The sequence below is a fragment of the Leptopilina boulardi genome, unplaced genomic scaffold, assembly GCF_019393585.1.
Source record: "Leptopilina boulardi isolate dan_hultmark-lab unplaced genomic scaffold, ZJU_Lbou_2.1 LbouV2_51, whole genome shotgun sequence".
NCBI lineage: Eukaryota > Metazoa > Arthropoda > Insecta > Hymenoptera > Figitidae > Leptopilina > Leptopilina boulardi.
The window spans coordinates 2187828-2764543 of NW_026137996.1; the positions used below are offsets into that span (position 1 = coordinate 2187828).

A 576716-nucleotide genomic window follows, 5' to 3' on the forward strand; every position below is an offset into this window, starting at 1 on the left:
GTATCAATTTGATACTTTTAAATTAGTGTGTAGACAAATTTAAATTCGAAAATATAAAGAATATCTAATTTTGCGTTTAAATTTCTATTTTAAAAATATTTTATACATCAAATAATATTCTCATTAAACTATGATAATTAACGCGTTCATTTTCTGAAAGCCAAATAATAGACTTGTTCACTTTAAATAGAATTGAAATTAACTGTCCCAATCACGTCATATAAAATTATATATAGGTGCCCCAGTTATTATAAAACTAAGAAAATAATGAGAGACTGCCTAATATGTAAAATCAAAAGACACACGAAATAAATGTCACATATGCCTTTGGGGCATGGATGCTGCGACTCCTGTCAACTAAATTATATACAAGATTAATGAGAGGTTCAAGGAATAACAAAATGATTGTGAATAACGAGGTAATAATCTGTCATCCTTGTAGTCACCTGATGCAAATTATTCTCTTCATATATCCAAACTCCAATGTTGGGAGTAAATAAATAAATAACAAATATTTGAAATGTCTATAGAAATATATATTGGATGTAACTTTCATAAAGATGAAAAAAAAAAAAAGATTTCGCTACGGTGGCTTGTCTTGAAATGGTATAAGTCTTACGTGTGATTACCGATTTCATACATTCACCTACCCACGCTTGCATTATTGCCCCGCATAAAACGCGGCGGCAAGTGCAGAAGAACTATACTACGATCGAACTAAATGTCAACCCTTTTCTTGACACGTCACGAAAGCAGATGCAATGGAAGATAGTGAAGAAAAATTCTAGATATAACTTTGATTGCGAAGGTGCATTGTACTCTTACGGCATCTTATGAGTCAGAATAGAAAAATCCGCATGTGAAAATTAATCTTAAAAACACCAAGAAGAAAATACGAATACATTTCACCTCTGCGCCTATACATATATATATACATATTGAATATCATCCTCGCGAGCATATTAATTTTAAATCTCCATTAAGAACCATTTTTGCGAATAAAAAAAAAATTAAAATTTTTAAATAAAAAAATATTAGTAATTGAAATTAAAAAATTTTAAACACTCCGAAAGTAAAACAAGTTATTAAAAAAAAAAAAGTAATTGTTATTATATATAATTTTTTACTTTTAACACATTATAACAGAAATTACCTGTTATCGCAACAGTTCAAGGTTGAATGTTTAAAAAAAAAAGTATAACTTGTTCAAGAAATATTTTCAAATATATTTCGATTAAAAATTTATTTTCAATTACCATAACTTCAAAAGAGCAATTCGATTTTAATTATTATCGCAAATCACTAAAATATATATAGTAAATTATATTTCGCGTTATCTATTAGAAAACAAAAAAACACCAATATTTTGATTTACTTATTAAAAAAAAAAAAAAAAAAAAAAAAAACCCACTCAAGTAGGCCAATATACAATAAGGGGGATCTTCTTAACAAATTTTACATATTCTTATTCATATTTGTCTTTCTTATCTTTCCAAGGTTGGGAAAAGTCATGAACAACGTTCGTTAACAAAAAATATATGACTTCGATTCATGATAAAAAAAAAAAATAAGCTTCAATTCTGCAAACACTTTTTAATATATATATATATATATATTATTGGTAAACATAAAAATTTGAAATTGACAAAAAAAAATTGTTTAGATTAATTTCAATATTAAATATTAATATTCTAAAAATATTAAATTTTTGACATTGTTGGAACAACAATAATTTTTTTAAAGTGAAAAAAAACAATTGAATTTTTTTTTTTTAAATCGTGTAAGAATAACAAAAAAAAAATACAGTAAAATTAACTGAAAAGGAATAATATAAATTTTCGTTTAGAAAAAATAAAACTTTATTATTTTAGCACGATAGTGGAGGTATTTTGAAAGACACGAAGTTGTTTAACAACGTTTTTCTTTACAATAGACTTTTTGCATATTTTTTTTTCTTATTTTATTATTTAAAAATTTAATTATTATTAATTTTTAAATACCGTCAATTATTAAACGATTATAATTTTTTTTTTCAAAATTTCTCTATAGTTAATTTTTATTGTTTTTTTTTTTTTTTTGAAACAGAAATATCCTCTAAATAAAAAAAATTGTTTAAAATAAAGTGGGATACTTTTTCACAATTTAAGACAATTTATAATTTGGTATTTTTTAATTTTCATTATGTCATTTGTTTTCAATTTTTTTAATTTTAATGGAATTTAATTTTTAATGGAAAATTCAATTAAAAATTGCTCTCTGAAAATCACTTATTTAAATATAAAAGAAAAAATTATACTTCAAAATCAAGTAAATTAGATTTTTTCTACATTAATTTTGAACATGATGCAAAAAAAAAGTATAATAAATTAAAAAAAAAATACAAAGCCTGTACCGAAATTGATTCTTTTTAGCCCTCGTATGAAAAAAATCATTTGATTCAAACATTATGGAAAAAGGACCCTTTTCCGCACTTGGTGAAAAATTTACAATTTAGTACTTGAACAAAAAAGAAAAAAAAAATTATTTCCTTTGTACAATTTTTTTTTTTTCTAACACGACTCTGTGTTTGAAGTTAATTATCTCAATTAAAAAAAAAATCCGACTAGACTTCTCTTTGAAACCGAGTCTCTGAAACCTCATAAAACATTAAAAATCCTTTTCCATGTATATATCTAGGACATGACCTCCCCACATTCCCTAGATTCCTCTGTTGTTTCCAGCCAGCGAGGGGAAAAAAAAAAAAAAATGCACTCAACCTGTTACACTGCGAGGAGTTTGGAAGGTTTTTTTTTTTTAAAAAAGAAAAAAAAAACGATACTCTCTCACACAAAAGTTAAAGCTCTTTTTGGGGGACGAAACTCGCCAAGTGGTACAGGTGGAACCAAATCAGGAATGCATTAGGGAAAACACAGGTGGACCCGGAGGTGGCAATGGAACTGGTTTGAAGGGAGTTATACACGAAACGAGTGTATACTGTATATATATATATATATATATGTATATTGGTGGGGAGTCAAACCTAGTGGGTGATGGTGGAGTGGTTCGAGGGGATAGCAGGGGAATACCCGCAACAAGTAGTCGTTTACAGTTATAGTCAGTCCGTATCGGGCGCTCGGTCAGCTGAGACCCGTTCGTCTTTGCTCGGAGCACATTGATCCATTAAACCAGTGACAATCACGTCGCGTTTAATTTTTGTGTTAAAAGTGTCTTAGTTACGGGATTTTTTTTTTAAATTTATTTTTTCAATATTTCACTGAAAAAAAAAAAACTAAAGGAATGTGTTTTAATCATCTCATCAATAAATTACGTGATAAATAATAATAATAATAATAATTTTTTTTGCGTGTGGAAGCTGACAAATTAACGGTACGTTTGAAATTACACACGATCAATAAAATTCGTAAAAAAACAACAAAATAAATGAAAAAAAAAATGCTTGGGATCTATAAAGTAGTTGTAAAACATCAAGTTTCTTATTTATAAGGAAGAGAAACGTAAATAGAGTCTATAGAAATAATGTGAAAGCAAAATTCATTTTCTGAACTTGAAACGGTACTATAAAAATGTTAGTCTATAATTAAGAAACATGTAGTAGTTTGTGGAAGAAAACAAGATGTGCTCCGTTGGCAACAAGTTGTATATATATATGTAGGAAACCTGCCACTTTTCTCAAAGAAGGGAAATAATTACTCTTTGCTTTTTGTCCTTCAAGTGAAAAGCAAATTGCAATGATTATTATTAATCATTTTATTCCTCTCTTGATTATCCTCGAAATTAAATTCATTCAATTTGAATAAACTTACTTAAGAATTCTTATAAGCCGATCTTTCTATTAGCATTAATTTTCAATTCACGGAAGCGAATCTTTATTATTGAAAAACCCATGACGTTAGTTCCAAAAAAAAATAACACAAATTTTCAATTTCATTTCACTTTCACAGCTAACTGAGATATTACAAAAAAAAAAAAAAAATCCCCAAGACGTCATTTTAAAAAATACCATTTTTAATTTCACTCCATTCTCAGAATAAGTTTGAAATATTATTGTTCGTGACATTATGAATATACATTAAGAAAAAATACTTAAAATTTTTTTTTATTATAAATTTGAAAAAAAAATTATCTGAATTTTAGAAAAAGTATTTCTTAATTTAAGTGACAGTAATAGTTTAAAAACTGACAATTGCGAACTTTAATTGAAATCAGTGATTTTCATTCAGAATCAGTCAAATATTACTGATTTTCAATCAATGATTGAAATATAGTGATAAGTTAATCACAAAAATGAAATGATATCAGTAAAATTTCACTGATTTAGTTTAAAAGAGCAAAATAGTGGCAATTTTGTCGTAATTCAATTAATTTATTCAAATCCAAAGTGCTTAAAATTTAATGAATTTCAACAAAAGTATTTCGTAATTTAAATGACAGTATACCTTAAATTTAAAAAGGTGAGCTTTTTTTATATAAATTCTATTAGATTATTAAAATACAGATTGAACATATAAATATTCGAATTGCAGGAAAATATTTTTGTAGTTTAATTGAAAGTATATCTTAAATTCAAAAACTAAATCTTAATTTAAGAAATATTTGTTTCTGAAATTCAGTTAATTTATTATTCAATATAGTTAAGAATTAAATATTTCAATGACAGTAAAAGTTTTTCATATTTTTTTTTCAATTAAAACCAAACTTTGTGTCTTATATTAAGCTATTTTTTCTTTTTCTAATTTAGTTATTACAGAAGTATCAGAATTTCAACAAAAAAAAAAAATTCACTGAATTTAAGAAACCAGTTTAAATTATGATAGACTTATTTAAATTCAAAGAAAATTCAATTGAATTTTATGTTAAAGAATTATTATTGTTATTAGTAACATATGTGTCATATTTTAAGGTAAATAACAAAAGTATTTTTTCTATATTTGAAAGGAGAGATAAATTTTCTTGTTTTGTCTAAATTATTTCTATACATATAAATTTTATTTTGTGTAGATAAAAAAATGAAGATAATTATTTTTTTTCCACAACCGTAAAACTGGTTGCACGATATATTTATGCCAAGATTGCTAGTGGGATTCCCCGGTGATCCTGAGAATCCCCATCGCAATCTTGTGGCGTTAAACAGTTTAGTGACCCCCGTGTATCAATTCTTTTTGAGTAAAAATTTTAAATCAAACAAATGTGTTTTTTTTTTTTTTTTTTTTTTTAATTTTTCGTTTTAAATTATTGATTTTGTCTTTTCCTCTTCAATATAAAATGATTCGACATTCCACTCACGGTATTTTAATCCCATATGTTGTACTCGCTTCGATCAGCCATTGTCAGAGAACCCGGATTACAAATTTCTCGCACACAGTCACTTTCTCCGAGCAAATAACTAACCTCACGGCTAGAATTAATGTATTCACTCGGCCGTGCTAAAAACGACGCGCCGCGATCAAAATGCTACCTCGAATCTTCCTCAACATTTTCCCCTTATAACAGAAAAACGAATTGCTTCTATATTATTATATATAGTAAAGTAAACCTGACACGAAAGGGCAATTATTATTATCAATATTATATTTTAATATAAATTTAGAATTATTTCTTCTCTAAACGGAGTATCGAATTAAAAAAAAGGAATAATTATTTTTAAAAAAAAATTATTTTTTTTAAAATTATTTTCTATATTTCATTATATTCGGAACAGTATGAATTTTAATTTTTTTTTTTTTTTTTAACGTGACGGATATTTTCCAAGTAAAACATCTGATTTCCTGCGAGTCTTATAAGACGGATTAGAGAAAATAACAGTGTTTTAGAGCAGCTTGAGATTGAAGCAGAGCAATCATGTAACAATCTTCCTATATAAACAATTCATCAATTTTCAACTAAACTCAATAATTTGGATCTATAATTTTTAACAAGGCCATTCATTATGTAAATCCTAATCTTTTCAAGGGGAGATATTTTGAAATGAAATCCTCTGATTTATAGTGGTCCGAAATTGAAATAAGTTTCCTGGACTATTGATTTTTTTTTTCCTTGAGTGAAATAAATTGCATGATTTGGAGAAAATGTACCCTTGCGAATAATACAACGAAAAAAAAAAGAAGAGATAAAAAGGACAATTTTTATCGTTCTTTCCCCCGGTAAAGTTTTTTAATCGAAAATACACGAAATAAATTGCGTTTCTATATAGTTATTATTCCGAGAAGATTGTCACACACATTTTTTTAATTTAACTAAAAACTGATAAAAAAAAAGTATAAATTTTTTTTTTCAATTACAAGACCTTGCGTGACACACAATAATTATTAAAACAATTAGAAAGATGAAAACAAATAATATGAATAATTTTTTTTCTAATTAATCTCAATAAATATTTGAATAAATTTAGAATCCTATATATATATACAAAAGAATACTTATCATTCTTAAAAAAAATCCGAAATGTCATTATTGATATTTAGAGACAACAAACTCTTTATTTTGAAGATACGATTCGAACGAAGTACAATTTTTATCAAAAAAAGTTATTTATCATTACAAATTATTTTCGTAACTTTTGTATAATTAAAAAATAAAAAACAACAACTTTTATAGATTATTTAAATAATTTAGAAAAGCAACCAACAATATAAAAAAAAAATCTACTGAAATATTGTTTCAAGGAAGAAAAAAAAATTCCCAATGTGACAGACAAGCAAAAGAATTAAATAAACAGCTACGATCAAACAAAACTTCCTATTATCAGTTATGCAATTTTTGCAAAAGCTTATCCTACACTCGCTGACCATGAAGTTCACTTGTTTCTTTCATCAAAAAAAAAAAAAAAATAATAATAAATTTGTAATTTTATTATCAGTTTTCATATAATTAATGTGCGATAAAAACCATAATTAAAAAAAAACAATAAAAGCAAAGTACGAAAGTTTGTTTTTAAGTGTAATTTATAAAAATTCCAATAAAATAATATCATTTTTTTGTATATTTTTTTCATTATTTAAAACTGCTTTCACTTTTCAACGAATTAATAATTATTTTATTATAAAGTGAATTAAGAAAAAAGTCAACAACGCACTTGTCGTTCTAGGATCATTAAATGATTTATTTATACGACAGTGAGTGTCACTTTAAGGCAAATCCTATATCTATACAATCACTCAACCTGATCTTCATTATATGCTATACTTGTTAACAAATCATAAAATTGTAAAACAAATCTAGTCCTTTCTCTTATTTACTGATATAATATCTACTATTAATTGGTCACTTATTTCTCTCTCTCTCTCTCTCTCTCTCTCTCTCTCTCTCTCTCTCTCTCTCTCTCTCTCTTATCAAAATCGCCATCAATAAATTTCTCATCACATATTGATAAACATTTGTTAAAGAAAATTTATCCGTGGTTCTATATAGATTATTTTGAGAATTAAATTTTCTATTCATGACGAATTACTCATTAAATAATAATTAAAATTCACTTTTCTTAGCAGACAACAATAAAGAAGCATAATTATTTAATGAATGGAAAAAAAGGTTAAACAGTGAAAAAAATGTAACTATATATAACACTTGAAAAACGAAAACATTTTTTTTTAAGTAAAAGAAATTTTTTTTTTTCATAAGAAAAAATTTGATTATATATTAAATATATTATTTTTGATCGATCTAATAAAATTCTTTAAGTTATCTTCAATTAAATTTCTTGGTTATAATTCAATCAACATTTTTTTCACCTCAAGTAATATTTAAAACAAATTTTTTTTTTTTAATTTTTGTCTTTTCTAAACCTACGAAAATTAATTTTTATGTATAACTTACAATTGACGTTGATTTGCCTTTGCGTCTATTTGATTATTCATCAGCGTCTGAAACAAAAATGTCAATATTTATTTTATTTGAATACTATAATTGTAATGAATTACGTAAAAAATATATACAATATCACACATTATGGAAATATTCAAATATATATATATATATATATATATATATATATATATATATATATATATAGCAATAGCCACTATATATATAAATCATTTGAAAAGATTTTCGCAATTCAAACCTACTAATTTCCTGATTCCTATAAACTTTTTTTTTTCTGGGAACTTTAATTTTCTCTCGAGGCGGATTCACAGCCGAGTTGTCTGCAATCAGAGACTGTTGATTCCCGCGATTCATACATGAGAATCTCTTTTCATTCATGAATTCATATCGAGACTGCCATATACTCATTAATTAAGAATACAAAGTTTTGTTTCTTAAACCAACTTTTCACTTTAATTTCAATTCATTTTTCTAAATGAATTTTTCTTCTTTTTTGTACAAACAATTCAGCAACATTAAAAAAAACATAATAATCGTTAAATTCGATTCGAATAAATTATATATAATATTAATCAAAAAAATTTTCAAAATCCTTGAAAATGTTTTGTTGCCTTTTTTGATTTTGATTTATCAAACCAACAAGCAAGAGTGGATCAAATTCAAATGTTAATGCAGATTTATATTTAAATAATACAAAGTACCTATATAATCGAAATTTCGCACTCGTTCACTGATAAAACTATATATAATCGTACATGAACCTTGCACTCGCGAATGGGTGTTAAAATCATGAGATAATTATTTTATGCTTCTTTAGGATATTTCTTTTTTTTTTTTTTTATATTGACAATAAAAAATTTTTTTGACTTTCACAAAATTTAAATTGAATGTTTATTTTTTGTTTGTTTTAGAATTGGGAAATCATAGTGGAAATGCAGCCAATCTCATCATTAAGACGTCGACAGACAGTACATCGGATTAAAAGGATAATGCGTGTTTTAAAATAATTTTCGAACTATTATATATATATGTATATATATATAATATTTTGGATATTAATAATAAGTTTTTGGTGAATGTAAAAATAATTAAATATAAGAACTGTGTGTTTCAAAAAGACTGTGTTATAAAAAGAACTGTTAAAGAAATCAAGTGCGTATACAGTATAGTGATATTTGCATCGGAACTTCCTGTTATATGTCACACAAGATATAATCGCGATCTTAGAGAAGCATCTGACCTTATCGAGGACGAGGACAGATCATTGAACGAGGAAATTAGAACATATTTTTTTTTTTTTTTTAATCTTTTGAGATAGAAAATCTTTCGATGGATGACTTGCCAAGCTAATTAAACGTGCAACGGTTCATACACAATTCACAGACAACTTCAGACACATTTTAAGGTAATGGAAATAATTTTTAAATCTATATTTCTAATTTGTTTACAGTATTTTTTTTTTACATTTCTTTATAATCAGGAAAACATTTTTATTTATACAAATAATTTTTGTCAATAAAAATTTTAATTTAATTTCTTATAGAAAATAATGAATTGTAAAGAAAACATAAAAAAAATGAGTTTACCTTCAAGGCTTTTTTAAATAAAAAAAAAAATACTGTCACAATTGAAATTTAATACAAAAATTTGTATATTAACACTATATAGAAACAACTGAGGATAAATTTTTATCACCAGCTTGTATATATACTTTGTTAAAAAATTGTTATCCAAACAACTTTACGTCATTTAAAATACATATTTATGATACCACGCTAAGACAAAAGCAAATTATGCTAATGTTTAAGTGAATATTAAATTTCCTAAAAACTTATTTTTTCCTACAAAGTTATATGAAGATTTCACAATTTTCTTCTTTTATTGCAAAATTCGTTTTTTTTATTTTATTAAACCATTATTGTATCATTGCAGTGGTTCCTGCATATATAAAAATAAAATGCAAAAAATAAAATAATGCTCGAAAAAAGAACCCAAAATTATGGATAAATAAAATATATCAAAATCTATATATAAATGTTATAAAAGTTGTCAAGCAGACTTTCTTTTTAATATACGAGACAACATTAACGAAATTATATTGAATGCAGCAATATAATTAACAGCAAAACATTATAAAAAATATGTACGAGAAAAAAAAATTGTATTTTACGAGGAGGAAAGTACCCTTTTTTTTTAATTGTATTTGACGGAGAGTTCGCATGATTCTTGAGGTTGTTTTCAACGTTAAGAGGTTAATGGCAGTAAATCGCGGTCGTGAGATAACGCAGATTTTTTTTTAAATCTCGTATGTTAAGTTTGATATACATATATATATATATATATTTATATATTTCAAAGATCGCGAGTCGATTTTCACGGTGGTAAATGGAGAATGAAGAGATTGCGAAAAAGTAAGCTCCGTAATGGTTAGACGGTGTATTAACCGTGCCTGTATAGACACTCCCGTGACCTCGAGTTATTTTATGTTTAATGCAACATCTACATATAGAGAACGTAATTTCTTCCCGTCCAGTGTCTTCTGATTGGATGCAAAATTATACTCTCATTTCCCATAAAAAAAAAACTCTTTATGTACATAGGCCATTTCCGTTTTATATATATTTGAAAAAGAAAATTACATTTTAATTTATATATATAAATAAAATGCAAAAAAGTGTATATCTAAAAGTAAATTTTAACTGCAATTCAACGCCTCTGGTAATTTATTTAGGATACGACATCTAGTTTCGCTGCACCATAAATGCTCTAATGGGAATTTCTGAAATACATTTTCCTATTAACCATGAGCTTTCACTTCACTTGCTATTAAATTCTAATTACACTTAAGGCCTCCATAGGAATTCTTCCTTTTTATGCTTCCATTTAAACAGTAAATGATCGTTTTCCATTTCTTTGTATATATAAAGAATTTCATTATAGATAAGTTTTTTTTATATATATACCTTCTTGAAAACAAAGCTGACAAAAAATGTTAATTATTGCGCGTGATTTATTCAAGTGTGAATGGAACAACACAAGTTTAATTACTCACGACGAGAATAATTAATCAATGAGGAATTAATTTTCATTGATTTGCTTCAATATATGTGATTGATTATATGTATACACATAAAAATTCCTAATATATTCTTTGATTTATTTGGTAAATTACCACTTCTTTGATGGAAAAAAAATGACCTCCCCCCTGCATCAAAAAGATATGTAATTTACACTCAGAAAAAAGATATGTACCATTTTTTTATATTTATCCAATTTTTTGGTTAGTTCAAACAAAATTTGTTTAATTCAACTAAATATTTATTTGATCTAAATGTTTATTTTAATAAATTTTTTGAACAAAGAAAAAATTTGATTGAACTAAATAAACGTTTGGTTTATGCAACCAAATGTTTGGTTAACTGTATATATCAATGTATTTATTTTGTTGATTTAACCAAAATTTGGTTGCTTCAAACGAATTTTTTTCTGAGAGTATAATTAATACGCGAGTTATACTTTCTCCTGGCTGATTTTATAATTGACAAGTGGTAACAGTGATGTATTTTACCTTTTATCATTTTATTTAAATATTTTAAATCGATTCGATGAACTCATAAATAATTTTTGCGGTCTACTTTTTTTTTTTTTTTTTTTTTTTTGCTGAAACAGCAAACGGTATGAGTCAAAATAATGTACTCAATTCATAAGTGAAGAAAAATATATAAAAAAACATAAAATGTATTACAAGTCTGATTGTGAAACAGTCAACACATTATTATGCAATTTATATATTAAAAAAATATTTAAAAGGTGAATAAGAATATTCTTTGTTTTTTTTATTCGAGAACAATATCGTTTATAAAAATATTATTATAAACGAATAAAATAAATTAATGAAAATTTGAAAATTTCATTTTTTAAATTATTATTAAATTTAGAGCAATTTATAATATGCATTTTATATATATATAGAATTTATACTTCATTATTGTAATAAAAACGTAAAAGAGGCAAAAAGTCGTAATTTCCTGAGAAGAAAATTACTTTCTCCGCGTTTTAAGCAGAAAGACCACAAATGTTGATAATAAAGAGGGACAAATATGCACAATATGCAGAGAGTTATTAGCGAATTATTATATTCGTTTCTTCGAAGAAGATAAAAACATGCGATGATAATATGTGGGTTTGAAATAGAAGATGAAATGCATCCCTATATCGAGGACTTTATTTTTAAGTTGAAAAAAAAAATACTTTATTAATTTCCGTTGCATAAATTGTTCGAATTCGGTTAAATTTTTTAAAATTCCCATGTGAAAAAAGTAAATATAATTTATATTTTAAATTGAGTATATATTTTTTATATTTAAATTATGTAAAAATTATATTTAATTTTTGTTCATGGAAAAAAATTAAATATAATTTAAATATAATTTATATATAAAAAATATATACTCAATTTGCAATATAAATTTTATTTACTTTTTCCACATGGGTTAGATTAATTAATTGTATAAAAGTTTAAATTACAAATTAAGAAATAATCAAAATTCAGATTAATAAAAAAAATATATATTGAAACTAAAAAAATATAGTAGAAAAATTCTGTTGAATAAAAATTTTATAAAAATTCAACTTTGGATATACATTTACAAAAAAAGAATATTTCTTTTTATATTCAAAAGTATACAATAATATAAATGGGAAACTCCCCTCTGAATAATTACGTAATGTTCCTTATCATTTTATAATAATTAATTTTCCTCGTTCATTTTAAAAAAAAAAAAAGTGAGTATTTTCATATCTTCTAAGTAAGAAGAAATGTTCTTTATAGAAAGGTCACGAATCCCATTCAGTTGTAAATGTATGCTAAATTTAATCTTGCCTTACTTATCAGGTTTTCACGTTAAAAGATTTTCTCTTGGCAGAGTGTATTTTACACAGGAGAGGTGTATATATATATATAATATATAAACGCGATTGGTTGATAGATATATTTTCCCGCGTGTATAGAGTGATGAATATTTTCGTTTAATGAGCGGATTTGGCTTGCCATGGAAATTAGATACCTGTAGACTGTAGTCTAACGGTACAAACGCCTATACGTGGTATTACGATAGTTACACGTGACACGCGTGTCAGTGCGATATTATTAATAAACCCTTGAATGTGTATATGTGTCCGTTATATACTGTCGAGAATCACGTGCTCCTTTATGAATGCAAGTAATTAGAGTCTGTCACTGTCATTCGAAAACTAATGTCGAATATATATAATAAAATCAAATGGAATGCTGATTCCTATATAAAAATTATTATATTGGAAAATAATTATTAAAAAAATCAAGAATTATCTATAAATTTAGTATGTATATGTTTTTGATCCAAAGTTATCATATATGTAATATATAAAATTGCCGACCTCAACAAGCATAATGATAATAAAAGTAATTATACTGACATAAATTAGAATTGTAATTGTGAATAAAAAAGGAAGTATTTCCTTTGTTCGAAATGTTTACATGTATATATATATATATGTTGTATCTCTGGTAAATGGATCATCAATGTTTGCATTTTCTGATGTGCAATTTTTTATTGCAAATGTGTTTTTATCTCGATTCTTGTTCCCACGTTTTCCGCACGAGAAAATATTTTCCTCATACGTCTGTCAAGAGAGTATTTAATAAATTGATTATATATTGAATATGTATTGTATATAAAAACTTTCATTTCAATGTATAAATGTGTGCGAAATATTGTATATGTCCTATATATCAAAAATACATTATTTAAGCATTTTATACTTCAATTGTTACTTATCAGTAAAGATAAAAAAAAACATATATATATATATATACATTTTTTTTCCTCCTTTTTAGAGTCAAGGAATCTGTAAAGCAGATAATAAAAAATTACGAGATTATTAAAGAGGAAAAACGAAAGAGACTAAGCAAGCGCATATAAAAAAAAAAGTAAAAGTTCTATTTGATAAGAATCTGTATAATTTTTTTTTTTTTTATTATTATTTATAGAGAAATTTTCTTTATTATAAATTCCTCTTTTAATTATTACTCCGATTACTATTTTTTATTAAATTTTTATTTATAAAATTTTTATTTATTAAACTTTTATTTATTAAAATTATTTCATTTTTTTATATTAGTTTCTTTATTTGTTCATTTTATTTCAAGATTGTTTATATATGAATAAATGTTTTAAAGTTAAAAATAGACTATTATCACTGATTTATTATGGATAAAACATCTTTAATGATGTCCCATATTAGTTGACTATATATATACGTTAAACGACTAATTTTATTGTCAAAAAAAAAAAAGAGATTATACTAAGAAGGAAAAAAAAAGGTTTAAAACCGGAATTATGAATATATCTTCTAAACTGGAATGGGATATATTTTTTTTAAGTATAACAGTAATAAATACATGACTCGTTATAATTAATAAAATCTAAAAGATAACGGAACTCGAGAAAAGCATTGAAACTATTTTATATATATATGTATCGAATACACATGATATTTATATGTCAGTATAAAACGCCTCATGAGATAAAAATGAACTTTTAATTAAAACATATCAAAGAATGTAATTTTACAGCTGTGTAACTCTACATTGTTGAACCGAAATAAAACCTTGGAGACTTTTTTTTCATTCTCGAAACTTTGTAGATAATGTTAATATTCAAAATTACTATACAATAAAAATTCAAAACGTCAAAAAAAAAAGATAAATAAAAATTAAGATTCCGATTAAATTAATTTACCATTTTTTTTTTTATTTACCGAGACTGTTTTGTCAATGATAATTGATTAATTACCTATAATTATTTATTTCTCAAGAAAAATTTCTCATCCCATGTAAAAAAATTAACAAATTTTTATATAATTTGGAAAAATTCATTCAAAATAAATTATTTTTCCTAAAAATTACATAATTTTTGTTTTTCACATTAATTTTTTTTTTTTTTTTTTTTCATTTCATTAGTAACAACTTGTTTTGATTCAACATTAAATTAACAGTGTGACCGCACATAAAGCAAAGTGTTACCTCAATGATAATAATAATAATAAGAATAATTGCAACAATTATTCCAAGCAAGTTCTTGTCCCTTTTCCGGAGCACATATATATACATGTATTTATAACAAGCGTGTATTAATTTGTGTCTATATGTCAGTAAAAGTAGAAAGAAAAAAAAAATAACGAGCATCTAAAAAGTGTAAAATAAGCCGAGCGTTACTGTTTCCATTTACATATTATAAAAAGATTCCATATAGCGGATGCGTAACGCACCTGTGTATAGATTATCCACGTGGTCACGGATGTCACGTGACTGAGTGTCAACGAATTCTTGGCATTGACTCGGCCTCGAGGCGAGAACGGGATATCCCCCGTTAATGGTTATATACATTAGAAACTTTCTGTGTGGGTATATAACGCTCGTAATTCCTCTATGTACGCGAAAATATATATATATATGTGTGTGTGTATTATATATGTATATATATGTTACAAGCGCAAGTGACGCCAGTGTTGTTTACTCCTGCTGAGACGTCTGAAGAAATAAAACTTGACGCATTCACACTCATATATACGATTCGGGGGAGTTCCCCTCAATTTTTGATCTCCCGTTGTGAAAACAAGAAAAACCTATATTGCCTTATGATAAAAGCATTTTCCTATTATTATCCCTCTTTCTGAAAAAAACTAAATTCTAAATAACTTCAACAGAATTTTTCCCCACTATATATAATTACAAAAAAAAAAAAAAAAAAATAATTATTTCAATTTTCAGAAATATGTATTAAATTATTTTCCTCACAGAATAAAGAGAAACAATTTTTCATATTTATTATCTTTACTTGTACACTTTAATGAAATAATTTTTTATTCCTATAATTGTTAATATTACGCAATTAGAAATTTTCTCTATTTTTATTAACCATAATATTTTCTACTCCACGATATTAAATTATCAACATTTATATAAAAATATAATATATTTGTTTTCTTTTATTTTTTTTAATTATTTTGTAATGAATTTTTTTTTTCTCTCTCTATACGTGAATCGCGAAATTCCAAAAACTTGGAAATTTCTCATTCCGGCAGAACAATATGAATTAAAAAAAGAAAAAAAAAAAAAAAAAACGCGGAAAGAGAGAAGAAATGTTATCAACTTTTTATCAGTGTAATTATACATATATATAGAGAAGAAAAAAATAGAAATCGGAACATTTATTTATAGATTCACACGAGATTGCAATGAGAGGAAATCCCCTAAATTACATAACTTTTTTGCAGATATTTAATAAAAGAATAATTAATTTAGAGAAAAAATCTTATAAGGTCATACAAAGAAAGAGAAGGAATTCTTTTTTGAAACAAAAAGACTTGTTTAAATGGGTTAAAGTTGAGAGATACACACACACATATATATATATAACTATACATATAACCTCATGGGAAATTGTATTTCAGTCCCTTTTATTTACTTGTTTAAATGAAATTTTACAATCATTGAAAATTACGTTCACGCAAAAGAGATTCACGACTTAATTCAATAAAATATCTATTACTTTCTCTGCTTTAGAGAAATATATTCAGCAATGGTTTTTTTATGTTACAGATAAATATTTTCTATTTATGAATAAATTCACATTTATTAAATATAAGGAAAATTAAACAACAATGTTAGCAAAAAAAAAAAAAAAAAAATATTGTTCAAATTTTCATCATTTATAGTCGTAATATACTAATTTTGGAAAATAAAAAAAAATATGTGTAACGTAATAATAATTTTTTTTTTTTATTACAGAATAATGCGAAACTTGGAAAGGTTATCAGGCAGCGATCAGGACTGCGGTGATCAGGAGATGTATATCGACCTAGACGACGCCTCCGTGGATTCTCTAACCGGGAAACGCGGACGCCATCATGTCGTCGGAACAGAGGTTATTATTTTCAACCTTTTTTTTCTTTTTTTTTCTACTTTTCTTATTTTCTATTATAACGCCCACGTAACTCAACAGAACTCTACGAGGCGTCCTGTGGATATTTAATAGTAAAGAAACACACTAGACGCGTCCTTGGGACACCTTAGGGATATTGAACCTTTTTCGAGACTCTTTCTCCTATTGCACTTTATCTTATATTTCCAACTACATATTTTATATAATTATATAAATAAAAAATATTTAATATTATATAAACTTTTTTTTTTATTTACGTTAATAATTAAAATAAAATTTGAATGAAGCTTGGAATGTATATAAAAATTTAATTTTCTATCACTAAAAAACCAGTTCACTATATTCAAAAGAAATCAAAAAATTTTTCGCTCATTATTATACTTTTTTTTTCTTCTTCTTCTTCTTCTCAAGGAATAACTATTAAAAACCAGTTTCTTTCGTATGCTAATAAAACGAAGATGAGAATATACATTTATTCAAAAAATTTCCATTATTATTAATCATGGTATATATCGTTAAGTAAATATCCATGAAAACTCATTCAAAGTTAAAAACAACCTTCAGTTTTGCTAATGAGAGTGATTAATTATTTTGCAGTAGAAAAAAAAATAGGCAATTAAAAAAGATTTCTTTTAATAAATTAATTTTTTAAAAAAATTCAAATTTAAACTTTTCATTTACGAGAATTTTAATTTAATATTTTTATATTTAGTTGAATTTTATATGATAAAATTTAATTGCAATCGAATTAATTTTGGAAAATTGTAATGAACCTTTTTTTTTCTTTCAATAAAATTTTTAATTGGAAAAAAAAAATCTTATTGTTTTTCTATATAGGGAAAAAATAAAATGTAACTTAAAAACAAGATTATAAATGGCAAAATAAATATAATAATAGATGAAAATAAATTGTTTCAAGGTATTGGAGAAATTCTTGCGGTAATATATAAATAGATTTTATCTTCGTTGAACGTCGATTACTGACATCTAATTTTGTTTTTTATCAAAGGTGGGCGAGGAGAGTGACAGTAGTGGTAGCGAGAGAAGCCCAAAGCAAGCGAAGAGACGAAATCGGGGTGGTCCACCCACGACGAGAAGAAGAAAAAGTGGGATTTCCGCGAGGGAGAGAAATCTTCGAAGGCTGGAAAGCAACGAGAGAGAAAGAATGAGAATGCATTCCCTAAATGACGCTTTCGAGGTATATAATTTTTAATTTTCGATAAAAAAATTTCTTCCTATACAAAACAAAGAGATACATATGTTTTTTTAAATGGAAAAAATTTTATAGAAAAAAAATAAAAATTTGTAATTATTTTTTTTTTCCCCTTGACTAGAGAGAAAATAATTAACGACTTGGAACGTGTTTATTTTTGATAGCTCAATGTAGATTGTGATTAAAATAAGGAATTTCGCGTAAACGCGAGAGTGATGTTTTGAGCAATTTTTTTTCTCGTTAAAAATCATGTATATATATAATCATTAGCATCGATTTGTCGATAGTATTTTGCAAAAGTAACTCGTGTTTGTATATGTTGGCATCTGTCATGAACCGCAATAGAAGTGAATCGATTTGACATTTATGAAAATATCGATAACATGATTCTTGAAGTGAAGTGGTTTGTAATCACTTTCATAAAACGCCTGCGAGTTAAACGCGAGTCTAAACAAAAAGGGGGAGCTCTTCATAGCACGAGTCGACATTTAACGAGATATTAATCACTATACATTGCAGACAGGTTTTAAACTAAATGCAAACATCTTTTAGAAGAATACTCATTTCAACGCGGAAGAAAACAGACGTTTATTAAAAGCTTTGACAGCTTCTTATATATACTTGCAGTATACAATCGAAAATCAAAAAAAAAAATTCAAATTAAAATCATTTGATAGAAAATAAGATTAATTTTTTTTTTTTTGTTTCGAAATTTAATATAAAGGTTGAAAAATAGTAAAATATTAATTCAGATATATTCAAAGAATTTATATAGTAGATAAAACAGACGCGACGAATAAATTTTTTAATATACACTATTACTGTCGTTTCGAGCATAGATTTAAAAATAACTTGATAGAGATTTTATTTTGCAAAAAAAAAAAAAATAATACAATTTTATACACACGATTATTTTTATTTTTCTACGCACACCGCGCTCACTCTAATTTTATCACTTTTCTATGACCCATGTTATACATATTTTACTTGAATTTCAAAAATAGCACACTCTTCTAGATTATTTCTTACAAGAAGCTTTTTCAAAATTTTATTCCCTCACATTTTCCACTATATAATGGAAAAATGAAAAATATATATAGAAAAAGATGGAGTTGATTTTGAAAAAAATGAAACAAATATTTTCTGAAACTATATAATTGATTCTTGAAAATCTGATAAGAAATAAAATTTTAATAGATTATAAAAGAAACTTCGTTGGGTTGAAGTGGAAACCACTTAACTTTTATGAAATTGATATTATTTTTCCATTTATATCTTTTTACAAAAAAAAAAAAAAAATAAAGAAAATCGAAATTGTTTTATGGTTTACTTTAATATATATATATAACTAGTTAAAAATCATTATGTTTATGTTTTAAAAGTGTATATGTTTTATTCTTACTATATATGCCACATTCGAACAATAAGTAATGCTTACGTCAATTGAAACCAGTTGCTTGACAAACGTTTTCCTTATCTATACTGTATTGAACGTACCTGGTAAATATTGTGTAATATATTCTCTATTAAAACCAACAAATTAAATAGATAAACAAACTCAAAATTCATTTTTTTTTGAAAAAGAAAAACCTTATAATTTCGAAAGTAAATTTTAAAAAATATGCTCACGTAATGAACTAAATAATTATTATATATAACTTCTCTGCTTTTAGGTTCAGATATAGTAATTACAAATCGAGGAAATTTTTTCTTTTTAAACAAATACGGATAAACAAATGAATTTTGTAAAAGAAATTTCTGAAATTCTATCACTTTGTGAATGAGATTTAAATGCAAAGACTTTTGCTGTATATGTAGATTATATCCTATCAAAGTTGCGCTAAAGCTATACGATATTCAACTTTGAGGAAATTATCCCTGAATCCTTTGCCAATGTTGCTTTCGTTGGCGAGAGGTAAATACGTATTAGTTGATAACTTCACCTCACTCTAGGGGGGGGGGGGTGGGAAGGAAATATATGCTTCTGAATTTCCTGTTAGTTCGTCATCGAATTATTATTAGCAAATATATAATCAATAGTGAAATAACTTTATTGCTATAATTAACAAAATTTATATATTTATACTCATTTAGAAGTATACAAATAAAAATTGTTACGAATAAAATTTCTTTTCAAATAAATATTCCCTGCTAAAAAAAATTGTTAATTATGAAAAATAATAAATTGTACTAATGTGAAATTTATCATAATTCCAGCAACTGCGGGAAGTGATACCACATGTGAAAATGGAGAGGAAACTCAGTAAAATCGAAACACTAACGTTGGCCAAGAATTATATAATGGCATTGACGAACGTCATTTGTGAAATGCGTGGAGAGGAACAACCATACACGTAAGTAATTTTTAAAACAACTTTATCAAAATATATATCTTAAATAAATAATTCTCACTAACAAGGAAAAAAAAAAATTTCCTATAAACAAAAATAAAAATGAATTCCAAAACATGTACCAATAAATAAAAAGATAATTATATAAATAAATAACAATAATAATTAATAATTGATTATAATAAAATTAAACAAAAAAAAATATACACGACTTTTATGAATAGAATTCATTATAAAGAGATATATATGTAAAGTGTAAAACGTTACATAATTCAAAAGGAGACAAAAGATAAAAAAAAAAAAAAAGGCGACAATAATATAAGCATACACAAAAAAAGTAACAACAAAAGTTAATAATTTTTATCTCACAAATAGTTTGCTCCTTACTTTTTTTTTTGTGTATACACGAATATATACATTCACGCCTTTTTTTCTTTTCGGATTAAAAACAAGAATAATATTTTGAAAATTCAAGTCAAGGACAGTTGTTAATGCAAATAGGCAAATAATTTCCAAAGTAATAAATTTTGCTGGCTATTTTATTTGAGTACTTAAAGTTGTATGTTAAAATGGCTCTTGGTGAGCGTGTTTATGTTATCGACGAGTCGCGAACTTCGCAGATATATCCGTTTCGCGAACGGTCATTTCTATATGTTATCGCACGTTTTCAATAAAATGCATATATATGCGGATCATACTTATAAAAGAAGGCATATATATATACCTGTGCGGCAATGAATCAATCAATTATTTGCGTTGACATTGGTGCAATTAATGTTGACATTGGCATAATAATTATTAATGCAATATATATATATATATATATATATTGTTGAAATTGTGTTTTATCTTACACACACAACTATATACAATTAACAAATACGAATGATCATGGTATATATAAATGTATCAGTGTGTTGACAGGACTTTTTTTTGCACATAATTTTATCCTGATGAAAAAGACATTGTATGAAAGGTCAAGAATCGCTGATTTCATTTTCTTCAAGGCAGGATGCTTAGAAAATTCTTGGAAGATGTAAATTAAAAATTATTAGATAGACGCGTCGTAAACAAATATACGTATATATATATAGTCGGGGGAAATTTATCGTGGAATTTTCACGGCGATCGTCAAACATTATCAATAACTCATTTCTATATAAAGTTGCATTTAATATATCAAAGAAAGGAATTTGAAAATTCAAATTAATGAGTTTCAAGAAAATGTTAAATTTTTAAAAATGCAGAACGTGACATTCATTCTTTATCAATATAGATATTATTAAATATTAAAAAATAAAAATAATTTTATTTATTTTTTTTTTATAATATAAAAAATGGCAAATTTGTAAAATGTTTATTAATTAAAATAGAAATTTAGATATGGATATTATAATTATATTTAGATTACAGAGAGAAATTTGTATATGAACACAAGGTCTATATCGTGGTTATTTCTCAATTAATCAATAAGTCAGTTTATCACGGTCATATTATATTGAAAATTTAGATGCGCAAAATTCAACACACGCAACGATTTTAGTTGAGATTTGTTATCTTCTCAGTAAAAAAAAAACAGAGAGATTAATCGAAAATCGAATTCAAGTCAACTCGATATAAACAATATTACAATATAACAAAAGGAATGAAAAAAATAACTGTGAGATAAACTGCTTTCTAAATATATAATGTCTGAAACTAAAAATGCATCTTAAATGATAGTGAAAAAAAAAAAAAAAAAAAATTCAAAAACATATATATGAGAAGAGAACTTATATTGGAAAAAATATAAAAACTTTTATATATACGAGAATTTACTTGAACCAATGATGAGGTGAAAGAGTATATGTATGGTATATATCGATTCTTGACCTTTCTCAACATCTCGGAAGGATAATATTATGCAAAAGTCTCACATCCTGGGAGCCTGTCTTTGATGTTTATGCATTACACGCTTCTCGTACATGTGCATAAGCATGATAAAGATAAAAGCAAGTGCGACGATAAGTTGCCATCTTAAAAAGATAAAATGTCGCCTCAGTAACATTCGTTATGGTTCCTTGGTTCTAAATCACTTTATAAGACTCAACGTCGCGTCGTTTCATTATCTCAAATTAGAGAAATTAAAATTTTTAATAATTAATGGTAAAATACAATGTAATAACATACGACTCTAATTAAATATGAAATAATTAAATATAAATAAGTGCGATAAATTTTAATTTGAAATTTTTTTTTTCTATTTGCATTAACAATTAACTATTCAATTAACTACATTCTTACTTTTTTCTTTAATAGCGTAACTTTTTTTTAAAAAGAAATTATTTTATTTATTCCTTCTATTCAAGCTTGAAAAAAATTATGCAATTTTATTTAAACCATTACTAAAACGATAGTATAAAAATAGTGACATTATTTTTGTTTATGACTTTCAAAAAAAATAAATAAATTTTATATCATAAAAATCTTACTACACTCAGAGAAATGGTATATTTGTCTCCGAGCCTACTAACTCATTTATTTGTTGTAAATATATTTTATTTCATTGAAATAAAAACTTTATTTGAGCCAAAGAAAAATTTATTTCTGACAAATAAAATTTTTATTTACGCCAAATAAATAAGTTAGTAGGCTTTGAGACAAATATACGTTTATTTAACTCAAATATATTTTATTTGGTTCAAATAAATCATTTCTCTGGGTGTAATAAACTATCAGATTTGTAATAATTTGTTAATAACAAAAATTGTATTAATAAAATTACAAATTCTCTTTTTTTTTAATGAGCGCAATATTTTTTAAATTATGATGCATTGATTTTTTTTTTATATTTTATATATAATTTTAAACAAAAGCTTTTGTCTTTAAAAATAAATACTATACTTTAAAAATAATGCATTGTATTCTGTTTGAAAAAAAACACTACTTCATTAAAAATAACAAACATAAAAATAAATAAAAACAAATTTTTGTATGAATATATAAATTTGAAATCTAAAATTAAAATTTTTAATTATTTAAATATATTTTATAATATTAATTAACAAAATAATCCACCAGTTTTAATTTTTCTTTACAAAATATAATTTTAAAAACAATTATTTTATTACATCATTTTATTATACGATATTAAATAATAACCACAATTATTTCATTCTTGCAAAAAGAAGGAAAATAACTTTTAAAAAAATTAGAGCAAATTATTTTTTAAATAAAAATAAATTTAACGCGGTAAAATAATTAAAAATTAAATAAAAAAATTTTTTCTCACATTTTTTCTTATTAAGAAAAAAAGGTATAAAATTTTTTCCCTTTAATTTAGTTTACATAATCATTTTGCAATTATCTCTATATATGACATTCTCTAAAGTTATTGTTTTTTTTTCTATAACAGATTCGTCGACGGAGAATGTGGTTCCAATAGTGGCGATAGTACGGGCCAATTGGAATTAAGTGGTGGCGAACAGCCAGAAGAAGCATCACCAGCCTCGATACACGAAACGAATAACAACAACTTGTTGCACGAGGATCTAGAACGTAGGATACCATAAATTTCATCTTCCTCTTGGGGAGGGGGAGGGGGGAAGAAAAGTTTCGTAGCAAATTCGCAAGGGTTTCGCCCCAATCAGTATATCGATTCACTCTCAAGAGCCGGATGCTGAGAATTGATTAAAAAAAAAAAAAAAAGGATATTTGATTGGTCCTGCGAATCAAGAAAAAAAAACCACTATTTCGACTGATTCGACTGAGCTCCAAACACTCATCATCGATACATTTATGCCATCGTAGTTGCCGTTTCGATACTACATACAAAAAAAAAACATTTTAAAACGAGAAATCTCGTTAACTCCCGAAAAAAGCAGAGGTTACGAGAAAGAATAATCATTTATTTGATAAGACAGAAAATATTTCTCAAAACAGATTAATATTATTATTTGTGGCGAGAAACAAACGAAGGACAAAATAAATGCGACTTTTTTTTTTTTTTTTATTTTTTTTAAAAGAGAGAAGAAGAATCTGTGCTCGGATATGGAGATACGTGTGATAAGTGTTAAGCGATAATGAAGATAGAATTCGGTGCGGGTGTTTTAAAATGGCCTTGACTGGTCGCTTTTGTATCTCTCAAGGACGAGGACGATGGTCAGGCATACGATAATAAAAAAGAAAAAAAAAATAGCGATATAGACAGCGAACTTCAATGTCGGCCTCAAACGCGAAACTGTGATAGAACCTCGTTATAAAAAAAAGAGGTGTCGTTTGCATGCTATAGTGAGAACACACGGCCGCACCATTTCTTCTCCCTTGTCAGGAGATGAAGATTTCTGTATAGCAGCATAAAGATTCCTATATAAAAAAATATATATATATACATATTGTATACTATACGCGAGGTATCAACGAATCTATTTTTTTTTTTTTTTGGGGGGGGAAAGAAAGAGAAAAGGAGATTAAATTTTCTGCGGCTGAAAAAAAAAATGAGTGAACGAACGACAGCGCGTCTGTGTTTTCAATCTTCCTTTAATTTCTTAAGTTAATAGAGATCTTAAATTTAAATTTTCAAGCGATATAAAATAAAAAAAAAAATTAGAATTTATTGAACCAAAAAAAAAAAAAAAGAAAGAAAAAATTCGTCAATGTAATAACAACGATAAAGAAAATATAACATCACTGCTTGATATGAAAGAGATAATAACGACTTATAAGATAATGGAATTTTTCAATTTAGTAAAAAAGCCCCCTATCTTGGTAAGACAATTTTCAGTAATGAGAAACTGAAAAAAAACAAATCGGAGATAATGCTAGAGAGAGAGAGAGAGAGAGGAAGATTGGAAACCCAACAATACTCAGTGAGAAACTCGGAAAATTTCTATAAATATTATGGAACTGAGAAAAAAAATATATATATATAAACGCGCGTTAGAGGATAAAAATGTTGCTTGAGCAGCTAAAAACTGCTTTTTTTCCAACGACCAGGGATATTGTTGCCAATATTCGTTTATTGAAGCAGCGAATACATCGACTTTTTTTTAGAATAATTTTCATCAACTAGCATAATAGAATTCAAGCCATAAGTCGCTCGCTGAATTTTTGAGAAAAAAAACGTTTTTTCTCAACAGCGATTCTTTTTTTTTTTTTTTTTTTATTAATTGCGCGATCACACGAGAAATAGGGACCAAATTGTTATTGTTTGTTTGATTGTTCATATATATCTATATATATATAATATATATTCTTTTTTTTTTGGTTTAGTTACCAGGCGCGTGAAGTGTATGAAAAAAAAAAAAAAATCATTAGGCCTTAATTATTATTGTCTCGAGTTACCAGAAGCAACATCTTTAGATTATACGTCTTTATATATATAAAATAATTGACAACTTGCATTAATAGTGTAAAATAAATCAAAAGCAAGTATAAAAGAGAATGGTCAGAAGTGAAATTTATTGATGTTTATCTTATATAATAATATATATATATATATATATTTTATACGTGTGTACTGTGAATTTTTATTGTGTGTTTCAAAAATATTCTGTCGTTTTTTGTTTCTGGATAATTTTTGAAGTGTACAATTATAATGTCGATTTGTCACTTAAACGGAAAATCTTGTGAGTCAACATGAAATTTATTTGAATTTAGAAGACATTTCTTTTTTTTTATAATAATAAATATTAATTATTATAAGAATTTTTTTTATAAATTTTATTTTAATATTTTAGCTATCACACGAGTTACTAGAATTCAAATTTATGATAAAATACATTTACAAATATGCAAATATGTTTACTTGATAATTAAAGTATGGAATAAGTTTAAAAAAAAAAAAAAATTATTTCAAATGTATATTTTAAAAAAAAAATAATTGTATAGAAATTTTTCGTGTGATCCGAGTTTTCCGTGTAGGAAACAAAAGAAAAAAAAGAAAAAAGCGATTCGTACACGAGTCAATATATATGTCAGAGAGGAGGAACGATGCTGTGTTACCACTAATCGCGTGCGAAATAGTTATTATAAATGTTGCTTGTACCGCCCATAATGCTTTGCTGGCTTTGCACATATTTAACTGCTTTCAAAGGAATATACTATAGCAGAGTCAACTGAACATTCCAGAATAAGTATATTTAAATGGACAATTTTATTGTACATAATATATCTACTCTTACGTCTCTCGTATATATATATATATATATGTTATCAAACAAAAAAATTAAAGAATATCGTTAAAAAAAAAAAATGTCTTTTCGATCAAGAGAGAGAATAGCTGCAAATTTAATTTCCATGTATATGAAAAACGTTTAGAATTTTTTTTTTACATAAAAATAATGATAAATTTTCAATAATTTTATAAACAAATTAAAATAATGTTAACAATTTATAATGATAAAAAATTATACTTTTTTTTCTATTAAATTGAGAGATGTGTATTTTTTTACATTAAACAATAAGTGCTTAATTAAAATGCAAACTATACAGTACTTGAGCAGCACATTTTTTGACAGTGCACATCGTATATATATGTTATTTATCAGAAAGAAAAATCCTCAAAGGCCAATTTATCATAGAAAAAAATTAAATGAATATATAAAAGAAAATGATATTTTTAATGTAAACTTTAATAATTATAAAAAAAAAAATAAAACTGTTGATCGAACAAGAGAAATTTATCGAAAATACAAATTGCCTGTCTTCGTGTGATTTTAATTCTTAATGGAATTATAAAAGCAATGAATTTTACAAGTGACCATATATATTATATATATATATATATAAATATATAATACAGTTAAAAGAAATTTTTTAAAAAAATGCACTTATATTATTATGTATTCGTATACTTGGGCTTCCGCGTTTGTATACGTCTACCAAAATGAAGAGATATATGCATGTAAAGAGAGAGAAAGAGAGTCTGGGTATGCATGTGTGTGAAAGATAAATCGAATTATAATATATATATTATATATATAAAAAGAGTGTATATATATTTTAACATGGTTTAAGAGCTAGGCAAAATAGCATATATGTATATCGTTTAATAATTATTTGAGAGTCTCACGTGTACTAGTACTCTTATATTCCATTTTATGCAATCATATTTTTTTTTTTTTTCAAACGATCGTCCAAATAATTTATCATGCATAATTTGCATCATTTAATTAATATTAATAATTTAGTCATGTGAAGATTATACTAATCAGTGAGAAATTAAATTAAATTTTTGTGCTTGTAATATATGGAGAAACATATAATAATATTTTCTTGACCATATAAGGCCTCGAAATGAATTTGTTTTTGTATTTAATTTGTTAGTAAACGAGTGTAATTTAAAAAAAAATTGATATTTTAAAGAATGTACTTTTTACACAGTTGGATACTATTTTTATAAAGGGTTTAGAAATACCTAATCTCAGAATCCTCATTGTTTTTTTGTTATTTTATATGATTTTTATTTTTTTTTTTTTTTTGTTCATTGAGGAGAACACCGTAGCTTGAAATCATGTCATTGTCAGTTAATTTCTTATTTGTAAAGTCATACTTTTAAGAAAAGATTCCGATAATTTTCTTTAGCGCGTACTACACGAATGAAAAAAAGAATTTTTTTTAATTTACAGAATTTTATACGCAACAATTGCAAGATATTTTTCTTTTCAATTGTAACAGAGAGAAAATTTTTTTTACAAATTTCTAAGTTATTTATAAAAAAAAAAAAAAAAAATTCCTTATATTATTTCTGTAAATTGAGGAAAATATGATTCTTTCTTCGTGTAGATATGAAGTTTGAATGCATTCCTATGTGGCACATTATAATCATTCGCGTTAAAAATACTATATAAGTGCAATCAAAAACACTTATAAACCCTATATGACGACTTTGAGGTTATATCAGTCAAGATTATTAACAACTACAACAAAAATATTATAACTGTCTATAATATGATAAATACGTCTGTCGCAAAAAAAAAACAAAGCTTCAAATGTCTACATAAATCACGGAAAAGAATTATATAAAAAAAAAATGTGTAAAATGTGTAGTGTACCAGATAGGAAAAACGTAAAAACAGAGTGTGTACGTTCATCTAAAGAAAATAAAAAAAAACCTACTCAATCCACTTTGTTGTTTTGATTCCTTATTAATCATTTTTCTTTATAGTCAAAAAATCAATATTTATATATTATGCAAAACTACAATATAAGATATTCAGTTACCTTACTGCGTTGAAAACGCGTGCTGATTTTCGACATCTTTCATTTTCGTACTTGGATGACTTTTGATTAGGAGCACTCAACACTGTCACATATTTACTAAAAAAGTAACAATCAACTTCTTCCTCACTAATAAAGGTTTTTTCAAAATATGCACAACCGGCTTTGAACTTAACAACAGACGCCATCTTGATTATAAGGTTCCTACACATGGTAAGATTGCCAAGAAGCAAGTTTCAGCGCCACCTGTCGGCGAATACATCAACTTCGTAGACTAAAGTCGTTTTACCGCGCTTTTAGCCGTTAAAAAATTGTAAACTAGTCGAATTAATTTTTCAAGATATTAATAGATTGTAATAACATCGTTAAACTATCGAAAGATGAGAAAAAAGATGAACTTTAAGAAAGATGTTAAACAGAATAAAAGAAGGATTGATATTCTTTACTTTTCTGTAGTTAAACCGACAATGAAAAATGATACCTCCCGTATATGTACAAGTGGCAAAGAGTTTTAATCTTTTACAAAAACCTAACGATGATTACTTACAAATCTTTAATAACACGATTAATATTAACTACACTTGACGAAAATTTAATAATACTGGATTAAACGCGATTATTTTCTATCTTAAAAACGTTTTAAAACTGCACACACACACGACATAACTGAACATTATGGAAGCCATCTTGGCACTGAAATTCTTATACAGGGTTGCCAATCTGCAATGCTAAAATTCCATAGAACCAAGTTACTGCGACATCTGTTGACAAACTTGTCAACTTTTTGCTCAAACTTAACCAATTAAACAACTAGTTTGGATAAATCGTTAAAACAATTGTTTATATTGAAAATTCATTATTTTATTTAATTTAGATCAATAAGTAGAAAAATTTTACATTATTGTTCAATGTCAGGAGTTACTAATCAGAATTAGGTTAGTAAATTTACTCAACTTTTTATATATTTTATATAGTAAAATATCGAAAATGTAATTCTAACCTTTTTGTCCATTTGTCACCCTATATTTGAAATGAAACTTTGAATTAAATTTAATAAAAAATTAATAAATTTCAACTCTAATTTTCAAAATTATTATTCGTATTTACTTTGATTATTTTAATTAATTGGTTAACGAGACCATTACTGAACGAACTCATTACTTTTATTTGGTCATACAAAATTATTTCTCTCTTTTTTTTTTAGATATGGCAGAAAACAATAATAGAAAAATGTCCGATTATCTTAATAAGATAGAAGCAGACAAAATTGACGAAATGTCTGTGGACACGCAAATCAACATGAATTTTCAACTAATAGATAATTCAATAATTGAATTCTGTGATAAAATGGATTTAACAATTGTACATGAATTATCATTGTGCTTCAACAAATTGTCTTTTATTCCAAATAATTTTTCACAGCATCTAATTAATTTAGAGAAATTAGATTTATCAAATAACAATCTACAAGAATTGCCAACTTCTTTTAGTTTATTAACAAAATTGGAACATTTAAAAATGGATAATAATAAATTTCAAACAATGCCAATAGTTCTTGTTGGTAATCGACGTTTAAAATATTTAAGCATCTGCCACAATACACTGAATGAAATTGATGAGGAATTAGGATTTTTAATTAATTTAGAAATTCTTAATTTGAGTTTCAATAAATTAACAAAATTTCCTAAATCATTTGCAAAATTAAATCGTCTTCGTGAATTGAATATTGCTGGAAATAAATTTGATATAATTCCAGGATGTATAACAGATGGAATGAGAAATTTAGAAATTCTTGATTTATCTCTTAATTTGAATATAAAAATTAATGTACCGCCGTGTAGTAAACGATTGATGAAATTTTATGCAACAGACAATAATACTTGTCGCACATTTCCAAGATGGTTATTAACATCGGCATATTCTTCACTTGAGGAAGTAAATTTTAATCAAACACACTTTCTTAAATTTACATTTCCAAAGGAAAATGCTGTTTTAAATTTAAGAAATGTTTCATTGAATCAATCGGATTTAACAGACAATATTCTAGAATTGTTAACAAAAAATATGTATAGACTTGAAAAATTAGATATTGGAAATGATAGTTTCGCAAAAAAGGAAGGTAACACATTTTGCAATGTACCTGGTCCAAAATTAAAAAATCCACATTTGATTAAAGAAATTGATATGAAGGGAACTGGACTTCCAATGGTATCACGATTCATTGTGAATTTAACCAATATTACCAATATTGATTTCAGTCACAATACTATAGCATGGTTGCCTGATGAATTTTGCAATCTAATAAAATTGCAAATTTTAATAATTAACAATAATTCCCTATCAGTACTTCCGGATAATTTTGGAAATTTAATTGCTCTCAAGGAATTAACAATATATGGAAATCAAATTTCAAATTTACCTGAATCCATGTGTAATTTAAAGGAATTACGTGTACTTGATTTATATGATAATGAACTAATGGAAGTACCTTGGAATGCTGTTAATTTAGAACAATTGGAGGCGATTGACATTGATTGTAATTTTTTTTCTACTGATAATTTAACAGTAAGTTAACATTTCTTTAAAGTACAAATTTTTCATTAAAAAAAAACTCATCATTTATTTAATAATCCTTTTAAAAATATTTTAAAATAAATGTATAACAATTTTTTATACATTATATTTTTGTAGAGGTATTATAATTTTAATCATATAGAAACTTTAGATCAGGAATATGTCTTACGAAAATTTTCGAAAATCAATGCGTGAAAAATGCGTGAGTTTTACGAAGAGAAGCAATGAAATGAAAATTCCATCACAAGAAGAAGAATATGAAACTGAATCACGTGATGGATCATATTCAAGTAGAAAATACGATTATTATGAAAGTGATGAACATGCGGAAGATTCGTGAGTTTCCTAATTTTTTTTTTTTTTTTTTTATAAATATGAATTTAAAAAAATTTCCTTTTATAATAATTAACTTTATGTTTATAAAAATAGTAAAATTTAAATAACCATTTTTATTTCAGTGATCGAGTGTGCAATAATGATGAAGAAAATTGGGAATTGTCAGAGGATTCTACTGATGATTATGAACCAACTTGTAAGATTATATTTTAATTTTATTTAAAAAAAAAGAATTTTTTCTATCTACTGTTTATTAATTGAATTATTTTATTAGATACAAGTCGAAGAAGACATGCATCATCAATACCGCAAAAATTTCACAGTCAATTTTTCTGCCCTGATGATTTACATGCGGTACCCATTAAACAACAAGTTCGTCTAATATATAATGATAGAAGAATGTCACCACGTACCATTGAGGACGGTCAATTTGATGATGCATAAAATGCATAATCAATTTCTTTATATTTATACATATACTTATTTAATGAATTAAAAAACTAATAAAATTTGTACTCGAATTGTAATACAGTTTTAATATAAATTCTTATTTTAATAAAATATTGTTTATATCTTAACTTAAAAAATTGTAGTTTTAAATTGTATAAGTGGAGCAAATTATTTAATATTTTATAATATAAAAATGTGTCAACCTACCTGATGTATTATTCGTAGTCATCATTGTTATAATGCAAAATCGCATAATAAATTTCGCAAAAATTTTGAAAGTAAGAAATTGAATTCTAATTGAATAATTTTAATGATTCATTAAATAAATTTACGATCGTTTCATGGTCAATCGTTTTATTGACTAAAAAATTAGTTAATCAATTTTTCTTTCTTCTGATTGTAACTTAAACCAATTAGTGCTTTGTTTTCTAATTAAAATTTTTTACATTTTTAAAAAAAAGCGGTTTAAAAAAAAGATATTTTAATTTCTAATAAAATTATTTAAAAATATAAATAAGAATAATATAGGTAGTAAAAACTTGATTAAAAAAACTATAATTTGAATTAATTTATTTAAATTTAATTATTTTTAAACCCCCATTATACGTACGTTACTGAAAACTGACAACAATAGTTTTTATCGTTTTTATCATTAGAATCATTGTATGTATTGTACGTGGCAAAATAATATATATACTGAAACAAGTATAACTAATAATTTTAAATTGTGTGAAATTTAAACATTAAAATATTCAACAATTTAAATAAACTGTATTTTTATTTTTTCTGAAAATTCAGTGCGAATGAGTAAAATTTGGATCCTATAATTTTGTCGGCGAATTGTAGGATATTTAAACATATATTAATATAATCTATTATATTTTTATAATGTATGAAATAAGATATAAAGACAGATAAAATGTAGTTGATTTAATTTAATTGGAAAAATTGATCAAAATGCATTAAGTTTCATACGTGCGTAAAAATTAATAAGAGGTTATGTTTATAAGTAAAAAATTTTAAAAATACACAATGAATTCCGAATCCAAAAGTATTTTAATTGACAATACGAAAAGTAAGTATATTTAACAAATTTAATATCTAATTTATTAATAAGTTATATAAATTCTAAGTAAAATGATTTTTAAAATCATAAGTAAAATTATTTTTTCCTTGTAAAAAATTACACTTAAAAATATGTATTTTATAAAACAATAATTAATATTTTTAATTGTTCAGTATTTTGTATTTAATTAAATGATTTTATATACAGCTTTTAAATTTTTTTATTTCAGGTAATACAAAATATGAATCTCCCAGAGAGATAAAAATTCTCTGCTTTGATATAAGCCATTGCAGTGTACAAGTACAATTTTTCTTTTGTTGTTTTGGGATATTTTTCTTTTACATTTTGTACGGATATTTACAGGTAAATTATTATCAGTGCCCTTTTTTTATAATGATAAATTTATAAATATAAATAATTTAAAAAAAAGAATTATATATATTTTAAAATATAACTTCAAAGAAACATAATGTTAATATTTATTTATATTTTTAGGAAACGATATTTTCTTTAGATGGATTCAGACCATTTGGATGGTATCTAACTCTCATTCAATTTGCATATTATTCAGTATTTGGTTGGTTTGAGTGTAAAATCAAAGGAGTAACACGAAGAATACCCATTAGCACTTATTTATTGTTAGCACTTTTAACTCTAGGCACAATGGGTTTTTCGAATTCTTCTTTAGGATATCTTAATTATCCAACCCAGGTAATTATAACAATTACATATTTTTTATTTTTATCTAATAACAAATGAATATAGAAAAAAAAATCAGAATCTGCAATTAAAATTATATATATATCTTACATGAATACTATTTTTGCAGGTAATATTCAAGTGCTGTAAACTAATACCAGTAATGATAGGAAGTATTGTAATACAAAGAAAAAAATATGGACCATTAGATTTTACAGCAGCGACTGTGATGTGTCTAGGACTGATACTATTTACCCTTGCCGATAGTATGATATCGCCACGATTTAACATGATTGGAGTGGCAATGATTAGCAGTGCTTTAGTATGTGATGCTCTAATTGGAAATATTCAGGAAAAAGCAATGAATTTGTATAAAGCCACAAACACAGAAGTTGTTTTATACTCCTACAGCATTGGCTTCGTGTATTTATTGTTAATACTTATAACAACAGGCGATATTCCAACAGCGACATCTTTTTGCATGAAGGTAATTTAATAATCCTTTAATTTTTTATTTATAAATAACTGTTGTACCCATTTACAACGGGTTATTAATATTTCAAGCATTCAATATAATTAATCGAATTTCCATTTAGCTAAATTTTATAAAGTAGAAATTTGATCCGAATTTCTGTTTATCAGAACTTTTAATTAAACAAATTTTGTTTTTTTATAATCGAATTTTTATTAAACTCGAACGGCTGTGTAATAGAATTTTTATTTTAGTTTTATTGTCATTTAGGAAAATTTTTAGCTAAATTTTCATTTAACCGGAATTTCTATTTGGTCGAATAAAATCTGACATAAGCAAAATTTTAGCAGGAATTTCAAAATGGAATAAAAATTAATTTTTTTAGCATCCTTTGGAAACGTATGGATATGCTCTTCTGTTTTCACTCTCTGGTTATCTGGGGATTCAGATAGTTCTTATTTTGGTACAAACTTGCGGAGCATTTGTAGCTGCAACTGTGACAACATGTAGAAAAGCTGTGACAATAATATTAAGTTTTCTATTTTTCTATAAGCCATTCACCTTCCAGTATCTTTGGTCTGGGCTTCTTGTCGTTTTAGGAATTTATTTAAATATTTTAAGTAAACAAAAAGCCCCTCCAAAGGTGAGCCTTCATAAAATAGTGTCGACTTGTAAAAAATGCTGGAAGAAACACAATCGAATCCAAAGGCAATTAATGACAAATGTTTAGAATTTTTGTTTTAAAACAACGCTCAAGATTGAAAATAGAATATTTGTCATTAATTTTTCGAAGCTGGCTGTAAATATTGTGTATTACTCAGCAATCCAGTATTTTCCTAACTTTAAATAAATTATTGTTGAAAAGAAAAATTTTAATTTTGAAAATGAATGAAAAATTATCAAATTAAATGATAATAGAGCGAGATAATTAGAAAATTTTGAATTGCTCAATATTTATAAAGATACAAAATAAATGTGTTTTAAATAAGAGTAAGAAACATTTAAACACATGTGTATTTTATTTTTGTTTCTTCTGGTACATTACACAATTATTATTTTCTATAAATATGAAATTGAAATTTGAAAAAGAGAAACACAAAAATTAATTAAAATTACCTGATGCTTTTCGTCCATGTATAAACAGCAGTGCTTATTGTAAATTTCCCTCATCACTAAACAACTCAAAATAGTAGTATAAAGTCGGTGTATAATAATTTTCTTAAATTACTAATTCTAGAGATATATATCTATATATCTATTTTTCATATAAGATCAATCAATTTATCCATTCCATATATGAAAATCAATTACAACAAGTAGCCACTTCCAAAGCTATCTATTTTCAATAAGAAATAATCTATTTTGTCACATGAATGCGAAGAAATTAACAATTAACTGAGAGAAATTAACTGGTGATGTGTAAAATTGTAACTATCAGTAATATATTTGTTTTTTTTTCGGAGTGCGTTTTATACTGCACGTGGATTTGACCCTTTATTAAATTGTCTTACTTCTTTCTATCATTGGATCCACTTCGTCGTGAACGAGATCGTCGATTTCGACTTCCACTGCGTGAACGTCGCGATCTGAAAATAAAAAAATAATTAATTATTTTTCCCAGGACAAATGAAACATACTTTTGAAAAATAGTTTCATTGTTTCAGTATTAATCGCTTCGCCTGTATGATCAAGTCCTTCATCAAAAGGAGACGCTTGAGTTCAAGGCTCAACTTTTGAAAAGGAACTCAACTCGGCCTTATTGTTCATCATTAAAAAATGATAAATTTTTTAATAAAAAAAAAAAATTAAATAAAATACAAATTTATTAAAATACCTTTTTCCTCGACTGCGACTACGCGATCGTGATCTCCTTCTGTCTTTATCTCTACGATCACGATCACGATCGCGATCACGTTCTCTGTCCCTGTATCTTGAACGACTTCTGTCGCGTTCACGATCACGATCCCTGTCTCTATCTCGACCTCTGTCCCTATCACGATCTCTTGTTCTATCTCTGTCATTCATTGAATCTCGTTTCTCTTTACGTCTATCCTCAACTGTCTTCTCAAGATCGGACAATTTCTCACGAATTTTGATAAATCCTAAATGTAATTTCCCACCAAAATGATCGGCTAGCCGTCTATCGTTGTCATGTATACCAAGATAAGCACTGCACACTTCGCAAACACGTAGCTTTTGTTGTTGATAACTTGATGCTGGCATGCTATTTCGATATTCTTGCTCAGCTTCATTTTTCTTTTTACGCAATTCATCGATTTCACCCATCAATTTCATTGATTCTTCAACAAAACCTTCCTCACCCAATTGTTCTGCTTTTGCCAATTTTTTGCCAATTTCTTCAGCAAGAATATGAACGCTATTTGCTTTCGCTGCTACTTCAGCGCTTAATTCTTCTTGAGTTTCAGCCAGTCTTTGTTTTGCTTGCTCCGTACGTCTGTCGCAGTCCGCAATGAAATTTTGCAGATGTTCCATCGCCTGTTAATCATTTGAAATTAATTTGATATTAATAAAATCAGTTATTTTTTCTTTTTTTTGTTACATTGAATTAAATTACAATTACAAATTGAAAATTTAATACTATATATAAGAAAATAATTTAACTTACGTCAATGTCATAAAAGTGATCCTTCTTCTTTTGAGCAGCCTCGAAGTCAGCCCGAAGGGCCAAGTCGTGAATCTGGGGGCATTCTCCCAGGTCCATGCGCTGCGATTCACAAATTACAATAAAATTAGTAAATGTTCTTTTTTTTTTTTTTAATAGTAAAGGTCATGGCACATTGCCATTTCTAAATACAAGAATCCCTCCCGATATTGATTTATTTATATGTGACCGGTCTCATTAAACATCTGACCTTAGCAGTATAATGCGAAATGCATCCAAATTATTTATACATGTATAAATAAAAGCAAAGTCTGAACGACATTACTAACTGTTAACGGTGAAATAATTTTGAATGAGAAGCCGATTTTTTTTTTTTTTTGCCTTTAGTGCGAAAAATTTGCTAAAAACTTTAATAATCAGACTTACAAAAATAATATGCACCATTGCGTCGTTAACTCTCTTGTATTTGCCATTGAGAACGTATACGAAGAGCTAATGGCCAGTAGTTCTGGTATGGGGTAGAGTAATTGAATTTCGTTAATATATAGTAAAAAAAAAAAAAAACACCTGATAAACTTGGATCTTAAGATTTCTTTTTTAAATTTTCTTAACCAGAATTAACGAAATAATTTCTAGAGATAGATATTTTGTTGATTTCACTTACAGAGTGGCAACCCTCTCCGCCTGACGCGACAATGCGATGGCAACGATGCTACAATCAGCACACACCTTAAGTTTACATTATTCAAATTTTCTATCAGACATATCTTAAAACCTAATATTTGATTATATGCAATATTTATTATTCGGACAATTCGTCCTACGTCTCACTTAAATGATTTAATTTAGAAATCGAATTAAAATACGTACATCCATAAATGATGAGGGAATTTTTGTAAACAGCACTGGCATGTCGTGTAATTCCACCTAATATTGTCTCTTCTTCGAGCCCACTTGATCTTTATTGCTCCTCTATAATCTCGAACATTCACAAATTGCCAAAAGAAGAAGAAAAAAAAATATATATATGTCGAACAGATATACTTGAGAGAAAAAGAATATATTTTTTTTTTCTAAATGAAAAACAATTGACTTCTAAAAATTCCATTTCTAACAAATCACACGTGCTTGCGATAATAAAAAAAAGAAAGTATTTCCTCTTCTACTTTATGTGTTTGGAAAAAAATATATAGAATATATATTATTCAGTGCGAAAAATTTTTAGTAATCAATGTATGGACAATCACAAAACATGCAATCTACATCAATAAACTAAATAACTCAAATCAGAAAGTAGAGAGAAATAAACAGAAAGCGAACAATTGCAAGTAAAAAAAGAAAAAAAAAAGTACCGTAAGGCTTTAAAGAGGATATTTACACATTTAAGTTTATTTATTTTTATTTTGTTTCAACAAAGGGAGGAATATTCAAGAAAAAAAAGTCTTTGCACGTGTTTTTTTTTTTTTTTTTTTTTTTGTTTTGGCAATTCGCGAGTATTACTTACAGAAAATTTGCTTCGTTTTTTTTTTGTGAACCCGCATGAATATTTTTCCCCAAGGTAAATTATTTTTTATACACACATACTCACATCGAATTAACTCCTATTTCCCATAAATGGCGAGAATACGATAATTAAATCTTGCGAATCAATTGTATTTGGACGCTACTCACCGAAGCGCATTAGAACAGGCCTCTCGGGGTCTGGGAAATAAATAATTTTTTTTTTTTTTTTTTCTTTTTTCTCTATAGCTTCGGCGCTCAACCTCGCCACCATTTTTCGGGTGAAAAGGTCGCAGCGACTTCTTTTTTTTCAGCTAATTATCACTTATAGAATCTTAATTAATTTAAATAGATCAATGGTAGATATTAATACGTACGTCCTTTTTGTTTTCAGTACTTACAGTAACGCGCTTGTGATAGTGACAAGAACAACGACATACTAGTGGACAATATTCGTAACGATATTGTACAATGGATCGGATTGGAATTGCATTTTCCAGACGTTCTGGAAATAGAACTGCAGTCGCATCGATATTAGTTAACCGTAAGTTTACAATTTCTTTTAAAATCTCGTTCTTTTTTCAACAAATCTTGTTATTTTTTCATTAGAATTATTTTTAAAAAAAAAAAAAAACCTAAATTTAAAAACCTAAGCGGCTGCATCCTTCACGCAATTCAACAAGAAAAAAAAATATTACTCATTTTTTATCTATTTCAATTTATATCACACAGACAATTTTAGCATAAAAAAAACAAAATAAAGATAGTATCCAAAGTATGGATATTTTCTTCAAATCTAGTATTATAAATTGAAATTTTTACTGTTATTATTTTTTTTTTACACAGAAATTTGAATTTTTGCAAATGTTTATTTACATCTTACCTCCATACCGTTTGTTATCAATGCTATTTTTTTATGACGACATTATTTGAAATAGTAAATTTAAAAATTTGATAATCGTAACAAATAAAAAAATGATCCTTGAACAAATATCAAACAAATTGACATTTGTAAATAAAACAGTAAAGTTTATTAAAAAAAAGTTAATCTTATTAAAAAAAAAAAAATACATTTAAAAATTGAAAACAAACTTTACTTTAATAACATAAAAATATTGCTTAAATAATAAGCATTAATATTTACATTATGTTATAATAAATAATTTATTCCAAAATATTGATAAAACAGATTGTTTAATTTGTTAGTTATAACTGTTTATCTAAATTTGTAATTACTTAAATCAAGGAACATTAATCGCATTGGATTTTGTTTAAAGTACCCATAAAAATTCGATTAAAAAGTTTATCGAGGAATTAAAAAAAAATGAGCCCAAATAAATCTTACAAAAGAAATATACTCACTGTCGAAGACAAAATCTCATGTGGACAGCAAGCAAGCAGGAAACTCTTGCAGACTTTTGGATCCGAGTATTTCACTTGAAATTTATTATTCTCACCTAAAAATAAAAATAAAATATTAAAAAAAGATTCCAATTTATTCACTATATATGTAATTTAACGGTCGATAGAAAGTACAACTTGTAGGTCACCATCTTGTAGCTTGGTTATAGGAGCTTCATGTTTTGAAGCCAATGTGGCAAGTAGTTTTTTAATTTAATCAATATATATATAGCAAATTTATTACTTACCATTTCGTCCAGTGCCCATTAGTTGATCGAGCATTGCTCGCATTTGGTCGTGAGCCGTCATTGTTTGCAGAAAGGCTGAAATTCAGCCAAATCTGTAAACGTAATCAGCTTTAATTTAATTGCAGTTTTGCACACAAATGCAGCAAGAACGCAAATGATTTACTGCGGTTTTAAAACGCCATCTGGAAGTGACAATTTTAGTTATAAAATTGGATAATATCCAATGGGAAACTAGAATTCTCTTGAAATTAGAATTATAAGAAGATGATTGGTGGGAACTTTTTCCTGTATCATGGCGTCGTTGTTCAAAAATTCATTTTTAATTTTTCAATTAATTTAAAAGTAAGCTGTTCTTTTAAATTAATATTAAGAATTAAATAAATATAAAATTTAACTAAAATTACAAATTTTGCAAAGGAAATTGTATAATTGATAGATTTTTTGAAATATATTTTATGTTTGTTTGCCGCGCAATATGTTGGTAGCATTTTGTATTTTAGTGAGTTATAGACAGATGGCAACACTGTCTCCCGCCTTTATTATCTGTGTTGCGCTGGTAAGGGAATCAGTTACCTCTTGTGAAATTGTCAATATTTACATTATTTTATAATGATAAAAGTTTTTAAATAATAAGCAGTGATTTAAATTTCAATCTTCTTTTCGTTAGGCATAAAGTTTCAATAATATTTGTTCACTTAAAACTTTATTTTCGACATATATTTTTGGCAACTAAAAATTTTGCAAAGACGCCATCTTGAAAATTGTTTTAGTTTTTTTTATCAGCTTATAATTCATAAATTTAGCCATTTCTTTTTAATTTTTGTGTTAAATTTTAAATTAATTACGTTCATTGATAGTTGTTATAATAGTTGAGTGTTTATATTAGATGAGTGATTTTAATTTGGAAGATTATTTTACCTTCAACGAGTAATGTACAAATGGGTAAGAAAATTTTTTCTCAATTTCTTATTTTGCGTAAAATATAACAAAAAAACAATATAAAAGTTAATTATTAAATATTTGAACAATATTTTGTTGAAATATTAATCTCATTGAAATCTTTAATAGGTTAAGTGCCTTCAAGAATTTTTTTCATTTCATTAGTTTAAATATATTATTTAAATTTTTAATCTTGTAGGTTAGAAACCGTTTTGCTTCAAGCCTTTAAACAATAGATAGTTACAATAATTTTTGTTACTAAACGGATTTTTATTACATATTTTTTTTTAATAATGTTGGTAAAGATATATATTTCAACAATCAATTTTTCTAATTTAGGTTAATGTAAACAGCATTAATCATTTTTATAAAAATAGCTAATACAATTTGCTTAATTACAGTAAGTGTATATTCGTAAAGGTCTCGTATTTCATTTCAAAAATGTTTTTAGGAGATTAATTTACTATCAGAAGGATATAAAAAGCAACATATTCTAAAAATAACTCTACATTTTCCAAAGAATCAGAGAAAATGGAATAAAAAAAAAAAATTGATTTTGTTTTTAAAGATGCAAATAATTTTAACAATTTGCCAAAATTTATTTCCTTTTCGTTGAAAAAAGTTATCCACTTTTTTAAATAATATACAAAGCTTTAGAACAATTGATTTTTAATTAATCGATTTTAATTTTTATTAAATGCTTTGAAGATAATTATTACGTTATATTGATTTGATATTGATATGATTGGAGAAATTTTTTTGTTTAAATTCGCAGAACTGTTTAATATGTATATATATTTTATTTGGAGATTTGTCATCTATATCATTTTTTAAATATTCATGGTTTATCCTTGATTTAAAAGTTGGAAAGGTATAGATTACGCACGTGCAAATCTCATTCTTGCGTTTCAAAAGTTGAAAAATTCTCTTATACGTTTTTTTTTTATTAATTGATTTTTTTTCTTTTTAAAGAACATATAGAAGGTAAAATAATTTGAAACTTTATTTCGACGCATTTTTTTTAACATTTTGATTCTCAATTCAAATATACGATATCATCTCTGTTAGTATATATATATATATATAAATTTGCAGATCCGTTGAACCACTAACATACAAGTTCAAGTCCATATACATCAAAACAAGTAACAAATAAATAGGTCATTTAATGAACAGATAAGGTAATTCGTGGAGGAATTTTCTTTGTGAACTTTTGTCATCATTGAGAGAAAATTTACTTTAAAAGTTGAATCATTAAATTCCTTTCTACTTACTATAGGTGTTACAGAAATTTGTATTTTAACGCATTTTTTTTATTTCAATAATAATCGACATTTTTATCTTAAAATTAAAATTCTTCAATTATTTATGTGATTCTTTGAGTTACTCACGTATTTGACATTTTTTTAATGTTACTAATTGTATAAATAACGAAACACTTGTCAGTAAAAAAATATTATTTCATAATTTACATTTTTTTTTCCTACATTAAAAATGATCTAAATATGTAAAATTTTAATTCAATTTATCGTGAAGTTCTTAACATTTATTTACAAATCGTTTATGATCAATATTTTGAACTTCATTATCATCAAAGTTGATTATTCTTAATTAATTTTCACAGTATTGTTTTATTTATAATGTTAAAAGTTAATTTTGTCCTTTAAAACACTATAAATTTAAAAAAAAAAAAAAACTCGTCATAAAACTAATAGTTTTCTAAAAGTCCTCGATTAAATTTTAGAATTCATCAAATATTTTATTACATTATATTTATAGTAAGAGAATCAATAATTATGTTTACATCCGCGAATATATTATTTTTTCATCTAACACGATATAAATATATAGAGCAAACTCGAGTATTAAATTAATTTTATTTAATTTTAACTCAAATATATAAAATCTTGTTCTTTTTTTTTTGCAGATTCTATCCTCGATGGCTTGTGATGTCGCACAGAATTTTCCATATTCAGACTTTTTAGAATTCGGTCTATTTTTACGGTTATTTTTCCCATTTTCTAAATGGAAATTTAACTTGAAAGTAGGGATCTCCGAGGGCTATTTAGTTTGAAAGAATATTTCCTTGAAGCTGAAAATTCGTTATTAAGGTAAATATTTTAAATTAGTTGAAAAATTTTTATTATTAAAAAAATACAATTTTTAGAATAAATAATTCAAATAGTAAATAAATTTTTATTTGAACCAAATAATTTTTTATATTTAAATGGAAAATAATTTCTTGAACCAACTAATATTGGCTAACTCACATTTTTATAATTTAATAATTTGTTTTCTAGGCGATATATATATATATCGGAGAGACATTATCACATATATTGCTGATCGATAGACGTCTGCCTAGCAATAACCGTTGGAGGACAACAAGTTTCTCCAATATGAGAGCGGTAACCTCTCAAGTCTTCGATACTACAGGACGATTGGCAAAAGTCATCATCATCACTGATCCCATGTGAAGTTTTGCGTCCTGTCTAGTTGATGTGTAACTTTGTTTCTTCACAGCTGCGAATAAGGTAAGAGAGGACGTTTTGTTTTTTATCGCATTATTTTTTTTTTTTCTCTTTTTATTTCTCAACCAGTCGCACGATTATTCAAGGTCGATAACTGAGAGAGTTACACCCATGTAACACTCATAAATTCTTTTCGGTAGAAATTGTGTGTGACCCTCGAATATATATGATCCAGTTTAAAAGTCAGGTTCATGTCCGACTCGAAGGGTTTTACCGCGCGATATCTATTTCAAACTTGACTCATAAGGACATCGCGTATCTCAAAAAAAAAAAAAAAAAAAAAATCAAAGCTGTTTTATCTCAATGTAAAAAAAGTCCATGAATGAAATTAATGTTCCTGGTTACAATAATTTCTTGGAGATAAAAATTCTCTTTTTTTATTTAATAAATTATTTCCTTATAAAAATTAGGCTTTTAATTGTTCTGAAAAATATTTAGAATATTAGAAAAAAAAAAGTTTTTGACAAATCAACTTTATCAAACTAGACCTGTATATATATTTGTAAATCTTATAGATTAAGATGAAGTATGCCGGTGAAAGTTATTATAACATGAAAGTCAACTTGATAGTTAAAGTTATGTAAAATTTAATGAATTGAGGTTAATTAATTATATCTCAATCCAGGGCAATGATGAATAATTTTTAATTATTCCAACTTTTTATAAATAATATCTTTCTATTCACAAGACGATTTTTTTTTTTACATTAGCATTTTATTAAATTTTCATGGACTTCCTTGATTATTAATCAAGGAATAATCGAAAGTCCATGAGAGTTTATCTTTTCTAATATTGTTAACCGTGAGACAAATTTTTAAATTATATTTCTGAATTTTTAATTAAATTATTATTTTACCAACAAGTTGTCTGTAATAGCAAAATATTTTGCATTCAATTCGGTTAAATATTTTTGTTTAGAATAAAAAAAAAAAAAAAAAGAAAAATCTGATGAAAATGATAGTGATGATGATTTGAAAAATAAATATATATTATTTTTTGGAGAGAGTGAAACACTATTGGCAGTAATTATTATTAACGTTGCTTTCAAGATCAACTTCTCATCATCAATCACTGGCCGATTGCTTTCTCTCTCGTCAAGGGTGAAAAACGTCTTCAGCGGCAATTTATGTCTGACCAAACTCGTCTACTTCTTCTTTGCACTCTTTAATATAATTTAGCTACACAACTCACACGACCTTCATATGATACTATACACTTGACCGTTTACCTTCCGTAAAACGTTTCGGAATACGAAGGTCAATGTCGATCAGTCGGAAGAGAGCGTCAGCCTTGAAGTTCAAAGAGATACTTACACTATCGTGGTACCTGAATCTTGATTCGTTATAGTACCTGAGACTCTCATGTTCATGCAGCAGCTTTAGCAATAATTTCAAAAATGGCAGTCATATATTAACAATAAAGTTCTTGTTACTTTATATACATGTATATACGTATGGAAAAACTCCAGGCCCCCTCGGTTCAAATGAAGAAAAAAAATAAAAAAAAAAAAAAAGAAGGGAAACGTGTGATACGCGAGGAGAGAGACGAGAGCGGTGCTTTAATATGGCGACTGGAAAGTAAGTGCCTGCCGGTGACTGAGTGACCCATACACACGTTCTCGCAGTCACATACCGTTCTCAACTATCGCTAAGCGCAGAACGATCGACAATTATATTAGTGTGATCGCAAGCGGTGTTTCTCTGTCAGACACCCCTTTTATACATCATCATAATAATTATCAAGAACATATATATATCCGAACCGGTGAAATCATTCCATGGAGAAATTCAATTATTCATCTTTCAGTTCGGTTTTATTGAAATCACAACGAGTCATTATCACGTTATCGTTTCCAGTGACATTTCGAAATAAACAAACATCAGGTGTTACGACGTGAAAAGAAAAGGGAAATTCATTCCTCGGGTATATGAGGGGGACAAAAAAAAAAAATACATTTTTTTTTTTTTCAAGTGACAAGTGTTACCAGCTTCTTTTTTCCATTTGACAGGTGGTTTCCTTTTTTCTCTTTAATGATTTCTGGTATCGCAGTCAATGAAAGTTAGGAAGTTTGCTAAAAAAAAAGAAAATTCAAAATTTTTTCCTTACTATTATTTTCTTAATCATTTATAGAAAACAAAATGCTCTCTTGCGCCACGTGCTTTTACATGTGCACTCTCTTTAAGTAATTATTTGATTGATTCACAAGTGTCATCTCAGTAAATGAATATTAATTTTGCCATTAAATTCTCTCTTTTTTTTTTATAATCCAAGGTCTTTCTTCGCGAGTCGTTCACTTTATCTTTTTTTTTTTTTAAATTTCCCCTCTGAGACACAGCGACCCATGAAATCATCATTGAATCAAATAATGCGGACAAATTTTTACAGACAAAACTAATAAATAATAATTATAGTAAAATATTAAAAATATATCATTAATAATAAAAAAAAATTATAATAATAATACAAATAGTAATATTACTAATGAGAAATAACAATAAATCGTAATTGCAATAAATAATAGTAAAAAAAAAAGTAATCGAATAAAAATTAGAATTAACAGTAAGAATTAGCTTATAAATAATATAACAGTAAATTTTAAAAACTACTTGCCTTGAGTTGTATAATTTCCGCGAGAAGTTCAGAAATAAAAAAAAAAATATCAAGGACGCCTCGAAAAAAGAAGCTGGTTGTGATTTTTTTTCGTAATTAATTGAATTAATAGAGATAATTTTTTTTAACAGAATGTCATTCGGAAGACGGAAATTAATAATAACATTTTATATCTTTGACCGTGATTAAATGCGAATTAAAGTGCGTGATTTCGGTAAAACTTTCTCTAAACCGATATCAATAATATAATATTAATAATAATATTTAAAATATAAATTTGAATACAAGTATCATCGTGTGTGTTTATATATATCATTTTATCAAGGGAATTGGTGAACGATTGAAAAATGGGTTGATTAGTTTTGTGAACACTTGGACGTTAATAGGTGCATGGATGTAGCATGATCTGTAACAAAAACACCTTCGGATAAAACGAGCTTAATAATACTTGGAGCTGATAATTAAAAAAAAAAAAAAAAAAAAAAAGTATTCTCTCAAACGTCTGTTGATGTTTGTCACGCATAGTCGTCTTATTATACAAGAATTGAAATCAAATCATTTTCCAAAGAGTATTATTCTACATTCGAAGAAGAGTAAAATTAATTTTTATTATTTTTGTTATCAAGAAGGATCTTATACGTCGCATAATTTTTTTTTTTTTTTTTTCAAGAGAAAATTCAAAGAAGTGCATATTATTTTCAAATGTTTTTAATGAAGATCAAAAGCTTTAAACAGAAGGATACAGACGTGAAGATGAAGAGAATTGACAACAATAATAATTATTAAATAAAAAGCAATATGAAGATTGGAAACTGGAGAATTATAGAATATAGAGTCAAAATTAATTGATAAAAGCAAAAATAAATATTTTATGAAAAAATTTGCGGAGACGAAAAAAAAGAGAGATTTTGTTTGAAAAGTTTATAAGACTTGATATAGTCTACTGTGAGATTACAAAAAAAAAAAAAAAAAAAAAATTTAAGAAGATATTTTCGACGATATTGTTTGGTACAATGCTAAACTGCACTGACCTCGAGTGCATTCTGCACCATCATCACTATCATGCTCATCTTCATCAATTACAATCTTACCTTCCTGGAGATCTTGAGGAAGACGGTGAGCTCTAATTGATTTGACTTTTTTTTTCTTTTTTAATTGTTATTGTCTCTTACTAAATAATTAGCGTTTTTATACATAATAAAAGTAGAAATGTCAAGGACAGATATTAATAATTATTACATATAAAAAATAATTATTAGATCAGTTTCAAATTTTGTTTGTTATATTGTAATTTTCAAATTACTATAATATATATAAATATACTGCTGACTAAAAAGTAATACGGTTCTTTTAAAAATAACTTTTTTGCCGGAAAAAATTGCTGCGATATTTAAACGAAGATTAAAAAAAAAAAATAATTTTGATTCAAGTACCTATAAACATTTTGAAAGAATTACTTTATATCGCTTTCTCTATAGAAATTCTATGTGATTTCTAAATTTGGTAATAGAAGAAAGTTACTTGAAGAATATAATATACATTTGACTTGAAGGTTCACATGAAAAATTCATGAAAATGCAATGAAGAGTTTCCTTTGAATTAAATAAATATGACATTTTAAAATGTGAAACTAAACGAAATTAAAATCGATTAATTATATATTTGTTAATCCTTCAGAGATATACAAAAAAAAACAATGTTTTTTCTTCTACTTCCTCTCATTTCAAGGTTTAAATTTGCAAAAAAAAAGGTTAAAATTGTATTCTTAAAAATTATTACATTTTGACGTTATAGTTAACCTTCAAGTCTACAAGGATAGTTTAAAAGACAATTTTAACTCAAGATTGTGATGAGTGATAAATAAAAAAAAAATGACAAATGTTGTTTTTTTTTTACATTTTAACTCAACCTTCGAAATGATTTACAAAATTTTATTGTTCTTCTAAGTCCAGCTTCCATAAATTTTTATATAATGTTCTTTTTTTTTTACATTGTCATATCTCTTTAAACGTAAACAACTTTTAATAATCTTTCAAAAAAATTTATAACTAGAAACGTTAAATTCAGTGAAAAAAAAATAACTGTATAGAAGATGTAAACAATTTTCTTGAATAAGAAAAATATGTTTATCATTATAGTTTAACGATATAATTAGTAATTATACGCACGTGTTAAAAGTTAAAAATGTTTTACATCTTTCGTTAGTTTAAAAAAAAAAATGCTTCATTATGAAGTAGTAAATATATGATTTGAATTTTGATACTTTCTCGTATTAAATATTTACATCAGGAAGCAAATGATTAACGTTGTTGCAAGTAAAATGATGAATTTTTTTGCTGGTTACCATTTTATGAGAGAGTATGTTGTTTCTCAGAACCAATTTCTGTAATCGAGAGCACCTTTGCAAACTTACACTATAGCAGCGATCATATATATATATATATATATATACATATTTTAAGTTTTTTATGCTTGCGACTTTCTTGGCCCTGAAACACGGTAAAATTATATCTTTAATAAACGAGAGAAGTCTTTCTCGAAAAATATTTTTTCGTCTGTCACTATTTTTTAATTTGCTAATCTTTGAAAATTTTCATTATTACTTTTGTCGTACATTTTTTTTTAAATTTCTACAGTAAAACTGTTAATTCAAATATTTTTATAAAAATTTAAAAAATGCTTTAAAAAAGCATTGAAGGAGATATTTATTTGTTTTTTTTGAAAATAATTGGTTACTTGACTATTATTGAGTAAATACACTGTAACCTCGATTTAGTGGAGTTTTTTTTCGGAAAAGGAGGTCTTCCAATAAACCGGGGTGCGAGTGTATTAAAAAAAGAATACCGTTTAATTTATTCAAAAAATTATTATTTAATATTTATTTGATAATAGTTATGTAACTAATTTGAATGAATTTTTTTTTTTTCAATGTATTTTAGACTTGTGTAATATTAAAGTTATGGAAAAATATATTGAGTTTCTGCGCATGGAACTTTCCAATGCATTTTTTTTTTTAAATAGAAAATTTACATAATTAAGAGGATTGTAGGAAAATTGTATTTTTTAACGGAGCTTTAATCTTTAGCTTCAGGGACATTTACAACTCACGGCAAGCAGTTATCAATGTATTCATTTGCCTTGATTAGCTGCTTGTGGATTCTTCGCGTTGCAAAATGCGAGCGCGGAAAGTTAAAACATTTTATTTTCCTCTTGCGGATTGTTGACCTTTTCTGAATAAAGTGGATGGGAGTTTTTTTTTTTTTTTCTTTATTATTAAGAACAATATAGGTTTTACATTTTTGAGAGGCGGATAAAATATTTTTCAAAATTTTAAATTATTTAACTGAATTTCTATTTATTCGAATTTTTGTTAGTTGCAATTTATTTACAATAAGTGAAATTAAATTTGTTTTTTCATTTAATGATATTTAGAAAATTTTGAAATAGAATTTTTCTTCATGATTTCGATCTAGATAATATGAATCCTATTTTTACACGAGTGTGAAGAAAATTGGTTGCTAATTTAAAATGGAACAATATCAAAAATAATTCAGTTAATTTCAAATATGCAGTCGATTCTGAGAAATTGTTAAGCAATTTCGGAGCGCGAATGCTTAAAGGCAATATTCAATTCAATATTTGTGTTTTCTCTGTCGTTGTGCAATTTTCTAATTTATTTGTTCTTTTCTTCTAAATTGATTTTGTTTTTCTATTTAGTTTTCCTATAATTTTAAATGCGAAAAATATTGACCTTATAATTATTAATATATATATAAGACTAATTGATGGTTATTTGTGTTAATTAATTGTTTCACTAATTTTATTAAACTGATTGGAATTTAATACAAAATGATCATATCACGCCATCGTTTTGATATTCAGAGCGTGCGATGATCGCGGTCTCTTTATAAAATTATAGTTTACTCTGTTAGTTTTATTTGCATGATTGTGAGCATACTTTGTAAATTTCTAAATTGTTATATTAAAAAATTTAATATCCCTTTTTATTGCAAAAAAAAATGTGATCAGTCATCTTCTTCTGTTTGTTGAAATTAAAAGTAATTCGGTTTAATTTGAACATGATTTCGATTTTATTTTTTAAATCCATATATGCAATGTTTGTAAATAAATAGCCATTTGAGTTTTTGTTCTTTTTTTTTTTTTTGTTGCTTTTGTGTTTCGTAGAATTTATTACATATTATCAAATTCATTTAGATTCATGAGCTATCGTTTGAAAGCATAATCCAATGATTCATTCGTTTTAAGTACCTTATTACATACAATTTTACTGATGATGGAAAATCTTTCATTGGTTTAATCAAATCATGCATCAAATTATAATTGATCGTCTTTGGATTACAAAAAAAAAAAAAAAAATTTATGAAATTATTATATTCCTTGGGAAATAATTTATTTATATGTTATCGTTTACATTGCGGATTCATTTTTGATTGTGAGGGTTCAGTGTACTTTGAAGAATATTTTTTATTGAAAAGAAAGAAAATTTATTATTTTTTCTATTGTTCTTTTCTTCTTCTGCATATTTTTCAGTTATTGCAATTTATCAAGTTTCTTTAAAATCTGTTTTCAAAACAAAAGAATCACTCTTTTTTTTATTATTCATTTGTCAATATTGGTTTATATTGGAGTAAAAATTATAGGACAGGTGAAATATTCGTCTGAGACTTGGGGGGGTTATAATTTTCTTTTCTTCATTTTGTATATAAAGAATCTTTGATTTCTTGTAGATGGCTATATTATAACAAATCAGACCTGTGATCTTGTCCATATGCATTATTGCATCACGTGCACGTACAACCATTTCTCTTGGGTTTATTGAACTTAGAACGTTCCAGATAAGTTTCTTTCAATATATTGCAATAATTCACCTGTCATTATATACAACTTGTGTCAACTATCATCATAGCTTTTCATTTGTTTTTGAAAAATTATTCTAATATTCTTAAAGAAAGTGACAGGCAAGACTCGTTTTATAAAGAAGATGCGAAAATGTATCGCGATGTTAGTAAACGTGATTGATTCATATAAATATTAATTTTGTTTTATAAATTTATTTCAATTTATATTAACTTATAATTTTTACGTATAATTTTTCCTACATATTTAAAAATTTAAAATTTTTTTATTTATATAGAAATAAATAATTTATAAAAATTTGTGAAGTTTAAAGAAATGATAAGTTATTTTTTTTATGTTTTTTGATTTTTTGTATATAAGTACATATATGCTCTTTTCTATATAAGATGTTTTGAATTCTTTGGAAAAATAAACGGCGTATTTTCTTTGAATGATGGCTCAACGTGTATTCATCATTTTCCATTGACATTTCACGCAAAACATGACATTTATTAATCCTATACTCTTCTGGATAAGCTGATCGTTAATTTAACATAAATTTTACATATTCGATTGTAGATACTTTCATTTCAATATAGCAATAATAATGGGAATATTATATGTAGACGTAACTAAGCTTAAAAAAAAAAAGAATTTTTTTAGAAAAATTTAGTGCAAAATTTAGATGATGTATAGATCTTTTTTCATTGTTTGTGTTCAAAGATTTTTGTAGCCCTTCTCTTATAACCTATCGAGGACGATCATTATTTGAAGGTTATTTATATGAAATTGCGAATAACGATACATTCAACTGATCTGATCGCCTTTTTTATAAGTACCCCTATTCAACACTTACCTGACATTCTTTTAATTTAAATCCGGTTTGTCAGTCGAATACTAATAATTTCTTTGGATATTCAGTATGCATCAGAATTTTGTTACCGTTTATTTCAACGTTTACATTTATATGTAAACTAAATTTAAACAGTTGTTTAGTTATATACCTAATTCTTTGTTATATTTCGTGAAATTAATTTTTTCACCTTTAAGTTTCATTTAAAAAATTAGAGCTTAATTTTTTATTATTAATATTTTGTTTACAATTTTTTTTAAAATTATGTATAATAATTTCAATGTCCTTGTCTCTATTTAAAACTGAAAGTCAACAAACTAATAAAAACTCATGTGGGTCAGAAAAATATATAACGATTATAATTTTCTTTTTTTTGTCATTGTAGAATAGACCTTGGAAAAAAAATTCATTTTTGAGATTCTTAATTTTCTAATTATCGAAAAATTTTTATCTTGAATTAAAAATTATAAAGATTTTAAAATTAATATATATCTCTCGTTTATCTAAATAACTACCCAGAGGCTATTTTCTGAACTCATTTCATCAGTATTGTCAAATCATCTTAAATTATTGCAAATTTATTTCATGTCGTGTGGTCCTTGATCTTAATTTTTTTTCTTTCATTTTTAAAATGTATTATAATAAACAAAATGAAATATACATTTATTTTTGTCATTATTTTTACATCCAGAGAAATTAGAATTTACATTCTTTTTTGACAATACATATACTCTTTTTTTGGACTCTTATTTATATAGACTTGATCTTATTATGCAATATAATCGAATTGAAATTATTCATGACGCCATATAATTATTACAATACAATATTAAACATAAAGTGTTGGTTAATCAAAAAACAAAGTATTTCTTGTTATGAATGTTAAATATTTAACATTTACATACTTTGATATTTTGTCAAGGCATATGTGAATGCAAAGGAATATGATCATATGTATGACCTTGACATAGATAACTACATTTTATCTGATGAAGAAATTCCAGTTTTATCATCAAAACATTTAGAAGCGCGACTCCTTATTGATAGTTAATAAAAAAAAAAAGAAACTTTATATGTAAATTAATAAACTTTAATTAGTGGTAGAATAAAGTAAATGAAGGTTAAAATATCTCGAATTATATATGTAATTTAGAAAATTTTGTCCCATTCTATTTTATTCCAAAAAAAAAAAAATTCTAACAAAATATTTTAAAAATTCGTTTTTTTTTTTTAATTTAAATTTGTATTTTCAATATTATTTATCAAAATGTGTCACATTTTCGTCCGTTAACCTGTTTCATAATATATATATATAATCTCATCGGATTTGATGATGAGAATTGTCCTTGCACCTGTGAGTTCTTTGCACTTTTGCACCAGATCACGCATTTACACACATAGATACAATCATATAATTCCCCTGTCGTTTAAAATACAACGAGAAAGGCTAAAAATTTATGTTGTAAACTAATAAAACTTGTGCGAGATTATAGAAGCGACTGATTAGTAAAAAAAAAAGAACTCAATGTCATTTCGAATTGAAAATTCTGGAAAATCCGTTTTTGCTTAACTTTATGTGGAATATAGGAGGGAAAATTTATTTTATGTGAAAGGAAACTTGATGAAAAAAAAATTCGTATCTCTTTAATCTATATAGGTACATATAGTGCGAGTAGAGTGTAAATAGAAGATTCAAAAGCTTTATGATAACTTGAAGATTTTCAGAAGATGGGCAGTTTTTTTTTCAAAATTATACTTATTCTTCATTTTCTCTGTTGGAAAATAAAAAATAAGTAATAATTATTGATAGTATTGGGGTATTTTATGGGAAATTTTCATTGAAAATTTTTTTTTGCCCGAAACATTTTTTTTCGAAATCTATATGAAAAATAAGGAAATATGTATTTTTTTATTTTTTTATTTGATGAAAATGAAGGAAGTTATGATTTTTTGAAATTTAACGGGACGCATGATTATGTTCTAAAAATCATTAGTCATAATTTACATTTTATCGAATTTTATTTGTCCTAATTAGTTTTAAGCTGAATTTTTATTTGTTCGAAATAGCATTTGGCATAATTTACATCAAAGCGATTTTCTATATATTAAAGAATTTTTATATAACCGAAAATTCACTTCACAGAATTTTTATTTCTTCGAATTTTTATTTGTCAGAATTTTTATTTGCTCGAATTTTCATTTAACATAATAGGCATTTTAAAGAATTTTTATTGGGTAGAATTTTATTGAATAGAATTTTCATTCAGATGAATTTTCATTTGTTCGAATTATTAGTTGATATAATTTCCATATAATCGATTTTTCATAATACAGAATTTTTACTTAACCGACAAATCATTTAATAGAATTTCTAATTGATAGAATTTTCATTTGTCCGAATTTTCAAATGGCCGAACAAACAATCGACAGAAAGATTTCGGCGCGATTTTTAAAATCAACCAATCACAATTTTATGAATAATTTTTAATTGGTTGATTTTAAAAATCGCGCCGAAATCTTTAAGGAAAAAAAATGTTTCGGACAAAAAAAAATTTTTCAATGAAAATTTCCCATAGAATGACCCCATTATAAATAAATATCAAAAGTTAAAAATTTTTGATAGAGATAAGAATTTGCGATTAAAGATTATATAAAATTCCAAGCAGACTTAAATAATTGTTGTCAATATATATATGTATATGAGGATCAGCAGACTATCTTGGGTAAATTTCCACAGGGGATGTTAGCATTGAATTAAACATGATTCATATTTGTTTATATATTTTTTGGTTTAAGTAATTCGCAATTACATTATTTACAATATCGCAAAACACTTTCTCTGACTGCTTACGTAATATTTTATGTAATTGCTTGGAATGTGTGTTAATTATATGATACAACCTATTTCTTCTTTATCTTTACTCTTCTTCTTCTTCTTCTTCTTCTTCTTAAGGGGGATTTAGAAAAAAATTAATTGCAAAGATTTTAATGACAATATTGTTTGAATTGGAAATATATCATTAAAAATAGATTCTGTTTTTATAAAGTGATATAAAATATTCTTTAAACAATAATTACTTTTAAAAATTTTCATAGAATGTTTTATGACCTGGAATTTTACACCTAATAAGGGTTTAAACTAGAATTTCTGATCAAGTTAACCAGATTATTTTGTTGTGCGTGTATGTTTGTAAATAGTAGGTTGTTTGTAAGTAGGTGGTTTAATGTAGGAAAAGGTTAGAAAATAAGGTTTTCGAAGAATGATTTAACTCTCTTTGGGTAAAAAAAAGGAAGAAAGTCGAGTTAATACAAGAAGTTGAGGAATTTTCATGCAACTCGTTAAATTCCTGCGTTTCCGGTTTTCAAGTTCTTCACTTTGTTGTTGTTGTTGTTGTTGTTTTCATATATGTAGTGTCATGGTGAACGAGGCTATAGAGTTACCATAAAAGCAAGAAGTGAGTTCACTAGTAAAGTTTGCCTGCAGGGTAACAACATACACGATCTGGGTTAACGCATACTTCTTCTTTATTTGTATTCTCTGTTTTCAGAAAGACTCGCTCTCGCTGACATATTTATTAACACAAGTTTCACATATTTTTCTATATGATCATATAAAAAAAAAAATCTTCATTTGTTTATATCAATTAAAAAAAAAACACTAAAAGTAGAAAAATTTAGAGGACAGCATCAAAATGATAAGGTCAATTTTATTTCCTTAAATGAAATTTAATTAATTTAGCATAATAAAAGTAGGACAATTAGCATTTTTTCTGTATAGGTTTTTTTTTGTTTCAATCAGGTGTTACCGGAAAATGATAAACGAAAACCTTCGCTCTATTTCCTTGATATATGACTTGATTCAGCGCATATAATGTAAAGCACACATGTGTATGTTGAAGGGTTAAAAAACAACACCCAAATGACCTTGTAATTTATATGTGAATTGAGCATTGAAATTACTTTTAATCATTTTCACTTTTTACCGTCCATCGATATCTCACCGACGAATGTGTCCCAAGTTAAATGATTTCAACTGGATTGACCCTGGCCGAAGAGCGCGTGACCCTATACATAATGGACCTCGTCAATTTAAGCTTATAACGACAAAGCTGTCGGCTCTAACTTAATATAGTCTTCATTAAGGAGTGAGCGAGCACCTCGATTGGATGTTACATTCAATTCTCTTTTCGTATCAATCATTTTCATTTCATCAATTAAAATCGGTTTCACGCACATCATTTTTTTTTTTTTTTAATTTCTTAGTTTACAATTTACAAAAATTATTTTCTATTTTGATTTTTTACTTCTTGACTTTTTATAAAGTTAAAAAATTGTCAAAAGTTGATAAAAAGATTTTTCAAAATAGAACTTTTAAAACATATTTTTAAATTATATATGTTTGTTTTTATTTTAAAATGATATTTGTATTTTTTTTTTTTTTTGAACAACAGTTGCGAGTCAATAAATTTCAATCAGGGCAATAATAATTACAACATCAGATTACCAAATATCTTAAACGCATTTAACATATAACGAAGTAGATCCCCTTAAAAATTCTATTCCAGTCGCTTAAATGTAGAAAAATAACTGCTGTTTCCAAATCTTCTTCACAGTTAGGACACTATGACTGAATTTTAATTTTTCGAATCGTGTCATTGAAATTTCAACAGTTTTTTTTTTTGTAATTTGTCAAGTTGATTTAATTTTTTACAAATGACTTTTTTTTTAATGCAATCAGCACTTCCGTAATAAACTAATTTTCAAGAGATGATATTAAAATTTTTTTTTTTTTATAATTTATTGATGTTTATTTTATTCTTTTGCGCAACTAAAACGTGTTTTGTTTTTTATATGTAAATTTTAATCCTAGAATCTGTTGAGAAAAATTTAAAAAGCTTATAAATAAAATTATTTTACAATAATTTAATATAAAACAAAAATAGAAATTTTTTTTTAATAAATTAGTCTCACACTAATTTAAAAGTATCAAATTGAAACCAAAAATATCAAATTGATATTTTTGGTATCAATTTAATACTTTTAAATTTGTGTGAGCTATTAATTATATAAATTATTTGTATAAATTAATTATATAAAATAATTACATAAAATAATTATACATAAAATTCAAAAAGAAAATAGAAACGATAATTTGAATTTGTAAATTTATTATTATAATAAAAAAAGCAATATTGTCAATTGACTAAATAATAAGATATAAAGATTATTATTTTTTTCCATTGTGTCGGTGAAAGTATAAACTTCTTTTGTTTCTCGTCTAACTTTTATGGATCTTCAAATACCTCCACCTCTCCATCATCTTGCGGTTTTTCATCTCTATATAACGATGAGAAAATAAGATTAGCCTTGCACCCGATCTAAGCCACAAACGGTGACAGATATATTATAAGTGGAAGGTTATTTCATATATATTTATGTACTTTTTAGTCTATTGATTTTCCCCTTGAAAAATAAAGAAGTCATAATGACATAATAATTAACAGGTGATAAATTTTCTAAGTAAAATTCAGAATAAAAACTGTTATTCACTTTCAGTTGCCTAGCGCAAGTCCCATAAATGTATAACAAACGTTAATTATAGACAAAAGAAAAACATCTTTTTTTTTTGTCTCATTATAATCCCTCGGGCGATTATTTTGTAAGTTGATAATTATGACAATTGCAATGATTATTTGAAATGAGTATATTCTTTTTTTTCTATGGTTGAAATTCTTCATTTGATTTTTCAAATCTTTTTTACTGCTCGTAATAATTTATTATCCTCGTATTAATTTTTTCAAGTATTGAAATCTCAGTTTTTCAATTTTGTCATATTGAATATATGGGTTTTATAATGTGTGTTATTGAAATTTTAAATTATTATGCGAATGATTAGTTGTAAAATTTACTGTGCCATTAATGTCTTCATATATAATTCATGGGTAACAAAACCCATTTACTATAAACGATACATTAATGTCTATTATATGATTCTTGTTCATTAGTTTTTACTTTTATTTCTCTCTTATCTGACAATAGATTTAATTTATAATTTGTCTAAATTATTTCTCAATTTTTTCCTCAAATAATCTTTATATAGAATAGAAAAAAAAAAAAATTCATTTGATGCATATTCGTATGATAGTTATGTAAGTGTAATGAAACACAAATTGAGATGTCATTACACGATTCGACGACATTACTAATAGCGTAGGAAGTAATTCGGTGTTATGTGAGATCGTTGAACGTTGCCAGGCCTTCCGCTCTTTTTACCGGTATATATATATATATATATATATTGTTGGAAGTTCTCTTTGGAAAAAAAATTTAATGCTACTTTGAATCAGGAAAATATTTTACAATGAAAAACTTAATTTTAATTTATATAATATGGAGAGTGAATATTTTTTTTCTATAAATAAATAATGTTTGAATTTTATCTTTGGGTCAAATTTTAGTTTTTTTCGAAAAATTGTTAAGTAAAACGAAGGAGAAAGTTGAGGTTATTAGGTAATTTCGTACATCATATATATAATATATATGTCGCCAGCATCTAATCTTAAGTCATCGAACTCTTTTCTATACCTTAAGTCAACTTTATATATATATATAAATTCGAGATAGAATCGAGTCCTGCTTGCCTTTGCTGCACTTACCTCGAATTTTAATTAAAACACGAAAGTATCCGGATCGCCTTAAAGTCCATTCAAAGTACATGCAATTTATTTAACAACCGGTTACTTGGTAGAATTCTCAAGTAATTTATATATTGGTTCTACTTATTCTCTTCTTTACTTGCGAATAACATATATTATAATATGAACTTCAATTTTTTGTAAAAAAAATGTTTTTTATTTATTGGAAAATTCGAAATATTTGCCATATACTTAAAATATTGGGTCGTGGTATAATCAAATATGAAAGGAATTTGTTAAATTACTTTTTTCTGAATGCAAAATTTTATATTATAGTAGAAAGGGAAAAAAATTTGAAAAATCAATTCTCTATTTTTATTATTTATAATAAAATTAATTTTTTAAATTCACATTACTATGAAAATTCATTTTGTTAAAATAATACATTTTATTATAATAATAGTAATTTAAACTTATTGAAATATTGATAATCTCGGTTCAAAATAATTATTCTCGTGTTTGAAAATTGTTCAATTAAACGGCGATAAGAGAAATAAATAATTAATTGATTTAATGTAATTCTCGCACAATAGGTGTGAAGATGTTATATAGACTTTGTGAAATGTGCAAGGCGAAGGTCAGCAATGTTAAACGTGCACAAAATGTATTACATTGTCTTATCACTATAAAGATTACGTGTAAATGCATAAGTCATGAGCACCAGGCATTAAAAGAAAAATTTTTTTTTTTACAGTAATGATGCACGTGTGCTGTATTTATTGAATTCATATTTTTCGACAGTAAAAAATTACATTTTTTTTTCATTTCTACAAGAATAACCAAAATATTTCGATTTTAGTGTAGTAAAATCAAAATATATTTTTTTTTGTTTAACGTGAAATCAAATCATAGGAGATTGCGTGATTTTTTTTTCTGTTTGATTACATAATTACCAATCATTAGCATGTTATTATTTGTAAATGATGATTTAAGTAATTAGCACAAATTAGAGGAGAATAATTAGAACCTTATATACTGAAAGGCAACAATTTATTTATTTGAGATGAAGAAATAATAATAATTATTATTTTAGAGACAAATATTTTTATTTTATTACATTTTAAATATTTGTTGCATTTGTTTTTAATTTATATTTTGTAATAATTTGCCATTTAGGAAATAATTAGCAATACAGAAAATTAAAAGGCATTAAAATAATAAGCGTCGCAGCTTATTTTAATGCCTTTTAATTTTCTGTTTAATATAATGTGATTTTTATACTTTTAATATGCATTTTTTATTAACGAATTTTTGTTTATGTAAAAATGATCGAAATTTACAATTTCGTCGATTAAACCTTGATAACCTTCACGTGACTTCCCACCCCAACTCTATATGCACAGAGCAATTGTATCGTGTAATTCACTTCATATAAAATCTAAAGATTCACATATCTATAACGGGTGTGATAAAAAAAAAATTTTTTTTTTGTTTTTGATTAATGATAATTATAATTATCAAATAATTAATTTTATTTATTATCATATAAATATTTTAGTGAATAAAATTAATTTTTGAATTGAATAAAATTTAAATGAATTTTTATTCGTCATTGTAAGATTGGACTTATTTATGATAACTACCGGTACACCGCGACTTATTGAGACCAATAGAGGCAATAATATGCAAATAGGCACAGAGGCAGAGTCTTTATTCGTCAAACGAAAATTACAGATTAATCTCGCATGCACTTTCAATTTGTATACGTATATATATATACATATTGTACACGTCCTTGATTTATCATTTCCAATATACGTATTATAAATATCAATCATATATATAAGACTTCCTAATTTTCTTTTTCACCACAAATAACTTGAAAACTATGCATTGATGAATATTGTAATACAAGAGTCGCAATACATTATAAAAAGTAAATGAGTTTTCGGCAGATATATATTTTTTTTTAAAAAAGTGAATAAACTCTAAAGAATTGCGTGAATGGATTGGAAGAGAATGTATTGAACAATTTTAAGGTCAGTGACTTTAGAAAGAAGGAATATATATCTTAAACCAGGGAATTTACAAGGAGAAATGCTTGTTTATTTTTTTTATTAAATTAAAATTTGTTTATTGTCGAAAATTCAAATTTTCCCGTTTTTTTTGTCTCTATTAAAAAAATTTTGTTTGTCCAAATATTTGATATTCTAAAATATTTATTTTTTCTTCTTCAATTTTAATAAATTTCTGTATATAAATTAATTAAAGAATAAGTTGAAAAAAAGCAGTAAAAGATTGTCGTGCTTCTTATATTTATAATTTACAAATTTTTTATAATTATTTGATAATAGTAAAGTAACAGATTATTTTAATCAAATAAGTGTTTTTCAATCAATATACATATATATATTGTCAGATATCGCAGACAAAAAAGATTGTGGATATTTATTGTTAGATATGAGAGGATAAAAAAAAAATTGTTGATATTTATTGACAGATATGAAAATAAAAAAAATATCCTCACATTTATCGCTATATATTAAACTTTATTATTAAAAACTATTGTTATAGGTATGAATTTTTTTTTTCTATTAAAATCATAAGAATTTATTCGTCTTGATTTTTTTTTCTTTATCTCCCATTTCGGGAAAAAAAAATTGTTTAAAAATAGTTTCTTTGTAGTTTTTAATTGAATTTTTTTTTCTAAAGAAAAAAATATTGATAGTATATGTCTCAAAGAATATTTTAATATTAAATACGAGAAATAGTTCCTCTATTAAATATTTATTATCAATATCATAATTATTTGTTATAAATCCAATAATTTATACAGTTTTCCTCTTATTTCTTCGTCTTTTTTTTTCAATTTTATTTTTGCAATATTTTCTAACATGTGAAGATTTTGTGGTATTAAGAATAGAAATTACTATTATACATATAGGTATGTACTTATTGCATAAAACTTCCTAACATTATAGAAAAATTCACTCAAGCGATTCAAAATTTTATGTACTTAAATTATATTGCGATATATATAATTTTTTTTTAATATACAGAATTATTGCATGTGTTTTTTTTATTAACAAAAAAATATTTTATAAATTCCGAATAAGTCGAATTTCGCGGCTAAATTGAAATTCTATTAAAATAAAAGTTAAAAATTTTACGCTGGGGGAAAATTCGATGGAATATTAAATTAATTTTATAAAATTTAAAAAATTAAATATGTGATAAAAAAAAATGCTGTAATTTTTTACTTGTGATGCATATAACAGGTCAAAAATGCATTAATTGCACGCAAAAAATATTTGGGTGTAAAAGAACAAAATGTGGTCAACCGACCCTGACACGATCGTACAGATGTTCGAACATGTTCAAACTTTCAATCAACAACCTCGGCATATAATTTGACTCGAGAATATGTACAATAAACAATTTGATTGGAATCATAAATACATTTGTATGCATAAAATGTACAAATTGTTTTTATAATTCAACCCTTTCGAAAAGAATATAAATACGTCATATACCTTACCTTAAAAAGTAATGTACTTCCTGTTCTGCGGGTGTCCAAAACAATGAGTCGTATAAAACTTCAAGTCTCATTCGTTGACGTCACTGTAGTCGTTTAGATACTTTGATTAATAAATATAAATAACATATATATTCTGTATAAAAAATATCAAAAAATTAAAATTTGTAAAATGCACTCTAATTAAAATTATTATTTTTTTTGCTCGTAAAAATATATTTGCTGAGAATTTTTACTATCTGATAGTGTTTTTTTTTTTGTATTTAACATACATTTGTGTCTAATGAATTCTTGTGCTAATTGTGAAGCAATCTTGTAAATTGTTCTAATTAGAGAAATTATAACAATTTTTACAATGAAGTTTGTATTCTATATTATGTTTTCTCTCGCAAAAATGTAGCAACTTTTTTTTTCAATATTGAAAAAATTGTTGATATAATTTCTTTTTGCTAATTTATTCACCTTATAAATTATCGTCCCACAAAGATTTATTTGTGACAATTTTTTTTTTTATTGCGTGCACGTGTTTTTTTTTTTTTTTATTTCTATTGCAAATTTATCTTTTGTATTATCAATGCAACAATTTTTTTTTTCTATTTCTAATGGATGAACGGTAATCCTGGAAAGATGGAGGTGTGGTTACACCTACAGCAGGAACAAGTTGTTGAGAACAAGGAAATCAATAATTTTTTTTTTCTCTTCAGTATAAATCTTGCCGCGCATTTGTTTAGATTAATTGGACAATCGATTATAACCGTATTTTAATATAGTGGATTTGACTTGTTATCATTCTCAAGGTAAAGTTGTCAAGTGTAATAATGCATATATATATATATATGTACTTATTCTTCAAAGAGAATATATGCGAGACAACGTCCTTGTGCGAGGTTCCTATTACTGTACATCATAACAACATAATTTACTTGTATAGCATTTGTCAGCATGTGGTGTGATAAATTGGTTTCTTCCTTGATGTATCATTAATTTAGAGATTTGAGTATATGAATTTTGATAATTTTTTTATATTTATCAATAAAATTTTTAGGTTATTGTTTTATATTTTCAAGTAATTATATGTATTACAATTTATATTACATTGTTAGTGCGTTAATAATCCATTAGAAAAAAAATGTTCATTAAAAGTGTTTAGGTTTGCCTTGAAGTACTCGATAAGGTTGTTAAACTTCATTTCTTTTATAGAAAATATTTTTTTTTTTTTTAGATATACAATTATATATTGCTGGATCGAGCATTTAAAGCAATTGTGCAATCGAGTCATTTACAAATGATGATTCTTCACAGTATATTCATCTATAAACTTTTATACAGACAATTTATTTATAGGCTTTTTCATGATCTAAAGATTTCTTCTAAACGTTTTTTTCTTTTATGCTAACACAAAACCGTTAGTCACTATCAGTTGCAATAAATAGTATATTATTATCATAAAACAGTGAATATATATTTCTGTTTTTTATATCTGCAAAATATTTAAAAATTTAAAGTATGAAAAAAATTTTTTTTTTACATTTTTCTCGGTATTAAAATATTAAATTGATTATTTCGAATTTTATTTATTTTATTGAAAACAAATTTAAATTTAAATAAAAAATTATTTTTTGATTATAATAAATTTAAATTTTTTTTGGTTTTATGAAATAACCAGAATTTGTTATGGTGATAGAAAAAAAAAATTTTTTTTTGTTAACTCAACAAAAATATGGTTTTTTTTTTTTTTTGCATACAATTATTTTCATTATTTTTGTTGTCGAAATAATTTTAAAATATATGAATTAATTTGTATTGTTAATTGATTATTTAATGTAAGAGATATATCTTTTTTTGAAGTTGATTTTTTAATGCTGATTAATTGCAAAAATATTAAACAATTTACAAGGTACCGAAAGAATTTGACCGCGATTCATATAAAAGAAGGTCAAGATCATTAAAAAGTGAAAATTTGTTCTTATGTCATCAACTTCAAGTAGATGTAACTTCACGAAATTCCATTTAATTAAACTCTAATTTTTTAATTCATTTTCTTTTAATCAATCAATTAATAATAATAATAATAATTAATAATAATAATAATAATAATAATATAATATTTTTAATTTATCTCTTAATAACAGAAAAATACTGATATATATAGGATAAATTTCATGTAGTTTTATTTTTTAATTAGAACCGATTTTGTATTTAATTATTTCTATCGCGGAAATCATTTTGTTAATTTGCTTCGTGATTGTAGTTTTTGTATTTTTAGAATGTGAATTGCCTTTTTTTTTTTTTTTAATTGATATACGCGAGAGTAAAAAAAAACTGTTCTATATGTAGCAAATGCATCATTTGTGTAATCTTATTACATTCAATATTCGCAATTCAATTAGTTGATTTCTACATTTATGACGTCGAGTGTCACACCCCTTCATGTTGGAAGGTGTGTCGAGTGACGACTTTGTCTTAATTATAAGTAAACTTTATAATTTGTTGCAATACATTAATTAAATTCTCGTTATATTCACGAAAATCTCTGAGACCTTGTGTGTGTGTGTCATTTAAAAAATAAAAAATTATACGCACGACATATTGAGTCATGTTGTCAACAATGTCTGGGAAGTATCAGACCGTAAATGTTCTTTATTTTCATACAAATGATAAAAATAATTTTTTTTTTCACCAATATAGAAAAGAATGCTTTACATATATATATCTCTCTCTTTTTCAAGAAATTAAATTTTCGAATTTAATGAAATTTTTAAATTTTATTTGGTCGGAATTTTTTTTTTGGGAGGATTGAACGAGAGGAAATATTATTTGATAATTATTGCTCTCTTATAATAATATCGCTTACAGTATTACATATTTATATTGTTAACATGTGTTTATTTTTGCATACATTTATAACTGGTACATATCATTTTTTTTTTATGTTTATACATTATGCTGCCCACAAACGTAATTAGTTGATCGAAATATTTCACCTGAATTAATTATTATTTATAGCAATTAATTATAATTTTTATTTCTTTACAACTAGTTTTGTTATAAAATCAAAAAAAAAAATTGATAAATATATTTTTAAAAAATACTCTTTGAAAGTTTTTTTTTAAATAAATTATCTAATAATTTTTTTGTTAAATATATTTTCTGTATTTAAATATAATATTACCTTATGCAAAAGTGATGTAACAGATAAAATAGTTTTTCCTTTTTTTTTTTTTTTTCTATAAAAATAATTTCTGTTTACTTTAACTTTAAAATGATATCCTACTGTGCAATAAGAAGCATTCTAAAATGTCCTTGATGTTAATGTATATATGATGAATACAGATAGTATTTTATAAATTATTCCTATTTTATTTCTTATTATATATACTTGATGCTACAAATATATATATATTTTTTTAAATATTATACATAATATGTACATGTAACTAATCCTATTTCTTTGTTTTCTTTTTTCAGGTAAGTGCGAAGAAACTTGATAACTACATTAATGTTATGTATGGAGGATTATCCTGGAATTTGAATATTATTGCATTTCGTTTAATTATTTTTCACATCTTGTGAGTACCATTATCATATATATATATATATATATATATATTTTGAAGAATATTTAAGTGTTTTGATAATAGATTTATTATCATTTATATATAATAAGTATAATAAAATTTTCAACAATTTGTCAATTACAAAAAAATTATAAAAAATTTCATGTTTGAATTTTCCATATTTCTGAAAAATTATATTGTGAAAATAAATTATTTTCAATTAACACTTAATATATTGTTTTTAAATTAAATATGCACAGTAATTTTAAATTCAAATTGATGCAATTGCTTGAAGTTTCGTTATTTATATAATGAGAAGTACAATGAATCTTAAAGGATCATAAATAAAATACTGTAAAAAAACAATTCGATAAACGTTACATAAACGTTAATTAATAATCATTTTAATAATCGTTCAAGTATTTAAAATAGTTGGCACATTAAAAAAATATGAAACTTGTTTCTTTTTTTTTTTAGAAACTTTTTGAATTTTAATAAAAGATGATAGTAAAAAATACTTTCTTTACTAGCATCAAATTTATTACATAAATGTTAAATAATAAACTATTTTTTTATAAAAAAAAAATAATAATGTTGCGAGCCATTTTAGTGATATGAATAATAGTCCATTAAAGAAAAATCGATTTAAATATAAAAGGGGGGTTGAAATTAGAGAATCTGTTTTTCTTGTCAATTTTACGTGATCACTGATGACTCTCTTGTATAATTTGTGCTCATAACAGAAAGAAGGTATGACATTAAATGGGATCTAAGTGGTCAAAAGTGGTGTTTCAAGTGGTCATAAATTGAGTTCGTACCTAACCTTTTGTGTGTGCGTTGAGCGATACAAAATCACCTTGCTCTGCCTCACAAAACTTAGTGCAATTTTTGTATATATTTTACAAAGAAAAAAAGGTAATTTTCAAAATTTCCACTATTTTTTTTTTTTTTTTTTCATTATTCTTTTTGATTTAGTGTTTGATTATTCTAAAATTAATCAACATTCTTGATTTTTTCTTTTATACATTAAATTGTATTATATTTTTTTATTTTCATTGTCAGTTTTCTTGTCTGACTTAAACTTTCTATTTTCACTTGCTGATCTGTGTTGTGGTCCTTCCGAAGTAGAAACGGATAGTTATAGTAAGACATACTTCATCTTCGGTTCATTGAACTAAATTATTTCGTTTTTTTTTTTTTTTATAATTCTCAAGTAATTAAAATAATTTTCTTTATTCATAGTTCAAAAAATAGCATTTATATTTTTTTCAAGTAAAATGACTTGTTTTATTTTTAACATTGTGTGTATATAATCACGTGTGACATCGATAGCATCTGTGCGCAATAAACTAATTGGTTATTGAATTAACTTTACACGGCATAAGTCAATAATCCTTAATCACAACAAAAGAGTGTACGTGAACTTTCAATTCCAAACTAATATTTTGAAAAAAAGAATTCTAAAATATGACTTTAAATTTCAAAAAAAATTAAATTAAGGAATTTAAAAATATTCTCTTAATGGTTTAACAAAATTTCTTTTAAACTTTTTTCCCAAAACAATTTTTTTTCACAATTTTGTTCTTATTTTGTGAATGATTTATTATTCTCATCTGACACTCAATGTATTTGCATATAACACTGAAATATAAACTCCACGAGAATGTCGAAAAAAAAAAAAAAATGCTAATGAATTGAACATGAAAAAGGAAAGTGATTTTAACACCGTGCTCTGCATTCATATGATTATATTATAATAACTTCCTGGACAATTCGGGGGATATTTTTTGGTGTATAGGAAATAAAGATTGATACTTTGCGATAAAAAAAAAAAAAAGAAAAATGTACACTGACCTTCTTACTGATCGTGACATTTTTAATTGAAGACAGTAATCGAATGTCACTTGGATTTATCCTTGATGGTTCGCAACATAACAAATACTAAAGAACAGAAGGTCGGCATCAAGTTTCACTAAAGTATTGTTGACCGTTTATCGAACACTTTTATAATAATTAAGGTCATCGTTTTGCTTGAGGGAACAAATTTGTCTACGCTTTTCTTTTTTTTTAACTTTGCAATTCATTCTCAATATAAAGAAAAACGGATTTTTTTTTTTTTACAAAAAATAGAGACGAAATTAAAAAATAAATTAATATATTGTATCTTCTAATTTGTTTCTATTTCAATTTCAAAATAACGATGTCTTATTCAGAACGTTAAATTTGAAATTTTATTTTTGAAAAAAAAAATTCTTTCTTTTATAATACACGTACTTGACTTAGCCCAGTGTGGAAAATTCACTTGGGAATAAATATTATGCGTATAACTTTGGTATAAAACGGAAAACATAGTAGTTCAAGGTTTTAGGTGTTTTTTTCATAAATACATAGGTTTCGATTTTCAATTATAATATTCCCTCCCCCCCCCCCAAAAAAAAACTAATATTCTATTTCCGATCGAATTCTTAAAAGTTCAAATTTTTATCAAACCGAATTTTATATGGTAAAATTTACCTATTTCAAAAGATTTCTTGTAAAATTTTATTTATTTAAAAGTCAGAGAGTGTAAGGGATTTTAGGAAATATAAAATGAAAAAATTTACGACTTCATTTTTTTAAAGTTGTCTTAAAAAAAGATGTAATCTAAAGAAAAAGTGATGGATGAGATGATTGTAGCTGCTTACATATGACCATGGCATTTTATTGGCGTACGTTTATATTTGCGCCATGAAAGTGGGCGATGGTCAGACCTTCGTTAAAAGAAACGCCCTTAAGAAAGCATATTTGATCCATTATCCTCGCTATTAATTATCGTTTCCTTGGCACTCCTCAATTATTTATTCAATTTTTCTTTGTCATTTTAGCCGGATTTTAAGGAAGAATTGGTCGTTTAATTTGAGATTAAAAAAAAAAGTTAAATTCAAGAACGCATTTTTCTTTTTATTTATATATTCCTATAAATGCAAACTAAAGTTTTCACTAATTCGTTATTATTTTTTGGTATAGAAATAACCTTTAACGGCTCACTGGTGATAAAATAAAAATTATCGACACTTTAATTTAAGAAAAAGAAAAAACAAGTTGTTATTTTGAGTAATGCTTGTTGTCGTTTGGGTTTTTCTAAAAAAAAAATTTTTTTTTTCTTGTTACAAATTTTTGATATTTTAAAATTAAATATTATTTGATGTAATAAAACTGTATGAAACGTTTGGAATTTAGTTTTTGAAGTTTGAGGATTAGTAGAAAAAGTCAGTTTCAGTCAGACTTAAATTCTTTTTATTTTAATATTGGTAGAAAAATTCAGACTAATTTTTTTTGGAATTCTTTGTTTGATTTAGTAGTAAAAGTCACATTTTAGTAAGACGAAGCTTTTCTGCGATTTCTTGTATATTTTGATGCAAGTAGTAAAAGGCAGTTTCAGTCAGACGTAATTTTTGTTTATTTTAGTTTTAGTAGAAATATTCAGTTCTACACAGACGATTTTTTTCTACTCTCTAAATCTGAATTAGTAAAAATGTTTACTAATTTGAATTAGTGACTCACTTTTTGCTTCTGAATTAGTTAAATTTTACTAATTGTTAGTAAAAGTTACTAATAATTAGTAAGATTTTACTTATTCAGAAGCAAAAAGTGAGTCACTTATTCAAATTAGTAAAAAATTTTACTAATTCAGATTTAGAGAGTAAATTCTTGGTTTGAATTAGTAGTAAAAGTCAGATTTAATCAGACGAAGCTTTTATTCTATATTTTAATTTTAGTAGTAACATTCAGTTTTAGTTCAGAATTAAGTTCTTTTGTTTTTTAGTGACAGGTAGAAAATTTCAATTCGAGACAGACTAATTTTTTTTTGAATTCTTAGTTTAGTACAGTAAAAGTCACATTTAGTCAGACGAAGCTTTTCTTGTATATTTTTGATGTTAGTAATAATTTTTAATTAAGTATTATTGTGATTTTAGTGAAAGTCAATTTCAGTTTCACTTAATTTCTAGTGATTTTACACTGTAAAAAGAAAGTACTAAAATAGTACCAATTTTAGGTATCAAAATAGAACCAAATGACAATTTAGTATACCTAAAATTGGTATTTAATTAATACCTTTCGTTTTACAGTGTAATATAAGTAGTAGAAGTCAGTTTAGTCAGACAAAGGTTTTAGGATTTTTTTTTAAATTTTGTATCAGTAAAAATCACTTTTAGTAAAATTTCAATACTTTGAATTATATAATTTAATAATAATTTAATATAAAGTAGTGATTTCAGTAGTGCAAGTCACTTTCAGTCAGACTGAAATTATATTGTTCCAGTTAGACTAAGTTTGTACTAATTTTTTTTTTATGTATCATCAACGATTCGGGAAGAAATTAAAATTTTTATAATATTCGCACAAGTAGTAATAGACACTTTTAGTCAGACAGAAATTATTCTTAATTTTTAGTGTTTGAGTAGTAAAATCCCATAATAGTCAGACTCGAATTTTTCAAATTCTTGAAATTTTAATATAAATAGTAAAAAATAGTTGTATTGAAACGGAACTTTTCTAATGTCTTTTTTTTGTTATCAGTAGTAGAAGATAGTATTGTTCAGACACAGGTCGGGGAACTTTTGCGTCTTTGAGAGATTGAGATCAATTTTTACCTTCAATCAGTTTGAATATACATGTCTGACCTTACGCTTACCACGATAGACAACCTTCAGGGTTGGTAGTAGCAGAATCATCTTGTCGATAAAAGGGTGTGTCATTGTCCACTGAACCTCCAACCCCCAACTCTTATCAGTCACGCGATATACTATAAATAGATATAAAGTGTGTCTGAAGGTTCATAATTCAATTAATTATACATATTCTCTAATAATACAAAAAATTAGTCCCTCTTCTATTATCTGTATACACTTCGAATTTAATTCAAATCGCTATCTTAATTTTTTTTAACAGTCAGAAAAAACATTGAATAATAAATAGAACAGATAACATTTTTTTCGTTATATATATATATATATATATATATATATATATATATATATATATATATATATATATATATATATATATATAAGAAGTATATATATATATATATATATATATATATATATATATATATATATATATATATATAGAGAGAGAGAGATAAGCGATGAATTTTAAAATATTCATTTTGACATTAAATTTTTTACGTTTACTTTAATTTATTTGCATAAAAGAAATATTTTTTTTTTGTAATATTTTTTAAGATTAGAAAATATTACGTGCTTGTCTAATGCACATTCTTTGAGGTTTTTAACTATATCGCATTTTTTTTCGCAGTGTGAAAATACCATTTTGCAGAGAAATTTTCTTCAGAGAATTTCTTTTTTAGAATTAAAAATTGTTAATCAATTTTTATGAACCAAAAGTTTTGAACGTTCAAATGAACAAAATTTTTTTTATAACTTCTTTAAGTACGAATTTTATTAGAAAATATTGTTTTAAATATCTAAAAAGAAGTTATTAATGTAATATTTGTTTAATTTACTGTTTTATTTTACATTTCTAATAATTTATAAATTGAAAAAAATATTTTGTTCATTTGAACGTTCAAAAATTTTGGCTTATGAATTTTTGAATATCATGTGAATTTTAGAGATTCTTGATTTTCTCTTATTGTATATATATATATATATATGAAAAACAGTATTTCCGCGTGTAATGATATTTCCCACTTTTATTTCTTATTCGCGTGGGGATTACTCTCCCTCCCACTATTGTTACCTAGCAAACATACGACACCTGTCGTAAGTCTGTGCTGGCAGACCACGAGCAAACTTCTTTACAACTTTACCTACACATCACAAACTTCTATAATACCGGTGTATATGGATAACCTGCGCAGGTTCATCAAAAAAACTCGTGTAGTTTATACTTGATAAAATCCCTATTATATTGTTCTTCACACAACGTTCACGACGAACTACGGACCAAATTTCTCATAAAAAATTTAATTTTTTTTTTTACAAAAATTTAATTTATTAAAACATTTTTCTCAAATTTTTTTTTTTTTTCTTTTTTTAATTCGTGAGTGTACATATGTCTGTCATTTGTCAATGTGACAAAATTAGAACTCTCCCACTAGTCGTGATATTTCGAGAAACTCTCAATTTTCAACGACTTCTATTTTTAATCAAAAAAAGAAGTTTAGATAAATTTGACATTTTTTTTAAATATAGAATAATTTAGGATTCTATAACAGAAGAAAATTTTGATATGGTGTAAAAAAAAAAAGTGGTGTGTCCTTAAAAGTGGATGAGAATTATTTTTGTGTTAACATTGCTGTGAATCGTTTTGGACACACAATATAATTTGACGTGTGTATATATATATATATGATGATGATGTATATATATATATATGATGATGATCTATATAACATAGTGTGTTGCAGTTGTTGAATTTCGATTGGGAATCGTGAACAAGTTTTTTGCGCGGGCACGATGTGAATAAACCGGTTGAAAATAATTCTACGAGATTGCGCTCGTGTCTTCTCTTCTCATCAAAAATGAAATAACTTTGAAAAATGAAGCACGTATGTTCTAATATATAGAGAAAAAGGGAGATTAATTGAAAATTAATATAGAAATAAATGAGAGGAGGAAAAAATTTTATTAGACTTTTTTTTGGGGGAAAAAAAAAGTAAAGTTTGAGAATCGCAAAGAGAAGAATGTAAAAATAAAGGTAATCGTACAGCAGATGGGAAATGACTAAATGAGAAAAATGAACAAGTTTTAGATCGGAAATAGTGTTACCACCACTTCCAATTCTTCCATCCCTAAGTATATCCACTTCCAATGTGACTTCCCTTTCTCTCTCTCTCTCTCTCTCTCACTCTCTGCATCACTTGTTGTACCCCACTCATCAGGATTTTTCGTCTTTGACTATATAGTCAATCCGGTAGACGTGCATTATCATCTCGTTTGTGTGTACAAACATGACATTCGAAAGAAGTACACGCGTCTGTCGACCTCCATATACATTACGATCATTATCTCTTTGGCTGATGGACATTCGATGAACATCTGTAACCTTGAGATTTCTTTCGTTTTTAAAGTATATATATATATAATACATTCTGATTAGATTTAATAAATGGCCTTGCTATGGATTTTTGTCTGCACTAGATCTTCAAATAATTCCATTTTCTTCATTGTATAATAGTTTTATGTTGCAATATTTGCACCTTCATTAAAAAAGAAGAAAAGCTTATGGAAAATTTTCAGATTTCAATATTTGGAAATTTAATCTGTGTATGATTTTTATCTTATTGAAGGAGTATAATAATGAAGTTTTAGCAATGAAAAATATGTTAGGCAAAATGATCTAAGAATTCTTTATAAGTATATAAAATTAAAAGTATTATAGTGGTGAAGACATCTATGCGCGTTTTGTGTGTCAAGTGATTGGCTGTGATAAAAACAGTGCAACTAGAGCAAATAAATAAATTTAGTAAAAAGTGTCTTTTGTGGAATAAAAAAAAAAAAAAGTTCAATGCAATTCAGGAGCTTTAATACAGTGACGAATATTCGTCGGACTTTTTGTTTTACTTCTCGTTTTACTTGGAGTTTAAAAAGATTATTACCGTGCTATTAAAATCAGCAAAAAAAAGAAGGTGATAATAATGAGTGTCACGGAAATTGTGGAAATGGATCCTAAGAATCAATATGACGTAGAGGGGGTTGAGGGTGAGTGAGAGATATATATATATATACTTTTTTTAGACAATATTCGAGAGAGAAAACTATATGAGTCTACTATTATAAATTCTGATTAAATTTTCTTATTGCTTATATATATTTTTTTTTGTATTCAACTAATTTGATTTATATGATTGGAATTGAACTTATATTTAAATAATGATCTTGTTTACTAGTACTTTTATTCATATAATCTAGAAATGAATCATATATTCTTCTTTATATTGAAATTTTTAATTGAAATCTTAAATTTAAAATCTATGACAAGATACATATATTCGTTGTACTTATGTTCTTTACGTTATTTCATTAATATTTAAACTATTCAAAATATTAATATCCATTTAATTTACATAAAATTAGTCATACAATGCATTGATATTAGTTTTTAAAAAGAGTTGAAATTATTATTCACCAAAATGTGCACATATTTATTAATACTTTACTTTTTTTTTTTTTTTTTAAATAAGTAACGCTTATTTTAATGAATGTTTAAAGAAAGATCATTTTTTTTATCATTTCGAATTCAAACAATTGAAATAAAAGTTGATATTTTAAATAGAAAAAAAAGTATGCGTAAACAATTTAATTTTTAACATTTTTTTTTTTAATACAACTTTTAATGATTCAGAGTGTGGAAAATAAAATTCCCAACCTTTTAAAGTTTTATAATAATAAAAAAAAATATAAAAGCTATGCTTATCAGTCGCTTTAACATAATTTTAAAAACTTTTTATCCTTTTCTTGGAAAGTCATGTATATATATATATTTTTGTAGCTTCCGTTTAAAAATGCAGAATTAAATATTATCCACTTTATTTATTTACCTCTTTTTGAGCTACTTTTAAATATTTTATTGTTTCTTTTTTAAAATTTCAAATAACAGCCAAATAATATTTTTTAATTATAGTTTTTATTTTGAAAAAAAATGTGTTTTTGTATACAATTCTTTGAAATTTTTATGTTTATCGTACATTATTGATACAATATCTAAGCACTGTAAAATACGTCCAAAAAAAAAAAAAATCGACATTTAACGCATTACTGTTAACAAACTAAACATGCATCTAAATCGTCATTTACAACCTTGAATAATTCTTCTTTAATGGTAAAAAAAAAAGAAAAATTTGTTTATTATCATTATTTTCAAAGACTGATAATGTTGACTTTCATGTTATCACTTTATTGTTAATTATCATTGATAATAAGAATATCAGAAAGTTAATTACTGTAGTTTGATTATTAGAGGATCGATATTATTATAATAGCAAAGACTAATTTTTAAAAGCTCTATCTGTTCTAAATTTTAATCTCTGAAGAAAATTTCTCTAATTTATTCATCTTCTTTTATTTTGATTTCATTTTTACTGAAATATTTTTTATTCAATTTTTTATTGAAAGGAATAATTTGTATGAAAATTTATTTTAAAGTAAACGGGCAGTTTTATTTTGAACAAAGTATACATTTTTTAATATATTCTATAATGATTCATTTAATGACACGCACCATATGTTTTAAAACTTTTATCAATTTTTAGGTCAAGTTAATCGTTTGACAATTAAAAATTTTTTTGTTTTAAATATTTCTGTGTATTGAAATTAACTTTTTTTCTAGTTCAATTCTTTTTTAATGAAAAAAAATACTCCTGATAATAATAATAATAATAATAATAATAATAATAATAATAATAATAAGTTCGAATTTAAGTATTAGTAAACAATGTCATGCATGTAAGTTATCTATAAAATGACAAAGCTCTTCCAGTATATTTTTAACTTATCTTCTTAATTATATTTATTGTAGGAAAAAAAAACGGTTAGTTAAAGTTGTTGATAGGTGAAATTTACTTTTTATCATTTTTATTGTCACGTCACCGTAACTTTTACATTCATCCTTTTAATCAATACCGAGTTATATGTCTCTGCGACAAGCACACGTGTGCTTTTCTCTTTCCGCCCCTTTTTTTTCGTGTAACTAAACATCTTTCTTTTATATATAAAAGACCCCTGCGTTTAGTATCCTTCTACGACAATCTACTGTATTTCTATTTCTGTATACATACAAATAGAAGCGAGAAATCTTTTATGATACCAGAAGAGCTCACACCCCCACAAAACAAAATGATCCCTTTCTAATTTTCCCTGTGCTAAAATCAAACGATGTAATAAATGCGCTCTTTCCAATTATCCTATGTGACGAACCCCTGTGGTATCACCACATTAGAAGAGTACAGCTGCAAATAATCATAGTCATACTTTCGTATCCTGAAGAAGCTGGTTCACACCCCCCTTTTTACGTTCAACTGAGAGAGAAGGACTGAACTTTGACTTCCAAAATTAGGGTGAAAATATATAGTAGGACAATAAAATTTTATCTATTCTCTTACGAAAACTCAGTATAAAAGGGCTACATTTTCATGGAGAGATCAGTTCTGGGATCCTCTTTATACGTATAACATCAACCAGTTCTGGGATCCTCTTCATACGTATAACATCAACTAGTTCTGGGATCCTCTTCATACGTATAACATCAACTAGTTCTGGAATCCTCTTCATACGTATAACATCAACCAGTTCTCAAAACATCTTCATACGTATAACATCTACTAGTTCTGGGATCCTCTTCATACGTATAACATCAACTAGTTCTCAAATCATCTTCATACGTGTAACATCTACCAGTTCAGAACTTTTCATCATACACGTTACTTCTACTTCATATTTGGTACCAGTTCACATACGAAATCTAGTACAAGCGTTGTTACTCTGCTCGATTTCATACTCAAGTTCGACTTAGAAGAATCTCTGTGTCAAGTGTTAAAATTTTCTACGTCAAGAAGAGCTGATTCAATCAACTGAACTCCGGACCTGTGGTCATCACCAAGGCCCGTCAACCTTCCTGTGAGCTCTCAAACTATATCTGGTACCAGAAGTTCCTATCATAATTAGGACACAGCAGTGGTCCTTTTTCATACATCTTACATCTAAATTTTCAAGTGGAATGCTGATTTCCCCTTATTTCAAGAATGGTTGCTTCAGGATACTCTCTCTCAAAGATCAATTTTATAACTCTAAATGTTTGTCTAAATAAATTTGTAACCTTGTCATTAAAAATCACTATTCTCTTTCTTTCCTGTACCCTTAGCTCAGAGCCTTTTGCTCTGTAAATGAAACAGGAATTCACTGAATCACCGAGCGGCCACAAATAAAATAAAATATTATTTCTTTAGTTATTTCTCTATTTGAGACGTAACAGAGGAAATATAATTTTTGGTGCATCGGCCGTTGTGAACAGGAAAGAGAATATAAATTTAAAATCTATGCACTAAAAATATAATTTTTGGTGCATCTTCCGTTGTGAACAAGAAAGAGAATATAAATTTAAAAACTATGCACTAAAAATATAATTTTTGGTGTATTGTCCGTTGTGAACAAAAAAGAGAATTTAAACTAATAATATAAAAATCGATGCATTAACAGTATAATTTTTGGTGCATCATTTGTTGTGATAAAAAGAAAAGAGAAATTAAAAAAAAAAAAAAAAATCATTTTTCCTTAAATAATTTCAAATATATAAATGAGAGAGAAAAATATCCTTGAACCAACAAATCTAGAAATTCCTTTATTAATTTTTTTATTTACACTCATAAACACAAATCAAAATTCTAAGTGAAAGTGCTACAAAAGTGAAATAAAAAGCTTAGTTATGTCGTTACCTAATAATCAACAAGTATCTCTTCGCGACGCGTTAGAATTAGTGCCTGTGTTCGATGGAAAAAATATTCCAGTAGTTTCATTTATAGAAGGTTGCCATGAAGCAAAATTAATGTTGCCAGATTCACCCCAAGTGGAGGAAAATTTAGTAAAATTAATTCGTGGAAAGTTAAAAGGAGAAGTTAGAAAATCAATATCGGGAAATATTTTTAAAACAATTTTGGAGTTAGAAGCTTATTTAAAGAAGATATATTTACCAAATAAAAGTATCTATCAATTGCAAGGAGAGTTAGGAAATATTTTTATGAAGGAAAGTGAAAGTGTCATATCGTATGCGAATCGAGTAAAAGAATTATCGGATCAGATTTTTGACTCATACAGATTATCGAGTAAAGACGGTAAATTATCCGAAACGATGTTAAAAAATTTAGAAGTAGATATAATATCCTGTTTTCGTCGAGGGCTACGTCCAGAATTAGAGATTCGAATTCCAGATTGCATAACTTTAAAAGAAACAACAAACAAAGCATTAGAGGCAGAACGAAAATTAAATGCGGTTGTAGAGCTTAGAAAAGAAAATTCTTGTAGGCCAAATAATGCAAAAATTACATTTGCTAGTACAGATATAGTAGTATGTCAAAATTGTAATGTAGAAGGACATACTTCACGCACTTGTCGTAGGTCAGAAAAAAATCAATACTCAGCACAGCATAGGTACCAGCGCTCCGTATTCCGCATGAAGCAGAGACCACCTGTCTATTATCTAAGAAGAGGGATGTCCCCCTCGTTTAGTGAACAAAAGCATTCCCCTTTACAATTACGATTCTCGGGTTTTCCCCAAAATTTACATAATAGAACAAACTCACAATTTCCAAATAAAAATGATTTTCGTACTAATCAACAAAATAGATTTTTTAATGTTACTTGTAAATATTGCAAAAATCGTGGGCATGTTATTAAAAATTGCAGAAAAAGAGAATATAATAATTATAATCAAGGTCAACAGTATCGATCATCCACTTTAATGAACCAGGGAAACGAATAATACCTTCCCATATCGGGTACGATGGGACAGGTGCTAACAGAAAAAGCGTGCCTAAAAAGCAAATATCTGAACATTTAGAAACTATTCAAATCAATTGTACTAAAGGAAATATGATACCATCTATTTATGTTAATACAGTTTCTAAACCACTTCATTTAATGATTGATACAGGAGCAGGATTAAATCTTTTAAAAGAAAAAATGCTTGATTCTACAATGACTTTAAATAAATTAAAGAAAATTCAATTAACAGGTATAAATGAACACCCAGTACACACATTAGGACAAACAAAATTAAATATTTTCGGTTATCCCACAACTTTTAACATAATACCTAATGAAGTTCCCATAGAAGAAGATGGAGTTTTAGGATCAGAATATTTTACAGATAATAATGTCAAAATTAATTATGCTGAAAAATGTTTAGAAGTTAAAGGAAAAATGTTCTATTTCGCATCAAGAAATTTTATTACTCTCCCACCTCGATCAATATCTGACATATTTTTATTTGTTGAAAATTCTAATTTAAAAGAAGGATATGTTCCACTTTTAAATACTGAACCTGGAGTTTACATAGGAAACGCTATAGTCACAAATAATAATGGTAAAGCATACGTAAAAGCAGCAAATACTCTATCAAATTCAGTAAAAATACAAATTCCGAAAGTAATTTTACAAGAATATGACGAAATTTTTAATAACTCCTCTGACACAAATCAAATTAAAAATAATAAAATAAATATTGAAAATAACACCGCGGAAAAATTATTTGACAATTTTGTATATTCAGAAACCTTGTGCGATAAGCAATTTGGATTTTATAATATTACGGGTAAAGAAAGAATTGAAAAAATATTAGATTCACTTCGTTTAGATCATTTAAAACCAGATGAATTAAAACATGTAGAAGCATTAATCGCGGAATATTCTGAAAGATTTCATTTACCAGGTGAATATTTAACAGCTACCAATGTTCTCCAACATAACATCCCTACTAAAGATGACGAACCAGTATTCACGCGACAATACAGATTTCCCCCAGTGCATAAAGAAGAACTTTTAAGACAAACAAGTGAACTTTTAAAAAATAAAATAATCAAACCTTCTCAATCCCCATATAATACACCAGTATGGATCGTGCCTAAAAAAAATGACAGTCATGGAAATAAAAAATGGCGAATGGTATTAGACTTTCGCAAATTAAATGAAAAAACAATAACCGACTTTTTTCCGCTACCGAATATAAACGAAGTGCTCGAGACCCTTGGAAATGCGCAATACTTCTCTGTATTTGATTTAGCTTCCGGTTTTCATCAAATTAAAATGAGCCCAAAAGATTCTCACAAAACAGCCTTTTCAACCCCATATGGTCATTATGAATTTGACCGTATGCCTTTCGGTTTAAAGAACGCGCCAAGTTGTTTTCAAAGATTAATGAATTGTTGTCTATCCGGTCTTATTGGTACAGATTTATTTGTATACCTTGATGATGTAGTAATTTTTGCAAATACTCTTGAAGAACATCAAGAAAAATTTGATAATTTTATGTCTCGACCGTGTAACGCAAATTTAAAATTGCAACCAGATAAATGCGAATTTCTCAGACCCGAAGTAGTTTATCTTGGACACATAATTGATAAAAATGGAGTCCGACCTGATCCGAAAAAGATAATTGCTGTTAAAAATTTTCCAGTTCCCAAAAACGTGAAAAATATAAAACAATTTTTAGGACTTGCCGGTTATTATCGAAGATTCATTAATAATTTTTCTAAAAAATCTGGACCTTTAACACAACTTTTGAAAAAGGACGTAACTTTTCAATGGACAGATAAACAACAAGTAGCTTTCGAAATTTTAAAAAATGAACTTTGCGAAGAACCACTCCTACAAAGACCAGATTTTGAAAAACCTTTTATTCTTACAACTGATGCATCCGGTTATGCTATTGGCGGCATATTATCACAAGGCGAAATTGGTAAAGATAAGCCCATTGCTTATGCGTCAAGATCTTTAAACGAACATGAAGTAAAATACGACACTTATAATAAAGAGGCTCTCGCGATTGTATATTGTGTCTTACATTTTAGACATTTTCTCTATGGTAGGAGATTTAAAATTGTTACCGATCATAAACCATTATTATGGTTTCAAAAATCAAGCGATCCTTGTTCTCGCGTAACAAGATGGAAATTAAAATTAGCAGAATACGATTTCGAGATGTTATACAAGGCAGGAAAAATGAATGTTAATGCGGATGCATTATCCCGAAATCCAGTAACTTATGTGAAAAAATTTGATCGCTGCATCCCAGAATACGAAGAAGAAGAAAAAGAAGAATACGACGAAGAAGAAGACGACAATGAAGAAAACGAAAATTCAGATGAAATCGAAGATGATGGTGTTTATTGTAATGAAGAATTTACTGACAAAATAAATGTTGAAAGTGTATCTACGAATAATGAATTAAATCTTGTTAAAAAAATAATAAGTTTGATATATGAGAGTACGAAAAATAAAAAAGTTAAAAATCTTTGTGAAAAAATTAATAATGAAGAGTATCCGATAAATCTTGAAAGTGATAAATGTATTGCAGTGATGACTAGAAGAAAATCAAAGAAATTAAGAGAAGAAGCTACTAGTTCCAAGAATTTAAAAGAAAACGTGCAACGTTCGTGTCAAAAATCAAGTGAAAAAGTGAAAAATTCAAGTGAAGAAATGAAAAATTCTAAATCAAAGAAATCTAATTCTAGTAATAAAATCGATGAAATTAAATCAAGGCGAAGTGAAATCAATGTGCGAAATTCGAAAAATGTGAAAAATACAAAATCTATTCAAAGTCCGCGAAATCAAGAAATTATTCAAAAATCCGTTCGAAATCTTAGAAATCGCGAAAATTTGCAAAAAATAAATTATAATGAAGATTTAGTGACTGATGAGGATGAAAATTTCATCAAAAGAAAAAGAGGTAGGCCTAAAGGATCAATTTCTAAACAAAAAACGCGTAAAATTAGTGAAGATAACGAGTGCGAAAGTGAAGATTCGGAAGAAAATTCAGATCCAGAATATATTAAACAAAATCAATTTTATCAACCTTTTAGTGCGGAAGAATATGTAAGTTCAAGTGATGATAGTGTTGAAGATTTTCCTCATGAAGAAATTATTGAAGATAGTGCGAAATCGAAAAGTAAAGAATATATAGAAGAAGAATACGATAGTGATTCCGACGATTTAGAGGAAATATATTTTCCTAATGAAATTTCAAATTCAAAACAAACTCAAAGAAAAATCAATAATGAGCATGAATGTCAACGCCCTCCTGCTGAGCCCCCTCCTGAGTTCCCCCTCGACCCTTTTCTAAACGAACAAAACATGGGTGAATTAGGAAAATCATTTCATGGACCCTTATGTACTAATATAGTGGAATGTAAAGACCAGTTAAGAATGCGGAAAGATAATTATGCGTACTTTTTATCTACAACAGGTGTCCCTTTAGATAATGGTTCTCGAAGTCTAAATAAACAAAATGAACTTCCTCAATTCAAAAATTTGTTAATTAATGAAGCTAAAGAAATTAAAAAAGGAAATTTTTTACACATTGCTTTACCAATTACTACAGAATCAAGTGAAAGTCTTACTCAAATAACAAATAACATCAAATTAACAATTAATTCATTTAAAAATTTAACAGAAAAATTAAAGTTAAAATCAGTTAGTATTGCAAAAACAACAGTCATCAATCACGTAAATTGGCAAGATATCGAATTAATTCTTAAAGAAACTTTTCAAGATTCTTGTACTAAAGTTATAATTTGTAAAGGTTATGTTCAATATGCAACAACTGAACAAAGACAAATTTTGATTGAAGAAGCACATTCCTCTGCTATAGGCGGTCACAAGGGAGTTACGAAAACTTATAACAGAATTCGGCAAAAATATTTTTGGGAAAATATGAAATTAGACATTCAAAAATATATTCAAGCATGTTTACAATGTCAGTTGAAAAAGTTAGTTCGAGTAAAAACTAAAAACCCAATGGTTATTACTGATACACCAGGAACCGCGTTCGAAAAAATTTCTATGGATATAGTAGGACCTTTGCCAGCAACAGAATCGGGAAATGAATGCATTTTAACTATACAAGACTGCTTAACAAAATATTCTATTGCTGTCCCCTTACCAAATCAACAAGCCAGTACAATAGCTGATGCTTTTGTAAAGAAATTCATTTGTACTTTTGGCTCTCCAAAAGGCGTTTTAACAGATCAAGGTACAAATTTTTTGAGCAATCTTATGAAACGATTAGCAAAACGATTTCGCATTCGGCAATTTAAAACAACTTCTTTTCACCCTCAATCAAATGGTTCATTAGAAAGATCACATCATGTATTAGCAGAATATCTTAAACAATTCATTAATAAAAATACTCAATGGGACGATTTGTTAGAATTAGCTATGTTTTCTTATAATACAAGCGTCCATGAAGGTACTAAATGTACACCCTATGAGTTAGTTTTCGGTAGATTACCAAGATTACCTTCAAGTTTACCACTTTTGGAAGAAGAAAAACTCGAGACTTATGATGACTATTTAGTAAAATTAGTTACAAAATTACATGATATTCAATCTCTCGCGCAGAAAAATTTAATTGAATCTAAAGAAAAATCAAAAACTTACTATGATCGTAAAGCTAACCCTCAAAATTTTAAAATCGGAGATAGTGTATTTTTATTACAAGGTCCCAAACCGAAAAAGTTAGGTAATCAATATACAGGACCACATGAAGTGTTAGAAATATTGAGTAAAGGAAACATAAAAATTAAAATAAATAAATCACCAAAAATTGTACACATTAACAGACTTCGCTTGTCTCATATTCATCATGCTAACCAAAATTAATTTAAACATTTATATAAAATATAACAAGAATAGTGAATTAATTCAAATCTTAATACATATCCTTCAATATATTCACTAAATACACATAAACAAAACAATTTGCTTTTGCAACATTACTATTTGCTCTTATAATTATAATTCTCCATTAATACAATTAACTTTTTATTAAAGTAAATAATCCAGTTTTGCATATTCTTAAGCATTAAAATACGAATAAAAAAGGCATTGTCAGTAACAACATAAATAAATATTATAAAAAATATATAATTATCTGTAATAAATCAAGATGACTCGAATTTTATATTGAACAACTGGAGTATTTTCTTAAGCATACATTTTAATTTTTAGATATAATAAAAAAGAAACATTAAATAATTGATAATAATATAGAGATATTTCTGTTTCAGGTGATTAAAATATATTATGGACATTCATTATATTAATATTTGCTATTTTTCTTCCAGGATCTATTTTTACATTATAAAATTTACTTTTTTTTTCTTTTAAATATTTCATATAAGAAAGTTTCATATTAATATTTTGTTTTTTTTCCTAAATTCAAATATTCAAAAATTAAAAAAAAAAAAAAAAAAAAATCAATTTTTTTAAATTCTTAAACTTCATTTTCTTGTAGTTCGTATAAATACCGAAATTTGATTACCACAATGTGACACGAAATTTTGGAATCTAAAACATGTAAATCGAGATTGAATTTTTTTTTTTCCAAATTCAAAATATTCGAAAATTTATATAAAAGATGCCAGATAAAATCGTAAATATCTCGTAAACTATAAGCCTAATTGAAAAATGTCATCGATTTAAAAAATTATTTATTTTAAAAAAGAAAAAAAGAAAAGAAACATGTAGTCTTGAAAATGAGAACAACGTTACCTGATAGAATCTTATATTCCTTTAGGTAATATGAACGGGCATGGTAAAAATAAATAAATTTTCCAATTCGTGTTATGAAGAATTTATCAATCGAATTTAGTTTGCTAAACCAATATATTAATTACCGGAGTCGAGGAATTAAAAAATATCAATATGTCATTTAGAACATGGAATGATTATATTGAAATCAAAAATTGAAAAAAAATTCTATTGATAAAGATAAAAGGAAGGATTGCAACTAATGTCACAATGAGTGTGTAAACAATATGATTATAATATATCGACACTTAGAGTAAAAAAAGAAAATTTTAATTAAGCAAATGCAGCTTATCTTGTGAGCAATATAGCGAAAAATATCATATAGCAAGAAATTGTTACAATAAAAAAAAAGAACGAAAATTATCCAATTAATTAATATTAAAGCAAAAATTCTTTAAATCAATGTTGTCAATTCTATTCATGTCAAAACTTCGAATGCTTCTCGTTTTTCTCTTAAAGGAGGGAGGGATGTATAAGCTTATATAAATCTGTTTCAAAAATTATACCTGCGTTCAGAAAGGAAAATGTTAGAAATTTTTTTTTTCTGCCTTCCTCCTTTTCGTAAATATATGTGGATGAAAATCTTTAACAGAATAATATAACATTTCAAAAGTATAAATTATGTATGAAAAAAAAAAATAGTTGAACTCTGTCATCATCAGAATGTAATCTATCTGTATGCACTATTTATTGAAAACTTATATCTTATTCTAAATTAACCAATGTGTAAAGAGCAAATAATATTAATGCATTTTTAAAATCCTCTATAATACATGGTATGAGTGTCTTTATAAATATAATTAAAAATCCTTTTTATATACTACTTCTACTAATTCTGTGAGCTTTTACGAAAGTATTTCAAATTTGTATATGCTTCTATACATAAGATTCTAATCTCTATAATTAAATCAGTTTTAAATCACGTATGATTATTAAATCAAAAAAGATAGTATGGGATATGTGTGAAAATCTTTGAAATCATTAACAATAATATTTGTATGTATTTTTCAATATATATAAACCTATATCTTAACTTGGTGTGAAACTATATCATGTGTATGACGTATTTTCTCTTAGGCCTTTTAAACATTGATGTCTAAAAACTTTACATAATATAATCAAAATTATAAGTGACATTTCCCTCAAATAACTTAACTCTTCTCAAAAACTGAATTCGTAAATTATTCAACTTCATTTCTAATTTCCGAATTTTAAAGGGGGGAGGTGTCACGTCACCGTAACTTTTACATTCATCCTTTTAATCAATACCGAGTTATATGTCTCTGCGACAAGCACACGTGTGCTTTTCTCTTTCCGCCCCTTTTTTTTCGTGTAACTAAACATCTTTCTTTTATATATAAAAGACCCCTGCGTTTAGTATCCTTCTACGACAATCTACTGTATTTCTATTTCTGTATACATACAAATAGAAGCGAGAAATCTTTTATGATACCAGAAGAGCTCACACCCCCACAAAACAAAATGATCCCTTTCTAATTTTCCCTGTGCTAAAATCAAACGATGTAATAAATGCGCTCTTTCCAATTATCCTATGTGACGAACCCCTGTGGTATCACCACATTAGAAGAGTACAGCTGCAAATAATCATAGTCATACTTTCGTATCCTGAAGAAGCTGGTTCACACCCCCCTTTTTACGTTCAACTGAGAGAGAAGGACTGAACTTTGACTTCCAAAATTAGGGTGAAAATATATAGTAGGACAATAAAATTTTATCTATTCTCTTACGAAAACTCAGTATAAAAGGGCTACATTTTCATGGAGAGATCAGTTCTGGGATCCTCTTTATACGTATAACATCAACCAGTTCTGGGATCCTCTTCATACGTATAACATCAACTAGTTCTGGGATCCTCTTCATACGTATAACATCAACTAGTTCTGGAATCCTCTTCATACGTATAACATCAACCAGTTCTCAAAACATCTTCATACGTATAACATCTACTAGTTCTGGGATCCTCTTCATACGTATAACATCAACTAGTTCTCAAATCATCTTCATACGTGTAACATCTACCAGTTCAGAACTTTTCATCATACACGTTACTTCTACTTCATATTTGGTACCAGTTCACATACGAAATCTAGTACAAGCGTTGTTACTCTGCTCGATTTCATACTCAAGTTCGACTTAGAAGAATCTCTGTGTCAAGTGTTAAAATTTTCTACGTCAAGAAGAGCTGATTCAATCAACTGAACTCCGGACCTGTGGTCATCACCAAGGCCCGTCAACCTTCCTGTGAGCTCTCAAACTATATCTGGTACCAGAAGTTCCTATCATAATTAGGACACAGCAGTGGTCCTTTTTCATACATCTTACATCTAAATTTTCAAGTGGAATGCTGATTTCCCCTTATTTCAAGAATGGTTGCTTCAGGATACTCTCTCTCAAAGATCAATTTTATAACTCTAAATGTTTGTCTAAATAAATTTGTAACCTTGTCATTAAAAATCACTATTCTCTTTCTTTCCTGTACCCTTAGCTCAGAGCCTTTTGCTCTGTAAATGAAACAGGAATTCACTGAATCACCGAGCGGCCACAAATAAAATAAAATATTATTTCTTTAGTTATTTCTCTATTTGAGACGTAACATTATATAGGATAATTTCAATTCTAAATTATTACTTGTCGCATGTCAACTTGAAATAAAATTCTTCTGCTCATGTAACAAATCTAATTTGAAACAATGACTATGATTTTTTTCCTCTGAACTAAAGTTACTGACATTTTGACAAGTATAATTTCATTTTTTTTTTTTTTTTTTTTTTTTGGACTCTGTGGCTTGACAATTTAATAAAGAACATTTCGCATTAATCATTCTATTTGTTCTCTTGAATACGATCTCAAGTGGAAAATCTTGTCTTGATAATCCGTCTTGTTTTCTAGTTATGTCACTTCAGGTGATAGACAAAGTGTATTATGTCTTGTGAATCAGTTTTGTAAAGTTTTATCTCAAAGATATTTTTGAATATAAAACACTTTTAATCTTCGTTGTTTTCACGTGCAGCTGTTACATATTAGAATTTTTTTTTATTTTAATTTCTTATGACAAATAGAATAATGTTGAGCTTTACAGTTGTACTAAATAGTTTTTTTCCTCTACTGATAATGAATTTGAAAATATTCTCATTGGCAAAAACAATTTTTTTTTGTCCATTTCTTCGTTTTGAATCAAGATTTCTAATTCACTTTGGATATTTTGAACTTTGGATTGATGATGAGAATTATTTTTTTTTCTTATATTCATGAATTCAACTATTCGCGGAATAATTATATATGCACATTTCATATGACTCATCATAAAACGACTTTGACCGAATCGAAAGGATTCGATTTTATTATGTGCATTTATATATATTCTCCTGGGATTTGAATCATGAATTTAGATAAAGATATTATAAAGTGAAACATTTATTTTTAATCTATTTTCAAAAATTTGTACATTCATAAAAAAAAAAAAAAGAAAAAATGAGATCATACAAACGGAAATGTAGGCGTTGATCTTGAATCAAAACAAATGAAACAATGCAACTAATTATTCGAAAGACTTCGTAACGTTTTATCTGCTCCATAATTCGATTATTTATGTTTCTCTAAGTTTTTGAATTTTTAATATACTAAAATTGCATTCATTAGGTTGTTTTTTTTTTTTTTGACGTAGTTTTTTTTATCTGCTTATCTTTTTTTCATGATAATTACTTTTTGTTTCAGTTAATTGAAAATTTCAAAGCGAAATTATTGAAGTTATTTGCAAAAAGAAGTTAAAAATTTTTTTTTTTCTTTAACTTTATGACGAAAGCAATATGTTCATAAAATAAAATATTGCGCAAATATAGAAATATATATATATATAAATTTATGAATATGCATTGTATAAATTTCAAATTAATATGTTTTTATACAATTTTAATAATCAAGACTAAGAAAATTTAATTTGATATATAATTATCCGTTGACTTTTTAAAAAAAAAATATTAGTATAAATTGTAACTAATTTCGTATATATGAAACGAATTTTGCATAATAATTTTCAATGCAAATCAACATGGTAGTGAATTTGAATAATACGTTAGTTGTGTGGTGAAAATGAAAGTAGATTATGATAATAGTTCACTTTAATTGAAACTCAATTACATTGTAATAAATAGTGTGTACACTGTATAGTATGAGTTTAAATTGCAAATCTTAGATATTTTTCCCCCTTTTTTTTCAAATATTTTTTACCTGATGACAAATATCTGTGAATATATGAAAAATGTCTTCTCTCATTTTGTATTAAAATAGTTTCCAATTGTTTATTCGATAACGAAATTTTTTTTCAACCTCGAGAACATCATAATCCCGAGGTTGTCTTATCTTTGAAAAATCTTTTTTGTACATTACATCTCATCGCAGTTTACACTTAAAGCATATATATATATATATATATATATATACAACTTCAATTTAATGCGTAAAATAATTTTTCAGATATATTAATTTTTTATTTTAATGTTTATTTTATTAAAGTGTGAAATTTATGGTTTTTGAATCAAATATAAAATGAGAGGGAAAATAATTTTTTGATTTAGTTTTTTTTTTATATAAACAGAAGTATAATTAATTTATCACCGTATTATTGAATATAATTATTATAAATATATATTTTTTGATTGACTTTAACAGTTTTTCTTAGCACGGAAGTCTTGTAAAATGTGTATCTTACTCTTTGAACCGTTTTATTTTATGCCTCATAACTTCTGTTGTAGCTTCGTTCAATGAAAAAAAAAAAAAAAAATTATAATCGAGTAAAAGTCATAAAAACTTACATTTTGACAACGGAAATTATTTTTTTAAATAGTTAAAGTTAATTTGTTTTAATGTTACTTTTATTCTGTTTTTATAAGTATGTTTAATTCATTTTTTTTTTAATGAAATAAATAAAAAATGAAAATTGTTCTATCATAAACGAATTTTTTGTTCTTCTCTTGATTGATTAGTGCAAAATTTGATACCAGGAAGTTTGGTTCTTATCTAGTTTTGAATCGTTGAAATAAGAAAAATTTATCGTTTTAAAAATCTTGTTCTCAAAAAACAAAAAAATTATAAACAAAGTGAATCTAATTTTGAATAATAGAAAAAAAAACATTCTGGTTCTAATTTTTTTTTTTTGTGGTTTTCCGTTGCTATATAACCAAGTTCAAGGTCGTTATGCTTGATAGTGCGTTTACAAACTTCCCACGGATAACCAGTTGTTTCCTTGAGAGTTTTTGCATTATTGTTGTATAGAATTGGTGTTTTCTGACGAGGCCTTTGACGTGAGGATTTTTCAATTGCATTGACACTGTCACTTTTGTGGGATAGTTAATTTTAACTAAAGAACTTCCGTGTTGAAGCCTCTTTTAAACTTTTACCTATTAAAAGGACAAGGACAATTTGTACATTCATTACCATTATCTTCTTTTTCTTCGTTATATTCTTCTTCTTCTTCTTCTATCAGAAATGTCAATGCACCAATATAATTGTGTAATTACTTTATTAAATTTTACGAGATTTTTTTTTATTGTTGTTAATACGTAATTTGTCCATAAGTTTTAGTTTTCATTCTTTATGAATACAATCACGGAAAAAAAAGAATTTTTACTATTTTCATAGTAAAACGGGAACTGTCCGAAGTTTCTGCGCATTTCTGACAACTTTTACTCCAAAAATAGTAAAATTTACTCCAGAAATAGTAAAAATTACTACGGAACAGTAAAATTATAAAAAAGTTAATTTTACTATTTTTGGAGTAAAAAAAATAGTAAAATTGACTCCAGAAATAGTAAAAATTACTACGGAACAGTAAAATTATAAAATAGTAAATTTTACTATTTTTGGAGTAAAAAAATAGTAAAATTTACTACAGAAATAGTAAAAATTACTACGGAACAGTAAAATTATAAAATAGTAAATTTTACTATTTTTGGAGTAAAAAAAATAGTAAAATTTACTCCAGAAATAGTAAAAATTACTACGGAACAGTAAAATTACTATGGAACAGTAAAATTTACTCCAGAAATAGTAAAAATTACTACGGAACAGTAAAATTATAAAATAGTAAATTTTACTATTTTTGGAGTAAAAGTTGTCAGAAATGCGCAGAAACTTTGGACAGTTCCCGCGTTTTACTATATGAAAGTAGTAAAAATTACTTTTTCTTTTTTTTCCGTGTTTTTATCAATTTTTTTTTTATGATTCTCTTCCGACAATAACAATAAAAAAAACAGCTATATTCATTAATATAAAAGAAAATCGAAAATGATGCGATTATAAATGTATATATGTTTGTCACAATTGTATTGTTAAAAAATGAACAATGTTAAAAATTAATTCTGAAAAATTCCTCTGTTTTTTTTTTTATGGAATTATATATATATATATATAAATTTATATCTGTGACACGTTATAACGTCATCAGGTAAATTCATTGAAAAATTCCACCTATATCTGACAATAAGCTTAAAACTGAGAAATGATATATTAAACTGAAATTTTCACCGAATAAATTAGTTGATACATATAAATTTACTCAACTGTTAATGACATATAATGACTATAAAGATAAAAATACGTTTATAAATTTTTAAAGGAAATTGTCATTTATTAAAATAGATTTAATATAAATTTCGTTATCTGTATATAAATAACATTTTTATTTATTATGTTACATGTAACAAAATTAAATTTTTAATTATTTTTTTTTACTGTCTCTTTTTGCAAAATTTTTCACTGTTCAATAGTGAAAAAAGTTATTATCTTTTTTTTTTAAAAAATGAAAAATACATATATTCACAACAAATATATTCTTATCATAACGCACGTTTTTTGAAAAGTCATAAAATGCATTTCCGGATTACAATGTATTTTCTTTTAACAATATAACTTATCATTAGCCTTCAAGTTCTTTCGTAATCAATTTAAATCGCTTCATTTGAGGCATTGACATGTAACGGTCTATTAAATTAGTAATTATCTTTATATAAATATTATAATGATCTGAAAAAAGTATATATATATATATTTATTTATTTTGAACAAAAGAAAATTATTATAATTTTTAAAACCTTGCGCAAAGAATACATCAGAACTTGATTATATATTTCAAATGTTTCACTCTTTTATATAATTCTAGTTTATCTATATATAGTGTTTCGTTGATTTCATAATTTTTACATCTTTAAAAAAAAAACCATAAAGGTTGTCATAATTTTAATTGCAATTCTATAAACATTTACGCAGTTTTCTTCAGCTTCATTATATGTATATATATATATACACGACATTAATAAGTGTTCAACTTTAATAATTATAAAAATTGATAAACGAAACCAGTTTGTCGATAATGCATTTTCACTTTAAATACAGGGAAAATAATAAATTAGATACGTGTGTTGTAAACAAGTGCGGTTTTTGTTTTTGTCCTGAATTTAAAGCTAAACAAATTTTCTAGAGAAATGGTTTTAAAGTTTAACACAAGCCTTGAGGTAGATGAAGAGATAATAATAATATTAATAAAAAAAAAATAATTGTTATTATTATTATTATTTCTGATAAATATGTGCCTTTTAAAATCTAATATACTATATAATTGTTGTTAATGAACAATAAATTTTGTTCACCATTAATATTTTTAATTTATTTTTTGTTTTAAAGCATTTTTTTTTTTGAATGGAAAATTTGATTCTGAAATATATAAAGGGTTGATGATTGTTTATAGTTTTAAAATATTATCACAAGGTTATTTAACACTTTAACAACTTAGTTTCCTCTATATTAGAGAATATCTGTCTTTCAAAAGTCTATTTGCAATCTCTATAAACTAATTGTCTTCATGCTGTGCAGGAACTCGATAATTTTCATATATATATATTTTTTCTCTTTACTGATCACTATATGCTTTTACTTTGTCATACTTGATCATATTCCACCTACTTAAAAAAAAAAAAATGATTGGAATAAAAAAAAACAAGAAAATCGAAATGAGGTCATAATTGTTAAAAAATGGAATTTTTGAAAATTATTGTTTTTAAATTGTCTTCAAATAAAAATTTGTTGTATATCTTGAGAGTATTTATCATCAAAGTGTTCTTCATCAACACAAGATGGCATTAGTAATTTATATTTAGAGCAAAATTATGGATGAATATTTTTGAATATTATATTTATATTATTTTTATTCCGTCGCATTTTGATAATTAGGTAAATTGTTATTTATAAATTTCTACGATTCAAAATTGGATTTTTTGCTATATTTTTAACAACTAGAAATAGATCTTTTTCAAATGAAAAACGTCTACCGGTTTCGTTTTTTTTTCGATTCAATTTCAAACTTTTGGCTGTAGGCTTCCTGTTTTTTTTTTTTTATTTTTTTTTATTGTAAGTCCAGTAACCTCGATTCTTTTTTATTTTTTCAATCGAACTGTTGAGTCTCGTGCTGCTTATATATATATATATATATATATACTATTTGTAAGCTGAGCAATTATTTTTAAAAAATTGTCTTGGCTCCATTCCGAGTCACTTTGGATTTTCTCTTTTTTTATTTCATTTGCGAGAAATCGTTCCGTTTAAAACAAAAGTATCTTTGTTTAATATACCTATAATATGAGTTATGCGTATAGCGATTTCTCTTTTGTCAAATTTTGACACGCAAAAAAATATAAGTGGAAATTGTTAAAAATATTTCTCTCCAAATTATGGACTATTTCTTTTTTTTCTAAATTTTTGAGAATTTATCTATATATTTTGTCCTTTTTTTGAATTATACGATTTTCTCTATGTTTAAAAATAGATTTACCCTTAAAAATACAAAGAGCTTTTAATGAGTCTTTTTTTTTATTAAAAGGTCAGGTATTAAAGGTCTTACAAAATGTTTCCTAAAATTGTTAAAATTTTACTTCTTTCTTTTTTAATTTATTTCTAAATTTACTAAAAAAAAGAAAAAAAAAATTCCAAGCAAACGTTTATATTGATCGATTATATTCTAGAGTCTAGACTTTATCAGATTAAAACACCTGTGTAAATCTTATCCTTGAGTTATGTAAATAAAATTAATAAAAACTTCAAGATCATAATTTTAATTCCGGATTTTTTCATTATATTATTTTATTAACTATGATTCGACTCTCTCTCTCTCTCTTTATATATATATATATATATATATATATATATATAAATAAAAAAAACTATTCTATAAAGATTCTCCAAAAATTTATACGTTTTTTTTTTTTGCTCTTAACTTTATAAAAAAAAATATTTTTCTTTATAAAATTTTCAAGAGCGCCAAACTCTTGAAGAGATCATCGACATGACGTGACCAAATGCACGTTAAAAACTGGTTTCTCAGGATATTACCTAATTTTCAATTTTTTTTTTTGTTACTTTTATTACTCGCTACTGTATAGAAATTCGTGTCAGTATATTTGAAACATAAATTAAGAAACAAATTTTTTTTAACTAAATTTATTGAGAAAAAAAAGTACGTAAAATAATTGTGCGTTTTTATGTTAAATTGTGATAAATTTAATACATTATTTTGAATTAAAGTTAAAGTAGACAAAAAAAGAAGAGCAGATGTATTCTTGAATTTTTCTTAAAGAAAGTTTTTTTTTTCGAATTTTCAGTCGTGGTCAATAAATTGCGTGTCAGGACATATTTTGCTCTTCAACATCTGTTCTTGAGTAATGATATTTTCTACCGGAAGTTAGTTGTCCTCTTCTCAACTTCCTTTATGTAAAATTTATTAACTCTCCATACATTTACTTTATTAAATTTTATTTGATTTTTTACTTATTATTTTTCTTCTTTATTATAAATTTGAAAAAATATTTAAAAAGAATATTATAAGTCATGAAAAAATTATCTTTTCGACAATTTTTTTTTTTATTAATAAATGTTGGAAGATTCACTCGTGATGAGTTTTAAAATTGAGCTATACTTATCTCTTCTATGTATTTAAAGATTTTACATATGACAAAATTGATTTACACTTTATAGTATATATGCTTTGTCATCATGAATGTATATTTCTATCAAGATAGGCACTATAAATTTTCTTTTTAAACCAAATTTTAAAATATAGAATAATAAGAATTTTGTAATAAAAAAAAAAGAAAAAGTAATTTTTTTTTTTCTTAAATGACCGCGTGTGTTTTAATCGCGAGAAGAAAATACTATTTCTGAAACAAGAAATTATCACAATTCTTCTGAATACGTATATATAGAGATCACTATAGCTTCTTCTTATCACTTATAAATGAGATTAACATTCTGTCGATGTGTAAACCTGGAAAAGGATGAAAATAACGTGAGATTTACGCGATAAATGTATAGACATTTATACTTGACGATAAAGAGTGACGTCACAAAATACCTGTATGCAATATCTTCTTCTCAGAAGATTGATCTCTCTTGAAAAACTTGTCGATTGACCACTTAGTGGAATTAGAACAAAAATTCCAAACAAATTATATATTATAGTGATAACTTTGTGTTATACAAAGTCAGTCAATTTTTGTTCTTTTTTTTTTTTAAAGCAAAAGACTTTTTTTTTCTTTGAAGCAAGACATTACAATTTTTTATAATTTTAATTTTAGCAATTTTTAATAATTTTTTATTACATAATTTTTTTTACTACATAATTTTGATTAAATCAATTTTTTTTTGGTTGTATTATTACATAATTTTTCTGACATTGCACTTTATTATTCCAATTTCCATTCCCTATTTTGTCATTTTTTTTACTTTCTCCTTTTCTCTTCCCTAATTTCCATATGTACTTTCGTCTTTTTAATTTTTGATTCACACTTCCTATTTTTTTCTATACATCTTTTTGGATTTATTCATTTTCAAAATTCAGTTATATGATTGATAAAAAAAATGGTTTTTTAAAACAAATCTTCATTAAAATTTTTCGTATAACAAATGTTCAAATATTTCATTTTTTATGTATATAACGTTAATTCAATGATTTTTATAAAAATTATAATCAGATTAATATATAGCTGCGTACTATATGATTTGTAATCTTTTGCGAAGAATGGAAATCCCCTTTTTAAAATCTCTATTTCATGACACGCGAATAAAATGATAAATGTGCAAATTTTATAATTAAACAAATGAGTGGTCACATTTGAATGTTGGTGTTTTTTCGTATAATTTTTTTTTTTTTGTATATTTTTTTGTATTTTTTTGTTTTTTATATTTTTTTGTTTTTTTTATATTTTTTGTAAATGAAGAATTTTGAAGACAAAAAAAGCTTTAACTAAATATTCAAATGTGTTTACTTAAAGCGTATTAACATTATCAGACACGGAGTTTAAAGATATCAAGATTTCTATCCGTAAATCGTAATTTTTCACTTTATTACCTGTGTGAAGAGTAAAAAGACATTTGCATTGTTCTATTCGCATATTTTAAAATTTATCTACGCTATTTTAGTTTAAAAAAAAACAATATAATAACACAGTAAAAACAAAGTCTTAAACCGTTTACACCTTAAATTAAGCCCATATATTTTGCATAAGTCTGTCCTTTTTTAATTGGTCTGACTCCGTTTACACCTTAAATTCAGCCTCAAAAATAGGCTGAAATCAAGATTTCTTTTTTAGTGTGAAATAGTTTCGCAAATGAAATAATTGAAAAAGTATATAAACATATTTTATATAAAGTTAAATAAATAATACACTAGGTTATTGCGTTTTGTTTTTTAATTAATTTAAATTATTGTAGTCCATGAATCATAGTACAATTCATAAATTAAATCGAATTACGTATCGCAATTTTATAGAATTTTCCGTGAAATTTTGCAGAAAAATATTTTTTGCGTCAATTTTTATTTTAATATTCATGTTCAATATTAAAACAATATTGAACAAAATAGACATATCTTGTTTTTTTGTTGTTTTGTTTTTGTTGTAATACTTATCTTAAATTACTATTAAATTTCTATTTAATTTATTATTATCGGATTTATAATTGATAAATCAATTTTTAAATTAAATATATATAATTATTGTTGCAATATTTCTAACAAATGTGGGCTTTTTTTTGTATACGTAATAAAAATATAAAAATATTTAAAGACGTTTATATATAGATATATATGAAAGATAAATGTGACAGATAAAATATAAAAACAGAAACACGTATAGAAATGTGCGTGCTTATTTTTGCGAATGAACAATGTTAGTCACGTGCACGATTCACTTTCACTGGCGGTACTTTTGATTTTTAGATATATATACCACTCCTTTATAAAATGATTTAATTTCCCCGCGACATTTTAATTTACCCTAAAAACCCATTTTGATAAGAAAATAAAAAAAGAAGTCTGATCAGATAATGAAAATTAATATATATTTCTAACATTTTTTTTACAATGTTTTTTTAGAATTTTAACACTGATTTGTGAAAATTAGTATATTTTTTTTAAAAATTATTATATATCTATAGTTGATGTAAAAAAAAAAATAGTTACGAAATTATACATAATTTTTGGTTTAGAAGAAAGTTATTAACATACTAATATAAACTTATTATAACACATGTGAATGGTGATGACGAACTTTCTCGCGTGTGCATAATATTATATTATATACGTAAATTTCACGTAATAAACATTTTTTGTAGATTTTTGAAATTTTTTTAAAAAAATTTTCAACAGTTTAATATAGGAAAAATATTATTTTTCCACTATATTTAAGTGCAAAATTACTATCCATTATCAAAAATTCATTAACCCAATTTCTAAGATGATTTTTAATATATATTTTTGAATTATATCTTTATGTACCTAATAGATAAAACGTTATCATTTTCTGTATAGACATTTTTTCATCTCAAATTTCTGCGCTGACATCTTAATTTAAAGATGTTTTACATTTTTTTGTTTTTATTTCTTACAGTTTTGTACAAATTTAAGTTCTTATCAGTATCGTTATTAGATGTATATACGCGGTTATTAATTTCAATTGTATATATACGTATAAAACCAGATAAGGTAGATATATTAATTTCCCATTTAAACGTGTGTAAAAATAGGTATACATCTGTTTGTGTTTGCAAATTGAATTTGCAAATTCGTTTACATGTTTGAATAATTTGATAAATCATATATAATCCATTTTTTTTTTTTTTTTTGAAGACGTTTGATAAGATATTGTTTTACACAAAGAGTATTTTTGTACACAAATATGCAAAAAAATCAGTTCGGTTCAATCAGGAAATATTTTTGTTTTTTATACCAAAAAATTGATTCTCATTTATAAATGAACTTAATAAAAAAATTTTAAATCAATAATAAGAAGGAAAAAAAACTAGAAACAATTTGAATTAATTAACAAAAATTTTTAATGTGGTTTTATCAGTTAAAATTTGATTGAATTGGAAATATCGAAAAAAATAATTTTTCGTTAATGTCAAAATTATATTTGCAAATGATTTTACGTATTATATGATTTATGAATGTCAAATATTTGCTATACTTCAGTATCAGTCTTGAAAAGAAAAAACATTGTTATCATATCATATTATATCAAATAAATCAGCATCAGAGAAAAGAAAATGATCATTAGAGGTGGGAATAATTATTGAACACGGAAATGGCCGTAGAAATAAATATATATATATATATATATATATATATCAATCAATTGCAATTATTGATCAAAAAGAAAATTATTGAAATATTTATATTTTTTCTCATTTTATTGATTTTTTTTTTATCATTTAAATCGCAATTTTTTTATGTAATATAATTTATAATACGTATTGTATAAAGAAATTATTTAAATTAAATTTTTAATTTCCATTTTACGTCGAAACGACGTCATTTAATATATTAATAAACTGTGAACGATAAATATACTTTAAAAGTTAAAGATTGTCATCTATTAACAAGTGTTTCGTCACAAATGTGACGTCACGTTTTTCGTCGATATCGTTTTACAAAATTTGCATCTTTGTCCCTCTTGATTTAACAAATTTTATTCTATTTTTGACTTTTTTAAGTGACGTAGCATATATTGCAGACAGATACGAAAAATTATTATATTATAATATTTTTCAATATACTTTAGAAATTATTTTAGAAAAATAATTTAGAAATAATAAATTGAAAAAATATTTATTTAAATATACATATTTATTAAAATTATTAATTAATTTTTTTATAGTTTAAATAATTTTTTCTTTTTTTGAAAAAAGAAAATCGACTTTATTTTTTTATGGAAATTGTTATTCGTTGGAAATTCATTTAACTTGAATGATTTTATAAGAAAAGTGAATGATCGTAATTTACTAAAAGACAATTTAATCGTATATGTAGGTACTTGTTTCACTCAATAAATAAATTTGTCTCGATTGATTAGTGTTTATTGGATGACAAATAAATTACATAGTCTTCTTTTGTTTCATAGAAAACAATATATATATAAATGTTGTAAAGATTTTCAAATTGTGCAATTAGTCACACATTCCGCGCATGTTTTTGCACATTAAATAATACATAAACAATCACAAAAAGCAATAATGTGCGTAGAAAATTTTGACTTTCTAAATAAACGACTTGAAGAAGAATCCTAGTTAATAAATCGTTTTTTATGATTGATGAATCATTCATCATCATTATTATTATTTTTTTTTTTACTTTAAATTTTTTGTGTTTACAAAAAATTTTTCTGTAAAAAAAAAAGAAATAATAGTTTTTTTTTATTTTTAAAAGTGATTTACGATTTTTAGTTGTCCAAATAAGTGATAATTATGATAAATATTTTTATTTATATATATATATTTTTTTTTACAATTTGAATGTGCAAAAAACATGCAAATAAATTCTTATGACTTTTCATAGGAAATTCGTTTTTCTGAAGAATAAAAAAAATTATATTCAGAGATTTGTCTGGGATATTTTTTTTTTTTTTTTAAAGAAAAAATCAAAGTCAAAATATCGGCAAGAAGCCAAAATCTGAACCAAGTTCGTGGCCTTTCTTCTGTTATTTCCTAGAAATCTTCTCTGACGCTTACAACTTTTGCCAAATGCGCTGTGCTCACACACAAATTTAAATATTTTAAAATATAATAATAATAATTGATTTCTGTTTTTGAAAAATAGATTTATTTTTAAAATATTTCTTTTTCTCCAGAGTGGAATTTTTTTTTCAATTCCATTATAGAATTTTTATAATTGTGAAAATTTTATGAAAAATGTTCTAATTAAATATTTAGAATGCAGAATTATAAGAATAGTAAAACGCTGAAATTCACCGCCCGGGGGGTTATGAAAAAATATCTAGAAATAAAATTCAAAGTTGCAAAGAAGCTGTTTTAGACGAGTAAATTTAAATCTGATATATACCATTATGAATCTCTATTCGTGTTATATGTTCGTAACACTCTTTTTATGTCAGACTTTTTGACGTTGAAATATTATATTTGTTATATTGTTGTATATCCTTGATTCTGATTCCTCATTCGTATATATATATTAAGTGTGTGACTCAATAATCTTCCATCCCCTATGAAAAAAATTGTGTTTCTGTAGATTGTTAAGTCAAATTAAAATCCATTAGAAAATATAAAAAAAAAAATTCAATATTTTTCATTATAAAAATGTCTTAAAACAATTTTGTTAATTTTTTTTTTAAATTCAATTTAAATAATTAATTTTACTAACAAATTTAAATATTATTTTCTGTCGGATAATTATTTCTTAAAATGATTTTTTTTTTTATAAACAAATATTTTTAAGACTAACTCATTGACTTTTTCACTTCAAACATTGAAAAATCATTTTTCGTTGAAATATAAAGAAACTCGATCTCATTCAACTAACGAGAAAATGATTTTTCCTATTATTCGATTAATTATTCCTCTTTTATTCTTATTATTCTGTTTTTTTTTTCTTGTCATAAATCTTTCGCGATTTTATATTTTAAAATGAATTATTCATCCTATAATTATTATTCAGATATATATATATATTTATATTTGTAATCTGTAATTATTATACAAAAAAATAAAAACAATGAAAGAATTGGAAAATTAGATAAAATAATTTAAAAATGAGAAAAAATTAAAAGTCAATGACATTCATGTATGTGAAATTATTATACTTTTGTATTTTTTTTTTATATTATGCATTATTTATATCGAATATGGAAAACATTAATCCTTGTAACCGTTGTTTAAAAAATACAATCATCAGGGCTCAGATTTCTTCTAATAAGTTCGCATAAAATGTCTCATTATTAAGATTCTCATATTTTCTCATTTATGTATATATATATACAATATATAAAACTAAAAGGTCATATTTAATACACAATTAAATATATACTTTTTCACTTCCTCATTTAGGCTTATTTCCGTCATGTAAATTATTTTTTAATTACCACAACCATATCTGATTAAGATCTCCTTTTTTTTCAATATAAGAAAATCGCAAAATATAAATTTTAGATGACAATCTTCATAATAATGAATGAGGAAAATATATATTTTTTTTAATTTCACACTTATTGCAAACTATTGTTAAAATTTATAAGAATTATTATTTTCCTTTAGAATATTAAAAACCCTTATGAAAATTCCTTATAAGAAAATAATGTTAAAGCTGAAATGTTTTTTGTATAATATTTTCGCGATTATAGGTAATTTATTATAAGAAATTCATTATAAAATTTTTTTTTCTCAAATAATTATAAAAATATAATTATTAGAGACTTTGTAATGAAATCATTACAATTTTATAATTATGAAAATGTAATTATAGAAAATAAAATTTTTCACGTGCAAAAATTAAAATATTATAAAATTAAAATTATAAAAATTTAATTACAGAAATTAATTAATTTTCTATTTTACTCATAACTATATATAGTTATCAGTAAAATACAAAATTACAAAACAATATATAGTTATCAGTAAAATAGAAAATTAATTAATTTCTGTAATTAAATTTTTATAATTTTAATTTTATAATATTTTAATTTTTGCACGTGAAAAATTTTATTTTCTATAATTACATTTTCATAATTATAAAATTGTAATGATTTCATTACAGAGTCTCTAATAATTATATTTTTATAATTATTTGAGAAATAAATTTTATAATGAATTTCTTATAATAAATTACCTATAATCGCGAAAATATTATACAAAAAACATTATACTGAAAACATTTCAGCTTTAACATTATTTTTTTAAAAAGAATTTTCATAAGGGAAATTTTTTGAAAAATAATTAATTATAATTAGAGCTCAATAGAATCAAAACATTGGGTAATTATTTTAATATGCAAATATTTAATTAAAGTTAATTAAAAGCAAATTTGAAGAGGGTTTTTTTTTTCTTTTTTTTTGTTTCCGGTTTTATCGCGTGGTGTAATATTTACATCGTCGCAGTTGAACGGACGTTATGATTAATACAAAGTCGACAAGACCCCAAAGTATAACATTGGCATCCAGATGATGAATCATTATGTCATCTTTTGTATGCACGATGAACGCACTTATTCCGTATGTGATCATCCGGCTTAACATAATATATATATAGTCACGTGTTTTACCTCTCTATTTCATATCAGGTTGGCAATTATTTGGAACAAGAAAAAAAACCGAGTTTTCCATTTTTTTACACATAATTATTTTACGTCAATTTTAATGTTATAAATATCTATATTTAATTTCTTGATAACACATATGACATTGTGCTATTTAAAATTTTTATTTATATTAAAAATTTATGATAATTATTTAATATTCAATTCTTTGAAATAATAATTATTATTTTAAATAGATTTTATAAAAGAGAATTTTTTTTTTGTGTTACAGGTGAGTTTCTGTTCTTGTTACCTTTTTTTTGTACGTATATCTATAATCATCCGCATCTGGGTAAGAAACAAAATATTTTTTTTTTATATTTAAAAGAATAATTAAAGTGTAAACAGAGAAAATTAAAAGGCATTAAAATAAGCTGCAACGCTTATTATTTTAATTCAATTTTGCTTATTTTAATCCATTTTGATATTAAAATAAGCAAAATTAGATTAAAATAATAAGCGTTGCAGCTTATTTTAATACATTATAATTTTCTGTGAATTGATTAGAAAATGTTTTTCTATGTACGTATTTAATATTTTTTGAACGTACAAAAAATATTTTCTCTGTAAAAAATTCGTATATATTTATAGAGAAAAGAATTTAATTTTCGTTTTTAGTTATATACAGTCGAACTTGGATAAGTGAGACAAGTCTCAAGTTATTCAGGTTCTACTGTAATGTTCTTTTTAGATAATATTTTTTATTATATCAAATATAATTAGGTATGACATTAATATATCCCGAATAGTTATAATTAAAAAATATAATTAATACCCTTGTGAATATTTATTTATATTTTTATCTCTAAATCAATATTGATTACAGAGCTTGTAATAGTTAAAAAGTTTTCCTTTAATGACAAGTAAACATTTCCAGCTGAATAAAATATTGCAAGAAACGGCAAAGAATCCATGGAATGTACGTATTGATAAGAAATTGCGTATGGATTAGTGTCGGTTTATCTTAAAACATTAGAATTTAATATAAATATATATTTTTTTTTTGTTTCACTCTCTAAATCTGAATTAGTAAAAATGTTTACTAATTTGAATTAGTGACTTACTTTTTGCTTCTGAATCAGTAATATTTTATTAATTATTAGTAACGTTTACTAAAAATTAGTAAAATTTAACTAATTCTAAAGCAAAAAGTGAGTCACTAATTTAAATTAGTAAACATTTTTACTAATTCAGATTTAGAGAGCAAATAAAAAACATTTTGTTTTGGCGCGAATTTTTAAATTAATCAATCAGAAATAAATAAGATAATTGCACAAATAATTTGAAATTAATATAACATTAAGGGGAATAAAATAAAAATTATATAATAAAGACTAATTTTCGAAATTCTAAAAATTTTATTAAGTACAATAAATTTTTAGAGTTAGAGAATATAAAATCTTTGTTCAACGATAGAATTTTAAAGCGCGCAGTATTCAAACAATTTGGTATAACACTTGACAATCCGAATACCCATAATAATCTCACAGGTATGTATATATGTATTGCCCTTAAACTCAACTGTATAAAGGGTCTTATACAAATATACCTGCGTACATATTTAATGCCATCGAATTAGTATTTGTGTACCTACAATTTTTTGGATATAAGTATTAGTTAGTTTTAAAATTTGAAAATGGCATTTATTTTTCTGTCTTGCATTTAGTTTCCTCATTTTGAAAATTTCATTCACAATATTAGGAACTATGAAAATTTTGTATTTGTTGGAAATTGACTAGAGTTGAGGAAAAACCCAAAAAGGTATCTTTACCTTTAATCTCACTTGTTTTGTATTGAAAATATGTTCTTTGATGAGGGAATTTACACAGTTAAGAGTGTCATAAATAATTAAATGATTATTAAAATGTCACACCATTTTCGAAAATATTTTCTAATCGCTATATTATACAACAATAAGAAGAAGATGATTTTTTCATGAGACTATTTTTCGATAGTAAAAATAATAATTAGTTCTTTCTTTTGATACTTTTTGTTATAATAATTATTGCTGTATTTGCAATTAATGAAAATTTTATTTCTCTATTTTCAAACGAGGTTTTCTCCCCAAAAACCGCAGAGCTTAGACATTTAGACCAAGAGTACAGAAATTTGGTACTAAAATGTATTTCCACGTGTTTTTTTTTTGTTCGTTTAATGATTGAATAATAGAATTAAAAATCTGAGGAAATTTTTTTTTTATCGCTTTTTATAATAATTTATTATTTTTATCTATTTTTTTCCTTATACAGGATTATTGATTAAAAATTCTGATTTCTTCTTTTGAAAAAGTTAAGAATATGGCAAAATTAGTTAATTATAAAATGGTAATGAACAGAAAACAGCATTAATTGAGAATTAAGTGTAATAATTATTGTCATCTTCAGGGTTAATTTAGTTCATCACGCTTCCTTTGACTTCAAGTAGAGGCTACTTTACTTTTAATTCTGTTCGATAAAAATTTGTTAATTTTCAACAAAAGCAGCTTTTTTTAATGCTTTCTACACTAAATAATTTGCTTTTTTTTATTCATTAAATATTAATTTGATTTAGAAAAATTTTCTTCATTGATAATATAATTTTTTTTTTTATTAAAAATTTACTAATTAGTGACGGTGTTTGTAAATCACAGTGAAATAATAATTTTTTTGGTTGAAATATGATAATTTGACGTCATTAAAAATAGAATAACTGTTACTTGAAAGGGAATGTAATAAAAATATTTGATAAGATTAATAATGAAGGTTAATGTTAGCTGAAATTTTTTTTAATGATTTTTAAATTACTCTTTTTATTTTCCAAAATTAATTGTTTGAAAAAAAAACAAAATTTCCAAAAGTGTGCGTTTCAGTAAATAAATATTTTTTTAATATTTGCAAACTCGAATATTGCAATTTTTTTTTTTTTTTTGAAAGAAATTTCTCAAAAAAAAAAACCATCTGCTACTGTCCCGCTTATTACTGTATCATTACAAAATACATGATTGTGAGTCGCGAGCCTTTATAATTGATAAAGATCTAATCATTAAGTTGACGTGTTTGGTTGACAGAAGAGGAACCTTCAGACAATATCTTCAGTGTTCATTGAGCTACTCACATCTGGAGGCGTCAATTGAGTTTTAGGCCCAACCCTCATTTTACCATCAACAACCATTCCCAGAGATCGCAGGTTATATTTTACTTTCTTCAAAGAAAGCCCTTCTCGATCCCAAAAGCAAAGGCAGGCAGTAGTTTAGTTTACTTTAAAAGGTGCTATTGGTTAGTTCGAAACTTTGGAGCAAAATTTGTGTTTTCTTTTTTTCAAAAATTAAAAATTTTCTTCAAAACGTAAACAACAAATGTATCAGTGCAATAAAAATTTATCAATTAGAAATTTATCTTCAATGTGGACAAATTGTCATTTACATTTAGTGGAAATTTATTGGAATTCGTGACCCACCGCTTGTAATAAATTTTTGAAAAAAATCATTTCGAAAATTTACAATTGCATTTTGTTGGCAGAAAATCTTGATAAGTGATTAAATATTAGTTATATCATCTGTGATTGTAATTAATTGTGACAGTGCAATTTTTTGTGATATTATTCGTTTTTTTAGTGATTTTGCACGTGCTTCTTTAATTTTGTTTTTGCTTTCTAATTTAAACATCATTGATAGTACAACGTGCAATTCAACAATGTGGAAAGCTATTGAAAATTCTGCTAAAATTGGTATGTAATTAAAAAAAAAAAAACTACAAATTTATATTTTCATTTTTTTAATAGTTACAATTTTGTTTTTTATCAATAAAACTAAATTTATTTGTCTAGAAAGTTTTATTTGAATTTTTGAATTTTATCAAAAAAAAAAAATTATTGTTTAAAATTTTCTAAAATCAAAAAATTGAACCCTCTTTTATAGTAAACAAATGTTTTCATTGACAATATCAAAAAATAAAAATTATACCTATATTTTGAAATAAATCGAAGGATGTTATTAAATATCAATGCGCGGAAGATAAGTTGTCAGTAATAAAGCATTCCTGCGTCACATGTACACGTGAGTGCATTTGATAATGATTGTTTATTGCATGTGGTTTATGAAAAAAAAAAAAATTTTTTCTTTTTTTTTTTGTTATAAACGTCAAAAATTTAAAATTATATTAATTTTCAGAGAAACAGTATAAATATTATATTGTTCAATAATAAAAATTAAGTATTTTGCATAAAATTAAATATTTTAGCCATGAATTTAAAATTTTTTTTTTCGTCATATTAAATATTTTATTAATAAAAATGTAATTTCATAAAAATTTTAATATTCCTCGTAAAATTAAATATGTTACAAATTTGTGCATAGTATAATAAATTTTTTGTAACAATATTAAAAAAAAATTGAAAACTATTGTTGATAATGTGATGCTCTTTTTCTTATTACTTTTACGTAACTTTACATTTCTATGTAATATGACAGTAAAACTTTTTTTTTTCTGCTACATCGAGAAAAAAGATTTCTTTGACAAATTTTTCTTCGATTCAAAAGAAAATTTATTTGTTTCAAACAAATTATCTTTGATTAAACAAAAAAAATTATCTTCGTTTCAAAGAAATTTGTTATTTAATTCAAATAAATGTTTCTTTGACCCTATATACCAATGTTAGAATTTCTTCGATTTAATGCACAAATTTCTTTCATTCAAAGAAAATTTTTTTTGAATCAAAGAAATTTTCTATAAATAAAAGAAAGAAAATAATTAAAATAATCTTTTTGTTTCAAAGAAAATTTTATTTTGAGTAAAAGAAAACAAGTCAAAGAAACTGGTTTCTTTAAATCAAAGAAATCTTATTTTCTCTGAGTGTAGTTTTCTTTATATTTTTTTTTAAGAATTGTGAAATTTGGTTTTTTCTTTTTTTTTTTAATTATGATTTCTTTTACGCTTCTCTGATTATATAAAAATCATATAATAATAATTTTAGTATTATTATCATAATTTACAATGCTTATAAAATTTAGGTACATTGAACTGGGGTTTCAGTTTTCTTTATCTTAATACAGGTTTATGTAAATATATGTTCTGATATAATAATTTTTATGAAGCATATTGCTCTTGAACTTGTTTTCCAAATGAGAAATTAATTTTTTTGAAATTCTCTTCCATTTATTATATAGTTTTATTTATACTTTGAATCATCATTAGATTCAGATACTTCCTGTATTGTAATTTTTTAATATATATATTAGTTAACTGTCAATATATACATATAATAGAATCGCAAGTTCACTTGTGGCAAGTGTTATAAATTAGAAAAGAGAAATCTGATTTTTTTTAAGTTACTTGAGAATTTAATTAAAAGAAATATCATTCGCCGATTCTGTGGTTTTCACTGCCTTATAGGTTGTGATGTTTTGCGAGAAATTAAGTGCAATATTCATTAACAGAATAGAACTTAATAGTTTTAGAAAGGAAAACGTTTAAATTATAATTACTCTAATATATTGTATATTTATTTGATAATTTCAAATATTTTTTATACATATTTTTTTTTAAAACTATTTAATATTTTATTATAAATCACAGTTCATTCATTACTGTCAGAGTATGTATTGTAAATTTTAATTTAATTAAATTAAAAAATTCACGCATATGTAAAAAAAAAAATTTTCATTTTAAACGTTTTCAGGATCATTAAATTCTTTCGTGCTTCCTGTTTGTTATTGAAAGGCAGAGCGGAAGTGTAAAATTAAATAATTCTTTCCATGTCATTTTTCCGGTAATTATTGCAAGCATATATATCATATAATTTTGTATTTTTTTGGAGTCAATTTCTTTTATATATGGCAAACTCTTTTGGAAATTTCAATATAAATAATTAATTTATTACCTGCCAATAATTTCAATATGTTTTCTTTATAGGAATATTAACATTGATTTTATTTGACGGAAAGCGTTTTAAGTTTAGGTAAAGCCATAAAACATATTAAAGAGTTACCGTATGTAAATTATTTATAGGATTATCGATTGGATTCAGTTTTATTGCATAATATATATGTTACCTTTTTAAAAACATTGGATATATGTCCAATGGATATCGATATGTAAATATTAATTTAAAGAATATAAAATAATAATTATAATAATAATAATAAGAACTTTATTTATAATTTTGAATTCTGATTGTTTAATTTTGAAATTGGCGCTAAAATCCAGTCGAATATTATTTTTTGAACATGAGAAATTTTGCAGATTTAAAAATTTAGTTATGAAAATTCGATTCGAATTTTTAAAAATGAAATTGTCATTTACGATAAGTATTTATGAATATAATCATAAAATTTATAGATATGAATAGAGGGAGATAAGAATTTTCTAAATGAATACCTGAAATAAAAGTATTTTTAATTAGCAAACAATAGTAATTTTCTAAAAAAAAAAATTTCAAAGAATTACCAACCCATCAGTTATCTTTTTTAAAACAATTATTTTCAATGTAATGCAATTTGAAAAACCAATAGTGTATAATTTATAAAAAGTTCAACAAAATATTATTGATCAGATGATTGATCTAATTATGCACATTGTTCGTATTTTTTTTTTTTTTTTATCTAATCTCGAAATCTTCCTTCCTATCAAAGATTTTTAATGATTGCAATAAAGCATTCTGATGTTGTTACTGAAAATTTCCATTTATTTGTATATAAACAATTTTCTAAAAACATTCACTGAAAAATGGGTTTGGTATTGACAACAAAAAGTTTGGTTGCGGTATTTAAGCAACCAAAATGTTTTTGTTGAATCAACAAAATTTTAATTGTCTCCAAAATTTATTTGACACAACCAAAATTTGCAAAAAAGGATTTTTGTTGTCCTAACTAAAGTTTAATTGGGACAACCAAAATTTTGTTGATTCAACAAAAAAATTTTGGTTGCTTAATATTGCTTAATACCAACTAAACGTTTGGTTGTTAATACCAAATCTTTTTTTCAGTGTTCCTTAAAATTTTGTATTTTCATTTAAATAATTAATTACTTGATTATTGATTACTATAATTGAAGTAAATATTTATTATTTTCATTTATATAAATTTTGTTTTATATTCAAAATGCATTTACGTAATTTAGAAAAAAGGGAGTATTATATAATTTGTAAAATTATCAGAATTGTTTTTTCTCTATATTAAACAAAGTGCAAAGTTTCAAACTTGTATCTAGATAATTTTGGTAGAACATATATGGAATTTATGTGCCTGTGGCTAAAATTTCAAACCTCAATACTGTTTTTTTTTTTTTCCCTTTCGCCATAATTATGCTGACAGGTTATGTAAAGAAGGAAGGGGTGTGTCCTTTTTATTACTGATTTACTGAAATTGCAAATTAAAATTTTTCTTGCTAAAAAAAACAAGTACAATATTGAAAAAAATTATTAGTTTAATATTTTCAATATATAATTGAAAATTATTAATTACTATTTGTTTAATATTTTATCCAACATTTTTTTTGCAAGTATTTAAAAAATTTTTTATTATAATATTATGTATTTCTTTTTACAGGCCTCTCAACTGCACCGGAGAATATTAGGGATGGGATTAAACAACACGAAAACGACACGAGTAAGTTTTTTTTTTTTTTGCATATTTTTTCATAAAACATTTAATGCAATAGTTATTAATTTTAATTTGATTCTTAAAAGAATTGTTTATGTTATATAAATTTAAAAAATTTTTTGTGTCTAAAGGTTTTCTAATTTTTATAAATGAAAAATTTACATATAATTTTTATTTATTTAAAAAATAAATATTATAAAATAATATTTATATTGTTTATGAAATTGTTAATTTTCTGCGTATAAAATTTAAAAATATTTTTTTGAAATTAGTTATCGACTTATGATAAAACAGAGAATGATTCTTGAAATAAGTTACCATATATGGTATAAAGTTCATTTATCGACGGAGATAAACAGGTATAGAAAAGATAAAAGATTCTTACAATCACCTGTTATCTCTCGAGGCTTAGTTCCATTTCTATTTTACAGTGTGTCGACAATACACGTTAACACCTGTCGGCAGGTGATGACAGGTGTTGAAAAATTCTATACCTGTAAATTAGGAGGGCGCTGCATGCCATTTAGTATGATGATCGATTTTGATATTAAATTTTTAAAAGTTTAAACAAATAATGTTTCTTAGAAATTAATAATTTTTAAATATTTATTAAATTTTTTTTTTTATTTAAAATTAATTTAATTTATTTTTTTAATTACAATTAAAGTGAATGTGATAAAAAAAATGATTATTTGTATTTACTTTTTAAAAAATAATTATTTTAAAATAATTTTTAACTATATTGAATTTAATAATTAATGAAGAACAAATTATATAAATTAATTTAACGAACTTTTGTCATAAATTTTAATTTGTATTTGCTTCTTATTTATATTTTCTTTAACTGTTAGTGACACATTAGAAATTAATAATTTTTTTTTTTTTTTTTTTCGTAATTTATATGTGTCAAGTTATGATAAAGTTGCATACAATCGTGGTTGTAATTTATATGAATAGAAAAGAGAACGTGCAATATCTCGAATATCAATATATTAATCGAGGGAGTTTAATTGTCCGTTAACCTCGCAATGCATTCAACAATCAACATTATAGTTTAGTTTATATAATTTAGAATCATTGCTTCCTGAATTACATTTGGTCCACGTGACATTTGTTTCAAAACAATGTATATATTTTTGAGAAAAAAAAATATAAATCTTACATTATATATTTTATTAAGACAAATAATTTTAAATTATTTTGTATAGTCTTTGTAAATAAGACTACTTTTTTTAAATATTTTCTTTGTTTACATAAATTAGTAACTATGATTTTTTTTAATTATTAATTTTCTTAAGGTAGTATTATAAGATTATTTTTTATAGTCCATTTCTTTTTTATACGCGACAAGTTTTTTTAAGATTCGAAAAAAAAATATATACAATATATGCAAATTTACATATATTTAATGATAAGATATATCGTCATAATAGAATAGCAGCCATTGAACTTTATTTGGTCGATACATCCCTGAGTTAGTTGAACTCAAGAGCAACTTATTAATATGATTATTTACCCATAACATAAATTCCAAACAAAATGCGATTAATAAAAAATTTTAAAAAAAATTAAAATTTTTAAATTAAATACAAAATAAATATTAAATGGAAAATGAATTTTCATTATTTTGCTTAAATTTGCAATTTGTTTACTTGCAAAAAAAAAATAGAAACAATTATTAACAAATTATATAATAAATAATGATTTCCTTGGAAGTGTATAATAAATATTATTTATTGGATTTACCCGGAAAATTGTTTAGTATCGCGTAAAATAAAACAAATATATATACCATCATCAGTATACGACAGAAAAAAAACCATTAGTTATTTTTCTTCTTATACAATAATTGTCATATTAATCATACACTAACCCTTTTAACTATATAGTGATGTAATATATCTTTCTGACAATATTCGTTACACTTTGGTGACCGTATCAATTTTCCTATTTTATTGTCGATTATCAATAATCGTGAAACTATATTTATTTGCGTCTAATTATTATCATATATATATATGAAAAATGTTTCTCTGCGCAAATAATGTCAAAAACAATTTTGGTTTCAAAATATAAGAGACATTGAAAACATATATATTACAGACAAAAAAAAACTTGTTATACAATAATAATGTTTTCATATCTATTTGCTTTTTGCGTTCTATACAATTTTTGTTTACTATTATATTTTTTAATTGACGTCGTAATTTTGTCGAAGCAAACAAAGATTAATATAAATATATAAATATATATATATATATATATATATATATATCTATATATTATTAAAATTAATTTTTTCTTAAATTAGAAATTAATAATTATAATTAAAAGAAAATTATATTGTAATGGTTTTTATAAGTTTAACATCATAAAAGTATATTAAAAGTCATTATTGACTTACATATTTTTTTCATATTATTATTGTTTGTTATATATTTCATTAAGAGTAAATTGTTTTTATATGGAAATTAGTTCAGAGTAAAAAAAAAAAAGGTAGATTGCATTCGTATGTCAGCAGCGGAAGTCTATTACGAAAAACGCAAACAGAAAATCACTTGGCTTTTTAGATTGATTCATCATTTCAAAAGAATTACTTTGAGCAAAATATTTTTTTCTTTGTTGTATAAATTCCAAAAAAAAAAAAATTAGATTTTAATTTTAGATTTGTTTCAAGTTCCAGTGTACCTTATATTTAAGAAAAAATTCCTTAATATGTCATATATATATATATATATATATATATATGTAATGCGCAAGATAAGCGGTATGAGCTTTAGATGTTTCTCATATCAAACAGAACATTCTATTGCAATTAGAAACAATTAGTCCTGGGCGCCACGTCATATCCTTCCGAACAATGTATATGACAAAAATCGTGACAACAACTCCACACTCTCGAAGAATATTACAAGGTCTTAAATTTGTAACTTTTATAATTTAATTGTTAATACGTTTTAATAACATTTTTCTGAATTCTTATTTTTTCAAACAGCTTGTCTGATATTAAAACGTAATTTAATTTTTTGGCATAAAAACAAAGGAAAAGAAAATTTGCTTTTGTTTATTTTTTTCTGAACGGGAAAATCTTATTTTAAGTTGAATGAAAGCTCTTATTTTCAGATATGCAACATTTCGTAATTATACTTTACTAATTATTTTTAGTTATTTTTAATTATTCATATTTAGAGATGACAATTAATATATATATACAGTGGAACCTCGATTATCCGAACTAATCTAGGCAAGGCCGGGTTCGGATAATCGAAAATTCGGATAATAGAGATTTTAATTTTTTTTTTATAATTAAAGTAAAAAAATGTACAGTTGAACTATATATTTAACTTAATACATATGTTTTTAAACACTCAGAAAAAAATATGTTTGAACCAAAGGTACCATTTTTTTATATTTACCCAATTTTTTGGTTAGTTCAAACAAAATTTGTTTAATTCAAAAAAATATTTATTTGATCTAAATAACTGTTTGGTTTATTTTAATAAATTTTTTGAACAAAGAAAAAATTTGATTGAGCTAAATAAACGTTTGGTTTATGCAACCAAATGTTTGGTTAACTGCGTATATCAATGCATTTATTTTGTTGATTTAACCAAAATTTGGTTGCTTCAAACGAATTTTTTTCTGAGTGAATATACATAAGTATATACATATATGTAAATATATATTAATTAATAATAATATTAAAAATTCAGAAAATTCGGAAATTTTTAAGATTTTTTTTGGCACAAATTTGGTTATTTTGCTTTGAATGATAAAATAAATAGAGAAAATAAAATTTAAAATTCGGGAGACCAAAAAATAGTTCGAATAATAGAAGTTCGCGGATAAAATGTTTTTCGGTTCGGATAATCGAGGTTCTACTGTACGTTGAATTAACGTTATAATAGGAATCAATTTTTTTTTTAACTACAAGGGGATTCGAACGCAATTCAATTTCTAGCGAATAAGCGACTTCGGCCAATGTGAATTCATAAATTTTGCAAATTTGTATATTAAAAATTGTATAATTCATGTTTACGTTTCTATATAACAATACCGCGGTTTTATTTTCAAATCTATAATTTAATTTTAGACATATCTGGCACTAAAATTTTTCTGTGTAAGTCTGACGTATTCTCAATGAAAATAATTTGAATAATAATATTATTTAACTGACGAGGGAGAATTTAAATGATTTTGATTGTTGTTAATAATTTTTTTTTTTTTTTAAATGAATTTAATATCTGACGTAAATTATTAACCTTTGTGTATTGTGAGGCTAACTTTGCTGAGACAGAGGAAACATAATCTATTAAATGATGTTTGCCTAGTCTCATCTCGGGTTAACGAATCTCTTTGAATTCTTGGCCCTGGATATAGTCGCGTATACTTTTACAAAGCTTAGGTCGATGGGAAATGGTTATAACGGTTGGCCTCGGGACTGCCTGGCAACAAGTTTGGAGTCTGCAAACTCTTTGCATTCATGAGCTATTGGAAATAAATTCAAAAGTTTTTTTTTTTCCCCCCGAATATTCTAATTTCAATTTTTCTTTTTTTTGGCAATAAAATACAACTAGAAAGAAAAAATAAAAATTTGTCTCAAAGGAAAAAATAAATATTTATTTGCGGTGAATGAAATTGAAAAAAAAAAATTATTTTTAAACACAAATAATTGTTTTTGAGAATATTTTTAAATTATATTTGATAGGAATAAAAAATTTATCTATACTTTCATATTGATTAAATTATTTCGTTTTAGCAATATATTCTGGTTTTGAATTTATATAGCGACAAAAATTTTTGCACAACACTTCCTGGAAATGAAGAGGGGATCTCAGAATATATGCAAAATGCTATATGTGAGATTTCCGGTTTTTTTTTTTATATATAAATTTATGTCAATGCAAATAAATAACCCTCGAAAATTTCTTAGACTTTAAATAATTTGTGATAATGATAGTCAATAGCAAGTAGAAAGTAGTTTAAAAACTGGTACAAAAATTAAATTTTTTTTTAAATATTTTAAAAAAAATTTATTTTCCTTTTTTCAATTAATTTTTAACAATATTAAATAATTTAAAATAGTTTGTAATTAAAATGATGAAGTCAAGTCTGAAATGCAATTAAAGGATTAAAAAAAACAATTTTTTAAACGTTAGTTTGAAAAAATTGGTTTGTGCTTAGTTTTTTTTTATGATAATGGACTTTTTTCACAGTTTTATATTATTCTGCTTCGTTTGAATACTGCAACAACAAAAATAATTAATTTCTGTACGTGAATCCCCTTTTTGCTTATATATATATATATGAAAAAGTTAGTTTAATTAATTATATGCGGTAATTATTTCCTATTGCAAGTATTTAATGCAAAAAACCTAATCTTCTTGTAGATCTCTTGTTTTTTTTTTTTGGACAAATAAAAAAATTTCATTTGAAAATATCCGTTTGATTCGTTTGGCTTCGAATTTGAAAATTTTTATATAAATTTATATTAGTTAATTAAGTATAATACAACAATTAAAAAGTATATAAATGTCTACATTTGCATCAATTATTATAATCATTGAATATAATGATTATTTGCCAAACTAATTAGCAATGGCAGATTTATCGAGTAGAATAATTATATATTCTAGTATTTGAAACAGGATTTTGCAATTAATAAAACTATTGAAATTAATGTGACAAATAATTATTTTTCATTGCCAACAATTTTTATTTTTTGAATTCATATACATATACAAAGTTTCTCTGTAAATCATTTTTTTTTATTCTTAATATTTTATTTTTCAAATAATGATGAAATTAAAAATTTGGAAAATTTGTATTTTAAACAGAAACTGATTTTATTATTAAATTTGATTTTTTCTTTTGCTCCTTGTAATTTTTTTTTTTTTTTTTTTTTTTTTTGAAGAGATTACATATATTTTATCAGAAAATTACCTCTTGCTTAAGAAATTGCAGAGAGTTATAACCATTTCGCTCACTTATTAGTCGATCATTCCACTCATCTCAAGCAATCAAGGTCGTTGAAATTCATTCATGGTTCTTTCATTTAATTGAGTTTTAAATCATAATCAATGTTTATTATTTTATCCTTTTTTTATTTTACAAAAAATAATCATATTAAAAACAAGTGATTTTTTTATGATACAAAAAAAACGCGATTTTTCAGTTGAATTAAAAATAAAAATTAGAATTAATACTCAAATATTAATTGTTTGTTCTTTTCGAATTAAATATGTGTTTTTCCTAGAAAGAATTTCATGTCTTTTTTTTTATAAAACATTTATTTGTATATTGATTATTTCTTCGTATATATAGTTGTCTAAAAGTTAACAAAAAAAAATTCTAATTAAATTTGTAAAAAAAAAAGAAAAAAACAATTTGTCCAAACTGCGCAGTATCTAATAGTCAATTATTTGAGCATTAAATTCTTAATAAAATTCACATCGATTTGTTTTTACAATATATATATATATGTAGAACATTGGGTTTCACATTTATCGAACGATGCAGCAATGCTTCAAGTCACGGTCAAGGAATTTTATTTCAAGTATATCTATTTGTCCGCGAGCATCGACTGACAAGCGCGTCAAAAGATATTGCACTTGATTTTATAAATTTTCAAGGTCTTTTAAAAAACATTTGAAAAAATTTTATTTTTATATTTTCCAGTTTAACAAACAACATAAATGTTTTCGAAAAATAAAAAAAAAACACAAATTTTTCCACAAACGGTCACCTATATATAGGTGTATTTACTTTGTAGTTTGCAAGTCACGAACAAATGATGTTCTAATATCTAATTTCTTATTGATTATAATTTCATGATTAAATAATAATTGTTTTTTTTTTTGTTTTTTAGAACAATTATTTTTACAAAAAAATAAATTTGGTTTTCAAAATAGAATTGAAAAATATATTTTATTAACTGTTTATTATTTTTATTTTTTTTTAATATTTAAAATACTCGTGACTTTTGTTATCAGTATATGAGATGAGTTAATTAAGAAGTTTACTAAATGATGCAATATAGCTTCTTTTGCATAATGATTTGCGATTTATAATATTTATATGTAATGCCCCCCAGCAATTTTCTCTCAGTTTAAATATTCTGATAAACTTGATCTCAATTCTGAAAAAATAAATTCTAATCAGAATTCCGCGGGGGGGATTTTTTTTTTTTTTTTTTTTTCCTCTCGCAAATTGTAATAATAAGTTAAATGAGAGAAAACAGTAGCGTAATAAATTGGAAAATTTACAAAAACCCGTTAATAATGAAATATATATTTGCAACAGTGATTACGTATTATAAGACTCATGTGATTCGATGCAATGAGATAACAAATTATAGAGATTTATTGCAAAAAAGCAAATAACGTTCATATATATATATATTGTACAAGGTCTCATATTAAATGGTTTCTCAACATTTTTTTTTTTTTTTCTATATTTTAAATTAATTCTTAATTATAAAAATTATTATATATTGAATTATAGCAAACATTAAATTTAAAATTTTCCTCTCAATTTAACAATGTGCTTTGTTATCATTTTTTTTTTTTATTGCTTTTAACTGGCATTTATAAACTAATTTTGAAACGGCATTTAACGATTCAATAAAAGTGAAGAAAGTTTATAAAGTTTCTCATAGCATTGACGCAAATTGATCTTAAAAATATATCAAGAGGAGCTCTTGTTCACTTTGATATTTTTTATTCTTATTTCAATTTTTGATTATTTGATTGTGGGATTTGCCTTAATACAATTCAAAACATGTTGAACTTTTCAAATATATATAAGAGGAAGTCATAATCGTTTCTTCTTTTTTTTCCTACAAAAAAAAAAATGAAGTTTGTGTAACAGAAACCCTAATTTTAAATTCGCTTCACGTCAGAAAAGTAATGAACTTTCCGGGTTCCTCGAACTAAAAAGACTTCAATGTTTTTTTTACACATCTATTTCTGAATTATTATTATATTCTCAATAGAAGGCAGCTCTCATGCGTTTAAATCTTATGAAAACTTTTGTTTCTATTTTAAAAAATTATTTTTAACAAATTTAATTTTTTATTTTGAGAAATAATTTTTTAAAATAATTTTCTATAATATATGAAAAATTGTTCGAGTTTTGGTTGAGAAAGAAAGACCAGGAAGTGGAAATCCCAAATCGTTTATATTTATTTAACATACTGAGTAGTTTCGTCTATATATGCGATTTAAATAAACTTTATTCACAGATCAAAGAACTAATTTAAAAATTACATATATATATAATAAAACGCTCTTATAATACGTTTTTCCTTAAATATTAAACAAATTGTAATTGTTGCAATATATATATATATAAGTTTTTGTTTTTACTTACACGATGCCAAAAATGATAGTTATATGTTCGGGAATAAACAAACTAAAATTGATTGCATTTCAGAGTAAAAATCATAATCGTCATTGACAGACATGAGTGTAGATATTTTTTGAAGGACGTTTTTCTACATTAATTTTTGGCTACCACTATCACGTGGCGGCAATAAGTCTATGCCAAAAAATTTTTACATTGAAATCAAGGAAAATTCATTTATATTTTCAAAAATAGGATATTTATCAAATTTTCCCCTTTTTTTTTTGAAGAAAAGAAATTTTTTTTCTGATTCAGATTCTAATATTGTATATATATAGTGATAAATATTGCTTTTAGAAAGAATATAAATGACTTCTACGATCATTCTATTCTTCGAAGTGATACAATATTTACTCATAGACCTCGATTAAGTGACGATGTAGTCACTGTATGAGTGTCTCACTTTTTTTTTAGAATCGTAAAAATAATTTTTTGCGAATTAAATTTTTTTTTATACAGAAAATACTTTGTCGTAAAAAAAAAATTGATTCGCAATATTTATTCTAAAATTTTTCAATTTGTACGACTAAAAACTATTTTTTGTTATTTCATTTTATTTAATTGATATTTGGAGCATAAATATCTGAAATTGAGTCTCATTTTAAAAATTATGAGATTTGACGAGAATAAATTAAATTTACATTTCGTGGAACATTTGATAAGAATCGAGATTTGTTTTTTTTTAAATGTTAATTGTGAAAAATTATTGTATTTAAAAGGAAATATGTTTTAAATTTGTAAGAGTCGGATGACAATGTTAGTTTTGAAGAAAATTGGTATTAAACAAGAAGTTACTAAAAATATGCGAATAGTGACAGAAATAATGTAATGAAGTAGCAGACATTACTTGAGGCTTTTGAACGTTTTCTTTGGTGTTCTCTTTCTCTCTTTCTATTTTAGTTTCTCTTTTTTCTCTCTTTCTCTTTTGGGTATATATATATATGTATTCACAAATATATAACGTGATCCAGGCCAGAGTCACGAAAATAGTTCCCAGCTTTACATTTAGGGTGGTAACCCGCAACGAGAGTTTCAATCAAGATACGCAATGACGCACGCATCTCCCTTTACGTTCTCTTCCCCTTAGTACGAATGACTTGCATGTCATTTATCGGATCTCTCACTATCACCATAGACTTCTTCTTGCATACATTTGATGCACCAATACTTAATCGAATGCTCCACTTTATATATACTATATAAAAGCCCCTCGAAATCTTTAACCCTTTTATAAAAGACGCGAGAAAAGATCCGCTCTGCCATTATAGATAAAGTCAAATAGTTCTTGATGATATATACGCAGAATCAATTCATTGTATTTTAAGAATTTTTTTTTTTTTTTAATTATCAATTAGAAAATTTTTAGATTATAAAACTAATTATTATTTCCCATGGAGAAATATTTTCATAACATTGTCTCAATATTCTAATATTGCAGAAATAATTGCAATATTTTCATGAAATTTTAGATATACTGAAATATAGTTTTTTTTCTAAAAATGTTTTTCATTAGTACAAAATTATTATATTAATTATAAATTGAATATTAAATTGCATATTTTTAATTATAAATTGAATTTAAAAAAAAAAATTAATATTCCAAAAAATTGCAATACGACGTAATTTTTTTTTTAACCTTCGCAATTTATTAAAGTCTATATAAACCAACATCAATTACATCGCACTAGATTTCATATATATAATGAATCATATGGCACTCAAATTTAAATGATTCTCGAAACTTGTCGACGTCAAATAAATTATTGCATATTTCATAAATATATATATATATATATATATATATATATATATATGTGCAATTTTCCAATATATCGTAAAAGTAAAATTTTAAAATTTAGATGCCAAAAATTCTCTAGACACATGTCTAGATATATATGTAAATTTATTTTAAAAATTCAGTTCAATATGGAATAAAATTTAAAATTTCAGAATTTTACGATTATTTTAATTTAATCTATTTTGAATTTTGGCAAATAGAAAATATTTGTATGAAAAATGCGATGTTTAATTAATAATGATAATTTAACATTAAATATGTTCAATTAATTGAACAATTTTTATGCCTTATATATATATATTTTTTTTTTTTTTTTCATCGTCTAATACGAAATTGGTGTAAAATTGAAAGGATCGATAGTAGATTTTCCTTGAACTTCACTTTGTCGTCGTAATAACAAATTGCGGTCAGAATATAATGGATATGCATATTGTGCATCCATATTTCCGGGTAGCTTTTGTCTATTTTTAAACTTGGAGAAAGAATTTTTTTTTCCTTTTATTGTAATACAAAAAAAAAAAAAAAAAAAATACAATTCACATCGGAATCTATTTTGTCAATTTGGAAAATAATCCAATCATTGAATTTTTTTTTTGAATAAAATGATTATTTTAATTAAAAATAAGTTTTAATTAAATTTATAATAAATTAAATTATAAAAATAAATATTATATGATGAAAATGTCTCAGTTTTACAAAACTCGAATATTAAAATTAATTAGAAAAAAATTTATTATATTTTTGTAATAACGATTGACAAATATTTATTTTCTATTTTTCATTTATTTTTTAAAATTATTAACAAAAAAATTTGTTTGTTTTTTTACAGATTCCAATCCGTCACATCTTGGTAAGTCTTTTATTTTTTGAATAATAAGTATTTCTTTTATTTTTATTACATATATATTTAATTGTTCTTTGTTAAAGATTATTTTTTTAATTTGACGATTAAGTATAGTAGCGCATATAAAATGTTTTAGTATTATTAGTCTCAATATATAGAAACCTCTCATTATCCTCATATATTGAGAAATAATAATGAATTTGCTTAGGAATAATAATTAGAATATAAAATCCTTAGGGAAATAAAATTTTATATTGGTAAAATAATATAAGAATAACAGTTTTATTCTCAAACATACGTCATATTATGTGTGCTTTCACAGCAAATAATGACATTTATTATTATTGCATTTATACTTCTTCCTATGTATATATGTACTTATGTCTATTTTGATTTTCAAACAATTTTATAAATATATAAAGTGTAAATTAAAAGCTAGACATTTTTCTATAGTTTTATCTCTTAAAAAAAAAAGCAAGAAAATAAACACTCGAGAGTAAAATTGCTATAATGAAAAACAAGTATACATAAAGACCTTGTCCTTCTCAAAAGGGACCTTGGATAAATGCTATATTTTTTCGCGTGTTGCCATTATAACCTTATCGCAGACGTGAATCAGTTTTATTTAAGATTTTTATAACATTATTATTAAATGGTATAATAGTTTTATTTATATCAATTTTTTATTGCATTGAATTTTTTATATTAGAAAAAATTGACTGTTTATTTTTTGAAACCTTTGTTGTAAAAATTATGCGAGTTCTTAGTTTTGAAATTATTAAATTAATGAGAAAAATAGTTGTTAAATTTTTATTTTTTGAAAAAAAAGTAGAACAAGAAAATTGCTATATGAAAACAGAATGTTTTTCAAAGACGTGTGCTGGAAAATTATTAACCTTAAATTTCGATTGAATGATTACCGTTATAAACTATGATTGGATAATTACAGTTTTATTCAAAATTGAGTATAACAGAACTACGTCGTTGACAAATGGATTCAAAACAGAACAATATATATATATATAATATATTCTCGTGTGCATAAATTTTATATTGAGTTTTGTTTAAAATATACTTTTTTTTTTTCGTTGACAGATTGATTAATTTCCACCTTTAATTACAAATCAATCATGCAGACCTATTATTTCAATTTATTTTACGGGACTAAAAAATCGGACTATTTTCTCAATTAGGGTCAGCCGGGGTAAATCCGAACGCTAATTATTTCAGCTTAATTAAAATTTTGAAAAATTTTAATTTCTACCTCAGATCCTCTTCAAGAAATTCTAAGTATTATCCCATTTTTCGTTTGTTAATTAGCAACAGCATAAACAAAGATAATGAGTATTGCAAAAAAGATTGCGAAAATCAAAGATGTCACTCTTTCAGTATTTTGTCTCGTATTTGAAGAAAAAGAAGTTAAAAATTCATTTTATTATTTATAATTGTTTGTTATGAATACTAGAACAGAAACTATTTTTCATTTTTGCCTTCTGTAAAATTTTATTAATAATATCAGACCGTTCGTATACTTACCCCGGAAAATTGGAAAACCGTGGTAAATCCGAACGGTATTTTCAATAATTTTTTCTTATATCAAAAATTGTTTTTATTTGATTACACTATTATTTTAACATTATAAAAGTACATAGAAAAAAGTTTTTCTTTCTATATGGGGCATTCTATGGGAAATTTTCATTGAAAATTTTTTTTTGTCCGAAACATTTTTTTTCGAAATCTATATGAAAAATAAGGAAATACGTATTTTTTTTATTTTTTTATTTGATGAAAATCAATTATGATTTTTTGAAATTTAACGTCAACAAAGATAGTGTGTTTTTGGAACATTTTTTAATCTATTTTGTACTAAGAAATTAAAAATTATGCTATATATGAAAGTTATTTATTTTTTCCCAAACTTTTCAAATATGTGCTCAAAAATAACGTACCTATAATAGAAGCAACAAAAAAAGTTGAAATTAAACTTATAAAGTGAGTATTCTCAAAAAAAGACACTTTCGATTTTTAATTTTTTTTTTTTGCATTACAATCTCTATGATGACTGAAGAATTTTTTCCCCTATCTGCGAAAGTGGTACTTTTAGTTATTAAATTACTATTTACAATTTTTAAGCTTGACGCAACGATTTTTAGTTTGTTTTTATGAAAATTAAAAAAAAAACAAATGAATGTTAATGGAAAAAGGTTATATTTGTAGAAAAAATGCTTGAATTCTGTGAGGAAAAATACGTATTTCCTTATTTTTCATATAGATTTCGAAAAAAAATGTTTCGGACAAAAAAAAATTTTCAATGAAAATTTCCCATAGAATGCCCCATATGTATCCTCGTTAGTAATTAATAAGCAGAAACTTAATCTCTGCTCTCTCGATGGAGTGTTCCACTTTTTTTTTGCCAAATGGTTTGTTGAAAAAAGTTTTTCAGGATCTTAATAAAATTTGGTATTCTAGGGTTTTTGGGGTCGCTGATTACCAATTTGACGTCAATTTTTCAAATTTCAAAATGGCGGATCCAATATGGCGGACGAGAATAAAAAAATTCATTGGATTCGCTCGAAAATTGTTACTCGGGGGGTTTCAGAGTCGCTGATTACGAAGTTGGAGTTAGCAAATTTGATCATTTTTAAAAATATAAGTTTTAGGAAAGTCCGCCATATTGAATCCGCCATTTTGAATTTAAAAAATTTGACTTTTATTTTTGTATTTACATTCAATCACTTCAAAATACTTTCTGTACCAAGTTTTGCAAAAATCCGTTCTATGGAAGTAAAGTAACAACTTCATGCACCAGAATACCGGAAGTATATTGTCTTTTAAGAGCATTTGAACCTTCGTGACGTCACAAATCATGGCGCATGACACGCAAACTTCTCAGGTATGTGAAAAACACAATTTTGAATATTTTTTAAAAAAACCTTTTGGAAAATGTTCAGAATAACATAGACTCTGTCTGTTATGTGCGAAAAATTCAAAATTTTGCGTTTAAAACGTTTTTTAAACAATGCCTACATATAAGCAATTCGTGTATTTTTCCTTACTTGTGACAACCAACTTAAACATTGTTTAAAAAACGTTTTATACGCAAAATTTTGAATTTTTCGCACATAACAGACAGAGTCTGTGTTATTCTGAATATTTTCCAAAAGGTTTTTTTAAAAAATATTCAAAATTGTGTTTTTCACATACCTGAGAAGTTTGCGTGTCATGCGCCATGATTTGTGACCTTAACATTGTTTAAAAAACGTTTTAAACGCAAAATTTTGAATTTTCCGCACATAACAGACAGAGTCTATGTTATTCTGAACATTTTCCAAAAGGTTTTTTCAAAAAATATTCAAAATTGTGCTTTTCACATACCTGAGAAGTTTGCGTGTCATGCGCCATGATTTGTGACGTCACGAAGGTTCAAATGCTCTTAAAAGAAAAAACTTATGTTATTTTTGAAACTTACTAAAAGCGTTCGGGATTTATCCCGGCTGACCCTAATGATGTAAAAAAAAAATCAATTTTTAAATGTTTTGAAAAAAATTGGTAACAATTATGATTTTTTTTTTGAATTTTAAAATATATATACAGTACAATAGTTTCTTGACCTTTTGATTAAATTTTCATATTTTATTATATTTGTCTGCTCCTTTTATAACAAGACGGGGGTGTAGTCACGTGTGAGTTTTAAGTGATAAAAATTTCAAGACGTCCTAATGACATCACTTATTCATACGGTTAACGTTTTCTCAAGTATATAAAACACGTGACGATATGTGCACAAAACCACGTGTAAAATGGTCATCAACCCACATTTATCGCAGATCCCATTCTTTTTTTTCTTTTGCGGTTAAATTAAGCAACATTGTTCGCATATTTTTCCTATAGACGTTGTTTGCCTTTTTAAAATATGTCACGTGTGTTATTATCACGTCGATTATTTATATACACATTCCATAAAAAGCACATATATCTATATACATTTCTGTATATACCTTTGTATTTCCGTGAACAATTCTTTATAGCTAAAAATAAAAAAAAAAATCATAACTAAATTATGAATATAAATTTAATCGGATTTTTTTTAATTAAAAAAAAAAAGTTTTTTTAAATGATAAAATTCTTATTAACAGATGTAGTATTTTGCAACGTGTTTCTCCATCAGTTAAAAAAACAGTTTTATGAGGACATGGATATTTCACAATATAAATAATAGGTCAAAAAATTATTTTTCTTCTAGCTGCGCGTTGACATTTACCTTTACACCTGTAGCTTTTACATTGACCTTAACTTATACAGTTCGATAAACACAGTATCAATCAATCGATGATGTGCGATAAAAAATCGTTTAGAATTATGAAGGTTAAAGAGATAAAAAAAAAGGTTAAAAATTAAAAAAAATTCAAAAAAAAAAAGTTATTTTTAATTACTGTTTTTTAATACCCAAAAAGGGGAGAAATTGAACTTTCTTATCAATTTCAAAATTAATACCTTTTTCTTATATTATTGTTTTATGGACATAAATAATAATTCTTGCATATAAATTTTTAATATACTGTTATTTGTATGAAAAAGAAAAGTTATAATGTTTTTTTTTTATTTTATTTTTTTATTACTATATGTGACACGCGCGGTATCGTGACACACGTGGTTCTAGTTTCTTCACATTGGATTTTTTTTTTAAACTTATACTGTCAATGCCAATATTATTTTATTTGTGAACATTATCTGAAAACTGCACACTACTAATAGTTTCGATATTGTTTATCATTTTGCCGCCTTTTTTCAATATTTAATTAGGGGATTTCATATTTTTTTTAGAAAATATTGTATTTTTTTAACTCTTAAAAAATGTAGCATAATTTTAATATGAGAAAAGTTAATTTTTTTATTATACAAAAATGAGCAATATTGATTACATTATCATATGCTGGCCTTGAAATAAAGCTGAGAAAATTATCTGACAGCATAGGGCTTTTATACAATATATATTATTTCGAATTACGTAAGTCATTATTTGCTTATGCTTTAGGTAAATGGTTCTTCATGTGAAAATTTTGCTCGACAGGTGTCATTCAGCTGCAATTGACAGATTCTGCATGTGATTTGTGTGTGTGCGTCATTCTGTAATTTAATATTCTTCTTACAATTGAGATTTGTTATTTTTTAAATTTAAATTTTTCACTCGAAAATTTTTTATTTGAACCAAATAAAAATTTTCTTTTTTTTTAAAAAAAATTTCTTTAAATAAATATTTGTTTATTTTTCCATTGAAGAAATTATTTTTGAATATTTTCTTTTTGCATTTCAAATAATTGCATTAATTTTCTAATTCTAATTTTCTTCGATAATTAGAAAATTAATGCAATTATTTGAAATGCAAAAAGAAAATATTCAAAAATAATTTCTTCAATGGAAAAATAAACAAATATTTATTTAAACAAATTTTGTTTAAAAAAGAAAATTTTTATTTGTAATTAGAAATTAATTAATTTTCTATTAGTCACTCCTTTGACTAAGAGTGAGAATAGTTTTTTCTTTTTTATCTTGAAAGTTCCTTGTTCCCATTAAGAATCACAGGAAAATTTGATATTCCTTTATATCTCGTGAATATATAGAAGACACGTGTTTGTATATATATATATATACAAAACACAAGTTTCATAGACAAAAGAAAACAAAAGGAAAATCAATCGTGTGTCTACTACCTTGAGGAGTTTTTAGGCAAAAGGCCAATTATTATGAGACTTGGCAAATTGTCAAGGAAATTTTACTCACGAGGCCTGACGCGTTCCTCTCTTTGCAAAATTTCAAGACGCGCTCTCTCTCTCTCTAATTGAATAGTATCATATATATATAGTTTAGTATTTAGAGGAACAGGTGTTTATTATATTTTTCAAATGACAAAAATCCCTCTACAAATAATAATTGTAGTAGAAAAATTCGAAACTCTTAATCTTTTTTACAAAAGTGGGGGGGGGGGAATAGATTATCAATTTCTTGAAATAATTTTAATTCTAATATATTTAATGACAATAATATAATTATTTAACATGAAGATAACAATTTGTAATTTTGAATAATTATTATTATCATTGCTTTTATTTAATATTAAAATGATGAAATAACAAATAATTAAATCAAATGATGAAATTAATATTATCAGTGTTGTAATATAATTTTAAATCAAAGTTGTATACTAATTATAATAAGACCTATTTAAATGAGAAAAACACGTGACAATATGGTATTTTTAATTTCATATGTAGAGCCAATTATCTTGGCCTCTCGTGAAATAATTAAGTCTGCATCCGACGACCCTGAATTTAATGAATATCTTCTAAATACTATATAAAAAAAATGAAATAATCATTTTAGAACATATTTTTACAATTAGATTTACAGACGCAATTTTTTTCTTTTTAAATGATAATTCATCATATAGGAGGCTGATAATTTATTAGTGAAAAACTTGTTTTTGAAAAATGCGTTATTTTCACACTCGAATTGACTTTTTTTTATATTTTTTTGGACAATCAGAACTTTCTATCAGAGAAATGAGCGCAAATTTCATTATTTGAAAGCTGTTTTCGATATAATAATTAATATATCAGTGATAGAAAAATAAATTTTTGCTTTTTTTTTTGTTATAAAAATAATTGAAATTGCAAAAAGAATAGTTGATATATTAAAGAAACAAAAATTAAGTCTCCCCATGTGGTTTCTTAAATTGATTTCTAAATCTGTAACTTCTACGAATGTCTATAATCTCTTAGTTAAATCTGCTCTTAAAGTCTTTTCTCGATATGTCATGTCCTATTTGATATTTTTAGATAATTTATTAATTAAAAATGGATATGCAAAGTATACTCAAGATAAGATATAATTATGTCTTCTCTGTATAAATAAGTCAAAACTCATATTTGATATTATTCCTGAATCAGGTCAATTGTATACCTTGAAAAAGCGCACAAAATTTTTATTTTATAATTTTTGATTATTATTCGTAATATTCTTATTATAATTATATTTTTATTTATTATAATATTAAAAAATATAATAATTTTTTATTAATTAGAAAATAATATATATTTTAATAATTATTATCGTCATCGCATCATTTTTTTCTTTTTTTTTTTCTTCAATTTGTATTGATCTTTGTAAATAAATGTCAATTACTGAGTTGCACTTGTGTGACATCGTAAAATTTTGCAAATTTACTTCAACTTTGCAAATCTAGCACATTTCAATTTAGTTTCTTTTATCAAAACGTCATCTTTATTCGCCACGTGCCCTCAATATTTTTCAACTTGAAATCACACATCCGCGACATAACAAAACTGAAGTACTCTAGTTACAATTCAAGTAAATGCCACCTAATCGTCTACTCTCTATCTCTTTCTTTCTGGTTTATCTTCTTTGCAGAGTTAGCGTCTGGTATGGTCCATGAAAAATATGATAATAAAAATATCATTAGATTTCATATAATATAATATATTTTGAAAATTGTTGCAAAATTTATATTTTTTTTCGTTATTGAAAAAGTGTTTTTTTTTTCTATTTGTAGATTCCTCATTTCCCTTGTACTAAAAAAAAGTTACAATTCATAGAAATGATATAAATAAAAATGGTTTATTCTATACTTGGATTTAATGACATTCTATACTATGTTATATAGGAGAATTTATTAATCAATAATTCTAAAAATGTCTCAACGTAAATGACGTTTTATATTTAATCTACGTCACATTAATATTGTGACGTTTAATGTCAAATGACGTAGATTTTTACATGAAAACAATTAATTTAGAAAATATAATTTGCGATTTTTTAAAAGTAAAAATTTTTAGTATTTTTTTTTTATTTATTTTATTTTAAGGAATATTATTTAGATATTAATTAAATATATATTGTTTAAAAGATTAAAATAGATTTTGCACCCCCTTTTTTTTGAAGATATATATTATCGAGTAAATATTCGAAAATAGTGTTCAAACAATTTAATGCCCTCTGCATTTATAAATTGATGATCATTAACAAGTCTGATGCTTTTGTTTGAAATAACCTTCGAGGATTTTTTTTTTTTTTTTTAAAGCATATAGTAATTTTATTGTCATTTTATTATTATTATTAGTAGCAATTTTATTCAATCATACGAATGCAATTTGATCACCACCAGCAAATTTAGTTGGCTGAGCATATATATGAAAAGATATTAAATATATATTGTCGACGCAAAATCCAAGAAGACAATATAAATCGACAGATCCGAAATTATATTAAATTGTCCCAATGGCGAGTCAATGTCGTGTCACTTGACTCCGATCTGGAAAACTTTTGCATATATATATAACGTTATCATATCGTTGTGATTTTTTTTATGTAGTCTCATGGATCATTCATTTTTTAAAATCAGTTTACTTTTATATATATATTATTAATATTGAGGATAACTAAATTTACAATATGATTTTATATATTCAAATATTCCAAATGCAATTCATTCAATAATATTAGTATAAATTTTGGAAATAATGTTTGAAAATCAGGTCATAGTAAGAAAATTTGAATCTGCGGGATAAATGGTACTTTTTGGATTTTCTTGGATATTATTGAAAAATATATACTTTTTTGTATTTTGAATTTTCACTTCTTTGCAATTATATGGTTGTTGCAGTAAATACCAAAAAAAAAAAAAAAAAGAAACTCAATTCTTGATTGTTTATAAGAGTCTTGTTCTTGGAAGCGATGAATGCTGTGTGTTGAGGGTACCTTGAAAAAGTATTTCTTATAGAAACACAATACGATCTTCATCAATGCGCCAAGTAAATGCATTACATAAATGTCGGCATCCTTGAAATCCATGCTTTCACATCTGCCAATTAACCATTTTCTTATCGATATGTGGATACGATATTAGCTTCAAACACATTCTTTTCTCTCTTTATAACAAATATATATACGTTATATATTACGCAAACATGTGTAACAATATACAAAGATTTATTTTTTCTCAAATTAAAATTTTAATTTAATAATATTTATAATGTTGAAGAAAAAAGAAACTTTATATAGGAAACAGAAAAATATTATCGAGGAAAAATGATTAAGGAAACAAAGAAAAAAAATATTTTTCATTTTTCCGCATGTTATTTCAAAAATAGCACACAGACACTAACTTTCGTTATCCTTAATGATTATTAGTATTTATTTTCCTTATGATGTGTTAAAATATACATCTCTTTGAGTAGAGATGATTAATCTGTTATAATTGCGGCTAAAAATCTTAATATTACAACTGCTTGGCAACTATAAAACAATTTTTGAATTTATTTTTAGCCTCCTTTAACTGATAATAATAATAATAATTGTCTTAGAGTATATACTACTTATCCATGATAAAAAGGCAGTAGCTATTTTCTGCTGAGATAATCCAGCAATACGGTCAATCCTCTTTCTTGATGTGGTTTATAAATAGAAACAGGGTTTGCTATATAAACTCGCAAAAGGGTTCACACAAAGAAGGTGAACTTGCTTTAATAATCTTATTGCATAGTAGTTATCCTTTTTTTTTTGAATCAACATCAAAAACCAGTTGAGGAAAAACTTTTTTTGCCGTTGCGTGTTTTATTCTCAATTTCGAGAGAGCATTAACACTAAGTTTTTGTTTTTTTGATAATCTCGATAGGAGACATTTCATATATGAGAGATTCTTTTTCAATCGCCCCAGCCCAAAAAGTCAATGTTCTGGGATTGGCTTCATACTTTGGTAAATTGTTGTCCTATATGATAGTAATAAATCCCTAAAATATAAACTCATTAAAAAAATATTTGTAGAAAGTAGAGGGGGTTGAAGTTTTGACGTTAAGGGTAACATTGTCATTTTCAAATCCGTATAACTATGACAAAAGTTAATGGATTTTAATTTATCTATAATGAATTTTATTGCATTTTTCACGTACTTTTCTAAAATGTATACGAAATTTAAAAAAAAAATTTTTAACCCCTTTTTTTCAAAAACAACCCTTATTTTTCGATTTTCACCCCTTCGGGTATTTTTTTTTTTTTTTTTTTTATTTTCATTGGAAAGCTGAGGTTTTTTCCGATGAGCTATGTAAATATGAAAATGGGACAACAATAATTTTGTGAGTAACAGAATATTAAAGTAGGCGGTGCCGATAAGGGGTGTACCTGGAGATCATCTTTGAGGATTTAGATAGGCACCGCCTAATTTAATATTATGTTTCTCACAAAATTATTGTTGTCCCATTTTCATATTTACATAGCTCATGGGAAAAAACCTCAGCTTTCCAATGAAAATAAAAAAAAAACAAAAAAAAATTCCCGAAGGGGTGAAAATCGAAAAATAAGGGTTGATTTTGAAAAAAAGGGGTCAAAAATTTTTTTTTTTAAATTTTGTATACATTTTTGAAAAGTACGTGAAAAATGCAATAAAATTCATTATAGATAAATTAAAATCCATTAACTTTTGTCATAGTTATACGGATTTGAAAATGACAATGTTACCCTTAACGTCAAAACTTCAACCCCCTCTACTTTCTACAAATATTTTTTTAATGAGTTTATATTTTAGGTCATGTCTCAGATTTTTCTCAAAATTCGGTAAATAGTAGTGATAGGGGTGCTAAATAAGTGTACAAATTTTGAATTTGAAATTTTTAATATTTTTCCAGATATTTACAATAACAAATTTGAGCAATATATTTTTTTGCTTTACTTATAACTTTTTTCCTATTAAAAATAGAGAAAAATGTTGTAAATGTTTTTTACGCGGAAGATTTTAAACTTTTAGAATGTTATTAATTATTTAAATAATTTTTATTATTAATTATTAATTTAACACACGTTTATTAGAAATAGTTCATATAGGGCTCGTTGGATGCGGATTTTGATAAGCATTCTAATGGTGTTTTTCAAATTACTCTAATTTTATTTGTTCATAAAATATTTCATTTTTTATTAACTTTTGTTAGTTAATTAATTAATATCTCGAAAACAAAAAATAATGCCATCTCAAAAATTTAACCATCAATTTATTATGACTTAAACAATATTGATGATTTTTTTCGCGCTTCTAAATGAGGGAGAACATGTTTAAAAGTTATAAACAAATTTTATTTTTTAAACAAATTGTTTAAAAATTAATATTTTTTTTTTTAAATAATTTTTTTCTAAAAGATTAAGATCTTTCGCGTAAAATACATTTACAACATTTTTCTCTAATTTGAATAGGAAAAAAGTTATAAGTAAAGCAAAAAAAAATATTGCTCAAATTTGTTATTGTAAATATCTCGAAAAATATTAAAAATTTCAAATTCAAAATTTGTACACTTATTTAGCACCACTATTACTACAATTTAACGAATTTTGAGAAAATCATAGACACCTTCACACGTATAAAAATAATAATTTTCATTTAATTGTTTTGATGGTATTATCGCGTCAATAACGGTTTTATTTTTGGATCAAACGTGTTCACGTTTTTTTTATTTATTATTTTTTTTTTATTTCTATACATTGTTGATGATATTAATACCATATTTTTACATATTGTGACGATAACGATTATTAAAATCGTATTTACCTGATGGCGATAGGTATGACGAATAATTATTTATAAATCTTTTTATTGATCTATTTTGAGTATATGTACTTTTTAAATGAATAAAAAAAAAACGGAAAAATATTTTCACAAAAAGGGGGGCTGTTTTATCAATTAAAAAAAAAAAAGCTTATTCTTATACAAAAATAAGTCCTAATTCGATATATTCTCAGTCTATTTGTATCCTCATTACCCAATTACACCTACGCAAACAAAGAGAATCTAAAAATAGTTCTTTGCACCTGTATTTATATTCATTCTATATATAAAGGTCGGGGAAAAAAAAATTTGTTTTGCGATTTTTTTTTTTTATGCGAGAGTTCATGAACTTTTCTCCTCTGAAAAGAATTCTCGGATCAATAAACTTTTGATATTTGATGTCAACTTATATAGAACCAACAATTGTTTATATATATATATATATTGTAAATTATAATAAGGTCGAAATTTGTCCCCCGAATAAAAATAAATTTTTTATATATATATATAATTTAAAAATGAAAAAGAAGGTTATGCGGGTGCGTCTAAATTTCTAAATTTTCTCATACGATCGAGTACATGGTCAAATTTCTCAGGACAATTTATTTGGAGATATAAATATACATATATTTTGCATGAAATTAAATTTCCTTGCAAAATAAATGTTTTGCCGTAAAATTTATCGAATTGTTATTAAATGGCATCTGAAGAAATTTTGTGTATTTTCAAATTACACCTCCGCAGTTCAAAAAAAAAATGGAATTTAGAGGATGCTGCACAAAATAAATATTTGACAAATCTATGTGATTTGACCTTTCGAACAAAAAAAGAAAAAAATAATTGTGCCAAGAATGAAAAACTTGATTTATATATATGAATTTCGAAAACTTTTGTTCTTACTCCTTTATTTGCGATTATTTTTATATTAAAATTTCAAATTTAATTTTTCAGCGAGGTAGAAATAATTGACTAAAAATGAACATAACGTATTAGATTTCATAAGAGAGAAATTTCAGAGAAATAAGATAATTTGTGGAGAATATATATAAAATTGTTTTGATACAAAACATACCCGTTCGAATGTAAAATGTAAAAGATTATATAAACGTGAAATGTAACAGTGCAAAATCGTTGCATTAGAAATATTATGCCAACGGACAGTTTGATGTTTAATTTCCATTTGCATATATATCAATATATATTTGTAGAAGAATGTCAACATTTATATTAATTGAAGGTGGTCTTGATTCAAGTTTATTTTCTGATGTCTTTGATAGATGATTCGCTGATAAAGCCGCAAAGTGTGAGATACCATATAGCACGCGCAACTGATACCAGAACAAACGAATATAATAACAATAATCATATTAGAATCATACAGATTATTTTCTCGTCTGATTTATTTTTACATTAAAAAAAAAAAAAAAAACGTTGACAATTTGACTCATATAAAGAAATATGCTAATCTTTTAGTTTTTTATAATGCAGTTTTAACGGAATTAATAAATGTTTTCGGTTTTATTAATAAAACAGTGATACAATAACTAAACATTAATTTGTATAGTCTGCGGTAATTTTCTTTATATTTGCACTGTAATCTAATTTTAATTTTTTAATTTTCTTAATATTGTTTTATATAAAATATTTTTTTTAATTTTAAAACATTAAAAATTGTTTACATGAATTGTAACAATTTTTAATTACAACACTGTGTGGGAAATTATTATAAATTTTATGATACTAATATTGTTGTTTTTCGTTCGTACCATATAAATAATTGTTTAATGAAAACGAATCGTAGGTGCCAATTAACGTGAGAATTTTTTAATGACGAACGTTCAAAGTTAACCACGTGCTATGTGCATGGTCAGCTAGAAGATGAGTCGAACATTATATATATATATATATAGGGGAAAATAAGGAAGTATCATACATTGGCTTCTATTGATGCTTTTAGCGGGTGCGGTCATTTGAAAACTTTTCCATATTGGGAAAGAAAAATTTTCCTTTAAAAAATAATTGGAAACTCAAGGCTTATTTATAGGTTACACACGTGTGTGAATTACATATGAGAAAAATATAATAATACTTTTTCACTTAAATAATAATAATAATTCGCTTAAGTTTCGAAAAGTCAAAAATTCGATATAGAAAATGAAACTAAAAAAAAAATTCAAAAAATAATTTAATCATAAGAAGTAATTAAAATTAATTTTTTTTTTTTAATAATTAGAGTTTTTTGTCAAAGTAAATTATGAAAATTTTTGTTTCCCCCAAAAAGTCTGTATATAATAGAGAGGACGGAAGAATATCAAGGCCGACGACTGTCTGACGGGTGTCTGAAAGCAGGGAACCGGAACTGCGAAATATTGAGTAGGTTGTATGTGAATATTTATCGAATATTCTTCTGCGAGAATCGGAAACATATTTATAGCTACCTACTAAATTTCCCCCTGAAAAAAAAATTTGTTTCTAAAACAAAATTTTATTGTAATTTTATTGTAAAATTACAATTAAGATAAATTAAAAATTTAAAGATTTAAAATAAGTTTCCTTATGTTATATATATATAGTAATTTTATGACGAATGATTGTATTCTGATGATTTATCAAAATATATATATATATATGTAGAATTTCTAAATTTAACGCATCAATTCTTCGTATAATGATATTTTGCAAATTGTTTATCTGGAAGTCATCTGTTTGCATTAAACGTCATATATAAGCTTTTTGTAAAGTCTGCATTGCAGCGTCATCAGAACTCGATTAAGGATTTATCTTTGAAAAAGGGAGGCATTAACAGACACACAGGGGGGATTCAGGATAAAATTCAGGTCCTAGTGCGTGTTGCTAGGTTACGTACTCTCTTCTTTTGATCGATTTAGTATATATATACATACAAAACCAAGAAAAATTCTTTAAAAAAAAAAAATCCATCATATTATGATAATATATTATAATAATATTTATTTTTCCCGTGAAAAACTTGGTTTATTTAAGAAATCTCTTCCTCCTTGTCAACCGGCAGGTATATAACATTCTTGATATTATAATTTATTCTAAAGTATATTAAATATATTCTAAAATTCACAACTGTGAATGTTTTTTTTTCTATTATAAATGAATTTTTACCTCTCTTATTCTCATCGTTTCTTTTTCATTGATGAATTCCTCGAAAATATATATCACGTGTTTTTTTTTTCTAAAAGATTAGGAGGCATCTTTTTTTTCATTTCATCTTCATTTTTGTGACATTTGAAAATTTCAAAAGAAAAAAAAAACATTGATTCGTGCAGAAAATAAGACTTATGTAATTCGTTTGACGTAATAGAAAAATTATAAATGACACAAATTTTCCTTGACACAAGGAAAATTTTGAGGTTCGCAATTTTTTTTGTTTGTTTTATTATTCGTACAAAGTTAGGTTAAATTTTGTTTTACAAGGAAGTTGTATCATAGAAAAAAATAGTATTATTAGAAGAAAAACAATAGAGGTGATAAATTCTGTAAACTGTTGTCAAGTTTTTTTTTTTTTTTTTTTTATGTATTTCTACTTTGGTATTGAGGTTTAGAATATTTATCTCTTTTTCCTTTGCTGTCAACTTAAAATGATTCTTAAATTATTTCTTAACATTATTTTGTTTCATTACCAGTTTATGCAGCTGAATGCTTCGTCATATATTTTCCTCCTTCTCGCATCTTTTGTGTCACGCGAATTTATAAGTATCTTTGGCACAAAGCTTCCCGTGATCACAAAAATATACTTAAGGACGTGTAAAATTAAAAATTATTTTTTATTCTTGAAATTTATATATATATATTATATAATATGAATTTAAAATTGAGAAATTAATATTATATATCTCGAGAGTTGTAACCATAATCTGCATTACATTTATCATTTAAATATTATACACGGAAGTTATTTAATTTTCAAATCCGCAGAAAAAAAAGAAAATACCTAATCGTGTTTCAGAATTTTATCATTTGTAGTTTTTCTCACCTTTTTTTTTTTTGATTTTAGATTAGAGTGTATTCTTGCATAATGTAAGGTTGAAACACACTTCTTTAGAAATTTCAGTCTCTGAATTCAATATATGCAAAATTATTCTATTCAGGTAGAGTTCATCAGTTCATTCATCTTTTTAAGTTACTTAATAATAAAATATTTACATCATTGAAAATTTGATGTTTATATTTTAGTTATTTCAAATTGATGTATATATTAATTTTATTACACTGAAAAACAAATTTATTTGATTTAAATATATACTCGATTACTTGACTATTATCAAATAAATATATTTTCTTTGAACCGCAAATAATAAATTCTCAAAATTAATGATAATAAATATTAATTTTTAAGAATATAATTTTTCTAAAAGGAATTATATATATATTTTTTCCGTGAAAAATATTTAACTCTAATTAAATTTCAACTTGAAAAATGAATGTTCACTTAGTGAAAATTATGTTCACTTTACAGTAAATGAATGTTCACTTACAGTAAACGAATTCATAGTATATTATTTCTTGCGCAGTGAATATTAATGCATCAATTTTAAGTAACATGAGTTGAAAAAAAAGTCTAGTATATAATTTTTAATTTTTTCTTGGAAGTTCTTTAGAGACGTAAAATGTAACCTTGTTTGAGTGTGGCCATTGATATAATATTAGAACAATGTAACATGTAACAAAGATGTAATAGTGACGTATGTTTCAATGCGGAAACATGCATGACATTGTGAATATGGAGTATTGCGTTTTATTTCTTCAAGAGTTTATTCATGTGTGTCAGTATACAATTATCTTCTTCTTAAACAGATGATCCCACTTATATTTCATTAAAATAACTTTCAATAGATGAATTCGAATACCACTTGCATGTTAGACAGATGTCATTTAGATTTGTCAAAACATATATAACCCATAAAAATCCTCCTTACATTGAGAACAAAAAAATTTAGTGTTTGCAACAAATTTGTTTGGTTAGGCAATTTTGATTCTTGTAACCAAATTTTGGTTGGCTGAAACAAAGTCGCAGAGTTATCTCAACCAAACATTTGGTTAGGCCAACAAAATTATTTGGTTGAACATTTTTAAATTCCAATCAAAATTTAGTTACGACAACAAAATAATTTGGTTAACACAACAAAATAGTTTGGTCTAAAAAACCAAATTATCGTTTGTTGTCCTAACCAAAATTTGGTTGATCTAACCAAACATTTTTGTTATGCCAACAAAAAACACTCAACCAAATTTTTTGGTTGACGCAAACAAATACTTTGGTTGCTTAAATACCAACAAAATAAATTTTGTTGGACCAACCAAATTTTGGTTGCTCTGACTAAACATTTTTCTCAGTGTAGTATTTGTCAATTAGTAAACTAGTAATTACAAATATAAATTTCAATGAATTTTGAAAGTTTATAAACAATTATAGAGAAGGAACTTAATTTAATCCATTTCGTACAATTTATAAACTAATGCTGTGTAAACTCTTGAATCTAAACGAAAATTATATTCCAAGAAATGGATTTGTTATCAAAATCTAAAAACACAAGTTTTGTTGAATGATTAATAATATGTGAAAATTTGGAAGAAATAAATGATTTTAAGTATAATATAACACGTGTGTGAAGAGGATAAATTTTAAGTCGTTGAACGCAGATAGGATATTCGACGTATAGAAAATATTTACGCGATATTTGAACGATAAATGTTATTGTTGAGTCGCCAAAATGCAGACATATATATATATCGGAACTTGAAACTAAAATAGACATATATATAGTTTCTCTATATAAGTCTGTGAGAGAAGCTGTTAAACGTTAAAGGCAGATTCAACAGACTCCACTTGGTGATTATCGGATGGCGCGCGGCTTTAGCCAAAATAACCGACCATGGAATGACTATCCTTCCTGCACAACTTTTTCACATCCTTTTTCACCGAGTGAATAGAGAACATGCCCTCTACGTCCCAATGGCGCGTTTTCTGCTTTTTTTCATTCCTTCTCGTCTGGCATCAGAGAGACTTCACGCACAAAGATAAAATCGAGTCTCAGCAACCCACCCTAACTATAAACGACATCAAAGAAAGAAAGAGCGAAAATAGAAAATATTCGCATAGAAAAATAAAAATTTGATTTTATACAAAATAAGTTGAATAGATTTTAATGGACTAAAAGATTTTAAAATATGGAGACTGAATCTTTAAATTAACTTCACAGTATGTGGTGGAAATTGAGTGATAGGAATGTGGTTCAATATGGAATGTGGTGTGTACAAAATTAATGAAAACTAGCAAAAGGTTTAGGTTCTTGTTCATATATATAAATGATGCAAAGGCAGGTGTTCATTGCAAGTAACTTCCAGTTTGTTGACTTCTTTTTTCTATTCCTCCCTTTGGTCGCGTCCCGTTTGTGTCATCGAACTCGAAAGGACGACGACTTTTTTTTTTTTTTTTTATTCTTTTTAAGCGCGCTTAGGTTCCTGAGAAACACGAGGAACAAAAGAAGTTTCTTGGCCTTCGTTGCAGGGTGAACGTTTCATTTATCTTTTAAGGAATACGAGACTACCAGGAGATTAGAACAGGTCGATGTCAACGCTACTTCAATCCAGACGCAACATGAGCAAATGGCAATACTATCACAGTATACATTTGTCTTGATCTGCACGTTGTATACCTATACATATTACAGATTTTTTGTTGTTGTACTATACATTCGATAAATGTGAACCAAACAATATTGAATTGTCAAATTCATGCTGTCTCGATGTTTAGATATTTTTAAAATTTTCAGTGTTTGATGAACATTGAATAATTATTTTTCTTGTTCTTAATTATCAAGTTCTGCTTCTTCATTTTTAGGTTTTGCTTCTTTTTTATTAGATTCTGTTTCTTCATTATTAATTTCTGCTTCTTCATATTATTAAATTTTGCTTATGTATTAATGTTCTTCTTCATAATTTTTCGGTTCTTCAGTTTCTTAATCTGTGACAATAAGTTCTGTCGATTAATCTTTAAGTTCTGCTTATTAATCATTAGGTTCTGTTTCTGCATTAAGTTCTGCTGATTAATCTTTAAGTTCTGCTTGTTAATCATTAGGTTCTGCATTAAGTTCTGCTGATTAATCTTTAAGTTCTGCTTATTAATCATTAGGTTCTGCTTCTGCATTAAGTTCTGCTGATTAATCTTTAAGTTCTTCATCTTCTTAATCTGTAACAATAAGTTCTGCCGATTAATCTTTAAGTTCTGCTTATTAATCATTAGGTTCTGCTTCTGCATTAAGTTCTACTTAGTAATCTTTAAGTAATCTTAAAGTTCTGCTGATTAACCTTTAAGTTCTTCATCTTCTTAATCTGTAACAATAAGTTCTGCCGATTAATCTTTAAGTTCTGCTTATTAATCATTAGGTTCTGCTTCTGCATTAAGTTCTACTTAGTAATCTTCTTAATCTGTAACCATAAGTTCTGCCGATTAATCTTTAAGTTCTGCTTATTAATCATTAGGTTCTGCATTAAGTTCTGCCGATTAATCTTTAAGTTCTGCTTATTAATCATTAGGTTCTGCTTCTACATTAAGTTCTGCTGATTAATCTTTAAGTTCTTCATCTTCTTAATCTGTAACAATAAGTTCTGCCGATGAATCTTTAAGTTCTACTTAGTAATCATTAAGTTCTTCAGTTTCTTAATCTGTGACAATAAGTTCTGCCGATTAATCTTTAAGTTCTACTTATTAATCATTATGTTCTGCTTCTGCATTAAGTACTGCTAATTAATCTTTAAGTTCTTCATCTTCTTAATCTGTAACAGTAAGTTCTGCCGATTAATCTTTAAATTCTGATTATTAATCATTAGGTTCTGCTTCTGTATTAAGTTCTACTTAGTAATCTTTAAGTTCTTCATCTTCTTAATCTGTAACAATAATTTCTGCCGATTAATCTTTAAGTTCTGCTTATTAATCATTAAGTTCTTCTTCATCATTAGGTTCTTCTCAATCATTAGGTTTTAATAAATCATCAAGTTCCTTTTCCTAATCCTTATAAGTTCCGTCTTCTTATTCACTAACGTTCGGAGTGCAAATTTTTATAAATCACGCCAAGTCTGATTGTTTATTTAATTCGTAATTTTATTAAAGAAAGTATATGATTCAACCGGAAGAATATAATATAGTGTTAGATTAAAGAATCTATAATCGGAATATATTATATGTATATAGTATAACAAATACTAATTCGAGAAAAGATAAGATTGCCTTCTGGTGAGAATCGTGGAGTTCTCTCTATCGCTTTATTATCGACTCTCGTTTACTGACCTTTAAACATATATATATATATATATATATATATATATTAAATTTTAATAATTTCACAAAAAGCTCGTGTAGGAGTTAACGCACCATGTATACTGGGTATACTTTCGCCAATACTTAAAGAAAATATCACGTCAACTGAACAGATTCTTCGAATGAACTTCCGCAATCGCTATATTTACACGTATACACGTTGCTTTGGCATGTTTTCTTATCTGTAAATCTTTGGCTTCACCCAAACAATCTTTATTAATATCGCGATTTTTCAAATTGATATATAAATATTTCTGTGTTGAGTTAAAAAGAAAATTTCACATTATTACTGGATTATTGAAAAAGATTTTTAAAATACAACAACAACAAAAAATTTGTATTTTTATATGAAAATTTCGTTTCAAGTGACGATCGATTTTCGACAAAAGCAGGTGATTAGTTTTAAATTTATTCACACACAAAGCATGATTTGGCTCGTGAGGTTTAATCTATTTTTGAATTTTGCGTTAAATGCGATTAAGATTTCGGCAAAATTCAATCTTTATATTAACATTTTTATGATCTTTAGATGAAAAATATTTTTTTGTTTAAAGTTATAAATTTTCATATTCTTGGTTTGCCGAAACAATTTTTCTGATACTTTGAAAATTTGAATCTTTCATGGGAATCACAATGACGTAGGTTGATTATATATACTATATACATATATATATATATATATATTGTTGGTCACATGTAATGCTAGTTTTATTTTAGCATATAAAATTTGCATACTCAAGAACTTTCGATAATGTAAACAAATATCCCACTTATTTTAGGGAAACTAGTTTTATATATGAATTCATATATGAGTTATATAAATAGAATGTAATAAATTCTAGACTATGTTTCATGATTGCTAAAAATAATTTGCGAATTTTTTGAATTTTGAAATGTGAGAATTATAACAGTTTTTTTTATGAAAATGTTTTTTTTCAGTATTTTCGAAAATTTTACACGCGTAGAATACCTAAAAAATCATTCTTTAAAAGCTTCTCTTTATTTCGTGATTTTGGCGAAATAAAAGAAAAGCTTTTAAAGAACGATTTTTGAGAAAACATTTTTGTAAGTAATAAAGAGAGTTTAAAAAAAAATTGCGTGTATAAAGAAAGACAGTTTTCAGGAAGTAAGAGAAAAATATGAGAAACATATATATTTTTAAGAAAAAAAGTTCTTTCTGCTGATGGCAAAAATTGATATTTTTAAAATATATATAGTTTCTTGGTTTCTATTTATAAATCGTCTGCGTTTTATTCTCATAGTTAAAATATAAATATATATATATTTAAAATAAGAAACGAATTCTTGGTAAATATTTTTCTTTTGTTCTTTATAGAATATTTTCTTGGTTTAAGAATTGTTTTTAATTTTACTTTTCTAATAGAGGTTTAGGTTTAATATTCAACATAAGAGAGGATGACTAAAATCTTGTTCAGCACATAAGTGAAATCAAAATCGAAGTTATTCGATATATGAGAAATATCTAATTACTGTATTAATTCTTTTTTTTTTTTGCAATATGATAGTGCAGAAAAATAATTTAAAAAGAAATTTAACTTTTTAAAATAAATTACGTTTATCTTTCTTTAAAAGAAATAGAAATTTGAATTTATAATGACAAAATTCAATGATAATTGAAGCTTTTTAGATGTATAAATTATTAATCGAAGTGAATCTGGGGAAAAAACTTTCTTAGTCACCATTGGTTGTCATCTTGTATGTGGGACATGGACGCTTGAATCACGATATTATGTCAAGACCAAAGAGGGTTCGTAAGGAAAGTAGAGTGCTTGTGAAAGAAAAAGAGAGTTTGCACACGCCAATTGAAAGATCAAAAGTCAATACGTAATATATCGTTTTTTTTTTTTAAGGAAATGGGCTAATTTTTTTTTTTAAATAAAATTTTTCTTTTTTTTTTTCTTTTAAGAATGAAAATTTTTATTTAATATAGGAAACAATATTGGGAAATTAATTTAATTTTAGTTGTTTTTTTTCACTTATATAAGGAAGTTAAAATTAAATTTAAAATTTAGAAATTAGAAAATTTGAAATAAAAAATGTTTTGCGTCCTCGATTTTGTCGCATGTTCAACAAATCTAAAGCGATAGGAGGTAGATTGCTCATTCTTGTTGCACGCCTTGCTTGCATGATTCAAAATGTATATCTATATGTATTCAAGCGTGACTGGTACTCGTTCACGTGTGTAATATGCGAAAATGCTACCTTGCATCCTTCACTAAATGATGCAGCACCAAAAAGAAAAAAAAAAAAAAAACGAAATTTCCATCTAAATTAATATCCAGACATGTAAAATTTTAAATTCATTTATTTTAAAAAATTTTTATATTCATATTTATAAACACTTGTTTTACAAGTAATTCAAATTTATGCGAAAATTCTGATGAAACAAAAACTGAGAAAAATTAATAAAAAAACATAAAAGGAACATGTGATTTTTTTTCCAATGATTCTTAATATTAAAAAAAATTGAAATTTCCCCAGAATTTTTTTTTTTACTGGAATAAATTTATGATTAAATTTGGGGGAATTATGAAAATTTATCAATATCTTGGAAATGAATTAATTTATATAAACTTATGTAAAAAAAAAACTGTTGATTTTATTTTACGACTATTTTTTTTAAACACACATTTATCCACATGTGGAAAAAAAAATTAATGAATTACAAATTTTGTTTCACGTCTGAAAAACACTTCCGTATAAAGATATATAGTTTTTGTAACAAATCGTGTTTATATATTGTTTCGAAATTCCCCGTTTGGATTTCCCTTCTCAATGTGCGATTGATCTACAACGTGTTGCTTTATCTTTTATACCAACAAATGTCTATATGCTAATTATATATATATGAGTTCCCGGATAAAGTTGATTTTACGCGTAGAGTGTCATTATTGGGATTACTGATAATTTATAATTGTAAACGAAATCATTTTTCTATTATTTTTGATATAATAATTTTTTAATTATTATATTAGTGTCAAATATTAATTATTTAATTACTTAATTATTTAATTAGTTAATTAGTTAATTAATATAAATTAAATTGTTTTTGACCTAAACTTTTTTTTTTCTATTTTTATATTATTTCAGGAAAAATGTAAATTAGATTAAATTAGTGACTTTTCTAAATTTGTTAAATTAAATGTTGATTTTTGGCTCTTGATATTTATTAAAACATGAAAGGAATTTGCAAAAGTAGACAGCTGGTATATAACTATGTCACACATTGTACACTAATTGAATCTGGAATGTATGCTCTTTAAGAAAATTGCCACACAACTATAACTGTTTTTGCCAAGGTTAAAATTTCTCATTTGCAATAGAAAAGCTATATATATAAAAATAAAATATATATATATATATCTTTGTGCTTTGTATAAAAATTTTTTAGTTTACATTTTACAATAAATGTAATAATAAATATTTGGTAGTATTAAAAAAAAAAAAATTATTTTGGGATAAAAAAAAAATTGGCGAATAATAATTTTGCTTGTGAAAAATAAATATAATTTTTTATAATATTGTATTAGTTATAATTTTTTGTTTTGAAATATTTTAAGGGATGATAATTTTTTATTTTTTGGTTTTTTATTTCAGTACCTCCATCGGAGAGCGTTTATATGCTATGTGGCGTCGTGATAGCGATGGTGTTAGTTGGAGTCATTATTGTACTCTTGGCCGTTACTATCAGGTAAGTGACTTCAGAAAAAAAAAAAATATTTTAAATTAGTAAAAAATTTATAAAATTCCACTGTAAAAAAAAGTCTTGTTTTCACTAAAATTTGTTTTAACTTGTCGAAATTAGTTTAAACTACAAATGTTATAATTTTCTAAAAATAATTTCATTTTAACTATTTTTCTAATTTAAAATATACTTCAAGACTATTTTTTACACTGTGTATACAACAAACATAAGAATAAAAAAAATATAAAATTTAATTTTCATATCCTTGTCGCACGAATATTTTTGTAAAAATAGTTTTTTGAATATAATAAAAAATTCTAATAAAATATTTTTATTTTGAAATTTTTTCTATTCTTATGCTTTGTTTTTTTTTTATTATTACAATTAGACAATTTTTACAGCTTCGTGAGCTTACTTGCAAAGGTATAATATAAATTTAGAAATATCTAACTTTTAATATAATTAAGTTATTGAATCAAACGAGCACTGAGGAGGAAAGGTTATTATGCTAATTAAACGCAAGCGATATTCCTCTTTATGAAATTAAAAACTATATTTATATTCGTCGTAAAAATGTGGAAATTTTAATTATATATTTTGAAAGACGTGTACAAGGAAAAAGTAAATATTCAGGGTGAAAGAGATTTAAAAAAAAAAAAAAAAGTTTTTTTTGAACATAATATAAAAGTTAAGAGCACGAAATTTTGCTTATCACTATTGAGATAATCATTATAAAATAATTATGAAATCGTTATAATTTTTTTGAATTAATTTTTTTTATTATACTTTTTTAATTGAAATTGATATTTTATCCTTCAATTTGTATATTTATCCTTTTAAATAATCTAGGAAGGATATAAATTTTCAATCAATCCTTTTAAGAATCTAATTACATGTAATATGGTTTTCAATTGATAGTTTTTGCTTCTTTTTTTGCCTTGGACACTGCGTGTATATAAAAGATTTAAAAAAAAAAAAAAAAACCAGGAACTCATTAATATCCCTTCTTAATCATTGACCTTAGAATTAAATGAAAATCACTTTTAAGATAATAAGGAATTAAAAGGTGTGAACATTTGCCGTCCGCGTGATTGACAACAAATAATTTGAATAATATTTAAAGAATTTCTATAATTGTTTTTTAAACCAAAAAAAATAAAAATTTACAGTAAAATACAATCTTATTTTTTTAAGAAAATTATTTTTAATTCATTTTTTTTTCATATAAATTTATGAACAAAAAATTATTTAATTTAAATGTTTTTCTATAGAGAGAAAGAGAAAAGAGAGACTTAGAGAGAAAAAAATGACTCGCGTTTTCATTGAATATTTTGTGATTATATCAATTTATAATAATATTAATTGGCTATGTGTGATTCATATATACGTTTTTAAACACCTGTCACTGATAATATTTATCAGGTGAAAAATTAAAAGATTCGTATTCATTAATTTTCTCTGAAATCGTGACATCAAATTAATTTAGCTTTTACAATTGTATTATTGAGATAAATTTTACGATAAGTTATTAATTATTTGTTACTAATTTAATAAAATTAAATTTTTTACGATTAAATCTGAATCTTTTTTTTTAATTTTTTGTATTAAAAATTAAATTTTTTATTTTATAATAGTATTTCTTCATTGAATTGAAATTTGTTTTTTGTTTTTTTTTTTGTAATGATTCTTGAAACATAGTGTGCTCCGATTTAAATATCAGCTGTAATTATACAAGAAATTATTTAAATGGATCGTTTCCAATAACCAGTTGAATGTCAAGAGTGTATTCGATTCTTGCCTATTATGTCATACACATTACTTGTCCTTAACTTTTTTCAAGGTTTGTCTACAATTTACTTTATACGTAACGATTTTAAGTATAAATTAGTGATCAATATATATATATATATGTGTTTTTCAATTTAAATTAATTATTTAATAATAAAGCAGTAATTGAAAATAATTTTTTATTATTTTTTTTTCTGTATTTTGTAGTGCAGACAAATTTTTGTCTGATGAAAATTATTCTAACCTTCCGAAAAAGAAATTTTATTGAATTTTTATGGATTTGTTTTCGCATATATTTCTATTAGCCACATCAAGTAAGTTAAAATTTCGTGAGAATAAAAAGTATATATATATATATATACAAAGAACGTCTGGCGAATAAGGAAAGTCATCATAGGTTAAATTCTCCAATGAAACACTGTTTCAAAAGTCATGTGAATTCACTTCATAAACAAACCATTACCAAAACTGATTGGAATTTAAAAAATTTCTTTTTTTTGAAAATTTATTTGTATTTTTATGTAATTTGTACTTTTTTTTGTAATTTATTTTATTTAATTTGCAATTTTTTTTAAAATTGTATTGAGAATTTTTATTTTTCAAAATTAATTCATAAATAATTCATATTGCATTTCATTCATTTTACTCTATAGAAAATATTGATAACGAATTATAGAAGTTTAAAATAGAAATGATTGTTGATAGTGTATTCTGATAGCGTACTCAGTCATCTTCAATGAAAATTTTTTTTTTTTTATATATGTGTCATTTCCTGTCAATTTAAAAAATAATATATTTAATTATTAAGTATTCTCATTTTAGATTAAAATCTGTTTTTTCCCGGTAATTATCATTTTGAATGAATATTTTGCCTTGAAACAAAATATTTTACACTCAAAATTAATTATCTTTTATTTTTTTTTTTTAAGTATTTAATTAAAATTTATTGAATAAAACAATTATAATGTAATAATTTTTATAAAATTAATTATACTTTTTAATGATAATCACTTAAAAAGAATAATTTAAATTTTATTAATACAGTGTCAATGAAAAAAACATAAGGAAGTTTTTATTTTTTTTTTTTTTTTTGCAAGCCTTGGTGTGCCTAGACACTAGGTCACACGAAGAATCGCTCATTCCTTTTACGCATGATATGCATTTATAATTATATTATGTTGATTATTAATTTTTTAAAAATTCTTAAACACCTGTTGAATTTGTTAAAATGAACGTTTGTGTTTTGTTTTTCTTTTATTTTTTTTTCTTCTTTTTCTTCTTGATAATGAACATAAAGAGACAATAATATATGAATAATAATCATTTGCTTATCTATATCAAAATTGGCGTCAATGGCATAAAAAAGTAAATTGTATCTATATTAGAGTAAATAAGAAAAAAAAAAAAAAAAAAGAAGCGCACTCGCAAGTGTTTCTTAAGTTTGAAGAAAAATACAGTCCGATGGCGTAGAAATGTATAGAATAATATTCGAGTCAGAGTAAACAACTTGTTTTTTGAAAATTAACATAAACTAAAATATAAAACGTAGTTTATATATTATAAACATTTCTGGTGTATTTAGATATTTATTAATGAATAAAAAAAAAATTGATTCAATTCTCTGGGAAAGTAAATACAATATTCGATTTGTTAATTTTACAATGGGAAATTGAAAGCATTGTTTTTTTTTTAAAAATGATTATTTTTTTTTCTATTTTAATATTTTTAAATATTTTTAATATTTAAGAAAAAAATTTTTTTTTTTTTAAATTGTTTGCTTTTAGATTTTTTTTTTAAATTTAATATTCTATAAATTTCTTTATAAACATTGTTTACTCATTTTTCTTTCGCGATCCATTCAAATTAAATTGTATTCCTTCTTGGAGTAAAGCTCTTAGAAAATGATTTTCCTTTCTGAGAATTAAACTATATGTATATCTCAAGAGAAAATGAGAGAGATGAATATTAGCATCAGAATACTTATTATGTACATGACGTCTACTTTCCGGTTATTGCTTTTTGCGAATAAAGGGTGTAATTTACAATGAAGGATTTCAAAATTATATAGGTTGATCAATGAAATAAAATTATATAAAATACGTCATTCGCGTTTGTCTCGGAATATAAGACGTATTTCACTTATTTATCACAAATTATTTTCTCGAAAATTCTCCAACGAATCGCAAATATATATATATACATTTATGTACTTGTTGCATCGATCTTTTCCTTGTCATTTTTCATTCTTTTTAAACTATATACACATTTATTTAAAAATAATTTGTTTTCACGTTACGTATATTTGTTGCTTATTTATTTATTTTTATTAAGTTCCTTGTATAATCTTAATTGCATTTTACACATTTTTAATATTATATATTATAGCTTAGTGAAAACAAATAAAATGCATATATATGAAAAAATAAAGAAAAACATTAATTGAAAATACTAAAAAGCATTAAAATATAATAGTTAATAGTAAATATTAAAAAAAAATTAATTTCAAATTAATAAAAAAAACACAATATTTGAATAATAGAAAATTTTAAAAAGAAATAAATATAAAATGAATAATAATGTATGTAAATAGTGTAATGGAAAATATAAAATGTTTGTTAGTAAAATTTACATAAAAAGTAATCGTGTTATTGAAAATATTATGTTACAAATTGTTTATGAAATATAAACAATTGTGACGTTTTTTTTTTTACATTTTTAGAATATACCAATTTTCTATGTCGTCAATCATTGACATGTCGAGAAAAAAAAATTGTATTTTTAAATATATAAACTACGTTAAAAATCGTTAAAATGCTGATTTAACGATTCTTACGTCATGTGAAATATTAGTTTTTAACTTTGGCATTTTGAATAATATTTATACTCTTTATTATATTCAATTTTTCGCCAGTATCAATTTTTTTAAAATAGATTTTCATTATAAATTGAATTTCAATTTGTTTCAAAAATTCAAATTTGCAAAAAAAAAAAAATTCATATTATTTTTCTAAATAAAAATTTTCTAAAATCAAATTAAGGGGAGTCACAATCTTTATTTTGACCCACTTAAATTTAAATTATTAAACGAGGTTATATATTTTTTTTTCTCGCATCATTTGGGCCCTAAAAACATATATAAGGTAGTGAAAAAAAAGAAAATTGTATTTTTTGACCATTTTAGAATTTTTAAAAAAATTAATATTTTTGAAAATCCATGCGAGAGATTTTAAAGAATTATTAAAAATGTGTGGAAAAAAATTGGCGATAAAAAATACTTAAAATTGAGAAAGAAGATAGATAGATATTTAAAATATTAATTTTTTTAACAAAATAATTTCTAAAATGGTCAAAAATTTTATTTTTTTCACCATCATGTATGTTTTTAGTACTCAAATGATGCAAGAAAAAAAAATATCTTTCTACGATAATGAAAATGTAAAGGATTCAAAATGAAGGTTGTGACTCCCCTTAATAAAACCCTCTTTATTTTTCGTGTTTAAAAATTCATTAGGTCGATAAAATACAAAGGGCTAATAAAAATTAAAATAAATTTCACCTTTTCTCTCTCTCTTTCTCTCTCTATACATATATAAAGGGGTTGTTTGCACTGATAGTAGCATGGTTTGAAAAGTGTTACGATCAATGAAAATATATAATGTTTATTTTAAAAAAAAACGGGGCTTTTTCGGTAAATCCACTCGCATTTTAAAAAGCGGGGAAACTTTAAATTTGCAGGAAAGTTCTTCCTCAATTTTCTAAGGGGGGTGGGGAAAGCTTTTGACGAACGTTTTTCTTGGGAATCCTCGTGGCGCTTATGTTGGTCGCGGCTCGCGCCATCCAATCGGCGTGGCACGCGTCTGTGACGTCAAAACACGACTATATAAAAGCTCCGAGCGCCAGTTTCGAGTTCAGACCCACAGTTTGAGCTCTTGAGAAATGAGCGAGGCTAGTAGGTAGAGAGAGAGTTATTCTCTTCACCTCTATTCACTTAGTCTCTTTAAATAGTGAGAGTTTACAACTAATTGGCAGTTTTTTTGTTTAAAACTTCCCTTAAGTTGTTAATTAAAAAATTCAATCAATAATTCTGACAACCAAGGATCTATAAACTAGTCAAGTTTAAATGGTGCCGCGTCATTAGCGTGTGACTGTATAAAGTGTAAATAAATATTTATTATTATTATTATTATTATTACAATTACCAAAAACAAGAGTGGAAAAACTAGTTACAAGTTTAGTCAGTGCTCGTTTGATTCTCTCAGGAATTTTGATGTGTGATGGATATATTTTTTTGAAAGAAAAATTTTGAAAATCTTGACTTTTCTAATTTAATTAAATTTTATTCCCTTTTTGGGAATATTTTTTTTTTCAATTTTTTGGATTTTTTTTCTTCTGACTGTAAAGAGTTCTCGACATTGTTCGAGAATTCGCTATAAAACAGCCTGAAAATTCCTACCAACGTAGCAAAGAAGCTCACGAGGTTGTACATTAAGTACAAGAAGATGGTTGGAAGCAACGGGACCATGATTGCGATTCGCCTTGTCCGTAGTAAGTTGCGGAAGAGGGAGGATCATGCCAATGCTCAACATCCTGAACCTGTTGTACAAACGGCAACAACACCTGGAAATAATAATGTTGTTTCAACAACAACAACAACGACGACAACATCGTCGTCAAGTCCTGTTGATGGTTGCTGTGCACAAACAACAGTTTTAACAACAACAACAACAACGGCAATTGTCACAATGGATAATAACAATATTGTGGAATCTGATTCAATTTTCACAACAAACACAGCCAATGCTGATCAATTTATTTGGCAATTTCCACCACCATATCCACCGCTTAATACACCGCCACCACAGTATACACTGTACAATGACCAGGTGAGATTTGTTACAAATTTTTTGTTTTATTAGTTTTTAATTTTATATTAATGCTACCAATAATGCAAGCAATAATGTTCTTTAGAATGCTTCATGTGGTATCATTTTTATAAAAAGAAATGAAATTTTGAAAAAATTTTCTTTAATGTTTTGGGGGAAATTCTATATATTTTGTTTTGATTTTTGACCTAAAGATTTTGTATTGTAACGACAATTATTGAAATTAAAATTAGTAATTAATATTTTTATCATAACAACAAAATATATATAATATACAGTTAATAATTTTATAATGTTTTTGTTGAAATATTTTGTTCGTTCAGGAAAATGTTTTACTTTTAAACGAGATTATGAGTTTTATTTGTACCTTGTGAGGAAATATTTGTTATTATTTTTGTTTAAAGACTTTATGATATAATAAATAATAACAATAATAACGAATAATAATATGCCAACAATAATAAAGAATATAGCAACAATAATAAAAATATAATAATAATGAAGAATGTAGCAACAATAGTAAAAATATAGCAATAGTAAAAATATGCCAATGATAGTAAAAATACAGCAACAATTGTAAAAATATGCCATTAATAGTAAAAATACAACAAAAATAGTAAAAATATGCCAACAATAGTAAAAATACAACAAAAATATTAAAAATATGCCAATAATAGTAAAAATATAGCAAAAGTAAAAATATGCCAATGATAGTAAAAATATAGCAACAATAGTAAAAATATAGCAATAGTAAAAATATGCCAATGATAGTAAAATATATCAACAATAGTAAAAATACAACAAAAATAGTAAAAATATGCCAACAATAGTAAAAATACAACAAAAATATTAAAAATATGCCAATAATAGTAAAAATATAGCAAAAGTAAAAATATGCCAATGATAGTAAAAATATAGCAACAATAGTAAAAATATAGCAATAGTAAAAATATGCCAATGATAGTAAAATATATCAACAATAGTAAAAATACAACAAAAATAGTAAAAATATGCCAATAATAGTAAAAATATATCAATAGTAAAAATATACCAATGATAGTAAAAGTATAGCAACAATAATAAAAATATGCCAACAATAGTAAAAATATAACAACAATAGTAAAAATACAACAATTGTAAAAATATGCCAATAATAGTAAAAGTATTCCAATGATAGTAAAAAAATAGCAACAATAGTAAAAATACAACAAAAATAGTAAAAATATGCCAATAATAGTAAAAATATAGCAATAGTAAAAATTTGCCAATGATAGTAAAATATAGCAACAATAGTAAAAATACAACAACAATTGTAAAAATATGCCAATAATAGTAAAAATATTCCAATGATAGTAAAAATATAGCAACAATAGTAAAAAAAAATTAGATAATAATAATAAAAAAAAACACAATTTGTTTGTATCAAACAATAATTATCTGAGTTAATTAAATACATCATTTGTTTTAAATACTTTCTGTATTAAAAATAAAATGTATAATAATAAAATAATTATTTAAACAAAGAATTGAAAAATATTGTAGCTATAACATTCAAAAAAGAATAAATCAAGGATAAGCACGCAAAAGCATTGTCATTATTGCAAAACAAAAGTACTGGTTTTTTTTTTTGTTGAAATTATTGCATGATTCAGAGATCATATCAAGGAATGTTTTGTATATATATATATATATATATTATATGTATTATTGAGAGAAATTGAATGAAATATTTCTTTATTCACATTATAATGAATACATTCCATAAATATTTGTTTTTTTTTCTTTCTCGCAACTTTCTTTAAAAAGTTTTAATATATACATTAAAGAATTTAAAATATTTTGCAATGGACTTTGCAACTATTTTACAATGCTGCCAAGTTTCATTTTATATATTTCCCTAAAAGTTTCATATTATATAGATTTGTTGGTTTGTCATTTATGAATATTATTCTTTTATTTTTATTTTATAATCACAAATCAATTTTTTTACTTTATATAGGATTTGAAGATAGAATTTATGTCTTTGAAAAAAAAAAAAAAAAAAAAATGCGAAAGAACTTTGATAATATTCATTTAATGTTTAAAGAAAGGGACTTTTTTTCTTAACACTTATTGAAAAAAAAGATATATAAAATATACGAAAATTTCGTGTATATATTTATGTAATTTATTTGAAACTTCGAAAAAAGTTTACCTCTGTTTCTATATTTTCTTTTTTTCTTTAATATTTTAAACATTCTATAGTTTTAATTTCAAAGTACAACAGTAAATTGTTATATAAATTTAAATTAAACTCCATTTTAATGACAAAAGGGGAATTTCTTTTGCGCAAAATTGAGTAATAAGGTTAATAGTTATTTATATATAAATATACATATAAGTCTGAAACATATATATATATAAAAATATTTCATGTGTAACAGCGATTAGCAACGTTAAACAACGTGGGCACAAACAAATTACATCACGAATTGAAATTTTATTTAGTGATATAGTCTTTTTGTGAGTTTTGCATAAATATTAAATTTTTATTAATTAATGATATAATTATTAATTAATAATGCTGATAAGAAATTTTCTCTCTTAAAAATGTTTTAAATATTATTACAGTTACTTTTTTTTATTCATTGCCACATCTATTGTTAAAGCTATATATATATATATATATATATATATATATAAACTATAACGTTCACTGAATTTAAATTTAAACGTTCGATTAAATACTAGTAAAAAAAAAAAATGTGTCAGACTAACAGTTTATGTCAGTCGAATATTGAGGCGGATGTAACGAATTTGATCATGAACCGGACCTCCTAGAGGACAACTTTTTAATCAGTGAAATTTGCTCCGAAAAATTAAAATTTCACTAAGATTATATATATGAACATCTTATCTATGGATTTAAAAAAGAATATATGATAAATTATAATTATATATAGTTTATTCTCACACTTATTTCTATATATATGTTTTTCTAAAAGTCAATGTTTCATTTCAATGTTAATAATAAATTACGAATTAAAGAATAAATTAATATTATGGACTTTTGTACTTTGAATTAAATCATGATTTACTAAAGCATATATATATGATAATGAGAAGGTATTATGACGAGATTATATCAAAGAGATCATTTTATCTTTCTTTTTTTGATAATTCTTTCATTAATAGAGATATAACCTTTGCTTTAAAGATATTATGTTTCTGCAAAAAAGGAATATTGCAGCTAAATATCATAAAATCGAATCAAATCACTGATTTTATTTCTAAAATAAAAATCATATAAAAATTGATAAATTTGTTCTAATTGATGTGAGGATAAAAAGTAACTGGGAATAATTAATATTCAATGTAAGATAATTTGAGAATAGAAAAATATATACATATTATGTGATTATTAGTTATTTAAACTAGAAACAACAGCTGCTGGAAAATATAGATATATATATATGTTTCAATCATATTGTAATTCGAGATGGCTGTAAAATGTCAGGTTGGATATTTTAATTGGAAACATCTGTATCATAATAATCGAAGACCTCGTCATCTTTAATATTGAAACAGTTTAATTTATTCAATATTTCAGTTTCATTACTCTCAAGTTTCCCCTTTTATATATATATATATATATCTCTACCTTATATTTTATTTCTATAAACTATGATCAATTCTGAATACAACACACTATATATACAGCCAATTCATCTGCTCCCTTTAAAAAACTAGTATTTTCTGCAAAGTTAGTCAGCAACTAGTTGCCAGCTGTGTAATCGTCAATTTTCGGCAAGGTTACTTACCCTTCGATCATTGACCTCAGTATCGTCTAATAATTCTAAAGGACCCTAAAAAATAAATATTCTTTAAGAAAAAAATTGATTAAACTAACGTGAATCCTTAAAATTTCCAATATTTTCCAATTTACTGATTGATTACTTCACAGGAAATAAAAAAGGCATTAAAATAAGCTGCTATTATTTTAATCCAATTTCGGTATTAAAATAAGCAAAAATTGGATTAAAATAATAAGCGTTGCAGCTTATTTTAATTTTTTGTGTTACAATTAGAAATTGTTTTCCATGGAGCAATGGTTTTTTTTTTTTTTTGTCCCACAGAACTGTAGATAGTATAAAATTTTATAAAATTATGAATCAGGGCCCCAAAAATGAGGTCAAAATCTACCTCTTTCATATATACGAGGTTGTTTGAACTGATAGTTTGAGGGGCGGAACCATGAGACTTTTTAGAGAAAGAGGGGACTTTATGTCTGGAAAGGGGGAACAGTGGCGTAACTAAACATTGTTTAATACAGGGGCTAACAAAGTTCTTTGCTACTAATTACATATTTAGCTGGATATTTAAAAAAAAAAAAAAAATTTCCTAATAATTTGATTTTTACTATGCTGCAGAAAATTTTTCATGAACCTTGATCAGAATTTAGATCAGAATTAGAATAGGGTCTTTCTGACCCGTTCCACATGATTTTGATCCTAATCTGCTTCCAAGTATCCTATTTCTTTTGGAAAAGAATAAAAATTGATTTTGCATTTCTATTTGTTAAGAGGGAGGTTTCTTTAGTCAATTAACAATAATATAATATAATGATAAAGACGAATGTGAAACACGTTGTCATGCACACATGGTCGATAACAACCAAGTTGCTATCGATTCACCAAGGACATGTATATGTATACAATATAATATACCCATTGGCTGTATAATTGTATATATATATATTGTCAAAGAGTGCGTGCTTTCCAGTCGGACGAGATCAGGTAAACGTGCCGTAAGCAATGTAAATTGTAAGGTCGAGGCTCAGGCACTCTGTCGCCAGAAAAATCCTAAACAATCGGCAACGTTGCCGAGTCCTCACTTTGGCGCTGTTGTGACATCGTTTCACCGTTTCACGCTCCACTTATCGTTTATTCATATACTTTCCCGTATATAAATATAAATAATTTGTTATTATACCCTTAATCATCATTTTCTGTCCATCCCCTTAAATTAGAAAATTAGAAAAATATATATTTAGTTTTTCTATCCTTATATTGGTAATAAATACTCAAAGCAGACAAATGTTATGCAACCCTATATATATAATGAGATTAACTATTTAGCTCTAATCGAAGTGGCTAAAGAAAATTATTATTATTATTATTATTATTATTCAGTATATATATAAAATAGGTTTCGAGTTTTCTAGAGTCTAGTTTAGGTGCCAGGTCATTTTCGGCTTGGCGCTAAAATTAATGCGGGTGGGCGTTTTGAAGAGTGGTTGGTTGCCAGCTTTATATACCTACTTCTGATTCTGACAACCAACAGCTGTCTCGACAAAAAAAATGAGGTTTACCCACCTACAGACCCTGGGATCCTCCAGGATACTTTTTTTTTCATCCTTCGTTTCCGGTGTCAGCGTTCTCTTCTTCAGAGGATTTTACCATCCTGACCTGACGATTGTAAATTATCTATAGCCATAACAGTTTCACAATTTCTCTAGGTACTGTGCCCACTTTTCTATTGTTCAATACCTACTTCTATCTTTCTTTTTCTCTCAACTTCTTTTATTTTCACATCATTACAAAATAACGAATTAGAAACATTATATGCGTCTCTTTCAAATTTGTGTCTTGTCCCAAAAAAAAAAAAAAACTTTCTCAAGTTCAATTCGAAATAAAAATAAACTACTCGCTGTTGATAGAATATACACTGAAAAAAAATTCTGGTTAGGCTATATTTAACATTACTTTCTAGTTATGTTAACCAGAATTCTAGTTAAATTAACTAGAATTCTCGTTAAAATAACCAGAATTTCTGGTTAATCTAATCAGAATCAAAATGTTAGATGTACCCTAACCAGAATTCTGGTTATTCTAACTAGAATTCTGGTTATTCTAAATTCTGGTTATTCTAACTAGAATTCTGGTTATTCTAAATTCTGGTTATTTTAAATTCTGGTTATTCTAAATTCTGGTTATTCTAACTAGAATTCTGGTTATTCTAACTAGAATTCTGGTTATTCTAACTAGAATTCTGGTTATTCTAACTAGAATTCTGGTTATTCTAAATTCTGGTTATTCTAACTAGAATTCTGGTTATTCTAACTAGAATTCTGGTTATTCTAAATTCTGGTTATTCTAACTAGAATTCTGGTTATTCTAACTAGAATTCTGGTTATTCTAAATTCTGGTTATTTTAAATTCTGGTTATTCTAAATTCTGGTTATTCTAACTAGAATTCTGGTTATTCTAAATTCTGGTTATTCTAACTAGAATTCTGGTTATTCTAACTAGAATTCTGGTTATTCTAAATTCTGGTTATTCTAACTAGAATTCTGGTTATTCTAACTAGAATTCTGGTTATTCTAAATTCTGGTTATTTTAAATTCTGGTTATTCTAAATTCTGGTTATTCTAAATTCTGGTTATTTTAAATTCTGGTTATTTTAAATTCTGGTTATTCTAAATTCTGGTTATTCTAAATTCTGGTTATTCTAACTAGAATTCTGGTTATTCTAACTAGAATTCTGGTTATTCTAACTAGAATTCTGGTTTTTCTAACTAGAATTTTTTTTCATTGTAGAATCACCTATACTTTGTTCCAGGAGAGATCGATATTTTTCAGGACGAATTTGGGCCCTTTACGCGCAAAAAACTATAAATTATTTTCCGTTTCCGCAAATAAGCTTTCTCTTTCAATTTCATTTAAATTTGAAGAAACTATTGGCAACTAAATTTTTTTTTTATCCATTTTAAGGGTCGTTTAGATTTTATGGCACTTTGCTGCAAAAATAAAAAAATATTTAAATCCAAAGAAATAATTTTTTAAATATTAAATTTACCATTTGCAGATTTTGACGATTCCAACGATACAAAATTTTTACGTCTAAATATTAAAATTTGCTTTTGGAAAAATTATACAATTTCGCATGATTTACATATATGTACAAACTCTAATCGTATAGTATTTACATAAAAATTTATACTTGTTTTAACCTGTACATTGCAAATATAATATTTATATAATTATTTTTTTAAATTCCAACAATTTTTTTTAATTTTGCAATGAAAATAGCCATAAAACCATAAAAGACCCTTCCGACTGCCTTTTTGAAGACCAGGTCACAAAAATTTCAAATATGCTGGCTTGATTTTAGGTATAGGAAAAGCAATCCTTTTCATATCATTGGCTATGTTTTTCAGAAAAAAATCTAAAAAACGTCTTTTTCACTTCAAAATACACTCTTTTTTACAACAAGATGCGCAGAAAAATATCGATCTCTCCTGAAACAGAGTATATAATGTAAAAGAGATAACCTGTTTCAATTAGAGAAAATAGGGAAAAAAAACATTTTAATTAAAAATTAGAACTAATTCGAATTAAATTAGACATTTTTATATTATAAAAAAGAAAATGAAAAAGCAAATTAAGGGCATGTCTATAGAAAATGAGTATTGTAAACATAACCTATAATTGTTTGTTACTTGGTTCCCTTTTTGAGTGCGTTACAAATGTAGAGAGAAAAAAAAACAAGTTAGACGTTTGGTTCAATGACCAAAATGAGAATATGGTGTATTATCGATCACAAAAAGGGCGCTCCAGTAAAAGGGGGGGGGAGGGGCCGATACTATACTGCAGTACTATAATATACATGTTGCAGTGCAGAGAACTACTCTCTCTCTCTCTCTCTCTCTTGCCCTAAAGGAGGGCTATACCCTCATGTAGGCCATTCACTCAGCATATAATGCTATATAGCACACTCCTCATACCACCCTATAAACTCAATCTCTCCCTCATATATTGTATTAAGGTTCAAAGTCCTTGTACATACAAAGAGTTACTTTCTATAAATATCATTCAATTCCCGCAAGGATCTTATAAAAATTAATATTGATCTATATTTATTTTTAGCCTTTTTGTATTTATATTTAGTCCATTTCTATATATAGGATCGTAAAGAAAATTGGTTCTTTTTTCTGTCAATCTAAAAAGAAAATTTAAAAAAAAATGTCTAAATATATTTTTCCTTGAAATATATTAATTTTTTTCCTTTTTTTTTTGATTTCAGGATACACTTGTACATGGGCTCTCGGCGGATAGGCAGGGATTTGCTAAGGGCTTCCGAAAAAATCTCGGGGGACGTTGGCGTCGTTTGGTGAAAAGAAAACCGGAAACGGATTCATGTGCGTTTCCACCTGAACTCAAGGATCAATTAAAGACCATCTATGTCTATTGACAACCTCGTAAAAAAAAAATGGGCCATTTGCCTATATCTGTGAACCTTCCACTCGATAATCTATGCTTTCCTGTATTGTAAGATAATTAATGACGAGAGATTTTCAAAGAATGTGCTGTGAGAATGAATTAGAGTGCGTGACTCCTTTTTTTTGAGTATGTGTGTGATTGTTGTTTTTTTTAGTAAAGAGCGACCATTGTCAATGAAAAGTAAATCAGCGCAAGCAAAAAAAAAAAAGAAAGAAAAAGAGATGTATTTGTAATTAAAATATAAGTTCTACGCTTCGGTTAGAAATTCGAGTATACGGCTCTTGGTCAAATACAGTCGCGCCTAGCAATTTCCCTTTTTTTTAATTTTCATTCATTTTTAGATACGAATTTAATTTTTTTTTTAAAGAGAATTTCTCTACTGAAATTAGTGTAAAAAACAATTTTTAAAGTGAAAAAAAAATTGGGAAATTGTGAAATCGAATAAAAAGATCGCAATTTTCTTTTTTTTTAATTTTCATTCATTTTTAGATACGAATTTAATTTTTTTTTTTAAAGAGAATTTCTCTACTGAAATTAGTGTAAAAAAATTGGGAAATTGTGAGATCGAATAAAAAGATGTGAAACGAGTACATATCATAAGACTACAGGAGTGCCTTACGAAAAATACCATGACTGGAGAATTAAATTTTTATAGCTTGTAATTCGTTTTTTTTTATTCTATATCACTTTTACATCGATATTGTCAATTTTTCAAAAGAGTGCCTTTTGTCAGACACCTCATTTTTTAACATTTTCCGATGAAATATATTTTCTCCAGTCATTTTCGAGCACGTTCTGTAAATTACCGACCAAGAAAATGCCTTTTTTTTGCTTCCCTTGAATCATCAGGGAAATATAATTATTTGCAAAATAGATGCACTAATTCTGCTGTTTATCCGTCCAAACTCTTTCGTTAAATAAGAAGATTATAATAAGGAGGGAAGGCGATTGTATAAAAAAAATTGAAGCTGTTCCTGACCAAGTTTTAAGAAGAGTATTTAACGGTGTAGTTAGCATACACGATAAGTGGCGGAATTAATGTGTTTGTCAACGGTATATACGCGAATAGAAAATACGAATAAACCTGCGGGAGTCGTTGAACTTGATGTTCCGCTGAACGACGTGGCGCAAAAAAAAGAAAGAAGAAGAACTTGATGAGACTGAAAAAAAAACAAAACAAAAAAAAAAAAAACGTAAAGTGTACGACAAAACGAGTTACCTCGTAGCTTTTGTGTACGTTTTTACACACTCGATTTTATAGTGTTAAGAGACTAAAAACTTCGAAAGAAAGAAACAAAAAATATTAGTATTATGTACACCCAGAAACACACGAGCCCTTGGTGCTGCCTTTCCATATAGGCTTTCTTTTATTCTTCTTCTTTGTCATTTGCATCTCTTGGCAGCTCCGCGCTCAGTGATTAGGTGTATAGCAATAAAAAAAAATAAAAATAAAAAACTAAAGCGCATTCGCCTTTAAATCTTATAGCTAAATCCTCACTGTTAAAAATTGTAGTGTCGTGTAATTTTTTTTTTAAATTTGTTTTCACAAAACAATGAAAAAAAAAATGTTTTCTTCTGTAAATATATATATATATTTTTTAAAGAACAAAAATGTGAAAATCATCCGATTATCTCATTCATAAAAAAAAAAATGAAGAAAGCGACTTTGCATTATTTTTCTCAGTGATTTCGGATAAGGCCAAATAAGATTATTTAAAAAAAAAAAAGAAAAACAAAAAGCGGTACAACGACTCATATTGAGTCCTTATCATTACGATAATATATGGTATTTTAGTTGAATTGTTGTATTAAATGGCGTTAATCGAGAAAATGTGACTCTTAAAATTCAAGAGTCCTATCTTAACATATTTATGTTGACATTTTAAAAAATGTGTTATTCGGGCATCATAGTCCCTTTCTTTTCTTGCAAATAGTTAATTTTTATGTGAACAGAAAGAATAATATTCGTCAAAAAATTTTTTTTTTAATATTTCAATTTGGATTAAAATAAAAAAAAAAAAGTGGAAAATTACTTTCTTCAAACTTTGTTCCTTTTGTAGAGATTGAACCTACAGTGATTTTTAGCAAATAAGAAAAACAAAACATTAAATTGTAAATAGGAAAAACAAAATGTATTGTGTATACGTTTATTTAAATCTGCGGTTAGGCATAATATATGATATACCGTATTAAACAACGATGTAATTACATATTCTCCCCCCATTGTATATCATTGTGTTTCTATATTTTGTATTTTTTTTTTTTTTTTGTAAAAAGAATACAATAGGATGAGGCTGCGTTCTCACTACCTAGTCACTTGTTAATAATGCGAAAAAAAAAAGTTGTTTCACTAGATTCATTTCTGATGTGCAGCTTCTTTATAATTTCCAACATGTCTGAATACAACAATATCAAATAAAGTATTAAAAAAATATGACCCTCTACTTTTATTCAGTTTCCTCTTTATGATACAAAAAAAGAAAAATAAAGAGTATCACTTTTGGAGAATTAAAATTTTTTGCAAAATCTTTTCTTTTTCAAAAAACAATAAATATCCGGATAATCAATTTTAATAAGCAAAAAATTAATTCATTATGCAAAAAATATATCTTTCAATTGTTTAAAAAATATTTTAATAATTTTTAAATAACTTTTTTATCAAAATTTATTAATTATTATATCGTAAAATTTGTTTTTCAATTAATTTTTTATTAATTTAAATTATTTAAATGAAAATTTAATTTATAATTTAAATAAATAAAGTTACACAATAAAAATATGTGTTACCACACACAATTACGTGTTTGGTCAGGGAATGCGCATGCCTTTGAGAAAAGAATATGGCGATCATTTATTGAGTTTTACAATTGAAAAGAAAGTTTCTTTCAATTTTTTGGTTCAATTTTAATTTTTTAAAATTTGATGTCCCTAATATTTGGAAAACATTGTAGTAAGTTTTTATTATTTTTCAATAAAATATCATTAAATTGCTTCCCAAGAAAATGGGAAGTATTTAAATTTTCACTTTAAAACCATTTAAATGTCCAAATGTTAATGATTCAAAATTCAAATATTTAAATTGATATCCAATAAAAAGTTTTGATTCAAAAATAATTAATTTTCATTTAATGAATAAATTTTTTATTTTTTATTCATTAACTAAAGAAAATTGAAAAACAAATAAATTTATTTTTATCAATACGAAAACAAAGGCAATGAAATTCGTAAATATTAATTAACATTATTTTATGATTTCAGGGTTCAATGTAAGATTGTTTCTTCGAACAATGGTCAATTCAGGAGAAGAGAAACCAACAGAATTGTCAATAAGGAAAAAATTACAAGATGCTTTAAATCCAAAACACTTGGAAATTTTAAATGAATCTTATATGCATAATGTACCAAAAGGATCGGAAACTCATTTCAAAGTTTTAGTTGTGTCTGATAAATTCAATGATCAAACTTTAATTAAGGTAAGATTCAATAAGACAAAATTTTATAATTTTTTAGGCATTCAGCTTCATTATATATTGATATTGTATATTGTTTACAAAAATTTTTCTTTTACATGTAAATTATTTTCAATGTTTGAAAATATTTAAGAAATTTATGTAAAAAATTGACTTATATTGGTATACATTTCATTCTGCATTAAATTTATTGTCAATTAGTTAATTAATTAATAATTTTTTGATTTAGCGCCACAGGACGGTAAACGATATTTTAAAAGAAGAACTTGCAAGTGGAGTTCATGCATTATCAATCGTGGTAAGTGAGATAAATTAATTACTCGTGTCTTATAAAAAAAAATAATAATTTCTTATTTTTTAAGGCAAAAACTCCAGACCAATGGGAAGATAATGCGAAGACAATTTCGCCTAGTCCACAATGTAGAGGCGGTTTTGGAAAATAAATTCAATGCAGATAATATGAAATAATGTAAATATTCTTAGTTTACGTTTTCATAAATTCTTAATACAATTATTATTATATTTTGATCAAATTCTCAAAAAAAATTTTTTTTTATACATACCTTTTCTTTCAGTTACTTTCTTCGAATATGAAAATTTTCAAGTCATCTCCTTCTATCAGTTAGAATTAATCCAGACAAAAAAAAATGTCATTTTTAAATTTACGTTTAGAAAAATATGAAGCTAAATTTATATCAATTCAAAAAAATAGACTAAATTAAGAATTAATTTCATTCTAGAAAAAATTGAATGACAATTCTTTAATCAATTGTCACTAAATTAATAAAAAGTATCCAAACAAAAAAGATGCACTAATGTCAAGAAGTATATGTATCCAGTCTTAATCTGCCTTCATTTTCAGTGAGATAGAGAATATCTGCCATGGATTGTTCAGCAATTGCTTCTTCTGCTTTTTCATGCAACTATAAACAAAAGGTAAATCATTAATTTTTCAATAATTTTTTTTTTTTTTTGAAATTAACAATTACAGGTATACATACTCCTCTATAGGCAGTATCAGTGGGCGGACATTTGAAATTTGGTCCAAAATTAACAGAAATCGTTGCACTCTTATGAATTGAAATTGTTGGAAAATATGCACCCTTGTAAATATCCAAAAAAGCTTCTCCTTGAGAAATTCCATTTTTATAAAAAATAATTTTACTCAACGGAAGTGGTTTTAGAGCTTTTAGTGCTTCGGGAACTTGATCTTTCTCTTCATAATAAAGATGACTTTTAAATTTAACTAAAGGCTAAAAAGAAAATTCATTCAAATATTTTGGATATTATTTATTAAAAATATTAAATATTTGTTTTAAATTCTACTCACTCGGTCTTTGTAAGTATTTGGGATGTGTGATTTGTCGTAAGTATCTGGTAAAATTATCAAAAATCCTAATGTATCTCCTTCACCATATCCCTGACTATAATGTTTGCCTCTACTTTCATGAAAACGTGTACCTTTTCTGCAATTAGAAAAAAAATTTCTTTCATTTTAATATTAATTTAATTTAATTTGTTTCTGCAAAATTGATTAATTTCTTGCAAGAAAAAAAAATAGTCTCCGAATATTATCTACCTTGATCTCCAGCAATATCCAAATTTATCGTAACCAAGAGGTGCTTGTAAATTTGCATATTCCTGTCCCCATCCTAGTCTTGTTGCTGATCCTTCTGGCATTTCTTCAACAGTTGCTTCCCAGTACCATTTTCCTCTACTAACACCTTAAGATTCAAATTGACAAATTTAGCACAAATTATCTTATATTTAAATTATTTTTTTTTAAATTATATCAATATTCACAGTAATTATTTACTTACAATGTGTAGCTCTAACCATACAATATCCTTTATCTCCCGTGACAGCCAATCTATCTTCCGAAACTCTCAGCTGTGGTGCTCGATCGTGTAATGCAAGTAAAACTGCACTAGGACTCAAGGATCTATAAAGCCATCCTGGAATTGGCTTTCCGGCCCAATCAGCACTCTCATCAAATTCCTGATGAATTAATAATTTGATTACAAAAGTAAATGATGAAAAATATTTTTTATTTTTCAAATTAGAATTAATGAAACTCATGATATAAATTTTACAATTATGATTAAAATTAATTAAAATTGTTCACTTGTCTGAATGGTGCGTGAGGATCGGGTTCAGCCAAAATATATCTGTAACCATCTTTATTGAAAGGATGCTCGAGAGGATAACCATGAGCTGGAAGTTTTGGAGCTGCCATATCGGAACCTCTTCCCTTTTTTCCTGGTCCTGTTCCCGTGCCCTCACCCGGAATTTTACGCTTTGCATTGCGACCCCGAATACCTCCAGTAAGTGGTACTGATAAATGAAAAATTTCGAAAAATAAGACCTCAATATAACAAAAATATTTTTACACAATTTCTTAAACTTATTACGTACCTACTTTAAACATTGATTAATAATTTTTAAATGATGATAACCAAGTTGCAATTATCTTTTAGCTATCATCATCATCATGATCATTATTCCGATAAGATAAAATATGATTTATAATAATGTGTACTATATATTAGCGATAAAATATAAATTCAGAATTACTAAATAAAATTAAAAAAAAAAGAAGCCTAAAAATATTTTGCAGACTAATAAATTCGGTTATGATTTCGTCTTTTGTCTTACCAACGTGCTCAACACCCATTTCAGTTATTTTCAGTTGTCCACCTTTAATCATAGCTTCATAATTTGGTTTTACGAGTAAAAGATCTGGAGTTATAAGACCAAACAATTGTCCATCAGTATTATTTTCATCCATTGTAAATAGTGTTCCTACATCCTTAAGCAGAGCTTTATGAATCTGGAAACAAAATAATACATTTTATTATCTACTGTAGTAAAATAATTATTTTTCTCTATTTTTAAAGTAAATTTCTTAAAGTAATGTCGAAAATTATCTCTAAATTTTTCCAAAATGTTTAAAATATTATATTTAATAAAAAAAAAAAAATAAATAAACTTACCGTTGCGTGCCAAGATTGTGTAACTCTTCGTGGCATTGTTGTCATACTTTCCCAATGGCATTCAATAAATGGAATTATATCTTTATCCTTGTGAAAAAAAGTTCTATGATCATTGTCCTTTTGGCAAATTTGAAGTAAATTCGCAATTGCCGTAACACACATTTGTGGAAAAGCTAAAACAATTTTTTTTGAGCATTTTGTTAAAATTCGATATTTAATAAATTGTAATTATATAATTAACTTTTAAAAACTTACGCGCTAAATTTTTCTTAAAACTTTCAAGTCCAGTTGGTGAACAATTTTTACACATAAATATATAATTCAACATAAATGGCACTAGTTTTCCCAGTTGATAACCAATGCATGATTCGTGAAACCATCTTGCACAACTGGCACAAAGTAATTCGGCAATATTCAAATTACGGTCCTTGCCACTAGAGAAAAAAGAATTTAATAATTTTCTTTAAAAAGACATTAAATAGAAAATAAAAATTAAAAGAGTATTAATTATTTAAAATTATAACTATTGATACTTTTTTTTTTCATCAATAGTAATTTGAAACAAATAATTTTTAAATGACAAAATTATGAGAAATTAAAAAAAATTCTATAATATAAACAATATTCTCAATTTACTTGATAAATTTAGGGATAATTTGTATTTATTAGTGTAAGAAATTAAAAATTATGTTTTACCAATAACAATTCCCGGTGTCAGTGAGAGCGCGACCATTTGTTTTTTCATTGTTTTCATCAACAGATAATTTAGTTTTATTATTTTCCTCTGATTCGACTTTTTTTACATCATTTGCAACTTCCATTGTTTCATTTTGCACAACTTCTGTTAAACTAGAAATAAACGTTAACAATTATTAAAATGTTTGACAGAAACATAACCTCAAAAAAAAAGTGTTTGTTTCTAAAATATTAATATTCTATGGCGATAATAATTATTTGTCACTGTTTAAATAGTTGTACCTTTCTACTTTTTCCTCTGACATTGTTAATTTCATTTGTTTTCAGTCAAAATTAATATTTTTTTCAATAGAAACTAGTAAAATAATTCATGTTGTCAATATCATTCATTACTAATACGCACAACGTACTACCACTACTACTATTAAATGGAATGTCATTGATAAGTTGGGACGTAGTAACAGCGCTGCCAACCTAAGATTTTACATTTTATTCTCAATTAATTTTTCAATGTAAGTATTCAAAAACAAAAAAATTAAATAATTTAATTAAAGTACATTAAATTAAGTTTATTTAATGTTAATAATTAATTTTAAAATGAAAAATTATTCAAATATATTTGATAAATTTGAAATATTTTGAAATGTTGTATAGTGGTAATACTGCTGGTAACATGGCGGATGTATTTGAAATTGTATAATTCAAAAACATTGAATAAAATAGTAATATTTTTAATAATTATAGTTTTTTAAAGAGAAAATAGTGAAAAAAATGTTTATTTGTGAATAAATATTAGTTGATAATGATAAAGAAATGAATTTTCTATCATTTTATGGTTATTTTATTGTTTTCCATTTTTGCGAATTTGTCTGACCAAAAACGCACATAACTACTGTGCCATGTAGTTCACTATTATTGACTAATTATTTAATTCTTTTCTCTTTAAAAATTGATTATTCATTTATAACAATGTTAATTATAGATTTAAAAACAATAGAAATTATATTTTAGGTTAGAATTCAAAAATCTTATATAAAATATTACGTATCCTATTGTTTTGCATGACAAATTATGTACATAATGTAAATTGTGAATAGAAAATAATATTTAATATTTATTAAATTATTATTATTATTATTATTATTATTATATTGTTTTTATTTTTGTTTTTATTATAATATTATTATTATTATTATTATTATTATTATTATTATTATATTGTTTTTATTTTTGTTTTTATTATAATATTATTATTATATTATTATTATTATTGTTATTTTATTTAATACTTAATAAAAAAAAGTTATTTTTGCTTTGATAGTCAATTAATTAATTTTTTATATTTTTAAAAATGGGTTTTCTATTGAAATATTTTTTTTTATACCTGTCTTAAAAATTTAGTGACTTAAAATAAGACTTGTTATTTCTATTAAAATAACATTTTTTCTAGAATTCAAATAAATTTTCAAAATAAAAATAGATTTAATTTAAAAATGCAAAAGTAGCGTAAAAATAAGATATTTATAAATCTTAATTTAAGTGTATGTGTAAAATTCAGTTTCTTTTAAGTCTTAATTTAAGAGAAGTTTTGTCTTAAATTCAATTTTGCTTATACGCAATATCAGTATAAAATGTCTAGTAAAAAATATCAAAGAAGCCTGTTTTAAAAATTTATTAACTTGAAAAATAAGACTTATTTCTTGTCTTAAAATAAGATCTTCTCTTTACCAGTATTTAAATTAGTATTTAAAAATAAAAATAAATAAATTTAAAACAGAAATTTGCTTTTTGCACGGAGAGACCGCCGGTTGGAAAAATTACTAAAAAGATTTACAAGTAGCGGAAATAAGGTTACTTTGTCATATATTGCTGTAGGAAATCGAAAATTCTATTAGCAGCATACTTAATAAAACCTGTATACTATAGTAAAATTGCACACAAATTGGAATAGAAATTACTATAGTCTACAGTTTTATTAAGTATGCTGCTAGTAGAATTTTCGATTTCCTACAGCAATATTTGACAATATAACCTTATTTCCGCTACTTGTAAATTTTTTTAGTAATTTTTCTAACCGGCGGTCTCTCCGTGTGCAAAATTAATATTGTTATAAATTTGAATTGTATATTATAAAATTCAGTTTTTATTATACTTTAAAAGAAGTTTTGTCTTAAATTAAGTTTTTATTAAAAGTTAAATTTATTAATTTAAAAATATTTAAAAATTTTTTATAACAGTTGTATATAAAAGTAAAAAAATAATAAACCTGACTTAAAATAAGACATCACTTTCTCTTAAAAATAAAATTTTTCTTATCCCACCAAATAATAATGGATTTAATTCATAAAAAATAATCTCTATATATATATATGTATTATATATGTTAAAACCATGTTTTCCATTGATGACATCAATTTACACGTTCAACCTTCACATCTATATATATATGACTCATCATCTGAACCCATCAAAGTCCATATTCAATGAAAAGCCCTAGTGCAAGCGCAGAATGATCGTTTCACCTGACGCCGGCGCCGCGCGACGTCAGAAATACCTTCTTTTTTTTATTTATATTTTCAAAAAATCGATTATTATTGTTATTTCGAAAAAAAAAATTCTTTTTTTGGTAGTGGTTTTTTGGGACAAATATATATTTTGTAGAAAAAGACAGAGTGGTATATATTAAAGTGAGATAGATATATTGATAACTAGGCCAGAAAATAGACAAAGATACAAAAAAGAAAAATGGTGGGAGAAAGAGGGAGAGAGAAACTGAAAATAAAGCAAGAGTACATTGAAGAGAGAGGGAGTGAGCTTGCGTCTACGTCAGGAAAAGCTCCGAGCTTATTGGTCCCGGTCCATTGTTGCGTATTGATTGCTGCGGAGCGGTGGTGATGGTCGTCGGGACACTTGGTTGTCGTCGTCGTCGTCGTCGTCGTCGTAGTCGTCCTCGGTGATGATCGGCGCGGCGGTTGCCGTCAATTCAATATGAATTTATATGAAAACGCGTTGTAGTCGTTGTTCAACAGTTCGCGTCGTCGTTGATGTTCTCGGTCAAACCTCTGCCCGGGACAAACATTTTGACGCATATATATAGATATATACAAAATTTCTCATATGTGTTTTGTGCCGAATCTCGAGGTGACGCATCTCCTCATAATTGACGCCAGTGTTCTCCGGAAGTGCCACCCGGAAATAGACATCAGGATGACTAGGCCACGAGAACATTGCGGCTAGCAACAATAATTTTCATCTCGCACATTATTATTATAAACTGTTATAGTTAATGAAAAAAAGAAATTTGATATTTATAGAATTTTCAATGAAAAAAAAAAACCACGAATTAGAAGGTGATACATAAAAACAGTGCCAAGGAAAAAAAAATGAGAGAAATTAAAAAGAAATTTAACGAAAATAAGATTGAAAAAATATGTAGTGAATTTCCTAAATTAATTTGCATTGACAAATTTTTGATGTAAATCATTTTTATATTAAACCCTAAAAAAAATTTGAATAAATAATTTTTTTTGGCTAAAAAAAAATTCTTACGAAAGTAAAAAAGAAATTTAGAGTATATACGTTAAAAGTTATACAAAGTGAAAATTATTCTCCAAAGAAGAAAGAAAATAATATTATCATTAGAGGAAAGATCATAATCTAATTTATTCGAGAAATCGTTTTTCTTAGAATTCCTAGAAATTCAAATAGCATAGGATCATTAAAAAAAAAATTATTCAAAAAAAAATCGTGAGTGTCAAAAATAGTGAATTAGTGAAAATAAAAAATTATGTGACAGTTTTTTGAATGACTAGAAAAAAGAAAAAATGAAGTGAAAAATGATGAGTTAAAGAAGGCAAAAAAAAAAATTAAAAAAAAAAATGTGGAGTGACGTTATCGAGTAGTGTTTCAAGAAAAAATACCCCCCCTCTCTCCCCCAACCCTTTTTCTCCCCCCAACCCCTTGGAAAAAATCATTATCGAATGATTTTAATTTGAAAAGTGCGTTAATATTTTTTCTCGACATCTCGCCTATATATATATATAAGGAATTATGAAGCGAATAAAGAATAGTAAAAGGAGTAGTAGACTGTTGGCTGATAAGTGGAGACGGTGAATGTATGACCCGGGGGCAGCCAGCAGATTTCTGCTACCGGGATGACGTATGACGTGACTACCGAGCAGCCCCCGGTTGACGACTGCCTAAAAGTAAGGAAATGGTGGTGTTTCGTCCTCTCGAGTATATTCACATTTCTCGCGGGGCTGCTCATTGTCCTTCTTTGGAGGGCATTTGCTTTTCTTTGCTGCCGAAAGGAGCCTGAGGTCGCTCCAAATGACCCCAAGCAAAAGGAGCAAAAGGCGGCACGCCAGAATAAAGAGTTCGAGGGCACTTTTATGACCGAGGCCAAAGATTGGGCCGGCGAACTCATTTCTGGACAAACAACCACTGGAAGAATTCTTGTAAGTCTGCATTTTTTTTTTTTTTTTTTTTTTTTTTTTTTGAATTATATTTTTTTTGTTTATTCACTGTGCTGCTAAGAGCGCACGCTTCTTGATCATATACACTATCGTATATATATATATAGGTGTGCACTGCGGAGATGGAAGATGCCGATGATCGAACTTGACCGATTTTTTATAATTGCACGAGGCATTTAATAATTTTTCTCTCTAATTAAATTGTTTTTTTTTGAAAATTTAATCATTTTTTCCACATAAATAATTAACATAAGAAAATTGATTTAATTCCAATAATCGGTAAAAATAAATATTTTTTCTTTTTTATCAAAAAAAAAATTTAATGAGCCAAACATTTTCAACGTTCAAATGAACATTTTTTTTTTGTAACTTCTTTAAATACGAATTTTATTACAAAATATTGTTTTATAAATATCTAAAAAGAAGTTATTAATTTAATATTAGTTTAATTTACTGTTTTATTTTACATTGATATTAAAAATTTTTAATAATTTATATACAGTGGAAACAAAAAATTATTTGATTCAAATACCGGTATATTTGGTTATTATCAAATAAATATTTACTTGAATCAAATATATAATATTTGAATCAAATATTTCAGTATTTAAAGCAAATATACCATTTATTTGATTCAAATAAGAATAATATTTGATTCAAGTAAATATTTATTTGATAATAATCAAATACACCGGTATTTGAATCAAATAAATTTTTTTTTCAGTGTAGATTGAAAAAAATATTTTATTCATTTGAACGTTCAAAACTTTTGGCTCATAATTTTTATTTTTATATAATAATTATTATTTGAGTCAATTAAATATGGTATTTGTTTACAGAAATTATTATTATTATTATTATTATAATAATAATAATAATTATTATTATTATAATTATAATTATTATTATTATTATTATTATTATTAATATTAATATTAATATTAAATACAGTTTATTTAATTCAAATAAAAATTATTATAATTCTTTATTAGGCCAATGGTAGCCCATACAAAAATAAGGAATAAGTCCTGATTGCGAGACGATAACAAAAAATAAAATGTAAAAAGAAAATTTAAATTACACAAAATAAACATTCACACTATAAAAATTGTTAAACAAGCAATAAATATAAACCACACTCATACCATATTATTACGGATACTCAAAATGTTAACAAACATCGCAACAAAACTCCTAATAGTCAAGTAAATATTTGTTAATTGTCAAGTAACCGATTATTTGAAAGAAATATTTTTGCAATTTAACGAGAATAATTGAAAAATTGAGATTATTGGCGCCTATTTAAAAATTTGTCTAATATAATTTTTTTTTTTTTAATATTTTTATTAAATTAATTTATTTAAAATTTAATTTTTTTTTGTATGCAATGATGAATTTTTTAATAAACTATCTAAATTTAAGAATATATAGTCTAAATACCTCAAGAATGTATTTTAAATAATATATTTTTAAAAGAATTTTAATTTAATTCTCATTTTAAGAATAGAATATATATATATATATATATATATACATACACTGAATTTAAGAATAAATTCCATATTAAAAATATTTGAAACTTTATAAAAAAATTATTATCTTTATATAGAATTTATTTTTAATTAATTTAGAATTAATATTAATAATAAATTCTATATTCAGGGATTTATTGTTGTTATAAAAATTTATTCTCAAATTGAGAATATTTTCTTTTCATTTGCAATTTATATGGGAAATATTTCTTTTGATTTAAAAAATAAATTTTTTACAATTTTCCTGTGAATTTTAAATTAACAATTTTTGGAATTTTTTTTTTTCTCACTTTTGATTCATTATATATATATATATATATATATATATATATATATATATATTTATTCTATAATTTAGCTTTTTATATTCGTAATTACATAATTGTCGCAGTTCAAATGTTAACGATAATGATATCATTCTCGTTGAAAAATATTATTATATGCAAAGTCAGAGGGAAAATTTATATCTCTCTCACTATCATTTTTTTTTTATTTCATTGCTATCGTATTTTTTATAGACTTTTCTTTTTTTTTTTATAGTTCTCACAATAATATTATTTAGCTTCGCTGGTAATAATATTTATTTAATGAAATTTAAATATTTGAAAAAATAGAGAAAATTTATTTATAACAAAATATATTTTTTAAAATATATTTTTAAAATATATTTTTAAAATATATTTTTATATATAGAAATTTTGTAATTATTTATTAATATATATATATATTTTTTTTCACTTGGAATTTTTTTTTTCATCTATTATGTCATAAAGATATTATATACCTATATATTGCACGTTCGTGATATGTTCACTTGGCCGGAAAAAGACCTTTCTTGGTTTCCAAGGACCCATAAACACTGTGCGCGCGAGAAACTTTTTGACATTTTATCGACGTCGTTTCAAATAGGTTGCGTACTCGCTTCAGAATACAAATTTCGAACATGGTCGAACTTTTAGTCACTTTACTGATTATCTTATGTACATACATATATGCGATTGGTTTATAGCGTACATAAAAAATATGATACGAATTTTTTTTCCAAAGAATGATGAGTTGATGTGCTCTCTTCATAAAAAAAAAAAAAAAAAAAATTATATCTACTTTAACCACTATTGAAATTCAATAACTTTTTTCCGAAAGTAGTATTAAAATTTTAATATAACGAAAAAATATTAAATTAAAATTTTTTTTTTCTAAATATATTAAGTATTAAAAAAAAAATAAAAACTAGTATAAAAGTAAATTTTTTTCTGAAAAAAACATTTGTAATTCTACTTTTTCATTAATATTCTGAACAGAAAGTACTCTTCTTTTTTATTAAAGGTTACACTTTCATCTATCACATATAAATGATACTCTCTGTTGTAAAATAAAGGTCGGTTGTACGATGTACCTCATACGTGGTTAGAATGAACGAGTACATCGATTTTCAGATTTATATATGTATGTTTATACATATGTATACATTAGTAAAAATTTAAACTTAAATTGTATCAGTGTTTATTAGTCCAAATTTTAATATTTTCGTTTCTCTTTTTTTGGGGAATTTTTTTTTTCATTGTAAAATTTAACTACAATACATTCACTTAAAATTATTGTTAAATTTTTTTTTTTTTTTAAATTTAGAATTGGAGAATATAAAGGAAAAATAATATCAACTTTCGCCAATCAGTCATTAAAAATGACAACTTTTAGAATTACGTTATATACTATAGAGAATATCGATTTGAGGGTTGTGAGGATTTTATAAATGGAGAATCGTGAAACGAGAACAGTTCCTCGTGTGTCAATTCTGTTTCCCATCAGTTATAATTTTATAATCATTTTAGATATGAGAATAAATACTTTTATATAAAAAAAAAAAATTCACGTGAAATATTTATTTTCTTTTTTATTTAAATTATAAAATTCAATATTTAAAATATATAGTTTTTTTTATGATAAAAATTTCTTTTAAAACTTTTTCGCATCATTAACCTGCAATAAAGAAAATTTTTTCAAATTAGAAATATAAATTTTTAGAATTATTATTTATAAATAAATAAAAATATAAATATAAAAATATATATTACAAGAAATTTTTATATTATTATTTTTTCGTAAAATTCAATAATAAGTTTGAAAAAAGGGAGAATAATTTTTTGAATTTATTTCACAAGGGTGAATATATGTGATTTTAAGAACAGACTTTTTTTTCAAATCGTTATATTTTTCCTAGTGTGACCTAGTTTCACTGAGTTGCCAGACAAGTTGAAAAGGGGTGATATTCTATATACGCATTGCGTATTTTATATTATACCAGACACATTCAATCGACCCCTTATAGTAAAGAACGAATCATAATATGTTCATATTTTCATCTAAACCTTTCATAACAAAAAAAATTTTTCTTTATTTTTTTCTATTTTTATAACACATATTTTTTTCAAACCTTATTTTAGGTAAAAATTGTATTTAAAACAAACTACAATTTTTTTTAATTATAAAAAATAAAAATTTGAATAATTTTTTTTTTATAATAAAATAAAATTGAATCAAGGGTAAATTTTAACGTTCTTCACATAAAAAGAGAAAACTTTTGAGATTTTAAAGACTTAATGAATATTTTCAACCGACTAACTGAATGAACGATGGAAAAGTTTTTTATTTATTTTTTTTTTTTTTAATAATATTGGTGTCATGCCGCATAACAATGATATTATGAAGGTACCTATATATATATATATAAAAGTAAGTTCATCTGCAGTGACAAGGGTTTGGAAAACTTCTCGGTAAAATTTATCACGAGACGGCAGAATGCAAAGGAGTTCTGATTATACTCTCAGATGTACAAGTTTCTGATTTGTAATTCAGTTTAAAAGCTCTTATAAATTGTGAAATGTAATTCCTAATTTCGTTGCAAAACTATAATAATAATAATAATAAATAACAAATATACACTTTATATTTAAATTAAGTTCTTGATATTCAATTTTTATCAACACTCTGATTAGGATAAAAAATTATTAATACCCTGTTTTTTAGTTCGAAATAAAGAATATATGCAATAATTTATATAATTGAGTATAATATTATATACAATATTTAATTATAATTTTATATAATTTATGACATGATAGTAGAAAGAATGAAAAAATTTAAAAATATAGATATCAGTAGAAAAAGACAGTTTCATTAAGACATAATTTTTGTGCTATGAGTAATTTTGAAATCCATATAGTAAGACAAATATTTTCAAATATAACAGTTTTTTTTTTATTTAAATTTTTGTGACAGTAGTAAACGCCGATTTTAGTCAGACAGGATATTTAGTTTTCAGTTTTAGTTAGTACCAGTTTCAGTTAGACAATAAATTGATTAGTATTTGTCATTTTAAAATAAGTAGTAAAATACATTTCATGTCAGACGATAAGTTTTTACGTAAATAGAAATTCTAGTGTAAGTAGCAAGAGAAAATTACAGTCAGACAACGTTTCAGAAAATTAAAAGGTATTAAAATAAGCTGCAACGCTTATTATTTTAATGCTCTTTAAATTTTCTTTGAAAGTAAAATTTTACTATCAATAGTAAAAAACCAGTTTGAATGATATACTGAACTTTTGTAAATATATTGATAATTATAGAGTAGTTAAATAAATTTTTAGTCAGACAAAATTTTAATAATGTTAATTTTCATGTATGTAGTAAATGAATCGTTGTATAATTTTTTTATCAGTAGTAAAAGACGTTTTTAGTCATACATGGCGCATTAAAGTGCACCCAAAAAAAAGTAATCTTATACTTAGAGGAAAATTCCTCTTCTAATATCCTCTAAATATTTCCTCTTAAAACAAGATTATTCAATTGAAATGTAGAATATTTTTATTCTTCATTTTAATGGAAGAATGACAAAAGGATTCCTTTTGTATTTTCCTCTTTAATTAAGATTTTCCGTTTTAAATTTAGAAGATTTAAAAAAAGGAAACGGAAAAAAATAATGTAATCGTTTGATCCCTTTCTCTGGGTATGATAGTTGTGAAGTTGTTTTTTAACCTTTCAGTTTTAATATTTCTGGTAAAATGTCAACAAAAAGGACAAAAAAATGGATTTGCTTTATTAAAAATACAGAAAATATAGTTAAATTCAAATTAAATGAATATTTTTAACGCTATTTTTAGATTTAAAAAAATTTGGATATTTCTTGTGAAATTTTACTACTCAGGTAAATAGAAATATTATAACCCCATTTTTGAATCTTTCGAATTTTTTAAATCTTTTTATTTACTTTTTTAAAAAAGTTTTAAAACGTTAAATAATTTCATATATGAAATTTTTTTCTGTCCTATAAAAAATGTTAACTTTTAAACATATCATCATGTTTTAAAATTATTTTTGCGCTGAAAATCTCGTTGATCATTACAACTGATTAATGAAAACTTATTTTTTGTATTTTAATTATCAATATAAAATGTTGATAATTAACCAAAAACATGACATTGTTAATGTTATATTAAAAAACAATTTTTATTATTATATTGAAATGAACTATTATAATTTTACTTAATTTTAATTTAAAAATGTATTTTCTGCAAAGATTTTATTATTTGATTGAAATTATAAATATTTTATTGATGGCTTTGACATTAAAAACAATTTTACGAGGTTTGGATGTCGACATTTAATTTAAGAGGAAAATCCTCTTAAATGAAGAATAATAATTTTGATACCAAAATTAAGAGGAAAATATGCATTTATTTTAGAGGAATCCTCTAGATTGAAAATTACTTTTTTTAGGGTGTGTAAATTATATATATTATAAGTAGTAATTGTTAGTTTTAGACAGACTGGAAATTGAAAACTATTCGTAATTTAAAAAAAAAAAGTAGTAATTTAAAAAAAAAAAAAAACAAAAACGTTTTAAATTGTGGTCTATTTTTACTAGTAGTAAAAGTTAGTTTTGGTCCAGACAAAAAAGAAATATAGTTTAAGCAGTTAGAAGAAAGTTTCAGTTTAGTTTCAGTGATAAAAGTCAGTTTTTGTCAGACAAAGAATAATTAGAGAAATTTTCGATTTCACAGAAAATTAAAAGGCATTAAAATAAGCTGCAACGCTTCTTATTTTAATCCAATTTTTCTTATTTTAATCCATTTTGGTATTAAAATAAGCAAAATTGGATTAAAATAAGAAGCGTTGCAGCTTATTTTAATGCCTTTTAATTTTCTGTGTTACCATCAGTAGTAAAAGTAAATATTGATCAGACAAAAAGTAAACAGTTTTGATACAAGTAGTTAGAGAAAGTTTCAAAATAAACACCAGTAGTAAAAGTCAGTTTTACTTAGACCATAGGTTTGAAAAAATCTCTTATCAGTACATTTTTTTAGTCAGACGAAACCCTATCGAATTGAAAATGATAATAATTAGAAAAAAAAATGTTTCTTTTCATATTTATTCCTTCTGGATTTAATTTTACTTGAATCCAAATAATGAAAATGTTAATAATATATTCAACCTTTTTTTTTTGATAGTGAAAATATAAAAATAATGAAATTAGTCTAAATTGATTGTAGTGGACAATTAGCAGCAATTATATATATACACACGTGAAGAACACGGAAGTAAAATTAACGTTGACCCAGATAATGTTGAACGATTAACGGAAATGTTAATGGTTTCTAATTAGAAAATTACACAAGATTTATCGGAGAATTGACCTTTGACGCGTCTGGCAGTAGTGCCAAACCAGGGATATAAAATATTCTTCTAATTATATTCTTGGGATAAATATATATATATATATCTAAAATGTAAAAAACATTTCGTCCCTGTATTTTTTAATTATAAAAATTTTATAAAAATAATTTAGAAAAAATATTTTTTCTATAGTGCACACTCGTTATAGATGATGTAACGTGATTGCAGTGCAAGTTTTTTTTTTTTTTTGAAAAAATGACTTGGCATTTATAAAGGCTGTTTAACCAAACTTTGAAATATGCCTTGATGCTTGGGATCTAAAGGTATACCGCTTTAGTAAGCTTTTTTTTCCCTCGCGCTTGCTTTTGATGAAGTTCAAGGGTTCTCAAGTATAGCCCAAAGACGCGTCGCTCTTCTTCTTCTTCTTCTTGTTCGATGTGAATTTCGACCTGATTGAACAATAATATACCTTTGTTTCGTGAAAATTAGAAAATTTCATATATTGACATTCGTGGACGCGATAACGTTTCTACAACACATATATATATATAACTTGATAAGTCGCGCCGCGGTGGGATTCGATGCTGGTGGCCTATTGTCATTTAACCTACTTGACGGGTTCACAAGTTGTTCACCTGAGGCCAACAGCTACTCTATACGAGTTCTTTTTCTTACAATCTTCATTTATCAACAGTCTCAATATATTTTTCTCGCTATTATTTTTTTTTCATTTTTTTTTTGTAATATTAATTCACAGATAGCAATTTTTAATTACAAAAAAATTAATTATTTAAATATTTGAATATAATTTAAATTATCAGAATTTATAGAGAGAAAAAAATTTCAAATGAAAATATAAAATCTTACAATTGAGAATTGTAGAAGTAAAGAGATGGAAATTTTTGTTACGGGAGAGTACTAATTATTCCTTACAATTAGTTACAATTCGCTCGCGGGCCAATTTGTCACGACTATGATGATGGAAAAATGAAAGCAGAAAATGTGGGAGAAAAAAAAGGCACGTTGCCACTTTCATTGAATTTATAAATGAAATATTATACAATGAAACTTGGTTATATATTATTGCAAAAAAACAATTAAAATTGTAATTAAATTCGGTTAAATTAGATTAATATTAATTAATTCGTTTTTGATAAAAATAGCAACTGTTGTTATGGCAACCATTGCCTTTAAAGTAACCGTTGCTATGGTAACAGGTACCATAGTAACCGTTTCTGTATGATAACCATACTTTGACCAACGCCAGTCTAGTTATAAAAAATACCATTATAGTGAAAAATAGTAAATAATAAATAAATAATGAGTATATAAATAAATTATAAATAAATACATTATACATAAAATTGAGTAAATTTTTTTATAAATTTGAAAATAATTAAAAATTATTCTTATAACGGAGCTTTGGTTTATAATTAATTTAATGACTCATGGAGGATGAAAATTTATTTAGTCTTTTTGAACCTTGAATATTGACGCAGTGCTATTAAAGATGTAATCTTGCAGTGAATTGTCTATTAGTTAGATAACATTAATAGCCCGACTGTCACAGCTATAATGATTGTCGCAACACGCTATCTAAGGTGCCTTTGAGGACATATATAGATATTCCAATTGGTGTTATAAACATTATATATATATATATATTTTGCGATCAAACCAACTAAGTCTCGTTAATTTGATTGCCAACCAAACTTATATACTCTCATCGATGATCCGATCTTTGCCAATGTTACCTTCATTTGCTTAAAATTGTACGTGAAATCATCCACGCATATTATAAAATTTATATACTCTTAAACTACTAACTTTAAATAGAAAATTTATGCAATTTCGCCCACTTAACGACACAAGTCAAATTTAATTAAAAGTTTCTTTTATAAAATATATCATTATTTGAAAATAAATTTCATTTTATACTATTTATTTGTTAAATTTACTTTTATTTTATATTTATTTTATATTTATTTATATTTATTTATTTTTATTTATATTTATTTATATTTATTTATATTTATTTATATTTATTTATATTTAATTATATTTATTGATATTTATGTATATTTAAATATATAATTAGTATGACAAATTTTTTTTCAAAAGAAAATAGTGAGAACTTATACACTGGAATAGAATTAAGATTATGAGATTTATTATATTGTGTTAAAATCCCCTAAATTCGGAAAAAGGGGATTCCCCCTATGGGAAATAAATCTTTCGTTCTTTAATTAATTTATTGATTTAACTTTTTTCGTAAACAATGAAAGAAGGTCTTTAAAATTTATTGTATTAAAAGACCCTTTCCTATATATATATATATAAAAGTTACTTTATCTTAAAAGCATTAGACATGACGGATAGTTTTTTTCACATCTCATGAATTTAATGATGTATCTGTGATAAAAAAAAAAACTATTAGATATAAATACTTTTTGTCAAAAAATGATAAATTGTGTATTAATTTAGGGATTTTTTTTTTGGACAAAATAGTCACTTATTTCTTTATAAAAAAATAAAAAAATAAATATATTACTCTTATTTTTTTGGCTTAATTTTTCATTGATGATTTTTTTATGTGAAATAAAATTTTTTGACAGATATAAAAATTTGTAAAATATATAATCCAATTTAAGGTCCTTTTGATATCTAAATAGAACAAAATTTCTACAATTCAGTGAATAAATATATATACAAATATATCACTGAATACAGATACAAAGTTGCGTTTGCGCAATCATAAATGTATATTTAACAGAGAGTATATTCATAGTCCTTTCGTGGGGCGTGAATTGTCCAGAATCATGCGCGCAAACACAAAAGAGAACGACCCGTTAGGAGTTATATATTCTCTGTCGGTTTTGTCCTCACGATACCATTATTATAACAACACACATATATTCATTTATGAGAACGATTGCAAAATGAGGCTGGGGAATTTCTTCAACTCTAGGGGACTCTATTTTACAAAAGAGTTTTTTTTTTTTTTTTTTTCTTTTTTTTTATATTTAAATCTTTATACTCTTTTGTTTGTTTTAACCATTTTCCGAGTTTTTAAATTTTTCCTTTCTCTATTATAATGATATCGTTTACACAGCACTCATCTCTCCAGAGAGGCTTTATGTTTTAGTTTGTATTTACCAAAAAAAAAAAATTATTTATTTAAACGAAATAAATTTTTTTAACCCTTACTTTTTAAGTTTTTATCATTTTTTAAGTATTTAATTTGTTTATTAAATTTTTTATATATTTAAAATAAAAATTAAATTTCTTTTTAATTATTATTATTTTTTTTTCATCAATGAATTTTTTTTTTGTGAAATTTAATTAAAAATACTCATTTGCGAATTATATATGGTGAGATAATTAAAATAATTTCTGATTTTTACAATATTTCTTTTGATAATTTTTTTTTTTTTTTTATTAAAAAATTAAACAGAAATCTATGAAGGAGAAAAAAAATGTAAAAATACGTGATGTAATTTTTGCGATGAGAATCGAAAAAAAATTCGGTGACACGCGATTAAATTCCGAATAATTAGCGCAAGTTTGCATGTCCACAATCACGAGTGTTGTAATTACCTGATATATATATGTATATATATGGAAGTGCAATTAGTCGGGAGGCTGTGAGTGGCGTGTAAACCTCAGACAATGAGCCAAAAATATAGATATTAGAGGTAATCGTCTACAGCTACTGGGTCACGATTTTATGCCTTCTAAATTTCACCTGATAAAATTTTCAAATTTGGCCAAATATTAGCGCCAGAAAAAAAAATGTTTTATTATTATTTATATTTTTTTACAAAATACAAATAAAATAATAATATTACTACTACTACTAAAAATAATATAGGTAATAATAATCATAATAATAATAATAATAATAATAATTATTATTATTATATTATTATTAATACGTGTAATTATTGTTATACTACAATTAACAGTATAATTAATAGTATAATTATTTTTTCTGAATTTAAAAATTTTTTTTATGATCTGGAATTTGTTTCAAAATAAAAAAAGCAGTAAATGAATAAAATATTTAAGTGCAGAGAAATTTCTCTCTCGTTTTGTTTTATAAAATATTTTTTTTTTTTTTTTTTTTTTGTTACAATCGTATATAAAAGATCTTCTCGTATGGAAGAATTGTAAGGAAATGTTCATTTATCAACAATCTATAATTGGAGTTTAACCTTTAGGAAACGACCTAGAAATCGACCTACATAACGAAATTCTCTTCCCATTCGTACTTACACTATCTTCCACTGATGTGCCTATTTTAGAAACGGATCATCCACACACGATCATTATAGAGTAAATTTTTAAATTTTCATAGCTTTCTTTTTTCTGCTGAAATTTTTCGACATTTTATTTACGATTCTATAAAAATAATCTCGCATTATATTTTATGATTTTAATTTTTTTTTTTTTATATTTTACATAATATGTTGACTTATAGAAAAAAGAAAATTCAATAAAGTTACGAAAAATTTATTTAAAAGAAATTTTTTGAACTCAAAAAAAAAAGGAAATTGATTTCAAAATTTACTTCTCTGGATTATGGGTGTTAATTTATGAATTTGGAATTTTAATTTTCTTGTTCAAATTATATACAAAAAAAATAATATGATTCGTTCCTTTTTTTTGGACAAAAAAAAATTAGTTTCGCAAAAGATTATTGAAAATTATTCACATTTTGACTAGAAAATATACAATTAGGTGGGAAACTTGGATTGAAAACAAGCAGATGTCAACATTTGAAATTGGAATGGTTCCAAATTTTCTGCGTTTTCACTCATGGAGTTGCCATTGACCCAAGTGTTTTTGTGTGCGGTCACACATTTTGACGTTGTTTTCCGTTCGTTGAATTTATAGATATTTCAATATAGTTTTATTGCCTCGAGTATATACGCGGATACTTGGTATAAAAATGTGTAGAAAAAAACATTTTTTAATACAGTAGCAAATCATTTTTATTTATGACCATTTTTTTTTTTTTTTTATTTTCTTTTTATTATTACCGTTAACGGTTTTTTTTTTGTTTCATTTATTTCAATCAGAGAAATTGTATATTTGTCTCCGAGCCTACTAACTCATTTATTTGTTGCAAATATATTTTATTTCATTTATTTATGACATATAAAATTTTTATTTACGCCAAATAAATAAGTTAGTAGGCTCTGAGATAAATATACGTTTATTTAATTCAAATATATTTTATTTGATTCAAATAAATCATTTCTCTGGGTGTTCTTCACAGAAAATTAAAAGGCATTAAAATAAGCTGCAATGCTTATTATTTTAATCCAATTTTGCTTATTTTTAATCCATTTTGGTATTAAAATAAGCAAAATTTTAAAATAATAAAAATAATATTAATAAAATAATAAAATAATAATAATATGAGATTATTAAAAAACAGTTTTTTAATTATAAAAAGTTAAATTGAATGTGGGAATTAATGTGAAATAATATAATATTGTGGATTTTTTTTTTTGTATTTCTATATGGAAACATTCGAACTAAGGGAGCGAGGTTGAGATTATAAGGAATGCGTTTGAGAATCAAGGGCATAGATCATATTTGGAAGAAAAGTTGTTAGCGGCCCTTGGCCATGTGCCAGTATCCGATTCCAAGAATGTAACAGATTATTTGTCATGTGCTCAGAGATAGAGAGAGAGGAAGAGGAGATAATCGCATTTACCTTTCCATTCGCAAAGTAAAACGTTAGGCAGAGCCATGTCCAACTGACACGAATTTCAGTATGCCAAGGCCTATTTCCGATATAATTCCAACGACAAGATAGTAACCAAAAGTGTACTTAACTCACCCCTCGTGTATACAATCTGATACGAACGAGGATACCAAAAAACATATTAAAACATATTAAGTCTATACACAGAAAATTAAATAAGGCATTAAAATAAGCTGCAACGCTTATTATATTAATCCAATTTTTGTTATTTTAATCCATTTTGGCATTAAAATAAGCAAAATTGGATTAAAATAATAAGCGTTGCAGCTTATTTTAATACCTTATAATTTTCTGTGTATAGTTAAAATACAAAAAAAAAAAAATTTTTTTTTCATTTATCTGACTTTTTCTACTCCTATTTCATTTTACCCATTTTCTCAGAGGAGAATTTTTTCCTCCTTTAGAGCTTTTATTAAGATTTTCTCTCAGTTTCGTTTTTTTCTTTTTTGATACGCGAAACTCCTTTTCCCTCTTTTGACTTCGCAATTTATCACTTTGAAAGCTCAAAATTGATGGATTACGCGCCTAGATAATATATATATATATATATATATATATATATATATATATATATATATATATATATATATATATATATATATATATATATATATATATAGAGAGAGAGAGAGAGAGAGAGAGAGAGAGAGAGAGAGAGAGAGAGATTTTAGCTAATCCTTTTTTCTACTTTTTTTCATATAAAATTGAAAAACAGAAATAATATTGTAAATTTTTACTTATTTAATATAAATAAATTTTTTTATTCAAATAAATAAATTCTCTTTAAAATAATTATAAAACTGTTCTGATTGTTCAGTGAATAATTTTAAATAATTTCTAATATAAAATAATACAGGTATTATTATTATTTAGTATTTATTTATATTATTTCCTGGATATAAGTTTATTGACCATTTTACAAGGGTGTCTCTTATTATATTACCCCTCTTTTCCTTCATAAAAGAAAGGGGTGGGGGGTTTAGGTAGAAAATTCAGTTGGTCCAAAAATAATTTCATAGAATATTCCACGATAGTTCTTCGAGTTTTAATATAATGAATTTATAAAATAAATTTATTTAAAACAATAGTTTTTTTTTAAATAATTTTAAGTGAAAAGAAAAATACCAAGATTATTTTTTGGCAACATTAAGAAAAACAAAATAAATTTGGTCCTTTGAGTTGGATTCAACTAACGAGCAAATCTACAGATATCAGGGTGAGTTCATTGTTTTTTTTTGTATACAATAATAATTGATCGCAAAATATTAAACCAAGCGAGTTGAAAATTTTGAAATATATAATTTTTTTTTGTCAAAATGTTTATTGATGGAAATTTTAATTTTAAATCGTTTCTCATTGAAAAATTGTGGAGAATATATAATCACAAGGTGAAAAATATATTTACAAAAACTTGAAAGATAAAATAGAAAAATAATGCGTTGTATCAAATTATTACCGGGAATTTAATCATGGATGCCTATTATTATTATTATTATTATTGTTATTATTATTATTATTATTGTTATTATTGTTATTATTATTGTAATTATTATTGTTATTATTATTATTTTTATTATTATTATTATTATTATTATTATTATCCCTGTAATGATAAACTGAATATTACCATACTGATTCTTCATTTTGTTGATAAGAGAAAATTATTAAATTATTATTTATATAAATTATGTATATATTTTTTATAAATATATTAATATAAGATACATATAATATTTATATAATATAATATGTATAAAAATAATTTATATACATATATATATAATATAAATAATATAAAATATTACTTTTTGAAATATTTTTTACAATATATTTTGTTGGGGTTTTTTTTTTTTTTTTTTTAAAATGGACGATTCTCGTTTGTTACTGATTATTTATTTATTTATAATGTATAATTTTTTCTAATTTAATAATTATAATAATGAAAAAAAAAGTGAGAATTTTTAGTCCCGTAAAAATTTTTAAGTGATGAAAATGAAACTTCACGCACACACATAGTGTGGAACATATATATAGTTTACTTTATTTCAAAAGTTGAGATCGAAGTTCATTGCTTTGACGAACCCTGGAATAGTTATAGAAGGTGTCTGACCCTTTCCTCTTGTCTCCAACTCACAAGCTGGCGCCAGGGCTTCTATTATGTTATATATTGAGATATTTTTTTTTACTCTATAAATTCATCCATCTGTTGACTTTCTTAAAAGACATGTCTTTTTATATATCACGTTTCACCCACATTGTATGTACCCTCGAGAAATTTCTCTCTCTCTCTCTCTCTCTCTCTCTCTCTCTCTTTCTCTCTCTCAATAGTGGCCTTTTATTTTTGTTTTCCAGAGAATTTTTTTTCTTCCAACAATTTTTTTTTATAAAAAATGCTTCTCGAAATTTTTAATTTTCCAAAATGTATTATGAAAAGCTTTATTATCTACAATACAAATTATATATATATATATATATATATATTATTATTGTTATTATTATTATTATTATATAATTATAAATTTAGTAATAATTTGCAATAGTGTAATTTATTATTATTAATAATAATAATAATAATTTGCAGAAATGCAATTTTTTAATGTGTGTTTGTGTCATATAAAATTTGAGCTTTTAAGTTTGAATATAATATATGGAATATTAAGTTGTTTGCGATCGTGACTAATGCTATTAAAATTTCTCCGCTGTACATTTAACAATTCGCCATTCCGGTTATTTAAGTCGGTGAAACATTGTTAGACATTTATGAATTCTAACATTTAATATAACAACCACCTTTTTATAACCAAGTCATATATATATATATTTAAATAATTTTTTAGCACGCGATTTTTGCATATTATTATAAATATAATATAACATTGTACCTCTTTTGTTTCTAATCTCCCATCTAAACACAATGGGTTCAAAAAACTCATAAATATGACTTAAAAAAAAAATTGTGCAATATTTTCATTTGATATAACGAAATTTCTTTTTTTGAAAATAGTTTTCTTTCTGTAGTATTAAAATATCAATACGTAAATTAAGAGAAGGAATAATGATTTTAGTTTCTTTTTTTTAACTTCAAAAAAAAAATAAATAATATTCAAATTTTTAGGTTTTGTATGAAATTTTTTATCAAAATTATTCGTATACAAATATGTATGTATTTTAATATTGGAAAAATTGTAAAAAGAAATTTGTTTTTTTTTTATAAAATAAACACAAAATGACAATAGAAGACTGAAATAAGAACAGGATAGCCTTTATTATTACTGGTTCTTGCCAGTTTCGATTTTAATTGTGAAACTTTTCGTCGAGTTCACAGACAACTTTGACAGTCTTTATGGCCCATTACTATTTATACTGCTTGTTAACTTTTGGCGTACTTTTGTATAATATCACATTCTTTGAATTATTAATAGAAAAGAGTATTTTTACATTATACTTGCTATTTATATAGGGATTCTTTCTATTTTTATTATATATACGTGTTAAAAAATGTTTTTCTCATTTTAAAAAAAATGTTTCTTCATATTTAGAAAATTTATATTTTGTCCAATTTATCCGAAATTTGTCCAAAATTTTTCATTCGCATTTAGAATTGTGATATTTGTCCGAAATTTGACCGGAATTTTTACATTTTGTCCGAGTTTTCATATTTATTTGGAAATTTGTCCGAAATTCAATTTGCCTAAAATTTTTATCTCCAGTGAAATAGAGTGCATTTTTTTTTTTTTTTATTAACTTCATCCTCTTTCTGTACCAAGAGTAAAATCGTAGATCCCAGCGCAAGTCGAATTCCAATTGCACTTGACTTTTTTTTTCTCTCAACTTGACAAAAAAAAAACTATCACTGTATTGTGTCCCCGAGATCTTTTCTCACCAGTGTCTCGCGCACCTGAAAGTATAACTCCCTCGACGTATACGTGACTTGAAAAATAGAAACCTAAAAAATTTATTCTCAACATAACATTATTTTCCTCTCAATTCTTTGGAGGAAAAAACATTTTCTTTTCTGTAAGTTGCAAGTTTTTTTTTTGAAAATCGAAAAAATTTTCCAACAATTTGGGCAGAAAATTATAGAAAATAATTTTTTTTGGAATAAAAATAGATTTCTAATTCTAACAAAATTGTTTTACATAGTTTTTTTTTTATTGTTGAAGTATATATATATATATAGGTAATTGAAGAAAATGTAAGGGGCGGTGCAATTTTGGAAAAAGAAATTTTTTATCGTTCGCAACAAAACTTACGTCTTTTCTTAAAAGGCAATTAATTGGAAAAGCTTTCCATTTTATTTTTTTTTTGCAAGCAAAGAAATAGAGACGATAACCCAGTGACCCACATCAAGTTGATGTTCGAATTGTCCAGATTCGAGGGCACACACAAGAGAGATGAAAATAAGAAGTAAACGTTTTTATATAGAATTTATCTTGAGATTGTAAAGTTTTTGAAAAAATTCAACGTCTTATTTTTAATTTACCTACCCCTTTTTAAATTTTCAACATTAAAAATCGTTGATATCACAAGGAGAGAATAGAAAAAAATACTTTATTTAATAATTTTAAAAAAACTGTTTATCAAATTATCACGTACTTTGGGTATGAAAAAAATAATTTTTATTTGCATACAAAATAATTGTTATTAAATTAATTAATTAATAATTACTATTTGTATATGAATTATTTGTTTATAAAATAATTATTTGTGTGTATAAAATAATTATTTGTATATAAAATTATTATTTAATTATTTTTTGAAGCAATAGTTATTTGTTTCAAATACAGAATTTATAATAATTTAATTCAATTGGTTCAAAGAAATTATTTTTTAAAAAAAACTTTTATTTCGATTTTTACTACACTATATAAAAATTAAATTCTTTCGAGTGTATTCTACGGTGTAGAATTTTCATCAACTTTACATAATGAGGCAAAAAGTCGTTGAGTGTGAATTTACTAATTAGTTAACGGTTCTAATTAGTGCTAATTACCTTCTTATTCTATACATAGTTTGAATTGATAAAGTTATATACTCTATTTTTCGCCTGAAATATTGCTAACAGTTCTTTTTATGTTTTAGACAAATGTCTTTTTTTTGGTATATATATTGATAATAATATAATATAACCTACTATAATAGTAATTAATATAATACTAGTTAATATTATAATTAATTAATACAATAATAATTAATATAATAATTAATATAATAATTAATATAATGGATACTAATATGATAAATACTAATATAATAATTAAAATAATAATATAATAATAAAAATTGATAAAAATAATAATTAAAAATTGGTATATTTAATATTTAATATTAAATATAATATATATAATATTAAATTTTTTTGAAATATTCTTAAAAGTTTAGTTTAAAATTAAAAAAATATTCTAAAGTTCAATGACCTATTATTACTATAGACTCGTAAACGACTTGATTTATATATATATATGAAAAATAAAAACAATTCGATTAGACAAAGTCGATCGAAATCTAGACTGACAGTATAGGGTATTCACTCACCACGTTTCTATGTGAATATGAGCATAAATAAATGAACAGGCTTTGCTCATATATGCACTCAATCTTCGTATTGATTTTCCCTGTTCGTGTTTCAAACTGTGGAATATGAAAACCCCTCTATTTCAAATCATACCTATATATATATATATATGTATATATTACGAAATACTTGAATGAAGGTTTTTGAACTGTACATTAACATAAATATTTTAAATTAGAATGCATATTTATAGATTCCACACAAACTATTTTCTAATTTATTATTTTCTATATTATTATTATTATTATTTTTTTTATGTGAAAAATGCAAAAAAAAAACAAATTATTATTTTTCTAAATTCATGAATTTCAAAACAGAAAATTTTTTTTTTTTATATTCATTTTAGAATTTTTTCCAAGATTTTGAAAAATAATTTCTATATTCTAAATTATATATAAGAGAAAATAATATATAAAATAAATTTAAATTTAAAAAAAAAAAAAAAATTAAATATTTTAATGTCTAAATTATATATGTTATATAAGAGAAAAAGAAAATATTTAAAATGTTTCAAGTGCAGAAACCGAGAGATCAAAAAGAAGGAAAGGTTTACTCTCCTGATAAAAACGGTCTAATTTCTTGGGTTTTGCAATTAGATGGCTTTACGAAAGTATTCGACCCACATTTTCTTTGCTCTGTGGTGATTACTTTTGCTATATATATATATATATAGTATATGACTCGAATTACCATTTTCGAATCGCGAAAAGAGTTTCAAAAAGTTATCTGCTTAAAAGAAGTTTCTCAACTTCTTTTTTTTTCCTTTTTATAAGATAATATTGTTGATTCTCTAATGAAAATCAAACGTTATATCATCGATTGACGCAGTGAGAAATAAAAAAATTATTTGCGAAAAAAAAATTATATTTCTCATAATAAGTAGTATAGTGAAGAAACTATGTCTGACTATAAACGTCCTTTTCCCCTGATTTTTTGTTTTTTATATCTGCTTAGTAATTAATTATAATTATTAAAATTGCAAATTGAAAATTTTTTTTTACCGATATATGTTATATTGTGAATATAAAACATAATAGTAATATAATTTATTTAATAATATATTTTTCGAATAATATATAAATAAAGAAAAATGTATACGATTTTTAGATTGTGAAAATATGAAATTATTTTACTTTTAAGTTATAAAATTCAATTCTTATGAAAAATTATCTAAATATTCGCGCGTGTATTATATGGCACACTTTTCTTGGCGACACAATATCAGTGCGAGAGAGAGAGAGAGAGAGAGAGAGAAAGAGTATAATATTGGATAACTTAATAAAAGTTGTCAGGATTTATTACAACTGGAATGTCTCGTGTGTCTACTTTCTACAAATATTAGACGTCTTTTTACTAAAAATCCAATTGTCCCAATTCTGTATTTTCATGTTCCAAGAAATTTAATATCAGGCTGTTCTTTTTTTTTTTGCATTTTATTTTTCATCATAAAAATATATTTACAAAAAGAACAAAAAATAATACTTTTTACGCACTATAATTATTTAAAAAATAGTGTACAAAATTTTATTCTTCATTTGCTATTTTATATATATAAATAGAATTTATTTTTTTTATTTACAAAGAACACCCAACATTTTGGGATGTTTTGTTCCTTTTAGTTTTAAAAACCTAATTTTTCATTATTTTCATATTAGTTTTAGTCATTATTTAATTTTTTTCGAAATTTTGTATTCTCTTTTGAAAAATTAAATTATTATTTTATACACCAAAAAAAATCTTTTATCTACATCAGCGATATGTTTCACTAAAACAGCGAAAGTTTTTGCTTATCTAGAGAAATATATCACTGTTTCAGAGAAACATATCACTGTTACAGGTGAAGATTTTTTTTTTATTATTTTCTTACAATTTTAGTCGAATTCTTGAATTATTTTTTCATAATATTCCTTTCTTTTGATAAATTAAATTATTATTTTCTTATAATTTTAGTATTCTTTTTGTTCGAAATTCGTTTCTTGTGTACCTTTTTTCGGATAATTTAGAGTAAGGGAAAAAAAAGTTTCTTTATTTTTTTTATAAAAATTATCGATTATATTTTATAAATTGAGATAATATTTTAAGCTTCTTTGGTTGGATAAACTCATTGTCACGCACGAAAGCAATTAAGGAATGGCGTTAGGCTTGAAAATCACGTGTATATATATATATATGAGATGAAAGATAAGGTTCTTAGATCGATGGCCAAGAGTTCATTGGCTTTTTTGATGTGTGTGGGTTCTTATTACGCGATCTTTGAGCCGTGACCTTCAACTTTGACCTGAGTAAGATCTTTAAACACACATAGAAAGAGACCTCGTTGTGGCCACGTGGACGCGCGTCAAGTTAAAATCGCGCCTCCTCGATAGTTAAAAATAAATAATACCCACACTTGCAAGTGAAAAAGAGTATGAGGCAGAACGTCTCGAGAAAATCTAACCTTGTTACGATTTGTTTTTGAACCAAGGGCCTAATTTGGCAAATGTCAATATACATAGAAAAATTAAAACAAATAAATAAACAAATGTCATAAGTTTTTTTTTCCTCTTATTTGCATTAATAATTTTTTTTAATGAAGATAAAAAAATTTTTTTTTCTGTATTCAAGTAGATGCTTTTTAATTTTCTTTTTTTTCTTTTTAAAATATGTTTTTTGTTTTTCGAAATTAGCTCCAAGAATATTGTTATTTATATCAGAAGATGAATTTTGCTTTTGATTTTCTCCGTTTTCATTCAAAAATGTATTTTTTTTTTTTGAAATTTGCTCCAAAATTGTTTTTAGATATTTATAGACAAAAAAAAATTTATTTGATTCCAATAATCGCTTACTATAGACTATTATCAAATAAATATTTATTTTGTTACAAAATAACTATTACATCGTTCGACAAAATTCAACTTTTTTTTTGATCTAAAAAAAAATCCAACATTTTTGGAAACGGTATCTGGAAACGGTATTTGGGGGTTTTTGGGGTCGCTGATTATTAATCTAATGTCAGATTTTTAAAATTCAAAATGGCGGTGAAAATTTTAAGAAGTTATTAATTTTTTATTTTATATCCGCCATTTTGAATTTTGAAAATATAACATCTGATTCGACATCAGCGACCCCAAAAACCCCTAGATACCAAATTTTATAAAAAATTAATAACTTCTTAAAATTTTGACCGCCATATTGGATCCGCCATTTTGAATTTTGAAAATCTGACATCAGATTAATAATCAGCGACCCCGAAAACCCCCAGATACCAAGTTTTATAAAATATTAATAATTTTTAAAATATATCTTGTCATTTTTCATTTAGGGGTTGTTTTCACCCCTAAAAACCACAAAAGATCTAGCAAAACGGCCAGACACGGATATTTTTTTTTTGGATCCTAGTTTCCGAAAATGTTGGTTTTTTTTTGTGGGTCAAAAATCGTGTCGGACGGTGTTATTTAAGGCAATTAAATGGTACTTGTTTCAAATAAAAAAAAATATTGGTTCAAATACAGTTTTTATTGTATACAAATAAAAATTATTTAGTTCAAGTAAATATTTATTGGATAATAATCAAGTAATTGATTATTTGTATTAAATAATTTTTTTGAGTGTGTTTTCCGTTTTGATTTAAATAATTTTTTTTTTTCGAAATTAGCTTCAAAATTATTTTTAGGCATTTATAAGGTGAATTTTGTTGTCAATTTTTTTTTTGATTTTGGATTTAAATATTCTTTTTTTTTATATATTTTTCAAAAATATCCCCAAAATTGTTTATTAAGTAATATTTACAGTTTGAAAAAAATGGTGAATCATAAAAAAATGTCATTTATTATCGAAAAATGGAATAATTGAAAAATGAAGATATTTGAAAAATTCAATATTTTGATTTACGATATACTTAATTTTTTTTTGTTATTTAAGTGTATTTTCACATCCAGATTTATTATGGATGGATAAAAAATGTTTTTCCAGTGAAGTAAACAAGATTAGGGATTTTTTTTTTGAAACCATTTTTCCCCTTTGATTATTATTTTTTTTTTTTTTTTTTTTTTTTAATGAACTTGGTAGATTGCCAAGTTTCATAGTATATATAAAAGATAATTATATCAACTTTGAGAGCAACTCGTAGTAGCTCTTTTGCGCGAGAGAAGCATAAATTTTGTCGTTTAATTCTGAATTTTATTTTGGCTCCTCTCTATCAAGACATCTATCTTTCCTCACCGACTTTTTGGAACGAGTTTTTTTTTCTTTCTCTCTCTCTCTTTTCATTATATAGACGCAATAACTTCACTCATCATTTTCTTCTTTTCTCTCTATTTCTTAAGTGCGTGATTTTATCTTTTAAAAGAGAGAGAGAGAGAGAGAGAGAGAGAGAGAGAGAGAGAGAAAAGCTAGTGACGTTATTTTTGCACGACAACTATTATTAGTATCAGTACTCATATATATGAGTTCGCGGCCAAGAATATCTCGCGCGCGCGGTATGTCCCTCGACGTGTGCATACATTTTACCTGCTCAAACCGCTTTAAAATTTCCCCCCTCTCCCCTTCTTCTCTTTTGACGTTTCGTGTACGAAATTTACACCTCGACTTCAATTCGTTGCACGCAAGGACGTTATATATGTTATAGGTCACTCTCTCTCTCCCTCTGTTTTTCTTTCTCTCTGTATTAGATTTTGGACGCAGATTATTATCAATCCCGAAGGCAATTCAGTGACAGGAAATGTAGCGCAGAAATTAATTTGCAACAAGATAACAAACTTCTTACTCTAAGCATGACATTTCACTTTTGTACATTTTATCTAAAATAAAAATTCAAGGTTTTGAAAATCGGAAATTGTTTTTAGAAAAATTTGTAAAGATCGAAATTTTTTTTTTGAAATTAAAAAAGAAGAACTATTTTCTGAGTCACTGTACAAAAATTTGGTATTTTATTAGATTTGAAAAATTTAGTAAAAAAAACTTTCTCTAAATAATTTTTTTCTTTTTTTCTTATTTTGATTGACAAAAAAATTTGTTAATGGAAAAAAAATTTATTTTTTACACCTTATTGTTATATATGAGGAAGAAGAATTTCTCCGATAGTTAAATAAATTTTTTGCCTATATGTGAAATTAATTATAAAACAATTGAAACTTTTCAATATTGATGCGGATAAGTAATATTGAATTTATAATTCATTCGGAGAAGAGAGTTCAATACTTTGTATATAAGCTAGGTGAGTGGCCTAGTTTTTTTTTAACTGTCAAACATCAAACTCTCAATGTTTCATATACTCAATAGGAATTTTTTTTCTTTTTTTAAAGTTGAAATTTCCTATTTATTTTCTCCTTTTAGATAAAAAAAAAAAAAATTCATATTGAAGGAAATTTACGATGCAATTGTTTTCTTTTTCATTACGAATATCATAGTATGTTTTCTTATTTCGATGCAGGAAAATAGTTTTGATTCTGTGCGCTTATTTTATTATCAATCTAATAATTTGCATGGCGTCAGTAATTCTGTTCTCTCTCGACATCGAAATATATATATATATATAACCGGGTAATCGGGCCGAACATAAAACATAAAACGAAACTACCAATCGATTAGTTTTGCTGGCATTCAAACACCCCCCCCCCCACAATATATTCCAATCTCAATTATGAGGCTTATAACATGAAATTGATTTTATGCCTTTAAAATTGACAGCTGTTGAAATTTCACATAAAATATTTGATAAGAAATATATTATATTGAATTTATTTATTAATAAATAAATTTATAGATTCAAAGCCCTTTGGTACAAAGTACTTTACAATGAATATAAAATAAATCCTTGTTAACAACAAATTATTATATTTTATTAATAATTATTTATAACTTATTTATATTTATAATAAGTAATTATTTATAACTATTTATATTTATAATAAGTAATTATTTATAACTATTTATATTTATAATAAGTAATTATTAATAACAAGTTATTTATATATATAATAATTTTTTTTTTGTTTCTATATAAATTAACAATTGATTTTTTGTAAAAAAAATATTACCAATATTTTATGTTATTTAATATATTATAAAAAAAAAAAGATTTTTGATTTTGTATTCTTTTTTTTTCCCCGAGTTAAAAAATTGAAATTGAAGAATGTTTTTTTTTTTTACGTGACCTGGCATGACCTCAAAACTCCATATAGAGGCATTTTTTATGCCCTCTCCCCTTTTCCTCGCCCCGAAACACTATAGCTGTAACGTTGCCAAATTTTATATAAGCTATATCACCACTATTTCTATTGCCGATTCCACAGCCCCCCAAGCTATTTGAACTTTATCCATGCTTCACATAAAATTCTTCCAAAAAAAAAAAAAAAATTTTCTACAAAATATTTTTACTCAGAATTTTATTGCAATTTCACCGGTAAAATTTTTTTTTTTTCAATAATAAAATTGTTAATTTCTAAAATTTAATTTAATTTTGTTTATATAATTTTTATTATTTATTTTTTCAGGTGGTGCTTGTTTTCATTCTCAGCATAGCGTCGCTTATAATATATTTCATTGATGCCTCCAGGTGAGTAATTAATCTTAATATTTAGTTACAATTTAATTTAAATGAAGAACAAACAAAAAAAATATTTTTTCTAATGTAAATAGTTATTATTAAATAAAAACGGTATTTGATTCAAATATTTTTCTGGATCAAAAGAAAAAAATTTTTTTTTTGGAAAATTCTATTGTCATATCGATTAAAAAAAATGAGCAATTTTTGGCAAAAGTAATTTTAAAAATATTTCTTGAATTAAAAAACAAATAAATTTCTTTTTTTTCTTGATATCTGTTACAGCGAGGAGGTGGAGCGTTGCCAGCAGTGGAGTAACAACATTACTCAGCAGATAGACTTAGCTTTCAATATATTTTTTATGGTCTACTTTTTTATACGCGTAAGTATCACACTTGACCTGATATTTTTATTGTAAAATATTCTTTATATATATATATATATATATATATATATATATATATATATATATATATATATATATATATATTCAATATGATAGGCAGACGAATGTATTTTATACAATGATTCCGATATATGCAATATGGAAAATTATTGCATATATGTAAAGTCTTTAATAACGCAAACGTAGATTTATAATGTTACTACCATGCGTGTTGATATTGCATGCCAATAGAGTAACGATGTTTAAATAGCAGATTAAATTTACTACTAAATATCGTTTATAAGCTCGGTCAAAATTTACAGCCTATTTTGACGCACTTAATGATATTTAGATCCTTCATTGATGGTTTTATGGCTGTTCAATTGCTTTCACTTTAAACTGAAAATTATTCAGTGATTTAATAAACCTCGATACAAAATAAAACTTGTTGAAATTTTTATAAATATTGTTAAATAAATTAAAATATTTATTTAAAATTTACTTGAGTCTATAACTAAAACTTACGTTTACTATTACTTATACTGACAGTTAAAAAATTAGGCTGACAAAAGACGATTTGTACTACTGAGACAATATTGTATACACTTTGTCTGACTAAAATGTACTTTTATCACTTCGAGAAGAATTTAAATTTTCTGATTTAATCACAGTTTTACTAGTTAAATACGAAAACTTTTTTTTTGTCCTGACTTATCACTTTTACTACTTATTAAAAATTTGAAATTGTTTTGTCTTACGGAAACGGTTTTAGTGATTTTCTTTTTTTTATTAATTTTAAATTCAGTGTCTGAATTTTTTTCTACTTTGATGAGAAATAGAAGAATTGGAATATTTTTGACTATCCCAGGTAGAAAAATTAACATTACTAACGTTACTAATATTACTAACGTTACTAATGTTACTAACGTTAGTACCTATAAAAAAATTAAGAAAGTGTTTCTAAATTGTATTTTTGCAGAAACTTGTCGAAAAGCGACCACCAGGAAGTATTTAATGTTCTTACCCGCACTTTTTATAATTTTCATTCCCATTTTCACTTCCACTTTTTTATTTTCATTACCGTTTCCACTTTCACTTTTTCTAATTCTCATTCCCATTTTCACTTCCACTTTTTTATTTACATTACCACTTCCACTTCTACTTTTTCTAATTCTCATTCGCAATTCCATTCCCACTTCCTCTCTTTCTAATCCTCATTTCCACTTTCACTTCCACTTTCACTTTTTCTAATTTTCATTCCAATTTTCACTTTTTTATTTTCATTACCACTTCCACTTCCACTTTTTCTAATTTTTATTCCTACTTCCCTTTTTCTAATTTTCATTCCCACTTCTACTCCCATTTTTTCCACTTCTAATTTTCATTAGCTGTTGCCATTTCGACTAAAACTGTTTTTAGTTTCCATTTACACAACCATTTCCACTTTTTTTAATTACAGTGGATGGGAAATGGGAGTGAAAATATAAAAAAGTTGTAATGAAAATAAAAAAGTGGAAGATGAAATGGGAATGAAAATTGGAACAAGTGGAAGTGGAAGTGAAAGTGGGAAGGAAAATTAGAAAAAGTGGAAGTGAAAGTGGGAAGGCGAATTAGAAAAAGTGTAAGTGAAGTAGGAATGAGAATTAGAAAAAGTAGAAGTAGAAATGGGAATGAAAATTATAAAAAGTTTAAGTGGAAGTGAAAGTGGTAATGGGAAAGTAGTGGCAAAGTTTCTGTGAAAATATATTTTAGAAACTCTTAATTTTTTTATAGGTACTAACGTTAGTAACATTAGTAACGTTAGTAACGTTAATTTTTTCACCTGGGATCGAAAACTACTACTTACATCAAAATTAATTGAATAGGAATTATTTTCACATGAATTTAAATAGTATTGTCTGACTAAAAATTACTTTTACTACTTTACATATTAAATTAACAGAATATGAATTATTTTTACAAGAATTAAAATAATATTGTCTGATTAAAAATTACTTTTACTATTTATGTAATTATTAGAAGAAGTTACAACTTTTTGTCTGACAATAGCCGTTTTTTTACTACTGATACTGCGCTTTTTTGAATTATTATTCATAGTTAATTAAAACTTGCTTGTACTACTTATATACTTTTTTTTGAAAAGAATATAGACGGTCTGACAGACATATAATTTTACTACTTGCACCTGATAATTGAAACAATTTGAACTATTTTTGTCTGATTTAAACTTTTACTACTTGTACTAAAATCAAAAATATTTATAAACCTCTTTTGTCTGAGACAAATAATTTCGTACTACTAATACCATAGTTTGAAATATTTTGTCTGACTATAACTGATTTTTACTACTTGCAATAAAATGGCAAAATATTTATTAAAGCTCTTTTATCTGTCAGGAATAGTGATACCACAGTTTGAAATATTTTGTCCGACTAAAACTGATTTTTACTACTGATTTTATAACTTGAAGAATATTAATTCTGCCCTGGAGTATTTTTCCAATTTTTAATATATAACTTTTATATTTTTTAACAGTGTCTGACTGAAACTGACTTTTACTACTAATACCAGAAAAATAATTTCAAGTCTGCCAAACGAACTTTATATGTCTGACTAAAACCTGCTTTTACTACTTGTAATTTTTAGAAAAATAATTGAAACAGTCTTTTGTCTGACAGAAACGATCTGTTACTACTAATATCAAAATTAAATTTTTTTTTACTTCATTGACTTGTACTACTGACATTAAAAGAATAATTAACGAAATATTTCATTAATTGATAAAAAAAAGTACATTTTTAACTCAATTAAAAACTTGATTTATTTACATTTAATTATTATTTAATTATAATAATAGTTTAATTTAATATAAATTAGAATAGGAATTCATTGAAAATTATCAATTTAATAGAAATGGATGAATAAAAAAAAAAAAAAAAAAAATCTGTTGTAGTTTATCGCCGCCAGTGACAAGCTGTGGTTCATGTTGGAGATGTATTCGTTCGTGGACTACTTTACGATACCACCGTCTTTCGTTTCGATCTATTTGGATCGAACATGGATCGGACTGAGGTTCCTTCGAGCCCTACGACTGATGACAGTCCCTGACATCCTCCAATACCTCAACATTCTAAAAACATCGAGCTCCATTCGCCTCGCTCAACTTGTATCCATTTTTATCTCCGTCTGGTTGACTGCTGCTGGCATTATACATTTGGTAAAACAAAACAAAAAATTCATTATACCTTTCAATTATTTCTATATATTATAATTTTATAATTTTTTATAATTATTCTGTAGTTTAGTAAAATTTATAAGGATAATTTTTTTTTTGACATAACTCAATTGAGTCACATCAAATAGAGAGGAATGTTGAAAATATTTTCCTAAATTAAAAAAAGAGAGAAAAATTAGAAAAAAATACATTAATTATAATTTATTTGAGAAGGAAAAAAATTTCCTTGGGTGTTTCATAAAATTTGTTTCCAAGATTTTATACTTTCTAATTAGGAAAAATATAATCTTTTTCCAGGGACCTGTTTTCAGTTTTTTTTTTTTTTTTTCTTTTACATGTTTCGTATATATATATTCTTACAACACGCGAGAAAATTAACCTCATTTTAAATAAGTTTTTGTTTTAAATTTAAAACACTTTTTTTCATCTCTTGAAGAAAGTATTGAATTCTTTTTTTTAATAATCGTTTTTCGATACTTGGTTATTTTTTTCAATTTCTCCATTTTGTAAATTATTTTTCGTTTTTATTTTTTTTTAAGATAATAATTTGCTATGAGTGAAATATTTATAGTTTATGGTTATTTGTAGTTATTTATAATTATTTATAGTAATTTATAGTAATTTATAGTAATTTATAGTAATTTATATAGTTATTTATTTATTTATTTTTTTTTTAATATTTTAATGTTTTCAAAATGAAAATATATTTTTTTCCAAACGAAAGTTTAGAAAACTTTTTAATTTAATACACAGCTTGAAAACTCAGGGGACCCTTTTGAGTTCACGAATCCACAACAGCTTTCATATTGGACATGCGTGTATTTCCTGATCGTGACTATGTCAACTGTGGGTTATGGTGACGTTTACTGCCAGACGATACTCGGCCGTACATTCCTAGTATTTTTTCTACTCGTCGGTTTGGTAAGCTTCTTTTAATGATTATTTTAGAGGAGAGTAAAAAAATTAATTTTTTTTCCTTTCTTAATTTTAATGAAAACAAAAAAAAAAAAAAAAAAAAAAAAATGAAATTAGTAGCGCCATAGGCGTTAAAAAAAAAAGAAGGCCGGGGCTTGCTCCTATTATTATAAAACAGTGGACAAAAAAAAAATTCACGCAAGTTCTTTTTTTGGCTTTGTAGAATTTTATAAAACAATTTTTTTTTCTCGCAGGAAGCGGATCTCGGCTTTCTCAAAAAAAAAAAATGAATAAATTGTTCTTGTTACAGAGTGCGAAACGAATATTTTTAATACTTTTTTTTCTATCTTATATTTTATAATTGATATAATTTTTTTTGTAATAAAAAATTCCATTTTCGAGAATAGATTTTTTTAGGGGTAAAAATTTTAAATGCGCGATGTTGCTCTAAAAAAAAAAAATTATATATGAAAATTTTCTCTTTCGCTGCGCTGCTTTATTCGTTTCGCACATTTCACGTTGCTATGCGCGCCTGTATTTGCTTCTTTCATGAAAACGTTTCGCCAAAAAGACTATTTACTACTATTTCGTTCTCTTCAAACTTTTTTCTATTTTTTGTGGTGGCTTTATACGTGATCTCTGCTCTATATATTTTTATGTCTACGTTCAATGAAAGCAGCGACTACACGCGCTTACGACTTCTCTTTCAGAAATTAAACAATATAATCGTCCTCCGTTAATCTCATATTATTAATAACAAAAAAATTATTTATATTTATCAAATATTAATTACTTTAATAATTACTTATAATAAATATACAAAAATTAAATAAAATTGATTAGAAAAGTAAAAAAAAAAAAGAATTAAAAAATAGAGGAAGGGATAATAAAATGAGTAAATTATTTTTTAATAAAGAGTTTATCGGACGACAATAGGTAAAATAAAAAAATAAAAAAAGTGAAATACTTTGTTTGAATGGTGATATAAATTGCATGGTGTATGCACGATTCTTAATGACAAATAACAAATTCATGTTTTTTTTTCTCCAATTAATTAAATTTTTTTCCAAAAAGTTTGCATAAAATTTATTAACTAATTTTATTTGAAAAAAAATTTTTAATCCTTCGAGAGTAAAAAAAAAAAAAAAATCTAGTATCACCCTTCAAACGAGAGCTTCGTTTATTGCAACTTTTTTCCAAGCATTCGAAATGAATTTCTCTAATAAGAAAGATGGAATTAAAATATTTTCTAAGCTTCGAAAAACGTTTATGAAGTCACACGGTATTGACATATATATATATATTTTTTATGAAAGGTATATAAGGACTTAATTCGTTAATTTCAATATTGAAACCTACTAAAAATATTTTTAAATTAAAATTTCAAATAAGTTTTAAATAATAAATAACTTTTTACTAATAAGAAAATTAAATCAGAAAAAAAACATTATAAAACTCGCTAATATTGAAAAATTTTGTAAAAATTATTTCTAAGTATAATATATATTAATTATTAAAATTAAAACTATTTTATAAAATTTTTAGTTATATATTGTAGAAAATAACGAATTAGGATTTTATATTGTTAATGATCAAGGCCAACTTAAGTCACCGATCAGCTTCACCTTATTTTACATAATTTTTGTAAATAAAAACACGACAAACTTACAGTATATATATATAATATTTCCCTTTTTTTTCCTAAAATCGCGATTATAAATTTTCGATTAATATCGCGATATTGACGGAAGGTTCTTTTTTTTATATTTTCTATACTTTCGCAAACCGTCAAAAAAAAAAAAAAAGAAAATTACTCGCATAATTACAAATAGAAAAATTGCGAAATTTTTAAAACAAAATTAAAAAGAATTGCAAAAGAAATTATGAAATAATTTTTTTTTAAGCGTTTACTGGCTACCTTTGCCTTATGCCTATATACCTTTAGGACCATTATTGGCAATTATTGCGATTGTGTTTATAATCGGTGAGCCTAATTTTTGCTTGAAAAATTTTTTCGCTTACTAAAATTTACTTAACTTTTTTTTTATAATAATAGTTTTATTTTTTTTTAATAATAATTTTATTTTTTTTTTAAATAATAATTTTATTTTTTTAAATAATTTTATGTTTTTTATAAGAATTAAAAGAAGAATTTAAATAGCGTTTTGTTTGACTAAAATTACATTTACTACTTATGTAAACGGAAGTAAAAGAATTTAAGTCTATTGTCTGAGTGAAACTGGTTTTTACTACTGATTCTAAATATTTTACAGTTTGTCTGACTGAACGTTACTTTTAGTATACTTTTACATGGAATATAAAAACTATTTTGTCTGACTGGAATTCGCTTTTACTGCTTACACGAGACTTGAAACACTTTTTAATATTCTGTCTGACTAAAAATCACTTTTACTACTTACCGAGGAATTGATAAAAACATTAAAACGTTATGTCTGACTAAAACTCTTTTTTTCTACTTATTGTATTTTCATTGTTTTGTCTGACTGAAATTTACTTTTACTACTTACATTTATTTTTTATATTAACCGTTATGTCTGACTGAAACTTGCTTCTACTACTTACATTTATTTTTATATAAAACGTTTTGTCTGACTGAAACTTGCTTCTACTACTTACATTTGTTTTTTAACTCGTTTTGTCTGACTGAAACTTGCTTCTACTACTTATATTTATTTTTTATATAAACCATTTTGTCTGACTGAAACTTATTAGTTTTTTAAAACTGAAAATAATTTTGTCTGACTAAAACTTACATTTACTACTGCTACCATTTTTGGCTCCATTTCTCACTATATTTGCCTACTTTAAACCAGAATTAAGCAAATCAATTGTAAACACAGTCCACATTGGTTACTTCGTATTCCTGTCGTATAGTGATATATAAACAATTTTTGAAGAAAAAAAAATGAAAAAAAAAATAAAACAAAAAAAAAGTAAAGTAAAACTAAAATAAAAAAACAAATAATATTCATAAAAAAAATTTTACAGTAAAAATAGAAGTAAAAATAATTTTTTTCATTACTGACAAGTATTAATTTGATTCTTCTTTTTAAAAAAAAAAAATAATTATATACTTGTGACATAGGTATCGTTTATTTAAAACGGTCAATTATTCAATACGTGGAGGAATTTTTTTTGTAAATTTTTTTTTCTTTCTCTTTTTTTTTGTACAATGTTTTTTTTGTATAGATTTCTCCCAATAAAGGGAAAAACAGAGAATGCTCATATAAAAGTGAGTTGAAAAACGCATCGATAAAACAAAACGGCTTGGTAATGTCACTTGCAATCTTCTGGCTCTGGTCCAGGACGAATCGAAATGCTTTAATAAAAATACTCAAGGGGGCGGGAAAAAGGGAGATTGCTATTCGAAGGATATTCCTATGCAATACGGAATACGAAATGCCACTAGGATCATGAAACGATCTATATATCGTACTCGTGCTTTTTATATATATATATATATATATATATATATGTATATATATAAAAAAAACCTACACGCCTCACTTATTTCGTAAAATGATCTTTATATGATTCACATTACAAGTGACACCTTTTCGGTCTTTATAATTTTATTTTTATTTACAAATCCCATATAGGGTACATCTTTCTCTGTAGAAAAGTACTTCCCCCCAAACCCCCCGCCCCCCTTTAGAATCAGTTCATTTCTCTTTTTGAAATTGTATTTTTACTATATATTCAAAATTTTTCAACAGGCCATCGTGAAAAAATTGTATTTTTAATTTTAATTTTTTTTTTTATTTTTACTAAAATAATTAAAATATAATAATATATGAATTTATATTTTTATTGTGGGGAAGAATAATTAATGCTTAAAATATTTGTTCATATTTATTTTCTTTTGATTTTAGAAATAGAAATTATGACTTTGTTCTCAATTTCTATATTTATTTAACAATTTATGATCTTTGATTGGTGAAATTTTTTTGCCAACTCTCTTATCATTTAAAAATAAAATGATTTTTTTTTTAGATAAAATATTTGTCAAGAAAAATGAATGTATAAAATAAATAGAAAATAAAAATTTATTTGCGTTTTATAATAAAAGAAAGTTTTTTTTTTGAAACAATATTTTGGAAATGTCCTTTTTTTACGATGGCCAAATTTACTTTTTTTTTGTATTCAAGATTTTCTGGATTCACTTTACTTAATTCCACTATTTTTTTTTTACAAATGAGAAAAAAGGAAACAGTAATTATTACCATTTGTAAAATTTAGAAATTTATTTAAATATTTGGGTAAAAACTATTTTTTTTTTGTCAGCATTGAATCAATTTTCTAAATTTTTTTACAATTATACTTTTACTAAAAAACTTAAAATTACAATTCTTTGACATATTAATATAAAATATTTCCAAAAATGAATAGTATAAATTTTTTTTCTTCTATAAATTAGATAATAAATAATAAAAGTGCGTCAAAAATTATTTTTTTACACTATTGAACTTTTTTTTTCAAATATTAAATATTTTTTGTAAAATTTTTATTCGATACAAAATTTTTGTTGAAAATAAAAAATAAATTATTAATTGTGAAAAAAAAATTAAGTGGAATTGGGGCAAGTTGTTGATTCCATTTTGAATCTCGAATTTTTTTTTTATTTTTTTTTTTTTTATAGGGATTTTATAATATGACGAAATTGGTGTCTGTGCCTTGACTGTATGCCCTGTCTGTATATTATCTGTCTGTGTTCTGCGTATGCTCAAACGCTGCTGAAGTCACTGCAATCTTTTAACGATCTAGCCGCTTGCCTATATATATATTATATATTTCTCAAAGTTCGCTCTATTTGCGATACTTTGATGTCATCTCGAATTTTCTTCTGATTTTCTTATAACAAAAATACATATCTAAAAAAATAAGCGAAGGGAAGTGACTGACATTGTTAGATTTAAAAAAAAAATTCCACCCCCGATAAATTAAAAAATTCGACTCTGGTCAATGTTAATTTAAATAATTTTTTTCACAAACATTTACATTACTATAAAAAAAACGTTTAAAATGCAAATTATTGTGAATTTTTTTTTTAGAAAAATTCATAATTTATTTATGAGTTAATAAGATTTTTTTTTTTTGTCATAAGTAAGTAAATAAAATTATACATTAAACAAACTTGTATAATTTGAATCTTTAAAGTATTTAAACTTCAAAAGTTTATAAATTATTTTATTTTTGTAAGTTTTCTTCAGGTCTATAGGAAATGGATAAAAAAATACTATTATTCCCAATAATAAGGATAGTAATTATAATAATTGAAATAAAAAATTTTTTAATTGAAATTTTTGTAATTTTTGACATTAAAATTATATTTGTAAGTTTATTTATTAATTAGTAATTAGTTCGTGATATACTATTTTTCTTCGTCTTTTTGTATGTTGACAAAAACATAAGTATTCTTATATATATTATTCTATTTCTATTCATTATCTTTTAGGCATGGTGTAGAATTAGAATTTTCATCGTATAAATATAAATTTAGTTATTTTTTTCATTAAAAATGAATTTTTTTTTTCACATTTTTTATCTGAAAACTTGTAATATTTCTTTGAAAGGCTTTTAATGCTTTTATTCACGTTCTTGTTCTTTCTGACAAAAATTTTTCTTCAAACGTTCATTTTTTGGGAACTTCATTTTTTTAAATCTTACTTTTTTTTAAAAATATTTTTTAAAAATAAATCTTATTTTGAAACTCTTTTTCAGAAACACGTCTTATTTATATATACATTAAGCTCGTTCGTCAGCTTGAAATTCGCACTGTTTATGCTTGAAAAAAAAAATAGTTTTTTCTTCTATATTTCTCCATTTGAAAAAAAGCAAGAAGTAGGGGCTAGAAATTAAAATTTTTAACGAACCACTCGTACTATTATAAAATCGAAGGATTTTCTTATATAGATATATTTGCATCGAATGTTTCACCCGAATTTTTATATTTAGGTTTAACAAAAATTAGACTAATATATGTATTGGTAGTTAGTTAATAATTAATTTTTAGAACAAAAAATTTGGTATCCCTTTTTTTCCCCTACTACTTGTGTACCCTTTAGCGTTGCTTTTTTTGCTTTTGTGACAAAATATTAAAAATTCATAATTTTTTTCTTACTTTTTAATACTATATTTATTGTTGTAAAATAAAAAAAAATTAAGTAGTAATAGAAAAAATTTAGAAAAAATATTTTTATAATCATTTTTTTTTTAAATTTGTTCTTTTTTATTTTTTCTATGCGTGAATATTCGCATTTTAAATGTGTACAAAATGGAAAAATAAATTTGAAATAAAAAGATTTTTTTTTGTAAATAAACATGTAAAATTTTTTTTAGTAGAATCGTGGAAGAAATTACTGAGAAAAAAAATGCACGCGTAGTGAATTCAGCTATGGAAAAATAGTGACGTAGACTTTTCCAGTTATGATTTCTATTTGCAGGCAATTTTTGCTAGTAGCATACCCGAGATAATAGAGCTCGTAGGCAGTAGGTCCAAGTACAGCGGTGAATACAAGCGGGAACACGGAAAGAGGTATTATTACGTTAAATCCACTCATCAGTCGTGTCTTGTCTATTAATTCTATTCTCCGTGTATATTATTCACTTTTTCGTTAAAAAATTCAGAGAATATTCTCTCTATTCATTCCATAAATAATATTATATAAAAATTCGATATTTTTTTCCCCAATTATATTCAAAAATAAAAAAAATTTTTTTTTCTATCTATTACCCCTAGGGAATAATAAATAAATTCACTCTCTTTTCATGTGCGGAAAAATATATTTACAATTTTTAATATCATAAAATAAATTTCCGTTACAAGAAAAAAAAAAAATTAAATACCTAATTGTAGGTATTTTGCCAAAAACCCCAAATTTTCATCAATTTTGAAATAATTCTTTCCCGCTTTGTTTTATATAAAATCTTTACCTCTTGTAAATTTTCTTATATTGTTTTTTTTTCTTTTTTTTTAAATAAAATTGCTTCTTTCTGTTTGTATATCTTCAGAAAATTATTAATATTTCATATCGTATAATATATAAGGGTCTTCAATCTGCTGTGCTTTGTAAGTTATCCTTGCATGTAGATTATTTTTCAATACTATTTTTTTTTTTTTGGAAAATTACTAATTTAATGAAAAATACATATTTTTTTAAGCATGATATTCAATTTTATGATAAATATAAATTAAAAATTTATTGCATGTTTAAAATCCGTTCTTTCTGTAATATATTTTTGAAAATATATTTTAATGCATATATGCTTTTGAATTTCAATTTAAAATTAATATGATAATTATAAAATAATAATTTTTGTATTAAGTATAATTAAAATAATTTAATAAATTCCTCACAACTATTATCTATTTATCTTTTAATTAAACTTTAATTGTTTATTTTACCTTTTGTTACCATTCAACATTATTTACAATTAATTCATAAAAAGATAAAAAAAAATAATTTTTATTCTAATTAATAATTTAAAAAATTTACTATATTTGTAATTTCTAATTATTCTATTTCATTGTATTTTTATTATAAATTTATTTGGTACGAATGACCAATTTAGTCTGCTACCCAAAAATAATTGTATTTTTTTATTTTAAATTGGAAAAGAATTCTCAAAAATTAATCTCTGCTGCCTTAAAAAAAAAATTTAGTATAATAATAATTTTTATATTTACTAATTGCTGATAATTTCTTTATAATTTGAATTTTACAAATCACAGACAGAAAATGCAATTTTTTTTTTAAAATAGTAATTTTTAAATAAGTAATAAATAAGTAATTTTTCTATCTATATTTTTCAAAATTTTCTTTGATATATTTTTTTAATTTAATTACTGAATATCATTTTTAAAAATCTGTAATTAAATACTGTAATATATTTCTAAAATATTTTGCCCTTATATATATATATATATTTGGCTTATTCACAAAAGCAACAAAGAAATATTTTTATTCTTTGTGAAATCTGTGATGATATACACTAGAAGAAAACTTTTTAGAAACAGCATCTTATGATATAAAAGATTTTTCACAGAGTTATACTACTATATACACACAATCAACTTTTGCACCATATTTGTCGTTCTTGACTTTTAAATTTCTATTCATAAATTCAATATATTCCCAATGTTTTACACAATCATGAAATAATTTTGAAAAAAATATATATTCTCGAAAACAATTTCTCAATTTCATTATAGAGAAAAAAAAAGATTTTAAATCTTTGTTTAATTATTCTATTTATTGTTGTTATTCCACTAGAATGTAGATAGATAGTTATTCCATTATAGAATGTGTCAAAAAAGTGATGAGGAAATGAATGAAAATTATATAAAAAAATTTATTCTATCGTATTTTCCATATATTTTTCTATTTCTCTCATTTTTTTGATACAATTTTTCTTACAAATAATTAAAAAAATATATTGCTGGGTTTTTTTTTTAAATTTAAAATTTTGCACTGAATTCTCGAATATGAGAATTTTCGTGGCGATAATATAATATTTTCTCTCTTTATATGTTCACCAGAGTAAAAAATTAAAAAAAAAAAAAATTGTATTTTGAAGTAAATATAATATTTAACTCTTTTTCTCTTCCCTTATTTTTCTCTGTCACTCACTTTTCTCGCTATTATACTGACTTCGCTATATTAATAACAAATAAACAAAAAAAAAAACAAAAAGACAAAAAAAGAACGCAAATTAACAAAAAAAAGAGAAGAAAAGAAAATGTGAAAAATATATAATTGGCACAAAGTTTTTTTTTAGAGTTAATTTTCACAAATATAATTCTAAAAAATCTGAAAAGAATGATAAATAATAATTAATATTATAATATACTTAGCAATTTGAAATGGCGTACACGAAACCCCCCCCCCAAAAAAAAATTTTAATCAAAAAAATACTAAAGGAGTGTGAAAGCGTTTTTTTTTTTTTTTTTTTTTTTTTAAAGTGGTGAAGCAAAGTGGCACTTCTTGATAGAGAGAGTTTTAGTTAGGGTTTCTATTCTGATGGAAACGGATGATTGTGGGTGTGTAGGCGGTGTTCGCCAGCTGGATCCCAGAGATTACGGAGCTCGCCGCGAATCGCTGCAAGTACGGTGGCCAGTACAACCGCGAGCGTGGACGCAGGTACCCCAGAAATCCACCTACGTGGATCCTACCTAAAATGCCCTAATCTTAGCCCTTAAAAACTAATCCCCTGGTAGTCGCATATAGAGACGAGGAATAATTGCGGATAGCAAGCTGCTCCTTCCTTATTTTTATTTCATTAATATTTTTAAATATTATATTTACATTATCTTTTTTTTTTAATTATAATTTATATTTTTTTTAAATATAATTAATAAATATTATAATTTTAATTTAATGTAATTTTTGTCTGACTAAAATAGACTTTTACTACTGACAACAAAGTGAAAATATTTCTGAAAGAATAAATATTGACTTGTACTACTGACGAAAAATTATAAATTTATATTGTCTAACTAAAACCCATTTGTATTATATTGAGAAAATTTCAATAATATATAAAGTCTGACTAAATATTTACATTTACTACTTAGAAAATTAGAAATATTTAATTATACTGTGAATATAATTATAAAAATTTTTAGTCTGACTTAAACTCATTTATACTACTGATAAAAATTACAAAAAAAACAGGAAAATAGTCGAATTAAATATTGACTCGTACTACTGATAAAATTACAAACTTCTAGAATGTCTGACTATTTAACCTAATACTAAAAAAATTTATTAGAAATTTACAAAGACTGATGAAATTATTGACTTGTACTACTGACAAAAATTACTTTTAAATGTCTGACTAAATATTTATTTTTACCACTGGAAAAATGACAAATGTTTAGAATGTCTGACTAAAGTCCCATTTATACTACTGATAAAATTTAAAAAAAAATGTGAAAAGTCTGACTAAATATTTACGTTTTCTACTTAGAAAATTATAAACATATACTTATACAGTTAATAAAAATAATAAAAATTAAAAAAGTCTGACTAAAACCAATTTATACTTCTAATATAAAATTACAGAAAATTTAATAAATTCGAATTAAATATTGACTTGTACTACTGACAAAATAACAAACGTCTAAAATGACTGATGAAATATTTATATTTATCTAACTGGGAAAATTTAATACAAATTTTAGAAAGTCTGATTAAATAATTGACTTATACTACTGACAAAAATGACAAATTACTTTAAAAAAAAGAAGTCAGACTAAATTTTTACTTTCACTACCGATTTTCTAATTTACGTAATATTGTCTTAAACTACTGATATAATATCAAAAAAAGTTGAACTAAATATATTGACTATTGACAAAATTTGCAAAAACAAATAAAAAGTTGAAATTAATAAATTGACTTGTACTACTGGAAAAAAATTACCTATGTCTATCTAAATATCTACTTGTACTACTGGAAAAATACAAAAGTCTAGAATGTCTGACAAAATATTTACCTATACTACTGGAAAAATTTAATACAAATTTACGAAGTCTGATTAAACATTGACTTGTACTACTGAAAACCTAAAAAAAACTTGCCTGACTTAATATTGACTTGTACTACTGATAAAACTCCAAAACTTGTCTGATTTAATATTGACTTGTACTACTGAATTTAAAAAAAGTCTACCTAAATATTTATTTATACTACATGTAAAATTACAAAAAAAAAAAATTGTAATTCTGATTAAATATTGACTTATACTACTGATTATTGTAAAATTAAATTTTTTTTTAAAAAATAAACAAATCGAAAATTATATGCAACTACATTTTTATCGCATATAAAATCGATCGCTCCAAGTAACTGAACATATAACAGTTTGGACGAAAAGTAAATTGAAATTTAATTGCCAATTAAAATTCAGGAAGGATGCAATGCAAAGGAAACTGACAACTATGCTATCCGTGAATATAACTAACCCTCTAAATTAGCGTAAAATATATCCTTATTCCAGTGATCCGTGTTTGTTAGAGAGATCGCATCCTGGATACTTGATCCATCACACTTAAAACCAACCTGTCAGAAAAAATGCCTTTTTTTTGAAAAAAAAAAAAATTTTTTAATACTAAAAAAAAAACCATCTGCTGAATCACTGCTTTCTTACCACTTTATTATATAATATAATATTTATATACCAGTTGGCAAATATTATCTTTTGGTATAACACGTGCTGGTACATGCTTGAATAATAATAATAATAATTATTATAATAATGATATTAATAATGTAAGAAAAAAAAATAATTAAAAACACACAAGTCTTATATTTTGATATATTATATAAATATAATATATATATATACACACACACCGTAGATGAGATAAAACAAAATTATATAATGCTGCATCCGTTTATATTGTTATATATACGTATATATCTATATCGCCTTTTACGTAAAGTCGCAAAAATATATATAGTTGATAATTTTTTGCTCCCCAATTCTCTTGAATTCGAAAAGAGTAGAATTTTTTTTGTAGACATATAATATATACATATATAAACGGTATTTCGTCGCGTAGAAAATCTTGATAGTATCTTTTTCTATCTATCTCTCTCTCTCTCTTTTTCTATTTTTCTCTCTCTTTCTCTTTCCGCAATTCTCGTGTGGTTCTCAGTTTTTGTTTCAAAACTTTTTTTGAAAATAAATTTTTTTTTTTTATTATATTTACTGTGATTTAATTTTTATATTTTTTATTAATAAATATATTATTATATTTTTTTTTGAAATAAATTTTTTGTCACATTTCTTTTTAAATTTGCCAAAAAAAAAAAGTATTTACAAATTTTGTTTTCTATAGTTTAAAATTTGCTGAAAAAATTTTCAAACTTTTTACCCGGTAGGTTAAAAAAAAGATTATTACTTTAATTATTAATTATTTTTGAAGTATTTCTTTTTCAAATTTTTATTAAATTTCAATATCTAATACATAATTTTATAGTAAAAAAAAGAAAAAAAAAGAAATTGTCGAAAAATAAGATGGTTAAAAAAACAAAACTTCAAAATTAATCTTATCTTTTATTTAATTGAATAACGTAATATTGTTTTTTGGGTATTTTTTTTTTTATTAAAAAAGAATTATTTAAGAAATTTTCTAAACAATTTTTTTTTTGTCAATAATAATTTTTGGATTTTATCTTTCCTGATTCCAAGAGAGAGATGTGCGTCTGTATTTACGATTTTTTTTTTATTTTATTTTAACTGAGAACTTCTTTTTAGAACATATAATTTTTTCTTTAAAATCAATTTTTTTTTGAATTAGAAAAATTTTTCTATTAATCTGCGTATATATACAAGTATGCCGCATGCTGAATCGATTAATTAATGCAAATATAGTAATATCATCGGTGGGCTCGGCAAAATTATTATTTCTCAAAACTTTTTTTTTTTTTCCCCTCATTATAATAATAATTTGAAGAAGAAAAAAAAGAATATCACCGAGCGCATCGATAACATATATATATAATTTAGTGCTTACGTTATAGTCTTATTTCACGTAGGATTGGCATCAAGTAACAACATTTTGCTTGGCCATTTACGACTGAACGTGTTTTATACAGAAAAAAAAAAAATTATTTCTCTCCTCCTTCGTGAAATATTTCAATCTATTTTACATTATTTGATCGTTAACTTTTTATCAAAAATATAAAAATTAAAAATTTTTTAAATTTAATAATTTTATTTTTATATAATTCTTTATTTTTGTTTCCTCTTTCTTCTATATATAAATATATATATATATATATATAAACAGAAAAAAATTAAACTCTTGATGAAAATTTGCCAAGAGAGTAAAAAATTTTTAATTCTGCACGAAGCCTGCAAATTTGCACACAAAAAAAAAAGCTCGCGCTCGATGCAAATATATATTCTTCAAACGTGGATTTCTATTTTTTTACTTTTAAAAAATATATATATATATATTTTTTTTATACGCCGAGCCAAAATGATGCACCGCCAAAAATTATTTTAACTTTTTGCGCTTTCCACCGCGAAGCTTTATTAAACGCTAAATGAAGAAAGTGCTCGATTTCTGTTGCGAACAGAAATTTCATTTAATTGTAATTTATTATATTGGAAATATATAAAAAAAAAATCGAAAATACAAAAAAAATAATAATACGGCAGTGTGTGTAATAATTCGATAAAAATAACGATAATTAGGTAAATAATTATATAGACATTATTTGCAAAAAAAATATTTTTTAATAAATTGTATACAAAATATAAAAATAATATTAATTTAATTAATATTACATAAGAGAAAATGAAATAATATTGAAAATTTAATGAAAAATTTCGCGAAAAAAAAAGAATGCGAGATAGACACATAAATATAGATATAAATGTTGTGAAAAAAAAAAAAATTGATGAAAACGTCAAAGACAGGATATTTTCCTCGGTATTGGCAATTTTTGTAACGAGAAAAAAAAATTATATTTCGGTTATATATATATATATATATAGATATCGTTTATATCAGAAAAATCGTTATATAGTCCATTCTTCCTGTGTTCCTCCCTTGAAAAGCTTGAGATTGATAGTTTCATCCTTTTACCGAAAGCACATATATATATACATATATATATATATATATATAGTAGTCTATATAGCCTTAGATGTATTGATTAATCTTGTGTTTCCGTACCCCACATTTACTGTACATATGTGTATATAATTACGTACAGAATATATGGAGTATACAATACTAAACAAATAAATTCAAAAATAAGGATTCATAAAACTTGACTATGAAAACATTCGTTGAAACATAAAAATTCTCATTTTTTTTTAAACTCTAATCACTTTTTATCACGAGAATCAAATTACTGTTTGAAATTCAGAAAATAATTTACCCAATTTATCCGATATATACACAATAATTAAAAAAGTCATATATCACTATTATTGAATTTTTATTTAAAAAAAAAAACTTAAAAACTAATAATTTTGGAATTTTTTTCATCTAAACTACCGTGAAAAAAATATCTATATAAATATTTTTATTTATGAAAATTTTTAATTTTTAAAAAAATTCTTTACAAATATTTATATTTATTAAATATTAATTATTAAATAATAAATTATTAAAATATTTCACATCTTTTTGTAAAATTCTAAATATTTATTTTTTTTTTAGCCGTTAGTGTAATAGTAAAATTTATTTCAATACCTTCCCTCCCCCAAACCCTCTAAAAAAAAAATCAACTCTGTTGTGAGATTTTGACTTGCTCACGACGCTGCCGTTCTGACGTTGAATCCTCATTTATATTTTTTTAAAAAAAGCGTTCTTCTCGACAGAACTCAAAAAAAAAAGGGGAAAAATTAATTTTTTTTCCCAATTCTGAATTTTTCACAATAAACAATTTTTAATTGGATCGATAAAATAATCGATCTCTATCCTGACCATTTAGAAAAATAAAGCGTTGCAAGCGGTTTTTTTTTTGAAATTAAATCTCACTCAACTTGAAGATAACTTTGGGTTTGCAAGCGGAGAATGGACATTGTCATTTATTTATTTTGAAAAAAAAAATGTTTATTTTTATATAAAAAAAAAAAATTTAATTCAAATTACGTGGGACATTTTTTTTTTCTTCGGCAATGTTGATTCTCAGCGCGAATTCAACGACCGACACAGCAGTGCGTGAGCACCGCGAACAAAAAAGACAGCTTGATGAATGTGCAGACAAATTTTTCGAATGTTGTGCAATTTTTTTTTTTTGTAACACACACTAACATTTTCTTTTTTAACGACTAATTATATTAAAATCTAATTTATATTATTTTTTTTTTAAATAATAATTTGGTTGTGTAAAATAATGTTTTCTATGTAAAAAATTTAATTAAGTAAATATAAATAAATCATTTGGTAAATTAAGTATAATTTTAATTATTTTAATGATATAAAATTCTAATTTTGTAAAATTCAAATTAATGATAAAATTATATAAAATTCAAGTAAAAATTTCTTTTTTAAATGTAAAATTTTTTTATAATTATTTTTACTATGTAAAATTAGTTTTAATATATGAGGAAAAAGTAATCATTGTATAAAGCTTGATTAACTGCTATTAATTATTAATTCTTTGAATTTTTAATTAGTCATTTGTATATATAATACATTGTGTATAGCAAAATAAAAAAAAATAAGCAAAATCCTTTTTTTTTAAAATAAAAATTATGCATAATTTATACGAAAAAAAATATATTTTTTCTATTTTTTGAATTTAATTTCAAAATTAAATTCAAAAAAAATTATCAAATTTTTTGGAAAATTATGTTTAATTTTTCTTCTCCGCTTATATAAAGGAAAAAAAAAACTATAATATTTATATTCAGGAAAAACGAAAAATGGACAAATAGTCGTGTGGCGGCACGTGTAGTATCGTTATAGGCCTAGGTGTAGGTGTGTAGGATTAGGTGTAGGTAGCCTACATACCCCACCCTTTAAAAAAAAAAAAATAATAATAAAACGTGTTTGTAAGTTCACTCACGCACACAATTTTTTTTTTTTCGGGCCGTGGCACACATAGCAAGTACAACACTTTTTATATCGTGTCATACTATGTGTATATGCCACGATGCCTAGTAGTATATTTATTACAAATAAAAAAAAATAGTTAAAATAACCTTTATAAACAAATTTTTTTTTTTCTATGAAATATATCCTATATCTCCTTTAAACTCCATATTGTGACAGGTTTAATTAAATTACTGACGACTACTGACTTTACTGACAAAAATATATATATAAAAAAAAAAGAAAAAAAAGGAAAACAAAAACGAAACAAATTAAATGAAATCAAAAACCCTGTTAAGTATAATGATGCGAGTGTTGTGTTCTGTTCTATCTCGTGGTGTAGGCCATATTCGCCAGTTGTATCCCCGAGATAATTGACCTGATCGGGACGCGAAACAAGTATGGCGGCACTTTGAAGAACGAGCGAGGTCGCAGGTGAGACACAAAAAAAAACTAGTCAACAAAAAAAAAAAAAAAATTCATCCAATCCTTTTTTAAATCCTTCATCAAAGATTTCTCATGTCTCATTTCTTCATTTTATTCTTTCTTTGTTATTGTTTTTTTTTTGCAGCTGTTGACAAATTTTGTTTCTTGTTTTACTGAGTTTCTATTTCTTCAACTGTTAACTTTCTCTCTTTCAACATCTTGTGGTCTCTATTTTCGGTTTTTGTTTATACTAAATTAATTTCTTCTTTTTTCTTCATTCATTTTATTTTCTACTTTTATTTCTTGTCTTCTTTTCATCTTCATAACTTCTCTTCTCTCATCTCTCTAATAATCATCTTTACTTCTATTTCTTCTTTACTGCCTTCTACTTAATTGTCTTCCTTTTTTGATCTTCATTACTTCTTTTTTCTTCTCTTATTACTCTGTTTCGTTCTTTTTTTTCTATTTCTTCTTTACTTGGTTTCTTTCTCTTCATCATGATTATTTCTCTTTCTTCACTTTAACTTAATTAATTATTTATTAATTTAATAATTAATTATTCTTTCTTCATTACTTTGTTTTTTAGTTTTAACTTATTTCTTCTTTTCGTTTTAGTTTCTTTATTTCTATCTTTTCTATACTTTGTTGTCATCTTTCCATCTTCTTCTACTTCTATTAATTTCTTCTCTTTGTTTTTTTCCCTTCTATTTTTTCTGCTGTTTTTATATTTTTTTATTCAATTTATTTACTCATTTTATGTTGTTTTTTTGATTTTTTTTTGTTATTGTTTCTGTTTCTTATTCACTGTAAAAAGAAAAGTATTAATTTAATACCGACTTTAGGTACTAAATTGTTATTTGGTTCTATTTTGATACCTAAAATCGGTACTGTTTTAGTACCTTCTTTTTACAGTGTTGTTTTCGTTTGCTATTTTTTTTTTTTTTGAAACTGTTTCTGTTTCATATTTTTTTTTGTTCTTTCTTCATCGAATTGTTATTTCTTCATTAAATTCTAATTTCTTCATCATTGATTTTTTTTTCTCAAAGTTTCATTTGTTAAATTCTTTTTATTTCCATCTCACATATTCCAATTTGTCTTGAAAACCAAATCCTCTTTGTCTCTCTATTTCTCTCTCTCTTAGTGAACAGTGGTTTGCAACTTAAATTTACTCAGTATTGCAATCACTTGATTCATAAGAAGGAATATTTACTATTAGTCAAGGGAAATTCACTTTTTAATCCTTATATATTTGTGTGTGTGTGTGTGTGTTTCACAAAATAACCATCACCAAATCCTCACCTTTCCACTTTTGTACCTCTCACAAAATCATATCTGAAAAAAAATTCACTGCAAAAAATATCACACCCAGCAACTGGTGTTAGCTTGTCTTTTTTTTTAACACTAATCGCATCTGAGACAAATACCGCTTTAACGTCGAACCTTTCTTCTCTATACTTAACTCTTTTTTTTATATATTAATAAAGAATCATCGCCTAATAATTAATTAAATTTATATAATTAATTAATAGAACTAATTAAAACGAATAAATAAATTTAATTAATATTATTAATTGTACTAATTAATTAATATAATTAATTAATGTGATTAATTATATTAATTAATTAATATAATTAATTAATAATAATATTAATAACAAATTGAAATATTTTAATTGCAAATTAATTTATTCTAATTATTTATTTTATAATATTTTAAAATTGTAAACAATTCTTATTTATATATTTATAATTTTTGATTGAAAAGGCCGTGATTCTTTATTTATTTTGATATATAGTTTTTGAAACTCTTCTTTGCAAGTGACGAATGAGTTTTAACTATTATTATAGTAGTGTTCTTTACATTCTCTACTAAATAAATATATATAGTAAATTATTTATAAATTTTGCTTTTCTTTCCTAAACTTTACTGTAACTTTTCTAGTAAATTTCTATAATTTTAACTATTTTTTTAATAATTAACATTATACCTGATTAAAAAATTGTAAATTTTTCATACTTTCCTAAATTATAAGTGGTTACATAATTTCTTTTTATAATTAGTTACATAACTTCTTTTTACAACTACTTACTTTACTTTTTACATTACAATTTTTATTATTATAATTTGTTTTATTACAACTTTTTACAATTATATGTATATAATTATTATAATTTTTATATGTATATAATTATTATAATTTTTATATTTATAAAATTCTAGTTATAATTTTTATTATCTAAAAATTGTAAAAAAAAAAATTTCTATGTAAGAACTCACTTTATGTCATACAATTCTTATATATCGTGATTTTATTCGTATTTGTTTTCTAAATATATAATATATTTTGTTATATTTGTTGTGTCCCTGTATGTTATATCAAATTATTGTGTCCACACAAAATTATCATTTCTATAAAAAATGTTTACTCAAGTTTTTTTTTTTTTTCTCCATTTTACAATAAAATTATTTTTAATCGATGGAAAACTAAAAGAAAAGAAAATAATTGATTTTATATTTAATAATAATAAAATATATTAAATAATAATAATAGTCTACAAATAATAAATTGGATTAAAACTTTTTTTTGGATAAAAAGAAAAATTTATTTTAAAGAAACGATTGTTCATAAAATAATTTTTTTAAATAAATAAAAATATGTAAAAGTTTTTTTTTTAAAAACCAATTTTTTTTTGAAAGAAGTTAGAAAGGAAAAAAATTTTTTTTTTTGTAATAAGGAAGGTTCACGAGGCAGTGTTTATCTTTGATTGTGTGTCATCAATATCCAGCATGTACCCTGCGTTTTTCCAAATTGAATGCATTTTTTTTCAAACCTACTGTTGTAACCACATCAGTGTAATTTACCTTGATGTTTTTTTTTAGTCAGTACTAATATAATGATCGTTATCGTGTCCATTTTACCTTTTTTTGAAAAATATCTCAAATATATAATACATAGGTGCAAATTTGCACATCAATATAAATATTATTTAGTGCAGGTCTGGAATAAAAATAAAAATAATAATAAGGGTTTTGGAAAGCCGTCTCTCGTTACATTTTCAAAAATATCATTTTTGTTTACAAACAAAATACTTGAAATTGTATTTTTTTTTAACATTTGAATTTTTATTGAATAAAAATAAGAATAAGAAAAAAATTGAAGCAGAAGAAAAATTAAATTTAAAGAAAAATTCTATTTCGAGTATTTTGGAATAAAGAGGAAATTTGTATGCTTCAACGGCTTTCCAATTCTCTTGTTAAAAAAAAATAGGGTGGCTGTTGAACTGCAGAAATAGCAAATGTTATAAAATATTAATCGATCTTTGTTCAAAAAATTAATGATTATTGTTCAATCATTCCTTCGTTGAGCTTTGAATGCGTTATTTTACTTTTGTTTTTTTTTGCAGTTTAACAATCATCTGAAGGATGTTAAAAGGTTGTTGCAGCATCCAGTTTAAAATTCTTTTCCTTTTTGATAAAAAAAATATATTCAAATAGTAAAAAAAAATTTTTTTTTCTCTCTCTTTCTCTCTCTCTCTCTCTCTTTCTCTATGTCTTTTTTCTCTCCATATCGATTACACAGTGTTTTATTTTTTTTTTCAATATTAATTTCTTAAATACGTTTATTCTAAAAATAAAAAAAAATAATTCAAAAGAACTGTCGAAAATAAATAAAATAGTTTTTTTTTGGAGTTTTGAAGGGAATTTCAAATTGACTGCTGCAGTGGCTTTTCAACACCCTTCTTTGTCAATGGTTTGAAGTGACTCAAGTAAAAGAGTGGGGATCTTACAATGTGAGCAACTTCTTAACAAGTTGAATGTCGCTTTGTAAACGATGCGAACATGGGTGCACTTCGAGTCGATCAAATACTTACTCGCGACATAAAACTTACAAATTTTATATATATATATATATATATAACACAACCTCTGCTTCTTTCTCTATAAATTGTATTAACATCAAGATATAAAATTTATATCAGCTTAACCTTTTTTTTGGGTCTTTTAACAAAAACGAAAAAAAAGCTACACTAATGACTAATGACTATATGAAAAATGTTCCTTTCGATTTCTTCGAGTCAACACAATATAATATCAATGTTGAATTAACTATATATATTATTTGGAAAAAAAAATTTTTTATTAAATTTTTATTTTAATTTTTATTTAAAAGAATTTTTATTAAAATCTAAATTAATAACTGAAAAAAATTCAAATAATCGATAACTTGATTAAATAATTTTTGGAAACCAAATAATTGAATTAAATATTTGAAGCAATAATTTCTGTATTTGAATCAAATATACAATTTAATTGACTCAAATACAGTTTATTTAATTTAATTTTATTTAATTTCGAAAATTATTTGTTTCAAGTAAATATTTATTTGTTAATAGTAAAGTAATCGGAGAGAAAATTAAAAGGCATTAAAATAAGCTGCTATTATTTTAACTTATTTTAATCCATTTTGGTATTAAAATAAGCAAAATCGGATTATAACAATAGCAACTTATTTTAATGCCTTTTAATTTTCTGTGCGATTATTTGAATCAAAATAAAATTTTCTTTTTTTTCAGTGTAATAATATAATATTGATAGTTAATTTCTCGTTGATTACTTTTAGACAGATCTTTTGGACAATACATATATTTTGAAAGAATAATCGCGAATCTAACTGATTTTCTCCAAATCGTAAAAATTGAAAAATTAAAAACTGAAAAAATTGATTTTCACAAAAATTATGAAAATAGGTATTTATATTTTTCACTGTGTATTTTATATTTCCTTTTGTAGCAGATTTTCCATAAATATATATATAACCATTTTATATTCTAAGTTTTCTTCCTCTTATTCCAGCGAATAGATATATTTTCTCAAGCGGCACAAAAGTAATTATATAATATATATATGTGTGTGTATACTTTTTTCAGAGAATTGTATCTTTTTTTTTTTTGTTTTTTTTTTCGTTTTTGCGAATGGAAAATGTAAAATCGAGCGTCTCGTGCACAAAATACAAAAAAAAGCAGTTGTTTGCAGGTCTTAATCGTAAATTACATGAGAATATCCAAATGGCGTGAATTTAGTTCGTAATTTTAAATCGTGCGCGCGCTTCCAATTGATTATGCTTTTTTTGCGTCTTCTTTTTTCTATCTTTCTCTCTTTTTTCTCTATTTCTCTCTTTATTTATTTATTTTTTTTTTGGCCTCCAGAGACGAAAGCACCCAATTCACTCGTGGCTATTAAATTCACAAAAATTTTATTAAAAAAAAAAAAAATTTCTTTTTCTTTTTTTTTTTTCCTCTAAATACACAGTCGCAGAAAAATTTTTTGTAGCCTACATATAGAAACAGCATGGAATGAGAAAAATATATTAATTACAGTTTCTTCTTATCTCGGCACTAACACATCTTCCTCCTCATCGTTTCAATAAAAAATAATTTATACTACTATTTAGTATATTAATAATGATAATAAACGACGTAATGTAGAAATTAGTCAAAAATATAGTAGAGTAGGCACACAATATTTATATACCCAGTGGAGGTGAGAAAAAAAAAAAATTGGCACAAAATTTAATTTTTCTTATGATTAATAAATTTGATAAAAAAAATTTTTTTCCCATTGGGTACATAGGTATGCGTATATAGTATATTATATGCTTGAAAATTATCTCTTCGGCGAAATCTACTAAAGGAACAAGCCTGCACTTGAATATAACTTTTTAATCTATATAAATTAATTATATTATTAATCATTTCTTTTATATCTAGCACATTGATTTGTACATACTTAGGTGTTCAAATTTACATTAGTTGGTTAAAACGACTCACTATCATACCCTAATAACAAGTCCTGGTAAGTTCATTGTCTTTGAGCCTGTTTGAGAGAGAACAAAAAAAAAAAAAAAAAAATAGGCTCATTGATCATTTATTTCCTTCTATCATTGTATCCAATTAAACGTTAAATATATCTTTATATACTTATTTGGTATCGTGTCGATCGATACCTTTTTAACATTTGGGGCAAATTTGAAATTTATTCTCTCGGAAAATGTCACAAAAAAATTCTTTAATATATAAAAATAATTTTTTTTGAAAATTATGTTTAAAATAAATAATAATATTTCTTTCTAATTAATAATTACGTTGAAAAAAAAATTTCATTCAAATAATCGGTTACTAAACTGTTATTAAATAAATATTTTTTTATTTCAAATAAATAAACTCTTTTTGAATCAATTATTTTTGTATTTGAAACAAATACCAATTTAATTGACTCAAATAATTATTTAATACAAAATAAATAATTTGCAATAGTCAAGAAACGGATTATTTGATTCAAATCAATTTTTTAGAAAATTTAGAAAATAGAAAGTATATTTAGAAAATAATAAATCAACATTTAATGAAATATTTTTTAATTTATTTAAGATGTAAATAAAATTTCCAGATTTAAATAAATATTTATTTCCTTTTTTTATTTCAATAAAATAATTACCTGATTAAAAAAAATATTTATTGTTATTCATAAAAAGAATTGAGTAATTTCAAGTAAATAAAAATTAATTATGAAAGTAGTAATAATAATAATAATAATAATAATAATAATAATAATAATAATAATAATAATAATAATAATAATAATAAAAAGAATAATAAAAAGAATAAATAAATGAATAATAATAATAATAGTTAAATATTTTCAATAGTTATGATTATTTGCCATTAATTAGAATTTTATTATTAAATAATAATGAAATTTTAAAAATTCAAAACAAAAAACTTTTGAAATAAAAAAAAAAAATTCAAATTTGTCCCCAATGGACTAAAAAAAGGTTCAAATACCTATTTATGAAGATTGCGTGACTCGATTCTATTATCAAAAATAACTGTGAAGACAAAAAAAAAAAAAAAAAAGGTTCGGACAGCGCAATCTTCGAGAAAACTCGGATGAATTTTTGTTACAAGGCAGCAGACTAAACTGGTATCGATTCGATCTTTCGACAATGTGTGTATGATCCTCTTCCCATATGCTTTCTCTCGCTCCTTTTTTTTTATATATATATTACACTGATCCTATTAAAAAAAGTATTTTTTTTTTTTTATTCCAACTAACAATCATATATATATTTATATTTATATGAAATTCCCAATATAAATAATACGTATATATATATCGGGAGAAAATTTTTTTTTAGAATCGCTATATATAGTTTTGATATTTTTCTTTGTATATATATATAATTGTAGATTACAAATACACGTATGTGATTTTTTTTTTATATATAAATACATGAGGTCTGCATAGAATTTTTTTTTACTTATTTTTTGTAATAAAAATAATTATTTAAAAAAAATAATAATAATAGGTATTATTAGAAATTTTATAAAAAAATTTTTATATAATTTTTGGTTAAATATTATTAATAAAATTAAATGTTTTCAAAAAATTATGCAAAATGATAAAAAATTAGAATGAATAAAATTTTTCGGATTATTTCTGTTTGTTTATTTATTTATTTATTTTTTTTGTCTCTAGTTTTATATAAAAATGCAGATCTGATGTTGCACCAAACCCTATAAATATAAATATTGTAGACGCTTGCTTTTTTAACGACAAAAATTACGATTGCTTTTGCAAAAATTTAAAAGATTTTTAGCTAACATTTATTTTGTGTTGCCAGACACATTGTTGTGTGCGGCCACATCACCTACGAGTCTGTCTCGCACTTTCTCAAGGATTTCTTACATGAGGATCGCGAGGACGTCGACGTAGAAGTCGTCTTCTTACATAGGTATGAAAAATCTTTTTTTTTGTTCACAAAAATAATTTATGAATTTTTTTTTCGACTTTTTTTTTCTTCCCTTGTATATATATATAAATTCCTGGAAAATTCCACTTTTTAGTGTGTTTTTAAATATACGATCACTACCGTTTTTTTTTGTCAAGGATTAAAATTCCATATAGATTTTGATATTAATTTGTTTTTTTTTAAATTTATCTTAATAAAATAAATGAATTAAATATATAGTATTATATTAGAATAAGTTGTGAGATTTATAAGAGCATTATAATAGCCACTAAAATTCCAAAAGTGATTCGAATATTCTTGCTCTAGAGAAGAATTATGAAAAAGAAGTTTTGAATCCAAGAGGCTTAACCTTGATCGGTGATTGATCGTATGTTTAAAAATATTCCCTTTACATTTTCTAATATCTATTTTTAGCGTTATATAGCGTGGTAAGTACAAAAGTTTTTGCGAGGCCTCGTTGTGATCGATGCACAACATATTACAACACACAACACGTAATTCCTATATAGGATGAGCAACACAAATTAAACCTGCTGAAAAATCAACAAAAAAAAATGGAATTGTCCGATTTTTCTTTTGAATTTCATTTTAACGAACTCCATTTGTTTTGAATTTATATCAACAATAATAAAAAAAAAAAATAAATAAATATTCATCAGATGAATAAATATTCTCTAAAGTGTACGATTTTAATTTATAGTAGGAGATAAAATTTTATAACTTGTACTACTGACAAAATTACAAAAGAAAATGGTTTAAAATGTCTGACTTAATATTTACTTTGACTACTGATTTTCTAATGTTGTTCATATTTTTGACTAAAACAAATTTAAAGTACTAAGAAAATTACAGCAAATTACAAAATGTGACTAAATATTTACTTGCACTACTGACGAAATTTCAATTTTTTAGAATGTCTGACTAAATATTTATTTGTACTACTGAGAAAATTACAAAAATTAAAAAAAATTCTCACTAAATATTTTACTTTTACTACTTACAAAATAATAAAACATTGAAAAATATTTATTTATACTATTAATAAAATTTTAGAAAATTTTAAAAATCTGACTAAAAGCAATTTATACTATTAATAAAATTACAATAAACGTTTAAAAGCCGATTTAAATATTGACTTGTACTACTGACAAAATTAGTTCAAAAAGTCTGACTTAATATTTACTTTGACTACTTACAAAATTACAAAAAATTGAAAAATAAATAAATAATAAATATGAATAAATATGAAAAATAAAAATAAAATTATAAAAATTTAAAAAGTCTGACTAATTATTGACTTGTACTACTTAGGAAATTGCAATAAAAAAAATAGAAAATTTGTCTAAACATTTACTTGTACTACTGATAAAATTACAAAAAATATATAAAAAATCCAAATAAATTTTTCTTGAACTAAAATGACGAAAAAAAAATTAGAAAGTCTGACTAAACATTTACTTTTACTACTGATTAGCTAATTGAATCATTATTTTTTACTAAACCAAATTTTTGTCTACTTAAAATATTACAGAAAATTATGTCCAACTAAAATCGATTTAAACTACTGATAAAATGACAAAAATCTGACTAAATATTGACTCGTACTACTGAGAAAATTAAGAACCTTTTGAAAATTCGACCTAAATATTTACTAATTTAAAAAAAAAAAAAAACTAAAAATTCTACATCGATGATTTTTTAGTGAATATTTTATATATTGTCATCTGATATTTAAATTTATTATTCTATGATATATATTTCTATATACAAATGGAGATAATTTTTTTTTTTTTCAAACAATTTACATTCTCCGTTACATGCGATAAAGTTACTTTTGAAAAAAGTGAAATAAAAATGGATTGTCGAGGGGAAAATTTTGTTGAAAAAAAATAAGTTTGCTGATCATCCTGTCGTAAGGAAGTGGCCTGTGCTTGCAGGAAAGAACCTGATCTCGAATTGGAGGGTCTTCTCAAGAGGCATTACACGACCGTGGAGTTTTTTCAGGGAACTATGATGAATGCCGTGGACTTGGAACGCGTCAAGGTACCCGCAACCCTAGAAAAACCACGTCTCTCTTAAAAAAAAAAAAAAAAAAAAAAATTCCCACCTAAAAAAAAAATCACGTGATTTCTTTTTTTAAAACCCATTTCAATCCTATATTTAATCCCACGTTCGCGTATTATATCTCATTTCTAGATTTTATATGGGAGAATTATTATCTGGATTTATACGAAATAATCGAATTTTACTAATTGCTCTTACACTTTCTCTCTCTTTCTCCCATTTTCTCTCTCTCTCTCTCTCTCTCTCTCGCCATTCTGGAATCTTGTTTTTTGATTATTATCATCATCATCGACAATATACAACAATATTATACGATAATTATTATACTATACAATTTCTATTTATATAATTTAATAACGTAACCTAATATTATTATACGTATGATATACATGATAACATATATATGATACACAATAATGTTTACTAATAAACTTTCTAAAATTTGAAATTACTTAAAAATAATTTTATATTTTTCTTTATAATTTATTACAAACATTTGACTATTTAAAAAATTAATTAACAAATATAAAATATAAAAGAATATAAATAAATATAAATAAGTATAAATAAATAAAAATAAATATATGATTAGAGATTAGTAATTTAGTATTTATTAGTATAAGAAAAATTAATAAATTCATTATGATGTTTAGTTATTTTTAACTAATTCAAATTTCGGGAGAAAATATGGTACTTTCATATATATATGACAATAATAATAATAGTACAAAATATAAATTCAATACATTAAACATTGAATACACAAAAGCATATTCGATCCGTTAAAATATATTTTTTTTTTGTGGGATTGTTTATGCTCATTTAATTTTCTATAGATTTATTACTTCACGTGAGATGAGGTTGTCTCTTATCGCTATATAATAGGGATGAAATTTTTTATATGATCATTCACGACAATATAAATAAATAATTATATGTATTACATATATATAAATTATTTATATTTCGTCATGAGGGAAACTATTGGAATTTATAAAAAAAATTCCCCTTTTCGATTTAACCAATAAAAATTGAGGCGACGAGAGGCAGCTATTGTAGAAGCAAACGCCTGCGACTGCATGGTATGCTGTATTTGAGCTATGGAGTCGGATCACCGTGCAGTAGATTTTACTTAGTATTATATTTAATTTTTTTTCTCTCTTCTCTGACACTTGACAATTTTTATTTTGTTTTTTTTTTTTTTTTATTCAAATGTATATTTTAAATTAAAATTAGTCACTTTTTGACTAATTCGTTCGTTAAATTAATTAGTTTTCCCTTATTTTTAGTAAAAAAAGAAATAATAATTGGTGGCAAATTACTAATTTATTTATTAAAGTTTACTAATTGAAATAGTAGCCTTACTAAATGAATTAGTAGTTGTAGCTAATTTTTAGTAAAAATAAAAATTCTTTGTAGAAAACTACTATTTTATTTATTAAAGTTTACAAATTGAAATAGTTACTAAATGAATTAGTAATTTTCTACAAACAATTAGTTAATTATTAATTTAAATAGTGGGCCTTACTATTAATTAATTAATAATTAATAACTAGTAGTTCTCTATTAAAAATTAGTCATTGTTTACTAAAAATTAGCCAAAACTACTAATTCATTTAATAAACAAATCGACGCACTTGAATTAGTCAAAAGTAACTAATTCAGATTTAAAGAGTAAACAAATTTTTTCTTTTTTTATTGAAATTCTGCAAAATAATTTAATGTCAAAAAGTCTCAGGGAAGAGATAGAATTAAATTTATATATTTATATATATTAAAAAAAAAAAATTTTATGCTTTTTCCCATTAATGAAATTTATTTTCAACTTTTACAATTGTCATTTATAAATTGTAAATTTTTTTCCAAAAAAAAAAATCTTTTATTTGTAATATTAGAGAGAAAATTTTTAATTAAAAATCAAATGAAAAAAAAAAACTTAACGATTTCATATAGTAAAAAGCATAAAATATAGCATTTATTCATATTTATATATATATATTTACTTTTTAAGCTGTATACTATTTTAAAAATTTTTTTTTATCAGTTCGACAGCTATTTGCTTTATGATTTACACTCGCAATGGCAACTGAGCTGAACCTTTTAGAGGTGAATGTTGTTATATTTTTTAAAGTCAAATTTTATATCATTTTGTCGGATTGGATGAAATAGGAAGCCACCAGACCTCGAACTGGAAGGACTATTCAAACGACACTTCACGACCGTCGAGTTCTTTCAGGGGACCATCATGAACCCCATTGATCTGCAGCGGGTCAAGGTGAGTTCTAAAAAATAAGCCATCAAAAAAAGAAAAAAAAATACGATCCTTTACATTAAAAAAAAAAAAAAAAAATATTAAAATAAAGAAAAAAATTATTTTTTGATTATTGTTTTTATGTTGACTTTTTTTTTGAAACCAATGTTGTGTTTTGTCTCGTTTTCCTCGTCGTCAAAAAAGGCACAATGACAATTTTAATTCTCTTTTTACTTGTCTGTAAAATATTAATTGGTCTTTGTTTGCGATAATTTTTTTTTTTTTTTGCAAAAAAGGTCAAACGAAATTTCTTTTCTTTTGTTTTTAAAAGAAGATTTTGGCTGACTAAATCGAAATGCAAAACAGTATTGTTTGGGTAAAATTTATTTTACTACTGCTATAATAATTAGAATATAAAAATTTTTTACTACCAATTCTAAAATTACAACAATTTACAAAGTAGTGTCTGACTATTACTGTCATTTACTACTACACTCAGAAAAAAAGATATGTTTGAACCAAATGTACCATTTTTTTATATTTATCCAATTTTTTGGTTATGTCAAACAAAATTTGTTTAATTCAAATAAATATTTATATTTGATCTAAATAACTGTTTGTTTTATTTTAATAAATTTGTTAAACAATGAAAAAATTTGATTGAGCTAAATAAATAAATACGATTATAAATCTAAATAAACGTTTGGTTTATGCAACCAAATGTTTGGTTAACTGTATATCAATGCATTTATTTTGTTGATTTAACCAAAATTTGGTTGATTCAAAACCAAATTTTTTTCTGAGTGTAATGCAAAAAAATTCTAAACAATTTCGTCCGACTAAAACTTGATTTTACTAATGACAAAATAAAATTAAATGAATTCTCAAAGAATTTGTCTGACTAAAACTGTCTTTTATCACTGTATAAAAATTTAACAATAAAACACTGTTTCGTCTGACTAAAATCTACTGTTTCTACTAGCATAAAATTTAAAAGAAATTATTATGTCTAACTCAAAGTTTTCTATGATAATTTCAAAAATTTCTATAAGTGTGTCTGACATATAATTTCTTTTACTACTAATAATAAAGAGTTCCGTCTGACTAAAATCTACTGTTTCTACTAGCATAAAATTTACAAGAAATTATTATGTCTAACTCAAAGTTTTCTATGATATTTTTAAAAATTTCTCTAAGTGTGTCTGACATATAATTTCTTTTACTACTAATAATAAAGAGTTCCGTCTGACTAAAATCTACTGTTTCTACTAGCATAAAATTTACAAGAAATTTTTATGTCTAACTCAAAAGTTTTCTATGATAATTTCAAAAATTTCTATAAGTGTGTCTGACATATAATTTCTTTTACTACTAATAATAAAAAGTTTCGTCTGACTAAAATCTACTGTTTCTACTAGCATAAAATTTACAAGAAATTATTATGTCTAACTTAAAGTTTTCTATGATAATTTAAAAAATTTCTATAAGTATGTCTGACATATAATTTCTTTTACTACTAATAATAAAGAGTTTCGTCTGACTAAAATCTACTTTTTCTACTGACATAAAGATTTGTTTCCCCTTACTTTGAAATAACCCATTTTTTATTTTCGTAAAAAAAAAATACCAGTGAATATTTATCTTTAATTTAAAGAATAAAAATTGTCGTGTGATTGTTTTTGTTCAATGAGGATGCATTTATAAAATGTTCTGAAACTTTTTTTTTTTTTTTTTTAAAGCAAGACAATCAAGTAATGTTGTTCCAGGACATGATTGTTGCCTGTGTGTTTAATCCTATGTTCCTATATATAATATTAATAATAATAAAAAAAAAAAAACGAACGTCAATGAAAAATATTCCCCCTCAATATAGTAAATGGATAAATATTATGGTTGAATTTGAAGAATAAAGTATACCCCCCCCCCCCCGTCCAACCCGAATCCGCTTTAGATCCTCAGTTTTTATACATATTATAAATATATACTTTATAAAGAGAATCCCTATAAAAAATTATTATACTCGCTTATATATAATATTCTTCTCGATAAAACCTATATATTTAAATCATGTACGTGAATTATGCATAAGCATTATAAGTACTTTATATATATATATATAAATAGATGTATATAAATTTTGTATTCTGAGAAAAATTCCCTCTTGAGGCTAATTTTCTAACTCGGATATAGACCCATGCCTGCTGCCGACCCAGGAGGGTAAGTGCTCGTGTTTTTGTGAAAGCTTGATGTTAACGACCATTGTAGAGATAGTGATTAGCGTAAAGGTACATAGTTATATATCTCTATATCTTTAGTATTCAGTGTTTACTACCTTTTGCACTATATAAAGGTTGAAACTCTGAATGTAATCAGATGTAAGTTTTTTTTTTTTTTTTTTTTTTTAATCTTTCTCTTTTCTTTTCTCTTTACAATTAGCGGTCCCCTTAGAGACAGATATTTATAATTATATACAAATATTATTTCTTATATATTCTCTTTATTTTAATTAGTAAGAATTTGTTAACTTTTTTTTTTTACTAAAGTTTCGTTTACTAAGTCTAATTAGTAGAAATTTTGAAATTAGTGAAATATTTCTATTTGATTTAGTAATATTTTATTTACAAAAATTTTTCTGTAAAAAAATAATTAAAAATTAGTAGAAATTTTTAGTAAAATACTAATATTTACTAAGAGTATTACTATTTACTAAAACTAAAGTTTCAGTGAAAAATTACTAAAATTAGTAGTAATTTTTAATATTTTTAAAATAAAATATTACTATTAAGTACCTACTATTTTTTTTTTTGACTAAAATTTTTGTGAAAAATGACTCAAAATTAGTATAAATTTTCACCAATTTAAATTAGTAGAAATATTTACTTAGTTAATGAATTCTCATTAATTCAAATTAAGAGAGTAGAAGAGCATGTTAGAGCGAGCTTTTCATGCTAGAGCCAAAGCACGATGGATGTTCCGTTAAAAAAAAAAAAATTCTTATTTGACGTTAATTTTTACATATTTAAAAAAAAAACTGCGAAAGGTCACTGTATGTATTTTTTTATTATAAAAAAAAAAATTGTTACTTCCACTATACTTTTTTATCATCTGCAATGCTTCATATTAATGGTAACCTAATAACCTCAACGTTTTACCATTTTATTCATTTGAATTGCAAATCTACAATTTTATTCATTCAATCCTTAACCTATTTCAAAATGAGAATTGTTTTATTAAATTATTTCATAATTTCAAGTCGAATTATGATATTTATGAATGTATTGTCCTTTACAAAAGAAAAACCTTTGTATTGAAAAAAAGTTTTCATTTTCTCCAGAATTATATATATATATAGTTTTGATTTGATAGTAGAAAACAATTTTTTTTTATAGATATTTTTCAATAAAAATAAATTAAATGAATAAATTGAACAGTGACCTGTCGCTTTATTAATAGACTGTAAAATACCCTATAGAAATAATTAAAAATAGTTTAAAATAAAAGCCCAATCTACACCGTGATTATTATATCAAAAATGTAAGTTAATGAAAATTGCGTATTTATTATAGTATACTATTTCTTAAATATTTTTAATAGCCTTTTTAATATAGTCTTCCTTATATTCGTTTCCTATATATAGTTGATAGTTAATTAGAATAATCAGAAAATTTTCTTATTATACGGTAGAATGTTATTTTTTTTTTGTATATGCTTAGTATAATTAATAAACAGCTTTCTTTTTTTAGCTCTAAAATTTATCATATCAACATATATACCTATATAAATATATATAACATTTTCCAAAAAAAATTTATTGCACTCGGAAAGCATGACACATCACCAACAAATAATTCCAGTACAAATATATATATATTAAAAAAAAAAACCAAGGCGAGAATTTCCCTTTATTTTTATCTACTTTTACTTGTCCAATTTTTTTTTTTTTTATATCCAAATACTCAAGATAATTATTCCCGTCTGTTATTATTATTATTATTTTAAAAATATTTGTCAATTTTTACGGGAATTAGTCTGTGAACTATTACTCCCACCACGTGATCTTTTTCCTGCAAATTTTCTTTTTTTTTTGTTTTTTGATGAATTTCATATTTTATTATTACCATATTATAATTATACTTCATTAAATTTGAATTATTTATTATAATTAAATTTCAAATTTCTTGATAGATATTTGAAATTCTTTCATATTTTTAATAAAATTTTTGTTTTCATCTTGAAATTATTATCATCATTAAAAATAAATGTCCATTTTTTCCCCCCCTTTAATTAGAATTTATTATTAATTTTCAAAAAAAATTCTTTTTTGGAAAAAAAATTTATACAATTTAAAATAACGATTGTTACAATTTTTTAAGGTACACGAAGCTGATGCGTGTTTGGTATTGGCAAATAAATACTGTCAGGATCCAGACGCTGAGGATGCAGCGAACATCATGCGAGTCATCTCCATCAAAAATTATTCAGACGACATCCGTGTTATCATTCAGCTCATGCAGTATCATAATAAGGTATTTATTGCCCATATTTTTAAAAAGAAAATTTTATTATTATAATACAAATTATTTATTTTAAACGCAATCGTAGAAAAAGTGCAATTGTCTAACTAAAAATGTCCTTTATCTACTGCTGATGAATTATTAGAAATATATATTAAAAATTATGTCTGATTATAATGGATTTTGATACTGAGATTATAGAATCGATAAGGATTTAAATTATCTGACTAAAACTTCCCTAACTACTGATAACAAAATTAGAGGAATTCGAAATGATTATGTCTGACTAAAAATTTATTTTACTACTTATTTCAAAAACTGTTGTCTGGGTGAAAGTGTCTGTAACTACTGTTACAAAAATTACAAGAATATATAAAAAAAAAACTCTGACTAAAACTATATATATATTGTACTACTGATTTCAAAATTACAAAAAATTTTAAAACGTATTTTCTGACTAAAACGGTACTTTACTATTGTTACTAAAATTCTGATTAAAGTCCAATATGACCGAATTAAAAAAAAATTACATGAATTCTAAAAATGTTATGTCTGACTAAAATTGTATTTTACTACTGACCCAGGTGGAAAAGTTCCCGGTAGTGACTACCGGTAGTCATTACCGCTCCCGCTACCGGAATATTCACTACCGGTAGTTACTACCGGTAATTTTTCCTAGACTACCGGTAGTCACTACCGGTAATTTTTCCTAGACTACCGGTAGCCACTACCGGTAGTCACTACCGGTAATTTTTCCGGGACTACCGGTAGTCACTACCGGTAATTTTTCCGGGATTACCGGTAGTCACTACCGGTAATTCTTCCGGTACTACCGGTAGTTACTACCGGTAATTTTTCCTAGACTACCGGTAGCTAGTACCGGTAGTCACTACCCGTAATTTTTCCGGGACTACCGGTAATTTTTCCGGGATTACCGGTAGTTACTACCGGTAATTTTTCCTAGACTACCGGTAGTCACTACCGGTAATTTTTCCTAGACTACCGGTAGCCACTACCGGTAGTCACTACCGGTAATTTTTCCGGGACTACCGGTAGTCACTACCGGTAATTTTTCCGGTACTACCGGTAGTCACTACCGGTAATTTTTTTTTACTACCGGTAGTCACTACCGGTAATTTTTCCGGGATTACCGGTAGTCACTACCAGTAATTCTTCCGGTACTACCGGTAATTTTTCCGGTACTACCGGTAGTCACTACCGGTAATTTTTTTTTTATTACCGGTAGTCAGTATCGGTAATTTTTTCCGGGACTACCGGTAGTCACTACCGGTAGTCATTACCGGTAATTTTTCCGGGAATTACAATCAAAATTTGTTTTTCTGAATTTTTTAAAAATATATTTCGATTGTAATTCCCGGAAAAATTACCGGTAATGACTACCGGTAGTCCCGGAAAAAATTACCAATAGTGACTACCGGTAGTAAAAAAAAATAACGGTAGTGACTACCGGTAGTACCGGAAGAATTACCGGTAGTGACTACCGGTAGTCCCGGAAAAATTACCGGTAGTGGCTACCGGTAGTTCCGAAAAAATTACCGGTAGTGACTACCGGTAGTGGCTACCGGTAGTGAATATTCCGGTAGCGGGAGCGGTAATGACTACCGTTAGTCACTATCGGGAACTTTTCCACCTGGGGATGACACTAAAATTGTAGGAATCTTAACCATGTCTGACTAAAACAGTCATAAACTACTGGAATGTAAATTAAATGAATTCTTGAAAATTACATGTCTGACTGAAAACTTACTTATACTACTGGACTATTGTTTGAATATTTCTTTTTTTATATAAATTTCAATAATTGTAATTTTATTTTTTTTTTTATTAATTTTCTTTCCTTTTATTTTTTTTTTTTTTATAATTTTACTATTAATATTTCTAGGCCTATTTATTAAACATTCCATCGTGGGACTGGAAGCAAGGTGACGATGTAATTTGTCTAGCTGAACTGAAGTTGGGTTTCATCGCACAATCCTGTTTAGCGCCAGGATTCAGTACAATGATGGCTAATCTCTTTGCCATGCGTTCCTTTAAGACGGTCAGTACACATCGTCCTTTATTTTCTAATTATTAGAATTTAAAAAAAAAAACATCCGCTCTCTTCTATGCATGTACCGAATAATAACGCGATTTAAAAAATTCTTTTATTTTTTTTTTTTTAATATTTTGAAAAACTGTTCACAGTGACCGCGAGGGTTTTTTTTTTTTTTATTATTATTTTTAGGAAAAATTTATCAATGATGAAATAACAAATATTAAAAAAATTCTACAATAACGAAAAATATATAATTTTTTAAAAAATTTTTTTATTATTATTGTTGCTTTCTCCTTCGTAGGAGAAGTATTATTAATTATTTTTTAATAATGGTTTTTAAATAAAAAATAAATATAACCTTTTTTTTGTAAGTAAAAAATTGGGGAAGAGGAAAAAAAAATTTTTTTTTTTTTTATAATTAACATATATAATAATTGTGGGAAAACTGTTTCACTGTGAATGTCAAGCACGAGAACATGCATAGGCGCGCGTCTAATATTTAGAAAAAAAAAATGGTTGGTTGATTGGTATCAGTCGCCCAATATACAGGCTTGGCAGAATGACTATCTTCGAGGAACAGGAATGGAGATGTACACCGAGACACTGAGCCCAACCTTCATTGGAATGCCCTTTGCCAAAGCAACTGAGTAAGTCGGTTCATAAAAAAAGCAACAAAAAAAAAAAAAGAAAAAAAAAAAATCCAAAAAAAAAATTTGACATCCAGCAGAGTGTAAATTTTTCCGTTTCAAGAGACTTGTCCTTTGCGTGTATTTTTTTTTTATTGCTAAAAAAAGCCGAATGTGTCTGCCTTTCTAAAAAAAAAAAATAATCAACACTTTACAAAAATACTTTTTACAAAAAATTTATTGTAACTCAATTTGTATTTAACATCAAATCACACTGTTAATAATATAATAATATTTAAATTGCCATTGATTCAAATTTAATTTACTTTCAATTCATTTTAATTTTAAAATCAATTAGGGGAATTTTAATGTCAAGAAGCTGATCATAATCATTTATTTCATCACTTTGAAAAGAATACAAAAATAATTTTATTTAAAAATTTAAAGATTTTATTTTATTTTCTTGGTGAATAATTTAACTGCTCTTCTTTAGGAATTATTATAATTTAGAAAATATGAAAAAAAAAATTCGAATAACAGAAGCAAAAAATGAAACATTGAAGATGATAAAAAAAAGCAGCCTGGCTATTAATTTTTTTTTTACGATTAAAAAGCGCATGCTATGTGTTTGGTTTTCTATTGTGTTTATTTGGACTGCGAATATTAACACGAGCTTAAATTATATATATTAATTTATATAATGAAAATAAATATAATATATATAATTGGACAGTCTCTTGAATCGGTTTAAAGGGGATGAAGCTTCCGCCTCGCCTATGTCTCTCACTACGCTCCACTCCGCTATATATGAACCTCTTTTTTATGAACGTGTCAACAATGTATAAAACCGTATTTGTGCTATATACACCTAATCAATGTAACCACCCTATCATTGCTTCAGTAACGTCGTTATTATATATACATTTATATATATCTATATTTCTTCACCTTCTATATATATATTTCTTTAAAAGATGCTCTTTGATATTAATATATTATATATATATATATATATATATATATATATAATATAAATATAATGTCGAGATAAATCGACGAGATGAAGTTAATCACTAATTCCCTGTAATAAGGTGCAGACGTGATGCAGGTTAAAGTAAGTTCATAATAATATATTGATCAAACCTTCTGCTTTTCAAATCTATATTAAATCTGCTTTTCAAATCTTTTTGAAACGTTTCAAATTTCATATAGATTCAAGAATGCCTTTAGGTGATAAGAATATTCTATAGGCACAAAAGAGAGAGAAAAAAAAAAAATTAACAAAAACTTGGTTTTTTATTTTTCACGTATATAGAGAAGGTCATTTGACTTTCAGAAATGATTACCCCAAACATCAACTATTTATTTAAGAGATAAACATTTTCCTTTTTTTTATGAAAATAATATTATCATTTTTGATAATTTTAAATAAACAATGAATTTTTTTTTTTTTTTTTTATTTTAGTGGGAAAAAAATTGAATTTTAAAAGAATATAATAATTTATATTTTTTTACAGTGCAATAATTTTGTTTGATAATGGGGATTTTTATTGGGGCTGTATATTTACAATAAATTGTTGCGCGAAAAAAATATTTTTTTAATTTCTACTGGATTAAATATCTGAGTACTCGGATTATAAAAAATCGCGTAAACAATTATCAGCGCAAAAATGGTATATTGAGAAACGAAGGGATGATAATGATGATGATGAAGTTGTACGAAAATAAAAGAATTTTTGAGCTCAATCGATAACTCATGAGATTCGAATGAGAATGCATTCTAGTGGGAATTCATCGGGTTTGAATTCCATTATTAGGAACATCCCCTTATGCCGAGGGGTTATTTGAATTAATCAATTGTGGAAAAGCCAGCATCACACACGACCAATATATATATATATATGACATTGTAAAATCTAGGCCAATAATGAAGGGGGGGGGGAATTAATTGTAATTTACTGGGAATTATTTATTTTTAATTTTGTTTCCATTAAATTTTAATATGTTTTAATATAAAATGGATAATTTTTGTAAAATATTTATTTAAGTTTTTTTTTTTTTTTTGGACAAAGAAACTAAAATTGAATGTGTGTTTGGCTCTTGAAAATATTTGAAGGTGACAAAAAAAAAATTTGCATAATTTTTGTACTACTGATAAAATTACAAAAATTTAAAAGTCTGACCATATATTGACTTCTACTACTGAAAACTTACAAACCTTTAGAAATTCTGTCTAAATATATTGACTTGTACTACTGATTTTCTAATTGTTTTTATTATGTCTGACTATAACAGATTTGAACTACTCACAAAAAATTAAACAAAACTGACTAAATATTGACTTGTACTACTAATAAAATTACAAAAGTTTAAAAAGGCGGATTAAAAACTTACTTTTACTACTGGCTTTTATATTTTATTAATTATGATTTATTATGTCTGACTAAAACCAACTTGTACTACTGACAAAATTACAAAAGCTTGGAATGTCTGACTAAATGTTGACATGTACTACTGACAAAATTTAAAAAAAATTGCAAAACATCAGCCTAAATATTGACCTGTACTACTGATAAAATAACAAAAAATTATTGAATGTCAAATTAAATATTGAGTTGTACTACTGAAAAAATTACAAACATTTACAAATTCTGCCTAAGTATTGACTCCTACTACTGAAAAATTACAAACCTTTAGAAATTCTTCCTAAATATATTGACTTGTACTACTGATTTTCTAATTTTTTTTCTTATGTCTGACTAAAACAGATTTAAACTACTCACAAGAAAATAAACAAAACTGACTAAATATTGACTTGTACTACTGAAAAACATTTCAAATGTTTAGAATGACTGACTAAATATTTGTACTACTCATAAAATTACAAAATGAAAAAGTCTAACTAAACATTGAGTTGTACTACTAATAGAATTACAAAAATTTAAAAAGTCTGATTAAAAACTTACTTCTACTACTGGTTTTTACATTCTTTTAATTATGATTTATTATGTCTGACTAAAACCAACTTGTACTACTGACAAAATTACAAAAACTTGGAATGTCTGACTAAATGTTGACTTGTACTACTGACAAAATTAAAAAAAAATTGTAAAACGTCAGCCTAAATATTGACCTGTACTACTGATAAAATAACAAAAAATTATTGAATGTCAAATTAAATATTGAGTTGTACTACTGAAAAAATTACAAACATTTATAAATTCTACCTAAATATTGACTTGTTCTACTGATTTTCTACTTTTTTTTGTCTGACTAAAGACGATTTATACTACTAATAAAATAACGAAAAAAATTCAAATTTCTGACTGTATATTTATTTTTACTACTTATATAATTACAAAATGACTATTCAAAAATTATGCATTTTTTTTTTTGCCTCGGAAAGAAAAATGGCTTTTTAGAAGCGAAAATGGTGAATAATTGAACGGTGCCAGCTGCCACTACTTCTTTTTTACAAGTTCCCCAATTTTTTTTTTTTTTTGTTCTATCATGAAAATTAATTAATTTTGCATATCGAATGTAATATACATATATACATAAAAAATCATATTAGAAAACAAATCTTAGGACATAAAAAAATTATTTTCTCACTAAAAATCAACGTTTTCTGACTAAAAAAAAAAATCATTATTTTCTTATTAAAAATCAACAAAAATTTAGTATACATCACTAATAATGTTTTTTTCTACCAAAAAAATAAACAGTGTATTTTACTAATTGACATATTTATGCAGGTATAATTTTTCTTTTAATGCAGGTCAAAAGATACCACAAGATGACGTTAACTCTTCATCAACGATTTTAAATTTTAATTAATTTCTATTATATATCACAATTTTTTTTCTATTATTATGTACATACATACATTTTCTTAGCAATTTGAATCAAAGGAAGTCAAAGAGAAAATAAAGAAAATTTCGCTTTACAAATATTTTTTACTGAAATTTTTATAATAATCAAATTTTGGTTTTTGTGAACTATTTTTTTTTTGGCTTCTTTCGGTTTTTGAAAATTTCGGGTTGTTAAAAAGAAAAATTTTCGGGAAACATTAATTGGTGAGCGTGAGAAGGTATATTTTTTTTGACGGTCGATGACGTGGAGGTTGGTTGGTGTTTCAGTCGCCGGACACTCAAGCGTGGCAGAATGATTACCTGCAGGGCACTGGCTGCGAGATGTACACGGAAACCCTCTCCCCGTCCTTTACCGGGATGACATTTCCCCAAGCCAGCGAGTAAGTTCTCGCTGCCACCGGCTGCCACACATGCAAACTTACCCCCCACTTCTTTTTTTTTTCTTTTTACATTGACTTACACAATTTCACACTCTTACACTCTCACCTTCTTTTTTTCTCTGTCTCTCTTTCTCTCTCTTTCTCTCTCTCTCTCTGTTTCGAGCCTCCGACACGTTCTTTTATAAAAGAGCATAAACGTGACAATGTATACATAATGCATCAACAAACGTTTTTTGACCTCCGGAGTTTTTCTTTCGCCTAGCACCATTATATTTATCTACATACATAGTGTAACTTATATTCTATTTTTTCTTCATTGTTTATATTCTTATTTATTTTTTTCATTTATCTTTTTTTTCTTTTTTTTTCTTATTGATTCTTTAATTTTTTTTTTTATTTATTTTATTTTGTTTATTTTTCATTAATCTTTTTTGTGTAGAATTCTCCCGTCAAAATATTGTTATTGCCAATATCGTGAGAGCCTGAGTAATTTTTATTTCATTCTTTCCTTTTTTTTCTACTTACTTGGAAAGATTCCCCGGAAAGTGCCCCTGGAGATTCTATCAGAATTCCGCCGGAAATTCCAACGTAATTCCGTCGGAGTTCTAAAGAATTTCCGATGGGATTCCGCCGGAGTTCTGACGGAATTCCGATTAATTTTTTTCAAAAATTTTAAAGTCCTAATTCCGTCGGAATCCCATAGGAAATTCTTTGGATTTCCGATGAAATTCCGACAGAATTACGTTGGAATTTCCGGCGGAATTCTGATACAACTTTAAATTTAAAATTTTTGAAAAAAATTAATTGGAATTCCGTCAGAACTCCGGCGGAATCCCATCGGAAATTCTTTGGAACTCTGACGGAATTACGTTGGAATTTCCGGCGGAATTATGATAGAACCTCCAGGAGGCACTTTCCAGGGAATCTTTCCAAGTGGGTAATCGCGAGAATTTTTTTTTTTTTTTTTTTTTTCTTCTTCATAAGCACACGGATGCATTTTTCTAGGGGACGAGTACTAGTCTTTTAAAACAGAGGGAAAGAGTAAATTAAAAAAAAAAAAAAAAATTTTTTCTTTTTTCTGCTCATTGAGAATATTTCAATAATAAGATGAATTTTATGAGCGCTGATTTGAGAAGTAATGTCAACTTGACCTTGAATTTAAGTGTGCTGGGGATAATGAGAGTGAAATAAAATTTTCACTTCGGAAAAGAAAAAATCCACTAAATATTACTAAATTTAAAGAATAGTTAAATATTTAAAAAAAAAAATGTATTTTTTTTTCTTTGCAAAAAAAAATATTTTTAATTCAAATTGCAAATTTTTAAATTAATTAAAAATTTTTAGATATTTGATTTTTTTTTTTTAAGGGATTAATATTAGAGCATCTTATCCTAAATGTATAGGAATCAGCATGAGAAAAAAAAACAAGTTCCTGGTATTTGAATTTTCGAATTGAGTTTCGAATAGTAAAAATGAAATTCCCTTTTTTCAAATTTGACATTTATCATTTTCGCTATAACTTTCATGTTAATCTCTATTAATATTTTTTCAATTTTTTTTTTTTTACTTAACACTAAAATTTTTTATTCCAAAATCAGTGCCCGTCCCCTTGTTATTATGCATTTGTGTGTATGTGTGTGTATATTTAGCGATTCAATTATTATTATTATTATTATTAACCATTTTCCTTCTCTGTACTCGCATGCCTGCTGCTCTTCTACGTTTTTTTTTTTTCTAAATAAACGTAACATTTTTTTCAAATCTAAACAAAAAAGGATAGCACAATTTTGGTAAAGGAGACGCCTCTTAGTTTTTTTCTTCTCTTTGCACTTTGAATTGTTATATATACACATTAGAATTCAAAATCATTCATTTAATTTTTAATCACTATTATAATAAAATTTTGAATTTTAATAGAAAAAATTTATTTTTTTTAATATATATATATTAATTAGAATTTTAAAATATTGCACAAACAATTTTTTCTTCTTCAATTAATTAGAATGCTCTCTAACATCTTTAATATGCGGATAATAATTTTTTTTTAAACATAAATATATGCACTGTAAATGCACTGGTATTGCACTATGCTGTTAGAAATTTTTTTTGTTTGGCCAAAAAAAAAAATTATTTTCTTTTTTTCCCAATAATATTGTGTGATAATTATATTTTTATTTTTAAATTGATTAAGTATTTATAAATTTTCAATCTTTGAATTTTAATAATTTTTTTGGATAATTAAATAAACTCTCTAAATCTGAATTAGTAAAAATGTTTACTAATTTAAATTAGTGCTTTAGAATTAGTAAAATTTTACTAATTATTCATAACTTTTACTAACAATTAGTAAAATTTAACTAATTCTAAAGCAAAAAATGAGTCACTAATTTAAATTAGTAAACATTTTTACTAATTCAGATTTAGAGAGCAATTAATGGAAAATGCTTCTTGAATAATTTTCAAAATTTATCATATATTTGCAAAAATAAGGAATAATTTTAATGATAAAATATAATTGAAGAAGAAACGTAATTTTTTTTGTCAATAAAAACAAAGCAATAAAAAAAATTTTTAGCAGTGCACTACTTTTTAAAAAAAAAAAAAATAGTTATGGATTTGGTTGAAGGTTTGATTTAATTTTTTTTGGCACACTTCTGAATCACGATATTTATATATATTTCGTTTGCGTGTGTGGGAGTATTAAGCCTATAATATATAAAATATATTCCCTCTTGTTTTTTTTTTTTTTTAGATAATAATCTCCTCTAGATAGTTTTAATTCTCATCCGTAACCTATCGTATACATATGTCATATTTATCCCATGTATACGAGTTCATATTTGCGACCTGTATTATTTTTTTTTTATTATTTTTTTATTATTGTTATATTATTAGTTATCTATATATATCATTAAAACATATAATTTTTTTTTCCCTATATTATTATAAAATGTAGTGATCCTTTCGCCGTTATATTATTGCCAGCCTATAACAATAAATATATATATGTAGATTTAGAGCAGAGTGACAATATATTAGATATAAATTGCAGCTGTTATTAGTGATCTTCCATTCCTCGCATGTCTTCGGCTTCTTGGTAAATAGAAAATTATTTTCTAAATAATTGCCTGATATTTCCTCCAATGCACAAATTAAATTCATCATAAAATATTTCGTTGAACTTTGAAAATTCATTTTTTAATTTTAAATTAAAAAATTTTAAATAATTTAAATTGTATTGGCGATTTTTTTTTTTAATTTTATTATGGTATTAAACTTAATTATTTAAATTAAATTTTTTTTTTTGTTATATTCAAAGAAATAATTTCGAAGTTTAGAAAATTATAAAATTAAATATACAATAAAAATATATTATTAATACATTATTTATTATTAACTGATATAAATTATTATAAATAAATATATATATTCTTTATCATTTATTAATTTAATCATTATTGATGAATAGATATAAATTTTATTTAAATTTACACAGTTGTCTTATTTTATTTTTATTTATTTTTTATTGTAAAAAAAAAAATTTTATGTTCTAGAGAAAAATGAAAATATTTTAAAAAAAGCGGAAATTAATTATGCGATTAAAAATGTTATTTAAATTAAAAAATGTAATATTAATAAATTAATTTTTTTTTTGAATTAAATTTACTCAACTTGCAACACATTGCATGGTATGTTTGATATGTTCTCACGCCATATTTCTGCATTTGCTTTCGCTATATATTATTGTTTGTGCATATATTGAATATATATATAAATATAGTGTCGCTTTTACATTATGTAGAAAATTCAATCATTTATAATAATCGACAAAATCACAAAATAAATCTTATTACTTCTGTTTCACACAACATCGATTACAACTTCTTATATATTGATATAAAATACAGGTTTGTTCACAAATCATAATACAGACAACACAGATTATTATTTTCTTTTTTATAAACATTTTGTCAATTTATTCACAAAATATATAAAAAATACATTTATTATTTTATAATTGTAGTTGAAAAAAATACTTTCATCATTTATATGTACACTATTTCCATCACTGTGTTGTCTTTTTTTTTTTTTTTTTTTTTTTTATTTTTAATAGTAAAGGTTAACATTTTTTTTTGTTAATAAATAAAAAGTAAATAAAAATTAATATAATAAAATAATACTGTTTTTAATATCGATTGAAATTTAATTAGAAAAATTATAAGTAATAATTATTTATTTATTATTATAAATAATATTACTTTACGTTGTATAGATTTGCCAAAAGTATTTTTTTGATTTTTGAAAAAAATTTCCAATAATGTTAAACTTTACTTTATCAATTTCCAAAAATCGTAAACATCAAGCACTGAATTACAAAAAAATATTATATCTCCTTTTTTGTTTGAAGAAAATTAAATACTAAAATACTAATTTAAATTTTTTTTTTTAAATCTTATATAGTGAAATGAAGTATTGGGATACATGATAAATTCCATGAGAAATAATAAAATACTCGTTTGTTCAATTATAAAATTAAAAGACGTATTTATTTTTATGCTACTGTTGACATTTATATATACTCTTTTTATAATGCAAAGACAATTAAAATTTAGTATTAAATACACATTTTTTTAAAGTAAAAATAATTTATAAAAAAACTTTATTATTTCTTTGGTCACATTCTGCATGTACATCATATACTTCTTATTATTGAAAATGTTTGTGAAAAAAAAAAAATGAATATTTACAAGTCATGAAATTATTCTAGATTATGCTTCACGAAATTGAAGCTTCTACTGCTCGCTATCGAGATTAAAGGAGGAGAAGCAGGTGCTGACAGTAAGATCTCGATTAATCCAAGAGGTGCCAAGATCGCTGCTAATACTCAGGGATTCTTCATTGCTCAATCGGCCGACGAAGTAAAAAGGTGAGTATTAAAAAGAAATGTCTGACTAGAAATTTACTTTTACTACTGATTATTTAAAATTTTCATAATTTCCTATCAATTTTGTTTGACTTAAATTTTAATTTTACAATTTTTAGTGAAATTACTAGAATTTTAACCGCAGTCTGACTAAAGCACGATTTTACTACTGATTTTTTTTTAATGTAAAATAATTTTTATAAATTTGTCTTATTAAATTTTTATTTTACTACTTATACTGAAAAAGAAGAATTTAATATGTGCGTCTGACTAAAACATGTTTTGACTACTGATTTTTCATAAACAGAAATTTATAATTTGTCTGACAAAAACACAATTTTTCTACTGATACAATAATTTATTCAAATTTTTCTACCTAAAACATGCTTTCACTACTGATTCTTGATATAAAATTATTTATACATTTGTCTGACTAAAACACGTTTTTACTACTTACACTAAAAAAGAGAAGCATTTAATAAGTTCGTCTGACTAAAGTAGGATTTTTACTACTGAAAAGAGAATTGAAATATTTTAATAAGTCTGACAGAAAATTGACTTTTACTACTGAATTACTTACGACTGATTTTAAGAGAAATATAATTTGTCTGACTAAAATTGACTACTGATTTACAATATAGTTTTTAAATGTTTTTTGTCTAACTGAGCTGGAATTTTATTACTGATATTTTAACAAATATATTAAACTTGTCTAACTGAAAATAACTTTTACTACTGAATATAAAGTTAAAAAGAAACTCCTATCGAAATTGATTTTTATTTCACAGGGAAAATTTACAACATTATAAATCATTTTGTCTAACTAAAATCGTCTTTTACTACTGATAAACAATTTTTAAACCTTTTCTTTTAAACTGAATCTATTTTTATCACTACTTATAAGAATAATTTTGCAAAAATGTAAATGTTTCAAAAAAAAAAATTAAATTTCATTCATAAATAATTTTTAATTCTATAAAGTAAAAAATTTGATTTTCTCTTTAAAAAAAAAATTGTTTTCATATAATACGTATAAATAATTACTATTTTTATTTTCAGAGCTTGGTTCTATTGTAAAGCATGTCACGAGGACATCAAGGATGAAACCTTAATCAAGAAATGCAAGTGTAAAAACTGTAAGTCATGAATTTATTCTATTTACAATTTTTTTTTTTTATTTTATTAAAAAAAATATATAAAATCAATTTCTTTATACTATATATCAAAATTCCCACCCAATTATAATTTCTGCCAAAAAATTCCCCCTTATAATATTCAAAATAATTTTGTTTCTCATTTTTCAAAAAGAAAATAATAAATATAAAAAGCAGAAATTATTTTCACAAGTCACATGACACATTTTCGTATTAAAATTAACTTTGTAGAAAAAAATTAAATATATACACGAAAAAGAATATAAAATTAAAAAATTAAAAACAAAAAAACAAAATAATTTACACGCGCACTAATAATATTATTATTTAATTAATTAATAATTAATAATTAATAATTAATAATTAATAATTAATAATTAATAATTAATAATTAATAATTAATAATTAATAATTAATAATTAATAATTAATAATTAATAATTAATAATTAATAATTAATAATTAATAATTAATAATTAATAATTAATAATTAATAATTAATAATTAATAATTAATAATTAATAATTAATAATTAATAATTAATAATTAATAATTAATAATTAATAATTAATAATTAATAATTAATAATTAATAATTAATAATTAATAATTAATAATTAATAATTAATAATTAATAATTAATAATTAATAATTAATAATTAATAATTAATAATTAATATTATTATTTAAGAATATTATATAATTTATTATTATTTATTAATAATATTAATTTAAATTATTAGAAAAAAAATTGTTTTTTTGGAAAAAAAAAGAATTGCAAATGTGTGACTCACGTGACTTGTGAAACATTTTATTTAGAGAAAATTAAAAAAAAAAAAAGAAAATAAAAACGAATATTAGAATAGGAAGTCCTCTTCCTGAAGGCCCCCCCCCCTCCACCCTTCTATAAAATTTCCTGTAGCATTTGAGAGCCGTATCAGTAATTACTGTGACAGTGAGAAAAGTGACATGGTTGTGACAAAACTATTGTGATATATGATCTAGTGGGGCAACAGCAGCGTTCCTGGGGCCGGGACTTAGGTAACGTCTCACTCGCTCGCTTACTCTGGAAATTTACTACCGTCTACTTTAATATATATATATATATATACATTAATATATATCTCTATATATACACTATTTTTTTTTATTTTTCGTTTTTTTCTTTATTAATTTTCACTCTGCGATCTGGCTCTTGTCCTTTTGTTCAGCTATTATAATATTCACCATCTCTTTGCTCTCTCCCTTTTGTCTTTTTTGAATCTTCTATATATATATATGCCGTACTTTTTTGATTGGCTACTTCACTTTCTAATTTTTCTCTCTCTCTCTCTCTAACTCTATTTGCCTTTTTACTTTACATTTCTCTTTCCTTATACTATTCTCTCTAATATTTTTTTTTACCTCACTATATTTCTCTGCGTGACCTTTTTTTTGAAAAAAAACACTATATATAATCGTTCCCTGCATTCGCCAAGGTGATGACGTTAATTGATCATGGTGATAATAAAAATGGCGATGAATAAAGCTGCATTTTCCCTTTATATATATATATATACTCGACATACTTACACTAATATAAATGGAATGCTGCTCGGGTAATGTTTCATTCTTCACAATATTGATTGCGATTTCTATAAATAGTTTTTTTTTTACTTTTTTTATTTCGGATATAATTAACATTTAGTTCTGTTTTCTTCCTCTTTCAAAGGGGAAGTAGTTTTTAAATAATTTATTTTAAAAAAATTCCATTAAATTAATCATTGAAAAATTTTTTTTACAAAAGTACCAAAAAAAAAGTACAAAAGTACTAAAAATTATTCATTAAATATTATAAAAATTATAGAATTAAAAAAATTTTCGGTGAAATATTATAAAAAAAAGCGGTAAATGATAATAAAAAATAATTTCTTTTTTCTTTTTTTTTTTGAGCAATTGTGTATAATGGTGAAAAATGAAACATTATGAGGAAGCATGTGACATGTAAACCCCCGCCGATTTTCCTCTGATAGTGTCAGTCAGCTGGCGCATGTCCACCTGACCGATTTATATAAGGAAATTAGCCTGCACTCTAGTGTGTCACCTCTCGTCCGCCTTGCATGCATGATATATAGCCTCTCAAGTTGGGTCTTTATTGGCACCAAAGGAGTCTCGAAAAAAAATAAATAATAAGCGATCTAACATGTAACCAGCTGTTATTTATGATAAAAAAAAACAGATCAGTTTCATATTATAATATTATAATTCGAAAAAAATCTTTTTCAGGTTCAATTCGTTTTTTCGCTATGAAATATTGCTCAATTTATTTTTATTTTTGCAAACCACTTAGTGCAAACGTAAAAAAATTGTTTCCATAAATTATGTAATTGAAAAAAAAAATATTAGTCAGTACAATTTGAAAATAATTTATTATTAATGAAATTACTAATTATTAATAAAATAATAAATAATTAATTCAGTATCAAAGTTGTAGGTAAAATTAATAATTTATTAATTGATTAAAAAATTAAAAAATTAGATGAATAATTTCGAAAAAAGGAAATAAAAAATGATAAGACGATAAAATATTTTTCCACTTGGTCTATAAATAAACAGGAAATGTAAAATAATGCTATTGACCCTATTACAAAAAGTCAATCCTTTGCGATGCAAAAATTTTCTTTTCTTTCCACACTTTGTTTTTTGACTTCTTGAATAAATTATTCGAGATGATGTAAAAATGAGCTTTTTAGTAAGTATGCAAAGTATATTGTCCCTAAAGAATAAAAAAACCCCTTTGATATTTATGTGAAAGTTGGAAAATTTTTAAAGAAACTCTTTTCGATCACAAACATATTTTTGAAATTAAAAACAAAAAAAGGAATAATTTTGAAAAAATTATTTGAAAATAAAATATTTTATTCTGATGTAAAATATTTTATAACATTTTGGATCTATATTATATGGGATAAGGAAAATTCAAAAATATTCTCTTGAGATAAAAGGGTGTTTTTTTTACGCAAGTAAAAGAGTAAGTAACAAGGGTTTCAAACACTGCACATACATTCTATAACTCATTTTTATATCCCAATAAATGGTTTATTCAACAAATTTCCAATTTAAGAGTGAAAGGAATAAAGGATAATATAGTAAATATTATCATTGTATAAAAGTAATTCAAAGGGAAATAAAATTTGAAAATATAATTAACTATAAAAAAATTCATTAATTGAAAAACTTATTTTAATAAATTAAAAATAAATATTAAATTATATTAATCTAAATAGGAAATCAAAATAATATACTTTTGCACTGAGAGAAAAATAACTACTTTTTTTTTTTGAAAAATCTAGGTCATTTGAAAAAAAAATGGAACAGTAATCTTCATATAAATTTTTCATGGTACAATATTACATAAAAAGAATTTTTAAGAATATATTCAGGTGGTGATCGAAAATTAATATTATTAATTAAAAAACGAAATATAGAAAAAAGTCCTTTATTTTAAATATTCCCATCGTAAAATTTTTCCTAAAAAAAAAAAGGTGTTTATTTTAACTATATAAACTTTGTACGAGCATTCTTACTATAATCCTTTACGAATAACGAACAATCATTTTTCTCTGTTTCGCATTGCGAAAGGCCCTTAGTTCCAGATCACAAAATTTCCTTCGTTATTGTATCTTTATTAATAATATACACAGACGCAACAAAAATCACACAAAAATCGCCACATACATCACAAATTGTTTACATTTTTAAACCCTGGGCAGTCCAAATTATAACTATATATATATATATATAGCTTTCGCGAATTTTTTAAACATATATATATAACACAAAGCTTTTTAAAATAATTTTTCCAATTATGTGCTTTTTTTTCCTTCTAAAAAGTTTAGTATATATTTTTATATTCTATTTTCTTATTTATTTAAGTTAAAGCTACTTAATTTTATGATCTGGTTAAATTTTTACACTTTGTGATATATCAAGAAAACAAATTTTTTTATCAAAACAACTGTAAGGATAAATAATTAATATTTAGGAAATTTTACAAAATTTTTTCAATTTAGTATAAAATTATTATTTATTATGAAAATTATTTTTACTATACTTGATTTTACAAAACATTTGACAAAAAAAATTTACATTTGAAAAATTTTACAAATTTAGTTTTACATTTCCTACATTTTACACTAAATTCAATAAAATTTTTTTTTTTAACAATTATATATTTACAAAATCACATGTTTATAAAATTATTCACAAACATTTTTTTTTTGTCTACTCAAGACTAATTATTTAATTTAATTCTAAATAATTATTTGGCGAATGCAGAAATCAAATAATTGAAAAAACAGAAGAAAAAATCAAAAAAAAAATTTGCAATTATAATTATTACAATCTTCTATAATTTCTTATCTAAAACACAAAATTTTATTAATTTTCACTTTTTTACTCACTTTTCTTTCTTTTTTTCACTAAAAAAAAATAAAATATAATTACTTTCTCTTTGGGAATCATCATCTCTCGAAAGGTACAAAAAATGAGAGTTTCTATAAAAAAAAATTTTTTATTTACCAAAAAAAAAATGCAGAATTCCCCTTAAATACAGAATTCTGTTTTATAAATCAGGTATTTCAGGAATATTTTCAGCTTCCCCTTTTTTTAAGTATATATAATTAATATGGATTCAAAAATATTGTATATATATTATTGATGTCATCTAATATGACGGTGTGCTGTTGCATATATCTAACTCATTTGCCAGCAACGCTGCCATTTATTTTTTTTTTACCCCCCTCGCCCCTCCGCCTATTTTTATAATATTTTATATAATGCAAAATTAATAATCTCTTTAATGATAAAAAAAAAAATCCCCGTGTCCGGCGGCTCATCAATGGATTTTTGCAGATGTGGGGATGATGATGATGCAGACGGGTATGGTGAAAGGAAACTCCACCTGCCACAGATACCTTGACGGTACGCGTGTCTCCATTATCCTCTTTTTTTTTCCTTTCCCAATTTTTGTTTTTCAAAAATTTACAAAAAAATAAATTCAAAATTCAGTGAAAAATTTCTGCACGATTCAGTAAAAAAAAAAAAAAAAATTTTCCCCACAAAATTTTACTTTGTTCGAATAAATTTAATTATTATTATTATTATTATTATTATTATTATTATTATTATTATTATTATTATTATTATAATTATAATTATTATAATTATCATTATTATTATTATTATTATTATTATTATTATTATTATTATTATTATTATTATTGAATCAAATCGAGAAATGAATAAAAAATTTGTTTTTTTATTAGAAAATTTAAATTTTCTTTTATCAATTTTTTTTTTTCTTAATTTTTAATTTAAATTTTCATTTTATTCAGCTTCTAATACAAAATTTAATTGACTGTATTAAATAAAAGTTTTTAGTTAATAAATTCTTATTTTATTTATAATAATAATAATAAATTATTATTTAGTTGATTGATTTTGATTTGAATGATTAAATTTTCATTGAAATTTTGATGAGAGCAGAAATTTTCACTTTTCGTTTTATTTAAAAAAAAAAAAAAAAAAAAAATGAGTAGTTTTCATTAAAAATCTTTTTGAAAGTTTTTTTGTTTTCTTTGATTTAAAATTTTTCCAGTGTATGTCTTGTGATTCCTAAATTTGTCTTCTTTTTTTATTTTTGTCCACTAAAAAGAAAAACTACTCAAATTTCCCGTTTTTTTCCCCTCACAAAATAATCCCATTAATCGTCGTGTTATTATTGTTAATAATTGTCATAAAGCTTTATAAAAGTTCAAGCTTAAATCGTGAAGCTTTTTTGGCAAAAGCTGCAAGCAGTTAAACAGGCTGCTTATAATGCAATAATTGCACACATGACCTGAGGCCTGAGAATAATGAATCGCGATAAATCGATTATTCGATGCGTTAAAAAAGAAAAATCGTTATTATAATGACATAACATATCTTTTTTTTTTTTTTAAAAAAAGGCAAATTTTATTTAAGCTTCGAATTTTTTTTTTTTACTTTTTTTGAGAACGTGAAATATATCGCTATGCACCGGCTTATTGCAGAAATGCATTTTAATATCGCACGTTAATTATATTTTCTTGATTATCGTTTTCTTTTTGTATGTTCATCACAGAAAAAAAGAAAAAGCTTTGGTTTTTATTTATAAATTACACAAGTGTTTAACAAAAAAAAAAATTTAATTTGTTTCACTGATTTTAATTTTATATAATAAATGTCCTTATTTAAAAAAAAAATGGACCATTATAAATAAATTGCTATTAATTAAATTACAATTATTAAAAATACAATTTATTATTATTCATAATAAATTATGATTAATGATTATTTTTTTAAATATATTTAAGGAACTTTATTATTTATTAAATAATTTTATTACTAATTTAATAATTATTAATTTATTTGTAATTTAAAAATTTTGTGTTATTCATCAACTTTCTTTCTTCTGTGGCAATAAATGTTTTTCGGGTCGTGTTCTGTGTTTAACGTTTCATTTATTTTTTTTTTTTGCTTACTAAAAAAAAAACTGTTTTTCTTTCTGAAAAATCTGAGTTGAGCTTAATGAGAGGGGAAATTAGAAAAAAAGGAAAAATATACTTTTTTCTACATTGGCGCTGTAGATTTTGAATCTTTTTATTTGAATTTTTTTTTTTTTGCTCCCGATTAGTTAAAATTGACAAGCCTGCAAGACTTAGCGAGCAAACAGTGCATCCCATTGGAGCGACAAGGGTCGATAACGGTTTTGTTTTTGCTTTGTGAAAAAATTCTCCCGCTTAATATTTTTCTCCCAGCAGAGTTCCTGAAAGGCCGTGCAAATGTGTATGTTTATATATATATATATGTATATATATATATATATATTCACACATTTCCCCAGAAATCTGGGTGTATAGTGCCTGTAATAATTACAATCTCAAACTCCAGAGCGTTGCAATCTGTCTATGAAAGTGGTTTAATTAATCGTGCCAATTAACCGCAAACTAATATATGCCCAAAAGGTAAACTGACATCATTAGGAGCAATGAGGAACTTTTGATGCCCAGGGTTTACCCTCATAATTCTCAATTCTCGTTTGATCAACTCTCTAACTGTCTCTCTCTCTCTCTATTTCTCTATTTCTCTTTCTCTCTATTTGTCTCTTTGTCTCTCGTTCATCCCAATCAACTTTAAATACATATATATATATATACCTATGACACGCATACAAAACTTAACATCATTCACTGCCAAAAAAAAAATCCCAATGGAATTATGTCGCATCATGTCGCATTCCTTCTACAATGTCAAACCTTTTGTTATAGTTAATTTTTTTCCATTTCAGAAAAAAAAAAATCTTTTTTTCCCTTAATTCACAAAATCTGTTATTTATAATCATGGCTCTTGAAATTATTTTATTTAAATAATTTTAAAATTTTTCGAGTCATGAAATTACTCTTTTCCCTTTTTTTCGAAATTGGACAAACAATTCGAATAAAAAGTTAGTTTTTTTTTATATTTATTTGAAAACAATTTTTTAATTTTTAACTTGAAAATTTAAATTACAAATTTTTTTTTTTTTTATAATAAAAAACAATTTAGGCAACATTGTGTAAAATTAAATTAGTTCTCACTAATTTTTATCAAAAATGTACCTTTTAACAAATTGAAAATTGAAAAAAATTAAATTCTTTACAATTTCAGTGAAAAAAAAAATTTGTTGACAATATTTTTTTCTCTTAAATTTAAAAATACAAAAATTTTTGAAATTTGACTAACTTTTATTTTGACTGTTCATCCAATTTTCTTTCTTATAAATTATATATAAGCAAAATCATCTTGTAATAATGCATTTCTTAAATCGTGTAAAATTTACTGTAACAACCCTAAAAAACATTAATCCATTCAAAATAATTTAAAAAAAAAATAGAAAATATGTTATTCTGTTAGAGCAAAAATTCTATCATTTATATACTCCATCCAGTTATGATTGCGTCGAGTGTTAATGAATGAGATTTTTTTTTATCCAAAAATACCTGAACTCAAGTTTTCATCAAAAAAAAATTTTTTTTTTTTTTTTAAATTCTACTCTTTAAATTTGGATTAGTTAAAACTTAAAAATAACTAATTTATTAGTAAAATCGATGTTGACTTTTTCTTCGGCAATTAGTAATAAATTACTAATTATTAGCAACAAATGACTCATTAGTAACAAATTACTGATTATTAGTAACAAATAATTAATTATTAGTAACAAATAACTAATTATTAGTCACAAATAACTAATTATTAGTAGCAGAAAACTAATTATTAAAAATAAATAACTAATTTTAAGTTAAAAAATGACTAAATGTTAGTTTAAAAAGCAACTAATTATTCTCTCTAAATTTGAATTAGTAAAAATTTTAACTAATTTGAATTAGTGACTCACTTTTTGCTATTGAATTAGTAAAATTTTACTAATTATTAGTAACTTTGACTAATAATTAGTGAAATTTAACTAATTCAATAGCAAAAAGTGAGTCACTAATTCAAATTAGTAAAAATTTTCACTAATTCAGATTTAGAGAGTTGGTAAAAAAAAGACTATTTATTAATTAAAATAAATCACTAATTATTAGTTAAAAAATAACTGAAAATATAGTCAAATTTGACTATTTGAATTAGTTAATACAAAATTTAATGAAATTTTAGTAATTTTAGTAACAATTCTTAATATTTCAAAAGTTATATAAAAAATAGTAATTTTTTTAATCGTTACTAAAATATTTAAATTAATAATATTCATTATACATATACATATACATATATATATATATATATTATTATTATTATTATTATTAATATTAATTGTTGTTAATAAAGTAGTATTAATTAATATAGTTATTAATAAACTAATAATTTTATTATTTGTTTATATTATTATAAATTTATTTATTAATAATTTTTTTACTAGTAAATTAGTTATATTAAAAGAACGAACAATTTTTTTTTTCTAAATTAACAATTTTCTTAATAAAAATTTCCCTGCGAAAAATCTTAAAGCAATTTAAGAAACTTGTAGTTGAAAATGCCGTCGTAAATATAACTTCATTTATGTTGGGTGAGATTTTAATGTCAACATTAGCAAGTTTTGAGAGGAAATTAACAAGTCCTGGGGAAATGATGTTTATGTGATTAATTTGCCCGATGAAGACTTGAGAAATTTCTCTCTGTGTATAAATGTGTGTCTCTCTCTCTCTCTCTCAATTTCTCTCTTTCTCTCTTTCTTTCTCTCTCTCTTTCTCTCTTTTTCTCCTTACCCGCCCAGTTGACCCACGAAATCTAGGTCGACTAACTTTTGATGTGAAGAACTAACAGCTCTGCTTCTTCTTCTCCCTTCGGGCAGTGGCCACATTCCGGAAAGGCGTGCGAGCTGTTCAAATGGTTGGAAGAGCAAGTACGTATCCCCCCCACCCAAGAAAAAAAAAATCCGAGAGTAGATTGTGTCACTTATCATTTTTTTTTTTCCTCCCTCTTCCCAAAAAAATGTTTCATTTATAAATTAAATTTTAAATAAATTGAAAATTCTCAATTTTTCATTAATGTGTCGCTCACTGAATTGGTCCTTCGAACAATTTTTTTACACTTTTCCAATTCATTGACTCGTGAAGTTTGACCGCGCGCTCCATATTCCCTTATACGCGATTATTGTCTTGATAAAAACGAGTCACTGGTTCTCGTACATAAATCGTTTTACTTCAAAATTCCCGAGTCGAAATTTAAACTCTCTATAAGTTCTCTAAAAACCTCCTTTTTATCCTCCTTTTATTCTCTCCCAACACTTTCATACCCTCTTTTTTCGACCTCGAATTTGCAAAAGTGGAAATATCTGCTATATTGGAGGCTGAAAGAAGGGGTTTAAAGATGACTAGAGAGGCATAAAAGAGGTTAAAAAAACGAAAAAATAAAATTAAAAAAATGTAAAAATTGGATTTTTTTTCTTATGGACATTATTTATTGACCCTATTGAAGATATATTTATTGGTCTTTGTCGTAATACTATAAAAATAAAACTTCGAAAAATTCAAATTAAGAAAAAATTCCAAGACCTCTTTTCAACCTCTAAACATGCAGATTTGGAAATAACCGCATGATTTCAGGCTGAAAAGAGGCTGAAAAAATCGAGGGTGAAAAGAGGGAAAAATTTCGACTCGGGTTATATATGTTTTTTTCTCAAAACGAAAATCACTTTTTTCTAAAAATTATATAACAGAGAAATATTTTTTATTACCTTTTTTTTCACACTATACAGAAAAGTAGTTTTTATTTTTTAAAATTTAAATTTAAAATTGTATTTTTATATTATATTATATTTATTTATTCAAATATATACGGGCAGTGCCCTTTTGTACAGATGTATATTTGTAAATTTTATTTACAAATTTTATTTACAAATTTTATTTACAAATTTTATTTACCAATTTTATTTACAAATTAAATTTACCAATTTTATTTTTAAATTTTATTTATAAAAATGAAAAGATTTTTTATGATATTTTTTTTTATAATCTTTTCGGTGTTTATAGCCAATTAAAAAATTGATATTCTGTTTTTTTTTTTTTTTTTATTGACACTTTCGATGACCAGTTCAGAACGATTTTTTTTTTTGCCCTTTTTATCCTTTATCTATCATTCATTTTATGAACGGAGAGACATTTTTTTTTGTTTTTATTTAATGTCTTTAAAAATTTTTAAATACAGCGGTTGTCCTTGAAACATTTTTTTAGGACATCCACTGAGAGTTTTTGAATGGCAAGAGTCATAAAAAACAAAGAAATTCAGGATTCTTCTGGTACCTGATTTTTGAATCTCGTTTCCCTCCCCCGCCCCCTCCTATTAAATAAAACATATAGTTACTGTGTCAAGAAGCCTTTTGTTGTTTAGTAACATACGATCGATGTCAAATTAATTGGCTGATAAAGTTACTTCTCTAATGACTCTTGCCATCCTTCGTTTATATATATATATGTATATCCACCTTTTATATGCGACACAGACAACTTCCGTTTCTCATCCCTCCTCGCGTGATAATGAGTGTGCAATAGGTATAAAGAGATTATGTCCAAGTCAGCTCAATTAAAAAAAAAAAAATTACACGTAAACAGAAACGTATATTTTTTTTCCTGAATTATCATTTTTTTACAAATAAAAAAAAATACAAAAAATTTTTATAATTTTTCATATAATAATAAAATAAAATTATTTTGTTAATAAAAAATCAAATTATTTTTTTATAAAAACAAAATTAAATATAAATAAATTTTCATAGAAAACAAAAACAAAAAAAATGTACGTTTCTGTTATCGTCAATTTTTTGAAAGACGTCGACAGTTGTCCCATCTACTCTTGTCATATAATAAATATATATACATTTAGTGTTCATTTTTTTGATGTGTTGTTCTAATTATTTTTTTTTTTGCAACTATATATATATATAAAATTAACTATTATATAAATGTCGTTCGGAATGTAGTAATCTTGATATATATATATACAAATTTATGTGTTTTTTTTCAATGGATTTTTTGTCGATTGGGTTTTGATGAATTTTTTTCTATCTTTCTTTTCCAAAAAAAAAAAATTCTCGCTGAAAATTTTCTCATCATGACCAGTCGGAGTAAAATTTTTTTTTTTTTAGAACACTAGAATTAGACTTTCGGTATTACGTGTACATTTCGTGTTATTAAAATATAAAAAAAAAAATTTGAGATCAACTCGTTTTGTTGTTTTTTTTGTATATATGTGTGTGATAAAATTCGCTTCAAATCACCCAGAGAATCTGATGTGTCTAGACGTGTTTCAATGTACAAAATGTCTTGTGACAATATATATCAAATATTTTTAAAAACAATATTTATAAATCAATGGAATATTGCCAATGAGAAATGAGAATTAATATAAATTCAATAATTTATTTTTTTTTAATAATTTATTATTTATCAATAATATTTTTCATATGTAGTAATTTTTTACTTTCTAAAAATATTTTTCTAATCTTATTGGCATTCCAATTATTCTTGTGCATTGGCTCGAACTCAGTTAAATTAAAAAAAAAAAATATTTTAATTAACAAAAAAATAAATTTTAAATTATTTAAAAAATTTCTAAATTATTAAATACTAGAGTTCGAGCCTGTTCATGAAAAATATAAATATATGTTGACAATATATATGAGATCCACTTTTAATAGTAAATATATATTTATAGATAGTAAAAATATGGGATGTGTATGTATACACAGTGTCAAATTTGTGAAATCACTGCATCTCATTATAAATATATATATATAAATACACTCACAATCACTATCAGTCAATTCACGAAAATCACAATTATCACAATTATATATAATGCAAAAAAATGCCAAACATTACATTTTTACACTCACATTTATGGACTTTAACACATTTATATAAAAACAATACGAACATAGTCACAATCTATAATATTTAAAAAAAAACAGTCGACTGAAACGCAAAACTTTTTCAACTAACTCTTTGTGTGTCTATTTGTCCGTACCTTACGTCCTCTACTACTACTTCTACTGCTACTATTACTACTGCTACTATTACTACCACTATCACCACTACTACTACCACCATCTTAGGTGAAGACTTCTCGTACGCAAGTAAGTTCAATAAAAAAAAAGAAAAGAAAAAAAATTAAAAATGGGAAAAGATACTTTGGTGTATTCAAGCACATTTATAACAAGACTCAAAAAAAAAAAAAAAAAAAAAAAAAAAAAAAAAAAAAAAAAAATAGTTACAACTTCTTTTTTATTGTTGTAATGACGCAAATAGAGTAGGATTTTCGATATCAATTATACAGAAGAGGTAGTACGCTCATTAAATGCACATTGCACATTTACCAGAAAAAGGAAAATTTTACATTGTTTTAAAATCCATTTTTTTTTTAAATAAAAGTAAAAATAATTCAAATTACTCGAAACTATTTTGTAGTCAAAAATCACAATTTTGATAAAACATTTTAAAATTTATTCTAAATTATAAAATAGAAAATATATAAAATTATATAATAATAAAATGTTTGTCTGTACTTCAGTTCTAACTTGAAATTGGTCTTTACTGATTTCACGTAATTTTTGAATTGTAATGATATACAGTGTTAAATTTTGAAAATTCTTTTTCTCATTTTTGTCATAGTTGTATAATTGTGTTACCAAATTTCGGGATTGGTTTCTTTATAATAAACAATTACATACCCAATTTCAGGCGCATAATTTTACAGATCATAGAGTAAAATTGATTATTCTTATTCTTTTTTAAATACAGTTCAATTGTTACATTTTTTACGATATTTTTTCATTTTCCAGGAGAACATTCTTTCTAAAAAAAAGGAATAAAATTGATTATTCTTTATCTATTGCAATTTAGGTTCAATTGGTAGGTTTTTTTGGAGGTAAAAGGGGTTGTTTTAAGGTAAAAAAATAATAGAGACATGCTGATTAATTTTATTTAACTTTGTAAGGGATTTTTTCATTTTCCAGGAAAACATTCTATTCAAAAAAATGGAATAAAATTCATTATTCTTAGTCTACTGCAATTTAGGTTCAATTGGTAGGTTTTTTTGAAGGTAAAAGGGGTTGTTTTAAGGTAAAAAAATAATAGAGACATGCTGATTAATTTTATTTGAATTTGTAAGGAATTTTTTCATTTTCCAGGAAAACATTCTATTCAAAAAAATGGAATAAAATTCATTATTCTTAGTCTACTGCAATTTAGGTTCAATTGGTAGGTTTTTTTGAAGGTAAAAGGGGTTGTTTTAAGGTAAAAAAATAATAGAGACATGCTGATTAATTTTATTTAACTTTGTAAGGGATTTTTTCATTTTCCAGGAAAACATTCTATCAAAAAAAAGTGAAATAAATTGATTATTCTTATTCTATTGCAATTTAGGTTCAATTGGTAGGTTTTTTTTGGAGGTAAAAGGGGTTGTTTTAAGGTAAAAAAATAATAGAGACATGCTGATTAATTTTATTTAACTTTGTAAGGGATTTTTTCATTTTCCAGGAAAACATTCTATCAAAAAAAAGTGAAATAAATTGATTATTCTTATTCTATTGCAATTAAGGTTCAATTGGTAGGTTTTTTTTAAGGTAAAAAAGGTTGTTTTAAGGTAAAAAAATAATAGAGACATGCTGATTAATTTTATTTGAATTTGTAAGGAATTTTTTCATTTTCCAGGAAAACATTCTATTCAAAAAAATTGAATAAAATTGATTATACTTAGTCTACTGCAATTTAGGTTCAATTGCTAGGTTTTTATTAAGGTAAAAAAGGTTGTTTTAAGGTAAAAAAATAATAGAGACATGCTGATTAATTTTATTTGAATTTGTAAGGAATTTTTTCATTTTCCAGGAAAACATTCTATTCAAAAAAATTGAATAAAATTGATTATACTTAGTCTACTGCAATTTAGGTTCAATTGCTAGGTTTTTATTAAGGTAAAAAAGGTTGTTTTAAGGTAAAAAAATAATAGAGACATGCTGATTAATTTTATTTGAATTTGTAAGGAATTTTTTCATTTTCCAGGAAAACATTCTATTCAAAAAAATTGAATAAAATTGATTATACTTAGTCTACTGCAATTTAGGTTCAATTGCTAGGTTTTTATTAAGGTAAAAAAGGTTGTTTTAAGGTAAAAAAATAATAGAGACATGCTGATTAATTTTATTTGAATTTGTAAGGGAATCTCAAATATGTTAAAATAAACGAAATATTATTATAAACAATTTTTTATTATTAATATTTTATAAAAACATTGAAATTTCTAAGAACAATTTGCTTTTTATTTAATTATAATTGTTTATAAATATTTATAATTATTTATATTTATAATTGTTTATAATTATTTATAATTATTTTTAATTATATTTATATTTATAATTATTTATTTGCAATTATTTTTGAAAAAAGTTTAATTTTCGATTAAATTTTCTTTTATTTCAAAAAAAACTATTTAAACTATTTTAAACAAAACAAAACTTAATTTTCTAAATTCTGGTAAATATGTGCTTATAAGTAGAATATGGTTTCATGTGGTTTCCACTATGATAAGCCAAAATTAATAGCTAAATGGTATTTCGCACGCCAAAATCTATATATAGGCAATATAATAATAATATCGTGAGGGATAAAAATTAATATTTTCTATATAGAACAGGAAAAATAAAACTTTTCTAGCCTCACATATATATATATATATTATGCTAAATTCTAAACTGCACTTTGCACTTTTTTTCCAAATTTCCGAGCTTCTTGCATGTTTCTGTTGTTTTTTTTATTTGTTTTCAATTTGTCAAAAGTATTTTTATTTTTAAGCACGTAGACACACTTATCACAATTTCTGTATTAATAATTATTTGCACAATGTTTATAATTAGTGCACGCATTGCACATACACACATTTCGATATTAAATTTAATTTTTAAATTTACTGTAGGTTTAAACTTTTTTTAATAGCAATGATTACAATTACTGCGATTCTTTTTTATTTTGAGATTAAATATGTCACTTTGAAAAAATAATAATTAACGTCATAAAAAATATTTTGTAAAATAATTTAAATTGAAAAAATAAATTTTTAAATACTCTGAAATTATACAAATTTTTTAAATTTGTTTAGGTAAAATATTCGAAAAGGTGTTTTTTTTTTTTTTTTGATAAGTGATATTTTTCATCTCGTCGAGATTCGATATTGCGATTTTTTCTCAGCACGACGCATGTGTTTAGAATCTTTTATGAATTTGCCAAAAAAAAAAAAGAAAAAAAAATTATTCCTGACTTTTGCAACAAAATTTCTTTTATTTATTTAAAAAACCAAGTATTGTGAAATAATTTTAAATGACCTAATAATTGAAAATAGTCTAAAAAAAAATTAACTTTATAATTAGCATAATTTTTTTTGTTTGCAAAAGACAGGAATGAAAATTATTTTCAAAAATTTAAATAATGAAAATAACTGATATATTTTTTTTTTTTTTATTCTAAATATGTCATTTCTTTTCATTTCCACAAGAAAAAATAATTCCATTTTTAAAACATATTTTACACTTGTAAATCAATTATAAATAAATTAAATAATAATGATTTGTTTATTAATTTAAAAATTGTTTATTTTTTAAATTTATTCTAGAGTTAAAAATTTAGAATATTTATGTAAATGGAACGGTTTTTTTTTTTGGTCTTTCAAAACTAGATCAATTATTATAGTAGATTGCTCGTCTTTGAAAAGACTTTTTATTCTCTCTCTGGAATTTTTTAGCATAATTATTATTATTGACCTAATTTGGATTTTATTTCGAAACAAGAATTAAATCAATAGAGTGTAAGGCAATTAAAAAAAAAAAAAAAGAAAAAAAAAAAGTCTTGATTAAAAAGAAAAGCAATCATTCTCTCCTTATAGAAAAAGTAGTTTGTTGTTATTAGGCATTAGGTATTTAAGTAGGGTAGCTAACATGTGTAGTGGTTTGTTACAGACGACCACCATCCTCCCCCCACCTTCACCCCGCCAGAACTGCCCAAGATGGTTCACGTGAGAGGTACAGTTAAACCTCAGTCAAAAAAAAAAAAAAAATAAAAAAAAAACCATGCTATACAGTCTCACAAGCTAGACTCCAATGTTTCGCGATCATTATTTTAAAATACAGTTCGCTACCTATAATCCGATTTTTAATTCTCTCTTCTATTTCGTCGAGCTTTTGGAATAATTTTTCGTTTTTTTTTTTAAATTCACATTTTTTTATTTAATCTATTTTGTTATTTTTTTTTTAATTAACATTTTTTTGCAGTAAACAATTATTTTCTATTATTTTATTTATATTTTTAATGGTAAAATTGAATAATTAATAGAATTAAAAATTATTTAATATATATAGTAGAATAGAATTAAAAGTTTTAATTATTTTTTTTTCATTTATTTAAAATTAATTTAAAAATTTATTTTGCAAGATTAGTTTAACTTGAAAATAATTTAACATTGGCAGAATTCATAGAGAAATAAATTTTTTTTTCTATCTATGTAGAATATAGAAGTAGAATTTGAACCAAAAAAAAAAATATATATTTTTGGATTTATTTTCGAGGATTATTCGGAGAGAGAATTTATGTATTTTGTATATTGTCATTTTTTAAAGTAATGATTGATGATCTATATTATATATCTATGTATTTATTAGATTAGAATTTAATATTTTTTGATTTAATATTAGAGAAAATTTTAGACTCAATGTGGTAGAGGCATGAATTACACTAAATAACAATATATTCAAAATGACATTTCACTATAACAAGTTCATACGAGTGACTATTTTTTACACTTATTTTAGAAAAGAAATTTTTTAATTTTTCGTAATATTTTTAAGAGTTTTAGATATATTTTTTTTTAAATTCTGTTAATTATAATATATTATTTTATATAAATGTAAAAATTAATTTAATATTCAATTTCTCTTATTTGTTTAAAAAAAAATTCTATACTGTAATTTTTACTATATGCAAAAAAAAAATTTTTTATTTTCACACTGACTTATAAACTGGAGTAAAAAAATACATTTAACAAAAATAAAAAGTTAGAAAATAGTTTGTAGGTAAACACACATTATATTTATAAATAGTATTTGACATAAAAAGCACAATTATATAGTTTTAGATTTAGATTAAAACTACGAACAATATTTTGAAAAAAAATGTATCTGTGCGCATGCTTCAGTTCTGTCCTTCAAAAATATTAAGATATTTTTTATATATTATAAAACAAAATATTAGTAATATTCAAAAATTATTATTTTTTTTTTTAAATAGAAATTTTTTACTTTTAAAAGTAGATATATAGTTTCATAGAAAAAAAAATATCACCAATTATCATATTTTAAAATAATATTTAAAAAAGTAAATCAAATTAATAAATTATAAAATTAAATAATGAAAGTAAATAAATAATAAAGTTATATAAATATTCAAAAATAAATAAAAAGTAAAAAATAAATAAATTTTTGTATTTATGTAGTGAATTTGTAATTATTTCAAATAAGTGAAATAATTTTTTTCAAACAAAAAAGGTTTTTTTTTTTTTTTTCGTTTTTGTTTTTAATATAGAATGTTATTCTCAATATACATTTTTTTTGTGTAGAATAAAAAAAATAATGCCTGTTGGCAATTTCTTTATTTAAGAGGATTCTTTTTATATAAAAAGATGACAGTGATCGGATTGAGGTATGCGCGCCTGTAAGCATGGGGGCTGTAGGTCGATACATGAAGCATTGCGCAGTACAAGGGGGGGAGTTTAGGTCACGATCACAGTGGCACTCGATATTTTAATCAACGTGTTTAATTTACAAATTTTTTATTTATAATAAATATTAGACATTTAGACTAAGACTAATTATGCTCTGTGCATTTTAGGTGAAATCAGTCGCGAACGAGACGATCCGAATGGTAAGCTGTGATCTACAAAATATTGTTTTCAACCTCACGTAGAATCACGTATCTCCATATAATATATAAATATATATTTATATATATATATTAATAATTATTATAAATTATGAATAAATTATAAATAAATTATAAAAAAATATAAATTAATAAATAATTTATAAATTATAACTATTATTAATTATTATACAAATATGTATATATTTATATATATTTATATAAACCTGTAGTAGATCACACTAAAAAAAAACTAACTAATTAACGCACTTAATCCCCAATTTTTGCACTCGATTTTTTTTCAAAACCATTAATTTTAAGATTTAATTAACTCATATTTTAACATATAACTGGAGTAAATAATAAAAAACTGTGATTATTATTTTCTAAATAATAATTATAAATTCACGAATTTTTTATCAGAAAAAAATTTCTTATTTTATTTATTTAATTAAAAATTCTTGATTATAAGTAAATAAGTTTAAAAAAAAGTGATTATAATAAAAAAAATTCAAAAATCAAAATACTATCACGCGATAGAATATAAATAACGAGACTGATTAAAAAACATTTTTCCTAAAGGAGAATTTTTTTAATTGCTCTGCTTTTTTAATTTTTCAAAGATCTATGCGTATATATAATAATTCACACACTCGTATGAACTAAAAGCAATTGCAATTATACAGAGGTAGAATTATTTTTTATATAGGTGACCGGGCAATGATCTCGTTTTAATTTTTTTTTTTTTTTTTGGTACACAGAAATAAAACATAAATTTTTGTAATAAATTTCCGAATTGAAATGTAAATATGAATAAAATAAAAAAATATTGAAATTTATTTGGAAAAAAAATGTGTAAAATAAAAATAATAAGTTAAAAATTATTACTATTTTTTATGAATTAAATTAATTAATTAAATTTAATTACTATTTAAAAAACTATGAATAAAAGTATTTTGAAATTGTAAAATATTTGTGGATATTAAAAAATTTAATGAGCAGTTCTAGTCTCGTTTAATTAACAAGTAACTCGTTATCGTTATATTTACATTTATAAAGTTTAACGACGATATCATTAGGGATTGTTCAAGTATTAAGTAACAAAAGAAAGAAATATATATATTGTTTTCATTAAAATTACAAGGGAAACCATTTGGTCTGACTATAACTGTATTTTACTACTAAAAATTAGGACATTTTCTTAAAAATTGTCTGACTGAAAATCATTTTTATTACTGACGAGAAAAATTACAACAAAATGAACTATTTTGCCAGACTAAAACTATTTTTTACTACTAGTAATAATCTAATCAGTAGAAAAAATTAATTTTAAGTCAGATAGAGCGATTTAAGTTTTTTAAATTATTTCCAAAATTTTTGCCTGACTAAGACTAGTTTATACTACTGATATTTTTTGTCTAAGTGCAAATGTGACTGATTTTTTACTACTGAATTTCAAATTTAACGAAAATTAAATATTGTCTGACTAAAAATTACTTTTACTACTGATTATATTAACGTTGAAAAAAATAATCAAATACTTTCTGTCTGACTAAAACTTGACTGTACTACTGGTACTAAAATAAAAAAAATATAAATCACTGTCTGACTCAAAATTATTTCTACCACTGACTTAAAATTTTATTTTACTGATTTTTTACTATTCATACGAAAATTTCAGGTACTTAAATCGCTATGTCTGACTCAAAATTACCTCTACTACTTATTTTTACTAAAAATACTGTGATTAAAAAAATCTTACTCTCCGTCTGACTAAAAATTATTTCCACTGACTTTAACTACTGGTACTAAAATTAAAAGAAGAAATAATAATAATCTTTTGTAATGGGAATTAATTAGAGAAGAATTAATTGATTTCCGAGTACATAATACTTGAACGTAGTTCTTTAGAATCCAACCAAAAGTTTTTGTTATATTTTTATAGTTATTGATTAAAAATTAAAAAATAAATAATAAAAATAACAAAATTCATAGTAAAATATGTTTAATTGAGTTTTTCTGTTTTTTTATCTCAATTTTTTTTTTTTTTTTGCAAAAAAATACAATAACTCATTATTTCATTAAATCAGTGAATAATTTGTGTTTCAGCCATGAGAAATCATCGAAATTCAGTAGGAATGACGATGATGAACTCAACGAAACAAGTCAACAAAGTGAAGCCAAATGTGAATAGAAACACCAATGATAGTTTATCAAGTCCCAATCAACCGTACAATCAAAGGTACCGTATATAAATAAAAAAAAAAAAACAAAAACAAAAAAACAAAAAAAATTGATACCCCATTGTGTCATTTTTTTTTGTTCACACACGTATTTTGCATTTTTTCATCACAACCCTTCACCTTTTGTCATTTATCACCATTATTTTCACTTATAAATATTATAAATATCTATGTATATCTGTGACGCTCATTTTCACATTCACGAATATATTCTCGTTAAAACAATATTTTAAGAGCAGAAAATTAAAAATTTTTTTTTTCATTATTATTATCTTTTTTTTCTAATTTTGTTTATAATCAACAAGTTTTAAAATTTTTTCAGTGCAAATTAAAAAAAAAAATTTTTTATAGTCTTAATTCTGTATTTACATTGTAAAATAACACGTAAGAAACACTAAATTTTGGTATTTATCAATTTTTTTAAATTCACAATCACTTTTAGTGGTTTATGATTTACAAGAGGGATTTTTAGAATTTTTCATATGATGGATAATAATTAATTAATTTTTAAAAATAAAAAATAAATGTTGTCCTAAAAAATTGAATTTAATTGTAAAATAACGAATGTAAATTTTCTTTTAGAAAAAATTCTCTTCAAAATACAACTAAAGAAAAATTCTACTTTCGAAATAAATTTTTTTTTTTCTCTAAATTTAAATTAATTTAAAATTTACTATGTAAATAGTTATAAATAAATTTATAAATCATTATTTTCTACATCTTGTAAATTATATAAATATATATTTGCGTGAAAATATTTTTTTGTAGAGAGCTTTATAAAGAGTGATTTTTATCGCAATCTACAATTCACTACTATATTTTTTATATCACAATTCTCTTTTTCTATTATAAAAATTTTACAGCTCTTATCACGCTAATCGCGGTCACTATAACATTAAATTTCTACATATATAGCGATTATTGCACAAAATATATTCGGTTTTTCACTCTTTCCTTTCTAATCGCATGAAATTTTTGGGAGAAAATCTTTTTTCCCCAAAAAAAATAATCAAATTTCAATTTTTTAAGCTCTCACTAATGTGAATAATAATCCAGAGCTGCTTCAATGCGATCCAGAATCATTTTCATAATCGTGAACCTTCATTTTTTTTTTTCATTCAAAAAACCTCGAAATTTCGAATTGGAGGCTAATTTTTTTTTTTTACAGAAAAAACCCAAATATTAAAAACAATTAATTAAAATTTTGTTGCAAAAAAAGGAAAGTCAAAAAAATAAATTGTAAAAGAAACTTTTGCCACAAAATTACTATTAAAAAACGTTTTTTTTTTTTGTAAAAGGAATGTGAAAACAATTTTTTTTTTCTTTGTGAAAATGCATTAATGAAACTGAGCTTAATAGAGGCGCAAATTGAATGCAATTGCACGTATTAGGCTCCAATGAGTAAAATATTCGAAGCAATGCAGTGGTTTGCGCGCAAGATATAATTTTTTTTTTTTAGTGTATATTTCTTTCGACAGTGGATATATATGGAAAATAATGAGCGCGGTCAATAAAATATTGAGCGTGAAAAAGAAATAATTTTTTTTTCTACTTCTGTTTTTGAAAAAAAAAAAAATAAAAAATAAACAGAGTGAAATTAATTGAGAAAAAACAGGCTTTTTGGGGATCAACGGCATACGCTCAATTTCTGATTCCAGATCGCAAGAGGAGTCTGCATACGCTGGCTACCATCTCGCCTACGAAGTCAAAAAACTCATGTACGCTTCTGCCCTTAACACTCTCTTTTTTTTATAAGTACTCTCTCTCTCTGTCTCTGTCTCTCTCTCTCTACACGTTTTTTGTAACGTGCTATATCGTGATGGCTTTAGTACCTGTAGAATTAAAAAAAAAAACCAACTTTTTTTTGCAATAATAAATTTGCTATTGCTTTTTGCATGATGCATTAAAAAAAAAAAATTTTGCATGTTTTTATGAATCTCTATTTTAAATAAAATATTACCATGTATACAGAAGACAGAATCATAAAATATACTAACATTCTCTCTAAATCTGAATTAGTAAAAATGTTTACTAATTTAAATTAGTTTTTTGCTTTAGAATTAGTTAAATTTTACTAATTGTTAGTAAAAGTTACTAATAATTAGTAAAATTTTACTAATTCAGAAGCAAAAAACTAATTTAAATTAGTAAACATTTTTACTAATTCAGATTTAGAGAGTTGTAAAGAAAAACTAAATATCAAAAAAAGAAAAAGAAAAAATAATAAATATGATTCTGTCCTGATAAATTTTAATGTCTTTTTACAGTTTTAGAAGAAAATTAGAAACTTAGAAAATATTTTAATGATAAATTGCGATGTTTGTAGAAATAATAATATTAATAAAAAATAGTAATTTTAGGATGACTTTCTCTATATAAATAAGTTTTTTTTTTTTTTTTTTTAATTGTCACCATCAGCAAACGTGAGACCAGTGTTTGGCTATTTTTCTTTTTTTTAGAAATATGGATACGTACAGGTATATTTATAATAGAATTTATACTTTATAGTTAGAAAATTTTCATTTTTCTAAATGTCAAAATATTTGGATCATTTCTCATACCTCAAGAAAAAAAAGTAGTTACAATTTTAGTGTAACGCAATAATTTGAAAACCAAAATTTCATTATGAATTAAAATATTATGCATGAGCCATGCTTATTAGGCCTGTTAACTCCCCCCCCTCCCTCTTTTTTTTCAAATATTCAAAAATTAGTCTCTGTTCAAATGTTTTTTTTTTTTTTTCAAATTTTTGATTGTACCTAGTGTTTAGCTATAAATTTTCTCACAATTATGTCTACAAAATTAATTAATTACATTCTGTAAATTGGTATAAATTTTTTAGTTATTTATAGAAATCAAGAAATTAGATAAATTAGACTAATAATAATCTTTATGTAATTAATTAATAAACTAATTAATCATGTTCTTTAATATAGTATTTCAATTTTAGTAATATTCTCCAAAAAAAAACTAAATTTTCAAGTAGTAGCTGAAGGTTTGCGTCTAAATGTTAGGTAAAAGTATAAAAAAAAAAAAAAAAAAAACCTGCCTGAAATTTATTTGCACACGAGAACCCTTTATTAATGTGGATTTTTTTCGGAAAAAAAAAAATATATATATATACACGTAAAAAAAATTTTTCTAATTTTAATTTGTAAAATATTTACAGGCCAACGAGTAGGGCTTCAGGTGGTACAAATTTAAACAATACTGGACTTCAAGTTGGAATTGCTGATGATCAAGCAAAGGATTTTGATTTTGAAAAAACTGAAATGAAATATGACTCAACGGGTATGTTTCATTGGAGTCCTGCACGTAATTTGGAAGACTGCATTCTGGATCGTAATCAAGCGGCAATGACTGTTTTAAATGGACATGTTGTCGTTTGTCTATTTGCTGATCCCGATTCACCCCTCATTGGACTGAGAAACCTTGTCATGCCATTAAGAGCTTCCAATTTTCATTATCACGAGCTTAAACATGTTGTGATAGTTGGATCTGTTGACTATATCCGCCGCGAGTGGAAAATGCTACAGAATCTGCCAAAAATATCGGTGCTAAATGTAAGGAATTTTTTTTTTTTAATTTTTTTGGAAAAAAATGTTTTTGAAATTTTTCAAAATTTCAAAAAAAAATTAACATTTTTTTTCTCTATTATTATTAATAATAAGGAATCGTTCATGTAATACGTAGTTTTGAAATTTTTTTTTTCGATTTAGTAGAAAAAAGAAGTTACATTCAGACTTTATGTTTTATATATACTGACACTTTATATTTAGTGACAGACGTTTTTTATTCTACTAGTTTTAGTAAAAGTAGAAAAAGACAGTAATAACATTAATTTTTCATTCTGGCAGAATTGTTTAAATTCTAGAAATTTTATTATCAGTAGTAAACATAATTTTTAGTTAGCCGTAAAAATTTCTGTTCTTGTGATTGTAGAAATTAATTGTAAAAGTAACTAAAATAAGTAGTACAGACAATTTTTAGTCGGACAGAATGATTTATATTCTTGAAACTACACCAATTATTATAAAAGAAACTAAAATAAGTAGTAGAAATAATTTTAGGTCAGACAGAAAAATTTAGATTAAAAAAATATAATTTTAATACTTTAATAATTTTAATAATTTTAAAGTAGTGAGAGTAAGTAGTAAAAGCAATTTTTAGTCAGACAATGAAATTCTTGTTATTTTATTGTCAATTGTGTACTAGTATTGTCAGTTTCAGTATCAGTAGTACAACCAAGTTTAAGTCAGCCAGAAATGTTAAAATACAATTAATTTTAATAGAATTAGTAATATTCAGTAGTAGGAATAATTTTTAGTCAGACACAATTTTTATTATTTTTTCATTAGTAGTAAAAGTAGTGTAACTAATTTTTAGTCAGACAGAAAGACTTATATTATATTAATTTTACTAAAAGTAGCAAATTTAATTTTACTAAAAGTAATAAAAGTCAGTAGTAGCAGTAAATTTTAGTCAGACAGAAAAATTCTTTTTTATTTTATTGTCAGTGATGAAAGACAGTTTTAGTATAAGTAGTACGACTAAATTTAAGGCAGACAGAAAGGTCTAAAGTATATTAATCTTAGTAGTAGTAGTAAAAATCAGTAGTAACAGTATTTTTCAGTTAGACATAATTAAAATTTTGTTAATTTATTAATAGTTATAAAAGACAGTTTAAGTTTCAGTAGTGCAAGTACGTTTAAGTCAGACAGAAATGTTTTAATTCTATTCATTTTAGTCAGTAGTAATATAATTTTTAGTCAGACACAATTTTTATTACTTTTTTCATTAGTGGTTAAAGTACTTTAACTATCAGTAGTAGAAGTAATATTTAGTCAGACTGGTACAAATTATTCTAATTTTTGCATTAGTAATTAAAATCAATCTAATTATAAATTTATTTTTTCCCCTATTTGATGCTACGTATTACTTAAACATTCCCTTTAATAAAAAAATATATATTTAAATATTAAATTTAAATTGTAGGGGATTATTTTTGTTAAAATTTTAACTTCTCAAATTATAATTTATAGTAAACAAATTATATTATATAAATAAATATATATTATATATTAGTGTTGTATGCAATAAATTAAAGAATAATTTGTGTAATTTAGGGCTCGCCGCTGAGCAGAGCAGATCTACGTGCCGTGAACGTAAATCTTTGCGACATGTGTTGTATCCTGTCGGCAAAAGTGCCTAGCAACGATGACCCCACCCTCGCCGACAAGGAGGCCATCCTCGCATCCCTTAACATCAAGGCGATGACTTTTGATGATACTATCGGTGTACTTAGTCAAGGTAATTAATATGTTTCTCTCTTATAAAAAAACAGTTATTTTCAAATTAACTATTCCAAAAAAAAAAAAAATTTATTCCCCTTTTATTACATTCTCATCACATGAGAAGGTATTATTTTTTCAAATTTTTCTATTTAAAATAAAATTATTATTTTTTTATCGCATTTTTTATTTTACAGTTGGTAGCCCCATTGTTCTTCAACGAAGAGGATCGGTCTACGGTGCAAATGTGCCCATGATTACAGGTAAATAAAATTTTATTAGGAAAAAAAAAATAATTTTAATAATTGTGATCTAATTTTTTATGATGTTTTCTTTTTTTTTTTAATAGAACTTGTAAATGACAGCAATGTACAGTTTCTGGATCAGGATGACGATGATGACCCCGATACTGAGCTCTACCTCACACAACCATTTGCTTGTGGCACTGCCTTTGCTGTCAGTGTTCTCGACTCATTGATGTCGACGGTTCGTAATAAAAAAAAAATATATAATTATTATCGTAGTAATAAAAATAATTAGATTAAATAATCATGTGAATTGTGAGAAGAAAATTAAATATTTATTATATTGATTAATATTATATATAATATTTCCAGACATATTTCAACCAAAATGCTCTGACGCTTATTCGATCGTTAATCACTGGAGGAGCAACGCCTGAACTGGAATTAATTCTAGCTGAAGGCGCTGGTTTACGAGGTGGTTACAGGTATGTTTCAAATTATTTACACTAATTACAAACAAATATTACAAGTGGAAAAAGTTTTTTTTTTATATAGAATTCTATAGAATCAATTACTATACAATTTTTCAGTAAAATTGTATATAAATTTTTTTCAATTGGTATTAAAAAAAAAATATATATATCAATACAAAGAAGAAAATAAATTTAAAAAAAAAATTTTGTGTAGTGCATTATCAATAAAAATAATCTTTTTCTTTTTATTACTTTACAGTACGACAGATAGTCTCTCAAATAGAGATCGTTGTAGAGTTGGACAAATCTCATTGTACGATGGTCCATTAGCTCAATATGGCGAAGGAGGCAAGTACGGTGACCTCTTTGTTGCAGCATTAAAGTCTTATGGAATGCTGTGTATTGGTCTGTACAGGTACAGGTATCGGACTTTCTTTCTTTCGATGGTATTTATTGGATTATACCCCCCCCCCTTTTCAACGTTTTATATACAAAATAATGGATTATAATATTTATTACATTTTACATATATATATATATATAATCACTTTCACTATTTTGTTCTTATTATATATATATATTGTTATTGTCATTTTATGATTCTACTATTTATCGACTATTTTTGAGTTTTTTTGGCACACACGTTTTGCATTTTGCCTTTTTGCATCACGCCACCAAATCAAATCAAATTACAAAAAAAAAAAAACAAAAAAAAACCATGCAACAATCGTAAGTTGTTTCATCCAAAAAATATCATTTTTAAAAAAAAAATTTTTTGTCTTCGTCACGTCTATTTGTTTAGCGTTTAGTTGCTCTCGCAAATTATTTAGTTTAGTTTTTTATATATATATATTTTTTCAATTAAATCCTTAGTTTAGTTTGGGTGTGGCAAAATTCTTCTGAATTATCGGATTAATCGTTGTTGTTTTTTTTTCTCTTTGTCCCATATTCAATTATAGGTTTCGGGACACGAGTTCATCATGCGACGCCTCTTCGAAGAGATATGTTATTACTAATCCTCCTGATGACTTCACACTTTTGCCTACTGACCAGGTGATTGTTTTGCAATTTCTTCTTTTTATTTACAATAAAAGCGGTAAAAAAGACTTTTGTCTGACTAAAATTGACTCTTACTACTGTTATGAAAAAATAATTACAATTTCAAGGATTTGGTCTAATTAATAGTGATTTTTACTACTAATGTGGAAATAAAAAGAAAGTTAAATAGTTTTGTCTGATTAAAATTGTCTTTCACTACTTACAAAGAAAATTATAGTAATTCAAAGACATATTTTTCTTGTCTGACTAAAACTGTGTTTTACTACTGGGATTAAAATTATTGAAATTTGGAAACTCTACGTCTGACTAAAACTATGTTTTACTACTGGCATTAAAATTCTATTAATTCGAAGACTATTTTATTTTCATTTCGTCTGACTGAAATTATTTTGTACTACTTACATAAAAATTACAGTAATTCGAAATACTTTTTTATTTTAAGACTTTATTTTTACCTTGTCTGACTAAAAGTATTTTTTACTACTTACATAAAAATTATATCAATTCGAAAACTGTATGTCTGACTAAAACTACCTTTTACTACTGACATAAAAATTACAGTAATTCATAGACTTTATGTCTGACTAAAACTGTCTTGTACTACTGAAATTAATTAAAACTATTAGAAAATTTTATGTTACACATTTTTTTTACTATAATTTTTTTGAAATATTTATTAAAATAACAAGAATTAAAAATATTTCCGTAATTTGTAAAAAATTTCTATAGTTTTTTTTCGAAATATTTATCAAGTTTTGCAGTTTATTGAAATGTTTGTATTTTTTTTTTTTTTTGAATAGGTCTTCGTGCTCATGCAATTTGATCCAGGCTTGGAGTACAGGCCAAGTAGAGGAGCCAGAGGGAAGGATGACGCCTCCTGACTGTTGCTGTGTAGCGCCCTCACAGATGGACCATATTCCTACATTTAAATTCAAAATATTTGGGAATTTCATGCCTTCTACAATCATCATTGTCAAGGACATATTTCTTCAACTTCTTCTCCAGTCCAGGAAACTTTCATTTTTTTTTTTTTTTTTTTTTATCAACAAAATTTTTGTTCCCCTCAAATATCTTCGATATATTATCAAATTACATCAAATTTACTCCTCCTCGTGCCAATATCGCAGAAATCATCAATCATTTAATTTTTTCAACAAGAAAAAAAAAACAATAATTTTTTTTTTCATAAAAAGAAGAAAAGAAAAAAAGAATTTTACCAACAAAAAAAAAGTGGAGCAATGAAAAAATGATGAAAAGAAAAATCGGGTACGGAAAAAGATGAAGAAAAAGGCATGATTAGTCCGAGGGCTGCTACACGAAATGGATTATAAAAATTAAATAGTGTCATTCCTCAAGAAAAAAAAAAGGTGAGGGACACAAAGAACTCTTTAGTTATATAAATAATATGAATATAAAGATAAATTATAAATATATGTAAAATGGTATAAGCGACAATTTCGTCTTTTGTCGTCGAGTGATCGTGATTGGATGACTTTTATCGAGTGTGAAGCAAAAAAAAAAAGAAGAAAACCGAAAGGATTTACCATCTCCGACACCTTCTGTTACCCATCAGCGATGCAAATGAAGAAATGCCGAGGAATTGACAATTGCAGAGCTGTCACTATATACTCGAAAAAAAAAACAACCAAAAAACGTGTCCTCAAAATAATTGCACATAAAGACGAAGAAAAAAGTCAGTTATGAAAATAAGAGGGAAGCAGAGTGCGGGACTTGATAATCTTACCTCGTGTGTCTTGTTTAGAACTAATGAAACTTTCAATCAAGCACTTTGTACAGGATCTATATGCGCAGATGGTATACATTTTTTTTTTTTTAATTAAACATAAAATACAATTCATAAAATATGGTTTCATTAAAATTAAGTTCAAATAATTTAAATTACATTTAAATAAATTTAAAATAATTTTAATTATGTTTGTACAAATTTTGATTTATTTAAATTATGTTTAAATTATTATAAATTATTTAAATTATGTTTAAATTATTATGAATTATTTCAATTATTTTTAAGGTATGTTTAAATAATTTTTCAATAATTTTTAAATTATTTTTAAGGTATGTTTAAATAATTTTTAAATAATTTTTAAATTATGTTTATAAATAAAATTTAAATGTTCAGATGATGTAAAATTAAATATAAATCATTTAAATTATGTAAATAATTTACATTAAGTAAAAAAAATTCCCAATGGAATATTTTATTATTTTTGAAAAAAAAATTAATGTACACCATCTGTGTATATAATATATATATATATATATAAATATATATAATTAATTAAGAAAAACACCCTTTTCCACACGATTTGAAAAATAAATCGATTATTTAGCGGGATATTATAAATATATACATAAACGTCGTACGTGTATATGCGCATATATATATGTATACTTATATATGTATGTGTGTATATATGTATATACATAGGCACTTTCTCTTTTATATATTTTTGTGAAACTCACGTATGTAAATATACCAATGTTCTTTATATATATATATATATATGTATATACATAATATAAATATATATATATACATATACATATATACAAAAAAAAAAAAATAAAAACGACTATATAAAAAAAAAAATGATAAACGACATTCACGCGCAGGTACGCGTTTATTTGGTAATCGCGTCTCTGTTGCGATCACAATATTAATATTATTAATTAATTATTAATTATTATTAATACTATTAAGTAATATCAATATTATAATAATTAATTACTTTTATTAATTAATTATTATTAATATTAATATTTTTAATTAATTATTAATTATTGTTAATATTAATATAAATATATAAACAGTTACATTTTTTTTTCGCACACTCGTACATGAACGTACACGTGATAAACGTTGATGAAAAAAAGCAGCGATTAAATTATTATTACAAATATATTATTATTATTATTATTATTATTATTATTATTATGATTATTAAAATCGCTGATGCGGTGTCAGCGTTGTATTTGGTATAACGATTTTAAGACAACAAAAAAAAAGGGGGTTCGATTAATAAAAACAAAAAAACAAGGAGGGGGTCCTTTATGTTTATTTAATAAACATTTTGCTTCCTATTGTGTGAAGTAAAAAAATTTGCTTCCTCGTGGAGGAAGCTATGAATTTCTCTAATTCAATTAATTGATTTAAAATATTTCGCATTAAAAACTGATTTTAATTCATTACATTTTTTGAAAAATTAAGAAAATTGTAATTCATTTTGAATGTAACATATACTTTATATATAAAAGAATCAACGTTTCAATGCAAGGAATTCAATTATTTTTGTCTTAACTTGAATTTAAAAAAAACATAAATTTTTTTAGCTAAAATTCATATTATAATACATGATTTTTGATTTTTCAAATTTTATTAATTCTTAAAATTTAAATCAATTCTGTACTTTATATTATACTAATCGATTTGTCTTGACGTAAAGAAGACGATTATAATATTATATATTACCTTAAATTTTTCTATTAAAAACTTTTTTTCAATTAAAAAAATTTTTTTGGAAAAAAAGACGATAAAATTTTTTTTTGGGTATTTTTAAAAATCCTCTCGTCATTTTTGAGAGATTAATGTGATAAATATGCCTAACAAATTTTATTGATCAGGATCTCATATTAATATGTTTCTATATAGAGGAAAATTTGTTTTCACTATTTTGAAAAATTTTTATAAACGAATGGACTACAATGCTTCCTTCACGAGGAAACAAAATGATTAAAAACAAAAAAAAATAAATAAATAAATAAATAAATAAATTGAACAAAAAAGACAAATAGCTGTGGTAGACGCTGCCATGTTCGTATATATGCATATCGTGTATTAACGCTGCTGCTGCTGTTTGCTGCCGCTGCAAATATCCACGTGCACTGTTCACTGCCACCGCAATTCGTGTTATAATCGTATAATACAAATTTACGTGAAGCGAAAATTAAAAGCGAACAAGTACAACAAAGTGTGTGAATTTTTTTTTTTTTTTAATAATGATTTCCTCCTACTTGTAATAATTTTCGAAAAAATAATAATTTTTTTTTCCTTTATAATATTGTAGAGATGAAAAAAGAAAAGAAAAATTTTATACAAAAATAGGTTAAAAAATAATTTTACTATTGTAATAAATTTTTTTAAAAATGATTTTAAGAATTTAAAAAAAAAATCTTAAAAATTAAATACGAAGAGAAGAGAAGGTTAAGAATTTCTTCATTTTTTTTCTCAAATTACAATAAAAGAGAACATACTTTTTTTAATAAATAAAACTCATTTTACTTTATAAATTTTAAATTTTTTTTTTTTTTTTTTTTTAATTGCATTAAAATTATTCGAAAATAATTTCAAAATATTATTATAAAACAATTTTTTACATAAACTTGTACAGATAAAATTCCTCTTCTTGATGTTATAGACTTTTTCTTATCTTAATATTTATAAGCAAGCCTTCAGACGAAAGACTAATTATTGTGTATTTATTATTCATTTTTACGCTTCACACAAATATGCCATTGATTATTATTATTATTATTAAAAAAAAGAAGAAAATTACAAAAAAAAAATAATTTAATACTATTTTTGTACATAATACGGAAAGTTGGCCTAATTTTCCTTAAAAATCGTGCGAGATTTTGTACAGAGAAAATATTTAATTTAATCTTGAATTTTCATAATTGAGTTTATTGAAAAAAAAAAAAAATGAGATTTAATTTATTAGACGTTAATCACTGAAAAATCTAGCTAGACACTTGTTAACTGTAGGTAAATAATGTAATAAAAATAATGTCTAATTATATACGCACACTGATCTCGAATTCTTGTTAAAATATAGAAATGCGTACTATTTCTCAGTTTATATATATATATATTATAGACAATTATATTAATTATATAAAAAATATAATTCTAAAAACATAATCCTAAATCTGTAAAATTTTTCTAAATATTAAAAATAAAAATCCAATTTAAAAAACTCGAGTTAAATTTCAGGATAGTTTATCAATGAAAAAGAAAGCACAGTTTATGGACTGTTAAATTTTTTAATATATTACAAAATATTATTATAAATGGAATGTATTTTATAGCGAAAAAGTCATAGCATCATTGGGAATATAAAAAAATATATATATATATATGAATAAATATTTCATTATTGTACGAATGACGAGTTAATTAGGAAAACATTTTAAAAAAACAACCTTTTGTTTAGATTAAAAAACATTTTCCAAAAAAAAAAACATAAGACTTATATTTAAAAATTATATATAGGAAAAATCGAACATTAAAATGTGTGTTTTTTTTTTGACTCATTTAAAAATAATGTTCGACTTTTTTTTATGAATATAATTAGACCAACAGAAACTGCCAAAAAAATAAGCATTAGTTTAATTTTTTAAATCACAAATGTGTTTTCCAAAGCCTTTGAATAAAAAAAAAAGTAAAGATAAGCCTTTCACAAAATCGTATATGCACATATCATATATATATTTGTTTACAAAATTTTTTTCTTCTTTCACATGCCTGGATAAATGTTTTCCTAACAATGACTCATGAAATGGAAAAAAATACATTTGTTAAAATATTCACACACTTTGTTGTCTTTTGGCAAAAAATGGTATTTTACAGAAAAAAAAAATTGTACAAAGTTTATAAAAAAAAATTGTTTTTTCAAAATTTAAATCATATTTTAATTTGTTTTTTTTTGGGGGGGGGGTAAATATTTTCAATGCTAATAAAATGAATATTAACTTGTTCGCTTTAAAGGAATTACAAAACCAAAAAAAAAAATAAAAAAACAGGAAAAAACAGTTTTTGTGCATTAGATTTAAACAAGACGTTCATCAATTTATTATATGAAAGCCTTGTGTATAGAAGTTTAGAATGATCGTGTTTATACACCTCATAGTGAGCTTTCTAGCACAATTGCTGATTCGAAATTTAAATATTTATAGTTACTTTGAAAAGAAAAAATTTTTTTTAAATTTTTTCCAAAAACTCATTTTTTTTACCATGAAAAATCATTTGAATAACATAATTTGTTATATGAAAATAATAATTTTTCTATTTAAAAAAAAAAATGTTACGATATAAAAAAATTCAATTTTTTTTTTTAAGATAAAATTCTCGAATCAGTAATACACAATATAGAGCTCGCTGAGAGGTGCCGAGAAATTATTCGCGCACTCTCTTTATAATAATTAAATCATGCACTGATTCAATCAATTCATCGTCCTTTATAATCATATCTCGTGGGTTGCATTTGCGTGTATGTATGTGAATAGTATGTATGTATGTATATCTATATATATATATATAAATATAAATATAAGAATAAAAAGAAAAAAAAGGAGAAGAAAAACAGAAAAAAAGAAGATGATTTAAAATAATAAAATGAGGATTCATTAAGATGTATAAAAAAAATTAATATATTAATAATAATAATAATTATAGGCGCGCAGAGCGTGAGCCACCTTTAATATGCCTCATTGACCTCATCTTAATGCTTTTTTATCTGTAAATTTACAATTTGTGTACCAATGAGGAACGTTGTTTAATCATGTTGTTGATGTTATTGTTAAAGAATGAGATTCAATATTGTACATAATTATATTCATTATAATTGATGATATAAATAATTATATACATAAAACTTAAAAAAAAAAAAAAAACCGTGCTGCGTTTGTCCCAATTTTTCATGGAAAATACCCAATTGAAGTTTTTTATATGAAAAAAAAAAATTCTAAGCCAATTTTAACCTTTCTCCTAAACACCCACCCCAAACCCCTTTTGCCTACGGTTATAATGTCTAATGTGATCCTTTTTTGTGTATATATAAAATATTTAAAAAAAAAAAAACCGAGTACGAAGTTTGTATATTGATCTTTAAATTTCCGCACACCATCGTATTTCGTAAAATAAATATAAAATTTCTTTCTTTTCAAAGTTATTTCTTCATTGGTTTTTATTTCTAATAATTTTGCATGTGAAATCAAAAAAAAAAAATATTGATAAATTTTTCTATTAAATTTTTATTAATAGTATAGATATTATATTGAAATTTTTTTTTTCTCGACATTTTCATATCAGAGGACAATTTTGTCGAGACAAAATTTTAAAAGAAAAAAGTAAAGTAGAAAAAGGTAAGTTTTAATAAGAGGAAAGTATTTCAAATTTTTATTATTGTATTCATTATTATTACACTCAGAAAAAAAAACCAAATGTACCATTTTTTTATATTTACCCAATTTTTTGGTTAGTTCAAACAAAATTTGTTTAAGTCAAATAAATATTTATTTGATCTAAATAACTGTTTGGTTTATTTTAATAAATTTTTTGAACAAAGAAAAAATTTGATTGAGCTAAATATAAACGTTTGGTTTATGCCAACCAAATGTTTGGTTAACTGTATATCAATGCATTTATTTTGTTGATTTAATCAAAATTTGATTGCTTCAAACGAATTTTTTTCTGAGTGTAATACTTAATTTCATAAGGAACAAAATTTACATATTTTTATAATTTTTATTTTCAGTAGTAAAATTATGATTTAGTCAGACACTTTTTAAAAAAAAATTTGTACTTTTTTTTGTTTAAAAAGGATAAATTTTTAGTTTTTGATCAGTAATTAATTTTTAATAGTATAAATTTTTCGAATTCTTGTAATTTTTATCTTAGAAGTAATATAGTCAGTTATAGTCATGTGAAATTTCTGTAACGATTGACGTCAGTAGTAAAAAAAAAAATTTAACTCTATTAATTTTGATATAAGTAGTAGAAGTAAGTTTTAGTTAGACAAATTGGTATTATTTTTTTCTGCAGTAGTAATATCAATTTTTGGTCAGCCTTATTTTTTTTCAAATTGACATCGACAAAAATTACTTTCTGTCAAAATTTTCAGAAAAATAATGAAAAATTTAGTATTTAGTAGTAAACAAGATTTAAGTCAGACAAAAATTTTCAGAAATTTAATAATGAAAATTTTAGTATTTAGTAGTAAAAGACATTTTTAGTTAGATAGAAATTTTCAAAAGTCTAGTAAGGAAAATTTTTTTATTTAGTACTAAAAGTTGTTTTTAGTCAGACAGAATTTTTTCAGAATTCTGAAAAAAATAATTTAGTATCAGTTGTAAAAGACAATATTTGTCAGATGCGTATTTTTTTATGTTTAATATTATTTTCTTTTTTTTTTATCAATTTATATTAATAATTCTAATTTATTAATATAATCGTACAATTCAATGTAAGCTTCTGAAATTCTTTCTCTATAATGTGGAACTTTTTGAAATTGTTCACAAATCAAAGGTGTTCGATCAACATAGAGAATACTTTCCAAAAGTTCGGGTTTTTCGGCAAAATATTTATTTGCTGCCTCTGGTTCCAATAACATTATTGGCATATTTAAAACCCCAAATACCAATGATGAGATTTTTTGATCATCAATAGATTTCATAAATTCATCCCAAGGAAAAATATTCTCAATTTTCATACCAACACGAATTAAATATTTTGCCATTGAATTGTAATAAATTTTATAAAATTTATTTGAATAATCATCCCTTATTTTTCTTGTCGTTGTATAATGAAGTGCTGACAATAGATCATGAGCTGGAGGATTGTATCTGAAATTTTAACAGTCAAAATTAAATTCACTTTATTTGAGGCAAAAAAAAATTTTCTTTCACAATTTTATAAATTTAAAATTAATTTTAAAATTAATTAAAATAAAATTTACCTCGCATGTTGAAAATCAACGAGACAACATTCAATTGGATTTTTATTTGAATCATATTTATAGAGAATATTATTTGCCCAAAGATCACCATGACAATAAACATTTTTATATTTTAATGATGGTGATAATTTTAAAACACGATCAATTGACAGTGTCTTCATTTTTTTTTTAAACAACAATTTTGATTCATCATTTAATTCTGTTATTAAATCAACTAATGAAATTGCACCCTTAATAGCAGCATCGCATAATAATTTTGAATAACTTTTATTTAAATCCCACAATGATTCTTTCATGCAATGTGAAAAATTTTCTTGAAGATTTTTTTTATTTTTCACTTCAAATATCAATGATTTCACATGAAATTTAGCCAATGTTTTTATCATCACTGTACAATGATCAAAATCAAATGGTACAAATTTATTGATTGGCATAAAACCAATTTGTGTCATATCTTCAAGTACAATAACTTCGTCTCTTGTGCAAAAAAAACATTCGGGTATAAATTTTTTATAAATACCATTAAATACTTTTGGTGAAAAATGATTGTAGAATGCAGCTTCTTTTTTGAATGCTCCCATTTGTTTATCAAATTCATACATTGGACTATTTTTTGGTGGTGGAATTTTGGTGAAAAATTTAATTTTTCTTTCATCATTTGGTAATTTGGAATTTGCAATTGTTGCACTTAATATAAAATATTGTCCCATATATCCTTTTACTTCTTCAAGTTGAACAATTTCATGGGAAATTAGATAAAATTCATTCAATGATTCTTGACGTAATTTTTTTTCAATTATTTCAATGCACTCTTTTTCTTCAAGAATTTTATCGTCTTGACTTGTCATTTTTTTTATTTTTTTTTTATTCACTTTAAAAACACTTTAATTTTTCGAAAATTAGGAAATTTTAATTAATTTGAATGAAATGAAAAAAAATTTTTTTTGAGCAATTTTTTTTTTATGTAGATTGTATAGAAAAAAAATGGCAACAAACAAAAAGGTCGATATCCAAATGAACAGTGGAAGGAAAAATTCAAGATCACGACAATTTATGTTATATAGAAGTGTGACTTCTGATTAAATGAGACGGAAAAAATTGTTTAAACCATTTGGTTACTTTATTGCTTTTTATTAGAAGTAATAAACGAATCGTTTTTATTCGATATTATATTTTATATACTGAAAAGTTAGTCAAGAATATTCAAACTAATCAGAAAATGAATTTGAAATAAAAAATAGTTTTTTAATTATTAGTGTTCCATTTCAAGCGATATGAAACGAGTTCAACAGTCTTGTTTTATATTTATTATCGTTTCACATTATTTTGCTATCAAAAAAGCATACGATATGAAAATAAAAAAAAAATTACTTTTTTTATATTTATTTTTTCGAAAACAATGACGACAAAATAGAATAATAGTTTGAATTTATAAAAAATAATACATTTTTTCTTCTTGAAAAAAATATCTGAAAAAAATTATTATAATTATTACTATTATAATTATTATTATTATTATTAATGAAATTTGTTTCCTTTTTTATGAGGCAATGTCAAAATCTTTTTACTCTCATTTTGTATAATCTCCGAGATTGTTGAAAAAAGTTATTTGAGATTTCAAAGCATTCTTTATTATTTTATTATCTTTCATTAAAAAAGGTTAATTAATTTTGCTTCCTCGTGGAGGAAGCTTTGTAGTCTTGTCGTTTATAAAAATTTTGAAAGTGTCGGAAACAAAATTGAATTTTTTTGAAAATTTTTTTTTAACGAAAAACGCTTTATAGGGGGTAAAAGGGGTCTTCCTCTACTCGTATTTGGCTGTCAATTTTTTTCTACACTTTTCGGTGTATTTTGTGCAAGAATATGCAATAAAATCGTCTGCCTAAGAAAAATTGAATTTTTTTGGCAACTTTTTCATGATTTTGGATGGTTTTTGGTGGTAATATGTGTCTTCCTCTACTTGGATTTGGCTGTCAATTTTTTTCTACACTTTTAGGTGTATTTTGTGCAAGAATATGCAATAAAATCGTCTGCCTAAGAAAAATTGAATTTTTTTGGCAACTTTTTTATGATTTTGGATGGTTTTTGGTGGTAATATGTGTCTTCCTCTACTCGGATCTGGGTGTCAATTTTTTTCTACACTTTTAGGTGTATTTTGTGCAAGAATATGCAATAAAATCGTCTGCCTAAGAAAAATTGAATTTTTTTGGCAACTTTTTTTTGATTTTGGATGGTTTTTGGTTGTAATATGTGTCTTCCTCTACTCGAATCTGGGTGTTAATTTTTTTCTACACTTTTCGGTGTATTTTGTGCAAGAATATGCAATAAAATCGTCTGCCTAAGAAAAATTGAATTTTTTTGGCAACTTTTTCATGATTTTGGATGGTTTTTGGTGGTAATATGTGTCTTCCTCTACTTGGATTTGGCTGTCAATTTTTTTCTACACTTTTAGGTGTATTTTGTGCAAGAATATGCAATAAAATCGTCTGCCTAAGAAAAATTGAATTTTTTTGGCAACTTTTTCATGATTTTGGATGGTTTTTGGTGGTAATATGTGTCTTCCTCTACTCGGATCTGGGTGTCAATTTTTTTCTACACTTTTCGGTGTATTTTGTGCAAGAATATGCAATAAAATCGTCTGCCTAAGAAAAATTGAATTTTTTTGGCAACTTTTTTTTGATTTTGGATGGTTTTTGGTGGTAATATGTTTCTTCCTCTACTTGGATTTGGCTGTCAATTTTTTTCTACACTTTTAGGTGTATTTTGTGCAAGAATATGCAATAAAATCGTCTGCCTAAGAAAAATTGAATTTTTTTGGCAACTTTTTTTTGATTTTGGATGGTTTTTGGTGGTAATATGTGTCTTCCTCTACTCGAATCTGGGTGTTAATTTTTTTCTACACTTTTCGGTGTATTTTGTACAAGAATATGCAATAAAATCGTCTGCCTAAGAAAAATTGAATTTTTTTGGCAACTTTTTCATGATTTTGGATGGTTTTTGGTGGTAATATGTGTCTTCCTCTACTTGGATTTGGCTGTCAATTTTTTTCTACACTTTTAGGTGTATTTTGTCAAAGAATATGCAATGAAAACTTCTGCCTAAGAAAAATTGAATATTTTTTGCAATCCTTACATAGAAACTAATTGATTGATCTATATATTTTACCTAAATTTATAAAATTTTTAATGTAAATTAAATTAAATATTTTCTGCGAGGAAGCTTAATGTTTGTGAAATGAACATCATATTTATGTAATATATGTCCACCCTTTCTTGTTTTGATAATATTTGTTTAAAAATTAAAAAATTTTTTCTTTTTCCCGAAAAAAATATATAGGCAGTTACAATTTTTTTTTATTAATATGTTTTCTATTAAAAATTTTTAACTAATTTTTTTTTGTAAAATAAATGTTCTGTAATTAAAATGGTTATTCAAAAAAAAAATAAAGGAGAAAAATTTTTTTTTTCACTTTTAGTAAACAACTCTAAAACTGCGCAATTTTTACAAAAATTCATTTCTTACGGAACAATTAATTTTACAATGGAATTGATGATGCTTAATTTAATTTAATAGAGTTCGTAAAGATTGCATTCATATAGTAAAATAAATTGAAGAGATAAAATTGTCTCATTTAAGAAAAGCCATTTGGTGTTGAGGGTTCAATTACTGCACAAGGGCAATAAAACATTGAATATAAATGACTCTTATTCTGAAATTGGAGGTCAAAAGATGCATTTGTATTCATAAAAAAAGAATTTTATTATTAATAGAGTATCACTTTTTTTTACAGTTTATAATATCAATAATTATTATTAATAATAATAATAATAATAATAATAATAATAATAATAATAATAATGATAATAATTGATGAATTTTTTATTTTTAATTAAATATTGTCAACAATTATATTCATCACTCACTGAATTTCTTTTCTGTATCGAATTCTTTGAATCAAAATCTGTTGCAAAATTAGGAAGCACAATTGTATTGAGTTTTATCTGAAAAAAAATTTTTTATTTTAATTTATGAACGGAATAAATTTATTTAATCAAATATTTTTAAATCACTTACGATATTTGCATTGTTTGTCTTACTTTCATAATTAAAATTCGGATTATCTTCGACTCCTATCAGATCAGAATCTCCACTTCCATGACTTTAAAATAATTTCAATTAATTAATAATAATTGTATAAGAAAAATATTGTTAGAATTTTTTTTTTTTTTTAATTTTAATACAATACCTTATATTATCTTCCATTTCATTGGTAGTTTCAGTTTTCCACATTGGATTCGAACCTTCGATGGCAAATTTATTTGCATTTGGCATAATTGCAATTTTTTCAATTGTAGGATCAGGAGAATCATAATTTGTAATTGCTAATTTATCAAGTTTTTCCGTTAAGCTGACAAAAAGAAAATTTAATTTTTCAAATAATTGGCAAAAAACAAAAAAAATTTTTTTTCTTTTTTAAATAAAATCTAGTTTATAAAATTAAAATAATTGTACCCTCTGACTTTGACGATGTATGCTATGAATAATGCAATTGACACAACAAAGAAAAATGTTGTCAAACAAAGTAGAACCCATTGAAGAACATCATTGTCAGTATCATTTGATGTCAAAGACGTTGGTACATCAACAAGCAATAATTTTTTATCTGAATAAAGATTTGCTTTTAGATTGCTTATTGTTTCTAAATTATTGACTTTTCTGTAAATTGAAATTAAAATAATAATAGAAACTATAATTAATTTCTATTATAAGTACAATTATGAAAAAAAAAATTACATTTTTTTTTTTTTTTTTTTGAAATAAAAGAAAAATGATAAATTTAAACTACAATGTTGATGAATAACGTACAAAATTATTGTGTCAGCGCTCACTGGTAAATTAGTTTCTGCATTTATAAAATGAGATGTAATTAATGTAACATCTTCTGAAACTGCTGTGCCCGATACACTTTTTTCAATATAATCAACGTTACAGACTAATCCAAAAATTTCAGTAAATGTCTTAATAATCTAAAATAGGAAAAAAAGAAAATATAAAAAATTGATTTTAACAATTTTTTTTTCTTCAAAAGACAAAAAAACTTACATATGACTTTTGTTCATTTAAAAATGTCATATTATTTCTAAATGTAAACGTCACTCGATTATCTTTTGCAATCATATAAATTTTTACGTGCGTTGAGTCTTCATGTAAAACTGAAATTTGATAAACAAATTTTATAACATAAATAAAATAAAAAATTGTTCCCCACTTAAGGTTTTTTTTTAAATAAAGTAAATTTTCAAATTTAATGAAAAAAAAATTCAAGAATATTTTCTAAATAGAAAATAAAATATAAAGTGGAAAAAAAATGTTTCAATAATTATTGAAAATTAATAATAATTATCAAAAATTAATAACTAATAAATAATAAATTAATTTAAATAATAAATTAATAATATAAAGTACCTTGATCATTGACAAGAATATCCAGACTGAAATAACCAGTCATATAGGATGTGGGTTTAAATTCCAATAATAATTCACCAGTAGAATTTTTTAGAACAAATGGTACAGAAATTCCTTCGAGTGATGTGTCTGACGTTGAAAGACTGTTTTCACTTATTCTATACGATAAACTGTCATTAAAGTCTGCATCGGTTGCCTATTACAAAAAAAGGAATTTTTTTTGGTAAATAATAATTTTTTTATTAAAAAAATTATTTAAATTAGAAATAGTGATTATTTTTTTACATCAACTTTTAAAATAAGTTTTCCAACTGCATCTTCTAATGCTACACCACCAAAATATGTCTTATTTTCGAAAATCGGAGGATTATCATTTACATCTACTACCTGAAATAATATTTTAGCAAATTATGTAACAATAGAATATTTTTAATATATATATATATATTTAAAATATTTGTATAAGTTGTAAAAATTTAGTCAGACGTAAATAATAGTACGAATATAATGTATTTCTTAGTAAATTTCTATTCTGACAATTTTTTAACTCTTTTATTGCAGTCTTATTTGTATTTTTTTAAATAAGTAGTATAAGCTGTTTTTAGTCAGACATAGTATCAAAAATTACTATAATTGTAATGTCAGTAGCAAAAGACAGTTTTAGTCAGACTGCAGTTTTTTTTTAATTACATAAAGTCTCTGAATTACTATAATTTTCATCTAAGTAGTAAAAAAACGTTTTTAGTCAGACATAAAGTCTCTGAATTACTATAATTTTTATCTAAGTAGTAAGAAACGGTTTTAGTCAGACATAACGTTTGCGAATTACTATAATTTTCAAGCTAGTAGTAAAACAAAATTTTAGTCAAACGCAAAGTTTCCAATAACAATTTTTTATAAGTAGTAAAATATCATTTCAGTCAGACACAATGTTTCCAAAATTAAAATAATTTGTTAATAGGTAAATGAATGTTTTAGTCAGACAGAAAGTATAAAAATAAAAAAAATAAAATACATACAATAACTGTAATATTTAAAATAGCTTTTTCACGAGGATTAGAAATTGGTCCATCGGAATTTGTCGTTGCAATTACACGTAGAATCATTGTCTCCTGTACTTCACGATCCAATTCTTTTTTTAATGTTAAATTTCTCGTTTCTTTATTCAATGAGAAATACGCCATGTTACCATCTAAAAAAATATATATATATATATATTTGCTAATTTTAATTTAAATCAATATTGATAAATTTTGAAAAATAAATGTAAATTTTTAATTTAATATTAATTTTTCTTTCTCTTACGAGGAGAAAATATTTTTTTGTAAAGATTTAAATAGTTTTTTTTTCCAATTACCATTGTTTTCTAAAAAATAATAAATAACAACTGGCAATTCTTCTTCAATCCCTTCATTTATCATATCTTTTGCCTCTGGTATAATTGTAAAATTATTTAATCCCGTTGAATTCTCATGAAACCAGGTTACAAATAAATTTTTCTCAAATTCCGGTCCATTAGTAGAAACGAAAATAATTTTTTGTGTCTGAGTTTTACTTTTTTGTTTTGGTTGTCCATGATCGGTAACAGTAACCAATGGCTGTAAAATAATAATAATAATAATTATAATAATAATAATAATATTTAAAAAAATAATAATTACTATTATTATTATAACTAACATTAATTAAAAGTTATAGAGAAGTAATTATTACATTAAAAACTCGTTTCTTGTTGAAATCAGGAATTGATGTAAGTTGTAACTGAGCTTTATTATTTTCAAAAGAGATTATTGTAAATATTTCAGCTGTAATGAAAATAATATAAGAATTATAACTAATTAAAATTAATATGTGATATAATTTAAGACAAAAAATTAAAGACCAAAAAAAAAACTACCATCAGCGCCAGAAAGAGAAAAAGTCACCAAACCACTTTCCCCATAATCTTCATCGGTAGCTGTAAAATTTTCCAATTTTCCATCGTCATACGTTATCAATTGCATATTTATTTTTTGGTTCTGAAAAAAATAAGAAATTTTTAAAAGATCATTTAAAAATAATAAAAAATAATATATACACTGAAAAAAGGGTTTGTTATTGACAACCAAACGTTTGGTTGGTATTTAAGAAACCAAAAATTTTTTTATTGAATCAACAAAATTTTAATTTTAATTTTTTAAAATTTTTTTAAATTTGTAATTCTCAATCAAAATTTATTTGACATAACCAAAATTAGAAAAAAAGGATTTTTGTTGTCCTAACTAAAGTTTGATTGGGACAACCAAAATTTTGTTGATTCAATAAAAAAATTTTGGTTGCTTAAATACCAACCAAATGTTTGGTTGTTAATACCAAACCATTTTTTCAGTGTATCTATATATATTTAAATAATTAAAAAAGAAAAATTGAATAAATAGTTTTTTTTTTTTTTTACTTTTACCTGACTTAGGCGTATTGCTTTACCAGGTGTAGGATAAATTATTACTGGCTCATGATAATTAAAATCAGTTATTTGAATATTATAAATTTTCGTATCATTCAATGGTCCAGGATCAGTACCTAAATCTTGAACCTAAAAAATAGTATTTTTTTCTATATTATAAAAATTGAAAAGAATTTTAAAATAAATAATAAAATATATATATTTTTTTTTAATTATTTCTAAAATTAAAATAGACTTAATTTATAGAAAAAATAAAATCTCACATATAATTTTAAAGCCCAAATTCCATAATATCCTTTTAAATGACAATTTGTACTTATTTCGGCATGTTTTTTATTGACAGTTGTCACTTTAAATAAATTAGAACACTCCACGTTGGATTTTATTGCTTGATTGTTTATTTGAATTATTTCTTTTATTTCATAAAATACTTTAGTATTATCTGTATTTGGATCATCTTTATCGTCAGCAGTTATGGTTAATATTAAAAAATCCTAAAGAGATGGGAATAAAAATAAAAATTTTTGTCAAATTAAAAAAAATCATTGAAAAAAATTTTTATTTAATGAAAAAAAAAAAAGTAATCTAACCTTATTCGTATCTTCAGAAATAATTTTTACAGGATTTGAAAGTACTGGAAGTTCCGGTAATTGATTATTAATATCGTCAAGTATAACAGTTACCATTGTTGTATTCTGATTAGAATTATCTGTACAAAAAAAATAAGTAAAACGAATTATATAATAAATAAAAAAATCAATTAAATAATTAAATAAATAAAATTTACTCACAGCTCAGTCCTTCGATAAAATTATCTCTTAATTTTAAATAGACAGTATAATTAGATGGTCCACGATCTCTATCGAGAATGGCATCCTCAATTAAATTAACTTCCAGCCAGCCAGTAAATTTATCGATACTAAAATATTGCTGTAATTGTGGATAGTCCGAGTTTATCAAATAAGAAACATTGTTAAAGGGTGCTGAAAAAAAATAATTTTAATACAAATAATTAAAAAAATATATTAACAAAAAAAATTACTTTTTTTATTTTTTTTGAAATAATTCGATTAATAAACTCACATGTTCTGTCGTTATCAAAGGCAAAAATTTGAATAATTTTTGTACCAGTTTCAGATCTTTCTTTGATATGAACTTCTGATGAAAATTTATCATCAAGTGCAATAGGTTATTCATCATTTTCATCAATCACGTATATTTCAATCTATATTTTATTTTTAATTCAATTTTATTAAATAAAATAACAATATATTTATTAATGATATAAATATTACATTTATATTTTTTTAAATTTTTTTTCTATTTATTATATTTAATATATATATATTTTTTTTTAGAAAATTAGGAAATATATTTTTTTTCACCGGCAATATTGTATTGTGCACGCCATCAGTTGCAGTAACATTGTAATATAAATATTTATAAATTTCAGCATCAATTCCACCATCATTGTCCACTCTAATGTCACCTTTTTTTCCATCAATTTTAATTAATTTATCTGCTGTGCCATTAATAGGTCTGTCATTTATTATTATTTTTGTTAATTAAATAAAATTTCAAGAAAAAAAAATTAGACATTAAATTTGTATGTGAGAGATTCTTTTTCAATCGCCCCAGCCCAAAAAGTCAATGTTCTGGGATTGGCTTCATACTTTGGTAAATTGTTGTCCTATATGATAGTAATAAATCCCTAAAATATAAACTCATTAAAAAAATATTTGTAGAAAGTAGAGGGGGTTGAAGTTTTGACGTTAAGGGTAACATTGTCATTTTCAAATCCGTATAACTATGACAAAAGTTAATGGATTTTAATTTATCTATAATGAATTTTATTGCATTTTTCACGTACTTTTCAAAAATGTATACGAAATTTAAAAAAAAAAATTTTTAACCCCTTTTTTTCAAAATCAACCCTTATTTTTCGATTTTCACCCCTTCGGGAATTTTTTTTTGTTTTTTTTTTATTTTCATTGGAAAGCTGAGGTTTTTTCCCATGAGCTATGTAAATATGAAAATGGGACAACAATAATTTTGTGAGAAACATAATATTAAATTAGGCGGTGCCTATCTAAATCCTCAAAGATGATCTCCAGGTACACCCCTTATCGGCACCGCCTACTTTAATATTCTGTTACTCACAAAATTATTGTTGTCCCATTTTCATATTTACATAGCTCATCGGAAAAAACCTCAGCTTTCCAATGAAAATAAAAAAAAAAAAAAAAAAAAAATACCCGAAGGGGTGAAAATCGAAAAATAAGGGTTGATTTTGAAAAAAAGGGGTTAAAATTTTTTTTTTTTAAATTTCGTATACATTTTTGAAAAGTACGTGAAAAATGCAATAAAATTCATTATAGATAAATTAAAATCCATTAACTTTTGTCATAGTTATACGGATTTGAAAATGACAATGTTACCCTTAACGTCAAAACTTCAACCCCCTCTACTTTCTACAAATATTTTTTTAATGAGTTTATATTTTAGGGATTTATTACTATCATATAGGACAACAATTTACCAAAGTATGAAGCCAATCCCAGAACATTGACTTTTTGGGCTGGGGCGATTGAAAAAGAATCTCTCATGTTGAGTAAAATTTTTTTTTTTACTAACTTTAGAGAATAGGTGACAATATTATTACCAGGACCATCAACATCGTAAGCTATTACTCTACCAATGAGAATATTTGTTTTTTGATTCTCTTGAATTTGCATTTCAGCAATTTCACCAAACTCAGGAGCATTATCGTTTATGTCGATGATTAATAATGTTAATGATGCTGAAAAAAAATATTTTTATCAAAAATTTAAAATTAAAAAAATGAATTTTTAGGAATTTTTTTTTTTTAATTTAAAAATTAGGTTGATTTCAGTCAGAGGGAATTTTTTTTCTAATTACTGTAATTTTTCTATGAGTAGTAAAAGTAAGTATTAGTCAGACACGAAAATTTCGAATTACTGTATTTGGAAAATCAGTAGTACAAGCCAGTTAAGGCCAGGCATGAAATTTTTGAATTACATTAATTATAAAATCAGTAGTAAAAGTAAGTATTAGTCAGACCGATTTTTCAAATTACTATAATTGTGAAATCAGTAGTACAAGACAGTTTCAGTCAGACATGACAATTTGGAATTACTTTAATTATAAAATCAGTAGTAAAAGTAAACATTAGTCAGACACGAAAATTTCGAATTACTGTAATTGGAAAATCAGTAGTACAAGCCAATTTAGGTCAGGCATACAAATTTTGAGTTACATTAATTATAAAATCAGTAGTAAAAGTAAGTATTAGTCAGACCGATTTTTCAAATTACTATAATTGTGAAATCAGTAGTACAAGACAGTTTAGGTAGGACATAAAATTTTTGAATTACATTAATTATGAAATCAGTAGTAAAAGTAAGTATTAGTGAGACCGATTTTTCAAATTACTGTAATTATGCGAAATCAGTAGTATAAAATAGTTTTTAGTCAGACATAACGTTATTGAATTAATATACTTTTATTTTCAGTAGTAAAAGACATTTTCTGTCAGGCAAAACATTTTTTTTTTATTGTAATTTTACTATCAGTAGTAAATTACCATTTTAGTCAGACAACACATGCAAATTTCATTTTGTCATTTCTAGACCTTTGTAATTTATAATTCTTTTTATAATCTTTATGATTTTAGTAAAAATAGTAACAAAACATTTTTGTGGCATTATTATTTTAATAACTTACCAGAATCGGTTGCTTCATTATGTACAGTAGTCAAATCAGTAACAACTATAGTTAAAAATAAAGTATCAAATGCCTCATAATCAATTCTATCATTTACAATTAATACAGCTTCAGCCTCTCCCATTTTGCCATTAGGATAAATTGTTTTTATTTTTAAGTGCCTGTATCAAAATAAATTTGAATTTTACCATAATTGGTAATTTATTTAAAAAAAAAATGTATTTCCAATTTGAAATGCAATAAAAATTCAATCAAAATTATAATATAAATTTTTAATAATTAGAAAAACAAAAATTTAAATTACTCCTGATATAGTGTTATATCATCAACAAGTGAATTGCTTTTATATGCTGATGATGAATTCCAATGAATACTAAATTCAAGTTTTGCCTCTGTATCCAAATCTTTTGCATAAATTTTTGTATTTACTTCCGTTCCAATTGAAACTTCTTCTTTAATAGAAGGTTTCTTTCGGTCCTATATAAAATTATTTTAATTAAATTTGTTTCTTTATGTAAATATGAAAATATTTTTCAACTTTTTTTTTAATTTTTTAGAAATTTTTACCAAAAATAATGATGGGGGTTTATCATTAACATCAATGACATTTATTGTCAAACTAGCGGATGTTTTATGATTTGCATTATCAGTTGCCATCACTTGAACAATAACAATTGGCATTGCTTCATAGTCAAAAGATTTTTCATTAGTGGTTTTAATTTCACCATTTTTTTTATCAATTTCCAATCCATGATTAGACACTAAGGTATGTCTAAGGGGGGAAAAAAGATATATATTTTTTTTTTATTATTAAGCATCATTTTATAAAATAAAACTTTTTCTTTTGTAAATGATGAAAATTGAAAAAATATTAAAAATAAAGAAAATTTCAAATTAAATAAAAATTAAAAAAGTTTTAAACTATAAAATACTGACGTAACAGTGTCATTAACATCACGATCTTCGGCAAAAACAGTGGCAACATGATAGCCAAGTTCTACATCTTCTCGAATATTAATTGTCATATTATCATTTTTAAAAATTGGTAACTCATCATTCCAATTTATGAGATTAATTTTTATGTCCCTCATGCCTATGTGTGATGAATTTGCACGTTCTATTGCTACAATCTGTGAACAAAAATTGCTCTATCTAAAAATATTTTCTAAAATAAAATCTTATCTTAACAAATTTTTTTTTAATATTTTAAATTTTTCTTTAATTTACAAATAATTTAGAATTAATTTAAAAATTTACTTTTAATTTGATATTTCTCCAATTTTCGTCCTCATAATCCAAAAGTGTTGCATTTACCACTGATATTGTAAACGTTCCCAATTGATAAGCACTATTTGGAATTATTATAAAAGCTGATTTCCAATTAATGATATCATCATTTTCCAATTTTACATCGAATTGAGCATTTTCCGCCTGGAAAAAAAATTAATAATAATTTTTAAAATTTTCAGTAAATTTTTTTGTTCACAGACAAAAATTAACTTTCATTAAATTTTAAAAAATTTTGAAATTTTCATACAAGATCGGGATCTGTTATTGTAATAGCCTCTTTAAATTGAAGATTCATATAAGTCGCTTCAGGAATATCAATTATAAGATTCGATGGTTTTATTTCAGGACTATGATCATTTATATCATTGACTACAACAACAATTGTACTATTAATTGATGATGTCACATTATCAACTTCATAGGCTATAATTATAAATTTAAAAATCTCTTGTTTCAAACAATCACGATCAATTTCCATTATTGTAATATCTCCTGTTTCTTTATTCACTTGAAAAAAATTGTACTCTAAAATTAGAATTAATTATATTTGAAAAAATTTGCGAATTTTCTTTTTTTTTTCTAAAAATAAAAATTCTTAACAAAACTCACGTGCTTCTATATTTTCAATTTTGTAATTAATATCAGCATTGATTTCATGATCGCCATCAATTGCCGAAACTTGAAAATTCTGTTTTGAAAAGCAAAAAAAATTAATAAAATTTTATTATTAATAAAATATTAATTAGATAAGAAAAAAAATTTAAATTTTAAGAAATAATAATTTCTTAAAATTTAAATTTTTTTTAATTGTTAAGTTTAATGATAATTTGACAAACGTTAATAGATTTTTCCAGAATTGTTATCGCTGAAATCGGATTAGTCCACATTGGTGGCATATCGGGAAGATCTATAACTCGTACAACTGTTATTAAATTGTTACTTGTGTTATTGCCACTATCCTGTAAATAATTTTTCACATTATTTTTGAAAATTCCTTTTTTTTCAAAAAAAAAAAAAAAATTAATACCTTTGCTGTGATTATTAGAGTATAAACAGATATAGTTTCGAAATCCAAACTTTTTGTTGTATTTAAAATTGCATTTGTTCTAAATTGAGTACCAACGATTGGTACTTGAACCATTGAAAAATGTTCGATTCCACTGTTTGGCTATTTTGGCATTAATATAATATTAATTTATTAATAATTTTAATAATTTTGAAAAGAAATTAATAGTAAAAAAAATGTTTTTCAAATAAATTACCGTGGATGTAATATTGAAAGTAGTTTTTTCAATCCAACCATCGACATCGCTAATTATAAAACTACAATTTGTTAGTCCTACATAATTTTCTTCAATTGAACAATATTTTTCATTGGCTTGAATAACTGGTGGATTATCATCGATATTTCTCACAATTATTCTCACTTTATATGTACTTATAATTGAATTAATTTTCACTATCATTGTGTAATATTGCATTACTGGTGTTTCATAATCCTGTCGTTTAGTTATCACTATTTCCCAAAATTCTGCATTATTTTTTACAAATTCAGCACCAAGATTCTCATTATTTTCATAACTATTTGCAAATCGTTCTATTTCCGGTTTAACATTTCCTTAATTTCAAAAATTTTACATTATTACCAAAAAAAAAAGAAGAACATTTGCAGAAAAAAAAATTTAATTTTCACCTTTGTAATTAAATACAGCAATTGTTATATTGTGATTAGCTTCTTCATTTATAGAAATTACAACCATATTTAATGTATCTATATAATTCCAATTAACGATTTCACTATCCAATGATTGTGGTTTCGTAAAACCAGGCGATGGCCATATTTCTATATAACGATTAAAAAGAAAATTGTTTCTTTTTCTTTATTTTCAAGAAAAAAAAAAATTATTTTAAATTATTTTTTATCACTTACGATCATCAGTTTCTACAAGTAAAATATAATGAACTAACAAAAATCCAATAAAATTTATCCTACGCATTTTTTTTTTTTTTTTTTTTTTGATAATTTTAACTATTATTTTCAATGATTCAAAAATAATTTTACATTAAAAATAGAGAATATAAATTAACACAATTTTTTCCACAATAATAATAATAATAATAATAATATGAATATTGTAAAATTTCACGGTCACTGTAATTCTTCATGTTCTATAATTTATACTTTAGTGATTGATCAAAGTCATAATAAACACTGCGCCTTTACGAAAGTAGACAAAAAAAAAGAAATGCTGATAACATTACTTTGTGAAAAGATAAAAGAGTCATTTCAAATAATATCTGTGACAATGATAACAGTTTTTTAGTTTATATATATATTTGAATCATTCAATTTTTTTCATTTTTGAAATCTGATAAAAAAAACAGTTCATTTTATCAGATTATTATCGAAAACTATAAAAAAAAAATTTAACTATATATACACATAAATACAAAAATTGATGTCAAATAAAAAAGAAAAATAATTAAAAGTAAAAAAAGAAATCTAAAAATGGTACCTTTTTTTTAATCATGGAAATTTTTTTCTACAATAAATATTTTATTAATAAACTAGGAAAATTAAACGCGCGCCAAATTGAGTATTTAATTGTTTGTTATAAAGAAATTAAAGATTAATATTATCAATAATAATTTAATTTATTAGAATATTATTATATATTAAATGATAATAATGAAAATTATATGTTTACAGGCCTCGGATTATACGACTTTTTCCGACTTTTTTCAAAAATACCACTTTTATCGACTTATTTTAATAAAATGCGACATTTTTTTTTTACATTTAAAAAAAAATGTAAATAAAATACATTTTTTTTAGTATAAAATGTAGATCTTCTTCAGATCTTCTTTAATTCAATTATTTAACAAATTTTGAATTAAAATAATTCTTCACTAAATTAATTATTTTTAATAATTTTAATGAAATACATCACAAATTCAATTATATCAAAATTATTTTTCAATTAAAATTTTTATAAAATTTAACAATTGTTTATAATTTAAAAAAAAATATCACAATAAAATTGAATTATTTTTTAAAAATTTCTATTCAAAATAAACTAAAATTCAATTATTATCCGAAATTTTAATTCAAAATCAATTAAAAATCCAACAATTATCCAAAATTTTCAATTTAAAATTTAATTATTTACCAAGTTTTCAATTTAAAATGAAATAAAATTCAATTATTTTCTAAAATTTCTATTCAAAATTAATTATTCAAATTTTCAATCAAAAATGAACTTCAATTAAATTATTACTCTCTAAATCTGAATTAGTAAAAATGTTTACTAATTTGAATTAGTGACACACTTTTTGCTTCTGAATTAGTAAAATTTTACTAACAATTAGTAAAATTTAACTAATTCAGAAGCAAAAAGTGAGTTACTAATTCAAATTAGTAAACATTTTTACTAATTCAGATTTAGAGAGTATCCAAAATTTCAGTTAAAATTCAATTATTTCCCAAAATTTTCAATTCAAAATGAACTAAAATTCAATTATTTTCCAAATTTAAAATCAAATAAAATTTCATTATTCTCAAAAATTTGAATTCAAAATTAATTGAATTTTCAATAATTTGAATTTAAAAGCATCTAAAATTTAATTATTTCTAAAATTTTCCATCGAAATTTTTTTTTTTTGAAATTTAATAATTTCAATTATAACTCTAAGGAAATTCAATTATTTTTAACTATTTTAATAATATTCTTTGAAAATTCAACTATCTGAAACTATTTTTCAATTAAAAATGATTTTCAAATTATTGTATTTTGTCCGCATTTTCTAATAAATTTTTAGTGAAATCATCTAAAATTTTAATTACAAAACACTTAAAGTTTCAATTAATTTCAAAAATCTTAATTTTAAATCTTTGAAAATTCAATTAAATTTAAAAAATGTTTTCCAAAAATTGTTTGATAAATTATTTTTACTTCTGTAAAATTTAATAATTGTTTGAAAATTAACAATATCTTTTGAAATTTAATTATTTCTAAAAATTTCAACTTTAACCCTTCGAAAAGGATTATTATTAAAAAAGAAAATTTTTTTATTTAAAAATCTGTAAAATATTTTTGTTAAAATAAAATAAATCCACTTTTTTGAATATAAATCGACTAAAACGACTTTTTTGTGTCTTAAAGTTGATTCGAGGCCTGTGTTTTTATAATTAATATTTAATAGGTATTCGTTGGCCCCTGGTACCTTAAAAATTAATTTTTAAAAATAAATTTTTTTCAAATTACTATTTTGTACGAAATTTCCTGGCGCATCTTTTTTCTCATCATAAATTTTTTGTACAATTTTTGAATCAATATACAACTTTTAAAAAAATTTCGTTGGTAAACGTTGTGTACTTCAGCTTCGTGAATTGAATTTTCGAATTTGGAATTTTAAAGAAACTTATTCCGAAATTTGGAAACACAATTTGTCAAAAATGAGAAAAAGAATTGTCAAAATTTGACACGTCATAAGATTACTATTCAAAAAAACACGTAAAATCAAAAAAGGCCAACTTCAAGTTAGGACAGAAGGACAGACCAAGCATTTTATGATTATATAATTGAAATAAAATATTAATTTTGTAATGAGTTAAATATTTCGATAAGAAAATTTTATTAACATAATGATTAACTATTGAATATGAATGATTTAAATGATGCCCTTCATAAAATGCAAGTTCTACGGAATCAATTAATCTTTCATATATATGAGACATAGAAAAATAAAATGAGATGGTCGAGATCTGTTACTTTTGTCATAATTTTTTTTTTTTTTCTTTTTAGACGTTGCTTTGGACTTTGCTAGCAATTAATGCCGTCTGTTGATGATAATTTCGAGTTTACCATATATGACCCTTTATCGATCATTTTTATTCATTTCCCACGTGAATGCATATTTAGAGACTCCAATAGTCCATACCAAAAAAAATTTACATTTTTAAATTGATTTTCAAAATTTATTTTTAAAAAAGTATCAACTGTTAATAAAGTAGATTTCTTAAATATTGTTTCCGTAATTATTTTGCTAATAAAAAAATTATTTTCTCATTATAATTAAAAAAAAAAAAAAAATAGCATGGATACGTAATTTTTTTAACTAATTTTTCAAATTGTGAAGTTTTAGTAAAATTATCTGTTAGTTACCGAGTAAGTTTGTCCTAAAAAAAATATTGTAACGCGTCTTTAACAGTTGATATTTAAAAAAATTATTCTATTCGAAAAAGAAATGAAAAATTATTTTTCAATATTATTTGGAGGTAAAAATAATGTAAATGAAAAATAAAAAATTGAAAAATTAGAAAAATAGAAAAATATCTTTCGGAAAATTGACAAATTGAGAAGAGGAGTAAAATCGTCCTTGAATGAAGATAATAGCCTAGACGGATATTGGTTCATCGACCGTGTAACGAGAGTTGTCATTCTATGTATATTATCAATTTATTAGAAAATTTATTATCGTTAATGACAATAATTGACAAGCTCCAAAGTCTATTGTAAATTTTATTAAACACACTTTTACACAAATTCAAAGTGATGATTGTATATATATATATTTTTTTTTTTCTCCGTATATATATATTTGTGCTAATCATAGATTGAAGGCAGTTCAAATGTGAGATGAAGATTTTTTTTTTTTAACTATCTACTTGATCGAGAAAAAAAAATTTCAAAATTTACTCCCTTATCAAAAACATTTTTTTTTTCCATACATATTTCTTTTTTGTGACAAAATTTTATGATTCAATTTAATTTTAATTTAAAAAATGTTACTCGTCATTTTTATTAGAGTAAACGAAAAAATCTACAAAAAAAAAATTTATGAAATTTAATTTTTTTCGAAACTTTCAATTTTATTTCACTGACACAATTTTTCTTTTTTATTCGACTTTGTCACACCAAAGGCGGCACAAATTTTATAATAATTGAAAAGCGCCGTCATTGTGCCCATATATAATTGATGTGTCATAGGTCAAACCGATGAGATACTGTCAGCAACTAACGAAGTGCAGTCGACATCGTGTGTTTTCCACTTGGACATCAATATATAAAATTTCTCTCTCATATTATAATATTGCGGGTAAAAAGAATTTTTATTTAATTAAAAAAAAAAAAATTGGTATAAAAATTTGCAAAATCAAAAAAAATTTAATACTAATTTAGTTTATTATTATATTTATTAAAAAAAATAATTATGTGTGAATCTCAACGCCTCTCGCGACCTTCACCGTGAAATCCAACAAAACCTTCTGACCGACAAGTATAATAAATATATATATATATATAAAGCATATCTACGTGTGTGCATGCGAATCGCGCAAATTCATGAATATATATTTTCAACATCATTCGCGGCATGAGATTCATTCCGGCTCAAACAGCCACTTAGAGATTTTAATCGCGTCATATTTTTTTTACGATGCATTACATTAATTTACAAAGTTCACGCTTCGCTGTTACGTTTTGAAACATTTTTTTTTTTTTTTTTTTTTTAATTGTCCTGTGTGATGACACACATTTTGTGAATTAATTTCCGTTATTTGGAAATTTCAACAAAAAATTATGACGATCACTAACTGTAAGTTGATTATTTTATTTTTTTTTTGTTTTTGTTTTAATGGAAAAAATTTTTTTAATGAGAAAGGAACAAAATTTGATAAATCTATTTTTGGAATATTAATTTTTTATTGTTTTAAAAAAAAAAAAAGTTTAAAAAAATGGATTTTTTTTACTTCTAATATTTATTTGCAAAATTATTAATTTTTCAATAACATATGCTATTTGTAAATGAAAATTTATTTTGAAAAAGCAATTATAACTGAAAATTAGTAATTAAATTCGACTTTTCGTTTAATTAACACTTTTTCTTTATTTAATTTTTCATTGTTAAATTATTAATTTATTAGTTACGTAAAAATAATTCACATTTCTCAAAAGAGAGTTATAATTGCTTTATTATTTTTAGAATTTTTTTTTTTATTATTAATAACAAATCCCATGAAAAAGAAATATTTTTTAAACAAAAGTTTTGTAAATAATTGCGTCCTTTACTCGAAGTTTTCAGAACTTTTGCTACTCTGATGAAGTTCAAAGTCTATCGGAATATATATCTGACTTTCGTAACAAAACGGATACTCTTATAAAAGTACACATCTAATTATCTGAAATTAAATTTTATATAAAAAAAATAATGTACCTATTTAATGGCGAATATTGAGCGGAGAAAAGTATTTGGATTGTCATATAATTATTAGAAATAAAATAAATAAATCTTAAAAAAACATACACAAAAGATAGAGACGATTTTTATTTTAAATTGTATTTTTTTCTAAAAAGAATGAAAGTGTGACAAAGTCTGTTATCAGTAATGTTTTCATTGAAATTATAGCAACTTGACGAAAGTTAATTACATTTTATTTTTGTTTAAAAGAAATAATTTTTTTAGTTGAAAAAAAATTATTATAAAAATTATTATAAAAATTATTAGTAAAATTATTAGAAATTAGAAAAAAAAATTAAATATTGTAATGAAAAAAATTTTAATTTACAGCAAATTACCGCGATATGGCACGATCAAATTTTAAACGAAGACACTCAGATCTATCGCAATTTGAATCCGTTGCCAGAATTTCCAGTTTTCCAATTGTTGAAAGCAGTATCTACATTGCTGGAAATGTTTATGAAATGATTAAGGTTCGTTTATTTTTTATTGTTATTTAAAATTATTTTAAACTATTGTGTGAATTTTTTTTTCATTCATCTTAATTGAAAAATTGAATTTTTTTATAATTGTGAAAATAATGTTAATAAATAATAATATAATTTTTTTTATATTAATTAGCGATCAAATTCATTGATGAATTGGAGTTTAGACACAGTTGAGCAATCTTTAGCTTCGGCAAAATCGGCAATTTTTGCTCTCAATGGTCCAATAACAACGATTGATCAAATTTTATGCAAGGGCATTGATATTGTTGAACAGAGAGTACCGGCTGTTCATCTGCCTCCTCAACTTGTGAGTGTAAAATTTAAATTTACTTCCTTTTTTTATTTCTTTTTTTTTTGCCCGAAATTGTTTTCTAACTGTAAAATAAAATTTACAACAAAGTGAATGCAATTTTTTTTTCTTCAATATATTAGGTATAAAAAAAAATCATAGAAATTCACATTATATAATTTTTCGACAAAAATAGAGGAAGAAATTAATTTATTTATTCATTTGCGAGGAATTTATTACATTAATTATAAAGTCGCTATATTTATTAAAAAAAAAATGGAATTAATATGATTTTTTTGAAATTTTTAATATTTATTAGGCAAAAAAGGAATTTTTTTTGTTTTTTTTTATTAATGCATAAAATTTCAATTAAGATGTACTGGAATACGAAAGAATATGTGAACAAGAAAATTGTAAAACCAGTTCTAATGAGAGCGGACAGCATGAAACAAATTGGTAGCCATGCTGCTAATGTTGCAGCTGATAGATTAGATGGAGCATTGTCTGTTGCTGATCAATATATTGATCATTATTTACCAGGAGATCCAAGTGATAAAATTGCTGAAGGTAAAAAAAAATGTATCTTTTTTAGAGTGAAAAAAAAATTTTTTATTCATAATAAATTAATATAAATTTTATTTTCTCTAATATAAAAATATTCAAAAAAAACAAAAATTAAAAAAAAAAATTATTTAATTCTAGTAGATACAGTGGATGCTCCCGTTGAATCAACAAGTAAGACAGTACGAACAATAAAACATGGTGCGCGATTTTCTCGAAAATTACAAAGAAGGCTTACACGACGCACATTATTGGAAGCAAAAGCACTTAAAAATCAAGGAACAGAATGTATTGCCGTTCTTCTCTATGTAGCAGAACTCGTAAGTTTTTTGGAAAAAATCACATTTTTGTAGAAAATATAATTTTTTTTACTTAGTAAAAATTAAAATTTTAAATTAATAGAAAAATGGAGAAACTTTTAAAAAAAGAAAATATATTTTCATAATTAATTATTTTAAAATAATTTATTTATGCATACTCTTATCATACGTTTAGTAAACGATTAGATTATTTTAAAAAAAAATCTTTACTTTATAATCCTTTGACATGAGAATTATATTGAATATATAGTTGAATTATAAATATAAACTCCAGAATTACATGATTTCTGATAAATTATATCTATCATTTTTTTTTTTTAAAGTAAACTCGCTTAACAAGCATCCGCATTTATTTATATCTTCTTGAATCGAATTAAAAACTTCATTTAACCATGAATTTTCCACTTTAATTACTATTCTACTTTATTATTTATTTAAATATTTATTTAATTTTTTCATTTCCTTTTTTTAAAAAATAGTCGATATTTAAATAAAAATTGTCAAGAAAATTTTTTCAAAATTTTTATTTTAAAAATTATTAATTTTTTTATAAAAAATTTTATTTATTTTTAGTTTGATCGTTTAAAATTTTTTTTGATTTATTGCATATTTGAAAACAATAAAAAAAGAGCTTGCAAACTGTTTTGGAATTAGTCTCAGGAAACTTTTTGTTTAAATAATTTTACCCACAAAAAAGCAAAATAAAATACCTTTTAATTTTCAAAAATAAAATCAAAATGAAAAAATTTTTATAAACAAAATATTTAAACAAAAAGATTCGTCAGATTCACTCTAAAACTTTTTGTAAAGTAGTATTAATTTAAAAGAAAATCTATTTGAGCCAGTACTGGCTCAATATCGGCTCAGTACTGCCCAGCCTCGGCAGCCAATACTGAACTAGTACTGCGCCAGTAGTTAACTTTGGTATAATACTGAAATTTTTGGTTGGGTATATGGGAAAAGTAAAAAAAAAAAAAACGTTTTATTAGCCGAAATATTAAAACGAGAGCTCCTTATTTGTCGTTAATATTATTATATATTCAAAAGTGTGAAAATATATGAATGAAATAAAGTGAAAAGTTTTTAAATATTTTATTGTTTTCTACATATATTTTATCTATCTCTCGCAACTTTGTATTATTATTATTAGATAACACGCAATACCGTTCATCACTGGACTAATCGTATATAATACTATATATATATATATGTCTCATCGTGTCGGATTATAAGAAACGTGTGATAAATAATGCGAATCAGCTGCGAGAATGCACTTATCATATTCATTCGCACTTTTAATATAAAAAAAAAAAATTACAACGAAAAATTGTAAATTATAAAAAAAAATAGTTTAATATTTTAAATAATCGAACTCTCTAAATCTGAATTCGTAAAAATGTTTACTAATTTGAATTAGTGACTCACTTTTTGCTTCTGAATTAGTAAAATTTTACTAATTATTAGTAAAAATTAGTAAAAAAAATTATTAGTAAAATTTTACTAATTGTTAGTAAAATACTAATACTAAATAAGTAAAATACTATTACTAATAATTAGTAAAATTTTACTAATTCAGAAGCAAAAAGTAAGTCACTAATTCAAATTAGTAAACTTTTTTTAAAATTAGTAAAAAAAATTATTAGTAAAATTTTACTAATTGTTAGTAAAATTTACTAATAATTAGTAAAATTTTACTAATTCAGAAGCAAAAAGTGAGTCACTAATTCAAATTAGTAAACATTTTTACGAATTCAGATTTAGTGAGAAAACAATTATATAGATATTAGAAGATTATTAGATGTGGTAGCTTCTTAAAATGAGAGGAAATAGTATATTTTTCAATTTTCAATATTGTATAATTTAAAAATTATAAAAAAAAATTTTGAAATTTAAATCTATAGATAGCAACGGATCCTAAACTGGCTTATCAAAAAGCAAAGGAATTATGGGCCACATTAAGTTTACCGGAACCGGAAAATCAAGCACGTCCAGCAACATTGGAACAGCTTTTGGTTCTATTGACACGTGAATTTACACGTAGAATTGTTCATTTAGTGAATGCAACTGCAATTCTTGCTTCACGATCACCACGAGTTTTTGGTAGATTGCTGTTGACAATCTCACATCAAATGCTTGCGGTTGCAGATGCTGTCATTAAGGTTTTTATAAATAAATTAATTATATTTTACTATTATAGTTTTTATATAAAAAATTTAAATTTATTAAATATATAAATTTATTAATTTAAATAAAAATTTTGTTTTTTCATTAATAAAAATAATGACAAAAAATTTAATTTTAATGTTTTATATTAAAAAAAAAAAATTCCTTTTCTAATTTTTTAGGCAGCGCCAATTGTTAGAAAGGAAGATGCTTATAAAATGAGTACAGCAGGCATGAATTCAGCAATCAACAGGCTTAATTCAACAACAAATCGATTATTAGTACGTAATACGATTTTAAAAATGATTTAATGTATTAAGATATGTAAATTTGTGTTTTAAAAACAATTTATGTTTCAAATTTTTTTTTTTTTTTTTTTTTTTTATAAATATAAAATTATATTTTATAAAATAAAAAAATTTTATAAATAAGAAAATTATAATATATTCTGCAAAAATTTCAAATCTCATTATTTTTGAAAAAAAGAATTTCTTTTACAGGAGCAGTTTGCTGCATTTTTGGCAGGTAGACCTCGAGTTCAAAAAGCAAATCACAATCAAAATCATAATAATCATCTTAGAATCTCGTCCAATCCACCTGTGAATGGAATTGAATAACAATATTTAATTTTAAAGAAATTAAAAAGAGGTTTTATTGATTTTTAAAGGAATTAAATGGAGATACAAAACGAAAAGAAGAATAAAATTAAAGAAGAAGAAGAAGAAGAAAAAATTTAAAAATGCGGAGACAAATGGTCAGATTGAATGAGAAATTGAATATCTATATTAAAATAAATATGTATTTTTAATTCTTAGCATTTTTTTTTTTTTTTTAGTTTTAGTGATAGGTTTTTTTTTTGACACAATGTAAAAGTGTTTCTTTAAGATTTTTTTTGCTTCTAAAATGTAATAAATTTAATTGAAAGTGAGCTTTATAATAAAGGGTGTGACTGTAAATTTCTACAATTTTTTGATATACATATATAAATTTCTCTATACAAAAATTAATATTAAACATTAATTAATATAAAATTAAAATTTTAATTTGTTTCAAATAAAACTTTAATTAATTATTTAATTAATAATTAATAATTTTTTAAAATTTTACTTTTATTTTTTTATGGATTATTATTAAAAAAAAAAAAAAAAAAAATTGACACACGCCAATTGAAATGCAGAGAAAGATATATAGTATAATGCGCCTGCAGATATCTCATAAGATTTCTCTGTGATGGACTTTAATCCTGTAACAGGCAAGTGTTAAAATCATTTAGCATTCGCGGTAGAACTCTCTTTAAAAGTATTGCACTTTCATTGGCTAGTTTAAATTCTCTTCATTGCGCATGTGTCTCGACTGTTTCAAGTGGTTTTTATCTGTTTTAACTGATCATTTCATATTTCGTATTTAGCCAGCCACTATCGTTTTTATAACAATCATACACGTTTTCATTAATTTCTGACAGCTTTCATATATATTGAGTAAGTACCAAAATCTTCTTTTTATATTACAGAAAAAGTTTTATTTGAAATTTATTTATTCAATTTTTTTTTATTCTTCAAAATATTCAAATAAATTTAAAAAAATTTAAAAGATATTAAAAATTTTTTTTTTAAATTTTAAATAAAACATATTTATAGAAATTTTTAGTGATTATTTGTGAATTAAGTGTAACAAAAAGAAAATCAAATTTCAAAAATAAGAAATTTAAAATATTCAAAAAAATAAAAATTAAGTGGATTTTATTTTAAACATGTTTATAATGTTATTTTGTAATTCTTTAATAAATAAATAATAAAAAATAATTTTATTTATTTAATAATTTTAATTAGTAATTTTAATCTATAAATTATTTTTAATTATATAAAAATTTATTGTCTATAATGATTACTATATTTTTATTTATCTTTTTTTAAAATTTGAAACAAATACCTAGAAAAGTTTATCTTCACAAATAATAGAGCTGATTTGCACCTATACTTACTAACAATAATAAAGTCGATAATTCACTTTCTCTTCGACGAGAAACTTGTCTGTTCGCAGAGGTTTATAACCCCTTTGAACTTCTTCAACCAAGAAAATATTCCGAAAAAAAAGTTGTTTCAGAAAGTTCCTCGTGACAGAGAAAGTGAAAGCTTTCTAAATTCTTAATAATATTTAAACGAATTTCACTAATTATAAATATTATTAAAGGAATATTTAACAAAAAATTTTTTAAATAATTTTTTTTTCAACCAAATAAAAAAATTTTCAAATTCAATTAATTGATATTAATATCAATTGTTATTGTATATTTTTTTAATAATCGATATATTTGATAAATTTCATTTTTATTATCAATAGATAATAACAGGTAAAAATTATTTACAATATTTATTATAATTAATATAATAATAATAAGAATTATAATAATATTAAGATATATATTATCTGCTAAAATAAAAAATCAAAACAAAAAAAAAAAATTATCTGCATAAAAAAAAATGAATGAAAAGATGTATGTATTTAAAAACATGTGGTACATTATATCAATGATTGAGAGATTATAGAAATTTTCTCCGCAATGTTTTTAAAATTTTTAAATCAATAAAAAAATAATTTAAAAATTAAACGGATAAGAATTTTTACTGGGAATAAATATTTTTTATTAAAAAAAAAAAATTAATATACAAAAAATTGTTATCTCTCAATCATTATTATATAATATCATTAAATATGAATTAATTATATAAATTAAATTTAAAATACAATTAATTAGAAAATAAACATTACATAATAATATTTATAATATTAATTAATAATTTTTTCTAGATAAATTATTATTATTAATAATGACAACAGAGACACAACGTTTACCAAAAATGGAAATATTTCATCGTGTTCTCGATTTACCAACAATTGAATTTGCCCTTTCAAAATCGGCAAGTACTTATTCGCGAGTAAAAGATTCATATCAATTATTAAATTGGGCTCTATCAACTGCTGAATATTCATTAACAAAAGCAACAAAACAAGCTGCACCAATTGCAGTTCCAATTGCCAAGAAATTTAAAACTCCAATACACTTTGTTGACCACACACTCTGTCTGGGCCTCGATAAAATCGAAGAAAAAGTTCCATTGGTCAAGGAACAGCCTGAACAGGTTATTATTATTTTTCAGACTTTTTTTATTTTTTATTTAAAGATATTGAATATCGTAAATGAGAAATTTTTACATTAACATAGTTGTGAAAAAATTCTTATCTTATGATTTCAGGAATAGAAATTTTGTAATTTAACTCATTAAAAATTAACAATTTTTTTACAATATTTATAGTTTGAGTTTATTAACATTGAAAGTTTTTTTTAAAAATACATTTATTAAAATAAAATGATTATTTTTCGTTAACAGAAATCAGGATTGCTATGGTAACCACTCTATAGTAACTGTTGCCATGGTAACCGATCCATAGTAACTGTTGCCATAATAACTGCTGCCATAGTAACTGCTGCCATAATAACTGGTACCATAGTAACAGGTACCAAAGTTACTGGTACCAAAGTAACTGGTACCAAAGTAACTGGTACCAAAGTAACTGGTACCAAAGTAACTGGTACCAAAGATACTGGTACCAAAGTTGCTGGTACCACAGTTACTGGTACCAAAGTAACTGGTACCAAAGTAACTGGTGCCACAGTAACTGGTACCAAATTTACTTGTGCCATAGTAACTAAATGGTACCAAAGTAACTGGTGCCATAGTAACTAAATGGTACCAAAGTAACTGGTGCCACAGTAACTAAATGGTACCAAAGTAAATGGCACCAAAGTAACTGGTACTAAAGTTACTAGTACCAAAGTAACAGGTACCATAGTAACTGGTGCCATAGTAACTAAATGGAACCAAAGTAACTGGCACCAAAGTAACTGATACCACAGTAACTAAATGGTACCAAAGTAAAGGGTACCAAAGTAACTGGTACCATAGTAACTGGTGCCATAGTAAGTAAATGGTACCAAAGTAACTGGTACCAAAGTTACTGGTACCAAAGTAACTTGTACCAAAGTAACTGGTACCATAGTAACTGGTGCCATAGTAATTAAATGGTACCAAAGTAACTGGTACCAATGAAACTGGTACCAAAGTTACTGGTACCAAAGTAACTGGTACCAAAGTTACTGGTGCCATAGTAACTAAATGGTACCAAAGTAACTGTTGCCACAGTAACTGGTACTAAAGTTACTGGTACCAAAGTAACTGTTGCCACAGTAACTGGTACTAAAGTTACTGGTACCAAAGTAACAGGTACCATAGTAACTGGTGCCATAGTAACTAAATGGAACCAAAGTAACTGGTACCAAAGTTACTGGTACCAAAGTAACTGGCACCAAAGTAACTGGCACCAAAGTAACTGGTACCACAGTAACTGGTGCCATAGTAACTAAATGGAACCAAAATAACTGGTACCAAAGTTACTGGTACCAAAGTAACTGGTACCAAAGATACTGGTACCAAAGTAACTGGTACCATAGTAACTTGTACCAAAGTAACTGGTGCCAAAGTTACTGGTACCATAGTAACTGGTGCCATAGTAACTAAATGGTACCAAAGTAACTGGTGCCATAGTAACTAAATGGTACCAAAGTAACTGGTGCCACAGTAAGTAAATGGTACCAAAGTTACTGGTACCATAGTAACTAGTACCAAAGTAACTTGTGCCAAAGTTACTGGTACCATAGTAAGTGGTACCATAGCAACCATTGCCATGATAATCGTTGCTATAGTAACCGCTCCATAGCAACCGTTACATAAAAATCAATTTTTTCTTTTTAATTACGAACAATAAAAATAATTATCATATAATTAAAAGAAATTGAAATAACAAATGAATTTTCTAATAAAAATAATAATATTGAGAACTTTTTTTGGTGCAGATTATAGAAAATGCTTATATGTTGGCTTTACAAACAGTGCAACCAGCGGTTTCGACAATTTCACATGCAAATGATCTTATTATATCGCAAGCCGCATCACTGAAGGAAATCAGTTGGAACAAGGTTAATCAAATTTTGAGCACACATTATGGATCTGTTGCTGTGCAGAGTATTGATACCACTGCAATTGTTGTCGATAGACTTATTGATAGATATTTTCCACCTATTGGTGAAGAAGAAGTATCTGGTTAGTTTTTATTTTTTTTTTTTTTAATTTTTTATTGAAATTTTCGCTTATATCGAAAATTGTTTTTATTTTTTTCTTTTTTTTTAGAATCAACTATAGCCGAAGATGATAAACTACTTCATACATTGCAAACAATGGGACGTCTTTCAAATAAAGCGGCAAGACGTGTTTATTCAAATATGGTATATCATTATCGAACATTAAATAAAGATATATTAAAGGCATATATTGGTTCACTTGTGGAATTTCTTCATATCACACGTTATTTGCATGCAATCAACGGTAAAGTGCAAACAATCACAACATCGCCAACAAAATCGAAGGAGAAGACAAATTGAAAATTCAACACGTACAATTATTTTCACGACAAAAACGACATTGATTTTTGTATTTATTTTTCATATGAGTATCATTTGTTATATTATTTTACATTTTTTCCTCATTTACACAGACACAAGAGATAGAATTCAATCTACATTCAATAATTGTATGATGAGTTATGATCGAAATCGATTGAAGAGTTTAGGTTGATTAAAAAAAAAAAAAAAAAAGATTTGCAATTATATAATATTTTTAGAATTATACATGTACACATATATCAATTTAATTATTGATTAAAGTTATTGCCTTTTTTTCAATTACGAAAATATTTTTTTTTATGCTTTTTGCCAATAAAAAATGGTGGTTGTTTATATAAATTGAGTACTTATTTTACAAAATATTTATTTTAATATTTTATATAGTAAAAAAATTCTATAATTTTTGAATGAAAAATGTACTTATACTATTTTTTTTTTAAACTAATAAAATTTTTTTAAATGCATTTAAATGAACAATTATTTAATTAAAATAGAAAAATTATTGTAAATAATAAATTATTTTCTTCAAGTTTTATTTAAATTAAAATTTAAAATTCAAAATATATGATTTTAAATTTTCAGAATATTTGTAATTGTACTATTATATTAAGTTTGGGTCTTAATACTTGAAAAAAAAATAAATAAATAAAAATAAACAAAATTCTAATGAATAGTATAATAGGAACAATTATTGCGTGAGATTTGATGATTGTAAATGATTTTGAATAACGTCACTAAAAGTATATAAATATTATCGGGAGTTATGGTCTGATCATTTGATGAGTAATAAAGTTCCAACGATATGACCCCCACGTCTTCTGCGCAAGAGCAGTAATTATTTCAGGAAAGTATCAATTCAAGTGTATCTATTATTAGTTTATACATTATAAATTTTATTACATAATTTATTTAATTTTTACATAATTTATTATTGTCAACTATTTAAAATATGTATATATATATATTAAATTTTTTTTAATTTAAACAATTTTTTTCCCTTGTATATAATTATATTTTTTATTATATTTTTTATATTAACATTTCTTTATATTTTTTCTATTTGTTTAAATTATTACCCATTATTATTTTATTTATTATTTTGTGTTAAATCTTATTTTTTTAAATAAATTGTATTATTGTAATTATAAAGGGATTAAGTTAAATTAATTATAATTTTAAAAACAAATATTATTTTAATTAACTATAATTATTTCGATTATTAATAATAGATAACAATAATTTAAATTCAATAATTATATTATATATATATATATATAATAAAAATATTAACAATTTAATATTATTTAATCTAGTGAAGTGATTTTTTTGAAATAATTTTCTTCTCAATAAAAATTATAAAATAAACAATTGTTTATATGAATTTTTTTATATCTTTATTTTTAATTAAATTTTATAAATGAAAAATTGTAGAGTACGGCACTGAAACCGGTACACCCTCTCTCCAGCTGCTTCTCTATGTGACTACCGGTGTATATTCTTCTGAAATTTCAGTATCAGCTCATTTCTTGCTCTATTCAATCGAAAAAGTCTCTAAGAATAAAAGAATATTTGAAATTTACCTGGTGAAATTATTTATTTAAAACAGTAAGTAATAATTTATTTGTAAAAATTTTTTTTTGAAATATTTTATCTTAAAAATGGCAAATAAAATATGTTTTTTTTTTAAATTGATTCATTGTATTGAAAAATTAAATCGTGTACTATTGCGTTTTGTTACATCATCAACACGTTATTCATTTTTATTAACGATATTATAAATACCAATTTTACTGTAATAATATTTATTTTTCTATAATTAAACTTTTTTAACAATGATTGAAAATTAAAAATTAATTTCTCTATTGTATAATTTATTTTTAATAATGAAATAATAATAATAATAATAATGATTGTAACAAATTTTTATTAAATATAAAGATTATTACCAGAAATTATTATTTGTTAGGTTTCTCTTTTTTATTGTTAAATTATTCTTTAAGTGATAGTAGAAGGAGAAATTATTTTTCGGAGTTAATGTCACTTAACTTATGAAACTATATATATTCAAGTTTGTTTTGTAAAAGATTATTAAATTTGATACATGAATAAAAATAATATCAATTTTTTTAGAAAAAAAATTAAGGTAATATATATAAGAGAAATCGAATTTTTGAAAAAAGTTTATTTTTTTTTTTTATTCGAAATATTAATTAACAATTTAATGTTTATTATTATCTTAACTGGCTATATGAATCATATCAACCGAGTTATATATGTGACATTTTTTTTATATTTCAAACGTAAAATATACGTTAAGAGAAAGTCATTTCTGTAAAACTAAAGTAAAATGAGATGTAATTTAAGGAGAGAAAGTAATTGGAACTTTTTTTTCTCAATAAAAAGAGCGAAATTTACATTAATTGGCTCTAAATTGTTTTTTCTATATAATTTACATATAAATTAAATTATTCGACGAAACGTTAATGTTCATTTTAGAAAAGATTAATTTTATTCTTGAGCGCATTACATTTATAATTAAACATTTGTTTAAATAAATTTTTTTTAAATTAATATAAACGTAACTATAACGTAATTTGATAGTCAATTTTTTCTATGTAAAAAAAGTGTTATGTCTAATAGGTTATATAATTAATTTTAATATTTTATAACTTAAATTATTAATAAAAATTTGTTAAATATTTGAAGGTAAAAATTTTTTTTTTCGTTCACAATTTAAATCACATGCGTCACACTATAAACACTGACGTGGACTTTGACCATTGTAATTTAGGTAAGATTCTTGTTTTGATGAGGAAAATTGGTTATTAAAGAAGAATCATTAAGAACACGTTTAACTGTACCAATGTCAGAAGTCCAAATTCCAGATTAAGATATATCTATTTATAATTCATTAATAAAGTAGAATAAATATTTTTCACTAAAAAAAAAATATATATTAAAGTTCAGTAGTAAATATTATAAAGGTTTGTTTTTTTTTCTTTTAGAAAATATAAAATGGCATCACCACCTCAAACTCCAACATCGCCTACCAACAATGGATCTCCTCATTTAGAGGCAATAGATCGAATAAAAAATATTCCTGTGATACATTCCGCAATTGAAAGAACAGGTTCAACATATAATTATCTAAAGGATTCAAATCATTTAATTAATTGGGCATTAAGTCATGCTGAAGCTGGTCTTCATTATGCCACTGCAGCAGCTGCACCAATAGCAACACCTCTAGCAAAAAAATTCGAAGGACAAATAAGCGCTGTTGATCAAAAATTATGTCAAGGTCTTGATGTTGTTGAAGAAAAAGTACCAATAGTAAAACAACCACCTCAACAGGTATATTATTATTATTATTTTTTTTTTGATAGATAAAATTTTGATTCTAGTAGTATGTATTGGAAGATTATTTAATTAAATTTGCAGATTTATGATGCAGCCAAAGAAGTGATGAGTAGTTCATTACAACCGACTGTTGATAAATTAATGACTGCAAAACAATCAGCAACTCAACAGGCTTCATCACTTAAGGAAATTAGCATAAACAAAGCTAATGAAATTCTTAACACACGTTGTGGTACTTTAGCTGTTCAAGGTGTTGACAGTACGAGTGCTCTTGTCACTAAATTATTGGATCATTTCTTCCCACCAATTCCTGGAGAAGATGCTCAACCTGGTAATTAAATTAATTGTAAAACATATTGAATTTCTTTTCCCTAATTTTTTTTTTTTCAACTTCTTTTAAAATATTTCAGCACCAGTTTCAGCTGATGAGAATAAAGTTCTACACGCTGTACAAACAATTGGTCAATTGTCAACGAAAACAGCTAATCGTGTTTATCATTCAGTTTCCGCTCAACTAAAAACAATTAAAAAAGAAGACGTCTCAATGTACATTTCAAATGTTGTCTCAATTCTTCATCTCACACATTTTTTGAATCTCGATAAAAAAGAAGGAAGTCCATCTGGATCAGAAAATAGTTCACCAACTCATTCAGAGAAAATGGAACAGAAATTATAATTTATTTCTTTAATTAATACTCTCTAAATTCTGAATTAGTTAAATTTTTTTTAACTTATTCTAATATAGAGAGTGAAAAAAAGGTGAGAGGCTTTCAAATTACAAAAAAAAAACAAAATTCTTGCTGATCATTCAACAAAGAAAGTAAATGCTGTCCTTTTTGATAAATCTGTATATATATAAAAGTGTCAATTAGTTTTGACGTCTTTTCGAAAAATTTACATATATTTAATACTAATTTAATATGAAAACATATTTGATTATATTAGCAAGAAGTTTCTGATTTTGTTACAAAGTCAATTTAAAATTCTATAAATATATTTCATTTTATAAACTTGTCAGAATAAGTTTAAAAAAAAGTAGAGATACTGATTTAATGAAATTTTTTCAGTAATTACAAACTTCCTAAGATCTTTGAATGCTTCTTAGAATGCTTTTCAATTGTCTTTCACTTATTTAACTATTGCACTAGTTCATTAATTGATTTTGAAATCGAATTTATTTTTATTATTAATTAATTATCATTCACTTTTAATTAATTTACTACTGATTCATTTGAATTTTTCTGATTTTTCAAAGAACTATTAGAATAAAACCTTTCTTAAATATTACGATAATTGAACACGTTTTAACAGGTCAAAACACGAATTGCAATTCATTAAAATGTATTTTTTTGTTTATTATTTAAAGAACTATGAAATTTTAAAATATAACTCACACGACGATAAATGAACACGTTTAAACAAGTCGAATCCCGAATAACAATTATTTAACATTATTATTATTTCGATAAATTTTCACTAATTTGTAACATTTTTACAAATGTTTACATTTTCATTTTCTAATTCAAAAATTTTCTATTTAATTTCTATCTTAATTAATAGAAAAATCACTAATGTAATGAACTGAATTATTTCATTATACCAGTATTTTACTTTTCTTATTAAATTGCTATACACAAAAAAAGGCACTCTTATTTTTTAAACAATTGCGTATTTTTGCTCCTATTTTCCTAATTCAATAATTCGTATTTCTATTTATTGATTCATTTTCCTAATATTCTAAAAATACAAAACCAATTAAAAAATAAGAATACCTTTTTTTTCATCAGAATCGAGTGTAAAATAAAAACAATGCAAAAACTATTTATACATGATATATAAATATATATGAATTAATCGACGTTGTAATTTTTAGAGTTGATTGGAAAATTTTTGAAATGACCCCAAAATTTGACTATTAAAATACATTTCAAAAGTTTATTAAAAATATTTTAGTGAACAATGTGATAAATTCAAATAAGTTTTTCTACTCTTGTATATTTTAAGAAATTTTAAAACCCCTTAAAATGATTTACTGTATTTAACATACGGATAAAATTTTCGCGTATGATTAGTAAATCAGCGTCCACTGATTGAGAGTGAAAATCATTTTATATCGCAAGTTTGTCAAAAAACTTTTTTGTTATAATATATATATTTTTTTTATTGCAAAAAAAAAAAAATTTTATATATAAAGTATTTATAAATCTTATAATGTATTAAAGGATTAACATATCTATAATAAATATTTTCAAGCAATATCAAAAATAATTGAAATTTATTTGTAATTCTATTTTTTTTTGCAAATTTTAGATAATTATTTTTATGCTTTCTAAAAAGAAGATTATTTAAAATTTTGAATCACAGAATTTTAGACAAGTGACATCTCTGTTGAGTTGCGCAAAATCGTGAAAGTCGTACTCGTTTCAAGTGGTATCGACCAAGTTGCGTGAGACAAAATAATAATGAACACACAACCTTTGGACCCCTTTGCGTGTACAAATGCATTACCTTCACGGCTACTATTACAACTAATTTTTTTAATTTATAATAATAATAACCAATATGGCTACACAAATCGAAAGTGTACATCTTTAAATTTAAAATTTTCTAAAAATTTTTCCAAAATTTTCTAAATAAGAATGAAATTTTTTTCATAAATTTAAATATATATAGGGATAATAGTGTAAGAAAAAAAATAAATTCCGGGACGGTCAGTGAACGAAGTAAACAAGATTTTTCCGCAAATGAGTCAGAGATCAAGGTACATTTTGCGTGAAATAACAATTCAGAATCAGTTGATCGTGTCGCCGCGAACAGCAAAATATCCGTGAGTATTTTTTTTTGTTTTGCTTTTTTACCACGAGAACTGACATATTCTTTTTACTGACATTTTTTTTTCAATTGTCATCGGGACTGTAGAAAGAATTTTTTTTTTTTTTTAATTATAAACAAATTTATTTTTTCAAATATCAATGTTTATAATTTTTTTTGTTGCAATTTTTATTTTTTAAGAATAAATAAAAAATTATTTCTATTATAAAAGCAAATTAATTATAAAAAAAATATTATTTTATTGTTTGAATAAAAAATTGCAAAAAAATAATAAAATAATTGTATTTTTAAAATTTGTAATTAGCGCAAAAAATATAATCTTTTGTTAAATATAATTATATTTATTAGCCTCGGCTTTTGTTATTGATATTAAATAGACACCCTTTTGACCGCAGATCTTGATATGTGAAAGCCCTCCTCCTCCCCCCCTGCAATTAAATTATTTTAAACGTCTAAATATAACAAATAGACAGAATAAATGTAATAAATAATAATATGTAATTTAAATAAAATCTCTTTGTTTAAATATCGAAATAATTTTCCTTTAATTTTAGAGAATAGAAATAATTCTTTCTTACAGGATGTAAAAAAATTTTAAAATGGACCCGGAAATACAGGATCCTATTTATCGTATACAAGCTGTTGATCGGGCATTACAAATTCCAAGTGTTAATTATCTTTGGGATAAATCAACTGAGGTTTATGGCAAGGTAAAAGGTGCCAATCAATTGACAAATTGGGCATTTGGCAGAGTTGAGAATGTCGTCAGTACTGTTCTTGAGAAATCGTTACCAGTTGCCAGGTTAATGGAAAAACCAATATATACATTGGACAAAACACTATGTCAAGGTCTTGACTTTGTCGAAGTAAAATTACCAATTATTAAAGAGGAACCAAAAGAAGTAAGAAATATTTTTTTTTTAGGGGGGGGGACAAAATTAAACAAAAAATTATTAAAAACTAGCAAAATTAAATGCGCGCAAGCGTGCCAAATTGAATATTTGTTTGTTATAAAGAAATTAAAGATTAATATTATCAAAAATAATTTAATTTATTAGAATATTATTACATATTAAATAATAATAATAATGAAAATTATATGTTTACAGGCCTCGGATTATATGACTTTTTCCGACTTTTTTCAAAAATACGACTTTTATCGACTTATTTTAATAAAATGCGATATTTTTTTTTACATTTGAAAAAAAATGTAAATAAAATACATTTTTTTAGTATAAAATTTATATCTTCTTCAAATCTTCTTCAATTCAATTATTTAACAAATTTTGAACTAAAATAATTCTTCACTAAATTAATTATTTTTAATAATTTTAATGAAATACATCACAAATTCAATTATATCAAAATTATTTTTCAATTAAAATTTTTATGAAATTTAACAATTGTTTATAATTTTAAAAAAAATCACAATAAAATTGAATTATTTTTTAAAAATTTCAATTCAAAATAAACTAAAATTCAATTATTACCCGAAATTTTAATTCAAAATCAATTAAAAATCCAATAATTATCCAAAATTTTCAATTTAAAATTTAATTATTTACAAAGTTTTCAATTTAAAATGAAATAAAATTCAATTATTTTCTAAAATTTCTATTCAAAATTAATTATCCAAATTTTTAATCAATAATGAACTTCAATTAAATTATTATCCAAAATCTCAATTAAAATTCAATTATTTCCCCAAAAATTTTCAATTTAAAATCAAATAAAATTTCACCTATTCTCAAAAATTTGAATTCAAAATTAATTGAATTTTCAATAATTTGAATTTAAAAGAATCTAAAATTTAATTATTTATAAAATTTTCCATCGAAATTTTTTTCTTTGAAATTTAATAATTTCAATTATAACTCTAAGGAAATTCAATTATTTTTAACTATTTTAATAATATTCTTTGAAAATTCAACTATCTAAAACCATTTTTCAATTAAAAATGATTTTCAAATTATTGTATTTTGTCCGCATTTTCTAATAAATTTTTAGTGAAATCATCTAAAATTTTAATTACAAAACACTTAAAGTTTCAATTAATTTCAAAAATCTCAATTTTAAATCTTTGAAAATTCAATTAAATTTAAAAAATGTTTTCCAAAAATTGTTTGATAAATTATTTTTAGTTCTGTTAAATTTAATAATTGTTTAGAAAATTAACAATATCTTTTGAAATTTAATTATTTCTAAAAATTTCAACTTTAACCCTTCGAAAAGGGATTATTATTAAAAAAGAAAATTTTTTTATTTAAAAATCTGTAAAATATTTTTGTTAAAATAAAAAACAAATCCACATTTTTTTTGGAATATAAATCGACTAAATCGACTTTTTTTTGTGTCTTTAAGTTGATTCGAGGCCTGTGTTTTTATAATTAATATTTAATAGGTATTCGTTGGCCCCTGGTACCTTAAAAATTAATTTTTAAAAATAAATTTTTTTCAAATTACTATCTTGTACGAAATTTTCTGGCGCATCTTTTTTCTCATCATAAATTTTTTGTACAATTTTTGAATCAATATACAACTTTTAAAAAAATTTCGTTGGTAAACGTTGTGTACTTAAGCTTCGTGAATTGAATTTTCGAATTTGGAATTTTAAAGAAACTTATTCCGAAATTTGGAAACACAATTATACAACTTTTGGCAAAAATGAGAAAAAGAATTGTCAAAATTTGACACGTCATAAGATTACTATTCAAAAAAAACACGTGAAATCAGAAAAGGCCAACTTCAAGTTAGGACAGAAGCATTTTATTATTATATAATAATTGAAAAAAAAATTAAATATTTATTTTAATTTAAAATTTAATTAAAAATAATGAAAAATAAATATTCATTTCATTGAATAATTAAAAATTTATGTTTAGATCTTCGATCGAACAAAATCAATAGTATCCAAACGTCTTCAACCTGCCGTTCAGACATTTAAGGATTTCAAACAAGAAACGAAGCAACGTGTGAGAATTATTACATTACGAACATATTATAAGGCACATTATTTGAGAATTTACAGTTGGCAGAAAGCTGACAAAATGATGTCCACCGAAACTGGAATTAATATTTTAAAAACTGTCGATAATACCACAGATCTTGCTGAATTAATGTTGGACAAATATTTACCAAATCCTTTATATGAAACTCATAAACATATAGGTTTGTATTAAATTTAATATTTTCAAAATAAACGTAGAATTTTATAATAATTCAAAACTTATAAAATATATTTCCCATAAAAAAAAAAAAAATTTCCATGATAGAAAAGGTAAATTTATTTTTTCCCCATACAGAAAGTGAATGCAGCGAGCATGCAAAATTGCATCATACAGTAATAAGGTTAAGTGAATTCAGCAACAGAGCATCGAGAAGAATCTATTTGGCCTTAATTGAAAGACTGCAGCATATGTATAAAATAGAAATTTTAATATTATTACTTCATGTTTTAATTGTATTTCAAATAATCAAATGTTTCGAATGGATGATTACTCTCTTTTGTAAAACAATAAGTAATTTCGTTTTCTTTGGTCTCATGTAAAAAAAAAACAATAATTATATTCCGTCATATCTAAAATAATAAGCGATTTTTTTATATATATAGAAAGTGGTGTGTAATTAATTTTGTATTAAAAAAAACATTTAATCTTTCGTCTTTATGTTGCCTTTGTAATTTATTGTACCATATATATATATATATATATATATATATATAAGGAGAGATAAAAAAAAATAAAACACATTAATTTTACTTTTAATCGATAATTTAATATTTAATCACATACATTACAAACACAGCCGATAAATCAGTTAATCAAATGTCATTAGGATACAATTAATAATACTATATACGTATAACCGTAATTAATTTTTTTTTTTTTTATTTTTTTTTTTTGTCAATGTAAGACTGTTAAATTATTTTTTTTTTCTTATAGAAGAAAATGTAGTCGTATTTTATTTATATTTATTTATAATACATGCATGAAAATGCATCGTGTGAGACAAAAATCGTTTCGTAGATTCGAGAGTCTTATATAATAATAATAATATAATAATAATCCTAATAATAATAATAATAATTTTTTTTTCCTTTTTCTTTATCGTACATACAATATGCTTTTTGTGTATATGAATGTGTCAGTGTATGTGCAGTGCAATTATTTAATTTACCTGTAATTACCTAAACATAATAATAATATAATACACATTGCGTATGAATTTTCCCTTTTTTTTCAAATAAGAAGCCCTCTCCCTAAATTTTATATAATAGGAAGAATTTTCGGAATCTGCATAATAGCGAAAAATAGTTTATGCACGGTTTTTTTTTTTTTCTGTTTTTGGACCGTCTCGGATTATTTTATATTTATATTCATCAAATCATCACAGATCGCATATCATTCACAAATTACTGTTTGCATGAAAATTAATATTAAATTTTTTCGACGATTTCAATTTATATATTATATATATATATTTTTTTTTTATTGCAATGAATTTAATGCATAATGTTTATATAAATCATAAAAGTGCACAATATAATCGTCCCCATTTTTTATATATATTTATTTAAAAAAAAAAGAATTATTGAGACTATTGATATGGACCAATAGAAACAATGATACTTTTTTTTTTTGTTTATTTTTATATATTAGCATATAATAATCACGGTATTATATAAATACGCCACACTTGACTAGATGTGAACTGAGATTTTTTTTTTTGCAAAAAAAAATAATGTTTAACAATAGGCTTTAATGATAATATTAATTTTTATTGATTTACAAATTTCTTCTTTTCAAGTACACAATTTATTTATTATACAATTAGCAAAATAATCAATTGTTTAGCGTTTTTGCAAAAAAAAGAAAAAAAAATTATAATATTTTACAGAAAATTAGTTTCTTAACTGATGATTTCTTTAATAAATGATAAAATAAGATTTTTATATAGCAAAATAGCTGCATGATTATATATTATTTTTTTGGTACATAAGGCAGGCTTTTTACTATTTCTTAATTATTTTTTTTTTTTTTACTGATTTTTATTTACATATTTATATTAATTATGGTTGTGATTCCAATTTTTATAATAATTACGTGACTGATTGGTATAATATATATATAATATTTATAATATTTATATAATAAATAATATAATATTATATTTATTGGGAAATCACAATTTGCTTGGAATCACCAAATTTTTACTGAAGGCAACGTGCATTAAAAAAGTAAGGCAATTTAAAGAATTATATCAGGATATGTCAATTTTTTTTCATTCGGTGCATAATGGCAGCAAAAATATTTTTATGGTATATTTAAATAAAATTTCAATTCAACTATAAAAAAAAAATTACTTATTCTTTTTTTTTTAAATGAATATTTAATTTTAAGTGCACGTTAATTATTCTAAAAGGCATTGGGCACGCATTAATCGAAATTCTTTTTTAAGATTTACTACACGGCAAACCGATTTATGTAATAATTATATCACATTATTATTATTATTATAACAATAAATCGAACTGCGGCGATAGTTTAATAAAATTATGAAAAAAGTGCATTAAAAAAAAAAAAAAAAAATAGTAGATATTTATGAACAGAAAAAGCATTTTTTTTCATGTTCAATTTTTCATATATTTGAATATATTTATAATATTACAAATGTTAAGATTTTATATGAGATATAATTTTTCATTAATTGCATATATAGAGTAATTATGGCGTGACATGTGTTTATATATATTTTTTCATATTTAATGTTACCGTGATCTTCATATGCAGTAATGTGTGTATTATTTTCTTTTTCTTTCATTAATTTATTAATTATTTTAAAATAAGTCATCGATATTAAGCATAATTTTTTTTTGTATTCCTTTTAATTTACATTTTAAATTAAATTTAATTTTTATTTTCCATATTTTAGTCTCTTTATAATCAGTCATTTGAAAATTTGTTTTGGTAATTATTTTATATTATATATGCATCTTATAATTTTACGTTATTTTTGTCATTTATTATTGTTTTATAAAAAAAATAATGATTAACATCGATGTACTTATGAAGTGCAAGCTTTGTAATTAATACAAGGGCCAAGAGGAATATGATCGAATAATATTGCATAATTTTATAATATGCAAATTTGAAATATTTTTTACAAATTTCCTTCTTTTGTTTTTGTTTTGCAAAACTGACAAAATTTTTCATGATCATTTTCTTCGAGTATAGAGGCTCGGTTCAACAATTTTTTTTTTTTGGTCCGTGGAGCGTTAAACATTAATAACATTAATTAACGTACTTTTTTTTTATCATCTAAGGGACTTCACTCAACAGTGTGAGGTATATAAAATGTTTTCATTGTTCTCAAGAATTTTTTTTTTCCTGATAAGAAAACTCCAAGCTTTGCCAACTTCTGTAAAAAAAAAAAAATGATTCGATTTTTCTAAAATTCTTTAATAATTCAGTGATTAAAAACAAAGTGTTCAATTTTTATCTGTTAGGAAAGCTTAGAGTCCTCCTACTAATTGAATTTTCAAACAGTCGATTTATGACGTGCGAGCTTATATATATATAACGTACGCAGATTTATGAGGATGAATTTACATTACAAAAGAGTGTTGTTATAGTTCACACCTTTAGATATTGTTTTTTTTTTTTTTCATTTTTTATTTTTTTTTTATTTCAATTTTTGAGGAAAAAAAAAATCTTATTGTTATATCACAATATCATTGGCGTCCATATTATTGGAGGCATGAGATCAATAAAAAATCTATTGTTCCAAAAATGAAACTATAACAACTCTCAATTTGTAAAAGGATTTTTGAAAATTTTTTAAACCGACGTTTTTTTTTTTCCTTTTTCTAAATTCGTTGTCTCGATTGCGACATTTTATTTATAATAATATATATATATACATATATGATTATAATTAAAATGTAATATTTAGTTGAATTAGAAATTAAAAATAATTATACGAAGAGAGAGATAGAGAGAGAGAGCGTTATATACTAATTTTTATTATTTTTTTATCAAGGCAAAAATTGAGGAACGAGATAAAAGAAGTTTATTACAACTACAAATTTAATAATAAATTGATCTCTGAGATCTAGAACGCGCGTAATTTATTAATTTTTTTTTTTACTAATATATTAAACGTATCTATTATACAATTAGAAATATTCTCAATGAGATTTATCTCGTTTCATGAATACATCAATAAATTTTTTTTTTTTAAACTTTTATTGTTACATTATATGTACGCATACGACAAAAAAAAATATGAAAGAAAAATTACAATAAAAATCACTTTTTAAAAGCTCTTGTTTTTTTTTTATAATTTCCATAAATTATTTCCTCAGACAAAAAAAATCAGATTTTTTTAAAACTGTATTTATATGTTTTTTCTTTGATTTTTTTTTCAACGGCAGTGCTTGAAATTATAGAGCAAGTGATTATTACATGAAAATATTTTTATTTTGAAAAAAAAAAATTCTCACTAAAAAAAACAAAAAATCATCAAAATTTAGAAATGAATATTTTTTAAGGGAAAAGAATAAAAAAAAACAGTTATAAATAAAAAAATTTTGTAGATTCTTTTTTTTTCTAAATTTATATTTCCCTTAGAAAATTGTCATTTCTATTATTTAGGAATCTTAAATATTTTAAAAATACGTAGAAAAAGGATAAAAATATTATTTCTGCAATTGAAAAAAGTTTTCAAATAAATTTGTTTCTTTTTTTTGCGGGAATATTTACAAAGCATCATGCAATTAAATTGGGAGAATATTTTTTAAAATGAATATTAGAATATATATATATATTGTTAATAAGGAACTTGATATAAACATTAAATAATGAATTTGATTCATGTTTAACAAGTGATAAATTTCGAGAAAATAGAATATGATAAAATATAATTGTATATATATATATGATTTATAACGTCTGATAAATTTTCTGTTAATGAAAAAAACAGTAGACGTAACAATTTAAATCTTATCAGCAGATCCTTTGGCAGTCGATATATAAATATTACAAGGGTGCGTAATTTTTTTTTTTTTTACAATAATTAAATTGATACGTTTTTTTTTTAAATTTTATTATGGTATTACGAGATTGGAACATGATTTTATTTGTAATTTCACTGCCGCACTAATTATAATTCCATTGCAATTTTTTTTTTTTATTGAAATAATTAATATTTTCTATTCCAATTTAAGTCCCTTTATTTTCAAAATAAATATAAAATAATTTTGCCATTGAATTTATTTATCAATTATGTTGAAATTTAATATTTAAAATTTGTCAAATTTTAATTATAATTATTATTTTATAAAAGAAGAAATTATTTATTAGGCGCGTTGTAAAATGAAGAGTATTTTTTTTCCAACCAAATAAAATAAAAAAAAAAAATTGTTATGTACAAGTGAAAAAAGAAATTAAGTCAGTCAATTTATGATTTGGAACGAGATTTTCGAATGAAAGCATCATATAAAAAGTGTTTGTTTTTTTTACAAAAAAAAAAAATTTAAATACACGTATAATTATTGAAATATAGTCAAATTCGATCGATTTTAATGATTTATACATTAAATTTCGAATGATAATAATATTCTAGAGTTTTTTTTTTTTTATTATTCTATCTACAAACATATTGAGTATTTGTTTAATAATATTAAATATTATTTCTTATTTTCGCTCACACATAAAAATTTACTTGGTCTGTAATTTTTTTTTGCAAACAATAAATTTTTTAAACTTTATACAAACATTTTCAATCCCTGTGTGTGTGTGTGTTTCGAAAGTGGCACTCTTTTATAAATGTAAATTAGTAGATTTTTACTAAATTAAGTACAAATTTTTCGTTTATTTAATTTTAATTTTTTATTTAATTAATTATTATATGGAAATTTAGATAATAAGATAATTTACTTAATTAAGTAATTAAAAACCTACTAATTCAGATCTTTAGAGTAAAACCTTATAGATCTCTACATGAAATAGTATTCGAATATAAAATATTTTTTAAATAATTTAAAATTATTTAATTAAAATTTATTTAATAAATAAATTAGAATAGATGTATGTTAAAAAACAATTTAATGAGATATTTTTTACTCATTAAAAGAATATTTAATAAATTCAATAGATTTAAAAAATAATTTTAAATTTAAAAACTAAAATACTATTATTTTAAATACTGTTTCACATTGTAGATTTAATGGTCAAACAAACACATATTTCGTGCATAGTATAATATAATATAGTCCCGTATTGTTTTTTTTTTTTTTTAAACAATAGTATATAGTACAATTTCAGTAATACTTGTATAGTATTTTGTCAAAAAATGGTGAATTAATCGAGAAATATTTTTATAGATAATAGGTCGGTAGCAGCATTTTTTTGGTTTTTTTTTTTTGTTTTTTTTGTTTATAATTGTATTCTAATAAGTGTACTGTGTTAAAGCTAAAGAGAAGAGTCCCCTCTTATGCAAATCGATCATAAATATAATTTTTTTTTTTTTTGGAGCATCCCAAAGCACCACGTGTATGTTACTTTCATATTCCTTAAGAAGTAATGTGTAATTTACTCTTAATATTCCGATCCAGAACTGTACACCTCGTCCTAATTTTATAAAAAAAATTAATTTTTTTAATTACAATTTTTAATTACAATTTTTAATTACAATAAATTATGAATTTATTAAGTAATCAAAAAAGACAATTACTGTACAAATATTTTAACATAAAATCAATTAGGTAAATAAATATATATATAGATATATATACTAATATACTAAATTAACTAAATAATAAGTTAATAAAATGAAAATGTTAGTTTTAATTATTAATTAATTATAACAATGAATAAATTAATATATAATAGTAATAAAATAAGAATTGATCATATATCGATAATCAATTAAAAAAATATATATTTTTTTATATTAAAAAATCCGTCTAAACTTGGAAATGTAGTTTTTGAGCTTTAGGAAGAAGTGCAGTATCAGGATCAAGTATCACGCATTAATTTATCAATAATCGAGCATTATAATCGTCATTTACAAGTCAGATGGTTCATTATTATAAGGCTACAAGGCGTCGCATGATTCACTGGCTCCCTAAATTTTTTTTTTCTTACAGAGCTTTCTGTTTTAATAGGCTCACGAATTAAAAAAAAAAGAAAAAAAAATTGAAGCTTTGTATAATTTAAAATAAAAACTATACAAGATTCTGGCGATTTTATTTTATTAATTAATTATACATATTTATTGGGATCGTAATTCTTATAAGCTGATATTCGCCAACGCGTATCGTGCGAAAACACCTTGTTATATTAATTTTTTTTTTGTTTTTTTTTCATTGAAAAATACATCTATCTTAATATTTATACTTCGCATCGAGGTTACCAATAATATATTTAAATGTTGTCGTTCGCTTCGTTTATAATCTTCTTTGACGTGTATCTAGAGGCAATGTTTTTTCTTATTTATTAATTTTTTTTTTTCTGAAAAAAATATCGTCTTTTTTTTAATTATCACCCCCGCGCAATTATTAACAAATTCAATAATTGAATCGTAAAAGATTCATTTTTCAATGTTCTTTTAATGTAACCTCGAAGTTCTCGGCGACCTACGTAACACCCTTGTAGTGTATGAAGAAAAACGTGATGAACACGAAATAAGCCGCCGGAAATGTAATCCTGGCGATTACGTCTATCGTTTTTGCCACTCTGATTGGATGAGGTGGTTCTTTTTTCCGTACCTATAAGAAATATGAAGAAAGAAAGAAGATGAAATTTTAGAATCGTCATTTCTAATTATTTTTTGAACTAGAAAAGAATTCCAATTTAGGTTTCTATAAAAAAAAAAAAAAAAAAAAAAAAGTAAAAAGAAACCAAATTTTATATATTTTAAACAATAGTTTTCTATTTGATTAAAAATAAGCCAAATAATATGAGAAAAAATGGAAATTATTTTTTTATAATTTCAAATATTGGCGCGCTATGCGCATAAGTGTATGCGCATCATTTGGAGCTTTGAGTGATCGCTCATAGGTAGCGATAGCTACTCTCTCTCACAATCAAGTTATTTTTTCCACTTTATATAAGTATTGAATTTTTTCAATCAAAATAGTAAATACAATTTTTTTTTAGTCTTCTTACAAAAGAAGACACCTAATATTACAAAATTAATTAATTTTTAAATTAACAGAATATTTAACATTTTTTTTTTACAGTAAAATATTTTGTAAATTGAATTATGTGCTATTTTTGAAAACAATTGATTTTCTTTGAAAATTAAAAGGAAAAGGAAAATTTAAAATTATTTTTTTGTAAGGAAAAAAAAATTTTCCTCACCTCAGCGGCACATCCGTTCGTAGCTGTGTGCGTACAAGGATTTGGTCCGCAATTGGTACAGGCGACTATCTCATTTGCCCCAGTGCCAGTTCCAGTGGTTGTACCGCCCTCTCGTTTCTTTTTACCCTGCGACAGGGTCTCCGTAGCAGAAATTTTATAATTTTCAAAATTCATTCGTTGAGCGAATTACTTTTGTTTTTAAAAATCCATTCAAAAAAAAAAATTTACCACCGATAGAAGCGAAAAAAAAAAATATTTTTTATACAATATTAAATATTGTATAATGAATTTCAAGAAAATAAATCTAAAATCTACGTATAAATTTTTTTTTAAGGGCAAATGACATTTGTAATGAAGAATAACTTGTTAATGACAAATTTGTTAATTAATGCAAATGATATATATATATATATATATTTCCAATTTGTGGTTGATTCGAAGGTATCTTAACTTACATCAAAATGGATTGAGATAACTGATAACAATCGGGTACAATTTGTGGTTTTGCCGTATTCCCTCGGGTCACTTTGTTAACCACCCCAAGGGAAGTACGTTGTGAGCGAGTTAATCTCAGTTTAAATTAAGTACTTCGTTGTGTGCATTAATTATACAATTTAAATTGCTATACTTTACTGGACAAATTGTGTTTGAAACAAAATATTAATATTTCCACAATTTCAAAACAATATTCATGAATTCTAAATACGGGTTTTTTTTTTTAAATAATTTTATTTTCCAAACATTTTTGTAGATTAAAATTAATTTTTCTCTTTGATAAAAAAATAAAATAAAATACACACTATGTAATTATTAGAATTAAGGTGTATTTCACTATAGTATAAAAAATTGATAACTTCATTTGGGGAATTGAAAATATTTTTCCCCGCTTTCGGTTTGATATTTGTGAACTTTCATCATATGAAACTGAAATTATACCCTCGAGGTTGTACATATATGATCAAAACTATTTTTTTCTCTTTTTTTTTGCAAAAGAAAAAAAATTTTCCTTAAAAAAAAATTGATTTATAATCTAAAAATAGAAATTAAACTTTTTTTTCTTTTTTTCGAGTGTCTTGTTTATAGATTACAATACAATTGGTTTGTGATCGGAATTCACAATATTTATGTAAGAAAAGTAGTTCGCTCAGTTCGAATAATAAAATTGTCAATAAACGATTTCGTGCCTTTCAGTATTTTCGATTTTCATGCCGTATACGGAAAAATATATCTACATATCAAAAGCGTCACATGTCAGTTGCATAAGAAAAATATTTTTCAACTTAATGCATCTTATTTACATGTTCAATTTATTCGGAAATTCATTTTTGAGAATTTTTCTTTTTTTTTATTGTTACAAAAAGAAATACGACTTTCAACTATATAAATGATTTTCAATTGAGTATATAAATAAATTGATTATTCAATGTATTTACTATTATTAAATATTTTAATTTTTTTTTTGGATTTAATTAAAAAAAAAAATTTTTTTTAATAGTTTTCCCACTCCTTGACATGGACATTAACTTTGGAAAAAAATTAATATTTAATCTATAAAATAATTTCATAAAAGAAATATTGTTATATAAATAATGTTTGATGAAAAAAAATTTTTTTTTTCCAGAGTATAAATTCTCGTTTACAACTATAAATATATATATATAATACATTATCCGACTTCTACGGAAACTTCAATATATATATTTGTAATCTGAAAATTATATACGTAGAACATAAAAAATATATACTATATATATGTGAATCGAAAAACGATTAGGCAAGAGCATGAAAATGTCATTATATAACGAGATGGATTTTCTTATATTGCAATTAATTATTATTAAAATGAATTTTTTTGATTAAAAAATAAAAAAAAAATTTTTTTTATATGTTTGCAATGGGAATCGTTAAGCTTATTATATGCTACAATAAAGCTTCAATCGGGGTCAGTTGCAAAGCGATTGTCGGTATCACAGTCAAGGCATGATTAAGAGCACTTTTGGTTGGCGTTGATTTATGCGCTTGAGAGCTATTATTTCCATATTTTTTTGGAATGTGCGAACTCGTGAATTTTTTTTTTTTAAATTTTTAATTCTCTGTCATTGTCTTTTCTGCCTACCGAGCATCTCTATTCAAAAAAAAAAAATATCTAAGAAAAAAACATTTTTTTAAATAATAATTCCAAAAAAAAAAGATAATTTTTGAAAAATTTTTCTATTTTTTTTTTTTAATAGCGATTAAATAATAAAAATAATATTTATTTATTTATGTAAATAGAATTTAAAGTTTTTATTTATAATTTTTTTTTTAACGTTCATATAACAGAATCTTGAAAGAGAAAATTAAAATATTAAAGCACCTCTTCGAGTCCATCTAGAATTTTTTAATTTAATAATCAACAAAAAAAAGCAAAACATTTTTTAAAGTGTATTTTTTTTAGATATTGTATTTTAATATGATTTTTTAGTTTTTATTTTTATGAGGGGTTGTGAAGGTTGTCAAGCAAAAAAAAAAAGCATTACATATAGCATAACAGGCAAATTTTGAGAGTGAGTTTTTGATAATTTTAAAAAAAAATTATAACAATAAATTTAAGTCACGAAATTAGAAAAACAGTCATAAACATAAAAAATTATTTGGAAAATTTGAAAAAGTAATATCGATAAAAGAAATGTTAAATTAAAAAATTAAACTTAGAAAAATATACAAATTAAAATTTCGATTTTTTTTCTTCTTCTCGTAATTGAATAAGTAAACGAAAAAAATTATTATAAATTCAAAAGAAGAAAATATATTTTTTACCTATATAAAATAAATGAAAAAGTTTGTCATAAAAGATAAATTTTTTTGAAATTATATGATTATTTACAATATTGCTATGGCATAGTAAAATGTAAAAATAACGACATGCACAAGCTGAGCAAGTAAAAAAAAATATCTGCACTTTAATAATATTTTATCGTAAAGAAATATTCTACACTTGAATGATTATTAAGCAAAATTGATTTATATAAAAATATTCAAGCTATTAAAAATTTTAATCGAGGAATAATAATTAGAAAAAAGGCAAAAATTGTCAATTGATTGACTAAATTATTTGTAAAATATTTTTTTAGAAGAGAAAAAAAAAAAATACAGAAAATCTTTATTATAGGTTTTTTTTTTTTATATATGAAACTACAATTTTCTTTCTGGATACTATTAATTTTATCGACGTACACTTAATGTGTTTGATGTACAAATTTTATTGAGATTAAACGTCTATTGATGACATAAAAATATAATTTACTCTCAATATAATTATAAAAAGAATTTTTTCAGAGATAATAAATTTTATAATTATTTATTAATTATTATAATTCTAGTAATTATATTTACTATACTATTTATAGTATTTATAGTATTTATAGTAATTATGGTAATTATAGTAATTATAGTAATTATAGAAATTATAGTAATTATAGAAATTATAGTAATTATAGAAATTGCAGTAATTAATATAATGAGTACTCAATATAATTATATTAAGTATATATTTATTATATATTCAATATTTGTATATATTTTGTTATTATAATTGTGAAACAAATTTTTTTCACCTTATATAAAATTAAAACATCTTTTTTCATAATTAATATGTAAAAAAAAATTACAAAAGACAAAGATAAGTGCATGCTGAACATTTAAAAAAAAACAACAATAAAAATGCTGCAATACATTTATATTTATAGCAAAGGATGGTATTATATTGGTGGCCCATATTTTCAAAATTTATACAGAAATCAGGAGGCCATAAATGAAAATTGAAAAAATGAAAAAAAATTTTCATTATTCCCATATGGAAAAAGTAAATATAATTTATATTTTAAATTGAGTATATATTTTTTATATTTAAATTATGTAAAAATTATATTTAATTTTTGTTCATGGAAAAAAATTAAATATAATTTAAATATAATTTATATATAAAATATATATACTCAATTTGCAATATAAATTTTATTTACTTTTTCCACATGGGTTGCAATATTCAATTCCCAATTGTTTTTTTAAAAACTAAGATAAAAGCGCGAATTTCAAAATATAATGGCAAGGGACCTTAAAGAATAAGAAGAAAGCAAACGATTATAGAATAAATTTTTTTTTTAATTTACGTTATATCATGCTCCCTTCTTATTCAAAGGAAATTGAAAGAGGCAAAAAAAAAACTACTGTATATATATTTATATATACGCCAAAGTGTTTTTACGTCGCGGGCATGCTCGGTGCACGAGAATAAAAAAGTAAAAAATTAATTTTTCGGGGTCTTATGGCCCCATTAAGGGTTTTTAACGAGCATGTATGTGGGCGCTGTACAAACTTCCAAAATTTCAGTCTCTGAATTTAATTTATTAAAGAAAAATAAACATTTTATTTTTAATTTTTTTTCTAAATTCAAAAAAATTTATTTTTTTTTCAGTTTGGCTGAAACGTGAGAAGTTTTAACAGTACCCGAAGGCGAAGAGGGATCTTACCAAAGGGCTGGCCAATATAATCCCTATCCTGCTGAGCACCGCTGGAAGCCGCTGCAACATCACAGACACCAAACAAAGAGACTTACTCACCAACATTCCACCAACCAAACTTTTTTTTTCTACTAACCGATTTTTTTCATTATTGTTTCCTCCTCTATTATTATTTATTAATTTTTTTTTTTTTTTTTTTTTGAGTAAAATATCGATTTTTATTAGACGATTTTTGGTGCGAGGATCTACTATATATATATGTACTAGAAGAGCGCTCGGAGGCTAAAGGTTAATGCTTTAGAGGACCCTTGAGAGTAACTGCAATGAAATATCCCACGAAAATGATTTAGCGAATGAGTTTTCGATTTTACGGCCGGTTGTCATTTCAAATTTGTTGTTTTATATCCAACATTCACAAAATTACACATATATAAAAAAAATGAATATACAATTCCAAAAAAAAACAAATTAATTGAGAAATACCGTTGTGTAGAATTAAAAAATTGATAAACGTACAATTCGTTTCCTAAAAAAGCGAAAAAATTAAAATTTATTATTTCAATCATAATAAAAATAATGACAATAAAAGATCCATATATAATTGAGAGAGCTGAATAATTACGTTTATTTAATTGACAATTTACGTTTATCACAACAATAAATGATTTATAGAGTATTTAGTATAGTAATAAATATTTATTATTATCATAAAGATTATGATGATTTTTTTTTTAAAACAAAACTCATATAACGTGGAATATTTCAGCATCTCGCTAAAGGTCAATATTGTTAATTTTCTGTTTTTATAAAAATAAATCATTTTTTTCAAAAAAACTGGGAAATATTATTTTTGATAGCATTATTAATTTTTTTGTAGACATAAATATATTGTTTAAACATATATATATATAAAGTTATATAACACATTCATGATAAAAATATATGAATTATAAATATAATGAAATTTTTTTATTACCAAAATTAATGAAAATTTAAATAAGCGAAAATAAATAAAATTTCTAAAAGAATTAATAAAAAGAGAAAAAACTAATAAGAAAAAAAAATTTTTTTTTTCTTTTCTTATAAAAAAATATTCTGATTAGCAGTAAAACGTAAATCAGTTAAAAACAAATTCGCTGCGAATTGATTTGAAAATTCGAGCAAAGTTTTCACCAAAGGCGCAAACTTTTCAATTATTTCCCTCCCTTTTCCACCTTCGGGTGCTATATATATATATATATATATAGTTTTAATCTATTTTTCACTTGTTCTCCTATTTAAGATTTTAATATATTATGCACATTTTTACTTTTATATTATTTATTTTCATTAAAAACTTGATTTAAACTTTTTTTTAGTAAGAATTCCAAATGAAGTTGAATAAAAAGTAGAAATAAATTAATTTTTAATTAAATTTAATAATTGTTTCAAGTTTTCATAATAATTGTATTTTTAAAATATTTCTAACTTTTTTTAGTAAGAATTCCAAACGAAGTTGAATAAAAAGTAGAAATAAATTAATTTCTAATTAAATTTAATAATTGTTTCAATTTTTCATAATAATTGTATTTTTAAAATATTTTTAACATTTTTAGTAAGAATTCCAAACGAAGTTGAATAAAAACTAGAAATAAATTAATTTCTAATGAAATTTAATAATTGTTTCAATTTTTCATAATAATTGTATTTTTAAAATATTTTTTTAAATAATAAAGGGAAATATTTTGAAAATTCTCTATTACAGATTAAAAAAAAAAAAAAAAAAAAAATTAAAACACTTGTGGCAACATCAATGTCGTGAATTGATTACAAACGTGCGAAAAGTGCTCAATGTCATATTTATATAGTATTATTAAAACAACTATTAATATCATGTAAAGCAAAATTTTTGTGCTCACAGGAATTCTAATTTTTTTTATTTTTTTATATAAATATGTATAATAATTATATTACTTTGCCACAAAAAAAAAATGTGCACTTCAAATTTTCAAAAAACACACAGAAAATGAAAAAAGGACAGGAAAAACAGTAGAAAAATTTTCTACAAACTATATATGACATAGCGGTGAATTAATTAACGAATTATCATTGTAATATAATAATATGGATCTGTTAAAAAATTTATTTTCAAAAAAACACATTCTCACACGATAAACAAATGCTAATTAATAATAATTTATTTTCATTTTTTTTTGTCTTCTTTTTTCATTAAACAAACATAATAAAAAAACAATGCTTTTGAAAAAATTAATGCATACATGCAAAATTTTTTTAATAGAAAACTTTCAATTAACAGACGGAAATGGTTTGATTATTTATTATTGTTATTTAGATATGATTTTTATTTTTCAATCATTTTATAAAAAACATTATTCAGAAAGGAAGATTTGAAAAATTTTGCAAATGGTTGAAAGAAAAATAAAGAGATTTTAGAAAAGTGAGATAGCGAGAGAAAAAGAAATTTAAAAAAAATAAAGAAGGTAAATAAAATATTTTTTTAAATATATCTTTATTTAAAAAAAAGAAATAAAAAAAATATTCGATTTAAAGATATTACTTTTTGTAATTAATTCGTAAAATCCTTTTAATGATTCGGAAATTTTTACAAGTAATATTTAATAAAATTTAAGGTAAAAAAAAACCCTATTCTAATACTATATTGAAATATATCTACAAAAAGAGAAGTGAATCTAAAATAAATCACATGCTGAATCTACTAAAGATGTGTGAAATAAGAAAACTTTCAAAGGAATTTGATAATTTTTGAGAAATAAAAAAAAAAAAAATAGAAAACTAAGAATGTGAGAAGAAAGACAAAAGAGAAAGGGTTTAAAAACTGAAAAGTGCTTTTTGGATATAATTAATAATCAATTAGCAACCAGTTATTAGTTTTAAAACATTAATCAAATTTAGCAATAAACCATACATATATTGTTTTTTTTTCACGTCAAAAATCACATTTGTGCAAAATGTTTACTCAATAAAAATATTAATTTGTCCCAATTTTAGAAAAATTAATATAAAATTTTATTACGATTTTGAAATTTAACAATATATAATTTATTAACAATGATAAATAACAAAAAAATTTAAGAAAAAAACAAATAAAAAAAACATTTTTTTTTGAAAAATTATTGTTTGTCTCTTACTATGGTATGAACATATTTAAAATATTTTTATCGAGTACACTTGTACAATAAAGGTTTTAGTGTGTTAATTAATTGAGTGATGTGACTGGATGAGGTTTTGCTTTTTTAAAAAATTTCAATCTTTAAAATTTTCGTCTCTTTATATAAATATCACAGAACGATTAGTTTGAATAGAGGATAAAATAATAAATAATATTTAAAATATTAAAACAAAAGATTTTTGTTCCTTATGATTGTTTAATATGGAAAAATTATTTATAGTAAATATTTATTTTACCATTTATTATATTTTTATTTGTTACCATTATTGTAAATTCTCTTTCGTCTTTCTCGATAACATAATTTAAGTTATAATTTATGAAAATAAATTTATAAAATCAAATTTATAAGAATAAATTTATAAAATCAAATTTATAAGAATAAATTTATAAAAATAAATTTATAAAAATAAAATTTATAAAATCTAAAAAGACAGTTAACAAAATATTTAATGTTTAGTAAAAAGTAGTTAAAGTCAGTTTCAGTCAGACACATACGAATTTTTTTTTTTGAAATATTGTCTCAGAAGTTAGAGAAATTTTTAGTCAGACGTGACGTTTTTATTTTACTATCAGTAGAAATAGACAGGTTTAGTCAGACATTGCAAAATTTGTTTAAATATTTTATTAGTAGTATAAGACAGTTTTAGTCAGACACATGAATTTATTTTTTGAATCAGTAGTAACAGTTTGTTTCAATCAGACAATTTTTTTTTGTTGCAAAATACTGTATTAGTAGTAAAAGAGAGTATTAGTCAGACCAATAGTTTAAATTTCACTATCAGTAGTAAAAGACAGTTATCGTCAGACAGCTGGTCTTACAAGAATCAGTAGTAGAAACTATCTATAGTCGGACAAGTCATTAAATTTTTAATTTAGCAGTAAAGGTCATTTTATGTCGAACACTTTTTAATTTTTGTAAAATATTGCATCAGTAGTAAAAGATAGTTTTAGTCAGGCAAATTGTTTAAAACATTGTCTAACAGTAGTAAAAGACAGTTTTAGTCAGACAGTTGTATTATTTGCAAAAAAAAACAGTTTTAGTCAGACAAATCGTTTAATATATTGTATCTAAAAATAAAAAACTAAATTTAATATCAGTAGTAAAGTACACTTTTAGTCAGACAAAATAGTGCGACTTTCAATCAGTTTTTTTAAAAAAATAAATTCCTATTTAACAAAACCAATTCAATAATAAATTAGTTACTGTAATAATTAACATAAATTACTAAATAAAGAAAAAAATTTCATTCAATTATTATGAAATAACTAAACATAAATGGATAATTATTTTCAAAATGATAAGAAAAAAAAATTTATTGTAAAAACAAAATTTGGAGGACTCGAAATAGAGTTATAAAAAAAAATTGTTAATACAAAAACACAATTAAATTATATTAATTTTTGTATAGGAAAAATAAATGCAAATTTGTGAATTTAAAAAATGATTTTTAATGAATTTGATGAATGAATTATATAGGGGAAATAAAGAGAAAGAGAGAGAGAGAGAGAGAGAGAGAGAGAGATGAAAATTGTAAATAGCAAAATACCTGGGTCACGGGATTTTCGCCTGGGCGGTAGACGACGTTGTGCAACGGCCTTTTGCGACCTACGTAATTGACGCAAACAAATTCTAATAGACTTGCATAGATGAAACACATACAAACGCCGTCCCATACATTCATTGCAGTCAGATTCGAAACGACAGGAAGTGTCGACCGGAAGCCGTTCGACGTCGTGAAGAAATTGAGCATCGTCGTGACACCTGAAATTAATTTTTTTTTTTCTCAAATAAATAAAAATTCAATCAAAACTATAATATTTTTTATATTTTATAATATATAATATATAATAATAATAATATTATTATTATTATTATTATATATATTTTTTTTTAAATTTTCTATAATAATTATTTTTCAGTACATGAAAAATATGTTTTAAAAAAATGTAATGAATGTGTAAAAAAAAAATTAAAAACAATTATTTTTTTTTTGCAATTGAATGTAAATATTAAAATTATAATTAATTTACCAATCATGACTCGAGCTGGTACGGCGTTCCACTCAAGCCAAAACGTGATAAAGGAGCTCGTCACCAGGATAATCCCAGGGATGAAGACGGTCGTGAAATAGAAGGCTCTATCTCTTGTGAACATCAGGTCCACCTTCAGGCAGCTATAGTTACCTATGAGATTCAAAATTTAAATTTACTTCTATCTTCATTTTTTAAAAATCTTTAAAATTAAGCAGGGCATTATGATTTATGAAAGAAAAAAATGTCTTGAAAATTTATTTGCATCTTTAAAACAAAAAAAAAAATTTTTTTCACAAAAATTCCCCAAGACATTTTTTTTTTATTCACATTTATGAGAAATCTATTTTTGAATTGATTTTTTTTTTCATTTCAAGCAGTATATCGATTAATTTTTACAATTAACTACTGGCTAATTTATTAAAAGTTAGAAACATAATCAGTATTAGTCACTTGCAGAAAGAACCTTTACAAAATCACCAAATTACTGAAATTAATTTTGTTTTTAGTCAATTTTTTGGAAATGATTTGAATTTTTTTTTTCTGAAATAATATTCTTGTGAGAAAAATTAATTATATAATAATCATTAAATTTTTTTTTTTTTCATGAAATTAGGAAAAAAGTAGAAAAATTATGAATGAAAATAAATGATTGTAAATTAAAGAAAAGAAAGTTTAGTTTTTAAAAATAAAAGAATTTTTCACTAGGAAAAATGTGAGTTTTTCACGTGAATCTTTATTAAATCGCCCTAGTTCATATATATATATACTAAAATTTCGGGTCAAGGCGCCACATTTAATTTCCCCCGGGGCATATAACGATGTGTGGTATTTAACAAAATTAAAAAAAAAAAAAAAACCAGCCTCCATATCCTCCAAAAATCTGGTACATATATAATAATTCTGTTTTGAGAGGCCTTTTAATAAAGTAACCATTAAATGCACGAATGAAGATTTATTTAAACATTAATTTTAAAAATTAAAAATATTCATTGAAAAGACATTTAAAAAAAAAAATGATAAATTTATAACGCATCAAATTTTTTGTCTAATTAAATTTTCATATTTAGGTTTCAAAAGACTGTTTATAATTTTAGAATTTATTTTTATTTTTTGGTATTTTTTTTTTTAGAATTTTTTCTCTATATATTTTTTTTTCATAGATTTGATAATTTTGATTCTTTATTTCATATTTGAATTTTTGTCAAGTTTCAATTGTGATTTCCGATTTTATTTGTATATTTTTAAAATTGTAAATTATAAATGTATATATTTATAGAAATTCCGAATTTATAATATAATATTTATAATGAATTTCTATCCTTACCTGTCTGACCAAACACAGATTATATCACTGATTGGTTTTGAGAGGCAGTAGGAACTACATTAATCATTACTAAGCGAATTTCCATACAAATTACTAATAATAATTCTATATATAGATATAGAGAGAAATTGAGATACCAATTTATGAAAATTGAGTTATAAATAAATAATTAAGTCAGGTTTTTAAGCGAAGCTATTGATATAATATGCAAAGCATTTGGAAAATAAGCCGCACAAACATGATAAATGTCAAAAAAAAAAAAATTCTAATACACACGAAATGATTTATATTTATTTTTTTTATTATATATTGTATTTAATTTTTATTATTTTATGAAAAAAAAAAAATGTTTCTTAATAAGTGTTGAAAAAAAATATTACTGTTTAATTTAAAAATTCTAGTTTGAGAGAACTCTAAAATAGTACGCTGACCCAGATTAGAATTTCATGTATGATGTACATATATATTTTTTAAAAGAAAAAAAAAAAACTTTTTTATAGATAAAAAAAAATTCATGTATATATGTACCTAATATCACGTTATCTGTGCTTGAGTTTACTTTTCAAAATACTGAATAGATAGAGAAAAGCAAATGTACCTCACAAAATATTCTAATATCTGTCTAGAAAAAAGTCTTCTTTCCCTCCAAGCCTCGAAATTCGATTAAAATACAAAAAAACTATCGATTAAAATAAAAAAAAAGTAAATACAAAAAAAAAAACTATAAAAAGAAAATAGGAATTTTTTTCGAGAAAAATTTTACACATTTTTTTTTATAATTAACGCCCTCATTTATGTTTAAAAAAAAAATATCTCTTGTTTTTGTACAACAAAAGTGTTTCTAAAAATAATTTTATTTCGTCTTTATAAGTCAACGATTCTAAACTATATAAAAAAAAAAAAATATTCTAATAAGATGAAAAGAATTTCTTTTGTACCTAAATTCGAATAAACCCTCATTGAAAAATATTTGGGTCAAAAAAATGTTTATTTGATAATAGTCAAGGTAATAAAATAATAATAATAATAGTCAATAAATAATTATAATATTAATATTATTATAAAAATAATAATTTTTTTTTGTCGATGCTGTTAATATTTTAATTTTCCTATTTATCGCTCAATGATTTCTAATTAATTTATTCTAATATTTAATTTCTCAAAAGAAAAAGAAAACAAAATTTCATCTATGATTTATTTTTTCACGAACATCAATAGACTTTACTTTGACAAAAACACAAATACACGCACAAATATATATATTTATATAACGAGGACGGGAAAATATTCTCTACAAACATTAATATAAAAGTGCATTCATGCTTCGTTTATTATAATATGTGTATTTTTTTCGCAAACACATTGGAGAAAATATTATTACGATGGAAAGCGCACTTGATTATATATCCTATAATATTGCAAAAAAAAAAATTCAGATACATCACACAGTTATTTAGAAAAAGAAAAAAAAAAAATTCCCATCTTTTGCTACTGAGCAAGCTTCTTTGAAACTAGATCTACGAGGATATAAAATATATATATATATAGATATATATATAAACTCGAGGTATAGACAGATTTTATTTTTTAACTATAATATTGAACAAGATTATCATCTTTCAAAAGGGAAATATGTATATGAGAATCTAAATATTTTATCTAATTTTCTATAAATATGATATCAAAGAGGAATTTTTTTTTTCCCCAAAAATGAAAAATAAAACTATTTTTGTATTGAAAGAAGTTTTTCTGCATGTAATGAATGAAATTAATAATATATAGTTTCAGCCAAAATTGAATAATTCTAAAGAGTAGATTTTTTTTTTTTTTTTTAATAATGGTTAGTTATGGTTTTTCAATTTTCAAGCAGATTATAAAGCAAGCTTTTTTTATTTGCTAGATCAAATTAAGGAAACGGTTCATTAATAAAATTTTTTTTTAATCTTACTATGTTAAAATTTAAATAAAAAATATATTTATAGAAATTATTACAACTCTTAATATAAAAAAAAATATATATATGAGGCATTATTTGTCAACTGAAGCCCCCTTCTGCCCAAAAATAGTTTTCAAAAATTCAAAATGGCGGGTCCAATATGGCGACTGAATTGATAGCAAATGGTTTCTCAAGCAAAAATGTCTATTACTTCTAGATTAACATCAGATTCGTAATCAGCAACCCCAAAAACCCCCGAGTGTCAATTTTCAAGTGAATTTAATTAATTTTATGGCATTTTGACGCCATATTGGATTCGCCATTTTAAATTTGAAAACTATCATCGGATTCGTAATCAGCGATCCCAAAAACCTCCGAGTAGCAATTTTCAAGTGAATTTAATTAATTTCATAAAATTTAGTCGCCATATTGGATCCGCCATTTTGAATTTGAAAACTATCATCGGATTCGCAATCAGCGACCCCAAAAACCCCCGAGTAGCAATTTCCAAGTGAATTTAACTAATTTTATAAAAGTTAGTCGCCATATTTGATCCGCCATTTTGAATTTTCACAAACGCCACACGACATCGAAAAGTATTTGTTTTTATTGAAGTAATAAGCCTATGCCTGATTTTCCATATTTAAACTATTTTTAGGCAGAAGGGGGCTTAAGTTGACAAAGAATGCCTCATATATATACCAGATTAGTAATTTTTTTATTACTATAATTAATATTATTTCTACTCTCTAAATCTGAATTAGTAAAAATGTTTACTAATTTAAATTAGTTTTTTGCTTTAGAATTAGTTAAATTTTACTAATTGTTAGTAAAAGTTACTAATAATTAGTAAAATTTTACTAATTCAGAAGAAAAAAATGAGTCACTAATTCAAATTAATAAACATTTTTACTAATTCAGATTTAGAGAGTATAATACATTTATACGTTTTAATAAATAAAGTAGTCTCTTGTTTCCCGTGTGTCTAAAATATTTCATCAGTAGTAAAAAATAGTATTAGTCGGACAAATTTTACATTTATTATATAGAAATATTTTTAGTACGATTTTTTCTAAAATTTTTCAAAAGTAGAGAAAGGCCGTTAAAGTCAGACAAAATAGATAAAAAAAATTAGTAGTAAAGGACAATTATAGTCAGACGATTTTATATTTGCAATCAGTGATAAAAGATTGCAGTAGTCAGACAGTTTTAATTAATTGAATTTTTTTCAATATATTGTATCAGTAGTAAAAGACATTTCTAGTCAGACATAACTGTAATGTCAGTAGTAAAATTATAATATAGTCAGACTGTATATTCAAAATCAGTAATGAAAGACAATTATAGTCAGACAATAATTTTCAGTAGTAAAAGACTGTTCAGACAAATGCTTTTAATCAATTTTATTTATTATCACTAGTAAAGAAAAATCGACTTCTGATATTTATATAAATAAAAAAAAATCTAAGAGTTATATTTCGTTTCTGACATTTTTTTTTTATAATAATAATATTTAATATTTTTCTTGTTAGTGATGGAAAAAATGTTTCCTTAATTTGAAAGCAGAAAAATACTATACTTATAACGAATAGAATTTTTTTTAAATTTTTAATCGACAAAAAATATAAATTATTACAAAAAAAAAAAAAAAAAAAAAAAAAACTAAAACAAAAAAGGGGTCGTGGCTGATCTCACGATTTGGTTAACTTGGTCCTGTCTCTCTTTGGGTCCTTGGTTGGTTCTCGATCAAACTTTTAAAACACTTGTAGGAGTGCCTTGATGCGTTTACCTTGTTCTTCAAATCTGCGCTGGCACAGTGAGCACCTAGTGTCCCCAAAATCATCGAACTCGTCCTCGTAATCAGCCATCAGCTGTCTGTCTGCAACAGAACAGCCTCGATCTGCTTCCGGCTTCCGCTTTTTTTGTTTTGTTTTTTTTTTTTTTGTGTTTTCTATCTTTCTTTATCCATTATCGTTTAATTTTCATTTTTTTTTCCCCCTACTAATTTCTCCTCTCACAAAAATGTGGTAAATCCTTTAAATTCTCATTTTCACAAAACTAAATTAAAAAAAAAAACTTCAAGAGTTCTTTTTTTTCTAATATTTCTACTTTTTGTGTGCACACTATTTTAATATTTTATCTATTTCATCTGCTTATGTTTCTCACTTCTTTCCGTTTTCACTATGGTTATTATTATTTGTTTATTAATTCACTCATCTTGCGTTGTTTTATTTCTCACGTCAGCGATCGGTAATTGTTTTTTTTTCTCTCTCTTTTTTTTTTGAGAAAAATAGTAAAATAATACAATATTTCTAAAGTCAATGCTTATCTACAGTATTTACTGCTACTCTAATCGTAGGAAAAGGATATGAAGGATAAATCAAGCAAATTATAATTATTGACAGTTTTTTTTTTTTTTTTTAAATAAATAATTCTTTCTGATTTGACTATAATAATTAAATACCAATACATTATTTTAAAAATCATTTTAAAATGAAAAAAAGTGACATTTTTTTTTCTTGATTCAATAGAAAAAAAATTAATATTACCGTAATATATTGAAAAAGGATCCTCTTCAGAAGAGACTGAAAAATTAAACATAAGAAAAAATAGATTATAAGTCAAAATTTAAAAAAAAAAAACAAAAATTGGTGAAAAAATGTGAACAATTCCGTGTTTTAAACAAAAAAAAAATTACAGTTTAACGCGACATTCTCCAATGGATTAGATTTTAATAAATAAAATATTTTTATCACTAGAGATATTTTATAGTTAACACTTGTTCCATTAAAGATATTGGGTTAAAAAAATGATATAAAGAATAATATGTAATATGTATATATTAGAAATGGAAAAAGTAAATAGAAACATAATTTGTCGTACAAATTAAATTGTGTAAAGAATAGAGTAATACTGTGTATTGCATTTTGAATATTGTATATGTGATAAATGTTTACAAAATTATATGACGTCAAATTTTAAAAAATTTATATTTTAATTTTTTTTTATATTGCATATAAAGTAATAAAATTTAGAATTAAATTTTAGTAATAATTCTAATAAACTTTTATATTAATTAATTAAAACTTTTTTTCAAAGCACATTTTTTTTTTAGTAATAAAATTAAGTATTTTTGGTTTTTTTTTAATAATTTGATGATTACCGATCGCCGATTATTTCAAAAATTATGCACGCAAACACTCCGCCGTGGTTGCTTCTTGAAAAATTAAAAAAAAAAAATTGTAACATGCGAAAACCGTATTTCCACTATAATATTAAATAATTAAACTCACATGGACTTGAATATTATTTTTCTATTTTGAAATAAAAAAAAACGATTTCTAAATTTTTTTTTTTCCTTTCAAAAGCCGTGCAATGAATTCATATATATATATAGTCACACGTGCAAAACATTATAGATAAATCGATATAAAAAAATGTGAAGATTTTTTTTTCTATAATATTATTTTACAAACAATTGTGATTAATTTAGCCAGGAAATGTACACATGTATATATATTTATCTTTCCTCAGGAAGCTAAAACTCATGAATAAATTGCATAATATCGTGGGGTGGTAATTTTTGATCTTTTTATTTTTGGAATTTTTATCTAAAAGCGTGCGGCAAGTACCTATTCTACTTTTAACATAATGAATAAATCATAAACTTCCTTTATCAGATATGCAGTTTAGTATATATATATATATATATATTAAAATTTATAGTGCTAAAAAAAGTGTTATCAAATTTAATTTCTTTAGTGTTTCTAAATTATTATTGTAATTCGATTGTAATTATTTATAATATATTATATAAAAAAAAGTTTTAATTCTCTGAATATTATTATTTTTTTTTTGACATATTAAAGAGAATATGTAATAACAATGGTAATCTGTATTATATAACAAAAACTGACGGGCACGTTTTAACTGCAAAGATCAATTACAACCGCTAACGAGATGTAAACAATTTTGTTTGCTATTGACTTGTCTGAATAATTGCATCGTTATTCAAATTTTAATCCGTTGACTGTACAAATTGCACATTTGCAATTCATTAATTTTTTTTAATATTTCTGTTTTCTTTTTAACAAAATACTTTATAAAATTATGTCCTTATTAATAATTAAATTATTTTTCAACTAAAATATTAAAAATTTACTATTTTTAATTTTTTTTTTTTTTTGAAAATTGTATATCTATCGTATCAATTTTGTTGAATTGATGAAAAAAAAAAGAAAAAAAAAAATTGACTCTGAAATTGAACCCATATGATTCGACCTTGAAGCGAACCACAGCGGACAAATTCAGAAGCGAGACAGGGACCAAGGTTGCCAATGTCTAAGGAACTAATATTGCAAACCATTCTACGTTCATAAAAAAGACCTTGCCTTGACATGCACTTTTTTTCTTGCCAATATAATGCGACATTTAAATGCTTTCTTGCAAATTCGTGTATTTTTTTTTTTAACAATTCTTCAATACGATCATTTTTTTTTCAATTATCAACTAATTTTTAAATATTCTCAATAAAAAATAAAGTTATTTAATTATAATTATAATGTTTAATAAATTGCATTTGGAAATTATATATTGTTATTGTAATTAAAACCTTGAAAAAGGAGAAAAAAAAATTATAATTAAATTTTAGTATATCAATTTATTAAATTAAAAAAAAATGATTTTTTATATAAATAAATAAATTTTTTAATAACAATTTTTTTTTTAATAAATATTTTTTTTTTTTTTTAATAAAAGGCTAATAATAAACTAGATTACTCTCGACCGTGTAGAAAAATTGTTGGGTTCGTGTGCGTGTTGTACCATGCAGTATATGTCACTTGGTAATGAAAGTAATAATAAATCAAGTAAAATAATATATAATAAAAATATATATAATTAAATTTTATAATTAAAATATAGAATTAATAATAAAAAAAATATATAGTAAAAATATATTAATAACAATTTTTCAATCATAAATTAAAAAATATTATCTATTGAATCCTATTCTTATTGTTTAAAATTTTCTATTAATATGTACTTTCATTATCAAAAAAAACAATTTTTTCTGAAACTTAAATTTCCAGCAGGATATTGTAAATCTTTAATGAAATTAGCAGAAAATTTTTTGGATAAAAAAAACCTCTATAATTACATTTCTTTTTTTTTTATACAAATCTCATTTTCTCTTGGGGAAAACATGAAACATGCATAATATATAAGAGAAAATGTAGTTTGCATCTTTGTTGAATCAAAAAATGAAAAGTTTCCCTTCTCCAGAGGCGTAACTTGGAAAATTAAGTTTCAGTTTTACTTGTAATCTTGTGAATATAAGGTGCATTAAATGTGAGGTATATAAGGAATTACTTGGGATAAAAAAGATTATTTCGCTTCACCAGCGAGAGCAAAAAAAAAGCCACGCACAAAAAACAAAAAAAAAAAAAAGGTCATAGAAAAAAAGGGAAGAAACAACAATTTCATCCTTTACCCAAAAACAAAAACAAACAGGATGCAAACTTACCTTGACAAAAAATTATTTTTTCACAACGAAATTCAAGTCATTATCTCGACAATAACTCTCTAAATCTGAATTAGTAAAAATGTTTACTAATTTAAATTAGTTTTTTGCTTGAGAATTAGTTAAATTTTTACTAATTTTTAGTAAAAGTTACTAATAATTAGTAAAATTTTACTAATTCAAAAGCAAAAAACTAATTTAAATTAGTAAACATTTTTACTAATTCAGATTTAGAGAGTATAAAACACTTTTTTTTCTAAATATATATATATATTATATTTAAGAATCTCTTTTCATCTTATTTGCGATATAAAAAATTTATATTATTATTTGAAAATTATTTTCTCCAAAAAAAAAATTAGAAAAATTAAAATAATAAATTACCCTTTTTTTTTGCTAAGAAAAATGTAGAAATTTAATAATAAATAAACGAGTGGAGAAAAATAAAAAATTAATATTATAAAAATATGAGAAGTAATTCGGTGAATGCAAATTAGTCCCTCTTTTTTTTCAATGTAAATTTCTCAATATATAAATATCGATTTCCATCAATTCATAATATATAGGAGCAGTCGAGATATTTCATGTCAGAAGTAATAAATAATAATCTATTAGAGATCAATACAAAAAAAAAAATATATAATCAGAACTCCACAATGGGTCAAACCAGGGGTTATTGAACTTTATCAAACAATTTTTTATATATATATCTAAACTAAGAATATATATGTATTGTATAAAAATAGATTAGTCACATATGTCTAGTTTTCTCTAATAAAAGTACAAAAAAAAAATATTAAAAGTATGACCAAAAAAATTTATTTTTTTTTTTTAATCAATTGAGAAAATTTTGAAAACTATTTTGAAAAATATATCACTTGCTTTAAATAGTGTAAATTGGCAAAAAAAAAAAAAAAAATTTTTTTGAAGCAAAATTTTCAAGTCAATTGCAAGTGCAAGTGAGTGTATTTGAAATAAAGAGAATATATAAATTTTTTTTTTGAGGTTTAATTTTCAGCTTACCTCTCCAACTGGCTTTGATGGGACATGTGATTGTCTGATTTTGAATAAGGTATGCATTCAGTGTCGTTAGACTGGGGCTTTTCCGTAACGTGCCCTCGTCGTTCTTCCAAACGTATGTAATAGCCGTTTGCTCATAGGATACTAAAAGAAAAATGTCTTATTATTAGAAAGTAAATTATTTTTTTATTTATTTTTTCTATTTTTACATTTATTTTTTATTTTATTTTTATGATTTAGAAAAAAAAATTTGTTCATTATTTTGAACTAACACAAAATTAGTAGTAATAGTAAAATAATTTTTTATTCTTTCATTTTTTTTTCTGTCAGTAGTAAAAGAGAATTTAAATCAGACTTAATAATTGGTAGTATTTAGAATAATTATTCAGAATAAGATGTAAATTTCAGTAGTCAAAAAACAATTTTGGTGAGAAAAAATGTTTCAATTAAGTAAACAGTAAAATTTTAATTATAGACAGACAAAAAAAACTCAAAGTATAAAATCAGTAGTAGAAACCAATTTTTGTCAGACAAAACACATTATGTGATTTATCAGTAGTAAAAGTCAATTACAGTCAGACAAATCATTTTAATTCAATATCAGTAGCAAAGAACATGTTTAGTCAGACATTTTTAAATATCCTTAAAGCTTTATGTGTAAGTAGTAAAAGTTAATTATAGTCAGACAAATCGTTCTATTTTTAGAATCAGTAGTAAAAGACATTTTAAAAAATCAGTAAGAAAATTTTTGCTTTGATTTTTTTGGAAATTACACTTACGGCTAAAAATGTAACCTTTTCTTTTTCTTATAATTAGAACAGAGAAAATCTTTAATATAAATTATAAATATATTATATATATATATATATATATATATATATCTCAAAGGAAAATTCTTTGTAAAAAATTTCATTTGATTTTTTAATGAATAGAGTTTTCCCTGGCTTCCCAGGTATTTAGTGAAAAATTTCATGTAATTCTTGACAAGAGCAAGGAAAGAAAGAACAAAAGGCTCTTTTTTAAAATATTCTTACAAAGTACTAAGGTGGTGTTTTATCTGGTGCATCTCCAATGTACAGTGTTCTACGTCAATTTTTCTCAAATAGTTCTAAGCAAAAAAAAGGCTATAACGAAAAAAATTCTTTTTTTCTTTTAGTGATTATTTTTTATACATTTTCAAACATTTTTAAAAACAAGAATTTAAAAACAGGAATTTAAAAAAAAACAGAATTCAGTAACAAAGCAAAGATTGAACAAATAAGAAATATAAAGAAAAAAAAGGGAATTACCAAGAAAAAAAGAAAAAAATAATAGAGAATGAAAAAAGATTTTTTCGACAAAAAATACTTACTGCTCTCGATAGCGAATGAACACAATGGGTCATCGAATGGGAAAATGTTAAGTCTACCCTGACAGGAGAGGATTAGATGGCGCCTAAAAACATATAATTTATCATTAAAGTATAATGTTTTCTTTTTTTTCAAACTAAGATCCATTTCTTTCTTAGAAAGAAAATATATTTTTTTTCGATCCTAATTTTTCTTGAAAAAAAAAAAATTTAATTCACACTTTTTGATTAATAGAAGAAAAAAAATGTGTTTTTTAAATATAGTAGGTTGAAATTTGACAATTGATAATGTAAAAATAATTTCATATTCATATAAGCATGAAGTGAAATATATTTGGCATGTAAAACCAATGTGGTTTTTTTGTAAAGCTAGTGGCGGATATTGATTTAACTCGCTCAAGTTAACTGTGAATGTGCTATTTCCAGTTGTTGGCTGACCAAAACTGACCCTATCTATATACTCTGGAAAACGTAATAAAGATCCTTATCTGTCCTGATGTCAATGACATATTTATTTTTTTTTTTGGTTCATATTTTTCCCTCTTCTTTTTTTATGTCTACTCAAATATTATTCAAATTACAATATATATCTTTTTAAAATAATATTTTTCGATTATTTGTACAAAATATATAAATTTATTTAAAATAATATTTTTATTCTCTCTAAATCTGAATTAGTAAAAATGTTTACTAATTTGAATTAGTGACTCACTTTTTGCTTCTGAATTAGTTAAATTTTTTTAAGAGCATCGAATTTCATTTAGTGACTCACTTTTTGCTTCTGAATTAGTTAAATTTTACTAATTGTTAGTAAAAGTTACTAATAATTAGTAAAATTTTACTAATTCAGAAGCAAAAAGTGAGTCACTAATTTAAATTAGTAAACATTTTTACTAATTCAGATTTAGAGAGTTATTTGTATAAAAAATTGTCGAACAAAAATTTTTATTATTAGTCTCAGTAGTAGGAGAAATTTTCAGTCAGACCACTGTAAAAACTGTCCGTCTTAAAAGTGCAAAAAACCTCTTGTTTTAAGACGTTTTTCGCGTCTAAGACACCAAATGTGTCTTAAAATAAGACGTTTTTTGTACTTTTAAGACGGCTAGTTTTTACAGTGGCATTTTCAATTATTTGTAATCAGTAGTACAAGTCATTTAAAGTCAGACCTTTTTATTATTTTTTTTTTCTATCAGTAGTAAAACGCATTTTTAGTCAGACAGGTAATTTTCATATTATTAAAAGACAGTTTTAGTCAGATGTATTGTTTTATATTTAAAGTCAGTAGTAAAAGCCTCTATCACTCTTCGAAAATTCGCACAAATATATTTTATGAAAAATACTAATTTTATTCTGTCAGAAATATTATTTTTAATTTACTGTTAGTAGTAAACGGGCTTATTTAGTCAGACACTATCAAATTTTGATGAAATATTGTTGAAGTAGTAAAAGAGGATTTAAGTAAGACAAATAATTTTTAAAATTAGTAGTGAAAAAAAATTCTAGCCAGACATATCGCTTTATATTTAGAACTAGTAGTAAAAGTTCGTTTCAGTCAGACAAAAAATTTCAAAGTATTCTAATTTTTTAATCAAAAATTTTTTGAATTTAATATTAGTAGTAAAAACCTGTATTAGTCAGACAAGTCGAGTCGTTAATCTTCTAATTGAGTAAAATATTGTATCAGTAGTAAAAGTTCGTTTCAGTCAGACAAAAAATTCAAATTATTCTAATTTTTTAATCAAAATTTTTTTAAATTTAATATTAGTAGTAAAAACCTGTATTAGTCAGACAAGTAGAGTAGTTAATGTTCTAATTGAGTAAAATATTGTATCAGTAGTAAAAGAAAGTTTAAGTCAGACAAGTAATTTGTAATATCAGTGGTAGAAGCAAATTTCATTCAGACATTTTTTTTTTTTTTTGCAATTTTTCTCATCAATAGTAAAATAATTAAAAATATTTTTTACTATCAGTGTGAAGCAGTATTTTACTTTATTTTCTCTATAAATATTTAAATTATATCATAAAATATGCAATAGACGTTAGAATATAATTTTTTTTTTTTTCTCATTCCAAATAAGAATGAAAAAGAATGTATAACGAAATCATCATATGAATACCGCATTAGATAGTTGACAGTGCCATTGCGATAGATTCGCAGGGCAAAGTGGACCGGTATAAGGGGATCCTTGAAATCTCCGTGCATGATGAAGTACGTGTCTGGGAGCCAGATATCGTTGTGATGGTGGATTGCGTTCAGAAATTCGTAACGTGATCTGTTACTGTAACGCAATCGTGGATCGTACCACTGCTGCTGCAAAAGAAACTCCACCTCGTATTTCTAAAAAAAAAAATAAACAAACAAATTATTTGCATATATATATATATATATTTACGTATTTCATGAAAAATACCTGAATAAATATATATTCAGAATACCAATTTCTCTATATCAATTTATTTAGAAAAGGCCTTTTTAAATATTTTTAATTAAATTCTACTTATCGTCAAGCAAAAAAGATTAGGATATAAAAATACAAAATCCAAAAAAAGACTATTAATTTTGAATAATTTTTATGATGACAAAACGTGAAATGTGGAATTAATCCATATTGAAGAAATTTACCAATAATTATTACAATTGAAATAATAAAATTTAATTGATCAAATAATGAAAATTTCAGTGTCCATTGTTTGAGATTTTCAAAATTTAGTACTAATTGACATGAAAAATACATGAATAAATATATATTCAGAATACCAATTTCTCTATATCAATTTATTTAGAAAAGGCCTTTTTTAATATTTTAAATTAGATTCTACTTATCGTGAAGCAAAAAAAAAAATTATATAAAAATACATAAAATACAAAAGAAAAAACTATTAATTTTGAATAATTTTTATGAGGACAAAAAGTGAAGTGTGGAATTAATCCATATTGGAGTACCAATAATTATTACAATTGAAATAATAAAATTTAATTGATCAAATAATGAAAATTTCAGTGTCCATTGTTTGAGATTTTCAAAATTTAGTACTAATTATTGACCTATGATGATTGAAATTGTTATTATCGATTAATTTATAATTGGAAATAATTCGAAAAAAGAAGATTATATTTTTGTTTAACAATGGTACATAATATACATATGTATATACAATAATATTTTCCATATAAGAGCATCGCAAACTTGAAACTTGTCGAAAAGCTCGATTGTGAATTTCATAAATGTGATATAAACTACAGACATTTCTACACCTAATGGAGTACTTGACTTCCAGTTGAAACAAACATATTTGCATTATGAGCGTTATATATGCTCTACTAGTCATGCATTTTCAAGAGGAACTCTTAACAAGATTAATTTAGTTAAAAGTTTCATATTTGTCAAGCCGTATGTGAAAAGATACTTTTAAAAAAATTCATAAAAGATCAAAACAAACATTTAAGAAGAAAAAAAATTAGTTTAGAATCGGTAGTAAAATATATTTATTATTATTATTATTATTATTATTATTATTATTATTAATTAAATAATTAATTAATTAATTAATTTATTTATTTATAATATATAATTATATAATTATAATTTAATATTTATATTTAAAATAAGTAGTTAAAGACAGTTTTGATGAGACGCATCGTTTTATTTTTAGTTTCAGTAGTAAAAGAATGTAGCAATCAGACAAATTGCTTTATATTTAGAACAAGTAGTAAAAGTCTCTTTCAGTCAGACGAAAAAAAATTGAAATTACAAATTGTCAGCAGATTAGATTTCTATTTTTGAAAAATTTATTATAAGTTTAATAAAAGTTTGTTTTTGGCAGACAAATCAAATTATTACAAATCAGTAGTAAAAATCGTATTTAGTCAGACAAATATTTATGATTTTACATTAGTAGTAAAAAGCTGGTTTAGTCAGACAAATAAAATTATTACAAATCAGTAGTAAAAATCGTATTTAGTCAGACAAATATTTTTAATTTTACATTAGTAGTAAAAAGCTGGTTTAGTCAGACAAATCCAATTATTACAAATCAGTAGTAAAAATCGTATTTAGTCAGACAAATATTTAAATTTTTACACGAGTAGTAAGAGACCGATTTAGTCAGACTATTTACCAAAATAAGAGTACAGAAAAAAGGAAATAAAATTATGAAAAATTGATAAAACATTTTAAATCATGTTTTTGCTTTTTTTGTAATTTTTTGTAATTTTTTTTTTTGTTCTTTTTGCACTATTTAATAGCAATAAAATTGCAATTTATCCAAAAGGTTCTTTTGAAATATAGAATTTCTTGGAAAAATGTGTTAAGAAATTTTCTCATGTTTCTTTTGTTTTTGTGAATTATATTGTTTGCTAAAAAGTTTGACAAATAAATATATATAAAATGAAATTTCTCCATTGATCCTGCCGAAGCTTCTCTTTCGATTTATTGTATCAAATATGGTTTAAAATGCGAACCAGTTCACTATTCTAGTTAAGCCATGTTATCGTTGGATTATACGCTGGCTCTTCGATCTCACGTGCCCAGATTGCCCACACATTTTACAAATCTGCTTATCTGCTGTGACATATCTGTCATGGCATTAAGTGAGATTCAATGTGCATGGTTTTGAACTTAAATGTAATCTCCAATTTGCACCTATACATTTCCCACACAGCATCCAAAAAGATATAATATATGAACCACACAAATGAACTGGTTTTTCATTGTTTTCAATTGAAACGAAAATTATCCAATTCTATATCTAATTTACACTTTTATTAATAAATAAAAATTATTTTAAAAAATATTATATCAACCCCCCTGTTTTAATCATTTTTTTTAAATTTTCCATTGATCTTTTTTTTCCAAATGAACCACCTATTTCAAAGAATTATTATTACAAATTCATTGAAATCTGAATAAATGTTATTAAAATTAAAATTATTAAACTTTAATTAATAAATTAATTAAATTAATAATAAATAAATAATTAAATGAATTAAAATCGACATTAAGAAATTATTTTTGAAAATAATTTCAAATGAAATTGCTTAAAAACCAATAAATTATTAAAAAGTCTTGAAACGAACATAACCTTTAAATTCAAGTCAATTTTGGCGGGAAATACGGAGAGAGATGAGGGAAGGGGGAAGGACTTACTGCTTTATTCAGAGTCTTAAAACAAACATAACCTCAAAATTTAGGTCATTTTTGGCGGAGGAGGGGAAATGAGAGGAGGGAGGGGGAACTTGCGTCTATATTCAGAGCCTTGAAACGAACATAACCTCAAAATTTAAGTAATTTCTGGCGGAGGAAGGGAGGGGACTTGCGGCTATATTCAGAGACTTAAAACGAACATAACCTCAAAATTTAGGTCATTTTTGGCGGAGGAGGGGAAATGAGAGGAGGGAGGTGGGACTTGCGGCTATATTCAGAGCCTTGAAACGAACATAACCTCAAAATTTAAGTAATTTCTGGCGGGGGAGGGGACTTGCGGCTATATTCAGAGTCTAGAAACGAACATAACCTCAAAATTTAGGAGGGGGGACTCCCCCCCTCCTAGGTCAAAATTTCTGAAACAGCGGCGGCAGCTGCGGCGAAATCTTTTTATCAATATAGAAAGATAATAATCCCAATTAATAATTACCTAATTATTTTTTTAACTAATTTAGAAAAAAAATCTAAAATTTAATTCTGTTATTTTATCTAAAAAAAAAAAAATATTAAAATTGTAGAAATTGGTATACTCTTGGAAATATGAATAGAAAATTTGAATATTATGATATTACAGGAGCAATGCTTGTATAATTTAAGACACTCTAAAAATGTTTAAAATTTGAATACAAGATTTCCCAGAGATATTAGAGTGGACAATTTCAAAGCACTGAAAATCTCAAAGAAATGCATTATAATATTTCAGGGCGAAAAAACGAACTTAAAAAAAAAAGTGCATAAAAAAAACATTTGAATGTGAACAAAAATAAAATGTCAAAGAAAAAAAAAAATTAGAAAAAAATTAGAAATAAAAATTAGTAAAAAAAAAAAATTGGTAAAAATTGAAAAAATATATATTTAAAATGTAAATTACCAAACTGGACTCGTCAGGTGATGCGAGACTTAAGAGCAGTACACTCACGTTAACGGTCAAGGTTCCTGTAACAGAGCAAAAATGGCTAAATCTTTGAAGTTGGTTAGAAACGACAAAAAAAAAAAAAAAAGAAACACAGAAAAAAAACAACTTGCAATCTAAATCGCTGACTAGAGAGGGTTAAATTTCATTTTCCGAGTCAGTTTCATAAAATGAAAAGGGCGTCGAGAGAACGATTTTTTTAAAATGTTTATAAGTATCTCTTTCAACGCATTTCGTAGCTCGTTTTCCAGCGACGTTTCTCTTCACTTATGAATCTCTTTCTCTCTCTCTCTCTCTCTCTCTTACTCAGCAAAAGATAAGCACACTTCGAGATACTCAAAAAAGAAAAAATCGTTATTAAAAGCAAAAACAATTTTTTTTTACTTCAAAAATCAAATTTAATATATGACTGGAAAAAAATTAAAAATTACTCAAAACTATTTTTTAATTTATGTATATATAAATAACAAAACTTTTAATTTTTTAATATTTAAAATTTCTTTCAGGTTTGAATTTTTTTTTTCTATTTTTTCTAATGAAAATGACACGTTTGAAATTTTTTATAATCGAGTATCTCGAAGGGAGAATGCAATATAAACTTTGGTGCTAACGAAGACTTTGAAACGGTTAACAATGTGAAATAAGATTAAGGTTATTTTTTATATATATACTCTCTCTATATGCACAGCACACTAATGGCACTCTAGGCGTTAAATTTATTACGACAGCAAAAGCTTTTTGTTAGCCATGCTGTGCACATGCAATAGTTGCGGATATAGCAAAAATAAAAATTTACATCACATTTAGAACCTCTTTTTATTTTTTTTCAAAAATTGTTTCAAATTTTATTAGCACGTGTTTTACAGAATCACAGGATTTTTGTTTTTTTATATATATATTGCGAAAAAATAGTAAAAGAATTTTTTTAAAAAATAGAAAATTTATTTATTTAAAAAAATATTATTTAATAATAATATTATTTATTAATAATATATTATTTAATTAATAATTAAGTAAAAATAATATCTGTCTTATTTATAAACGGATATGGAATTATAATATTGAAAATTTTACATAACATATATTTAATTTGAAAATTTGTAAATAAGAGGTGCTAATTGGAATTGAAATTTTAATTATATAATACAACATTTATTTTCAATACACCAAACAGATTGAAAAAACATTTATTGTTTTATATGATATTCCAAAGGATTGATTGTTTATCCATAGACGTAGTCATTCTTCAAAATGACAAAGACATTCCAGAACTGTCCAAATATAACAAGGAGTGAGAAGGGCTAATGACAAATATGACGGTTTCATTAACGTAATAGGAATAATTGTTTTTGAATGCTTAATTAATATGTTTGCTAATCAAGTGTGACAACAAAATTATGATCTATTTTGTCCCAATTTATTCTAGATTTCTACTTTTTAATTTATAATATAATTAGGTATCTATCATCTATTTGCTAAAACACTTTTATCACTGCAAAAAAATTTATCTTATAAAAAAAAAATGTTACTATTATATTCAACAATTTGTTTCTGATTTTTTTTTATCAACTAATCGTAATATTAAAAATTGGAAATTAAAAATTAAATTACAAAAGTAGTAAATAAAATCATAGAAATTATTTTATGTAATCAAATTATTAGAAGAAAATTCTCATCAAGTGATCAATATCAATAACAGTAGTTTTAATAAAATTAATACTGTTTTTATAAATAAAATTTATAATTAAAAATTTTCAAAATTAAAATTATATTTTCAAAATTAAAATATTTCAATTTTGTTCCAAATATGAAATTAAATTAATAATTCTAGTAATGAAAATCTAATTGCAAAATAAATATCAATTTATATCACATTTTGCATATAATTTTTTTTTCAACACGTTTATTATCAGGTTGTTAGTGAAACAATAAAGTGATTGATTTTCAATGAGTGTGTAGGAAAATAATATTGGAACCCCAGTAAAATATTGAAAGAAACGAAAAAAAAAAAATTACAAAACAAGAAATTTAGAGTTAAATAAAAATATTGAAATATTGTTTACAATATTAAAAAAAAAAACGTTTTTCCTTTCTTTAGATAATTTGTTTATAAAATCAAAATTTTTTGCAATTTTTTTTTTTTTACATAAATACAATTTCTATAAAATCAGGAATTCGGGACGTGTTTATTTATTAACTTTTTTTTTGTGGAAAATTGAAATTTAATTATATACAAAATAGTTTGTTCTTTTTTTTATTACAAATCCAATGTATATTGAATTTCAATTTGGAAAGATTGCAAAACGTATATATTTCGTTTTCAGACTCCATTTAGCAAATTGAATTCGAAAAGGATAATAAAAAAAAAACGGAAATGTAATTTTTCATAAGGCCCGTATCGACAATAGAGTTGGATATTCATAAAATAATTATATTTATAAATGTAATATACATTTATTGTCATTGGGAATTTTTAATAATTGACAAAAAAAATTAAATTAGAAAAAAAAATTTCGTTTAAAAATTTTGATATTAAACGTAAAAGTGAGTTTCAAACAGTTATTTTAATTCTTATTATGAAGTATTATTCTTATTATAAGTAGTAAAAGACAGTTTTAGTCGGACAATTTTTTTTATCTTCAAAATCAGTAGTAAAATACACATATAGTCAGACATGTGATTTTTATATTTTTAATATATTTTTTTTTAATTTCACAAGTTCACTTTAGTTTCAGTAGTAAAAGAAAAAATTTAGTCAGACACTTTTGAATTTTTGGGAAAAAAATATTTGTATCAGTAGTCAAAGTTATTTTCAATCAGACAGTTTGTTTTAAAATTAGAATTAAAAAAATATATTTCAGTCTTATTTTTTTAAAAAAGTTTTTGAGTAGTAAAAGGGAGTTATAGTCAGACAAATATTTGTAAATAAATCATTTTCAGTCAAACTATTTTTTTGTCGAATTTTAGTAACTATTTCTCGAGAATTTTTCTTTTTTTTTTAGTCTCTAAGTAAATAAACTATATTTTATTTTAGAAATGAAAGTAAACAGATGTTTGAAATGTTTAATAGTAACATAACAACTCAAGCAAGAGAATCGATATGAGGCAATATTCGTCAAACAAGTGAAACGTTGACGTTTTCACGTAATATAAGAAGAGAGGTGGGTTACAGGCATTAACCCTCTGATCCGTTGAGCACGAAACAAGCCATGCAATTTGATAAGGGTTTTGTGTATTGCCAACGACCACGTAATTCTATCGAAACACAGATGCATAATCCTGCTGTTGAGTTTGCACGCTTTTGTTTGTCACTCATACTTATTCCAAGTTCTTTATATATATATATAAACATTTACCTATATTTTCAACTTAAGCTTATAACTTGGCAAAGAGATTTTTTTTTTATCGTTTTCAAACTTCAAGGTTTTAAAGCTTGCAAGGTCGTTTCTTGGACTTTTGCAACATAAAATTATAAATGTATTTAAATTTTTTTATTATAGTTCACCTAAAAAAGTTAATGTCGTGTAAAATTTTTTTTATTTTGAAAAAAAAACTTAATCAAAATTATTATTAAAAAAAAAAAAAGAAAATTGTTGAAAAACATTTTTTTATTTTACACTTTATTGAAAATTATTTTTTTGTAATTTGTAATAATTTTATAAAAGAATTACATATTGTCTGTCTGTAAATGACTATTACTACTGAGTGAAAAAATTTAAGACATCATCTGACTGTTATTACTAATTTTAAATTCGGAAAATATAATTTTAACAAAAAAATTACAATTTAAAAAAAGTGTCTTACTAAAAATTGACTTACACTACTGACACTATTAAATACAAAAAATTATTTATTTAAAAATTTAATTAGTATTATTTTTACAATAATAATATGTAAAATTAATAATTAATGACTTACACTACTGACACTATTAAATACAAAAAATTATTTATACCTCTCTTAATATTTAATTAGTATTATTTTTACAATAATAATAATATGTAAAATTAATAATTAATTAGTAAAGAAAAAAAAAATTCCCACATGAACAATTATAATATTAAGAAATCTTTTCAGTTTTCATTTTTAAATTTACAACATCGATCGTTAGAACATTGAAAAAAAAAGAAGAGAAAAAAAAAATTGTGCCTCGAATCTCAGTCTAGATTTGAAATTCTTCGAATCCAATAATTAAATTCTTTTATCGTGAGAGGCTTTAATTAATCGTTAAGCTCCATAAATGGAGAATTGCAGTTATACAGAATTCTATACATGATGAATGAAAAACGTTTTCTTTTTTTTTTTTTTTTTTTTTTAATAATTTACTCAGTTATTAATGCGACATATTCAATATCTTGTTTCGTAAATTAAAAACCAATGAAAAATTTGAAATGAAATACGCTTTAAAGTTTAAACTAAATATTGTAAAAAATATATTTTAATATTTACCAAAAATTACACTGTATAGTTTACGAAAAATTTTCATTACAAAAATTAAAATATTTAAATAAATGTAAAATATTAAAAAAATATTTATTAAAAAAAAAATGCATTGGAATTTTTTAAAAAAATTTAAATTTGAAAAAAATGGTTAAAAATTAAAAAAAAAAGGAAAAATAAGATTTAGGGTTTATTATCAGTGCAGAGAGCGTTATAACATCGACATTCCCACACACATATACAAACATAGTGATTTTCGCTTTGTTCATTGAATGATCAATATATGGTCACTTGCATCGTTCGCGTTATGTATTAATTAAGTGCCACTTAATTTGCGAACAGAATTCACAAGCACTCAACACATTATATAGATAATTAGTATAACCCTTTAGCAATATAATAATAATAATATAAAATTTACTGATTCTTATCTTTATTATTATTATTATTATTATTATTATTATTATTATTATTATTATTATTTTTATTTTTATTTATTTTTCTATTTTTATTTTTATTTTTGTTTAGATTTTCTTGACTTTTCGAACGTTACAAGTGACATTTAAGAGAGATGTGTTAATAATGTTACAATTACACACAAAAAATTATATAGAAATTATATGAAGCGCGCGAGGGATGAGAATTTAATTTTATTAAAAATGAGTCAGAGTGCAAATTTTCATAATTTATATTATTATTATTATTATATAATTTATATTTCTACAATTATATAATATAATAAATCAATGTTTTTGTTTATGAGAAAGGTATATATATATATATTTGTGTTTTGTGTTGACGAACGTGTTCGTGCAAAATTTGGACAAAGGGGGAAAAAAAATATGGATTCTGTGAAATGATATACTAGATAATCTATTACTTTTTGAAAAAAAAATTTTTTATCGTTTAGAAATTTGAAATTTCAGTATTTTTGCTATTTTTGAAATATTTTACGAAAGAACAAAAAATAATTCGTTTTTTTCACAATATTCAAAAATTAAAATTTGAATTTTTAATAATGTCTATTAACAAAAAAAAAAGTGAATTTTTTATATTTTGGAAATTTAAATTAAAGCATTTTTACAGAGTTTTTTTTAAATAAATTTTTTTAGAATTTAAAAATCTATGGAAAAATGGAGAAAACATTTTTTTTCGAATATTTTCCGGTTAAAATTTTTTTTTTTTATTGAATTTTTAAAAATATATATTATTAAACTTTCGGGGCTTTTTCGTATTTTTTTTGCAATAAAATTTTTAGAATGTAAAAAAAATTAATAGAATCTAGTATCCATTGTAGTGTACATCGAAAGGTGAGATCGGACATTATTTAATTTTTTTTTTTTCACACAATTACTGTATCTTTTCAAAAAATTGTGTTTTTCGTAATATTTCAAAAATTACGTTCTTTTAATTGAAAAATGAACGATCTCCCCTATAGAACAAAAATTTTTTTTTCTACGATTCAAGCTGTCGATTTTTAATTTTACTTATTACTTCTATTTTTCTTTGATCTTTAACAATAAAAATCAATTTGGCGTTTTCTTTTCATAAAAAAAAAATTTATATCTAATTAAATATATGAAATAGTTTTACAAAAAATATGAGAAATAAATTTCAAGCTTTTAATTTGTTAGAACACTCTATACTGAATTAGCAGAAATTAAAAAAAAATTTAATATGGACTGTATTAATAATAAATAAATAGTTATTAAAAAATATATATTTGAAAATAAATATATATATTTGAAAAATAAATATTTAAATGAATAAATAAATATTTCAATAAATAAATATATAAAATAATAATAATAATGAAATGAAATTTTGTAAAGTTGACAATTTAAATATTTTCGACAGCATGAAAATAAAGTTTGACATGTTCGATAATATGTAAAATATTTTTAGAGCAAATGGAAACATTTTTTGACATGAATTTATTATCAAACTGACAGTTTGAAGCGCTTGGGAAAAATAAGTAGTAAGAGTCGTTATCGATCAGACAGCTTGATCGCGCGCAGGATGTGAAGAGCGATAGGGTTAGTTCTTTTTTTTTTTTTTTTTTTGCAAATAGTGATAAGGATAATCTATATAGGTTATAAATTAGCAGTGGGACGGACCGCGAAGGTGAGTGCGATGGAGTTCGTGCTGCGTGTACTGGTTTTTGTTCTGGTTGTTGTTCTCATTGGGGTCGTAAGCGGTTGTTGACCGATTAGACACTTCGGTCGCATCACCAGGCCATCGCATTCCGCAGCAGAAATCCGCATCTGTAACACCCAACAGCCCTTGCCCACGTTGCAATACCCACTTTTTTTTTTTTTTTTTTTTGATTTTTTTTTTAATAATTAATTATATCACCTGACCACTACCTTTTTGCACCTGTTTTGTCATTAAAAAATACACCCTCTTATTTTTCCCTCAATACGTAAGCTTTCTTCAGTTTTTTTTCGTTGCAAAAAAAAAGGAGAAAAAAACGTTAATTAATTTTTTTACTGCATTAATTATCTGTAGTATAAAATTTGTATTTAATTTTTTAATTATTTTCTATTAATAATAATTTATCTTCTTATTTTGTATTTTATTATTTTTTATAATAATAATTAATTATTTAAAATTCTTTAAATACAAAAAAAGAACATTTTTCTACTTATTGCATGTTTTATACAATAATTAATTATTTATATATTTTTTTTAAAAATATTTTAAAAAAATTACAAAATACTGAAAGTAGCTTATGCATTTAAGGCGATTATTATCTTTATATAATTTTCAGTCATAGACAAATGATTTAAATATATATTTGTGTTAATTGGACAATTTTAAAATCAAATGTGTCTTATATATAATGAATCAATCTCATTAGTGTATAGAAAACAATTTCTACATTGAATTTACTATAAAGAGAAAGAATAATATTTGTGATTTTTATAAAGTATTTCTAAATAAAAATTAAATTTCCCTTTTTTTTAATTCTTTGCAATTAAATTTTATAAATAAAAATAAAATTTTATTTATTAAAACAAATTACATTGTTTGGAAAAAAATGACATTTTTTTGAAATAAATTACATGTTTTGAATAATTTTTTTTTATTTATAAATTTTATCTTTTATCATCTAATTTTTATTTAGAAACACATGTTAGTAATTAGAAAATGATTATAAATATGAGAAAAAATTGTCTGAAATTGAGTGAGTCAGTTAATGGTATTTCAATTGTGATAAAAAAATTTTTTTTTTTTTTTTTTTTTTAAATAGTTTCCCTCATGCTATTGTGAGGTATGTACAATATATATATATATATATATGTATTTTCAATCTCAGCTCGAACTGTTCAAACACGTGCGAAGCATTGATTCGCTATATATGAGAGAAGAGGATTTCACGAATCTTTATTTAAAATATTCAGTTTACTCTCATTCTCAATCTGATTTAATTCTCATTGTCAAAGGACAATACCATTCTAAAAAAAAAACTGATTGGATTTGAAAAAGATAAAAAATTCATTTTTCCCATGGTATTCTAAAAAATTCTATATATAAAACAAAATTCGAAATAAAATAAAAATTTTTTTTTTAAATAGTAAAACTATTTTTTTTTTTTTAATATTTTCGAATAAAAAGTTTTCAATGAAATAAAATTCATAATAATAATTGTATTTTCTGATTTTGCTTATTTAAAAATAATTTGGAAAAAAAGATTTTTTATTCTAAAAAAGTTTAGTCTCGTTCCATTACGCGTAATGAATTTTGTATTATGCAATTCACTCCTCCCCCGCCCCCTTTCGAACTAACTCGGTTTATCCACTGAACCACTTTTTCTTATTATTCTCAAGAATCCTTTCTTCGTATATATATTTGGCTGCCTTTTGTTATTTCATCCCCAGGCACTAAAAACTTAACGTACAGGTCGAGAGATTTAATTCATTTTGCCGCCTTTACTCAGTATATAGAAAAAAAAAATATTTGACATGTTCCTACGAAAAAAAAAATTAGGTCAATTAAACGAATTTAATCTACTATATAAAAGTATAAAAATTTATAAAAAAAAAAAATTTATAAAATTTAAATTATAAAAATTAAATTTTTTAAATTAAAATTTTTTAAATTATATATTTTTTTTTAATGTAAAATTCTTATTATTAAACGCGTATAGCTGAAAGTTAAACAACTCATTTGAAGTTAATTAAAAACTTTGTTGGAAAATTTTTGCCTATCGATTATTATAATTTGACATGATGAGAAAATTCCTGTGACAAAGAATGTTCATTTTAAACAATGAAATTCAAAAAAAAATTTTTTTTTTTTTTAGAACATAATTTTGTATATTATAAGAAAGTTCCACTAATTGCTAATCTATTTTTTCCTTCTTTTTTTGTCTCTTATCTTTGTGATGACAATTCTTAGAATTCTCATAATAATAATAAAAAGAAAAAATCATGTAACCTCCGCACTGAATCCACTTATCTACTTGTACTATATATATTACAATATTATATTAAAAGGGGGGAAAAAAAAGCGTGTGTCTTTTTTCATAAAGATGAACACGATATCCTCCTCTCTCAGAAAAAAAATTTTTTTTTTCTCTCTTTCAATTTTTACTCGTTTGTGGTCCCCTCGTTGTACAAAGCACTCCTACCCTTCTGTTTGAGGAAATTTTTTTTTTATTTTAAGAATAATAAACTAAAGTGGAGCAGCCGAGTGCATTCAATTACGATTCTAAAATCGAGTGTGATTCGGCAATGCTTCTAGCTCTGATTGGATTTTAATGCAGATGAGATTCTGTCCCTCTCTTTTGGTCGAGGGAACAGTGTTTAATATAACTGAAAAATTTATAAGTCAACAAATCAAAATTTTATAGAAAATGACGTAAAAAAAGTATTTTAAAAAAATTATAATATCAAATCTATTTTTTTCAAAACAAAAGCAATTTAAATATTTTATTCTTATTTGCCCCTTTTTTTATTATTGGAAAATAGATTAAAAATTTTTAATAGAGAAAAATGAATTTTAAGAATGTTTTTTTTTACAATAAAACATTTTTCTTTTTATGATGAGGGTAAGAGTGCTCCATGAAGAAATTTTAAAGCTTAATCGTGGCGACTATAAAAATTACTCGTGTAGATTTTCTACGCTTGTTATATAGCTGCAAAGCTGTTAGCAGGCTTTTTTTTTTTTTGTTGCAGCATTGCCCGTTTTCAATATATCTCGCGATAAGCTTTGCTCAGCAAAGCTTTAAAAACAAGTGACTAGTGATACGGCGAAATTTTACAATAATAAATAAATATTGAAAATTAATTTTTTTTAACTTCTAATAACAATAGTTGGAAAATTTTTTTTAAACATAATTAATTTTTAAATAAAAATTACAGTAATAATAAATTTAAAAAGTACAATGGAAAAAAAGAGGGAAACTAATATTAGACCTACAGTTGGAATAAAAAAATATAAAAATAATATATATAGAATAAATTACATAATATAAATTGTTGTTTGTTAATAATTATTTGTGAAGTATCTTGTTGAACTTTTTTAAGTTAGCGACTATAATCGGAAAGAGGACTCTTGGTCTTCTGAGATAATATAAATATAGTACTGCAGACAATGCCCACTTGTGTGTCAGAAGCCGGTGTGCAGTGATTGTTGTCAAGCTTTAGTCAGACGCATTAAATAAACAGAAGCTTCTCTAGAATGAGGACAAACTAATCAGACTTTCATATAAAATCAGAACTAAATTTTCAAGATCCTTTTCGCTAACAGTTTAAATAGGAATACTTTTTTTTTGCACTTCTTCTATTATTTAAAAGTTTAATTTAATAATTCTTTTTTTTTTAATGAAAACGCGATTAAATGAAAAATTAAAACGTCATTTTTACAGTAGTAAAAGCGAAATTTAGTTAGACAATTTTGTCTTAGTAGTAAAAGAGAAATTTAGTCAGACGATTTACGTTTTTTGTAAAATATATACTATTAGTAGTAAAAGCCATTTTTAGTCAGACATGTTTATAGTTTTTTTTCTATAGCAGTAGTAAAATACAGTTTTAGTCAGACAAATGTCTTTTGTACTAAAATTCCACTATCAGTAGTAAAAGCGAGTTTTAGTCAGACCTACTTCTACTCTCTTTTCTGTATCAGTAGTAAAATACAGTTTTAGTCAGACAAATGTATTTTTTACTATAATTCCACTATCAGTAGTAAAAGCGAGTTTTAGTCAGACCTATTTCTACTCTTTTTCTGTATCAGTAGTAAAATACAGTTTTAGTCAGACAAATCTCTTTTTTTATAGTTTTACTGTCAGTAGTAAAATCAGTTTTAGTCAAAAAAAACAAAATTAGTGTAAATTTGTAGTAAATAACAGTTTTTATCAGACATAATTATTTCCAATTTTTTATAACGTATTTTGTCCGTAGTAAAAGTTTGTTATAGTCAGACAAAAAAAAATGTTTACATATATTACAGATTAGTAGTAATACACTGTAGCAGACAAATATTTTCTAAAATTAATGTAGAAATAAAGTTCAGTAGTAAAAATTATATCAGTCAGACAAATCGCGCTAATTTATTATTAATAGTCTAAGTATCGTTTAGTCAGATTTTCCTTGAGTAGTAGAAAATAATTTTAGTCAGACAAGTAATTTTCAATTCTTGTAAATTAATTTCTCAATAGTAAAAGACAGTTACAGTGAGACAAATTGTTACGAAATTTTGTTACAGTAGTATAAAATAGTTTCAATCAGACAAGTAGTTTTCCAACTCTGGTAAATTAAATTCTCAGTAGTAAAATACAGTCGCAGTCAGACAAATTGATTAAAATTTTTATAATCTCCTTGAATAAAGTTTTTTCAAAATTAAAATTTGTTCAAATAAAATTTTTTTTTCACTGAAAATTCCATTAAATAAAAGTAACGTCACACATTAATTGTATTAAATGGAAATTTCAATAAACAGAAAAATTCTAAAATCAAACAAAAATTTGAAAAAAATTAAATTCACTAATCCCTCTCTAAAATAAAAAACATGAATTCCATTTAATCCAATTATTTATATAGAACGGTTTCGAAAATTGGATTATGATGTGTTTTTAAAATTGGTTTATATAATTTTAAGAGATCATACCAGATGCTTCTGTTAACAGAACATATTTCGCCGTGTCACATAGTTCACTCGTTTTTTTTGTGTGTATTATTTGAAAAAAAAAAAAAAAAAAATTCTCCAATTTTGCAAAAAATCCACTTTGTATTTATCAAATATATATATATAATTAATCACAGACTCGTTGTGTATAAAATCATCCCTTACGACGAAGGGTGAACAGTGAACTGTAGTTGTGTGGTGATGTGTGGTGGTAGTGGTGCCGGTGATGTTCGAGGTGCTCGGGGTTGTCGGGGTCATTGGATTCATGGTCGGGGATGTACTCGTCGTGGCGGGTGTGGGGCGGGGGCCTCAGTGTACCTTGGACCGGAGGCAGAAGCCGTTTGTCGTACCGCGTCGACAGCAGCAGGTTATCCAGAATCTCCTTGTCCGATTTTCCTTCCTCGAAACTGTAACATATCCAACGTACGTCTATGTACATATATATATATAGCATAACAAGAACATGTATCTTCACTGATCTTTCAAATCGATCCTCAGGATTATCCTCGAGAGGATTTCGAGTAAAATCAGTGAATTTTCATTTTACGACATCTTTTTGATAAATCCACTTTTAAAAAGGGAATTTTATAATTAAATAACAAATTATTTGTTTTGAATTTTGAATTTATTTTAATCTGTTATTTAATTTATTTATAACTAATTGAATTTTTCTTTTTAATTTAATTGATAAAAATTAAATTACTATATATATTTTCGAAAGGGTTTTAATAATTTTTTTTTTATATTCAAAATTTATAAACAAATTCTCCTTAAAATAAAATATAGACGAAATTACCCACAAGAATAATGAAACAATGAATCTATTGTTTCTCCTTTTTCTAAGGTATACAGTTTCATGTCTGTATATTCTTAGAGAAACTTCTTTTGATCTTTTACTGACAATAGAAACAATATAAAACAATGAACGAGGGGGAAAAAAAAAGTGGTACAACTTTGTAAAATATATGAAATTATTTTCAAGCTTTTCTTTGTGGGAAATATATTTTTCAAACAAACGTTTTATTGTAATATTTTTATAAAGTTTATTGTTTTTATCAAAAAACGAAATTTTCTACATATAAAAAAATAATGTAATAAATAAGAGCTTATTAATTTAATTAAAAGTACAAAATTGACAATATAAGTTAGTATTAATTTTTTTTTTTCATCGACGCAAATGTTTATTAACAATGAATAGTAATTTCGCTATCAATCACAATAAACCCAAGAGTCTCTTTTGTATATCGATTTTATATAACACCAATGAATCGTTAAACTTTACAGGAATATAACGCCTTTTGTATACGCGAAATCATTTTATCAATATTATATGAATTCAAAATTTAATGCAATTTAAAATTAATAAAAACTTAATTTAAAAAAATTTATCATTTTTCAAAAAAAAATTTAAAAAAGTAATCGAAAATTATTATGAAATTTTATTTTAGGTATTATCTAATATTAGTAAAATTCAATTTTAATATGTAAAAAGTTTTTTCTAATTTCAATGTTAGTAGTGTAGGTCAGTTATGGTCAGACATAATTTTTTTTTCTCTTTTAAGTTTTGTAGCTTTTTAAAAAAGCAAACATTATTTGTAAAATAGGAGTAAGTAGTAAAGGTCAGTTATAGTCAGACAATTTTTTTTAACAGTAGTAGAAGTCATTTACCGTCAGACAAATATTTATCTAATATTATCAGTAGTAAAAAAAGAGTTTCAATGAAAAATATTGTGTAAAATTATTGTTAATTTTGGTTCCAAGTAGTAAAAAACATTTTTAGTCAGACCAATTTTACAATTTTTAGTATCAGTACTAAATGTCCGTTACTGTCAAACTAAATTTTTTTGCAATTATCTGTTGTAAAAAAACAGTTTGAATAAAAAATATTATTCAAAATTATTAATTTTGTTTTCAAGTAGTAAAAATCATTTTTAGTCAGACCAATTTAACAATTTTTAGTATCAGTACTAAATGTCCGTTACTGTCAAACTAAATTTTTTTGCAATTATCTGTTTAAAAAAACAGTTTGAATAAAAAATATTATTTAAAATTATTAATTTTGTTTTTTAGTAGTAAAAATCAGTTTTAGTCAGACCAATTTTACAATTTTCAGTATCAGTAGTAAAAAAAAGACTAAAAATGTTTTTCAATTATCGGTAGTAAAAAACAGTTTTAATGAAAAATATTGTTAAAAATTTTTGTCAATTTTGTTTTCAAGTAGTAAAAATCAGTTTTAGTCAGACCAATTTTACAATTTTTAGTATCAGTACTAAATGTCCGTTACTGTCAGACTAAATTTTTTTGCAATTATCTGTTGTAAAAAAAACAGTTTGAATAAAAAATATTATTTAAAATTATTAATTCTGTTTTTAGTAGTAAAAATCAGTTTTAGTCAGACCAATTTTACAATTTTTAGTATCAGTAGGTACTAAATGTCCGTTACTGTCAAACTAAATTTTTTTGCAATTATCTGTAGTAAAAAAACAGTTTGAATAAAAAATATTATTCACAATTATTAATTTTGTTTTCAAGTAGTAAAAATCAGTTTTAGTCAGACCAATTTTACAATTTTCAGTATGAGTAATTAATATCAGTTACTGTCGGACTAAAATTTTTTGCAAACTATCTGTAGTAAAAAAACAGTTTGAACAAAAAAATATTATTCAAAATTATTGTTAATTTTGTTTCCAAGTAGTAAAAATCATTTTTAGTCAGACCAATTTTACAATTTTCAGTATCAGTAGTAAAAAAAAGACTAAAATTTTTTTCAATTATCGGTAGTAAAAAACAGTTTTAATGAAAAAAATTTCTTATATATTTATTGTCAACTTTGTTTTTAAGTAGTAAAAATCAGTTTTAGTCAGACCAGTTTAATATATTTAAATTTTTCAGTAACAGGAGTAAACGTCAGTTATACTGCGTCAAACAAAAAAAAATTTGTACAATTATTGAAATTGAAATTGAATTAGAAAAAAAAAGTATGCTTACATGTCGTCAGCACTGACGAGGCTGGCGAGAGTGAGGGCAAGTGTAAGGATGCAAAAAGTGCTGAAGACAAGGGAACTTGCAAGGGAGGCGAGAGACAGCGAGAGGATTGGTGCGAGGCGGCCGCCACCACCCGCACGCCGCCCTAGCGCCACCCAACCCATTCTATGTCATCTGAAACAAAAAAAAAAGAATAAAGAAAAAAAATTAACGTGTCGCCATTAATCCTCTTCAACTTCCGTTTCCTTTTTCGCTAATCTCCACACGCTATAAAGAACCAAAAAAAAAAAGTAATGAGAGAAACGGAAACTCACCACAAGCTTCCTTAAAATGCATTCAAACATGTGCTAGAAACAAGTATTATTACCGCAAAACATTTTCCGCACAAAAAAATTACAATTCTAAAAATTTAATGAAAAATTAATATTCTGGAAAATTAAATATTGCAAATAATAATTATAAAATTTTAATATTAATATTAAATATTAATATTTCTTTAAATTTTTCTAATATCAAATATAAATATTTAAAATTACAATCAACAAAATTGGTAACATTTTTTTTTTAAATTTTTTCAAATAATTTCTATAAATTCTAAATTAAATTGTATATATTAAATTGTTGGTTAATTCTCTTAAATTGTTTACTTATCCAATGGCTTTTATTGCAAATAGAAGTAAATTGTTGCAACTATTTTACAGATAATGAACACTTGGAAATTGTGCAATACGCAAACTGTCGTTAAAACAAGAAGGGAAATTAGTACACCAGATATTTCATTGAATATCACGTTCCTCTAACTACATATTCAACGATCAGAACAAAGATAAAGGAAATTTGCAAGCTCTTCAGAAAATTAAAGAAAAAAATACTCCAACTTTCTTTTCAAACTTTATGTAAATTATTCTCCTATTTATTAAAATAGCGTTCAACTTTTTTTCTTATTGCAAAAATTCGCAAAATTAAATCGTAAATGCATTTATATTTGAATATTTGAGAAAAATATTTATTCCATATAATATTATAATTAAATTTCTATTTTTTAATATTTCAAAATAGAGATTTTTTTTTTCATAAGTTTTGTAAGATCATTTCTGATTTTCTTGAAAGTTATTTTATATTTCCAATTTATCGTTTGTAAAGACGAAGACTTGTCTTGAAGAAGTTAGTTTTGATGCAAGAAAAAAAAAAAGAAACAAGACGTGAACCCCAAAGTTTTTGAAGTTAGTGGTACAATCGCTTTTCAAAGGCACCTTGACTTCTTCATAGTATTTTTCATTGAAACTTCTTCCGGTTCAGCGGCTATCCACAAGCGCATAGGCACTAACTTTTCTTCAAAGTTTACCTTGATGCTTCTCGCCTGGCAAGTTTTCACACTCACAGACACATTCATGATATATAAATATATCATAAAGGGGATCGCGTTCATTCGTAGTTGTGGTTTGATGTCTGACAGTGATTTTACCTTTGAGCTTCCTTTCTCAACTAATAAATCTTTCAACTTGATTCGTCGTGAATTTTTAAAAAATTTTCTGTAAATTTATCTTCCTTAATAATGAAGATTCAGGAAAAAAAATACTTTTATCAAAAAAGAGTGATTTTATTAATTTAATTTATTATTTTAATTTTAGGACGGAAAAAATCTTTATCTGGAACAGCGATAAGTTTTATTGAAACAACGATATTTTTTCACTAAAACAGCTAAAGTTTTCGCTATTCTAAATAAACATATCGCTGTTCAAGTTAAAGATTTTTCTTTTATAAATTAAAAGCTAATTAATTTTTGATTATTTTCGTTAAGAAAATTTTCTGCTTATATTAAGTGAAATAAATATCTCGCTAGTGAGAGAGAAACTTTCGCCATCTATGAACAAGCGGTAGAAGTTTGATATTTATGTGCAAAGCGCGCTAATATTTGAAAATGATAAAAAATATTTTTAAAATAGAAACAAAATTTAATGAAATTTATATGTATATAAATTTTTTTTATTAGTTTATAATTAATTTTATTTCTTAGTTTACAATAAATTTATTTTAAATTATTTGCCATTTAAAATGGAAAATGAAGAAATTTTTTTTTTTCAAACTTATATTCGATTATTCGAATAGCATTGAAAATTGAAGCTGTTGTTAGTTGACGATTATATAATCTAATTTGCTCTTACGTACAGTTGATTATAATCCTTATTAATGCGATTATATAAACAAGTGTTCAAGAATAATACAAACAAACTTTGTGTCCTCAATTCATGCAAATCGGATGATGGTAACAATGGTGAAATAATCGTTTCCTTCGACGTGCTCATTGGCTTCAGCAAGGCTTCTCATTTCATTGTAAATACAATTCAATGATTGTTTTTTCAATCAAATTTTGTAAAATTTACACTTTACACTATATGAACGATAATAATATTGTGATATTTAATTTCTATTTATTATTTTATTAATTTTTTTTTTTTTTTAAAGTACTGCGCCATTAATAAATTTTTGATTGGGAAATTTTAATGAAATTTTAATTTATAATTTTTTTTTTTTTTTTTTTTTTTGAATGAAATAAAAATAGCCTTCGCTGATCGCTAGCGAAAAGACGGGAAAATAATAATGAAGATTCAATAAAATGTTTATTATGAAAGAAAACGAAACTGGATATATAGATTCTTGAGTGTTTGTCGAGAGCAATTTTCCTGACGAGAAAAGCAAATTGAGCTCACAAGTGGAGTAGGGCAGATTTTAAATGACATTTAACGCTTCCTCGACCCTTTGCTTACTCATGATCAGCCTCTTCAAGTCGTCTGTGAGAAACGAGGGGAGGGGTGGGGGAGAGGTGTATTCCGAGGAAGAAGACTTTGCCTGAGGGAAGTTTATTTTCCCTCAGGAACAAAGTGCTCTTAACTGATCTCCGGCAACTCGTGATTTCGTTTAAGCCTGACCAATTTCAAAGGCTTTTTTGATCACTTGAGCAAAATAAACGCGATGTTCCACTTGAAAAATATATTTTTATTTTTTTTAAACGAAATTTAATTTTTCACTTTTTTTTAGAAATTAGAAAAAAAAAGTCAACATTTTTATTTAGCAGAAAGAAATTTTTTAATAAAGCTAATTTTTGTATTGAATTTTTATTTAAACCGAAATTGAAAAAAAAATATACCGAGTGGAAATAAAAACTAATGGAAGAGATAATTTTAATTAATAAAAAAAGAAATTGAAAATCTTTTAGTGGATTGGAGAATTTAATTGAATTTCGAAAGTTTTTTTGACAATTATTTAAAACTCTGAAAATAGATCACGTCATTTTATTGTATATATATAAAATAATTAGATCAGAGAGTTTGTGAAGCGAAAAACATTGTTGGCGCACGTAATATTTCTTACTCAGAGCTTCTCCAATGTTTCCAAAAAAAAAAAAAAAAAAAAAGAAAATTACACAATTTTACAAACTTTTCATATACGAGCTTTTTACATTATATAAAAACAAATATGTTATTTTTTCACTTGAGAAACATATTTCAAGAAAATGGAAAAAGAATAATGAAATTTTGATGTTATAGTTTGAAATTAAAATTGAAGAAAATGAATTCTTGTTAAACGAACTAAATTCAGCATGCGGAAGTAAATAACTCTACATCTACAGAATGATTTTACACAAGTTTTACATATATATACAAATTCGAGGAATTTGTTTGCAAAAACTTTTGTTCGCTTCTCTTATAGCTTTCGGTTTAATTCATGTCTGGTTAAAAACTTACTTGGAAGTATGTTTCGAAAGTTAGTTGGTTACATGATTATTGTGTTACCAAAAAAAAAAAAAAAATAAAGAAAGAAATTTAAATTTACTATTCTACAATTCTAGTGTTTATTTTTATTCCTTTTTTTACTTTTATTCTTTATTATTATTAACTTTTTTATTTTTATTCTTTATTTTTTTATTCCTTTTTTTCTGGTAGAAAAATCACAGAAAATTAAAAGGCATTAAAATAAGCTGCAACGCTTCTTATTTTAATCCAATTTTGCTTATTTTAATACCAAAATGGATTAAAATAAGCAAAATTGGATTAAAATAAGAAGCGTTGCAGCTTATTTTAATGCCTTTTAATTTTCTGTGATATTAATTTTTCTTATTCTTAATTTTACTGTTAAAAAAAGTGTGAAAATTTTTTTTTAAAATTAACACTTTGTGGAATGTTTCTTTTTTGATGAAATATGCAAATTTTCGTATTTATTCTCAGGGATTTTATTGATAAAAATAGTTGTGCAATAGAAAGTTTCAAAATTAGAGATAGAGAAAAAAAAATGCCAAAGGGACGAGAGACTTTATTTGAAAGTGTATTGTTTGTAAAAGCAAAGATAGAAACAATGAAAGTACTTTTCCAGTGTTCCAAAGAGAATTGTGGTTAAGAGTGAGGAAAACACAGAAGCGAATAAAGGAAAAATAAAGGACAAGCAGTATTGGAGTAGAAACAAATTCAAACTTTATTTGAAACCAACGTGGGTTACTCTCATCTCTAACAAAAAGCAATTTATACATATAGAATTTCGTATAGAAAGAAAATAACCTGACTCACTAATTCTCGTTTATCAAATTTCAGATAAATAACAAAGAAAGTATAATTTCTTTTCTAAAATTACTATTCTTTTTTTCTTTCATATTTTTTTTTTTTTTTTTAAATCTTATGTTAATTTTGATATTAAAAAATAGTACCACACAATTTAATATGAATACATAATAATTTTAGTGCGTCTTAAATTTGAATTAGTTAAAATTCATTCACTAATTTCAATTAGTGAAAAATTCTACTTTTCTTTAGTCATTTTTCACTGAAACTTGAGTACAAAAAAAAATATTACTAAATCAAATAGTTTTACGAAAAAAAAATAATTTTTCTAAAAAAAATTAGTAAAAATTTCTACTAATTTCGACTCATTTTTTTTGTGATTTCTAGTAATTTAGTGAGAAATAAATTACTAAATTACTTATTAAAAATTAATGAAAATTTATTAGTATAAATGTTTACTAATTTTTAGTTTACTATTTTAAATTAAAACTTTATTTAAAAAAAAAACGTAACTAAATCAAATAATAATATTTGACTAAAAATTAGTCAATTTTCAACTAATTTAAATATTATAAACAAATTCTCATGGAAAAACTAAATTTTTACATATTAAAAAATAGTACCACACAATTTAATATGAATACATAGTAATTTTAGTGCGTCTTAAATTGGAATTAGTTCAAATTCGTCACCAATTTAAATTAGTGAAAAATTCTACTTTTCTTTAATCATTTTTCACTGAAACTTGAGTACAAAAAAAAATATTACTAAATCAAATAGTTTTACGAGAATAAAAAATAATTTTTCTAAAAAAAATTAATGAAAATTTCTACTAATTTCTACTCATTTTTTTGTGATTTCTAGTAATTTAGTAAAAACTAAATTACTAAATTACTTATTAAAAATTAGTTAAAAATTTCTATTAATTTTTAGTTATTTTTTAATTAAAACTTGAGTAAACAAAAATATTACTAAATCAAATAAGTATATAATATTTTACTAAAAAATTAGTGAAAATTTATTAGTATAAATGTTTACTAATTTTTAGTTTACTATTTTAAATTAAAACTTTTAAAAAAAACGTAACTAAATCAAATAATAATATTTGACTAAAAATTAGTCAATTTTCAACTAATTTAAATATTATAAACAAATTCTCATGGAAAAACTAAATTTTTCTTTACTAAACCAACGAAAGGTGAATAATTTTTTTTTTTTGCAGAAGGTTAAACATTAATCAATAATAAGAGGGATTTTTTGCAAAGAAAAAAAAAATTGTCGATGTCAAGGTACACTTGTTAAAATAGAAAGCAATAAGGAAAATTGACTTGAGTTGGAATAACAGTCAATTATAGTTGGTGCGAAGATGCTCCTATCTAAAGGGCGCATTAGTAGAATATACCAGGACAAATATCGATTATTATATATGCGATAGTAGGATGTGAGTGTGTGTGTGTGTGGTTTTATGTTCAATCTTCCTCATGACTATGTGTACTATTGTCGCCCTTATATGAATCGTCCTGTATATACTATATAGTATATGAAGAACTTAGAATGGGACGGGCTAAGCCACGTGATGCGTTCTACAGTATATACATATCCTGCCGCAACGTTCTGTATTGATCGAACAAACATCAGCTGTACACGCTCAGTACAAATGGATATATAGAACTCTTGGTAGAATTCTTAACCCCCTGACCGTCTGACTAATACTGGCTTCATCCACTACATTGTCGCGTTAACTGGACTATATATATATATATATATATAAATACATGCCTCTTTACTACTGCTCCCGTAACACTGACACTGTCATCGATCACTAATAATAAGAATTCAAGAACGTGCGCACCAAGTTAGAAATATATAATAACTAACATTAGCATCGAAATAGTATACAATAATAATTAGACATAATAACTCGCGTAAAGGAAATTTTCAACCAATTTTATCCCTATGAAAATTAATCAATAATAAATTTTTTATAATTTCACAGAAAATTAAAAGGCATTAAAATAAGTTGCAACGCTTATTATTTTGCAATTTTGCTTATTTTAATACATTTTGGTATTAAAATAAGCAAAATTGGATTAAAATAATAGCATATTTTAATGTCATTTTAATTTTTTGTGTTTTCATTTTTTTTTTGCATTAATCATATTTTAATATAGTTATTTATTAACGAGGACATAGTGTATATAACCAATTGTAAATGATTTATTATTAATAATTTATTATTTATTAAATGATTTATTATCTACATTGAAAAAAATTTATTTCAACCAAAATAATCAATTATCATTATAAAATAAAATATTTACTTGAGACAAATAATTTTTAATAAATAAATTGTATTTGAACCAAAAATTTCTATATATTTGAAACAAATACCATCTCAAAGAACAATTATTATTTAATACGAGGCAAATAATTTTTATTTGCCTTAAATAAATTATATTTAGAACCAAATTATTTTTGTATTTGAAACAAATACCTTTTACTAAACTCAAATAATAATTATTTAAGAGAGAAAAATATTTATTTGGATTATTTTTCAGTCTATTGAGAATAATTTTAATATTATAAAAATTCTATTTGTTTTTTTTTCAACTTATGTAATTTTATATAATATTAATTTAAAAATAAATTTTAATTTAATAATTGGACATAGATATATCTTAGTAAAAAAAAAAACTGTCACTAGATTATTAATCAGTGTATATTGATTAATGTATACATTATTCCTTTATTAAATAAAATTATAATTAAAAGCATATTAATAATTTTTAACTATTATGTGGTGTAAAACTGTTTTTTTTCTACTATTATTGAAATATTAACAAATAAAAAAGTATTGTCTGACTAAATTCTTATTTTAGTACTGATATTGAAATATTAACTATATTTTCTGACTAAAATTATCATCTACTACTGATTTTAATACTATTTTAATACTACTACTACTGATATTAATGTATTAATAGATGGAAATTTATTGTCTGACTAAAATTGACTTGTACTACTGAAACATATTTTTTTAAAGGCCTTATTACATTATGGCTGGCTAAAACTGTCTTTTACCACTGAAATATATTTTTTAAAGGACTTATTACATTCTGTCTGACTAAAACTGTCTTTTACCACTAGAACGAAAATTTAGTGATTACTATTAACCAAAAAAAACTTACAGGAAACTTTTATAGTAATTACATAATTGTCTGATTAAAAACTGTCTTTCACTACTTACATATTAGTTTACATAGTTAAAATAAAATTTTACTTTTTAAATATTTTTCAAACAAAAACCTTCTTTTTTAACCGATCTATAAACATTCGTAGAAAATTATAGTAGTCTGACTAAAATTATTTTTTACTACTGATTTCAGAATAAATTGACCCTCTAAACCGTAGTTGTCTGACTGAAATTGACTCATACTACTAGTACTTGTTAATAAAGAAATGTATAGTATTTTGGCTGACTAAAAACGTATTATTCTACTTATATAAAAATTTTAATACTTTAAAAACTTCCTGTCTGACTATAACTGACCCTTACTACTGGTAAACATCCAAGCTAAATGTTTTGCCTATCTAATGTTGTCTGTTACTAATTATATAAAAAATTGAAAATTTATGGTCTGACTAAAAACGATCTTTTACTACTTATTAATACTTTTTTTAAAATCAATACACTGATTAATAAATAGGTTTTTTTTTTTTTTTTTTTTTTGACTTTATGTGGAAAAAAATGGAAACCTTTGGAAATAAAATTTTCTAATAAAATAAATCATCGATTAAATTTATAAACTAATTTTAGAAAAAATTTTTAAAAAAATGATTATAAAACAAAAGAAACTTGACCGTACTTATTGAATAAATTTATATACGCAGTCAAGTCTGTATTAATCACATTCACTCGTTATTTGCGCCCACACGTGCCGACTGCAGATCTCAGGAAACGGTGAAAACAGAACACGCGAGGGTTAGGGACAAGGTTCAGTGTCAGCAATATTATTCGCTTCTTTCTTTTTTTAAAGTCAAATGAAAATAAATACGAAAACTTCTTCTCTCTATTTTACTTTATATAGAAAATTTTTTTTTTCTTTTATTTTCTTATATACAATTTTTATTTTATTATTTAAAAAATTTTTTTTATTTTACTTTTTTATTTTACTCTTTTTTAAAATTCTTATTTTACTTTTTGTAAAAAATTTTTTATTTTACTCAATATAAATTTTTTTATTTTCATTTTCAAAAAAAAAAAAAATTCTTTTTATTCAATAAAATTTAAAAAAAAAAATTCACAACATTGTTTTATGACTCTCTTTTTTTTCAAACATGTCAGTGTCATATTTGAAGTGATGCGCGAAAAACTTTTTTAAAATGGTTAAATAACTGTGAGAGGAATTTTTATACTTATTTTATAACGATAAAATACTTTGGACAAGGAGAAAAATGAAACCTCTGGTACTCTGAAAGTTTGTTGTTTTTTTTTTTTTTTTTGTTATAGCGAGTCATTGAACGTCGATTTTTGCAGTATGATTTTCAGTGACAAAAGAAAATTCTCCCTTTTTCCCCATAGTAGATTTCTCACTTTTGCTTGCGTTTCTCCTGTGTATATATATATGTATGCCTTTATATGCTCAGACGCTTCAGTGCAACTTTATGACGATAATAATAATAATGCATCCCTGTTTATTATTCATAATATTCAAAAGACAAACACACGAACCTCATTACATTTAATTTTTTGTCTCCTTTTTAACAAAAAAAAAAAAATTAATGAAATAATAATAAACGTTATTTCTAAATTTAATTTTATTAATTCTTTATATCAATTTGTAGACAAAAAAAAATGTGAAATCTTTTTATAAAATTTTTATTACATTATTCAAAAGATAAGTTTTTTTTTTTTATATCAAACAATGAATTTATTTTATCGTGTCACCTCACAATAAAAACATTTTTTAATGTTCTCACTTAAAGATGAAGAAAAATCGTTAAAAAATATTGTTTTAAATGAAGATAAAAAAAAACTTTTCTTTTGTAATTTAGTGATGGAAAAAATAGAATAAGAAGAAGAAAAAAAAGATTGAAAAAAAAAATTTCTTGTACTAAAAATGAGAGTGTGTATGTTGTTTCTGATAACATTTTCTATGGAAAAAGATCCTTTCTGACTAAATGACACTCAACTGAATGGAAGGCGAGCTTTACAAAACTTCCTCAAAAGGACTTGCTTTGGTTTTGTGGAGATGGAATCTTTTTCAATATGGCTTTGGGTTTTTTTTTTTTTTTTTCTATCGGAACTTTTGTATTTCTTTTTTTTCGACCTTTTAACATCGATATTTGAGCGGAAAATAAATAATTAGTTTAATTGAAAAAAGAATCACAATTATTGTGCTAATTTATTTCATTGATTAAAGAAATTTTGTTACGGGCTTTTAAAACATCTCGTACCATTTATATTTAGAAGTAAATAAATAAATAGAAAATGAAATTCTTTATTGAAAATTAATTTACAAATTTAAATATTGTTTAATAAAAAAATAGTAAAAAAAAGTAAAGAATAGTAAAGAATAGTAAAGAATAGTAAAGAATAGTAAAAAATAGTAAAAAATAGTAAAAAATATTAAAAAACTAGTTAAGAAATATTAAAGAAATTATAAATATAAATCGAGAACGTAGCCTGTTTATATTTGAGCGAAATAAGTATCCCGCTTGTGAGAGAGAAAGTATCGCCACCTATAAGCAATCGCCGGAAGCTCAGTATGATGCGCAGATACCTCTGCGCACATGGCGCTAATTTTTGAAAATAGTTCTATGCGCCTATTTTATTTATCTTCGTCACTACAACAATAATTTTTTTTTTTGAATCCTCAAATACAAATGACGTTTTCCAACTCAATGTTTCCTCTGAGTTGAATTTCAAGTGACCTAATCTGCTATTGATAGTATCGATACCATGGCCAAAGTAAATGTCGAGGTTCCATGAAACGTGTTCTCCATTTCGAATGTATTTTCTTCTTTTTCGTCTTTTATATTCGAGTAAAAGTTTAGCATCCTTCATATATATATATATATATATATATATATATATAAAGAACGGAAGCAAACGGAGAATTTCCATTTTCTATTTTCAATTTTTTTTGTCCTCTTTCAGAATGACCCTTTTTTTTGAAAATACAATTGTTATTGACATGACAAAGAACTCGTTAAATTTTACCCTGTCGTCGGTTTGTTTAGAGCCTCTGGGCATGCAAATTTTATATAGCGCAGATGCTCGCTTTTTTTTTAACTGGTTCTTTAGTTGTCTATATAAAGCGAAGCGCACAGAGCATAAAAATGCACCCGGTTTACATTGCAATTATATTTCAAGCATTATGTGTCATTTCCTGCAAATGGACTAGCCCCAGTCTCCTTTGAGACCGCAGTTAAGAGCATTTTTATTATATACGCTATATATACAATAAAAAGAAAGAATAAGAAATGCTTTTTTTTACATCACTGCGACAAAACTCACTTGTGAAATATATATTTTTATATACATTATGCCTCTGATTTTAAAACTTGTTATCTTTTCCACATTGACGTCACACGCTTCTTTTTATGAATATTTTTAGAAAACTTTTATGTAGAAAAATGTTTCACTGTATTATAAAATATGTAACTGGAAAAAAAAAAGAATTTTACAAAATTTTGTCTTTTATTTATATTTCTAAATAGAAATAAAATCAAGTTATTTTCAGAAAAAAAAATTTTTTTATAGTGGAATGTTATTTGGATCAGTTTGGATTTTTTATAATTTGGGGAAATATTTAAAATTCATGGTTAAAATTATCGTACGTATAAAAGTCAAGTTGTTAATTTACAAATTGTTATGATAAAAATAAAATAGAATGTATTGTACCTGCCAAAAAAAATAAATAAATATGAATAAAGAGGGAAATAAAAGTTAACTTAGTACCAGGCCATCAATTTTATGCTATTTTTTTCAAAGCCAAAAACTATATATATATATAATACCAGAAGAGCCAATTTAAAGAGGAAAAAGAAATGCTCTTTACTCAGAATGTGAAAGCAACGATTGGGAGGGCCATTGATTCTTGTTCACTGTCGCACATGTTCATTCGATCGGTGGCATGGAAATATTATGACCGCCGAGTTAAATGAGATTGCGTTCGTTCGCAAATTGTGTGCCAACCATTTTACATTTTTTCACATTAAATTATATATACTTTTAAACATAATTCGTTTCACATATAAATGAAAAAAGAGACTCATTATAAATATTTATGAAAAAAACAAAAAATGATGAAAAAATTTTTATTCTAAATTACAATACATATATATTGATAAAAAAAATTAAATATTTTAAATATTTTCTAAAATATTTAAATTCAAAAAATTTCATAATAATAATATTTTAATTCATATTATTTATATTAACAATTAATATTTTAATTTTGAAATTTAAATTTTTTTTAACATTTCATTAAAAATTATAACATGTAATTAAAAATGGAGAATTTTTTGTGCTGATAAATGTTTTGAGAATTGTTTTTGCGCATATATATTATTTAAATTGAAAATAACATTTTGAATTGAAAATATTAAATTTGCAAACTTGCCTTAATGCGGAAAATGTGACTGTTCTCAAGAAACGAGACAGGTTGCTGCTGTTCGTTGTGTTGTTTCCTTTAATTTTCACCTCCTTTCATTTTAAGCCTCATCAGTGCTGTTTAACCTTTCCTTTTGTTTAGTAACAATGCATGTCAACCAATCATAATTCACTTCCCTTTCCCCACGATTGTATATTATTGATCTGTAAACAGAAAATATAATAATCTTATTATTCATTGTTCACAATTTTCTTCTTTTGTCTCTACTATATATTAATAAACAAAAATTGATTTGTCTGACTGTTTTACTGTTATCTCAAAAATTAATTGATTAAAAATTTTTTCTCTTACTAAAATTGGTATTTTACTACTAAGTCGACTTTGATTGAATTTTATCGATTTTGTTTGACTGAACATGTATTTTACTACTGAAAAACAGAATTTTAATATCTGGTAAACTACCACAAAAAAAACTAATTTGTCTGACTAAACAGGTATTGTACTACTTATAACAAAATGTGAAAAAATAGAAAATTATTGTCTGACTAAAATTTTATTTTACTACTGAATGTATCATTGCATAAATTTAAAATATTTTGTCTGACTAAAGTGACCTGTTACTACTTAAAAACAAAATTTTAATAACTAAAACTCACAGAAAAAAAACTGTTTGGCTGACTAGAAATTGCTACACTAGTTACGGTAAAATTTTAGAAAAAATAGAAACGTTTTGTCTGGCTAAAACTGTCTTTTACTACTGTTACACTTTATACTATTTTGTCTGACTAAAGTCGTCTTTTACTACTGAAATCAAATTATAAATAAATAAATATATAAATGTGAAAAAATAGAAAATTATTGTCTGACTAAAACTTTATTTTACTACTGAATGTATCATTGTATAAATTTCAAATATTTTGTCTGACTAAAATCGTCTTTTACTACTTAAAAACAACATTTTAATAACTGTAAAACTCACAGAAAAAAAACTGTTTGGCTGACTAGAAATTGTTACACTAGTTACGGTAAAATTTAAAAAAAATAGAAACGTTTTGTCTGGCTAAAACTGTCTTTTACTACTGTTACACTTTATACTATTTTGTCTGACTAAAGTCGTCTTTTACTACTGCAATAAAATTATAAATAAATATATAAATGTGAAAAAATAGAAAATTATTGTCTGACTAAAACTTTCTTTTACTACTGAATGTATCATTGCATAAATTAAAAATATTTTGTCTGACTAAAATCGTCTTTTACTACTGCAATAAAATTATAAATTTTTTCTTATTTTTCACTAACAAAAATCAATTTTTTTCTATTAAAATATTTGCCCGACTAAAAAAAAAAAAATTGGCTTACACTATTAATTAGTCAATTTTCTATTTTTAACAAAAATAATGTCCAACTAGAACTGTTCTTTTCTATTCACATTGATAGAAAAAATTATTGTCTGACTATAATTCACTATTTACTACTTTAATTTCAAAATAAGACATCGTTAAATATTAATTGTAAATAGAATTATTTATATATAATTAATATATTGTATAATTATAATTTTATAATTTTTATATCAAAATTATTATTATTATTATTATTTTCAAATTTTGTGTATTTTCATTTCGGCTAGTTTATGTACGGGAATTCCATCGGGAATATAACAACGAGATTATGACGTCAACTTTAGCAAGCTCCAGGGCTAATTCATCTTCACAAAGAGAGAGTACACCTGGTACTTGAAAGCTCGAACAGAATATTATGCCCCCCTCCCCACCTTGTCTTTATTATCTCATCTGTTAAATACCTTTTTTTTAAACTTGCTATTAATTACTTAAAGTTACAAATACTCATAATAATAATAATAACAACAATTTTTATATTTTTATCAACAATAGTATAAAAAAAAATTTTTAATATAATTATTCTAAATATTATATTAGTTACTATTATTATTATTATTATTATTATTATTATTATTATTTAGTAGTAAATTATTATTAGTAGTAAATGACAATTTTAGTCAGACGAAATGCTTATTATTATTTTTTTTTTATTATTCACATTAAAATTAGAATATTAAGGGGGGAACACCAGTTGTAACTTTCGAAAAATCAATTTTTTTTTTTGTGCATTTTCTTAAAGTATACATATTTAGAAATGTGTCTGTAAATTTCAAAGTTGATCCGGTGAAAAATAAATGAGATATACAGAACACTGCATCGGCGCGTCCCGTGGCTTCATACAAGGTGGCCAGCCATAACTGACCCTAACGACAGATGGCCTTTTCCTATGATTTAGAAACGGCAACCACTGCGGAAGAGTTATTATATGGTCCAGGAATCGATGACTCTTTGTAAATTGGAAACAAAATTTCTTCTGAACAAAAAAAAGTAAGTTGAAACTTTGAATGCGTTTTTCTCAAAATGACATTTTCCAAGTCGGTGACCACGATTACTCGAATACCATTAAACCGATTTATTTAAAATTTAGTGTGCTTCATTTACACATATAAGTCTAGTTCGTGATCGAAGGATTTTTTTTTTTATGCAAAACTTTTTTTTATATAGCTGAAAATCGACCGTATTTTTTTAACGAAAATCATACTTTTGACTTTGACAGGTCGCCATTTTGTCAAATTTTTTTTTTTTTTTAAATCCTTCGATCACGAACTAGATAATCTTATAATAAATGTAAATCAATTTCATTTTTGTATTTCAGACGAAGTATACTTGCAGAATGCTGGTCACCGCAATTCGCCTTTTTTCTTAAGACGCCACTTCAATGGCTCATATCTCCAAAAGTTTTTGTTAAAAAAATTTTTTTTTTCTTTTAAATTACAGCTTTTTACATGTACTTTTAACTAATAAATAGTATTCTTTAAAAAGATTCATTGTTCTTTTGGAAAATATTCTTGAAAAAAGCATTATTTTTTGAGTTACAACTGGTGTTCCCCCCTTAAGAGAGAGAGAGAGAGAAAGACAAAAAAGAAAATAGAAAACGCAAATCCCACAGGACATCAAGGAGGATTTCTCTCTCTCTCTCTCTCTCTCTCTCTCTCTCGTTGCATGTTGTGTGTATAATGTAACTTTGCGTGTTTATAAATTGACAGGATATTTATAATGAACAGGGTAAAGTCATTGTGTACAGGAAGATTTGCTTTTCAAGTCTCGTGAATAAACGTTGGTAATGTAAAGGTGATGAGGGGATAAAGAGGGGGGGGGGTTTGAAGGGGGATTTCACAATATTCAGCCTTGGCCTCTTGGCCCGATTCATGCATGCCTGAACATGTTACATTTACAAGTTTAAAGGCATGTCTAAAGAAGGAAGCTACAAGAGGTCCTTCATTCAGGATCATGGTATATATAAACACACACATCCAAATACAGCACGACTTTCTATTTTCTACACCTTTCTTTTGTAGTACATACAAAAATTCGATCTAACCCAACTTCCATTAACTTACATTTTTCTCCTTCATACGATTTTTCTCTAAAAGTGTAAGAAATTCGTTTACTTCCGGTTCCCTACTTTATAGAGCGAAAAAAAAAAAATTCCCAAACAAAAGAAATTGAAAAATATGTTGTGAATATGATTTTTTTTAAAACAAAAATTGTATATTAAAAATTACAAAATGTACTTTTTAAAAAATATATTTTTTTCTATACTTTTAAAAGTTAATAAATATTTTAAGTATTGTGGGAAAATTTATTATCCAACACACATATTATATATACGAAGGAAAATTGGTAAAAACTTTGTATTATAAATTTCATTGACATTCAAGAACACTTTTGAACAAAGTTTTATTATAAAGACTTTGTTTCGTCTTTTTTATTTGTTTATATATTTTCGATAAAATTTCTTTTGCAATTTTGTGTATTACTGCATTTTTATTATAAACAGCATTAATTTTCGAAAAAAGTTTTTTTCTATCCATATAATATGAGCGCATAAATGATTTTTAAAAAAATAAATTATAACAAAAATACCATCAATTTTTTACCCGCCAAGACAAATCCTCTTTGATTTGTTGTTGTTTTTTTTCAGTTTTGTTCCACGACCTTGTGTTGTGAATATAATCGGATTATTTGAATTCCCCGCTCTTCTTCATGTCATGTGTCTAGATTTCTTTTTTCACTCTATATCTCCCTCTTCTTTTTTTTCAAAGCATCAAAGAGATTATTGGCTTTACGCGTGTTTTCACTAATTGGATTGTGTTAAAGAGCCATTCGAAGCTTGAGTGAGATCGATATGGCAAATAAAAATTTACAACACACACACACCCCCCTTCTTTTTTCTCCCCCTACGAAAAAATGATAAATAAAACATGAGCAATCGTCCAAAAAGTTTTCAAAATGCAGTTATTGATTATTTTTTTTTGGCAATGCAAGAACTAAAAAAAAACATCTCTTGTTTTATGCCAATTTAATTTTAGGTCAAACTATTTTTCGAATCTGTAATTATTTTTCTCTTTTGTTAATAGAATAAAAAAAATCCTCTTGAATTTGGTGAGAAATTAATTCTTTTTGTAATTTGAAATTACTATTCCACTTTCAAATCTGCTAAAAATATTTTGATAGCATAATATTTCGAGGAAATATTCTCCTTGGGGGGTATAATGATGCTTAAGTGTACTCAAAAGAGCTAAGGCCTTGTTGAATACTAAAAAGCCAAGAAGCACATCGTATGAGAGAAAGTCACTAAAGGCCACTGACCCTCTCATCACCTCGTAAACAAAAAAAAAAAAAAAAAAACTTGAAGCCTCCAATTAGAATGTTTTAGAAAATCTTTGAGAAAAAAAAAGAAAGATTCTTCTACACCGTTATAGAAAGTAAGAGAAAAGAAAAAAAAATAAAGAGAGAAGAAAAGAATAGAACTAATGAAATTGTCAATGGTAACGAGAGGCGAAAGCTCGAAACGCAAGTGAACTAACGTGACAATTAGCTGACAAGACTCTCATCCAATTTGCCTGGTACTCTCTTTTTTTTCGAAAAAAAATCTACATTTTCTCCCCTCTCTCTCTCTCTTTTATTTTTATTGCAATTGAAAATACCCTTTTTAACCCATTCTCTCCATTACTAACCTTTTTTTTTCTACGCGAAGAGGATTTTTATTTTTTCCACTTTTGTTTACTTTTCCACTCGATTTAATCCAAATTAAATATACGAAAATTCCATTTAAAAATAATTTGAATTAAATTTGTTTTTTTTTTTTACTATAATGATGTAGGAAAATCAATACAAGAATTCGGAATTATTTTCGTCTGACTGAAAATGTTTTCTACTTTCTGATATATTTCGATTCGTTTGACTAAAACTATATTTTACTACTGATAATTATCACTAACTAGTCTGTTTGTAAGTAATTTTTACTATTCATGGTTTACAGTAAAAAAAAAATATGGTCCAACTAATACTGTCTTTTACTACTTAAAATAAAAGATTAAAAATTAAATAGAGATAGTCTGACTAAAACAAACTTTAACTACTTTATTTAATAATAAAATGAAAATTATTATAATTTAATACGATTCGTCTGACTGAAAATGCCTTCTACTACTGAAAAATACTCTTAAAGGATTCGGTTCGTCTGACTAAAATTAAGTTTTACTACTTATTAGAACATTTTTTAAAAATTAGAAAGTATTCTGACTAAAACTTGACTTACTATTAATAACAAAATAATAATAATAGTAATATGATATTAATAATAATAATAATAATAATAGTAATAATAATAATAATAATAATAATAATAATAATAATAATAATAATAATAATAATAATAATAATAATAATAATAATAATAATAATAATAATAATAATAATAATAATAATAGTAAAAATAAAAATAGAAATAAAAATATGCATTTTGTCTGACTAGAATTGTCATTTACTACTAATAATACTAAATTTTCAATAATTACAATACCGTCTGACTGTAAATGTCTTTTGCTATGCATTAAATATAAGGAATATAATTACAAGGATATAAATATAATTTTCTGTTTTGTTTACATAATATCCTTTTTTTTATTACTAATAAAAAAAAAAATATTAACAATTCGTGGAAAATAAAACAATTTTTTTTCAATCACATTTTAAGAGTATTTAAGCGGAAAAATTGTAATTTGATTTTAACCGAAAAATATATCTATTTCAAAGAGGAAAAAAAAAGAAAAAAGGAAATGTTACAGGAAAACTCGAAGAGAGAATTTTTAAATAGACATGCATGAAAAGAAGGTCATGGCACTGACAGGTAGAAATCGACCGTCATTTATCGATCGACATGGCTATTTTTGTTTGGGCCAGTTTACATAAGAGTAAGAATAATAAGTCTGCTATTTGCAAATAGTGTCCGATTTTTCTTTTTTTTTATATATTCTTAATTCATTTTTCTCTATAAAAGAGAAAAAACGGTTTATAAATATTTCTAGAATTCTATATATATGTATATAAAATTTAAAGAAAGTGCCGTCTCAGGAAAAAAAGGAAGAAAACAAAAATATATGTGAAGAAACTGCGAAATGTGAAAAAGAGAAAAGCTATTCTTCGAAAATACTTTCAATATAATACACTACGATAATAAATCAATTGAAGTTTAAAGCTGAATGAGAAAAGGAAAAATTGAATCTTTATCTCAAAGTCTTAGGAATATAATTTTTCATTTATTTTTTTTTTTTAACTTTAAAATACTTTAGCCTACCTAGATTTAGTTAATATTTTATATTTTGTATTGTTACTTACGTAACTATTAGAATTTAGGAGTACTTTTGTACGAAAGGGCATGTCCCGTTATGTTCTAAATAAATAAATAAATAAAATAAATAAATTTATTAGTAGGTTATAAATTAAATTTTCTATTATTTCTATTAAAATAAAATAAATAATAAAAAGAAGTATAATTTATATTTTTTTTTTCAATTTTGTTTTCTTAATTTCCATTTATTTTCTAATTTTCTATCTTTTTATTACTTCTTAATTAACTGTTTATTAATTTTTTTAAAGTAATTTTAAAGAGAAAAAAAATGCAAAATTCTATGTAGAAATAAATGACTTCCCACTTTTTCAACTATAATAATATAATAAAAATAAAGGAAACTTCTTTTTCAGAATGATAAATTTTTTTCGATTGTTATCGTATTCAAAGGAGTATTAAAAGACTTTTTCTTTTATTCAAGAATTGCTGACAGCATCAGTCTATATAAATATATTCCCATTTTCTCTTTTACATATATATATATATATATATATATATATACTTTCTTTTATATCCAAAACCTTTTTTCCCAATTCTTTTCTTTTCGTTTTAAATTTTACATGAAATTCCAAAAAAGGAAAATAATTATTTTTTTTTGATGAAATAATTTTTTTCTATAACAATAAAGTTTTTTTTTTCCCAAATGATTTGACACCTTGGCACGGTTTTTATCGTTATAGAGCATGGATTTCGTGAGTACACATAATTTGCATATATGTATGAAGTTGCACACGTAAGTGTACTACACAGAACGTAAAAAAAAAGGTGAAATAAAATTTATATTTAGAAAACTCGATCTTCAAAAGTGTTAAATATATGAAAGAGGTAAAATTTGCGTTAACAAGTACCTTCTCATTGATAAATTAATTATTTCTAATGTAAACAAAAACATTAATTTTTTTTTTTTTACAAAAATTAATTAAGTCTAAAAAATAATTTTCAGTTTTAAATTATTATTTCTTTTAAATTTTACTTTTTTCGTATAGAAAATTTTATTGATTAGTCATAGATCGTAAGGCTAATATATAGTTCAAAGACTTTGTTATTTTATTCAAAGCAATATAACCCTTATACTATGTAACAGAAAGATTAATAAAGAAAAAGAAAAAAAAAGTCTATACGCATATAAATAATTATCGATATTATGCTATTTTTTGATTTAAAGAGATTTATATTAAATCGTTTTATATATACGCAGTGTCGATAATAATCGGCTTCCTCGAACTTGTCATGGCCGATACATCAAGAAAGTCGCGCATTTATTTTTCACCTCGAAACCCACATCGAAACTACAAACGCATCGATCGTCTTTTCTTCGCGCCCATAATCATACTATTTTACTCGTAGCCTTCACCCAGAGAAACTAACCACTCATATATACCCCTCAAGTTATGGGTACAACACGCACACTTTTTTTTTTCTCTTCTATTTAACGATGAGGGGGGGGAAAATTTTTTTTTTTTTTTTTCTAATAAGCAGGTGATTTTATTATTTTCTAATCTTTGTAGAAAAAAATAAAAAATAATGTGGAATTATAATATTAAAAAATTAGCACAAAATTGACAATATAATTTACAGGGAAAATTAGTGGTAAAATCCAAGTTTAATCAGACAAATAAAATGCAAATTTTTCAAAGTTTTTATTATTAATATATTAAGATTAATATTAATTTTTAATATATTTTTTTTAATAATTACTTTTATTCTATCAACAAAATATTTTTGCAAGCTATTAATAGTTTCTATGGAAAATTAATGGAAAAATTCAAATTTAGTCAGACGGAAACTATGGCAATTTTAAATAATTTTTATAATTATAATTAATTATAAGTATAATATTAATTTTTATAATTCTTTTTTTAAAACAATTACATTTTTCTGTCAAGAAAACGTTTTTTGTATCATAACAATATTTTCCATGGAAAATTAGTGGAAAAATCCAAATTTAGTCAGACAGAATCTATGGCAATTTTAAATCATTTTTATAATTATAATTAATTATAAATATAATATTCATATTTATAATTCTTTTTTTAAAATAATTAAACAATTAAAACAATTCTTTCAACAAAACGTTTTTGCATCATAACAATATTTTCCATGGAAAATTAGTGGAAAAATCCAAATTTGGTCAGACAGAATCTATAACAATTTTAAATAGAGTTTTTATAATTAATATTAATTAAGATTAATTACAATTAATATTAATTTTTATAATTTTTTTTTTTAAATAAATGTAAAATTAGTGGAAAAATCCAAGTTTAGTCAGACGGAAACTATGGCAATTTTAAATAATTTTTATAATTATAATTAATTATAAATATATAATATTAATTTTTTTAATTCTTTTTTTAAAACAATTACATTTTTCTTTCAACAAAACGTATTTGCATCATAACAATGTTTTCCATGGAAAATTAGTGGAAAAATCCAAATTTGGTCAGACAGAATCTAAAAACAATTTTAAATATAGTTTTTATAATTAATATTAATTAAGATTAATTATAATTAATATTAATTTTTATAATTTTTTTTTTTTTTTTAAATAAATGTAAAATTAGTGGAAAATATTCAAGTTTGGTCAGACAGAAATTATATGTAAATTTTTTAATAGTTTCTTATAATTTTTTATAATTTTTTTTTTTTTTAAAACCTTTTTGCGCATCGTTTTTTTTTGAGAATAATCGAGCGCGAATTATAATATAAATATTTGAGATAAAAAAAGAAATAAATAAATAGCTTGATATCAAAGTCTGCCTTGTCAATTGAAATCTTGAGAAATCTTGATCTCGTGGCTGATGACTTGAGAAGTTCTCAAACATTTTTCTCAATGACATTGAAGAGAACAGATATATACGAGAGATAAAATTTTTTTTTTTTTTATCTATTTCTTTACACGATATAAAGCAATATTGTATATTGATTGAATGTGTCGCAGACTTTTGTGAATGGATTTTGTTTCTTTTTCAGAATGTTATTTTTCTTTTCTTTTAATTTTCAAATAAAAATGCGAAAATTGCTTCTTAATTTGATATTTGTGAATATAACTATTTTTTTTTTGTTTGCTAATTATTTTCTTCCTTTGAAGAATTATTTTTGAAAAATTCTTTTTTTTTGAGAAATTCTTTCTTTTTTTTTATTTTTGCAATAAAAATTGTGATTCGAAGGTCATCGAGAGAGAGAGAGAGGGGGGGTACACAAAATGGTAATGACCTTCTTAAGATGGATTAAGGGGGAATATAAATTCAAGGGTTTTGTTCCAGTACATTATGACCGTGACATAGTGCAGCTTTCCTGGTGTCTCCTCGTGCCACCCTTAAACTATAGTAAATACACCGACCTGCAGACCGACTTTCCTATAGCCAATATTACGCGGTCACATAAAGAAAACAATGACGTAACGAACGTAAATCTTTCATTTAAGCCTCGTACTGGGATTCAAAAACCCCTTCTTTATGGTATCAATCTCATATACTTCAAAAAAAAAAAAAAAAAAATTGCAAGCAAATAAAATTTATCATTCTTTCATCATCAGTTTATCATTTTCTTTTCACTTTCCTTCTTAAATTATACACTCCAAGGTATTATAATTAAAATCTAAAATTAAAATCTAAATTGAAATAGAAAATAAAAAAAAAAAAAAATTAAAATTAAATTAAAAAGAAAGTAATTAACCACTTGGAAAGATTCCCCGGAAAGTGACCCCTGGAGGTTCTATCAAAATTCCGCCGGAACTTCCAACGTAATTCCGTCGGAATTCCATCGGAATTCCAAAGAATTTCCAATGGGATTTCAACGGAATTCCGATTCATTTTTTTCAAAATTTTTAGAGTCCTAATTCCGTCGGAATCCCATCGGAAATTTTTTTCAACTCCGATGGAATTCCGACGGAATTACCTTGGAAGTTCCGGCGGAATTTTGATAGAACCTCCACGGGGGCACTTTCCAATTGGGTAAAAGAATCAATTTATAAAGTTAAACTGAAAAAACGAATTTTCCTACAGTTGAAAAATGTAATTTTCTGAAAAAAATTTTCTAAATAGAAAATGTTTGATATTTTCTTGAAATTGACAAAGTCTTGTTATGTGAGTGCGGGTTATTTATATATTGGCTAAACTAAAGAATCTTAAATGGAATATTAGCATGGATTCTAAAAAGAGAGAAAGAGAGAAAGCTAGAGAGAGAGAGAGAGAGAGAGAGAGAGAGATCGATGAAGCCGTTCGCTTTGAAAAGCCCAATTTAAAGAAGCCGGATCTCCCCCTTCCCATATAGTAGTTGAGTGGAGTGGTGTATACTATTCAAAAGGAAACCAATATTGGCGGAAAAGTTGTTTAAAAAAAAAAAAGAAAAAAAAAAAACTCTCAGCATCTGATGAAAATGCAAATGCGAATGTTTTAAAACCAAATGGGATTTAATTCTTTATAATTAAAGAAAGCTTCGCTGAGAAATGCAAAAACTTCTTTTTTTTTTCTATCCACATTCAAAGAAATATCTTTCCGATAAGAAACTCATTTCACGAAATAATTAACGAAGAAGTAAGAAAAAATTATATATTTAACAAAAATTAATCGAATAAAATTATTTTAAAAAAATATTTAAATAAAAATTATTTCAATTTATAAATGTTTCTCTAATATTTGAATTAATTGCAATTAAATTATTTTTACATTTTCATTTTTTTATTTTTTTTATTTTGACGATTTAAGTATAATAAAAATAAATGAATAATATATATATAAGAAAGAGGAGAAAAAGAAAAAGTTCTGAAGTGTTAGTTTAATAAAAAAAGTATGTGTATTCTTTCGCTGACAACTATTTTCATTCTGGAACATTCATTCATCTATTATTCAATGGGCATAAAAGTAATATATAAAGTAAATAATTGTTTGGAATATATTTTTTCTTCTCCTTCTTTTTTTTTTAGATACAGTCGTCGATATATTTTACAGAAACTAGAAATGTTCAATGTAACGTTCAATATAAGAATTATTGTCGGTAATATATTTGACAGAAGTAACAGTGGAAAAAACAAACTTTGGTCAGACAAACGCACAAATTTATTACATTCGATTTTATTTCAAATATATATATATATGTGGAAAAATTTACAGTTTTTCTGCCTTTCTTTCAAAATCTAAATAAAAATGTTATCACACATTTTTTGTATTTAGAAAAAAAACATCAAAACTATCTTAAAATACGATTTTTCTACTTAAAAACTTTATTAGAAATTTTGCGAAAAAAAGTACTGGAAATTAAATCTCAGATTAATCAAATACAATAAACACTTTTAATTTCCTCAATTTGAACAGTTAAAATTTGATATCTAAAAAAAATTTAATTACATTCTCTCACAATTAAATATAATGTACTAACGATATAAGAAATTTGCAAAAAAAAAATTTATCAAAAAATATGTTAATCCCTTCTACTGCGTATATACTGAACAACTTTATCGATAATATCAAATTGAATAATCAGTAATGAATTATCTCTCTCTCTCTCTTAATTAAGACAAATTTTTTGATCGATCATGTCAATTACAAGAAACTGCGAATCAAAAAAAAAAAAAATGAATTCATCCCAAAAATTATTGATCTTGATAAAATCAATCAAATATATCAAACGGATGTAAAAATGATCCAAAAACTATCTAATCTGAAAAAATTCATCAATAAGTATAAAAAGATAAGAAACACCTTATCTTTTTTTTTTGTATATTATTTTTCTTTATCTGATGAATCATTTACTGATCAAATTATAAAAAAGGTCAATATATAAAAAGATTGATTTATTCATTTTTTTTATTTATTTATGTATATTTGTTTATTTTATTTATTTATGTATATTTGTTTATTTTATTTATTTATGTTTTTGTTTATTTTATTTATTTATGTTTTTATTTATTTATTTATTCGTTTAATTATTTATTTTAAAAAATATTAATAATAAATTTTTACTTTTTTTCACATAGATAACGAACATGTTTGATATTCTACATTCATTCGCAAATGCACAAACGAGTCAAAAAGGTGAAAAAAAATTGATTAAACTGCATTAACGGTTCAGTGTATTTTTTTTTATTATTTTTTTTTTGCTTTCAAAAACTTGAATAACACATTAGGTTTCTTTACACATCGCTGACGCTTTTTTAAAAAAAAAAAAAACACGCTTTTCATATTATATGTGACCAACAAACAATTTTTAAATGCGCAAAAAACAAATATTGGCTCATCTGTTTTTTTTGACAATAATAACCATCATGATCATTGTAAAACAGTTTCTATTGTTTTTCTTTCTCTCTATTGTGTGATTATTTTTAATATTTGAATTATTTTTTCGCAAATTTTAAAAATAGATGTATACAAAAATGAATATTTATTTAAAATGAAAAATAAATCAATAAAAATAAATAAAAATGAATAAAAATTAAAAAAATAACATTATTAGAGAAAATTAAAAAGGCATTTAAAATAAGCTGCAACGCTTATTATTATAATCCAATTTTGCTTATTTTAATACCAAAATGGATTAAAATAAGATTAAAATATTTTAATACCAAAATGGATTAAAATAAGATTAAAATATTTTAATACCAGAATGGATTAAAATAAGCAAAAATTGGATTAAAATAATAAGCATATTGCAGCTTATTTTAATGCCTTTTAATTTTCTGTGATTTTTAGCAATTAATTTTAATTTACTTTTTTATTATTCGCAAACTTCTAAAGGAAAGCAAATATGAAATTGAGATGAAATTCACAAAAGATAACGATAAGAGAGGAAAAATACAATTTTTCACGTAAGTAAACACTTTTTCTTGTCTCGGTACATTTTTTTTTACTTCCCCAAGTGTGTAGATCTATAAAATACAACACGTATGTTTTAGAAACGGAAGTGGATGTGTTACCAAAATGGAAGTAGTAAATGGGGTCAGTGAGACTTCACACACCCTCTATATTATACGCAACTACAAATTGCTCTCTCTCTCTCTCTCTCTCTCTCTTTTTTTTATAGTTTTTTCTCTGTCTCGACCATTCTATTTTAAACTCATCTTACATTTGCTCTCTCTCTCTCTCTCTCTTTTCTACATGCTGACGTCACTCGCCGAGAATGACCTCACCATAGATTCCACGTTCCTGGGTCAAATGAGGTCACTGAGAGTATAAGATCGTGAGTTCTTTCTATATAGATCAACTTAATTTCAACGTTGAACAAAAAAAAAAAGTTTTTATTTCTTATTTTCAAAAATATATATACTTACAAAATTCAATAAATAATTTCTCAAAAGAAAACGTTTTTTTTGACATTTTTCAACAGAACAAATAATTTAATAACTTTTTTTTTATGGTATACTTTTGAAGTTAAGAAAAAGTATTTTTCTAAAAAAAAAATTCTTTCGCTTATTTGTAATAAATTTGATTAAAAAAAATGAATTTTTTTTTTATAATCAAAATAAATTAATTTTATTTTTTTCTTTTTTTTTTAAATACAAATAAGAGTGGAATTTAAAGTGCGCTCTCGCAAAGTAAGTTAAAACAGTTATTCAGCTCAAAGGCATAAAAGAAAATGATAGGGTTGACGTGAATGTTACCTTGGGCGCGCGCGTTGCAACTTCGTATATATATATAAGGTTAATTTAGACTTTGAGTAAATCGTGTGCTATTTGACAAGTTCTTGGATTAAACGTGTCAACTTCAATCTTTCAATCAAGAATTACACTCGACGTCTAGTGCTATAGATATAAGATATAGCAAATATTTCTTCAGCAACTTCACTATGGAGACGTTTAATTCTAATTTTTTTAAATACATTTTCCAAATTGGTATTACATTTTTTATTAATTGTATAATTATTACCAAGATTTTTCTTCATTTTCTTTCTATTATTATTTTCTTCCTCTTTCCCTTTCTAATTTTACTAAATTTAAAATTGACAAAAAAAAAGAAATGAGAATTAATTTCCGTTTGAAATTTAATGAAAAGCGCTCTATCTAATTAGTATCTATTTGGCTAATTGCAATTTCAGAAAATGAATATCACATCATATATTAGTTTTCACATATATATATACATATATGTCGTTAAAGAACAAGCGTCCATGAAACGAGATGAAATTAACCTTAAATTAGTAAAGTTAAATTGACATTAGAAAAAAAAAATTTTAGGAAAAAAAAAATACTTTTCAAAGTTTAATAAGGGAAATTCAAAATCAACGCGCGTAAAGTCCAGGATCGATGAACATTGAACAAATTACATGCAATAGAACATCGAGAATCTACCTCACGTCTTTAACTAACTCGAACTACTGCTGGTTACTTGGTCGTCTGTTTTTAGTAAGGTTGTCGACCTTAAAGTGGAGAACTTTGGACCAATTTCTCTCACCCCCTACATATATATATAAGCAAATTGTTCTTCCTCCCATAATTAACTACATTTTTGTTGAAAAAAAAAACTAATACAATAAAATTTTTTATTTTTTTTTTTTTCACTGATTTAATAATTATTATTATTAATTATTTCTTTGTTAATATAAAAAAAATTATAATAAAGAAATTATAAAATAAATATATAATAATAATTATAATAAATAAGTAATAAGTAAGTAATAAATAAATAATAAATAAATATAATAAATAAATTGAATATAAAATATTTTTTATAAAGTAAATATAAAAGAAATTAATTATTTCTGTAATTTTTGAATAATTTTTGAATAAAAAAAAAATAATTGAAATATCAAGAAAATAAAATAGAGAAAGCAATTTTTTGTTCTACTTTATAAAATTCACGCAACTATTTTTCCATTTTGTGATTTCAATTTTTTTTTCATTCACCATATATCTATAATATGAGCAACAACGCCCCAAAGGCACGAATCAAGAAACAACCTTTATATGAACTTCAGTAAACCTGAACTTGTATAAAGTACTTTCAAAACTTTCAGTGTCGTGACTATAAATAACATCAGACACACACCATGCTTCGAAATATTGATTATGTTTATTATAAAAACATATAATATTTCAATTAAGCGCTCAATTTATTTCTAAAAAAAAAAATGTTTAAACAAAATTTTTAAACACTTTTCTAAATAAACTTTTAAAAAAAAATTATTTTTTTTTATTAGAAACTATTTGCGTTTATAATAATGACATATTTGCTTTATGTATATATATATTTATTGAATATGGGGCCAAAGCAATCATATTCTTATATAGTATGGAGGATCAGTAGTCACGAGTAATAAAGGAGGAAAAAGGGATGAATTTTATTTTCAGACGTGTGGTATAGAGAGCGAGAGAGAGAGAGAAAGACGGCAGACTGAGTAAACTGGGTTATCCCAGGACAATTCCCGCAGGGTAGCCAACTTTCATGGTAATAATATTTCCGTATGGTTGTAATCCTTGCTTTCGACTCTTATCGTCGCCATTTTAATCGACGATGCATTTACTTTTTTTTTAAGTTTTTAAAAATTTATTTATTTTTGTCGAAAAAAAAATTGCTTTTACTATAAAACTTGTTTTCACTTTATATATATATATATATATATATATATATACAAGTCGTAAAATAAAATAGGTAAGAACAATAAAATACTGTATACATGTATAATAAAGAACAAAGGCAAATATAATACGATTTTAGTAAAAGTACATAATAATAAAACAGACTAAAACCACTGAATAAAGAAAAATGGAGAATTGTAAATAAATATATATATGTTGAGATAAAGGGAATGAAATATATATTTTTGATAAACAAACTTGAATGTGCTATTTAAATATATATTTTATAAATACTTTTTTAAAAATAATATTTTATAAATATTATTTTATAATTACTGTATTTAAATAATAATAATAGTATTTAATTTACAATAAATTTTTTAATAAATATAAATGTAACAAAACTATAACTAAATAAAATTATTTTAACAAAAAAGTTTGCTTGTGTATAAATTTTTTTTTTTTTTATTGTGGAAAAATATAATTGTTCTTCTGCGGTTTCAGAATTCAATCGAGGGTGAAAATTGACGGAAAAAAAAAATTTGATATTATTCACGTGAACAATTTTCAAACAGAAAATTTACAAGTATCGAAGAGGTCAAACGTATCTTTTTTAGAAAAGGATTTTATTGAAGTAGGGAAACTACGATTCTTTGGAACATAAATTCTCATGCTTCCTGGGAAAAAGCAATTTCAAAGGAGTTTAAATTCTTCAAGTATTCTTTCACCCCCCTCCCTCTTTGCAAAATGAAGACAACCCTGAGAAATGTATAAATATAACATACGCCCTTTTTATATATTTTACTTTTTAATTTTTTTATACCGAAAAAAAATCTTTACGAAATTTTTATATAAAATTTTTTTAATTAATTATATTATTTATAATTATTATTATTATTATTATTATTATCATTATTATTACAATATTATATATAAATGTAAAAAGAAATAATTCGTTTCGTATTTACAAAAAAAAAATTATCTCGTGTTCTTTAAAAAAAAGCGTTTCTAACAAGGGATGTATTTCACAGGTGATATATCGATCCACCAGGGTTATTTTCGCCTACCCATGCACAAGGAAGATGTCTCCTTTGAGGGAAAATAATTTTGACATTTGAAATGTTTTAAAAAAAAAATGTAAATACAAAAAAGGAAACGAAACTAATTTTTTTTAGTATTATTTTTTCTTTTAATAAAGAATTATTATTTTTTTTTTTGATTTCAATTTTAGAACAAAAAGTTCTTTTAACAATAATTAAAAAATATTTTAGCAAATATTTTTTTTTTTTTTAAACTTTTTGAGAAACATTTTTTGATCTACTATATCAAAATTTTGAAAGTACCTACATTATTTATTGAGATAAAATGCAAATTGTAAATTGATTATTAATTATTTGTCTGTAAACAATCAAATATATTAAATGGGTTATTATTGTTATTATTCTATACCAGACGTGAATAATATTTGATTAAACGATATATATATATATATATATATATTGTGATTCGACTTATCAATATAATTCTTATCCAATTTCTCATCTTTTCAAGGCAAGCAACTGCGTATTCATATACATAATAAACTTTGTTGTTAACTATGATTAATATGAAAACTTTTTAACATTATCGAGATGCACGCAAATTAATTTAAAAATATTATATATTTTTTTTTTATTTTACTGGAAAAATTCGAGGTCATGTGAAAAAAAAAGTTCGTGCAAATAATAAATGTGAAAAAAAAATTTTTTACCTCTCTTTAAAAAAAAATTTTAATTAATTCAGGTACATTGTAAATATTACAATATATACCTATTGATATTATACCAAAAAAAAGATATTGGAAAATAATGAAAAACAAATTAAAAAAAAAAAAAAAGAATAAATAATAGAATTAATAATAATAAAATTAAAAAATTTTTTTTTAAAATATTTTGTGAAATTTCAATAATCAGTTCAATCTTATCTTGTCAAAGGGATTAACGACAGTTTTCTTATACTATTATAATTATACAGATTAGATGAATACCGGACGAAACTTTTTTATCTATATTACAAGAAAATCGTGTCTTTATTTTTTTCATATCATTTCATCTTCTTTTTTTTCTATCTCTTCCGTTTCATCGCATTATAGACAAAACTTTTTTAGAATTTTCAAATAATCAAAAAAAAAAAAACTATGCTCTTAAAATTTTCATTCATTTATCTCAAATCGTAAAATTAAATATTTGAAATAAAAATTTTAACTTTAAAAAAAGTTTTATTTATATATATATATATATATATATATATATATAAGAAATTTAAGATTTAATCACAAAGATATCGCGATTTCATATTCATAATGAGTTCATAAATGAAAGTATAATTATCAGAAATTTTCATTATAATAAATCTTGCTAAGAAATCAGACAAGAATTGTCTGATCGACCTGATTCAAAGAAACGTTTTGCTCCACATTTCTCTGATAATGTATATATAATTATATTATCGTTTTTGATTAATTTTAATGACAATTAATATTTCAAAATTAATGAAAAATCATTTTTTTTTTGTTGATATATTTGTAAGTAATCCAAAATGATTTTTGTTTATTGATTAATCGTAAAATTTTAATATTAATTTAATTTAAAATTTTTTTTTAATTTTAAATATTTTTTATATGTTTCAATTTTTAAAGAAATTCTATTTTAAAATTTTAGCATAGAATTTGTGAAATATCAATGTCTTATATAGATTCAATAAATTTTATAAAAGGCGCATATATATATATGTGAAATAATTTCTAAATGTCGATATTCAAGGAATATAAATGTAAATTTTATATATATATTCATATACGGAATATTGTCATTTCACACCTTACGATTCGAGTATTTTATTTAAAAAATATTATATGCTTCAAATTGTATTAAATTTCTATTTTTTTTTTTGCTCAAAAATTTAATTTCTATAAAATGGAAAATTTAAAATAGGTTCAAAAAATAGATTCAAAAAATAAATTTAAAAAATAAATATAATAAAAAAATATAAGTAAAATAATAAGTATAAATCAATTTTAATAAATACTTCCTATGATTAGATTTATGAACAGTTTCACTAATTTTGAATAATAATATTAATTTATTATAAATTATTTTAATAATTTTAATTCTCGTATTTATTTTAATTATTTTTTTAATAATGCTCCTTTTTTGATACGTCTATAAAATGGAAAAATTGATATCTTAATTCAATAAATGATTTAGAACGCTTCGAGAGTATATAAAAGACACTTGTGAAGTTTTTTCTCCTCTTAATTGTTTACATTTCATTGCAATATTAATCATCATGATACGATTTTTTTTAATTAGTATCTTTATAGCTGTTGTAATTGGCAAGTACTATTAAAATTTTAATTTTTCAAATAGTTTTCTCCCTTTTTTCCTGTCTCCCCTCAAAAAATTCTATTTCTCTCTTATTTTACAAATATTTTACATTGTAAAACTATTTTCCCATTTTACTGCACGTATTAGTTGCAAAGAAAAAAAAAAAAAAAATGTCACCGCAGAGATAAATTTTCCAAAGAGAAAAACAAGTCAACTCGGACAATCTCTAATAAATTTCACAAGAGACGCGAGAGAGAAAAAATAAGGGGCGAAAAATACTCTTCTTTTTCTCTAAAAAAGAAAAAAAAACATAAAATCAGAATGTTCGATTTTTTTTTAAAATTATTTATTATAATTTTTTTTTTTTTTCTAATTTCAGGAAAAAATCTCAATGGTCGAATAATTGGTGGTGAAAAAATTGAAATAACAAAAGTACCATATCAAGTGAGCTTACAAAAATACACAAGACATCATTGTGGTGGGAGTATTATTGAAAAAAATTTTGTCCTAACAGCAGCGCATTGTGTTTTTGAATTAATACCAAAAATTTATAGAATTCGTGCTGGTTCATCAAATTGTAATGAAGGCGGTAGTATACATCAGATTATTAATATTATCAGACATAATATTAGTTTCACCGATAGTGGTTCACCATATAATGACATTGCCTTATTAGAAGTGAGACCTTTTTTTAAATTTGATGAGACACGTGAGCCAATTTCTCTTAATACAATGAAAAAAGAAATTCCCATTGGTAGTAAAGCACTTGTAAGCGGTTGGGGTAGAACACGTACTATCACCACTCCAATTTATCTCGAAGCAGTTAATGTGCCAATGTTGAGTAAAAAAGAATGTAAAAAAGCCTATCAAATATTGGAAACATTTCCTAAAGGTCAAATTTGTGCAATGAACATTAAAGGTGGTAAAGATTCATGTCAGGGCGATTCCGGTGGTCCATTGACATTCAATGATCAATTGATTGGTATTGTTTCCTGGGGAAGTGGTTGCGGTGTGATTGGTAATCCCGGAGTTTATACCGAAGTCGCTTATTTCGCCGATTGGATTCAACAAAACATTAGATATTTTAAAAGTAAAGGAAAATAATATTTTTTTTGTATTTATATTGTTTGAATAAAAATAGATAATTCAATCTCTAAAAAAAGGGGAGTTATTTTTAGAATGTGAAAAAAGATTTTGTAAATTGATGCACAGAAATCTTATCAAATATGTAATTAAAATTTTTAGAATTCTGGTTATTAATTACGATTTTTTAATATCTCGTTTTTATTGTCACAAAAATATGATAATTATTTCTAGATTAGATTAATTTTATATTAATAATTATATTAATCGAGATTTTTTGCAAGTATAAATAAAATTTGATTAAATATATTTGACAATTAAGTGTGCCTTCTTACAAGTCAAACATGTTGAGAATAATTGTGAGTCTTGTTTTATTGACATTCATCGCTGGTAAGTTTATTTTTGGAAATGGAAATTTTTTATAGAATTAATATTTTTTGAATAAAATTTCATTAAAAATTAATTTAAAATTATCCTCTTTTTTTAGCGAGTCCAACACGATATCTGGACGGTAGAATAGTTGGAGGCAAAGATATTCCAATTGAACTAGCTCCCTATCAAGTTAGTTTATTTGTGGACGATAGATTTTTATGTGGTGGTAGTATAATTTCAAAAAATTATGTCCTAACGGCAAAACATTGTATTGCCAATAGAGATGTAAAAAATTATTTTATTCACTCTGGAAGTGCTGAAATTCATAATAATAATACAAAAATTCATCAAACAGTGAGATTTATTGAATATAAAACAACGAGAATAATTGAAAAAAAAATACCCGATATTGCATTAATTGAAGTGACGCCACATTTTGAATTTAATAAAAAACAAGCGGCAGTGCCACTTTTTAATTCGAGAGAAGAAATTTTACCGGGAAGTATTGCATTTGTCACTGGATGGGGTAGAACAATTGAAAATTTGAGAAAAACTCCAAAATTATTACAAGGTGTATTTATACCAATGATAACAAAACAAAAATGTGATATGGCTTATAAAAGTCTTGGTGGTATTTCAAAAGGTGAAATTTGTGCTGCACATGCAAATGGTGGTAAAGATGCATGTCAAGGTGATTCAGGTGGTCCATTAACAATTAATGGTCGATTAGCTGGTATTGTTTCATGGGGAATTGGTTGTGCCAGAAAAAATTTTCCTGGTGTTTATGTTGAAGTTGCTCATTACACTGAATGGATAAACGAAATTATTCAAATGTAAATTGTATATACAAAATTATTTTAATTTATTTCAAATTTTTTTTTTATATTATTTATTTAAATTATTATGATTTATGATAATTTTATTAAATTATTTATTTATATGTTTATATAATAATTATTGAGAATATTAATATTTTTTCTAATAAATTGTTTTTAATAACAATTGCTTTTTATTTTTGTTGTCCTCACCAAGAACAATGATCATTTATCTATATTAATTTATAACAATTATTTTATTATTAATAATTATTCCTAATTAATAATAATTAAAAAAAAATTTTTATTATACATTTTATAATAAACATTGTTTACGTTTATGTGAAAACAAATTTTATTCATAATAACAATAATGAAATTTATTCGAATTGACGCAATTGGAAATAGTGATGGTCGAATAATTGGTCGCATGGAAATTTCAATCGAGTAAGTTCCCCACCATAAGTCAATTTTGATCGAAATGATGATCGACATAACTGTGGTGGAAGCATAATTTCCAGTACATATATTTTGACAGCTACAAACTGTATTTCCGTTTTCAACATAACAAAATTTATTGTCCAAAAACAGAGGATCGTTCGCAAATTATAAATCATCACAATAAACGAAAACATAACTTTTGTTTGTTAATTTATATAATTAATTACTCTAAATAAAATTTTTATATAAGAACAGATGTAAAAGTTTAAAAAAATTTCTTTTCTTTTAATAAAAAAAAAAAAAAAAAAAAAATTCTTTGGAAAATAAAATTTTTGCACTTTGTTAAACAAAAAAGTAAATGTTAAGAAATAGTAATTTGTTTCAAACAATAAGATTCCCAGGATGCAGATACATTTACCGTGAGATAAAAGATGCTTAGGATAATTCTGATGGACCTTTAGGTTATTGATGGATAACTCGAGAATAGTTGCAAAGGGATTATTGTCTCAAAGGGAAACAAAAGTTTCAATTAAATTATAAATATAGAAAATAAATTCTGTTTCTGTAAAATGACTTAATTTACTAATTACCAATAGTATATTATTATAATTATTAATTCTCATTAATTATTATTAATTAATTATTAAATAATAAATATTTATTGTATTTTTTAAATAAATTATTGAATATAGAAAGGAGAAATTATTGATCAACAATAATAATTATTAATAATAATAATGAAATAAATTATTAATTGCTCCGAATAAATGAAAAATAATTATCATGAATATAATTAATATTGTATATGTTGGATAAATAATTTATTTGAATAATTATACTTTAGTTTCTACATTACCAGTTCCTTTATTTTCTTCTAATTATAATATTATTCAAGCTGAATGAAACTCACCTGAAACAAAAGAAAAAGATAATATTTTAGTTTTATGTTTAAATTATAAGTTGAATAATTTTAATTATTGTTTAACTTTATTCATTTCCCTTAACTCTTACAAAACTTTGTAATATAAAATAAATAAAAACTTTTTTTTTTTTTAAAGTTGTATAGGATAATTAAACATTGTTTATATTACAAAATATAATTTTACTCGCCTCTAAATGTTTACGATTTCAAAACGTTTCCGAACATTTGCTTAACGGGAATTACTCTAATTAAGGTGAAATAATTACGCTGTTTAGGTATATTATACACACTAATTTCGTCAAGGATAAAACTGAAAAATATAAATGTAATGTCGAAAATATTAGGAAAATAAATATATATATACAAATTGAAATTACTAAATTTTTTCTTTTTTTTTTAGTAAATTTTTTGTACTTTTTAACGATAAAATATATTTTTTGAAAATATTTTCATTCTTGGATAACTTTTATCGACTTATTTTAATAAAATGCGACATTTTTTTTTTCATTTGAAAAAAATGTAAATAAAATACATTTTTTTAGTATAAAATTTATATCTTCTTCAGATCTTCTTCAATTCAATTATTTAACAAATTTTGAACTAAAATGATTCTTCACTAAATTAATTATTTTTAATAATTTTAATGAAATCACAAATTCAATTATATCAAAATTATTTTTTCAATTAAAATTTTTATGAAATTTAACAATTGTTTATAATTTAAAAAAAATATCACAATAAAATTGAATTATTTTTTAAAAATTTCAATTCAAAATAAACTAAAATTCAATTATTACCCGAAATTTTAATTCAAAATCAATTAAAAATCCAATAATTATTCAAAATTTTCAATTTAAAATTTAATTATTTACCAAGTTTTCAATTTAAAATTAAATAAAATTCAATTATTTTCTAAAACTTCTATTCAAAATTAATTATCCAAATTTTTAATCAAAAACGAACTTCAATTAAATTATTATCCAAAATTTCAATTAAAATTCAATTATTTCCCAAAAATTTTCAATTTAAAATCAAATAAAATTTCATTATTCTCAAAAATTTGAATTCAAAATTAATTGAATTTATAATAATTTGAATTTAGAAGCATCTAAAATTTAATTATTCCTAAAATTTTCCATCGAAAATTTTTTTTTTTTGAAATTTAATAATTTCAATTATAACTCTAAGGAAATTCAATTATTTTTAACTATTTTAATAATATTCTTTGAAAATTCAACTATCTAAAATCATTTTTCAATTAAAAATTATTTTCAAATTATTGTATTTTGTCCGCATTTTCTAATAAATTTTTAGTGAAATCATCTAAAATTTTAATTAAAAATCACTTAAAGTTTCAATTAATTTCAAAAATCTCAATTTTAAATCTTTGAAAATTCAATTAAATTTAAAAAATGTTTTCCAAAAATTGTTTGATAAATTATTTTTAGTTCTGTAAAATTTAATAATTGTTTGAAAATTAACAAAATATCTTTTGAAATTTAATTATTTCTAAAAATTTTAACTTTAACCCTTCGAAAAGGATTATTATTAAAAAAAAAAAATTTTTTATTTAAAAATTTGTAAAATATTTTTGTTAAAATAAAAAACAAATCCACTTTTTTTTTGGAATATAAATCGACTAAATCGACTTTTTTTTGTGTCTTTAAGTTGATTCGAGGCCTGTGTTTTTATAATTAATATTTAATAGGTATTCGTTGGCCTCTGGTACCTTAAAAATAAATTTTTAAAAATAAATTTTTTTCAAATTACTATCTTGTACGAAATTTTCTGGCGCATCTTTTTTCTCATCATAAATTTTTTGTACAATTTTTGAATCAATATACAACTTTAAAAAAAATTTCGTTGGTAAACGTTGTGTATTTCAGCTTCGTGAATTGAATTTTCGAATTTGAAATTTTAAAGAAACTTATTCCGAAATTTGGAAACACAATTATACAACTTTGGCAAAAATGAGAAAAAGAATTGTCAAAATTTGACACGTCATAAGATTACTATTGAAAAAAAAACACGTAATATCAGAAAAGGCCAACTTCAAGTTAGGACAGAAGGACAGATCAAGCATTTTATTATTATATAATTGATTGTTATGTTACATATATAGATGACAAAAATATATATGCACTATGCTTTATAAATTCTCGTTATTTTTTAGAATTAAAAAACGATAAAAAAAAAGAAAGTGGTTCAATACGATAAAATGTTCCAATTTCTCTTGCTTTCAATCATATTTTTCCATCTCGACAACACACTGCGATAAGTTCAGTGAAAAAGAAAATGGAATCTACCTCGCAAATGAATTACTCATCAAGTGAAATCTTGTTAATTTTAATAATATTAAAAAAAAAAGTCCATAAAAAACAAAATCGATCCATTTATATATATAAACTTCTTATACAATTTGACATGAGAATTCAATATATCATCTACTAATTTATTTAAATAATTAATATCAGATTCAGATTTCATCTTTTTTTTGAAATACGAAAATAATAATTTTTTTTAATTATAAAAAAAATATTTTTTCCAAAAAGTTATTTTTGTTTTAAAAATCAAAAATCTTTTTGTTTCGCTCTTTATGAATATAATATATATATATATATAAATGAAAAACTATTATTTCAAATAGTCCAAATGAAAGTCGTAAATTTTCATCGTTGAAGTAAGTCGTTCGACTCCCAATGGACGAATGGTGTGTGTGATGGTTGAGACACGATCAGCATATTATAAAAAAAATTTCCATATCAAATGCAAGTTCTCGGTTTTGGAATTATAATGTGAATGCGAGGCAATAACATTTCGGAAAATTGGATCATTACAGCTGCCCACTATGTGTGGATTATCGCAGACAGAAAATGATTATCTCTTTTCAGCTTATATACGAATCAGTACACAAAAAAGGTGGAATCTCTTTATTTTTATATTTTATAACATAAACTTGTTTTACATCAAAAACCTTTTTTTTAAAAATCGTAACACCAAAAATTAAATATTCCTTTTTTGATAAAAAAAAAAACTCTTGTTTTTGTGACAAAAAAGAATTGTCAACTTTTTTTTTTTTTTTTAATCAAGATAATGATATCGCTCATGGAACATTGGCAAATATCACCGGATGGAGAGCAATTTCCGTGGGGCAAATCTGATGCATATATTCTTCAAACTGTGACTATTCTCATGGAGGGGAAAAAAAAAAAAATTGCAATTCAGCTTATGACGAAGCATTTGGAGGGATTCCTAACGGTCAAATTTTGTGTCTCTTGTCCTTTATAAATGGCATAAAGAATTCGTGCCAGGGAGATTCCGGTGGTCCTTTAAAATTGTAAATGGTCCATTGGCTGCGCAATAGTGTTTTGGGACACAGAGGATGTGCCAAACCTAAATTTCCTCCCGTCTAGAAATAAAACTTCTTTCACATAAAGATATAGGAATTTAAAATTCTCATTTAGGCAAAAAAGAAATATATATTCCTCCAAAAGCTGAATAAATATTTATTTACACAAAATAAATATTTTTTTTTTTGTTAATTGAATTAAATTGTTTTCTTTATTGATCTATAAGTTTAAATTAATATATATATATATATATATATATATATATATATATATATATATATACAATATATAATATCAATTAAATGCCTATATAAAACGAAAAAAAATATAAACACACAAACACAATATCAATGAAAGAAGTTTTATAAATTCGAGACAGGTTTGGAGAATTTAATTTTCCATTGATTTTCAGTTATACGTGAAATACCTTACAGTGTAAATACCTTACAAGAACGATTCACTAAACACTAACACTTTCAAAATCTAAACAATATATAAAATGAAAAATATGTTTAAGTTTCTCTTAATAATTGGATTATTTGGTATATTTTCAACAAATGGTAAGTTTTTTCTTTTTTTTTTAATGCTATATAAATGGAATTTATTATTTTCATACTAAACTATTTTTTTGCACTTTTTGCAATTAATTATTTTATTTTTTATCATACTCTATTCCAATAATAATACAAAATAATTTAATTATATTGAAAAAATAATTAAAATAAAAATAAGTTTTTTTAAAATTTTTTTTTGAACTAAAATAAAAAAAAAAGTCACAATTTGTTTGATTTTAATAATATAATAATAATACAATTATAATACAATAACAATATAATAATAATATAGTAATAAATAATAATTTATTTTTAATTAATTTAATAAAATAATCTAATTAAGTACCTAATTTTTATCACTTTTTACACACAGAGAAATGATATATTTGTTCCGCAGCCTAATAAATATTTATTTGATTTAAATAGCACAGAAAATTAAAAGTCATTAAAATAAGCTGCAACGCTTCTTATTTTAATCCAATTTTGCTTATTTTAATCTATTTTGGTATTAAAATAAGCAAAATTGGATTAAAATAAGAAGCGTTGCAGCTTATTTTAATGCCTTTTAATTTTCTGTGAGATAATTTTATTTACACCAAAAAAATATACTAGTACACCCAGAAAAATGATTTATTTGGACCAAATAAAATATATTTGAGTTAAATAAATGTATATTTGTCTCAGAGCCTACTAAATTATTTATTTGGCGAAAATAAAAATTTTATTTATCAGAAATAAATTTTTCTTTGGCTCAAATAAATTTTTTATTTCAATGAAATAAAATATATTTGCAACAAATAAATGAGTTAGTAGGAGACAAATATACCATTTCTCTGAGTGTAGGCTGTGAGACAAATATATACGTTTTATTATATATTATATTTGATTCAAATAAAACATTTCTCTGGATGTAATAAATAATTATTTTTTTAATTTTTCAGTACTTTTTAATTTTTTTTCCATAATAAAAATGATTAATAAATTTTTGTATTATTTGCAGCAAGGCAAATAATTTACGATTATAATGAAAGAATTGTCAATGGTTACAATATTGATATTAAAGATGCACCATATCAAATTGGTATATTCAATGGATATTCATTTATATGCGGTGGAACAATAATTTCTATAAAATATATAATCACAGCAGGGCATTGTTTAGCTGATATTGTCAATAATAATAATCTAATTATACAAGCTGGATCAAGTGAATTAAAAATTGGTGGTAGTTTTCATATTGCAATTAATGTAATAATTCATGAAATGTACAATGAATCAACAATGGAACATGATATTGCTCTCATTGAAATTTATCCATTATTATCATTAGACAAATTTCGTCAGCCAATTGGACTTTTGAAAAATAGTGAAATTTTAAAAATTGGCGATATTGCATTAATCACTGGTTGGGGTGATACCATTGAGAATGGTGAATTATCATTAAATCTTCAAGCTGTACGTGTACCGATAATTAGTCGTGAATTATGCCAACAGCAATATAATAATAATTATGAGGATATTGAGAATATAATTTTTATGAGTCAAATATGCGCTGGTTATCCAGAGGGTGGTAAAGATTCATGTCATGGTGATTCTGGTGGTCCAATGGTTGTTCATGGACAACTTACGGGTATTGTTTCATATGGCATAGGTTGTGCAAGAGCTGCACTTCCTGGAGTTTATACCCATGTGGCTTATTACATTGATTGGATTGAGAAAAATACGAATTTGAAATTTTAAAAGAAAAAATTATAATCTAAAAAAACCTGATGGTTAAAAATCATTATTTATTATTTATTTAATTTATTTGTAAATTGTTAATTATAAAAAAAAAGAAATTATAAAATTTCATTATATTTGTGTATTAAAAAAATATGCAATAGATTTTTTTAATTTTTTTTTTTTACTTTAATCATATTTATTCATAAATCACGTACAAATAAATAATCATCTAAAATTCTCAGTCAAGGAGAATGATTAGATTTAATAGATTAAATTACATATTGATAATTTGTGAATCAAATTTCATTGAAGATAACAATTTTATATAAAAAGGGAATAATTTCAGTTGTTCTTCACTTTTATTAAGTAGTTGCCATTAAAAATGTTTAAATTTCTTTGCTTCGTTAGTTTTTTCGTCCTCGCTAGTGGTGAGTTTTATTTCTTTTATTTTATTCACTAAATGATAATAGAAAAAAAAATTATTTAAATAAATTTTTTAACAAATATTTATTAATAATTGTAAGAAAATTAATAAATAAAGGCAAAAACAAATTTTTATATTTTTTAATAATATTGTCGATTTTTTTTTTTTTTAAATTGCGTTTAAAAAATTAATTAAATAAACGAAAAAAGTTTATTCATAATTGTTTAATAAAAACTATTGGATATGAAAAAAAAAAGAAATATTTTTTTCTTAACTGATTAATCTGTTACAATTTTCTTATTTTGCCTTATTATTGTTTATATAAGAATTTTATAAATAAAATAAAATTTCTAAATTGTTTTTAATAAATATTCTTAAATAATTAAACATTCGCAAGAAAGTAGAAATTTTATTTTATACTTTATTTTTTATTTGAATTAAATAAAAAATATATTTCTCTTAGAGCCTAATAATTTTGTTTTAAAAATAAACAATTTTTAATTTGGCACAAATAAATTTTTATTTAACACGAAAATTTTATTCAGTACAAATTTTATTTAGCGCATATAAAAATTTTAATTGAAATTAAATAAAATTTATTTATAACAAATTAATTTTTTTTTTGTAAATAAAACTTTTTTTCAACAAATTTCACGCACACAAAAGGCCTTAATTCTTTTGTTAACATAAAATTAAGAATTTATTTAACTAAAATTTAAATTTCAATTATTTTCTTCTTCTTTTTTTCACTAAAAAAAAAAATAATCTCATTTTTCTATTTACAGCGAGTCCATTCCTTCGACTCGATGGAAAAATTGTTGGCGGTGACGAGATAGACATCACAAATGCACCATATCAAGTGAGTTTATATATGAGAGGAAACTTTTTTTGCGGTGGTTCTATAATTTCGGAAAATTATATTCTCACCGCTGGACATTGCTCAAGATATAATACTGATGCATATACAATTAGAGCTGGTTCAAGTTATATTTATAAAAATGGTAGCGAACATAATGTAATTGAAGTTATCAATCATGAAAACTTTGGTACAATTGATGGAATTTTGGCTAATGATATTGCACTAATGAAAGTTGATCCACCATTTCAATTGGACGCAACTCGTCAAACAATTAAACTTATGGGCAAAGGAAAAACATTAGCAGCTGGTCTTAATGGTTTAGTTTCCGGTTGGGGAAGACTCACTGAAGGTGGATTAGCACCAAGAAAATTACAAGGTGTTATTGTGCCACTTATTAGTAAAAAATCATGCCAACAACAATATTCATTTATGGGTAGAATTCCTGATGGACAAATTTGTGCCGCATTACCACAAGGCGGTAAAGATGCATGCCAAGGTGATTCTGGTGGTCCTTATGTTGTTGGAAATTCTCTTGCTGGTATTGTTTCATGGGGTGTAGGTTGTGCAAGACCAAAAATGCCTGGTGTTTATACTGAAGTTTCACATTACAGAGATTGGATCGAAAAACATTCTGGACTATAAGAAAACTTAAGAAAAAAAAAAAAAAAAAGAAAAAACAATACCAAAGTATAAATTTCAAGTACAAAATTTGAAGAGCATTTAGATTTTCTTCAATTAAGATTATAATTTTAAATTAAGTTTAGTCACTAGTGTAAAAAAATCAAATTTCTGTAAATAAATTTTCAATAAAAATTATTATAATTGTATTTTGATTAATACCATTTTTGATCGAGATTTTTTTTTTTAATTTCAACATTGAAATTATATTTTTGCAAGTAGAAGAAAATCGCCTCGAGTGACCTAAGCCGATCAATAAAGTCTGATTAGATTAAATGATTTATTCGAGCGTAACGAAATTTTCGATGCGAATCGCACACGTGCTCAAGATAACATTATTTTCTTATATATAGAGAGAGAAAATATTTCAGTTTGCCATTAAGATAATGAAAGAATATAAAAAATTGTTAAATTAATAATTTACATGAGAAATATGTCTTGTTCTCCATTTTCTGACTATAATAGGGATAAAATTTATTTGTAATCGATTGTGAATATCAAATTAATTTTAAATTTTTATTTTATACGAAAATTTAAAAGAAAAAAAAAAAAACTAAATAAATCTTGGCACAATTCTTGGATTATTTCGGTTGGTGAGAACATAAGCCAGAATGATTTTGGTGGTCTCTTTTTTGATCGTTAAAAGGACTTTCGTCTGGCGTCGTTTTCTTGAAAGATAAGATTGTGTGAAACTTATTTTTCTTTCACTGCAGTGAAGCTGTTTATTGTTACAAAATTTAAAAAAAAAAGGAGTCATTTGATGAAGAAAGTGTTTATTTTAAATCCTATTAATAAAATAGCAGTTTTTTTTTATTTGAAATAACTCAAGTAGAAATTCGATAACAATTATTATAATTATGCTCCAATTTTTATTTTTCTCAAAGGTTAATTCAAAATACATTTTTTTATGTATATTTTATAATAAAAAATACTTTATTATTAAAAAAAAAATACTGCAAAATTTCAATATTTTAAAATCTTATTTCAAATAAAATTTCATAAAAAGAGTATTTCATCTTTTAGTGATTTATTTTTTTTCTAATATTTTCATAATCCCATCTATCATCCAGAATTAACTGAACTACTTAAATGAAAAGATCTAATTTCACTTAAATTCGTTCTCCGATAAAAATGAATGTCCAAATATTCCATTTTTCAAGAATTTATAAAATTGAATTTAACTTCTTTTTTTGTATATATATATATAAATATTTAAATCACATATCTAATAATAAATATTTGTCTGACTAAAAAACTAATGAAACCAAATAAAAAAAATCGTTTCTTTTAATTATTTCATTTATTAACAAAAAAGAGTGTTTTATAAAAAATATTTTTTCAAACGACATCCATTCATTTTTAGATTGGAAGCTAAAAATTTTTAGATGCTACAATTTTTTGTTTTCTCATTTTATATATTAATAAATTCATATTCTATATAAATATGAAAAAAAAATTTTTTTTTTGATCAAAGACCAGCATTCTTAATGATCCAATCTTTATAGGCAGCAACTTCTGTATAAACACCTGGATATCCTTTTTTGGCACATCCATTACCCCATGAGACAATACCAGCTAATTTTCCACCAATTGTCATTGGACCACCTGAATCACCTTGACATGCATCTTTTCCACCTTGTGGATAAGCGGCACATATTTGACCCTCAGGTAAACCACCAAATCTTTTATAAGCCTCATGACAAACTGATTTTGAAACAACAGGAACATCAACTGTTCTTAAAACTTCTGATGTTTTACCACCTTGTTTTATTGTACCCCAGCCGGTTATTGTTGCCAATGAACCCTCAATAGCCTCTTCACCTTGTTCAAATAATTGTATTGGCTTTCTTGTTGCACCCAATTCCAATGGTGTTTTTAATTGAATTAATGCCACATCATATTCGGGAATTCCAAATTTATTTGTCTTAAAATTTTCATGTTGAATTACTTTTGCAACTGGATGTAATGTACCACCTGTATTAAAATTTGTACTTCCCGAACGAACATTAATCCATTGACTGGGATATTTTGTACAATGTCCAGCTGTTAGAATCCAATTTTCAGAAATTATACTACCACCACAATAACTAAAACCATAAGCTTGCAGTGAAACCTGATAGGGTACTTCTTCAATTGTTGTTGGATTTCCACCAACTATACGTCCATTTGGTGTAAATGGATTTATACCAACAAAATCACGAATTGGATCCGCTGTTTTCGGAAAAAAAAACAGAATTTTGTTAATTTATTTTCTATATTAAAATTATTAAAAAATTATCCAATTTTTAGAAAAAATGAAAATTTTACTAAAACTAGAAAATAAAAAATAAAATTTAATAATAAATAAATAATTTGCAACACTTCTAGAATTTAATAATCGATATTCATAAACCATTTCACGACTATAATTAATTTTGCATGTTATTTTATATAAAATCCAAGGGAATATTAATATATTCATTATATAATTCTGAGGAATACTAATTTTACAAAATTTGTTAGCATCGAACATGAATTTGAAATTAGACAAAAATTATTAATTAAATTATATATTATTAATATTCATGGGAAGATTGATTTATTTACAAATAAAAAACAGAATCGTAATATTATTATATTATTAATTATTAATAATAATATTATTTTAATAAAAAAAATTTATTTTATTTTAATATTTAAACAGTGATTGATTTATTTAAATATAGAAAAAACGGTAATTAATCTATTAATTTTTTTTTTCTTTTTTTGAAAAACTAACCATTAGAAATTGCCAGAAGAAAAGAAAGTACAAAATATCCCAACATGTTGTATTAAGCACTGTTGAAAGTTCACTTGTTGTTTCTCATTGAAAATAATGTGAAATTTATACTGAATTTGTAATCCAATTTTGTGATTGATAGAAAACAATTAATCACCATCAAAAAGATAGCTATAAATTGTAAAATCATTTTCAGAATTGAATTAAATTTTAATATATATATATAGATTTGCAAAACAATCAATCAAAGAAAGTCTACATATATATATATATATATATATATATATATATATATATATATATATATATATATATATATATATATTCGCACTCATTTTTTGATTCATGAAATATTAATATAATCATAATCAATAACATTGTATGTACGCATGCAACTAATAAATTATTTATTAAATGCAATTATCAACTTGTAAATTATAATTAAACTAATTAATCATTTAACTTTATTTTGTCTCATATCCTTTATCCACTGAATTTTAACATTAAAATTTGTATAATATATTCACCACTGACCATTATATAGGCTGTTGGCAAAATAATAATTTAATTATTTAAATAATAATAATAATATTATTATATTATTTTATAATAAAATTTTTTATATTCTATCATTTCTTTTATCAAAAATTTAATTTAATTTCAAAAAAAAAGTATAATAAAATGCAATTAAACTAACAATTTTTCTATTTCAATTAAAAATGATTTAATTTAATTATTTAAAAAAAAATTGTTTGATAAACCTAATTGATTATTTAAATTAAATAAAAATTTTTTTCACTGTTTATTACCTTAAATTGTATATATATATATATATATAGTAAAACATGAGTATACAACTAAATAATGCATAGGAGAAGATCTTTTTTATAGATAAGCTTGAAATTATCTTGATATAAATCGGAAATTATTTTTTTAACTGATGAACGAAAATGCATATCTTGTATTTTTTTTTTGTATAGTATATATGTACTTCAAACAAAACGGTTGAATGTACGAATAATGAGAATTTTAATAATTAATCACCGATATAAATAGTAATAGGAAATGTATTTATAATAATTAATAATTTTTATAAAAGCAAAAAAAAAATTAATTTTCTGAATATTAACTCTAAGAATTAGTAAAATTTTCAACTAATTTGATAATTAGTCAATAATTTGCTAATAAAATAATAATATCTTTATTATTTCTCTCCATGTACATCTCTTTGGATTTTTACATATTAATTGCCCTCTTAATTACAAAACTAAAAATTAAAATAGACAATAATTTGCTAAATAAATAAATTAAGTTTCATCAATGAATTAGTTAAAAAAGAAGGAAGGAAATAAATAAGGAAAATTTTAGAAGGATATAATTTTTTTTTTTAAACATAAAAATAGGTTGACTATTTTAATCTGAAATCGATCATTGATGTTTAAAGAATGCATCAATCCTATAATTAAAAAAAAAAAAAAAACAAATCAAAACAAATGTCTAAAGAGATTTATAAATCAAATTTAATCCAAAATTAAGATAATGTAAATTATATGTGTCACTATCAATAATTGTCAAAATAAAAAGTGTTGTTCTTGATGGAATATAACTCAAATTTAGTGTCAAAATAGCAATTTGATTATTGTGATTTTAACACTGAATTTGGTTTTTTTTTCAACACTGTAACGATGTTGGGATACTTTATTTCATCTATTTTCTTCGCTATCGTGCTAGGCAAGTTTTTTCCTCCATTTTTAGATTCTATCAAAAATTATAATTTCCAAAAATACACATGCAGTGAAAAAAAAATTTATTTGATTCAAATATAATTGGTTACTTGACTGTTGTCAAATAAACATTTCCTTGAACGAAATAATTTTTCTTTAAGTCAATTATTATTATATTGTTTCAAATATAGAAATTATTGGTTTATTTGATTCAAATAAAAATTATTTGGTAAAAATAAAAATTACTTGGTACAAATAAAAATTATTTGGTACAAAATAAAAATTATTTTATATACAAATAAAAATTATTTTATATACAAATAAAAATTATTTAATTGAAATAAAAATTATTTAATTGAAATAAAAATTATTTAATTGATTTAAATGCAGTTTATTTGTTCAAATAAAAATTATTTGGTAAAAATAAAAACTACTTGGTACAAATAAAAATTATTTGGTACAAAATAAAAATTATTTAATTGAAATAAAAATTATTTAATGGAAATAAAAATTATTTAATAACCGATTATATTTGATAATGAAATAAATTTTTTTCAGTGTATATTATATTTTAAAAATGAATAAGAAAAAAATATATTTATATATTGAAAATATTTTTCTATTGTTTTCAAGAAATAGAAAAAACTTTTATTACTAAAGAAAAACAGAGATTTAGTTATAAATTCAGAAATGTGATTTGTACATTGTCTTTTTTTTCTTTTTTTTTCAAAAAAAAAAAAACAGGAGATCCAATATCAAGACCAATTGGAATCAATCCCTTCACTCCCAATGGACGAATTGTGGGTGGTGAACCAACGACAATAGAAAAAGTTCCCCATCAAGTTTCCCTTCAAGCTTATGGTTTTGGTTTTTGTGGTGGTAGTATTATTTCCAATAAATGGATATTGACAGCTGGTCATTGTTCAACAATGCCAATTGAATCGGTAACAATTCGCGCCGGTACAAATAAAATGAATTCTGGTGGTAGTTTACATTCAATTGTTAAAGTTATTAGACATGAAAATTTTAAAGTTAATAAATATGGAGTTCCAGAAGATGATATTGCATTAATGGAATTGGCAACAAATTTAAAATTTGACACAACAAGACAAGCAATTTTACTTTTTAAACAAAATGAAAATGTTAATGAAGGTGTTGAATCAACAATTACTGGATGGGGACGATTATCTGAAAGTGGAACAAATCCAAGTGTTTTACAAACTGTAAATATTCCAATTGTTGGGAAAATGTCATGTAATATTGCTTATGAATCATTTGGTGGTTTACCTAATGGTCAAATATGTGCTGCATTTCCTGAAGGTGGAAAAGATTCATGTCAAGGTGATTCTGGTGGTCCATTGACTGTTAATGGAAGATTGGCTGGTATTGTATCGTGGGGAAATGGATGCGCTAAAAAAGGATATCCTGGAGTTTACACGGAAGTTGGTAGTTATCATGATTGGATTGTAAAAAATGCTGGTCTTTAAATATATATAAATATTAATGATCAAGGAGAAAAAGGATAATTAATTTTTTTTTCTTCATATTTATAAGAAAAATGATGAATTTATTAATTAAATATTGAAAAAAGAAAAAAAAATTGTGGAACTAGCTATTTTATTTAAAAATGTTTAGTTTTTTAAAAAACATTTTCTTTTTTGTTAGTAAATAAAATATGCCTAAAAAATGATTTTGTGTAATTTTCATAAATAGTTAGCAAATTAGGGTTTTTGTCGGAAAACAACGGTATCTAATTTTTTAATTTTGTTAGCAGTAGTAAAAGTACGTTTTAGTTGAACACAATGTTTATCTATTCTTTGTAAATTTGGTATAAGTAGAAAACGCCATTTTTAGTCAGACAACACGATTAAAATTCTTCAAAATTTTTTTGTATAAGTAGTGACAATTTATTTTAGTCAGACAGTACGTTTAGAATTCTAGTAATTTTCTGTATAAGTAGTAAAAGTCTATTTTAGTCAGACATGTAAAAAATTCTAATAATTTATTTGTATAAGTAGTAACAGCAATTTTTGGTCAGGCAACATATTTAATTTATATTAATTTTTGATTTAAGGAGAGAAAGTTATTTTTAGTCAGACAACCTGTTTCAAATTTTAGTAACTTTTTTTAAAATTAGTAACAGTTATTTTTAGTCGGACAACACTTTTAAATTTTAGTAATTTTTTATGTAAGTAGTGACAGTCATTTTTAGTCGGACAACACTTTTAAATTCTAGTAATTTTGTATGTAAGTAGTGATAGTCGGTTTAAGTCAGACAGTACGTTTAGAATTCTAGTAATTTTCTGTATAAGTAGTAAAAGTCTATTTTAGTCAGACATGTAAAAAATTCTAGTAATTTATTTATATAAGTAGTAACATCAATTTTTAGTCAGACAACATTTTTAATTTAAATTAATTTTTGGTTTAAGTAGAGAAAGTTATTTTTAGTCAGACAACATGTTTCAAATTTTAGTAACTTTTTTGAAATTAGTAACAGTTATTTTTAGTCGGACAACACTTTTAAATTCTAGTAATTTTTTATGTAAGTAGTGACAGTCATTTTTAGTCAGGCAACACTTTTAAATTCAAGTAATTTTGTATGTAAGTAGTGACAGTCGGTTTTAGTCAGACAGTACGTTTAGAATTCTAGTAATTTTCTGTCTAAGTAGTAAAAGTCTATTTCAGTCAGACATGTAAAAAATTCTAATAATTTATTTGTATAAGTAGTAACAGCAATTTTTGGTCAGGCAACATATTGAATTTATATTAATTTTTGATTTAAGTAGAGAAAGTTATTTTTAGTCAGACAACCTGTTTCAAATTTTAGTAACTTTTTTTAAAATTAGTAACAGTTATTTTTAGTCGGACAACACTTTTAAATTCTAGTAATTTTTTATGTAAGTAGTGACAGTCATTTTTAGTCAGGCAACACTTTTAAATTCAAGTAATTTTGTATGTAAGTAGTGACAGTCGGTTTTAGTCAGACAGTACGTTTAGAATTCTAGTAATTTTCTGTCTAAGTAGTAAAAGTCTATTTCAGTCAGACATGTAAAAAATTCTAATAATTTATTTGTATAAGTAGTAACATCAATTTTTGGTCAGACAACATTTTTAATTTATATTAATTTTTGTTTTAAGTAGAGAAAGTTATTTTTAGTCAGACAACCTGTTTCAAATTTTAGTAACTTTTTATTTAAATAGTAACAGTCATTTTTAGTCGGACAACACTTTTTAATTCTAGTAATTTTTTATGTAAGTAGTGACAGTCGGTTTTAGTCAGACATGTTAAAAATTCTAATAATTTATTTTTATAAGTAGTAAGAGCAATTTTTAATCAGACAAGGTTTAAAATTCCAATAATTTTTTGTACAAGTAGTAGCAGCAATTTTTAGTCAGACAATGTGTTTTAAATTCTAGTAAAATTTATTTTATAAGTAGCGATATACTGTTTTAGTCAGACAACAGGGTTTTAAATTCTATTAATTTTTTGGTTTAAGTAGAGAATATTATTTTTAGTCAGACAACCCGATTAAAATTTTTGGTTTAAGTAGTCACAGACATTTTTTGGTCAGACAACACGTTTTTTATTCTAGTTATTTTTTGTTTAAGTAGTGACATCCGTTTTTAGTCAGACAAAATGTTCCTAAATAATTATAACCTTGACATAAGTAGTAAAAGACAGTTTCAGTCAGACAAAAGTTTGTATATTTTTTTGCATTAGTAGTAAAAGATCATTTTAGTCAGACATATTACAAATTCTCACAAATTCATTTTCAGTAGTTAATATAAATTTTAATCAGACAATACAACTAAAATTCGTATAATTTTAGTACCAATAATAAAAGATATAGTTAAGTAAAAAAAACATTTAGAGATTTTAATTTAGATTTAGAAAAATTTAATTTTACGTAAAAGATAAATTTAATAATAATTGTTCTTAATTTTAAAACAATATATATGTATTTAAATTTTTTTCTATATTTACAAAAATACACCGCGTGTGAAAATTTGTGTCACACTTTTTGTTGGTTGAAAAAGAATAGTGTCAGAATGATTCAGGGGGAATTCCTTTGTAATTGATGTCAGACTTCCTAGAATTCTTTCGAAAAATAATGGGTGCGGTAACCCAGGTGCTGGAGAATAAAAATTGCTACGCATTTAGGGAATGATTCACATAAGATAAGAAAGCAAAGAATGAAAATTTTTTATTAAATTATAATAAATTATAATAAATCCAAAAAAATTTTACATATTTGAAAATTTCGATTTTTTTCCACAAATATAATTTAGTCGTTTTTTTTAATAAAAAAAATGGAATTTATTAATTTTTTATTCAAATAGATAAAAAATATTTAAAAAAAAAAATTTTTTTTTTTTGAAGAATAAAATCAGACATTAAACTATATAAAAATAAAATGTCAAGTACAAAAAAGAAACAAGTGTAACCTGATAAATGCTTCTATGAGATTACTAATACAGATAAAAGTAAAGGTCACGAATCATGGTCAGCAACCGAAAGAACACCTTGAATCAATAAAAATTTACATTTATATATATATATATACACACACCTATATATATATTTCACACTAAAAAAATTCTTTCTTTTTAATTTAAAAAATAATGTAGAAAAAAAATATTTTTAAAAAATTTTTTTCTTTAAAACATTTGTTTATATTTATCGAATACAATTGTAAATGCGTCCCTGGTCCGGGATTAAACTAACTAGTTTATCCCAATACAGACATACAATTAGTCATTGATTAGTGTGCGAATCGCCCGTACCACTGTCAAATGTCCCAAAGTTGCTTGCCAAGGTTTTTCGAAACTATTCGACTTCACAGCAGCTTTTCTCTCTATATAATTTATATATCTAAAGAAAAAGAAAAATAAATCTTCCCCAGTAAAAGTTAATTAAAATTTTTTTCCCTAATTTAAATAGTGTGTTAAAACAATTTTTTTTAAATTAATTTATTTAAAAATTATAAAGAAAAATTTGATTAAAAATTTCAAATTCATTCAAATTGTGAAAAAAATTTGTTCAAATATTGAAGCTTTATTTTTAATGTTGAAAAAAAGAAAATTTTTCCTAATTGTAAATTAGAATTTTTTTTTTTCTCAAAAGCCTTTGGGAAATTTTTTCTCATGTGTCTTTCATCTTGTTTTCGTATTATAGTTATAGTCCCTGACTTTAACCATGATTGCAATATGGACTTTTGCCAAAAAGTTTTAAGACTATTTTATATATATATATATATAGAGTGCTGACGATTTTCACGATCGACAAATTTCACGAATTATATAAAAGTTCTTCTGTTAATGATTATTAGAAAATTATACGATAGGCACTTTTTTATTGTATATAAAAAAGTATCTAGAAACATGTCAAAACTTTTAGTAACTAAACAACCTTGTCATCGTAAAGTTTAATTTTCCCACATTTATTACTATTTAATTTTTATTTAAAAAATTTTTTTTTTTAATTTCTTAAAAAACCAATATTTTTATTTAAAAAATAAAAATTTATTTTATATTTATTAATATGAAAAAAAAATTCATAATTATAAATTCGATGTATATTTTTTCCAAACTCTTTATTGTAACTCATATAAAGATTAATTGAAAATAACTGTAGTTAATTTTAATTACAATGATAAATTGACTGATTGTATTTTATATTAGTTTCCTGTGTAGTCTCTATTGCATACAAACTTAATAATTAAAAAAAAAAAAAACAGTTTCATTCATACAATATATATGACATATTCCTGACTTATAATAAGGACGAATATCTATGAATTATTTTTAGCATTGGCGACTGATGCAGAAATTATAAACGATCGATGTTTGACAATTCAGGTCAGTCGATTTATGACTGCGAATCAAAAAATAATGACTTTCAAATAAATGCCAAACAAAATTTTTCAAAATAATTCATAACACTTTGCAAATATTTTTTATATGAAGCATATATATCATTGCACGATGTGGCAACTAGTAAAACAAGCTTCTTATCATTAATTTACCATTTTAAACTAATTTAAATATTAAAATTTATATTTTCTTAATCAAATTTTTATTTAAAAAAAAATTATTTAATTTTTTATTTATTTCTCAATTTTAAGAAACAATACAATTAATTCTAAATTTCTTTGTTATAAATATATACAATATATATTCTAAAATGTTATTACGATATTGACACATTTTATGTAAACTTTTACTACTATTATAGGTCGTTATACTTTGAAACAAATATAACGATTCACTTTATAATTTATAATGCTATAACGCTTATCATAAGAAAAAGTCTCAGCAATGCAATTTACATTCTTAATTAATTATAGTCCATTAGACTTTGGTTTATTTACGATAAATAATAAATAAAATCAATATAGATTTTAATAACAATGCGGGAAAATAAATCCTTATATCTTTATATATATATATAATAATATCTTTATAAAAAAAAGTGTGCACAATTGGCATATAATAAGGTCTATTATATATAAAATGACTTATACATGAATATGCACAAATTCTCCTTGAATATTTTTTCAACAAGGAGAAACCTTATAATTCGTCGATCTCATTAAATTCATCGTGAATAAGGCATCGAAAATTTACCCCGAGAGAAATTTTTATATCGAAAAATTTTTTTTTCCATATATATTTTTATAATTTTCTACTTTTATCAAAACTAATAATTTTTTTTCAAATAAATATTTCAAAAAAAAAAAAAAAAAAGTGAAAAATGCTAAAAAAAATAATTTCCAACAACAAATATAAATAAACAAATAAATATCATTAATTTAATTATAAAAATAATTTTTCTTTCAATTAACTAAATATAATATAATTAAATTAATTAATTATAAATAAATATAATAATAATAATAATAATAATAATAATAATAATAATAATAATAATAATAATACTATAATAATACTATAATAATAATTAAAATGAATTATAATTAATTAAATTAATATAATTAAATAATTGAAACCTTTGTTTAAAAATAAAATTTTAGAGTTAAATTTTGAAAACTAATAAAAATTTACTTTACTTATTTTTTTTTTTCATTTTTCCTTAAATTATTCATTAAAAAAAAATTTACAAAGAGATGAAAATATAGTTTCTATATAGGAAGTTTTTTTATTTTTTGACATTGATGCTTTAAACGTTCAATTAAAATGTTCAAAAAGAACGAAAGAGAGATGAAAAATGTTCATTAATTCTCGTAGATTGGATAGCTCCATTTAAAAATCATAGATATATAGAAAATCTGTGTGAAATATATATTTCAAGTGTGCGACATCGCGAAACAATGAAGCACTCATAATTTCCTATTTAAAGACACTATTTCTCGTGCTTTGAGATTCTTTAACCATCTCTCTATCTTTATTTTATATATACATATATATATTTAATTCAAAGAACTGTTCACTAAAGCTCTCGCGATTGAAAAAGCTATAAATTTCGAAAATATGAAAACTTTCAACGACGTAAATTTCAAAATGAAAATACATAAATAATTTACTCAAGGATTTATAGAGATGTGTGTATATATTTAATTAATTTTCATCAATATAATTAAGATCAAATATTATAAATACGAAATTTTTCAATATTGAAATTATTTTTTTTAATTTAGGAGTGTAATTTTTTTTTTTTTTTTTTTTAATATCGTCCAAAAAATTTGCAAAATGAAATTGTATTATATTAATTTTAAATGCAATTATATAGATGAATAGAGTGATTTTTCTTGACCTTGACATTTTAAGCGTCACAATTGAATGCAATTACTTAAAATTTGCCCAAGGTTATTATTGTCGGGCTATATAAATGAGGTTTAGGCAGCTTTTTAAAGCGACTTATGTATATATATATATATTCGAAACATAATTACATTTTGCTGTGTATATTGAATAGATTAATATAGTTAATTTAGGCGAATGTCATCACTAATTGCCAAACTTGATAACATCAATTTTCACGCTGATGAAAGGACACTAACTCTTCGCTCAATATTGATCCATCAATGAAAAAAAAAAAAATTCATTGTCACCTTTAGTAATATAAAACTTTTTTAAAAAATTAAATTTTTTTTTTTTTATTCGAAACTGAAAAAAATATTTGCATTCAAAAAAAAAAAAAAAGATTAGATAAATCAATTTTTAACTCGCGAGTCATTCATTTTACTGAACATTAATTATGCGCCCTTTTTTAAGGTCACAATATGTTACCGCGAACGTGTATGTGATATTAATTTTTACCTCCTTTTTTTTGTCATTATAAATATTTTCAGTTTTATTTCATTATAAATAATTTAATTTCATAAAAATGTATCGTGTAAATTTTTATTTAATGAAAATTTTTACTTCGATAGTTTATATTTGATTAAAAAAAAAAAAAGTCACAAAATAACTTCATTAACTAAATAACAAAAAATTTTAACTTCTTCGACAATTTAAGTTTATTATACGAATATATATTTAGAAATGAAATTTTGTAGTAAAACTACTTTTTCTCTCTAGTTACAAAATGTATACTTGACCAGACGACTTTATTTGATACTTAAAAATTTATATATCTTTCTTAATTTTCCTTTTTTTCTATACTAAAAAGAAATTTTTTTTTAACGAATTCCTTTTTTTATGTGATTAAAAAAAAATTTTAATTATTTTTAAAACTTTACCATCATGGGGATTAATGCCGCGTTATATAAAATGGTTGTGACAGTTATGAATAGTCTGATTAGTAAATTTCTGAAACTTTCCTAAGTTGTTGGAGGAGAGATAAGGAACAGTTCATGAATACCGGATGAAGTCGATTAACCGAACCACTGAATGAATTTTATCTTTGCGCATTTTTCCCTTTTTCTCTAACCCTATATTTACCACTCTAAAAATAAATTAAAATTTAATTATTGCAAAATTTGTAAATTATAATTTTTACAAAAATATTTTTGTAAATAAAAAAATAATTTTTGTTATTTTTTTCCAAATTAAAAAAAAAAGAATTCTCGTTTCAGGAAGGTAAATAAGAGGCTTAAAAGGAAAACCATTGACCAAAGAGCGGAAAACCTCCTAATCTCATTCTGATTCTATTCACCGGAGAGTTGTCTCATGAATGTCTCGTTGTGCGAGGACAAAACCCTCTCGAGAATCTATATATATATTCCAGTATAAACTAATAATAAAGCCTCTGAAATCATGAATAATTTTCAATTCGCATAGAAAGAGTGACAAGGAAAATTAAAAAAGGAAAGAAAAAAAAATTCTGAATATATAAAATTTGTGGGATTAAAACCAGGAAATTGAAATACAAATATTTTACGTAGAAATTAAAAAAGAAAAAAAAACACAAATTTTGCAAAAAGAAAATTTTTTTTTTTTAACACACATTATAATAAATTCATCTCGTAATGTGTTTTACTAGAAACCAGGTTACGATCTTCAACTAGAATTAGCATATATTAAAGAAAATGTACACTTGGCACAATTTTAAAATTGTTTCGAATATTTTATAGTATTTCCTTTTTTTCGCGCATAACATAAGAATAAGAATAAAAATATAGCCTTTCATATTACGAGATTTATATTTTAATTATTTTTTTCAATATCTATATATAATGCGAAATTAAAAATATCTATATGGGAAAAATTATTAAAAAATTAATTGAAAATAAAATAGTCGAATATTCATTGCGCGCAAAGAATTAATATTTCTATTTTACATTTTTTAATTAATAAAAAATATTTATGAATAAATCATATAATAAAGAGCGGCAAAATTCATTATGGAAAATATATTGATAAAATTAAAAAAAAATTTTTTTTTATATTTTAATGTTAGGTATGTATATTTTTAATATTCCACCAAAGGAATTTTAATTAAAAATTGCATTTTTAATGATAAAATACCAAGTAAAGTAAAAAATTATTAAAATTTATTTTTTTAGCTTCGATTTTTCTAAAATAGAAATCTCTTCAAAAAAAAGAAGAAAAAAAAATTTATCAAATTCAGTTTGAAAATTAAGTAATTTTATTGAACAGTGACTTTAACGAGATTGGACTAAATTATGAAAACTGCTTTCAGGTGCGGTTCAGATCGATGCCGATCTTGGCTAAGCTTCAGAATTATTTCATTTGTTAAAAATTTATCATTTCTTATTTATGTTTTAATACATTATTTCTATATTTCGAAAAAAAAGACAAATTATCATATATACTTTAGCAAAAAAAAAAAAAAAAATTTCAGAAAGAAAAATTCTTTGAAAAATTCTTCGGTATAAGAATAAAAATTTTATCTAAAAACCGATTTCCTTGTCCGCTTTTTGTAAAATAAAATATTTTTATTTCTAAAGAACATATATAGAAAAAGATCAATTCTGGCCCGTTTACAGAAGGATTTTGAATTTTTAGACACAATGCCATTGTCGCGTAAATATGCCGAAATAAATTTAAGCGCTCAGCTTCAAGTGCGTTTGGCAGGCAATCAAAGTATATAGCAAAAGAAATAAAAGAGACTTACAGAATTTGTCGGTAGCGATGAATGCAATAAGAATAACAAACAACAACAATAACAAAAAAAAAAAAAAATTTTTTTTAAATACCCAAAAAGTCACACTGAACTATTTTTGTATAATTAAAAAAAAAAAAATTTACCACGAAAAAAAAAAATTAATAATCACTGATAAATAATAATTTTTTTTTTTTTTTTCTTTTTTGAGAAACCCGCCTCGACAAACTATTTAATATACACTGTGCGAAAACGTTCGCGGCGAGCATAACACTGAGGGTTGTTTCTTCCTGAAGCACTACACCACTGCCACCCTTCGTCGAACAATGTCACTATTCAAAAGCTTTCATTATTTATAATTTTTTTTTTTTCAAAGTAAGCTCTATTTATATTTTTCAAATTTCACCTCCCATGTGGAAAAAGTAAATATAATTTATATTTTAAATTGAGTATATATTTTTTATATTTAAATTATGTAAAAATTATATTTAATTTTTGTTCATGGCAAAAAATTAAATATAATTTAAATATAATTTATATATAAAATATATATACTCAATTTGCAATATAAATTTTATTTACTTTTTCCACATGGGCTTAATAAAAAAAAAATTGAACAATGGAAATTGTTTCATAAAAAATTTTTTTATTATTGTATAATTCTTCTTTCATATAAAATTATTTTATTGTATTTTGAAAAAATTAATTTTCAAAAATTGAAAAGACAAATATTATTTTATATTTATAATTTATTTTATTACTATAATTATTATATACTATAATTATAATTATTAATTATAGTGTATAATAATTATAATAGGAAGTAAAATAGGTAAAGAATAATTAGAGCAAAATGGGATTAAATATTGTTTTCTTTATGAAAGTTCAGAAATTAATGATAATTTTTGATATTAATTAATTTTTTAATTAAAATTTCTAATTAATTAATAATTTCTAAATTAATTAATTTGATATTTATAAATAATACAAAATATAATAATCTATAATAATAGAAGACATAATAATGAATTTTATAAAATGGAATAAATTTCTATAATATGAAAATTTTAAAACGAAATGAAATTATCATTTTATTTGTTAATTAAGAGATAGAAAAATAATAATTATTTACAATTATCATCATTATTGCCTAATAATTAGTAACTCGTATTAAAATACTAAATATTAAATTAAAATTCAATAATTATTGACAATAATGTTAATTGTTGAAATTATTTTTATTTCCGATTTAAAATTTTAATTTAGTCCTTTACTGATTTAAATATAAAAATTAAATATTAGAGCTAATAAATAAATTATATTGAATTAAGATAAATCCTTTTGAAGTTACAAAAAAAATTGCAAGAAATTAATTCAATCAAATCAATTAGAAATATCAAAAATTTGAAATTATTTATTTCTAAAGAAATTTGAATATGTTTTTATCTTTTCTATAATTTCTGATGAGGATAATATTAAAATTATTGATTTCAACTATACCAAGGAAAGATAAACTAAATATTACTGAAGAATTTGAACTCAAGAAATTTAGATGTCGCACCATTACAATGTCAAACTACAAATTTCTACTATACCAAAAAAAAAAAATAATTTTAAATAATTTCAAAATTAACAATTTTTTTTTGAAATAAATTAATATAATTTAAAACGATTTTTTTTCAATAAAATTAAGAATAAAATATTTTTTTTTTAATATACTTTTCATTTTCTCATCGAATACAGATAATACAGAAATCGTAATAATTATCTTACTGTCAGTTACTAAAATATTATCGTAATATGGTTTTAATAAAAATTATCAAGTAGTTTATTAAAATTGCCAGTGATAAAGAAAATTAAAAGAAAAGAGTGAAGGTCAACGATATATAATATTGAGAAAAAGTCTATATTTATATGCCAGTGTATATTTTGGTGTTAAAAAAAAAAAAAAAAGTTTGCATTTTTATCAAATAAATAAATTATCAGAATATCGATTCAATTAATTATTAAATAATAAAGTTTTACTGAAAATTATAATAGAAATATTTATAACATCATGAACAAGGTGAGTAAGAAAAAAATCAACTGACCTACAAGTTAAACAGTGCTGCCAACCATTTATTAATTATTCATTAAAATTATAAAGAATTCATTAAAATTTACCTACAAAACAGAAATAAGACAAATAAAACTTATATATATTTGAAATTAATTAGATTCTAATGCATTGCCTTAATTTTTTTTTTTTTTTTGAATTAAATTATTATTAATTTTTTTTAAAAAAGTATTTGAAAATTAATAATAATTAATTTTATAAATAATAAAATTAATATATAATTATATAATGTAACTAATTAAAAAATTATTAATAAATAAAAAATAATTATATGATTTTGAACTTTTGTTTCTAATGACTATATATAGGCAATTCTTTATTCCTATTGGCGGAGTTCTTGCTCGTGGAGAGTGCGAATAGGTAATTAATTAAAAAAATTAATTACAAGATAATATATTAATAAATTTAATAATCAATTTTAAAAAAAAAATTTTTTTTCTTTTTTATTTTTATTTGCAAAGTACAAAATATTAAAAAAATTTTTTTTTTCACAAAGCACTGAATTTAAAAGAAATACCTTATGAAATAAAACCAATAAACATTGTAAAACCTGATGGCGAACAACACACTAATGAATTTCGAAAAATAAATCCAATGAGCAAAGTTCCTGCTCTTCACATAGACAATCAAACGTTAATTGAATCAGTAAGCAATTTTTTTACAAACTAGAAAAAAAAATTTATTTTTTTATTTATCGTTAATAACAATGTTTTTATTTGTAAATAAATAAATGAAAAAAAAAAAATTTTTAGATGAGTATTTTGCAATATTTAGAAGAAACAAGACCGCAAAATGCACTAATGCCAAAAACACCCACTGAAAAAGCAAGAGTCAGAGAAATTTGTGAAATTATTATTAGTGGAATTCAACCATTACAAAATGTTGGTCTCAAAAGTCATATAGGAGATGAAAATTGGTTAAATTGGACACAATTGTGGATAAATAAAGGATTTACTGGTGCGTTCATTTTTTAATTATAACAAATAACATATTGAATAAACAGAAAATAACAACTAAAAATAATAATGATAAATGAAAAAAAAACAATACAAATGAATTAAAATGCAATTCTCTAAATTACAGCATTGGAAAAGATTTTATCTACTACTTCTAATAATTATTGTGTTGGTGATAATATCACTTTAGCCGATTGTTGTCTAATTCCACAAGTTTTTAATGCCAATACATACAAAGTGAACGTGAATTCATATCCAAATATTGTGAAAATAAACCAAAATTTAGAAAATCATCCTGCTTTTAAGGACACACATCCTTTTAATCAATTGGATTGTCCAAAATCAGAAAAATTATAAATTGTTTAATTCTTGACAAATTTTTTGTAATTAATTAATTTTTCTTAATTCTTTCTTCTTAGTAATTAAAATTTTATTTTTAACAAATTGATTTGATAAAATAAAAATGGGAATTTGGAATTATTCAGAAAATAATAATAAAAAGGAATAAAAATTGATATACATATTCTATATTTTTATTATAGTTTCGCAACTTTAATAACATAATAAAATATTCATTAACTTTTCTATATGTATATATATATATATATATATGTGTATACAAAGACAGAAAAAATAGGAAAATAATATAGTTAACTTTCCAACAGCAATAAAATTTGTTTTTCAATGAAACATCTCATTTTTTTATTTACATTTAAATAATTGTAAATTTTTAATTAAATATCGTTGTTTATACAATAAATAATCGTTTTATTTTTCTATTATCTCCTTAATCTATTCTATTATAATAATAAAACTCTCTATATAGCGAATAAAGAGAAAATTGACATTTTGGTCGATTTTTTTTTCTACATACGTTCTAAATATTTACCACTGATGCCGTTCTGACCCTCATACACTATATATGTATTTATAATGCTTAAGTTAATCCCAAACGAGTAATAGTCGACTACATATATATATATAGTATAAGTAAACTTATGTTAAACTTCTTTTATTTTTCTTTTTATTTTTAAACACGATTTAATTTTTTTCAACCTACCACTAATTACCAACTTTCTATTATTCAATTATACAATTTTTATGATGTCTTTTAAAAAAAAAATTTTTACATTTCAATTAAACTTTCAAATTAGTACATATTTTTATAAGAGTCCATTTAGTGCGAGGCTTTTTTTTTTTCTTTGTCAGAAGTGCAATCAATAGTACATTTTTAATCGTAATTTTTTTTTACCCGTAAACCGCATATAGAATAAACAGAGGATCAATTTTTTATTTTGATTTATTATTATTTTTTTGGCAAATTAATTGCAAAAAAAAAAATACACAAAAATTGTTAAATTTTTTCACTTATTTTTTTATATATATATGATCTTTTGTTTTTCTATGCAACGAACTACTTATATTCCAACACTATTCGACAGTGAAGGTGATGACGTCTACAAGAATTGAATATTATAAGTACAAAAAGTCGCTTAATCGATTTGAAGATTATTATTATTTATTTTTTTTTATTATTATTATTAGTAGTAGTATATTTTTATTAGTATTATTATAAATTTTTATTATTATTCATGCGACTGATATGCTTGTGCGTAAAAATAACATATGTAAATTCATGAATGGTGTTCGAATTATTAAATTCGTTTTATAATTTATTTATACAATTAGTGATAAACGAGATATATCACTTGATTATATAAACTTTAAAGATTTGATTTTGATTAATAAGAAACTATATAGTTACAATATTTTTTCCAACAAGGGAATAACTAATTTCTATTTTACAATACGATCTTTAGTTCACTATAGTTGTTTTAACTATATCTAAATATATTTATATGGGACAAAATATCTAAAAGTATTTTCAAAAAAAAAAAAACTTTTCCTTTATATTTATAAATAAAAATTTTGTAAATTAGAAAAAAATTGTTTTTTTAAATTAATTTTCATCTATAAATATTAAAGAACTTTATTTTAAGATTGTAACATTTTAATAATCTACTTTGTCCCATATAATCAAAGAGCAAATATTCATATCTGGAAATATTTCATTCTTTTTATATATTAATAACGTATCTCGATAAAATTAAATTCATTAATTAAAAACTGTCATTTTTTTTCCAAATACAATTATGAATGTAAATTCTGAAATTTTAATAATTAACAATTTGATTCGTATAAAGTTAATTATCCCAGATATATTTCAGAATGCTAAATGAGTATATATATGTAGGTATATATGTGAGTTAAATATCTCTCTATATATACTCGTAATTCTACAAATGTAATTATGTATATCACGAAATATTGACATTGTTTGCTTTTGTGATTCTAAATAATATTTACATTTAATTTATATTCTACATTTTTTTTGCGAAAATTTTCAAAAAACACAATTTAATAATTATAAATAAATTAAATAAGCATTTGGACCCCATTTTTTTTTTTTTAGAAAAAGAAAATTAAATTTGAAATTTCATTTCACATCTATTATGTATGTATGCTTTTCTGGTCCATGGTTATATGTAAAGATATTTTGTTCCCAAATAAAGTAATATTATGTTTTTCTATTTTAAACAAAGATAAATTTGAAAAATCAAAAGATTTTTTTTTTCCGTTTTAGATAAAAGTTTTAAAAAAATAATAATTTTTATTCTTTAATTCCCACTTAGCACATTGAAGTATGTAAAATAATAAGTAAAATTATATTTTAAATGTTAATCATTGAAACTCTACTTTTTTTTAGGAAAAAAATTTATCTTAGAAATTTATTTTTATATCATCATTTTTCATAATAAATGATAAAAATTAAACAATCATTTGTTAGCTGGAAAACAATTTTTTTTTCTTTTTTTTTTTATGAAAAGACAATTTTCCATGTAGGACAATTGCTTTTTATTTGCTCAAATTTTAATCGTTTTGTATATATGAAAAATAATAAATCTTTCTCCTTGTGAAAATAATGCTTTTTCGTGTGTAAAATATTTTTCTTTTGAAAGGGGGAAAATAAATTTATTTTTTTTTTATGTGAAACAAATTTCGTTTCGATAAATATGAAATTTGATTTTATATTTAAAATTTATTTTTTTTGTTAAAATTAGTGTTTTTTTTAAGAAAAATAAAAAATATATATATATAAAAAAATCTCAAGAGAATGGGAAAAAATGTTATTATCGAAAATTGGAAGAAAAAAAAAATTGAAGCTAAGAAAATTCATCATTTATAAATGAAATTAATTGATGGATTATTTTCCAATTTCTATATGGAGTATAAATAACCTCATTAACAAAATATTAACTAATACAAAAAAAAGAAATCTTAGTATATAACTATATTTGTGTATTTTTTTCTCTAATTTCTTACTAAAGTATATAATTTATTATTTTAATAAACTTATGATTTATTTATAATGGTCCCTTAATCTATAAGTTTCATATATATATATTAGAAAAATCCATTATTCGACAAGAGTACATTCCCCCATTTTATTAAGAATTTATTTTAAATTCATTTGTAAGAAATCGAATAATTATTTTGATAAAATAATTTTTTTTTAATAATAATTATATTTGTACTGCAAAAAGATAAAAATTTTAATTAAAATTAATAAATTTTGGTCGATTATCGAAACATATGAAAAATATTTTTTTTTATTAGTAAAACACTACAACATCTATATCACAGTTATATATAAACGTCTTTGAGTAATAAAAAATTTTCCAAGTCACTTTAAAGAGACCAATGTGCTAAGTGGTATTTTTAAAATAAAATAAATTAGTCTTTTTAATTAAAATCGCCTTTATGGAATTTTGATTTTTAATTCGAATTTTTTTTGTCCAAAGGCCATATGTATATTTTAATATTAATCGACAGCTAATTTATTTTCTAATTTTTCTATAATTTATGTTAATGGCAGGGGTGGGCAGTATTCGAGCCTTTTATTAATTTATATATATTTTTTTTTGGCCATACATATACATATATCATTATTACGATTGACATATATATATCAAGATTGATAAAAAATAATTTTTAATTCCATATTAAAAATCAATATATATATAATAATTCAGAAATAAATTTTTAAAATATCTTTGTCCACCCCTGATTAGTTATTTAAAATTACCTGTATATAAAAATTAAATTAATAAAAAAAAAAAAATATTTCTTCTAAGTATAGAAAAAAAAATTCTAATCCCAAAAAAAGAAAAATCGGTTATAAAGAATTTATGTTTTATTCGTTAATATTTGATGATCGTAATATGTACAAAAAAATAGGGCATCTGTCTAAATATATATATATATAAATAAATAATGTTAAATATAATTGAGAAAAAATATTAATTTAATAATATTAGTTAATAAAAAATTAATAATTTTATTAATTAGTTAAATAATAATTTTATAAAATTTTCTTAATTAATTTTATGAAATGTTTTTAATGAATAATAATTTTACGAAATGTTTTTAATTAGTTAATAAATAAATTAATTAATTAATAATACCAAAGAGGAGGGAAAAAAATTGATCAATTTTTTTTTTTTTTGTAACATCTTCATTTTCCTACTGAAGAAGTAAAATTATCCATTCTTTTGTTTCATAATTTTGTCCTTTAATAATGGTTTTAAGAGCATTAGGAAAATATCGTCGGTCTCTTTGGTCTCATTAAATGGTCGACTTTATAATTAATTCTCTAAGGAGGAAGTTATAACCGAGTTTCGTATATATATATATAGATGTATATAAACGTATTTATAATTCAGACTGGGGGGGGGGGCGAGGGGTGGGGAGATAAAAGTTTACCGCGTTTTAAACGTAGTTCGGTCTGGAGCAGCATAAGAAATTGAACGTTCCACGTATATAAGACGGATTTCTGGACCTATTTTCCCATCGGTAGACCTTCCTATTTCCATTACTTCGATTCACACGACTTGCTGCCTCTTGAAGTGCAACTGGTCGTTCTGTAAAGAAAAAAAAAACAAAATTTCTTTATGATTTAATAATTTATAAATTATTTTATCAATTAAAAATTTTACAATAATTATAATTTAAATTATTATACATTTTTTTTCAGTTGAGAATAAAAATCACTTTTGTTATATATTTAAAAAAAAAATGCCAATTCTTGAAAAATCTTTTTCAACATTTACTAATTGCCAACAACGTTTACTCTTTTTTTTCCACCTAATCAATGTAAAATTTTTTTTTTCCCAGCAATTTATCAAAATTACGAAAGAGAATGAGAGAAAAAAAAAATTTGAAAAAGCAACGTATTATGCATTGGTCCATGTGTGTAAATACATAAATCGCTTTTTATGAAAAGTAAACGAAACTAAACTCGTATCTAAAGGGGGGTTTTTTTTTTGTGTGTATTCATATTTCAATTTTTTTTTATTTTTTCGTCTTTAGCGCTTCTATTTTACATATATATTAAAAAATAATGAAACATTTTTTTTTTTTAATTTCATTTAAAAAAAAGAAAATTACCGTTTTATTGTTTAAATTTTTGCATAAAAAAAAGAGAAGTATAAATGATTATAAAGCGCAATAAGTGTTAATTAAAAGCAGCAGTGAAACTCACCAGTGTCAGCTTCTGATTGTGGCATAAATTCCTGCAACTCGGCTATGAGGGCATTTATTTCTTCGGAATCTTTTTGAATACTGCAAAGTTCTTCTTCGTTGAAATCCAGTGTAATCTGTTTGCACAAAAGGATTTGTGTAATGACGTTCCCAATATTTGATGGCCCCGATTTGCTCTCTGTTGAATTAAATTCAATTTATTATTTAAATTCCCTCGGCAAAAAAAAAAATATTCAACTCGTCACAGAAAAAAAAAAAATTCTTAAAAAATTGTTAGAACATAAAAAAAAGTTGTAAACATTTTTTTTCCCCCCCTTTAATCTGTTATTAAAAGAAAAAGTAGAATTAAAATAAACGACCAAAGTTTTGCGTCATAAGAAAACCATTTATTTTGGATTTCTTGTCATTTTTCTAATAAATATATTGATTTCATCTTGAAAACGCGTATTATATAAAAATGAAAAGAAAAAAAAAAGTTGGTGTCAACTTTACTTAAAGTTTTCTATTGTATTTCTTTATTTTTTCCACAAATGGATTTACTAAGTTTTTTAATTTAAATTCCGAAATAAATACAGTGGTTTTTTTCCACACTAATCTTTTTGTTATAACATTCAATGAGAAAAAATGACAATTTAACTAAAAAAAAAATCAGTTAACTTCTTATTACGTTTTTCATTACAATTCAAGAGATAAAGAATCAAAAATAAATTGAGAAAATATTTTCCTAATAATTTTCCTGAAAAAAAATGTTTTTTTCGTTTTTCTCTTTCTATATAGTTTAAAATTTGATTTCTTAAATAATTCAAAATTTATACATAAAAAATTTATTAAATTCAAGTTGAATATTTTAATTTCAATGAAAAAGAAGGGGAAATTTTTTACCAAAATATCCTGTCATGTCCATTGGCACGATGCGAATCAAATTTTTGCTTTTGTATAATTCGCGAAGAAATAATTGAGCCAAGAAAAATAATAGAACTAAATTTGGACTGTCTGCTGGTATACCTGCCTCCATAGCACTGAAAATTAGAGAAAAAAAAAAATTTATTTATATATTTTATTTTTATTAATTCTCTGATATTTCTTTTTTTTTCTAAATTAATGAAAAAAAAAAAAATTCATTTTCTCTTGTTACAATATATAAACGTTTGTCTGTCACTCAAACTGAAAAGCCCTTTGGTTAACCAAATAGTCATGTTCTGAGGTGACTCACAGTTAATTATACTATATATATAAGGAAATTTTGAACAAGGCATATATGCGAAATCATCTGAATCATCATAAATTATGTAAATCCTGAATTATTTATAGATAACGCTCTATATAACACAAAGGACGAAGGATATTCCCCTTTTATGTGAAACCAGGATCCATACAAAATTAATATGCCACAAGTCCCTTACATACGTGACCAAAGTTAGTTTTATAAAAAAAAAAAAAAAAAATAACCGACATTATTGTAAATAAATAAAAATTGAAAGTTGAAAAAGAATTTTCAAACACATGTGCCTTTTTAGTTAAAAAAAATTAAATTTTTATGGAAATAAATTTTGTAACATTCGCATTTCAGTAGTAAAGGTAAATCTTCAGTGAAACTGCAGAAAAATCAAAATTGTAATAGACAGTGGTAATTAAAATTTTAAGTCAGACTAGAAGATTTAATGGTTTTTTTAAAACTCTTGTGTTATCAGTAGTAAAAGTCAATTTTAGTCAGACAGTTAAAAATCCTAAAATAATTATTTCAGTAGTTATATTTTTATTCAGACAAAATGTGTTATCCTCGTAACTTTCGCATAAGTAGTAAAAAATAGGTTCAGTCAGACAATACATTTTATGATTTTGATTTTAGTAGTAAACGGCAGTTTTAGTCAGACAATTATTTAATTTTAAAAATAAAATTAGTATAGTAAAATCCATTTGTAGTCAGACAATTATTTAATTTAAAAAATAAAATTAGTAGTAAAATCCATTTGTAGTCAGACAATTATTTAATTTTAAAAATAAAATTAGTATAGTAAAATCCATTTGTAGTTAGACAAATCGTATAATTTTATTATCAGTAGTAACAGTCAATTTTAAGTCAGACATGAATTTTTTTTTTTTTGAAATTCATGTATACTTTAATTTTCCAATTAGTAGTGAATAGAAAAAAATTTCACTATAAAAATAATAACACAAAGATACTACTATATATATATACATATGAATTTTATACATTTTAGCCAATGTATTTATATATGCATATATCAAGGGAACTTTAAAGTTTATACAACATCATATGACGTGCCACAAACAGCTTTTCACCATATATACATCACTTTAAACCAATTTCTCTGTTTTCGTTAGCTAGTCTGGTGTTTGGCCACCTTAATGTGTTGTTTAACGACCTACCCAGAGAACAAGCTTGCATATATGTTTTCCTAAAAGCATTTCACCCTTTTTATATCCAACGAAAAGAAATCTGTCTCTCGATCATCATCAAATTAACGAATAGCCCTATAATAAATCATATTTCCACGTTATTTTTTCAAAAGACAAAAAAAAATATATTTTTCATTAAAACTAGTTTTCAAATTTACAAACTAAAAAAAAAAATGTACGAAATAAATTTTTTTTTATATTTCACATAAAGCAATAAAATTTTTCTTTTTTTTTTAATTTATTTTATATATTAAAAAAAATTTATTTTTTTATTTTCTTTTATAATATAAAATGTTGTGTTTTCTATTCTGTGCCTATAGTTTCAAATAACAAAAGAAAATTTTTTCTATTAAAGAATTCAAAAATTTTTGAAGTATACTTTAAATTTTTTTTCAATTTAAAAAAAAAAATTAAAGAATTCAAAAATTTTTGAAGTATACTTTAAATTTTTTTCAATTTAAAAAAAAAATTTTTTTAACGCCTTCTTCCTGCAAATATTAATATTGCAATCTCTTTTCGTATATATACATTATTATGCCACTCTCAACACAACATTTTCCGTGAATAATGAAAAAAATTCCGGGCTTCGTCGAAAGAACGCACTTTGACTTTTTTTTCACTAAACTGACATATCATCATAAGATAAAAATAGATATTCAACATTATTTTTGTTTTTTTGGAACAAAAAAAAAAGAAAACTGAAATTAAAAGTAAATCCATCAATTATATACTTTCTTCATTTAGTAAGATTCGCTATAAACAAGTTTCTCTGCGTGTCTATCGTCCGTAAAACTTTTTATCATTTCCAAAAGTTCGTTCCTAACTTTATGACACTTTAGTGAAATTTTCTTCTGAGGTTAAAAATCACGCATATTATTATCATGAAAATAAAAAAAAACTCTAATTTTCGATGAAGAACTTAAATTTGAATTTTTAATTAATTTTCCATGATATTTAACTGTGATTATAATTACATATTTTTGTAGTGAATTTAATTATAATTTTCTAATAAAATATTATTAATTCAAAATTATTTTCTGCATATTTAAAATATTATTATTATTTAACATTAATTTAAATATTTTCTGCATATTTTGAATAAAGGTAATGAAAATTTAATTTAAAAAAAAAAAATTTTTTTATTTCTTCTCACATAGCTAAACTTTTCAATTTAGAGAAGTTGACGAGAAGAATGGAAATTCTTTTCTTTTTTCAAGTTGTAAACGAGCATTGTATGTTGGTATCATGTTTATAGGGATATAAGTATACGAACGAAATGGCAATTTGATGTTTATAGGGTCCCTTCTTTTTATAATCTTCAGTAATGTCCAACATCATCTCAGTGAGTAATATATTTTTCAAAACACTAAAAAAAAAAAAGCAAAGATGAGGTCATAAGTCACTTAAACTTGCCTTTCATAACTTTTTTGTCATCCAATTTTTTAACCCCACAAATGAAATTGCAGATATTTTACGAAAATAATATCTATATATATTACATAGGGAAAACTTAAAAATTTATTTATTTTAATACATTAAAAAAACAGATTCTAGCATATTTTTTAATAAAAAAAAAAATTAAGATATAAAAAATATTACAAAATTTTATTGGTTAAAAATTCTTTTTTTAATGATATTTATTGATTTTTTTATTGAATTTTCCAGTTTTTATATTTATATTGAACTTTATTTTGATCCATATTATAGTGTTGTGAATTTTTATATCAAAATATTAGACAAGTATGTAATTTTTTTTTTTAAATATATTTTCACAAAATAACTTATACGCTATAAAAAGTTATTTTCGCAAAAAAATGTTTTATATAAAAAAAAAGTGGTTAAACGTAAAAAAATTTTACTGACAATATAAAATGATAGAAAAATTTTAATAATTCTAAAAAAAAAAATTTATAATTATACTTCAAAAGTAATTTAATTAATACAAAACTATAATTAGCTGTCATAAAATAAAAATATAAATGTGAAAATTTACATTACTGAATTATTTATCAATGATTGTATTATTTTTATTTTGTCTATATACTCTATATAGTTATATATGTGTATATTAACGAGAGAGAAAAAAAGAAGGACTTGATGATTTTTGCTTGATATATAGTGAAAAGACTTCTCATAAAATATTTAGGCTTTCATTACAGAAGGCAAATTCCCTGAGGGGATTTTTCAAAGGCCACAGTAGCTCCTAATTGCGAGAGTTTTCAAACATGAGGAGGGCAGACTTATTCAGTCTCATCATTTGCTAGAATTTAAGTTGACCCATTTCACACGATCGTCATCATAGTTTATTCAGTATTCGAAAAATGTCACGTCTCTTACCTTAGAAATTTTCAATAAATTATTAAAATTGCGATCTCCGAAAAGTGTGTTCTTGTACATGTGCAATAAAGTGAAGATAGTGACAGAGAGAGAGAGAGAGAGAAAGATCTGCCAAATAATTCACAGATATAAATAAATTATGCAATATTTTGCAAATGAATGTGGCAAAATTTCCCAACAAGTGCGCTAACAATAAAACTTTTAATTAAAATTAACTATTAATTAAAAATTAATTAAAATTAATAATTAATTTCTGTATATTATAGTTAATTTTAATTAATTTGTAACAATAATTACTAGTTGACTGAAAATTAATTATTAATTATTAATTACGAATTAATTACAAATAATTTTCAAATAATTTTCAATAATCCTTATAATTATTCATATTCTGGTGTAAGTAGTAGAAATAAATTATAGTCAGACGAAAAGTTTTCCAATTTATGTAGTAGTAACAGATATTTTCTTAAACAATTTTTTTTTCATTTTAACAGTAGTAAACACCAATTTTAGTCAGACAAAAAGTTTTCTCACTGCATTAATATAAATAGTTACCGATATTTTAAGTCAAATTGTTTTTTAAATCATCGAACATTAGTGTCAGTATTAAAAGAAAGTTACAGTCAGACAAAACTTTTTCATTGTTTTCTCATTTAGTAAAAAGCAAATTTAAATGTTCAGTAGTAAAAATCAGATTTAGTCAGCCAGAATTAATCTTCTTTCAATTGTTAAGTGGTAAAAATAGTTTTAGTCAAACATTTTTTTACAATTTTAATTTATTTTTTTTTATCATTTTTATTAAGAACAAAAAAAAATAGTTATTATTGTAATTTTTTTTTATAAGTAGTAAAAATCAAAGTTTACAAATTATATTTTCATTTATCAAGGAATAAAATGTTAATTACAATTTAATTTAATTTTAAAAAGTAATTTAAATGTTATTATAGCAGTAACACGAAATAATTTTCCAAATCAATTGTATACAAATTTACACATTTATAACGCAATAAAAATGTCATGTATACACAGTATTAACAATCCCCTGAAATTGAAATGCTTTCCTCAGGAGAACATAACAATTTCCACTATAAATCGTTGACTATAAAATCTCTGATTTATGTAAAGTTATACTCACACACTCTCTCTCTCTCTGGACAAAATATAAAATCAGTGTTACGTATCTAGAAAATTGATCGTAAAAAAATTTTTAACCATTTACTTATTTTACTATCTAAAATTTCATGTTTATATCTCTAGGAGGAAAAAAAAATAAAAAAAAAAACTTTTAATATCAACAATGAATTTTTTTTTGTGAAACTATAAATTAATATTTTTTTTTTTATAATTTTTTAAATCTTTTTTTTATTTTTACTGTAATAAACTATTGTTGTAGAGTTTAATAAATTCACAGGATTTTAGAAAAAACGGCACTTTTTTCATAATAGTAAATTATCCTTGAAGTTCATAAAAAGTTTTTTTTTTTTTTTTTTATACAAATTGCAGTAATCCTCATCTTAGGATAGATATATAAATCGACTTTATTTCGTGAAAACGGTGCTTATGATTGATCCCCTTGTGTAGTATTTTATCTCCCCCAAAAAGCTTTGGATTGTCGAGCTTTTCTTTACGAAAGCTCCCTGGGTAGATGTTTAAAGCCGCATCTAAATGGAAATATAAATTTTGTGTTTTCTCGGAAATTTATTTTTGCATTTTTTACAAAAAATTGGACAATTTTTCTTTTTTTTTTCTTTTCGAGCATACTTTTCAACATCACTAATATATATATATAAAAAAAAAGAAAAAATTTACGCACCCGTACAATACAATAATAACAAAAAATTAATAAATTAATGAAAAATTATTAAAAAAAATAAAAAAATAATTGATAAATAATAATAAATTTATATAAATATAAAAATTATATAAATTTTTATAAATTTACAACAAAAATAAAGTTAAAGTTAAAAAATTTACTGTGCATATATATATATATATGTGTTTAAAATTTGGTTTTTTGTCAGCATATTTGTGCAAAAAAAAAAAAAAAACGAGAAATGTTTGTTTTGTCAAATGAATAAATAAAAATATAAATTCAGCGCACACCGAGGGAAAGATTGAATAGAGGTTTGTTAGTTTACAAAACAGAGTCAACGACGTCGAGTTGTGCAATGCAAATTAAGCTGTAGAAATGCTAATTAAGTTGGCTGGAAAAAAAAATAGAGAGAAACATTTTTTTTTTTTTTTTTAAACACATACCTTCGCATTTGAGGAAGTACCAATTGTGATGTGGTTTTGCAAGCTTCGACACAATTTCTTCGTAATTTTCGAATTCTTTCGCGAAGCTCGGGACAATCTCGCGATTGGCCAATGCTTATTAAAAGATCGCGAAACTGCGCCACTTGGCTGTTTATGTCGTGAATATGCTGAAACACAAAAAAAAAAGTTTATCATTTTTACTAAAAAAAAAAATTTAGCCATAATAAAGAAAAAAAATAAAATAAGTAGTACAAGTCAATATTTAATTCGACTTTCTGCATTTTCGTAATTTTAACAGTAGTATGAATCAATTTTAGTCAGACTTTGTAATTTTTTTAACAGTAGTATGAATCAATTTTAGTCAGGCTTTGTAATTTTTGTTAATTTTATTAATAAATTAAATTAGTTTTAATCAGTCATAATAAATAAATTAGAAAATCAGTAGTAAAAGTCAATATTTAGTCAGACTTTGCAATTTTTTTTCTATTTTCTAAGTAGAAAAATTTGGTTTTAGTCAGCCGTTATAAATAAATTAGAAAATCAGTAGTAGAAGTCAATATTTAGTCAGAGTTTCTAATTTTTTGTTATTTTCCAAGTAGATAAAATTGTTTTTAGTCAGCCATAATAAATACATTAAAAAATCAGTAATACAAGTAAATTTTCATTTTTTTAAAATTTTTATAATTTTTTCAGTAGTATAAATCGATTTCAGTCAGACTTTGTAAGTTTTAATAATTTTATTAGTAAATAAAATCAGTCATAATAAATAAATTAGAAAATCAGTTGTAAAAGTCAATATTTAGTCAGACTTTGCAATTTTTTTTCTATTTTCTAAGTAGAAAAATTTGGTTTTAGTCAGCCGTTATAAATAAATTAGAAAATCAGTAGTAGAAGTCAATATTTAGTCAGAGTTTCTAATTTTTTGTTATTTTCCAAGTAGATAAAATTGTTTTTAGTCAGCCATAATAAATACATTAAAAAATCAGTAATACAAGTAAATTTTCATTTTTTTAAAATTTTTATAATTTTTTCAGTAGTATAAATCGATTTCAGTCAGACTTTGTAAGTTTTAATAATTTTATTAGTAAATAAAATCAGTCATAATAAATAAATTAGAAAATCAGTAGTAAAAGTCAATATTTAGTCAGACTTTGCAATTTTTTTTCTATTTTCTAAGTAGAAAAATTTGGTTTTAGTCAGCCGTTATAAATAAATTAGAAAATCAGTAGTACAAGTCAAATTTCATTTTTTTTTAATTTTTATAATTTTACCAGTAGTACAAATCAGTTTCCATCAGACTAAATTAGAAAATTAGTAGTCAAAAAAATATTTTAACTTTCTAATTATTTGTTAATTTTCTAAGTAGATAAAATTTCTTTTAGTCAGCCATAATAAATAAATAAAATCATAATAATTAGATTAGAAAATCAGTAGTAAAAGTCAATATTTAGTCAAAATGTAATTTTTTCTATTTTCTTAGTAGAAAACATTAATTTTAGTCAGTCGTAATAAATAAATTTAAAAATAAGTAGTACAAGTCAATATTTAATTCGACTTTCTGCATTTTCGTAATTTTAACAGTAGTATGAATCAATTTTAGTCAGGCTTTGTAATTTTTGTTAATTTTATTAATAAATTAAATTAGTTTTAATCAGTCATAATAAATAAATTAGAAAATCAGTAGTAAAAGTCAATATTTAGTCAGACTTTGCAATTTTTTTTCTATTTTCTAAGTAGAAAAATTTGGTTTTAGTCAGCCGTTATAAATAAATTAGAAAATCAGTAGTACAAGTCAACTTTCATTTTTTTTTAATTTTTATAATTTTACCAGTAGTATAAATCGATTTCAGACTTTTTCGGTAATTTTAAAAGTAGGTAAATAAAATCAGTTTTTGTCAATTATTATTAATCATTGTAATTTTATCAGTAGTACAAGTTGGTTTTAGTCAGACATAATTACTAAAGTTGACAATAATACTAAAACTAATAAATTTTACAAAAATATTTCTAAAATTCATTTTTTTTTGCAATAATTTCTATTTTCTTTGTATAAAAAATAATATTTTTACAAAAATTATTTAATAAATATAATTAGACTGTTAAATGAAAAAAAAAATGGAATTATTGAAAAAAATATTGTATCAAATGTTTTGTTTATATAAACAATGTGGCGAACTTAATTAAATGGTGTTAATAATCTATGTGATAAGCATTATAATCAATTCACCTCTTTGCAAATATTTATGTCACCGTTATATAAGCTTGCAAGCGTTACAATGTGCTTCCAGCAGAAAGTGAAACCGGTCTGTTTGAGTTGACAAAGCAAATAATTGAACTAAATTTTCTTCATTCCCCTTACATATATATATATACTTTGTAAAAGTCATATATTGTAAAATGATTAAAGAATTTAAAAAAGATCCATCAATATTGTCAGATGTGATTTCTTCGTAAAATTTTTTTTTTTTTTTATAAATATAAACTCTATTGGTATTAACTTCAACTCTTTTTTTTATTAAAAAAAAGTGTATTAAAAATAACAGATTTACTTTTTAATTTAAAAATGTTGCATAAGAAAATATTACCTAAGAGAAACTTGATATGATAAAAAATGTAAAAAATGACATAAAAAAAAAATATTGCATTTGCCATATTCTAATGTTACTATGCAATTTTTTTTTCTCTAATATCTCTTTTATATAAAAAAGAAAATTGAAAAAATTTCGAAATAAGACAAAAATAAGAAAACTCTTCTATTTTTTAATTAATTAAAATAATAAAAAAGAGTGAAGAAATAATTTTCAAAAAATAAAATGACTGCGAATGAAATTTTTTTTTTTTTTTTGTTGAAGTAATTCATTAATGGATAATGCAACTTACAAACTTTCATCTTGTTAATAGAGTATAATATAATTTTGTTGGGTAAAATCCCCTTCAACAACATAAATGTGTGTTAGTTACCATTAACATAAACTTCACAAGAATTCGCTAATGCTCATGCATACTTTATAAGCCGGATAATTCTCATTAACTATACACAAACTCCTTCAAGATCTTGAAAATTAAAAAATAGTGCTACTTTTTTGTGTTCACCTTTTAAATTAACAGTTATTATTTATTATCATTTAAATATAATTAACACACAATAAAAAGGACAGTTTAATAAAAAACATTTCGAAAATATCAAAAAAAAAAAATTTATGAATTAAAATAAAAAATCATATAAATATATATTAAAAATATTGAGACGTTATAATGCAGATTTGTTGATGTAATCTCTTTGCTTTACTTTGCTTTTGACCTAATTACAATAATCGTTTTCTCGCAGCCCCCATGACGCGAAGGAAACATATAAAACTTTCAGTTCAATATATTCGAGAATAAGTGAATCACTTTCTTGCCATCAATTATTTCCAAAGATTCAATAGAATATTAAATTAATAAAAATAATTTCCCCACCAAAAAAAAAAGATGAAATAAGCAAAAAAAATATTTAAATAAAATAATATTTTTATTTTGCAAAAAATTAAAAAACAAAGAATCAAAGGCATTTTAATTATGAAAAGGGGAAGTGTGTGATAAATAAATAAGAAGTTAAGTTGTATTTTTGCTTTTAAAAAATGATAAATTTCTAAAAACACCCTTTTGACCTTTTGTGAAATATAAATATTTTCAATATTTTCCATTATATGGAAAATTTGAATTTTCTACAATCAATATGAAAATGTTTTTTTTTTTCGCATAATAGTTATATAATTGGCATAATAGTATACAATGTAATATAATAGTTACATAATTTTTAACAATATAATAATTATTAATTATTAATAATAATAATAATAATTAATAATAATAATAATAATAATAAATAAATAAATTTTTTGTTTACTAGTTGAATAAAATGTGAATTTCCATATATATATAGAGAGAAAAAAAACTGAAAATTAATAATGTTTATTTACCAACATCGAAAACTTGTTTTTTTTGATAGAAAAATAATAAAAGCTTATTTTGTGCCTCAAAGATTGCTTTCATCTCTCATGGTCTTGGGGAAACGATTCGTGAACAAGAACGCGCCCAGGTGCGATAGAAAACTAAGACAAATGGCCCCAAAAGAAATAAAGTGGGGTGGCAAAAAAAGAAATTTAAGGAACTTTACGAACCTGAAATTCTGCACAATTTAGATGGAAATTATTAACTTCACAAAGAAAAAGGGGGACATTTTTTTTTATTAAGAATAATTTATAGATATTTTGCTAAAATATATATATATATATTGCACAAAAATTACACTCTTATATTTTTTAATCAATTTTAATAAGCTCTGATAAACAATTTATTAAATTTTAATAATTTAACCAATTATTATATTTGATTATAATAAATTAAGGAACTTTTTTCAGAGAAGAGTTTTTCGAATAAATCAAATTTTTTTTTATGTTCAAAAGGAAACTTTATTTAATTAAAAAGAAAATTTTATATTTAATTTGAGAAAATTCAAAATGAATATTTTTAACGAAATAAGATAAGTAAATATTTCTCTAATTTAAAGAATGATTTATTTAAATTGAAAAAAAAAATTCTATCTTTTAGGAATTATAGCAGTAGTATAGATCAATATTAGTCAGACTTTGTAATTTTTGGGTAATTTTATTAGTAAATAAAATCAGTTTTAGTCAGACAAAATTAGAAAATCAGTAGTAGAAGTCAATATTTATTCAGACTTTGCAATTTTTTTCTATTTTCTAAGTAGAAACATTTGGTTTTAGTTAACCGTTATAAATAAATTAGAAAATCAGTAGTACAAGTCAACTTTCATTTTTTTTAAATTTTTATAATTTTACCAGTATTACAAATCATGTTTCAGTCAGACAAAATTAGAAAATCAGTAGTAATGTAAATATTTAGTCAGACTTTTTAAGTTTTTGTTATTTTTCAAGTAGATAAAATTGCTTTTAGTCAGCCATAATAAGTAAATTGGAAAATCAGTAGTAGAAGTCAATATTTAGTCAGAGTTTCTAATTTTTTGTTATTTTCCAACTAGATAAAATTGTTTTTAGTCAGCCATAATAAATACATTAAAAAATCAGTAATACAAGTAAATTTTCATTTTTTAAAATTTTTATAATTTTTTCAGTAGTATAAATCGATTTCAGTCAGACTTTGTAAGTTTTAATAATTTTATTAGTAAATAAAATCAGTTTTAATAAATAAATTAGAAAATCAGTAGTAAAAGTCAATATTTAAACCGACTTTTTACATTTTAGTAATTCTTTCAGTAGTACAAGTAAATATTCATTCAGACTTTCCCAAAAAAAAATTTTATTTTACCAGAAGTAAAATATTTAGTACAATTTTCTATTTGTTAACTTTTGACTAGTATAGTTTATAATTTTTTAATTTCCCGATAAATATTTATTTATTCCAATACAAGTTTTTTGTGCAAATAAAACTTTTTTTCTTCCCCAAAAAACTGTTTTCAACTTACGTTTTAATCAAACAAATTTTCTTAGTTCAAAGAAAACTTTGTTTTGTATCCAAAAAAAAAAATAGAGAAAAAAAATTTTTTTTTATCATTAAACCAGAAATTAATAGAAATATAAATATTTAAGTCAATTTACAATTTGTGAAATTTATTTACCAGAGCTATTGTCGAGTCGGATTTTTCGTCGTGACATTTATTGGAGGCGAGGGTCGAGGACTCCGTCATCATCTAAATCAACAGATTCCGCATTGCACGCCATTCGTCATGGAAAAATTACTAAAATTGATTCGATAATCATTTCATGATTATCATTCACATCTTGTCATTATTATAAAGAATATACGTTTATTCTTTTTTTACGAACTACACTAAATAATTTCCACACTTCCTTCACCATTTGATCTAATATTTATATGCAAAAAAAAAACAAAAACAAAATTAAATAATTTTTAAGATATCCTCGAGAGTATATTTAGAAATAATACACATGGAATTTGTCTATGGGAATTTAGTAAATTATTCATGATGATGGAAACGGAAATGGACAATATGGTCCAGAGGAGAATTTGGCCTCTTTGACCCAATATATATATATATATATATTTGGCAATAATTAAGCCGGTGATAACATCCTTGGTTGCATATCAGATGTGACCAATGCTATATAGAACAAGTGGGTAACATCTGCATGTGAGTCGTAAAATTTGACATTTGATCGTAAATTGTATTGAAGAGAAGAGGAGATTAAATTTCCTCTTCTTTTTGTTGTTGTTGTTTATTTTAATTCAATTTGCTACATTCTTTTTTTTTTTTATTTCAAAATGATAATAAATATTATTATTCCATTGAATGTGAATGGTATTCGATGATTGAAGAAACATTCGATCCGTGCGGTGTGAAAACGCGCGATCAACTGACAAGTCAGTTTTCTCGTGTATGCCAAGTACGTTATACGATAAGCGCGCATGTCTGACTGTTTCGCCAGTAATATTACTGGCTCTATATATGCGAATGAAAAAAAAAAAAGAAATTCCATTTCAGGTCACCAATGTGCTGATGATTACCGACAATGAAAATCTTTCTCATTTTCACCTGAAATCCTCACATTTCATATAAATTATCTCACTTTTTAACAGTTTTATTTTTTTTTTATTCAACGATTTTCTTTATTGAATAAAATTGTTTGATTTTTTAATAAAATTTTACTTATTCATTATTTAATATTTAAAAAAAAAAATTTTTTTTGTAATTTTATCAGTATAGTACAAATCGATTTTAGTCAAACTAAATTAAAACATCAGTAGTAAAAGTCAATATTTAGCCAAAATTTCTTTTGACATTTTCTAAGTAGATTAAATTTGTTTTTAGTCAGCCGTAATAAAAAAATTAAAAAATCGGTAGTGCAAGTCAACTTTAATTTTTTTAAAATTTTTTTTTTTAATTTTACCAGTAGTACAAGTTGATTTTTGTCAGACTAAATTATAAAATCAGAGGTAAAAAAAATTTATCCTGACTTTCTAATTTTTTGTTATTTTCTAAGTAGATAAAATTGATTTTAGTCAGCCGTAATAAAAAAATAGAAAATAAGTAGTACAAGTCAATATTTAATTCGTCTTTCTGCATTTTAGTAATTTTATCAGTAGTATAAATAAATTTTGGTCAGACTTGTAATTTTTGGTAATTTTCTTAGTAAATCAAATCAATTTTAAACAGTCATAATAAATAAATTAGAAAATCAGTAGTAAAAGTCAATATTTAGTCAAACTTCAATTTTTTCTATTTTCTAAGTAGAAAAAATTAGTTCTAGTCAGACATAATAAATAAATTAGAAAATCAGTAGTACAAGTCAACTGTCATTTAAAAAAATTTTTTTTTGCACTTTTACCAGTAGTACAAATTGATTTTAGTCAGACTAAATTATAAAATCGCTAGTAAAAAAATTTTTATCCTTAATTTCTAATTTTTTCTAATTTTTTTGTAATTTTACCAGTAGTACAAGTTGATTTTAGTCAGCCGTAATAAAAAAATAGGAAATAAGTAGTACAAGTCAATATTTAATTCGTCTTTCTGCATTTTAGTAATTTTATCAGTAGTATAAATAAATTTTAGTCAGTCTTTGTAATTTTTGGTAATTTTATTAGTAAATCAAATCAATTTTAAACAGTCATAATAAATAAATTACAAAATCAGTAGTAAAAGTCAATATTTAGTCAAACTGAAATTTTTTCTATTTTCTAAGTAGAAAAATTAGTTCTAGTCAGACATAATAAATAAATTAGAAAATCAGTAGTACAAGTCAACTATCATTTTTTTAAAATTTTTTTTGCACTTTTACCAGTAGTACAAGTTGATTTTAGTCAGCATAAATTATAAAATCGCTAGTAGAAAAATTTTTATCCTTAATTTCTAATTTTTTGTTATTCTCTAAGTAGATAAAACTGGTTTTTAGGTCAATATTTAAAAAAAATAAAATGAACGTTGATAAAAAAAAACAGTTTACAAATTAATTTTTATATATAAAAAAAAAAATTGTTTCGAAAAAAATATCAAAATAATTTTTTTATTATATTCAAATTATTATTACATTTATAGAAGAATTTTTTAATTATTAGTTATTTGTTAAAATCGTATTTTCTGTTTGATCGAATTAATATTTCAATGGTATACAAAGTCAAACTAAACTTGATATTTAAACAAAGTTTTCATTTGAAGCTATAACTGTTTTAATCTAACAGTTACGAAATCAAAATTTAAATAGTTTGCACGTCGATATTTCCATTTGACATGGAAATTGTTGCAAAAAAAACAAAACAAAATTTGTTGAACTGTAAATAAAAGTTAAAAACGTGTTTTTTTAAACAAACTTTTATAACTATTGTATTTTTTTCCAAAAAAAAAATTCAAATATTTGTTGGATTTTCGTTTTTTTAGTAAAAAAAAGAGTAAATAGATGAACAACAAAATTTTATTCTCTTTAGCCATTTATTTAACAGTTTTATGACAGTTTTGATATAGTTCAAGAACACTTGCAAGCAAAAAAAGAAAAGTTTTTGAAGCTCTCCTTTTATATTTTACACCTTTTATATCAACCCACGTGGAAAATGTTTTTTAAAAAAAAATACTGATTTATTATTTTAATTATTATTCCTTTAATTTGTATTCTGAAAAATATTTACAATCATTAAAAAGTAATAAAGGGGAGGAAATATTTAAAAAAAAAAAGAAAAATATTTTTCATGTAAATAAATATAGTTTGCAATTTGATAATTAAATTATTAAAATAAACATCTATTTTAGTTTTTTTTTTTTTCCCTGTATTTTCAGTTCGTTAGCGAGAAAATATTTGTGTTCTACATCTTTTTACGTAACTTTTTCCTTCGTTAAAACACGGTAGATACTTTCTTTTTTAGCGCAATATGACATTTAATGTAAATATTTTAATATAGTAAAATTTCAAGCAACCAGACTAATTACTTAATTAAAAAACTTCTTGCTTTAACAGATATGCCTTTGTATATACAGTATACACGGTAATTATATACAAAAATATCAGTTGCGTAAAAAATTGGCATTTTTTGGAAAATCTCCTTTTTTTTAAATTTAATAATTAATTTGGTTATGTAAAAAATAACAGTAAAAATTTTATTAGAAAAAATGAAGAAAAATCAGCAAAAAAAAAACGAATTTTTTTTTTTTTCATTCACATTCGTTGACTTACTGTAAATCATATGTGAAAAATCCAACAAGTATCATTTATTCCTTTTGACAGAAAAAGTTTTCTCCAGTCATGCAATTGCTAACCGTGAATCAAAATGTGCGATAAATTGTATTAACGACGATATATATAGGTAGATATATATATATATGTGTGTGTGTGTGAAATGGTAAAAGTACATGAACCAGTGCAAGGGAAATAAATCCTATAAGAGCATCGGGGATTAAATTGCTTTCACCGTTAAAAAAAATAAAAGTCGATCAATTTGATTGTCAAGCGACTATACTATACAATATTAAACGAATAAAATCAGCCTTCAATCTAGAGCCATAAAAATATCACTGCTAAATTTTTTTTTTTTTGTATATACAGTTATTTTTTCCTAAAATAATTTCTATACAAAAAAAATAAAAGCTGAAATTGAAATTCTAACCATTTAAGATAAGACACCGTATAACATGAAATAAATAGTTTTCTGGTTTGTTTTCCTCAAGGAATATATATATATATATATATATATATACATGTCTTCTAGAAGCGTTTTCGTGTTTTAGTCGAAATTCAAGAAAATGAAATCCATTTCTTTTGGGACTATTTGTAACTCGTATCTATGTGAGAACAAATTTTTTTTTTTTTCTATTCAACAATCTTCTGTATTCTTCTCTCAAACATTCGTCGATCGAATGCCACAGATATACGTCACTACAAAAGAAAATGCTTTATTTACAAGAAAATCCAATACTATATAAGGTTTATTATGTGGAACCGAGGAGAATTGAGAGAGAAAAAAAACACACCATTTATTCCATCGTTTACCACCCTTTTCTTTAAAAAAAAAAAATTGTTTTTTTTTACATTTCTTTTCAATTTGAAATTATTTTTACTATTTGCAAAAAAAAAAGTTAATGAAAAAAATTGAATTTCGTAAAAATTTAATTACCATAAGCTTTATAATTAATTGTGTAACATTACGTCATTTATTCTACAAAGAATAATCCATAAACGTTACGTCATTATTTTTGATTAACAATTTCAATCAACGGTAATTAATTTAAATTTTATATAGTTGAAAAAAAGGAAAATTGATATATAATAAATTTTTTGTATCAAAAAATTATTAGTACAAATTTGTACGAATTTTTTAACCATTTTTTTTCTCCTAATAAATATTAATAATAATCATCAATAAACGAGTAAATGGCAGTTTTGATAATTTTTTTTTTTTTTCAAGGATAAACCTAAACTCATGAGACCCTTATGGCATCAATCATTCGTTAGGTTCTCGATGAAAAAAGCGGTTAAAACTTTCTTTCTTGGCGTTCAGCATTTATTTCTCGTTCGCGAAAGTAAAAGAACAGGTGTTTTTCTCCCGCAACTGAAGAAGAAGAAGAAGAAGAAGAAAAGTTAAGACAAGATTCCAGAATTAAATGCCTTTCCCTGAAAGGTATTTTTTTTCCTTACCTCGACCCTTTTACCTCTACAATAAAAACGATCATTATAATTATCTAGTGAAGCTGCGAGTTCATTTTATAGAGAATTCAAGTCATTCAGTTTTTTCTCCCATACTATGTGTCATTCAATGTATTTTCTTTATATAGAGAAAGTTTTTTTCTAGAATCAATTTTTTTTTTTATTTCGAAATAAAAAAAAAGTACTATTTTAGAATTACATTTGTTCGATATTTTAGAAAATTGCTTTTGAAGGTACAAAACCAAAAAAAAAAAAATACGTCTGACTAAAATTGAATTTTACTACTGCTGGGAAATTTATATAAATTGAAATTGATTGTGCCTGACTAAAATTGATCTTTACTACTTAAAAACATAATTATACAAGCATTTATAAAACGGTCGCGACTGACTAAATAGGTTTTTACTACTTATTAACTAAGGTAAAAAGAATTTTGTTAATAACTTTTTGAAGTAGAATTAAAAAATTTTCTGTCTGACTAAATTTGATATTTACTACTTAAACAGAAAGTAAGTAAATAGGTAAAATAATCATTAAAATCGTTTGGCTGACTATAAAAGTTTTTACTACTTATTTGTTAATTTAAAAAAAAAATTTATTAATAATTTTCGAAGTGAAATTAATGAAAACTTTCAGTCTGACTGAATTTGATCTTTACTACTTAAACAGAAAGTAAATAAATAGGTAAAATAATCATTAAAATCGTTTGTCTGACTATAAAAATTTTTTACTACTTATTTGTTAATTTTAAAAAGAATTTTATTAAGAATTTTCGAAGTGAATTTAATGAAAACTTTATGTCTGACTAAATTTAGTCTTTACTACTGAAAGTGCGAGTAAATAATTATTAAAATATTTAAAACCTATTGTCTGACTAAATAAATTTTTACTACACATTTACTAACGTACAAAAAATTATTAATTGTCAAGTCTGACTAAAACTGACTTTTGCTACTAATTTCAAAATGACAACTTATTAACTATTAACTACTTATTAACTAATGTAAAAAGAATTTTGTTAATAATTTTTGAAGTACAATTAAAAAATTTTCTGTCTTTCTAAATTTGATATTTACTACTTAAACAGAAAGTAAGTAAATAGGTAAAATAATCATTAAAATCGTTTGTCTGACTATAAAAGTTTTTACTACTTATTTGTTAATTTTAAAAAGAATTTTATTAAGAATTTTCGAAGTGAAATTAATTAATTAATTATTAATTTAGTCAAGTCTGACTAAAATTGACTTTTGCTACTAATTTCAAAATGAAAATTACTAATAACTCCCTGTCTGACTAAAAATGTCCATTTCTACTCAAACTAAAGTTAAATTAATTTTTATAATTTTCTCGCATAGTAAAGTAAGAAACTCAAAATATTTGCAATTAATTAATTATACAGTCTCTCGATAATAGTTATATAAACTGCTGGAATTTAATTTATCTATTGTTAGAAATGATAAGAATAATTTTAGACATTAATTTATAGTTGAACTTTCTATGAAATGTGTAAAATACTATATTCCAGTTGGTTTGCTTTATGTAAATATATATATATATATATATATATATATATATAACAACCATGGAAGATCACACGAATTTAAATTCGCTTATATCTTCGTGCTAATCGATAGTGGGTTGCATGGGCACAGTTCGTTTCTGGTCACCGCATCCGAAAACAAGATTATAGGCTTTCACAATGGGTGTGTGTCGAGAAATACAATGTTTCAATATCACCACTTATTTATAAAGTCATTTTGATTCTTAAATTTCATCAAAAAAAAAATACTGTTTTCAAATTTCATCCATCTCCACGAACTTAATAATACTCTAAAGAAGAAACAAATCTCATTAAATTGTCTCCTCTCATTATTGGAAATCTTTAATCTTGTAAATTTAATTTTACTTTTCAATATGTCGTATTTAATTTATTTTCTCCGTATAAATAAAGAAAAATAAATTTTTTTTTCTCAAAATACTATTTAATAAAAAAATAAACATCAAATGTTTGAAAAAATTATCACACACGAAAAAAAAAAGTAGAATTTTTACCCCAAAATCGGTATAAAAATAATTATTATTTATTACTTTTTTTTCTAATATAAATATTCGTGAATATAAAAAATTATATTCACAAAATTTTTATTTTTATTTTAATTTCTATCATTTTAGAAAAATATTTTCTTTGAAATCGAAAAATAAGTAATTTATTTTCTTCTCTTTTTACAAGCGATAAAAAAAAAAAATTAAATTGGAAAATTGATCCCTCGATTCGTATATACAAAAAAAAATTGACTTATACTACATGAGACTGTAAAATTGAAACTCCTGTTGTATATATATAAAAAATTGAAAATGGAAAAAAATCGAATGATTCGATAGAATTGGTAACCGGAAGATTTTCTATTTTGAAAAAGAACATTAAGTGAATACCAGAGAAGAATTGTAATTTCTTTGCATGACCTCTGGGACGTAAATGGTTTTACGAAATCAATTTTCGCCACGTTTTATATACGTAAAAAAGGGGTCTCTTTCTTCAATTCGCCCCTTATTCCAAAACCACTTTCGTTTTCGGAACCAATTTATTTTAACTGGTGTAAAAGTCATCTAACCAATCTTCAGAAACCAACTATATATGCAAACCATTATTTTCACGAACTCTTGCGATTATAAAAAAAAAAGAATGATCACTTTTATTTTCCTCGCACACAAAAAAGGTGAAGAAATAAAAAAAAAGTGAATTCTAACTTCGAAAATTGATTCTAATAGGTGGAATAATTTTGTGTCTTCAAATTGAAAATCGAATTGATATGTGCGGAAAAACTAAGATTTTTTGAAATATAAAAAAAATAGAAAAATTAAATATAAATATTAAAAAACAGTACAATAATTATAAATATTTATTTTATTATTTTGTAAAAGAAATTGTTTGCCTAAAGATGAATATATATATATATATATATATATATATATATATATATATATATTAAAAGGGCATTGTGTGCAAAATAGAAAATTAAATCTCACGTAACAGTTGCAAGGTTTTTTTCTATATATATATATATATATATATATATATATATATCAGAAATGAAAAAGAACAAAACTCGTTTAAATTTCTGTTGAAATTTAAATTCCAACTAACTTTTTTTTTATTTGAAAGGTAACAAAGTTAGTTGAGGGGATATTTAATTACAATTTTTTTTAAAAATAAAACCATTTCAACGAATATATAAACCTAAATTATTTTTCCCTATGTGAAATATGAAAATAATTCTTGAACACAATTTATTGTTGGCATGTTACAAACAAGAGTAATTATTGAAAAAAAATGAATAAAAAAAATATTTTATACTTCCTTTTGTATAAAATTTAATTTGTACCACATTTTGATTATATAATCTCGTTGAAATTCAATACATTTTATTTTTTCCTTTAAACATATATATATATATATATATATATATATATATATATATATATATATTTCCTGTTCAGTGCTATTATCCTTGTGACCTCATTTTCTTTTGATCCTGATTTTATGTAACATTTCTTAAGAAATTGATATAACAAATAATACAATTTTCACAATATGAGATTCTTTAGTGAATGTATCGGAAAATTTTTTTTTATTAGTCAGTTTTAGTAAGAGAAAATAATTTTTATTTCTGTTAATTAAAATATCAGTAGTGAAAGTCAATTTTAGTCAGACAAAATAGTTTTAATTTTTATTAATTAAATATTAGTAGTATAAAGTACAGTTTAATTTCAGACTGATATATTTAATAATTAAAAATTGTCTAACTAAACTTGTCATTTACTACTGATATAAAAAAATTATTGTCTTACAAAAACATTATATACTAATACTAAAATTATAACAAATGAGAAAAAAAATTTGTCTGACTAAAACTGTCTTTTTCTATACTTAAATTATAAAAATAAAAACCTTCTGTCCGAACAAAAAGTGACTTTTTCTACTGTTATACATTTTTCCCAAATTTTACAGTATTATGTCTGACTAAATTTTTCATTTTTCACTAATTACAAAAATCGAGAAATTTTTTTTTTTCTAATGTTTTAACAGCAATAAATATTGAATTGAGAAAATTATTCGTAATTCTAAATATCATTAAATAAAAAAATACTCCTAAAACATGATTTAATTAATTTTTCTTTCTTAACGTAAAAAGTTAATTTTTTTTTTACGCTGAAAGATTCAAAATTGTTTCCGTCTGTTTATTCAAAAGAGATACAACTCACTATAGTGCCTGTCCAACATTTTCGTTGAGCACATTGGTATGAGCTATATATGAAAAGAAAGTCTTCAAAGGAGTCATTTTTCATTGAAAATACATACAGAATATATATATATATACAAGGAAAGCTTCAGCAAAGCTCTTCTCTAAAGAAATAAACTTTTGTATGAATGCCGAGCAAGAAAATTGTGAAAAAAAAGCAACGCATTACAAGTGTCAAGTAAAAGGATGATCTCAGCCCAAGGGATTTTTCTTTTCGGTTTTCTTTTCGAAATTGTGTTTGTGTCCATGCGTATACTATAAAAAAAATATATATGTGCAAGAAAAAAAAATACATATATATATAGAAGATGTTTTATATATAGCAAATGTTCTATATATAAAAAATGTACTAAAAGTTATACACACAAGGGAGGAGAATTATGATGCGTCGAGATCGGAAAAAATCAAGTTTTTTATGACACCAACAGTTGCCTGACTAAAATGAAAACTGATGTCAACAGATATATATTTTTTTTCCGCATATTATTTTTTAAAAATAATATTTTTTTAATGTCACAATAAAAGGGAAATAGAAGTTAATAAACTTTTTTTTTATTATAGAACTATTCTATTATTATTATTATTAAAATTATTATTATTATTATTATTATTATTATTAAAATTATTATTATTATTATTAAAATTATTATTACTATTATTATTAAAGTGTAACTGTAAATCATTAATAATGGGGTCAACTCTACTTAATTATAATTTGGCAAAAAAAAAAATAGTAAAACACAACTAAATTATGCGCAGGCACTTATTTATACGCTTGAAATTATATACTTGTTGCACCCGTGTCGACAAATCAATTCTCAACAGTTGCCCTCAATGCATATATATATATATATATATATATATATATATATATATATATGTATATATTTATGTATATATTTATGTATATTAGTCTCAAAGCCACTTGAAAAAGAATACTAATTTTTAATAAACAAATTCTCCACTTTTCAAGAAATAATTAGAAAAAAAAATTCTTTAAAAAAATATTTAAGAAAATTTTTTTTTAAATTTTGCGATAATTAACGGTGATTTTCCAACTCCTCTTTTTTTTGAAAGAAAAATATTTTTTTTTTAATGATGAAAAAAAAAATTTTAAGTCGGTCAATTACTCTTTTTTTTTTTTGTTTTAATGCGCAACACATGCTTTTTCTCGCAAGTTTGAACAAATTCTTTCAATGAAATTGATGACTTTATAGTAAAAGTCTTCTTTTGTTTCCAACTCATAAAATTCTCTTTAACTCTCGTTAAATCTTCTTTGCTATAAGGGGACATCTTTCGTCTGGTGAGCATTCACAGGCAACATTTCGTTTTGGCACATTAAAGATTTAATCGTTTAACTTTAGCATATATATATATATAGCATATTACTTTATTCAGAGAAGTTTATAACATTATAAGTACAGCGTTTGCCCTTTGTTTCTATTGTGCCAAATTTGATGATAATTCTTCAGAAAAACTTGCTTTTTTATAAAGAAAAAACCCTGAATAATAAAAAAATTTTATAATTAAATTAATTCAAGATATACAAAATGTAAAGAAAACTAAATGCGAAAAACAGTCTCAAAATTATTAATTTTTACACTAATGACAAAAACTAGAAATATTTTTACTACTATTATAATAGTCATGCAAATTGACTAAATTTTCGTCTGACTAAAATTTATTTTTACTACTTATTTATTATTATTATTATTATTATTATTATTATTATTATTATTATTATTATTATTATTATTATTATTATTATTATTATTATTATTATTATTATTATTATTATTATTATTATTATTATTATTATTATTATTATTATTATTATTATTATTATTATTATTTTTATCAATATTATTCTAATTATTATTGATAACTATTATTTTTTATCAGTATTAAAAATTAATATCAATAATTAAAATATATATTTTTCTCTAACAAAATTTTTTTTTTCCACTTACAAAAACATTTTGTTTGACTAAAAAATTCTTTCACTAGTAAAAATAAAATTTCAAAAATATTAAACATTATCTTCCTGAAAAAAAAAAATTTTGTTTATTGCATCTTAGTGATAAAATTTTCCGGGACATAAAAAAAAAATTTTTTTTTTTGATCATTGAATATAAGAGAAAAACTAAAATGTTTGTTTTCCATTATAGATGAAACATGAACAGCATTGTTTGGTGTTTGATTACAAAAAAAATTCTCAGCTACACAAATATATATATATACATCTAGTGTTTTATTCTATGTCAAGATTAAAAGTCTGCGGAACACTTACGAGGTTGGGGTCGAGTTGAGAAGGTAATCGAGAGGATCGATGGCAATGAGAGGCAATACTGAGACGCCCGATACTGCTGCTTCGTCGACTGGCCATCGTCAAAGTCATCGGCATTGTTATTATCGAACAGCATCTTCTTCATCTCTTTTCAATGCTCTTTCCACTTTACTCGTTCCTCGTTAATCATCGTCCAACAATTATCTGGAAAAACAAAAAAATCATTTTTTTTTTTCTTTATAAAATAGAAATTCTATTTTTATTATAACCAATAAACAATATATTTTTTTCAGTATGAAAGGGAAAATTTTTTTTTTTTTACTTTCTGTCTGACTAAAACTATATTTTTCTACTTATACAAAAATTATATAAATTACCCTCTTGTCTGATCTAGACGGACTTTTTCTACTGATACAAAACATATATTAAAACAAAAATTTGTCTGACCAAAATTGCCTTTTACTACTGATTTTATAAAAATTCATAATCTCTAAGAAATGCTATCAAAATAAGAATTTTCCTCTCAAAATAAAATTTTCCACCATGTGTGCCCTCACAAAGAAAAATAACTCGTGAGACAAAAAAAAAAAAAAGAAAATTTCAACTTTTTATCATACAAGTTCACGCCTTTTGAAAAGAGTTGAATGATCATGACACGTGGAATGTGAGCAAGAAGGAAGAGAAAAATTTTCCCGAGTAAAGAGTTTCATAACTTGAAAGAGAGATAGTGAGTGAGAGAGAGAGAGAGAAAAATCTCGTATAATAAAAAGTGGACACAGCCATATGTCTTTTTTTTTTGTATTCCCTCACAAATGTCTAGTCTGCATTTTATAAAGTGATTTGCATTTTTTGATGTGAATAGACGACCGGATGCATTTCTATATATATAGGAAAGAAAAACCATATATATATATATATATAAGACGGTCAGTTTGATTTTTCTTCAAACAGATTCGATTCTCTAGAAATTCTTTTTCTTTTCTCAGACAAACATGATCCGTTGGATTTATCATATTTTTTTTTTTTATATAAAAAATCATTTTTTCATAAAAATTTATTTTTTCCATAAAATAATAAAGAAAAATATTTTTTTTATATTTTATATATTTTTTATAAAATAATATTTTTTGTACAATAATATTATGAGATTAGATAAGTATTCTTCTGACTTATTTTCGTTTATAAATGGTGAATTCTATATAACAGTGGCTTATCACAATGATGTTTATTCAGACTTCGCGTAACCATGTATATCGCAAGTGTGTTGTTGACATATGCAAAATACATTTCACATTGAGGGATGATCAACTTGAATGAATAACGCAGACTTTGTGCTTGACACTGAATTTACTGTCTGTATCTCAAGAACAACTGACGTGTATGTAAATTTTTTTTTTTCTTGAAAAAAAGTCATTCCCCCCCCCCCCCAACCAAAAAAATGATAGAATTTGAAAAATCGCATTAGAAATTTCATTTTAATCAAAAAAATTATGTAACCATTATTAATTTTAATTTTTTTTTATATAATCAAAAATACGTAATAGCAATTATCGTCATTATTATATAAGTGAAATATTATATAACAAAATTATATAATTGATTCGATAAATTATTATATATTTAAATTTATACACAATTTTAATTAAAAACAAAATGAACATCAATTGAAAATTTCAAATATTTAAATAAAAAGGAAAAAAAAAATGTGAATAATAATTTCTCTCAGAATAGATGTATAATTTTCAAGTTTTCGGTCGATTTTAAACTGAATTAAACTTGTTAAGTTTTCGTGAAAGATTTATACAACTTCCACTTCGTCTTTCTTTTGTTAAAAAAAAAAAAAAAAAAAGACTATTTCCAAAGAACTTTTTCACTCAAAGTTCCTTAGTCGTAAATTTTTATGACTAGACAAAACTTTTTTCACACGGGATATATAACATTATTCGATTACGCTAATTATATATTCATATGATAAAAAAAAGAATAATTGTATATTAATTAAGGACAAAAAAGATATAAATTTTTTTTGAATATTAAAAAAAAATGTTTATTATTTCAAATTTTTAAAATATCTTTCTAAGTATTTTATGCCCTTTTTTCATTCCTTTAATTTAATAAACATTTCCTTGATAAATATTTACATTAAATTAATTAAAATTTTCCATTACAAACATCATATTTTTTACTATAATCTCCTACTTCATCGAATCAATCGATTATATGTAATATAGGTCAACCTCGTATCTCGTAAAAGAAGTTGAGGGACAAGCATATAGAAGATAAACTACATATATATATATATACAAAAGTAAAAAGTATCCATGGGTGGTACAAATTGTAAAGTGCAAAATTGGCCATTGACATAAAAACTTGTCTTTTTATTGACGTAGAAACATTAATATCATTTTTATTGACCTTTAAGGTAATAAAATATGAAAAATTTAATAACATTTTTTGTTTTCGAAAACAATTATTAAAAATCAATTGAAAATTTAAAAATAAAAATTATATAAAGAAATATATCTTTTGAAATTTGAATTGAGAAATTAATTTCTATCATTTTTTTTCCCTCCAATGTTTTGTGATTGCAACTCAATTTCACATATATATACATGCAAATCACACAGAATATATATATATATATATATAAAGTCTATTTTCCTGTAAAATGAACAAACGCTATTTGCCATCGCTCTTTTTCAATGAGCCAGCTTTCACATTTTGATGTAGAAAACATCGTTTTTGTCCACACATTGATTTTCCATCAATATTTAATTGTACCCAATGTCAACTTGATTTATTTGTATAATTACACTGCTTTATTCAAATCATTTCACAATTTAGCCAATTCAACAAAAAAAAAAAAAATGCATATAAATTTTTTCTCTTTTGCGAGACACGAAAAGACGATTCATTACATTTCCTTTTTTTCTCGATATAGAAATTATTGACAAAACAAAAATATTATTTATTATATATTAAAAAATATATAAAAAATAAATAACAATCAATAAATCATTTATTTATACATTTTACAATAATTAATCATTATTATTTATTATTATAATAATTATTAAAAAATAATAATAATAATAATTAATAATTTTAAATTTATAATAGTAAAAATATTTAATTTCCAGTTTCCTTTTTTACTTAAATTAAACAGCAATTGAATAAAACAATTGTTTTTAGTTTAATTGCTTTTTTATTTAATTAAAGTTTTTTTTTTTATTATTATGGAATTTAAATAAAGCATTAAAATTGTTCCCTTGTTTCGGGTTGACTTTAGAGAGAGAGAGAAAAAGAGAGAGAGGGGAGGGGGGAGTAAAGAATCAGTCGAAATCTCGTTACCGTAATGTGATACTTTGTCTTCTTTCAAACCGGTAATCCTTTGATGAAATTCAGGTTCGCTATGTTTCGAAAACAAACAATGCATTTTAATACAATCACTAATTCCATTAGTGAAAATTACTTTGTTGTTTCTCTTCATCTTTTTTTATTTTTTTTTTTTGTCTTTTATTTTGCAAACGTTGCTATCAAAAAATTTCTATATTTTTCTGTAAATACATATATATATATATGATTTTCGAGACAGGAAAAAAATTTGCTTGATTTTTCTTTTTGTATTATAGAAAAACAAATGTTTTATTACTTTTATTGAATAACTGTATTTTTAGAGAACATAATTATTTTCTTTTTCTAAAAATAAAATATTTAAATAAAAATAAATGAAATAAATAAAATATATATTAATAAATTAATTGAATTAAAATTGTTTGATTTTAAAAAATATGATAATATTGTTAATTAAAAATGAGATGAATCTTTTCTTCTTATAGTTATGTAAATAAATAAAAATATAGCTTTTCATTTTTTTTTTGTGCTGAAAGAAGTTTGATTCATTACTTCCGTGTGAGGGGGTTAAAAAAAAGTGTCTCTCTCCTGAAGATGATTTAGAATTGACCAAGCTTTGCTGCATTTTACATTAACAGGCTGAAAGTTAAACTTCCTTGGAATGATTTATGATACGACGAAAAGGTCCTTGTCACCTTCGACAAGGCAGAGCCGCCAACATCGATTAACCATCAACAACCTTCAACTGATCGAGAAGATATAAAAAAAAAAAGTCCAAGAGCTTTTTACTCAAAAAGTGAACTTCACTTGTTTCACTATCAGTAAAATAGTTCAATATACAATTTTCAACTTCAAATTAGGTAAAAAAATAAAAAAATAAATTAATTTTAAAAAATTACAATTAAATTTTTTTTCAAAAAAAGAAAACTGTACCAACAGTATGAAATATTAAAATAATTTATAAAGGTAATTAATTTTCAAAAAAAAAAAAAAAATGAGACAACTTTAATCGCTTCACAATTTAAGTTTTAATATTTACATTAAAATATTGTATATATATATATTTTTTGATGTGACGGTGTTTAAATAGGTCAACAATCGATTTATTTTGATAAAAGCAACAAAATCCTCCGTTTTATTATATTACACACTTTTCAATTTTCAAATATTAAAAAAAAGAATATAAAATTAAAATTAGAAAAAAAAATTTGTAAATTCTAAGGCAAAAGTTTATAATTATATAGGCACTTGATCTATTTTTCAAGTTTGGATCTTATATTATCTTTTATTTTAAACTTTATTTAACCATTTTCATTTCATGAGTTTCAAATGTTAATATTGTACTATTCCTCAAGTGATAATACAGAAGCAGATGAAGCTTTCCGATAATCGACAATATAAAGTAATTATGCGTACCATCTTTTTTTTCTCATAAAAATAGCTCTAATCAACGCAATGTAAAAAAAAGAAAATAATATCAAAAATTTTCTTTAATATATTGAGAACAAAAAAAATTGATTAAATCAATTATTAAATTAATTCAAAACATTAATAAAATAAAGAACAAAAATAACAATTTTTTTTTAAATATTAAATTTACTGTTAGCTTTTTTTTTGGTAGAAAACAAATTGTATGCAAAAAAATTAAAAAAGTTTGGAGTAATTTTATAAATTTCGTACGTGAAATAAATAAATATATTTGAACTAAACGTTTTGTGGAAGTCACAGTTAACCGCATCGACCATGTATTTTTATTGAAATTTTAGTGTCAACCTTTAAAAAAATAAAAAAAAAAAAAAAACCTCTTCAGATATTCATCTCGTATCCATATATTTTTCACTCGCACTCCTCACGTAAAATCCATGGAAAATATGAATAGAGATCATAAAAAAAAAAAAAATGTCATCAAAACGAAAAACCATAAAAGAATATCAAATACCCTCGGACTTGAGCAATTTCAATTTGTTCAACTGACAATTCAAATTCTAAATCCGCGGATATATAGTTCAATTCTTATATTTAAATTTATATTTTACAATGCGAAATTGCTCCTTTCTGTTATATCGGTTTTATAGCGAAAAAAAAAAAATTTTTCTTTCCATGAATAATACTCGGAAATTTACATTTAGAAATTAAAGACTTTACATTAGAGAGCGATGTGAGACAATTTTTTGAATTAAAAGACAATTGAATTTTTATATAAAATAAGAAGTAAAATAATTAAAATAAGTAAATGGAAAATATTTTTTTAATTAATATTTTGTTATTTAAAATAAATATTTTTTTTAAAAAATATATATTTTAATTAATTTTTCAAACAACTGTTTTTTAATATACTCAATTTCCAAGAATTATTGACTTACTAAAACTATATCTTTTACAACTGATAATAAAGTTACACGAATGTCTGACTAAAGCAGCTTTTCTCTACTGTGGCGAAAATTACTCTATTCTAAAACTTGTTGTCTAACTGAAACGATCTTTTACTACTGATGGTAACATTTGTCAGAAACTTTGCGTCTCACTAAAACTATCATTTTCTACTGATGTGTATATGGAAATAATAATAATAATTCGGAGCAATTTTTGGTCTGACTAAAATTTATTTTACTACTTACATATTTATTATAAATTAAAATATAATTGGGTAATTATAAATTTTTAATGTCTAACTAATGTCTGACTATTTTTAGTCTGACTCAAAATATTATTATTCTACTGATGTAGAATTTTTTTTTATTCGTAGCAACTTTTGTCTGACTATAAATGTTTTGTACTACTTACATTTTTACAAATATTAATTAAGTCTCACTAAAAATATTATTATATAAGGTAAAAATTAAAAAAAATTCACATCAATTTTTCGTCGGACTAGAAATATTTTTTACTATTTACATTTTTTTTAATAATACTAATTTTATTTTTGTCTGACTAAAACTGTATTCTACTACTAATAAAAACATAAAGAAAAATATTCTTTTACAAAAAGATTAGATAATAAAAACAATTTCTATATAACAAAAAAAAGGAAACATTGAATCATTCAATTGTTTAAAGTTTGTTAAACTAAATTGTCAAATAAAATAAAAACACTTCAAATCTATAAAAATTGAAGGGAAAAGGGAAATTAAAAACAAAACGCCTTTTTTCTCTCTATCGTAAAAATTCGAAAAAAAGCCTATTTGGCGCGAAAATTTTCCTAAACTCACCCGCAGCTAAACGCAATGAAGCTGAATCAGTTTAAGACAACGCCCACTTTACGCCTCACTTTTCCGGCGGTAGTTCAAAGTTACATCCAATTCCTCTCTAAGAGGACTTGGCATTGAGGCAAAGGAAATACAGAAAAAAAATGAGAGAGAGAGAGATAGAAAAAAAAACTATAACCCTCCTCGCCAAAAAAAAAAAAAACTCTCAAACTTCCGATCCTCTACAAGAAAAAAAGAAATACAAATAAAACACGCGACAGGAAGGAAGTTGCAAAAAAAAACGTAAATGGGTCAAAAAAGTTACGATAAAAGTCCCAACAAAAAAAAATAGCGTTAAAATGTATATTTTTGTGGAGATCCCAAGGAATCTGAGAAAATAAACTTTTTTTTTTTTCGATGAAATGGAAAAAGTTTTCGACGTGTGAAATAAGAATGAGTGATATTCAATGATAGCGAGGTGTGAGAACGCGAATTGCTAGCGTGTGGTGAAGTGATAATGCGTTCAATTTGATATATAGAATGAGAAAGAGAGAAAAAAAAGAGAGGAGAGAGAAAGAAAAAAGTGAAAGAAAAAAAAGAGAGAAAGAGAGAGAGGGGAGGGGAAATGATAAGGATTCTCAACGCGTTATAGAAAAGAGGGAGGGGGGAGGGAAGAAACGCGAGGGCGGAAGGGATGAAGAAAACACGTGCTACAAAAAAAAGGAAATATATATATATATAGATAGATAGATATATAGGGAAAAAAAACCGAGCAACGTCAGTATAGTTCGGAGGGTTTTGTATCGACTGACGAAGCTGAACTGAATAAGGGCGCGTCGTCGTCGTCGTCGTCGACGTCGTCAGCTGCAATGCCACTCCAAGCCCGCGAACCATTCAGAGTCCTCCACTGCCACCTATAATGCTTTACCCCTTCTTCGAAACCAGCATCCAACCGATTCCTCCCCCCTCCCCTTTCCGTTTTCCCTCCCTTCATACACATCCGCGGGCGGTTTGGAAAACCACCCCCCACCCTTTTTCCATCCCCTTAACCACCCAAACTCTCGAATCGACTCTCTTTCTCTCCGTGAGAGTCGGAACGACTGCTGGATTACAGGACTTAAAGAACTTAAACAGATATCTATATATATATATATGTACGAGCATTTATAAATCGTGTGCATATATTTAAAAAAGAAATGTAATTCCACATTTTTAAAATTAAAAAAACATTTAGTTTTTCATTATAAAGTAATTTAGATTTTTTTTTCACACCGGTTTTTTTTTCAATAAAAAAATAAACGTAGTTTACTGAGAGAAAAAAAAATTTTTAGTAATTTTCAATCTAGAGGATTCCTCTAAAATAAATGCATATTTTCCTCTTAATTTTGGTATCAAAATTATTATTCTTCATTTAAGAGGATTTTCCTCTTAAATTAAATGTCGACATCCAAACCTCGTAAAATTGTTTTTAATGTCAAAGACATCAATAAATTATTTATAATTTCAATCAAATAATAAAATCTTTGCAGAAAATACATTTTTAAATTAAAATTAAGTAAAATTATAATAGTTCATTTCAATATAATAATAAAAATTGTTTTTTAATATAACATTAACAATGTCATGTTTTTGGTTAATTATCAACATTTTATATTGATAATTAAAATACAAAAAATAAGTTTTCATTAATCAGTTGTAATGATCAACGAGATTTTCAGCGCAAAAATAATTTTAAAACATGATGATATGTTTAAAAGTTAACATTTTTTATAGAACAGAAAAAAATTTCATATATGAAATTATTTAACGTTTTAAAACTTTTTTAAAAAAGTAAATAAAAAGATTTAAAAAATTCGAAAGATTCAAAAATGGGGTTATAGTATTTCTATTTACCTGAGTAGTAAAATTTCACAAGAAATATCCAAATTTTTTTAAATCTAAAAATAGCGTTAAAAATATTCATTTAATTTGAATTTAACTATATTTTCTGTATTTTTAATAAAGCAAATCCATTTTTTTGTCCTTTTTGTTGACATTTTACCAGAAATATTAAAACTGAAAGGTTAAAAAACAACTTCACAACTATCATACCCAGGGAAAGGGATCAAACGATTACATTATTTTTTTCCGTTTCCTTTTTTTAAATCTTCTAAATTTAAAACGGAAAATCTTAATTAAAGAGGAAAATACAAAAGGAATCCTTTTGTCATTCTTCCATTAAAATGAAGAATAAAAATATTCTACATTTCAATTGAATAATCTTGTTTTAAGAGGAAATATTTAGAGGATATTAGAAGAGGAATTTTCCTCTAAGTATAAGATTATTTTTTTTTGGATTCCCCGGAAAGTGCCCCTGGAGGTTCTATCGGAATGCCGCCGGAACATCCAACGTAATTCCGTCGGAATTCCATCGCACTGAGAAAACTGGAGTGTTAAATTCAGAGGTTCAAAAAATGTATGTTCAACTGTCTTATCAAGAGAGTTTAATAGTCCTTCGAAATGTATTTTTGAATTAATAAAAGAAATCTGCTTTCATATTCTGTCCGTTCACGCACGGAGGGATAAAAGCTGCGCAGAAAATTTGAATTAGCTTCTGCGCACAAAGATCGCGCTAAGATATATGGTGACATTTAATTTAATGTATTAAATTTTGAGGTTAGGTTGCCATATTTATTTATTCCGCGCAAGATAAGGAAGGGATTCCTCAAGATTTATCATTTGTTCCTCAATCATAAACTTATTATCCCTCCAGGAGGGATAACACGACTTTCCCTGAATGGTGTATTCGATTACTTAGAGTGTTGTTCCATAGCCAACTCTCAAATATGAATTCTTAATCCCTCCAGAGGTTTAATCTGAACCTCCAGTTTTCTCAGTGCGGAGTTCCAAAGAATTATTTTTCAGACTTCATTTTTAAAAATCCCTTTTAATTATTTTCCTCTAAGTATAGTATAACAGTTAACGGAACTCCGTCGGAATCCCATCGGAAATTCTTTGGAACTCCGATGGAATTCCGACGGAATTAGAATTCAAAAAAATTTTGAAAAAAAAAATTAATCGGAATTCCTTTGGAATCCCAACGGAAATTCTTTGAAACTCCGATGGAATTCCGACGCGGAATTACGTTGAAATTTCCGGCGGAATTCCGATAGAACCTCCAGGGGGCACTTTCCGGGGAATCTTTCCAAGAGGGCACCAAAAAAAAAAAATGTTTTTTTTATTTGTTTCAAAAAAACATATTTTTTCTTTAATAAAACATTTGGTTTTTTTTTTATTTTATTTTTTTTTTGGCAAAAAGAGATAAGATGTGCTAATGTAATTGTACTCTTTGAATGAAAGTTTTCGATTTACCTGCGACTAAAAAGGACTTGATCTATACTGATATATCAAATTAACAGGAATTGGCAAAAGTTTTGTCTGACTAATTTTTTTATTTCACTATACTGATATTCAAATTAAAAATATGGGATAAAAATTTATATGTCTGACCAAAATTAACTGTTATACTATACTTAGAGGGAAAAAATTACAAGGATTTTTAAAAATGATGTCTGATTAATATACGACTTTATATCTATACTGAAACGATGTTTTTGCAAGAAGTCTGACTAATAAATGTTTGTACTACTGAAAATCGTTAAATAAATCAAATATATTAAATTGTTTAAAATATATTTATTTATTTTTTATCGAAAATTATCTGATTGATTTAATAATATAGGAAATTTGTAAACAAAGTAAAAATTATGTCTGACTAATAGCAAATTTTTACTACTGAAAACAAAATTTTATATGAATAAAACAGTAATTGTGGCTGACTAAAAGTAGCTGTTACTACTTTTTACGCTAGTAACAATAATTTGTTACTTGTCATAAAGATTATTAATATTTATTAATATTTTCTATCTACACGAAATTTGTAAAAAAAAAAGAAAAAACAGTACTGTCTGACATTTTTTTCTACTGATATTAAAGTCTGTCTGACTAAAGTTGGTTTTTACTACTAATTTCAAAACCATAAAAATATATTTTGTTTTAAAAAAAATGCTGCTAATAAATAACGAAAAGTAAAAAAAAGAATTTAAATCCCTTTTGTCTGACTGAAATTGACTTTTACTACTTATACTAAAATAGCAAAGGGTTTCTTGTCTCACTGCAACTGACTTTTACTACTGTTATCAAAATTTTCTATACAAAATCAGAGTCTAAATAATATTTACTTTTTCCCTTATAAATTTTTTAAAATTTATTTTTTTTTTTTTAATAAATTATTATTTTTAAGAAAAGTCAACACTAAAAATATTTAATTAGAAGAATATCGGTTGTTAAAAAAATTACTGATTATTTTAAAAGAAATAAAAATATGTCTTTATATTCTAAATAATAATAATAATCTAACATGAGAATTATTTCTTTATTGAAATGTCTGTCATATTATTTTTTCAAATATTTATCAATATTGACACTTAAAGCTGGTTAGGGTAATTTAAAACTTAACTTTATAAACTATTATAAATTTAATATTGTAAACTAAGTCGTATTGATTTGTTTGAGAATGCAAACCACTGTGTTCATGTATAAAGTGACAATAGCTAAGATGACCTTTAAACAAAGCACATATATATATATACATAAACCCAAACCTTCTTTATGAAAACAAACTATAATATACTGATATTTCCAATATATATCTGCAATTGTAATCCAGGTTGGTGGGTTAAACACTGAAACTTTGGTTTCAAAGAAAACTTGCAAAGTTTATATCCCACTTTGAAACAACTTACCACATGCTTGACGTATATACTATATATATATATATTTGGAATCTTCAAAAGCGTATTTGATAGATACTGATAAAATCTGATCTCTATGACACTAAGACTTTAGTTAAACTTTGAATTAAAATTATTTTAATCCCTTATACCATCAAAAGGATTAACGCCATTAAATTTTCTCTATAATATATATATATATATAGAATCAGCTATAATGTGTAGATTTTTGCGGCTAATTTCAAAGCTTCATTAAAATTAATTGAATATCAAAAGTGTAATTTTATACGTAAAAATAATAACATACAAAAAAAAAGTTTTAATTTACAAAATTCAATTAAAAAAAATTTTACATCTCTTTTTTTTGAGAAAAATAAAATTTTAATTTATCTACATATATATAATGAAAATTAATATAAATAAAAATTTTTGACTTTTGTTTCTCATGCTTCTCACTATTAGCTTTGACTATTGGGCGTTAATGAATTCATTAAAATTTCAATTAGTTTTAATCGATTTTTGCAGAAACGTAATATGAGAAAATGGAATCTTAATGTCAATCTTCTTGACCTGAAAATTGTATCAAAAATGTCATTTATTATAGAAAGAATATGAGTAAAAAAAAATCAATATGACAATTTATTTAAAAAAAAAAAATATGTAAATTAATAAAAAAAATTTCAAAATTGACACTTAGAAAAAAGAAATTAAAAAAAGTATAATTAAAAATTTTTTTTTTTTCATTTTAAAGTAAGTATTTTAAAATAAAGTAAATATTTTAAATTAAAGTATTTATTATTGTACCAAACTTTTTATTGTCATTATTAAATTGAGAACAAAAAGCCATTTCTTTCTTAAAAAAAAGGAAAGAAAAAAAAATCTTCAAACTTGAAATGCACCATGAAGGCAATCTTTTCTTTTTCCCTCCCTATTTTTTTTTTCTTTAAACAATCCTTTCACTTTATAAAGTCGCCTGCTAACCCAGTTTTACTTTAGTTTTGCTGTTATTCAGGTTCCATTCTATAAATTAAAATTTCTATATTTTATATTTAAAAACTGTAATTCTAATTAAAATTTTACTGAAATTTGAATTTACTCTTTAAATTTGAATTAGAAAGAATTTGTTCTGTAATTTAAATTAGTGAAAATTTCTACTAATATTTAATCATTTTTCACTTTGAAAACTTAGGTAAAAAAAAATATTACTAAAACAAATAGTAATATTTTTAGTAAAAATGAGCAAAAATTTCTACTAATTCTTATTCATTTTTTTGTCATTTCTAGTAATTTAGCAACGGTTGCTAAGGACATTTTTTGCCTAGCAACGGTTGCTACGGACAATTTTTCACCTAGAAACGGTTGCTAAGGTTTTTTTTTTGCCTAGCAACGGTTGCTATGAACAATTTTTTACCTAGCAACGGTTGCTAAGGATATTTTTTTCCTAGCAACGGTTGCTACGACCAATTTTTCATCTAGCAACGGTTGCTAAGAATATTTTTTGCCTAGCAATGGTTGCTACGGACAATTTTTCATCTAGCAACGGTTGCTAAGGGTATTTTTTTGCCTAGCAACGGTTCCTATGAACAATTTTTCACCTAGAAACGGTTGCTAAGGATATTTTTTTACCTAGCAACGGTTGCTAAGGACATTTTTTGCCTTGCAACGGTTGCTACGAACAATTTTTCACCTAGCAACGGTTGCTAAGGATATTTTTTGCCTAGAAACGGTTGCTACGAACAATTTTTCACCTAGCAACGGTTGCTAAGAACATTTTTTGCCTAGCAACGGTTGCTAAGGACATCTTTTGCCTAGCAACGGTTGCTACGACCAATTTTTCACCTAGCAACAGTTGCTAAGAACATTTTTTGCCTAGCAACCGTTGCTAAGGACATTTTTTGCCTAGCAACGGTTGCTACGACCAATTTTTCACCTAGCAACGGTTGCTAAGAATATTTTTTGCCTAGAAACGGTTGCTACGAACAATTTTTCACCTAGCAACGGTTGCTAAGAACATTCTTTGCCTAGAAACGGTTGCTACGACCAATTTTTCACCTAGCAACAGTTGCTAAGAACATTTTTTGCCTAGCAACCGTTGCTAAGGACATTTTTTGCCTAGCAACGGTTGCTACGACCAATTTTTCACCTAGCAACGGTTGCTAAGAATATTTTTTGCCTAGAAACGGTTGCTACGAACAATTTTTCACCTAGCAACGGTTGCTAAGAACATTCTTTGCCTAGCAACGGTTGCTACGACCAATTTTTCACCTAGCAACAGTTGCTAAGAACATTTTTTGCCTAGCAACCGTTGCTAAGGACATTTTTTGCCTAGCAACGGTTGCTACGACCAATTTTTCACCTAGCAACGGTTGCTATGAATATTTTTTGCCTAGCAACGGTTGCTAAGGATATTTTTTTGCCTCGCAACGGTTGCTACGAACAATTTTCCACCTAGCAACGGTTGCTAAGGACATTTTTTGCCTAGAAACGGTTGCTACGACCAATTTTTCACCTAGCAACAGTTGCTAAGAACATTTTTTGCCTAGCAACCGTTGCTAAGGACATTTTTTGCCTAGCAACGGTTGCTACGACCAATTTTTCACCTAGCAACGGTTGCTAAGAATATTTTTTGCCTAGAAACGGTTGCTACGAACAATTTTTCACCTAGCAACGGTTGCTAAGAACATTCTTTGCCTAGAAACGGTTGCTACGACCAATTTTTCACCTAGCAACAGTTGCTAAGAACATTTTTTGCCTAGCAACCGTTGCTAAGGACATTTTTTGCCTAGCAACGGTTGCTACGACCAATTTTTCACCTAGCAACGGTTGCTAAGAATATTTTTTGCCTAGAAACGGTTGCTACGAACAATTTTTCACCTAGCAACGGTTGCTAAGAACATTCTTTGCCTAGCAACGGTTGCTACGACCAATTTTTCACCTAGCAACAGTTGCTAAGAACATTTTTTGCCTAGCAACCGTTGCTAAGGACATTTTTTGCCTAGCAACGGTTGCTACGACCAATTTTTCACCTAGCAACGGTTGCTATGAATATTTTTTGCCTAGCAACGGTTGCTAAGGATATTTTTTTGCCTCGCAACGGTTGCTACGAACAATTTTCCACCTAGCAACGGTTGCTAAGGACATTTTTTGCCTAGCAACGGTTGCTACGAACAATTTTTCACCTAGCAACGGTTGCTAAGAATATTTTTTTGCCTAACAACGGTTACTACAATTTCCTGGTTTAATAAATATTGTTTTTAATAGAAAATAATTTAATGATTAAAAAATAATAATCAGCACGCGAAAGTCTTTGTACATATAAACAATTTATTCATAATTAACAAAATCTTTACGATTTTTTAAAAGAATTTTTAAGGGTAAAAAAAAAATTCGAAGAGTAACAATAGAAAAATCCGATGACTCAAGTGAAATGTCGAATAGGGTGGAATGAAATATTTCTCTGAACTTTATACACAAGTGCCCGTGGGGGCGGATTTAGTTGTTTTAAGGAGAGAAAAGTCAGCATCAATATATAATCAAATGAAACGTATATATATATATGTATGTGTGTTGAGAGGTGTGATCTCAACATGACTATTGAAGACAAATTCACGGAGGTTTGTATGCGGAGATTTGTGTTTCCATTCCGTTGCAAGTATTTTCCAATAGTTTAGTGATGTGGATCGATACCACCTTTCAAATTACTTCCTGACAGTCGCAGCCCGCTGTCTCGAGCGTTCTTCCGTACAATTCAATTTGTGACTTTGCAACGACGAAAGGATGAGTACACACGGAAATACCTTCTCTTTCTATATTGAGAAAAAGAGAGAGAGAGAAAAGTCTTGAAGAAATTCTCAAAAAAAAAAAAAAATCAAAGAATCCTCTACGATAACAGTATAATAAAATAGTTTCGCGAAAAAAATTGAGAACAGAAAGAGAGAGAGAGAGAGAGATGTAACATTTTTTTGATGTTTTGCTTGTTGATGTGAAAAAAAAGAAAAAATTTTCTTTTGCATTCGAATCGTTTTTTTTTTTTCTCTAGAAAAAAGAATTATATAAAGGGAAAATAATTTATTGGCGAATTTTTCTACCCGAGTGAATAATAAAAGAGAATTTTTCTTTTCAATTTTAGTACAGTTTATTTGAAACTGTCTGTTACTACTTTAATAGGAAAAAGGAGAAAAATAATTTCAAAACTCTGACTAATATAGTGAGTTTATAAATTAAAAGTTTATAAAAAAAATGAAAATATTTTCTCGATTACTAGTTTTATCATAAATATTAAAATGTAAAAAATATGTCTTACTTGAATTGTCTTTATCTATTGGTAAATTGTAAATTTGTGTCTGACTAGAAATGATTTTATCCACTAGTAACAATTTTTTAATTTAAAACTAATAATTTGATACTATTAAAGTATTTTTCAAAAATTCTGTTTGACTAATAATAACTATCTACTTACATAAGAATAGTAATAAATTAAAATGTCTCACTAAAATTGACTTTTACTACTTTTACCGATAATACTTATTTACTTTATATATAAAATTTTACATTATTGTAAATAGCTGTTCCTAATTTTACGTAAAAATTTCAAATTCATTGTCTGACTCAAAGAGAATTATTCTACTGATAATTAACAAAAATGTGGAATATTTTGTAAATAAATAAATTCCTGATTGACTAAAATTAACTCTTAACTACTTTTGAAAAAAAATTGAAACAAAGAAAAAATTAAATTAAAACATCTTGTGTCTGACTAGAAACTACCTTATCTACTTATACAAGGAAAACATGTAATTTAAACGTATTTAAATGACTGTAAATAACTTTATTTACTCATGGTAAATTTACAGGAGTTGGGAAAACTTCTGTCTGACTAATACTATCTTTTACTACTTATTCTAAGAGTTACACGAATACTTCTTCTTCTTTTTTTTCTCTTCTTTTAAACTTAACTTCTTTTTACAAAAAAAAACTAGCTGTTTATACTTTCTAAACAAAGTGGAAAAATTTATTAAATATATCGTCTGACTGATAACTTTATCTACTTAGAACAAAAAAAATAAATAATAAGACTATGATGATTATTATTTTTTAATAAGGTTGAAACTTTCACTCTATATATCGAGAATGCCCAAAGGAGTCGGCAAATTGGTACTGGTGGCATAACAAAATGTTTTAGTAGTTGGCTTCGTGCCAAGGTCAATGAATTTTATCTTCATATATCGCTGAAAACATTATTTTTTATTAAAATATCATTTTATTTTTCATCAAAATTCTATAGTGTAAAAAAAAAATTAATTTTCAAAGAATTTTTTTTTTTTTTTTCAAATATTTATTCTCCCTTTTTCTTATACCTTTTTTTCATTTCACTGTGTGTATATAATAAATTGGAATAAAGTTAAAATGTTTTATAACAATTTTTATGCAACTTACGCGAGGAAAAACATGAAGAAAAAAAACAACTACTTTGTTTTATATATAAACTAATTTACACAATGGTGCTATTTATATCAAAAAAGAAATCCCTTGAGATAGAACTTTCCATTGTTGTAAATAAAAATTATTTTTCATTACTTATTAGTAAATAACAATGTAAACTTGAAAGAGAAATAAATAATAACTATATACGCGACTAAGGTGGATGTACTAGGTCAAGTTGCCCTTAATAGAAAGCTTGACTTTTCATAGATTTTGTTGCTTCATCGTGTATTTAAGTATTATTTTATCGAGTTTTCAACATAAGATGAGAAAAAAAATCCCCTTTTCTCAGAATTATTATTGTTTTTTCTTTATAATATTTTTTAAAATTTCTATATACTTTTTATTGTTATGGTTTTTTTTTAATTTATTTTTTTAAATTACTTTTTCTATCATTTCAAAACTGTTAAAAATAAGGTTTATTTTGCAAAAAGAAAAATAATGTTTTTATTTTTATATTCTGAATTTTTTTTTTTTTGGGGGGTTTTTTCAATTTAATTTCTCTTTTTTTCTATTCTTTTTGTTATTCTACTATTTAATTGTAACTCACTAATGCACAGTAAAAACAAAGTCTTAAACCGTTTACACCTTAAATTAAGCCCATATATTTTGCATAAGTCTGTCCTTTTTTAATTGGTCTGACTCCGTTTACACCTTAAATTCAGCCTCAAAAATAGGCTGAAATCAAGATTTCTTTTTTAGTGTGTGGCACAATATGATCACGGGTTCACCATTATAATAAATAAATAAATAAATTAATAAATATACAAAAAAAAATTCATATCTAAAATATAATTTACACGAATATTTATTATTTATTAATTAAAATTCATTATTTTAATAAATTATCCTATATATAATTGTTTACAAAATTCTCTATTCTACTAAAAATAATCGGCAATATGATACTTTTGTTATATTTAGTAAATGCGAAGATACATTTTAAGATTATTGATTTTGAAATAATTAGAACTTTATTAATATAAAGTTACAATTAGAATCAACTATTCACGAAGATAATTTTCATACAATTTTCTTTTATCGTTTATTGCATAAATAATTACTCCTTAAAATAAAAAAAAAAAAAAATTCAGACAGTGAACTTTGAGATTATTTTAAAATTATTTAATTTAAAAAAAAAAATATTTTATTTTATACAATTTTAAAAAGAGAATTAATTTAATTTTTAAGGAAGTGACTATATACATAGAAGAGTTTAAAGGTAAATATAATAAAACATGAAATATAAGATGTATATAGGAAAAAAAGGCGACAAAATATAAGGACCCTTGACCCATTTAGTTGAGAGAAGTTACCTTATGACATTGACAATAATACCTTTGAAGTAAAACAGTTCTTTTTTTTTGTTAGTTCATTCTATATTATATATATAAGACACTCAAGTGGTACTTAATCCCTTCCTGTTTTTCCCTTCATGCGTCAGAAAGTTAAAGTTGAAAAAAAATTATACATAACTGACGCATATCATTCTTAGCTTAATTGATAAAAAAAAAACCAAGAAACACATGTGGAATATTTCACATATGAAAAATAAATAAATGACTCAGTATTAAATTACAGAAAAATAAAAATTATTTAATTATTTACAATTAATAAATATAAATATATATAAATAAAAAAAATACTGGATTTTTTTTCAAATTATTTTTCGTTTTTTTTTTCTCTTCGGCATTTATCTTAATGACAAAAAGAAATGTTTTATGGTGGAAAAACATCTATTACACGATACAACCATTTTGCTTGGAAATGTTTCAGAAAATAATTAAGGAGAGGAAAAAAAAAAAAAAAAGAAAGGAAGAAAGAGAGAGAGAGAACTATCATTTGCGTGACTAAAGCTCCCCAACATTTGCAATGAGACGTGTAATGTTTCAACTTTGCAATGTGGCATTATCAGTATTCGTTGGCGCACCTATTTGAGGATAATTTATATGACAGGGTTTCGTTATATTGAATAAATCATGAAATATGAAGCTTATTTTTCATTTTTTTTTGTGTACACACAATTTTTATACACTCTTTTTTTTCCAACAAACATTTTTGCCCGATTGGATAAATGTTCAAGTTCAATTTTTCAAAAGAAGCGCACATAATTCAAAAAAAAAAAAAAATGAAAAGAAAGAACCAATTCAAAATTGATAGCAAAACTTTTCCCCTGAGACAAATACTCTCTTGACGGAAATAAAAAAAATCTTTTTTTTCACACATACACCTTATCTCTTATTTCTATGTGGGAATTAATGTATAAAAAGAAAACCTAAGGGTAAAAATAATGACTGAATTATACTTTTGATAATTTTCATAATTTTTTTTTTTTCTTTATGAATTATTTCGTAAAATTAAAATTCAGATTAGAAACTGATTTCCTTGGGAGATCAAAATAAAAAGAAAAAATAAGACAAAAGTTTTTTTAAAAAAAATTTTATATTAAAATTTATTCTATTTTATTATAGAAAAGGACAGAAACGTAATTTAAAAATTTAATTTTGTCATGAAAAATGATTTTATATAGATTATAGTAAAATTATGTATACATATATATATATATTTCTGAACTGTATTCTGAATCATGTTTCTCAAAAATAACAAAGAAAACTTATCTTCTTAAGTTATGGTTTATGTATAGGGTTCGAATCTCATTTGATATTCCCCTTGAGCAGAATGTGTGCATAAAAAATGAATAAGTCGCGCAAAGCCATAAATGCACTTCCTGAGTCCTGCATGTCTTTATGAGAGTCAGTATCAATTTCACACAAATTTTTTTGTCAATATGTTATATTATACAAATGGAAATTTTTCTTCATTATAATAAGGATAAATACAAATTGTTAGATTTTACAAATATCAAGTTAGCAAATGTTATATTTTACAAACTTTAATTTGTCAAATGTTATATTTTACAAATACTTCTCTTCAATTTTAATGAAGATGCCCTTTTAACACAATTATACATAATAAAAATATGTATTGTGTTTTATAATATTTTATAATGCATATTATGAATAAAATAAATAGACATTAAATATATTAATAATATAATTAAATAATATAATATATGTTATATTAAATATAATACTAATAATATTAATATAATTTAATTTTAAATTAATTACCCAAAAGTAGTACCTAGTTTTTCACAGGAAGTAAAATTTTTTTAATTTTTGTATGAGAAATTGATGTTAGAGCATTTTGAGACGCCAATGAGGTAAGTGAAAATAAATATTTGAATCAAAAATATTTTTATAATGTTAAGTAAATATAATTATTAGAGAATATGATGTATTAAAACGTTTTTTTCTGAAAATTCATTTGAATTAGGTTGAAATTTTCACATCACTGTAACGCTAAAAGAAAATAAAAAATGAAGAGCAAATTCCAATTTATTATTTTGTAATCTTCAATACGCTCTGACACCTTTTTGGCTGTCTGCAGGTTACCATGGCAATGCATGAGAGTAAGTGCGACAGAAAATTCGAATACAACGTTATGGTCACAACACACTTCACGTTATACACACGTCAGAAATGAACCAAATGACACATAACCCGTGTAGAAAATGAAAACTGGTTCCAGCTTGGTCCTATCTATTTTGCCCTAACTAGGTCCAAGTTTGGCATTCTAGCTTGGTCCTACAATGGTTGGTGATGCGATTTTGGCTTGGGCCTAACTTGGGTGCCTAGTTAGGACCAGTTTAAGGGTCCATTTTATTACCTAGGGGGCCAAGGTGGGCTTTCCAATTATAAGGTGGAGTAAAAAAAATAATAAATAATGAAAAAAATTAACTTTAACTATAATTAATACTAACTTTCTAGAAGGATTATCCTGTAAGTCTTAAATTAAACTCAGAGTTGAATTAAAATTTAAACCCTACGGGAATCGAACCCCAGACGCATGATCTAAGAGACCTAACCTTTACACTTTAACGAACGCGGCTACCGAACCTAATTAGATATTTTTATTTGATTTGTGTATATAAATTGTCACTATATTTTTTAAATTCTATTTTACAAAAATACTTGAAATTATTCAGAACTTTCACTTCTAGTGTTTTATGTTGTCAAATAATGGATTTAAAACATTATATTGCATTATTTAAATAATTTATTGTTATTTATATTAACTTTTTTTGTAGTGCACCTAGAAAGATGCAGTTTTTTCCTAATTTTACAATTTATCAAATCGAATCCCAGACAGCACAAAAACTTGCAACAACCTTGCAGCATTATAAACATGCGATAAACCTTAGCAAGCTTTCAAAGAAATGTTGACGCAATCTTGCAATGAAAGATTGTTATAAGCTTTCAATAAAAGCTTGATGTAAGCTTGCAATGAAAGGTTCATATGTGGATAACACAAACTTACAATATGCGTGCTCCAATCTTACAAAATACTTGTGCTTGAAATCACAAAAGAAAAAAATTAAAATTTTTTATTTATTAATTTTTTCTTCCTCGTGAAGGAAGCTTTGTAGTCCGATCTACTACCACAGACACGTATAAGAGAATAAAATTTTCTCGCTATTATGAAACTTTACATCAAGCTTGTATTGAAAGGTTATAACAATCTTTCATTGCAAGATTGCGGAAACATTTCTTTGAAAACTTGCAGCAACCTTTCATGTTTATAATGCTGCAAGGTTGTTACAAGTTTTTGTACTGTCTGGGAATATAAACCCAATCAAAAATTTACTAATGGCGCAGTACTGGCGCAGTACTGACAAGTATTGGCGCAGTACTGGCACCCAGTATTGGCACCAGAGTTGGCGTAACTTTGGGATGATAACATTTTACCAGTATTGGCTACCAGAGTTGGCACCAGTACTGGTAACCATTACTGGTTCAGTATTAAATTTTTGTATTATTGTATTAAAAATCAGTATTGTTATATTACTGACTAGTAATACTGGTCCAGTACTGGCCGAGTACTGGCAGTTTTGTAATTTATTGTATACGAAAATAAAGCTTTAACTGTAACAGAGATAAGTTTCACTCCAGGTAATACTTTTTTGGTATACTTAGGAAAAAGTGTCTGAAATTTTTAGTATCCCAACACAAATTAAATAATAATTAAATTAGTAAACTAACTAATTAATATTTTATTATATAAAATCGAAAACACCAAGAATTTTTATTCTTTCTTATAATATATATTGCAAATTATTATTTTAAAAAAACAAAAAATAAATTTAAAAATATGTTTATTATAAAACCAAAGTTTTTATAATATATAAAAATAGTTCAGTAAAAATAAAAATGTTTATAAAATAATTATAATGTATATAATTATACAATTAGCTATTTAATTATTTTATTATTCACTTTTATTATTTCCATCAAAATGAATTTTTGAAAAAAATTTTTTAAGAAAATAAAAGTTGTTTTTTAATTTTTAACAAGTGTTGTCAAGAAAATTTTTTTAAATTTTTATTTTTAAAAATATAAATTTTTTATAAACAAATTTATTTATTTTTAGTTTGATCGTTTAAAATTTTTTTTGGTTTATTGCATATCTGAAAACAATAAGAAAATCTTGCAAAATGTTTTGGAAATGGTCTCAGGAAACTTTTTGTTTAAATAATTTTACTCACAGAAAAGCAAAATAAAATACATTTTAATTTTGAAAAATAAAATCAAGGTGAAAAAATTTTTATAAACAAAATATTTAAACAAAACGATTCATCAGGTTCACTCTAGAACTTTTTGTAAACTAGTATTAATCAAAAAGAAAATCTATTTTAGCCAGTACTGGCTCAATATCAATATCACAATATTTATTGTTGTTATATTTATTAACTTTTTTGTTTTAATTATAACTATATTAGCTTTATATTCGGTTTGATAAATTGCAAAAATAGGAAAACACACTGCTTTTAAGTTGGAATATTATGAAAAATGTTAATAAATATAAACAATTATTTGTTTAAACAATTTAACATAATAGTTGTTGCAAATTTAATTCTATATTTTATTTTATTTATAAACTTTAAATTAATAACTACCAAGAGAAGATTACAAATTTTTAAAAATCTGCTACTGTCTATATGTATTTTAAAAATTTATAAATTATGAACAATAAATGGTTAAAAAAATAAAAATTCAACAAAATATTTTTGTAATATATTATTTGGCTATATATATACAACAATCAAGTAAATTAACAAATATAACTATGGAAAAATGTCTAAATATTGATTGCAAATTAATAAATAATTATCAATTAATTAAATAAGTATTATTTGAGGATATTTTACAAATCCTAAATTCAATCACTTTTTTCATAAAAAATTTTCTAACACTTAACTAAATGTTTTAGCTAAGTTTAAGTTAGGACCAGCCTAGAATTTATAAACAGGGGCTGCCAAGGTAGGACCAATGTTAGGTAATTTAAATAAATTAAGTTATTAGAATCTATTATACATTGTTTAAAACTGAATCCAAAATATTTTAATCAAATACATTTCTTTAGTGCATAGAGAAAAAGCACACCTTTTTTATGAGTCTATTAAAACAAAATTAAAAATGTTCAAAGTACAAAAAATTACAAAAAATATTTTGGATAAATATTGTATAAAAATCAATAAAATATTTTAGTCTAAAACTAATAATATTTCCAAATTAGTTTTATGAACTTTGCACATTAGTTTATTTGATTATGAGTTACAAATTATTTAAAAGCGCATTCTCGAATGAAAACCATACTTTTGACCTAGTACAGTTCAGAAGTAATACTTGGAGTATTAAAAACGAGTTTATGCGAATGCTTGTGGTTGTCTTGACAACGATGATAGTTGACCGCTGTCAATTGTTTTTGTTGACTCGCGCTCTATATATTTTTCATTTCCAAACTTTTTCACTTTGGTGCCGTTTATATATCAAAAAAGTTTCGCGAGTGTAAATGTGAAAATCAACACAAGGAATTATATGTATACAACTTCGTCAAGTTAGTTCGCATCATTGGTAAGTTCTTATAATTATTAATAATTCAATAATTCAATAAAAAAAAATAAATAAAGAATTAAAAAAGAAAAATTTAATTACATTATTATAAATAATAATAAAATAATCTATAAAAATATTAGAAAATTTGTTTAATAATATAAAATAATAAAATAAAAATTATGTCGTATGGGACTATTCACAAATGATGTCACGCACTTTTTTAAGATTTTTTACCCCTACCCCCCCTGTCACGCTATTTTACTATATTTTCTTATAGAAAAAATACATTGTGTCACGTTTAGCAAAGCCCCCCCCCTCCCCCTCAGTGCGTGACATCATTTGTGAATGCTCCCTATGTAATAAAAATTATTTTTATATAATTATAATAAATAATTAATTTTCTGTAAAATAAAAAAAATAAAAGTTAATTGATAATAATTAATTTTTTATTTAATACAAACAATTAATTATTAAAATTATTAATAAATTAATAATTAAATAATAATTACTTGTTAATATTAAATAAAAAATTAATTAAAAAATTAATCAATAAATATTAATTAAATAATAATGTAAAATAAATTTTATTTTATATAAAACGCAGGTTTGACTACTTGAAAATAACTTCAAATATTTTTTAACAATTTTGAAAAATATTCTGCTATTTTGGATTTGACATTTAAATTTTTCGATTCTGATTTGAGAATAGTAGTCGCCAATAACCCTAAAATCCCCCCATTGACAGTTATTGCATATTATTTCTATTATTTTTTAAATATTTTTGAATAATTTTCCGCCATCTCAGATCCAATATTTTGTATTTTGAGATTGTAAATATAGATTCATAATTAGCAATTCTAAAGCTTAAAAATAACATATTTAACAGAATTTCAATTCGTTTTTAAAATTTTTTGAAAAATTGTCCGTCATCTTGCATACGATATTTTGAATTTCTTGAAGTTGACTTTAGTTTCATAATTAGCAATCTTAAGAACACTCAAATATCAAGTTTAATATAATTTTAATTATTTTTTAACATTTTAAAAAAATTATCTGAGATATTTAATCCCACATTTTGAATTTTGCGATTCTGAATTCTGATTTATAATTAGCAACACTAAAAAACACAAATAACAAGTAATAAATAGTTTTTAAGAATTTTCTGAAAAGTTTAAAAATGTTTTACCTATTTTGATAGCCCCAATTTAAAATTTTTTTAAATTTATTTCAGATTTTTTTATCACAAATATAAAAATATTTAAATAACGATTTTCAAGGTAATTAATTAATTTTTCAATAGTTTTAAAAATAGTCCGAATATTGCGGATGACAAAATTAAAAATCTGGCGGATTTACATGAAACATGTTGCTAGGAGGCTTTTAGGGTTGATTTTTTTTCTATTTCATCTTAAACTAATTAATAACAAATTTCAATAGTAATTATTTAATTTATTATAAGCTTGATTAATTAATTTAATTATTTTCAAGGATGTGCAAAAAAACGGCTTTACCCTGTATGGCGGGGCAGCGACGTTTTTGCTTATATTTTTAAAGGTAGAAAATTATAGCCGTTAAAACTGTACGAAGTTACAGTAAATGGCTTAATATCTTTGAAACATAAGTATTTTATACATTTTATAAAGAATTTTAATTTATTTTATAAAAAATATCAATACTTGTATTTTTAACCTCACATGTTTTGGTTAAAAAATCAGGTTAATATTTGTTGACACTTGATTCACGTGAAGTTAGAAAAACTTCAAATATGAAGGTAATGCAGATTTTCATTTTCAACTGTTTTTACGAAACAGTTTTTAAACGGCTTTGCCCCCAATGACATACATTTTTTATTTTTTAAATTTAATTTATTTAAATAAAAAATAAAACCTAAATTTCATGCAGATCGTGTAGATAAATGTTTTATTTATTCAAGCAAAAAGTTTTTAAGACCTAAGTGCTTAAAACAATTTTTTAAATTTGAATCTTCGTTCAACGAAATTTTTATCTCTTCCTTGCAAAAACTATTTTTATGTTATATTTCCTAATATATTTAATATTTTTGAGCTGTTTCTTTTCCAATCGATTGCTTTAATCGTATTAATAATAAACTGTTAACGAAAATGGTAATAGATTAGAAAGAAAGAAGATATTTCGAAAAACGCCTTTGCCCCGCTCCCCCCTACGCTTTTTTAACAATTTTTTTTGGAGAATAGAAATTTTTTTAAGAAAATTAAAATACAGTAGGGTATTATACTACTCTTGAACTAAAAAAAAAATATTAGTTTTTTTTCAAAAATGTCGGACTGACAGATGATATGGCGGAGTACTTCAAAAATGGATTACTTAAAGTTGTCTAAAAAATATTAATATTTAAAAAAATCCGTAAGTATTTCTCTACAATAATAATTATAATATAATAATATAATAATAATTATAATATACATATATATAATATATATATTATAATATATTATAATATAATATAATTATAATAATTATATCACAAACAAAATAAAAAAATAAGAGGATTAAATGAAATTTGTGGCAGCCAGCGTGCCCAACGATTTTTGAAATATAGTTTTAAGAAAAAAGCGTTTAAAGTTTTTTTTAACAAGTTAGTCATGATTAACAATGATTTAATTAAAAAGTACCTGTTATCAGCTACGCCGGATCCATATAGCATATCATTTCTATGTCTATAAGGTGTTCTTTAAACAAAAAATTTGCTTTTTATTTTTTTTAAATCTCAAGGTGGTGTAACCCCTTTAAACTAATGGGATGATATTTCTAAGACCCTAAGGGACAATGTAAGAAGAAAAATACGTTTTTTTGAAAGTGTCTGAGTAATGTTATCCCTTAAATTAATTCCTCTTATTATTATAAATTAGTTAATAATTACATAAAAAATGGTTTCGTAAAAATTTTATAAAATATTTATTTCTCTTTATTTTTAAAAGCTTAAAATTAAAATAAAAAATTATGTTAATTAAATTAGTTTCAATTTTATCATTCAAACTTTAGTTAGTTTTAACAAAAAGAGTACAAATGTAATAAACATATTATATATATCATAAAAATAATAATAATATCTTTTTAGATTCCAATAGTTGTGTCAGCAGTGCGCTTCACATCACCAAAAGGTTGTGTTTTCAACATAAAGAAAAAAAGTTTACAACTTCTGCGAATTTCGTGAGTTGATTAAAATAAAAATACTATTATTATCATAAATTTCATAAATATTAAGTGAAATAATTTAAACAAAGTTTTTTTTTAATTTTATTATATTTTACTACAGTAAAACACACGTATAACGGACCAGCATAATTCGTATTCCCGCTTACATCGGATTTTTTTCCCGTCCCTTGAAATCCAATATACGTGGGTTTGAATGTACATTTTTATTTTAATTGTACTATTATGTATTTGTATATAAAAAATATATGATAAGTATATACATATACATATATTATTTATTATCAAATTACAATTTTCCAAAAAAAAAAAATTAAAAAAATTAAATTCATGTTGATATATTAAATTTAAATATACTATATTTAATCAGGTATTTATTGACATTTTTGAAAACCTCGAAACGGATCGAGTGGTATGTTAAATTCAAATTCATTCTATTTAATCAGGTATTTATTGACATTTTTGAAAACCTCGAAACGGATCGAGTGATATGTTTAATTTAAAACTTTTTTTATTGAATCAGGTACCTGTTGACATTTTTGAAAACCTCGAAATGGATCGAGTGGTATGTTAAATTTAAATTTATTCTATTTAATCAGGTATTTATTGACATTTTTGAAAACCTCGAAACGGATCGAGTGGTATGTTAAATTTAAATTCATTCTATTTAATCAGGTATTTATTAACATTTTTGAGAACCTCGAAACGGATCGAGTGGTATGTTAAATTCAAATTGATTCTATTTAATCACGTATTTATTGACATTTTTGAAAACCTCGAAACGGATCGAGTGATATGTTTAATTTAAAACTTTTTTTATTGAATCAGGTACCTGTTGACATTTTTGAAAACCTCGAAACGGATCGAGTGGTATTTTAAATTCAAATTCATTCTATTTAATCAGGTATTTATTGACATTTTTGAAAACCTCGAACGGATCGAGTGGAATGTTAAATTTAAAACTTTTTTTATTGAATCAGGTACATGTTGACATTTTTGAAAACCTCGAAATGGATCGAGTGGTATGTTAAATTTAAATTTATTCTATTTAATCAGGTATTTATTGACATTTTTGAAAACCTCGAAACGGATCGAGTGGTATGTTAAATTTAAATTCATTCTATTTAATCAGGTATTTATTAACATTTTTGAAAACCTCGAACGGATCGAGTGGAATGTTAAATTTAAATCTTTTTTTATTGAATCAGGTACCTGTTGACATTTTTGAAAACCTCGAAACGAATCGAGTGGTATGTTAAATTTAAATTCATTCTATTTAATCAGGTATTTATTGACATTTTTGAAAACCTCGAAACGGATCAAGTGGTATGTTAAATTTAAAACTTTTTTTATTGAATCAGGTACCTGTTGACATTTTTGAAAACCTCGAAACGGATCGAGTGGTATTTTAAATTCAAATTCATTCTATTTAATCAGGTATTTATTGACATTTTTGAAAACCTCGAAACGGATCGAGTGGTATGTTAAATTTAAAACTTTTTTTATTGAATCAGGTACCTGTTGACATTTTTGAAAACCTCGAAACGGATCGAGTGGTATGTTAAATTTAAATTCATTCTATTTAATCAGGTATTTATTGACATTTTTGAAAACCTCGAAACGGATCGAGTGGTATGTTAAATTTAAACTTTTTTTATTGAATCAGGTACCTTTTGACATTTTTTAAAACCTCGAAACGGATCGAGTGATATGTTAAATTTAAATTCATTCTATTTAATCAGGTATTTATTGACATTTTTGAAAACCTCGAAACGGATCGAGTGGTATGTTAAATTTAAATTTATTCTTTTTAATCAGGTATTTATTGACATTTTTGAAAACCTCGAAACGGATCGAGTGGTATGTTAAATTTAAATTCATTCTATTTAATCAGGTATTTATTGACATTTTTGAAAACCTCGAAACGGATCGAGTGGTATGTTAAATTTAAATTTATTCTATTTAATCAGGTATTTATTGACATTTTTGAAAACCTCGAAACGCATCGAGTGGTATGTTAAATTCAAATTCATTCTATTTAATCAGGTATTTTTTGACATTTTTGAAAACCTCGAAACGGATCGAGTGGTATGTTAAATTTAAATTCATTCTATTTAATCAGGTATTTATTGACATTTTTGAAAACCTCGAAACGAATCGAGTGGTATGTTAAATTTAAATTCATTCTATTTAATCAGGTATTTATTGACATTTTTGAAAACCTCGAAACGGATCGAGTGGTATGTTAAATTTAAATTCATTCTATTTAATCAGGTATTTATTGACATTTTTGAAAACCTCGAAACGGATCGAGTGGTATGTTAAATTTAAATTCATTCTATTTAATCAGGTATTTATTGACATTTTTGAAAACCTCGAAACGGATCGAGTGGTATGTTAAATTTAAATTCATTCTATTTAATCAGGTATTTATTGACATTTTTGAAAACCTCGAAACGAATCGAGTGGTATGTTAAATTTAAATTCATTCTATTTAATCAGGTATTTATTGACATTTTTGAAAACCTCGAAACGGATCGAGTGATATGTTAAATTTAAAACTTTTTTCTATTGAATCAGGTACCTGTTGACATTTTTGAAAACCTCGAAACGGATCGAGTGGTATGTTAAATTTAAATTCATTCTATTTAATCAGGTATTTATTGACATTTTTGAAAACCTCGAAACGAATCGAGTGTTATGTTAAATTTAAATTCATTCTATTTAATCAGGTATTTATTGACATTTTTGAAAACCTCGAAACGAATCGAGTGGTATGTTAAATTTAAAACTTCATTCTATTTAATCAGGTACCTATTGACATTTTTGAAAACCTCGAAACGGATCGAGTGGTATGTTAAATTTAAATTCATTCTATTTAATCAGGTATTTATTGACATTTTTGAAAACCTCGAAACGAATCGAGTGGTATGTTAAATTTAAATTCATTCTATTTAATCAGGTATTTATTGACATTTTTGAAAACCTCGAAACGAATCGAGTGGTATGTTAAATTTAAATTCATTCTATTTAATCAGGTATTTATTGACATTTTTGAAAACCTCGAAACGGATCGAGTGGTATGTTAAATTTAAATTCATTCTATTTAATCAGGTATATATTGACATTTTTGAAAACCTCGAAACGGATCGAGTGGTATGTTAAATTTAAATTCATTCTATTTAATCAGGTATTTATTGACATTTTTGAAAACCTCGAAACGGATCGAGTGGTATGTTAAATTTAAATTCATTCTATTTAATCAGGTATTTATTGACATTTTTGAAAACCTCGAAACGAATCGAGTGGTATGTTAAATTTAAATTCATTCTATTTAATCAGGTATTTATTGACATTTTTGAAAACCTCGAAACGAATCGAGTGGTATGTTAAATTTAAATTCATTCTATTTAATCAGGTATTTATTGACATTTTTGAAAACCTCGAAACGGATCGAGTGGATATGTTAAATTTAAATTCATTCTATTTAATCAGGTATTTGTTGACATTTTTGAAAACCTCGAAACGGATCGAGTGGTATGTTAAATTTAAATTCATTCTATTTAATCAGGTATTTATTGACATTTTTGAAAACCTCGAAACGGATCGAGTGGTATGTTAAATTTAAATTCATTCTATTTAATCAGGTATTTATTGACATTTTTGAAAACCTCGAAACGGATCGAGTGGTATGTTAAATTTAAATTCATTCTATTTAATCAGGTATTTATTGACATTTTTGAAAACCTCGAAACGGATCGAGTGGTATGTTAAATTTAAATTCATTCTATTTAATCAGGTATTTATTGACATTTTTGAAAACCTCGAAACGAATCGAGTGGATATGTTAAATTTAAATTCATTCTATTTAATCAGGTATTTATTGACATTTTTGAAAACCTCGAAACGGATCGAGTGGTATGTTAAATTTAAATTCATTCTATTTAATCAGGTATTTATTGACATTTTTGAAAACCTCGAAACGAATCGAGTGGTATGTTAAATTTAAATTCATTCTATTTAATCAGGTATTTATTGACATTTTTGAAAACCTCGAAACGAATCGAGTGGTATGTTAAATTTAAATTCATTCTATTTAATCAGGTATTTATTGACATTTTTGAAAACCTCGAAACGAATCGAGTGATATGTTAAATTTAAATTCATTCTATTTAATCAGGTATTTATTGACATTTTTGAAAACCTCGAAACGAATCGAGTGGTATGTTAAATTTAAATTCATTCTATTTAATCAGGTATTTATTGACATTTTTGAAAACCTCGAAACGAATCGAGTGATATGTTAAATTTAAATTCATTCTATTTAATCAGGTATTTATTGACATTTTTGAAAACCTCGAAACGAATCGAGTGGTATGTTAAATTTAAATTCATTCTATTTAATCAGGTATTTATTGACATTTTTGAAAACCTCGAAACGGATCGAGTGGATATGTTAAATTTAAATTCATTCTATTTAATCAGGTATCTATTGACATTTTTGAAAACCTCGAAACGAATCGAGTGGTATGTTAAATTTAAATTCATTCTATTTAATCAGGTATTTATTGACATTTTTGAAAACCTCGAAACGAATCGAGTGGTATGTTAAATTTAAATTCATTCTATTTAATCAGGTATTTATTGACATTTTTGAAAACCTCGAAACGGATCGAGTGGTATGTTAAATTTAAATTCATTCTATTTAATCAGGTATTTATTGACATTTTTGAAAACCTCGAAACGAATCGAGTGATATGTTAAATTTAAATTCATTCTATTTAATCAGGTATTTATTGACATTTTTGAAAACCTCGAAACGGATCGAGTGGTATGTTAAATTTAAATTCATTCTATTTAATCAGGTATTTATTGACATTTTTGAAAACCTCGAAACGGATCGAGTGGTATGTTAAATTTAAATTCATTCTATTTAATCAGGTACCTGTTGACATTTTTGAAAACCTCGAAACGGATCGAGTGGTATGTTAAATTTAAATTCATTCTATTTAATCAGGTATTTATTGACATTTTTGAAAACCTCGAAACGAATCGAGTGGTATGTTAAATTTAAATTCATTCTATTTAATCAGGTATTTATTGACATTTTTGAAAACCTCGAAACGGATCGAGTGGTATGTTAAATTTAAATTCATTCTATTTAATCAGGTATTTATTGACATTTTTGAAAACCTCGAAACGAATCGAGTGATATGTTAAATTTAAATTCATTCTATTTAATCAGGTATTTATTGACATTTTTGAAAACCTCGAAACGAATCGAGTGATATGTTAAATTTAAAACTTTTTTTATTGAATCAGGTACCTGTTGACATTTTTGAAAACCTCGAAACGGATCGAGTGGTATGTTAAATTTAAATTCATTCTATTTAATCAGGTATTTATTGACATTTTTGAAAACCTCGAAACGAATCGAGTGATATGTTAAATTTAAATTCATTCTATTTAATCAGGTATTTATTGACATTTTTGAAAACCTCGAAACGAATCGAGTGGTATGTTAAATTTAAATTCATTCTATTTAATCAGGTATTTATTGACATTTTTGAAAACCTCGAAACGGATCGAGTGGTATGTTAAATTTAAATTCATTCTATTTAATCAGGTATTTATTGACATTTTTGAAAACCTCGAAACGGATCGAGTGGATATGTTAAATTTAAATTCATTCTATTTAATCAGGTATTTATTGACATTTTTGAAAACCTCGAAACGAATCGAGTGGTATGTTAAATTTAAATTCATTCTATTTAATCAGGTATTTATTGACATTTTTGAAAACCTCGAAACGAATCGAGTGGTATGTTAAATTTAAATTCATTCTATTTAATCAGGTATTTGTTGACATTTTTGAAAACCTCGAAACGGATCGAGTGGTATGTTAAATTTAAATTCATTCTATTTAATCAGGTATTTATTGACATTTTTGAAAACCTCGAAACGAATCGAGTGATATGTTAAATTTAAATTCATTCTATTTAATCAGGTATTTATTGACATTTTTGAAAACCTCGAAACGAATCGAGTGATATGTTAAATTTAAATTCATTCTATTTAATCAGGTATTTATTGACATTTTTGAAAACCTCGAAACGGATCGAGTGGTATGTTAAATTTAAATTCATTCTATTTAATCAGGTATTTATTGACATTTTTGAAAACCTCGAAACGAATCGAGTGGTATGTTAAATTTAAATTCATTCTATTTAATCAGGTATTTATTGACATTTTTGAAAACCTCGAAACGAATCGAGTGGTATGTTAAATTTAAATTCATTCTATTTAATCAGGTATTTATTGACATTTTTGAAAACCTCGAAACGAATCGAGTGGTATGTTAAATTTAAATTCATTCTATTTAATCAGGTATTTATTGACATTTTTGAAAACCTCGAAACGGATCGAGTGGTATGTTAAATTTAAATTCATTCTATTTAATCAGGTATTTATTGACATTTTTGAAAACCTCGAAACGGATCGAGTGGTATGTTAAATTTAAATTCATTCTATTTAATCAGGTATTTATTGACATTTTTGAAAACCTCGAAACGGATCGAGTGGTATGTTAAATTTAAATTCATTCTATTTAATCAGGTATTTATTGACATTTTTGAAAACCTCGAAACGGATCGAGTGGTATGTTAAATTTAAATTTATTCTATTTAATCAGGTATTTATTGACATTTTTGAAAACCTCGAAACGGATCGAGTGGTATGTTAAATTTAAATTCATTCTATTTAATCAGGTATTTATTGACATTTTTGAAAACCTCGAAACGAATCGAGTGGTATGTTAAATTTAAATTCATTCTATTTAATCAGGTATTTATTGACATTTTTGAAAACCTCGAAACGGATCGAGTGATATGTTAAATTTAAATTCATTCTATTTAATCAGGTATTTATTGACATTTTTGAAAACCTCGAAACGAATCGAGTGGTATGTTAAATTTAAATTCATTCTATTTAATCAGGTATTTATTGACATTTTTGAAAACCTCGAAACGAATCGAGTGATATGTTAAATTTAAATTCATTCTATTTAATCAGGTATTTATTGACATTTTTGAAAACCTCTAAACGAATCGAGTGGTATGTTAAATTTAAATTCATTCTATTTAATCAGGTACCTGTTGACATTTTTGAAAACCTCGAAACGGATCGAGTGGTATGTTAAATTTAAATTCATTCTATTTAATCAGGTATTTATTGACATTTTTGAAAACCTCGAAACGAATCGAGTGGTATGTTAAATTTAAATTCATTCTATTTAATCAGGTATTTATTGACATTTTTGAAAACCTCGAAACGAATCGAGTGGTATGTTAAATTTAAATTCATTCTATTTAATCAGGTATTTATTGACATTTTTGAAAACCTCGAAACGGATCGAGTGGTATGTTAAATTTAAATTCATTCTATTTAATCAGGTATTTATTGACATTTTTGAAAACCTCGAAACGGATCGAGTGGTATGTTAAATTTAAATTCATTCTATTTAATCAGGTATTTATTGACATTTTTGAAAACCTCGAAACGGATCGAGTGGTATGTTAAATTTAAATTCATTCTATTTAATCAGGTATTTATTGACATTTTTGAAAACCTCGAAACGGATCGAGTGGTATGTTAAATTTAAAACTTTTTTTATTTAATCAGGTACCTGTTGACATTTTTGAAAACCTCGAAACGGATCGAGTGGTATGTTAAATTTAAATTCATTCTATTTAATCAGGTATTTATTGACATTTTTGAAAACCTCGAAACGAATCGAGTGGATATGTTAAATTTAAATTCATTCTATTTAATCAGGTATTTATTGACATTTTTGAAAACCTCGAAACGGATCGAGTGGTATGTTAAATTTAAATTCATTCTATTTAATCAGGTATTTATTGACATTTTTGAAAACCTCGAAACGGATCGAGTGGTATGTTAAATTTAAATTCATTCTATTTAATCAGGTATTTATTGACATTTTTGAAAACCTCGAAACGGATCGAGTGGTATGTTAAATTTAAAACTTCTTTTTATTGAATCAGGTACCTATTGACATTTTTGAAAACCTCGAAACGGATCGAGTGGTATGTTAAATTTAAATTCATTCTATTTAATCAGGTATTTATTGACATTTTTGAAAACCTCGAAACGGATCGAGTGGATATGTTAAATTTAAATTCATTCTATTTAATCAGGTATTTATTGACATTTTTGAAAACCTCGAAACGGATCGAGTGGTATGTTAAATTTAAATTCATTCTATTTAATCAGGTATTTATTGACATTTTTGAAAACCTCGAAACGGATCGAGTGGTATGTTAAATTTAAATTCATTCTATTTAATCAGGTATTTATTGACATTTTTGAAAACCTCGAAACGGATCGAGTGGTATGTTAAATTTAAATTCATTCTATTTAATCAGGTATTTATTGACATTTTTGAAAACCTCGAAACGGATCGAGTGGATATGTTAAATTTAAATTCATTCTATTTAATCAGGTATTTATTGACATTTTTGAAAACCTCGAAACGGATCGAGTGGTATGTTAAATTTAAATTCATTCTATTTAATCAGGTATTTATTGACATTTTTGAAAACCTCGAAACGGATCGAGTGGATATGTTAAATTTAAATTCATTCTATTTAATCAGGTATTTATTGACATTTTTGAAAACCTCGAAACGGATCGAGTGGTATGTTAAATTTAAATTCATTCTATTTAATCAGGTATTTATTGACATTTTTGAAAACCTCGAAACGGATCGAGTGGATATGTTAAATTTAAATTCATTCTATTTAATCAGGTACCTGTTGACATTTTTGAAAACCTCGAAACGAATCGAGTGATATGTTAAATTTAAATTCATTCTATTTAATCAGGTATTTATTGACATTTTTGAAAACCTCGAAACGGATCGAGTGGTATGTTAAATTTAAACTTCATTCTATTTAATCAGGTATTTGTTGACATTTTTGAAAACCTCGAAACGGATCGAGTGGTATGTTAAATTTAAATTCATTCTATTTAATCAGGTATTTATTGACATTTTTGAAAACCTCGAAACGGATCGAGTGGATATGTTAAATTTAAAACTTCTTTTTATTTAATCAGGTACTTGTTGACATTTTTGAAAACCTCGAAACGGATCGAGTGGTATGTTAAATTTAAATTCATTCTATTTAATCAGGTATTTATTGACATTTTTGAAAACCTCGAAACGGATCGAGTGGTATGTTAAATTTAAATTCATTCTATTTAATCAGGTATTTATTGACATTTTTGAAAACCTCGAAACGGATCGAGTGGATATGTTAAATTTAAATTCATTCTATTTAATCAGGTATTTATTGACATTTTTGAAAACCTCGAAACGAATCGAGTGGTATGTTAAATTTAAATTCATTCTATTTAATCAGGTATTTATTGACATTTTTGAAAACCTCGAAACGGATCGAGTGGTATGTTAAATTTAAATTCATTCTATTTAATCAGGTATTTATTGACATTTTTGAAAACCTCGAAACGGATCGAGTGGTATGTTAAATTTAAATTCATTCTATTTAATCAGGTATTTATTGACATTTTTGAAAACCTCGAAACGGATCGAGTGGTATGTTAAATTTAAACTTCATTCTATTTAATCAGGTACCTGTTGACATTTTTGAAAACCTCGAAACGGATCGAGTGATATGTTAAATTTAAATTCATTCTATTTAATCAGGTATATATTGACATTTTTGAAAACCTCGAAACGGATCGAGTGGTATGTTAAATTTAAATTCATTCTATTTAATCAGGTATATATTGACATTTTTGAAAACCTCGAAACGGATCGAGTGGTATGTTAAATTTAAACTTCATTCTATTTAATCAGGTACCTGTTGACATTTTTGAAAACCTCGAAACGGATCGAGTGGTATGTTAAATTTAAATTCATTCTATTTAATCAGGTATTTATTGACATTTTTGAAAACCTCGAAACGAATCGAGTGGTATGTTAAATTTAAATTCATTCTATTTAATCAGGTATTTATTGACATTTTTGAAAACCTCGAAACGGATCGAGTGGTATGTTAAATTTAAATTCATTCTATTTAATCAGGTATTTATTGACATTTTTGAAAACCTCGAAACGGATCGAGTGGTATGTTAAATTTAAATTCATTCTATTTAATCAGGTATTTATTGACATTTTTGAAAACCTCGAAACGGATCGAGTGGTATGTTAAATTTAAATTCATTCTATTTAATCAGGTATTTATTGACATTTTTGAAAACCTCGAAACGGATCGAGTGGTATGTTAAATTTAAATTCATTCTATTTAATCAGGTATTTATTGACATTTTTGAAAACCTCGAAACGGATCGAGTGGTATGTTAAATTTAAATTCATTCTATTTAATCAGGTATTTATTGACATTTTTGAAAACCTCGAAACGGATCGAGTGGTATGTTAAATTTAAATTCATTCTATTTAATCAGGTATTTATTGACATTTTTGAAAACCTCGAAACGGATCGAGTGATATGTTAAATTTAAATTCATTCTATTTAATCAGGTATTTATTGACATTTTTGAAAACCTCGAAACGGATCGAGTGGTATCTTAATTTTAAATTCATTCTATTTAATCAGGTATTTATTGACATTTTTGAAAACCTCGAAACGAATAGAGTGTTATGTTAAATTGAAATTCATTCTATTTAATCAGGTATTTATTGACATTTTTGAAAACCTCGAAACGGATCGAGTGGTATGTTAAATTTAAAACTTATTTTTATTGAATCAGGTACCTGTTGACATTTTTGAAAACCTCGAAACGGATCGAGTGGTATGTTAAATTTAAATTTATTCTATTTAATCAGGTATTTATTGACATTTTTGAAAACCTCGAAACGAATCGAGTGGTACGTTAAATTCAAATTCATTCTATTTAATCAGGTATTTATTGACATTTTTGAAAACCTCGAAACGGATCGAGTGGTATGTTAAATTCAAATTCATTCTATTTAATCAGGTATTTATTGACATTTTTGAAAACCTCGAAACGGATCGAGTGGTATGTTAAATTCAAATTCATTCTATTTAATCAGGTATTTATTGACATTTTTGAAAACCTCGAAACGGATCGAGTGGTATGTTAAATTCAAATTCATTCTATTTAATCAGGTATTTATTGACATTTTTGAAAACCTCGAAACGGATCGAGTGGTATGTTAAATTCAAATTCATTCTATTTAATCAGGTATTTATTGACATTTTTGAAAACCTCGAAACGGATCGAGTGGTATGTTAAATTTAAAACTTTTTTTATTGAATCAGGTACCTGTTGACATTTTTGAAAACCTCGAAACGGATCGAGTGGTATTTTAAATTCAAATTCATTCTATTTAATCAGGTATTTATTGACATTTTTGAAAACCTCGAACGGATCGAGTGGAATGTTAAATTTAAAACTTTTTTTATTGAATCAGGTACATGTTGACATTTTTGAAAACCTCGAAACGGATCGTGTGGTACGTTAAATTCAAATTCATTCTATTTAATCAGGTATTTATTGACATTTTTGAAAACCTCGAAACGGATCGAGTGGTATGTTAAATTCAAATTCATTCTATTTAATCAGGTATTTATTGACATTTTTGAAAACCTCGAAACGGATCGAGTGGTATGTTAAATTTAAAACTTTTTTTATTGAATCAGGTACCTGTTGACATTTTTGAAAACCTCGAAACGGATCGAGTGGTATTTTAAATTCAAATTCATTCTATTTAATCAGGTATTTATTGACATTTTTGAAAACCTCGAACGGATCGAGTGGAATGTTAAATTTAAAACTTTTTTTATTGAATCAGGTACATGTTGACATTTTTGAAAACCTCGAAACGGATCGTGTGGTACGTTAAATTCAAATTCATTCTATTTAATCAGGTATTTATTGACATTTTTGAAAACCTCGAAACGGATCGAGTGGTATGTTAAATTCAAATTCATTCTATTTAATCAGGTATTTATTGACATTTTTGAAAACCTCGAAACGGATCGAGTGGTATGTTAAATTCAAATTCATTCTATTTAATCAGGTATTTATTGACATTTTTGAAAACCTCGAACGGATCGAGTGGAATGTTAAATTTAAAACTTTTTTTATTGAATCAGGTACATGTTGACATTTTTGAAAACCTCGAAACGGATCGTGTGGTATGTTAAATTTAAATTCATTCTATTTAATCAGGTATTTATTGACATTTTTGAAAACCTCGAACGGATCGAGTGGAATGTTAAATTTAAAACTTTTTTTATTGAATCAGGTACATGTTGACATTTTTGAAAACCTCGAAACGGATCGAGTGGTATGTTAAATTTAAATATACTCTATTTAATCAGGTATTTATTGACATTTTTGAAAACCTCGAACGGATCGAGTGGAATGTTAAATTTAAATCTTTTTTTATTGAATCAGGTACCTGTTGACATTTTTGAAAACCTCGAAACGAATCGAGTGGTATGTTAAATTTAAATTCATTCTATTTAATCAGGTATTTATTGACATTTTTGAAAACCTCGAAACGGATCGAGTGGTATGTTAAATTTAAAACTTTTTTTATTGAATCAGGTACCTGTTGACATTTTTGAAAACCTCGAAACGGATCGAGTGGTATTTTAAATTCAAATTCATTCTATTTAATCAGGTATTTATTGACATTTTTGAAAACCTCGAACGGATCGAGTGGAATGTTAAATTTAAAACTTTTTTTATTGAATCAGGTACATGTTGACATTTTTGAAAACCTCGAAACGGATCGAGTGGTATGTTAAATTTAAATATACTCTATTTAATCAGGTATTTATTGACATTTTTGAAAACCTCGAAACGGATCGAGTGGTATGTTAAATTTAAAAATTTTTTTATTGAATCAGGTACCTGTTGACATTTTTGAAAACCTCGAAACGGATCGAGTGGTATGTTAAATTTAAATATACTCTATTTAATCAGGTATTTATTGACATTTTTGAAAACCTCGAAACGAATCGAGTGGTATGTTAAATTTAAAACTTATTTATTGAATCAGGTACCTGTTGACATTTTTGAAAACCTCGAAACGGATCGAGTGGTATGTTAAATTTAAATTTATTCTATTTAATCAGGTTTTTTATTGACATTTTTGAAAACCTCGAAACGCATCGAGTGGTATGTTAAATTTAAAACTTTTTTTATTGAATCAGGTACCTGTTGACATTTTTAAAAACCTCGAAACGGTCGAGTGATATGTTAAATTTAAATATACTATATTTAATCAGGTATTTATTGACATTTTTGAAAACCTCGAAACGGATCGAGTGGTATGTTAAATTTAAAACTTTTTTTATTGAATCAGGTACCTGTTGACATTTTTAAAAACCTCGAAACGGATCGAGTGGTATTTTAAATTCAAATTCATTCTATTTAATCAGGTATTTATTGACATTTTTGAAAACCTCGAAACGGATCGAGTGGTATGTTAAATTTAAATTTATTCTATTTAATCAAGTATTTATTGACATTTTTGAAAACCTCGTTATGGATAGAGTGGTATGATAAATTTAAATTCATTCTATTTAACCCGCCGTGACTTAGGTAGGGTAAATTGTACCCTATGAAACTTTTAGTCCTCGATAGTTTGAACTGGGAATGCTGAATTTTACTGCGATTTTTAAATATTTATTGACATTTTTGAAAACCTCGAAAAGGATTGAGTGGTATGTTAAATTCAAATTTATTCTATTTAATCAGGTATTTATTGATATTTTTGAAAACCTCGAAAAGAATCGAGTGATATGTTAAATTTAAAACTTTTTTATTAAATCAGGTACCTGTTGACATTTTTGAAAACCTCGAATCAGATCGAGTGATATTTTAAACTTAAAATTCGATGATTTAAGTGGATACCATTAAAATCACTTTTTGTAACTCTCGAAACGGATCGAGTGATGTTTTAAACATAAAATTGGATTCTTTAATTAGGTACTATTAAAATTACTTTCTGAAACTCTCGAATCGGATCGAGTGATATTTTAAACTTTAATTTCGATTTTTAATTATGTTCCAATGAAATCACTTTTTGAAACCCTCGAATCGGATCGAGAAATATTTTAAATTTAAATTTTTATGATTTAATTATGTACTATTAAAATTACTATTTGAAACCCACGTGTCCGAACGAGTGATATTTTAAACTTAAATTTAGATGATTTAATTAGGTACCATTAAAATTACTATTTGAAACCATTCAATTAGTACTTGCTAAAATTTTTGAATACTTCGAATCGGAAAAAAACATAACTTTAATTTTAAATTTGTAGTTTCAATTGAGTAAAAGATGTTTCTTTTCCATATTTTGAAATGCATGTAATGCATGGATTGATGACTTAAAATTTAATTTTTTTACATCTTTTCTTTGACGAAATATTTTAATGCTTAATATTTGGAACTCTAGAAATCGGCAAAATTTATTTCTTCGAATGATTCACGGTAAGTGCTCCTATTTATTTTTCATATATTAATAACCAAACTTTTAAGTTTTTAAAACTTTTTAAGTAGATTGTGTTTATTTGTAGATATTAATTAATTTCATGCAACTTAGTACCAATTGAAATTCTATGAAACCCTCGAATCGGATCGAGTGATATTTTAAACTTAAATTTCGATTATTTAATTAGGTACCATTGAAATCATTTTTTGAAACCCTCGAATCGGATCGATTGATATTTTAAACTTAAATTTCGATTATTTAATTAGGTACCATTAAAATCACATATTGAAACCCTCGAATCGGATCGAGTGATATTTTAAACTTAAATTTCGTGTATTTAATTAGGTACCATAAAAATAGTTTTTGAAACCCTTGAATCGGAACGAGTGATTAAACTTAAATTTCGATTATTTAATTAGGTACCATTGAAATCATTTTTTGAAACCCTCGAATCGGATCGATTGATATTTTAAACTTAAATTTCGTTTACTTAATTAGGTACCATTATAATCACTTTTTGAAACCCTCGAATCGGATCGAGTAATATTTTAAACTTAAAATTCGATGATTTAATTAGGTACTATTAAAATTAGTTTTTGAAACCCTCGAATCGGATGGAGTGATATTTTTAACTTAAATTTAGATGATTTAATTAGGTACCATTAAAATTACTTTTTGAAACCCTCGAATCGGATCGAGTGATATTTTAAACTAAAAATCAAATTATTTTATTAGGTACCTTGGAAATTAATTTTCGAAACCCTCAATCCAGAACGAGTGATATTTCAAACTTTAAATTCGATTATTCAATTAGGTACCATTAAATTTACTTTTAAAACCCTCGAATTAGTACTTGCTAAAATTTGTGAAAACTTCGAATCGGAAAAAAACGTAACTTTAATTTTAAATTTGTATTTTTATTTGGGTAAAAGATGTTTCTTTTACATATTTTGAAATGCATGTAATGTATGGATTGTTGACTTAAATTAAATTTTTTTACATCTCTTGTTTGACATAATATTTTAATGCCTAAAATTTGGAACTCTACAAATCGGCATAATGTATTCTTTGAATGATTGACGGTAAGTGTTTTTATTTATTTTTTTGTATTTTAATGACATAACTTTTTAGTTTTAAAAGTTTTTTTAATAGAGCGTGTTTATTTGTTAATTTCAATTGGCTTTATTGAATTTTGTAGCAATTGAAATTCTTTGAAAACCGCGAATCTGACCGAATGATATTTTAAACTTGAATTTTCTGTATTCATTAGTTACTACTTTACATTTTTGACAACCTAGAATCGAAACCAGTGATAATTTAAATTTTCTTTATTGCATCATGTTAAAATTTGATAGTGTTAGTTAAGAACTGCAGTCATACCTTAATTATTAATATGCATTAATGAAGTTATGAAACACAGGAAATCCAAAAATTGTTCAAAAATATGTAAAATTGATTTATTAATATGTCTTTGTAAAAAGGAGTCCCTGTGTTTATCACTCTCCCTGTATGTATATTATTTAATACATACGTATGAAAAGAGAGCATCTTGTATTGGAGTTTATTGAAATTGGAGAGAAATAATTGTAAAATATAACATTTGACAAATGAAAGATTGTAAAATATAACATTTACTTATCTGTCGTTTGTAAAATATAACAAATTGTATTTTTCTTTATTATAATGAAGAAAAATTGCCGTTTGTAAAATATAACATAATGACAAAAAAATTTGTGTGAAATTGATACTGACTCCTTTATGAGATTTCCGAATGCGTTTACATAAACCAATGCATATTCAATACTCTCCTCGTAAAAAAAAAAAATAGTCTTATATCACTATTAAAAAAAAAAAAAAATTACTGCTTTTATCATTGTCAACTCTTTTCAAAAGTTATCTATATATATATTATTTTTGTTGATAAATTTAAAAATAAATTTATTATAAAAAAATAAATAATCTCTTAAATATAAAAGAGAATGAATAAAAAATTAAAAAAAAGGTTCTAATAAAATTAAAATAACAAATTTTTATTGAAAGCAATAGAGAATAGTTTATATATATTTTATGAAAGGAAAAATTCTATATTTTCCTTTTTCACTCCTGGCAAAGGACATAAATTTAAGAGGGCTTGAAGAGCGTCTGTAACATATGTGAAAAATATTCAAAGTAAACTACAAATATATTCAAGTTAAAGAAAGAAAAATTGTGTACAATAGTATAAAACAATAACTTATGTAAATCGCAAAAATTATTATATTAATATATTATTTATATATTTTATTATTATATTTTTATTATTGTATTTTATTATTATTACATTTTTTTATTTATATTATATTTTATAGAGTACTATATTTATTTATATTTATCTGTAGCATAAAGTTGATTAATACTATAATAGTATTTTTTTTAAAGTAATCTTGTATTTTTAACAATGTTTTCATTTTATTTGGAAAATTTCAAAATTTTGTTTTTTTAATAAATCTCATTTTACAACTTGCAAGATTTATTTTTGAGATTAAAACATTTTTTTAATCTCTTTTATATATATATATGTAGAACGTATAACCATATAGGCCATCGTGATTGCGTTAAATTACACATGAGCCCTTATAAAAGTTAGAATATTTTACGATTTCTTCATGGATATGTCTTTCGTGTATTTTTACATAAAACACATTTTGTATTTAATTTAAAAAAAAAAAATAATTGTTATTCCTAATTTATACATTTTTTTAATTATTAAAAAAATTAATTAATTACCTTAAACTAATGAAATAATATAAATAATAGTAAAAAAAAATGCTTTCTTAAAAAAAGAATTAAAAAAAGAAATTTAAAAAAAAACAAAAAATTAGCAAAAAGTTAAATTGTGTATAGTCTAAAAAAAATAATGTATGTGAAGATATCTTCTGCGCAAAATGTCTCTTTCAATTTACACTTTACTTTGAAATTGCACTCACTCGACGAGTTTCTAGTGTGCAAAGTTTTCCTAAAAATACTCAAGCACACACTATAAACATAAACCTATTTTCCATCACTCTAATCACAACCGAAAAGCTCAGCAACTTTTCCTTGCAGGCAGAGCGTTTTTCTTTTATTCAAATGCAGTGCAGCATCTTCAAAAAAAAAAAAAAAAAAAAATTCTCTCATCATCAGCATTTTCTTCAAGAAATATTTTCTCACCTTTTACTTTTACCATTCACCTATATTTGCACAATAACTTTTTCTTTTATTTATCACTGTAAAAATAGAACTGTATTGCTAAATTTCTTTTTACAAATATTTCATAAATATTTAAAAGAAAAATAAAATTCTTTTTCATAGCAAAAACATATTGTAACATTTTACCGAATATTGTGGGAAATATTTTATTGACCTGCGAATATTGGAATATTGGTTGTATACCATATAAAGGAATATTCCATCCATATTCCATCCATATTCCATCCATATTTCATCCATATTCCATTAATTTTGAAAAACGTCTGATTTTTTGAAACGTTCATTTGGAATATTGTAGTAATAAGATAATAATAAATAATAATTTCTTAAAGAAATATTTTGCGATCCCATTTGGGAATATTTAAGGAATATTTCTAAAATATTCCAAGGGACTAATCTCGCATTATTTTAATTGAATATTTCAATAATATTCCAAGGAAATAATCCAACATAATTCCAATGGAATATTTCCAAAATTCCATTTGAATATTCCCGCACAATTTTTCAAAGAAATATTTCTCTAAATATTCCAAAAAAACGTTCTCAGATTTGAAATATTTATTATTATTGAATATAGATGGATTCTTTATAGAATACTTCCAAATGTTTCAAATAAAATATTCCAGGAATATTTCCATGTAAAAAATATTTCCAAACTTTTATTGTGAATGGATTTACACTTTTTTGGGGGATTTAAATGGAATTATCGAGAAAAAAAAATTCAGTGGTTAAATGATTCCTGATATTGGAATATTTAATGAAAAAAAAAAAGAAAAAATAAGGAATATTCCTATTATGTGATATATAGTGTGAGATTATCAAGCATTGCATTTTAGTGATATATCTGACCTTTGAAGTTAATTTAATTTCCTATCTTGAGAAAAGTATGACGTCTTTTTTATGTAGACACGTCTCTCGACGAGGGTTTGCCGCTATTTTATTGTAAATTAACGCCAATTAAAAAGACACAGTTTTTAGCCTAACATCCGGACTATATCATTTGTTACGGTCACTATATATATATATATGTCTGCGAAATAAACACACCATCGCCTTTAAACTAAGCTCTCACAGACCAGAGAGAACCTTGTCCAAACGGCGAATTTCAAAGTTTGCTTTAACAGGGTTAACATTTTCTCGCTTATATATATATATATATATGTTGAAATGTTTATGCAAAGGGTATATACAAATATTCATAAATTTTTTGTTATATATTGTAGTTTTAACAAAAACAGAAAATATTTTTTAAACAAATTAACATTATATATCACCTTACAGGAAAATTTATATTTTTAGATATTTTTTAAGAATATTTTATTCTGCCCTAAAAAAATACACTTTTTTTTCATTGTAGGGTATTTTATGACAAATTATGACAATTGACTCAATAATTATTTTATATTACCTATACTTTTATTTCTATATAGAAAAATTATTTAATAATTTTTCCGTTGATTTAAAAAAAAATAAAATTTATATATTTTTATTATTTCTATATTTGATAAAAACAAAAGAACCTGTCAAAAATATCGTCTCTGACATGACCCGGAAATTGTCTGATTTTTTTTTTTTGTCATTAAATGTAACTTCATTAATTAAAAAATTGAAATAAAATTTTTATAATTAAATAAATTATTTTTTAATTAATTAAAAACATTTAAATAAATCGTTTAACTATTTTATATGTAATTTAATTATTTATGTATTTTTATAGCGCAATTAACATTATTCTATTTTTTTGCTTCCTCGTGGAGGAAGCTATGTAGTCCTTTCGTTTATAAAATTTTTAAAAATGGTGAAAACAAATTTTCCTCTATATAGAAACATGTTATATGAGATCCTGATCAATTGTCCGGATGTATGTATGTGTGTGTGTATGTGTGTGTGTGTGTGTGTGTATGTGTGTGTGGATAGTTTTTGTGAACACGATATCTTTAACAGGTTTTAATGGATTTGGGTAAAATTTGGTAGGCTTATTTAACACATTAATCTCTCAAAAATGACGAGAGGATTTTTAAAAATACCCCAAAAAAAAAATTTTATCGTCTTTTTTCCAAAAATTTTTTTTTAATTGAAAAAATTTTTAAATCGAAAAATTTAAGGTAATATATAATATAATCGTCTTCTTTATGTCAAGATGAATCGATTGATATATATAAAATATAGATTTGATTGAAATTTAAAGAATTAATGGAAGTTAAAAAATCAAAAATTTTCATTTTAGCTAAAAAATGATGTGTTTATTTAAATTCATGTTTATATATGAAACAATTTTATTTCCTGCATTGAAACGAATTGGTTGGTATATATAAAGTATAGATTTGATTTAAAATTTGAGAATTAATAAAAATTGAAAAATCGAAAATTCATATTTTAGCTAAAAAATTTTGTGTTTTTTTAAAATTCAAGTTGATGAATAAAATAATTGTATTCCTTGCATTAAAACGAATCGATTCGTATATATAAAGTTTATGTTACACTCAAAATTAATTAAAATTTTCTTTATTTTTCAAAAAATTTAATTAATTTAAAACATTTTTAACTCGAAATTTTTTAAATCAATCAATTGAATTGGACAAATTTATTGCTTCCTTCACGAGGAAGCGAATTTTTTGCTTCACATAATGAGGAAGCATAATGTTTATGAAATAAACATAAAGGACCCCCTTCTTGTTTATTTTTATCGAAAAAGAGTTTAACTATTTTTTTTTTTTTTTTATAATTTTTGCTAAGTAAATATAATTATTGTTATATAATGAAAACTCTGTTTTATAAAAAGTTGTCGTTTATTTAGATATTATTAAAGAAAGATTTTCATATAGCTTTTAGTTTATTTGCAGTGAATCTTTTATGACAAAATTAAATAAGGAGCTAAATCTAACTGGGTTAAGAAGCCCCGAATTTACTAGAGTAAACTTAAATATATACTAACACACTTTTGCAATGAATTGCCAAACGGGTCAGTAAATAAGCATCCTGCTTTTACTACCTTCATATTCTGAAAGTGTACTCTAAGAAATTGAGTCATATTATGTTTAAACTTGAAAAAATATTCAATAAATTAAATAAATAATTATCGATTTAAAATTTTTTGTTTTCATTTAAATATTATTTTAATCAGGAAAAAAAATCCTACTAAAAAAAAAATATTCAAATTTTTCCAAATTAGTTCATTATAATTATTCAAAATCAAAAATAAAAAAAATCATTTTGTTGAATTTTTCAAATTTTATCTGATTCTTATATTATCAAATTTCTGTCACTTATATAAAAGTAATTTTGAAAAAAAATGGACTTAAACGAAAACCTACTATTTTTTTTTCTTTAAGAAGAGAAGGATTTGAGAGAAATTGTAACCTAAAGTATTTATTATCGAAAATCAGATTTTTTTATCAAAGATTGCTTCGCAGTCAATGAATGGGAAGAAATATATTGCGATGGGACTTTTTTTTTCTAATCAGGATGGTGTGCTCGCATCGAGGATTTATTGGGTCGCTCATCCTGTGGAAAGACAGGTAATTCGAAGTCTGATATCAAGGACAAGTACTTTCATCTTGGCTTTTCAATAGCCGTATCAAACCTAATCCTTTTTCAGAAAAAAATTTTTTTTTTTTTTTTTTTGAACGCTACTCTTCATGTCGTAAATTTTTTTAAGTGAAAAAAATTAAACACAATAATTATTCGGGGGATAATAAAAATTAGTATAAACATTTTACTAGATTTTTTAGTTATTGACAAAATAGTGAATATTCAAATAGAAAAATTTTTTTTTACCACAGAATATATTAATAACAATGGAAGATAGAGTAAAAATCTGTATTATCGACCAAAGACAAGGTCGAAATCTACATTGTCGACTGAATTATTTACTTTACCGATTATCGATAAGCCAAATATGGAATATTTTGCCAAAACTAAAAAAAATGGCACTATCAGAAGGGACATGAACTTAAATCAATGACATTATCGTAAAATACCTCCTCTTAAATTTCAAGTATATAGATAACTTAAATGATAAAAAAAAGATGAATTTCCAAACACTAGTGATTTATCAGAATCATGCGCTTTTTCTGTCACTATTTGCAATTCTAGTAACGTTCGGGGGAAATAAAAAAAGACGAGCCCTTAAAACCAACCAAGTGAGAATCGGAATATTAAATGAGACAGTTTGCTCGATGGGAAAAGAACAACGTTTTAATTCTTGAAAGTTCGATTCGAGTAAAATTTTTCTATTCGAATAATTTCACTTTGATGAAAGTTTATTACTACATCATCAAAGGATTTTTATTTTAATTTTACTTTCATTCAAGCATTATTTGTCAAACATATATAGATATTTGAGAAAAATTTACATTTTATTAAATATATAAAAAAGTGAATATTATATATTTTTTTTAATTCTCTAATACGCAAAATAATTTAAAAATATATGAAAAAAAAAATTTTTAATTCTTTTATATAATAACTTTTTAAAATTTAATTTAGCACCTTTGCATTAAAACGAAATATATATGAGTAATTATGAGAATATTAAAAAATCTCAACTATTTTTATTACTAAAGTATATACCTAGAATAAAGTTTCGAGAGTTGAGAAACTAAAAAAAATCAAAATTAATAAGGTCTGAAAAATTTGTCATTAAAAAAAAAAAAGGTAAAATTTTACTCACTTAAAGCTCTCTTTATCTTTCTTTTTTTTTTTTTATCAATTTTTGTTATAAGGATTTAACTTTTTAGCTGTGCAATGAAAAGTTAAACGGTTAAGAGTTTTTTTATTATAATAACAAGAACGTAATATACTCTCTTAAAATTTAAGACTTCTAATAGCATATTTCTTTTCTTATTTTTGTCATTTTAAAAATGAAGAAAAGAAAAAAAAATTTTTAAACTAAAAATTTATTTATTATTCTTTTTTTGAAAAATTTCAATAAATATAAATTTGATATGTAAAATATAGGTGGTTTTTGATTGAACGTAAATTGTATATTCTCTCTATATATAAAGTTCTATTGCAAAATGTTGATTTGGAAATAGAGATTATAGTTTCCATTCATGCATATGAACACATTAGTAATAAAACGTAAATGTGAATCGCGTGGTAAAGCTTCATCGAACGCACATTTTGTGGCTTGCGCTGTAAACGTTGTGATAATCATCCGTTCGAGATAAGTTGCACGTAATAAAATAACAAGTGCCCGCTTGGCTAACTTTCTAAAACGATATTTCATACATATATATATAAAGGTAAATCGTGCAACAATATAAGGGGATGATTGTAAAACCAACGTAGAAAAAAAAAGGAAAATATAAAAAAGCAAAAAAAAAAAATCACCTTTTCTTTCATGTTTAAAAAGAAATCTCGTGCAAATGAAAAAAAAAAAATGAAACTCACAAATGAAAAAGATAAAGTCCAGAAAAAGTGTAATACTCGTAAAGTTTAATCTTTTGTAAATGTAGGGTAAACAACAACCAAGGAAAAATTACATATATATTTTAATTGGAATAGAAAATTTTATTCTTATAATTAAAATAAAAAAATTTTTTCATCTTTAATTTAAAAATTTTATATAATAGAATCACAATATTTATTATAAAATTTCTTTAAAAATATACACAGAAAATTAAAAGGCATTAAAATAAGCTGCTAGTTAAAATCCAATTTTGCTTATTTTAATATATTTTGGTATTAAAATAAGCAAAATTGAATTAGAATAATAAGCATTGCAGCTTATTTTAATACCTTTTAATTTTCTGTGTAATTATTATAAACAATAATTGCAAATTATAATTGCATAATAATTACAAATAATTAAATTATTATAATTAATTATTATTAACAAATAGTTATTTGTTATAGATAATTATTACAAACAGTTATTGTTATAAATAATAAATATATATATATATATATTATTCACATTTTTTATTTTGAAAAGAAAATAAAGATGAAATTTTCATTAAATAAATTGGCTAACCACAATGAATTCTAATCGATGTAGTAAATTTAATTGATTTCCCGTCTGGATGTTGGTGTTTAGAAACCTAAAATTAATATGATACTCATCAACCACCATCAGAGTCTGTGTGTATTAAAATCTAGGTCATTCTTATTCAACTGGAAATTTCTACGATTTCCAAATGCATAGATCAATTTTCAAATCTCGAATAAAACTAGTATCTCTTTAATAAATATATAATATCCATAACGAACCATAAATGCGTAACATTGATTATCGTTATAATCAAAATCCGAGATCATTTATAATTTAAATCATATAATATCTTACTGACATGAATATAATAATTACAAATTCCGCTCAAATTCCTCTAGAGTCTATTTCCATAAAATCTAAAACTAATTTTTTTTCCATTTTATTAATAAAAATAATAAAAAAAAATTGTAAAATTAAAAAAAAAAATGATCCAAAAATGGCTAGATTTATTATAATATTCTGAAAGCTTAACAATTTGTCAGTGTCACATAACTTTTGAAATGAAGCTTTTCCGGGTCAGTTTCCAGTTTGAAATTTTTTTTTGGGTAAAATTTAGAAGCTCTGGAATTATATTAATGAAACATATAGGAATTTCTATTAAGTCAACGCTTATTAAACTGACAACTTTTCTCCAATGGGCGCAACGCGTATAATCTCTTAAATGTATATAATCTAAATGTAACACAAAAAAAAAAGTTTCCAAATAACTGCGGCGACGATATGGCAATTATCCTCTATATATAATAGAATTCTCGAAAAATTTTTTAATTAACTTCCGTGCTGATAATTATGGGGACTTTTAGTGCCAGACCCCTCTTTATAGATACTCTCTCTCTCTCTCTCTCTCTTTCTCTTTCGACTTCAATATAGAATGCTTTAGTTTAATATTCCTAAAAAAAATTAGAAAAAAAATTTTTAACGAGTTTGAACAATTTTTATTAAATAATTTTTTAAAATTAAATTAAATAATTAATAATTAATAAATAAATAATTTTTTTTTTAGATAGATTTTATTTCTCCATTTTGTACTTTTTACAAAGTTTTAAAATTTTTTCTTTCCCACTAGTAATAAATAAATAATTAATAATAAAATATGTTTAAATAATAATTAATTGATTAAATAAAAAAATTATACAATATATATATTTTGTAATTTAAATTTTGTTTGACGATAAATAAAAAATAATTTTTAGTGGTATTTTTTTTAAGTATTCCGAATAGTCATACTACAAAGGTAATTGAACTTATTAACCCTTTTGTTGATCAAGATGCGCGTCACTTTACAGAATTTTAAATTAATGTTTAGAAATAATTTAGATAATTTTTGCATAAAAAAAAAAAAAAACATCTGCCTGATGGTAAATTCTGAGAAAAGACTTCATTAAAATTAATGTATTTTTTGGCACCGACAACTTTATATCTTTTATTATTATTATTATTATTATTATTATTATATTTTATTTATTATTATTTTATTTATTATTATTTTATTTATTTTTTTGTTATAATTTATTTTTCATGTAGAGATCCTATTTGAGTATAAATTATAAGAAAATTAGAATCTTATTTTCAAAACTTTAATTAAAGAATTATATATGTGATTTTCTTTTTACTATATGTTATTTATTTAATAATATATATAATATAAAATAGAAACAAATTTGATACAATTATATTAATGACGTGATAATTTTGAACTCGCGCGATTTATACACGTAAATTTGATTATTATATTTAACAAATTGAACTCGCAGGGGCATTTATGTGATGTGAATTACTGTTATAAGAATTAATTATATATCTCCTCATATATCCATGAATGGAATCTCTGGCACAATACTGAACAAGTAGTTGTGGCTGAAAGGTGGTCCACGCTTGACAATGATAACGTAATACGGTAACAATTGCCGCTGCTGGCTACTTCAAGTAGCCCAGAAGCAGTACATTGTACTCTCGGCAAGTCCATATTATATCTATATATATATATATATATATATGAGACTCCAAGTTGAGTATAATATCAAAATTTGACATATAATGGAAACAATACGAACAATAGAAACATTAATCATCAATAAGCTTTTTTCAAAAATTCTTCTCGAAAAAAAAGGTCAACCACACGCCAATTATAATTGTTGAAATAATGTTTACATTTTCAAAATTTTTTTTTTTTACAATAATTCAAAAATAAATTTAAAAACAAATTTAAACAAAAATCCATCAATTATTAATTAATAATTGCTTATTATTAAAATAAAAATTTCCCTACTTTTATTTTAATAATACTTCAAAAATGAATTTAAAAATAAATTTATTTTTCTTATAATAAGAAATAAGCGAAAAAGTGAATAATTTTATTTTTAAAAAAAATTAAGCGAAGAAAAAATTAATTAATTAAAATAAATATTTGTAGATTAGCATAATATAATATATTCACAAAACAAAGAAGATACAATTTCATTAAAGTGAAAAATATCTCAATTATATAAAAAAAATTTTTTCGATAAATTAAAAATACTTAAAAATTAAAACTGAGGGATCAATAATAATATTTTCGAGAATAAATCTCGAAAAATTGCCTCTTTCACAATAAGAAATCTCATTAGATATTCATATATATATATATGATATTTAATTTGAACATCTGTTCTTTACGACATAAATTCATGGAAAAAATGAAATTTTTTTTATTAGCCCATCTAAGAAGGCAATGAATTAAATTAATATATATGAAGAGAGAGAGAGAGAGAGAGAATTTGACTCAGATGATCGAGGCGCCTTTGAAAGGTAAATATATAAGAAACTACGTGCCTCTAGTCGAATCAAAGATTGGATTAACGATTTAATGGATAACTCGATGAATGACTGTATATATATGTGATTCGTGTCGGTGCGTAAATTGAACAAATTATAGAAGAATGCCTTAGGAAGGACGGTGGGTGGACACCCTATATACCCCCATAATGTTAAAGAAAGATCACTGCAAACCAGTGTCTCTCAATTCTCCAATTTTCTATATGCTTCATATGAAAATTACTATTTTTCAATATATTTTCAATTTTATTTTTCTCTAATATCTAAATAAAAATATTTAGATAAAATATTAACGAAATTATCTTAATCATCTTTTTAGTATTACATGGAAAAAAAAAAATTTTACGATAAGTTTCCCTGGAACAATGATATATATAAATTTCACTACACTGAAAAAGGGGTTTGGTATTGACAACCAAACGTTTGGTTGGTATTTAAGCAACCAAAATTTTTTTGTTGAATCAACCAAATTTTAATTGTCTCAATCAAAATTTGACACAACAAAAATTAGAAAAAAACGATTTTTGTTGTCCTACAACTAAAGTTTGATTGGGACAACTAAAATTTTGTTGATACACCAAAAAAAAATTTTTGGTTGCTTAAATACCAACCAAATGTTTGGTTGTTAATACCAAACCTTTTTTTTCAGTTATAAAACACAGCAAAAGTTTTCGTTATTCTTGAGAAACATATCGCTGTTCCAGATAAATATTTTTTTTCCAATATAAATATATATTAGAATAATATAATAATAATATAATAATTATAATAATAATAATAATAATAATAATATAATCTAATATAATATATTAGAATAAATTATAAATTTACCCCCTTAATTCTAAAATAAAATTAAAAAATAAATTATTATATCTTAATTATCTTGTTCTAATTATTAATTAAAATTGATTTTTTTTACATATATTTCGTATAATTATATTGAGGAAAATTATCGAAATATAGTTTCAATTTTCTTGACAATTTTTTTTTTTCAACTCAATTAATTTATAAAGTAAAAACTAAAGATCTCAATTCGTCGAGTGTAATTTAATTATATTGTCGTTTTAATACGAAAAAAAAAAAAATAATTGAGCATCACTGGGAAGAACATGAACGAGTGGTCATAATTATAAGATATGTATGAGTGTGTGTATTTGTGGTGTGCGTGAATCAGTTGGTACACGGGACCCATCTAACATTAGAGTAGGATCAGTGTTGTCAGAGGGATCGTGCGCGATCACATTTCTTCTTTCTTCTTCGTTTTTCAATATTTAACGCAATATCCAGTCGAATGTGATTCATATTTTATTGAAATTTAAAAAAAAAAAAAAAAAAAAAAATAGTGATAATGGTGCTTTCATTGAGGATATATTTAATAATAGCAATCGGTAAGAATTGAAATTATTTTTATTCCAATAAATAAATTTTTGAAAAATTATTCTCCCCTTTTTTGGAAAATAATTTTTTTTTTTAAATTTATTTGAAAACAAATATTTATTTGTTCTCAAAAAATGAAAATAAATTATTTTGTAAATAAAAGTGTTATCTTTCTTTATAATTAATGATTTGCAAGAAGGAGTCAATTTCCGATTTTTCAACAAAATTTGAAACTAACATCCGGCAAATTATATATTACAAACTCTATGATATATGAATTCCTTTCAATTATACTGAAATCAAATAACCAATACTTAAAATAGTTTTATTATAATATTTTGCGTGTGTAACAGGAATTTACTGTTAATAATAAAAAGAAATGATTGTCGCACTAAACCGGATATTTACTGTACCAATATGTAATTATAAATATAATTTCCTAAAAATCCTATTTTTTTAATTATTAATGAAAAAGTTATTCACAAAAATACTAAAAATTATACTAAATTATCATCTCTATTTTATTCATAATTTTTAAATAACTATTTATAAATAAAGATATCTCAAGCTTTTATTATTTTACCAATAATAATAATAATAACATATACAGTAAAAAATATATAAATTTATTTTTTACTAAAACAGTAATAAATTATTTTTTTGTTATTTGTTTACAATTTTTTATATTAAACAAAAAAGAAACAATTTTTAAAAATAAAGGAATTCATTTTGAAAATACATTCAATATACATACAAACTTGACAAAATTCACATTGTATACATATATATATATTAATCAGTAATCAATTATTCTACTGCAATTGTAATAATTCAATTTGCAATCAACCGCTTATTATTTTCAACAAGTGTTTTTATCTCTCTTCCATCATTCATTTTTCTATACAAAACACGGTAACCCAGTTTTTAATTAAAAAGCATCATTTGAATTAATTATTACATTCGTTTGTTTTCAATTTTTTATTGTTCTTTCTCGTGAATGAGAGAAAATTTTTAAATTGAGATGTAAATTATTAAAAAAAAAAAAAAAAAAGAAAACATTCCGGACATAAATTTTTTTTTTTTGTTTATTTTTAAAATAGAAAGCATAAGTACATTTTCTTGTATAAAATTGCTTCTCATGTGCTCTTTTATTGGGTCACCTCAAGTTACAACAACTCTCACGTAAAGAGGGCACCGAACTTAGTAACTTTATTCTTGTGAACATAGATAATTTTTTTTTTTTTTATTTTTAATTATGAAGTTGACTATATTTTCCATGTTCTATATTGATTTTTGGTTTGTTTGAATTTAATTTAATTTTCGTACAAATCGTTACATTATTTTATAAATTTTTAATTTTTAATTTTCAAAATTGAAAACAAGTGATAAATTATGAAAATGGAAAAAAATATTTGATGCTATAATTATTTTTGATTATTATTAAACATAATAACAATATTTATAATATTAATAATAATAATGATAATAATAATAATAATAATAATAATAATAATAATAATAATAATAATAATAATAATAATAATAATATGTAATTATTTTTATTATATTATTTTTTTTATTATAGATTATTATTTTTTTACTGTAATTTTTAGTATTTTTTTTTTAAATTAAAATCGAATTTTATAAAATTTTTATGTGGAATTTAATTTAACGAATTTCAGGTACACAGTACAGTCAATTGATTCGAGGTGGTAGAAGCCTTCCAACAACAGTGAAAACTTACGAGAATGACACTGTGGTGTTACCATCATGCAATGAATATGCTCTATTCAATGGTGATCCTTATTCACTTTATATAAATTTTTGATATATTTATTATTAGCAAAATAACATTTTTAAATATTTAAATAACAATAGAAAAAAAAGTTCCTTTATATCAACAAAATTAGAAAATACCTAATTATAATAAAATTTGGATTAACTATTCTTACAAAAAAAAAAAAAAAAAAAAATACAAATATAATAATGAGTCTTTTCCGTTCAATATGAAAAAAAATAAGAATATAACAATAACATTCATACACATTGAGATCTTAAAAGGAACTGTAACTAGTTCTGAAAGAAGTGATTAAGGAAGGTCACTAAAAGCTTTCAAGTGAGATCACGAAAGCTTGTACAGTTGTACAAGAGACGTCAATTACGTTTGAAAAAAAAAAATTACTCAACTTTTTAAAAGCACAACAACAAAAAAAAACTGAAAATTGAAAAAAATTTTAAAAATTATTATTTGTATTTTCTTTTTCGTTAAGTAATTGTTAAATTAATTATATAAAATTAAAATATTTAAAAAAAAATTACAATTAAATCAAATTATCTGATATTTTCACTTAATAGAAATATTTGAATAATCATATTATTATATTATTGAATAAAATGTTAACCATGTTTGAAATCATGATTTTCCCGTAATTTTCATTATATTTTATTGTCATTTAAATAATGTACAATGCAATCTGAAACGGAAGGTTACAATCTGTTCGTTTCGGATATTTTCAATGTATGTACATACGTGTATAGCTATATATATATATAGAGAGAGAGAGGAGTTTGGTTTGAAATTTGATTATGCATGATCGATCGATCTGCTCCTGTACCCGATACATGTGTGATTGACTGCATGATTATGTCGTCAGTAAGAGACTATATTTCACATACATATATTGTAAATTTCTGATATACACATACATCCATCATATATTTAATATTCCACTCTCTGCGGTTATATCCCTACTATTTTTATGCATATTTATATGCAATATTTCTATATATATATATATATGAAATCCAGAATTATGTTATGGAAACACGGTTTATTATTTCAATTACAATATATGTGTAATATTTTATTATTTATTTAATTAACATCAGCCTTTGGCCACAAGAAATGAAATTGCTGTTTATTACATATTGTATATAATAAAAGTAAATTAAAATTAATAATCAATAATGTAGCAGTAATTATTTTAATAAAAACTAAAAAGACTAAAACTCTTTCTATCAATTTAATTATATTTCGTCTGACTTGAAGTATTTTATATCACTGATATAGTAAAATTAAATAATTCTATAAACAATCCGGATGAGTAAAAATTTCCTACTCTACTGATTTTAATTTAGGGATTTTTGTAATTTTTCACTTTAACTGTATTTTACTATACTGATATTGAAATAAAATAATTGTTTCACAACTTAGATTTTTTCTATACGATACAGAAAATTAAAAAATTGATTAACTTTCTGCCTATCTAAAAATGTATTTTTAATATAGAAATTCAAAAGAAAATATTTTTTTGGGTCTGATTTAAATTGTATTTGACTATACTAATATAAAAATTATAAAAGAAGAAAATTTTCTAACTTAAATTTTTACTACTGATAAGGAAATTTAAAAAATATTATTTGTCTGATTGAAACTGACATTTACTACTAATATAAAAAAACTGTCTTTTACTACTGATATAAAAAAAATTATAAACTTTCAGTCTGACTGAAAATATCTTTTTCTACTAAAACCCAACTTTTCAGGAATTCGATAACTTTAGGTCTGACTAGAACTGATTTTTACTACTGACTGTAAAATTTACCGAATATTTTTAAATATTATTAAACAATTGTTTAGTAATTCAATTGTGGCTGACTGAAACTGTCTTTTACCACTGAAAAAAAAATTCTTTCCACCTAACTTAAACTTTACTACTGCCAAGGAAATTTAAAGAATTTTCGGTCTGACTGAATCTGAATTTTACTACTAATATTGAAATATAAAAATATAAAAAAAAATAATTATAAAGTAGTTTTTACTACTGACCAAAAAATTTACTGAATCTTTTTAAAAAAGTAAACTTTTATTTTAAAAAATTCGATAACTTTTTGTCTGACCTAAACTGTCTTTTACTACTTAGAATAAAATATAAAGAATCTATAAATTTTTCGTTTAACTATAAAACTATCTCTCTTTCTGTTTTCTAATACGGAAACTAAATATTTAAAAAAAAATCGTCATCCGTATGAAACTGTCTTTTACTACTAATAAACATTTTAAAAAAAACTTTCTGTCTGACTTTAACTGGAATTTTCTACTAATATTAGAATTTGCACGGAGAAAAATGAGTTTGCTATTATATGGATAGCTAATTTTTAGCTACAGTAGCTAATATTTAGCTGTTACAGCAAACTATTTTAGCTATAGTAGCTAATTTTTAGCTGTATTAGCTAACGAAAATTGCTGTCCATATTATAACAAATAGGGTTAGCTAAAATAGCTAAATTTTAGCTAATATGGCTAACTTTTTTTCTCCGTGTGACTGTTAAAAGCAGAACAATAAATTTCTGACTGAAAGTGCGTTTTTACACTAAATTGATGTTAAATTTTAATTTTACAAAAGGACAATATTTATTTAATAGTTTAATATCACACAAATTTGAAAGTATCAAATTGATACCAAAAATATCAAATTGATACAAATTTTTATATCAATTTGATATTTTTGGTATCAATTTGATATTTTTAAATTAGTGTGATATAATATTAGTTTATAAAATAATAAAATATTTCCTAATTGTTTATCCTAATTGTATATAGAAAATTTAGAATTACCGACAAGAGTGATGTGGTGGCAAGATGGATTATTGCTCGTTGATAGTGATGACACAAATGTTGTCCCACCTGAACGAGTAAGATTGTGGAACAATGGAAGCCTCGAGGTGTATCGTGTACAACAGAAAGATACTGGTGAATACAAATGCAATGCTTCTCGTCCTGCACCCTGGGGTGGTGTCATTCAAATTCATGCCATCGAAGTCATGTGTAAGTTCTGGAACAAACAAAAAAAGAAAAAAATTTTTTAATTTACATTCAAAAAAAAAACTCCAATTTAATTTTTATTTAGAAAAATATATTTATTTACTCTCTAAATCTGAATTAGTAAAAAAGTTTACTAATTTGAATTAGTGATTCACTTTTTGCTTCTCAATTAGTAAAGTTTTACTAATTATTCATAACTTTTACTAACAATTAGTAAAATTTAACTAATTCTAAAGCAAAAAGTGAGTCACTAATTTAAATTAGTAAACATTTTTACTAATTCAGATTTAGAGAGTACAAAACAAAAAAGTAATTTTCAAATCAATTTAAATTTTAAATTTTTTTTGAAAAAAAAAAAATTTTCCTTTTAAATATTTATACTAAAAATGAAAATTATTTTTACTCTGAAAATAAGGTATAAATTGAAAAAAAAATAATACAAATTCAATATTAGTCATTAATCAAACGATTTTTTTTTTCTTTTTTTTTGAGAAACACTATTCTAAAGAAAGAAAATTGCAAATTCTAAGATGAAAAATTTTATTTATTAATGAATTCAAGTGCAATCTGTCGGTGATTTTTTGTACTTGATGCTTTTCGTGTCGGTATTCCTTTAGGATTCAAAGTGGAATTATATTCTGATTCTGACAATATAATTAATTAATCTGCGGGGAAAACAGGAATTTTTTCCCCACTAATGATTATCAGGAAATATTCAAGTAATTACACATTTTTTTTTTACTCTAATTTCGAAGGAGAGAAAAGTAATTTTTTATTTAAAACTAAATTTACGCGTATTTTTGAAATAAAATAATAATAAAAAAAAATATTATAATAATAATACCAGAAATAGAAAAGAAAAATATTTTCGAAAATATTTCATAGAATATATCGAAAAAGAGAGATAAAAACAAAAAGCATATATTTTTTCAAAATGAAAAAATTCATGCAATTCTTCAAAAGCCATTTGACAAATGAACAATTTACATGCAATTTCAAATGTGCGCTTTGGGTGTATTAATGAGAGATTTAAAAGCCCCTTTTAATTACATTTTTGAAAATTTGAGAAATAACTTCAGTTGGAAAAAAAATTGATATAGGTATCTATTAATTTCAGATCCACCCAGTGTCCACCCACTTCCAGAATCTGGAGAGCTCGAAATCAATTTAGGAGAAACAGTCGATATGGCATGTGTTGCCAAAGGCATCCCTGTACCAATTATCTCTTGGAAATTTAAAGTGATTATCATATTCTTTTTTATTTTTCCCCTTATTAATTATTATATCATTCATTAAGCGAAAAATTAGAATTTTTACATCATTTTTTTTTAATTTTTATTTAATAAAACTAATTTTTCAAATGCGTGACAGAAAAAGAGCTTTCTTAATTTTAAATCCCCCATTAGCAACTGTTAAAAATATTATATATATATGACCAATAGAAAATTCAATCGTAAATATATATTTTTTCTTCTAATTATAATTGTCGCGCATGCGCGTTACTTAAACAGTTTAAAAATTAGTTTTTAATTACACGCACTAATATTATAAAAATATCAAATTGATACAAATTTTTATATCAATTTAATACATTTAAATTAGTTGTGATTATTAATTAATTAAAATTATTTTAATAATAATAATTAAATTATAAATATTTTATAAGAGGATGTGAAAAAAAAAATATTCAAATTAATTATATTTTATTTGTAAAATTAACGAAAAAAAAAGGGTGAAGTGATACCACTGCTTGACCACAGAGATCGTCTTCGATTTAGAACTGACAACGTTAATCAAACCGGACGTTATTCTTGTGAAGCAGACAATGGAGTGGGAGATCCGGCTTTTGCCACTATTGATCTCAAAATTCGATGTAAGTCTTTAAATTGATTTTTTTTTAAAATTAATTATTAACATATTTTATATATATATTAATTATCGACAATGATTATTATTCTAATAAAATAATTGTCGCATAATAATAGAAATTAAAAAAAAATTAAAATTAATTATAAATTAACTATTATTAAACTATTGGATTAATTAGAAATTATAATTTATAAATTAATAATATAATTATAAATCAACGGTAAAAATATAATTTATTATTTAATTTTTTTTTTTTTTTCAAACAATTAAAATAAAATATTCGACAAGTTCGACTATAATCTAACTCGAGAAATGAAGTTCGCATAATGGAAAGTGTTGATTGATCGAGTTTAATTAAGACACGGTGCAGTTGTTCAAAAGTAATTATGTAAATCAGATCTTAGCATGCAAGAAAAGCAATTTTAATTAAATTATCAAATCAAATTGCAATCACCTTGTCGATTAATTGATCAAACGTATAGAGAATGATTCAATTGCCAGAGGCGCGCAAGCAGCATTATTGTATTGTCACATTAGGTGATTCATTTTCAACTATATATATAATAAAAGACGACGAGTCATCATTGTCGTTGCTAATCAAGATTCTCTCAACAAGAACAAATGGTTTCACGCTGTATTATATTCTAAAATTAGATAATTGAGTTTTTTTTTCATTTACCACCATTTAATCAGTCACGCAAAATTTATTATATGAAATTTTATTTTGCCCATATTCGTGTATGATATATAATGAAATTTATAACTCATCTGCTAAATAAAATTCTAATTAATAAATTAATAATTTGAATTTATAGAATTTATTAAAATTCTTTATTACACAAACTATCTTTTACTGTTTTATATTAAAAATTGAAGAACTACAGCATCCAAGCTACAATGGACCAAAGTGGATAAAAAAATTTCGAAATTTTTTAATTTTCCAAATAAACTCTCGGTAATAGTAGGAAAATTATCCCGAAATAGTACTCTACAAAAAATGTATTTAAATGGACCCAACAGCATTCGAATTAGAATGGACCAAAAATTTCGATAGATAAACTCTCATAGCAGAAAATCCCTAGATTTATAGAATATTTATTATAACATTCTGTTTTACTGCTAATATTAAAATTATAGAACTACAGCATCCAAGCTAAAATGGACCAAAATGGTGAAAAAAAAAATTTTAGAATTTTTGAATTTTCGAGATAAACTCTCATAGAAGGAAAATTATCCCCCGCAGATAATGCTTTACAAAAAAAAAGTAAAAAACAATTTTTGATTGGACCTACAGCATCCAAGCTGCAATGGACCAAATTGGACAAAAAAAATTTCAAAATTGCAAATTTTCGAGATAAACTCTCGGACATAGAAGGAGAATTATCTCATTTATGCATTCAATGCAAAAAGGCGCAGTTTTTGATTGGACCCTATACAGCATCCGAGCTACAATGGACCAAATTAGATAAAAAAAAATTTCAAAATTGCAAATTTTCGAATTAACCCTTATATAGGGAATTTGAAAATTTTTCTAAAAATTTACTAAAACTTAATAAATTTTTTCTAACATTGTCTGACTAAAACTTCTTTATAACTATTCATTTAATATATTTATTAAAAAATTCAAATTTAATTTCAAAACAAATAATTTTCATTTATAAGTGAAATTTAATTCCCAAAACAAATTTAAAAATTATATAGATATTTTTACTCAATTTTTGCAATTATTGTAATGGAATTTGATTAATTTCATATATATATTTATATATATAGATAAACCGATGATTGAAGTAAGGAAGACGTGGATTCACGCATCTCCTGGGATACGTGTGCAATTCGATTGCAGGGTCAGTGCTTGGCCCGAGGCGAAGGTGAGTAATTGAGAATAATTCAATTAATTATATTATCGTCACAAAGCTGTGTGGCATTGTATTTCAAGCAATCATTTCAATTTGCACCCTTTGACCAAACGTTTAAAGCAATTTGTATATCGACAGTGACAGAAAAATTTGATTAATAAAAAAAAAATTGACATTAATAGTGTACATCACATCCCAACCAAAAATTTCAGTATTATACCAGAGTTAACTACTGGCGCAGTACTGGTTCAATATTGGCTGCCGAGGCTTGACAATCTGTACTGTAATGTTTACTAATTTAAATTAGTTTTTTCCTTTAGAATTAGTTAAATTTTACTAATTGTTAGTAAAAGTTACTAATAATTAGTAAAATTTTACTAATTCAGAAGCAAAAAGTAAGTCACTAATTTAAATTAGTAAACATTTTTGCTAATTCAGATTTAAAGAGTAGTTTACAAAAAGTTCTAGAGTGAACCTGATAAATTTTTTGGTTTAAATATTTTGTTAATAAAAATTTTTTCACTTTGATTTTATTTTTGAAAATTAAAAGGTATTTTATTTTGCTTTCTTGTGGGTAAAATTATTTTAAACAAAAAATTTTCCTAAGACTAATTCCAAAACATTTTGCAAGTTTTTTTTTTATTGCATTCAGATATGTAATAAAGCAAAAAAATTTTTAAACGATCAAACTAAAAATAAATAAAATTTTTTATTAAAAAAAATTAATAATTTTTAAAAAAAAAATTTACAAAAATTTTCTTGACAAAAAAGTTTTTCAAAAATTTATTTTGATGCAAATAATATTAAAGTGAATAATAAAATAATTAAATAGCCAATTGTATAATTATATACATTATAATTATTTTATAAACATTTGTATTTTTACTGAAACTGTTTTAATATATTATAAAAACTTTGGTTTTATAATAAACATATTTTTATATTTATTTTTTGATTTTTTAAAATAATAATTTGCAATATATATTATACTTAATAAAGAATAAAAATTCTTGGTGTTTTCGATTTTATATATAATAAAATATTAATTAGTTAGTTGACTAATTTAATTAATATTTAATTTGTGTTGGGTTACTAAAAATTTCACACACTTTTTCCTAAAAAAAAAAGTATTAATTTATTCTATCATGAAATAATTTTCTTTTTTTTTTGCAAATTTAAATAAAATTATTATATTTTTCTAATGAATTTAATTTAATGATGAGAAATGCGTCTTATTTTAAGACACTTTTGTCCTGATTTTTAAGACATTTTATGGTGTCTTAAATTTTTGTCAATGACGAAATATATTTTCCTAAATAAAACACAAGTCGAGACAATTTTAAGACATTTCCTATAAGTGTCTTAGATATTTTAAAATAAGACACCTGTTTTTTTTTTTGTTTTTTTTTTTGCAATTATGTAAAATAATTTTTGTTATTTTTAATAATTTTTTTTTTTTAAGGTCGAGTGGTATTTTAAGGATACAAGAGTGCCTTATTCACAAAGAATAGTGAAACAAACAAATGACAATGTTCATAGTTTAATTATAAGACAAGTGGTGGTGTATGATTATGGACAATATATTTGCAATGCGACAAATTCTCTTGGATCGGCTGAAACAATTATTGAATTATCAGGTGTTGCAAATCCAGCTGTTTTCAAAAAAGAATCACATGCAATTACTAAAACAGCTTATAATTTTATATGGGAAGTTGATAGCTACAGTTCTATTATTGAATATCAATTTTGGTTTCGAAGGTATAAGGTGAGAAAATTTTCTTTTTTTTTTAAATTTCTTAAATTCTTAACCTTTGGTAATTTAATAATAAAATTTAAAAAAACCATGCCTAACTGAAACTGTCTTTTTTTACTGATATCGAATTTATTGATTTTTGTGTCTGACTTAAACTGTATTTTACTACCTACTGATACTGTAATTTAAATTATTAATTTTCTGTCTGATTGAAACTGACTTTTACTTACTGAATTTAAAATGAATTTTACTTTGTCTGACTATTACTGTCTTTTTCTACTGACATTGAATTTTAAAGTGTGAAAACTTTCTGTCTGACTTAAATTGTTATCTACTACTTAAATTAAAATTTATCAAATATAGAAATTTTTTTTACTGAATATTAAAACATAAAAAATTTTAACATTTTCTGTCTGACTAAAAATGTTATTTTCTCTACTAAAACTAAAATTAGAAATTCAATAATTGTCTGACCTAACTTGCCTTAAACTACTGCCATTAAAGTTTTAACTAAAAACTTATCAACTTTTTTTTTAGTAATTTTTCTACAAAAGTTTGTCTGATTAAAAAAATCTTTTTCTACTAATGTCGAAATTTAAAAAATACATTTCTGTCTGACCTACACTGACTTTACCTACTGATATCGTAAATTTTTTTTAATTGTAAACTTCTTTGTCTGACTAAAATTGTCTTTTACTACTGCCTATTGAATTTTAATGAATTTTGAAATATTTCTATTTGATTGAATTTTCTCTTTCTGATGAATAGAAAGGTGAGGACTGGGTGAAATTATTCGTTCCAAGTGGAAGTAATGCCATTGGACCACTGCATACGAGATCTTTCAACTTGACTGGATTACAGCAAGGAACTATTTATGAAGCTCTAGTTTCATCAAGAAATCGTGACGGATGGAGTAAACCTTCAAAACTTTTTATATTCACAACAGACGATACATGTATGTTTCAAATTTTTTTTTATTAACAAAACGTAATATTTATTCATTGAAATAATAAATTTTTATTTATTTTTTCCTTAATTTTAAAATATATAAAATATAAAATTTCTTTATTAAAATAAAATAAATACACAGAAAACTAAAAGGTATTAAAATAAGCTGCAACGCTTCTTATTTTAATCAAATTTTTCTTATTTTAATCCATTTTGGTATTAAAATAAGTAAAAATGGATTAAAATAAGAAGCGTTGCAGCTTATTTTAATACCTTTTAATTTTCTGTGTATTGATTAAACATTTACTAATTATTAGTAGTACAATTTTAGTATAAATAAATAAAACACTTTTTTTCCAAATTATTTTTTTTTTCTGTAATTACTCTTAAACTCTAGACGAGGGACAATAGTAAACTTTTTCAGTATTTTATAAATAAGGGAAAAATGGTATAAATTTTTTTTTTGCAATAGATTTCCAATATCCGCTATTAGAAAAAAAAGAATAACGGTTACCAATAATTTAGTGGAACAAGAGCATTGATTTTTAAATAATGATGATTGTTTCGTATATATATACAAATACTTAGCAAACTTTAGAAATAGTAATAATTTTCTTATTTACAATATTAATTAATAAAATAAAATTTAATATTTCAATTTTTCAGATGAAAATAAAGCTGCTGAATATGCAAGGACAAAAGTTCAAGATGAAAAATTAATTCCAGGTATATTAAAAAAAATTTTAATTTTCCAAAAAAGTTTCTATATAGAATTTAATTTTTTTCTTTTTTTCCCCCCCGATATTGAAGATTGCTTTCCATAACTTACGTCTGCTTTTGAGGAAATTGACAAATTTTCCAATTAGCCATGCTTCAATTCTCATTTCCTGATGTATAATATTTTCCCTATAACTTCAAAACAGAAATTGTCAATATATATACGTGATTTTAGAATTTACTCGATTTTAAAATTCAAAATTAAAAAAAAAAAAAAGAAAGAAAAATTAATTAAAATTCTTAAAAATTTGTTTCTCCTCTTGCAGTTGTTCATTTGGCTTCGATGTCACAACAAACTTCCATGAATGATGCAATTATTAGTGGAACAAATTCTCATCATATAAATATTTTCATAACATTAATATCAATTTTCATTTGTTTAAATCAGTGAATTTTTTTTATATAGAAAAAAAATATTGTCAATCACATTGTTTCACTTTTATAACACAGAAAATTATAAGCTTCACAGAAAATTAAAAGGCATTAAAATAAGCTGCAACGATTATTATTTTAATCCAATTTTGCTTATTTTAATACCAAAATGGATTAAAATAAGAAGCGTTGCAGCTTATTTTAATGCCTTTTAATTTTCTGTGTTATTATAAATAAGCTGCAACGCTTATTTATTTAAATCCAATTTTGCTTATTTTAATACCAAAATGGATTAAAAAAAGCAAAATTGAATTAAAATAATAACTGTTGCTGCTTATTTTAATGCCTTTTAATTTTCTGTGAAATTATGTTTTTTTTCAGTGACAAAAAAAATATTATAAAATTTTCGCCAATAGCACGGAATATTCAAAGGGGAATATTTTTTTAAAAACATTCCAAAATTATTTCAAAAAAATAGTTTTTTGGATTTTTTTATGTTTTCTATTTTGATTATAAAATCAAATTTTGATTATAATATATATAACAATTTTACTTGTTTACAAATACTTAAATGAATGTGATTAAAATTATATAGTATTTTTAAAATTCAAAGTTTAGATGAAAGTTAAAATCTCAGTTTCTGACAATACGTGTGGAAAAAAATATTTATCATTAAAAAAAATAAAAATCAACTTGTATATATAATATTATAAAAAAAAAACTTGTATAAAAAAGAAAGAGAAGAATTGACTCGATATGCGTGAGAAAAGTTACGTGACATGCTAATATTATCGTATACCTGATGTTTAATGATAATATCAGTGCTTTCGGGAATAACACGAACTTCTCAGGTAAAACAGTGTAATTGGACTAATTGTTTGTTCGAAATTATATAGCTCGAAACTGAAATTCGTATACATATATATATATATGTTATTCTTAATTTACTTTAAGCCAAAATTATAATAATAAAAAAACGTGTAAAATTAAGTCAAATTTGTAAATATAGATTATAAATAACAAATAACGTTATCTTAACTGACTTTTTAATTTTTTTTTTATTTCATATCCCATTTTTCTTTTTTGTAAAATAATATTCTATACAATAATTAATGTTGTTACTAGTGCAAAGTTAGGAACATACTTGATATATATATATATATATTGAAGAAAATAAATTTTTTTTTGTAATAAAACCATAGAAATGTATATTGTATAATATACATCTATTATTTAAAAAATTGATTGGAAATCATATAAATTTTAAATGGTTTCAAAATTAATAATAATAATAATAATAAATAATTAATTCAGGCAATTTTGTAATTATTTAGGTATGCATTCGCATTGGAACAACGCATTGAGTATATAATATCAATATTCAATGATTTTCATATTAATATTATTTCATATCACTTCATATATGTAACAAATTCGTTTGCGATAACGACTACAAAGTCCTTATAGCGAAAAATTACTTAACATTAAACCCTATAGAGTCCAAATCAGTTTCTATTTTTTTTTCTTTTTTTTAATACATAGTAACTTTCAGTCATATATTTTTTTAATTTTCTTCTTAATTCTCTGAGATCATGCCACCGAAAAAAATTTACAATTTCTCCATTCTTTTTTTTGTTCTTATTCAAATTTAATAAAATACAAAGGGCAGAATACATAATTTTCAAAGAAATGAGTAATTTAAAAAATAATAAAATACCAGATTTTCATATATTTTAAACAATAACTTAAAAAATTTAATAATATAAAATCAGAATGAAATCGATATATATTTTTTTTTACATATGCTGACTAGCAAATAAATTATAAAAAAAAAATTCCATTTGATGTCAATAAAATTTAGAAATAAATGAATTAAAAATTAAATTTAAAAACATCAGTGGCATGATCCTATAATATTATTATATTAAAAATTCTTTCTACACTCGGAACTGATCATCGCGGCTAAATCCAACGATTGGTCAGGGCGATGAATCAATAAATACAATGTCGGTACTTTTTTTTTTTTTCTTCTTTTTTTTTCATCAACAATTACCAAAGTCAGCAAAAGTGTAAAATCTATCGTCGATAAAACGACCATGATCGATTTCCAGCCTTTTATCATTTCTAGTACAAATTTTTTCTCTTTTCCATTTGAATAAAATACAAATTACTTTTATATAATGATTAAAATTTTTATTACAATGAAAAGTAAAATTAATTAATGTCCTGCTTAATTTGAAAATATAAATAAAATTATATTTAAATTTTTTTTTCCTATAAACATAATTTCTTTTGGTCCAAATTTACTAAATTGGAAAAAAAAATATATATATTTATATAATGTACGCAAAATGTATTTTTATTCAAATGAAATGAGAAAATATAACGTTAGTTATTGTGCATTTTTTTTTTCTTGACGGTTCATATACAAAAGTTTTGTGCGCGTCATTTTGAAACAAATTTGATGACATATCAGGACAATTATTTGATTACAATTATAACGAGCTATAACTTTCTCAGAATAAAATATTATTAAAACGTTCATTTTATAATAAAGTATTGTTGATACTTCTCATTTGTTTTACAGAAAATTCTAGATTTTTAGCGCTTTAAAAACTAAATTAAAAAAAAACACTTTGCATTACATACAAGGGGGAAAAAACCATTTTTTTGGTATTTCCATTTTTCTAACATATATTATAATTATAAATAGTTTCAAAATGCACAAATAAAAATAAGTCCACTGTCTCGAAAAGTTTTTACTCTTAAAATTATGCAGTGAACAATAATAGCGTTTCACTGCACAAGGCAATGTCCACCTTTTTCTGTACAAACTTGATTTCTTTTACAAAAAAAAGATAAAAAATTTTTAATAACAAAGAAAAAGCAAATACTTTTATCTTCTTTTAAACACTAATAAATAATTTATTTTAAAAATGTTTAATTAATCAGAAAAAAAATTTTTTTTTTTGGACTGAAACTATTTTTTCCATTATTTGAAACAACCAAAAACTTCGAGTTTCACTGAGATCAGCGTACAATTTTTTTTTTTTAAATTGCTATTTTACAATTTAAAAAAACAAGTACAAATATTTCTTGCAGTAAGTGAATTATTGTTTCAATTTTCGATGTTCTTATATTGCATTCAACATTTGGCCAATTTGTTATTTTTTTCTTTCAATAATTCTTACAACATTCATTTCACTCTATAAAACAAAAAAAGATAAATAGGTCAATTTACAAATTTTATATTTATTATTAATATATATGCTAATGATAAAAAGGCTCCTCTGCTATATCTCTCATTTTCATATTAATCATAGTAAAAATGCATTTTAAGTGCATTGGATTTTTTTTTCCAAGATTTTTTCTTCTAAATCAAACAATAAGTTCGATTTTTTTTTCTTTTTTAAGAGATGACTCACCTAATGGCAATTGAATTCATTTTTTATATATAATAATTCAACGTCTCTTTTTCTCTTTATAAATTGTATTAGATTCACAATTAAATAGATCTCAAAAAAAATTTTTTCCACAAAAAAGACAAAAAAAATTACGTCACCTTTGAAAAAAAAAAAAAATGCAAGATTCACTCTCTGACTACAGTATATATATTCATATTTATTATATATATATATACGACTCCCTCGACAAATTCTTTCTGGCACGTACTGTGAAATGAAAATTTTCGATAAATTTTCAAAAAAGAAAAATACGAGATTCTATAAATTCGAATTTTTTTTTTTTTTTTATAACAATAAGCAGACTTGATTAAAGAACCGTTCATTTGCAATTAAATTTTATTACACTAAAATTAATTATTAATATAACAATAATTATTAAAATTAACAATTAATTATTCTTATTTATTAATAAAAATTAATACTTATTGGTAAAAAGTTAATACTTTAATATAAATTACCAATAATGACACTTAGTAATTAATAAAATTATTATTTGTAAAATGAAAGTCAGTTATTTGTACTTCAACGATTGCTTGAGCAAAGTAATATAGAATATATTTTCATTAAAATTATAGTTTTCTAATATTGTGCGTCAAACTCGATGAAATTTCAGTCAGACTTACACATAATTTACAGACGATATAAATTTATAATCTCTCGAAGGAGCTTTTCTAGTTTTTCTTTGGTTCTGGAAAGCAAAAATATTCTTTCCATTTCTGGCTGAAATCTTTGCTAAAGCGAATGTACAGAAGCACTCAGATCTTATTTTCTAAGAGATTAATCTCACAAACTACGAGTATTTATCATACATGTAACAATATTACAAAAAAAAAAATTATAATTATAAAAAATTGTGTACTATTATAAAAATAAAATACCATATTTTTTTCTCTTCTTCTGAATTTAATATTACAAAAATTATAAACTTTTGTTTAAAAAATGTTATTCGAAATTAATTTAAATTAAAAAAATTAATAATTTTCTAGAGAGCTGTATGTGTTAAATTATTTGTTCAAAAAAAAAAAAAACATTAAACGTATACGAAAAACTATCACGTAATAATGAATATCCTTTAATAAATTAACAATAATGAATAAGCAATTATAATAAATAATTGCCTTTTGAAACTAAAAGAGACTATATAAATGAACGGTTCTTTAATTATAAAATTACAACACTAGCAATATGGCTGGAAGCCTTTCACGTGGATTATTAATAAGATTACAATATATGGCAAGCGAGGCTCTCCTCTCCCAATTTCACAAAATTTAAAATTCATCTCTTTAACATTTTTTTTTTTTTTGTTTTTTCCATCTTCTGCCTATACAAAGCATTAATAATAATACAATAAAAATTGTTCTCTTTTTTTCTTCATAAATTATCATATTTAAAGCTTCCGCTATTCTAATCGGTCTAACTTTAAATTGTTATTAATTTTCAGAGTAGCTGGTAAATTTGAGTTATTTTTCTTTTGTATATAATACGCATCTTGTTAAAATTTGCCACTATTGTGCAAAAAAAAAAAAAAATGTCAATTAATCATTGGACAAATCACAAATTAACTACGCAGTGACCTCAGTTATAAACAATAAAATTCGAATTAATATTTCAGGACATTAGAAACAATTTTTTAAAAGAATCATTTCCTACGACAAAACATGACAAATTTTTAAAGTCAAACAAAAATTATCGTCCTGAATATCGTTGTATCTATATAATATTTGTTCTGCAAATTATCTTCTTTCACACCTGAGCCTTTTTTTTTGCAATGCCAGAAGCATGAAAAAATAATTGCATATAAATATGCTCTTTAATTAATAATACTAATTATTACTAAACAATATTTTTTTTAATACTAAATAATGTTCAAATAATATAAAGATAATATTTAGTAATTAAAAAAAAACGTGTTTCATTTTTCTAAAAATCACTTCTGACATTACAAGCTAAAAATACAATAGAAACTCTGTACAATTAACAGATGATTTTTAATTTCTAACTTGATTTCTTTTCTAACAATATTCTACTATAAACACTAAATCTGACAATTATTTTCGAGTAAATGTTGTTTCATTATTTTTAAATTCTCTACTCGCTTTCTTATTATTATTAATATTATTTAATATATTGTTCACAATTATTTTATTGGTTAAGAATTTTTTTTTTTTTTTTTTTCCTATTTATTGGTCTTGATTGCGTGATTATATTTTGGGGAAAAAATCTTGTGCACAAAAGTATATTATATAAAAATGTAGATTAAAACTAATTTGTACAGAGTTTCTATTGAATAGAATATTTTTTTTATAAAATAATAAGCAATTTCAGATTCTTGCTTTTGAAAATACAAAAACAAATTTAAATATAAAGCTTACAGGCTTATTCGAATATTTCTTCGATTGGAAGCACAAGAATCATTGTATTGAAAATGAAAATAAATTGTTAGTACACATATATATATTTATATATGTATGACTTTCTAAAGTAACTTATCACTAATAGTAGCGATAGAATTATTTATCCATCGATATAAAATACAATTGAATTAAATAGTTTTTCAACAAAGAAAAATAACTAACTCGTACTATCATTGTGCATATTTTTTGTTTCTGGATTGTGTTCTGCATATTAGATAGAATGTGTACTGAAAACACTAGATGCTGTTTGTGCAAAATGGAATTCTTATGATATGTTTTAATAACTATCTCAAAATTCAAATATTCATGTTGTTCAGTACTTTTCCGATAAAATGTCTATGAACACAGTATTTGAATATTTTTAAAACCTCGTTTTCATTAATTAAAATTTTTTTTAAGTTTTACTTTTTAACAAAAAAAAAAAAAAGTATTATCTTCAAAGTAATTTTTAAACAATTTTAAAATTTCACCTTTTAAAGAAAGTTTCAAAAAAAAAAAAAAAAGAAAAAACATCCAGAAAGTTTCGTAAAATTTACGAAACATTTTTTAAAAAAGCCTCGAAATTAAAAAACAATTTAAAAAATTGTCTATCTTTTAAAAAATACTAAATATCATATAATGATAATTAAAAAAAAAAATGTAAAATTTACTCTGTGACAGTAAATTTGTAAATAGTGCGATTAAATCAGGTATTCGAGCTACAACACAACCCTTTGTAGAATTAATATAGTCATTCGCACATATTATAAATCTAATGGTCGTTATAAAAAAAAGTCTCTCTTAAAAAGGACTCTCTCTCTCTCTCTCTTTCTTAAGTTTGTAACGTATTTGAAATTTCTCGATGTACCGTGACTAAATCTTGAATATGTCCAGCTAATCTGGCATTTAATGTGTCCAAATTTTGTTTTTGAACTTTATTGGCACTCAATGCAAGTTCCAATTGTTCATGGACCACATTTAACATTTCACGAAGCTCCGAATTCTCCTTTTGTAAAACCTGTAAAATTTACATTTCTTTTTCATAAATTTATTAATCTAACCAAGTACAATTGCATCGTTATTTTGCAATACTTGAAATATCACCATTGAAGGAGAGAATAAATACCAAAAAAAAAAAAAAAAAGGTGAAACATTTTTTTCAAACGTAAAAACAAGAAAAAAATAGTCAAATTTCATTTTTTTGAAATTATAATTATAACATAATAATTAAAATTTTTCACATACCATGAAGTCCTTATTTTTAGTTGCCATTGTTAAAGCTTTAATTTCTTCATTTCGCGTTCTAAGTTCATTTTCCAAGGCTTCAACTCGTAACCTTAACGCTTCAACATTTCCTTCGGCAATTTTACCAGCTTCCAAATCAGCATATCTTGTCTTTACACGTGTATTTTCTTCTTTATAAAGTTGCAATTGTCTCTTCCATTCATCGACATTTGCTGTTGATTCTTGAAGTGCACTAGTCAATCTCGCATTATTCGTTTTTAAATTAGTCAACTCCACCTGTGAATTTAAATACTCTTGAAAATAATTTTCTAAAACACATTTTAACATTAACAATTGTTTTCTAAATTGTGACTTCTTTAAAAAAAAAAAAAAGAAATTTAATTTATTTGCAATTTCTTAATTTAATAAAAATACATTTCTTCTCACCTCCCATTTTTTGGCATTGGCTGAACTTTGTGCGAGTGCAAATTTCAACCTTTCATTTTCATATTTAAGTTGCATTTCAGCCGATTGGCCACTTTGAGCTGCATTATGCTGAGATGGTTTTCCCTGATGTTGAGGACTCTCCGTATTTTGTTGTGAAATACTTTGCGATCTTGCGTGTAATGCATTTTTTAATTCTTCATCTTTTACCTGACAACCACTACCAGGTAATGGACTGCTACTCACCGATGAAACATTATTTTGCGTAGCTATCATATTAGCATTAGAATTTTGATTGCTTGATGCCGAAATATTGGAATTCATCATTGATGAATTTGGTGGGTCAATCAAATCTTGATCACCGGAAGTCATTCCAGATCGAGATGTAATTGGACTAACATTAGCACTAGTAGCTGGTGTAACGGACGAACTATTCGATTGCAATTTACTGCCAGCAAGTTTTGTAGCTTCTTTAACTTCATGGAATTTTTCAATGAACTGTAAAAATTTCAAATTAAATATTTATTTTTTTTCTTGCAATTGATTAATAATAATTTATCGAATAATTAAACTAACTTTGGCTAATTCGGCTTCCGATGAAAAACCCAAACCATAAACTGTATTTGCTCTTGCATCTGACCATTGACCGAATTTTTGCGAAGTCTTCGTAAATGCCATGTTGGGCGTTACTGTACTGTTAATAACGGCCTGAAAAAAATTTTATATTCGATTTTATAAGTGGAAAATTTCATTTCAATTTTAAAGAGAAAAAATTACCTTTGAGCCATCCACAGAAATAATTCTATACAAACTTCTCGTTGAATCGTAAAAAAATGAAACTGTAACTGCTGCTGTGGATGCTGAGACCCATGATCTTTTTGTCTTTGGATCAATATGAAACACGTGCGCCTTGCACGTGAAAATCGGCTGTTCCCTAAAATTTACATTAATTTAATACTCATCCTATAATACTAAAAATAGAAATTTAAAGAATATTGTCACATAATTAGTATATAAAACATTTTAAGAAATACTTTTCTAAAGAATATAAAAAAATTGAAAACTATAAAATAATTAATTAATTACAATAAAAATAATTTAAAATCAAATTTTGAAATGAAAGAAAATCCATCTTATTCACAATTAATAAACATTGCTCTTAATTCAATAGATCATATACATGAATTACCACACACACACACACACACTTGTCAATATAATGAATAGCAAAGAGGGTGAAAAAATAAGCACAATTGATGGTTTATACATCGAGACTTGTGTGTATGTTTCACTCATGTATTATAATGTTCCCCTGACACAAAGAAAATTCTCCGTAAATGAATAATTATCTCCATTCCCTTCGAGTATATCCATGTGCATCAGAAAATAACAGCCGGTTTTTTTTTCTCCACTCGATTCAAAATGAACAATCATTTTCAAATATTACATTAACATTTACAAATCAACAAAATATGAATAGATAGAAAAAAAATTGCATTCAACTATTTTACTTGTATACTGTAAGTAGAAAAAAAAAATCAAGTACATTTTTTTCAGATCACTGCTCGCAATCGACTTGTGTCTTAAAATAAACTTTCAGCTTTATTAAACCCCGATCAGAATTGATCCACAGAAAAAAAAAATTAATTCAATATTATTTCATGCCAATCAGAGTGGAATTGATAATTATTTTTAGTTATTGAAGAAATAATTATTATTTTCCATGTATATATATATATTATACTATCCACCCTTAAAAGGAGACAAATACCAATTCGTATAATTACTTACCCCATGGTTTCCTTTCCGGATGTCATAAAAGTAGTACCTAATAATGAGGTATAAACAGGAAATCATAGAATTTTTCCAAAACACCCTTCTCTGTTTTCTCTTGTTAAGATCCTCTCAACTGAAGGAATTGATTTTTGCGAAAATCACCAAACACTCCAAAATTGTTTCATTTGAAAGCACTTTCCACGATTTGACAGCCGCCATTCGTAGCCAAGCCGACACGAAACCGACGAGGTTTTCCTTTTTTATTTTTTTTTTTTTTATTGAAAGAAACAACTTTTAATTGATTTCCAATAAAAAATGCGACTCACAAAATTAAAATAAAACTCCCTCGATGATTATAATAGACAAAAAAAAACTGTACACTTTTTAAAAGCGAATATACGAAACCTTTCCTCTTGGAGGATGATCTCCACATCACAATTGCTCCAAAGGGAGTGGATTCATATCGTGCGCTTAATCCACGCGCACCAAACTCCTTCCATCTTTTTCTCTTTAAACATTCTTAAACACAGTATTTTCACATGCGTAACAATTATTGGATTAATATTATTTCATTTTTGTTTATATTTTCTACTCTCTATTTTCAATTAAACACACAATTATTTTGAAGTTGATGTTTATAAAGCACAGTTGTTTTTCTTTTTGACGTTTAAATTTTGAGGTTATATTCATGTCGTATTTGACAAGTATACTTTTAGGTTATAATCTTCATTATTTATTTGCATGTTTTTTCATTTTTTTTGAAGGAAATGATTACAATTCGCTTAGATATTTGAAAATAAATATATCTAATTGTTATAATTTGTTTAGTTTTTAAAGTTGATTTGTTTCAATTGTTTACATATAGTTACAGGGGTGGGAAGTTAAGTTCATAGGCACTGACTATTAGGTCGAATTCATAACTATCAAATTGTAAATTACGGTAATTTTTTTTATTCAAAAATTTGAATCAACTATTAATTAATTCCTAACAAAGAAAAAGTCATTTTAGTGTAAAATTTACAATTAATTTATTAACTGGTTAGTTCGTAAATAAATGAGGTAATTAAATACAGGTACTCGTGGTAAAATTAAATTATAACTAATTATTTATAAGCATTCAATTCTCAATAGCACCTTGCTCAATTAAAAAATCAATCATCTCCAAATTATGACATTCACTTGCAATGGACAAAACTGCTTTATCACGAATATCTTTAGAATTAACATCAGCATTGTTTTCTACTAAAAATTTAACAATATCAAAATTATAATATTCAGACGCCGTAATATGTAAAACAGATCTACCCTTATTGTCCTTAGCATTAACATCTGCATTATTTTCAACCAATAATTTAACAATTTCAAAATTACGCGATTCAATTGCATAATGCAAAGGTGATGTTGAATCAATATCTTTAGCATTAACATCAGCATTGTTTTTTATTAAAAATTTAATCATTTCAAAATTACCAGATTTAATTGCAAGATGCAATGGAGTGACAGCAGCGATAGATTTAGCATTAACATTTGCATTATGCTCTATTAAAAATTTAACAATTTCAAAATTACGAGATTCAACAGCATAATGTAAAATGGAAATAGCAGCTATTGTTGTTGCATTAACATCTGCATTGTTCTCAACTAAAAGTTTAATAATCTCAATTTTACGAGATTCAACTGCACAGTGCAAAATGGAGATACCATCGTCAGTAGTAGCATTAACATTTGCATTGTTATTTATTAAAAATTTAACAATCTCAAAATTACCTGTTTCAGCCGCAATGTGCAAAATAGATTTAGCACAATTATCTTCAGCATTAACATTTGCATTATTCTCTATTAAAAATTTAACTGTCTCCAAATTACCTGTTTCAACTGCAATACCCAAAACTGACGTACCATTCTCATCTTTAATATTTACATTTGTTCCATCATTTAGACAATTTTTAATTAATTGATTTATTTCATGTTGTGGTCCTTTTTTACGTACTATTAAAAATAATAATTTAAAATTTAACAGTTTTTGTTCATCATCCTCATCGCCACTATTAATTGATAGAACCTCCATTGATTTATGCAGATTTTTCCTATAAGGTGACAAATTATATTCCTAAATAATTTTTTTTTTCTAATGCAAACTATCTTTCATTATTAAACTGATGTAAAAAGAAATAAATTCATAAACGAAAAATAAGACTTACGGATTTAAATATAAATAGTAGAATAACTTCACACTTTCTATCTTTTTCGTCTTGACATTTAACTTTCACAACTACAGATGTTTACTTCGTTTAATAATCAAACTTTTATTGTTTATTAAACATTATTTATTCTTTACCGGCTTTAGAAAATTTGTTTATCTTTTTTTTAGGTTATGTATGTTCAGTATGCGCAAAATCAATTGCGTAACGAACCAACCCTGATCTAAAGTCATATTCACAATGTGAATACAGTAAACGATTACAACTACAACGAAAATCATATACAGGGCGTAGGTGTCATGGTTTGTTGTGTATCTAATTGTTTAATGTATTTTTTCTTACAATAAGTACCTACATGAGCCCTTTGTATTATAGTATTTTATAAAAAAAAATTGTGCCATGATATTTACTTGTGATTTTCAATGGAGTACAGTAAGCAAATATACAACAGGACTGAAAAATAATCTTTAAAAAAAAAAAAAGGAGACAAAGATTTATGATGTCGAATTTGCAAAAAGCGTCATTTGTTCGACTATGGCTGTCATTATTATGGATGACTTGTTTTGCATCGAATATTGGGATTCTTGGTAGTTTAGCTTTAAGTCAAAATCAGTGCCCTGTGGAATGTGCCTGCCTTGGAAATGTTGTTGCTTGTAGTGAATTACAACTGGTGGAAGCACCCAGTGGTTTGCCACCATGGACCGTAACTCTGTAAGCCCATAACAATTTATTCTTTTTCCTCTCATTCACTAACACATCTAAATTTGTCGCAATTATTCAATTACTATTTTAAACCTAGACATATTTACATACTCAACGTATTTATATATATATATATATATATATATTTAGATAATAGATAGTTACATTTATTTACATGTATATTAGACATTTTTTAACAATTAAATAATATTTAAATTTAATCAAGTTATTAATCAATAATTAAAATTTAATTGTTAAAACTTGAAATTAATAATTTTTTCATTTCGAATTTCATTTTTCCAGAGAGTTGAATTCCAATAATATTTCTAATTTAGAATTCAATGTACTGCTACATTTATTGAAGCTCAAAGAATTGTGAGTAAACTTTGTGAATAATTTTTTTAATTAATTATTTTTTTCTATAGATAATTAATATTTTTTTTAAATATTTCAGAGATGTAAGTGCTAATCAATTAAGAGACAATTTTACAATTTCATTGCCAGTTGAGACTCAATTACGTGTCTTAAAACTCAATAAAAATCATCTGACGCAATTGCCACAGTTTTTGTTTCTTTCAAGTCTCACGCACTTGAGTTTGTAAGTTATTTTCAAAATTTTATTAATTCAAAAAAAAAAATGAAGCTTGAAATATTAAGCACAATTTTTTATTTATTTCAGATCTCATAATTTAATTACTAAAATAAATGGATCCACTTTATTAAATTTACCAGGACTTCAATATTTGGATCTTACTGGTAACAAAATAAGTATTATTCATTATGGATCGTTTCTTGCTCCGAATCAATTAAAAACACTGTATGTATTAACATTAAATTCCTATATTTATTATGTCCAACAATAAATATATTATTTTTAAAATTAACATTATTTTTTACAGAAATTTAAATATGAATCAATTAAGTATTATTGAAAATAAAAGTTTGGAAAATTTAACATCTCTTGAAGAACTTCGATTGAATAAAAATCGACTTATTCAAATTAAAGATCAATTCACAAATCTTCTTAAACTGAGAATTTTGTAAGTTTTTCTTTTAATTTTTACAATTATCAATTATTTATTATAATTATAGTAAATTAATATTACTATGTATTAATGGAAAACAATTTTTTTTTTTGATAAAATATTTACAGAGAATTGAATAGAAATGACTTGAGACAAATTGAAGCTTTAAGTTTGAAAGACTTGAAAGGTTTAGAAGAGCTGAGTTTAAAAAGAAATAAACTTGAATCTTTGTATGATGGTGCTTTTTGGCCGCTTAAAAATTTGAGACTTCTTCAGTTAGATTTTAATTTGTTGACTAGTGTTAAAAAAGGAAGCCTGTTTGGATTGGATAATCTCGAAAAATTAACATTGTCTCACAATAAAATAACAAAAATCGAAGCACAAGCTTGGGAATTTTGCAAAAAACTTTTAGAATTGTTAGTAAATACACGATTTTTTTTTCTTATATTCTTAAACAGTGAATTTTAATTTTTAATATGTATTTTTATAATTTCCAGAGATTTGTCTTTCAATGAATTAACATCCATTGAACGTGGAACATTTGAATATTTAGGAAGATTGGAAAAATTGAAAATTGATCAAAATAAATTATCATACATCTCTGAAGGCGCATTTAATAATACGCAAAGTCTACAAGTTTTGTATGTTATCATTTAATTTCTAAATTATTTTGACATATATTTTTTTTATTTTGTTAATTTTAAATTATTCTTTTTTTCAGAGAATTGAATTCAAACAAAATTTCATATATGGTGGAAGACTTTAGTGGAGCTTTCGTTCCACTTACACAACTTATGAAACTTGGATTGGCTCATAATCAAATTAAATCAATTAATAAAAATGCATTCAAGGGTTTATCTCAAGTTACAGAAATTGATTTACTTGGAAATAATATAACAAGTATTCAAGAAAATGCTTTTTCGCCTACACCGAATCTTATAAAACTTAAGATGAATACAGGTAATTAAAAATAAATATGAAATGTTTTTTATTTATTGTAAAAATATATATAACTGAGAAAATATTTGTAGGTTCGTTGGTTTGTGATTGTGGACTACAATGGCTTAGTTTATGGTTAAAAACACATCGGCAAAGTGAAGCAAAAATTCACTGCGGTTATCCTCATTGGTTGTATGGAATGCCATTAATGCATCTTCATCAAGCGAATTTTACTTGTGGTTAGTTTAATTGATATTACAATAACAAATATCTTTTAATATTTAATAATTATAATTATTATTTTATTTCTTACTACAGAGGATTATCCAAAACCTCTAATAATACAAAATCCCGAAAGTCAAATGAGCATCAAAGGTGATAATGTTTCACTTATTTGTCGTGCAACAAGTACAGCCGATGCGCCACTACATTTTACTTGGAAGCACGATAATGTTGAATGGGATCCAAGTTTTCATAAAGATGTTGTTAGTTCTAATAGAGGCCTCACTGAAGCCTCATCCACATTACAAATTACAAATATAACTCATTCTAATTCTGGAAGATACCAATGCATGGTTACTAATAATTATGGTACTACGTATTCAGCGAAAGCAAAAATTAGCGTATTAAGTAAGTAAAATTAATTTTTAAATTAAAAAAAAAAAAAGAAATATACTTGTATTGTATTTAATCTAACATTCATTCATACATTATACTAATTATACTGAAAATTTATTACTACTAATAAAAAGAATTTGTGTCACTAAATAAAAAAAAAATGTATTTCACAGTATATCCGTCCTTTTCTAAAATTCCTCAAGATAAACGTGTTAATGCGGGAAGTACTGCTCGTCTTGAATGTTCTGCTGAAGGGCTACCAGCTCCGCAAATAGCTTGGCAAAAAGACGGTGGAAATGATTTTCCAGCAGCTCGAGAGAGAAGAATGCATAAAATGCCCGCTGATGATGTACTTTTTATAATTGATGTGAAAACAGCTGATAGCGGTGTTTATTCTTGTATTGCACAAAATTTGGCTGGAATGATTATTGTAAACGCTACACTTACCATTTTAGGTAAATTAAGTCAAAGAGAATTTTTTTTTTTTTTTCTAAAATCATTAAAATAATAAAATTTTTTAGTTTTAAAATATTAATTTTATTTCTATTTTATAGAGGGTCCATCGTTTGTGAAACCAATGGAAAATAAAGAAATAATGGCAGGTGGTTCAATTGTTCTTGATTGCCGTGCAAGTGGTTCACCACGTCCGAAAATATTGTGGCGCAAGAACAATAGTCCTTTACAAGCAACTGAACGACATTTTTTCACTGCTGAAGATCAATTGTTGATTATTGTTAATACAATTGCAAGTGATGCCGGTGATTATGAGTGTGAAATTAGTAATACTTTAGGAAGTATTGTGGGAGCTTCTCACCTTAAAATTAATCCAGGTAAAATTGAATCTAATTTCAAAAATAAAATTACTTTTTAAAATTGAATACATAAATTATTATTCATTTGTAGCACCTAGCTCGATGGTCAATGAAGATGACATGCTTGGTTTAATAATTATTACCGTTGTATGTTGCGCGGTTGGAACTTCAATTGTTTGGGTTGTAATTATATATCAAACGAGACAACGACTTAAGGCTTCTCATCGACAATCATTATCGACATCTGCTCCAATAGTGCCAGAAACACAAACTCACTTGTATTTGGATACAAGTTCTCAACACAGCAAAGACAGCGGTACTGGCGATAGTACTAATCCCAGTAATGATCAATTGCAATTATGTTTGCCAGGTAAGCAATTTTTGATTTTTCAATTTTCTATTAGTAGAATTATATTTATTATTTATTATTTTTCAATTGATAAAAATTATTTTTCTTTTACAGAAGAACTGATGAATTGTGCCACTAATAACGAAGAAGACGTTGAAGCAGCAAATGGAGAAAATCCTCTTCTTCGTTATACAAATCATGAACGACACATAATACAACAAGAGTCAGGTAATTAAGACAAAAAAAGTATAAAGTTATGATGTCAAAATTTTTTGTTCTGATTATCATACGTAAAATAACGCAGTATTTTTTTTTTTTTTTAATTGTTTTAGCTTAGAATAATTTGTACAGGCTTCACAGTGCTTTCTCTATTTTTTTTCCTTTTTTTTTACAAAAAGGAATAATTGTTATTCCCCATTTTCTTACAAAAATGTTTTATGTATTTTAGTATGATATTTAGTTAGCTTTAAAAATCAAGTGCTTTTAATCCCAGTGAATCCCAGTGAATTTTTAAATGAAAAAAAAAATGTAATTTACAAAATTTATTTATTAAAGTAATTTTAGTTACTTTAAAATGACCAATTCATATTAAAATTTTATGAATTTTTTACCCTTTTTTGAAAATCTGTGAAACCTGTTTAAATGTAGCTTGATTTAATACATATATATATAATTTAAGTTATGACTGGCTGCAATATTGATATCCGCTGTCGTGGAACTGAATGTGTGAATATACAGAGAAATGAATTTGTGTTGATATATATTATTAACTGTATGTAGAAAGTTTAATGTGCCTATAAAAAGTGCTTCTTCAATAGCGTATATATATATTAAAAAAAAAGTGTTGGATAATAAGCGAATGACTGTGAAATAGTAAATAACAAAGCTCTTACAAGAAAAAGCACAATTAAACGAAAACTGATTCAAATAATCTAGATAATAATGTTGATTAAGCTCTACATTTTTTTTTGAAATGTAATATGATATTTATTGAATTTGAATTTTTGTATTCAGTGTCACTTCTATTGTTTGAAATAGTTATACAATAGAATTGTGATGATTGATATTGCGCGAATAGTCTCTATATAGTTGCCTACATTCACAATTAAATGAAAAAAAAAAAAAACCGCTGCCAAGTTGTAGCATCAAAAAGTTGCCTTTTACAACAAAAATAAATTCGATTTTTGTAAAAATAAAATATACTTACAGGAAGCAATAATATTTCTAGAAATTGTGAAATTTTAAGACTATGTTCAATTGTAAATAGTAAATAAGTTAAGTGCGATTAAAAAAAATGCGTCTTGTTATTAAATCTGCTTGTACAATAAATCAAATTTTTGTGATCATTATCTATTATGGAATTATATAATTTTTTTTTATAGACTATAATAAACTTTAATAGAAATATTTTCGTGTTAAAACAAGTACAACAATAAAATGAGCATTATTTTGCTCTTTTAAAAAATTCTTTTAAAACAATTTAACCATAAAATTAAAAGTTTTATTCTTAATTAAAATATACATAATAACGATTTATAGAGTTGAAAAATTGTAGAACATGACATGTGTAATTTATTTAGTTTAAATACAATTATAAAGGAATTTCTTAAAAGTATTCATTATGAGTTCATATTATTTGTAAAATACTCTATACACTCAAAAAAAAAAAAATTTTTTTACAGGATCGTTATAGAATCCTTTGCCGCATTTATTCAGAAGCAATAATAGTAATAATAATAGATTCAAAGACATTTTCTTCAGTGTACAAAATAGTTAATTTGTTTATACAAAAAAAATAAACTTTAACAAATCGTCTATAAATTTAAATATACATACAAGTTTATTCAGCCTAAATTGCCTATATTTTATTTATTATATAATAATTTTTCATTTAAAAGAGATATAATAATTCAAGTTATATATATAATATGTACAATTTATCGAATCAAAATTTAAACTATTTGTTGAAATGCGATTTTTCTCAACACTTGTTTAAATTTTGAATTTAAAAATTTTCAAAATTACTTATATAAGAAACAAGTTTATTTTTCAGCCTATTTAAAAAAAAAGTCTCAAAAAAAGGCTTTTTTTTCTTTTGACGCAAATGCATGCAATAATTTGTTATGCTCATTGAAAAAATCATTATTTTGTTTCTCTAACTTTTTACAATTATTCTAAAAATTTCGAAGTTATATAAAAGTAATTCACAGTTATATCCTTTTTTTTGCGCAACAATAAATATATTTATATTATCTCTAGTTTCTTTCCGTATTTTTGCGCAATAAGGCTTAGGATAAAAAAAAATCGTTTTGTGACCAAACCATTAGTGGACATTTTCATATCACAGTGAGAAAAATATTTCACTTCATCATAATTAATTTAATTAAAACTTTCTTTAAACAGAAAAATTGAAGTGAAAAAAATATTTATTTGGACGTATTCAGTGTTATATTGTTGAAATAATCTTAATTACATTCTTAATTATGAAGTCATTTCCATAAAAAATATTTTCATTATTACTTTTATTGTTGCTATAATTATATTTTAAATACAAAGTGTTTATAAAAATAGGTTTATCTTTAAGTTAATTTTAATAGAAATTGTTTTTTTTTTTTTTTAATTTAATTTTTATTGTTTATTAAAAATAAATTTGAAATTCTAATAGAAATGACTTTAGATAATAAAATGTATTTAATTGAAGAAAATTTCTAACAATTATGATCGCTGGATTTAACGAAGTCTTTTTCTCACAGTGTAATATTTAAAATATGAGAATATGTTTTTTATAAATGTCCACAGTCGGTACAAATTGCTTTCATCCCTTATGAACATATTTTTATATGCAAATAATTATGTCACAATGACTAATACGAAGTTTTGTTGTCTGTCACATAACATAATGCATTTTCTTCTAGCTATAATAGAAATACAATAATATAGTGGTCGGACCAGCAGACTTTAAAGTTTCTATAATTATAATAATTCGCGAAATATCGTGCACAGCACGAATTCCTTTGTCTTTACTTCCACAGAGAATAAAACTTCCAACTGCTATAGATAAATTCAATTAAAATTTTATAAAATTGTTAAAAAAAAAAAAATTCTCACTAAAATGAGCGATAAATTTTTTTTTTTAATTTTTACAACCTCAACTAACGGTAACAAATCTATTCGGTAAGAAATTTGTTTCTTCTTTTCCTGTTTCTACTTTAATAAAAGGGGAAAAAAAAAATTTCTAATAATCCTAGATTTTATTTTATTCTTTTTCAACTGAAATGATATTTATAACAGTAGGAGATTTTTTTCTCTCAGTTTCCTTGTCTTTTGAGAGACAAGAGATGAGATACATGAAAGAAAGATTTATCTTTTTTTCAAATTTTCATCAGTGAAAGTTGTTGTACGTAAAAATGTATATTCTTAAGCATGATCCTCACTATTAATATAATTAATTCGTTACTCATATATACACATTTTTCACATTGGCCATTATTAACTAAAGATCGCATGAAAAATACTTAAAATCCTGCATCGCTACGATATATCATGAAAACAGAATTTTTATCAAATATTAGCTATTTGCACATTTAAAATAATTCTATAAAAAAAAGTATCTAAATCACAAGTACCACAAGTTCTCATTTTGTTCTTTTTTAGAAAAAGAAAATTTGTGACGCAAGATAGTTCTTTTTTTTTAAATCAAAATTCTTTGATCTAAAGAAAATTTTTCCAAATGTTCAAAAATGTTTTGCGCTAAAAAATTAACACTATTTGGCATATTTTTCTCGAAAGAACAAATAAATATTGACGAGAACTTATTGGTCATTATATTGGACATGCAAATAACAATTTAAATAAATTAAACTAACGTCAAAAAGAATTGACAAACATTGTGGGGCAAATAGCTAATTTATAATATATCTAATATACAAATTACAATAATATTGCAATTTTTAAAATCAATACTCTATAATTTCATTTATCACTAAATTTGCAATTATATACAATTACAGTTTTAAAAATAAATCTGTAATTATAATTCAATAATATATAAAATCACCAAAAATTACGATTCATAAAAATTAATATATATGTTATTTGATAATTAATTTGATTAAAAAAAAAAATGAATGACGTTACTCTGGCCATTAGCTGGTTTTCTTGATTAAAAAATTTATATATATATATACAATTTGTCATATCAAATTTATAATCGTATATAATAGGTTTATGTAATAATTGCAAATTGATTTCATCAATAGTAGAAAAGATATTTAAAAAAAATTTTTTCCAATTTAGAAAAAGTCTCAGCTAATGACGTTTTTGTCCATATTTTACAGCTACTTAAATTATGCAAAAAAAAAAAGAGTATTATAAATTTGTGTACACCTATAATTCGACTCATTGTCAATCGTTGCTCATGTCTCTGAGTTCCGTGTATGCGATTTTTTTCCTATATATATTACCAGCATCTCCAAATTGTCTTTTGTCGTAAGTGGTAGCTGGTTCGAGCGAGAGATACTGACGTCTTTTGTACACCACCATCCTGTAAAAAAAAATATCTATCAGTTTTGAAATATAACTTTATCCTATAATGTAAGTTAATTACATTTTTTTTTTTGTATCAACAAGGACACTTATTAAATATTTTTAATTTTAAATTAATTAAAATTTTTTTTTTAATTAATGTGCATTCAATAAATAAAAAAATTGATGATAATAATTTGAGATTTATAAAAATGAGAAGAAAACATTCACTCTTTAAGCTGAGAGAAATTCTCACAAATAAATCAGGTAAATGGGAAAATTTTTAAAAATCTACAACATTTACAGAATCTCTCTCTTTCCCTCGCTCTGCTATCTTCATTCTAAATTAATGACTTATCTTTAATATAAATTTATATTAACACAATGCTGGCGTTTTTTTTAAACAAAAAAATTTTTTTAAAAAATTAAAGAAAAAGAATACAGAAAATAAAATTAGATTCTTTGTATCTTTAAAAGATTGATTAAGCAAAAGATCAATGAAAAATTAAATAAGAGAAAACTATTTACTTCAAAAAATTTGCTTAATTATTTATTTTCAATTCATTTTTTCGAAAAAAATAACAAGTATTATTATGTAATTTTTTCCATTGTGCTAAATTTCAAAAAAAAACGTTAAATTGTCTTGAATCAATATCGATAATTATTTTAATAATAAAAAGTTCAAATTTCTAATTCAGACAAAAATTATTGAAATGTATATCTTATTTTCAATTTATAAAATCATTAAATTTATTACATAAATTAAAAATAGTTATATAATAAAATATTTCACATTTAAATTGTATATATTGTGTACATTTATTATTCATCATGAATTTGATTTTCCTAACTCTCAGGAATTCCCTAATTAATGCAGGAACAAGCAATCTCAAGAAGAATGGACTTATTGAACTTAATAGTCTCACGTCCCAATGAGTTAGTCCTTGAAGAGACTGTGACGTTGTCTACGGTATCTTGCAAAAAGTGAAATACTCAAAGAATAAATTTATCATCAGTCTGCGCAGAAATGCAGACATATTTCTTTTTTTTCATTTTTTTTTTTTTTTTTTTTAATGTATAACGAAGTAACGCGTAATTAAATTCAAATTGAATAATTTTCATCTAAGATTCTTTTTCATTTTCTAATATACTTACGTTATAACAATTGTCGTCAAAATTAAAATTTTAGTTATATTTTTAAATTAGATAACTGAGATTTAGATTCTAGAAAAAAAAAATAATGATAATATCAAAGCAATTAAAATTTCAACATTTTTGTTACTTTGGCTCATTCATTTAATTAAATATGATTAAGAGCGAAAATTTAAATTTTGATAATAATCGTAAATAAAAAAACGAGTAAATAATATTTATTTATAAAAAAAATTGTTTAAAAATTTCTTACTTTTTATATTCCTTGTATAAGTTAATTTCTTAATTATAAAAAAGATAAACTTTTTTTTCAAAATATTAAAATTTTTAATATTAATTTTTATCTAATCTGCTCAATTGATCTAGACACTAATTTATTTTCAAACCAGTAAGGAAAATCAATACCAGAAAAATTCAAGATTATTCAAATCTACATTATAACATGCACAGAAAAAAAAAATTAGGAGTTATATATATATATGGATTAAAAAGGAAAGTGCTGGTTCTATTGGTAGGAATTTGTTTTTATATTAACTTTATTATATAAACTTGTTTTAGATTATTTTTTCACGATTAGTTTATCAGATAGTCAACAATTGAGTTAGTAAACTACTGTTTAGGAAGTATAATATCTACTTTGAAAGAACAACAGTTTAATATTGTATAGGATACATGCATCAGTTTTTAAACTTATTAGTATAATTTTTAACTTTCCATGCAGAATAATTTCTGATAATTTATTAAGTGTCAAAAAAAAATTGAAAGTTATAAAATCTATTTCAAAAAATATGAATTTTTTTTTGCATTTGAAAAATTTTAAAATAATCTTTCGTGACAAATTTCGTTATTAATTCATGTGCGAATTACTTTTGTATATTTAATAAAATCTTCAGCAGATTATAGCATTAAAAAAGTGTTTTTATTATAGTAACGATAGTTTCGTAAAATACTCATTTATATATATATACTCTTATATAACATTGGATATAAAGCTAGTGACAATTTTAAAATTGTAGATAATTTAATAACTCTTTATAGTATTTAATTTCAAATATAACAAGATTTAAAATATTTCAAAAAAAGTAAAAATTAACAGTAAAACACAACTTAATAAAATATTTGTATCACGTTCTTTGATTATTTATACAAAACAAAATTATTTCTTTTCAACATTAATTCTATGGAAGCTAATTTGATTTCACAAAAAATACGCTTCGTCTTAGAATTATACTTTTCTTTACATTACATTCAGTAACTCATTTTGATCATCTTCGATCATCAGAATAAGTATATCAGAAAGTAATAATTTTCTCTTCACTTTTTTTTTTTTTTTTTTTTTAAACTCTTTGTGAAGATGATTAATATTTTCATACTGTAATGTAAAAATTCTCGGATTAAATACTTGATACGCTGTACTAAAGTAATAGCAACTCACAATAATCAAGAACTCCGTCACAAATTACAACAATAAGTTATAACGTCACTCGTTTGTCTGACTAGAAATATCTACTTTTTGTTCTCTTCCTTAAATATTTTATATTATTTACATGGCTTATCACTTTCTTTTAAATCGTAGAGAAATTCAATTTTAATACTCTGACAATTCGCTTTTTTCACATTCTTCTATAATAATAATAACAATATTTACGTATATATTAATTTTTCAATTTACTTTAACTATTCTAAGAATTTGAGTTAATACGTCATTAAATATATTTACGCTATTTTTCAATTAAATAAAATTAATTTTTACTTATAGAATTAACAAAAATTTAAGATTTCGCGCGAAATACTATTTTTCATTTAAGTTAATCTATTTCTAATCGAAATTTGACTATTTTTATTAAATACATTTTGTGTGTAAAAAGCAAATTATCAGTGAAATATGTTATATCTATTGGAAAAATACGAAAAGCAAATTAATAAAAACACAAAAAATTAAAATAGGTAAGTTAATACATTAATTTGAACTAAGGAACAATATTGATCAGGTTAAATTTGTATTAATAATCGACCAGCGATATTTATAATAAAATACCTTCGTATTTTCAAAATTAATGAGAAAAAAAATTCCATCTTCCTTATTTTTGATAAGTCTGAATTTTAACGATACTTTATAAAATAGCAATAATCTCGTCAATAATTCAAAGTCAATATAAACTGAAATAACTTCATTAAGATTAACTTTCATAAAATTCTTAATTGCAAAAAAAATCAAGCATTCCGATAATTCTTATATAAAAATAGTATCTAAATATAATGTCCAAGAATTTAAAACAATGAGATTAATTTATTCTTATACGAATCATTAAGAATATTCTCACTGCGTTAAATTCTGTCTCATAAAATTATCTTGAGGAATGTACTTTTGTATTCCACATTAAACAATAATTTACTAATAAAATTTTCTCTATATGTATATATAAATATGTACACAATATTTACGTAAAATTAGTTATCACCTGCCAGCAAGTGTTAAATTTTTTTTTTTTTATATGCACCAAATTTTTTTCATCTATCTATTTTGTGCATTAATTTGTATAAATTTTCTTTCCATAAATTTTGTATGCATAAATTTTATATGCAAAAATGTCCAAAAATGTGTCAATTTCTATGTGTCTAAATTTTCTTTAGAAAATAATATTCTTGAAAACGTAGTGGCCAGCACATTGTTTCCAAATTTGAGTCTAAAAATAAAAAAAAAAAAAAGAAAAAAAAGTTAATAAAAGCTCAAAAGCACAAAAAAAAACACTCACATAAAATCAAACGAACAAAAAAGACAAATAAAAATAAAATAAAAAAAAATAAACAATATTTTTGTGGAATTTCTTGTGTTACTCAATTATCAGCCTTTGAGATTATTTTTTTTATATATCTCTAGACTACGTCATCATTAGTTTTCTACTTAGCAAGCAATCATCAATCATCAAAAATCATCAGCGTATACTCTAAAATATCAATGTTTTCTTCTCTCAATAATACTTTTCCGTAAAACTTTTTTTTTTTATATCTGACTTAGATCTGACGAATATCTGAAACAGAAAAATAATTCAATTTTATTATTAAAATGTATTTATTATTTGAAATTTCTTTTAAAAATTTTGATATTTTAATATTCTGAAGTTAATTTTATTTATAATTATATTATATAAATCATTAAAATCTATTAGAACTAAAAAATTTTATAATTAAAAATGATTTATTGCATAATACAAGTTTTAATTGTATAAATAAAATAAATTTATCTATTTGATTGAGATACTCACCTCACCCTATAAATCCTGCAGCTACTGATATCATGATAGCCAAAATACCAGTCATAAGTTGTCCAGCTGTTGAGACAGCTACCTGTGATTCAGGTGGATTTTCCTTTTGTAAGAAATGATCTTCTGCCGTAAGCTGGTTACCGTATTTATTTATCAAGTCCATAATAATTCCATTCGACCAACCGAATCCAAATTGAACCTCATATTCCCCGCCACCACCATATCCACCTGATACTGTAGCGTCATACTGGAAAGAAATTCCACTCTCACTTCGAAATTTCATATTTTTTTATTCCAATCATCAAATTTTGTATTTTTAATTTCAATAAATCAATTTGAAAAATTAAATTACAATTTGATTATATTTACATTTAATTTAATAATTTCAATAATAATAATAATAAAACAAGATTTATAATTTTTGCTATTTATAATTAAAATCAGAATAATTTAGAGCTCACCTTTTCGAACATGACATTAGTTTCATTGAATGCTTTGTAATTGCTGCGCACCCATCGTTGACTTAATTCGTAGGCCAACCTTAACGCCCAAGGATCGGACGTTCTATCAAGTGACATGATTACAAAATATTGAAGTGGAGGCCATGCATTTGGATAATCCCATTGTTCACCGGAATGTTCCAATGTTGTTGGTATACCACCAAGATTGAGCATTATTTGTTGTTTTTCAAGATATTTCAATACTTTCGATACATAATCACTTTTTTTATCAACATCATAACAATGTGTCCATAATGGAAGTACATTCGTTGGATAAAAATAATCTCTTTTATCTTCATTAATTATATCATAATCTAACCATGTACCTACTTCATTGTGCCATAATACCGCCGTCACAGCATCTCTCCATTCATCTGCCTTTTTCATATAATAATCACTTTTTGTCTGATTGCCAACCATTCGATTAAAATCCGCCAACAATTGTGCGTTTAAATATATTATTGAATTAAGGTCAACGGGAATTATGCTTCTTGCCTTTGAATTCGTCAAGTTACCTGAAATACAATTTTTTTTCTCAGACAAAATTATATTTATTTATTTACTTTCAATAGAATTATTATTATTTTTTTTTATTGAAAGAAAAAAAATAAATATAATTTTCATATTATATTCTATAATTTTTTATTAAATTGTTTGTCTATTAAATTTTGTCTTCCTTGTTCCTTGTAATCAACTTGAGAGATTCTTAGAATTATTGTTGATAATTTTTATGACACTAAATTCTGCGTTTCTGTAAATTGCTAATTTTTTTTATTTCAATTATTGTCAGTGCCATAAAATTAAGGTCATTTTTTTAAAACAGGAAAAGTTTTTTTTTTCTACTTTTTAGAAAACAAAAAAATTATAATAGTAATAAATTAATGGCCGAAATAAAATTTACCTTTATTTGTACCCTCAAGTATAAACCAACGACTGGAAAAATCCCATCCACTTTCTGCAGCTGTTTTCAGTTCCGCGTAATAATTATTTTTCTCTTCGGTTGTTCGGAAAATTTGACTCGTCAAATAGTCCTCTCTATATATGAAAGAAAACAAAATAATTATATTTTATCTTTTTTTTTTAAATTATAATTTAAATTCGTCGACAAAAAAAATTATTTGTACCTATAAGATTCGGGTCGAGGACCTATGGAATCCTCATAATATCTGGCAAGAGTATAAGTAACACCATCTTTTTTAACTTGAACCGTTCGTCTAGTCATCCAAAAATCGAATTCTTTCTCCAATAGCCAAAGATTTTCTTCCAACCATTTACTGTCGTTGGTGACTTTTAAATATTCATTAACCATTGGAATAAGCATTGGTGGTTGTGATCTTTGTGTATAATATATTCTTCCACCATTTGGTATAAATCCAATTCTTTCAACAATTGATACAAAATTTGAGAGCATTCCTCTAACAGTTTCTTTCATTTCCGATAATAAAAGACCTTTAACTATCCAATATGAATCCCAATAATAAAATTCACGAAAACGTCCACCAGGAACAATAACTGGATTTGGTACATAAATAATTGAATATTGCTCTTGATTCATTTTAACTTCATCCTTCATTTGTCGACCAAGTAATTTCCAAATATAATTTAAATCTTTGGCAAATTTTTTCAAACTTTTATCACGTATATTTTCAAGAAACATTGGCTCCTCCTTCCAATCGACGGGATCCCATGTTTTAAATTCCGATCCAGCTGGATCAAAAGTTCTATTAAGAAATTCCTCAACTTGAATTGATGTTGGATTATTTTCGGTATCACTCATTAATTCACGAAACAATGACATCGTTTTATTTGGTGAATATTTCATTTTCATATCAACAAAAGTCTTCGAATCTTTGAAAATCTTGGCCATTTGTACAGTATGCAATAAATCTCCATGGCAGTATATTTCACTGTAAGGTATAATATTTTTTTTTTTTGGTTTTTATTTTTATTTGAAAAAAATATTCTATTAAAAAAAAATTAATAATCTTATTTTCCTATTAATAAATAGCTTGTACCTATAAATAATTAGTATAGAAAATAAAATAATTTTAATTCATAAATAATAATAAACAAATTCAAAAAAAAAATTAAAATTTGGAAAATTAAGAATTAATAATCTTATCAGTAAATAATCGTCACTGATCTACGACCTCGTATAATATATTCCATCCACTTTCCATTTCTATACATAAACTGGAAGACCTTAACGTTTTTTTTTTTTTTTTTTTTTTTTAAATCTTCCGGATACGCCCTGATGTCTAGTTGTGCTGATATGTTGAACATTTAAATTATGAGAAATTAGACATCATTATTTAATTAAATAAATAAATTCAATTTTTGAAAAGCAAATGTCTAAATTCTCATATTTTCATCATTTTGAATTCTCTTATGCACTGTGATGAGAGTTCAAAACGATAAATTAACATTTGCAACCCTTTTATTACATCATAAAGAAAGAGGCCACATTAAACGGGGACATTAGTTTATATGTTTGGATGAAAGCCAGAGTAACGCAGTGCGAAAGCTTCGACCAAAATCTTCCTCTAAATCACATTTAACTCTATATCAAAATTAAATTCAAAATCTAATTAAAAATTAACAAAAAAATTTTTTTTTTCATTTTTACAATTTTTTAACACTGCAATTAATTTTAAATTTATTTCTCTAAATCTCCATTAACCACAAAATTAGGTATATATTAAAACAAACATTTTGATAATATAATAATTCAAAAAATATATACATTTTTATTTAATGATAATTATCATTAATCATTAATTTTGAAAAAATTTTTTACAAAAATTATATCGCTAATTATTAAGAGGAAAAAAAAAAGTTTTTTATGACAAAATAATTTGTAAAATAATTTTTTAAATGAAAAAATTTATTTAAAAAAAAAAATTTTAATTGTACTTTTTTTTTTGAATTTGGACAAGGCTTTACCTCGCAGCATTGTTATTATCATAGGCCAACAACATAGAAATTGTCATTGGCATAAAAATCAACATCGACAATATCGTCATCGTCATCAATACAGGCGCGACGACGACGACGATGATGAAGATGCGTTCATTGGCGCGAAGCACGTGGACATTCAGTGTTAAGGTCATGTGCATCGTACTTGCGGAACACGTTAATTTAAAACCCTCTCACATTATACTCTGTTTCATCGTTTCTAAGTTCAATATTAAGGTCACTCCAGTAAAATTAACTTATTTTCTAAAATTTTCACTCAAAATTAAAAAATTTATCCCCTTGTTGAATCTAAACTAAATATTACAAAAAAAAAACAAAGCCCAAATTTTTTACATATAAGTAAAATAAATTATAAAAAGAGAAATTTTGAAATAACAATAAATAAATACATTTAAACTCCTTTTTCTGTGGAAAATAAAAATTAAAAAAAAAAAAAAAAATTTTTTTTCCAAATAAAAAATTTATCAGACATGTTTTTTTTTTTTTTTTTCTCGTGAAGCACTTACCTTGGACACGGAAGTGGTTTCTCTGAATTTGTATCCTGGCCTGCAGTAACGAAGAGAATTTGTAGGATCGTCAGAATGCCAATTGTGATTTGCACCAGTAATGTCACAAATCCTCGAGAGTTTAACGTCATTTTTATTTTTTTTTTTTTTAGAATAGAAAAAACTCGCGAATAAAAATTTCAATTAATTAACGATATAATTCTAATTGTTTTATCAGTTAAATGAGATGCAAGAAAGTTTTGTTTATTTTTTTTAATATGAATAAAAGTCGCGATTTTTATTATTAAATTTTCTTTTTTTCTTTATCTACTGATTTTTTAAATCTTCAATCACTTTTTTGTTTTCGCACTTTCGCACTACGCTTTTTTACCCCTCCCCCTTATTTTTTTTTCTTTTTTTTTTGTCTTTTTTTATTAAGTTTCTGTTTCCAATTTGGTGAATTTAATGTAATTTTGCGGACAAATTTTTGAGGATGTGAATCCTTACTTTTTGCCAATTGGTTTGAAATGCGGACCCTCAGTCTTGCCAAGCCTACGGGAAGGCTTTAACTCCAAAAACAAGGCCACATCTTTCCTGAAACAGAAAATAGAATTTTTTTTTTTTTTTTTTTTTAATTTCAACTGTCGGATATGTAATTAATTATATGGAGATTATTTATCCAACAATAAAAATTGTTATCATTAAATTTTAAGACTAGTCTTAATATGTAATTTTTCATAAATTTTTATCCTCAATTTAATTTTATTTACAAACAGATTAACAGTAATTTGATTAGAGATACCGTCATCTTATCGTAAGATTTAAATTTATATTTTTTCAATTATTGAGTATTGAACATAAAAAAACGGTAACAACTTAATAATAACTACGTAATAATTTTTTTTTTAAATTAACTTATTAAATACTGGAAAACAATCTATAAAACGTATATTTTTTTTTAATAACTCTTACAAATGATAATGTAAACGATGTATATAAATCGTTTTTTTTTTCGTTATACTTATGGAAAATATTCTTCTACCAATTTTGTGAAAATTTATTTAATATGTCGAATTTTATATTTTGAACCGGTTAATGATGTAAAAAAAAAACATTTTTCGCTAGTTAGAACTTTCGGATATATTAATGAAATCTCTAATTGTTAAATAAGTATGTCGCCTCAATGTACTTCATGATGTTGTTAGTTGTTTGTCGGTCGATTTACCGACAACACCTTGAATGATTTAACGTCTTCCTGTTTCATCAGCCTTGAAAAATGTATTGTATACTTTCAAAGCAATTCAAATATCGTCTACATTAAGACAGAAAAGAATTATTTCTTCTTTTAGCAAAATTGGAAAGAGAGAGAGAGAGAAGCAATCATTTTTTATAATCTACTTTCCGTTTTATTCTACATTACAAAAAAAAAAAAACCAAACCGTTATATGATTTTTTTTCTTTTGTAAAAATGAGAATAAAAAAATTAAAAAAAAAAATTAATGAAATACATTTTTAATAGCTACTCACGTTTTTTTGAAAATTCACTAACTTAAGTAAAAAATTTCACATATTTTATGAAATACATCGTATTTCTGAATAATGAAAAAAATTTTCATGAACGATGAGGAAAAATTTATTTTTTTTTGTTAATATTTTCATTTTCTCGGTCGGCAATCCAAATATTTTCATTTGCACGTCATTTTGTATAACAATATTCGAGTATTCTTTTATTATAACACTTTTTCTCTCTTTTTTTTTTATTTTCTCACTCTTGTGGAATTTTTAAAATTTTACTCGAGCAACAAAAAGTAAAAGCTTCGAGAGTACCTATATCTGCGAGAGCACTTTTAAAATTGTGTATTACATGCAACTTCAGAAACTATTTGAGTAGTGGGAGATGACTGGACGATTGAAACGTTGCGCAGTTCTTCTATATATATATATATGTTAAACATATCGCCGAATGGTGTGTTATGATCATAAAATGAACATTATAATTCAACTGCAATTTTACCTTCACAGTTTTGTTCTTTTCAATCACATGCGGTTTAGAAACATGTGCTAAAAATTTATTTTCGAAATATAGGAAAAAATTTTCAAAAGAAATTTTTTTTGTTATAATTTTATGGAATTCAAAAATATTATTTTTATACTCATTTTCTATTTTCTAAAATTTATTTTCGAAATATAGGAAAAAATTTTCAAAAGAAATTTTTTTTGTTATAATTTTATGGAATTCAAAAATATTATTTTTATACTCATTTTCTATTTTCTAAAATTTATTTTCGAAATATAGGAAAAAATTTTCAAAAGAAATTTTTTTCTTATAATTTTATGGAATTTAAAAATATTATTTTTATACTGATTTTCTATTTTCTAAAATTTATTTTCGAAATATAGGAAAAAATTTTCAAAATAAATTTTTTTTATTATAATTTTATGGAATTCAAAAATATTATTTTTATACTGATTTTCTATTTGTTTTATTTGTTATAATGAAAAAATAAGAAAAAAAAAAAAATTTCAGAAGGTATCAAACTTGAGTAATTTATATGCTATATAATCGAGATAAAAAAAAAAAATACTTCTGGTGAGATAAAAAATTTGTCATTAAGACAAATTACAATTATAATTGAGAAGGAATTTAATTGTGTAAATTTTCTGATAATGACTGTTATATTGTAAAAATACAAATTTGGGTAATTTTTATTATTTCTGATGAATCATTATATCAATAATTAATTTACCACAATGAAAAAATGAGTTGGCATTTTTAATCACAGATTTTAACGAAAAGAAATATATTTCTCATCTTTTCTTTTTTTCAATTTACATAATATAATAAATTATTTTTCACAAATCCTACTACTTTCATCAGTTTTTTTTTTTTCAATAAAGAACTATTTTAAATCACTTTTTTTTCGAAAAGTGATTTGTTTTAGTAAATAATTGTTTTTTCTTTCCCTTTTTTTAAAAAATTCTTTTTTTTTTCTTTTAAATCTCCCTTTATGACACAATTGAACACGTTATCTCAATTTTTTTTCTATTGCAATTTTAAAGTAATAATGACATTTTTGAAATTATAAATCACATAATGACAAATAAAAAGAGTTCAAACTCCAGTGTTCAAAAAAACAATAAATATATATTTTCTCTTCTGATTTAATTGAAGAGGAAAAAATTTTTTTTATCATTAAAATTTAATCACAAATTTTGTGTATAAAAATAAATTAATTTCCCATATAGTGTTAATTTTGTTAAATGGAAATAAAACAATTCACAAAAAATATATATATATATATAAATTTTTGGCTCAACTCCAATTTAATTGCAAACATACCATTCATGACTTTTTCATTATTTTTAAGCGCGCCAGCGTGTCAGTAAATAATAATTGACATGATAAATTCGTTATCACTCGAAATAATCACATAATAGTGTCATATTAAGGGGGATTTTTAGTCGCAAAAATAAATGACAATTTATTCAAGATAATAACTCGATTATAGTGACATTCGCAATGATTTTAGAGGAGACTGACGACTTTGAAGATGAGAAGTTCTATTCGTGGCTTTCAATGAGAGAATATACTTTTGACGCAATAATACGCTTAAAAATAGTGTAGAATTTTTGTCAGCCTTGTAGGTGCCATCAAGCATATACAGGCAAACATTACATATATATATATATATATATTTATAAAATATATAATGGAACAAAATAAAATATATACCTATATATTTATTCGTAATTCACAATTCGAATGTTTGATAGTTGATAGTTTCCGATCATTGTCCAATAACAAACCGGCAAAAGGTGCGGCTAGAACAATAAGAAACCTTAAAAAAAAAAAAAAAAAAATTTCCAAATGGCGGCAATACAAAAAACAAAAATTTTCAAAGAATTGCGTGACTTGATATAACGAATATGACAATGATAAATGTAGATAATATCAAGATAATCAGTGTAAATAAAGCTGATGCACGATATCTCAGATCATTGTTATATTTGGTAATTATAAATTGCAAGGAAACTATTATAAATGATTAAAAAATAATTTTAATTCCTCTTTCTGAAATTTAAGTTATTAATTTCTCCGAAGCTTCTAATTTTTTTTTTTTTTTTTTTTCCAAAATTATGGAATAGAATAAAAGGAATATTTTTTTCATTGTAATTTCGTTATCAGAAAATGTAGAATTTTTAATGAATTTTCCTTGATGATAATATGAAAAAAAAAGAAGATACTAATTAAATTCGTATCAAACATTGAACTTGTATGATTCACGTGCGTTTATCAATAACATATCCACCCATATATAAAAAATTTTTTTTAATATCTAAACTATCTAACCTTGTGTAAATTCCTTATATCCTCGATCCAAATTATATAAGGATCTCTTTTATTTTAATGAAAAAAAAAAAAAAAAAAAAACCACACAAATCGGCGCAATGCCGACAATTCTTCTCTTTAATGATTGAGTATAACGCTTCCTTCTCTCTCTCACTGTACTTCGCGTTAAACTGAGAACTGACTTCTGAACTCGCACATAGCAAATGATTACGAAGAAGCTTCGACTTGGTGGGAGATTGTGGTGGGGAAATTTACAATTGAATATAAGAAGGGGTTAGATATAGACCCACTATCAAGAAACACAGGTAAAATAAAAAAAAAAAAAAAAAAATTAATTAATATTAGGATAATACATATATAGTCAATATTATATATTTATGATGCTAAATTTTTTTTTTTTTTTTTTAAATAATCTTCACGAAAATAATATAAAAAACAAATATTTTTTATAGCCTTTATGAATTACACACATTGTGTGTACAAGTCCATTAAATCTCTATTCCCACTTTCTGATTAACTGTGACTCGTGACTTTGCTTTGCGTCATACTATTAAGTGATATAATATATTGTCAAGATTTGTCGAGCCCACCTGGTTTTGAACGCTGATTGGTCCGCGGATCGACACACCTACATACCTACAAAATACCACTCTTTTATTTTCTTCTTATCGCTCTAATGCCGCGAAGTGAAAGATCAAGCTACATATTTGTGTAAACTAGTCGCGAGTAATGCAAGAATGCAGAAAATTTCATCAAAAAAAAAAAAAAAAAAAAAAAAAATTTGGGAATAAAAAATATTTCAGTTATATTGAGACACATAAAATTTGTTTGGATATGTGTCTCAATAAAAAAAAAAAAACAGTGTATTTAATATTATATGAAAATCTCTATTAAATAAAGTAATTTTCCAATAATTTTTTCTCTTTTAATTTGTAATGACAAAAAATTTTCATTTTATTTAATTTTTATTTTATTCAAACTTTTAATTTAGGAAATTGATAATTTTATCATTCATGATTGGTTTTCTAATTATTTCAACAAAATAAAAATTTGAACAAATCGAAATTTTTCCCCATTAAAAATGTTGTTAAGCAGAAATTTAATTAAAGAAAGAAATTAAAGAATTTGAATATTGCAAATTCAAATTAATAATAATAATAATAATAATAATAATAATAATAAAATAAAAAATATTTATGAGTTCAACAAAAGGAGTCGTCTTTTTAAAAGTATTAAACTGTTTATGACTCAAAAAATAAAACAGTTAATTGTATATAATTTTCCTGCAAATTTTATAGAAAATAATTCTTCATTAAATTTGCAAAAGAAAAAAAATCCATGTATTATTTGCGCAATTATAAATACAATAAATTTTGAAAATCTATACTAAAATACCTGTAAATAAAAAAATAAAAAATTCTATTCACTTAGTAAATTAATGTTAAATATATCGTTCAACTGAATACTTATTTAATTATATTTAGTTTAACGAGAAAAAATAACATTATAACATATACTTAAAAAAAAGCTTTGTAAAAGATATAAAGTATATTATTTCATTTTTAAAATTAAAAACAAATTATATTTTTTTAATATAATTATTATTGATGGCATAATTTGATAAATATAACAACAAATAAAAAAAAAAACATTCGCATACACCTTGCTTTTGTTTCTATTTAAGTGACAAAATGCTAGCACGTTTTTTAATCTTTTCATGTCAAGTGTTTTTCCACAATTTGAAATCACATTGTTAACTAGAACAAACTTTACGTTTCAATAAATATGTATTAAGCCCATTAAAAGAAAAAAAAAAAAAAAATAAGAAAAAATTACAAATTCTTTTATTAATTGTTTACCAATAGCTTACTTCTTTATTTCATGTATTAATTCAAAAACGAGAGGAACAAAAAATTGTTTATATTTCTCATTATTATTTCGAAATAGAAAAAAAAAAAAATTCTCGTGTAATTTTAAGTACCTAACATTTTTTTGGTATGATAAATTATTTTTTTGATATGAACCCATATATAAAAAGTATGTCTGTAAAAATAAACAAAAATTATCTCCTATCACTTTTTTTTCGATGTTTATTTATCAAATTAATTTTCAAAAAAATTTAATTTTTATTTTGTTTACTATTTTCTTTTGATGATGTGTGCTCATTATCAAATTTTTGCAGTAATTTAATTTAAATGAGTGCGTGAGTTTTAACACGCACTTCAAACTATTTTTAAAACTACAGCATGTGACTCGACGTTTTTTTTTTTCTTAAATATTTTTAGGTCACAAAAAAAGACTTCATACTTAAGAATGCATTTTAAATAATTTTTATGCAAAAAATTATAATACAAAAAAAAAATTAATCATAAATTTCGAAATTTGTATTAACAAAAAAAAAAATTAAATTATAATTTGTATTTACACGCCTCTTTAATTAGGTATTTATAGGGGAAAAAATATTAAGTAAATAAAAAAATTATAAATCGTAAAAGAAAATAATAAATTACAAACCAATTATTAGCGAATAAAACGATGTATTATAAAAATTACTTTTTATAGGAGATAAAATTTGACTTTTACGATTAAAACCACAACAAATTGAACAATTTTTTTTTTTTACTAAAAAGATCAACTAATAAAGCTTAAGTTGTTAATAAAAAAAAAATTAACACTTCTGCGTTAAAATTGAATAAGTTTTACGCGTGGAAGCAATTAATTGATTGTAATTCGCAAGTGTCTTACATTGACACTAAAGAGACAAAACTTCGGTTTCTATTCATCAATTCGACTTTTCAAATAGAATATGTCGTAACTTATAACAGCAGGTTGATGAATATAGGGGTCTGATGTAACCGCATAATAAATTATTTCGTGTCAGCTTATTTAGAAACGATAATTATATAAAATAGCTTTTTTTCAACTGATAAATACATAGTTAATTAAATTTCATGAAAATTGGGATACTTTTAATTGACAATATATTTTACAGGTGTTAAAAAAAAAATGTTGTTTAAAAAGAGAATAAAAAAATAAAAAAATTTCCTTAGTCTAAACTTGACCTAAAATCTGTTAATTTCCTCATCTACCCCTCATTTTACTTTATCTTGTTTGAAATAAAAATTTTATTTACGTAAAATAAAATTTTATTTATGCTAAACAAAAATTTTTATTTCCTCCAAAAAAAAAATATTTATTTAACTCCGAGGATTAAATTTATTTTTCCTCTACCAGATGTTGAAATGGATTTTTTGAAAAAAAAAATATTTTTTAAAAAATCGCTTCAATTAAATATAAAAATATAAATGCGACAAAAAGTGTTTAGTTATTTATTTAACAATAATCTTTAGCAATTCTAGAAAAATCCGCTTATACAGTTAAAGGTGAATGTGTGTGAAAATATTTTTCAAAAGACATTCGTTCATTGGCCCTTAAAAGATGCTTTCGCATCATCAACAACAAGGTGATGATGACTATAAAGACTGACCAGGAGAATAATCATTCTATTTGCTATTTTTAGCCGGAAATAGGTCGTATGGAGGGTTCATCCTCATTGGAGGGTTCATATTCATTCGTCACTAGCTTTGATATGACACTTCAAAAATTTGTTATTTTTAGATACAATCTTTCCTATTAAGCATATTGTCTAATGTATAAGTATATATATATATATAGTCTAATGTCTAATATTAATGTTTAAAAAAATATATATCTTTTTTGACACATCAATTTAATTCAAATAATAATACTCCATTTCCGAATATTAAATTCGTTAAATTATGAAATGATCATATTTTCTGATTGTTATATATATTTAACCTTTCAATTGTGATCGTTATTATAGCTAAATTCGACAAGTCACCTTGTTATTATTTTTTTTTATACATAAAATAACAAAGTGATTGCAAAATTTTATTTTCAATATTCCCCTTAATATTTTATTTTATCTAAATAAAAAAAAAATATATATATATATTAATTATTTTCTTAAATATTTTATTTATTCAATTATTTTCGATAAAGTTTATTTTTAAACAATGACAAAAGTTTATTATTTTCTCAATTTTTTTAATTTTATCTATTATTGACTTTATAAACAAGTGGAAAATTTTACCAGGACATTTATATTTAATTGTTTGAAATTTCTGTGATTCAAGCTATCATTTGGTACATCATTACATTCTACTATAATTGACGACTAATGAAGAATAAAAACAAAAATTTCACATAATTATTAATTTATTGTTAAAATGACAACAAAAAAAATGAGATATTTCAATGATAATAATCTGGAGAATTTTAGAGAAAAAAAAAAAAAAAGAAAAAAAAAACTAGAAAAACGTGCTACGTTTTATGTAATATGTATATGTGGAATTATATATCTTCATAATAAGAAGAATTAACTAACATAAAACTTGAAAGTCAAATCTTGATGATTATTCAATATATAGATATCAATCAATAAATGTATAACAAATCCGGTTCCGCATTGAAATTTTTCATGATAGACAAATTAATTCTTCTTTTCACTGTCAGACAATTACCTAAAATTTATTTAGTCGCGAGTCTCATTATCTTTTCAATGATTTTTAATTCCAATTACAAAAATTTATAAGAGGAATGATTACAAAAAAAAAATTATTTTTAAACAAATGTATTTTTTTACTCTGATATGAATAAATATTTTCTTTGAAATATCGTAAAATAATGTCAAGATATTTATCTATTATTGTAAGTTTAATTTATTTTAAAGTGTACAATTATTCTTTTAATTTTCTCAATGCATAAGTATTTTTTTTTTTCAAATAAACTTATTCCTGAATCAATAAATATATTTTAAAAATTACCCACTTTTCTGTTAATTATCCAACGCGAATATATATAATAATAATAATAATTAAATTTAAAGAAAAATTCAAAAAATATTAAAAGTGGAAATATTGAATAATTAAATAAATAATAAAATAAATAATTTTTGTAATAATTTCAAACTAATATTCAGATCTAAAAAATATTCTACTTTATTAAACTCTCTTAAAGAAGTTTAAACATTTCCGGGAAAACATTTTTGAACAATTAAAGATTTTATTTGAAAAAAAAAAATATTTTGAAAAATTAGTAAAAAGAAAAAATAGTAAAACGCGTGCTGCCATCTTATCATATTTCTTTGAACAATTTACTTACTAAACAATGAAAAAAAACAGTTTTATCGACATAATTTTCTTTATAGTACTCTGTTATCTCTTAATGATAAAATTTTTTAAATAATAAATCAATGAAATTTTCTCTTCCTGATGTCTTATTATATTTTAATAAATATATCATTAACAATTTTCCCAATTACTGAAGAAAATTGTTCATTATTTAAAAACTATAAAAATTTAAAAAAAAAATGCAAACTTAAAATCTCCAAACTCAAAATTTATTCCTTTTATATATTTTTTGCAAGAAATAATTTGTCTTTCATCAAAATAATGCCACTTTTTTTTTTAAGAATTAAAGAACCAAAAAAAGATTAATGGCTACACATCAATGGGATATGATATGGGTTCAAAGATTAATTTTTTTACGTCATAGAAACTGAGAAATTATAGCAACAAGTTCATATTAATGACGTCAAAAAATAATAGCCATCAACGGACCTTCAACGATTATTGGATTATTGAAAAGAAATTAATCAAATAGATATTCATTTGTTTGTATATAGTTATCATAATCAAGGCACTATTATACATTTTTGTCTCTATATATGCAAAGACCGAGATAGGAAATACGTTTCTAAAAACGACAGAAAAATTATTCCCTGATTACAAATAATGTTATTTAAATGATAAATTTTTAAAATCAATCAATCAATTCATGGCTCAAGAATTTTATCAATTTTAACGAAGAAAAGTATTTTTTTTTTTTTTTTGGTGATAAATATCAATGGAAATTGATATTATATCAATTTTCAATGGATTAAAGTATTACCAAAATGAATCAAAAAAAAATTTATGAAATAAAAGAAAATTTCTGATTAAATTAAATTAATTTAATAATTAATCGAAAGTAATTAAATTTAAAAATTATTTATAAAACAGTAATTTATACAAAATTAAATTAAAATTTTTATATATTATATACGATTAAGAAAAGAGATACGCACTTTTAAAATAATAATTTTTTCAGCATGTAGTGTATCCTAAACTTTAGCATTATTAAAAAATAATTGACAATATTACATATATTCACAAATTCACTACATTCACTTTAAAAATATTTCAATTTTTAAACAACACTTTCTTAAAATATCAATAAAAAAAATTATGTAACTTAAATATTTTTTTTTAAATAAAAAATACAACATTTCCACAATTATTTGTTAAAACATTTTAAATTGATAAAAATGAATTTTAATTAAATAAACAATTTTTTTTTAAATAGACGAGTCAAGTTTTGCACGGTCCGGTCAGTTGCTAACTGATGAGACATGAATCAACACGACATATAGGTACATCAACTGAATGATTGATCCTGATTCGACATGATTATACAGTTGATTACCGCGTCAATAACTTTGTATTACTTTATTTTCCAATCTTTATTATGTAACAAATAAATAAAAAATTTAATCCAATTAAGACTATTTGAAATATATTTATAATATATACATTGTAATTAAGAAATAACTTGCGTTATTTATACTTTTAATTTTATAAATTAATTAAATTGTCATTAATAATTTATTAGAGTTGTTTTTATTATTATTTTAATTATGTTTTTGTATTTTATTACTTTTAAATATTACCTTTGATCTAAGTTTATAAATTAAAATTATAAATTAAAAATAACTACTTGTTATTTTAAATAAACAAAGAGAATATGTCACACAAAGAGAGTTTGTTATAATAATGTTTGAACTTTTCCACAATTAAAAGATCTCATAAAATTGATTAAGGTCATTGGCGTGTTTGAGAAACTTCTATTGCTTGTAACATTCAATGGTCACATCAACTTTTACATTTGATTAAAATTATATAATAATTAAATAATAAAATAAATAATCAAAAGTAATATTTAAAAGTATATTGAAATCTCAACTAATGAAAACTTTTCCATGATTAAAAGATTCTATCAAATAGATCACGGTCATCGACAGAGGAGAATATCTGTTCCTTCATACTATATAGAGAGCACGTACTCACAAGGGATGTAGTAATAGAAATCATAAATCATGATCGATTTCTCATTAACGTAATTGATATTTCATGGAAAATAGAAATCACTTTTAGATGCATTTACAATTACGTGTACGTAAATGTATTCATGCTTCATTTATGGAAAATCAAAAAAAAATTTGCAAATTTAACAATTTTAAATTGTTTTATATTTCGCAATAATAATAATTTTGTAATAATTCAATATCCTATATCAAACTAAAACACGTGCTCTCTGTTTATACCGTGAAAGTGCAAAGTTCTGTCACGGCATTGTTAGATTTACATATACATATATAATTATTGTAATGAGTAATTGTAATAAGTATTTAGATTACTTACATTATCTTGTTTTTATAATTATTATTGAAGTAACTTAAATGTCATTCTTTTCTATAAAACGTTGAAACAAATGAAAACAAATAACACTGACGATTCTAACCCTACTATTACAATCTGATGCAATTATTTCAAATCACGAATTATATCTGTTTAAAAGATTGAAACACATTTTAACTTCACTAAACACGATAAATTTTGTAAAACAGTAAAATGTTTATATAATTATTAACAAGAAGACACTACACAATAACATATTATTTTAAATTCAAGGGCACGAAAAAAAGAAACGAATAACCGTAACTGTCATGACGTCATACAGAGATGGGTTAGTATAGTCACACACTTATTTTCTTTTTACATGTGAACATACCTTTAAAACGTAACTTGAATCATAATGGTGCAATCACACATTGGTAATAAAAAAAAGTATTTCGCATTGATATTTACTAAATGTAAAATAATTTTAGTCTATATAATTTAAAACAACTTACCGATTACCTAAAAGTTGATATCTCTCCAACTTTTGAGTAACTATCCAGTGATGATGTTTTTGATAACGCGAATTAATTCGTTGCCCGCTGTAACACAGGCGACGTTGCCAAACAACCAGCATCACTAAAATGAAAATTAAAACTGTTAAAATCATATTGGATATTAAGAATTATTTAAAATTTTTAACAACAAAACACAAAAATATGACACCATACATTTATTTCTGCCAAACTAAATTGTATAAAAAGCTTAACGCAGAGGTGTCACATTTTGGAGGTTCTATTGTACCCTCTATCGTCAATTCTTTATACTACATAGTTTGAAGTTAGCTGTCAACTGTCAACAAATATAAATTATCAAATTTTATAAGAATTCCCAGTTAAAAAGTATTAAATTAAAGCCTTTGGTAACATTTTAAACATTAAAAAATTATTTAAACATTTCTATAAATAACAATAAGAATTTTTCAAAAATTACATTTTGTTAATCAAGCTCTATTTTTAATGTTGTCATTGTTAAAATTTTGAATCATTCCCATATTATTTATTTTGAAAGTAATTTACAGAACTGCGTATATTTATTTAATATTGCTTAACTTAAAAATTTATAGATCAAAATAAGATAATATTCACTGCGCAAAAGATAAATATTAAGTAATTAAAAATTGTATCAGGTGCCCTTTGAACATATCAATGATCAGATAAAAAAAAATGCATTTATCAATAGGATTTGCTAATGTATTATTTTTACTAATATTTACTGTTTAGTGATTTTTTTTTAATTACAAGAAACAAAAATTTATATTTTGTTTATAGAAAAAAAGGTTATATCAAGCTCAATTTCATAAGATATTAATTTAACAAATTTTATTATTATGACTTCAATTATACAGAAATGATAACTTTTAAGGTTATGTTTGATAAACAAATAGAATGACATGGAATATTTTGGGGAATTCTTATAGATAGAGTTTATTAGATCAGTCATAAATTAAAGTAAATATAATAAATGTTTTATCTTCGTAAAATTTGACGAAAAGTTTGAAAAAATTTATCTATAAGTTATTTTTTCAAGCATACATTTGATAATTTTTTTTTTTTTTTTATTTAATGACAACTAAATTAATTGTTTAAAAAATAACATTACAATTGCTATAATGAAAAACAAGAAAATATCATTAATATCAACATCAATTTACCTTGTAGACGTAAATTATTGGAGAAATTGCAACAACTTTTGTCACAAGTAAGTTGAATAAATTATTTTTTGATTTCTAATGTAAATCCTAAATATTCTCGAGTCACACACGCACAATTAATTTACTACACTTATAACACAAACACAATTAATTTTACTATTAATTTCACAGCTCAAATTGATTTAATAGGCAATTGTTTAATGATACTGCACTTTAATAATGGAGATTAATACTTTTTATACTAAAAATTCATATCTTAACTCAACTACATTTGTGCAATGTCAACTTAAATCACTGAATTGCACAAATGATGAAACAATTTACTGTATATACAAAAAAAAACGCGAACTTTTTCAGTGCAGACAACCGTGTGTAAAGTCGCGCATGACACACTAAACTAACGCTCTCTTTGTAACTTTACGATACCTTCAACTCTTGCTTCAACTAATTGTTTTACTACCACCACATTTATAAACACATTAAGAAGGTATTTTTAATGACCAAGTTTAGAAAATTAAATAATAATGAGTTAATATTTCATACTTGATTTATAAATATATATTCTTATATTTAACAATTAAAAAATTATTTCATAAAAAATAAAATAGGTCAGGAATAAAAAAAAAAAAAATTTTTTGACATTTAAAATATGTGAGTGCAAAAACATATTTTAATTTCGAAGGTTTTCCCATAACTTTTATGAAATACAAGTACTATAAATGAGTTGGATTGAGTTACGCTAGTTATGCTTAATATCTAATATTAATTAACTATATAAGAACAAATAAATTGCATTTTGTCAAAATTAAAAAATTGTTAGTTTACCGCCTGGTATATAGTAAAAAAGTCTTTTTTCACAGCATTTATGGTCGCATATTTTGTCAGGTTAATGTTAATAATTATGTGTATTAAAAATTCAACAATCAATACTGAAGCAATAAAATTATAGAACAACATACATTCTGTTAATAATATTATTGAAATTAATATAGAGTATATATGTAATTTTATGACTTTAAAAATAGATTATATTATTCACAAATGCTTTTTTGTATGAATATATATATATGTATACATAATTATAACACCTTTTAAAGTTAATAATTTACCTTTCATATACAATCTGCGCTTTGCATTCAGAAAGGTAAATTTAAGAAAAGTATATGATTAAACAAATACAGCCTCTCTTAAGCCTATTCATTAAGTTGTTCTACAGTTTTGTATATTGTACGAATTATTATACAATCTCTATATGTAGTTACATTTATTTCGAATATTCAGACTTTTAAATAAATTGAATTTTATTGCAAGAGTTAAAACTTGTCAATAACATTTTTTTTTTTTATATAAATTTTATTTATATTATATTTATCAATTTGTTGTTTGACAACAAATTCCTACTTGTTTTAAGTTTAATGTAAATTTTTAAATACTCTATATTTATTGCCTAATTTTTATAAGTATATGGTATGTAAAAATACCAATTAAAAATTTAAGAAAATTATTTTATTTTAGAACCTCAGTAAATAAATAAAGATTTTGTCCTTTAGGAATATATTCAGAGGTTGATTGTCAACATAACTTTTTTTTCTCTTTCGGAATTATCATATTTACAACTAGAAAGAATATATAAAATGTCTAAGGTTTTTAAACCTTAACCAATCGTTGTATTATTATTTCTATATACTTTGTTCAGAATACTGTGCTCGGAAGTTTCGTTTATACATTAAAAAAAAAAAAAAAAAATTAAACAATACAAAATTAAAACAATAAACTACCTAAGTAAATATATTGTACTTGAAAAGATATTCTCTTGAAAAAAAATATTTTCAAATTAAAAAAATATTCGCTCTATTTACATATAGCAGTTCGGAACTACCAAAGTGATTATGAATATAAATGAAAATTATTCAAAATTTGTTTCTCATGGTTTTAATGTATCATTTTATGAATTTTTAAAATTTTTCCCAAACGCTGTTTGGCCGTTTTCATACCCTTTTTCGGTTTTCGCTCTGAAAATCGTTTATCATTAATATTTTTTTTTCCTTCATTAAACGTATATGCAATTTAATAAATTTTGATTTTTCTCTTACCAACTGGAACGGGAGCAGCAAGTTTTGCCTTAACATCTCTTAGTCTATTTGGACTGGATAAAATTGAAGTATAAGTAGTGGTACTTGCTTTAGGTGTACTTTCCCTTGATATTACAGAACTTGTCGCAGCTGATGCAATAGATATATCTTTTTGCTTCTTTTTATTGTACGTTCTTTTCGACGTAGACTAAATAAATTAAAAAGACAAGAATTGAAGAAATTTTAAAAATTAGTTTATTTATCAATATTGTTTGTTATTTTAGAAAAGAAAAATTTTTTATTTCAAAAAATTCTTTTAATAATAAATAAGACTAATTTGAAAATAATTTCCTCATTTTATTTCAAGGTCAGGTAATTCCAAAATACTAACAAATTTTAAAGTCATTAAAAATCTATATTCTCGAAATTATTGATGATAGAATTTGAAAAAAATTTAATCTCAAAGCCATGTGATTTAGTGATCAGTAATTTTATAGGTTTTTAATATTCTTAAATTATTTAAATGGATGAACTTCTATTTTTCTAATACATAAAAATATGGAAATTTACCGGTTGCTTCGCTCGTTTAGCAGCTGCGGCTTCCAATCCTTTTTCCACTGATGTTTTTTTAGCACCTTCACGTGCGGGACGATTAGTTTTTGGTAAAAGTGGTCCAACTCTTGCTTTTGGATTCCATGCTTCATCCTCCTCTCTTTTGCCTTTTGATTTAAAAACAAATTCCTCGTCATCCGATACGTCTAATGCCGGATAAACTAGAAAATAGAAAATCCGTAATTAAAATTTTTATCGAATTTTAATTAATATTTTTTGTTTTTTATAAAAAGATTCTTACTAAAATCGTCGTCCTGATGGACTTTGTCAATATTTTCAAGTAAAAGATCATCATCGTCAATTATTGCTCGAGCCGGTTTTATTGCTTTTTGCGTTTTCGTTGGTTTCTTCGACGTTGAAGAATAACATTGACCGCTAATTGACAGCATTCCGGCAATAGCATCCTGCGTCGATGGAGATGCCCTGCCAGAACTAACCGTTTTCAATTTATAATTATTAAGACATCAAGACATCAAAAAATGACGCATTGACCATTCGCAAAGAAAACATAATAAAATAATAATGATAATAAAACATTACAACAAACTAAAACTAAGACTACACACTTTAAAAAAAATTTTTTTTTTTAAATTCTTACCCCATATTTGGTGTTGCGGCCGGTTGTTCGAAATAGGAATTGGACACAGAAGGACTGAAAATAAATGTCAAATTTTGTTTATAAAAATACAGACAAAAATATGAAATAAAAAATTATACATACTTAACGTCCAATCGTTGACTTGTTGTTCCCAATGTATAAGCGGATGCTTTTAAAAGTTCTTCAATGCCATTCTTTGGAATTGTTTCATTAGGAATATTATTATCTTGTGTACATAAACGCTTAACTCTTTTTTGTGGTGTTTTCGTAACTTTCTTTCGCTTTGGCTCTTCGTCGATGGTGAATTTTTCCACATCACTTTCATTACTACCATCGTGAAAATCATAAACCGATGTTTGTTTCCACGTTAATTTCTTAGGCGTTTCAACTGTACTATCTATTGCAAAATTTCCATAAATATTAATATTGTCATTTGTACTTCGAACCATTTCCTTATCACCTAATTTAAATCTAATAACTTTTGGACTTTGTTTGCCGGGTTTTGATGCCCGTTTTTTAGTAAATGTCATATCAGTTGTTTTTGCTTGAGAATTTGCATTTTCCTTAACAAACGAAAAGGCAGGAAGTGGTTTAGGTAAAGTCATTTTTATAGGAGGCCTACAATTTGTTCGTGTTTCATTAATAACAGTATCAGTTTTATTTGCTTCATTATTAACTGTTGCAGTGAATGGACTATTTTTCATGCGATCTGCACTTTCAAAGTCAACAAAATCTTTATTCAATGGTTTTTTCTTTTTTCGTTTACTTTCACGTTCTGGTTTCGGTGGATTTAACGATATTAAATAACGTTCTGCATGTCGAATTTCTTTACTGATATCTTTCAGTAATTTTACACTATTTATAATTGCTGGTATTTGACTGCGACTTGCCATATTGTACTGTAATATTATAAAAATTTAATATTTACATGATATATAATAATTATTTTAATTTTAACTTACATCTTTATCGGTATTCCATTGTTTGAGTATACTTAATAAAGCCTTAATTCCTTGTAAAAAGTAGGCAGGACATTTTTTACCTTCATGATTCAATTCCTTTAATTCTTTCAATAATTTTTTAGCAGCAAACCAGTTGACTGTCTCAAAACCAGGATATTGGAATTTATACGGTGTTTTCATTTTTTTCTCTATTTCATAAATTCTAAAAAGAAAAGTAAGAAATAAACACGAAAATATATATTTAAATAGTAATAATATTAAAAAAAAAAAAAAAAATACTAACTGTATTTGCATAGGAATGTTAAGACTATGAACGAAATTTCCTCCAAAAACAAGAGAATCAACTGGTGTTAAAACTGCATGAATCCATCCTGTTGGTATTAACATTGTTTGTCCTTGTTTTAGAGTACATTTGTAACATGCATCAGCTTGATCACCGAAAAAAGTTTCACTTTGTGTTGAACTACACATCCAATGTTGATATAATTGTAAATTAGTGGGTGTTGGTCTGATGAGATAAAATATTTTTTCACCACGTAAAATATGATACCATACAGATGTGCCACCAAAATCAATATGAAAATCTGTAAAGCTATCCTTTACGCCCATTAGGCAATATTTTTGTACTTCTGGACGTTTCATTTCACTGTCCTCGGGCCAATCTCGTGGCCAAACTGTATTAACCCAATCAAGTTTACGTGCAATATATGGTGCTTCCACTAATGGTGCAAGACTGTAATTTTTAATATTACAATTTTATTTTTCATCTCTATGAAATTCTATCTATATAATTCATTATTAACTAATGAAATAATTATTTAAATAATGTAATAAATAATTTTTAAATACCCAGTATTTGTGAATTCAAGACTTATAACATTTAAAATTCTTGTACGAACAGATGCATTATAATATTCAACAAATTCTCTTAGTTTCATTCGTATATTATTTTGTCTGGCAACATCAATAACATCCATTTCTCGATCTCCGCCTAAAGTAAATATTTCAAATTTTAGTCATTTTTTTAAATTAAAATAATGGAAAAAAAGTTTGTTT

At 24.1% G+C, this 576716-nt stretch overlaps 28 protein-coding genes across 111 annotated transcripts in view; 17 read left to right on the forward strand and 11 right to left on the reverse strand.

The window, feature by feature from the left end:
• The first annotated feature begins 3085 nt into the window (after positions 1-3085).
• LOC127289756 (class A basic helix-loop-helix protein 15-like) lies at positions 3086-28477 on the forward strand. Its single transcript, XM_051317883.1, has 6 exons — positions 3086-3366; positions 8733-9226; positions 16655-16790; positions 17818-18006; positions 20239-20375; positions 23767-28477. The coding sequence occupies exons 3-6, from the start codon at positions 16659-16661 to the stop codon at positions 23921-23923; spliced, it is 615 nt and encodes a 204-aa protein (XP_051173840.1). The 5' UTR covers positions 3086-3366; positions 8733-9226; positions 16655-16658; the 3' UTR covers positions 23924-28477.
• Positions 28478-29343: 866 nt separating this feature from the next.
• Positions 29344-32137, forward strand: LOC127289782 (leucine-rich repeat and death domain-containing protein 1-like). Its single transcript, XM_051317950.1, has 5 exons — positions 29344-29506; positions 29776-31136; positions 31297-31481; positions 31604-31677; positions 31756-32137. The coding sequence occupies exons 2-5, from the start codon at positions 29778-29780 to the stop codon at positions 31923-31925; spliced, it is 1788 nt and encodes a 595-aa protein (XP_051173907.1). The 5' UTR covers positions 29344-29506; positions 29776-29777; the 3' UTR covers positions 31926-32137.
• A 443-nt stretch (positions 32138-32580) lies between these two features.
• LOC127289749 (adenosine 3'-phospho 5'-phosphosulfate transporter 2) lies at positions 32581-35174 on the forward strand. The gene is made up of 5 exons (XM_051317871.1): positions 32581-33006; positions 33227-33360; positions 33493-33708; positions 33827-34183; positions 34554-35174. Exons 1-5 carry the CDS (start codon positions 32964-32966, stop codon positions 34896-34898), a joined length of 1095 nt encoding a protein of 364 aa, XP_051173828.1. The 5' UTR covers positions 32581-32963; the 3' UTR covers positions 34899-35174.
• LOC127289750 (putative RNA-binding protein Luc7-like 2) lies at positions 35169-40107 on the reverse strand. 4 transcript variants are annotated; one of them, XM_051317874.1, is made up of 6 exons: positions 38380-38696; positions 37662-37763; positions 37218-37520; positions 36795-36893; positions 36003-36664; positions 35169-35754 (listed from the first exon to the last, which is right to left on the reverse strand). In XM_051317874.1, the coding sequence occupies exons 3-6, from the start codon at positions 37233-37235 to the stop codon at positions 35676-35678; spliced, it is 858 nt and encodes a 285-aa protein (XP_051173831.1). In that variant the 5' UTR covers positions 37236-37520; positions 37662-37763; positions 38380-38696; the 3' UTR covers positions 35169-35675. The 4 variants fall into 4 exon arrangements, with proteins under 4 accessions (XP_051173831.1, XP_051173832.1, XP_051173829.1 ...); XM_051317875.1 differs by having other exon boundaries at positions 37218-37299; positions 37456-37520; positions 37662-38696; XM_051317872.1 differs by lacking the exons at positions 37218-37520; positions 37662-37763; positions 38380-38696 and adding exons at positions 39654-39748; positions 39941-40107.
• A 5817-nt stretch (positions 40108-45924) lies between these two features.
• LOC127289921 (uncharacterized) lies at positions 45925-161054 on the forward strand. Of its 6 annotated transcripts, none has more exons than XM_051318200.1 (6): positions 45925-47136; positions 108929-108988; positions 120013-120033; positions 143601-143694; positions 150023-150359; positions 158424-161054. In XM_051318200.1, the coding sequence occupies exons 1-6, from the start codon at positions 47034-47036 to the stop codon at positions 158589-158591; spliced, it is 783 nt and encodes a 260-aa protein (XP_051174157.1). In that variant the 5' UTR covers positions 45925-47033; the 3' UTR covers positions 158592-161054. The 6 variants fall into 6 exon arrangements, with proteins under 6 accessions (XP_051174157.1, XP_051174158.1, XP_051174159.1 ...); XM_051318202.1 differs by lacking the exon at positions 45925-47136 and adding an exon at positions 71247-73166; XM_051318204.1 differs by lacking the exon at positions 45925-47136 and adding an exon at positions 104958-105111.
• A 357-nt stretch (positions 161055-161411) lies between these two features.
• Positions 161412-163238, forward strand: LOC127289923 (bolA-like protein DDB_G0274169). Of its 3 annotated transcripts, XR_007844236.1 has the most exons (6): positions 161412-161570; positions 161879-162093; positions 162320-162388; positions 162453-162559; positions 162953-163026; positions 163102-163238. XR_007844236.1 is itself a non-coding variant. In XM_051318207.1 (5 exons), exons 1-4 carry the CDS (start codon positions 161543-161545, stop codon positions 162531-162533), a joined length of 393 nt encoding a protein of 130 aa, XP_051174164.1. In that variant the 5' UTR covers positions 161412-161542; the 3' UTR covers positions 162534-162559; positions 162666-162902. The 3 variants fall into 3 exon arrangements, 2 of the variants coding, with proteins under 2 accessions (XP_051174164.1, XP_051174163.1); XM_051318207.1 differs by lacking the exons at positions 162953-163026; positions 163102-163238 and adding an exon at positions 162666-162902; XM_051318206.1 differs by lacking the exons at positions 162953-163026; positions 163102-163238 and having other exon boundaries at positions 162453-162623.
• Positions 162803-166210, reverse strand: LOC127289920 (set1/Ash2 histone methyltransferase complex subunit ASH2). The gene is made up of 11 exons (XM_051318199.1): positions 166062-166210; positions 165780-165932; positions 165339-165517; positions 165084-165256; positions 164746-164920; positions 164216-164424; positions 163911-164088; positions 163670-163814; positions 163421-163556; positions 163092-163343; positions 162803-163013 (listed from the first exon to the last, which is right to left on the reverse strand). Exons 1-11 carry the CDS (start codon positions 166094-166096, stop codon positions 162909-162911), a joined length of 1740 nt encoding a protein of 579 aa, XP_051174156.1. The 5' UTR covers positions 166097-166210; the 3' UTR covers positions 162803-162908.
• A 3224-nt stretch (positions 166211-169434) lies between these two features.
• Positions 169435-274868, forward strand: LOC127289936 (calcium-activated potassium channel slowpoke). Of its 44 annotated transcripts, none has more exons than XM_051318226.1 (29): positions 169435-170236; positions 195284-195345; positions 195619-195715; positions 198672-198935; positions 199707-199874; positions 206333-206424; positions 223563-223673; positions 227925-228030; positions 232380-232532; positions 234424-234579; positions 235111-235223; positions 244223-244381; positions 245438-245514; positions 246536-246571; positions 250424-250492; positions 254922-254972; positions 258183-258203; positions 262074-262136; positions 263998-264030; positions 266137-266269; positions 267929-267988; positions 269440-269833; positions 271397-271580; positions 271759-271824; positions 271911-272047; positions 272179-272291; positions 272539-272700; positions 273239-273332; positions 274139-274868. In XM_051318226.1, exons 1-29 carry the CDS (start codon positions 169934-169936, stop codon positions 274217-274219), a joined length of 3558 nt encoding a protein of 1185 aa, XP_051174183.1. In that variant the 5' UTR covers positions 169435-169933; the 3' UTR covers positions 274220-274868. The 44 variants fall into 44 exon arrangements, with proteins under 44 accessions (XP_051174183.1, XP_051174192.1, XP_051174208.1 ...); XM_051318227.1 differs by lacking the exons at positions 206333-206424; positions 227925-228030; positions 235111-235223 and adding exons at positions 215798-215889; positions 225629-225734; positions 239342-239454 and having other exon boundaries at positions 169444-170236; XM_051318229.1 differs by lacking the exon at positions 206333-206424 and adding an exon at positions 215798-215889 and having other exon boundaries at positions 169448-170236; positions 235126-235223.
• Positions 274869-278038: 3170 nt separating this feature from the next.
• Positions 278039-283220, reverse strand: LOC127289940 (uncharacterized). Its single transcript, XM_051318271.1, has 2 exons — positions 282092-283220; positions 278039-281978 (listed from the first exon to the last, which is right to left on the reverse strand). The coding sequence occupies exons 1-2, from the start codon at positions 282937-282939 to the stop codon at positions 281555-281557; spliced, it is 1272 nt and encodes a 423-aa protein (XP_051174228.1). The 5' UTR covers positions 282940-283220; the 3' UTR covers positions 278039-281554.
• Positions 283221-285831: 2611 nt separating this feature from the next.
• Positions 285832-297205, reverse strand: LOC127289929 (protein dachsous-like). Its single transcript, XM_051318214.1, has 31 exons — positions 296965-297205; positions 296728-296877; positions 296297-296652; positions 296062-296202; positions 295871-295993; positions 295644-295722; positions 295282-295559; positions 295002-295175; positions 294681-294874; positions 294312-294516; positions 294049-294221; positions 293745-293905; positions 292635-292800; positions 291386-291539; positions 291080-291158; positions 290792-290983; positions 290591-290709; positions 290264-290494; positions 289998-290129; positions 289455-289575; positions 289271-289362; positions 288915-289155; positions 288577-288749; positions 287843-287944; positions 287558-287753; positions 287195-287304; positions 286958-287118; positions 286604-286807; positions 286338-286499; positions 286166-286250; positions 285832-286092 (listed from the first exon to the last, which is right to left on the reverse strand). The coding sequence occupies exons 1-31, from the start codon at positions 297029-297031 to the stop codon at positions 285991-285993; spliced, it is 4923 nt and encodes a 1640-aa protein (XP_051174171.1). The 5' UTR covers positions 297032-297205; the 3' UTR covers positions 285832-285990.
• A 3767-nt stretch (positions 297206-300972) lies between these two features.
• Positions 300973-307051, forward strand: LOC127289781 (lipid storage droplets surface-binding protein 1). 3 transcript variants are annotated; one of them, XM_051317947.1, is made up of 8 exons: positions 300973-301133; positions 302604-302746; positions 302895-303068; positions 303425-303617; positions 303753-303931; positions 305833-306090; positions 306277-306375; positions 306595-307051. In XM_051317947.1, exons 1-8 carry the CDS (start codon positions 301034-301036, stop codon positions 306709-306711), a joined length of 1263 nt encoding a protein of 420 aa, XP_051173904.1. In that variant the 5' UTR covers positions 300973-301033; the 3' UTR covers positions 306712-307051. The 3 variants fall into 3 exon arrangements, with proteins under 3 accessions (XP_051173904.1, XP_051173905.1, XP_051173906.1); XM_051317948.1 differs by having other exon boundaries at positions 303756-303931; XM_051317949.1 differs by lacking the exon at positions 300973-301133 and adding an exon at positions 301402-301631.
• Positions 307052-307389: 338 nt separating this feature from the next.
• Positions 307390-311951, forward strand: LOC127289946 (lipid storage droplets surface-binding protein 2-like). Its single transcript, XM_051318278.1, has 4 exons — positions 307390-307572; positions 308903-309234; positions 311007-311253; positions 311341-311951. The coding sequence occupies exons 2-4, from the start codon at positions 308923-308925 to the stop codon at positions 311589-311591; spliced, it is 810 nt and encodes a 269-aa protein (XP_051174235.1). The 5' UTR covers positions 307390-307572; positions 308903-308922; the 3' UTR covers positions 311592-311951.
• Positions 311952-313049: 1098 nt separating this feature from the next.
• Positions 313050-316277, forward strand: LOC127289771 (lipid storage droplets surface-binding protein 2-like). The gene is made up of 4 exons (XM_051317937.1): positions 313050-313217; positions 314618-314963; positions 315051-315300; positions 315380-316277. The coding sequence occupies exons 2-4, from the start codon at positions 314628-314630 to the stop codon at positions 315643-315645; spliced, it is 852 nt and encodes a 283-aa protein (XP_051173894.1). The 5' UTR covers positions 313050-313217; positions 314618-314627; the 3' UTR covers positions 315646-316277.
• Positions 316278-317434: 1157 nt separating this feature from the next.
• LOC127289772 (lipid storage droplets surface-binding protein 2-like) lies at positions 317435-321462 on the forward strand. The gene is made up of 4 exons (XM_051317938.1): positions 317435-317796; positions 318382-318703; positions 320684-320969; positions 321104-321462. Exons 2-4 carry the CDS (start codon positions 318401-318403, stop codon positions 321346-321348), a joined length of 834 nt encoding a protein of 277 aa, XP_051173895.1. The 5' UTR covers positions 317435-317796; positions 318382-318400; the 3' UTR covers positions 321349-321462.
• Positions 321463-328141: 6679 nt separating this feature from the next.
• LOC127289764 (glutamate-gated chloride channel) lies at positions 328142-429021 on the reverse strand. Of its 19 annotated transcripts, none has more exons than XM_051317911.1 (15): positions 428759-429021; positions 382891-383084; positions 370713-370883; positions 368043-368131; positions 362714-362860; positions 356115-356179; positions 352157-352377; positions 350043-350125; positions 348695-348835; positions 343940-344029; positions 338888-339040; positions 338404-338618; positions 333676-333726; positions 329165-329281; positions 328142-328569 (listed from the first exon to the last, which is right to left on the reverse strand). In XM_051317911.1, exons 3-15 carry the CDS (start codon positions 370871-370873, stop codon positions 328438-328440), a joined length of 1665 nt encoding a protein of 554 aa, XP_051173868.1. In that variant the 5' UTR covers positions 370874-370883; positions 382891-383084; positions 428759-429021; the 3' UTR covers positions 328142-328437. The 19 variants fall into 19 exon arrangements, with proteins under 19 accessions (XP_051173868.1, XP_051173867.1, XP_051173876.1 ...); XM_051317910.1 differs by lacking the exon at positions 362714-362860 and adding an exon at positions 406084-406137 and having other exon boundaries at positions 367890-368131; XM_051317919.1 differs by lacking the exon at positions 362714-362860.
• LOC127289930 (uncharacterized) lies at positions 402402-419705 on the forward strand. The gene is made up of 11 exons (XM_051318215.1): positions 402402-402524; positions 402896-403617; positions 403708-403712; positions 403922-403989; positions 404087-404804; positions 406425-406474; positions 411054-411530; positions 411618-411683; positions 412985-413596; positions 415459-415605; positions 418963-419705. The coding sequence occupies exons 1-11, from the start codon at positions 402479-402481 to the stop codon at positions 419703-419705; spliced, it is 3654 nt and encodes a 1217-aa protein (XP_051174172.1). The 5' UTR covers positions 402402-402478.
• On the forward strand, positions 409901-411940 carry LOC127289773 (trypsin-1-like). The gene is made up of 2 exons (XM_051317939.1): positions 409901-410059; positions 411054-411940. The coding sequence occupies exons 1-2, from the start codon at positions 409999-410001 to the stop codon at positions 411791-411793; spliced, it is 801 nt and encodes a 266-aa protein (XP_051173896.1). The 5' UTR covers positions 409901-409998; the 3' UTR covers positions 411794-411940.
• LOC127289775 (vitellin-degrading protease-like) lies at positions 412044-413885 on the forward strand. The gene is made up of 2 exons (XM_051317941.1): positions 412044-412203; positions 412985-413885. The coding sequence occupies exons 1-2, from the start codon at positions 412158-412160 to the stop codon at positions 413698-413700; spliced, it is 762 nt and encodes a 253-aa protein (XP_051173898.1). The 5' UTR covers positions 412044-412157; the 3' UTR covers positions 413701-413885.
• LOC127289774 (trypsin-2-like) lies at positions 415059-416641 on the reverse strand. Its single transcript, XM_051317940.1, has 2 exons — positions 416495-416641; positions 415059-415947 (listed from the first exon to the last, which is right to left on the reverse strand). Exons 1-2 carry the CDS (start codon positions 416538-416540, stop codon positions 415205-415207), a joined length of 789 nt encoding a protein of 262 aa, XP_051173897.1. The 5' UTR covers positions 416541-416641; the 3' UTR covers positions 415059-415204.
• Positions 429022-430598: 1577 nt separating the features above from the next.
• Positions 430599-433104, forward strand: LOC127289778 (probable maleylacetoacetate isomerase 2). Its single transcript, XM_051317944.1, has 5 exons — positions 430599-430811; positions 431171-431222; positions 431359-431507; positions 431615-431819; positions 431946-433104. Exons 1-5 carry the CDS (start codon positions 430803-430805, stop codon positions 432173-432175), a joined length of 645 nt encoding a protein of 214 aa, XP_051173901.1. The 5' UTR covers positions 430599-430802; the 3' UTR covers positions 432176-433104.
• Positions 433105-436270: 3166 nt separating this feature from the next.
• Positions 436271-468817, reverse strand: LOC127289777 (uncharacterized). 2 transcript variants are annotated; one of them, XM_051317942.1, is made up of 6 exons: positions 468255-468817; positions 461695-461895; positions 444434-444600; positions 438302-438438; positions 437421-437597; positions 436271-436800 (listed from the first exon to the last, which is right to left on the reverse strand). In XM_051317942.1, exons 2-6 carry the CDS (start codon positions 461806-461808, stop codon positions 436649-436651), a joined length of 747 nt encoding a protein of 248 aa, XP_051173899.1. In that variant the 5' UTR covers positions 461809-461895; positions 468255-468817; the 3' UTR covers positions 436271-436648. The 2 variants fall into 2 exon arrangements, with proteins under 2 accessions (XP_051173899.1, XP_051173900.1); XM_051317943.1 differs by lacking the exons at positions 461695-461895; positions 468255-468817 and adding an exon at positions 450075-450840.
• A 47571-nt stretch (positions 468818-516388) lies between these two features.
• On the forward strand, positions 516389-529109 carry LOC127289766 (neurotrimin-like). 2 transcript variants are annotated; one of them, XM_051317929.1, is made up of 10 exons: positions 516389-516592; positions 518264-518377; positions 521185-521409; positions 522524-522645; positions 523138-523279; positions 525049-525146; positions 526597-526899; positions 527656-527842; positions 528502-528561; positions 528879-529109. In XM_051317929.1, exons 1-10 carry the CDS (start codon positions 516553-516555, stop codon positions 529001-529003), a joined length of 1416 nt encoding a protein of 471 aa, XP_051173886.1. In that variant the 5' UTR covers positions 516389-516552; the 3' UTR covers positions 529004-529109. The 2 variants fall into 2 exon arrangements, with proteins under 2 accessions (XP_051173886.1, XP_051173887.1); XM_051317930.1 differs by having other exon boundaries at positions 521194-521409.
• Positions 529110-530349: 1240 nt separating this feature from the next.
• LOC127289768 (homer protein homolog 1) lies at positions 530350-539167 on the reverse strand. The gene is made up of 6 exons (XM_051317935.1): positions 538301-539167; positions 537287-537443; positions 537086-537217; positions 536513-537007; positions 536087-536362; positions 530350-535859 (listed from the first exon to the last, which is right to left on the reverse strand). The coding sequence occupies exons 1-6, from the start codon at positions 538324-538326 to the stop codon at positions 535674-535676; spliced, it is 1272 nt and encodes a 423-aa protein (XP_051173892.1). The 5' UTR covers positions 538327-539167; the 3' UTR covers positions 530350-535673.
• A 129-nt stretch (positions 539168-539296) lies between these two features.
• Positions 539297-540653, reverse strand: LOC127289770 (putative ankyrin repeat protein RF_0381). The gene is made up of 2 exons (XM_051317936.1): positions 540487-540653; positions 539297-540372 (listed from the first exon to the last, which is right to left on the reverse strand). The coding sequence occupies exon 2, from the start codon at positions 540351-540353 to the stop codon at positions 539403-539405; it is 951 nt and encodes a 316-aa protein (XP_051173893.1). The 5' UTR covers positions 540354-540372; positions 540487-540653; the 3' UTR covers positions 539297-539402.
• Positions 540654-540737: 84 nt separating this feature from the next.
• LOC127289760 (leucine-rich repeats and immunoglobulin-like domains protein 3) lies at positions 540738-546280 on the forward strand. The gene is made up of 14 exons (XM_051317898.1): positions 540738-541197; positions 541492-541563; positions 541643-541786; positions 541868-542005; positions 542088-542228; positions 542342-542629; positions 542711-542854; positions 542935-543173; positions 543245-543391; positions 543471-543782; positions 543944-544225; positions 544325-544600; positions 544674-544952; positions 545046-546280. Exons 1-14 carry the CDS (start codon positions 540983-540985, stop codon positions 545165-545167), a joined length of 2799 nt encoding a protein of 932 aa, XP_051173855.1. The 5' UTR covers positions 540738-540982; the 3' UTR covers positions 545168-546280.
• Positions 546281-546486: 206 nt separating this feature from the next.
• LOC127289762 (trehalase) lies at positions 546487-570022 on the reverse strand. Of its 7 annotated transcripts, XM_051317903.1 has the most exons (8): positions 562186-562367; positions 561568-561656; positions 557856-558428; positions 555498-556280; positions 555275-555408; positions 554335-554888; positions 553879-554120; positions 546487-549474 (listed from the first exon to the last, which is right to left on the reverse strand). In XM_051317903.1, the coding sequence occupies exons 3-8, from the start codon at positions 557984-557986 to the stop codon at positions 549336-549338; spliced, it is 1983 nt and encodes a 660-aa protein (XP_051173860.1). In that variant the 5' UTR covers positions 557987-558428; positions 561568-561656; positions 562186-562367; the 3' UTR covers positions 546487-549335. The 7 variants fall into 7 exon arrangements, with proteins under 7 accessions (XP_051173860.1, XP_051173858.1, XP_051173862.1 ...); XM_051317901.1 differs by lacking the exons at positions 561568-561656; positions 562186-562367 and adding an exon at positions 569727-570022; XM_051317905.1 differs by lacking the exons at positions 561568-561656; positions 562186-562367 and adding an exon at positions 568334-568637.
• A 1422-nt stretch (positions 570023-571444) lies between these two features.
• Positions 571445-576716, forward strand: part of LOC127289758 (uncharacterized) — a 30057-nt gene continuing 24785 nt past the window's right edge. The window contains exon 1 of one of the 2 annotated variants that reach the window (XM_051317887.1): positions 571445-571463. The gene's annotated coding sequence lies outside the window, so the exon portion shown is untranslated. The remainder of the gene's footprint in view (positions 571464-576716) is intronic. The other variant, XM_051317888.1, reaches the window with a different exon arrangement.
• Positions 572065-576716, reverse strand: part of LOC127289761 (histone lysine demethylase PHF8-like) — a 5751-nt gene continuing 1099 nt past the window's right edge. The window contains exons 4-12 of one of the 2 annotated variants that reach the window (XM_051317900.1): positions 576510-576651; positions 575944-576393; positions 575661-575862; positions 574822-575597; positions 574699-574752; positions 574342-574523; positions 574059-574261; positions 573510-573696; positions 572065-573428 (exon numbers count right to left, since the gene is read on the reverse strand). In XM_051317900.1, the coding sequence (XP_051173857.1) occupies positions 573349-573428; positions 573510-573696; positions 574059-574261; positions 574342-574523; positions 574699-574752; positions 574822-575597; positions 575661-575862; positions 575944-576393; positions 576510-576651 (2276 nt within the window). In that variant the 3' untranslated portion in view covers positions 572065-573348. Of the gene's footprint in view, positions 573429-573509; positions 573697-574058; positions 574262-574341; positions 574533-574698; positions 574753-574821; positions 575598-575660; positions 575863-575943; positions 576394-576509; positions 576652-576716 lie in introns of both variants that reach the window. The other variant, XM_051317899.1, reaches the window with a different exon arrangement.

Coding starts and splice junctions, on each gene's coding strand:
- LOC127289946 (XM_051318278.1), top strand. CDS start 308,923: ATGACAACAGAGACACAACGTTTACCAAAAATGGAAATATTTCATCGT. Junction 309,235..311,006: donor TCAAGGAACAGCCTGAACAG/GTTATTATTATT, acceptor TTTTTGGTGCAG/ATTATAGAAAATGCTTATAT. Junction 311,254..311,340: donor TGGTGAAGAAGAAGTATCTG/GTTAGTTTTTAT, acceptor CTTTTTTTTTAG/AATCAACTATAGCCGAAGAT.
- LOC127289771 (XM_051317937.1), top strand. CDS start 314,628: ATGGCATCACCACCTCAAACTCCAACATCGCCTACCAACAATGGATCT. Junction 314,964..315,050: donor TAAAACAACCACCTCAACAG/GTATATTATTAT, acceptor TTAAATTTGCAG/ATTTATGATGCAGCCAAAGA. Junction 315,301..315,379: donor TGGAGAAGATGCTCAACCTG/GTAATTAAATTA, acceptor AAAATATTTCAG/CACCAGTTTCAGCTGATGAG.
- LOC127289760 (XM_051317898.1), top strand. CDS start 540,983: ATGATGTCGAATTTGCAAAAAGCGTCATTTGTTCGACTATGGCTGTCA. Junction 541,787..541,867: donor AGTCTCACGCACTTGAGTTT/GTAAGTTATTTT, acceptor TATTTATTTCAG/ATCTCATAATTTAATTACTA. Junction 544,953..545,045: donor ATTGCAATTATGTTTGCCAG/GTAAGCAATTTT, acceptor TTTCTTTTACAG/AAGAACTGATGAATTGTGCC.
- LOC127289772 (XM_051317938.1), top strand. CDS start 318,401: ATGGACCCGGAAATACAGGATCCTATTTATCGTATACAAGCTGTTGAT. Junction 318,704..320,683: donor TTAAAGAGGAACCAAAAGAA/GTAAGAAATATT, acceptor ATTTATGTTTAG/ATCTTCGATCGAACAAAATC. Junction 320,970..321,103: donor TGAAACTCATAAACATATAG/GTTTGTATTAAA, acceptor TTCCCCATACAG/AAAGTGAATGCAGCGAGCAT.
- LOC127289920 (XM_051318199.1), bottom strand. CDS start 166,096: ATGAAATTAACAATGTCAGAGGAAAAAGTAGAAAG. Junction 165,933..166,061: donor TCAGAGGAAAAAGTAGAAAG/GTACAACTATTT, acceptor GTTTATTTCTAG/TTTAACAGAAGTTGTGCAAA. Junction 163,815..163,910: donor TATGGTTAGAGCTACACATT/GTAAGTAAATAA, acceptor TTGAATCTTAAG/GTGTTAGTAGAGGAAAATGG.
- LOC127289930 (XM_051318215.1), top strand. CDS start 402,479: ATGATACGATTTTTTTTAATTAGTATCTTTATAGCTGTTGTAATTG. Junction 411,531..411,617: donor ACGTGTACCGATAATTAGTC/GTGAATTATGCC, acceptor CTGGTTATCCAG/AGGGTGGTAAAGATTCATGT. Junction 413,597..415,458: donor TGTTGGAAATTCTCTTGCTG/GTATTGTTTCAT, acceptor TTGAAACAACAG/GAACATCAACTGTTCTTAAA.
- LOC127289750 (XM_051317872.1), bottom strand. CDS start 40,001: ATGACGGCTCACGACCAAATGCGAGCAATGCTCGATCAACTAATGGGC. Junction 36,894..39,653: donor ATGAGATTTTGTCTTCGACA/GTGAGTATATTT, acceptor TGTGAATCGCAG/CGCATGGACCTGGGAGAATG. Junction 35,755..36,002: donor AGTCGCAGTCGAGGAAAAAG/GTATTTTAATAA, acceptor TTTTATTTTCAG/ATCGCGACGTTCACGCAGTG.
- LOC127289782 (XM_051317950.1), top strand. CDS start 29,778: ATGGCAGAAAACAATAATAGAAAAATGTCCGATTATCTTAATAAGATA. Junction 31,482..31,603: donor GATGAACATGCGGAAGATTC/GTGAGTTTCCTA, acceptor TTTTTATTTCAG/TGATCGAGTGTGCAATAATG. Junction 31,678..31,755: donor TGATGATTATGAACCAACTT/GTAAGATTATAT, acceptor TTATTTTATTAG/ATACAAGTCGAAGAAGACAT.
- LOC127289778 (XM_051317944.1), top strand. Junction 431,508..431,614: donor ATCAAACGTTAATTGAATCA/GTAAGCAATTTT, acceptor AAAAATTTTTAG/ATGAGTATTTTGCAATATTT. Junction 431,820..431,945: donor GATAAATAAAGGATTTACTG/GTGCGTTCATTT, acceptor TCTAAATTACAG/CATTGGAAAAGATTTTATCT.
- LOC127289921 (XM_051318200.1), top strand. CDS start 47,034: ATGCTAAACTGCACTGACCTCGAGTGCATTCTGCACCATCATCACTAT. Junction 47,137..108,928: donor TGGAGATCTTGAGGAAGACG/GTGAGCTCTAAT, acceptor TTCTTTTTACAG/GCCTCTCAACTGCACCGGAG. Junction 108,989..120,012: donor ACAACACGAAAACGACACGA/GTAAGTTTTTTT, acceptor GTTTTTTTACAG/ATTCCAATCCGTCACATCTT.
- LOC127289766 (XM_051317929.1), top strand. CDS start 516,553: ATGGTGCTTTCATTGAGGATATATTTAATAATAGCAATCG. Junction 521,410..522,523: donor TCATGCCATCGAAGTCATGT/GTAAGTTCTGGA, acceptor TATTAATTTCAG/ATCCACCCAGTGTCCACCCA. Junction 527,843..528,501: donor ATTCACAACAGACGATACAT/GTATGTTTCAAA, acceptor TCAATTTTTCAG/ATGAAAATAAAGCTGCTGAA.
- LOC127289749 (XM_051317871.1), top strand. CDS start 32,964: ATGAATTCCGAATCCAAAAGTATTTTAATTGACAATACGAAAA. Junction 33,709..33,826: donor ATCTTAATTATCCAACCCAG/GTAATTATAACA, acceptor CTATTTTTGCAG/GTAATATTCAAGTGCTGTAA. Junction 34,184..34,553: donor CGACATCTTTTTGCATGAAG/GTAATTTAATAA, acceptor TAATTTTTTTAG/CATCCTTTGGAAACGTATGG.
- LOC127289770 (XM_051317936.1), bottom strand. CDS start 540,353: ATGGAGGTTCTATCAATTAATAGTGGCGATGAGGATGATGAACAAAAA.
- LOC127289756 (XM_051317883.1), top strand. CDS start 16,659: ATGCGAAACTTGGAAAGGTTATCAGGCAGCGATCAGGACTGCGGTGAT. Junction 16,791..17,817: donor ATCATGTCGTCGGAACAGAG/GTTATTATTTTC, acceptor TTTTTATCAAAG/GTGGGCGAGGAGAGTGACAG. Junction 18,007..20,238: donor CCCTAAATGACGCTTTCGAG/GTATATAATTTT, acceptor TCATAATTCCAG/CAACTGCGGGAAGTGATACC.
- LOC127289940 (XM_051318271.1), bottom strand. CDS start 282,939: ATGACAAGTCAAGACGATAAAATTCTTGAAGAAAAAGAGTGCATTGAA. Junction 281,979..282,091: donor GTTGATTTTCAACATGCGAG/GTAAATTTTATT, acceptor TTAAAATTTCAG/ATACAATCCTCCAGCTCATG.
- LOC127289762 (XM_051317901.1), bottom strand. CDS start 557,986: ATGACGTTAAACTCTCGAGGATTTGTGACATTACTGGTGCAAATCACA. Junction 555,409..555,497: donor CCTCGACCCGAATCTTATAG/GTACAAATAATT, acceptor TTTCATATATAG/AGAGGACTATTTGACGAGTC. Junction 554,121..554,334: donor CTAATGTCATGTTCGAAAAG/GTGAGCTCTAAA, acceptor ATTTCTTTCCAG/TATGACGCTACAGTATCAGG.
- LOC127289773 (XM_051317939.1), top strand. CDS start 409,999: ATGAAAAATATGTTTAAGTTTCTCTTAATAATTGGATTATTTGGTATA. Junction 410,060..411,053: donor TGGTATATTTTCAACAAATG/GTAAGTTTTTTC, acceptor TATTATTTGCAG/CAAGGCAAATAATTTACGAT.
- LOC127289775 (XM_051317941.1), top strand. CDS start 412,158: ATGTTTAAATTTCTTTGCTTCGTTAGTTTTTTCGTCCTCGCTAGTG. Junction 412,204..412,984: donor TTTTTTCGTCCTCGCTAGTG/GTGAGTTTTATT, acceptor TTCTATTTACAG/CGAGTCCATTCCTTCGACTC.
- LOC127289777 (XM_051317942.1), bottom strand. CDS start 461,808: ATGCCGATGACTTTGACGATGGCCAGTCGACGAAGCAGCAGTATCGGG. Junction 444,601..461,694: donor CTCAACTCGACCCCAACCTC/GTAAGTGTTCCG, acceptor TTTGTGTTTCAG/CATATTCACGACATAAACAG. Junction 438,439..444,433: donor GTACTTCCTCAAATGCGAAG/GTATGTGTTTAA, acceptor TCTAATTTTCAG/TGCTATGGAGGCAGGTATAC.
- LOC127289764 (XM_051317908.1), bottom strand. CDS start 370,873: ATGGGTTGGGTGGCGCTAGGGCGGCGTGCGGGTGGTGGCGGCCGCCTC. Junction 368,132..370,712: donor CTCGTCAGTGCTGACGACAT/GTAAGCATACTT, acceptor GATATGTTACAG/TTTCGAGGAAGGAAAATCGG. Junction 339,041..343,939: donor GCGCAGATTTGAAGAACAAG/GTAAACGCATCA, acceptor TGAATCTCATAG/GTAACTATAGCTGCCTGAAG.
- LOC127289774 (XM_051317940.1), bottom strand. CDS start 416,540: ATGTTGGGATATTTTGTACTTTCTTTTCTTCTGGCAATTTCTAATG. Junction 415,948..416,494: donor TCTTCTGGCAATTTCTAATG/GTTAGTTTTTCA, acceptor TTCCGAAAACAG/CGGATCCAATTCGTGATTTT.
- LOC127289768 (XM_051317935.1), bottom strand. CDS start 538,326: ATGACATCCGGAAAGGAAACCATGGG. Junction 537,218..537,286: donor TTTCTGTGGATGGCTCAAAG/GTAATTTTTTCT, acceptor AATTTTTTTCAG/GCCGTTATTAACAGTACAGT. Junction 535,860..536,086: donor CTAAAAATAAGGACTTCATG/GTATGTGAAAAA, acceptor TAAATTTTACAG/GTTTTACAAAAGGAGAATTC.
- LOC127289923 (XM_051318207.1), top strand. CDS start 161,543: ATGTCCCTAATATTTGGAAAACATTGTA. Junction 161,571..161,878: donor AATATTTGGAAAACATTGTA/GTAAGTTTTTAT, acceptor TTATGATTTCAG/GGTTCAATGTAAGATTGTTT. Junction 162,094..162,319: donor ATGATCAAACTTTAATTAAG/GTAAGATTCAAT, acceptor TTTTTGATTTAG/CGCCACAGGACGGTAAACGA.
- LOC127289936 (XM_051318226.1), top strand. CDS start 169,934: ATGACGTATGACGTGACTACCGAGCAGCCCCCGGTTGACGACTGCCTA. Junction 245,515..246,535: donor GAAATGCAAGTGTAAAAACT/GTAAGTCATGAA, acceptor TATATGATCTAG/TGGGGCAACAGCAGCGTTCC. Junction 271,825..271,910: donor AAATGTGCCCATGATTACAG/GTAAATAAAATT, acceptor TTTTTTTAATAG/AACTTGTAAATGACAGCAAT.
- LOC127289781 (XM_051317947.1), top strand. CDS start 301,034: ATGAGATACTGTCAGCAACTAACGAAGTGCAGTCGACATCGTGTGTTT. Junction 301,134..302,603: donor CTCATATTATAATATTGCGG/GTAAAAAGAATT, acceptor TTTAATTTACAG/CAAATTACCGCGATATGGCA. Junction 302,747..302,894: donor ATGTTTATGAAATGATTAAG/GTTCGTTTATTT, acceptor TATATTAATTAG/CGATCAAATTCATTGATGAA.
- LOC127289929 (XM_051318214.1), bottom strand. CDS start 297,031: ATGCGTAGGATAAATTTTATTGGATTTTTGTTAGTTCATTATATTTTA. Junction 291,159..291,385: donor TGCACAATACAATATTGCCG/GTGAAAAAAAAT, acceptor AATTTTCATCAG/AAGTTCATATCAAAGAAAGA. Junction 287,119..287,194: donor TAAATGAACAAAAGTCATAT/GTAAGTTTTTTT, acceptor TTCCTATTTTAG/ATTATTAAGACATTTACTGA.